Source organism: Homo sapiens, chromosome 10, assembly GCF_000001405.40.
Source record: "Homo sapiens chromosome 10, GRCh38.p14 Primary Assembly".
Taxonomy (NCBI): domain Eukaryota; kingdom Metazoa; phylum Chordata; class Mammalia; order Primates; family Hominidae; genus Homo; species Homo sapiens.
In genome coordinates this window covers 130955848-131504769 of record NC_000010.11, presented here as the reverse complement: position 1 = coordinate 131504769, position 548922 = coordinate 130955848, and the positions used below count along the sequence as shown (strand labels likewise).

The following is a 548922-nucleotide window of genomic DNA, read 5'->3' as shown; positions in this document are numbered from 1 at the left end:
ACACTTGGACACAGGAAGGGGAACATCACACACCTGGGACTGTTGTGGGGTGGAGGAGAGGGGAGGGATAGCATTAGGGGATATATCTAATGCTAAATGCAGCACACCAACATAGCACATGTATACATATGTAACAAACCTGCACATTCTGCACATGTACCCTAAAACTTAAAGTATAATAATAATAAAATAAAATAAAAAGTGAGTTATATAATTTAATTTTGAGTAATGGTCATGTTTAACCAATGAACTGCAAAATTTCTGATTGTTGGCATTTTTACAAGCTGATACAAGGATTCAGGCTGAGGCAGTACTAGTTTTCTGGAGCATGCTCTTCTCACTGCGGAAAGCAGAACATCAGGAGGATGAGCAGAGACACAAAATGTTTCCTACAGTCCTTTGCCCTCACTTCCTCTCAATGCCCATTGGCCAAAGGAAATCACATGATCAGGCCCCAAGTCAATAGAATGGGCTATATTATAGTTCACCCTGAGAAGAGTGGTAAGGTGTGGAGCCGAGGAGAATTTTAAATGAGTGATACCGTCTACTAAAATTTTGAATGGTAATTTAGCTGGGTATAAAATTCTCCATTGACCTTAATTTTACTGTAGCATTTTGAAATTGCCATTCCATTATCTTCTGACATATATTATTGATGATGAGAAATTCACTCTCATTCTAATTATTCTGTAGGTAATTTATCTTTCTTTCTAGTGGTTTTAAAGATAGTTTCTTTGCTCCTGATCTGTATTTTCACTATGATTAATTTAAGTATGGGTTTGTTTTTTCCCACTTAATACAGTGTGCATGTTTTTCATCAAATCTGTAAACCTTTCAGGTTTGCTTCTCTGTCATTCCCTTATTTTTTTCTAAAATTCCTTTCAACTTCATATTTGAGCCTTAATTATCTCTTTCCATGCTGAATTTCATTTGAATTCCACAGTGCTGCCTTATGTTCCTCTTTGCTTCCCACATAGAATTGGTAAATCTATTACAATTTCAATTTCATTGACTGTTTATTTCCAAGATTTATTATTGATTCATTTTATACCCATTTGTGTTTGTTTCATTTCTTTCTGTTTTTATCTTCCACTTTCTTAATTATTAATAAACACTATATATCCTAATTTGTCTTTTTGAGCACATAAAATACAATTGTTTTAAAGTACTTTTAGTCTCTTTTGCAGAGTGATTTTTCACCTAGCATAAATCATTGTTGTAATTATTGATTTCGTTGGCTGTATTTTTAAGCCTTAATAGTCCTTACATGTTCTGAATTTTTGTTTGGGAGGTAATTTGTCCAGTTGGTTCTGTTGCTCTGTTGTTTATTTCTCCTATTGTTTATTTCTCCTTCTAGCAGTGTTGTGATTGCCTTTGGATCCCCAATCCAGAACCAAATCTTTGAAGGTGGTTCAGGGCCTCAGTTCTGAGATGGTATTGAGGCCACATCACCTCCAATCACCCAGTGAGTGAGTGAGTGAGGGAGTGAGTGAACAGGTTTATGTAGCTGCTGGCTGGAGGTGTTTTCCAGTTCTTCCTGCCTTTTTGCTCATTTATTTTCACAATGGCCTGGGGTAGCAGTTCACAGTGTTGTGATGTGCAGCTTTGTTGTATGAGTGGGAAGAGTCACATTCCACACCCTGATTTTACTCTGTAGCCTGACTGTGCTGCCACATCTCATGTGGAGCATTTTTAGTCACCTTTGTCCTGTATGAACCAAACTCCTGCAGCTGCTGCTCCCTGCGCCTGGAAGCCAGTGATGCCCTGGTCTCAGCCCTGTTTACTGCTCAGCATTCTGCTATTTCTGATTCACAAAGCATGATTTATCTTGCTTCTGAGCCCTGCACTGTCTTTTCTTTTTTTCTCCTATTTATATTTCATCTATTATTGCTATGTTTTGGGGGCAGAGGAGATGCATCAAAGCATAACTTTACCACTATGTCAGCTTGACTAAAATCCAGCCATTTGATCTTGGCTGCTAACTGGGCTAGAGGATCCCTGAGTCTAGAGATGAATCTTTGTAGTGATGTGAGAACCAATTAACCCATGGGAAACCAACCCATATGTGCTTGACTCAAAGATGAATATCTTACAAAACATTAGAGACACTGTGGCAAACCACACCGTGAAGAGATGGGACACAGTTGCTTTTTGTTTACAAGCCACAGAAGACTTGAGGGAATTGAGGGAAAGTTCCATTTATGTAGTCATTTGGAAAAAGAACAGATAAGAGTTGTGAAGTTTAAAATATGCCTCCGTGTGGTTGGCTACCTTATACGTCTGCATAAGTAAAGGGATAATACGTGACCCACAGAATAACATAATTTTCTATTTTGCAAGAGAAAGTAAAACAAGCGTTTTATCTCATCCCTGCATTGTCCTATCCAATCACGTCCTTAAATTTCCTTTCTGATAATTTTGTCTACCAAAGAGTAGAAGATCTGAAGAGACTGCTCCACAGGACAAGAGGGAATCGATAACTAAAATAGGTCACGAGAAGCTGGAGAAGCCGTCTTGTCGCTGAGGATTTGTGAGGATCAGAAGAGGGAATCAGAGCCCATTAGCCACGGCCCTGACAAAGGAGCTTTCAAACACACTAGGGCAAGACTGGAAGGTGGGCTCCCGTGGCCGGAGACCATTGGAGGGAAGGGAGCACAAGAGCATTGGAAAGTCATGATAAAATGCAATTTGTTTGTGTCATCATACATTAAGGAGAAAAAAAAAGAAAGTTAACCTAAAAATATCAAAGTCTTTCTTCTGAGGAGATGTTGAAAAAGGTAGTGACAACAATGGTTATGACCATTGAAGACAGACTCCACAAAGTGTGTCAAAGAGGTGGGTTCTTAATGAGGCCTGAAAAACATGCCAAGAGAGAAAACACTATTCTAGATGTTCTAGGCAAGCAAACGTATCATGCCTGTTCAAGTGTCCTGTTTGGGGACACCGATGAGATGGTGGTGCATGAAAGTTCTCCTCAGTTCCGAGTTTGCTCCTATTGTCACTTAAGGGAATGGTCTTCAGATAGCAGGGAGTAACCTTGTCATTGGTAAAAGTGGTGCAGAATGTTCAGAAAATGAGGGGAGGTCATATGGCGGCCCAGAGGACATCCTGGGAGCATTGGCCAAGAAGCTCCCTGCACCTGCACTATGGACATTGGAAGCCTTGAGAAGATCAAGCAAAGCACCAGTGGCTGAACAAGTACACCAAACCAGTCCAGGTTTCAGTGAGATGCCGGAGACGGAGATGTGGGGTACCTCCTTGTGGGTTTGATGGCAATCATGGGCGAGGTTTAAGAAGATGCCGTTAGATAGTTGCTGTGTTTACAAGTAGGAAAAAAGAAGCTATCATGGGAACAAGCCTGAGTTGACAAAAACAAGCTTGGCCAATTACTGTCATTTCTTTCTTGGTCAGTTTAACCAGAAAGACAGGCAGGGAGTGTAATTGATATAGCTTCAGAGAGACTTCAGAGCTGATGTAAGTGTCCACCTGCTGGCTGTATTTCTGGCCTGGGCACCAGGCAGGGTCACGATGTGACAGGGCAGCTCTAGAAAGAGATGCCGTCTACTCTGTGACTTTCCTTTTTCTGCCTAAACATCTGAAGTTCTTTCAAGTTCATCTACACCTGGAATGTTCAGCCCTGAGCATCGCAGAGTAGGAGGTCATGTTTCCTGGAGGGGCAGCCCTCACGGCCAAGGGATGCAAGCACGCATCCTTCCAGAGACACACCCTTCTCTTAGGGTGTTTGCCCAGGTGATGCCCAAGACTCAAGGAGCCTGGCAGCAGCCATGCTACACTAGCTCAGAGGGCATTTGGGGTCAACCAGAGTTCCAACTCCTTTTTTTCTCAAGAGCTACTTTCTTTTAACCTTTGAATTATTGTAGAAACATTAACTGATTAATTCTCTCAAGTTATCACCATTAATCTGAGAGCAGCCAATGGAAGGAAGGGTTGGAGATTAAGTCTGATCCAGAATAAGGGCTTCTTGTTTGGGGTCTGGAGTCTCATTTGGATGTTGTATTTGTGGCATTTTATTGGAGGTTGCAAGTGGAGTCAGGCTTCCGACATTCTTCAAGGGGCATTAGGATGCTCCATAGTGCAGACACAGGTGCTATGGGAGCCCTCCGTTCAAAACAGGAGAACTGGCCAAGCCCATCCACAGAGGTCTTCAGAGTGCTGCACAGCTGGAGAAAACGCCAGTGGACAGGTTTATCCTGAGCTTTCCTATATTTACCGAAGCTGCCCATGGCCTGCTCTGCCCAGCCAAGAGAGCACAGGACCAGTCACCGGATTTTTAATGTGAGGACAACGTAGCAAGCAGAATAAGGGGAATTGCATGCCCCCATCCTTCGCTATCTCTGGGGAGTTGGACGCAGCTGTAAGGCTTGAAGGCTTAGTGTGTGGCATGCTCTGTGCACAGCCACAGTGGGCTGAAGACCAGGCAAGGGAGAGCCTGGACCATGGGAAACTGCATAGCACAGCGTGAGGATAAAGTCAACCAAATGAACATTGAGATGTCAGACCAGCTTGTGTGGAGAAGATGCATATGGAAGACAGGCCTGGCCGCCCGAGGATCTCTTGTGTGGAGACTGCCTGAGATGGGTGCTGTAGCCCCATGCCTCGTCCACAAGTCTTTCCTTATCTTCTGTGGCATCTGAGGTGGTGTCTTAGTTTGGAATCTTCCAGAAGCCGACTCTGAGGGAAGCATTCTAGTGCACATAGTTTATTAACAAGAAGCAAGCATTGTCAGGGGCACAGGGACCTGAAATGGGGAAGGGGAAGAACCCATGAATGGGGCGTTCTCAGCCCATCACCAACAGTGACCAGAGGTGAGCCCATGGGAGAACTCTGGAAAATGGTGTAAAACATGTACTCCATGGGATCCCCTGAAGGTTGAGGGAACTGGGGTGCTTGTACCCCAATACCTGTGAGTCTGTGGTTGTGGGTAGACCCCAGGAATGGGAATTCCTGGTACTTTACCTGGGTAGGTAAAGTCCAGTGGGTGTGGGCAGGGAGCCAATGGCACCTCATCGGCTACCTATGGCCTGATGGCTACAGGCCGGTCTCTAGAGGTTTCCTCAGCCTTGGAGCATCCACGACCTGCAGAGACTGCCTGGGGAGCTGCTCTCCTATGGCCCATGACTGCCTCCTTTGTGCCTGGTGCTTCTCCTTCCAGTGGACCTATTGGATCACCAGGCTGGGTCCACCAGTCTCTTTAGCCATTGTACTATTGGATTCAGTGGCACTCATATCCTGGCTAATTCATACATTCCAAGTCCATTCAGAACCTACTGTGTTTGCCAGGATGGCCGTAGTGGTGACCACAGACAAGCTCCTGCAAATAACTACGTACAAAGTAGATGACAGGTCCTCTCTGAGTGATGTAAAGGGCAATGGATGAGTCTATCAGAAAATGGAGAAACCTGCTCTAGTCATTTTCATGTAGTCAACATAAATTCATGGGCCACACACCGGCCATGCTGGGGATGCAGAGGTGGCAAACAGACAGGGGCCTGGTCAATGTGCTTAAGAGGGAAGCTGCAAGTGCAGCTGTATTTTTTTTTCTTTTTCTTTTTTTTGAGACAGAATATCACTCTGTCGCCCAGGCTGGAGTGCAATGGCGTGATCTCAGCTCACTGCAACCTCCACCTCCCAGGTTCAAGCGATTCTCCTGCCTCAGCCTCCCGAGTAGCTGCGATTACAGATGTGTGCCACCACACCTGGCTAATTTTTGTATTTTTAGTGGAGATGGGGTTTTGCCATGTTGGCCAGGCTGGTCTCGAACTCCTGACCTCAGGTGATCCGCCCACCTCGGCGTCCCAAAGTGCTGGGATTACAGGCATGAGCCACCGTGCCTGGCCTGTATTTTTTGGAGGGACCACTAGGCTGCAGTGTGGAAAATACCTTTAGCAAGATGTGGAGTGTGCAGCGGGAGTGTGGAGAAGCTGCATAGCAGAAGCGATCCTCACACTGTGTGAGAAGATACAACTCTCTGGTGTGTTTCATGGAACAGGAAAATACGACCTCGTAAAGCAGCATTGCTAAATCAAAAGGTTATTAATTATCTCATAACGGTGATGACAGGGGAGGCACATAATTTTCTCACCAACATTGTAACTCGAAACATCACCCATAACTCATCCAAGCACCGTGCTGAAACTGTAGGAATTACTCTTGATTCATTCCCCAATTCCCCATTCCCTCTATCACCAATCAATTTCCAAGTCCTGTAAATTCTGCTCCTCCATATTTGGCGGATCTATCCAGTTTTCTATTCCCTGGTCTAGACAACCACCATCTCTTATCTGGTTTATCCCCACTGCTCCTGACACATCTTTCTGCTCTCATGTTTACCCACTTGGGACCTCACTCCTCCCTAAATGTCTGACCAGTTCACTCCTTCCTGGGGCTCTGGTGTCTGGGGTGAAAGCAGTGAGGCTGCCTCGATCCTCAGTCCTACGTACTCCCTCTGCCCAGCTCCAGTAAAAGCTAATCCAGCGCTCTCTGTGATGCGTGGGTTACAGATGCCAACACACAGAAATAAATGTACATGCTTGCACTCTGAACTTTTTGGAATTCCAAGAAGCATATTCATTTTTTCAGATCTTGCAAGGTGAAATTTCAGAATACATCTGCTTCTTGAAGGCTTGTGTTTGCAGGCTCACAGGAATAGACTTTTATGTAAGCTGAGGTTTCTACTTCCAGTAGAATTATGAGGCCATTACATTATCTTATAAGGTATTATTTCTGTAGTTCCACCTCTGACCAGGACTGATGAGTGAATATGTACCTTAAATGAAAAATAATTAGGGAGATAATTGAACTGTTTTAAAATCTTAATCTGAATTTGAACTCAATTGTTTTTTAGTTCAAAATGTAGGCAGACTCAATAGGGGATGAGAATCTCCTTTCATTCATTTCTGAACTTCTATTTCAGGCAATTACTTCGGTTCTTGTTGGTAATCTATTTCCTTTTAGTAACAGATTAGTAATCAAAAGTTGAGAGCTTTCAATTTGCAGTTTCATTTGAAAGTTAGGAGCACAGAGTTTGCTAGCATGCAACCACTCTCTTCAAAATTGCCATAATATTCCTGTTGCTAAAAGAACATGTAAGAACAATAGGCAAGGTAAGGAGAAAGAGAGAGAGAAAGAAAGAGAGAGAGAAGACATAGGAGAGAGAACAAAAGTATATTCAGCTTCCTGAATTTTCCTCCAATTTTTGCTGACGTTCTAAAAGGGCTAAAAAATTATTGGGGGCATCGTATTTTGAAGGAGAACACCGAGGGGGGGATTTGCTGTGTGCCAGTGTGTGTGTGCGCGCGCGCACATTTGTACAAGTGCGTTTGTGCAAATGGGAACATTCACGCTGATATTTAGTGACTTGTGCATGGGAACAAGGAGGAGAGCAGAAGCAGCTGTCAAATGCAGGTGCAGAGAAGGACAGAAAAATTCTGCCTGGAGCCAGCAGGTATGGAAGGGGTCACCTAGGAAAGCCCATGCCTCACCCAGGTCAAAGTTTCTGAATGAAATAGGCATATTCTCTCTTCACTGTGGAGACACCTTGAAGGAAGAGCTAAGGACGTCCTGGAAGGGCTGCCTGCGTGGGCCCAGGATCCACAGGAAGCCAGGTGTCCTTGACAGAACACGGACCCTGCCTTTGCAGAAGATGCATATTCAATAGCTTCTGCCTTTAAAATCAGCTTCAAACAACCCCACACTTGAATGGCTCTGGACATCTTCCACCAGGCCTGAGCATTCATAAAGTTTCTGTGATGTGGGTGAGCCTCTGGTTGCTCTGAATTTCTAGGAAAAAACATAGCTCTGTTTTAGAACCAGATTTAAGATTGCGTCCATGAAGACACGGGACCCTATGACGCAGTCCATGACGATTCGCCATGCCTAATTTCGGGGTGATGCTGGGCTCTCGGGCTGGGCCGCAGGCTGACTGTGCACGTTCTGGGACTGCGTTGGACGCCAGTTGGCCCCGTTTGCCCCTTCTTTTGATGACCCTGGTTCTGCCATGCGTCCACCTGCCCCACCCTGTGTTGGTGTGGGGGGCATCAGGTGGAGCCCCTCTCCTTATGGCCTCAGAGATGCCAGCCAGGGAGACAGACCTGAAACACACAGAGGCATACACATCAGTGTTTAATTGAAAACTGTCGTCTGTGCTAAGAGGGTAAAAACAGTGCGCTACTCAAAGGGTTCCAGGGGAGGGAGCCCCTGGGTCCATGTGCAGAGCCTGGCAAAGCCTGCTTGGAAAGGCTCAATTCAGCTGAAATCTGCAAATCAGGCCTTCATGACAGAGGGAAATGGTCAAAGGTGAAGTTTTGGGAAAGAGATGGTGGCTGGACAGGCTGAGATGGCAGCCGCTGAGGGGCCTGCTCTCTGCTGCCATTCTGCATCCCCAGGCTGCCTCCATGACCCCACCCTGTCCCTGACTCCATCCTTGCTGTTTGCCCCAGCCCGTGCTCCCAAAGATCAGAGTCTGCTACCTGGTTTTAGGGGTGCAGTTTTGGGAAACAGGGTGAGGGCCAAACAAACGTAGCAGGAAAGAGTGGGAAGCTGTGGGCTCTGTTGCCAGCTGCACGGCAAAGACCCTTCATCCTCCCACCCAGTCCTGAGATGCCTCCTCCGGGGTATCGGAGGGCCTCATCCGATCGCTCGTCAGGCTGGGAGGGGCAGCGCAGAGGCGCCCTGGGTCAGCACATGCCCTGTGGTGCCTCGACTGCCGCACAGGCCTAGGTCATGGGCGGATGAGTGTGGATGGGGTGGGGGGTGCTCCTGTGACATTTCATGCCCCGGACTTGACAGGGAGGCTCTTCAGGGGTGAGAGGCATGAGGTGGGAGCTGTCAGGTGGCACCAGGTGGGGACGGAGCTCATAAAGCTGCCCCTTGCTGAGGGACGGACAGAGCAGAAGGCAGCGTTGAGATGGAGGACAGGCATACAGGGCCTGCTGCACCACCCTGAGCTCTCTCTTCCATAACAGAGCCCGGAGGATAGCCCATCAGTAATACTGTGCCCTCCTTCCTACTGGCCTTACTACAAACTCCAAACCGTTGATCATGGTCCAGGTGACTGCTATGGTTGGAATGTGTGTGTCACCCCCCAAATTCACATATCGAAGCTGTAACTCCCAAGCAGATGGTATAAGGAGTGGGGCCTCTGGGAGGGGAGTAGGCCACAAGGCAGGGCCCTCATGGATGAAATTAGTGCCTTATACAAGAGACACAAGAGAGACCATCTCAGCCACCTTCCAGGTTTTCAGGATTCATGGGCTGTAATTCCACCAGAGAATCCAGGGGAATCCCACGCTGCCCAACCATCACGTCCACCTGGCAGAAGCAATGCTTTCTGCAGACCAGGACCCCTGGCTCCTCTCCAGAAGCTTCTGCACATGCAAGTGGGGAAGGTCCTTCCATAAAGCCATGACATTGAACACCCAAGAACTGTGGGCATGAAGACCAACACCCGTACATCGCCTTATCTCCATAAATCCATCACACTGAACATCCAAGAACTGTGGACATGAAGATCAACACCCATACATCACCTTATCTCCATAAAACCATCACATTGAACACCCAAGAACCGTGGGCATGAAGACCAACACCGATACACCTTCTCTCCATAAAGCCATGACGTTGAACACCCAAGGGCATGAAGACCAACACCCATACACCTTCTCTCCATAAAGCCATGACATTGAACTCCCAAGAACCGTGGGCGTGAAGACCAACACCCATACACCACCTTATCTCCATAAATCCATGACATTGAACACCCAAGAGCTGTGGGCATGAAGACCAACATCCTGACATCACCTTATCTCCATAAAGCCATCACACTGAACACCCAAGAGCCAGGGGCATGAAGACCAACACCCATACACCACCTTATCTTTTGGTTCACAAGACTATTCCAAAGAGAGGCCGAAGTAGGTCCTCAGCAGAGAGGAAAGCCATTGACCCAGACATTCCATGTTTTCTGGAGGCGGGACCTCTAGGTGCGAGCAGGTCTGAGGCCTCCCCAGCACGTCTGGCAGGACCCAGGCAGCACTCCCTGCACCACTGTGTTTGGAGGAGTGAGGGGCAGTGGGGTCCCCTGGGCACAGCTCCAGAAGACCTCTGTAGATAGAGCCTGCCCGCCTGTCCATCAGCTGTCTGCCAGCATCACAGGAAACACCAACCCAGGCTGCAGGCCCAGCTTCTGACATGCCTCTTCCCAACCTGCCCCTGCTCCATCCCAATCTCCCTGCTCCAACACTGGGCACACTGGGCCTTTCCTGGAACATCTGGCTTGATTCCACAGCTGAGATCCTCCTCTTCAAGTACATTCTGTTTCTGGACCCAAACCTCTGGCTGGCATTAAGTGTTGACAAGGTGGCTCTGGAGCCTGGCAAAGCTGGGAGCACATCTGGGGTCCAGCACTTTCTACCTGTATACTGCGATTGAGTTGCTTCTCCTCTCTGACCCTCTGTCTCCTTCTCTGTCTGGTGGGCTTAGTGAGAGCAACAGCAGGCCAGCGTGTTTGCAGGACTGCAGGAAATAATGAACATACAGTGCATGGTCCAGAGCTGGGACGCACCTGCTCTCAGACCCCTGTGATGACCCCTGTGCTTGGCTTGGACAGCGCAGAAGCTGGGTTAGGGTCCCAGCCCTGCACTTGCTTGCTTTGTCTCTGGAACTCCTGTGGCCTCAGTTGTACCTGGGAAAATGGGGATTGACAATGGGACCTCGCCCGGAGGATTGCCGTGAGAATTACAGGAACGAAACCCTGCAACATGTGTGGGGCAGCTGCTGGCGCATTTGGAGAGCTCCATCTATGTGAACGCTTGTTATTTGTCCCTTTTATGATACCCTCCCCAAATGCGATCCCCACGCACTCCCATTTACCAGCGCTCTTCAAAACCTATTGCCAAGGGAACCAAGCGAACCCAAATTATAGAGGCCTATTTAGATTCCCGATAGAATCTTGAATATTATTCAAACCAAAAATGGTTTGGACAGGGGAGTATGTTCTGTTAATATGGGAAACTACAGCCCGCTTAGGGATGGGCTTGATAACAACTAAAAATAGATGCTGGAAACTATTTCTGCAGAAGCTCACTAAATCCAGGAGTCCCCTGGGTGCAAGTAATGAATTTCTGCAGAGAAAATGGGGCCTTTTTTCTCCTTACCGCATTTAGCCAGCCACCTTCTCTGTGTTAACTGATATTATCCTAGAAATTATCAGGAGGCTGACGGAAAACTCACCTGCCATCTACTCATTCCAGTTCAGTCTTCCAGAATTTCTTTCAAGTCCAGATTTGATGTTCATATTTGTGTCTAGGACTACCAAATTCTTTATGAAGGTAGAAATGGGGAATCATTTAGACAATGGCTCGGAAATTTCAAATATATTAATTCTGAATTCATGCTAGGAGTAAAAACCAAATTATACTCCCCAAAAATACGTATTAGATAAATCTGTATGAGTAGGTAGGATTAGATAGGAGTCCTAATACTTGTCCACACTCTTGTGTTTAATCAAAATGTATCATCATCCTAAATGGTAAACCAATAAAGACTTCAAATACAGTTTTAAGCATCTGAAAGCCAGAGGGTATTTGCTGTTTTTCTCAGTAACCGTATATTTTTTTTTCCTGTTGCCTACTTCCTATTTTCTATATCAGTAAAAACTTATTGAATATGACTTGGGGGTTTGTAGGAAACTAATTGAAATAATGTTTTATGTAATGACAACATTTTGGAAAAGCAGTAATGATAAAAAATCGTGAACAAAAGACCACGTCTCACAACTTCTCCGTGCCTCCTTGTCCTTTATTTTTAAATTGTTAATCAAAGCCACTGATTTATTGCTTAGGGGGAGATGGAATCAATCTTTACATCCCCAAAGCTTTTTAAATTATTCACTGTGCTTACTACTTCGCTTCTGAAGGGAGATTATCCCTTTTAATTGGAAATCTTCTATTATTTGTGCCTGAAATGTTTGAAATAACAAGTTAAGGCTCAGCCACTATTAATAGCCCGCTGCCAGGGAACGTAATGAAAAAGACGAGGCTCCATGAAAGCCATTCATCGCAAGGCATATTAACCCAGTCATTTTCATTAATCATGCCCCAAACCTGCTGCACAAACGGCCCCAGTCCCCTCTGTATTTTATCAAGTGTTTCATAATTCCAGCCCCTCTCTTACTGAAGGCAACACTGTCATTTCCTCAGTGATATCACTCTGAGGATTAGGTTATATTATCTTTCAACAGCACACCAAGCACACAGACACACACAGACACACACACAGACACACAGACACACACACACACATAGTGTTGTCCTCATGGGGATGGATGCATGGATCGTGCCTGTGCCTTGCTTCAGGAAGTCCAGCCTGCGGGAGTGTCACCCACACAATGGCAGGAGCATGGTGCTCTTTGATGAGTGGGGACCAAGAGGAGATCCCAGGCCTCCAGTTGCAGATTGTAAAGATCACGTTTTTCTGGGTCATGCATCCTCTTGTTAGTAATAATATCACACCAGTCCCTGAGAAGGCTTTTGTCTCAAGTAACTTGATGATCACTTTGGATCTCAACTGCATTCTTTGTTGGCGTCTATCTAACACATCTAATGGGTAGCCAGAGTCTGGTGCAAAGAAGAGATTCTGAAAGACACTGGGACTCAGAGAAACTAGGCAAAGGCTTCTAAGGAAAACAGAAAGGAGGCCAGGAGCACAAGTCAGCTCAGTGATTCGGGAAGGCTGCGTGCCCTGGAGCCTGAGACCTCGGCCCCACCCTGCTCAGTGGCCCTGGTTCTCTCATCCTCAGGGTGGGATAATGTGAGACTAGCCGTATGGAGCTGTGAAGGATGCACAAAGTCATTCATTGACGGGCTCACTTAACACAGCCCCTCGCACGCTACTCAGTTAATATTTGCCATTACTACACAACTTTCCAATGCAATGGAAGGGTGCCATAACTTTTCTCTTTCTTTTCCTTCCTCTTTTCCTCCTACTCTTCCTCCTTCCCTTCCTTCCTCCCTCTCTTTTTCTCTCTTTCCTTCTTTCCTTCCTTGCCAAAATCTGTGTAGCAACAAAATTGTACACACAGCATTCTTTCTGAAAAGTGTCCATGCCCCCGTCTCCCCTCACACACTCACACACATTTCTCCTGAAAATTAGTACTGGATTGCCACCGTGAAGGTGAGAATAAAAGGGAATTCACCCAACATGCTCATGTGAAATCTTCTGGGTCAAGATGAAACCCAGGCCTTTGGTTTTCAGGCCCAGGCACACACGTGGCCTCCCTCACAGGCACTCCTGTGCCTGCAGAGGCATAACTTTGCAAGCCCATCGGCCCCTTGCATCCTCCATGCCCTGAGCCCAGCACTCCGCAGGAGTGTCACCTGAGTATCGGCCCCACATGGAGGGCCCAGCGATCCCCAGAAATAGAGTTGAGGATGGCTTCATGCTAGGGGCTCATGTACAACAGGTCAGCCAAGGACATCGTCTGATGGCTCATCTGTAAAACTGCTGGAACCCTTCCCCATTTCACAACTCACAATTTGTCCTAGAATTTAGCAGGAGGAAAGTGATACTTCCGCAGTGGCATGGTATTTTCCTTGAATCAGACAGGAAGAATGATTTCCCTTTGAGTCACGAAGGCCAAGAAGGTGAGTTCCAAATTTAATATTTAAATGGAGTAACTACAGAGAAATATTTTGCTGTAATTATCCAATTATTTCCTCATATTGCAATTACCTAATTAAAAAAATTATACACACATACACATTTTTTGTTTTAAAAAGTACTATTGAGTTATGATTTATATACTATACATTCACAAATTTGAAATGTACAAATCAATGGGTTTTAGTGTATCCACAGATATGTGCAACCATTGCCACAGTTAAATTTAGGGCATTTTATTTTTTCTTTTCTTTTTTTCTTTCTGAGATGTAGTCTCACTCTGACTCCCAGGCTGGAGTGCAGTGACATGATCTTGGCTCACAGCAACCTCCGCCTCCTAGGTTCAAACTATTCTCATGCCTCAGCCTCCCGAGTAGCTGGGACTACAGGCACATGCCATCATACCCGGCTAATTTTTGTATTTTTAGTACAGATGGGGTTTCACCATGTTGGCCAGCCTGGTCTCGAACTCCTGACTTTGTGATCCTCCTGCCTTAGCCTCCCAAAGTGCTGAGATTACAGGCGTGAGCCACTGCACCTGGCCAAGGACATTTTCATTATAACAAAAAGAAACCCCATACCTCTTAGCTGCCACCCCAATCTCTCTCCTACCCCATTTTGCACCTCCTGGCCCCTGGTAACGGCCCATCTACTTTCTGGCTCTGCAGAATTTCCCTATTCTGAACATTTTGTGTAAATGAAACCGAACGATCCATGGTCTTTCGTGACTGGCTTCTTTTGCTTGGCACAGAGTTTTCAAGGTTCACCCGTGTTCCGGCATGCACCGGCGCTTCTTTTCTTCTTACGGCTGAATCACATTTCGCTGTGGGGCAAGAGCACACTCTGTGCATCTTCACCCGCTGATGGACAGCTGAGCGGTTTCCACATTTTGACTATTGTAAATAATGCTGCTGTGAACATGAGTGCAAAGGTTTTATATGAACACATGTGTTCATTTCTACCAAGCATATGCCTGGGAAGGAATTTCTGGGTAATGTGATAACTCTGGGTTTCACCTTTGAGGAATAGTCCTTTCCAAAGTGGCTGCTCATTTCACACACTAGCAGTGTAAAATGAATCTAATGTGTCTACATGCTTAACAATACTTGTTTTCCTTTTTTTTTTTTTTTGCTGATTAAAAATGTTTGATTTTACTTGACTTTGTTTGCAGGTGAGGAAAAATAGTCTCTTCAATAAATGGTACTGGGAAAACTGGATATCCATATGCAGAGGAATGAAATGAGACCCTTTTCACCATATGCAAAAATCAAATAAAAATGGAGTAAAGACTTAAATGAAGACCTGAAACTGTAAAACTACTAGAAGAAAATATTGGGGAAACCCTTCAGGTCATTAGTCTGGGCAAATTTTTTGGGAGGAGGGGGAAGACCTCAAAAGCAGGCAATGAAAGCAAAAATAGACAAATAAGATTATTTCGAACTAAAGAAACCTTGCACATCAAAGGAAACAATCAGCAAAATGAAGAAGCAACCTACAGAATGTGAGAAAATATTTGCAAACTACTCATTCTAACTTTTGAAAATAGCCATCCTATTGAGTGTGAAGTGGTAGCTCATGGTTTTGATTTGCATTTATCTGATAGTTAATCATGTAGCACATATTTTCATGTGCTTATTAGCCATTTGCTTATCTTCTTTGGATAAATCTCTGTTTATATCCTTTTTCAATTTTTAATTTTGGTTATGTGCCTTTTTATTTTTCTACTGGGGTTAATTGTAGGTCTTTGATCTACTCCAAGTTAGTTTTTGCATATGGTGTGAGGTAGGGTTTCAACTTCATCCTTTTGCATGTAAGTATTCAGGTGTCCCAGCACCATTTGTTGAAAATGTCATTCTTTCTCCTTGTTTAATTATCTTGGCCCTCTTGTCAAAAATTAATTATACATAAATGCATGAGTTTATCTCTGGACTCTCAATCCTATTCCATTGATTTATAAGTTTGTCATTATGCTAGTACCACACTATCTTGATACCTGTAGCTTTATAGTTAAGTTTTGTAATTCGAAATTGTGAGTCCTCCAACTATCTTCTATTTTGACTATTCTGGGTCCCTTGAATTTCTACATGAATGTTTGGATCAGCTTGTCAATTTCTGCAAAGAAGTCTGCTAGGAATTTGATAAGGATTGCATTGAATCTATGATCAAATTGGGGAGTATTGTGATCTTAACAATATTAACTATTCTAATCCATGAATATAAGATGTCTTTCCATTTGTTTGTCTTTAGTTTCTTTCAATAATGTCTTGTAGTTTTCAGAGAGTGAGTTTTCCACTTCTTTTTTTACATTTATAAGTATTATGTTCTTTTTGATGCTATTATAAATTGAATTGTTTTCTTAATTTCATTTTCAGTTTGTTCATTGTTACTGTATAGAAACAGTCTCCTGTACTCTTACCAGACTTGTTTATTAATTCTAGCAGTTTCTTAGTGGATTCCTTAGGCTCTTCTGTACACAAGAGCACATCATCTGCAAGCCTAGTTTTATTTCTTCCTTTCAAATCTGGATGGTTGCTGTTTCTTTTTCTTGCCTAATTGCCCTGACTACAATTTCCAGTACCATATTGAATAGAAGTGGTAAGAATGGAATCCACGTATTGTTTCTGAAGTTAGTGGGAAAGCATTCACTCTTGTTAGTAGGTACAGGTTTAGCTGTGGGTGACTGTAGATGCCCTATATGTATATCTTTATCTGTAGTCCACTGCACACCTCTCTTGGAATTAGGCTGAGTGTCATTTATGAATAAACACTAAGGCCAAGCCACACTGACAGATTTTTAAGAATTTTTAATAACCACTATTGGACTCTTGAAGCTCATCTTAACATTTCCTTAGGCTCAAAGTTTTCAGTTGTGAAAATCAAATTATTTCCCTGCATTAGGGAAACATATACTTCAGAATAAGTTGTAAGGGAAGACTTGATTCCTATGCCTCTTTTCTAACAATATCATATTTTAAAATTACTTTCCCTGGAATATCGTATTTTTTAAAATTCTTTTTCCTGGAGACAGGATGGGCACTTTTGCACCATATGCGAACTCAGTGAGAGCCAGGGGGCGCTGCGTGGAGGAGGCTCTTCTGAGCACCCACTTTTCTGACTTCATGCCACTCCCAATTTTACTATGTTGATTCATAGACTCCTTTTCCTTATGAAAAGAGAAATGTTAACAAATTATAGCGTGATAAACCTGATATGAGTAATAATGCTGTCTATTCAGCATGATGGTTTTAATTCTTCATCTGAACTCTTTGAACTTTGACTGTAGTGAAGGATGTGTATTGGGGAAACACCAGTGGTTTTGAAGTAGGGTATGTTCAGAGCTCAACCAGTGCTTTAAAGAAAGGGATGTTTCATCACGGTCAAGGGCGTGCCTCAGTTTTGGCACCTGCCATCTGAGCCTGCTGGTGAGGAAGATGGGTCGGCTGCCATGGGTGGTCCATGCTGTGGCAGAGGCCAGGGCTCTCAGGACTGAGGGAGTTTGGCCAAGGGACTGTGGGGCCCAGACAGGGAGAGGGTAGCTCTCTTGTTTCCCTGTAAGTTATGGCTACTTGGGTGTGCAGTCGGAAACACAGGCAAGCCCTAGAGTGTAAGACTTCCTTAAAATAACTCATTTTAGAACTTTTATTTGGAGAAAAGTGGAGGCATGAAATAGACTGTCTACAATGAGCTCAAAGAGGAGCAGATCTTTGGCTTGTTTATGCAAGAGAGGGCTCCAGGAAACTAACTAAAGCTCTGATTAGGCTGTGAAGATGTTTATAGCAGTAGTGGGTGTATACATGCACACATATGTACACATACAAACACATATTTACAAGACATGTGCATATACACAAATGCACACCTATAAAGGCACACCTATGCACAAACACACACATGAACACAGGCACACTCACAAACACACATAAGCACATGAATATACATGAAGACATTCAGGTGCACATGCAGATACCAACACACACAAATATACACATAAAGTACACACGTGAACATAAACACACATACATATAATGTACACACGTGAACATGAGCATAAACACACATACACATGTACACAGGCAAACATAAGCATAAACAAATACACATAATGTACACATGTGAACATGAGCATAAACACACATACACATGTACACATGCAAACATGAACATAAACACATACACATAATGTACACATGTGAACATGAGCATAAACACACATACACATGTACACATGCAAACATGAGCGTAAACACATACACATAATGTATACATGTGAACATACACATAATGTACACATGTGAACATGAGCATATACACATAATGTGCACATGTGAACATGAGCATAAACACACATACATGTAATGCACACATGCAAAAATGAGCATAAACACACATACACGTAATGTACACACGCAAACATGAGCATAAACACACATACATATAATGTACACATGTGAACATGAGCATAAACACACATACACGTAATGCACACATGCAAACATGAGCATAAACACACATACACATAATGTACACATGCAAACATGAGCATAAACACACATACACATAATGTACACATGTGAACATGAGCATAAACACACATACATAGAAATTTCCCAACCACACATACTCACATACATATACATATACACCCTCCTTCATGAAAACAAATGCATATACCACTCTCTACACACACATGGGCCTACATTCATGCACATATATATGTACACATGTTAACACAAATGCAAAAATACACACACATAAGTACATACATATGCACCATTTTGCCATCAGAGACTCAATTTGTCCTTATCACAGGTCACAATTTGTTATGAAAAAGAAACATTGAAACGCACACATAAGTCACACAATTAGTTAGAGTGAATGATACATTTTTTACACACGTCACTTATTTGTTCCTGTTCTTTTTTAAGAAGAAGGGGGAGGTTTGTCAGTGGTCCAGGAATTGTGTCTGAGGCCTGTGATACAGAAGAATGCCATCATCCTGTGATTAAACAGTGACCTTGGTGACTTTTACTCTCATTTTCATTGGACCCATCAGTGTTTTCACCAAGAGATTGTCTGGTTGAGTGAAGAGATCATGGGCATCAGTTGAGCTTTGCCTGCTCTACGAGTGAGGAGGAGGCAAAGAATGCATTTCAGAGCAACACCAAGCCCACATCTATGACATCAACAGCAGAACATCCAGGCAAGTCCATTTTGAAATAATGCCACATTGTGTTAGTTGTGTTAAAAATCTCTAAAGTCTATGTGTTGTATTTTTACACTTTACACTTATTCTTTAGGAACATGCCCTTACCTTCCTTATATAAAGAGTACGGATCTGAAAGAGAAATTAAAGGCTGTTTCTTAAGTTCACTTCTTTTGGAAAACAGATGAACCCTTAAAAAGTGATAATCTCTTGAGTTGAGTGGCTGGCCTCAGCATTCGAATGCTTATAATGAGTCTTTATGATTTTCAACCTACCCATTTCCCCTTCCACATAATTTTTTAAAATTGACAGATACTTTTATTTTAATTTTAGAACACTTTTTTTTGGTAAAAATCTAGGTCAGCGGTAAGAGCATGACATTTATGTGAACATCTCCGGTCATGATTTAAATGGTGGGACAAGATTTAGTAGAGCTGCCTGGAATAGTTTAATGGGAAACACGTTTAGGGTTATTTATCATCTTAGTAACCTCGTTAGTTAGTTAGGCTCTTGGATGCATTTTTCTAAGTGTCTGTATGGTATTAGTTAAAGAGATAAATTTAAGTAATCTTTTTCTCTTTATTTCTCTCCTTGAATGTAGTTTTAGGTCTGAATATATATTGTACTGAAGATTTTATTGTAAGTTCAAGTGTAATCTTTATTAACCTTCACTTTATAAAGGAAGCATTTGGACTTTTTCTTTTCACAGGTTTTATACAGTACCCAATTATGTTGGGTAATAAAGTAATTTTGAGAAAAAAGAAGTGGGAGTATTGACAAGTAGTTTTCAATGACAAATTTGTGTACTTTTACAACAGAATGTGTATATAAAACCAAATAATAGCATTCAATACAATGGCATCAGAATAGATTTTGAAAATTAATTTTTGAGATAGATGCTTTTAATTTTTCACCTTCAAATGAAGCTAACATATTTATTATTTTCTTGTTTTCTTTCTAAATAACAAAATATGAGAGAAGGTTCCAGAATTTCATTTTCAGATATTCTATACTTGCACTCATTGTGAGGGTTGACTATTTTTTGTATATAAATAAAAAGCCAAATTGGCAAATCATATCTAATTTTTAATTTTATTATTGCTTTCTAAATATGGACACATTACAATGTGTTTAGAAAATTTTGAATGAATGACTATAATTTATGAATGTGGTGAAGATCATCTTTAGGCAAATTTGCCAATTATTATAATTTTACACTCCTCTCTTAATTCTATTTCAGTATTAGTGTTTCCTAGTTTACTGATTTTAATCAATGGTTTACTGCATTCATAAATTTGAAGATATAGTTTCATAAAACAATTTAATATTCAAAAATATCACGTAGTTAGAATTGTTCGGTGGCAAGTTCTAAGACCAAGTTATCTTGCTTGACAATGACCACTCAGCGCTTAGTGATTTATTTAAAAGAGGAAATCACAAATTAATTACTATATTTGTTAATTTACAAAATATAGTCTTAAAATATCTTAATATCTTTAATAAGGAAATCCCCATCATACCATGAGTTGCATAAATCCTCTCTGGTGGAAGCCAGAACATATCCAGGCAGGGTCAAAAACCCACAAATAGAATTCAGAATGGTATCATCACAAACGTTGCTTTCCAATGAGCAGATGGACATGTGTTCAAAGCAGAGACAGCCATCCATCCATCCACCCATCCATCAACTCATTCATTCATCCATCCATGCATCCATCTATCCACCCATTCATTCATCCACCTACCATTCATTCATCCACTCATCCATCCATCCATCCATCCATCCACCCATCTATCCATCCACCCACCCATCCATCTATCCATCCATCTATCCATCCTTCCATATATACATACATACACTCATCCATTCATCTACTCGCCCATTCGTCCATCCACTAACTCATCACTCCATCCATCCATGCATCCATTCATCCACCATTCATCCACCCATCCATCCACCCATCCATCCATTTATCCATCCATCAATCCATCATTCACCCACTCATTTACCCATTGATATACTTATCCATCCACCCAAGCATCCATCCATCTTTTCATGCATCCATCTACCCACCCATCCACCCATCCATCAGTCCATTCATCCAATCATTCATCAATTTATCCATCCACCCATCCACTGACTCATCCTTCCATCCATCCATCCATCCATCCATCCATCCATCCATCCATCATCCATTCATCCATCCACCCACCCATTTGTCTACCCATCTATCCATTCATCCACCCATTCATCCATCCGTCCACTCACCCATCCATCTGTCCACTCATCTATCCATCCATCCATCCATTATCCATTAATCCAACCACCCACCCATCCCTCCATCCATCCACCCATCAGTCCACTCATCTATCCATTCATCCATCCACTCATCCATCCATCCATCCACTCATCCATCCATCCATCCACTCATCCATCCATCCATCCATCTATCCATCCATCCATCCACTCATTCATCCATCCATCCATCCACCCATCCATCAATCCATTCATTCATTCATTCACACACCCATTCATCCAGTCACCCATCTATTCATCCATCCATCCATCCATCCATCCATCCATCCATCCATCACCTACCTTTCCCTCTATCCCTCCCTTCATAAACCAATTCATTGATTTTTCACCCATCCTTTCTTCCACACACCCACCTATCCAACCTTCTGTCCATCCATCTATTCCTCTTTTCATCCATCCATTCATGTTTTCATCCATCCATCTATCCATCATCCCCTCATCCACCCATTGCTTGATCCATTCATCCACTCACTCGTTTATACATCTCTTCAAATGTTAATCTAGTACTAGGTAATGCCAGTCTTTGTTTTGTTTTTGTTTTCTTTTTCTTTTTTTTTTTTTTTGAGACGGAGTCTTGCTCTGTCACCCAGGCTGTAGTGCAGCGGCAGGATCTTGGCCCACTGCAAGCTCCACCTCCTGGGTTCATGCCATTCTCCTCCCTCAGCCTCCTGAGTAGCTGGGACTACAGGTGCCCGCCACCACGACCACTAATGCCAGTCTTTGGAACAGATATTGAGGGGACAAAATGAAGTTCTGATGTCAACTGTCTTTCAAATACAGTGCCACCATGAAAGACTTATCTTTCTTGGTCAGACATTGTGCTGAGTATCTTCCATTTGCCTTATCAATTGCACTGTCCCTCTTTTGCTCCCTGCCCCATGCCCCAGGAAGCTGATCTGCAGTATGGACTGCATTATTAGGCTTCATGTGCTCTATGCTTCTTGTTCGGCTCAGCCAAAGGGAGCAAAGCAGGAGGTGCAAGGTAAAGAGGTGTGATCAGGACGGCTGTACCCTGGCCCTTCTCTGAGGTGTCCTGTCTAGTGGTTTCTTTACTCAAACCTTTTCTCTCTCTCCCCTTTTCTCTCTCTCTCTCTCATGCTCTGTCTATATAAAGCACAAACTACAGAGTAGTATCTTCCTGCTTCCTTACTTCCACATTTTCTTTATCGACCTGATTAAAGGACTGCTGTTTCCATTCTCCATTGTGGTGGATGCACAGAGTATAAACTACAAAGGCCATGGTGTCTTCAAAGCATCACTCACCACATCCCTCTCTCATGGATGTTTGTACAGAACTAGAATTATGATGTTCATAGCTTTATCTGACTATCATCTAACCTAAAATTTACTCACTCTGTGTGTCCTTTGATTCAATTTCCATTTCAAGAAAGATTGGTTTATCATATTTCCTCCTTTTACTTAGAGATGCATTTTAATTGGCTACCTATATCTCAGCAATGCCCAGATCTTTGAAAAAGCATAGAAGCTTCTAATTTCTCTGGAATTGAACCTCAGCCAGCTGAACCTTCATGTTCCTTAGCTTCTCTGCTGAGCCTATATCTTGTATACTAAAATTATCAGAATCATTTTAAACCTCCTTTTTTATCTTCTCATGTCCAAAATGGGTCTTCAACTATCAGGTTGCACAACTGTTAAGCAGCGTATTTTCTCCACGTGGTCATACACATCACAAAACTCAAATGCTTTATACTAAGGACCCTTTGTGAACAAACGGGTTCAGGCATAACCTCACTTTTGAGGACTTTTTCATCATAATACTTGTCATATGGGGCCAGATGCAGGTAATCAAAGTCCCAACAGAGAAAATCCCTGTCCCCGAGGCCCCACAATTAAGCTGAGGAGGAGACACCTGTGCTGACCTGGGGAAGCTGCGTACCGTGTGGTTCAGCCTCAACATCAGATCTGTGTCACGGCTTAAAAAGTGCAGATTGGCAATCACAATGTGACTCCAAAATGATTCGAGCTTTTCCTTGCATTTTAACCATTGAAGGGATCCCCTTCTGCCCCATTAATCACTCTGATTTCATCCATTTATCTACTGTAAAGTTTTTCTCCTTACATAAATTAGTGACAAAGATATTCTTTTTCTCCCTCAGCCTTGTCTAGCTCTCAGCTTTACCAGTTTTGGCATCTACAGCAGTGTCTTTTTCTCTTAGGAGACACTGCAGTAACAGTAAATATACTATTGCCAGTCTTGGGGAGACTCCAAAGGGCCTGCTCCCCCAAACTGAATGCTGAGCTTCTACTTAGAGTGACAATGATGGCTCCTCAAGCCCATGGAATGATAAGGTTGATGATCTCTCAGTTGTCTCTGAGATGCTACCATCACTACACTAGCATGCCCTGAATCAACAGGCCAGCACGTGGGACATGTAACATGTGTTTGCTGTGGAGAAGTGCGTTCCTTTTTCCTGGCTGCCTGTATCAGAAAACTGTTTGTCTTGAGCTGGCTAATCACCCTGAAGAATGCTCCCGTGACGGATGTTTAGGCTGCATCCACTGAGCCATTAGCTGGAGGTAGTAGCTCATTGCCAGACGCAGAAGGAGCCGCATCAATCAGCGAGCTGCTGGCCCTGGGCCACTTAAGGCTGTCCTTGTTCCTCTTAAATGATGTAAATCAAATACAAAACCCAGCTCATTATTACTTGAAATTTGAGAAATATGCAAATGAGCACTCCCTAAACAAGGAAAATGACAGTGCCTTTCTCATCATCCCTATTTAAACAGAATAACACACTCCCATAAGCTGTGACATTTCCACGATGATATTTCAACAGGGCCATTGGTTCATCTCTGTGGGCTGTTGAGCTGTTAGTGCCTGCACCATTTTATAGCCTGGAAGTTAAGAGGAAAAAACAAAACCTTCCTTTGTCGCTCACTAAGGAAGTCACGTTGTGATCCGAGGAGTTTTTAAGGCAGACTGAAGTATGAAGAATTGGAACACTGAAATACATTTTCTTGCATTTTACCTGGATTCCTCTGAGCTTTCTAGAGATGGTTTCTGTGCCATATTCTTCCTTCCCTGACCCTGTCTCCTTTCCCCTCATTCTATCCTGCTATTCAAATCACACAGACAGCAGCACCTCTTGGTTAGATTGGTTCACAATGTTTCTGCCTAAATTTTAACAAGGGTGCCTCATTTCAAACTCTGACCCTGTGGTAGGGGAGTATAGTCAATCTAGAATGACTCTCCTTACCTCGAATTTAGCAGGATGTGGCCTGAAAGCCAGATTGAGCACAGAGCAGCTTGATCTGCAGCATTCTCATCTGCTGGTCTAGTCATGAGTTTGGCATTGGGAAGCTGATGGCTGCTGCATCCAATTACCGGATTAAGTTTCTGGAAGACGTGGATGGCCTCCATGGACTTACATGGATTAGGGAGGCATAACAGGTAGATATTTTTTAAATAAAAAGTCCTAAAGCCAAAATGTCTAAGTTTTTATTATTTTTAGATTTTTCAGATCCAAAGTAGCTATCATAACCCTTCAAAGCAAGTGACGTGTTCTCATTTCACTCCATTCCAATAGCATAAAAGTCTCAGTAGAGAAAAGACCCTAGACCAGGTGTGGTGGCTCATGCCTGTAATCCCAGCACTTTGGGAGGCTGAGGCCAGTGGATTACTTTGAGCCCAGGAGTTTGAGACTAACCTGGGCAACGTGGTGAAACCCTGTCTCTAGAAAAAGTACAAAAAAATCTGCTGGGTGTGGTGGTGCACACCTGTGGCCCCAGCTATTTAAGAGGCTGAGGTGAGAGGGTCACCTGAGCCTGGGAGGCGGAGGTTGCAATGAGCTGAGATTGCACCACTGCACTCCAACCTGGGCGAGAGAGCGAGACCTTGTCTCAAAAAAAAAAAAAAAGCCCCTAAATAGATTAAATGTGCTCATTATTATTCATTAAGTCATTTTAATAAATAAAGCCATTTAATCTGGCTCCTAACTCAACTTTGAGAACATTTGAGAATAAAACAAACCATCCTTCCTCACAGTGCTGGTTCCTGGTCTTGGAGACACAGCAGAGGAAAGGGAGTGGCAAATGGAACCTGAGGCAGGAGAGCGCTCAGCACCACTGTCTTAGCTGCATGGCTCTGAGGGGAGGAGGAGATAAACACATTTTACTCTCAGTTTAAAACTTGCAGGACTACTGGTGTAGCTTGTTTCATGTTAGAATCTGTGGGCTGTGAAGCGAAAGCTTTTAAGACGTCATGCAGTCATAGTCTCTATGCTGAAATAGCCAGGAAAGAGAATGTTCTAGGACTCGGTATTAGGGTTGCCAATATCACAAATTTCAGGAAAGGAAACCAAAGGAAAAAAAATCTTAAAGTCAAAACCCTCTCCTCCTCTCCTCTCCTCTCCCCTTCTCTCCGTCTCCTCCTCTCCTCTCCTCTCCCCTTCTCTCCGTCTCCTCGTCTCCCCTTTTTGAAACTTAGCGTGCCCTGTTCAGGAGGCCGAGGGTTTAAAGAAAAGAAGGGGCTGGCTGTGGCTGCTGCTCTCACACTCCCAATGCCAGAGCTTGGGGGAGCCTGGATTTGGATCATTCAGGCCATGGTGATGTTCTTCCTCCTCCCCAGGATCACTGGGTGGCATTAAGATTGCCCCTGCAGAGATGCCCAATGCTCCCTCAGCTCTCCCACTTTGCAGAGGCACACGAGGTGCTTCCACCATTTCACAGTGGACTCTCCTCCATCCCTCACTGAGTTGGGGAGGCCCCTCTGGCCGAGGTGGTTGGCTGAGGACACCCAGCATGCTGGGCATGAATGTCCCTTCAGCTAGTCACTTTAAAGGACACTTTGGGCTCCTGTGAGCTGCTAGCTGCAGAGGCCAAGCTGGGGCAAAGAGAGACAGAAAATAGCCAGAAAGTTCACAAGAAGGGGCTAGCACACGGGAAGGGCCATGCTCCTGGCCTTTTGTGGCTGATCCCTGGACAGCAGAGCGAAGGTTAGAGACACAGACATTGCAGTTGCCATCTGTGGCATCTGTGCTGCTCCGGGCTCTGTTCCCATCACAGGGTCTGTGATCACGGGGGAGCCTGGGAGAGGAGGCTAGAGGTTGCTGACCTGACACAGATCCAGAGCCAGAAGGGGTTACTGAATGCATCAGCAAGGACAGCATTTATTCTACAAGATGTGCAATGTATTCTAATCAACATCATTTAACTGTCATTAATTGTTGGCCAAACAGATCTCTTTGGCAAATATCCAACAATAAACTTCCTGACAAATTTTTAGCAGTCGCAGATGGACACTGCATAATACAATGATATTTATTAGAGAAATGTCATTTTTAGCTACCTTGTTACACATGCTCCAACTATTCTCTTCCTGCTGACAGTGGGGCTCACCATGGCATCAGCGTTTGATGGAGAATGGAGGCATTTCAGCCAGTTAAGGGTGGGCTGTGTTAATTCCTGTAGTTATAATTGCACTTAAAAGACAACGTCTTCTTTCCTTTGCGCTCGAACCGTTTAGAGGACCAGATGAGCACTGTGGGTGACAAGCAGCGTTTAAATGAAGTATGATCCTGTGACTTATTTAGGTCACAGTGCAGTTAATAATTAATGAGGCCAGGCTCTGCTGATTTGAAGAGAAGTTCTGAAGGACTCACTCACTTTGTTTCAGACGCTTGATATTCCAGACAGTCTTCCAGATTCGGCATCTCTAATGAGCTCTACCTTCCAGGGCACTAATCATGTTAGGTTGTAAAAGGCAGCGAGGAAGAGGAAAACTACATTAAAAACAAAACCCCACACGCACACACAAGAAGGAACTCACCACCCGGCACTGCAGCACACGCAGCTATGGCCGTGTTACCTTCACTGGGAAATTCAGCCACTGTCAGTTCTTTGGGGGAAGGGTTTGTCTCTTTCTGGTATGTTTAGGAAATTGCATCATTAAAAGGAGGTAATGCCACCCAGTGGAAAGGCCCAGGACTGGAGGTCAAACAGACCCAGATTCAGGTCCCAGCCCTGCCCGTGAGTATCTGTGGGACCCCGAGCAAGCCACTTACCCTCACCTGTTAAAACAAGCAACACACACACAAGCCACCACCCACCTCCGTTGATTGATTTGGTTTTTGGTTCAAGGTTGACTCATGTCAGCCTCACGACACTCAGGGTCAGTGCTGTTATTTCGGTCTGTCTGGGCTGCCATGATAAAATACCATAGATGGCATGGCGTATGCAGCAAAGGGCAGAGTTGGTGTCTGGAGAGGGCCTCTTCCTGGTTTCCAGCCGGTACTGGTACCTTCTCATCATGGCCTCACGTGGCCTTCCTCCATTGAATGCACTGGAGAGAGAGAGATTTCGAGTCTCGTTCTCTTTAAAAGGGCGCTAACCCCCTAGTGAGGGCCCCGTGTTCATGGTCTCCTCTAAGCCCAATCACCTCCAAAGGCTCTACCTCCACAAACCATCACACTGCAGGCTGGGGCTTCAACCTGAATTGTTTTGCTGGGGACACAGACATCCAGTCCATGGCAGCTATTATCTTCCTCTTTTTACAGAAGAGGAAACTGAGGCACAGAGGGCTGAGGGCTGAGTGGCTTGCAGGAGCTTCTGTGACCTCATTCCTTGTTCTAAATAGCACTGAGACTCATGCCACTTTTGGAGTACTAAGAACGCAGGACACACAAAAAGACGCAGATGCCTGAAAATGATCACCAATGAGAAAATCGATACTTGCGCTGCATCGATCATTCATCAAAGCTCCTGAGCCGGGCATTAGGATGGGCTGAGTGCAGAGAAGTTGGGGATGTCCACCCCAGGAGCCCATGTCAACGCTGGGTCACTGAGTGGACGCAGGTGTCTCTTCACCACCGCTCACAGCCACAGTCAGAGGTCACGGAAATTCCATCTATCCTGCAATTTACGCTGTTTGTTGTGAATTTTCTGTTATTAGTGAAAACTTTTATGAAGCTGCATTAAGTACTAAGTCAACGTCACGTATGTGTATTTTTGGTGCCCGGGGCCTGTTGCTCTCAGAAGGCACTCGTGAGTCCTGGCTGCCAGGGGGCCGCAGGGGTGAGTGTCTCGAGTGTGGGGTGGACTTTTCTGCAGTTCTTGGCTTCCATCAGGACTCAGCAGTCATCCAGCTCTGGAATGTGCAGGTGTCCATGGCTGCCCAAGGAGGTGGTAGACTCAGCCCCTCATTGCAGGTGGTCAAGGAGAAATGGCCAGCAAGCCTGCCATCAGGCCCACCCAGGCCCTCAGGGGACGGCATTTGAGGCAATGACTGATGGATGGAAAAGAGCCCCCTTCAGCCATCACCTCTGTGTGGCCTTGGGACTGACAGGGGGAGGAGGAGAAACACTACCTCTGCCTCCTACCCTTGTGCATGGCACGCTGGAAATGCACGTCCCGGCACCTTCGCTGGCTAGGATCCATGAGGGACATTTTCAGGAGGAATCTGAGCCCAGAGAGGCCACACGTCACCCTTGTGCCTGGAGAGGCCACGCGTCACTCTCATGCCTGGAGATCACACGTCACCCTCATGCTTGGAGAGGCCGTGCGTCACCCTTGTGCCCTGAGGTCACACGTCACCCTCGTGCCTGAAGAGGCTGTGGGTCACCCTCATGCCCTGAGGTCACACGTCACCCTCATGCCTGGAGAGGCTGTGGGTCACCCTTGTGCCTGGAGTCCCGCTCCGTCAGGCTGCTCTGCGGTCTCCAAGCCCCACTGGTGAACGCACCCTCGCTGGGTTTAAGTGTCACTGTCAGCACGCTGGAGAGGAGCTGTGCTCATAGGAAAAAACAATAAAAGTGTACATTTTAGGATGAGTTTCAAGTCCATGGGCCGGAAACAAACAGTGTCCCCAGGCCTTCTTGAACGAACCGTCCAGCATGCACCCTGACCTCTAGGCCGCAAGTCTACACCACACGCAGCGGAACCGAGGTGCTAACTGACCACATAAATCAATGCCATTTTATTATTTTTGAAAATTCTCCATAATTCGATGTGTGGGGCACCATTCAGCCGGGCAGTCTGTGCAGGAGAGGGATGTTCTCCTTTCGGATTTCGGGCCAACGCTCTTTCCTGCAGCTTCAGTGTCCCTCAGTGTGTGTGTTGGAGGTAATTAATCAGCGCTGTAATAACTGGGCTCACCACGACGCTGGTGGAGGTAATTATCTGTTTAGCTTCTCCAGCTGGCCTGTGCAGATGCTGCCATGCTTTCTGGGTGGGAGGCATCTTCCCTGAGTGCAGGAAGGGGCCGGCTCCAGGAAGCCCCCACGCGGGATGACCCACTGCTGCCGAGCTCACCAAGGAAGGACATGGCCGGATAGGCTCTGTGCAGCCCCAGGCACCACGTTGCACTGCCCACTCGGCGCCCGGGGCAGGCCTGGGTGGGGGTATGGCTGTGTGGGTGGTGGGAGACATTTAAAGAACCCGCATCCTAAGCTCTGCAGAGCTGGAGTGCCTCATGGATGTGGGCGGGTTTGTCCTTCATCTTCCCATCCCAGACCCCACCAAGGTTCCCAGACCCCACCAATGCCTTCCCACATGGAAGGGTGTGATGGTGAATACTGAGTGTCAACTTGATTGGATTGAAGGATGCAAAGTATTGATCCTGGGTCTGTCTGTGAGGGTGTTGCCAAAGGAGATGAACATTTGAGTCAGTGGGCTGGGAGAGGCAGACCCACCCTCAATCTGGGTGGGCACCATCTAATCGGCTGCCAGCACAGCTAGAATAAAGCAGGCAGGAGAAGGAATGAGGTGACTCGCTGAGACTCCCAGCCTTCATCTTCCTCCCATGCTGGATGCTTCCTGCCCTCAGACATCAGGCTCCAGGTTCTTCAGCTTTTGGTCTCTTGGACCTTCGGCCACAGACTGAAGGCTGCACTGCCAGCTTCCTTACTTTTGAGGTTTTGGTACTCGGACTGGCTTCCCCGCTCCTCAGCTTGCAGACAGCCCATTGTGGGACTTCCCGTTGTGATTGTGTGACTCAGTACTCCTTAGTAAGCTCCCCTTCACACATCCACCCATCCAATTAGTCTTGGCCCTCTAGAGAACCCTGACTAACACAAAGGGCATTTGAGGATGCTGATTCTGGCTCCAGCTGCTGAAGTTGGGACCTGAGGACCCCGGGATGCTGCCTCTACCCTGCTGCTGCCCCTCGAGCATTTGTCCAGGGCCCATGCACCCCTCTTGGAGCCCCCTGGGTGTGTTTGTAATTCCAGAATTCCCAAGACGCTCTCCTTTGTTTCCTGCTGGAGAAAACTCAGCACACCTGTTCCAGCCCTGCTCTGAGAGGGCCTTTGAGGCAGAGCCACAGGCTGCGTGTGTGCAGGGAGGGCACACGTGGGCTGGGAGGGGGAGGGGTATGGGTGGGGGTTGGGTTGGGGGAGGGGCGTGTGTGTCCTTCGGTTGGAGCATCTGGAAGGGTCCTCAGAGTTCCCTGCACACCCAAGCCCGGCCTGCACAGTGTGGACTCTGCCTGGGCCATCTTGGTGTGGCTCTGCCAACAAGCTCTGCACACCCAGAGGGCCGGTGGCCATGTCCTCAGCTGCTGGGTGTCCTGAGTCACTAGGTGCCAAGACCTGGAGAACATATGGAGCCCGCTGAAGTCCCTGGACAGAGAGGCCACTTCTCACTGCCATTGCGGAGCCTCCCTCCAGCCCTGCCATCCCTGCCATCCCTGTGCCCCTGCGGCTGGGGCTGGGCTGCTCCTTCTTTCAGGTGGGAGGCAGCAGCCTCTCAGCACTGGGCTTACCTGGGGCTGTGAAGCGGAACCTCATGGAATGAGAGAGCTGCGCTGGGGCACCGCCTGGCTCAGTGGCACCTGTGCCGGGTTCCGGAGGTGCTTTGGGACAGACAATCATTCTGTATTCGGGATGGGGACAGCTGGAGCCACCAGGAATGGAAGGAAATGCTCTCCTCTGCTGGTGGCCTCCGGTGGGAAGACTTCCTGGCTCCATGCCCTGGAGACAAGCACCTGCCCTGTGGCCTCCCCCAGAGTCGCTCCCAGGCCCCAGCATCATCTGTCCATCGGCAGCATGACCACCACCAGTTGCCTCTGTGCTCGGCACAGGCTCAGTCATGGGACCTCATTGTTCAGAAGTTCGTGGTGATCTTTCTGGAGTAGACACCCCTTGATCTGGCCTCCCGACCTCTGAAACACAAGGTCACCTTCCACATGTCACGGTCTTCCCCAAGGGAAGGGAAATACCCAGCTCAGCCCACTGAGGCTGTTCTGTCCCATCTAAGCTGGGAGGGACAACAGAGGCGTGTGCTTGTGAAGTGAGACACAGGCTCTCGGGAAGCCGGAGACCTACTCGCAGGACTATAGGCTGCTCTCCCCTACCCAGCGCCGCACCGCCACATCACCAAGGTCCGTATGGAAGTTTCTTGCATTTGGCGCATTGTGTCTGCATATCAAAAAAATTATAAGGCATATTAAAAGGCAAAAAAGCACAATTTGGAGAGACAAAACCAGACATGGCAGAGATTTTAGAATGATCAGACAGTGAATTTAAAACAACTGTGGCCGAGCGCAGTGGCTCACGTCTGTAACCCCAGCACTTTGGGGGGCTGAGGCGGGTGGATCATTTGAGGCCAAGAGTTCAAGACCAGCCTGGCCAACATGGTGAAACCCCGTCTCTAATAAAAATACAAAAAACAAAACTAAAACTAAAAATAAATAGCTGGGCATGGCGATGCATGCCTGTAATCCCAGCTACTCGGGAGGAGTCAGGAGAATCACTCCGACCCGGGAGGTGGAGGTTACAGTGAGTCAAAATTGCATCATTGCACTCCACCCTGGGCCACACAGTGAGATGCCATCTCAAAAAATAATAAATAAATAAATAAAACTGTAAACCAAAAATAAAATCTTAAGCCCCCGACCAACTGGACAGACCCTCTCAGGGCCAAGGGGACCTCAGAGAAACGTGAAAAATGGAATTCCTGACCGTGATAGGAAGGGAGGTCGGGAGGTTGGGAGGTCAGGAGGTCAGGAGGTCATGCATGTCTCATTATACCCGCTCCCTTTTGGAGTTTAGGAACATGACCAGCACTAACTTTAAAGTGGAGAGCACTAGGCTGACAAAACAGACTTGTAGCAATCAGATACCAATTTCCAAACTGACTCTGGTATAGCATCACATGTCAGACAGCAGGCCCTGAAAGAAATCAAAGCATTTTACTCCGAAATGTAATGTATTTCTTTCACATATTTTGAAATGGCCCTTCAAAGCTGTCATTTGTGGGGGAAATTTTGCCATCTCCAAAGAATCTCCATTAATGCAGCCAGGCCTTCCCAGATCTAGGAGAGATTAACTGAGAGTCTGTCGCCTTTCAAGATCCAAAAAGAGACACTGACCTTCTATCCTCTCGGAGGGCTGCCACCACTGAGGCTTCGTCAACTTAACACGAACCTTGGCCTCCATGGCCCCCCTTACCTTAACTCAAGCATTTCTTTTACTGACGTCAAGTCTTTAGACAAAGTTTCACTTTTTAAACCAACTGCCATTTAGAAAATCTTTGAATCCACCTATGACCTGTAAGCCTTCCCCCACCAAGAACTTCAAGAATCTTTGCCTCTTTAGGCTGAACCAACGTACACATTTCATGTATTGATTTGTGATTTTACCCACATTTCTTGGCTCCCTACAATGTATAAAACCAATCTGTTACTCGACTGCCTCGGGCACACATTCTGAGGACCCCAGGCCAAGGTCACTTGTATCTTGGCTCAGAATCAACCTCTTAAAATATTTTACAGAGTTTGGTTTTGTTCCCGTGAATATGAGTATGATTAAAATGCTAAGGGCTCTGATGGGTAAAACAGGCAGCACTTAAGAACAGATGGGCAATTTTAGCAGAGAGATAGAAGTCCTAAGAAAGAAGGAAAAAGAAACAGAAGAGATAAAAATGCAGGGGCAGAAATGAGCAGGGCTTATTAGTAGACTGGACGCCGCTGAGGAACGACCGTGTGAGCTCGAGGACACACCCATAGAAACTCTGGAAACTGAAAAGCAAAAAGAACAAAGAATGAAAAGAACAGACCATAGTATCAAAGGGCTGTGGGACAGCCACGAAAGGTGTAACAAAGATTAATGAGAATATCAGCAAGAGAAGAAAGAGAGAAGGAAGAGAAGAAATACTGGAAACAATAGCGTCTGAGAACTTCCACAAATTAATATCAGACACCAAACTACCTATCCATGAAGTGTAGCTCACCAAGCAGGGTCTGTGACCCCAAGCCTACACCTAGACATGCTATTTTCAAACACAGAAAAGCAAGGATTAAAAAAAAGTCCTGAAAAAAGCTAAAGGGAGGAAAAAAACCCAACACTTTACCTGTAGAGGAAAAAAGATGAGAATTAATTCTGTCTTCTTCTCAGAAACCAAGTAAGCAAGAAGAGAGTGCAGTGAAATATTTGAAGTATTTAGAGGAAAAAACACCCCGGCACAGAAATCTGTACCCTGCAGAATTACCCTTCAAAAGTGAGGGAGAAATAAAGACTTTCTCAGACAAACAAAAATTGAGGGAATTTGTTGACAGTAGACCCGTCTTACAAAAAATATTTTAAAAGATCCTTTAGAGAGAAGGAGAATAAAAAGGCCAGAATCTCAGATCTGCATTAGAAAAACAAAGAGGGCCAGGTGTAGTGGCTCACTCCTGTAATCCTAGCACTTTGGGAAGCCTAGGTGGGTGGATCCTCTGAGGTCAGGAGTTCGAGACCAGCCTGGCCAACATGTTGAAACCCCGTCTCTACTAAAAATACAAAATTAGCCGGGCATAGTGGTGCATGCTTGTAGTCCTAGCTACTGGGGAAGCTGAGGCAGGAGAATCGCTTGAACCCAGGAGGCAGAGGTTGCAGTGAGCCAAGATCATGCCACTGCACTCCAGCCTAGGCAACAAGAGCAAAATTCCGTCAAAAAAAAAAAAAAAAAAAAAGCTCTGAGAAAGGAAGAAGTGAAGGTAAAATGGAAGCTTTGATTTTTCATAACCTTAATTGACCTGATTGATAGGTAAATGTGTTCAAAATAATAACAGCAACAATGCATTTGATCATGTATGTTCATGTATGTATTTAATGTTTTATATATATTTGCACACACACATTTATGTCTGCTGATATATCAATGAAATGAATGACAGCAATGACACAGGGACTGAGGGGTAATTAGGCTTATTTGGTTGTTTTAAGGTACTCACGTTACCTGTGAAGTGGTGTAGTGTTTTTCAAAAGTGGGCTTAGATTAGTTGTAAATCTATATTGCAAACTCTAGAAAAACTACTAAAAAAAAGGTTAAAAAAAAGAATGTGATTGACCTGATAAGAAAGGAGAGAAAATGGAATTATATAAAATCTCAATCAAAATCAACTAAAAGGTTAGAAAAGAGTGGAAGACAAAAATAGGAGCAAGGTATAAAGGCAACAAATAAAAAACAATATCAAGTATGGTAGATATTAATCCAACTATATCAATCATTACTTTGAATGTCAATGGTCCAAATGCACCCATTGAAAGACAAAGATTATCAGAGTGAATGAAAAAGCAAGACCCAACTACATGTTATCTATAAGAAACCCACTTTAACTTAAAAGAAACGTATAGATTAAAAGTAAATGGATGGGGGAAATATATGCCATGCTACAACCAATGAAAAGAAAGTAGAAGATGTATTAATGCAGACAGAATAAGCTAGGAAAGCTACCAGAAATAAACAGGGCATTACATAATGATAAAGGTATCAGTTCCCCAAGTATATCTAACAATCCTTAACGTGATTAAGAACGGAGTCAAGCCAATGAGGCAAAAGCTAATAGAACTGCATGGAAAAATAGATGAACACACTGTTGTGGACTTCAACACCCTCTGTCAGAAATGGACAGTTCCAAGGGGCAGAAAAATCAGTAAAGACATAGGTGAACTCAGCAACACCAGCAATAACCTGGAAATAATTGGCATCTTAACATGTGAGTAAAAAAAGAAAGCTTAAGAGAAATTTAGAAATGTTTAAACAAAATAAAAATGAAAACACAACATACCAAAACTGTGATGCAGTGAAAGGAGTTTTTAGAAGGAAATTCATAGCATTGAATTCATATATTAGAAAAAGAGAAAGATCTAAAATCAACAATTTAAGTGTCCAACTTAAGAAACAAGTAAAGAAGAGCAAGTAAAATCCAAAGTAAGCAGCAGAAAAAAGTGGTTAAAAATTAAAGCTGAGATCAATAAAATTGAAAACAGGAAATGGACAGAGAAAATCAACAAAACCAAAATAGAGAGAGGACACAAACTTCTAATATCAGAAAAGAAAGAGAGATATCACTACAGATCCTATGGGAATTAAAAGAATGATTTTAAAAATGCTATGAACAACTCTATACCCACAAATTTGAAATCCCATTTAAAATGGACCAAATCCCTGAGAACACAATTTGCCAAAAATCACAAAAAAGAAATAAACAGTCTGAACAGGACTATGTCTATTAAAGAGATTGAATCAATAATTAATAACCTTCCAAATCAGAAAGCCCCAGGGCCAAATGGGTTTATTAATGAATTTTACCGAACATTTAAGGAAGATATTTTACCAGTTATCTAAGATCTCTTTTAGAGAATGGAAGCAGAGGGAAAACTTTCTAATGCATTCTGAGAAGGCAGTAATACCCTATGATAGGGTTTGTCTGTGTCCCCACCCAAATCTCATCTTGAATTGTGGCTCCCACAATCCTCACGTGTCATGGGAGGGACCCGGTGGGAGGTGATGGAATCATAGAGTGGGTTTTTCCCCTGCTATTCTCATGATAGTGAATAAGTCTCATGAGAGCTGATGGTTTTCTTTTTTTTTTTTTTTTTAATTTTTATTCTTTTTTTTTTTTTTTGAGACATAGTCTTGCTCTGTCGCCCAGGCTGGAGTGCAGAGGCGTGCTCTCAGCTCACTGCAAGTTCCGCCTCCCAGGTTCACGCCATTCTCCAGCCTCAGCCTCCACATAGCTGGGACTAAAAGCACCCGCCACCATGCCCGGCTAATTTTTGTATTTTTAGTAGAGACAGGGTTTCACTGTGTTAGCCAGGATGGTCTCGATCTCCTGACCTCATGATCCGCCCGCCCCGGCCTCCCAAAGTGCTGGGATTACAGGCTCGAGCCACTGCGCCCGGCCAAGATCTGATGGTTTTATAAAGGGCATTTCCCCTGCACACATTCTGTTTTGCCTGCTGCCATGTAAGATGCCTTTGCTCCTCCTTCACCTTCTGCCATAATTATGAGGCCTCTCCAGCCATGTGGAACTGTGAGTCCATTAAAACTCCTTTTCTTTATAAATTACCCAGTCTCAGGTATTTCTTCATAGCAGTATAAAAATGGACTAATATACCCTAATACCAAAACCAGACATTTTAGAAAAGGAAAACTCTACATCAAAATCTCTCATGAACATAAATCCCAAATCCTCCACAAAATATTAGCAAAACAAACTCAATAATATATCAAAAATTATGTATCATGACCAACTGGAAATTATCCCAGGTATGCAAGACTGGTTCAACATTCAAAAATCAATTAATGTAATCCATCACAGAAACAGGCTAAAAAGGAAAAAAAGAGATCATATTAATAGCTGCAGAAAATGCAACAAAATATGGCAAAATACAGTCCTCCTTTGTAATAAAAACTTTCAGTAAACTGGGAACAGAGAAGGACTTCCTCAGCTTGATAAAGAATTATCTATGAAAAACCTACAGTTAACATCATATTTAATGGTGATAAACTTGAAGCTTTCCCACTGAGACCAAGAGCAAGGCAAGAATATCCCTACTCACCACTCCTTTTCAAACACTGTACTGAAAGGCTTAGTTAATACAGTAAGACAAGAATAAAAAGGTAGACATATTGGGAGGGAAGAGATAAAACTGTATTTGTTTGCAGATGACATGATCATCTATGTAGAAATCTGAAAGCATTGACAAAAAAACTTGTGAAACTACTAAGTGATTATAGCAAGGTTGCAAGATACAAGGTAATATACAAAAGTCAATCACTTTCCTACATATCAGCAATAACAAGTGGAATATGAAATTTAAAAATAGTATTATTGGCTGGGCATGGTGGTTCACACCTGTAATCCCAGCACTTTGGGAGGCTGAGGTGGGAGGATCAGGAGGTCAGGAGTTCGAGACCAGCCTGGCCAACCTGGTGAAACCCCATCTCTACTAAAAATACAAAAGTTAGCCGGGCATGGTGGTGCATGCCTGTTATCCCAGCTACTCGGGAGGCTGAGGCAGGAGAATTGCTCGAACCTGGGAGGCGGAGATTGCAGTGAGCCAAGATCTTGCCATTGCACTCCAACTCTAAGTGACAGAGCAAGATGTCGTCTCCGAAAAAAAAAAAAAAAAAAAAAAAAAAAATATATATATATATATATATATATATATATATATATATAAAATTTACATTAGCACTCTCAAACAGGAAGCACTTAGGCATAAATCTAACAAAATATGTACAAGATATACATAAAGAAAATTACAAAACTCTGATGAGTGAAATAAGAGTTAAATACATGGAGAGATTATCGACATTTATGAATAAGAAGATTTGATATTGCCAAGATGTCAGTTCTTTCCAACTCGATCTACAGCTTCAATGCAATCTCAATCAAAATCCCAGAAAGTTATTTTTTAGATATTCACAAACTGAATCTAAAGTTGATGTGGAGAGGAAAAGAACCCAGAATAGCTTACACAACATTGAAGAAGAAAATTGGAAGATTGACACTACCCCGCTTCAAGACTTATTGTAAAGCTACAGAAATCAAGACCACATGGTATTGGTAAAAAAAAACAGACAAATGGATCAATGGAATGGAATAGAGATTTCAGAAACAGACCTACACAAATATAGTCAACCGATCTTTTACAATTGCTGAAAAGGAGCAAAGCCAATACAATGGTGCACAGATAGACTTTTCAACAGATGGTGTCAGAACGAGACATCAATATGCAAAAAAATGAATCCAGATAGACCTTACACCCTTCCCCAAAACCAACTTAAAATGAATCATAGACATAAATGAACAAAGCAAAACTATAAAACACCTAAGAGATAACAGAGGAGAAAGCCTAGGTGATCTTGGCATGGTGATGGCTTTTTAGATCCAGCACCAAAACCATGATCCATGAAGGAAATAATTGATCAGCTGGACCTAGTTAACCTTAAACACTTCTGCTTGATGAAAGAAAATGGCAAGAGAATAAGAAGAGAAGCAACAGACTTGGATAAAATATTTGCAAAAGACACCTATGATAAAGGACTCTAATTCAAAATATGCAAAGAAGTCTTAAAATTAAGCAATAAGAAAAGGACTTGATTTAAAAATGGGCCAAAGATATCAACAGACATCTCACCAAAGATCTATAGATGGCAGATGAGCATATGAAAAGATGCTCCATGCCATATATCATCAGGGAAATGCAAATTCAAACAACAATAAGACACCACTGCACACACCATTAGAATGGCCAGAATCTGGAACACGGACAACCCCAAAGGCTGGTGACTGAGTGAGGCAGCAGGAACTCACACTCATTGTTCATGGAAATGCAAAAAGACAATCTGGGGGTTTTTTACAAAACAAAATATACTCTTACATATAATCTAGCCATGACATTCCTTGGTATTTACCCAAAGGAGATGAAAATTTATGTTCACACAAAAATCTGCACACAGATATTTATAACAGCGTTATTAATAGCTGCTAAAACTTGGAAGCAACCAAGATGTCCTTCAGGAGGTGAATAGAGAAATGAACTGTAGTTCATCCATACTGGGGAGTGCTATTCAGCTCTAAAAAGAAATGAGCTATCAAGCCATGAAAAGACATGGAGGGAGCTTAAATACATGTTGCTAAGTGAAAGAGGCCAATCTGAAAAGGCTACATTATGTATGATTCCAAATATAGGACATTCTGGAAAGGGCAAAATTATGAAGACAGTAAAAAGATCAGTGGTTATTGGGGGTTGGGGAGGGAAGGATGAGCAGGTGCAGCACAGGGGACTTTCATGGCAGTGAAACTACTGTGTGTGATACTTCAGTGGTGGATACAGTCATTAGAGATTTGCACAGGCTCACGGAATGTCAATACCAAGAGCGGAGCTAAAGTGGGCCATGGAGTCTGGTTGGCCATGTGTCGATGTAGATTCCTCAGGGGTAACAAATGCCCCACTCTGGGAGGGAAGTTTCTTATGGGGGGCTGTGCACCTGTGGGAGATGGATAGAATTAATTTTGTCATAAGCCTAAAACTCCTCTAAAAAATAGTCTTACAAGATAGGAAGGGGCTAATCTCTGCATTTCCCTCCCAAATCATAAAACTAATTGACCACAGCCCCCAAGCCCTCCATCTAAATATCATGGCAGGAGCTTCTGCTCTTAGCCTACTGAGGGATTATATGAAAAGTAAAAAAGAAAGACAGTGAGATTAACAAAGTTATCGAATCTCTTCTTTAGAACCTAGGGCAGAAGGCACACAGGGTTCTGAGGTAGACAGCAGCCAGGCGAGGCCATCTCTGCCGTGTGGCCAGGAAGGGAAGCCCATGGGAGGGTTTAAGCCAAGGTCTGAGGGACAAGTAGGGACTGGCCTGGCCCCCGTGGTGAGGGATGCTTGTTCTATGGGGATGGCAATTTACCACGAGCAGCTGGGAAGAAACCAAGAGGAGCCCAGCTGGTGAGGCCAGGGGAGGGCCCTGGGCTACAAGATTGGAGAGGGTGACCAGGTGGGCCACATAGGATGTTGTGAACCATGGAAAGGAGCTCTTGACTGTGAAGAGAGCCAACAAACTATTGATCTCATTTGTTTTAAGCAAGCAATGGGTGCCGCAATGCAGAGGACAGAATAAAAGGAGTCGGACTAGAGTGGATCCGAGGAGAACCCTGAGAACTCAGGCTCAGTAGCTCAGAGGGGGTTAGCAGGCCTGGAGTGCACAGGTTGGGGATCCAGATGCCGGGGGAGCGAGAACTCAGGGCCTTCTGATGGGTCCATGGTGGAGGGTGAGTCCAGACCCTGAGGAATGCTCCCAGGTGATGCATTTTTGAGCAAGATTGAAGCACATTCCCTGTAACTAATTACTGCAATAGTCATCCTCTCAGGAGCAACCTCCTCTCCCAAATCAGCGGCATGTAGCAGCATTCTGCAGAGCGGTACCATCAAGGAAACTGCTCCTTCAGGGAAAGTACCAGCTCACGCACGGACAATGTCAGCAACCAACAATTCTGTTCCTTAGAATTCGGAGTCTGCCTGGCAGGAGCATCTCACCCTCATCACTTGAGGCAGGTTTTGGAGCTGGCCCTTGTGATAGGACAGGCTGTAGAGCTTGTATATTTAACTTCTTTCAGCCCAGGGAATGTCAGATTGGAGGCCCCTCTGTAGGGCACAGGGTTGCCCCACAATCCCAGCAATTCCTAATCAAGCCCTCTGTTCCGGACACCCCAAATCCCTTCTTTGCTGCATTGACATTAGTCCTGCATTTCTTCCCAGAAGAGGGGGGATCAACTTCACCTTCCCATGCCCCAAGCAGCCTCCAGCTCCGCCTCTCCTCCGTGTGGGTGATGGGATGCATGACCGACCTCCCCACGGTACTAAAATGCTGAAGAGAGAGCTGGTGATTAGCAAAGATCTCATGAGGCTGTCAATGTTAATGGTGTTAAGTGAACCAAGCATTTGGAAAACATAAACTTTAGATTCCATAAAAGCATTCGTATCTAAAATATGTAAGGAATTGAAACAACTCAATAGCAAAAAACAGGTAATCTGATTTAAAAAGATGGGCAAAGAACCTGAATAGAAATTTTGCCAAAGAAGACATACACGTGGCCCGCAGGTCCACACAAATGTGCTCAGCATCACTAATCGCCAGGGAAATGCAAATCCAAACCACAGTAGGTATCATTGAACACCTGCTAAGATGCCTCTTATCAAAAAGTCAAAGTATAGCCGGTTCTGGTGAAGGTGGGGAAAGGGCACCCTTGCACACTGTGGTGGGAAGGTGAATTGGTACAGCCATTGTGGAAAACAGCCTGGAGGCTTCTCAACAAATTAAAAATAAAGCCAGTCCACGAACCAGCAATCCCATTTCTGGACATATATCCAAAGAAAACAAAACCACTCTCGGGTACAGATATCTGTATTCTCATTTTCATCACCGGGTTATTCATGATAGCCAGATATGAAAACAGCCTAAGGGGTTGTCACAGGTAAACATTAAAAAATCCTTAAAGAAGTAGCTCTGTTCCTGTAGTGAGTTGAAAACCTTTCAGATTCACTGTCCTTCAGACTAATTAGCTGTTTCCTACAAACCACACGAGGGTGATTTAACACAGTACACATGCATCCTAGCAGATCAACTTGATGTAAGATACCAAAATATAAAATTTAAATTAAATTCATGGTATGAGTCATATATCCGACTAAAAGATAAATAGACAGACCTTATAAACATCAAAAGGCAGCTTTAAACGCTTCTAATGGATCGTATGAAGAATGAGTTACATGGAACTCTTTAACTTTTTTTTTTGCTCAGTCGTTCATGCATACAGTCAGATTATAGTAGTAGTCTCTGCGATGGCTAAAATAGGTCGCCAGTGAGAAGCATGAAACCTAGTTAGAGGTAAAGCTGAGGCTGCTGATTAGTTGAGGGGAGCTTCTGAGGAGTCGCATCATGGCTCTGTCAGTGGCTCTGTCATTAGCACCAAACCACTACACACGGTTTGTTCTACTCATTGGTGTTCATCCATCGTGAGTGGGAGCAGGTTCCTGTGAGAGGAAAGGAGCAGGTGTGATGCAGAAGAAACAGACAACAACCAGAAGCAAGAAGTGACAGGGGTAGGGAGAAGAGTGGGGAGGGAGGAGAAGAGAGAGAGTCAGAGAGAGACAGAGAGAGTGAGAGATGGAGAGAGAGAGAGGGAGAGAAGGACAGAGACAGAGGAAGAGAGAGAGACAGAGAGACAGAGTGAGAGATCGGGAGAGACATCAGGAGAGAAAGACAGACGGAGGGAGAGAGAGAGTCAGAGATGGGGAGAGACAGAGGGACAGAAAGACAGAGACAGAGGAAGAGAGAGAGTGAGAGATGGGGAGAGACAGAGGGACTGAAAGAGAGAGACAGAGGAAGAGAGAGAGGGAGATAGAGAGACAGAGTGAGAGATATAGAGAGACAGAAGGAGAGAAAGAGATGAAGAGAGAGAGACAGAGAGAGTGAGAGACGGAGAGAGACAGAAGGAGAGAAAGACAGAGACAGGAAAAGAGACAGACAGAGAATAAAAGAGTGTGAGAGAGAGACAGAGTGACAGATGGAGAGAGACACAGGGAGAGAAAGGCAGAGACAAAGGAAGAGAGAGAGAGAGACAGAGATAATGACAAAGAATGAGAGAAGGAGCGAGAGACAGAGACCTGAGACACAGTGCCATTGGACATAAGAACTCTAAAGCTGGTGTCACCATGCAGAGACAGGGTACGTGAGGACACATCCATGTTGTCATGGGTGCAATAACATTCCTATGACAAAGTCTTGCAGCCATCAAGAAAAAGTAAAATAAGCTCAGGAGAGTTCAACCTAGAATTCCCAAATGTGGGATTACTGTTAGAAAGATAGGATTTTCCAGTGACCTGGGATTAAAGCAGCGCTGCTTCACATCTGCCTAATCGTGCATTAAATACAGCAAGGAAGGGAGGGGCATACCCAGATGGAGACTCACAATGGAGACTGTTTTGAGATGGAAGCAGAGAGAAATAGCTGTATTCACTTTCATCTAGAAGAAAAGAAAAGTGTTCTCATGAGTAAGAGCTGAGTGATTCTGAAATATTCCATGGACTTGAATTTTACCAATGAATAATTTTCATGTTGAATTCCTTGAGTTAATGGGACTTCAGAGCTGGCTGTGGACGTAGAGATCCCTTTGTCAGGCCTCTTCTATTTGCATCAGCAGAGGCAGCCTCAGGAAGATGGAGGAGTGTGCACCCCACAACAGGGCTGGCTCAGAGCTGAGAGGGAAACAGACCAGCTCTACTGACACCCAGCCAGGGGAGTGGACTCAGAACTGGACATGTATGAGACAAGGGTCTCCTGGCATGGTGGAGAGAGGAGGCTCCAAGCCTGCTGCCCCTGAAGCAATCACAAAATGGACAAGTGACCGAAATGACCATTCCAGTGCCCTGGCAGTGGACCAAAGCCTTCCACCAGGCTGAGGTGCACTTATTCATGACCAACGGCCAGGCTCTGGCTAAGGGCAAGGGGGCTCTGAGGCATTCCTGTTCGGGGTGACTCCTGCCTGCTGCCAGCATCCCTGCCCAGCTCTGGTGGTCGTCTGACAGGCCAGGGCAGCTGTGGATTGCCGACAGCTGTGCTGTTGAAGGGGCTGGCTGGACACTGTCTGAAATGAGCAGCCATCCCAGTGGTCAGTGTGCAAGTGTGGCAGGCTGTTCCATGAGTCTGAAACATCTGGTCTGGGTGTCAGCAGTGACAGACTAGCCGGACATTTAACCAGGAGATACAAGAAAGGGTCCCAGGAGATACAAGAAAGGCTCCTGCTAGGAGCCGCGTACAGGAGAGTGAAGATGGAAGCAGGCTCCGTAGACAGCAAAAGTGGAGCAGGCTCAAAAGCTCCCTGAACTTTGAATGCACCTCTGAGCCCACACACATCCATCAGCAGTGGGTGGGGCTTGACTGGGGCACAGTATTTGAGCACAAATTCTGACCCATCATTAGTTGACCACTGAGCTATGCAGATGCAGGGGTGACCCCAGGAAGCTAAGCTGAAAAAGAAATAACAACAATAAACCCCAGACAAGAGGAGCGAGTTCTCACTGGCTGCACACTGGAGGGGCAACAGAGGTCCCAGAGCTGGTCCAGGCAACACCTCAACCAACAGCAACAACTGCCCTCCTGGGGGAAGCCAGAAGCCAGAGGTGCCGCAACGTGCAACCTCACAGATCTGGTGTTACCTGGATACCAAAGCCAGATAAAGCCATCACAAGAACAGAGGATGACAGGCCAGTACTCCTCACAGCACAGATGCCAAAATCCTTCACAAAATGTTTGCAAACTGAATCTTGCAATATATAAAATGGATTTTGGTGACCAGGTGGGCTTCATCCCAAGAGTACAAGGTTGGTTTAACAACTAAAAATCAACTAAGGAGGTAAATAATATTAATGAATGAAGGGCAAAATCCATGTGATTATCTAAGAAGATGCAGAAAAAAGCATTTAACAAATCCATCATTCATTCAGGACTAAGGACTCTTAACGAGCCAGGAATGGAAGGGAATTTACTTAAGTTGATAAAGCCGTTTACCAAAACTTCTCAAATAACATCATAATTAATGCTGAAAGACTGATTGAGGGACAAGCCAAGGACGCCCACTTTTGCCATTGTTCTTCAACAAAGCACTGGAGGTTCTAGACAGCATGGTCACGCAACAGCAAAATTAAAGGCATCAAGATTGGAAAAGAAGTGAAACAATCTTTACTTGAAAATGACACCGTCCTGTATAAAGAAGATACTAAAGAATTCAGAAAAAAACGTACTGAGATAACAAACAAGTTTCAAAATGTTGCACAACAAAAGATCAACAGAAAAACAAATTGCATTTCTATGTATGAGCAATGAGCAATCTGGAAATAAAATTAGGAAAACAATTCCATTCACAAGAGCGTTGAAGGAATAAAATGTTTAGGAGTAAATCTAACAAAGAACACATAAGACTTGTACATGGAAAGCCACAACATATTGCTGAGAGAAATTAAAGGAGAACTAAATAAAGACATTCTATGTTTATGGTGAGAAGACTCAACATCGAGATGGCAGTTCTCCCCAAATTGCTCTGTAAAGCCAAGGCAATTCCTATCAAACTTTTAAAATAGAAACTGACAAGTTAATCCTAAAATATATAAGAAAATGCAAGGAGCATAAAATAACCAAAATAATTTTGAAAAGAACAACCTTGGAAGCCTTACTCTACCTTATATGGAAATTACTGCAAAGCCTTAGAGAATAAGACCGCGTATAGCGGTGTAAATAGAGGCATAGATATCCGTGGAATAGAATTGTGAGTTTAGACGTAAAACCTTACATATTTGATCCAGAGATTTTCAACAGAGGTGCAAATGCAAGTCAGTGAGGGAAAGACAGTCTTTTCAACAAATAATACTGGACCAATTCTACAAACATATGCAACATATGCATATATATTTTCTTATTGCACACCACTCACAAAAACTAACTCAAACTGGATTATAAATTTAATGTAAGAGATGAAATTAGCAATTCTAGAAGAAAATGTGGGATAGGTTGTTCATAATCATGGATTAAGCAAGGAGTTTTTAGGTACACAAATAGAGATATGATTCATAAAAGAAAAATGGATAATTTAGGCTTCATTAAAATTAAAAAGTTGTGTGCTTTAAAAGACATCATTAAGAAAATGAAACAACACAGCATAGACTCAGAGAATATATTTTTAAATTATACTTTATGTAAACAACTTACATCTAAAATACGTAAAGAACTCTTACAACTTGACGAGACCAATACCTGATAAAAATGGGCAAAAGCTCTCAATAGCCACGTCACGTAAGAAAATATGTCAATGGCTGAAAAGCACCTGAAAAGGTGTGCAATGCTACTAGTCATTGGGGAAATGCAAGTTAAATTTGCATTTATAAATGTAAATTGTAATGAGACACACTTGCAAACCTACAAGGCTGGCTATGATGAAAAATACAGGCAATATAGTGTTGTCATGAGTGAGGAGAAGTGGGCCCCCATGCATTCCTGGTGAGAATGTGAAATGGTATAGTCACTTTGGAAACTTGTTGGGCAGTTTCTTAGAAAGTTAAACATGTGCTTATAACATAACCCAGTGATTCACCCCCTAGACCCTCCCCAAGAGAAAGGCATACCTGTGTCCACACAAAAACTTGTACATAAATGTGCACACCAGCATCATTCATAATTTCTAAAACTGGAAACGATATAAATGTCCATAACTTGGTGACATAAATAAAATGCGGGATAGTCCTACAATGGGATACTGTTTAGCAACAAAAAGGAATGAACTGCTAATATATGCTAAACCTCAAACAGGTCAGACTCTCATACATTGTGGGTGAGAGCTCAAAATGAAGATGGAAAGTCAGATGCAAAAGGCTACACAACATGATTCCACTTCTAGGACATATCCGGGGCATCATGTGTGTAATTTATGAGACTGAAAAGAAAGCTAGGAGGTTTTCCGGGGCTGGGTTGTGGGACCTATGATTGACTGGAAATAGGTATGAGGGAACTTCTGGGGATGCTGGAAATGTCCTAAAACTGGTTTGTGGAGATGGTTGGACAAGTCTGTGGATTTACTAAAAAATCACTGCACTGCCCACTTTTTAAGGAAATGCAGATTATGCATCAGTAAAGCTATTAGTATTCAGACAGCATCAAGGTTAATATTTGGACATTAATATTTGGACAGAGGGAACCCCCCAGCTCTGTGGTGCTTGCGATAGCCCATCTCTGGGCGTCATTCTGTGGTCTGAGCAGAGTCTTAACAGCTTCTCGGGACTCCATCATCTCCTATTTGCCCTTTCTCCTTTTTCCTGGCACAAGTCACATGTTTCCCGTTATCTGAGGACAGCGCCTTTCAGGAGGCCCTGCCCGAGCCACCTGCCTCCCTGGCCAGTGTCCACCATGACTTCCATCACTGTCCTCCCTGGCGTGGCCAGAGAACAAGGTACCCAGCTTTGGTGCAAACCCTCTCATCGGCTTGTCTTTTCTGTCTTCTGTATCTGCCATCCACTTTCATCTTCCACTGGTTCTCTAAGGAAGTGCTGCCAGTGTTTTCTGTTATGAAACACACAACGCTATTTCTACACACTGGGGTGGACAAAGGAGGCATCTCTTAGCTGGAGGTGACCCGCCAGGGCACAGCTTCCCCATGTCACACTGGCCTGGCCCATCTAACTCCAGGAAGTCACAGCTACAGCTGGAGCATGACGCCACTGCACCCACAAGGGTGTCCTCCAGGATCCCCCCTCTGTCTGACAAGTGACTTGGAGCCAAAAGGGCAACTTCTCAAGGGACATGGACTCCCCTTAGTGTTAGAGCGAACTCACTTTGTGAGTCAGACAGCATTGCAGACAGCATTCAATTGTCCACGTTCCATCTTTAACTAGAAACTCTAAGATGCTATGAAATAAGCAGTTGTGAGAGGAGTTGAAATGTCAGCAAAGCCCATTGTGAGCTGTTCTGGGAGATGCTCTTGAGAAACACTTGCTATTTCCGAAAGGAAATGAGTCTGTTCCCGCCTTGGGTAACACACTCCCACCCCAGCACATACCTGGAGAGCCGCATATATTAATGCAGCTATCAGGGCTGCAATACCCCCAGTGCATTCAGCTTACATAGATCCCAGGGCCCACATGAAACTCACCGTGCACCCTTATCATGAGAATCACCGCTGAGAGTTGTCTGGGCACACTGAAACCTTTCAAAGGGAGGAATGACTTTTTTTTGTGTTTTTAAATATTAAAAACATTAAGACTAAGACTTCGCAAGAGCTGAAATTCCTCACCTGGATTCCCCTGGGATTGCTCTTGGCCACTTTTGTATTTAAATTGAATCTTCAAACATTGCAATTATTGGCTTTCCGCTTCAAATTTAATACATTTTGTAAAAGCAGCCTTTCTGGAATACAGATTCAGAGATGGATTTTCAAAGCCCAAGATTAAGCTAAGTCTAGACAGTGTGATATTTTGACAGAAAAGCATTAACATGCAGTTGTACATTCTGAGAGTTCAGTCACTTTTCTTTCTTAAGCACATTTTAAAGAAAGTCATCTGTCTAGGAGAGTTTGGAAGCCAGCCCTCCGTGGTGCAGCAGATCGGAGTTGATGGGATGTCTGTCTGTCCATGCAGCAGTTGTGCTTTGATGGACCTGATCCCTGAGGGCCTGCTCTGGGCACAGCTGAAGACGCTGGACCACAGAACACAACAGCGGCGTCAGAAGTGGTTAAATTTCACACCCTTCGCTTCTGAGTTCCCTGCGGCCGCACGGGCATTGATGGGCGGTTCTTGCACTGATACTCTCCTCTTCAGGTCCAGCCCTCCGAGATTATTAACCTCCCAGCACCTGAGCACATTTGAGTTCAATTTAGTGATGCTTTCCAGTATGTTCGCTTTGAAATGCTCCTGTCAGGCATGAGATAAATGTGTTGCTGCAAAATTGATCCAATTGCCTGAAACACTGGGGCTACTTCCTCCACGGAGGGTCACGTTTCACAAAGGCAACCTAGTCATCAGCATGATTACATCATTTTTATATTCAAAACAACTAGTTGAGGTTAATCACCTCCGCATCTCCACATTTGAGTAAGAAAAATTATTCAAATACAACATTTTGCCAGAATTTTTTAAGATGGACAATTGGATGTATAAAAATCTATGTCCTGTTTTAGGAAAGCTTAACATTCAGAGATGTAAACTCACAATCAGAAGCAGTTGTGCTTTGCTTCGTCTAAAAATTCTTTGGCTTAATTAGGACACCATCCAGCAGAAACAGCCCTAGTGGAACACAGCATCGGTTTAGAAAATGTGGCCAGGTGCGGTGGCTCATGCCTGTAATCCCAGCACTTTGGGAGGCCAAGGTGGGCGGATCACGAGGCCAGGAGTTCAAGACCAGCCTGGCCAACATGGTGAAACTCCATCTCTACTACAAATATAAAAAATTAGCTGGGCGTGGTGGCACGCATCTGTAATCCCAGCTACTGGAGAGGCTGAGGCAGGAGAAGTGCTTCAACCCGGGAGGCGGAGGTTGCAGTGAGCCAAGATCATGCCACTGCACTCCAGCCTGGGTGACAGAACAAAAAAAAAAAAAAAAAAAAAAAAGAGAAAAAGAAAATTTTAACTCTTTGACAACCTTGAGGCTGGAAATGACACCAACATACAGGGAGCCCTTATTATAAACTTTGAAACAGAGAGAGAGAGAAAGCTGATCTGAAGTTACAAATAAGCTTTGCAGATATCAGGGTTGCACAGGCCACACATGACACCCCGGCTCCTCCATGGGGTAAAACTAGAGTCCGTGTAGTCACTGGACCACAGCAGTCACTGCAAGCATCCCATTCTCTCCCATGAAGAACTGCGGTGGAGATGACCTCTGAGGCTTCACGCCAGGAACCTCCTGGTCCCCTGTCTCTATCCCGAGACCTCTCCAACCTCCCTACAGCTGCAGGATGATTATCTGCTTCCCGCACGGCAGTTAAAATGGGAGAGTCAGCTCCCGGTTTCATAACAGAGTCCTCATCACTCTCTATCTCAGTCATCTGTACAGACATTTTATCAAGAAGCATGCGACTTTTACTGCCAAGAGTTTGTTTTAGTGAAATTAATTGAACCCAATTATAATCTGAAGTACAATGTTTAGCCACAGTTTACATTTGCGCTGTTGCTTGCAATAGAGACATTTATACTGAGACAGAATGGCCGTTTGACAGTTGGTTAAAGATTTTAGAATAAGCAACTTCCACATAGGCGAAAGCATGTTAAAAGCCAGACAATTATGATAATGGGATGCATATTCATATTCCAGAATACCACACAGAAATGAACCAAAAAAGGCTTTTCTTTTTTTTAAAGCCAAGAACAAGCACAGGTATTTAAATCAAAGTAAAAAGTACTCCAGGAACCATCTGTACCAGGGGAAAAGCCGTAATGGGTACCGGGGCTTCGGATGATTAAAGGTTCTCAGCATATGGGGAGCGACCAGTTACTGAGGGACTGGCTCTGCCGGCAGCTGCCACATGGTGCAAATTACAGAGGCAGGCGAGGCTGGGGAGGTGAGCATGGGCTGTGCTGCTCCCGATGCCCTCAAGGAATCTGGGCCAGGCCAGTGGCTCACGCCTGTAATCCCAGCACTTTGGGAGGCTGAGGCAAGAGGAGTTTCCAAGAGGAGCCCAGGAGTTTGAGACTAGATTGGACAGCATAGTGAAAACTCCTCTCTACAAAAAAATTTTAAAAATCAGCTGGAAGGGGTGCCAGACGCCTGTGGTCTCAGCTACTTGGGAGGCTGAGGCAGGAGGATCACTTGAGCCTGGGAGGTCGAGGCTGCCGTGAGCTATGATCAAGCCACTGCACTCCAGCCTGGGCAACAGAGTGAGACCTGACTCAATAATAATAATAAAAAGAAATCTGAAAAAAGACCATTTTGACTATAAACCAAACACCAAAATGAGTACTTCAAACTTTTAATCCCGACAGCGCCCTCTGGACGTAGATGTGGGTACTACAAACTGCACGGATGGCGGTTCAAACTGAGGCCGTGGGAGGGGCCGAGGGAGAAGCATGAGCAAGCTGGCGCAGCTCTTCCGTGACAGGCGGGGCTTGCCTGCAGCAGGGGGCAGGGTCGCACTGAGCTTCTGGGCTGTCAGGGTCCAGTGAGTCTGGCACGTGCATCTCAGAGCTAGGGACGAGCCTTCACCCGCCACAGCCCAGTTGGATTGAGCTCCGCTATCTTAACTCCCCACAAAGCGTGATTCCGGCCTTGAGAGCCTGGGGGCTGAGGAGCCGATACCCCTAAGGGCAGTCCCAGCTGTGGTGGGTGGAACTCCAGGCAGGGAGGAGCGGGAGGAGCACAGGGGTAGTGAGCACCCCAGGCCGGGGAGGTGGCGCGAGTCAGGGCTGTGCATTTGGAAGACACAGCACTGCCTGGGAGGGAAGAGTGATTGGCAGCTGGAGGTCATGTCCTGGCTGGCATGCTCCAGGGGGTCCCGGGGCACAGGGCAGGGGCGGAGCAGGAAGCCTGCAGTCTGTGGAGCATCCCGGCGCTTCCCTCCACCCGGGAGTCCGGGCAGCACGGCGGAGAGTCAGCGACACTGTGCTCCATCCTCCGGCCATCAGTGGCTGCTTCTTCCCAGGGCATGGGAGTGCCAGCGGGGCCCAGAGCTTACAATGGCAGCTGGTTCAGAGGCCAGAGGGGCCGGGGAGGAGCGCCGCTGCAGAGTTCAGAACCTGTCCCTGCTCTGGGCCTCCCCTCAGGGCCCAGGCCACTGCAGCCCCGCCTTGCAGGGTCCTGTGAAGGTCATGGCGTCTGCAGGGGAAGGCTGAGCAGAGCTCCCAGCTAAGCGGTCAGTCGGGCAGCCTTCGTCATTGCCAGGGTCTGGCTGCTGGTGCTCCGCCTACACCCCCTCCCCTCAGCGCCATCCACCTCCCGCCTCTCTGCGCCTCCAGAGCAGGCCGTTCACAATAGTCTGCATCACGCGATGGCGCCAGGCCACCCGGCTTTGCTCTCTGCGGTCTACGTGCGAGTTCTGGAACTGGCTCAACCCTGCAGATGGGACGGGGCCGTCTTTTCCTTACTCTGGACTAGCATGTGTTCTCACAGGGACACCAGCCTTCCTCTCCTAAATGTGGGAGGCCCTCGGTGCTCACGGCTCTGCATCCACTGGCTTCCCCGTTTCGAACAGGAGCACATGTCTGCACCTGGACACCTGGATGCTGCTGAACACGGCTAGGCTGTGTCCCCACCCAGAATCTCTTCTTGAATTGTAATCCCTGTAATCCCTATAATGCCCAGGTGTCAAGGGAGATTGAATCATGGAGGTGATTGAATCATGGGGCGGTTTTCCCCGTGCTGTTCTCCTGATGGTGAGTTCTCGGGAGGTCTGATGGTTTTCTAAGTGAGTGTTTGGTAGTTCTTCCCACATCATTTTCCTTCCTGCTGCCTTGCTTTCCCTTCAGCTTCCACCACAATTGTAAGTTTCCTGAGGCCTCCCCAGCCATTCCTCTCGTGCAGCCTGCTGAACTGTGAGTCAATTAAACCTCTTTCCTTTATAAATTACTCAGTCTCGGGCAGTTCTTCATAGCAGTGTGAAAATGGACTCATACACTGTCTCAGGATGGCATCCAGGCAGCAGGGACATTGAGGCCTCAGTTGGCTCCAGGAGGACGCAGAAACTTCCTTGTTTTGCCATGGCTGAAGGCACCAGACCTACCTACAGGGCTCAGTGGGGGAGCTCACCCTAAACTTGGAAAATAACGTAATGTGGTTGGCACAATTGCCCAAGAGAAGAGACACTGGAATGATAGCGGCTTAAGAAGTGAGAATACAAATGTACACAGCATGATGTTTCTAAAAAACGACTGAAGTACTTTTCTTTTAGCCTTTTTTAAATGCATGAGTTTTTCCTTGGTGATCGTAAGGCGCCTCTGTCTTGAGTTGCACTGAGTGGTAGGAGAATTAGGGTTTTTTTACAGAAAGAATGTAAAGAAAGCACAGTGTTAATGCACAGCTTCAGATATTCAAAATAAAACTGTGCAATTAGACAAAATGCTTGAAAGCCATGAATTGCCAGAAACAGCAAGGATTTTCTAATGTTAGTTCTGAATTTATGGTGGTGGGGGGTGGGGCAGGGCCCAGGCTTGATTGGTGCAGGTCCCAGGAGTCCTCCCATGCCTGGTGTGGGCATTCTCTCTGCTCTTGGTTCCTGCCCTCCTCCGGGAGGAAGTCGAAGGAAACCTGCGTCTCTGGATGGGGTTGTGATGAAGAGAAGGAGCCTGTGGGGGTGGTGGAGGTCCCAAGGTGGGGCCTCACTAGAGGAGGGAGAGGTGCATCCTCTCAGCGGGGCCTCCTCTTGGGCCTCTGGGCAGCCCACAGCTGCAGAAGCTGGCAGCACAGGGAGCAGGGAGCTTGCCCATCTGTGCCTTCCTCAGCTCCTGGTCACTGAAAACTGCCTGGAGAGGTGGCCGGCCTTTTGTGGGACCTGCTGCTGGAGTGGGAGTGAGGAGGCCCCAAAGCAAAGGCAGTGGGGGGTCCCTTGGGCGGCTGGCTGTCAGCTTCCTCTCTGGCTGAGATAGTTGAGGGAGTCACATCATAAATGAAGGATCTCTGGGCATTGGGGAGCCCTCCCCCAGCAGTGCTGTGAGGTCAGGAAGGCCCTGAGCCCCAAACACCCAGGTGCCACTTTGAGAGGAGCAGGCTGATGGTGGGGCTGGGACCCAAAATACCTGCATCGCCTGGAGAGACACGTCCATCCTTGCCTTGGACGGCTTTACCCTGATTGAGCTAAACAAGGTCAATACTTACGCCCCATTTCTCCAGCAGGGGATTTTGAGGAAGGCCAGCCCAGCTGTGGACCTATCTTCCAGATTCTAGAAGAACTGAAGCCAAATGCCCTGTTTTAGGCCTTAGTCCTTCAAGCACTCAAGCACATCCAGTGATTTTTTATCTCTCCTGGGGAAAGGATAGAAATAACAAATTATAACTGTAAAGTATTAATCTTAAGAGGTTCCACCAAGATATGCCCTTTACTTTTTTTGTTGTTGCTGTCATTTATTTTTGAAATGGGGTCTTGCTCTGTCACCCAGGCTGGAGTACAGTGGCGTAATCATAGCTCACTGTAGCCATGACCTCCTGGGCTCAAGTGATTCTCCCACCTTAACCTCCTGAGTAGCTGGGGCCACAGGCATGCACCATCACACCTGGCCAATTAAAAAAAATTTGTAGAGATGGGGTCTCACTATGTTGTCCAGGCTGGTCTTAAACTGCTAGACTCAAGTGATCCTCCCATCTCAGCTTCCCAAAGTGCTGGGATTACAGGCATGAGCCACTGCAACAGGTCTTGCCCTTCACTTTCCTCTTTTTTTTTTTTTTTTTTTTTTTTGATGAAGTATTGCTCTGTTGTCCAGGCTGAAATGCAGTGGAGCTATCTCGGCTCACTGCAAATTCCGTTTCCTGTGTTCAAGCAATTCTTCTGCCTCAGCCTCCTGACTAGCTGGGATTACAGGTGCCCACCATGACATCTGGCTAATGTTTTGTTTTTTTAATAGATTTGGGGTTTCACCATGTTGGCCAGACTGGTCTTGAACTCCTGACCTCAGGTGATCTATCTGGCTCGGCCTCCAAAAGTGCTGGGATTACAGGCATGAGCCACCGTGCCTGGCCCACTTTTCTTATATAAATTTTACATTGATGTGATGGAGTGTGTGTGCACATGTGTGCATGTGAGCATGTGTGTGCCTGTGTGTGTGCACATGTGTGCATGTGAGCATGTGTGTGCCTGTGTGTGTGCACATGCACACCTTCTCCTGTTACAGCTGCATGGCTGGGTGGGGCTGGTTATCCACAGAACCACCTCTAATGAGACAAGGAAAGCGACTGGCTCTCATGGCTGCCAGTCATTTCTGACTTTGGGAAGCAACTTGAAGGCTGCAGGCTGATGCCTAGTTTTGGACGAAATTGCCTGTGTCCTGCAGGACACAGTCCCCAGGGGAGGACTGAGCTGCTCACACATTTGCTGAAGTAACTCCCACCAGCTAAAAGCTCAAATGCCAACGCCCGTGTCGGACCTGCCTGTTGGGAGTGTTGTTTTGGGTAGAGATTAATCAAGCCCGGTGTTCAGACTTCCCTCGGTGTTGCTGATTTTAGAAGAGTCTGATGATATCTTGCTTGATTTTATCATGACCTTAAAACAATCTCAAGGAAACTGCATTTTCTCTGCACATAGAAGAAGCAGGAGGTGAGCTTGCGGCCTCATTCTATGGCTTTTTTTAAAATCGGAGTCTCGCTCTGTCATCCAGGCGGCTGGAGTGCAATGGTGCAATCTTGGCTCACTACAACCTCCACCTCCTGGGTTCAAGCAATTCTCCTGCCTCAGCCTCCCAAGTAGGTGGGATTACAGGTGCCTGCCACCACACCCAGCTAATTTTTTATATTTTTAGTAGAGACGGGGTTTCACTATGTTGGACAGGCTGGTCTCAAATTCCTGACCTCATGATCCGCCCGCCTTGGCCTCCCAAAGTGCTGGGATTACAGGCATGAGCCACTGTGCCTGTCCCATTCTCTGGCGTTTTAAGATCATTTGAGATTCTTATGAAACAGATGTTTGTGTTTCAAATACCAGCAAAATTTCAAATAACATTTGAGAAACAGCAGGATGTATGGTGTTGCCAACTTTTATTTTCCTGAGGAGGAGCAAGCACTGAAGAAGTGGACAGCCGCACACTCCTACGACTCCCCCAAGACCGGCAGACCCCACAGAGCAGAAGTGACATGGGCTGGGAATAGGAAACAGCTCTCCAGATGAATTAAACCCACATGGAAACAACAACAGAAACAATTGAATCACCATATTGTCCTCATCTTTCTGTTCTGGAGACAAGAATCCTACCAGGGACCCCGGGCAGGAAGTTCCATAGCACTCCCTCCCCACAACCAGGCCAAGGGTGTGTTTGGTGTTCCAGGACGCCCCCAGCATCCCCCTGCCCTGACGACCACTCTCACTGAATGTGCTCTGCAGCCGGGGGCAGGCAGAAGCCTTGGTGGACACTGCGGGGAGGTGGCAGAGGGGCCCAAGAAGTGGGGCCCTGTGGGCACCCAAATCCTCCAGTGATCCCAGAGCAGAGAACATGACAAAGCCCAGCACCCAAAACCATGGGAAGCCCAGCAAACAGCCAAAGTCCAGGGAGCAAGACTGCCGCTGTGCCTGGCGTGGACTCGCCATGTCCTGCGGGGCACCCCTGGGATGGGAGCGGCCTGCCTCGTGGAAAGACCCCAAGAGCCCCTGAGTGTCCCGCACCCCCCGCAGGGACTCGCGGTGACCAGGCCTCGGTTATTCACAGGGAGCTTTACCTTTGGGTTAGAATAATCTTAATAATCTTGCGCTTTGTTTTGTCTTCTTCTTCTCTTTTTTTTTTTTGTTTGTTGTTTGTTTTGTTTTGTTTTGTTTTGAGATGGAGTCTCTCTGTCAGCAGGCTGGAGTGCAGTGGCGCAATCTCGGCTCACTGCAACCTCCGTCCCCCGGGTTCAAGCAATTCTCCTGCCTCAGCCTCCCAAGTAGCTGGGACTACAGGTGCGTGCCACGACACCCAGCTAATTTTTGGTAGAGACAGGGTTTCACCGTGTTGGCCAGGATGGTCTGGATCTCTTGACCTCATGATCTGCCTGCCTCGGCCTCCCAAATTCTGGGATTACAGGTGTGAGCCACCGTGTCCAGCCCCTTTTTCAGTTTTCTATCTGGACAGGCAAGGAAAAAAAAGGCTGAGAGCCTATTGGGACCCTCTGAGCAGGAGGTGCACGTCATAATCTCCATGGCCTCTTGGGCAAAGCGACACTGGGGCTGGCCCTCCCAAGGATCTGGCCTGTTTCTTGAAATCAGGGTTGGTGAATCCAGAAGGACAAGCACACATGTCAAATCGAATGTTTCTGCGGGACACCTTGTGTGTGTTTCTGCAACGCCGCATTGTGGGTTTGGAGGGTCACCCAACAGCAGCGTTGGTGTGAGCTGAATCCTCCGGTGTGTGTTATAGCCGTCTGTGTTTCCGCACGCGTCTGCAAGCTGTATTATGTCTGCGTTTTCACTTCCACTTTATTTTTAGGAAAGTATCATATTGCAGAGAATTTAGAAATGTAGACGTATGAGGAATGGAGTTTTCCCTATATCGTGTTTCATGTTAAAAAATAGAAATTTAAAAAATTAGCTGAATTCTTAATGTTGCATTTAGCTAACACATTTCTTTCAAGAACCTCAAAGCTCAATGCCAGTATTTAAATATAGGTTTTTTTTTTTTTAATCACTTAGTAAAGTGTGAATGCATGTTACAGAGGCTCGTGCCGTACTCTTCCTTTGTGTGGTGATAACACCATTCTGCTGTCACTATTTCTGTGGAACATTGCTTGTTGTTTGGGCTGTGAGAAAAGAAGCTGAATGGAATTTTTGAGAGGAAGCTGAAGTTCATGCACCAACTCAAGTCATCTGTGAGATTTCTCAGAAAGGAAGCACTTTGTGCTATTGACTGAAGGATTGACTGATTCCTTGATCTGGACATGAGGTTTACATATCTAAGCTTCGAGGCTTAGTCAACAGTAGAGGCCAAGTCCCTTTGGGATTAGTATGAGTCTTTTATATGATTTACTTTTATGAAGACACAGCCTAGCCCAGCAGATCCATAAGCAGCTTTTCCCTAGAACACAAAACTCACTAGCATATTATAGAAATTCAATATAAATGATAAATAATAACATACTTCTTTTAACAGTTATAATTATGTAACTTTATATTCTAAATTATGTATGCTGACAATGATAAATCGTATAAAATGCACAGTGGTTTATGTCTTAGGGTTGGAACTTTTTTCCTTTCCTCCCTGACTGACTGCAGTGTCCTCAATGCTAAAATAGGGCTTACTGAGGTAGCTGCTTAAAACTATCTGCAGAATGTTTTAAGCTCCCTTCTGTGGCAGCTTTCAGTCCACACTCGATGACTGATTAATAAGTCACCAGCTCTGGAAGGCAGATACCTCTTACTAATAACTTCTAGCATCATGGACAATGACTTCACTCTTGTGAACTTGGGGCCTGTTTGTCCAAGTCTTCCTACAAATTTGGTGATCACCAAACACATTGATTATATTTGAGTCTCTATCTGGAACTTTGTTAATTGTTTTTCCTTTTTCCTTTCTCTCTCTTTTTTTTTTTTCTTCTGAGGTGGAGTCTCACGCTCTCATCCAGGCTGGAATGCAGTGGAGCCATCTCGGCTCACTGCAGTCTCCGCCTCCTGGGTTCAAGCAATTCTCCTGCCTCAGCCTTCCCGATAGCTGGGACTACAGGCACTTGCCACCCTGCCTGGCTATTTTTTTTTTTGTATTTTTAGTAGAGATGGGGTTTTACCATGTTGGCCAGGCTGGTCTTGAACTCCTGACTTCAAATGATCCACCTGCCTCAGCCTCCCAAAATGTTGGGATTACAGGCGTGACCCACCGCTCCTGGCCAGTTAATTCTTTTTCTTATTAAATTGCAGTGTCATGAAGATGAAAGGGGTGGAGGCACGTCCTGCATATGGCATTCCAGAGTTTCCTTTAGAGTTTCTGCAAAACCCCAGGAAGATTCCAGGTGTCAGCCTGTCCAAATTTCCCATGAGTAACGTCAGGTTTGGGTTTACTGGAGAGAGAGAGGGCTAGAACCTGTGAAAGTTATGTGGTCACACAAGGCTGGGGGGATTCCAGCTCCAACAACGATCCACCGATCGTTGTTACCTCCCTGTAACGTGCCAGCACCACACACGCACGCACGTACACACTGAATTCTTAACGCCTTATCCAAAACTCCCTTCCATCTTTCTATTATGCTATCTATCTTGATAATTTTTTGATCTCACTTACACAGCCTGAATCCCCAAATGTGCCTTGCCAGCTGGCATGGCATTATTGAGCCATCCATCATGATGGTGACATTGCCACTAACTAACTAGCAGCAGTTGCAGATGGTGCCAATGCGTTCTCGGAGACCCAGGCCAAGCAAATTATATCACACTCGGTTTTTTTCATGGTCTTTCCTTATTTGGTTTTGAAAATGACAGGATATCAACCAATGTATTCTCTAATTCCAAAGACTCATAAGGTCGGGAGGGTTCATCTTCTCATTAAAGATGAATGGCATTGACATTTGAACAGATCACTTCCAATCAGTCCTGAGGACTCCACGCGGGTGAATATTAAAAATCTTTTCCGTACACTGCAGCCCAGCCACACCTGTATGGATGTGTGATTTAAGGAGGGAAACTGCCCTTGTGCATTGCTTCCCCCTTTGCTGGCTCTAACACAGAAAGTCCATTTTTCTGTCCTAGCCTCTTAAGGCAGCTGCCAAGAGCCAGAGTTGAAGTGGTCAAGGTTCTAGTGAAGGTTTTCATGGAGATGTGGAGAAGATCCCCCATGAGCTCAGCCCTCCCCGGGAAGCCCGCCGTCCTTCCCGTCTCCCCACCCCATGTTATCTGCTAGACCATCTTACCAACCAAAGCCTGTAGCTCCAGGGCACCCGCCCACCTGCACGGAACAGCCCCCACATCTCACTGGGCATTTGAGCCTAACCTGTGTTAACGAGTCTCAAAGGTTGAAGGACTGTGTTGAACGATGATGGCATTATTCATTCTCCTTAGAGACATTTATTGAACAATATAGTGTCAATTGGTTTCAGGAACAAAAACCGATTTTAATTGCCGCCCCAGAGGATGCTGAAAGAAGTCCCCATTTCATCCTGGGAGCGATACCCCTGGTTCCCTTCTCCAGTGCTCAGATTCCAGTTTCAAAAGCTCTGTCTGCTCCACTGTGTGTCTGTCTGTGCAGTGGTCCTGTGGCTGCCGTGACAGTGGAGAAATTAAAGAACATGAAAGAGGGAGCCCAGCCATTCCACTGTGGTTGGCTAGTCACACAGATGCCTCAAAGCCCAGGCCCTGTGCATTCTCCACACTCTGCAGCGGTGAGAAAACTGACACTCGGGTGGCTGTTTCCCCAGTTTCCTGCACTTACAGCCTGTCACCTTTCCCGGGAGCCTGACTCCTCCATGCAGCCTGCTGTCCTGGAACCTCCACCGTGCTGGTTCCATTGCAGCGGTGGAATCCCCTCTGTTTCAACCTAGTGAAGACTCCCCGAGCAGCAGTCAAATTTGGTGCTTTCGTGGGAAGGCTCTTGCATTCTGAGTTGTAAAAGTTCTCAAAGGAGAGATCTCAACCACAACCCCATTCCAGCTCTGCACATGCGCAGTCTCATATCCTGGCTTCCAGCCTGTGCTTTGCTGGCACCATATCCTGAGTTCCCGGGTCATCAGCCACTGTGCTTCCGTCCTTCAACCCAGGCTCCACAAACATGTGTCATTTGATTCTGTGCGCAGGTTTCCATCTCACCCCTGTGTGCTCACCTGAGTGCAGGTATCCACTAAACCCCTGTGAGCTCACCTCAGTGCAGGTTTCCATCTCACCCCTGTGTACTCACCTGAGTGCAGGTATCCACTAAACCCCTGTGTGCTCATCTCAGTGCAGGTCTCCCCCACACCCCTGTGTGCTCACCTCAGTGCAGGTATCCACTAAACCCCTGTGAGCTCACCTGAGTGCAGGTCTCCCCCAAACCCCTGTGTACTCACCTGAGTGCAGGTCTCCATCTCACCCCTGTGTGCTCACCTCAGTGCAGGTCTCCCCCACACCCCTGTGTGCTCACCTCAGTCTAGGTCTCCCCCACACCCCTGTGTACTCACCTGAGTGCAGGTATCCATCACACCCCTGTGTGATCTATTATAGCCTCTATGACAGCCCCTTGTGCTCACCTGTGTGCAGGTGGCTCTGTGCCAGTGAGGGTCAGTCCCCTGTGGGTGTTTGTTGAGTGAAGGACACAGCCCTTCTGTGGTTTTGCTGTTGCCCTCCACATTGATGCCCTGCTGGGGTAGGCAGGCATGGGCCCTGGGTCTTCCTTCTGCCACTGTCAGCCTCCTAGGTGGATGAGTGTACAGTGACTGTGCCTGACAGCAGCACCTGGAGCCCAGTGTGAGAATGACCCTGGATGGCAGGTGCACCTGAGTGCGGTTCAGCGTTGTGAGTTAAGGAATCCAGGAGAGGCCAACCTGGAGATTTTTTCCTTCCCTGTGAGGAACATCTGAGCCCCCAGCCTGTCCCTTGGGTTGCGGGTTGTACAGGGGATCGAGACCCTTTGTTTTGGGGTAAATGAAGGCTGCCGGGTGGAGGTTGTTTGGGGAGGGTGCTGAGTTGTCACGATTCTCCTGCCCAGCCTGCTGGACTCTCTCCCCTGTCTGTAGCCCCCAGTGAAACACCATGTCTCCTTTGCTGGCCCTGGGTCTCTTCTCCAGCCTCTTGAACCTGGTGCCATCCCTACTGGAGTTGATAGGGTCACAGGAGTCTCTTACTTCTCCATTCTAGAGAACTGTGGTGGACATTCAAAAGGTGTAGGGAGATGTGGCCCATGGCACCAGGAGTCCACGGCATGGTGTGAAAGTCAGGGCTTCTCCAAAGAAGGAGGAGGACATGGAGGAGGAGAGGGAGGGGGAGAGGGAGGAACGAGAGGAAGAGGAACTGTCCATGGCAGGACATGGTGTGGTCACAACCTTGCCTCCGGCACCTGCGCGGCTGCTGTGGGCTGAGCATTTGGCCATCTGGGCCCTGTGGGCTCCACCTTATAGCCCCATTCTTCCAGCCTCCAAGGAGAAATTCAGTAACAACATGGTGGGGACACAAGTTTTCAAAAGCGCTTGTGGAAGAGGTGGTCCCATCCCACCTGAAGAATGGGGAGAATCGGATCCTGGTCCCAGGCAGTGGGCGGTGGGCGGCGGGCAGTGGGCAGGTCCGCTGGACCTCGGAGTGTGGCTTCTACTGGAGACACCAGCTCAGCCTCTGCCCTGGGACTTCTGTTTAAAAATGCAAACCACACAGAATCCATTACCTAAAACCTTCCACTTTGCATTAAAAAGTATAATTAAGAGTTTTAATGAGTTCGTGTGGAGCTGCAGGTGAGTGTCATTAACACATCTCAGGGCTGCAGCTGGAACTTTTAAATGGCAATTTCTTTCTTCTGCACTGGGTCTGATCAACTATAGACATTAAATTTTTTCCAATTTAAAGTTGAACGTCAAATAATAAAATTAGCTATGTTTGTTTTTAATCTGAGGAATTAGAGCCCGAAGTTTCAGATCAGACTCAGGCTCTGATAATCAGTGATGGGAGTCACAGGCTCTGAAAGAAAGTGAAGAAATGCAGGTGGCAAGGCAGACCAAACAGGACTGAGAGGGCCGAGGCCGCTCCAGGAACATTATCTGACATAACATTGTATTTATACCTATAATTGGTAAAGAGTTCAAAAATCACTTCTGGGCCAGGGCGGTGGCTCACGCCTGTAATCCCAGCACTTTGGGAGGCTGAGGCGGGCAGATCACGAGGTCAGGAGATCGAGACCATCCTGGCTGACACGGTGAAAACCCGTCTCTACTAAAAATACACAAAAAATTAGCCGGGCTTGGTGGCCGGCACCTGTAGTCCCAGCTACTGGGGAGGCTGAGGCAGGAGAATGGCGTGAACCTGGGAGGCAGAGCTTGCAGTGAGCCGAGATGGTGCCACTGCACTCCAGCCTGGGTGACAGAGCCAGACTCTGCCTCAAAAAAAAAAAAAAAAAAAAAAAAATCACTTCTGGGGAAGGGAGACGGAAGGAGGCAGAGGGAAACACTGTATGATATGGGCCCTGACACTTCATGCCTTAGCATCTCATACCCCAGCAGGACCATCCTCAGCCGGCCATGCGGGCACCACAACACCAGCAGGGACAGGGCTCTCAGAAAGAGGAGCCCACCTTGAGAGGCTTCCCACGCCTGGGCCAGGCTTCCCGTGTGTACTGGAGGATGCATCCCAGATCAGTCAATCTCTCGCTCTTGCACTCACACACACACCGTCCACATAAAAGAAATCAAGAAATCAGGAAATCAAGTTAAAAATACAAAAGATAGCTAAATGTGCAAGAAGACATTACAGTTAAGAACTCGAGTTTAAGTGACTTTGTATTTCCTTCCTTGTTTCATTTTCAATCTCATAGCAGCAGGGAGCCATCCCTGCACAGCTGGGCAGCTCACCTGTTGGTGCTTAAACACTGAGATGCTTCTGCCCCTCCCAGGGGTTCTCACCTCCATCCTGGTTCTCACCTCCAAGGGGTTCTCACCTCCAAGGGAGCCTCATCTCCATCCTGTGCTTACTCCGGGCTCTTGACGTCTTTGTCTGGCCCTCCAGACCCTGATGTGTTTGGGGGCAGGTCCCGATGACCAACCTCTGCATCCTCGTCACTTTGCACCATGCCTGGTGCCCACTGAGCCCTCATTCAATGCTGCCTGAATAACGGCTAGGAAAACTCAAAGAATAAATTGAGCCCACACAAGTGCATTTTCCATGCAATTAAAGCTCTTTCCTTATTACTCAAGCTTATGTACTTAACTATCTTTTTTTTTTTTACAACTGCAAAAGAAAATCTTTCAGACTTTCCTGCCTTCCTAGGAGAGCTGCCCAGCTTGTTAGACACCTCCACCTGGATGCCAGCATGAACCTGATTTCCACATGCACAAAACTCACTCCCTCAGCCCCTCCCTCCCCTGCTTCCTCTCTCCATCACCTGGCTCCATCGCCCCTCTCCCTCTCTGCCTCCACCTCCCATCTGTCCCGTGGAGGGTCCGCACTACTTTCCACCAGCAGAGGTGGGGAGTGTGGCTGCAGCCACAGATTCCTGCCTCCAGCTGCGGGGGGTTTAGCCAAGGGCAGGCATCTGCGGGCAATGGAGTGAGAGGAGGAGAGAGCTGGCCTTCCTCCCTCTCTCCTTTTCCCCCTTCCTTTCTTCCTCCTTCCTTCCCTCCCTCTGTCCCTTTTTCTTTCCTTTTCCCTCCATCCTTTCCCTCCTCCTTACTCCTTCCCTCCCTCCTTTATTCCACCTTCCTTCCAGCTGGGTTAGTATGGGTGACTCAGCTCCCATCCCAAAGACTGTAGTGCCTTTAGGTGATCCTCTTCTGGCAGTGCCCAGGACAGGAGGGACCCGGAAAGATCCGACGGGCACATCCCGTTGTCGCTGACCAGGCGATGCTGGGTAGATGGCAACAGGGAGCAGGTGGCGCCTGCAGCACGGCAGAGTGCCTGGGTGAGGGCACACGGCAGGGCAATGAGGGTGGGAGGAGCTGGATGCATAATCTCGGGGTCCTGGTGCAAAATGACAACGTGGGGTCTCCCATTCAAACATGGCTGAGGCTTTCCTGATGATGCACAGAGCATTAGGTCAGTGGCGGGCATCCTGAGCTCGGGGCCCTGCCCCACTGTGAGGGTCACGTGTGCATGGGGCCGGCCCTGTGGGCAGAATGACAGCTACTCACCAGCAAGGTGTGGGCATCGGGGGTGAGCAGGAGCGCCTGGCCTGGGGTGGAGGGGGCGTCTGGGTCAGGCTCAGGCCCCTCCCTCTTCCCTCCCTGCTGACCGGTGACGACCACTTCGGAAGCGGCTGTGCCCCTGGGAACACCCTCACAGATTCCCAGACCTGCTCCTTCACGCAGTATCGCCTCTCAGCCAGGAGCCTGCGCTTCCCAGCTACCTTCCTCAGCAATGGGGTAGGTGCAGGCGGCTGGGCTGGAGCCGGCTCCTCCGTGACCTGACTCCCTGGCTCTCGGGTCATGTCCAGCTCCAGCCCCTGGCTGCCACCTGTGCCCTTCCTGCGGGGGCCTACAAGGTGCTGTTATTCAGGCTGAGCGGGAGGGCAAAACATGGTGCCCAGCTCACGCTCCCTAATTCCCACTCAGCTAAGGTCTACGGTGGACTCTGAAAGCAATTATACATGAACTATCACTTTTCCATTTTGAAATTTATTGCATTTTAAGCTGTCTTTTGATTAAAAATATCTCGATAGCATTTTCACTGGTGGCGAAGTCATAGATCAAGAGGGTTACAGCGTATTTCTAACTTCCTAGGAAAACCTACTGGATGACTCAAATAGCTCAGATGATAGAGACAAGAGTTTTGTCTTCTTATAGAGCAGCATAAAAAATGAGACCCCTTGCCTGCTGCTCCCACAAATAAGCCATGATTCTGAAGGCATCGAGGACTTTGGGCAAGGGTTCTGATCGTGGCCATTGGTTTAGGACTTACTTTCTGATGTTGCTGGGGTTGGGCTCTGTGTGACCAAGGTGAACACTCAGCTCTTTCTCTTAGATGATATGTTTCCCGTTTTTTGATTTTTTAAGAACTGTTTTAAGCTGTAATTTTGGGTTAGACATGTAAGAAAAGGAGGCATCTAAAGGAGACTGCAGCGCCCAGGTGAGGAGGCCCTGGTGAGTGTCCCAGGCATGACTCCACACCTGCGTGGCCCTCAGCTGCACCCAGCCGCTCTCCCGGTGGGAGGGAGCCCTTTCCCTTCTGGAAGGCTCTGTCCACCACACGGGCCTGAGAGGACCCTGGAGAAGCCTCCTCCCCAACCCAGACACAGCCACTGCCCTGGCCAGGGGAGCTGTGTCCACCACCAACAGGAAAAGAGCCTGGACTTCAGGGCCTTTTAACAAATACTTAGTAACATCTAAATTTAGAGGTATTATATTGTTGAAGGGCCCTTATTTTGACTCTAATTAAACACAAATTTAAGTACCAACCATGGGAAGAGCCTTTTTCCAGAGTCTGCTTCCATCCCCAGAAAAGCCCTATGGGGCTGACTTTGCTGCCCTGAGTGGGCAGTGGCGGCTGCCAGGATTCCCAGGTGGGAAGCCCGTGTTCTTTCACCAATGGAAGCCCAAGGATGCTGCTCCTAGGAGGAAGCTGGAAGCAGGTGGGGGCAGAGCAGGCTCTGCTGGGGGTGCTGGGGCCTGAGCTGGGGGCGCTGGGGCAGAGAGCACAGGTGGAGGCAGACCCTGGGGCCGGATGCTGGGCTCAGACAAGAAGCTCAGCCTGCAGAGGGGGTCACCAGCTGCTCTCACACCAAGGAAAGACCTGAGCCTGTTGCCCTTTCAAACGCCTAAAAGTTTGACAGCAAGGTGAGCCCCAGGGAGTTGCCCATAAACATAAATAAGTCAGGGAGGCTTGTGAAAGTGACACTGGGACCAGTGCTGCTGCCCAGCCCATGTCACCAGCAGGGAGTCCCTGCCAGGAAATGTACCAGGCCTGGGGCCTGGCAGGCACCCCTGGAATACAGGCTCAGTCTATGCATTAATGAATGAGTAAAAGGTTGGGCATTCTGATGAATGAATAAAAGGATAGACGAATGAGTGAAAAAATAATAAAAAGAAAGTACATAAAAGGCTGTTTATTAATAGAGCATAAATGAATGCAAAAAAGAAAGGAAGAAGGCAGGAAGGGAGGGAAAGAGGGAGGGAGGGTGGAGGGAGAAGGGAAGAGAGGAGGGAAGGAAGGGAGGAGGAAAGAAAGGAAGAGAGGGAGAGAGGATGAAGGAGGGAAGAGAAAGGAAGAAAGGGAGGGAGAGAGGAAGGAAGGAAGGAAGGAAAGAAGGAAGGAAAGGAAGAAGGAAAGAAAAGAGGGGAAAGGAAAGGAAAGAAGGAGGAGAGAGCAGGGCCGAGGAGCACTTCCCAGCCCCGCTCTGAGGACACTGTGGTGGCCCCGGGGGGACTGTCTCCAGCCTCCAGCCTCTGTCCAGGGGCACTGGTGCCTGCAGCAGCACCCCGCCTGTAATCCCGACGAGATCAACCTGCATTAGTGCTCTGCAGAACACTTTGTCCTTGGGCAAAGGCGGGAGCAGTCTCTTCTCTGAATCCTGCCTGAGAAGCCAGGCTGTCCTCATTTCCTTGTTTCTTTGTGGCAAGAGAGGTCCAGCTGTGGACAAGCACCAAGTGCCAGCCTCCTCCTTGCCCAGCAGCTGGGCCCAGGCATTCATTTCCACAGGCCCCTGGGAAAGATTCCGGCAGGGCGGAGTGGTGCAGGTGGGATGCCTCACCCAACAATGTCTGGCTTTGGCTCCACGCTCCCTATTGAGCAGAATTCAAGTATGTTCCTAGGAGCAGATTCACTGCAAACGTTGCTTATTAGCCTGGCACAGGCAGCTCTGCCAGCGGGCATCTGGCCATGTGCATCCCAGCAGAGTGCAGAGGGTGCGCCAACCAGGCTTCCATCAGGCCCCACAGGGCAGGGAACTCGGACCCCCAGCAGCAGCCTCTCCACCTTTGAGAGGCAGCCCTTGCTGGCAGGACCAGCTCCTCCTCTCTGAAGGACTAGGGAACCACAGATGTTTGTCAGCAGAACAATGACCACAGCTGTCTTTTTCTCTGAGCAAAAGCTGAGGCTTGGGAGGCAAGAGACTTGTACAAAGCCAGAGATCAAAAGGGCAGAGTCTCCAAGCCATTGCTGGGCTTAGGAATCAGGGTGCAGGTTCACTTGGCCAGGATGGTCTTCTGAGGCTACCGCACCTCTAAAGGGAACAGGAATGACTGCACCCCCCTGCGATCCAGGAGGCACAGTTGTAAGCAGAGGAGGCAACAGGCAGGGCAGAGGGTGGCTGCTCAGGTGCATCCCTACCTGGGGAGTGGCCCAGGGAGGGGCCCAGGCACAGTGAGTCAGAGGCAGAGGTCTCACCACCAGACACCGCGTTCCAACCATCATTCATCTTCCAGCTCCACCTCGCTTGCATGGGCCTCTTGTAATTGAAAACTATCGGCTTTGATCTATTTAATGGTTTTGCATTCTCATTTGTTACAAGCAAATATTTGCATTCCAAATGCAAAAAACAATACAGAGCTTCTCAGCTCATTGGAGATGAAATTTCGAGGTTTTTATCCCGAAATTTCTCTTGTGGTCCAGCATACTAGTCAGGCATGTCGACATTTCACGGGATTCCACCTTCCGTGGGTGGAGAGAGGCTCATGGGGTTCTGCCCCCACCGGACTTGCTGGTTTTCTTGCTGCTGGACAGGGAGGGGAGGGGTCTGGGGCCTGCTCAGTGGGTGATTGCAATAATTTTCTGTTTTCTGTGTGATTGACACCTGCCAATTGGGGGAAGGGGTGGGCTGGGGTGGGGCCAGGATGTGGGAGATGGGGCCCCAGCAGGCACACGGACTGGGCTGTGGGCAGTGGGTGGAGGGTGATGGGGGTGGGAGGAGACCCCTCCTCGCCTTGTCCTCTTCCTTCTCACTCACTGACTCTCCAAATCCTTGGTCATTCCTCCTCTGAGAAATTTCCAAATTTATGTAATTTTTAGCCTAGGGTTTGATGAAGATACCTATAATATCACAAAATTTATGGCGACTCCAGTGTTCTGCAAAATTTCTCTTTGCAATGGAAATAAATCAAATACTTAGCAGTAAGCCTTTGATGACAGGCATCTCTGGGGTCTCCCAAGTGACACTGATGTGTCCTCGGACAGGTAAGTGCTCCTTCCTCCACCCGTCAGAGCTTCCTCCTCTTCCTCACCCACATTTTCAAGATCAGCATACTTAGTCTGATGACAAGCCTTAAAAATGGAAAGTTTGGCAGCATTTCAGCCAAGATTCTTTTCACTGGGGTTGCCTCAAACATTAATCAGTCTTCTATTATAAATGGCTCAGATGTAGAGCAGAGTTGGATGGATTTCAAAGACTTCTCTCTCTAACAAGCATGCACCGATAGTTTCCTAACACTAAAAGGATCGTACATGGCAGAGGAGGAAAAAATCATTAGAGTCACTAATGACTGTGGCTTTGCTCTAAAGGCTGCTTAGATGCTGGAGCCCAGTTAGCATTCCTCTGGCATGCTCGGGAAGCAATTCCCTTCTTTTATTCATGAGCCCGTTTCTCATTAGCTACCTGGTATAGATCCCAGAGACTTGGGCAGGATCCTGGCCTCAGAGGACTGCTGGCCATCCAGAGCTGAGGCAGGGCCCTCTGCTTTGATTTTTGATTTTTAAAATAAAGGTGTTAGTCCATGCTTCTTTCCATTGCTAGGAGATGCATGGCCTTTTGAGGAACCAGCAGTTTCTGGAAGAAACCCAAAACTAATAACATTTTTGTTGTTCTTGATGAAGACACAATTACTCAGCAGCCCCGAAGGTGTCCTGCTGGGCTCCAGCCTCAAATCAGCTACCCCTGTCCTGAGCCCACAGTTCCAAGGCCGAGGAATCTTCTGCTGGGTTAGTGCCAGGCTGTCCTGGCCTGTATGTGGTGGCATTAGTGGAGGCCAGACCCTGAACAGATCTTCGCCTCCCTGGGAGGGCGGGCACCGATGATCGGCCCCAAACAGATGTTTGCCTCCCTGGGAGGGCCAGCACCGATGACCTGCACAGCTTCAGAACCGTTTCCCCAGCCTACACATGTTTTGCCAAAATGAGGAAAAGTGGGGAGCGGAAGCATGCTCAGTGGCTCCCTTTAGTCCCCGGCCAGAGTGCCAGGGGCTCCTCCAGAGCCTCGAAGGGGTGGTTCTCCCCCGACACCTGCCGTCATCGGGCTGTCCGCACTGCAGCAGAGCGCACGCAGGCTCCTCTGGTGAAAGGTGGGCTGTTCTGGACAAGTTGTTCCTGCTCTGCCCTCTGACTAAAGAGTCCAACAAAACGGACAACACAACCAAACAACAACACCAGCAACTTAAACTGTGGTGGTTAGTCCAGTTCCCAGTTTTAGGATATATTTGTGGTTTCCTTTGTCAAAGAGACAGACTAAAGACACTTAAGAAGCTTGTATTTACAGAGAAATCGTAGACTTGCAAAGGGAGTCCCTGATCACATCTTTATGGGAGTTGTGTTGTTGGAAAAAGACACGGTGGGCTGCCTTGCTTCTTCCACATTGTCTTCTGCTGGGCCTGGCTGTGGACATGTGTCTGTCCAGGCCCTCGGGGCTTCTGCTGGTTCTCGGGTTGTGGAGACTCAAGGACAATTCCAGGTGTGGGGGTGCCGTCCCCAGCCCGCACGCCGGCCCTCCCGGCATGGGCTCATCCGCCTTTGTGTATGGTGTATTTAAGGTCTTTTACTAAGGCCTGCCACTTTCTCTTTTCTTACTAGAAAAGCTGCTTTTTAACCATCTCCTTGAAATCCCTTGTAATACACATGGAATTACAAACTAATGTCAGACAGTTCAAAATGAAATAGTGCACAATGGTTGAGATTTACTTAAAGCTGGATGTTGGTAATTAAATTGACAGGATCACTGCGGCGTCTTCAAACAGGCAGTGCACACACACGTGCACATATGTATACATATGTTTCTTTTACTGAGGTATGCATGAGTTTTTTACTGTGACTAGTGTTAAATAAGCTGTTATTTCATATTGTTTCCACATTTATACAACTTACAACTGCCCTAACATAAACAGAAGGTTTATTGGTTCAAATTTGCCCACTGTCAATTCTGCATCTGAGTTTTCCCTTCCACGGCCAGCACCTTTCAGAATTCTTACAAGTTCACCAGGAAACACCCCCTCCCCAGCCCCCACTCTGCATGAGGGCTGCCATTTTCACAATGGGCTTTTCCATCCTTCGTTGGCCAACGACCCCCGGCTTCAGAGCCCTTCCTCTAAGATGGTGGCAGAGAGGGGACCTGGGACGCTATGCGCAGGCCACACACGGCCCTCATTCACCTAGCTCAGGGCCTTCCTGAAAATGTCCCCGCTCAAAGGAAGATCATACTGACTCCAACTCCCACTGCAGGAGCCAGACACCTGCTGTCCAGACTGTTGGGACAAGAGTGTTGCAGGCAGCCCGGGGGTCCTGGGGGGATGATCCCCATCCAGGGCCAAGGACACTTTGAGATTCAGCAAGAGGCCCACCTGGTAAGTCCAAAGCCTTTCGGAGCTTTGGGTTCTCAGACGTTGACAGGGACAGCCACACCATGTGATTGCTGTGGGGTCCAGGGAGGAGGTGATCGGCCTCAGCTGGGCAAGCTTATGGGCTCTGTTATCTGAAACTGGGGCATGGCTGAGCAGCTGAGCGGGCCGACCTGCAGAGCCCTGGCCATTCTTCATATCTTGCTTCTAGGCATTTGGGTTGGATCAAAATGGTGCACTCTCTGCTCCCTTATATTTTTGTCAGTTTCCATCTTTCTGCCTTGAAAATAGAGAAATAGAAATAGAGCTTATGCTTTTTCAAAATCTTGTGAAATTTAACAAAACTAAGTCGGTTCCCACAGAGGCTTCCCTCTGTGCTGCCACATACCAGGTTACCGCCAGTTACCAGGAAGACTTGACCTCTCTGGACCTCAGTTTTCCCAGATGAAAAATCAGGGCACTGGCAACTCTCCCTGGAAGCTGAGGACACAGCCTGGCTCACGCCTGATGCTTGCTCAGGACTCCAGAACTCCGAGTTTTGTGTTACCTAATTTTAAGAAACTTGGAGACTTCAAGGCTAAGGTTGTGCGTGACAGGATATTTCTCTTATGTTAGAGGAGGATATGATTTATTCCCTCAGTAGGTATCTATTCAGCACCTGCTCCAGTGCAGGGACTAGAAAGAGAGAATGTGTGAGACAAGCTCCAGCCCTGTTCACGCAGCTCCAGGCTGCAGCTCCTCAGCTGCCTGATTCCAACAAGCAGCCCGGACCAGCCGCGGCCTCTCGTCTCCCTCCTTGGCGGCTGCTGCAATTGTCCTCATTACGTCCCTACACCTGCCTGTGTGCCTGTCATCCCCCCTAGTTAATCCCCACCTGCTCAGTCTCCTCTCATTGCAATCTCTGTCAGTGCTGAGGTTTCTGGAGCTTCTTCAAAGGGTGGAGGCACCAGCGGGCATCCCACCCCCCTTCAGCAAGGGGCTCACAATTCCTGCAGCTGAGCAGGGGTCTTCAGGACCAGAAGTAAACTGAGTCACCCTGTTCTAAGCCCTGGACGTCTCACCCCTGGTGTGCAAGCTTTTCTGGAGTAATACGCTTTGACATTCTTGGCTTTATTTTTAACGTGATTGGATAATTTTTGATAATCAATATCCTGTGTATTCAAGTAGACAGAGCCACACACAAGTGCTTAGTTTGATAATGTCATCCAGTAACAGAAATGTTTTCCTTTTCACAACACTTTTACATCTTTATCTAATTTTAATATGTTTATTTAAACAATGGTAGCACTTTAGCAAATATCATTCCCTATTCTATTGTATTTTATTTATTTTTTGAGACAGAGTCTTGCTCTTTTGTCCAGGCTGGAGCGCAGTGGTGCAATTATAGCTCACTGCAGCCTCAGTCTCCTGTACTCAACTGATCTTCTCCCTCAGCCTCCTGAGTAGTGGGTATGACAGGCGTGCACCACCACACCCCGTTTTGCTTTTTTTTTTTTTTTAGTTTTTGGTAGAGACAAAATCTCCCCATGTTTCCCAGGCTGGTCTCAAGTTCCTGAGCTCAAGTGATCCTCCTGCCTCAGCCTCCCAAAGCTTTGGCATCAAAGGCATGAGCCATGGTGCCCAGCCTTTCTCTTGTTTTAGATGTGAGCTAACCAGGAGAATGAATCTCTCTAGCCCAGATTCCAGGTCCTGACAAGACTAATGCCCAGGCCAGATTTTCGGTTCTTATAGAGACAAGCAGGCACTGCCCCGTTTTGATCATTTCCTGGCTCTGCTGTGCTGGGAAACGGCTCGTATCCATATCAGGAAGTCTTCCCTGCAGCCAGGTGGGCTCTAGCCCCTCCTCAGCCTCTGTCTGGGTGACCCTCCTGCCTTTCTAGACACACGTTCCTCAGATCCAGGGGCATCCCCCAGGCATCCACCACACAGGATGTGGCCCTTCTCTTCTGCAGGGTCCCTGACCCCCAGAGACCACCCTGTGAGCACTCTGAGCTCCCAGCCTGGCAGCCCTCTCCCCTCTGTGCACTCTCAGGATGGGGTCTCCCTTGGCCACATGGCCTTGGCCCCTGCTGGACACTGGAGGTTTGCAGGCTTAGCTCTCCAGCCCAGTCCTCTCCGAGGCAACCCTGCCCATGTGTTCCAGAGCCTCCCGACACCCGCTGCCTCCCAGCAGGTTCCCACCCTGGTTGGCCTCATCTGAAGACCCAGACCTAGGAGCAGGTGTGATGCTTTCTTGTCATGCATTCCCCAGGTTCGGACAAAGGAGGTAACTCCCACTGACGTTTTCTATATCATATGCCACCCTATTTCACTGCTGCCTTCATGCTTCAAGCCAGCACGGCGCATCCCTCACCTGGGCCCTGGCAGCGCCTTCCCAGCACGGTCTGTGCTTTCATTCTTGCTCCTCTTCCGCCGCCCTTCTCAACATAGCCCAGGAGAGCTTTCCGTTCACAAATCCTGGCATCCCTGGCTGTAAATATTCATTTGGCTCTTCCGGTTCATAGCCACGGCCGTGACCAGGGCTGGGGTGCAGCCTGAACTTGCCCCCCTCCCAGCCCCAGCTCCTGTCCCCTGCCTTGCTGCTCCATGCTGTCCCAGCACACAGCCCTTCTCTAGCTCCCGGGAGGGTTCCGCACTCCTTCTTGCCTCTGGGCTTTTGTCCTTTCTGTTCCCCTTGCCTAGGATGCTTGTTACTTTTGTCTTTTCACAGAAGGTTGCATAATTCAGGGCTCAGCCTTCGTGTTCCCTCCCCAAGCAAGCCTTTCCAACCCACGCTAGGTGAGGTCTGTCTATGCAGCTGGCCCCGGCTCTCCGCTTTGTGCCCCTTGTCTGGCACCATGCCCAATGCAGAGTAAATGCCCAGCATGCCCAGAGGGAACAGCCAGTCCCTTAACTCGAGAGTGATTTTCATCTTTGCAGGAACTTTGAAGAAAGAGGGGCAGGTGTGCTCACTGCTGGGATCCTCTCATGGGTTTTACCACAGGACTACGCGCTCTTTCCTCTGTGTGATCTGGGTTCTGCCTCTGGTAAAGACCATTTTTAAAGTTAGATTTGCTGAGATAAAGGTTCCTTAACATATTTCATGCCACCATTTCCAAATCTGTTAGCAAACATTAAAAAAAATCAATTCTAGCCATTAAAATGAAGGGCATTTAATTATATGTAGGGTTAATGATTTTCTAGTTTCAAAATATACTTACACACAGGAAATTATGCAGGCTGCACGAGAAAGCAAGAGACACTTAAAGACCCACTCCTACAGCGCCCGACTTCTCCGTGCAATGGCCACAGGCAACCAGCCAAGTCACCAGTGGCAGCCGCGGAGATAAATTTCTTTTTACTTAGAGCTCATTAGCAAAGAAGCAGCTGTTGGTTCATCCAGCATGAGCGACGGCGGTTGTGGAGTGGGAGAGCTGGGTGCTGATTCCACCTTTTACCACCCTGCTGAGCATCGTGGGGTGGTCCAGACAACCAGACACTAAGCGGGTTGTCCTCGGTGAAATGGCAGAGGGATGGTTATGACATTCTACAGTTGTTCCTTCTCTAAGGGATACTATTGTGCCCTATAATATTTTGGAGACTAGATGAAAGCTCCGCATTTGAAGCTGGAGGCACAGGTGCAGACCCTCCACGAGGGAGGTGGGGTCTTGAGCAGGTGGGACGGCGTGCTGTCACCATAAGGCAGGCAGTGGCATGAGACCCAGCACACAGGAGGCTTCAGAAGAGGAATCACACCTGCCACCTGCAATTCCAGTAAAAGTGAACTTTTGCCAACATTTCTGAATATCAGCTTATTAAATATCTTCCCATCTAGTTTAAGGAGTTTTCACACTTTTTGATAGAAAAAATACATATATTCCTTAACTTAAAATGTTTTCTGTATGTGAAATCCAGGGAAAACAATGAGAAAAATCTGTGGAAGTATGACAAATTGCAATAGGGCCCGTGTCTTCCTTAGATAAGCTCAAGTTCTGGGGTGAATGGAGATGTTTTTTGGGAAAGAAGTAGAAATGGTGGCTTAGGAATAACAAATGAAAAAGAAAGGCCTGAAGCGTCCTCACAATCTGGGTCACTCTACTTGTTTTCTGCATTTTTGGTGTTGGTGTCCATTGGAGTGAAAAACGGGTTTGATCTTCATTATTTAATCTGAGTTTTCTCAACTAGTTTAACAGAAAGGGATTTAGTTGAGGTTACTTCTGGGGATCGGAGTTGAGAATCACATGGCTCCCTGAAGAAGCGTGTCAGGAATCCTCAGCTCAAGCTTCCTCCATGGAGGCGGAGAATGGTGCTGTTAGGATCCACCTTCCTTGTCACAGCCAGAGAACTAATGACCAGACGCAGTGGTGCTGGCCGTGGGGGAATCACATGCTTCTAACAACCGCACTTGCCAGGAGACCATCTGCAGCTCGAGTGTGGCCTGGGCTCTGCCCCTGCTTCCAAGTCTCGCCTGGTCGCTTGGATGGGTGGATGCCAGATCGCACTCATGGGACTATGTCCAGAGAACGTTCTGCTTTCGCAGTAATGAGAAGCACGTGTAGGGGAAGCTCCCTCCAGCAGGTCCGCTGCAGTGTCCACCAAAACCCCCATCCTCCATCGGCCCTCTTGTGCCTTTGCCCCCAGAATTGTCTCCGGACCTGGTGAGGGGGCTGGATTGTCACCTGGCTCTTTACATTCTCACAGCTCCATCTCAGCATCACAGATGACCTCTTCTCTCAACCAATGATAAGTATTTCCTCCAAAGTTAAATTTCAAAATCACAAATGTTCTGCTCTGGTGGGAATCTACTGGCCTGGAAATCCCAGACTTGTATGTTAGTGGCCAGTTCCACGGAGTTAAAAGGACTCATATTCGTCTAGAGAGAAGAGACCCACTCAGGAGGTGGAAGGAGACCTTTTCATGTGAGCTGCTCTGTGCCTCCCCCACCAGGATGAGCTCGCGTCCCTGGCTCTATCTCCACCCTGGGCCTTCATCGTCACCCCGGCCCTGCCACCCACCTCTCCTTTGCGTGACGTGGGGCTGCTCTCTAGGGGTGAACTGAAGACTGGATGCCCTGTGCTGGCTCTCCAGGTGCCAGAGGGACACGGCTGAGCAGACCAAGGCAGAGCTGAGAGTGAAAGCCCAGGGGTATGGCAGGAGCTGAGGCCAGGAAGGAGCCAAGAGGGAGCAAGGGGTGGCGTCCCGAGTCCTGGGAGGAGCTCTCTGTGCTCTACACTCCTGTCTGGAGAGTGAGAAGAGGGGATGAGATCAGTAGTTATGAAATCCAGGGCCCAGATAGCCGCCCCATGGGAATGGGACTACCATGTAAGATGCAAACTGAACCAAACTGGAAGTCCAGATTTTCCTGTGTGAATGTGCTCAGCTTATAAATGTGGACAACTCATTCACAGTGGAGAAATCCTGAGGTCTAATGAACTGAGCTGTGGGCCGTGTGCACCCTCTGGTCTCAGGTGTGTGACTCTGGGTTGAGTGAGTTCCTTGTTCAACCTTCCAGATCCTTCTTCCAAAGCAAAGGAAAAGCCGAGAGGCTTGAGGGAGGTTCTTGTCTTTAGTGACTGTGGTTAGTGCCTTTGCTCAGGCCACATTTCTCCTCCTTTCTGATCCCTTCCTGAATTTCTCTGGCTGAAGCCCCAATTTTTCAATGTGGATAATATGGAAAAAATAAAGTGGAATTGATATCTAAATAATTTTCCGTATTCTGATGACATTTTGTAAGGATCACATTTTTGGCAATGTTCTCTCTGTCTCTCTCTCTCTCTCTCTCTCTCTCTCTCCCTTGTATAAGGGAAAGTTGAAGTTGGGTGAAGCCGGAACTTGAAGTAGAAACAACCATTCCAGGCCGGGCGCGGTGGCTCACGCCTGTAATCCCACCACTTTGGGAGGCCGAGGCGGGTGGATCACGAGGTCAGGAGATCGAGACTATCCTGGCTAACATGGTGAAACCCCGTCTCTACTAAAAATACAAAAAATTAGCCAGGCGTGGTGGTGGGCGTCTGTAGTCCCAGCTACTTGGGAGGCTGAGGCAGGAGAATGGCGTGAACCCAGGAGGCGGAGCTTGCAGTGAGCCAAGATCGCACCACTGCACTCCAGCCTGGGCGACAGAGTGAGAATCGGTCTCACAAAAAAAAAAAAAAAAAGAAAAAAGAAAAAGAAAAAAAAGAAACAACCATTCCAGGCTGGCTCGTGTAATCACCTGAATCAGGGCCATCCGTAGAGCAGAGGGCTCTAGGCGCCACTCAGGAGGCTAATGGGGCTGGGAGTGGCTTCTTTCCCCAGAAGAGGAAGGCCCTCTCACTACAGACCCTTTGTTCCTCTGGGTTTCCCAGTCCTTCCATCCCTGCCACACTCAGACAGTTAGGTCTCCCACATATGCATTGCTTCTTCAGCTTCGGACAGCAGCCACGCACAAAGTCTCCTGCTCCAGGGAGTTGGCTGTGGGTGGTGTGGCCAAAGCCAACATTGGGGTGGCGGTATAGGCCGTGCCATCTGAATGGATGGACCAGGTCCGGGGAGGTGTGCGGAGCTGGGGCCGTCTGTCAATGAGAACCTGCGCAGGTTGAGAACTGTTGTCATCTGCTGCAGCCTCTCCACAGCATCTCCATTTACCATTGTAGACACTTGCTGTAATCAAATTCTACAGAAAGAAAACAAATACAAGAATAGCTAGCATGTGAAGAGGCAGTAATGGAATTCTGGTGAGAAAATTGCTTGGTAACAGCCAACATTATACCCATGGTGAGCAAACTTAAATATGCCCAAATTAATGTTTATTCATTCCAAATTTATGTTAATTAAGCAAGCTATAGTTTAATTTTCAGGTTCTGAAAATGATTAAGACTACCAAGCTGAGACAGCCTTGATGTCTAGAAGTGACATATAGAACTTCCTTCGTGTTATTTACCTCATGTGTTCAGAGAAAATGCCCCCCTTCTGGCTTGCATATTTAACTGTTGAAAGAAACATCTGTCTAGATAAAAAGAATTTTCTCACAGATATTGGTCATTCATTTGTAACTCCAATAAAAGTCAGGAAATCAGGCCATAGTTTGGGTAGATTTATTACGTGACCTTTGCAAAAGTCCCCGCTTACGAGATGGGATGGGAATGTTCTTTTGAAGTTTTACGATGTGCCTATAGTCAAGGCTTTGCTGCCGGGTGGATGACAGCCTAGGAGCAGGGCGCCACTGCTTCCAGTTTCTAAACAGAGAGAGGACCCACTGACGCTTTCCTGAGCCAAAGGCAGCGGTGCTGGGAATACTTAAATGCAGGTCCATAGGTCTTCTCAATACCTAGACTTTTCTCAGATGAAAACGTCTTATATTCAAAAGAAGAAAAGACAGATGTTGTGCTGCAGGAATGAAAAATGTGTCTTCCTTCCTCCCCGCCCCGATATTTGACTGCATGTCTGATTCCCTTTTTCCTTGGCTTGCCAGGAGAGCCAGACAGAAGCTCTGCCTCACACTGCAGCTCCGGAGAACGTGGGCAATGGCCAGGTAACCCCGGCAGTGAAGGTGTATCCTGAAGGGGTGGAGGAGGGGCTACGTCCTCAGAGTTGGGGTTTTTCCAGCTTCATAATGAGGAAGAGTTCAGGGAGCCCAGGGGAACATGGCTGGAGGAGGAGGTGCCCACTCTGGGCTCACACCCCTCCACCCTGCTGTCTGCACACTGACCGTGCTCCGTCCTGCACTGCCGGGCAGTTCAGCTGCCCTCTCCAAGCCTCTGCTCCTTGGTCTATGAGTGGGGAGGCTGACTGTGTCTGTTGTTGCAGGGTGAGGTAGGAAGAGCACGCACCCCTCCCCAGTAGCAACCACCAAGCTGATTATCCCAGGAGAGGCCACGCCCGCCGTGTGCATCCCCTTTGAGCTTCATTGGGCCCTGCCTGATGTGCCGGCATTCACAGCCCAGGTGCTTCGAATGCCTTAGCTCTTGTTTTAAGCACGGAAGTGTCCATTGGGTTGTGTGTGTGTGCTCAGGAATTTAAGACCACTCACTTCCTGGGTGTTCAGCCCAGGGGCCACTTTTCCTCTCAACCACAACAGGGATGCCTTCCCTGTCCTTGATTAGGGTGTTCTGGCCCTTCAAGTCACTGGTTCCAGCTGTAATCTGAGAAAACAAGGTCGCCTAAACATGAGTGATGGGCTCAGTAAATAGCAAAGGCAGAGGGATCAGGGAGCGGCCTTGACCCGATGTTCTGGCCAAAACTTGGGCAGCTGCCCAGACTCAGCTGCTCCAGCCCCTGCAAAGCAAGTCTAGGCTTCCCATGTCTGCAAATGGGAAGGGAAAAACCTTCACTCCCCACCTGCCCTGGCCCCTCCTTCCAGGGCTCTATTTTGAAAGTCCACGCTTCCCAGGCTGCAGTGCTGGTTGCTGCTGACAGCCCACACTGAGATGGGAGCAGACTGCCCAAGGGAGCCCGGCCAGGCCCCAGGTCTCCAGTGCTCATCCCTCAGAACTGCTTGTGCTTCTCTCTTCTGTCTGTTCTGTTAGGGCCAATGAAGAATTGGAGATGGGCCTGGGGTCATTTGCCTCCTGTGATGTTGGCTTCATCTCAGCCATGCAATGTGACCTCAGGACAAGGCAGGGTCCCACTGCGCCTCCCCAGCCCTGCTCAGCTCCTGCCCCTGTCCATGGTTCCATTTTCGGTGCCATTCCTCAGAAAAGGCCTAGAATCTTTCATCTTAGCCACGTGCATTCAGGCAAAGACTGTAGTTGCTGTTAGAAAGCTGGCCCCGGAAGCAGGGTCCAGGGCCACAGTGTCACTGAGCCCAAGGGCTCCCCAGCAGCCCAGATCTGGGGTTCGGAGGCAAGGCTCCTGGACGTGAGGAGCCGGGCAAAGGACGGGGCCCTACTCTTTCATAAGAAGGGCACAGAATGGGGATGCTGTGGGCCCTGAGGTCAGTTGGAGACCAGCCCTGCTACTGTCCCACTGCAGAGAGCTTTGGACGCTCCTCCCCCTTGTGCCCCTCACCCACTCTCCCATGGAATAAGCCCTGTGCAGGAGACTCTCCAACTCAGTCTATTTCAGAGAACCCAGTGTAAGATGCTGCTAACTTCACCCTGGGAGTTGTCCTAGAAAGAAGACTGTAGGAGGGGATTTGAGAGGTGGACCTTCCTCCAAATGGTGCTGACTGGGACTTTATACTGATGGGTACAGGGTACGGACCCCTCCTGACATGCTGTAATGCACACTTGTTACAGCGTTTACTGTCAGTGATGAGAATAGTATGAGAGTTGAAGGGGAGTCACGTGCTACGGTGAGGAAAATGACAACCGTCAAGGCTGTGCAGACTTTGAAATGGCAGCTGCAGCTGGGAGCCTTTGATTCACTCAAAAAGAGGGAATCTCTGGGGGACTAAGCACCACCTTAAGGCTGAATGCAGAGGCCCCGGGGCAGCATGGAAGTAAACGCAATCACCTGCAGCTGGATGGACGGAGCTGAGCAAAGGATGAGCTCAGGACTTAGGAGAAGATCTCCAGGGATTCAGAGGAGGGGCGTCTGCAGCTGGGGCTGCTCTCCTGAGCCAGGGCCAGGCCCTGCTGGGGAGGGGCAGAACCTGAGACGTGGAGTGGGACCGTACATGTAGATGTAACTGACAGCCACGAATCCACCATGTCCCCCTCCCTGCCCCACACTGACCCCTGCTGTGTCTGAAAGAATGACTCCATGTCTCATTGTTTTGGAAGATAAAGATAATTCAAAGACCACAAGTGAAATAGGTGCCTTATAACAGGGGTCTTCAACCCTCGGGCCATGGACTGGTCCTGGTCCGTGGCCTACTAGGAACCCAGGCCACACAGCAGGAGGTGAGCATGAGCCAGTGGTACTGCCTGAGCTCCGCCTCCTGTCCCATCAGCGATCAGCAGCGGCCTTAGAGTCTCATAGGCGCCTGAGCACTATTGTGAACTGTGTATGGGAGGGATCTAGGTTGCATGCTCCTTATGAGAATCTAGTGCCTGATGATCTGAGGTGGAACAGTTTCATCCTGAAACCATCCCACCCTCACTCTGCCAGTTCTGTGGAAAAATTGTCTTCCACGAAACCTATCGCTGGGACCAAAATGGTTGGGGACCGCTGCCTCACAAGATGACGCGATGCTCTTCAGTGTCTCTCCCCTTCCTGGAAGAGGGACAATATCGAGGGAACAGCTCCAGCCTGGGACTTCTGTTTCTGCCCATTATGAAGTCACTCATACAGAACTTGCTCTCCTGCAGTAAACAACTAGCAAATCAGACAAAATGCATGAGCATCTGTTTCCAGACACTGGACAACAGGCAGGGCAAGGCTGTGACCCCAGATAAGGGGGCAAGGCTGTGACCCCAGTCAGGGGAGCCCCACGCCCTGGGAATGCCCTGGCTTTCCGCCTGGAGGGATTTTCTAGAAGACTGCACCGGAAGGGAGAATTGGCCCAGTACAAAGCATTCGGATGGAGCTGAAGACACGGAAGTGGGGATGCAGGGAGGCTGAGGTGGCTAAACTTCCCAGGGGAGATTCTTGAAGAGGGGGGAGTTGTAATAGGGCAGAGCTCCAAAAACCTGCATCGCAGCAAATGTGAAGTTTTCTGTGTGTGTAGGATGAGACCACAGGAGGCCAGGCAAAGGCCAGCTATCAGGGAAAGAGCAAGTGTCCACAAGTCTCCACGAAAAGGAGCAACTTCCAGAGCTCTCACCAGGGAGTCGCATTGCAGTTCTGTTCATCTGAAATGAAGATGCTTTGCTGAGCCTCAGCATTCAGTCGGAAAGCAAGAAGGGTGACGCTCAGAGAGGAAGAGGGTTGCTCGAGGAGAGGAACACACTAGTCTATACCCCGCCCGGCACATTCCAAAGAGAGCCTCTGTGGATCGCGTTGACCTGGAGGTAACTTAACTGCCTGCCAGAGCAGAAGCCAACACCTCCGGAAAAGAAAACAAAATCCAGACAGGCAGTAATGTCACTTTCAAAATACCCAGTGTTTAATATTTTTAAAATTATGAGATATGCAAAGATGCAGGAAAATGTAACTTATAATGAAGAGAAAAAACCATTAAAAAACAGACTCAGAAATGAAAGAGTTGATGGAATCGGCAAATGAAAACTTTACTGAGACTATTAGAAATATGTTCAAAGATCCCGAGAAAAACAGGAACATATGAGATGAGAAAGGGATAAAGTGAAGTGATGTGTCCAGAGCTGGAAAATACAATGTCTACAATTAAAAATTCACTCGACAGGCTTCATAGCAGATTAGACACCACAGAAGAAAATAGCAGTGAATCTGGGGGCAATAGACACTGCCCGAAGTAAAGGGAGAGAAAAACCAGTGAGAAAAAGGTGCCATGGTGGTCACCCCTCTAAAGTCACAGAGTCTGTTTTCCAGTGTCGGTCTCAGAACTAGTTCGGAGATCCAAAACCCACTGGATGAAGTTTAGGCTGCAGGTTCCTATGAACGTTTCCTAAAATACGGTGTCAGATATGCTTGGTAATCGTTTTCTCATTAGTTTCCTAGAAAAGCCCACGACCTCTTACCTACACAAACACGCACCCAGGAAGGAGCCCCTGATAGCCCTTTGGAGATGCTGGACACAGGGTCTGCGTTGACCCTGATCCCCACCATGGCCCCTGCTGTAGGGAGCCTGTCAGGCAGAGTGGGGCCAGAGTCCTGTCCTAGGCATCGCTGATCCAGATGCCCAAAGGCCCACCATGGCCCCTGCTGTAGGGAGCCTGTCGGGGAGGGCGGTGCTGGAGTCCCGTCCCAGGCGTAGCTGATGCTGCACTCACTGGCATCCACTTTACCCATCCCAGAATCTATCATTGAAATTGATTGGAATCGGTAGGTGGAGAACTCTCATATTTGTTCCATGACCTGTGGAATAGGAACTATCATAATTTGGGGGGCCAAGTGGAAACGTCTTGACCGTGGGCAGTCCCCCAACTCCCAAGTATCCTTCTTTCTGTCCAATGGAATAAAAAAAATAAACAAACCAAACCAAATCACAACAGCAAAAAACAAGACTGCATCTCTGGAGGGAATGTTGGAGATTATTGCCACTATCAAAGGCTTAAAGAATGCAGGGATAGTGGTCACCACTATGTACCTACTTAATCTACGAAACTGAGCCCCACAACACTTGGCTAACTCATGATAGAAGACCCTGAACTACCAGATACTCAGCCACGTAGCAGCTCCATTTGTAGCACTGGGCTGAACGGTCTCCCACTGGGTAGAACTCTGGGAATTAACCTGCTCATACACTTTGAGCAGAGAGAGGAGTAGCCTAAGTCAAGAATATATGCACAATTACAAGCACTGGCAAATGGCCTGACTGGTTGCCTGGGATCCTGGAAAGACAAAGTGTAGAAGGCTGAGGACGAGAGGAGTGGGACAGCAGCATATAGATGGGTAGATGGGGCTCCAGGAGTGGACATAGAGTGTGAGCCTCTTGTCTTGCAAGCTGGCATCCATCAGGGAGCATCCACTCAACAGACAAATGGGCAGAATAGCTTGGCTAGTAATTGGCAGAATGGCCACACCTGTGCTGGCAAGCGGACATATGAGCAGATAGGCAAGGCAACAGTGACGGAGCTTATTCCTGGGCCCAACAGCTTGGGCCTTTGTTTATTACAGCTAATCCAGCTATGGATGCTGCCTGATGTCTAAACTGCCAGCAATAAAAACCAATACTGAGCTCCTTGTACAGCATCATCCCCTGAAAAAACCAACCAGGAACTTGGTATCAGATTGATACACTGAGCCTCTTCCATCTTAAAGGACAGTGATTCACCCTGGCTAGAATCAACACATATCCTGGATGTGGGTTTACCTGGTCTGCCTATGCCTATAGGGCTTTGCGTAGTGCTGGTATGCGAGGATGCATAGAGAGCTTTATCCTCCAAGTTAGGGTCCCACTTATGACCTCACTCCACCAAGAGACTGACTTTATAACAAAGGAGGTGTGGCAGTGGGCCCGTGACCCAGGCACCCACGGGTCCTGTCTCATCCTACAATGAAGAAGGTGTGGCAGTGGGCCCATGACCCAGGCACCCACGGGTCCTGTCACATCCTGCACTCTGCCCTGCATCACTAGAAGACCTAGAAGGCCTCAGCCTTGGAGAGCCTGAGAATGGCCTCTGGAAGGTGCAGGTGAGGCATCAGCTCAGATTCTTCCTATGAGAAGGGAGCATCATCCACCAAGATGCAATCCTCATCCTAAATCAATGCCCTCTCAAGAGACGCAGACACAACAGATGAGCGTAGCGGTGGCTCCACTCAACACCACTTCTAATGACCAAACCAGGACATTCGTGCTTCTCGTCTCACCACTGGAGGCTCTGAAGGTGTAAAAGTGTTGGTGCCCAGAGGTGAAATGCCTCCACCAGGGGATATAGTTGTGGTTACAGCAGTGCCTGTAGGGGACAGGTTCTGGAGCCAGGCTGCCTACACCAGCATGCAGGGGCAGTGCCCCACATGGGGCAGGGCCAACAGGAGGGTAGGGCCTGGGAGGGGCCAATAGGAGGGCAGGGCCTGGGCTGGGCCAACAGGAGGGCAGGGCCTGAGGACCCCAGCGGAGGAATGGATGGAACCAGCTGAAGCAGCTTGCATGGTGGGGCATGCAGGCCTTAGGGCAAGCATGAAGAATTTGTATTTATTTTTATTCTGAGAGCATTGAGAAACTACTGAAAACTTTCAGTTAGAGAAGTGACATAATCTGATTTATAATTTGAAGATGACCCTGCCCCTAGAGTGAACTCCATGGAGAATGGAAGCCACAGAACTGAGTTTGGAGGGGCGGCAGTGAAGACTGGGATCTCCAAGCCCTGTATTCTTCTTAGCCATAATCCTGGCACCACGGACCTGCTGCAGAAATCCATGCCCACCGGCTGGTGAATGCAGCTGCTCTGAGTGGGCACTGTTCCTGGCACTGAGGGCACTTGAAGGTCACCGCCATCTTCAGAATCAGCGTCAAGTGGAAAGGAAAGCTGGGCATTGTTCTTAGTTATTTTAGTCACATTGTCCTTTAGCCGTTGATGACAGAGTGACGTCTGCTGCACCCCAGAGCCCTTCACTGCCCTGCACCCCAGACATTCAGCCCCCAGAGAGAGCAGCGCTGGGAGCCTAGCCTTTCGTTCCGGGTGGGTTGAGCCGGTGGGAGCCTCAGCAGGAGGAAGAGGAGGGCGGGGGAGATGTCTACTCCCCTTCCCCCGCCAGCCAGCTTCTTCCTCCCTTGACCCCACCCTTCCATCAAGACCAGGCTCACCCTCCACTGCACTCCAGCCTGGGCGACAGTGAGACTCCGTCTCAAAAAAAAAAAAAAAAAAAAAAAAAAGACCAGGCTCACCCTTCGCCCCTGAAGGCCTGAGGTTGGGGCGGCCCCTCTTTCTATTAGTAGATCCTGAGTGCATCTGCATCTTGAACGTCTTCACCCTGACCGCACCGCCAAATGGTCCTGCATCAAACGCTCTTCCGTTCGTTCCTGTGGGAGGCATCCTCTCACTTCTGCTGCAAGCCTGAGCACATGAACTTCCGTCTTCCTTTGGACTCGGTGCGATCATTCTGCCCTTTGTGTTCTCTCCCAAGTACGGCATACGGTGAGTCGTCACGAGAAGGGTTCAAATCAGAGCAGCCGCCCGTGCAAGGTGACGATCAACTTGGCTCAGTTGTTACACGGCTAAGACGCTTGACGATTGAGCCTCTATCCCATGAACGTAGAGAAGATTCTAAACAGATATTCTAAATCAACCCCACCTGCTTCTTCATTGCGTTCTAAATTAGCCATGTACGTTTGTCACCTGAGCTGCTAAACAGGAACTTTAATGGCTTTGCATGGGTAGCTGAAAGCCCTTAAATCGTTCTAAAAGTTTACCTGAGGTCTAGAGTAAAACTCACTAATGTTAATGTCAACTGCATTGTTATTTATCTGGTCTCTTAATGGAAAAATAATGCATAATAACCCCTAAAAGTTAATACGAGGAAGGAGAGAATAACTGCTAAGTTTTTTGTTTTTTTGTTTTGTTTTGTTTTGAGACAGAGTCTCGCACTGTTGCCTGGGCTGGAGTGCAATGGCGCGATCTTGGCTCACTGCAACCTCCGCCTCCCAGGTTCAAGAGATTCTCCTCAGCCTCAGCCTCCTGAGTAGCTGGGATTACAGACGCCCACCATCTTTTTTTTTTTTTTTTTTTTTTTTAAGTTTCAACAAATCACTCTGTGCCCAGGGCTCAGGGACTCCCTGCCGGAGTCACTGTCTGTGCATTTGGGGTGTGGAGCACCTGGAACACCACGGTGTTTTCCATTTCCCACGGGGCTGCGTCTTCAGCGTGATGTTCGCCCTCCAAGTTGATACCGAGGCTTGGCTGAATGGGCATCCAGCACCCAGGAAGATGCCCACAGCACTTTCTCTTTAAAAATTTCTGCATTCTTTCTATATTATGTTTTCCAGTTATAAACAATTACAAAACCATCATAAAATAATTTAAAGTTAAATATCACAAACATAGTTAACTTGGAAATAAAAGTCAGATATAATCACTATGAAAATACTGTGTCTATTCTTTAAGATCTCTTCCTATACGTGTATTATAATTATTATTTTATGGGTGCATTTTACTTATAATAGATGACATTGATTCATCATTTTCTGCATGCCTGGCTGCATCTAAGTACTTTAAGCAGATTAGTCATGAGACACAGAAAAGTTGTGAAATATGCCTAGAGTGGCACAAAGCCAGGAGCTGAACTCCATCAAAACCAGCACTGTTGCAAAGGGAGACCATCCAACCACACGCTCACACTGCTGAAATTCGCTCTTCGCTTCACATGACTTCAGCATCTTTATAAATAAGATTTTTAGATTATGTCTTAACGGCTGCAAAGCATTTCACTTGTACCAAGAATTCATGCACTTAGTCTTCTATTAATAAACATGTAAGTTGTTTGAGTTCATTTTTCAATTACACTTAATGCCACGATGGTGATCACGTTTCGTACTTGGTGAATTTGTGATGGGGCTTTTGTCTGATGCACGCCAAGAAGAGAACCTGCCACATCAAAGCACCTACACAATCTTCATCCTGATAGCTATTGACAGATTGATTTCTAGCTCCCAACAGGAGTCAATGAGAGTGACTCTGTCATTCATAATCAAATCATTAATTTGATTATTAATGAGATTTGGTGTTTCTCACACACATACTGCCCCTTTGCATGGCTTTCTGTGGGAATGTTATGTCTTTATTTGTTATCCCTTTATTGTCTTTTTAATTTTTATTACTTTACAAGGTTTCCTTATATATTAAGGACGCTGCTGGATTACTAAGTAACAATTAGAAGCAATAAAGTAGATATTCATAAATTAACAGGAACTATAGAGCTGGATGAATAAGTAAAACAGAATGCCTATAGCATTATATTCTTCATGTAAATTAAAATAACACATGCATGGGTTCTTTTGGAAATAATGGGCAAGTTAATTTAGACCAAAACTACCACAGAGAACAATTAGAAAAGCTGGGAAAACAATGCTGAGAAAAATCAAAGAAGACCTAATTAAATGGAAGGATATGTGAGATGAATGCATCAGAAAATTCAATACTGTAAAGCTGTTAATCTCCCCAAATTTACCTATAGAGGCAAAGCTATATCGATCAAAATGCCAACAGGTTTGTGTGTGTGTGCGCGTGCACAGGCATGGGCATATCTGTGTAGGGGGAGAGGGTTATTTATTTAACTTTTGTAAATGTACAAGCAAATTCTAAAATTGATATGAAAATGCAAACTCTCCAAATAGTCAAGGTCTTACTTAAGAGGAAGAAAAAGTGTGAGAACATTTTTCCTTCATATCAGTATTTATTTTCTGTGCTATCTAAAAACATGGGTTATGGGAACGAAGGGAGACATAGAGACCAATATGGCAGAATGGAGTCCAGATACAATCCCTCCTGTGTGTGGACTCTGGATCTATGGCAAAGCCGGCACCACAGAGCACAGGGCAATGAACAGCGATGGGTCTGTGGGTTCTCCTTTCCGTATTTACCACAACACATAAATAGTAATTCCAGATGAGCTGTTGTTCTCAACCTGAAGGGGAATGCTACAGTTTTAGGATCATTTCCATTTCTGGGTAGGATGGAGCAGCTGAGGCAGACCGATCCCCCTCTGAGGACAATGAGAAAAACACAATAGTCGTTTTGATAGGATCAGAGCTGCCAGAGCTGTGAGAACTGGAGGGTCAGCACAGACACACCAGACACGCTTGTTTTCTGGGGCTGCTTGTCAGTTCTGGACACAAGGGAAAAGCTGTGAATGGGGGCTTTGCTTCGGTGAAACATCAACAAAGCCATTGGCCGTCTCCAAGTCCAGAGACATAAGATTGCACACTGGAGGCTCCAGTGCACAGCTGGTAAACCAACTTTGCCTCTGGAAAGCAGGAGGGGTGTTCAGTGGTTCCACCGCATTGAGAAGACACAAACGGAGCTCGTGATCCACAGGGGGAAGGGAACAGGTGCAGGGGCGCACCATGTTCTCAGCCCGCTGTGCTGAAGGTCACGCTGAGAAGGCATATGAGAGGCTGGTCCAGCATAGTATTCTGCTGCATAAATGCACCAACGTGTATTCATCCGTCATTATGCTGATACTTATCCAAGTTGCTTCCAACTTGGAGCTACTGTGGAAAGGGCTGCCACAGGCATTCCCATGCAGATGTTTTGTTGTGTATACATGCACATTTATGTTGGAAAAGGTAAATTTGTGAGTCCATTTAAAAGTACATTGATTGTAAAAACAAAACTAATATTGTCTTGTGTAATTTACAACATGTTAAATCAAAATCTGAATTGCTAAAAAGTAAAAGGCCTGCTAACGATCCCTCAAAAGCAGCAGTGAAATGAACCAGTGAAACTGCCCATAACAGCATGGGTGAGTCTCGCAGATGCAATGTTGTGTGAAAGACGTCAGTCACCATGGAGTGTGTGTCACAGTTGTATTTAGATTGAGTTTGTGCTTTTGGAGCACAGGACGGTGCTTAGCTTCAAGGAGCAGGGTGCAGTTACCCAAAGGTGGCATGGGGTGTCTGGATGCTGGTGATATCCTATTTTCTTGACCTGGAAGACGTTTATGCCTATTTTTATTGTGTGTAATTTACTGAGTGTTGTATTTGTGTTCTCTACATTGTTTTTAATAAAATAGTTACAAATATATACACATGGAAAACAGTACTCGTATGTTTCATTAGGATAAGAATCAAAGATACACAGCAGGCAGGTGAGGGCTGTTCCCCCAGGCTGGTGATGGAATGCAAGTGGGGGATAAGTAGAAAAGGGAAAAAAAAATAAATCTGGGCACCATGGCTCATGCCTGTAATCCCAGCACTTTGGGAGGCCAAAGCAGGAGGATCACTTGAGCTCAGAGTGTTGTACCGGCTTGGACAACATAGTGAGACCCCATCTCTAAAATTTAATTTTTTTTTTGAATTTAAATTAGCCAGGCACGATGGCACCTGCCTGTGGTCCTAGTTACTCAGGAGGCTGAGGTGGGAAGATCACTTGAGCCTGGGAGGTAGAGGCTGCACTGAGCTGTGATCATGGCACTGCACTCCAGCCTGGTATACAGAGCAAAACACCTATGAAGGAGAAGGGGAGGAAGAATAAGAAGAAGAAGGAGAAGGAGAAGGAGAAGGAGAAGGGGAGGAGGAGGAGGAGGAGAAGGAGAGAAGAAATGAAAGGAGGGTGGGAGAAAAAGAATGAGGGACAGGAAAAGGACAGACCTCACAGAGACAGGCTCTGACTGTGTGCCATTGTCTGGGAATGGGAAGTGAGACGTATTCCTCCTGTTCCCCCCGGGTTCTGGGGAAGGGCAGCCTTTTGTTGTCTAGAGCCCAATGAGCTTGTTCATGTGGCCCTTGAGAAATTGAAAATACAGGTTTGCCTCGCCTTGTTCCTTATCAACATCTCAACACATTGGTTCAATGGTCACAAAGCACTGGCTGTGACTCCCTGAGAATGAACCTGGAAGTTCATGCATACGAGGTGCTCGACAAATACATACAAAGCATTTTTACTCCTATTTTATTGAAAAAGAAACTGAGACTCCAAGAAAATAAGTTACTGGCTCCCCCTCAGTTATCCATGTGTAAGAGCAGGGATTAGAACTCACACAGCAAAAATATGGTGAGTCTGCATATTTGCATTAATACTTTCCAAACAATTTATTGCTCTCAGCAGCAAAACAAAACAATTTTTTAAAGGTTTCAAAAAAAAAAAACAGAATCAGACAGGATCCTCAGGAATATAAAATATGATCGTGCTCTTGAAAAGTGTACACTGTTAGGAAGATTCTTCTCTTGATGCTTATATGCACAAATGGCTTCATGGTTCAAACGGGTTCTGGAAAATTAATAAAATAAAAATGTATAATATTTGCCCAAATGCCTTGGTTTCAAGAACTAACGCTTATAGGGCATTTACGACGTCCCAGTCTCTGGTCTAAGTGCTATACAAATATTAACTCAATTTTTTAAAGCCACAGTTTTCTTCTGTGCTCCCCACCCCCAACCATCTTAGTCTTTTTAGCCAGTGATGGCTGGAGTTTGAATGCCACAAGCTGCATGACCCTACACCAGTCTCAAACTCTGCAGCTTGGGCCTTATCTTTCAAAGGGGACAGTGAGCAGCTTCTGCATAAAGGGGAATTTCACAGATTAAATGAGATCTTGAATGTGGAAGCATCAGCTCAGGCATGAGGCTGACGCTTTGTGAAAATCCAGGTGCCAGTCGCCTCCTCCTTGGACCCAAGTCGGGAACGCCAGGAAAGCATGGAAACAGAACAGTCTAGCTCTGCTTCTCTGGCTTTGCCTGCCTCGGAGGACGTGCGCCAACTGAGATGCCCTTGAGGCTCCCTGGGGAATGATGGGCAGATGCCAACCACCCTTGTTTCTCAGAGGAGGAAAGACAGACCCTCCTCCAAGATGACCCATGCTCTCTGCAGACAATCAGAGAAGAAAAATCCAGGCTTCTAATTTGCAGGGTAAGTGCCCTCCTCCCAAAACACTATTGTGAGAAGTCATTTTAGCGGCAGTGGCAATGTGATGTTTAGAAAATAGATCTTAGTAGAACCATACCTCATGTTTATAGTTTTTAAAAAGCATTCTGAGGACATTTACCCAAACTAGGTTATTAAGACAACTTTTTCTGGCTGTCAGACTCCTTCGTTGGGTCTGCTTTCTTTCCTTCATTTTCTTAGCCAATGAGACTATTACAAGGTTTGCTTAGTAAACCAATTTTTTAAGCTCAAAGAGAAACACCCGCTAAGAGGTTGCATTGCCTCTTCCCTAATCTTTTTAGCTTAGTGGGAAAATTTACTGTGGTCCTCTCCATTTTTCCCTTCACACACCACTGGTGACACATCATAGGGGATAATAAGTGAGAAAATGAAATTCTGTCTCCTTTCTAGAAATATACACCAGCATCGCTCAAGCCTCTGGCACTTTTATTCTCCCTTTCTCTCAAGCTTGCCTTGAGAATTGTGCAAGTCCACCTGTGCCTTCAAAAGAGAAATACTGAGGTTGTGTGGAACCCTTTTGCCCATCTCTTCTGAAGTGTATTTAGAAAGTAATCTCATGATTACTAGTTACCCTCTGATAGGTAATCGCTTTTTTAAATGGTTACAGTGCAGGCACTCAGAACTACTTTTTATAGCTGGGTGCCATGTATTTTTCTGGAAAGATGAACCGAGGAAATGATTTTCCAACTGTCATTGATATCTAAGGAAGACAGTGTGTCCACTGGGGAAGGAAAACATGCACAGCACAAGGTCTCAGGTTGACCTCCGTAGTCCTATGGCTCTGGGATTCTCCAGGGTCTTTCAGGGTCCTCCAGGGTCCTCTGGGATTCTCCACAGTCCTTCAGACTTTCCCACAGTCCTCCGGGTCTCCAGGGTTCCCCAGGGTCCTCCAGGGTTCTCTAGGGTCCTCCAGATTCCTCTGAGGTTCTCCAGGGTTCCCCAGGGTTCTCCAGGGATTCTAGGATTCTCTAGGGCTCTGTAGGCCCCTCTGGGTCTGTGTGATGAGGCCCTGCTGCCTCCCGCTGTCTGGGAACCCCTCAGCTCCTGGCTGCTCCCTCCTGCTTGCCCCTGACTTCTGTGCCTGCACTCGGGCCAGTGCAAGACAGAACCCCCATTCATACCATTTGCTCCTTGCTGATGGCCATGGTAAGCCACGTGGGGTGGTGGAAGGGCAACTGCTCTGGGACAGCCTAGGTCTGGATTGCTCACGAATTTCAGTCCCTTCAGTTCCCGTGGACACAGAGAGTGCTGCTTCCCTTTTCCCAGGGGACTCTGTGACCATGAACCCAAGACGCTGTCCCTGTTCAGCCCTGCTCCAGCCTCCACCAGCTGACTCTGCAGGTCATTCTCCCTCCTAGCCCCGGCCTGTTTTCCTCCTAAATTATACCAAATAGGATCGAAATTTCCACATGAACCTTCTAGACATTCTCCTTTCACCCACCTTATCCTCCTGCAATCACTTTTCCTCACTGAAGGGAGTCAGGGATCTTTCCACCTGTAAATCGGACATGGCTGCTCTGCATAAAGCCCCTGATGGCTCCCCCTCATCCTCAGACACCTGGGGATTCCTAGTGGCCTATCTCCCGCCTTTCCCCCGGCCCCACACACAAGGTGCTGCTGCTGCATGGAGTTGCCTGAATTTTTCCATTGTTCTCAACTCTGTCTCGCTCCCACGCACCCAGGGTTCCATCTCACACCTGCTGTAACCAAACACCACAGGCCAGAGGGTTGGAAACCACAGAAAGTCATCCTCTCAGGGTTCTGGGGGCTGGAAATCTGCAACCCAGGTGGCATCAGGGCTGGTTCCTTCTGAAGCTTTGAGGGTGAATCTGTTCCAGGCCCTCTCCTGGCTTCTGGCAGTTCCAGATATCCCTGGTGTCCCTTGGGTGGTTGATGCATTGCTCCCGTCTCTGCCTTCACTGTGACATGGCCACCTCCTCTGTGGGTCTTCTATCCTTCTCTCCTTAGGACACTTGTCATTGAATTTAGGGCTGAGCATAACCCAAGGCGATTTCATCTCAGGCTGCTTAACTTATTTATATCTGCAAATACCCTTTTTTTTTTTTCAAATAAAGTCACAGTCACAGGTTCTGGGTGGATGTAGCATTTTGAGGAGCCAACACTTGCCCACAATAGCACAGTGTCCTCACCCAGCCCTGCCCCTGCCTCTGTCCCAGCTGAGCCCTACTCATCTGTTAACCCTCTCCCTGGATGCCGTTTCTCTTCGGAAGTGCTCTGAGCCTCAGTGTCAGGTCTGCACACCGCCCGTGCTCCTGTGAAACAGGGATCAGTGCACCTGATCTCCCAACTGACAGCCCCCAGCCCTCTAACCACCCCCTCAGCACCTAACACAGCCCTGGCCCTGCACCCTGATCTCCCAACGGACGGCCCCCCAGCCCTCTAACCACCCCCCTCAGCACCTAACACAGCCCTGGCCCTGGGCACTTTTCCTTGCAGGTATCTGTTGACTGGCTGAGGACTCTGCACATACTGGGAAAGGAGCGGGGGCTCAGGAGTGAGGCCTGGTGAGTTCAGCATCCCTCCTAAGTGTGTGAGGGTCCTGAGGGTTTCTGCTGAGCCACACGTGCTTCTGGAGTGAGCTGAGGACAGTCTTGACAGCTTGGGTTGGGGGTCCCAAAGGGAGATTCTAGGGGCCTTGGCAGGTGGTGGTGTGGGTGGGGACAGGCGGCTGGAGGTGGAGCAGACCGGGCCTCCGGGCTCCCTTCTCATGTCTGCAGATGCTTCTGATGCTATACAGAACTTAGGGTCAAACCAAGGCTTCACCAGGCCCAGGATCCCCAGGCCTGAGGTCCTCTCCCGGTAGAACCCCTGGAACCCAGCTATGGTCAGGCTTTTCTGAAGATGCCTCTCCATGCAGTGGGCTGCTCAGACCCTCCCACCAGACCCCGGGAAGTGTGAAGAACATCTGCCCACAGCGGGCATGGTAGCTCCTCTCGTGCCTGGCTGGTGTGTGCTCTGCGGTGTCTCTGGGTGGTGCGTCTGTGTGCCCGTCTACCCCTGAAAATGAGTTTTAAAGATGACTGAAGCCAGTGACAGTCAACAGAAGTCAGGCTCCCCTGAGAGGGATGCACTGTTGTTTGACAGCCGTAATCAGGGGTCTGAAATGAGGGCTCAGGTGCCCAGTGTGGCTGGCCTTGTGTTTTGTATGGCTCACCAACTAAGAGGGGACTTCACGCTTTTAAATGTTGGAAGTTTCCAAAGAAGAATGATATTTCACGACGTGAAAGTTCCATGCCATTCAGACCACAGCGTCTGTGAACAAAGCAACGCTGGGCTGCAGCCCACCACGCAGGCACTGGCTGTCTGTAGCTGCCTCTGTACCACAGCAGAGCCCTCCAGCTCACAAAACCAAACACATTCACTCTCTGGTCCTTGACAGAAAAGGCTGGCTGATCTCCCTTTAGGAGGCAGAGCCACTGCACTGGGGCATCTGAGACGGGATCCGGGCATGTGTGTGTGAACTGGCTTCCTGGGAGATTCTCAAGCACAGTGAAGTTTGGGAATGTGGATCTAGACAGCTACACAACCCACAGCCCTGCTCAAAGACAGAGGTAGCTTTGGCCTCACTGGAGCTCACAGGGGTTCACCAAATTCTCAGGTTAATCTAAAGACCTGTAGGTGATGAGTCTGGGGTAGTTGTCATGACTACCCTGGAGGAAGTCTCGCTGGTGCCATGATGATACGGAATCAGGCCGTGGAACCAGGTAACACAAAGGCCCCGGCAGGCAGACTTCTGAAAGAGACTTCATTTGAAGAGCCACGAAGCTTCTGGCTTCCTGGGGTGGGTCGGTCACCATCTGGACCGCTGCTGGCTCCGGATCTGAGGGCGGTGCCGTCGCCTGGCGCCGCAGTCTTTGCTGGCATCAGCATGTGTTATAGTCGGTGCTCATGTCCCTTTAATTTCCATCACGTCTTTCTCCTCAACACTGGAAACATCGCCCTCCTGGTGAACACGTGTTTGAGGTTTTCTTGTAATGAAATTAATTGTACAACATCCAGTGATGGTTGCCCCCTTCCCTGCCCTGCGTGGAAGGTTCACGTCTTCTCCTACATCAGATCCTCCAAAAACTAGCAGAGCCTCACTCGGGCATTTCACGGAAGTTGTCTTTCTCTGGACAGTGAACACTAAGGCAATGTGGCTGTCGTAGGGATGTTAAAGGGAACCCTTGGTCTCTTTCTTCCCATGCTGGGTACAGCTCCAGGACCTCTGTCCCTGGGCCCTGAGACAAGGCCCTTCAGCTGGAGAGAAGGCGCCAGCAGCGACGCTTTTAGAAGCCTCTTATGGAGGAGCTGAACGTGAGCGTGTTTTTGCATTTACATGGACGCCGTTACCAGATGAGCCGCTTTCCTGACGACCGTGCAGAACAGAGCAGGGAGCTTCGCCTTGTAACGCGCTGTGTGGGTGCTGCTGCTTCATCATCAGACCAGACTCAGGGCTGAGTTAGGCCTGGGTTCAGATGCGGTGTTAACCTCTGAGGTGGCTGTGTCGGGGCAGCCCCCGCTGCAGTGGGGGCAGTTTCAGCCCATGACTCTGCCCCTAGGGAGTGCCACATCAGCTCTGCTCTGCAGAGACAGCTGCACCCATAAGACCACATGATTTGGGGTAGACATGTTGGTTCCCACAGTTTCAGAGGCTAGAAGTATGAATTCAAGGAGTTAGCAGGGTTGGTTCTTCCAGGAGGCTTGGCGGGAGGATCTGTCCTGGCCTCTCTCCCGGCTTCCGGTGGTCACTGGCCATCCCTGAGTCCTGTGGCTGCAGCCACGTCACTCCAGGCTCTTCCTCCACCTGCAAACGCCTCCTCCTCATATGTCTCTGTGTCTCCCATCCCCTTCCTGTAACGACACCAGTCATCAGGTTTAGGGTCCACAGGAATCAAGTAAGACCTCACTGGAATCTGGTTCTATCTCTAAGACTGTCCTTCCAAATAAGGTCACATTCAAAGGCAGCTGGGTTAGGATCTCAACATATCATCTTGGGACACACAATTCGACTCGCAGCAAAGCAGTTACCAGATTTTTATCTTCTTTTTAAAGGGCCTTGTTCCTCTTGGTTTAGACCAACGGGCTGAGCTTGTGTGAGTAAAACCTCTATCGCATGCACATCTTCCTCCTTGCAGGGTGCTGAGGGGGAGGACAGGCTTTCCTGGGAATGGTGAGACCGTCACTGACAGTCCTGGGACCTCTCATTTGACCCTTGTTGCAGCTGAGAGACGGGCACGTGGTGGGGATCACAACCCCACACACAGGATCACATGCGCTGAGCCTCGAGATGCCACACAACACCAGTGGCCTTGAGTCCTGTGTGGGTAGGACTGGGGCTGGAGCCCGTAGGCACTGTCCACGCCGTCCCACAGATGCACTTGATGCCAGGTACTGCTCCTCAGGCACAGTTCCCTTGAGCTGAGTTCCCTTTTCTGCTCATTGCTCCTCTTGAATTTTCCCCACAGATAAAATATTATATGTCGAGCTCTCACTTGGGAATCATGGCTGCATCTTTATTTTGTAATTGCCCTGAAGTGTTGGACCTGACTAAAATATCTGGCTGGGCACGGTGGTTCGTGCTTGTAATTCTAGCACTTTGGGAGGTCAAGGAGGGGGCATTGCTTGAGCCCAGGAGTTTGAGACCAGCCTGGGAAACACAGCAAAACCCTCATCTCCACAATCTTTTTTTTAAATGAGCTGGGTGTGGTGGCACACACCTGTTGTCCCAGATACTCAGGAGGCTGAGGCAGGAGAATCAGTTGAGCCTGGGGGTTCGAGGCTGCAGTGAGCCATGATGTGCTATTGCACTGCAGCTTGGGTGACAGAGCAAGAACCTGTCTCAGAACAAAACAAAACAAAACAAAACAAAAAACAAAAACAAAAAACTAACGTATGGCCACAATCTTAGCAAGTAACAGAGAAACATCCTCTTTAAAGCAACTCCATTGAACAAGAATCAACTTTGCTACAGAGAGATGCAGACAGCCAAGGATGGCGTCTCCAGAAGGAGAAGCCCTGGAGTCTTGGAGCCAGTTCTAGGATTCCCAGGGCCATGTGAATGTCTGCTCCTTCCCAGACTGGGGCTAGCCGTGGACCACCCTGATGCCCCTGGGAGCATCTCAGCCTCCGTGGGGCCTCTTGCTGCTCAGGTGCCTGGCCCCCTCCCACAGGTCCTAGCGGAGGCTTCCGCAGTCATGTAGATTACAAGGGGTACTGAGCTAAACGTGTTTAGAGTGTTCCATTATTACAGATTACTTTTAAATGAGACTGTGTAGCACTTATCGTAAATTTATCTCCTATCGACATACTTGTCACCTGTATTTTTATAATTAGTCCACTTTGATTTAATATTAACCATTCAAATGAAGCATAAACAAGAACAGTTTCTGAACAGCCATGATCCCCATCCTGGGAGAGAATCGTAATAGGTTTAGAGAGATGCTCAGCCCTCCCGAATCCCCACCTAAGGGCAGGACTTAGATCAGATTATCTGGGCAGAGCAATTCCTAAAGGGCTGTCTGTTTCCTGTGGCTGAAATGCTGGCTTGAGTCTGAATGCTCACAGAGCTTAGGATGAACTCAGGAATCACAACTCCCTTTCAAGAAAATGCAGAGGGAGAAAAGGAGGATGCAGGTAAGAGGCGTGATGCAGGAAGCTTTGCGTCTGTGCAGCGCCCGCAGCCCTTTAGGCTTTGTTGTGTCTGTTAACTTTCTTTCTTTCTTTTTTTTTTTTTTTTGAGATATGGTCTCACTCTGTCACCCAGGCTGGAATGCAGTAGTGAGATTATGGCTCACTGGGGCCTCAACTTCCTGGGCCCCAGAGTAGCTGGGACCACAGGTGCGCACCACCGTGCCTGGCTAAGTTTTATATTTTTGGTAGAGACAGCATTACTTCACATTGCCCAGGCTGGTCTTGAACTCCTGAGCTCAAGTGATTCACCTGCCTTGGCCTCCCAAAATGCTGGGACTACAGGTGTGGGCCACTGCACTCAGTGTGTTTCTGTCACCTCATTTTGATTCTCACGACTTCCCCACAAGCGCACTCCTGTCAACCTTTCTTGGTAGAGAAGTCGAGGCACAGAGAGGCTCTGTCATTGGCCCTAGAGGTCCCAGGACAGCTCAGGCTCATGGTGGGGCTGGGGCTGTGCCGTTGCCTGGGATGTCTGAGGCTTGTGGCTCAGGCAACTGCAGCTCCTGGCTCCTCGTCTCTTCCTGGGCTCCCCCTTTGCTCATGAGAGGTGACGCCCACCTTCCGTGGCTCAATGTCCATCGTCTCCCTGCCCCCATGGAGCCATGGAATGCCCTGGGCTGCTTGGGCAGCCCCTCCTTGCACTTGGAGACAAGACCTCACTGCTGAGTGCTGGTCCCCTCGCCAGGTACTCATTTGCTGGAATGTCCCCCACACAGGTGCAAAGAGCACAGTGACCAGGAGGGTGTGCTCCCTCCTTGGTGCCACTCACAAAGCCTGTCTGGCCTTAAAATACCAGCGAGGCTGTCCCCAGGCAGAGGTGGCTCGCCTCCGAGGACACCTGTCCACACATGTAACCTGCAGGAAGGTGCCCATCCAGGCTCTCTCCAGGTGGGTGCACCCTCAACCTTCTACCCAAACCCTAAGTGGTGCTCTGCTCCCAAGGACGGCTCACGGTGCTCTGCGGTCATGACGTCCACATGTCCCGTCCTTCTCCCGACACATGCAGAGATGCCGCTGAGTGGGGGAACTTCCGGGACCCTGTGGGAGTGCAGGCAGGAGTCACTGAACACTGGGGCCTGGGCATGGGAGGCCTCGGGCTGCCTGGGTTTCCACCCTTGGTGGCCATTTGTTAGTCCTGCAGCCTTGGCCACAGTCACCTCATTTCTGGTTTCAGTCCCCTCCTGTGTAAATGAGAAATGACACAGCTTTTTGGGTTGTTCTGATGGTTAAGAGAAGATACAGAGAAAGAGCTTGGCCCAGCCCTGGCACAGAGCAGGCCTTCAAGAATTGAACTGGCAGAGGCTGTGGCCATGGCAGGTCTCAGACCAGGGTGCTCTCTCCTGACCTGCTAGGAATGGACTTCCCCTTGGGAGAAAGCTCTTTTTCCAGCTACAGGGGATTCTCATTATTCACCACAGCTATGTCCTGTAAAGTCACTGTGAACATTGAATTCGTGAGTACTGAGGCCTTGCTCCTAGGGGAAATAGAGGAGTAGGCTCCTACAAGCTTCTGACCACTTTCTGCCAACCAATCAGTGCATGACCTTGTGTTATATGTAGAAGTTTAAGGCATCTTATTAAGTACACATTGCTGATTCTTTAACCCTGGACTCGTGGCCAGCAGCACAGTGGCTCATCCTTGGCAGGACTTCTCTAACACACGCAGTTCCTCCTGATGGCACGTCACAGGCATCCTGCCTTTAGGAACACTGCACAGGACTCCGGCTCTGTGCTCCATGAAGCAGTGAATACACCAACAAAATCCATAAAAATGCAAAACGTGACCTGCTAAACAGACTGCGCAAAGGATGCGCGTTTACGGTGCGGGGCTGAGAGGAGAAGACGGAGCCAAGACAGCCAGCCTGCCAACCTCAGCGGGAACGTGCCTGTGGCCGCATGGATGCTGTCACCTCTCTGCACACGTTCGTTAGTGACTGCGAAAGTACCACGAGTATCGACTTTAGCAAGCAGTTAAATTCGCAGACGTGGAATCCACGAATAACAGGCATCAACTGTATCTGCTCTTTGTATTCCCAAATATCCATGACTTCCACCAAGCAGGGACCTCAGCTGACCATTCAAGGTGACTCTTCCACCAAGCAGGGTCCTCAGCTGACCATTCAAGGTGACTCTTCCATCAAGCAGGGTCCTCAGCTGACCATTCAAGGTGACTCTTCCATCAAGCAGGGTCCTCAGCTGACCATTTAAGCTACCGCACAACCAACTCAACTTCTTTCAGCCTTAACCCAAGTCCTTTTTGGCACACGTTGGCTGATTCACAGGCCCTTCCGCAGACCACTCCCCACATGCCCAGGAGGATTCCTCCCGAGGTCTTGCTAAGAAAGAGGGTGTGATTCCAGAGGGAGAGTGAGGTCCAGGCTGGAGGGACCCTGTCTACACACCTGTTCTCCCCACTTCCTTCTTACAGGTGCATAGAACTAGGCTGTTCGTCACCTGGGCCTTACCTGTCCTGGTTCTCCGTGTCCTCCCCTGTACAAACAGACAGCGCTGCCTCCCCACAGGGAGCAGAGGGTGCATGAGACGATGCAGGTGGACTTTGGGAACTGCTCCCGGCAGAGGGTGCTCAGTGCACACAATTGGGGGGGTCCCTATTTGTCTTGCCAGAAAAGGCACATCCTTCCATCTCTGCTGAGCTTACGTGCAGCTCTGGGGAACCCATGTTCTCGCACATCCTCTGGTCAGCCACTCTAGGCCCGGAGTGCCCCCGGCCTACCAGGCCTCAGAGGATGGAGACTCGCTGCCCACCTGTGTCTCCCGACCCATAATCCGGGGGTCTCCTCAGGGACCACACCTTGACCCCCGTCCTCTGCATCCTCACAGAACCTGACCCAGAGCCACACACATGGGGAGACTAAACTCCTCCACTCCTCGAAGGAGTGACATTTATATCTATTCAGATGCTCCTCACAAATCAGACTTCCAATGTATGAAATATTTTCATGTGATTTATTGCTGCTTCCAGGAAGAAAATCTGAATTTAGACCAAGTCATCAATATTATTTAGTATTTACAACCCCTCACATTAATGTGAAATTCTGAAGCCACCATCTCCATTTGTCTGCTCTGTTTCTGCATCCCAGTAAATGGAGCCGGTGTTCCCTGGTGAATTACCAGCTGGCATGGCCGTGATTGAGTTTAACTTCCCTGTGGCATCTGATCACTGGCACAGGTTGGCTCACAGGGGACATTACAGACCCCTTCATGCACACACCCCAGGCCATTACCCCGGATTGGAGGGAGGCCCTGTGGGGACTGAGAAGAGCATGGAGAGCTTTGGTGCCAGATGCAGGCAGTGGCTGAGAGCGAAGGCATGTCCTGGCTGATGGCATGGCTCCCAGCTCTTCTCTGCTGGTGCCAGAATAAGAGCTAAAGCAGATGCCTCCCTGCCTGGGGGAGCCCCTCAAGAGGGGTGTCTAGGTGGGTGGGAGGGTCACTCCCACCGTGCTCTGTGCCTATGGGAGCCCCTGAGCCTGGGCAAGACCCCATTAGTGCAATATTGGGTGAGTGGGCAGAATGGTTATTTTCTAAACTCTCAGGCTTCCCCCAGGATCAGCCATGCTCTCCTGGTGATGAGGTCCTGCTGTTCCGCCCCATCGCTGGAGTTTGGAGTCAGCCCGGGAGTCCCCGGGGGGCTACAAGTCACCCTTGCGGTGGGCCAGGCTCAGTGAGGCCAGGGCTGTGGAGGGGAGGCCTCGCCCCAGGATGGCTGGTGGGGGAGATGCTCAGGACCAGGCTCTGGCAGCCCTACTGGGGGGCTTCCTCCAGCCATGCTGCTGTGGGCAGCTTGTCCCCATGGCCTGTGCTACCCCATGCCAGCCTCCCCCACCACCCGCCCCTGCTGATTGGATCTGTCCTTTGCTTTCTTTCCCTAGTGATGAATTTTGGAGGTGAAGTGCACAGCACGGTGTGACTGCCCCCTCCCGTGCCGCCAGCACAGAGATGCGAGAGACCCACAGAGGGACATTGCTCCTCTTTCCTCGCTGAGAAATTGTTCACAAATTGTTCAGGTAGAGTTCAAAGTTCTGAGTCACTAAGCCAGGCCCTGCTCTATGGGGCCCAGAAGGGTCTGGAATGAGCTATTCTCTACCCAAAGCAGCGGTGGCGCGGTCATGGCCCGAGAGCTGAGCTGAAAACGGTGAAATTAGGAAGCGCTCGGTTTTAAATGAGCGCTTTTCATGCTCAGGTCTCAGAAGCTGCTCTCCAGATGGTTTGTGTCTTTCTGTTTGAAACGTGAGCCACCTTTGCTGCCCTTGGTAGGTTGGAACCCGCAGCCCTTTTGATCTAGAAACTGAAAATGCCGGAGGATTTTTGGAGGTCACTTTCCTGGTCAATCCAAGGTCAGGGATCACAGACACTGGAGCAGACCCATCTGTTTTGATGCGGTGACTTGAGGACGATGGGAGGCTTCCTAGAAGCCGGATTCTGGGCAGCAAGACTCCCATCCAGAGGCCACTCCGAAGGGGGCGCGGACGGAGCCTGGTGCGAGACGCTTTCAAACCAGTCTTTCAAAGGGCAGGCGGGACGTGGCTGCGGCTCCCTTCCCCTCCCACATTCTCCTTTCCTTTGTATGTTTCGACAAACTCTGTGTGTAAGCTGCGGGTGGGGGAGTCCCACGGCCCGGCAGGAGGGACGACGGGCCGTCCTCATCTCTGTGGCCCCGGCTGCAGTGAATCCACACGTGGACCCTGAGGGGAAGGTGTGCCCTGTTCCGGGGAGGGGGGGCTTTCCACACCATGTTCTCCACCCATGGCCCGCCCAGCACCACCCACAGAGGGGAAGGAGGGCAAGGTCTCCAAGCCCAGGCTGGGCTGCCCTGGGGCACTCTCTGCCGCCCCAGGCCTCAGCACACCGGTCCCCATGGCTCCCCTGCAGCTGGTCCTCCGCTGGTGGGTGGCTGTGTCTGCAGTGTCTGCAGTGTCGCGGACACCCCACCCCATCCCCATGTTAAGATGCTACATCCAGAGCCCAGAAGATCCTGAAACACGCGCAGAGTTGGGGGCCGTCTGGTCAACCGCCCCATCCCCTGCCTCCTATCCCAGTGCCTTCTCAGCCCCCGACCTGGGGTAACAGCTGCTCGACATCCACACAGTTCAACCTCTGGGAAGCTGTTTAAGGCTGATTTTCTCCACGTAATTTCACATTGTTCAGTTTTTAAGTACCTTCCATTTTGATGCAATTAATGCTGAAGCTTTTCCTCTGGCAGTCAATGACGTATTTCTAGGACTCACTCCACTACAATGTCATTATTTCATCCTCATAACAAGGGAGCCAGTTCTCCTGTTGATGACAGAATATGCAGCAAGTCTCCTCACACCTGCCCCGTGTTAACTAGAGTAACAACGGCCACCCCGCCCTGTGAGCGACATTTAGAGCTAGGAGGGAGCCCCTCATTTCACACCTCTGCCCGCTTTTCGGCTGAAGAGTTGAATATGGATTTAGAGAATCATTAACAGGCTGGCATCAATATTAAGAGTGACTCGATATACAGGAATTACCTGTGGCTGAACTGTCTGTCTCCAGATTTCTAAGCGATCGCAAACACTACACATGGCCTGGGAGCTTTGAGGAATTTTCACAGAGAGGTGGGAGAGTGCCAAAGAAACCAATCAGGAAAGGGTTTGAATCCACATTACTCCACAGGGTGCGTGAATGAGTGGACGCATGGATAGGATATGACAGGAAATGATCTCACAGGACGTGGCTCGGTGCAAGAGATCCACAAGGAACCTGCTGGGGCGTGAATCCCCATCACACTGAGGTCACAGCTCGCTGGCTTCCATGTGCCACCCTTTCTGCAGAATCATGACCCCTGCACCACCCTCCATGGCCCCCACAATCCCTGGTCCTTTCCAAGGGCCTGCAGGCTCCTGGTGCACTTCCCTATCTGTCCCATTCCCAGACTTATCTGACATCTGGACGTGAGTTCTGCAGTGAGAAGATCGCTTCTTTAGTTTTCTAGGTTCTATTTTCAGATAAGATATAACATTTATGATTGGTTCCTAAGCATACAGGTAAAGCATTTAAACCATCACTGGGCCCTCTTTCAAGTCAGGACCGCATGCATATGTTGTTCATGAAGAACCTGAATGAAAATGCCCTCTGAGGTGGTTACGCAGCCGCTGGGGTTCATGCGTGGATATGCAGCTGGCCCTCCATATCCATGGGTTCTGCATCCATGAATTCACCGCCCTCTCATCAGAAACCACTGGAAAAAAAATGGCATCTGTTCTGAACATGCAGAGGCTTGTTTTGCTTGTTCTTCCCTAAACAATAAATTATAACAACTATTTACATAGCATGCGCATTGTATTAGGTATTCTACGTAATCCAGAGATGATGTGAAGTACCCTGAGGATGTCTTATGTTGCATGCAAACACTACAAAATCTTAGACCAGGGACTTGGGCATCTGTGGATTTCGATATCTGTGAGAGGTCTTGGAGCAAACCCCCCAGGGATCCTGAGGGGCGACTATAGGATGTACATATTTGCTGTAAGGGATGGGCTCACAAGACCACGGACACTGACCAGTCTGAGGGGCGACTATAGGATGTACATATTTGCTGTAAGGGAGGGACTTACAAGGGGATGGACACTGACAAGTCCCACAATATCCAAGGTGAGTCGGCAGGCTGGAGACCCGGGAGAGCTGCTGGTGTAGCTTCCAGTTTGAAGCCCGGCAGGCTCAAGACCAAGGAAGAGCCGGTGTTTTCGTCTGAGTCTGAAGGCAGGAAAAAAGCTGATGTCTCCCTTCAAAGGCTGGCAGGAAGAAAGAATTCTCTCTTATCTGGGAGACAGTCAGCGTTCGTTTTATTCAGGCCTTCAGCTGATGAATGAGGCCCGCCTGCCTCATTCACCAATGGGAGGGGGCAATCTACTTAATTCACCCCACCCATTCAAAATGTTAGTTTCATCCCAAATACCCTCACCCACACACTCAGAATAATGTTTGACCAAATGCCTGGGAATCCAGGGGCCCAATCAAGCTGACACAGGGAGGGAAGGCTCCTTGAGGTTGACACCAAGTGTCACTTCCATGAGGGATTGCTGTGGCATCACCTGCAGGGCTCTGACCTCAGCCGCCTCCGCGGTGGCCCAGGCAAGCCCTTTACTGTTGGTGGAGTGGTGCTGCGCTCCCCAGCCTCTCCCTCCACCCTCCCCTTTGCACTGCCACAGGCACCCTCCCCACTCAGGTTGGGGCTGGCTAGGAGGGCCCTGCTTAAGCTGTCTCCCTGCATGAACCATTGTCCTGCTTTCTGCTGGGCCTGGAGGACTGAGGTCCTGAGGGCGGAGGCCATGTCTTGTTCATCTCAGCACTCAGGACCGTGTCTGGAAGGAGAGGAAGCCCAGCCAACAGCTGTGAATCCCACCCTCACACGCACTGCCCCCTCCCTTCTGTGCCAACCAGAATCACTGAGAATTTCCTCTTGGTTCTAGAAAACAGGGTATCCTCTGCTTTTAAACGCCCACTGGTGCCGGGGAACCCACATGCCAGAACTGCATGTACACCAAGGGGCATGCTGAATGGTGTGTTTCTTTGGAATCACCATTTGTTCTCGCTTATCCCCTCTGGCCATCCTCACTGCTTCTGCATCTCATCAGCTTTCCGAATCCCATTGGAAGCTGCTGGGCTGGAAGCTGTGCTCTCTGGCCTTCTCCTGGCAGATGGTTCACTCACAGACAGACATGTGCTCCTCCTCGGGAGGCCTGACTACTCTTAAAGCCTCTTTCCCCCTAAAATCCTGATCTTTCTGGGGAGAGTCTTCAGATCCTGATCAACGCTGGGTGGACTCTCCGTCCATAGAACACATGGCCTTTTAGAAAGATAATCTTTCAGTACAACATGAGAAATGGAAGCTGAGTTCACTCTAGGTCAGAGTTAAAGTTTGCATTTGGGAATGAGAGCTTTTCTTTCATGTAGACTTCATCAATTTATTATACCATCAGTGTCGGCTATTAAACTGGAGGAATAGGATTTGGAGGCTGGGTTGAGATGGCTCTGCAAAGAGTGTGTTGAAAGAAGTGTAGAAAGTAAAGAAGAGCTTCCTCTTCAAAGACTTTCCTCCCCATCCAATTAGGGATAAATAGTAACTTATCTTAGAAGCAAAATTTATTCAAAGACATGTGCTAACATTCTTAAATATCTATTGGCTGCAATAAAAAAATCAATGTACTTTATGATTTTAGCTCCCACAATGTAGCTTAAATATTCACCCTGGCATGCTTATACTGGTCCAAGCAAGCATTAGGTCATAGCCGGTTCCTCTTCCTTATTTAAAAGCATTTTTACCTTTCTCAGCATTCCACAAGTTATTTCCTCCTTCCTTTGTTCTCCTGTACCTTCACCTCTTTTAAAAGTTCTAAGTTGCTAGCCAGTCGGGACAAATACCGAATGTGAAGTCCCGTTCCAGCCAATGGAAACCGGACACAGCAGTAGGATGGACGCATGAGGTTATAAATGACCCTGCCTCCTTTGTTCGGTGTACTCTCATGGCAAAACTGCTGGCAAGTGTACCCTTTCTGCAGAAAGTAAAAATGGCCTTGCTGAGGAAATTAAATTTATGTTCAAGTGCTGTTTCTTTATAGCACCGGAGAACAAGCATTTCTAACAGAAGGTTAGTGTTGGCTTATGGCGTGCTTCCTCTACCTGCAGCCACATTTCACCTGCATGCCTGTTGTACGTCAATATTAATAATTAAGCAAATTTTTCTTTTCTTTCTTTTTTTTTTTTTTTTTGACAGGATCTTGCTCTGTTGCCCAGGCTGACGTGCAGTGATGCAATCTCAGCTCACTGCACCTTTGATCTCCTAGGCTCAAGTGATTCTCCCACTCCAGCCTCCTAAGTAGCTGGGACTACAGGTATGCACCATCATGCCTGGCTAATTTTTAAAAAATATTTTTGTAGAGACAGGGTCTCACCATGTTGCCTAGTCTGGCCTCAAACTCCTGGGCTCAAGTAACCCTCCTGCTTCAGCCTCCCAAGATGCTGGGAAATACTTGTAAGGCATAAGCCACCATGCCCAGCCTTGCAAATGTTTTCTATGATAACATTTGCATAGTTTGTTTGCATTTTTTCTTGCAAATGCAAGAGGCGGTGTGAGGGTAGGTGTATCTGACTTGCGCTGAGGAGCAGGACTGTCCACTTACTACAGAGAAGCATCTACTGCCACGACAGGCTTGCCTTACAAAAGACGTGAGAATCCTGCAGAGGTTTTGAAGTTTACATTTACTCTTTGGAGTGAAGAAGGGGGTTACTTCTTTCTTTGCTTTAAGTTACAGGCAAAATAAGCAATCAAAGCAGTAATGTGCAGGCCATTGCTTGAAGGGACAGTTGGGGGTGGAGACATCAGAGGAAGGGATGACATGCAGGGGTCACAGCAGCAGAGCAGGGAGCCTGGGACACAGGGCCGGACTCTCGAGGGGCACATTCTGCTCCTTCCAGGGAGGCTCCAAGAACGGGTTGGACCCTGGCTCCCCACCGAGCCAGCTGCTTTGGTCAGGCTCAGCAGTCCCCACGCCCTCACCTGGAGAAGACCCACCATCCACCAGCAGCCACACCCACCCAGGAGGGAGATTTCTGCCTGGGGACCAGGACACTGTAACAAAACTAGTAACTGGGTTGAAGCAGGAGAAAAGGGAAAATGAGGCAGGAAAATTCAAAGTTGGATAAAGGGCAGAGTGAGTTAAAGCAGAAAACAGAGGCAAAGTGGAGGGACAGGTGAGCAAGAAGAAAGACAGAAAGCAGAGGTTCGGCAGCTAAAACAAAGGTGAGATTCAAAAGTGAGCAAGGACCCCGTGGCCGGCAGGATCCCGGCCAAATCAGTCAGCGGCAGCTCTTCAGAGATGGGCATGCGCCTTACAGAGAAAAAGTATCCTTCGCATCACCCCATATGAAAATCGGCTACCTAAGGTTCATGCACAGGGGCTGCGAACCGTGCAGGTACTTAGAATTATGGGATGGAGGTGACTCACAAGCACAAAGGGGCCAAAGTAACTAAGCAGAACACCCACCCCATCAAGAAAGGGCAGACACGGCTAGAGATTAGGCAGCTTTGGAAAGAGAAGGAAAAATAAAAACGCTTAAAAGGACCCAAACTACACCAAACGGATGCGGTTCTCATCTTGGAGAGGTCAGTCCACTCCCCGCTCCGAGAGGGGGACACTGTGCTTCATACACTGGCCCTGCCTTGCTGTGCTATCTATGTGTGTCTCGCCCAGTTCTTTGTACCAAGAGCCTGGGCCTGTGTGGCACCATCTGGTCACGGGGTGACACTGGTTTTTTAGGGCAACACCATAGCGTGGTGGTCGAGCGTGTGCACAGGGACCCCCGGCCTTCCCCATGCTCCTTGCGTTCCCCCGGGCAAGTCACTTCTGCTGTCCATGCCTCTACCTCACTTGCCTGCAAAGTGGGGATAATAACCGTATCCAGCTCATAGACTGTTGCAGGGATTAAATGAGCGGGGACATGAGAAACGCTAGTGGGTCAGCTCCTAGAATTACCTGACATTCTTTGCTTTCTTACACAGCCCCAGCAAGATGCCTTTTCCTTCACATGACGGGGGTGTGGAATTCCACCTGCCGCAGCTGTGAGTGGGGAGGGGGGTTAGGACTGCAGTAGGCTGTTTAGCTCTGTCCCTGTTACTCTTGCTAACTTACAGGCTGTCTGGAAATTTAGGGTTAAAATTTTCCTAGGAAAATAAGAGTCAATAAACAATCAAGAAAGAGGCAGAACGTGCGAAGAGAGTGGGTTTTTGGGAAGGTGAATTGGCATTGCTGCACCCCTGGCCATGAGCGTAGCAGACGCAATTTAATCCACCTCAGAGATCACGCTGCACACATCATCGGATGTTTGATATGTGGCCATTGCAGCTGCATGTGTATGTTCATAGTTTCAGCTCCACCTCTTGGTTAACTTTCAGAGATTTCAAACATGTTTATTCAAAATGTAAGTGGAAAGTGTGAGTCAGCTTTCTACTCACCGTGCAGCTCGCCGTCCAGCTCTGAGAGTTCCGCTCAGCTTCTGACTCTGACCTTAGCACGCCCTGTCAGAACCCTGACTCCAGGGCATGGAATAAAATTGTGAAAATGATGGGAAAAAGGAGAATCCATGGTTAGCCTTTTCTAGTTATGCAACGCACTTGCGAAATTATGAAACTCAAAACATAATGATTTTCATGGCAAAGTTGCAAAAGAAAAGATTTGCAAATACCTAGCAAATGTCCGTGCAGGAACAAATGGGCAGGGATTCCATGAGCGTGCCGCCTACGAAATCACAGCTTCACGTCAAGCAACTGTCAGAGCACTGCAGGGACATTCAAGGCCCCAAATCACAGGGTCCATTAGCCGGGCAATTTCTTGACAATTACACTTCTGCTTCCACAGTTGCCTTCTCTTCCCCTTGTAGAGGCCAAGATAATATCACTTGCCAGATTGCACTTACCTTGGATATGAGCAGATTTTATTTAAATACAGGCTCCTACCAAGCTTGCTGGCACCATCTCCCTCCTGATGGCTCCAGTCCCCTGCAGGTGGTTCCCTAGTTCTGCAATTGGTGGGAGTCCCAGGCAAGTCTCCTCCCAAGCTGTTGTCCAGGAATAATTAACAACAGCATTTAGATAACAAGGTTTCTCCTGAATGTGGACATTAATTGAAGAAGAGCTCACTGTGGCAGTGACGTCCATTGTGACAAATTGACCCTCGCTCCTGCTCCCCGGGCGTGCAGATAATCTCCTCTGTGCTGTCAGTTTGCTATATTATTTTGGAAGGCAAGATAAGCAGCGTCTTATAAATTAGACCACATGTACTTTGGAAGAGTTTCTCTTTAGGCTCTCTGTAGCCTCCTCAGTATTATTAAAATTTTGCTTGCATTTTACTAAGGTCATTGTGGTGGTGGGATAGAGACAGTGTGAGCAGAAACACAGGGTTCACACCCAAATGTTGACTGCAGAGTCATATTCATTTACAAGAGAAAATCTCCCCTGAAATAATGTGGCCGGGTGACAGAATCTATCCAAATGGAGTGGAAACTTGAAGATAAAAAGAGACACAGAACTCAAGTCAGTTGATGGACATATTTTATTTTTGGAAAAACATTTTGTCAATTATCTTATAGGTCACAAACAATTGCTAAGTAACCAAAAGTTGCAAACTTTTGGTTTAAGAAATCTCAGCCTGGAATTTGTAAGTTCAGTTTACATGTGACTTGCAACAAGTAGGGGGTGCAGTCCTGAAGGTGCTGACTCCTGCCCCATTGAGCACAGGGATTGAACCTCCCTGGACCTCAGCTGCAGGCTGGAGGCATAAGGCAAGCCTGGATCTCACCCAACCTCACTGCTTCACTTGCAAAGACTTCCAGGTGGGTGCTTCTTGATAGGCAGGGAGCCGGCATTGGCAACGTGGCTATTTGATGAGTGTGCACTGTGACTGTCTCCCTGAAAAGGTCTTTGCCCATGGAACCCTTGAGTTTGGTGTACACACAGACGGGGCTTGTGGGTGACATTTCCTGGAAGACACTTTGAGAGCCAGACTAGCCTCTGTGTACTGAGCTTCTCTGAATGAGTAGCACAATACCAGGATCTGAACTCCTTCTCCTATTCTTTATAACACGACCTCTTTTCACGTTAAAAATATTAGATAATAATAACGGGACTAGATGAGCCTAGTTGGAGATTGAAACTTGCATCAAACACAAGCTCTCGAGTTTTTTGAGGTCAAAGGGCTATCACATGGCCTAGAGATGGAGCTGGGAAGTGTCCACAGTGGTCATATGACTTATGTCTACTCAGTGGGGGGCTTTGTGTCATTTACCATCATAAGGGTTCTCAGTGTGGATCCTGCTCAGCCCAGCTTTCAAACAAATGATAAAAGCATCCACTGTGAAGTCTACTGGGGCATGGAGGATGGGTGCTTCTCTTGGGGCAAGGCTGAGAGTGGAAATGTACCCACACTTCAGGCCCACTTAGTTATGGCCTGGCCCTAGACCATGAGGTGTCTGGATCAAGTCAGCTCTTAAACAAATAGGCCCTGTTGAGCTGTTTTGTGTCATGGCTGATTTTGAGGCTTCAAAGTGAACTTGGGATATCATAGAAGTCCATCCATCCATCCATCCATCCATCCATCCATCCATCCCTCCATCCATCCACTCATCCATCCACTCATCCATCCATCCATCCATCCACTCATCCATCCACTCATCCATCCACTCATCCATCCATCCATCCATCCATCCATCCACTCATCCATCCACTCATCCATTCATTTACTTAATTCAACATGGATTTGTAGGAAGCTCCATGGGCCAGGCTCTGTGCCACATGACAAGTCTACAATAGTGAACACGAGAGACACAGTCCTCAGACTCCAGAGTTGACTGCAACATGGTGAGACGCACTGCAATTGGCTGACAAGTGCCCTCTCTCCAGGTGCCACGTCCTAATCCACAGGACCTGTGCGTGTGTCTCCTTATGTGGCAGAAGGGCCTTTGGAGGTGTGATGTGGTGAAGGACCTGGAGTTGGGGAGATTCTCCTGGACTCTCTGGGAGGGCCCACTGAAATCACAAGTGCCCTCATAAGAGGGAGGCAGAAGGGTGCGAGTCAGGCCATGGGATGGGACAAGAGATCAGAGAGCCAGAGAGAGGCGTGAAGAGGCTACATGGCTGGCTCTGAAAATGGGGGAAAGGCCAGCGGCCCAGGAACACAAGTTCCTCTAGAACTTGGAAAAGAAAGAAGCCATTCTTCTCTAGGGGATCCAGGAGGAATGCAGCCCTACTGATGCCTTGACGTTAGCCCATAAAGGGACTTTGGGCTCTGACCTTCAGAACTGTGGATGATAAATGTGTGTTGCTTCCAGCTCCTTAGCATGGAGGCATTTGCTGCAGGAGCCACAAGAAATGGAGGGGAAATAAAAAAAAAATGAAAGAGGACAAGTCTCAGCTACCTGAGAGACTGAGGCAGGAAGATCACTTGAGCCCACAAGTTCGAGGTTACAGTGAGCTATGATGGTGCCACTGCACTCCAGCTTGGGTGACAGAGCAAGACCGAAAAAAAAAAAAAAAGAAATGGAAACAGGGACAGTGCCGAAGACCCTTAGAGCAGGGAGCAACTGGGGCTGTGACAGGGCCTCCGGTCTCCTTTGAGACTTCCTGGAGGAATTCCTTCCCCATGCTGGAGTGGATGTGGGGTCAGGGAAGATGCTCAGAAGGAAGTAACGGGTTGAGGTTTGGAAGATGGGAGATGAGGTGAGATGAGAGAGTCTCAGCCAGAGAGCAGCGAATGTTAAGGCTGGAGGTCAGTTCAAGTGGAGCCCACCTGGGGAACAGGAAGACCCTCAAGAGGACTGGGATGTGGAGGGAAAGGGGGCCCAGGTCTGAGGTGGCAGAGACCTGCGGGGATGGACCTGCAGGGCCTTGGGGACAATCTGTGACCCAACATTTGCATACTGAGCCAGGAGCTACTCCAGGTTTGTGTTTGTATCTCAGAAAAGGATCACTTTGGCTTCGGAAATGGGGAGAATTGCATTAGGGGTGCCCAAAGGATCTCCATGAACACACAGAAGTGCCCCCTGATTAAGGAATCCCCAGGCCTCCACACCATCACCAAAGACCTTCCACAGTCATTTGCGGCAGGAAGGAACACAGCCATGGGGACAGTCTGGGGATCAAGGGATTGCACATGCTTTACTTCTGCCATTCAGGCACAAACTCACCTTCTACATGCAACATTCAGCTATTAATTCTCAATTTCAAAGCAGTGAAGGCTTGTTGTGCAAAATAAACAAACCAAAAACACACAACTCGGACGTTTCCCAGCCGCCCCCATTTCTCTAACTCTTTCCCCTCAGGCTGGTGCCAAATCCCCTGCCATGCTCCCCACACTCCCAGCCCTGTTCATCAGAAAGCTGCAGCTTCGACGGGGCTTTTGGTGACACACACAGGGTCATAGAAGGTGGGGGCCACGTCCCCATCTGGGAAGCGGATCCTGACCATTCCCCTGAGAGCAATGTCTTCTGTTGGTGAAAAGAGCATACAACTTAGAATCGGGCACCGTGGTGGCCCTAAAAAGGCTGAATCACGAGGATGTTCAGATAAAGAGAAGAGAAGAGCAGCCCCTCCCCAGCCATTGCCCTTGGAGGTAACAAAGTGGCTTTGATCCCTTTCATTCTAAAGACGGAGACAGGTAGATGCTGGCGGTGCTGGAGACTCGTGGGCTGCGCCGTTGCTGACTTCCTGCAGCGTTGGGGATTTGACACTGTCATGACGGTCTCAGACTCAGCCCTTGTTTTGCAGACTCCCAAATGGAAAAGGCCGAGTGACAAAGTTTATCAACCCGTATGCAAACGGCAGAACACACTGACGGAGACTGGAGGGCACGCCCATAGGAAGACTCCGTAAGTGTGAGAGGGAGGCCCAAGACTCCACTCCAGAAAACCCACTTTAAAACATCAAAATGTCAGAGATCACAAGCCAAAGTCAAATTTCCAGATTGCATTGATGAGTTCATGAACACGTGTGGCTGCGTCTGAAATGGATTACAATGGAATCCAGAGAGATATTGCAATGATGGGACTTGGTTCCTTTACAGACCTGGACTCCAGATGCCTGGGCCTGGGCAGGCAGTGAGGCAGCAGGCCTTCTTGAGGGGCAAGGGCCATTCTCCTGGGAGCCACGTGGGTCTCCCAGTGCCATTGTCCAGAGACAATCAATACCCTGGCAACTTCTAGAGTGCTGCACTCAGCAGGCTGCCTGGTTCACAGTGGCTGAGCTAGCAATTAGCATCAGTCGCTTCCATCCACTTCATGTTTTATCACTCAGTGTGCTTATGAACAATACTGATTCAATCAGACTTATTGTCTATAATTTGCTGGTGTATTGCTTTACTGCAGAGAAAAATCCCATCGGGGCTCAGATCTCAGCCTCCTAAAAATGAACTCTGAGGAACAATGGGCAATTTGCTGTGAAGTTATTATTGGTGAGGCTGCAGAGCTCATTTTTTTAGTGAGTATACTGAGCTTTAAAGGGCCTTATGCATCTTTAGACTATAGTAAAAGGTATGCATGTCTATAAATGCCATTGTCCCTAATCTTTGGATGGCAATATTCATGTTTCTGCCACTTCCAGAAAATGATCTGCACAATGTGAGTCGTGACTGTGGTCCTAGGGGTGGGGGTGTCACGGTCTCAGTGCACCTCATGAAAACAGCCAAGTCGATGGACACGCTACAGAACCAGGGGTAAACGCAAGAGTGCAGTGACGGAATTGACAGTCGTCTGATAGTTTAAAAATGTGGCTTGAACTACAAATCAATGGATCCTATCACCTACTTCATGGAATTTATTATAATGCAAGAAGATCAACAAAGCTGGTGCCTATTATTTATGAAGGTTTCTTTCACATAAAGCCAAATCAGCAAACACCATTTAAACAATCGTCCCTGAGTGCCGAGCTCACAGCGAAGCCTCCTATTTGAAAGAAGAAAACCCAAATAATAATACATGATTCTGACATAGTTTCTGACACACTTTCCTTATCTAGGAAGCTCTCCTTAATTAGAATTTGGAAATACCTCTTGAAGACGGTCTCCAAGTACCTCTGCTCTGGACACCTAGCCAGCACTTCAATTTGCCGGCAGCTGTCTTTGTAGCTCTCAGAGGAACTGATTGCCTGGATCCCTGAGTCAGGGCACTTGGGCATTAGAAGCAGCGGAGAGTTTTCATGACCGAGCAACCTGTTGTGCTGCGATAGGAGCAAAATTCACTTTGCAATCTGCTGGTACAACATCCCTGATGGAACCTTTGGGGATGGCAGGGCATTTAGTATAGAGCGCAGCATACTGATGCCTAAGTTTGCTCTATAGAGCGCAACATACTCTCTCCTAAGTTTGCACAGATGCTAGAATCAGTCGTGGAGTGCGTCCACATGCACCACCTGAATCGATTCTCAGACCAAGGATGCCAGCCACGGAGAACGTGGTTCCTCAGGAAACGGAGGACTCATCCCAGACTCAAGTGAAGTGAAGCAGGAGTGGAGGTATCTTTGAGGTATATTTGTTTCTTTCCTCTGGGTAGATACCCATAGTGGGCTAGCTGGATGAAATGGTGTTGTTCTATTTTTAGTTCTCTAAGAAATCTCTGTACTATTTTCCATTGAGGTTGTGCCAATTTACATTCCCACCAAGAGTGCGGAATGATGGACGTCGGAGACTCAGAAGGTCGGGAGAGTGGGTCAGGGTGGGGAGGGGAAATTACTTAATGGGTACAGTGTATCTTATTTGGATGATGAATGCCCTGAAATCCCTGTCTTCACTACTATGAAACTATATAGCCATTTAACAAAACTGCATTCGTACCCCTGAAAATTACAGTTTTCAAAAAGATTATGGAACACCGGAAGCTGAAGCCAGGGTGGGAGCCCACCCATGAGGATGGAGACAGTGCCTGCTACAAATCATCACCACTAGCTCACAGATACTGGGGCTCCAGGCCAGAGGACTATGGTGCTCAGGAGTCCAGGTGGGTGGAAATGGATTAGGAAGACAAGATGAAAGCAGCCCATGATGAAGTCAAGGCCCAAAAGATGACCCCTAGAGAGATCTCAGGGCTCAGGAGGCAAGAATGGGATGGGGAAGCAAGTGCCCCAGCTGGGAGAGGGCAACCAAGGGCATCGTTCTGTGTATCTGAGAGGTTGCACACGCTGCCGGTCTGAGCTCTGCCCCAGAAAATTTATGGGCCTGGGTCAGCAAGTGTTTTCTGGGTTTTGAGGACACTCTGAGGAATAAGGAGCCACTGCCATAATAAATGTCCTGCTTTCCAGAGATCCCCAAGGTGTGCCAGAAATTAATTACATGGGAATTACCATCATCCAGTCGAATGACTATTCTTCAAAGCAGCCTATGGGTGTAGGTGTAGGATACAAGAATCACTGCGTGGAGTTGGGATTAAGTTTATCTCAATGAAATGCAAAGGCATAGCCTAAAGCAACTTATACCTCCCAGCCACAGATGAAATGGGGAATGTGTCCACAGCTTCTGTTGGCCTTACCAAGGACAATGTGATCATACTGTCCCCACAGGATTCCCCACACTGATCAGGGGCTGCAGGATGAAGCACCCACACTTGCTCAGCAGTGGCTAAGTGAGACCTCCGTACACATGGGACCCTCGTGGTTGTGAGTGTGAGGGGGACGCGTGCATTTGGTGAGCAGTGCGGGACGGGATGCCGGTGAGAGTCTGGCGTGGAGGCTGCATTCCTCCCTGGATGAGTTTTGTTGGGGATTCTTCCAAATGCCCTGGATTTATGATGTAATTTTAGTATAATTAAAACCTGAATCACTCAAATTATATAATTAATCACATTCAGCTTCAATCACCATTTCTAATTGATCCCAGGCTGCTGGCTCCGCACCTGGAAATCTTGGTGACACCAGGAACCGTGAGCAGGTGGCCCAGCCTCCTGCCTCCTTGCTCAAGTGCAGGGGCCAATTAGAAAAATGTTGTTTTGCTGCTGACCCCAGGAGAGGCAGGCCAGGCAAGGGCACAGGCCACACCCGACGGCCGTAACACACAGCGTGAAGGGGCTGCTGAGGGCAGGTCAAAGATGCAGCTGTGAAAGGACAAACTGGAAGACCCAGAAGATCCCAGAGCTCTGCGAGTCTCATAAGAGCCATGCGGTGTCAAATGAGCTGACCAAGCCTGGCAGGTATAGGGAATTGGACCCAAACTCAGTTCAGTAAGCACAGTGCCTGCTAGATCTGCCTTCTCCAAAACGAGCCCTGTGTTTTATGAGAGAACCCAGTAGAATGAGCATAAAAGACAGAAACAGTGCTGAGGAAGTGAGGGGCTTCAAAAAGGTTATGGAACACCGGAAGCTGAAGCCAGGGTGGCAGCCCACCCATGAGGTTGGAGATGGCGCCTGCTACAAATCGTCACCACTAGCTCACAGATCCTGGCACTCTAGACCAGAGGACCATGGCGCTTAGGAGTCCAGGTGGGTGGAAATGGATTAGGAGGACAGGATGAAAGCAGCCCATGATGAAGTCAAGGCCCTATGGGTCCAAGATGGTCCCTAGAGAGATCTCAGGGCTTGGGAGGCAAGAATGGGGTGGGGAAGCGAGTGCCCCATCTGGGAGACGGCAACCAAGGGCATCATTCTGTGCATCTGAGAGGGGCTTGCCATGGCCAACATCACAGAAAACTGCGATGGCATGTGGCCCCACAGCTTCTAGAAAAACCTCCAAGCCCCTGATGAGACTCGTCAGAAAACCTACAAAGCTAATACTGGAAATCACGGCAGTTCATTGGATGTAAGGTGTTGAGGATGTTTCAGAACGTGATCCGAACCTCCTCTCTCGCAGGTGCGGATGGCTTTCATTCATCTCTGGGCTATTATCTCACCCCAGATTTTGCAGATAAGCCTGCTCAGGGGCATTGTTTTAAAGTATAAGGCCCAGGTGGATCCTGGGGGTATATGCACTTGTCACGGTCCATGCCAGAGTGTGCACCAGTCAGGTCACTGTGCAGATCTGTGTGGGGGTTCAGGCACTCTTCAGATATGTGAAGCTGAAGGGTGTTGAGAAAGGAACCTCTTTCTCCTCCACACAAAGGCTCTGTGTCCATTCTTGGTGGCCTCAGTTTCTGGCTGTTATAAATGTCAGAGTTGGTTAGAAACTTATGTCCACACAAAAGCCTGCACACGGCTGGTTATAGCAGTTTTTTTGTAATTGCCAGGGCTTGGAAGCAACCAAGGTGCCCTTGGGTTGGTGAATGGGTGAATAAGCTGTGGTGCATATCGATGGTGGAATGTTATTAGTGTTCACAGATACAAGCTATGAATTCATGAGAAGCCACCGAGGAAGCTTACATGCATATTGCTAAGAGAAAGATGCCAACCAGAAACATTGTTTGAATCCAGCTCTAGGACATTCTGGAAAGAAGCCAACCAAAAACACATTGTATGACTCCAACTCTAGGACATTCTGGAAAAGGCAAAACTGTGGAAGCAGGGAAAAAATCAGTGGTTTCAGGGGTTGGGGGAGGGAGGGAGGCATGGGTGGAGCACAGGAGACTTTTAGGGCAATGCAGCTGCTCCGTGTGATACCATAAGGATGGGTCCATATCATGATGCATCTGTTCCAACCTACAGAATGTCCAACAACAGTGAGCCGTCAGTAAACCATGAACTTTAGGTGATAATAATACATCATTACCGACTCGTTAATTGTAACACCCAGCACAGTGGTGCCTGTTAATGGTGGGGGAGGCTGGGAGGAAGGAGAGGGGTACATGGGAAATCTCTGCACCTTCCGTTCAATTTTGCTGTAAACCTAAAACTTCTCTAAAAAAGTAAGTCTTTTAGAAATATCAGTGCTCAGAGCACCAGTGGTTTGTCAATGATGAGGATAGCTGCACTGCAGCTGGCACACAGCCAGTGTCCCCTGAAGTGGGAGTGGGCACAGGGATGGCCGAGGGGAGCCGGGCAGAGCTGGAGCCCTGGGGACAGCTGGGAGGGTGCACAGGGATCTCGGGGTCTCCAAGGGAAGCCGCTGCAGAGGAGCAAGAGAGACAGCGGGAGGCCCAGGCCACGGGCCATGGTTATGCTGCAGCCGAGGAGCTATTTCCATCACAAGAGGGAAAAACACAGCACACCGTGGGAGCCAACCCAGGTGCAGCAAAACACAGCTAGGTTTCGCTTAGAAACAAAAACACAAAAAAGAGGCCCCCTGCAAGTCCTCATACTTGTTCTAAGGGCAGGAGCTGGAGACTTGAAAAGGTGAGGGCAAAGAGAGACGACTGAGGAAGCCCAGGGAGCTGCAGGTGGGCTAACGCTGGGTGGGTGCTGGGCCAGCTTTGCCTTGAAGCTCCTTCACCAGCACTCCTCCCTCTGCTCCTCCCTCTGCGCCTCCCTCTGCTCCTGCCTCTGGTCCTCCCTCAGCTTTTCTTTCCACTCCTCCCTCCGCTCCTCCCTCTGCCCCTCTCTCCACTCCTCCCTTCACTCATGCCTCTGCTCCTCTCCTTTCTCTGCTCCTCCCTCTGCTCCTCCCTCTGGTCCTCTCTCGGATCCTCTCTCCACTCCTCCCTCTTGTCTTCCCTCTGCCCCTCTCTCCGCTCCTCCCTCCGCTCATTCCTCCATTCATCTCTCTTCTTCTCCCTCTGCTCCTCCCTGAATCCCTCTCCCTGCTCCTCCCTCCGCTTCTCCCTCTGCTCCTCCCTCTGTTCCTCCCTCTGGTCCTACCTCAGCTCCTCCCTCTTATCCTCCCTCTGCCCCTCTCTCTGCTCCTCCCTCTGCTCATTCCTCCATTCATCTCTCTTCTCCTCCCTCTGCTCCACCCTCAGTCCCTCTCCCTGCTCCTCCCTCTGCTCCTCCCTCTGCTCCTCCCTCTGATCCTCCCTCTGCCCCCTCTCTGCTCCTCCCTCCACTCCTCCCTCTGCTTCTTCCTCTGCTCCTCCCTCTGTCCTTCCCTCTGCTTCTTCGTCCGCTGCTCCCTCCACTTCTCCCTCCATTCCTCCCTCCGCTCCTCCCTCTGTTCCTTCCTTCTCTCCTACCTCTGCTCCTCCCTACCTCCTACCTTGCTCCTCCCTCTGGTCCTCCCTCAACTCTTCTCTCCACTCCTCCCTCTGGTTCTCCCTCTGCCTCTCCCTCTGCCTCTCTCTCTGCTCCTCCTTCAGCTCCTCCCTCTGGTTATTCCTCTGCTCCTCCCTCTGTTCCCCCATCTATCCCTCTCTCTGCTTCTCCCTCCGCTCCTTCCTCTGGTCCTTTCTCAGCTCCTCTTCACTCCTCCCTTTGCTCCTCCCTCTGCTTCTCCCTTTGCTCCTCCCTTTGCTCCTCCCTCTGCTTCTCCCTTTGCTCCTTCCTCTAGTCCTTCCTTAGCTCCTTTCTCCACTCCTCCCTCTGCTCCTCCCTCTGCCTTACTCTCCACTCTTCCCTCCACTCCTCTCTCTGCTCCTCCCTCCACTCATCCCTCTGCTCCTCCCTCTGTTCCTCCCTCTATCCCTGTCTCTGCTCCTCCCTCCGATCCACCCTCGGCTTCTCCCTCTTTTTCTCTCTCTGCTCCTCCCTCCACTTTTTCCTCTGCTCCTCCCTTCGCTCCTCCCTCTGCTCCTCCCTTTGCTCCTCCCTCTAGTCCTCCCTTAGCTCCTTTCTCCACTCCTCCCTCTGCTCCTCCCTCTGCCTTACTCTCCACTCTTCCCTCCACTCCTCTCTCTGCTCCTCCCTCCGCTCATCCCTCTGCTCCTCCCTCTACTCCTCCCTCTATCCCTCTCTCTGCTCCTCCCTCCGATCCACCCTCCGCTTCTCCCTCTTTTTCTCTCTCTGCTCCTCCCTCCACTTTTTCCTCTGCTCCTCCCTTCGCTCCTCCCTCTGCTCCTCCCTTTGCTCCTCCCTCTGCTTCTCCCTCCACTCCTCCCTCTGTTCCTCCCTCTGCTTTTCTCTCTGCTCCTCCTTTGGCCTCTCCCTTTGCCCCTCCCTCTGTGCTTTGCTGGTGTAAAAACAAATTCTGGTGACTTTTCCAGGCCATGAGTTCTGTCTGCTCCACAGACATGCAGAGTGGAAGGAAAACCACACAATACAACCAACGATGAAAGAACGGGTGAAGTTGATTACATCAACCATCTGTGACTCTTCTGGAATCCCTCAGCAGCAAGCTTTTCAGAATTCCTTAAGTCAAGCCAAATAGGATATTAAAAAAAAGGGGAGTTTAAAGTAATCATTGGGAGAATAAAAAAGACAAGAATAAGATAAGGATTTATTTTTATTTATGGGTCAAAAATCATATTTGACATGAAGTAATTTGTTTTACTGGGACTTATACACTTGAGAACAGATTGTGTGTGTGTGTGTGCATACGTGTACATGTGCATATGTTTCAGTGTGTGTTCGTATATGTGTATGTTTACTGGGACTTATACACTTGAAAACAGATTGTGTGTGTGTGCATATGTGTATGTGTGCATATGTTTAAGTGTGTGTTTGTATGTGTGTATGTTTTCATGCATGGATGGGTCTGTGTCTGTTTAGACACCTGGGCTTTTAACATTGTCAGGAAAATGAAAGTGTCAGAGCCCCTGGAGGCTCCTGGAATTCCCTGACTTATCCCCTGTGCGTGTTGGAGCGAAGGCTGGAGAGAAGGTGAGTGCTTGGCTGGTTCTCCAGGGCCCTGGGCTTTCCCAGTGGGAGTGTCAGCGTCCCCCACAGAGCCCCTGGCTCCGAACATGCTGCTGAAACACCGTTGTTATGCAGCGTTTTTCACTTAGAAACATTTCACATTGGTTAGCTCTAGCGAGAGTTTTAACTTTTTCCGGATAGTCATAGAGGCAGGATTGAGCAGTGATGAAGACCTCAGTCAAGTTCCCAGCTTAATACGCATTGATTAAAAACCTCTTCTTGACTCTTCTGTGTGGCCTGTGAGGTGGGACAAGAATCACCCTGCTTCCCAAGTTTGCATGGAAGAAGACTTTAGCAGAATATGAAAATATGGGGCTGGATGGCAGCTGATAACGATTGGCTATGAATAACATTAGCCAGTAATTCCAACTGGAGACTGCTATCCTCCGCTTTTACCTCAGAGATTATTAAATAGATAAAATGAGTTTTTCAGAATCTTTTAATAGTTATACATTATTCTAAGCTTTCAATTTCTATGCCTTTCTTTTCCCTTTGTGTTTATTTATATCTGACCATTTCCCCTCAACTCCAATACACCTTGTACTCAAATTGCTTATTTTTCCGCAGGATACCATTTCAGCCTCAGACATACAGTATCTGTAGCAAAGGCCTCAGACATTCTGGGAAAACCCAAATAGAATGTGCACAAGAGCTCAAGCTCAGGTGGCTCAGCTCCATGTCTGCAAAGCTGTGTAATTGCAGACTCCAGCTCCGAGTCTGGAAACAAAAACACAAGATGCAAACAATTTCTGGAAGGAGGCACACTGCATTTGGTTTTGGTGGCTACAGCTTAAGATTAGAGAGTGTTCACTATGAAAAATTTTTATAAAATTTCTAAATAACACTGAGGAGAGAAGAGAAATGCTACTCAAAGTAAATACTCCTTCCGACACTGGCACACACACACACGCACATATGAGCACCACCCTGAGTCACTTCAGTCCCTGGCCACCGCAGTGCAGGTTGAACAAACAGCAGATCCATAGCTGGCAACTGCTGAAAGAGCCATTGAGTGGGGAGGTGAAGAGTGTGGGCTTTGGGACCAGACAGGCCTGGGCTGAGCTCTAAGTTTTGCTATATGCCAGATATGTGGCTCTGGGCCTCTGTCTCCCCATTCATGAAATGAGCTGCTATGGCCTCATGGGTTATTGGGAAGCTTCTAGGAGATGGGACAATTTGCGTAGGAAGGATTTGGTAGGTGTGATCACATTTTGAGGGAGAATCAAACAGTTCTCTATTTCGTCCTAATTCTCAAAGCCGTGTGGGGACTCTCACGCCTGGATGAGGTGAGTGATGGTCCCAGTGTGCCTGGGACTTTCCTGGTTTTAAAATGGAAAGCCTGGCGTGCGGGAATCGGTCAGCCCCAGGCACGTGGGGATGGTTGGTCACCCTGTTTCCTTGGCACTCTCTACCTGCTCACATTTTCCCTCCCTCCTGGATCTGGGGATGGCCTGCTATTGTAAGACAAGTAAGAAGACGATGTGGAATAAGGGCTTTGGGACACAGTCTGGTTTGTTTCATTGATTGGTTTATAGTCAGGAATTATAATGGGCCATACCTTATTAAATGTTTATAATTGCTGTGAAACTCTTTATAATCGAAACAAGGAACAATTTATTGACACCAAAAGATTTGGACAGATGACTTTAACCTGCCTTTGATGGATTTTATTTTATTATTTTTGGCTCATCACCTTTATTTCTAGCATGTGGCATAAACCCTAAAAATACAATTGTCAAAATAAATATTTTCATTTAGATTATTTTCTTTTGTTCCAAAAGTTCGCAAAAGAAACACTGAACATTTCCCATTGTACCATCCAGTTTACATTCATCTGTTATGTTTTAATAGTTAATAGTTGTGGTGGGCAGGATAATGTCCCCCACCTAAGGTCGTCCTGTTCCAAAGTCCCAGAACCTGTGAATAAGTTGGGTTCCACGGAAGTGGGGAATTTGAGGCGGCAGATGGAATTACTATGGTTAATTAACTGCCCTTAAAGTCAGAAGATGAGCCTGGATCATCCAGGTGGGCCCAGTGTAATCACCAGGGTCCTTAAAAGGGGAAGGAGAGGCAGAAAAGAGTCAGAGAGGGGTGACCACCAGGCAGGTCAGAGGGAGGGAAGTGACCACCCGGCAGGTCAGAGGGAGGGAGGGGACCACCAGGCAGGTCAGAGAGAGGGAGGTGACCACCAGGATGGTGAGAGGGAGGGAGGTGACCCAGGAGGTGAGAGGGATAAGCGTCACTGCTCTGAAGGTGGAGGATGGGGCCATGAATCAAGGAATCCCGGAAACCCCTTGAAGGAGGAAAAGGTATGGAGTGGACTCCGCCCTGGAGCCTCAACTCTGCCCAGGAAGACCCACACTGGACTCTGCCCTACAAGACTCGAAGGGAGTCACTTGTGTTTCTGAAGACACTGAGTTTGTGGCAATGTGTTACAGTGACAGGGACCTAATGCAACACTGTGCGAGGTTTCATTTAAATTTTTTTTTAAATTTTTACCAGTGAGTCATTAACATTAGAAATAGTGAAAAAGGAGGTGGTATTGGTGCTTGCGTTACCTGTTTCAGACAGTCCACCAAGAGACTGGCCCAATACTCCCTGGGGTGTTGACATCCCCCAAAGGTGGCAGCTGCACCAGCACTTTCTCTGAGTTCATGGTAAGAAGGTGGCCCTGAAGTACAGAGGGAGAGCTTCCCTAGGGGCTCAGGCACCCGCTGCTCCCGAGCATCCCTGCAGCACTGACCTTTACCCACGGCGCTGACCTTCACCTGGGCTGCATAAAGACGAAGTCTTATGGGCCTGGGTTTGCTCCAGGGAGAGGGAAGTGTGACTCTGGGGTGGGCCCTGGGGAGGCCTGGGGTGGAGGCGAGGCTGGGGTCACCAGTGTGCAGACGGGGGAGCGTCACGGCCATGGGCACACCGATGGGCACTGGAACACTGGGGCCTCACAGAAGGAAAAGTCAGACAGAGGGAGGCGCACCAGGACCAGGTGGAGGGGGGGCCCTGATGACCCTGTCTTGACCACACATGCCAGCGGACAGTTCTCACCCCTGATGACCCCGCCTTGACCACACATCCCAGCAGACAGTTCTCACCTCTGTGCTTGCCCAGGGTGTGTGACGGATGGGATCCAGGGACGCTGAGTTGAGCTGCGGGCTAACACACCTTATTTCTGAGCTGTGTAGCAACCCCTCCAGGAAGGTTTCATCATTTCCACTCTGCAGAGGGGACACAGGCGCCAGAGGCCACACAGCTAGGCAAAGGCGGAACCCAGGTCCCAGGTTCAAGTTCAGGGGTCTGGATCCCAGACTCTTCTCCTCCGCCACTCCAACAGCCCCCCAGCGGGCCTGGACCCTGAACCAAAGACGATCAACATGGCTCGCATGTCCGTGGACAGTGTCCACTCCTCAGCCTGCCCTTCGCGGCCACAGGGATGGGCTCCTTCTTGCAGCTCCCGCCTGACTTCCAGCTGTGGCTGTTCTGGAGATTCTTGCAGCAGCTGCAGGGACCTGCCTGTTCCAGACACCTTCCCTCCCTCCAGCCTCCATCTCACTGGCCTCATGTTCTCCCTGCCTGGACTCTGTGCACAGACCCCCATGGTCAGGGTCTTCCTGCCTGAGAGGGAACACCTGCACCCTGCTCAGGGCCCACCTCCTTCCAAATGCCAGGTAACACCACTGGTGCCTTCCTGCTGCCCCAGGCAGCTGCTGTCCTGGGGTGGGGTCCCCCCAGCATTGCAGATCCCACAGGGGGTGCTTTCTGTTTGATAAGTACCTGCTGGTAGTAGGTTGGTAAATTGGAACAAGTCAGTTAAAAAGGAAAATCATACCAAGTGCATAGCTTAAGTCTTTTAAGTCTTGGTGTTGCCATTTGGCGGGGAGCCGAGTCCTTTCCCAGGTGAGGGTCCGTGGCTTGAACCTGCATCTCCTGCCACTCATTCCTGCCATTTCCCTTTTCTCTGTCACCTGTGGTTACTTGTCAAGGCCAGAGTCTCTGTATCATGACCTGGAGGTTGATGGGTCATTCTCTGCTACGTGACAAGTTGGACGGCTCCTGCAGAAACTGCAAGTGCTGTGTGAAGCTGCCAGGCTTTGGGGGGTTCTGTGAGCCCCTTGCCCTCGCTCCCTTCACCTTTCCTGCCCACTGGCTGTCCTCAGACGAGAGCCACAGACAGAGCAACACTGCAGACATTGGCATCGGTCTCACACACACATGCTTTAAACAGTTGAGACATTCACAAAACTATTATTTCAGTTCATTGAGGCACCCCTGGGAGTATTTTACCGAACTCGAGAGTCAAAGCCTTATCCCACAATGGCCGATTACCTCCAATTGACTGCTCTAAACTCACTTGACAAAACCAGCTTCTCATGGAAAATTTACAAACATTCCTGCCTGAATTACTGTGCACGAAATAGGTCCCGTGCAAGCTTGGCAATATTTCTGCTTAGGGCAAGAATAATTCTCCCATCGGGACCCACAATTTTCAGGAGGGAACACAGGTCAAAAGAGAGAACAGAACTAAGAATTATTTCCTGGGTAGAACCCCTGAAAAGATGCAGTGAACGTCTTCAGCTGATGTTCCATCTGAGCCCACTCCTTGGAACATAGAGTTTACAATGGCTTTGAAATTTACAATTGCAGAATAGAATTCATGACTGCATAAAACAAGAAACTGTCGCAATGGGAATGCCGCTGATGATCTGTGAGAAAAATGAACAAACAGCTTGAGCCTGTCCTGATCGCGCCCGTGTCTCATTGCGGAGGTACGGTGGTCTTGGGACCCTGGAATCCTGCTCCAGAGATCAGAGCAACCAAGACTTGACCCAAAGGGAAGGACAGGGGAACCCCTGTCCCAGGCTGCATTGCATCCTGGGCTTCGGAGGAGTGGCCTGCCGCACCTTTAGAGGAGGCAGTCTTCCAGTGGTGCCTGCTGGCTGGAGGGACCCTTGGCTGTGGGAGTGATGAGGTCACACTGAGCAGTGTTGTCTCCACATTCATAAGCTGTGCCTCAGACTCTCTGTGAAAACAACCAAGGCACCAAGTAAATTAGAATAAGTGTTGGAAGTGGGGGCATCTCTGCTTGAAGGAGATAAGATGGGGCCTGGTGAACACAGTTCTGGGGGCCTTGATCTTCCGATTAGGAGCACAATCCCGCCGTAGCTGTGGAGCCCCGCATGTTCTCAATGCCTGGAAAATTACCCTAAAATAATCATATGGCAGCTCTCGGTGATCACCTTACTTTGACTTTTGAACATCTGATAATTCAGTGTGAGCCTTCTGAAAGGTGCTTCAGTGCTGTGGGAAGTGCATACTCGTGGTAACTTTTCCCTCAGTCTGACCAGATGAATCAGGACATAAATTAGGTGTCAGATATGGATATTACCTTTAGAAGGAGCCATCTGATTAGACTGAGAATTGAGGATGGAAGAACCAATTTCATTCTCTTTGAAAAAAAATATGATATCTGATGAAATTGTTTTTCTCGGTATTAAGTTCACGTGTTTGCAAAAATAAAACTGGAATTTCAAGGTTTAAAATATTTATTTTGAAACTCTACATGGAAGATGAGAACATAAAGTAGAATGTTTTATTCTTAAATTATAAACATTTAAAAGTAGCATTTAAATCCTGCACATTAATGGCATTGTTAGTGTTGTTGACAAGTGGCTGACTGTTGAAATTAGCTTGTGAACAGGCTGTCTATTCATCCATCTACCTATCTATTAATTCATCTACCTATCCAGCTACCTATCTTTTAATTCATCTACCTATCATCTATCTATCTATCTTTTAATTCTATCTATCCATCTACCATATCTATCCATCTACCTATCTTTTAATTCATCTACCTATCATCTATCTATCCATCTATCTATCTATCCATCTACCTATCTATCCATCTGTCTATCTATCTATCTATCCGTCTGTCTATCTATCTATCTATCTATCTATCTATCTATCTATCTGTCCGTCCATCCGTCCGTCCGTCCATCCATCCATCCATCCATCCATGTACGTACGTACGTACGTACGTATGTATGTATGTATGTATGTATGTATCTAGCTCGCTAGCTAACTAGCTGTGGAGGGGTATTTACTATAGGAAATTAACTCATGCAGTTTGGGAGCATGAGAAGTCCATGACCTGCAGTTGGGAAGCTAGTGGCCCAGGCAAGCTGGTAATGTGAGCTCCAGCCTGAGTCCATGGGCTTAAGAACCAAGAGAGCCGATGTTGTGGTTCTAGTTTGAGTCCATGTTTGAAGGCAGGAGAAAACCAACATCCCAGGTCCAAGATGGTCAGGCAGAGAGAATTCTTCCCACTCAGCCCTTGTGTTCCTTTCAGGCTCAGTAGGCTGGAGAGGGCTGACCCACACTGGGGAAAGTGATCTGCTTGACACATGAAATCGACTGTCACACACCTGTGTCCTAGGTTGGGGAACTGCCCTCCTGTGAGATGGAGTGGGAGTCAGGAACCTGCCTGCCCCGTGTAACAGCTGCCAATGCAGACATGCACCTCCTGCCTTCTGGGGATGAGTGTGGCTCCTGTCCTGGGCTTGGTCAGTATGAAGGACCTGCCCTGGACTTTGCATTAGGAGCTGGGGACTCAAAGACACCAGAGCCTGAAGAGCCTCCAAGGTGGCAAGACCGAAATCCCAGAGAAGAGCAGAAAGGGCAGCTGTGGCCATGCAGGTGGTCAGAACACTGCTGTGGCGAGACAGGTGGGTTCAGTACCTGGCAGTCGGAGAGGTGGCAGCACAGCCCTACCCGGCACTAGGGCCAGTGAGAAGAGGGCTGCCGTTCCTGTCTGTGCAGCCAGTGAGCTGGGTCCCCAGACCTCAAGGAGGTTCTGTGAGGTACCCAGTATTCAGTACCCCAGACCCCATGGAGGTTCTGTGAGGTACCCAGTATTCAGTACCCCAGACCCCATGGAGGTTCTGTGAGTTACCCAGTACTCAGTGCCCCAAACCCCAAAGAGGTTCTCTGAGGTACCCAGTACACTCCCAGGAAAACCCTTAGTGATGAGATCAGCAAGAGCAAGAGTACTGTATGCTTCTCTCACCTAGGAGCCCTGAAGTGCTGAGCCTTCAAGGGAGAGGCCTGGGCAGGACAACAGGCTTGGCCTTGTTCCAGGATCCCTGAAGAACCTGGAAGTTATCAAGAAAAACACATTTTCCCACCCAATTAATGTGGCTAATTTGAAGTGAGTCTCTAAAAATAGACATTTCTGGGTGAACAGATTGTACCAAAGTGCAGCTGCATTTATTGCATCCTGAGGATTGTAAAGGGCTGGGATTGGTGACAGACACATCATTACAGAAGGTGCAGATGATAGACATTAGAGAGGAGGATGTCGCAAGGCCCCACCCACTTGAAGAAGCTCCTCACACGCAGGCTAGGTGCTCCCTCATCCATGGTGCTCCTCCACGGTTCAGGATCCTCCTCCCCTGTGGGCCTGGTGCTCCCTCATCCGTGGTGCTCCTCCACGGTTCAGGATCCTCCTCCCCTGTGGGCCTGGTGCTCCCTCATCCGTGGTGCTCCTCCACGGTTCAGGATCCTCCTCCCCTGTGGGCCTGGTGCTCCCTCATCCGTGGTGCTCCTCCACGGTTCAGGATCCTCCTCCCCTGTGGGCCTGGTGCTCCCTCATCCGTGGTGCTCCTCCACGGTTCAGGATCCTCCTCCCCTGTGGGCCTGGTGCTCCCTCATCCGTGGTGCTCCTCCACGGTTCAGGATCCTCCTCCCCTGTGGGCCTGGTGCTCCCTCATCCGTGGTGCTCCTCCACGGATCAGGATCCTCCTCCCCTGTGGGCCTGGTGCTCCCTCATCCGTGGTGCTCCTCCACGGTTCAGGATCCTCCTCCCCTGTGGGCCTGGTGCTCCCTCATCCGTGGTGCTGCTCTTCTTCATCCCTCATCTGGCAAGGACACTGCTGGCTGGCAGCTGCCAGGTAGCCCCTTCCATCTAGAGCAGCAGGCCAGAAGAGACAAAATCAGGTACCCTTCTGGGTGACCCTGGTGAGAACTTACCTTCCTCAAGAACTGCAGGCCAAACAGATTCCAAAGCATAGATCAGGCCAGTTTGAGACCCATGTGGCGGGACTATGGGACACATCACAAAGTGAACCTCACTCGCAGGGAGAAAAGGTGAAGGGCTCCGAATCCATGAAGAGAACATACATAAGCATCAGAGTTTTCAGTAATGGAAACACAGACTATTGTACTTGACTTTATTTCAAGCCGTCCTCGGCATGAATAATCCTTCAGCCTCCTGAGACCAGATCCCATAAAGCAACCAACAGGACGTTTGCAAGGTAAGTTTCTATTTAGTACCTCGAAGAGACAAGCAGAACCACAGATGGAGAAATCGATGCCTTGTCAATCAAAGTCTGCAAAAGCTCCCTGGCCCGATAAGGACGCCTCTGCTAATCACTGATGGAGACCAACCGACACGCTTCGCCGGCAGGTTTTCTCCGCACCTGCTGTCTGCTCCCATCTCTGTTGGGCCACTTGAGTCTCACGTGGATTTTACTGCAGCTGGCCTCCCGCTCCTGCCCCCTCATCACTGTCTGCAGCTCTGACCACACTGACCCGATTTAAACAGAAGAAAGGAGAGGCAGCCTGAGGAGAAGAAGGTGGGCTGCTGGTGCGGTGGTGAGTGTGTGTGAACTCAGCGTGGGCCCCCCCAGGGGACAGCAAGGGAGGATCCTCCCACACATTCATGCAGGGAGTGGGAATGGGTCCATTACAGGCGGGGTGAAGGCGCGGCATTTTAAGCACCATTCAGTGAAAATCATTTTGAAAGCACAGAGAATCTTTCCAATGGGTAAAAGTATGGGAAGTCCTGCCACCAGAAGGTTTTTAAATTAAATTATCACATAACTATTTTCCAAGCCTAAAGTAACAAGGACCCATCCTGTGGGCTGCCGCAATGGAGGCATTAAATATTGCAGTTTACATCCTCAAGGGCCACAAGGTGCCTTTAGATAAAATGTCACCATTCCAGAGACGATTTCATGAAAATAAATTCCCATTTAGCCTTTCCGAGTGCGCTGAAAGCATGATTATCACAGGCAGCAAAGCATGGCTCCCTCAACAAACTAGACCTTCCCACCCCAGGTCAGGACGATGCTCACCGTCCAGCTGTCCTCCCCGGCATGTCTGCCTCGACCACCCTCTCCAGCCCAGGCACTCGGTTGGACACACCATGGCAATAATCCCCAGTGGAGATATAGCCCTGGCCTCAGGAAGTTGTAGTCCAGAGATGGAGGTAGACACTCCAATAAGCACACAGCTAAATGTTGGGTCAATGTCACGCCTGCTAGAAGGGATAAATCACAGCTGCGGGGGCTGGTCTAGGCTCCAGGATCAGGGAAGGCTTCACGGTAGGAGTGGTGCCTAGGATGAGGTCCCTAGGAGCAGGGGATGGTGAAAAGGACACTGTTTGCAGTCACAGAGATGCGGACAGAATAGTGCTTGCCAAGGGCCTGGGGCTGCAGGACAGAGCATCCATGGTGGGCAGGTGGGTTGGAGCAGAGAGAAAAAGCTGGAGTGGGTGTGAGATTCGGCTGGGGAGGGTCTGCACTGACAACTGTGGAAGGGGAGGGACAGCTCCCTATTCGCCTTCACCCTATTCAGGCCCACAGGGGAGGAGGATCCTGAACCGTGGAGGAGCACCACAGATGAGGGAGCACCTAGCCTGTGTGTGAGGAGCTTCTTCAAGTGGGTGGGGCCTTGCCGCATCCTCCTCTCTAATGTCTATCATCTGCACCTTCTGTAATGATGCGTCTGTCACCAATCCCAGCCCTTTACGATCCTCAGGATGCAATAAATGCAGCTGCACTTTGGTACAGCTCCCACCTTACCTTCAAGTTTTTAAATAAACAGACTATTTAAAATCAGGTCATTGGTGGAAAATTTGAAGTCAACTATGGTTTTAAAAGTAATTGCATTTTATCATTCATACACAGTGATCTTGGTTAAGGGTTTAATCAAAATGTAGAGGAATTCAATTATTTAAAAAAAGCCCTGCTCAAGGGGATAGAAAATCTCATTTAAAATATCAAACTTTAATAATACAAAATAAGAATATCCCAGTAATTACAAAAATCATATTTAGCAACTGGCTTGGTATATTTTTAAATTTTATTGTGATGAAACATATTTTCTCCATTTATTGTGCTTTGGGTAAGTGCTTATTGGAGGATGTGAAAAAGACATTTCTTTTCACCACAAGACTATATAAGCTGCCCTGATTTTGCAGACCAAGGCCAACTTGAAGAAAACAGTCTATTAATCAGAAGGTCGCCTTTTCAGGCACTGTGGGCTGTTTGTGACTTGAGTGAGGAGGGCACTTTTTAAGATGGTGAAATGAGCAAAGTTTGCTCATGAAAAAAAGAAAACACCTTAAAATCCTTTGTAATATGTGGCTAGATATTAAAAATGGTAGAGGAAGAAAAAAATCTATAAATTAACTTTTTTTTTCAACTTAAAAGCCTTAAGGGACTGAGATTCCGAATGTTACCTAACAGAGAAGACACCAGCCCGGGTCCTGGAAGCTGTGACTTCTTTGCTCTTCCTCCTGTCCTCCTCGCCACCCCAACCCCACTGCAGACATTGATTGGAGCCTTTCAGTGGGGCCTGGGCAGGGAGGGTGGGGGCTGATCTCCAGAAGGGTGCGTTTGGTCTTGAAGGCTGATTGGTCAATGCCTTGGTTGGTGTGCACAGATTGCAGAGTTCCGACCCCTTACTGGGGTCAGAGGATGGAGCAAGGAGGATATCCTGCATACAGAGGTTTTTGACCTTGGCCACACAATGGAATCATCTGGGAGCGTTTGAAAACCAAGCCTGGGTTGAACCTGGAGAAACAATTCAGAATCTCAGGAAAGCCACCAGGCTTCTGTATCTTTAGGGGTCCCTGGGTGATTCCAGTGTGCACACATGATAGAACCTGGTCATGGAGGTGATGCTGGGGCTGAGTACTGAAGGAGGAGGTGGAGTCAGTGAGGCCAAGGGTGTGGGGCAGGGAGAGTGCTCCTGGCATAGGCGGACACACATCGAGACAGGCAGAGGCTGCTGGAGCTGGTTCTGCCCCACTTTCCTAAGAGCTTGGCTGCAGCCACTTACCCCTTCTAGGAGTGTGTGCCTTGAAGCACCATAGCTCTCACTGAGGACCCAAGGGACTGCAGCCTGCAGAAGTTCCACAGGGACGGGGGCCCTTTCCAAGCGAGGAATGATCCCGTGCCCATTCCAACTCACCTTCAAGCAGTGACCTGCAGTGGACACAAACCTCTTTTTCCCTTGAAATCATGCATGCGTCCCTGGGAATCGTGCCTGCCTCCTAGATCCCTGGCATCCTTCTGGGGCACAGGCAGCAGCTCCCTGGAGTCCTCCCAGCCACGGAGCACCCTGCTGCAAGTGGACTCTGTGGCTTTGCGGTTTCTCGTGAATCGCAGTGTGCGTTTACTGAGAAGAAAGTGGGACTTTCAAGTGGAGATCCAGAGAAGCTTGGTAGCAATGAGAACAGATGATGTGCCTGAATTATGCAGGTGGCAAATTGACTCAGGAAATCTCCTATCTCTGCTGCTAACACTGTGAGAGCAGAATGTTAGCACTGAGGGAAATTGAGAATCCGGTTCAGTGCTGTCCAAAGGCAAGGCCCTTGCAAAAGGGAGGATGCCAGAGTGAGGAGGGGGAATGCTGCCACCCATTGTCCACTTGGCCATCCATTTGTTCATTGGCTCCCAGTGGTGAGGCTGCCCAGGATTGCCCGGGGTGCACGTGGGAGGGTGTGGAGAGTGCTGATGGGCATAAAGGCACCCTCAAATGATCCTGAGGTGGGGGAAAGTTTTGTTGCTCCTGTTTTGTTACTGTCATCCCTTCAGATCCCCAGGGTCAGATAGAATGACTGAAGTTGCCACAGTGAAGTCTCAGTGACGCTGCACTTCTGTGAGATTTGCACACTGTATGTTTCAGTCTTTTACCTCCGGAAGGCTGCAATGTGGTTACATAAAAATGACTTTCAGCAGCTTTTCTGGAGTGACCACCAAACAACAAGCCAGGGGTCATCACCAGTAAATGTCTCATGTTAAATTACATTTTGAAAACACTGTGTTGAAATAAACAAACGGTATTCTTTGTGGCAAACTCTTCGGAGCCTGTAATAGCTAGCCTGCATTTTGGATTCCTAAGAGGGAGATCCTATAAAGCACTTGCCAGGTTTAGGTGACCACAGAACATTTCTTGGTCTTCAAGGCATCTCTTGGGACTATTGTTGCAGAAAACACACTTGGGAAATAGTTTTATAGCAATTTCAGCTGTGATGTAAATGAAAAGCATTGCAGTGTGTTATTACTATACACAGATAATGGCTGGGCGGCAAGACTCCCTCTCATGTCTGACTCCAGGGGAAGCAGCTCCTACAGGCGGCTGGCATGGAGGGAGGTTTTAAAGTGACAAAGGGAGCCCTGGGCAGCTGGATGGCGCTGGGATCTGGCTGGTGGACAACCCCCTGAGTGCAGCAAGTCCCACACATGCCTGGCACATCACACCACTGTTGCCTCCTCTTCCACCAGAGTCTCACCGCAGCTCTTCAGTGACAAATGCCAGCAGTGCCATCCTGACTGGGTGCTGGGGACTGTCAGAGCCTCACCCGCCACTGGAGATGAAGTTCCACCTGCCTTCCACTCTGGGCCATCCAGCCTCCAAATCCCATTTCAGGGTCAGCTTCCTTCCCGAGTAGGGTTTCCTGGGAAACCAGAAGCAGAGAGCTGCTTTCAGGAAGTTGACTGGGGACTTCTCCAGGCAACACCACCTGGGGAAAGGGAGCAAGTAGGGCTGGCAGGGAGGAAGGTGAGCCGGAGTCCCCAGGGTCACTCCAAGCTGTGGCAAGGTGACTGAGCCTCTGAGCCTGCACGAGGGGACAGAGCCTCTGCATCTGCACAAGGGGATCGAACCTCTGTACCCGCACGGGAACCAGCTACTCCCAGGGAAAAGGAAGGTCACTCTAGCCCGTGCACTTCCTGGGGAGGGACGAAGCTGTGAACCCTGACAACACCCCCAGAAGCTGGGGAAAGGGTCTTTTTCTCCTAAGAGGACAAAGGACAGGATGTGGTTGGCACATTACAGCATCTGCCAACGCAACTTAACACAACGCCTGCCTGCTTCTAACAGAGTGAAATGCAGAGTGAGGAATTAAGTTCTCTACATGGTGCACATGTATAGAACATTTTAAATTACTAAATAAAATTTTAAATACTGTATTTCTGCTAAACATCAAAGCTATTAAAATGCTAAATTTCAATAACTGTATTTTAAAATGTGGTGGTATATTCTCAGTTTATTACTTGGCAACTTGGAATGCAGATTTGTATTCTTAACAATGTTTATTTAAAATTTCATATTATAAAGATGTCATTTCTCCAATAATTATCCTGTAATTTAATGCAACTTTTACCAAAATCTTAATAGTGCTTTTTAAGAAACACAATAGCCGACTCTAAAACTTACCTGGAAAGATAGGGGGAGAGAACTCATTTTTCAAAACATCAAAAAATATGTTATAGCTATAGTGATTTAAAAAGTATTTAACTAGTGCAGGATAAACAAATAAAGCAATGAAAGATACAGAACAGAGGATGAGAAGCATGTGTGTGGTTTAGGTCATTGCAGTCTGTTTTCTACTACTATCACAGAATACCTGAGACTGGGTAGTTTATACAGAACAGAGATTTATTTCTTATAGTTCTGGAGGATGGAAAGCCTAAGATCAAGGAGCCCTCATCTGGTGAGGACCCTCCTGCTGTGTTGTCCCATTTTGAAAGGTGAAAGGGCAAAAGTAGGGGAGGGGGAGACAGAGATATCTCACACTTTTATAGTGAGTCCACTCCCAAGATAATGGCATTAATTCATGCATGAGGGCAGAGTTTTCATGGACTGAGCCCTCTCATTAGGCCCCACATCCTAACACTGGGGCATTGGAGGTGAAGTTTATTGGGGACTTATTTAAACCACAGTGGGGGTAAAGGCAGAATTCTAAGTCATAGAAGAAAAGGACAGCTTATTCAGCATAGATTTCACTGGGGAGGGACATTTGTTGGACTCTGTGTTACACGGATTTGACATATTCTACATGGATAAAACACTAAAATGCTAAAAGTAAAACAAGGCATGTATTAGAAAGTATCATAGATAGAAGGATGCATTTAAGCCGGGCATGGTGGCTCAGGCCTGTAATCCCAGCACTTTGGGAGGCCCAGGCAGGCAGATCACCTGAGGTCAGGAGTTTGAGACCAGCCTGGTCAACATGGTGAAACCCTGTTTCTACTAAAAATACAAAAATTAGCCAGGCATGGTGGCGCACATCTGTAATCCCAGCTGCTCAGGAAGCTGAGGCAGGAGAATTGCTTGAACCTGGAAGGCAGAGGTTAAAGTGAGCCGAGATTGTGCCACTGCACTCCAGCCTGGGTGACAGAGCAAGACTCCATCTTAATAAATAAATAAATGATGCGTTTAATCTTGAATGTGGAAGAAGCCCTGCTGGAGGGTGAGCACAAGCCCAAAGCAAAGGGAGCATGAGCATGAGCATGAGTTTATTACTTGGAAACTTGGAATGCAGGTTTGTATTCTTAACAACGATTATTTAAAATTTCATATTGTAAAGATGTCATTTCTCCAATAATTATCCGTAATTTAATGCAACTTTTACCAAAATCTTAATAGTGCTTTTTGAGAAACACAATAATTGATTCTAAAACTTACCCGGAAAGATAGGGGGAGAGAACTTATTCTTCAAAACATCAAAAAATATGTTATAGCTATAGTGATTTAAAAAGTATTTAACTAGTGGGCTCGGTGTGGTGGCTCATGCCTGTAATCCCAGCACTTTGGGAGGCCAAGGCAGGCAGATCATGAGGTCAGGAGTTTGAGACCAGCCTGGCCAATATGGTGAAACCCCGTCTTTACTAAAAATACAAAAATTAGCCAGGCGTGGTGGCTTGCGCCTGTAGTTCTAGCTACTATGGAGGCTGAGGCAGAAGAATTGCTTGAACCTGGGAGGTGGAGATTGCAGTAAGCCGAGATCACTCCACTGCACTCCAGCCTGGGTGACAGAGCAAGACTCTGTCTCAAGAAAAAAACAAAAAACAATAAACAAAAAACAAAAAAGTATTTAACTAGTGCAGGATAAACAAATAAAGCAATAAAACCTACAGAACAGAGGATCGGAAGCTTGTAGCTGCACCATAGTTTCTCAGTGACATGGAAGAGCTGATGGAAGACCACTGCCTCTAGAGAACAAGCAGACAAGCAAGATAAAATAAAGAAGCCATCTTCTTGAAGGCAGCAGGGTGACGGGAGAACCTTAGAGAAATTAGCTGACTCCTGCAGCAGTCTTACTCAAGGGATGTTAGCCAGCTCTGGGCCCGGGCAAGAGATAGAAAGTCCAGCTTTGCACCTGTTGTGAGGTATAGACACACTGGAAGAGCCTGCAGTGGAGATGAAATAGGCATTGAGAGCATGGCTAGGTTTTCCTCATGCAAGTTGGAAAATCCCAGGGCTGCCCTGAGCTAGAAGCTAAAAGCCTATACAAAAATCTCTGAAAAAGATGGGAGTTTCTGTCACTTTCACGAGCCACAGGTTAGAATTTATGACCCACCAGGAGGGGAATGCTGTGAATACACCAGACTCTCAGGTAAAAATCTTGGAGGGCCACAGTCAGATCAGCTTGAGATCTGGCTTTAGTTAAACACAGTTCCTAGTTGGATTAAGGTGATCAATCACCATCTATGGGCTTAGTAAAGATGAACCCTCTTAAGAAGAGGATAACATCATTAAACACTACAATATTTTATCCACAGTTTCTAGTACTTAATAAAATTGTATCTTTAGAAAGCAGTATCACAATACTGAAATTAAAGAGAAAAAATAGACTATAGAAACAGATCAATAGATGATGCAAATATCTGAGCTATTTGACAAGGACTTTAGTATAACTATGATAAGTATGTTAAAGAAAATAGATACAGAATTGTGGAAGACACATGAAACGATGGAAAATAGGAAAATATTACCAAAGAATGAGAATGTATTAAGACGAATCAAATAAACATTCTGGAATGGAAAAATAATAACTGAAATTAAATTAAGAATCACTGGATGGGTATAACTGGGTATAACTGCAGATTTTTTTTTTGCAGGGAGCAAGGTCTCTCTTTCACTCAGGCTGGAGTGTGATCTCAGTTCACTGCAGCCTCAAACTTCTGGGCTCAAACAATCCTCCAGCCTCAGCCTCTCAAGTTGCTGGGATTATAGGAGTAAGTCATCATGACTGATACATAACAGCAGAAGAAACTATTAGGAAATGGAAGGTCAGGCTAGTAGAACATATCCCAACAGAAGAATGATGATATAATTGAGTAAAAAGACAGAGTATGAGTTAAATTGGATGTGGTATACGGTTCTAAAATATCTGTAATGGAGCCCCAGAATGAGAAGACAAAGTAAATGGAAAGAAGGAAAATTTAATGAGTAATGGTCATCAGTTTTCTAAAACAGGGAAAAGAATTCTAGCAGACTCAGGTGGCTGAGATTTGGAGGGCAGCGTATGTGCAAGAAGGAAGTTTCTCAGACAAAGCTCCAGAAGCATGCTCCAGGGTCCCACTGAGTCTTGGGCTGAGTTCTCAGCTAAGGACATATTAGAGTGAGATTCCTTGAGTTGGGACAAAGACGAGGGTCAGGGGGTGGTCAATGGAGCAGGTCAGACCTCACAGGAGACATAGACGAGCTCCAACCAGTGAGACAGAAAGGACTGCACTGGGCATACACTGGTATCAGTGGAGATGCAGAAGAATTTCACCTCAGAAATAGCTACTCTAGGCCTGCTCAAAAATAGCATGAAGTCAAGGAAATAGTGAAATGGACAAACGTATCACTGACCCTTAGCTCACTCCACACACAACACAACTTCAAACAAAATAGACTAAAGTGTAGAAGCTTAAAAATATAAACTTTCTAGAAAAAAAAAAAAACAAGAGGAAACCTGGGATTAGGCAAAGATTGCTTAGCATTGTTAATCATAAATGAAAATATTTGAGAACCTGGACTTTATCAAAATAAACACTTCTGCTCTGTGGTCAAAACCATCAAAACATAAAAATATGAGACACAGACTAGGAGAAAATATTCCAAATGACTTGTATCCAGAACATAAAAATGACTTGCAACTCAATAAGATGGTGAACACCCTAATTCAATATTGGCAGAATCCAGGGATTTCTTAAAAGATGATATTTGGATAATCGATCAACGCATTAAAAGATATACAGCATTTGGTGACCAGGAGAATGAGAATAAAAACCACAATGAGGGGCCACTACCTGACTCCTGAAAAAGCTAAAATATTTTTTAAAACAGTAACACTGAGTAAGGTGGGAATCCGGAAGAGCTGGAAACCTCATACTTCAGTGGAAAGAGGGGATGACTGTGCAAGCTGCTTAGAAAATAGCGTAGCCGTTTCTTATAAAGTTAAACACACACTTGCCGCCATGTAGCCCAGCAATCCTATTCCTGGGCATTTGCCCAAGAGTAATGGAAATGCATGTTCAACACAAGGCTTACACACTTACATCCCTGGCAGCTTCCCTCAACAGTACAAAACTGGAAATGATCTCAATTTTTTTTCAATTAGAGAATGAATAAAAGTATTTTGGAATATCCATATAATGGAATAATATTCAGCAATAAAAATGAATACAACACTGATTTACATGACAACATGGATGAATCTCAAAAACATTATTCTCATCAAAAGAAGCCAGACACAGAACAGTGCACATAACTCCATTTATATTTCTATGGAATTCTAGAACAACAGAACAAATGCATAGAGACAAATAGCAGCTGCCAGAGGGTAAGGATGGGAAGATTGACCAGAAGGAAATTGAGGACCCTTTTAAGGTGACAAAAATATATCTGTCAAAACTCAGCAAACTGTAAACTTCAAATGAGTGTTTCTTACAATCTGTATATGCTACTTCCATAAACTTATGTAAAGCACAATATTGTATACTACCTACTCAGCAAAATGGCCAGAATTGAAATGGTAGATGCTATTGAGTGTTTGAAGCAGTGTGGAGCAGCTGGATCACTCATTGATATGATTTGGATGTGTCCTCCCTAAATCTCATTTTGAATTGTAATCCCCAGTGTTGGAGGTGGGGACTGGTGGGAGGTGACTGGATCATGGGGGCAGATTTCTTCTAAATGGCTTAGCACCATCCTCTTGGTACTGTCCTCATGATGGTGAGTGAGTTCTCACGAGATCTGGTCCTTTGAAAGTGTGTGGCACCTTCCCCATGAGCCTTGTTCCTATTCTTGTCATGTGACATGCCTGCTCCCCCTTTACCTTCCGCCACGATTGTAAGGCTCCTGAGGCTACCCCGGAAGCTGAGCAGATGTTGGTGCCATGCTTGTACAGACTGCAGAACCACATTCCAATTAAACCTCTTCTCTTTATAAATTACCCAGTGTCTGATATTTCTTTATAGCCATGCAAGAATGGCTACTACCCTTCTCTACTGCTGGTAGGAGTGTACATTGGTACAACTCTTTTAGAAATCTATGTGGCAATTCTATTGAACTGAAATAGCATGTAACCGAGCAATTCCATTCACTGTTAAAGATGCCACAAAAATGTGCACGTGCACATGCCATAGTGTTTATTGCAGCTTTATTAGCCAGACCTCCAAAAGAAAGCCATCCAGATGACCATGCACAGTGGGAGGATCACACAGAACACTGGAGGGAGGAGGTGCAACCGCATATAGTGACATGGACACATCTCACAAACCCAATTCCGAGTGTAAAGAAGACGTGCACAAAGGAGCACATCCTGTGTGATTCCAGGCTTATGGGGTCCAGACCCCAGTGAGTATATGCCACGCTGTCACAGGGTCTGGCTTCCCTCAGAGGAGGTGGGGGTGTGACCGGAAGTGGACTCCAAGGAGCTTCTGCAGGTGCCGTAACGACTGTTTCCTGATCTCATTGCTGGTTACATTGATTTGTGCACTTTGTGAAATTTCAAAATGTACATTTATAATTTGTGCAGTATTCTGAATGTTTAATTTACTTAATACAAAGTATACATCAAAATGTCAAAAGAAAATCATGTTTCAATAGCGAACAAAATATTTGACTAGAATTCAAAGAAATACAAATGGGGCTGAAGCTGTATCAAGGTGGACTGTGAGGGAGCTCTGTGTGTCTCGTGAAGGCGATGGGAGATTTGGGAGGGGATTGGGGACCTACTGGGTGACAGGAGACTCTGAAGGCAGCCCTGACTCCTGATGGACTCTGGAGGGATCTGATTACAGGCACTTTTTTTTTAGTAGAACAATCTGGTATGTATGTTGGCATAGGTGTTCTTGTATATGCAAAACTACTTCATGACTGACCCTAAAAACTTTAATTGTGACTCTTTCTGAGGAGCATAACTGGCCATGTGAGGAGAGATGCATTTTATTGATCCTTTACTTATACGTTAAGTATTTACCAGTCATTTACTTATCCATTTACAGTAAATAAATTCAGCAAACAGAATGAACACAGCATCATCACTCAAAATCAATAGCTCTACTTTGCGTCCATTAGAGAGTGTGACAGAGACAGAACCTACACGTAACAGGGGCGAATCTGAACAGACTTGAGCTTTGATGGTGCCTGTGGTGAGAACCATGGGCAGAAGTGGAGAGGACCTCCCACCACTGGAGGCGCCTGACCCCACCTGTGTCCAAAGGGAGCCGCACCTGCCTCCGAGGTGTGCCACTGACCGCCACAGCCCTTACACTGTTTCCAGAATGTGCCTTCAAAACTTAGTCTATGCTATAGGAGGTAGTGGTTCGTTTCTCAGAAAAATTGTTTAAAAGCAGACACTCTGTGAAGGAAATCAAGGTGGGTCACACATGCCTCTTTTTTTCTGTAGAAGCATACCATTTATTCAAAATTAGTGATGTCAAATTTTGTTTAGAAGAAAGAAATAATCCTCTGTCAGTGTGTGAGACAGAAATAAGTTTGGAAACCCTAATGATGTGTTCAGGTTGTGCTCACCCCTGCAATTTTTGCAAGTGAAAAGGTTTGGAAGGAAAGAGAAGTATGCATGTTCATTAATTCAGCAGATGAGACTACAGGGTGCAGTGGAGAATGCACAAACTGGGCAGGCCTGTTTGACTTAGTGCCTGCCTTCCTCACGTTTGGATTTCTAGTCACAGTGACTAAACATCTCATTTAAAAAGGTAATAGAATGAACTATTTTCACTTGTTCCAAGTCTTTCATATCAACAAGCGAGCTGAATCCTATGATAACTTTATAAATGAAGAAATTCGAGCTTAGAGAGGTGAAGTTCTTGGATTAAGCAAGGCAATTAATTTGGACATCAGTACATTGAATTACAAACTTTCAAATTCCATGTTTTGCCTCTATTTCATGCTGTTTACTAAAAATTTTTTGTTTTTATTTTTCCACTGTGACAATTCCTTGGCAAAGCAGACAACAGGGTTCATTTACTGTAGTTGGATGTTTTGCTTTTGTTGAGGTCAGAGTGCTCCCTGGCCGCCTAATGACACTGGAGACTTCCCATTTCTTGCCGAAGAATGGACTCTGGAACACTGTCATCCTACATGTAAGCAGTGTCTGTTTCTCACTTTCCAGCATCTTTCCAGCATGCAAACACATCCATGGCAGTAAAGTAGCGAACTGCCCCAATGCACTATATTTAAGGTATGCAACAGGAATCTGAGTGCTAGTGGGGAGTGCTGTTTGGTCAATGAGTTGGCTTACTTTGGAAAAAGATCATCAATCGGGGAGTGCTGTTTGGTCAATGAGTTGGCTTACTTTGGAAAAAGATCATCAATATGATAAGCAACGAATACAATGTTTAAGATGTTTTCAATTCTTGTGTAGAACTAACTTTTCTACAGCATTCACTTTGTGAACCACCAGAAAAAAAATAGCTGGGGCAGAAATGATAGTTTAATTTACATGTCAGAAAAGCAGCCAAGAAAACATTGAACAGCTTGAGGATACAGTGCTGCCAAGTAGCATGACTTAGAAATGCAATTCAGCTTTGTAAGGCAAATATTTCTCTTCCCACTTCTGCAGAAGGAAAAGTCCCAGGATCCTGGAGGCTGGGTGGAAACGGCAATCATCACAGCCTGGCTCCCCATAGCCCCAGCACAGACACAGGACATGTGAATCATTGGCTGTGGACATCCATGCCACCACTGTCCTCAAGGGGAGGGATGGTTGGAAGGCATTGGAACCCTGTCCTGCCATGGTCAGTCCCCAGCTTTGGTCTTGAATCTGCAGAAAGAAGAATTTGCTTCATTAACCTACAGGATCAGCGGGGGGCCATCACAATGGAGTTAAGAAAAGAGGTCCTGGTTCCCAGACCGAGGGCCAAGAAGAGGTTAGACGTGATGATGCTTGCTATGAGAGCATGTTCCTGCCATGGATTTCAAGAGCTGGTCATGCTTCATGTGTCTTCAGTATCTGCATGTAGCTTGGCACCTGGCACCTAGAACCTAATAGGTGTTCCAGTAACACCTGTTAACTAAATGACCCCGAAAATAATGCTGATAACAGTAAAGTGAGAGGAACCTCACGGTGAGCCATTTTGAATATGCCTGTGTCCTGGGCAGACACCATACTGGGACCTCTGAGTTTGTCCTGGGCAGACACCATACTGGGACCTCTGAGTCTTCAAGACAGAGAAGCCATCTGGGGCCCCTCGTGATTAAGAAACTGGTCAAGTCACACTTCCAGTTAGAGGCAGAGTCATATCACAAAGCCCAAACTGCTGCTTATATAGAATCTGAGCCTCATCTCTCTCCAGTACTCTGTGATCGTAATGAAATTCCTGAATGTAAATGAAGGAAAATCCTTTTTAATACTTTATTTAGCTTAGAGATAGGAAGGTCGGGATGTGTAAGCCGCTGGTGAATGTAGCACGTGGCAAGTTTGTGCATGAAATAGAATGTTCCAGTATTTTTTTTCTCCACTATGTAGGCTCTTAGAGGCCATGTGCTTCACATGATCTTCACGTCCCGTGCACGCTGAGCACCACTGGGTGCCAAGTACTGCTCCCACTGAGATACACGTCCTAACCTAACAAGGTCCCAGTCTAGCAAGGGAAGTCGACCCATAAGAGGTGGATAAGACGTGGTATGGCTTTTGCACATTACAGGAATATCCCTGTTGTCCTGAGAAACATCCAAGAAGGACTGGCCACCCCTGTTTGGGTGTTCAGACAAACATCACCAGAGAGTTGCATCTGACCTGGAGCTTGAAGAAGAAGCAGACCTGTGGATAATGGAGAAAGGACATAGGGCTTGCAGCAGAGGGAAGCTCAGGACTGCTTGGTGTGGAGTCTGTGGGAGGGGAGTCATGTAGTGCAGGGATTCCTTTAGACCCGTGGAACCTCCACAACAGGTGACACATCAGGTGTGGTTTTACAGAAATGGTTCTAGCAGAGAAGTCGTGTGGGAGCTGTTATGAAATAGAAGGGGTAAGCCTAGGAGCTGGGGCACCTGGGAGCATTTGCTTTTCTTACTTGCACTCACGGGAAGCACCATGAGAAGGAAGGCTGAGGCTTCAGAGGATGGAGCAGGATCAAAGGACCAATCTGTAGGACCAGAGATGGACAGAGAGGATTGTGCTAAAATGTCTGGAGTTGGCATTTGGAAGGCTGGGAGCTTCCCGATCTGAGTGGGAGTGCAGAGGAGCCAGCTGTTCCGGGATCTGGGCAAAGGATCCTGAGCTTTGGGTATGTCGACCTGGAGGTGTTGCCTATGCAGCTGAAGCTTGCAGAGCCTGGACAGAGATCAGGGAGGGCAGGGCCAGCACCATACTGGGTGGAGTCACTCAGGGAAGACAACCAAGAGGGAAGAGACAGCAGGGAATAAACAAATCTGAGAAACACCAAGGGTCAGGCTTGAGTTGATGAGGAGAAGGCTGTGAGAAGGGGCATGTCTGGAGCATGGCTGGAAGAGAGAAGAATCTGGAAACATGGGCACCAAGAAAGGCAGGGGTCCAGACGGTGGGTACAGCCAGGGCGGATGGAGAGGCAGAAGTGAATGGCAGAGAAAATCCATCACTGGTCTTTGCTGACCATCATGCTGGGAATAAAGTTCAGGCTGGGCTCGCACCAGGTGAGGCTGGGTGGGGCTGGTGATCAGCAGAGTATGGAAGGTTCTGCCTTCCTGTCTGAAATTGGGGTCCCTTGTATTCAAAAAACAATGGAATGAATAAATTGATGAATAAGCCTGTCTTCCCTGAAAGACCAAGGGATGAATCACACAATCCATCAAAGTGCTCGATGTGGTGCCCTGTACAGATCCGCATCAATTAAACCCTCAGTTGTAATGAGATTCAGTTCATTTTGTGAAAAATTAATTGAAAGCAAATATCACCATTAAAATTCTCAGTACCACTGCCCTAGGGTATTAACCACTTGGAAATTAGTGATGCCCCAGTGTTCCCTGCACAGTGGTGCCCCAGTCAGGGATCACCACGGGGCCAGCTGTTTCCAAGTCTGTGTCCCTGTAGGGCCACCACCATGTTTCCCTGCAGAGTGGCTGGGAAACAGCTTTCCAGGATTCCCCCTTCTCGCCATCGTGACGCTAGGACCCTGCGGACAGGACAGCTCCTCCTCCCCGAGGACCGGGGGACGTGAGAATGAGCAATAACCGTGGCCTTGGATCCAGAGTCGTTGCCTGCGGTTGAACTGCCCCCCCCCTGAGGGACATCTTGGTTCAGGGAGTGATGACCTGGAGCAGAGGCAGGGCTGATGGGCAAAGGCGCTTCTCACTTCATCTGTGGGAGTGCTCAAGCTGTGATTGTGGTAAACCAACGATCTTTGAAATCTCTTCTGTTAAAGTACAACTGCCACTGGAAACCAGGCCTCTCAATCACTTCCCAGCCTTTTGGCTAAGATCAAATAGAAACAGGCCTTTCTTAAAACCTTCCCTTTCTTACCTACAAGAACTTCTTTCAAGTTGAACCAAGAGTCTATGAAACATGTTTTCTCCGAATAGTATTATTGAACAGATAAAATTGAGATGGAAGAAACAAGAGTATTTTCTACAAGGAATTAGCATGTTTCCCCCTCAAGTGCAGATGAGCCTTAATTTTTGCAAGATACCTCCCTCCCCACCGCCCCTGCCCCGGGACTGACCACTGGCTGGATCTCACTGGGCTGTCTGGGCTGATTCTGCGCCAACAATAGAGAAGGGGGCCTTGATGCCGCCAGCGGGACCTCTAGGAAGGGTCCCACTCTGGGTCCCATTCAGCCTCATAAACGCCCACCTCTCCCCAGCACAAGCATCTCTAGACGGCCGCACCCCCTCATAACTCCCGGCACTGTCCGTAGTTTCATACTTTGCTTCTCTTCACAGTAATGCACCAGCATGGGCGCTGTGACGGCTACTCAACAACGCCCAGTTCTTGCCTCCTTCCCAGCAAATAAATAGTCTCCCTCCGCTGACTGCTCAGCGTCAGAAGGGCTATATGACTTCCTCAGTCCAGTGGGTTGGGGGCAGGGTTGACATGTGTCACCAGCAGGCCAAGCATTTAATTATCAGCATGAGAACTTCTAGCCAACCAGGAAGCTGAGCATCCAGACTGTGCAGACTCTAGAAGGTCCGGCCTTTGTCCCTGGCTGCTGTCTCCACCTGGAGGACACTTGTCTTGGGGAGCTCCCAGACCCATGGCAGTCCTTGTGTGAGTGAGAAATTCAGCTTAGTTTTTAAAGCCCTGAGGTTTGGGAGATTTTTGTTACTGCAGCATAACGTCACCTGTGGTGACAGAGACACCTGGCTGGAGCATTATAGATATCCTTTCCTGAGTGCTGGAGCCAAGAAGTGCCCTTTTCCTCTCATACCCCCCAAGCTGCTCCTCCATCTGCCTCCTTTGGCTTCTGCTGTTGCTTGAATGCAGCTCTGGCTGGTCACACCATCAGCCTCACATTCTGTGAACCCCCTCACTGCCTCCCTCTCTCTAGCATGGGCTCCATGAGGGCAGGTGCTGTGTCTGTCTCAATTATTGTTAGAAGCTCAGTTTATGCCCAGGAATGTTTGTGCAACAAATAAATGAATGAAAGCTTTTTTACAAAGAGAAGAAAAATCGTATGATGCAAATGACTACTCACTAATTTATTGTTTATGTACATTAACAGGATTTTATGTTGGATTTGTTTTAAATGGGATATACATATTATACAGGCACTAGAATTTAATTTTAATTAAACAGACATTTCTGCTGAAGTTGTTTTTGGTTTCCTCTTTTACTGTCTCACATTGTTCATGAATAGTTCTGCTTGATACTTTTCAGCAATGTGACAGACTGGAAGATAGCCACACTTCCAAGAGCGAGTCTGCCTATCTGCCTCAAAATGTAGTCAGCTCAGACACGAACAGACGCCTTCCTAAGTGGGGCTCTGAGGGTGGCGCGGATGGAGTTCTTATCCCAGGATATCAGTTGGCTCAGAGGGCAGGAAGAGCAGTGTGGGGAGGGGTTTCCCTCTCACCTGGTGAGTTGCACATGAAAAGGTGGCCTCATTTAGTCTTCAGTGAAAAAAAAACCTTGCTCTGGTTGTATTAACTGTTTCCTCACCACACAGTCGCCATTTTATTCACTTTCAGCCGTTATTGAAGACTCACCATGTGCCAGCATCTGAGCTATCTTGGCAGGAAAGCCATAGCCCTTGTCATCAGAAGCTTGGAGCTTCTATTTCTGGTCCTTAATACGCTTACTTAGATCATCTCCCCACAGCGGGTCCCTGTTAGAACGGATGAGCATGCACACACACACAGATACACAGTTGCACAAACACAAAATGCATGCATGTGCAGACAGACGTGCAAGTGCACACGCAGGCATCACACATCTTCGGACTCAGAGATTGGGAGTGGGCTGCCAGGTCCATGGTGCCCATGAGCCACAAGACATAGCTGGCGGCTGCTGAGCCTGAAAGCATTTTTTTTTCCCGAGACAGAGTCTTGCTCTGTCACCCAGGCTGTTATGCAGTGGTGCGATCTCAGCTCACTGCAACCTCCGCCTCCCGGGTTCAAGCACTTCTTCTGCCTCAGCCTCCTGAGTAGCTGGGATTACAGGCACCCACCACCACACCTGGCTAATTTTTGTATTTTTAGTAGACATGGGGTTTCACCTTGTTGGCCAAGCTGGTCTTGAACTCCTAACTTTGTCACCTGCCCACCTCAGCCTACCAATTTTTTTTTGTTTTTTTTTTTGAGACAGAGTTTTGCTTTTTTGACCAGTCTGGAGATGGTATGATCTCAGCTCACTGCAACCTCTACCCCCTAGGTTCAAGCAATTCTCCTGCCTCAGCCTCCTGAGTAGCTGGAATTACAGGTGCGCACCACCATGCTGGGGTAATTTTTTTGTATTTTTGGTAGAGACGGAGTTTTGCAATGTTGGCCAGGCTGGTCTCAAACTCCTGACCTCAGGTGATCCACCCGCCTCAGCCTCCCAAACTGCTGGGATTACAGGCATGAGCCACGGCACCTGGCCAGCCTGACAGCGTTTCTGCCATAGCCTTCAAGGGAGCCATGGATGACCACGGACTGTCTTTAGGCAGATGCTACAGTGCTATTGTCGTTGTGATATGTTGACAAGCTTCTGAGCTCTGATAGTGCAATCATTACTTAATGGAAGGGACGTTATCTGCTTCGGGGAGCTCTGCCAAGTGCTTCTCCCTCTCAGCTTCAAAAGACAATCTCGTCAGCGTGCGGACCACATGAACAGATAATCGCCTGCCTTCAGGAGGTGGAGCTGCTGAGACAGGCAGGCCCTGAGAGCCGGAGCAGGGAGCGACAATGTCCCGGCCTGGAGCTGCGTCCTCAGCCAGACCCAGTGGTCAGCTCCCGGCCACCAGGACTCCATTTAGCCAAGAGGCAGTTTCACCGCCTGCGGGAGCCAACTCACACGAGGCAGAGTCTCACTTCCTTAATTAAGAGAAGCGCCCCTTGTTTTCTCTGCTCGAAATTTTCCAATGTGCACACACTCCAACAACCTTATTACTAGGTATAAAATGATAATTTCTGTCATGGAGAACACAAAGAGATGAGGAAAATCCTCAAACCCGGGGCCCCCTTGTGGCACACAGGATCGCTTGCCAAATGTTTTACTGTCTTTACTTTTGGGGGAAATTCTCTTCCTTGGTCAAAACCTCCTCTTCGGACAGGCTGGAGGATGCACCTGGCATTGCTGCTTGCCCAGGCACAAGGACGACAGGCTGGGCTAACCAGGGCCTGTACTCCGAAGGGCAATATAGTTATTCATTTATTTATTTATTTATTTATTTATTTATTTATTTTTGAGACAGAGTCTTGTTCTGTCATCCAGGCTGGAGTATACTGGCACGATCTCAGCTCACTGCAACCTCTGCCTCCTGGGTTCAAGTGATTCTCCTGCCTCAGCCTGTCAAGTAGCTGGGATTACAGGCACACACCACTATGCCTGGCTAATTTTTGTAGTTTTAGTAGACAGGGTTTCACCATGTTGACCAAGCTGGTCTCGAACTCCTGACCTCAAATGATCCACCCACCTCAGCCCCCCAAAGTGCTGGGATTACAGGTGTGAGCCACTGCGCTGAAGGGTAATATTCTTTATTCTGCTCTTGCGCTTACAAATAATTGGCAATGAGAAAGAAAGACGCACTGACGTGAGGCCTTGAGATGGTGAACCTCGTGCTCCCCAGTCCCTGCCGCCGTCCATCTCTCGGTGACATCCTAGCAGTTGCACATTTTATGTTGAAACAAAGTGAGGAGCTGAGCTTGAAAACCTTCGGTTAACAGAATTGAATATTAATCTTCAGTGATGTGGGGAGGAACTAGTTCACAATCCTGTTCCTTTCTGGGGGCAAAGAAGTTATCCCTCAGAGCCGGGGCATGTTTGGTTGTGAGCTGCAGAGTCCGAGAATCAGAAAAATATTTCTTATTAATGTAGGGGACGAAACAGTTATGCTGAGTAGACACATTTCTCCACTGAAAACTGCAGTAATTGATTTTTAAAGCTACTGTAGGAAATGCCGTTTTTCCCATTCGTTCCTCTGTCATTAAAATACAGCTTCTTGTGAGCGCATTCCTGCACCTATTCCCTTATTTCTCTGTGCAATAACTAACAATTTTGTCAGATTCTTGCCCTGGGATTTGCCTTCCTATTATTTCAGTGAAAAGTGTCTTTACAGGCAGCCTGAGCCTGACTAAACAGCTGAAAGGAAAACGTCAGGAACCGCCTTTGAAAAAGGACAGAGAAATGATGTGAATGGTGGACTGATTTTCAAATAACTGACATATAATTAATGAAGGGAATGGCTTCGGCCTTTAATAACTCCTTACAAAGTAAAAGATGTTGCATATCCTGAGCCTGCAATAGTCACTTGGGAGCCCAGACCTAAAAAGAGCTGGTTCATCTCAAAAGCTGTCAGGATTCCACATTAAACCTTATAGTGAGCTGCATGTATGATTTGGGGGTCATTCCAGGGCAGCCCCTTATTGAGATGTGAGCAGCTATGGCCTCTCTCAAAGCTTGTATGTGATAGCCGTGTGAGAGCCCTGTCATCCTTGATAATCATCATCGGTTCTGGGTCTAGCATCAAGCTAATAGCAAGGGCAGTGTCTGGGATAACCAAGGCCCACGGAGTGTTTGCAGGGGTTCTGCCTCCCTCACGCAGAGCATCACATTGGATGTGTCTCAGTAACAAGTCAGGCTGCAAACAACCCTTTTTATGAATGTGAAAATAAAAACCCCAAGAGCAGTATTTTTGCCATTGCATTTCAGTTGAACTTGCCGGTTTTTAGAAACCATTCCGACCGAAGGAATGCAAACCCTGTGTTGTGCTTTAACCCACTCTCAATTTAAAGCTATAACTGTGCCCAGTGATTTTAACACTGGCTGGACAGTGGGGTCAGTTTCCAGTGTTCAGGATTTGATTGATGAGTCCTTCTGGGATCCTTTGTGCTCTGTCCCTTCTCTCATGATCTTTATCAAGTTACTACTTATCAGAATCTTGTATAGCAAGAGGCAGAGACAACAGCTCAAAGGGAGAAGGCATTATCAATGGCAGAGGACCAATGGCACAGCGTGTTTTGTATTTTGAGCACTAAAATCTAGAGTGAAGAAGTTACTTGTCCACAGTCCCAGAACAAACTCATGTGGGTCCAAATGGCAGAAGGAGCATGGAGCTCTGGGACTGCACTTCATGTGGCAGCCTGAGTTCAGGCTGGAAGCAAAGCTTGTGAATCAGGTGGCATCCCCCTCTCTGTCGTGGGTCTCCCCCTTCATTCTGAAAGCGATTTCTGAGATAGCGAGAAAACAGACTATGTTAGGTCAGTGTCTGCGTCCTGGTGGAGACTCTTTTCCCGCTGGCTGTCATTGTCAATTCTACACTGAAACGCATCCAAGTGAAGGGTTTCTTTGCCTGACACTGAGCTATAAACTCCTGTGGACTGAGATAAACCAATTTGGAAGGAGGGCTATTATCCCACTACATGGCAAAGGGGAGAAAATAAGCAATCGGCTCATGCTGAAAAAAGCCTCGATAAATGGGAAATTCACTGCATTTGGCAAGGCTTCGAAGCAGTTTCAGCTTCTATTTTAATAAAGTGACATTGAAAATAACCCCAAATTTCTTTTTAAATTCCAAAAATGAAAAATCCTTTTAGATATTTCCTGCTATAAAAATAAGTCCAAATGTTAGGTGAAGGGATTCCAAATGATCAGCTAGGTGTTTCGTGGGTTGCCCTGTGACTTTCAGCCCCAAATTGATGTTGTGAACATGATCATTATCTTCTGCCAAGGACCAGGGGAAAGAGCAGAGCAGTGAGGCTCGAGTGCGGCAGCCTCCTTTGATTTCTGTATCATTAAATAGTAAAATGGTAAATGGAAGCTACTGGCCCAAATTCTAGGGATGCTACAAAATTGGGTTACAATGAAAAGAACGCGCACCCTTCAATTAGGGATCTGAATCAAGATGCCTTTAATGAAAATTCATTGAACACCAGGGACATGCTCAGCGCTGTCCGCGGTACTGAAACTACCTCATGAATGACCGCTGCCTTCCAAGACATGAATGAATGAATCCAACCAAAATCACGTGAGCCCCACCCAAGTTGCAGAGCCATATGCTAACCTGTAGACCCATGAACAATAAGAAAGGCGTAATTTTTTAATACTAAACAAAAACCAAAAAAACCCCAACAACACATCTTTGTCTTCGTAGAGCTAACAGCTTATGTTCTAGTGCACGGACACAGTCAACAAATAGAAAATAAATAAAATCTGTGGTTAATTAGATGATAGATGCTATGGAGGAAACCAGGGAGGTATAAAAAAAAGGGTGAACCATGGGCACAGCTGGGACACCTATGTGTATACCCACATACACACCTATGTTTATATCTGTGTCTTACTCCAGGGTAAACTGTAACCACAGATCCTGCACACATATACAGACAGACACACACACACACACGGACATGAACACACTTCTCATTGTGTTTCTCTAGAGAACCCTGATTGGTACAATTAGTCATAACAAAACATAGAAAAGTAAACCAACATTTTATTGTTTTATCTTGGCAAATATCCAGAGAAATCTAAACTTTTCCCCCCAAATATCTGCCCATATGTCAAAATGAACCTCATCAGGGTCCAGGCACAAAGAAAGCCAGAGAGATCTGCCACCTGCTTTGGAAAGAACCACAGAACTCTGAGATGCTTCCTTGCATGAGAGAATTTTACATCAAATTATTAATTCTGAAAGGAAAATGACAAACAGATTGCTTGGGTGTTGTTGGTCCCACTCATTCACCACTTAATTTTTCCCTAAAAGTTGTCTCTGGGGGATTTTATTAAGCTAGCAATCAAACCATTTAATTTTTCACAAGGCTATTTTGCCATTGAAAATTCAAATTTTACAATAAAGCAAATATTTATTTAATTCATTTACTTAATTTTTATTGGATAACTCCACTACTAACTTACTTATATATTTTTTTTTTCATAAAAAGGGAAGAAACACCAAGTCACTTCTCCCTAACAGCTGCAGGGCCCATAATGAAGTCAGGGGTCCCTCCTAGGGGGTGAATGGTCCACTGAAGTCTTGAGTATTGGATGTGTTGGCAGCTGTACACCTTGTTTCTGATAAAATAACCAGAAACAAAGAAGACACAAACCAACCACCACCATTACCTGGTTCTTACATGATCATCCTAGGAAGTTACCATGTTTGTTTCCTTTTGTACTCTGGAGTACATAAATGCCACCAATGTCAATCTAGTTTTGAATCAGGGTAGAACTGAGGATAGGCCATGCTGCCACTCTGTCCCTCCAGGGAAGCCAAGGTTGCTTGTGTGTTAGTTTCAGGTTGCACAGGTAAGGACACGGCCGACCGCGGGGATGGGTCAGTTCCAGAGAGACAGTGGCCCAGCCTGACCTGACCCTGTGTGTGATCCTGGGCCAGTGTGAGAAGCTCCTAACAATTCCCGGCTCTGGACGCTGGCAGGTAGTGCCCCTGTGGAGTGCAGTGGATGTGGCTTTCCTTATTCTGTGGCCAGGCCCTGTGCAGGGTCCCTTATGGTCAGTGTTCCTCTGCCCCATGCCCCACTCGGGGCACTCTCTAGCCCTCCTCCAGATGTGGTCCTGAGCCCTGCATCTCTCTCCACACTGGCCTCCAGCTCCTGATGGTGAGTGGTCTGTGGGATCCAGAGCCAGCTGAACTCAAGTCTCAATAGCAACTCTATCCTCAGGGATGGGAGGGTGCTCCATTGCTGCAATGGGAAGATTCTTTGAACTAGACCATACTTGTCTGATAATGGACTTCTCATCTGCCCAGCAAGATTCCATTTACTAAGGAAGCCAGTCTCCACTGAGCCTGGATTAGACCTGCCACTGTGTGCGGAGCTTGTGTGCAGGAACAATTTTTGATGTCTTCCATTGAGTAAATTCACTGCGCACCAGGTAAATTTGCTTAGCTGGGCTACATCGATCCTGAGACGTGCATTTGCCCAAATCTGCAATGTTGACTTCATGCAGTTTTCATGATGTGTTTGGGGCCTGCAGTGTGTAGGATAAAAACGCAGATTCTAAGCTGGGGTTTTAATCCTGGCCCTGCCCCCACCCTGCTGTGTTACTCTGCAAAGCACGTAGCCCCTCTCTGCCTCAGCTTCCTCCACTGCCAAACGGGCATGATAGTGACAGGGGCATGGACCTCAGAGGTCTGCCATGAGGATCCGAGATGCCGTGCAGTCATGTGTTGCTTGACAATGAGAATACATTCTGAGAAATGCATCAGGAGGAGATTTTGTCCTTGTGCAAGCCTCCTAGAGGGTACTTACGCTATACTCTAGGAGGTACTGCCTCCAGCATACCCAGGTATCTAGTGTAGCCTAGTGCTCTAGGCTACAAACCTGGACGGCGTGTGGCTGTGCTGAATACTGGAAGGCAATTGTAACACAATGGTAAGGATTTGTATATCTAAACATAGAAAAGCTACAGTAAACATACATTATAACCTATGGGAGTGCTGTCATAAGTGGAGTCCATGGTTGACTGAGGCATTTTATGTGGCATCTGACTGCACACGTGAAGTGGTAGGATGGTGCCTGGTGTGATCACGCACCTGCTGTTTGCTCTTTGCTGTCACTGTTTGGACGCATCAGAGTTCAGGTTCTGATTAACTTTGATCTTCATGGCCCTTTTCTGTGTCTGAAAGTTATGGTGCAAATTATGGAAAGGATTTTAATGCAAGGTGGAGCTGGGAGCCACACCTCCAGTCCTAATGTGGACATCGAATCCCCCATATTCCCAGAGCAACCCCGAAAAGCCATAGCATCCCCTGCGGTACATTCTCAATCACATGTCTCAGTCACAGAAACAGTAGCAAATCAGAGGTGGAAATAGCAAGGAAAAAAGGGAATTCTGATCTTTAAGAAGCCTTCTTCCTTATAAGATGGGGACGGGATTGGGAAGGAAGGGTAGGAGGCCACTGAGATTCCATATATGTGGTCATGTACTGGTTACTCATTACAGGTGTCTGTCTCTCTAGTTGATGCTCGCGGCACACAATGTCTGCCCACTGATAGCTCAATGTCTCCCACTTTATTTGGGCTCAGCTGTTGTTATCAGGTTCCAGGAGGAATAAGTGGGAGTTTGGATTGGGAAGGACCCAGAAGGCAGGTCAGGTTGGTATCGGAGCGAATACCTGGATTGCGGGGCTCAGCTGGGAGAGAGGTGGGCTTTCCTGCAAGTCAACAGCTTCAGTCCAGCACTTTTGTCAGTTGGCCTTGCCCAAAGGCCACTGCCCAGCCAGAACAAGCTTCTGTTGGCGGTGTTTCCACCCAGTCAGTGCCTGAAGACTGTCCCTTCCCTCCTCCCCAGCCTCATCATGAGAGGAATTGAGCCGTTCCCCATCATCTGGTGTGTAATACCCTCATCCCCTACCCACTAGGGCTTCCCTGGTGGTTCCTCTGGGGTGCACAGGAGCTTAGGAGACCCCCCCAAAGACAGCACTTTCCCCTCCACAACCCTCAGATGCTCTGGATCCTGGCGCATCTCACTTTCTCACCTCTGGGAATAGACAATGCCTTCAGAGGCTGAGCTTTTACCAAGAGATTATTTCCTTCCAGCAAGGACAACCGCAGTTTGGCTCTTTGAGATTTATGGACAATAAAACATCCCGCACACATAAAGAAGTGCTCACGACAGCCACATGGTGTGTCTGGCAGGGACTGCAGAGGAGGATAAAAGTCTCCTCCTCTGCGTTGTCGCGTTGTCGTTCTGTTATCCTGGCCACCTTTCAACCTCCGGGTGTATTGTTTGCATCCATGGAGAAGAACGGAAATGCATCTTAATGCAGCCATCCCACTAGCTGGAGGACAATCAGAGGGCTCTGGAGGGGAACCAGCCCAACAAAACAATAGCCGACAGTCTGTAGATAAATATTACATCAAACAGCAAATCTCCGGAGTGCGATTGATCCTTGGGTAATAAAGATTGAACACAAAGATTTCCCCCAAAGGCGACCCACACAACTCACATGAATTTTCCCTGTGCAAAACCTCCACCAAATGGGGGCTTTGGCTGAATGCTGCTACATTTGCTGGTATCTGGCCCTCACAACGGGGCACCAAGAATTAATGCATAACAAAGCTCCCAGCCTCTGCAGCTGGAAGACCCCACTTCCTTGAGGACTAAATGCATCTCTCTTCCTTCACTCCCGGGAGCAGGGGTTGCTTGAAGGGGAAATGAGAACTCGGGGCTCTGACTCCAAGCCTGTAACATCCATGACAAGTACCTGGGACTCAAATACTGATTCTGCCCCTCAAAGCCTGGGATGGGGCCCGGAAATATGCCATCAAATGAGTGCCCAGGTAGGCGAATCTACTCCTGAGCAACAGACACACTGAGGAGTGCTGCTGCCTTACAGGAGGATGAGGTGGAGGAGCAGCCTCCTTTGTCTGTCTTTCCGAGGCAAGAGGGCCTGAGGTCCAAGGATCAGAAGGAACAGAGGGACTGCTGCAACCCAGAGACAACCAGACCCAGGTGTCTGCGACAGGTCAACCAGAAGCCCTGGCTGCTCAGTGAAGGTGGTTAGAAGGAGGGTGGTTGCTGGGCAGCCATGCTGGGGAGTTTGGGTGAGGAGATGACAGAGACTGTCCCCACCTCAAAGGCCACCTCAAGAGGTACTGTGAAGAGAATGCTGCCAGGAATCTCCCAAGGGTGAATGCAGCTTAGAGTGATGGAGAGGAGTTTGGGATTTTGCTGAGCACCACCTGCAGAGCCCTTTGTAGGGAAAAACTGGGGGTTTATGGCAAAGCACCCAGAGCAGGAGCTGCTGGAGTAAGGCCTGCAAGTCAGGGGTTGGACCATGGCGGAGCAAGCCCACCCTGGGTCTCCTACCTCCGGGCTTTTTCCAGAGGCTTCACTGGATCTTGGAAAAGGAGATATAGCCCAGGAAGGGTGGTGGGATGTCACGCAGGTGATGCACACAGGTGACACACAGGAGATGCATATGCAGAGGGCACATGGGGGTTACACACAGTTGGCACAATCAGCTGGTGCACAGGTGGCCCACCCAGGTGGCACACAGGTGACACACAAGTGGTAGACACAGATGACACAGGTGACACACACAGGTGACACACAGGTGATACACACAGGTGACACACAGGTGGTAGACACAGATGACACAGGTGACACACACAGGTGGCACACACTGGCAGGTCAGCACTCCCAGGGCTCTGCGTTCAGCTGCCGCTTGGCTTTCTTGGAGATAGCGGCTTCCCCAGGCCCTGGCAAGAGAAGGCTGATAGCTCACGAGAACTATGCCCAGAGCTTCCGTCTGGCTAGTGATAACTGAGCCCAAGTTGAGAAGAGTCAACCTGAACTCTGTTCACCTGCGAGGTGTTGGGTCTTTGCCAGAACCCCTCGTAGAAGGATCCAACCAGGGGCAAACTGGCCAGTCTGGATGGAGGTTCCTCTCCTGACCATCATACCATTATCGTGACGCTATCGAGGGATTCATTGGAGATGACCAGGCCCTGACCACAGACACATGACCCCAGTCACACTGAGCCAGTGCGTGAAGACTGTCCCTTTCCTCCTCCCCAGCCTCATCTGGAGCATGCAGGTGAGCTTCTGCACAGGTGCACACAGTGAGGGTTTCTGAGTGCAGTCACCTGCTCCTTTCTGCCCTGGCAACTTGGGACCATGGGGGTGTGTCACTCCCAGGGTCTGGCTGCTTCTTCCTAATTCTGGGCTCCCCTTTTAGGAGCTTAGATGGGTGGTTGGGTCACTCAGCATTTTGCTTCAGTTTCTTCATCACTAGAATAAGTGGAGTCTCAGCAGCTATCTCCACAGCCTGCTGGAGGTTTGCACCAGGTGACTTAAATTTACGGGGCAAAAGACAGTTCCTCACATGTGGTAAGACTCCATAAATATACACAATTGTCATCAAAGAGTTTTACCACTGGACTTCGAGAATTGAATTGTAGCTTCCCTGTATTATGTGATTTTCTCTCAGTGAAATCAGAAAAAATCCTTTATTTTTGGTGAAGTCTTCACACCTTAGGGATGAAAAAGTCCTCACCAACATCTGCAAATGATAATAAGCTTGTTCATTTTCTTGCAGGGTCACCGATGCCCAGGGAGTGAGGCGTGGTGGCATTGCACAGGGGGACTGCGCTGTGCCTGCCCTCGCCCCGGGACCTGGGGGACGAAGTGGGTTGACTATCCTCTGCCGATCCCTGTGTCGTTTCCATCCTTCATTTTCTGGTGTGGGATAGGCCAGGTCTGAGTGTCTGAGTGACTTCCTACGATGAGGTTAAGGGAAGGTGGTCCACGGTCCTGGAGGAGCAATTTCTATTAGGAAATCTCAAGGCTGCAGGAAACCGATCAAGTGAAAAAAAACAAAAAACCCACATACCCTTAAAAGAGCAGACTCAGAATCCAGCGACTTGCAGCAAACTTCACACTCTGCGTCCTTTAAAGATGACTTAAAATAGGAGGGCAGGGGCTCTCAGGCTGTAGGGGCGTGAGAATCCCTGGAGGGCTCCAGCCTCCAGTGTCTGGCTCAGTGGTCTTGGAGGACCCCAGCATCTGCCTTTCTGACAAGGTCTCAGGAGACACTGCTGCTGCTGTGCCAGGCACACACTGAGGCTTCGGTCTCCATCAGCCGATTTGCTGGTGGGAGGACTGGGTAGGAGAAAGTCTGATGGAGGAGGGAGCTTTGCCAAGCCCTTCTGCAGTGACTCCTGGCTCTGCAGGGTGCTGGCAATGAAAAGACCACCACCTTTGCTCTCCTGCAGCAAAAGCCTCCCAGAAGCTCATGGGTGAGGGTTGCAGGAAGCCCTGTCATTACCATGAAGGTTTTCTACCCTGATGCAAGGTGATTGGTCACACCTAAAAGCAGTGTGCTGCCTGGCTTAGGATCCTCACCTTTCCTATAATTCACCCACATTCCAGCATCATCTGCACTCCAGATTTTTCAATACAGTAGTTCAATTTCCAAAGCCTTATATATTACAGCCAGCCACATGGTCAGAAATACAGCTCAACAGGAACCTTTCTATTGCATGACACTTGGCTGTGGAGTGTTTCTTAAGACGCAATTTATAATCATAAACATCATTTAGAAAAAACAAAATTCAAAAAAATGGTTTTCAGTTGTATCGCCATCACCTGCCTGCTAGGTTTGTCATCTGCATTCTTGTGAGTTCCTTGACTTGGGCCTGGTCCCCGGGCTGGAGAAAATGAGGTGTTGCAGGAAGGAAAGAAGGAAGGAAAGAAGGAAGGAAGGGAAGAGGAGAGAAGGAGAAATGAAGGATAGAAGGGAAGAAGGAAAGAATGAGAGAAGGAGGAAGGAAGGAAGGAAGGAGATAAGGAAGAAGGAAGAAGGAAGGGAGGAAGGAGAGAGGGAGGGGAGGCAGGAAGGAAGGAAGGAATAAATTAAGGAAAGAAGGGAAGAAGAAAGGAATGAGAGAAAGAGGAAGGAAGGAAGAAAGGAAGGAAGAAAGGAAGGAAGGGAGGGGAGAAGGAAGAAGAAAGGGAGGAAGGAGTGAGGGAAGGAAGGAAGGAGAGAAGGAAGAAGGAAGGAATGAAGGGAGGGAGGGAGGAAGGAAGGAGAGAAGGAAGAAGGAAGGAATGAAGGGAGGGAGGAAGGAAGGAAGGAGGGAAGGAAGAAGGAAGGAATGAAGGGAGGGAGGAAGGAAGGAAGGAGGGAAGGAAGAAGGAAGGAATGAAGGGAGGGAGGAAGGAAGGAAGGAGAGAAAAAGAAGGGATGTTCACTGCCTGTCAGCTCTTCAAAGCCCACTTGTCACTCTTGAAGATCTAAGAATCTGACCTAGATTCTGATGCCCAGTAGGTGTTTAATGAGCAGCTGGTGCTGAACAGACAAGCTTGATGTCCGGCAAATATTTGTTAACAGACGTCTTTCTGCTTAGCTCTGTGCCTGGTGCCAGGAGGTGAGTCTAAACAAAACCAGCAGAACCCGGTCTGGGAGGCTGGCCCAGTGCCCCTGACATCTACCTGGAGGTGCTCTTTCCCATGAGAAAACATCAGCCTTGCAGGCGTCTGGGGTGGGGATTTTGTCACCCCATCCCCATGCCTGGTTGAGCCCCATGTGACATTCCTGCAGAAGCTCCTGAGGCCCGGCAGGCAACTTGGGAAGGGGCTGTCCAGGCTGAGGCCCAGGTGCAGGATGTCCCATCGCTGTAAGCGGCGTGTCTGCTTGGAACATCTCTGGACCAGCATTGTGGTTACACAACACCAAAGAAAATACAAACACCAAGGCTGAGGAAGCGTGTCCATCCCAGGCTACTGGAGGACACTGTGAGTTTGGAGGTTACAGTAACATGCTATTAATATTTTATTTGCTCTATGTCACATGTAGGTAAAACTCCCTGCATGGCATCTAGGGAATGTGTATGCAAATCTCTATTTTTCAAAATGAGCCTAAAAAGCAGAACTTACAACTGCCGTTTTGGAACCTGAGTAGAGGAGGGTGGCAGATCTTACATAATTTGCTCAAATTCACAAAACCTATATTGAAAGAACCAGAATTAACAGTGAGCAGCTGTTGAATCCAAAGGGAATTTTTCCCCCGTGATGACAGAGCCCGTGCCCGCTGGGAACCCTGGACAAGCACTGGGGGTTGCAGAGTCAGATTGGAGGACGGAGGTGAAACCCCAGGTGGTGCCCCGTGCTGGCGAGCTTCTTCCAGGAGACGTGCGGTTGGAAAAGGGGCCTTCACCAGCTGGTGCTGCTGTCAGCTTGGTGTCTGGCAAGTCTCCCTCCTTGCCATCCCAGGGGACAGTTGTGTGGCCCGGGACTGAGGAGAAGGCTCCCGCCTAGGATTCATCTCCACCTGCAGAGGGTCAGTCTCAGACCGCACCACTAGGCACACAAAGCCTGGCTTCCCCCTCCAAGATGCCCTTCCTCCATCGTAGAAGGCCTGCCTCCTCCTTTTTCCTTTTCTTTTCCTTTCTTTGCTTTTTTCTCTTTTCTTTTCTTTTCCTCTTCTCTTCTCTTCTCTTCCCTTTTCTTTTTGAGACAGAGTCTCCCTCTGTGGCCCAGGCTGGAGTACAATGGTGCGATCTCAGCTTACTGCAACCTCTGCCTCCTGGGTTCAAGTGATTCTCCTGCATCAGCCACCCAAGTAGCTGGGATTACAGGCACACACCACCACATCTGGCTAATTTTTGTATTTTTAGTAGAGACAAGGTTTGGCCATGTTGGCCAGGCTGGTCTGGTCTCAAACTCCTGACCTCAGGTGATCTGTCTGCCTTGGCCTCCCAAAGTGGCGCTCTGTATTTCTTCTCCTAAACCATCCCTATTTCCCCAGGGTCCATCCCTCCCACTGTCCCTCCTGTTGCTAACTGAGATATGGCATCAATGTGCCAGGCTGGGCTTCTTGGCCCACATGACAGGCATGCGGAGGGCAAGAAGCTGCGACTTTGGGTCACAAAAGCCGCTGAGTGCCATGGAGACCACACAGAGGTGGCTCGCTCACCCCAGCTCAGCTGCATCAGGCCAGGCCCATGCATGAGAGGGTGAGGAGGTCTTCAGAATGGAGTCTGCCATGGCTGGCCAGAAGCAGACCTGCTGTGACGGATCTCAAAATGGCCCCACGCGCCCTCCCTCCCACTTGTGGAACCCTCATCTGTCAACTCTGACTCCAGACCCAGGCAGGGAAGTGCCCTGGCGATGGGGTGCCAGCAACTGTAGTTCCAGCAGAAGCCCAGAAAGCACATGGAGGCTCGGCTTCCCAGGCTGTTTTCTGCCTTCCTCAGCACCAGGCTCCAGGCACCTGCCAGAGGATGAAGCAGGTCCTCTAAGGTGTGTCAGACAACCTGCTGTAGTCCCACTGACGGCCATACAACCTCCAGCCAAGATCAAAAGAACCACTTAGCCAACCCAGGGATTCACGAACTAAATAAACGTTAATTGTTTTCAGCCGCTGAGTGTGGGGGCCATTTGTTCCACAGTGGTCCTGCGAGCATAGAGAACCGATGCACTTATCTGAGCTGATACCTGGAACCGCGCGCCCCGATGCCTCTCCCTCTGAGCTGATACCTGGAACCGCGCGCCCCGATGCCTCTCCCTCTGAGCTGATACCTGGAACCGCGCGCCCCGATGCCTCTCCCTCTGAGCCGATACCTGGAACCGCGCGCCCCGATGCCTCTCCCTCTGAGCCGATACCTGGAACCGCGCGCCCCGATGCCTCTCCCTCTGAGCTGATACCTGGAACCGCGCGCCCCGATGCCTCTCCCTCTGAGCCGATACCTGGAACCGCGCGCCCCGATGCCTCTCCCTCTGAGCTGATACCTGGAACCGCGCGCCCCGATGCTTCTCCCTCTGAGCTGATACCTGGAACCGCACGCCCCGATGCCTCTCCCTCTGGGGCCAGGCTGATGATCAAGGCCACGGGAAATGTGATGAGAGATGCCTGACTCTTGGGACCCTGTGGAGTTGCCTGCCCTGCCTGGCACGAACCGTTCCCGGCAAAAGCTCTCAAGTAGTCTGCACTTATTGGAGGAAGAGAGAGGAACCTCCCTGCTAAGCCCTTCTGTTATAGATTCAGCTTGTGGAGCTGAGAGACTGGCTTCTTCCCTGCTTTGCGGCTTGAGTAAAAGCATTTGAGTGTTTCTGGGGAAAGAGCTGCCGGAGGAGTGGAGCTACTTCCCTGTAGGAAACACGCATGGCACTTCCTGGGGGCGAACCACACTTCCAGGGAAGAATGAATCCTGGTCCCGAATGGGGGGAAGGCAGCCACAATTTTTCTTTCGGAAGTAGACTGTCTGCTCTCACCGTAAATGCAGCTATGTGACTTGACATGGCTTTTGCAGCCTGATGTTAAAATAATCAATACTAAGAAGACAAAATGATGCATTTGGACAGTGATGAGCCAAAAAAAAGAGCAAGATTGGTGGAATTAAATTAAACAAAAACCTGAAACAGAAACAGACATCCCATTATTTGAGCTACAGAAAAACCATTTCTGTATATTTTTTATAAAGATTTTATCCAGTTATTTCAGGATCACAATTATTCTTAAAAATGAGACAAGCTGACAATTTAAAAAAGCTTTCTTTTAACTATTCAGTGCCAAGGGAAAATATAAAAATGACTCTATCTTAATGAGTAAAATTTACATACACTGTTGACCTCACGTGCAACCTTGCATCATTTCATGTCATCTGATGTGCATTTTCCTTTCCCACAGCTGACATTCAAAACTACTTCTCAGAGTCCAGAAAAATATCACATAATCCTTACTTTTCCATAATCTAAAGAAAGGAAAAATAAAGAGCAAACATACATTTCTCATTGATAAAAGTCAACAAGTGAAAATTCCCATAGAATCATGATCACAGAGCACATGCGTTCCTTCAGGTAGTGCAGGGGGAGAAGAGGGTGAGCCCCCATTAAACCTGCAAAGAAGCTTTGGGGGTCAGCATTCTCCTGGAGGGTATGCACCCCTTTCTTCCTAACAGTGTGTTGAGCACCCAGGCTGACACTGGTCTGCCTCAAAGGCCTGGTGTCTGCGCGGCCAGGCAGCCCAGCAGCGAGGCAGCCTGGGGAGCGGTGGTTTGCAGGCATGAGGGATTTCACGTCTGTGTGCCAATCGTCTTCCCTCTGACTGTACCTGCTGTGGCCTTGCCTGTGAGTGCCCATGGAGTCCTGGCACCCAGGCTATCCGTTTTGGCTGCATTTGACAAGCAGCCAGTGTCAGCTTTCCAACAACACACTTTGCTCAGAGACGCTTTTTCTTTTTTTACCCAGATCTCTGCCTCAGTCCCTGCTGAAGGTTGTTCTCTCCATTTTGCCTCAAATTTATCACACAGGAAGGTTGATCAGCTCCTCCTTGGATGAAGAACCAGGCATCTCTGTTTGTGCCCTTACTGCAAGCCTGTGGGCGCTGAGCAGGGGCACAAATGCACACATTCATTCATTCATCCAGGAAGCGCTGACTGAGGGCCCACTGACGCAGAACAAAGGAGAATTCTTGTCCTCAAAAAATCATCTGAAATCATGTGCAGTGTATAATAGAGACACACAGTGAGCTACGGGAGTATAGTAAGGTGTGGGGTTAGAGATGCCACAGAGGGAATAAATGCTTTTCAGAGGAGAAGGTGTTTGATTTAGCCCTTGAAGTATGTGTCTGCAAGGAAAAAATGGTGTGGTAGGTTTCTCAGGCAGGGTTTGCATGAGGAAAAAGTGCTTGTACCATGCAATAGTGAGCAAGGAACATCATCCCCTAATTCACAGGAGAAGACCTACGGACACCCAGCTAATCAACAGCTTTGAAAACATGATGCAACCTCAAGAAGAATCCAATATATGTAAATTAAAACTACAAAAAAACATTGCTTATGGCCAAGCAGGTTAGAAGCATTTTAAAATAATACTCCATGATGGCATAATGAGATAAACTGGCTGCACTCACACACTACCGACTCAGCCATATGGATCAGGAATTTTAAAAGGGTCCATACCATTCAGCCTTATATCATCTGAAGACCAAGATTCATACTCCAAGACTGTCACACAGGACTGGGCATATTAGCAAAGCTGGGATGCCCCATGTGCTCAACACAGGAATAGAGAATACTCATGCATGAATGATTATCTGACTGTGAAAAATCAGGCTCATGAGAAATGTTGGATGACATGAAAAATCGTGATGGTATACACAGAAAGTTCTGTTACCAAAATGCATGACTCATGGTATCGCGGCTACATGAAAGTTGTGTTTCAGGTTGCATGCCTTTAGATGTAAGTAGCAAAGTGCGACTCAGGGTGTCTTACGCCATAGGGGTTTATGATCATCCTGAACAAGACATTTGGACATCAGTGGCCCTAAAATTAGCCCAGAGCACTTTTGAGCACTCCTGTGCTTCCTCTCTGCCATTCCTGTTGCTTGGCCCATTCTCGGGTGTGGTCTCTTTTGCTCACGAGATGAATTCAGTATCCTGGACTCACATAGCCATGTCAAGATTTTACCCAGAAAACAATCATTCTTCCTTCTCTCTTTTCTCCACATAGATACAAACATGACAACTCTTTAAACAGCTCCCCAGGAGATGGTCTCCTCCAGCTCAAATTTCTGTGGCCGTGGTGCAATATATCCACACCAAAGCCAACCCATGGTGATGGGAAGAGACAGGACGAGGCCAATGTTGACTTTCTGATAGTGTAGAGGGGCCCCTGTTTCCAAAATGCACTGTCCCCAGTGACCTTGGACTGCCATAACAAAACACCACAGACTGGGCAGCTTAAACAACAGACATTTATTGTCTCAAAGTCCTGGAGGCTGGAAGTCCAAGGTCAAGATGTTGGCAAGGCTGGTTTCTCCTGAGCCCTCTTCTCAGCTTGCAGGTACTGTTTCCTCCCTGTATCCTAATCTCTTCTTGTAAGGAAACACGTCAAATTGGATTAGGGCCACACCCTTTTGACCTCATACAGTCATGCTGGGGGTCAGAGTTTTAACCTATATATTTTAGGGGAACACAATCTGGGCCAAATGAAAGGTCAATAATTTTGCTAGCAAGAACCATGAGTAGAGAAAAATGCCATTGCATAGACCACAAACCCTCAGCCACACATCCTTGGAGTAAAAATATATATGCCCTCCAAAACTGTAACAGTCATCCTCTCTGGAATATGGCGGCATTAGGGTTGAATTTCATCTTCTTCTTCATGTAGCTGGAATTTGCAGAGCAGAAGGAAGGAAGTGGAGCATAGAAAGACCTCCAGACATTTTCATATTTGCTATTAGGTATTCTCCTGAATATGAAGCTGCACACGCACAGTGTGGAACTTTATAAAACCAGTGAAAGAATGACTGCTGTGTAGCTGTAAAATGAACAATTCCCAGAGCTCAAGCAGAGCTGGAAGATATTTGGGGTCTGAGCAGTCGAACAAAGAAGAGTGACCTTGTTTAGCGCCAGGGCATTCACCAAACACCTGGGAAAATACAATGTTCAGGAAAGATACTGTGGAGCTTATAACAAATGGAGCAAAATGTGTTCCAATCACAAAACAGAAAGTGGAAATTGAAGCCTACTGTTGTAAGCTTCTTACATTAAATGCAAAGTTGTATATTAGTAGAAGATTGGTCGTGATATTTTAAATAGGCATGTTTTCTATAAAAATATTACCAAATAATGCTTATTCACATAATGCAAGTGGTTTACATTAAAAATCAGTTTGATTCACCATATTAAAACAATAAGAACAAAAAGTGGCCTCAATGAATGTGGAAAATGCATTTGATGGAATCCAACATCCATTCTTGATGAAAACTATCAGCAAACTGTGAAAAGATGGAACCTCCTCAAGCAGTGGAAGAAAACTATTAATACTGACCTTGCATATTTTGACCTTACTAAATTCACTCATAAATTCTCTACTGTTGTTCTTTTAAGAAAATTGTTTTCAGCCAGGCATGGTGGCTGAAGCCTGTAATCCCAGCACTTTGGGAGGCTGAGTTGGGTGGATCACCTGAGGTCAGGAGTTCAAGACCAGCCTGGCCAATATGGTGAAACCCCGTATCTACTAAAAATACAAAAAATTAGCCAGGCATGGTGGTGTGCACCTGTAATCCCAGCTACTCAGGAGGTTGAGGCAGGAGAATCACTTGAACCTGGGAGGTGGAGGTTGAGATGAGCTGAGATCATGCCATTGCACTCCAGCCTGGGCAACAAGAGTGAAACTCCATCTCAAAAAAAAAAAAAAAAAAAATTGTTTTCATTTTTCTAGGTAGTTTTAATTTTCATGTGATCATACTATCTGATTTTAAGACTTAAGATAGAGCTACCTTAATAAGAAAATGTATAATTTGCATAAGGGTAGACTAGTAGCCCCAGTGAACAGAATACAATGCCAAGGTAATTCATGGACAGCGAACATTCTTTGAGCAGCCTCTTCCAGAGGGGCTGGGAACTCTGGAAATCCACTGCTTCATAAAGGCAATCAGAACACTCTATAGTACTGTCAAAATCAATTTTTTCAGGACCCTGTAAATTAACCACAAGCTTGCAACAATCCTAGGAGCAATTTATCCGTGATAAATGTCTGAATCTTGAAATTAAATCCAAAGCATAAATAACCCATACAACTCAATGAGAAGATAAACAACCTAATAAAAAATGGTCAAAAGACTGGAACGGACACTTCAACAAAGTATGACATTAAAGCATATGCTTTAAATGAGTGCATTTTACCCTATGTAAATTACACCTCAAGTAATTGATTTTAAATTTCGATATTAAAAACCCAGCAAAATATTTGAAGAGGGGTTTGTTGAAGGAACGTGCATGAATGAGCATTAGGCACACAGAAAGCTGCTTAGTATCATTTACAGTCATGAAAGGGCAAGTTAAGGCCCCAGGGAGATAGAACTGCATAACATCATCATGGATGCAATTTTAAAATCACATTTTTGGTGAAGATGAGAAGCAATTGAAACCCTCTTACATTTCCGGAGAGATTAAATGTGGTACAACCACTTTGGAAAACAGTTTGACAACTTATTATAAAGTTAAACATACACTTTTCACAAAACCCAGAAATTCCATTCATATCTTTTCTAAAAAGAAATGAAAACATATAGCCACACAATGAGCTGCACACAAATGATCATAACGGTTTTATTCATAATGGCCAAAAAACTTGAAACAACGAAAAAGTCGATCAGAAGATGAATTGATAGCCAAGTCTTGGTTACATATAGTAGAATAGTACTTAGCAATAAAAAGGAAGGTACCACTGATCCGCCTAAAAACATGTAGCAGCCTCAAAGGCATTAGGCTGAACAAAAGAATAAAGATGCAAAAATGTACATACTGCAACATTGCTTTTACATGGAATTCTGGGGCAGTAAAACTAATCAGATACAGAGCAGGTGAGTGCTTGCCTGGGAACCGGGGTAGGCTAATGGGATAGAGGTCAAAGGGCACTTTCCACCAAAAGACGCATTCAACCAAGTGAAAATGTAACTCAGAGAACTGGAGAAAATATTTGCAGATCCTATATATGATAAGAGGTTAACATCCAGAATATATAAAGAACCCCTACAACTCAACAACAACAAAACAAACAACCTATTTAAAAATGGGCAAAGGACTTGAATAGGCATTTCTCCAAAAGACATATACAAATCACCAGTAAGCACGTGAAAAGATGCTCAACATCACAAAATCATTAGGGCAATGCCAATCAAAACCGTGATAAGGTATCGCTTCACATCCATCACAATGGCTATTATAAACAAAAGAAACAGAAACAGAACATGAAAGTTCTCAAGGTTATGCAGAAGCTGGAACCCCTCTGCACTGTCAGTGGAAATGTAAAATGGGGTAGCTGCTATAGGAAAGAGTTCCTCAAGAAATGAAAAATAGAATTGCCATATGATTCAGCCATTTCACTTCTGGGCATGCACTCAGAAGAATTGAAAGCAGGATCTCAGGAAATATTTGTACACTCATGTTCGTAAGAGCATTATTCACAACAGTCACAGGGCAGAAGCAACCCAAATGTCTGCTGACAGATGAATGGGTAAGAAAAATATGTGGTCTACTCTACAATGGAACATTATTCAGCCTTAAAAGGAAGGAGATTCTGACACAAGCTACAACACGGATGAAACTTGATGTGAAATGTCAGTCACGAAATGACCAAGGCTGTATGATTCCACTTATGTGAGCTACATGGAGGAGTCAAATTCACAGACGGAAAGTAGAATCCTAGGTGCTGGGGGCTGGGGAAGGAGGGTGGGGAGTCAGCGTTTACTGAGTACAGACTGCAGTGTGCAAGATGAAAGGAATTCTAGAGATGGGAGGTGGGGATGGCTGCACAATAAAATGTGAATATGCTTAATGCCACTGAACCATACACTCAAAAATAAGACAGTAAATGTTATGTTTTGCGTATTTCGCCAAAACTATTTGTAAAAAGTTAGGAAAAAGACAAATGGAGGTAAATGGAAGCATTGAACCTAGCATTTCCCCACAGAAAGATGCAGAGAGAAAAAAGAAACAGAGATTGGAAAATTGAGGAAAAATGAGAAAAATGAGGGGGTGAGGTTACTTGCCATGAAGTGCTCAAACTCATATGCATTTTGCCAAAGTGGAATTGGTCAGCGAGTGGACAGAAGCAACTGTAAAAGTGATTTGGAAAACAGGTACACGTAATTTTTTTCAGTGTCTTTTGCATCCCACCATCCACCTCCATAAAATATTCTAAATAACTTCTAGCGATCTGAGTACCAACTGTCCTTTAATGCTGAGGCTTTGCATGGCAACCCCTACTCGGCAATTTGTGAGAAATGATGAAATAGTGTGTGGGTTGATGGTAATTAATGCCTCAGGAAAAGTCTGTCCTTGGCACGAAATAGGATTCCCTCCTCATCAGCAGAGGAAGTGTAGGTTTATTCAGTGCTGGTGGTGCAGCTTGGTGGGTGGGCTTCAGAAGCTTTGAACCTTCCCACCTAACACCTAGAGCAGCCCTGGGGATAGTTTTTGGTTTTGAAGTTGCCTCTGTCTGGGTACGCTGCATTATGGTTGCAACAAAGCTGACTTATATGTGTTAGGAAGGATTTTGTATGTAGACTGATAGATTAAAAGAGGGACAGTGTCATTCTATTTAATTGTTGGAGGTATTTTTAAAGATACTTTGCATCTTTCTAATTTGCTTCGTTATGTTTATTAAAATAGAATATAGAATATAGATGAGTACTTATTTAACAAGATGATTGCATCACTAGCCATGTGTTACATGTGTTATGTTGACAGCATACCACTGCTTCATTTATTTATGTGTCCATTTAATTATTCATTTACTCACTCATCCATGCATTAATGTATCATGTGTTGATGAAATGCCTACTATATTCTAGTCCTAGGCTGGGTCCTACAGGAATTGAAAATCTTCCAGTTTAGGGAGGAATGATATTTCACAGTAACTTCTATTAGTGCTATATGAACACAGAGAACACAGTGACCAGTCCTGCCTGGATATCCCAGGTCCACAGGAAACCACTTCTGGGCTGGGCCTTCGAGAAAGAGGAGGGTTTGTCTGAATGGAGAAGACATGTGGGTGGGAGTAACACATTCCAGGTAAAGAGGACAGCAAGACCAAGACAAAACCCAACATTCTGCAGTTTGAGAAGCAGTCAAAGCCTGGTAACCTGGACAGAGAAATTCCCTTTGGGATACCCCTGTGACCCACTTGGGAAGCAGGAGGCTTTGCTCAGGCTCTGCCCCATTTCTCCCTGCAATGGACAAAGCTGTCCTCCTCCTTCCCACTTGACTTCCTCCAGTCTTCTCACTTCTCTGCCCCTGAGGTTGGATCCTCCTTCTGTAATGACATGCGTCCTCTGTTTGCCATTTAATACACCAGTGGTTTCTTGGAGGGGAACTCTTGTCCTGTGGAAGCAGACTGTGTGAGTCAGCGTGGGCTGCTACTTATAAGAATAGACACGTGCTCCATACAGGTCTGGAGGTTGAACGTTCAAGATGAAGATGCAAGCAGGCCGGTTCCTGGTGAGGGCTGCCTCCTCACATGCCCTCCTCTGGTGGAGAGGGCTCACTTCTCTCTTCCCGTATGTATAGGACACTAATCTCATCATGGGGGCTGCACTCTCAGGAACTCATATAACCTTTCTCACTCCCACAGCCCCCATCTCCAAATACCGTCGCATTGGGGGTTAGGGCTTCAACATATGTATTTTGGGGAGTCACAATCAGTGCACAGCCCAGCCTTAGTCTGAGGAGCAGGAGAGGAAGTTCCAGCTCCAGAATCTAACTGGAGCGCAGTGCCAGTTTCAAACCCACATGGCTGCTTTGTGACTTCCGAGACAGGTTTCCATGCTGTGGTGACCACACAGCAAGCTCTCCACCAACATCTGCCTGAGAATCTCCTGATTGTTGTGCATTTGGTGGCACCCTTCCTAAATGCTGCTACCAGGAGATGTGGCTGCGTCCCACAGATGGGAGTCTGGGACATGCCTCACTCACATGAGGGTGATCGGCTTTGAAACAGCCTTTCTTTCACAGCAAAGCTACTGTGGTGGGCTTCCAGCAGCAGATGTGCCACTGGCTTGGGGGCCAGGTGATTGCTGGTGTTTAAAGGTGCTCAGGCTGCCTGCATGATGCCCCCTCCACCTCACCCTCACTTCACTGGCCAGCTTCTGCACAGCCCAGGAAGATGGGGCTGCTTTTGCATCTTTTATTCATAGGTTCTTCATGAAGTGGGCTCCCAGGAGATATCAACAATGGCATGAGTGATGTTATTTTAAAGCATCTTGCCACTTGATAGTAAAAGCGTAAGTATTCTTGTAGTCCAACTCATCAATCTCTAACTTTGGCTTTTTCATGCTTTTGCTAGAGAAGGTCAAGTTTGAGTGAAATAATAGGAATGGCATTGTTGGTGACTGATTGCGGCTTTCCTTGATGTTCTTCTATGAGGGCTATGAATAAGGATTTTCCTTTATGGATGTTGCTCAGTGGATGGCACTTCTGCTGTAGCAGGAATGCAACCTAATGTTCCCTGAGAGCAGGGACATTGTGTGGCATCAACTGAAGCTGCTCTTAGACAATGTGGAAATGTCAGAAGAGCAGAGCTTGGCCCTTCAGAGCATGATGCTTCATCTCCCTGAGAAGAGTCAGTCATCCTGGCAAGATAGATTGGAAAGGATGGACGGCCATGGGGGCAGTGCAGGCCCATGTCATAGTGGAGAAGCATGCCCACCTCTTCATGAAATTGGCGACCCACAGAAGCAGGGATCTGTGTGCTGACAACTTGGTGCTTGGCATATGGACACAGAAAGAGAGCTTTAGTCCAGGGACTGGTGAGAATATCTGAGGGTGTCTTTTTAAGACATGGTTACCAAAGTGGTCCAAGGTGCTCCAGTTCACATAAGTGTCAGGCAGGCATATCAGAGTGTGTGACAACTAGCAGACCCTGTTCTAGACTCTGGATGGTGGTTCTGCTTTGGCCATCTTGATGACAGGTCTTTTGTCATGGTTCCAATGTTCTTTTTGCTATTCTCTTAATCTATAATATTGGCTCTCAATGAGGGCAGGGAGGGTTCCTCGTAGGGAATATTTGTCAATGTTTGGAAAAATTTTTTTGATTATTATGACTTGAGGCAGGTATATAGTTGGTAGAGGCTAGAGTGGCCAAGATGGCCTTCACCACTAGGTGAATTATCCACCAAAAACATCAATACTGTTGAGGTTTGTAAAACCTACTGTATGCTATTTACATGCTCACAGCACCACAGCTGTCAAAATAGCATAAAAGAGAAAAAAGTTAATAAAAAATAAAAAATGATTCTAGGGCTATTTCATTAGAAACTTTAATCACACCACAAAACAAGTCCATCTCAGCTGTTATGTGGAGAAAAACTGAGTAAACACGTGGTAGCAGTGAATGCAGAAATAATGACACTAAAATTAAAAAATGATTTTCCAGATTTGAATCATGTTAGGTATCACTCTAAGAACTCTAGACAAATTATACCATTTACATTTTACAACAACCCGGTGAAAAAAGTTTAATTAGCCATTTAATAGATGAAAAAACTAAGGATGAAAGAAATTTTAAAATCTTAATAGCAAATATTGACGTGGGGCTTATAGCAACCCAGAAGCTGCTCTGAGGATTTTACACTGCCTAATACAAAACAATCCTTCCAGGTAAATTCTATTATTATCCCGACTCTGTAGATGAGGAGGTATGCCCATAGTTATGCAGTTAATCATTGGAAAGGCCAAGATTTGAACACTGGAAATTTTATATCAGCATCTGTACTTTCTATCACTCTTCTAAACTTAGCCAACTTACGAAGGATGGGGCCAGATCTCCTTTAACTCATGTGTCCCTAGAATGCCCTCAAATATTACTCTGCATTGAAAGATTTAGGGATGTCCCTTCTCACCTCATGAATAGCCAGTGCCTGGCCAGGAGGACAGTGTGCTCTGAGTACTCCCATGAGCCCCACAGGCAGCCGGGCATGACCTTGGGGTAAAAGCCAGCCATAGCCTGGGTGCATTTTGCCCATGGTGATGAGAATTATTCTCTGAATAATAGAAAATTGACGAAGAAATGAAAAGAGCCTCAGAGACCAGTGGGACTGTGACATAGAATTTAACATTCATGTCATTGGAATCTCAGATAGAGAAGACAAAGAACACTGGGTTAAAAAAGTACTCAGAAAAATAGTAGTCAAAAGCTTCTCAAAATTTTTTAAAGAAGACATAAAACAAGAGAGTCAAGAAGCCAAGAAAATCCCAAATATGATGAGCCAAATGATATCTATACCAAGAAACGTCATGGTCAAATTTTTGGACACCAAAAACAGAGAAAAAGTCTTAAGAGCAGCTAGAGGAAAACCAACCAATCACCACTGGGAAAACTCAATTCAAAATAGAGAAGACATATGATTTAAAAAAAAAAAAACTTGGAAGTCAGAAAGAAGTTGCATAGCATTTTTCAAGAGCTAAAAACAAAGAACTGTCAACCCAACATTCTATGCTCAGTGAAAATATCCTTCAAGAATAAAAGAGAAACCAAAACATATGCAGATAAAGGAAAATGAAGATAATTTGTCAGCAGGAGGCTAACCTCATAAGGATAGCTAAAGGAAGTTCTTGAAACAGAAAGGAAATGATGAAATAATAAATCTTGTAAAATCAGGAAGGAAGAATATGATAAGCCAATGTATGGGTACTATAATAGACTTTCTCCCCTTGAGTTTTCTAAATTATGTTTGTCAGTTGAAACAAAAATTATAACATTATCTGATGTGGCTCTGCATGCATGTAGATGGAATATTTAAGACAATTATAATTTAAAAGGAGAAAATGAAGAGATGTAAGAGAGATAAGATTTCTATGCTTTACCTGAAGTGGTAAAATAAAAATATCGGTAGATTTTGATGTTATGTATATAAAATGTAATCCCTAGAGCAGCCAGTTTAAAAGCTAAACACATATATTGAGTCAATATCACTGTAATTAAATCAAAATGGGATTCTAAAAGAAATAGTTGAGTAACTCAAATTAAGGCAGGAAAAAGGAAACAAAGAAAGCTAAAACAGAGAGAACAAATAGAAAACAAGAAGCAAAGTGGCAGACAAGCCTTAACATATAAACAATTATATTACATGTAAATTATCTAAATATACTAATTCTGAGACAGAGATTGGCAGAGTGGATTAAAAAACATGACCCAACTATATGCTGTCTGTAAGAAACTCACTTCAAACCTATTAGAGTCAGATTGAAAGTAAAAAGATAGATAATCTTTGCACATTATGCAGAGATTATCAATGGAAAGCAGGAGTAGATTTAGTAAAATCAAATAAAATAGGCTTAAAAATAAGAAAAATTCCAGAGCCAGAGAAGGATGTTATATAATGATAATAGGGTCAATTCACCAAGATAATATGGCTATTATTCTAAATGTGTATGTATCAAATAAGAAAATTGCAAAACATGTAAAGCAAAATCTGATAGAACTGAAAAGAGAAATAGACAAATCACAATTTGTCTTTAACAACTTCTCCCAACAACAGACAAGAAAATTAAATAAACTTCTCACCAATTGGTAAAGCAAACAAAAAGCAGCAGATATATGAGAACTTAACACCACCTGACCCAAACCAATTAGACTCAACACCACTGCATAACCCAATTAAACCAATAGGTTTAATAGACATTTATAGTATATTTCATCCAACAACAGCAGAACTGACATTTTTTTTCAAGTATCCACATAACATATACCAAAATAAACCATATCCTAGCCCTCAAAAATCTCAGTATATTAAAAGAATTGATGCCATGCATGTGTGTGTTCTTCTACCACAATGTAGGTGTGTTCTTCTACCACAATGAATTCAAACTAGAGATAATAATAGGGAAATCAACAGACTCTTAGAAACAAAACAGCACATGTCCAAATAATCCATGGGTCAAAGAGAAAATCTGAAAAGAAATTTTTAAAAATACATTGAATTTAATGAGAATTAAAATACAACATATTAAACTTTGTGAGACACAGCTAAAGCAGTGATGAGAATAAAATTTGCAGCACTAAGTACACAAATTAGAAAAGCAGAAAACTGTTAAATCAATAACATGAGCTCACATCTGAAGAGCCTAGAAAATGAAGAGTAAACCAAATCCAGGAAGAGGAAGGCAATGACAAAGATAAAAGCAGAAATCCATAGACTTGCAAACAGAAAATGACAGAGAAATAAATGAAACATAGAGGTTTGAAAAGCTCTATAAAATTAATAAACCACTAGCAAGACAGACAAAGGAGAAAGAGAGAAGATGTAAATTACCAATGTCAGGAATAAAACATGGAATATCACTACAGACCCTGAAGACATCAAAAGGATAATAAAGTCATACTAAGAACAACAATACATGCATAAATTTGACAACTTACATCAACTGGACCACATTATTAAAAAACACCAACTACCACAATTCACCCAGTATGAAACAACTAATTTGAATAGCCCTATAATCATTAAAAAAATAGAATTTATAACTTTAAAAACATCCCCAAAATGAATCTCCATTGCCTAAGTGGTTTTGCTAGAGCATTCTATCAAATCCACTAGAGAATTCTATCAAAACTTTAAAGAAGAATGAATACTGATTATACACAATACCTTCCAAGGAATAGGAGAAAACTCTTCTTAATTAATTTCATGAAGCTGTATAACCATTATACCAAATCTCTCTCTCTCTCTCTCTCTCTCTCTCTCACACACACACATGCCCCAAACAAAACTTCCCAGAACTGAGTGTGAATTCAAGATTGCAAGATACATGAAAATATATGAAAATAAATTTTATTTCTATATACTAGCAATGAACACATGGTTATCAAAATTAAAATACAATACCATTTACAATTGCTTAAAAAATAAAATATGTGACTTGGTACAGTGGCTCACGCCTGTAATCCCAGCACTTTGGGAGACCAGACGGGCAGATCACGAGGTCAGGAGATTGACATCATCCTGGCTAACACGGTGAAACGCCATCTCTACTAAAAATACAAAATTTAGCCGGGCATGGCGGCGGACGCCCATAGTCCCAGCTACTTGGGAGGCTGAGGCAGGAGAATGGCGTGAACTCGGAGGCAGAGCTTGCACTGAGCCGAGATTGCACCACTGCACTCCAGCCTGGGCAACAGAGTGAGACTCCATCTCAAAAAAATAAATAAATAAATAAATAAAATAAAATATTTAAGGACAAATTTAACTAAACATGAACAGGACTTGTATGTTGAAAACTATACAATGCTGATGAGAGAAATGAAACAAAGATCTAAATAACCGTGTTCAGTGATTGGGAAACTCAACATAAGGAAGATATCAAGTCTCTCCAAATTGATATACATGTTTAATGTAATTCCTATTGAAATTTCAACAAGATTTTTATAGATACATTTAAGATGAGTCTAAAATTTATGCGGAAGGGATAAGTGAAATAACTAATATAATTTTTTAAAGAGAAGAAAGTGGGAGGAATTATTGTACCTGATTTTAAGATTTATTATAATTATATAGTTATAGTAGTCAGCAGTGTGGTATTGAATCAATGAAACAAAAGAGATCTCCAAACCTGATACACAGAGATTTCCCCAACTGATTTTTTCAACAGCTTTATTGAGATACCCATACAACGTATTAAAATTTGTGAGACACAGCTAAAGCAGTGATAAAAAAGCACCATACAACTCATTTAAAATGTATAATCCCTAAGTTTTTAATATATTGACAGAAATGTGCGACCATCACTACAATCAATTTCAGATGATTTTCATCATCTCAAAAAGAAGTCCCTAACCATTTAGCTGTCAATTCCCATTACCACATCCCTGCCACCCCTAAGCAAACATTAGGGATTTGCCCCGACATTTTATATAAATGGAATCCCATGTGCTCTGCTGTGATTGGCTTCTTTCACTTAGTGAAAGGTAGAATGTTTCCAAGGTTTATCCATGTTGTAATATGTATCAGTACTTTATTATTTTCAAGGCTAAATAATACTCCAGGTATGGCTATAACACATTTTGCTCATCCATTCATCATTTGATGAACGTTTGGTTGCTCCCGCCATCTTCCACCTACGTTTTCATCTGATGAACACTTGATTATTTCCACCTATCTACCTAATTTTTGACAAAAGCACAAAACCTATTCGATGTGGGAAAGAGCATTTTCAACAGATGCGCTGGAGCAACTGGACATTGGTAGGCAAAAGAAACAAAACTGGACCTTGACCTACGTCTCACATTTTACACAAAAATTAATTCAAAATGAATCATGGATTTCATGTACAATGTTAGGGAAAAAAATATGAGTAAACTGTTGGGTATATGGCTAGGAAAGGAGTTCCTAAACTGGACACAAAAAGTATGAGTCAAAAAAGGAAAAAGAATAAAATGGACTGCATTAAAATGAAAATATTTTTCTCTGTGAAAGTCTCCAGAGGATGAAAAAGCAAGCTTCAGATTCAGAAAATATTCATAAATCATATCTTGCAAAGGACTATTATCTAAAATACATAGAGGACACTCCAGACTCAAAAGTTAGTCAAATAATCTTCTCAGAAAATGAACGGAGGTATAAAGAGACATTTCACCAAAGAGGATACAAAGATGGTGGAGAGGCAACAGGAAAAGATGTACAACATTATCACAAATTGGGGAAAGGCAAATGGAACCCGCAATGAGGTAGTACTGCATATCCATCAGAATGGCTTAAAACAGTCACAACACTCAACGCACCTGAGGTTGAGGAGAAACGCTCTCTCATACATCACTGGTGGGAACGCAAAATGGTACAGCCGCTCTAGAAAGCAATCTGTCAGTTTCTCACAAAACTGAACATTCTCTATAATTTAATAGGAGAAAATGAAGAGATGTAAGAGAGATAAGATTTCTATGCTTTACCTGAACTGGTAGAATAAAAATATCGGTAGATTTTGATGTTATGTATATAAAATGTAATCCCTAGAGCAGCCAATTTAAAAGCTAAACACGTATATTGAGTCAATATCACTGTAATTAAATCAAAATGGGATTCTAAAAAAAAATAGTTGAGTAACCCAAATTAAGGCAGGAAAAAGGAAACAGAGAAAGCTAAAACAGAGAGAACAAATAGAAAACAAGAAGCAAAGTGGCAGACAAGCCTTAACAAGAAGTTGCTCTTCTAGACATTTTCCCCAGGGAAAAGAAAATCTAATGTTCATATAAAAATGTGTAGAAATGTTTATGGACACATTACTCATCATAGCCAAAAACTCAAAACAATCCAGATGTCTTTCAAAAGATAAAGGTTTAAACCGTGGTGTATCCTTACCGTGGAATTCTTAGTAATAAAAAAAGAAGAAAGCCCTGATGTATGAAACCACCTGGATTAAACTCCAGAGAATGACACTGAGTGTAAAACTGAAAAGGTTACATTCTGCATTATTCCATTTATATAGCATTCTTGAAATCATCAAAGTATAGAAATGAAGACCAGATTAGTATTCGCTGGGGTTAAGGAGGGCATGGGGGCTGGACTGAAGTGGACATTTCAGCCCAACATTAGGAATTTGTGGGGATGGAAACCTTCATTCTCTTGACTATATTAATGCCAATATCCTGGTGGTGATATCATCCTACAGTTTTGCACTGGGGAAACTGGATGAGGATACACTAGATCTTTCTGTATTATTTCTTACAATTGTTTGTGAATCCACAATAATTTCAAATGAAAGCTTTAATGTTTAAAAGCATAAGACACTTGTTTAATGCTTTTAAGTGTTAACAGATAATGTATCCCCTGTTAAATATCTATGTTTGTTTGTGTGAGATAAAGTTTGCATAGAGTGAAAGACAGAGATTGGAAGTGGAAACTGGTGAGTTTTGATAAATGTATGCATCTGTAACCCCCATCCCATCAAGACACAGAGAACTCCCATCACCCCCTGAAAAGTCAATCCCCCTCCCCATAGCAACCTCTGGTCTAATTTCTAGAAATACAGATGACTTTTGCCTATTTTTGGATTTAATAAAACTGGAATAATTCCCTATGTATTCTTTCAGGCTGGCTTCTCTCACTCAACATAATGTTATACTGATCTGTGTTTCTTTAGACTATTTTATTGCTGAGTAGTATTCCACTGTTTGAACATAAGACAATTCATTTCTGCATTTTCCTGTTGACAGATATTTGGGGTGTGTTATGGACTGAATTATGTCTCCCCCCAAAATTTGTACACTGCAGTCTCAACCACAAGTACTGCAGAATTTAATGTAATTGGAGATAAGGTCTGTACATGGTGATGAAGTTCAAATGAGGTTGTTGATAAGGTGGGCCCTAGTCTAACATGACAGGTGTCTCAGGTAGAAGAGATTAGCACATAGGAATGCAGAGGGGATTCTGTGTGAAGATAAAGGGAGAAGATGGACACCTGGAAGCCAAGGAGAGAGGACTCAGGAGAAACCAAGCCTGCTGGCACCTTGACCTTGGACTTCCAGCCTCAGAACTTAGAAAATAAATTCCTGTTGTTGAAGCCACCCAGTTTGTTGTACTTTATTATGACAGTTCTGGCAAACTATTATGGGCTGTTACTATTTGGGGTCTATTAAGACTAAATACGCTAAAACATTTTGTACAAGTTTTATTGCAGACGTATGTTTTAATGCATCTGAGCTAAGTACCTCAGAGCGGAAGAGCTCATCACAGGACAGGTGCAAGTTTAGCACTTTAACGTTACAAGAAACTGCCAAACAGATTTCCAAAATATTGGGACAATGCAACTCTCTCCTCTGCAATGTATAGGAGCTCTGGTTACTCCACAAGCCTCACTGGAATTGATACCATCAGTCCTTTGTTTTGTTTTGTTTTGTTTTAACACTTTAGCCATCCTTGTCGGTGTGAAATGACATTTTTCAGGGGTTTTTAATTTGCAATTTTCCTGGTGACTAATAATGTTTGGCACCTTTTAATATACTTACTAGCCATTTGAAGACCTTATTTTGTGAAACAGCTAGTCGAGTCTTTTCTTATTGGGTTGTTAGTGCTTTTGTTATTGGAGTCCTTTCTATATGCCAGGCCCTTTGTCAGACGTCTGAATTACGAGCTTTTTTTCCTCTTGGGTTGTGCATTGCTTTTTTTGTTTTCATAGCAGCGTCTTGCAAAGGGAGAAGCTCCACATTTTGTTGAAAGCTAATGTATCCGTTGTTCTTTTTACAGTTCAGGCTTTCCCTGTGTTGTGATATTTTTATCTGCTCCAAGGTTGGGAAGATTTTCAAGCATGCTTTCTTCTAGAGACTTATACATTTTAGTTTTTAATTTTAGTTCTAGGATACATTTTGCTTTACAGTCTGTATGTGGTATGAAGTAGGGGTTCAATCTTGTTGTTTCTTGTACTCTCATATTTTTATTCTAATCCCATTTGTTGAAAAGATCTTAAAATGTGTAATTTATTAACTCTTTGTACCCTTTGCCCTTGCATAATGTGTTTGAGAATCAGTATATCAAGTTCTATAAAAAAAATCTTTCGATTGCTTTGATTGCATTAAAGTTATATATAAATTTGGGACAAATTGGCAGCTTTAAAATATTGAGTCTTTCTATCCATAAAATGCCTATTTCCCCACTTTTTAGTTTGTTTTTAAACATTTCAATAAACTTATAAAACTTTATCTTAAATAAATTGCACATTCTTGGTTAGATTACACTTTGGGGTCTCCGTTATCATTTTCGTTACCATTGTATATTATATATTTTTACATTGTATGTTCCCTTTATTGCATGTATTACAAAAATGCAAATAACATATTATATACTGATTTTTTAACTTGCCAAACTGTTTTATTCATTATTTATTCTAGAAATACTAACATGCATATTTAATTTGACAGTTAAAATTTAATAAGTCTGTTTACCTCTCTCCAAATTTATGTGCTGTTTTCGTCCAGCACTTTAGTCTTAATTTTTAACCCCGCAGAGTGTTCCTTCATTACTGTTCGCTCATAGATCAAGGCAGATTCATATTTTGCCATATTTAGTGCTTTCTTTGCTCACTATTCTTGCAGGCATCTGACTTTTCTCTTGGGATGACTTTTTTTCTTTCTCTAGAACTGCATTATAACGTTAGTTAGTGAGAGTCTGTTGGAGTAAATCTCTGTTTTTTTTTTTTAACTTTTCACCTCTTTATTTTGCCTTTGCCTTTATATTCTACAGATGTTGGGTACTGTGTTGAACATTTATTTAAAAAGGTAAACTTAGTTACCCTCTTGTGTGTATCTTCTGTGTACTTGCAGATTTATGTATTCATCTGGCTATACTATCAGTTATTAAGACAGCTATATTAAAATCTACCATTATGATGATTAATTTGTCTACTTTTAAAAAATTCTGCTCATATTTATTTCATATATTTTAAGGTTCTATTATTAGGTACATGCACGATTAGAACACTTATATCTTCCTGTTATTTTATCATGTGCTGCCCTCTTTAATCTCAAATAATGTTTTTTTCACTAAAGTATACTTGGTTTGTTGTTAATACACATATAGCAGCTTTCTTTTCCTAGTGTTGTGTGTAGAGCTGCCCCCAGTGTTAGTGAGATCCTATGCAAATCTTTTACGTGGGGCCCCTGTCTAGAGAAATAATTTGATTTTAAAATGTGTCAGAAGATCCGGGGGTCCACCTGGGGTGCCATCATTTATCCCTGAAGACCAAGAATGAGGAGGAGAGCAGAGGGACACACCCACTGGGTGATTCTCTGAGCAGTGCATGGGGATCCTTCCACACTCACTGGGTGAGTCTCTGAGCAGCTCATGGGGATCCTTCCACACTCACTGGGTGAGTCTCTGAGCAGTGTCCTGGGAATCCTTCCACACTCACTGGGTGAGTCTCTGAGCAGTGTCCTGGGGATCCTTCCACACTCACTGGGTGATTCTCTGAGCAGCACGTGGGGATCCTTCCAACTCACTGGGTGATTCTCTGAGCAGCACGTGGGGATCTTTCCACACTCACTGGGTGAGTCTCTGAGCAGTGTCTTGGGGATCCTTCCACACTCACTGGGTGAGTCTCTGAGCAGCACGTGGGGATCTTTCCACACTCACTGGGTGATTCTCTGAGCCGTGCGTGGGGATCTTTCCACACTCACTGGGTGATTCTCTGAGCGGTGTCCTGGGGATCCTTCCACACTCACTGGGTGAGTCTCTGAGCAGTGTCCTGGGGATCCTTCCACACTCACTGGGTGAGTCTCTGCGCGTGGGGATTCTTCCCAGTGTCCAGACACCATTTCCTCCTGTTCAGGTCCAGAAATCCCTCTTCATGTTCTTTATCATCAAGTGCACCATTCCTGGCTGATTTCATATCTCCCAACATGACAAAAAGGTGACCACCCTGTTGAGACTCACAGTGGCAGGGCCCTTGGGATCCTGTTCGCATGAGACCTTGTGGGTCTCCTGGCCTCTGCAGCGCTGATGCTGTTGGCGTGGCGCCCGCTACCTCTTCACTCCAGGAGCCTCGTCCTCAGCACTGACTTCCTCAGAGCCTTCCAAAGACTGTGTGCCTGCTTCCTTGATGAAAGCCACGAACCACGTCTCCAGAGAATGCAGGAAATGAAACGGGCTGGGCTGCGGATGAACCACGTCTCCAGAGAATGCAGGAAACGGGCTGGGCTGGGGATTCTCCACACTTGCGGAACCTGGGGGCTTGGGGTTTGCATCAATTCTGGAAAACGTTTGGTCATTCTCTCTCTGTGTTGGGCATGCCTCTTCTCTCTCAGCTCTTCTGTGGCTCTCTAGACATTTCCCAGCTCTTCTTACCTCAGCCTCCGTGTTCTTCATCTTCACTTTCACGTTGCCCAAACGCTTTCCCTCTGTGGGATGTTTTTTGAATAATTCCTTCAAATCTCTCTTTTAGTCCATTTATCACCTCTTCAATTGTGTCTAATCTACTTTTTAATCCACACATTGTGTTCCAAACCTCAACACTGCGTCTTTCGTTTCTAAAAGGTTTATTATATTCATTTACAAACTTACTTGGTTATTTTTAGAAATTCTCATCCTTCCATCCTAACTTTAACATAGTTTAAAATATTTTAATACACCCTTCAAAGAGCACACTAAAACTTTTAAATTATATTTAAACATATCAAACACACACATTGATACCCTGTGTCCCATAATCCTAATACCATTTGTCTTCTGGAGTCTGATCCTTCTGTTTTGATTTTTTCCTGTAAGCCTCAGTCATGGTGGCCTCTTTCCTCCTGGGCTTCTGCTTTCGAATATGAATGTGTCCCTTTGATCTGTTTCTATGGAGTCTCTTCAGGGACTGGATTTGAAATGCGTCCCTGCAGAGGTTTTCCATTCCTCATTGTCAGCTGCCTGGAGCCACTTCCCACCAGGGACCACTTCAAACCACTTTTTTTTTTTTTCACACAGGTAGTGTGAACACTGACTCCAGAATCACATGTGGATGGTCTGTGGCTCTTCATTTTGCAAGGAGGCTTCTCCCTCCACCCAGTGCTGGGCATGTTTCCTGTCTTCCTTTGTAGAGCATTTTCTCCTGGCCCACAACGAGGACCCTGCTTTTCTGGGATGCTGGGGGGGTCTCCCGGGCAGCCTCCTGCCCTGGCAAGGGCTTGGTCACCAGGTGCTGGCACCTGCACGGATGGGGTGGGTTAACGTGAGAGTCTCCCGGGCAGCCTCCAGGTCTGGACACGGGTTCCCCAAGACAAGGGCTCCGTCACCAGGCGCTGGCACCTGCACGGATGGGGTGGGTTAACGTGGGAGTCTCCCGGGCAGCCTCCAGGTCTGGACACGGGTTCCCCGAGACAAGGGCTCCGTCACCAGGCGCTGGCACCTGCACGGATGGGGTGGGTTAACGTGGGAGTCTCCCGGGCAGCCTCCAGGTCTGGACACAGGTTCCCCGAGATGAGGGCTCGGTCACCAGGAGCTGGCACCTGTGCTGGTTGGATGGAGGCTCTGCTTCTCTGCCTCTCTTTACTGTAGGTTTTCTCTCAGGATCTCCTCTTCTTCTTGGCCAATTCAGCCTTGCACTTTTTAAACATTGTAACCATATCATTGAAAAACTGTTTCATACTGGAAAGGTTTTTCAACACATGTACCTGGTAAGATCCTCATTCAGCAAGGGCATATAGAAGTGTCAGTCTGTCATGTCCCAGATTCTGAGGACACAGCCACACCCTGCCACATGCAGCTCACATTTCAGTGATTCTCAGGGTAGGATGGGAGGGGTTTCTGGACAGCCCCGGACCCCTAGCCTGCCCCTGCCTTTCTCTCCTCCCTCCCCAGTGGCAGTCAGGGGAGTGGCTGCCCTGGCACCTGCCTGGGCTCCCCTGCTGGGAGGGGGAAGAGAAGAACGAGGCTCCCCTCCCAGCAGGAGGAAGGGCGAGTGGTGACCCAGCTGGCTCCTGGAACTGTAGAGAAGTAAAACTAGGACAAGGATATGGAAAAATATCTCTGAAAGTGGTATGAGTGGAAGGATAAAAGAAATCCTCTCTCTTTCCTCATTCTGAAAAGCTTAGGGGAGAAGTAGGCACCCGACAGGCAGGGAAGGGGCGGCAGAGCCGTGGGACATCGGACTCTGGAATTCAAACCCGCCAGGAAAATTGATTAATTTGTCTACTTTAAAAAAAATTCTGCTGATATTCATTTCATATATTTTAAGGTTCTATTGTTAGGTACATGAACGATTAGAACGCTTACATCTTCCTGTTATTTTATTATGTGCTGCCCTCTTTAATCTCAAATAATGTTTCTTGCACTAAAGTACACTTGGTTTGTTGGTAATATACATAAACCAGCTTTGTGTAGCTGAGGCAGGAGTTTCAGGCCCCAGTTAACTTCCTTGACTACTGCAGCCCACTTTCCTCCAAGGCTGCCTGGGCCCTGAGATGGCCAGGGTGAGCTACACAAGGCGCCGTGTCTGGTGCCTGGAATGCAGGCAGTGAGCAGGTTATTGCTAAAAATCAGAAAACTCGGTTCTGCTCAGCCCTGCGGGGCTGCTTTCAGGCTGCCCTGAGGGCAGAGGAGCCTCCCAGGAGCAGGCTCTCTCCCTCTCTTCATTCCCTGTGTTTAGTCAGAAGGCTTTGGGGAGAAGGTGCATAACAGGAAGGCTTTCTTTCCCCTCCCGCCTCTTTATTGAGATGCGGTGTGGCTGTCGCTTCCTATGAGTGTTTCGCTTTCCCAAATGCGAGCAGGCCGACTTGCAGAAAGGCGGGTGCTGGGACCTGCTGGGAAGAGGCTGCAGCCCCCACGCTGCACTCCTTGTGGACTCACCCCAGGCGGCTCTGGCTGGCTCTGGCAGGGACAGGACCTTTATATGTGATAGTCCACAAGGGTGCCCTCTCTTTCCAAAACCAGTTTGTCCAGCAGTGACTGGTCCTCGTCTTGCTGATAGAAGGAAGAGCACTGCACTGGGCCCAGGGGCCCAGGATCCTGGCCCCCACCTCAGCTGTCTGAGTGGCCTTGGGTGCCCCAGGCCAGCCCCTCGGAGCAGCAGCAGGGGTTTGTTGAGAAGCCAAGGGTCCTGAAGCTCCTGCAGCTCCCTTGCCTGTGGGTGGGCTTCAATCCGGTGTGCAGCACTCTGGCCCACAAAGCTGAGGCCTGTGGCAGCTGCCAGCCTCAGTCCCAGCCTGGGGCTCGGCTCTGGGATGCATGAGGCTGTGTCTGGTTGGGTGAAAGGAACTGTTCTCTCAGGATAAAAAGCATGGGGTGAAACAGGCTTCACTCTCTTCCCTGCCCTGGACATTTTACATTTTACATTTTTCTTTTCTTTTCTTTCTTTTTTTTTTGGCCTTTTTCTCTGACTGTGCCAAGGAAAAGTGTTCTCTCCTAAGGCCCCAGGGAGGTGGTCAAGGCTGACACACCCTGGACCTGGCCCATGGACTCCCGGCTCATAGGAGAGGCAGATCCTTATGATCTGCTTGAGGGCTTGAAAGTTGGAGCCACTGGGAATCTTCCCTCAATGGTGTAAGGACGTCTTATGGGCTGGCTCTTGTGCAGGGAGGGGTCTGGCTCTTTGCTGGAGTCCTTCCCACCCTGTCTGGTTTCACAGAAGCCACAGAGCAGGTGATTCAGCTTGAGGTGGCCCCGCTGCCCTCCCAGACCCCCGTGAAACCCTATTCTCTCTCAGGCCCCACAGTCTCATGGGCGTATTTCTATTTTACCTCTTAGCTCCTTAGATAATCAAAACTCTTGCCCCATCTAATTCTGAACATGGAAAAAGGTCAGAAGTCAGATGCCCCAGGGACTGGTCCCAAGGCAAGCATATCTCAATGTATTTATTAATGAGCAGGAAGAGTCAAAGGAAAGGTTAAGAGGCAGAATTCCCTGAATGCACAGAATTATTTAAGTTAACTCTTCAGGAAAGAAAAAATAGACTATCTTCTATGAAATTCTATTTTTTCCTTACCCTAAGACTATTTTATCAAGGTGAAACATATTAAGACAATCGACGGTGAAGAGAACATACTTAGTCTCCTCTTTTTTTTGTTGAGACAAAATTGACTAGTGAGAGTAGAGATGTAGAGATTGGGGTTTAAAGGGACTAGGATTGCTGCGTCCAGAGTTGCCACCTCTTGGGAATATGTGCAGCTCCACAGTCACAGACATGATTCCAAAGAGAAGGGAAGAGTGGGAGCCTGTGCAGAGGGCTAGTACGGATATGTCCTCGGTCACCAGGTGTCCCCACCACCTCAGCTACTCTCTGATCCTTTGGCCTCCTTTCCTAGAAAGCCTGGGCTGTGGGAGGCTGCTTGAGTCTGAATCCCAGCCCCCACTAAGGATCAGCCTCGGAGTCCTGGGCAGATTGCCAAATTTCTCTTTGCCTCGGTTTCTCATCCTTTAAACAGGAACAGGAACATACCGTCTTCATGGCACTTTGGGATGGATTTAGTGAAGTGATGTGTGTAATAGCTTAGGATAATATCTGGCTTCTGTGTGCATGTCTAATGACCACGAGCCGCATGGCCCTTCATCTGCGCATATCATGACCAAATGTTAAACCAAGCTCTTGGGGACTCCTGCACACACAGAGGGAGGGCTTCACCCTGGCCTGATGAGGCCTGTCGATAGCTGGGTCTGCTGAAGGAATACCTCTTCCACTCTTATTCTTTGTGCTCTAAGCTCCCATCCGCAGCACACACTGTGGGCCGAATTGGGGCATTGATAATCCTATTGTACAGCCAGGCTGCACCACGGGCACTGCTAGCTTAGATGTCACTGGCAGAATGGGAGGTGTGGGAATATCTTTAGAAGTCTGATCAGCTCAAGCACAGGCTGCAGAAGCTGAGCTACCAGAAATGTGCAGACCACTCTCATTCTTCTGGTGCCTCTAGAGAAATGTGTTTGGGGTTCGGTCGTGAATTCAGACCCTGTGCATTGGAGATTTGCTAATTTGAGCCTGGTGGGAATCTGCCTCTCCACTGTTTGGGGGCTGTAGGGTGATAACAGTCTCCGAGCAGAATGGAATCCATGTGCAGAGGAGGCTGATTGGCTTCCAGAGAGAAGCAGACACTGCAGAGCGCGTTCTGCCAAAGCTTCCACCTGCTCAGAGCAGGCACAGCAGGCTGCTCCTTGGCCACGGGGGGCCTTGTGCTGCTAGTTTTGCCCCCAAACAGTGAAACTATGTTAAAAACACACTCGATCATGGACAGTAACCCCAAGTCGGACAAGGCCACTTTTCTTCTTGAATTATTTCCAAGCAATGGGTTTGTTGTCACCTGCTTCCCAATTGCAGCCCCTCTTAGGTGTCCGGGTGTGACATGCCCACACAGTGATGGAACCTGGAGGCAGGGAGCCGCATCGCCATCTTAGCTCCAGATAAGAAATCAGGCAGGTGCACCTTGCAGCGGGACAGATGGGAGCAGGGCTAACACAGTGGCTTCATCCGCACGGGATCTGCAGGCTCCTGCACCAGAAGCTACTACATGGGAGTAGAGACGTTTGTGTCAAAATGGGAAGTTTGTGTGTTTTCTGACTGGTAAATGCCTGCTTAACACGAATCAGTGTAGCTTTCTAGTTGTTTGCACAAGGTTTGTAGAGAAAATGCAAATGATTTCACGTCACCAAACCCCACAAATCATACCACCATATGTGTGAAGTGAGCAGGAGGCAGAGGAATTGCATGGCTGTCAGAATGCACCGCACCACGCTGCGTCCTTTCTCCTCCTTTTATGTCTTGTAAGTCATCTTCGGATAAGATTAAAGACCCCCGTCCCCTCTTCTAGCAGCCGGATGCTGCCAGGCAGTAGTGGGGTAGTAAAGGGCACAGGAAGCAGTCATGGGTGAGGGGGGCAAGCTCAGGGTGTCCCCCTCAGAGCCAGGAGCTTGTCCTTCAGTCTCTGACCTTCCTGCCCCCTCCCCACAGGCTTTTGCCCTTCCTTCTCCTCTTCCCTCTCCCTTCTACCTCCCTGCCCTCCCAGGTATTCCCAGGTCTAAGAAGCAGAACAAATGAGGGAGTGGGCAAGGGCTGGGCTTTGCTAGGATCCATCCCCAGGCTGCCTTGATGTGACTCTCACAAAGGTGCCCTCTAGGTGGGCACATCCCTATACTGGGCGTGGCTGGGCAAGTGGCCTGGCTGGACCCCGTCCTCCCCTTGGCTAGGAAACCCCTACAGAGCTCACCTGCAAAGCCTCGCTGCACTTCTGTTGGGTGGATGTGGGCATAAGGCAGTTTCCTCTTGGATTCATCCATGGGGTTCAGGCATGAGCTTCCCAGGGATCCCGGCCTGGGTCTTCCCTACAGCACGAGGGTTCTTCTGTGTCCTTCCTTAAGCATTTATTAACTTCTTACAGCGTGCAGTGGAAGAGAAGAAGGAAGAACACATGGTTCTTGCCATCCAGGGACTCTCCACCGAACCAGACAGAGGGGCACATGTGTGGCAGGACCCTGGCACAGTGAGGGCCTTGGGAAGCATCTTATGGAGGATGAAGGATGGGAGGGCAGGCAGTGGGAAGAAAAGCGGCGATTGGAGAGTGGAGGGTGGGAGGTGGGGGATGAGAGAATAGGGGCATGGAGGGTGGAGGGCTTGGTAAAGAGAGGAGCTTTGTTCCCACCAGGGGCTCAATCTGGACCTGAGCATCCTGGGAGCCACAGCCCAGGCCTGGGGTTTTATCACAGTCCATGCAACCTCTGCCCACTGCATGATTTGGGACATTTCTTGTATGTCTCACAGATGATCTATAGATAGGTAGACGGGTAGGTTGATTAACTTTTTTACTTAAAAATAGAATATGTAATTATTTTCACTTCAATTAATATTCTTCTGTAACAATACTTTCATGGCAGAGAGTATTTTATCATATAGATATTTTATTATTTATATCACCAGCCTTTGATTATGAAGTTAATTTTTATACTACAAAATAAATATTCTAACATATTCAAAAATAAATTGTTAACATTAAATGTATCCCTGGATATGCTGGTAACCAGCCTGTTCTCATTTCAAGATCCTTGTCTTAACTATAGCTGCAAAGTCCATTTTTTCAAACACAGTTATAGGGTAGACAGTTTTGTTTGTTTGTTTGTTTGTTTGGAGGAGGAGGACACAGTCAACCCACCATGGTGAGTCTGTGGCCAGCATCCTGGACCACAGAAGGAAGCGGAGGGCCTAGGCGAGTTGCCTCATGAAGGGGGTCAGGCCTCAAGAGGACCTCGATGCTGGGGCAGAGGGGAAGGGGGACATTTTGGGGCTGGCGGCTGCTGGTGCCTGAGCCCTCCACGGGGAAAGTGAGACGTGAGGAAATCCAGAGCGGGGCTGTTCTGTAATCGCATTTCTGAGTGCTGAAGACTGAAGGAAGTTTGGTGCCTCTTTCAGGTATGTTTGTCAGGGGAGGTGGAAGAAATGTGTTCAGAAATGTCACCAGGGTTTGGGCAGCAGCATCATGAGCAGGCAGGGACCCAGGAGCCCTGCGTCCACTGGGTCTGTGTAGGCAGCAGTGCTACCCAGAGCCTGAGGGCCAGACCAGCGAGGGCTGCACCAGGCAGCAGGCAGCGACTGTGCGGGGAGCCTCAGGCTGGCAGAGGGACAGGGCGCTGGGAAGCGGGCTCCATGGAGCTCACTGTCCCTCAGCCAACATGGGCTGCTCCGTGCACACATGGGCTGGGCCCCAGAAAGGCTGGAGAGCTGCTTCAGAGGAAGGGATTCCTGAGGGCCGGGGAACATGCATTTCTAAACATAAAGATGCTTATGAAGATACATAGCCAAAGTGGACCTGAACGCCACACGCGAGGCCAGGGGGCTCCTGGCTCCAGGCCTGTAGCTGCCCTGGAAGGAAAACAGTGAGTGCGTGGAGGCCAGGGAGTCCCAGGACTCGGAGGGTACAAACCAGGTAGGCAGAGGCACAGGCCAAACAGGCGAGGGGCTCTCCGCAGCTGCCTTTTTCCTGCCTGACTCCATGTGGGGGTCCCTGTCTCTCAATTATGAACACAGGTACACATTGTTTAAACAAACAGGCCACAAACTACTCATCTGCCTTGGTGAAGGCTTGGGGGGAGCGATGTGCACTAAGCACCTGCTCTGCACCAGCTTCTGGGTGGCTCTTTTCACACGTGTGGTCCTTCGACAGTTGCAGAAAGTCAGCACAGTGGATGCAAATTCACACGACAGGGTGCCCCGACCTGAACCTCCATCTGTCCTCCATGGGGTATTTGCTCTGCTATTGATAAGTGGGTTCTTCTAAGATTTTTAAATAATGTGGGGAAATGCTTATGTTGCGATACTGGGTGAAAAATAAGATTTAAGGTTACATATAGTACAGGCTGCATTAAAGCTATTTATTAGAAAATGCAATTTAATATAAAATGTAATACTGTATTACAAGATGCAATATATTATTCATACTACACACACACACACACACACATACACACGTATACACGTTAGAGAGAGAGAGAAGTGAGGAGAAAAAATGATTGTACAGAGGTCACCGAAAGGTTAGCACTGCTTCTCCCTGAGGGGTTCTGACTCATAATGCTCCGCAGTATTTTCCAGATATGCTACAGTAACACACTGATAACAAAAATAACAGTAATAACAGCCTTTATCAGACAAGCATGCTCCTGGCTGCCCAGGCGGCCTGTGGGCCCAGTGTACCTCGCTCTGTCTTTCGCTGGGAGCCTCACTTCCCGTCACTTGATTCCATGAGTGGCCTCTCCTCTTCCCACTCTGTGCTTGCCTTGGGCGATCCCACCCACATCTTTGATCACAATCACTACGGACAGCTGCCACTCTCGATTTTTGTGTTAATTTCAGTTCTGTGGCTCCATCCAAGACCTTGCTCCTGAACTCCTGGCTGAAGTTTTCAATTGTGAAGAGGATAAGTCTTTCCAGGTGACCTTGGAGCCCTCCAGGTCAGCACGTCTTCGCCAACCTCTTGGCCCATGGTGCATCCCAGAGGGCTCCTCATCTCTGAGCACAGACTTTCCAGGCTCTCCCCAGTCTCACAGAACAGGGGGAGCCACTCTCACACCCTCCTGCTCCTCACCCTGCACTGAGTCAGGTGTCACACTGCTGATTCCTTCTCTGGGTCCTCGCTGGCACGGCTTTCATTCAGGGCCTCATCATCGCGCAGCTGGCGAGTGTTCAGAAAGGAGTTGGTCTGATTGGCAATTGCTTTGGAAAGAAGTTCTGGCAGCGTGGGCGGTGGGTGGTGCAGGGAACCTCCGAGGTGATATGCAGGGCCTAGACCTCCCTCCTGTTTCCCTGCTGTTTACTTTAACTCTGCAGGGCTGGAAGGAAATGTTTTCATCTCTCCCATTTTGGGATTCTATTAGGTTTTACTTAGAAAAACAAAATAAAATAACTTCCAAAAAGAAAAAAATATTCTATGGGCTTCAAAATCTTATTCCACTGATGTCTCTGAAACCTTCCCCATGATTTTTTCCTGAAAGGTAATAAACAATCGGGAACTCATTAGCACATGTAGGTAATTCACACGTTTTCCCTGCTGCGGATCTCCTCTTCCTAGGTGATATCCTGTCTCAGCTTAGCAGGAAATTTCTGCTGGTTTTGCCCAAATAACATGGAAAGACTTAAGGTTGTTTTTATTGGATAGGAGAGCTGGAGACTAGACTGTACCTAAGATGCTTTATAAAGCAAATTTCTCACTGATTTTTACAGGGAAACAAAGGGCGAGTTTATGGGGTGCCTGCCACCTGTCTGCCCAGGGCTGACCTCTGGGGGCACTCACAGGGAGGGAGATGTGCCTGCCAGCACACATCTCTCTGGCAGAGAGTCCCAGCTCAAAGCTAGACATTCACCTGGCTTCTGGTCCCCAGGAAGAAGGTGGCATCCTGCTTGTTTGTGTGACAGCTGTCTTCTTTGCATCTTCTTTGCCTTCGCTCTTTCAACCATCCTCAAGATGTACAAATGACATTTGCAGAACCGGTTCATGGAGGCGGTCCTTCTAAACAATCATTGAAATGAGTGTATCTATGAGGGGGCTTCTCCTATCCATGAGGGTGTAGAAGGTTCCCGGGTTAAACGGGATGAGAGGCAAACCTTGAAAAGAATCTGACAGAAATGAGAGCCAGGAGGAGGGGGAGAAGCCCTGTGCTGGGTCCTTGGCCCTAGCAACGATTAGTGGAAATGGCCGTGCCTGCGTCGTTGAGGGCTGTTTTCCCATAATTTAGCACACAGAATGGTACAGAAAAGGGCTCCCAAGCATTGTCATACAAAAGGAGAGTCAAGCTTGTGGCAGGAAATAGCAAGAGTTTAGGCCGCTTTGTGGTTGAGTCAAGAGCTGCTTTCGACTTTCCAGCTCTTCTTCAGAGCCAAGTAGTGGCTCAAGGGGTCCTGAGCTCAGAGCATCAGGAAGCCCGGAGGGGTGCTGGCAAAAACGGACTTCAGCAGAACCCTTTCTAGGACAGTGGGGATGGGGCTGGGATTCCCCAAAGGAGTGCTACAGCTCCCACAGACTGTGGCCAACCCTACCTTCCCAGGAACCTGGGGGCCACACACGCAAAACCCTGCTTTTGCAGAGAACAGCATGCAAGCCAGGCACGAGCACCCCTGGCCTTCTGTCTCTGCCTCCAAGCAGAAGGAAGGAGAATCTCCTGTGCAAAAGGGACTATGCGGTGGGGGAGGTGGGGGGTGGCAGGGGCATGTGAGCCTGCCTGGAGACGCCTCCCCAATATCCTGATCTGGCTCTGACCATTAAACTAACACATTTATAACACATGTGCACATACTAATATATGCACATAAATTAAGGGTGTAAGTGAATAGTAACAGCCTTCTAATGTGCAGAGCTTTCTGATTTTAGGTGAATAAAAAAAATGCCAGTACTTTTGCATCAAAGAGAGAGATAAACTTGCTAATTGAAAACTGGTTTTCGTGGAGGAAAATATGGAGGCGCCAGCTATGTAAATCAGCATATGCCCAGATCTAAAAGAAATCAGGCCAGGCCAAGAGGAAATTAAGCAAATCAGGATAATGAGGAAACAACCCTAGACGCAAATTAAAAGCACTCGGGTGCTTTAGGCCATCTCAGGAGGTTGGCAGTGGACAGGTGGGAGGTGATGCGAACACGGGTTTGGAGTACCAGGCGTGTCAGTGCCGCTGGGTGGGTGGGTGCCTGCTCTCCCACCCAGGTCAGGGAGGGTTTTTCATGCAAGTTCTTAAATGCATGGATCATAATGCTGCCTTTTGCATCCAGAAAGACCCTTCAAATGCCTCTAACAACACTGGTCTCGCGCTGGCATTAGCTGTGCTTGGGTTTCCTGGGTTTAGCGACCTAAGGGGTTTACAGCGCACGGAAGTCTCTGCCCAGCTGTCAGCGCGCGTCGCCAGGGGCTGCACTGAAGCTGTGGACCCGGGATGGGGAGGAGGCTGGCGGCCTCCGAAGCAGGGTCTACAGCGGGGGAGGGCTAGCGCCGTCTGGCGGTGGCTGCGCGTGGCCAGTGCGGACCCAGGCTCGGCTCGGCCGGCGCTGCCTGCGTGTGGTCCGGGCGGAGCGAGGGTCCTTGGAGCCCGGTTCGTCCTGGGTCCCAGGAAGCTCGGCGTGCAGCGTCAGAGGCCGCGTGTGCTGGGGGAGGGAGGAGTACAGACTGTGCCTGGGGGCATCCAGGACGAATTCACAGAGGGGTGGTCCTGCCCCACCCAGGGGGTGTCGTGGGCAAAGGCCCTGGGGCCACCTGCCTGGTGCCTTGGAGGGCGTAGGGCAGGAGCCGCCGAGGCCCGCGGGCCACTGTGGGGCGCGGAACTTCAGACCAGGCACCCGCGGCTCAACTTCCGGGCCAGGGGACCCGCGGGGGCCTTACGAACCTGTTTGGCCCATTTGTGCAACAGAAATCCGCCCGCGCCTAGCAGCGTCCGGGGCCGCCTGCGCCGGATCCGCAGCCCAGTACCCTCCGCGCCCTGGACTCCGAGGAGGCCAGGTAGAGAGCGGCTCGCGCGGTCCCCGTCTGCGCCCTCAGCCCCGCGCTGGGCAGCGGGACATGCCTGGCTCCGGCGCCGCCACCTCGGCTTCCGCTTGCCCTTGAGTGCGGAGCCCGGAGCCTCCCTCGCGGTGCGCTGGGTCCCAGAGGGCCAGAGGCCACCAGGGGGCCGGCATCGGCGGGAGCCCAGCCGGGCGCGCCCTCGGCCCTCTCCCACCCACGTCCTCCGCGGCCGCCCGGGTCCAGGGGCGCAGCGGGGAGGAGACCCCGGCCAGGGCCGGGGAGCGCGAGGGCGGGGCGGGGTCCGGCGGGGAGGGGCGCGGGCGGGCGGGGACCGGGGCGGGGGCCGGGTCCGGGGGCGGCGGCGGCGCGGGCGGGAGGAGGAGGAGCTTCCCGCGCGGGGCAGGGGCGGAGCGAGCGGCCGCGCCGCGGAGCCAAGTGAGTTCGCTCCGGAGCCGCGCCGCCGCCGGCCCAGCATCTCGGGCGCCCGCCGCCCCCGCCGCCGCCGTCAGCGCGGGGATGTAGGATGCAGGCGGGCGCCAGGTTCCAGCGGCGGCGGCGGCAGCTGCAGCAGCAGCAGCCCCGGCGGCGGCAGCCTCTCCTCTGGCCGATGGACGCAGAGCCGCCGCCGCCGCCGCCCTGGGTCTGGATGGTGCCGGGCTCGGCCGGGCTGCTCCGGCTCAGCGCGGGGGTCGTGGTTCCCCCGGTGCTGCTCGCCTCGGCCCCGCCGCCCGCGGCCCCGCTGCTCCCCGGTCTCCCCGGCTGGCCGGCCCCGAGCGAGCCGGTGCTCCCGCTGCTGCCGCTGCCCTCTGCGCCAGACTCCGCCGCCGCCGCCGCCGCGCACCCCTTCCCCGCGCTCCACGGGCAGGTAACGTGTCCCCGTCCCGCCTCGGCCCGGGTCGCCGTCTCCCCTGCTCCTGGGCGCGCCCTGCCCGGCCCGGCTCTGGCCTCCGGCTCGCGCGCCCTCCTCCCCGGCGGTCCTCGCCGCCCCAAACCCTCAGGACGGAGCCCGGCAGCCGTGCCTCGGCGAGAAAGTTCGTGCTTGGACGCCCGGTCGTCCACCTCCGCAGCTTTGGCAGGTGCCTCCGGGTGTCTGGACGGAGCCGTGGAGGGACCCGCCGCCCAGGCCCGCGTGGGGACCGCAGGGAACTCGCGCCACGCCGGGGGTCACTGTCCATCGCGAGGTGCTGAAGTGGCTCCGTGACCGCCGCGGGCCGTGGCTGACATCGCGGAGAAGTTAGGACTTTCACAGTCTCTGCCAGACTTGAAAGCAAGCTGGAAATCGATAGCTGTTTCAGCTGTTTCAGATTCTAATCTGGTTTGGGTTTTTCCCCCTTTCATTTGAAAATAGACTCAGGGCAATGCTTAAGAGAATTCCAACCGACGGAAGTGGCCGGGAAATCCTGCCTTCGGTACTGAGGGATGTTACCGGAGATTCCCCTGCCCCAGGCCTGCCGGAGTCCACCACATTCGCTAATGCCACACTGCACTTTAGAACTAGAGTTTGGCTTTTAAGACATGGGATTAAAAAGAAAAAGTGACTGAACCTTTGATAAATGGTGCAGCAGAGCTAGGCGGGCTGGTTTGGGCAAGATTCATTGTCAGCTAACTATGCAGATGCATTTAAATCAGGGAATAGCGTGCATTTTATTCCAAGGATTGACCTCATTAGCATATTCAAACGGGTGTTATGTTAGAATACACCATTTGATTAATTTAATTCCAATATTATCTTGTGAGCTTTTCTAAAAGATGTTGTTAAACTCCTGCTAAATTGGTCTTTAGACTTAATGATACATCACATATGCAGCACTGGATATTGTATTTTTATGTGTGATGCAGTTTATTTTGGATTTTATTCAAGAAACGTTGGTAGTTTTTGCCGTATTTTGGAGGGGTGTTATATCAGAGTGCTGCCACTAGAGGTATATAATGTCAAGGAACTACATTTTTTAAATTCTGCTTTAAAAAACTGCATTTTTTCACTTATATAAATTTAAAAGAAAATTTAAAAAACCTTAGCATTAATCTTTTAAATATTTTTGTGCTACCCAGCTTCTGTAAAGTAAGAATATGTACAACCAGAAGAACATTTTCATGTAACAGGAACATCACAAATGCTTTTACGATTTTAAAACAATAGGTACTGAAACGTTCCATGTCATTGAGCAATGCATTTTATTAGTGCCTTATGAGGTCTCAGTTATTTTAATTAGAGAGACGGTGCCCTGAATTACCAGCCCCTTTCCATGACTGATGTTTTATTCTGTGTATTGAGATCTTCAACTTAGAAGATGCTTAGTTTTTTTTTTTTTTTTTTTTTTTTTGCCATAGAATCTATTTGTATTGGTGAACCTTGTATTGGTGAAACTTGGAATCTTAACTTCCTAGATATTTTCATTTTGAAAGTATTAGTTATTTGTAAAACGACAAAAGTAATTAATACAAAATGCAATGCTGAAAGGAATATTATAAAATATAGCCCTAAGCCTGCCTATAAAAATAATTTAAGAATTAGAAAAGGAATACCCAGCATTTCTCTTCTTCATGGTGATTTCTCATTATCTCAGAGCAGAAACCCATTTCTTACTGCGTGCTTGTGGTTTTGTGCTTAGAAGTTCTTTTTCAGTATTGAAGAATGCAATGTTGGTAATGCTTTGTGATGATTCAGATATGAAAACTTCTATAATTTTTTCTTTGATTGGTACATACTTATAGTTTTTCTCGAGGAAATTTATCTGATAATCAAATACATACATTTTGAAATTCCCTTTTCAAAGCAGTTATTCCAGCATGTTTTGGCATGAAGTCGAGTGGATGGATTCAGGCTAATGCAGCTGTCTTTTCTTGCTTGGCTTGCAGTGGCTGTTTGGTGGCCATTCTCCGTCCCTAGGACTGCCCCCCTCTTCCACAGTGGAGCTGGTGCCCGTCTTCCCACATCTCTGCCCTTCTGCTCTTGCAACCCCTATTGGGAAAAGTTGGATAGACAAAAGGATTCCTAACTGTAAGGTAAAAACGCAAGTGATTTAATTGGATAAGGGGCTTTTAATGATTAAGTTGTCGAACATCGACATAACAACAAAAATACCCATGTATTTTCTTGTTGCCATAAATTGGCCATCTAGGTATAGAAATAAATCATTTCAGGATTAGATTGATTTGTTCAAAAATATCAGCTGGTGGGGGGCATTTTGTTTTAGTTTAGGATATTTGGATTCCACAGGGCAATGTAAAATTTCCAATTTTTGAATCAGAGTCTTTTTTAAAATTTTTTTGTTTTTAAATTTGTATCCATTGATCAAAAATCTAGACTTGAACATTACACAATACCAGTTGAAGTTTTAAAAGTCAGTTTTTCTTCATATGATGCTTTAAGTTTTCATCTTTCTAATGGTTTGTTTTGGCTTTCGGGTTCAAATTTACTGACTACATTTTGTTCACAAGGAAACTAAAGAAGTAAAGTATTGACTTGTCATACAGCTTAGTCATTATCTCATTGGGGTGATTCTTCAATCAGTGAACTGAACTGCTGGGCTGAAGTGACCAAGTCAATAGTTGAAGGCCAGCCCAGAAGACATTAGCTAGATGGTGATCGGTATTGAAGCCCTGTGGAACTTCTTTAAGTTTTAGAATGATGGTTTTATAGAGTCCCCAATAATAGAATGTTCAATGTTGGATCAACGTAAGGCAACACAAATATTTTCATGGTCATGCTCAGCTTTTATCATGCACCTTGCCTTCAGTGTTATGCTTGCATTATTTTTCGACAGATCTTTTTTAATAATTCCTTTGCTCTGGACTCAACGTGGATACATCCTGAGGAGTCAAGGTTTTTCCATGGGCATGAAAAGCCTCGTTTGCTGGCAAATCAAGTAGCTGTGTCTCTGTCCAGGCCGGCTCCTGCCTCCAGGCCGCTCCCCACGGTGGTGTTAGCACCTCAGCCCATCCCAGGTTGGTGCCCAAATAACATTGACAATGTCTGTTTCATTTTTGCTTCAATCATAAATTAGTTTTAGATATGAAAACCATACTCATCATTTTAATGAAACAATTATCTTGGTAAAATATAATTCCTTTTCACAAGCATGAAGCTTTTTTAAAAAAAACTAGTCTTGGATAGCTTATCCACTATTTTTTTCTGGGGTGGGTGGATATGAGATCTGATGTTGAAGAGATGGCTGAAGGGGTTTTCACAGAATTGTATTTGCAGTGCTCTGTTTTTAGGATTGGACCAGGTTTCCTGCTGATAGCTCTTAATAGGGGCACTAATTGATCAGTCTACTCTTTAAAAAATGTTGCCTCTCTGTGGCGACGTGCAAGGAATAATGTTTGCTGGTCTGTAGGACGCAGGAACATGTGTGATCTCTGAATTTTGCCTTCACATTGCGGGTGATAGTGAGATGGACTATAAAATGCCCTCTTTGAAAGATGGATTTTGTTCTATCTTTGGAGTCTAGTGACCTGAAAGAACATTTGTCCTGGAACAGACTCCCATGAAACAATGCCTAGATGAAAGATTGTATAATAAACCTATATAGTAACAGGGGAATATAATCATCTTATGAATTTTTAAATTGATTTTTAAAATCACCTTAACATGTGGATCATTTTATAAAAGCAAATGCTGCCCGTGCCAAAATTGTCGTGCAACACCTTCCATTATGGAATATTTTATGGCTTCAGAATTACATTACCTTCTTGTAATTTCCTACCTACCAAGCTTGTCTCAATATGTGTCTCTAAAATTTAGTAATAAGATGTTCTTGTGAATAATGCAGTGCTGATTTAGGAGATATATTTATTTTGTTCTCTGTTTGCCTACACATTTATTCCAATTTGCTATGAATCTTGTTTAGTAATAAGTCAGGAAGAACAACTAAACTATTTGTGTTTCTCATAGGCCTAAATGATTTCTGACTGCAACTTGTCCTTGTAATTATGCATTAGGGATTAATTGAAATCTGAGTGAGCATGGTACATGCACACATTTATAAACATTTTACACTAAGATGATCATGTTTCCTATTTAATTTAATGATGATAAAAGATGATTCAGTGGCATGTGTTATATGAGTATGACATGACTTTGGAGGGTTCTTTTGGTATATGAAAAGGTATTATTTTAATTTCCTAACGCACTGGCAATAACTGTCATGAAAATAACCAGCAAATGTAGTTTAAAAAATGGTGAAATCAGCTCACCTGTTCCTACAAAGTCTTTATGTGAACTTCCCTTCTCTCAGTTCACCCCTGAGTATAATATAGACATTTTCCACCATGCCTTCACCTTCTTCTTAGGAAATTCATATATAAATGTGCTAAATATCTTTTAGTTGGAGAGGCTTATGGCCACCTCTCATAGATTTTCCATCTTATGGACATCATTTACTTACTATTGTGTGGCAAATATGCAATACTTCATTAGAAACATATTTGTATTGATTTTACCTTCTTTGATTTTTGGATGTATCTATTTTTTAAATTTTTACAAATTATTATAATTTTTTGTGGGTACATAGTAGGTGTATATATTTGTGGGGTACGTGAGATGTTTTGACACAGGCATGCAATGTGAAATAAGCACATCATGGAGAATGGGGTATCCATTAATGGATCTATTTTTAAGAACAAAATAAAATAATATTTCTTATAAACATGATAAATAGCAGAACAACCTTTCATTCTAACCTAGTCTACTATTCAACAAAGCTTAGATTTTTCTCTTCTCTGCCCTTTTTTTTAATTTACGGATCATATATGAATATAACACCTACAATTTTAATTATGTTTTGGGGAGAAATGTACCTGACACCAAAGGTAATTTAATAATAATCAAATGTATTTGTTTTGAGATGGTAATTTCTGAGTTGCTTCATGAAAACTTTACTTTTTTGATAAATTTCAGAATTCTTTGAATTTACCCAACTTTGGCATGCACATATTGAATGTCTCTTAGGCCAAAGAAAGCATCTAAGGGGTTATTTATGTGTTACTAACTGTTTAACAGAGAACTGGGATAAGAACGGGGACAAGTGAAGGTGGTAGGTAGGGTAAGCTCCAAGTAAGTTAAAAATTGAGGTAAATCGTTTTAATTTTACTGCAGTTAATGAGAAAATAGAACCTTATTAAAACACTCACACGTAAATGTTCATATATGCTGTAATTACTAAAAATTACTATTAAGTTTTCATATCCTATTATGAATTGATAAATTTATATGTTATAATAATTTGTATCACAAATATATATTATAAAAGTATGCATTTACAAATATATGCATGTACTACATTTAAAATATATAATGTATAAATCTATTATATAATAGTTATATTACAAAGATCAATCTTGTTATAAAGTTTTATATTCAGAAATAAGTGGCCTTAGAATCAGATATATTTTATCGATCCCCTTCAAGTTAATCATAGAAGCAGAAACAGAGCTCCCAAAGAGCTGGAAGAGTGAATCAAACTCACTCATTGTAAACAGGTCTAGTGAGCTAAGCTTATTTTCTTTTCTTGGAGAGGTAGTAATTTTTCTGTAATGATCATTCTTTAAGTACTTTTAAAATTTGCACTGTTGTTTTAGGGATAATAGCAATTTATACTATGAACTCAAATGATGTAACCCAGAAGGCAGGTTTGTTTGAATGAACTGGATCGTTTGTTGAGCTAAGTTGGAATCTCTCTGGTAGAGATGGGGGTGAGACTAATACCGGACCACCCCTCACTTACTGTTGATTAAGAATGAACTGCATGGCACAGAGTCTCAGATAATATAAAAGCACAATTTGGATGAATTTGGAAAAGCTATCTAAGCTTTAATAATCATTATAAAGGACCCCATTTTTATATACACTGCACTCATTCGTGACCAGGAGGATGATGGTCGCCTGTTATCACGCTCTGTTGTAAACAAGCCTGTTGGCCATTTTTGAGCCTCCCAAAGGGCTAGCCTCCTCATGCCATCACCTCGGGGGCTAGCCTGTCAACATATGACCTGGGGGAGAAATGCAAGTGGCGCATGCTCTCTGCAGGTGTTTGAGGAGAACCTTAGCGGGGGATCCTCAGGGAAGGCCTCTGTGGCCGATGCCACCTTGAGGCAGGAAGAGTCGAATGAATTCCAAATTAAGGACATAGAATGTCCAAAGACACAAAATCAAGGGGAGCATTTTGTAATCAGGCAATTCCAAGTAGCCAAGTGTGGGCTGCTGGAGGAGACGTGGCAGGGATGGGCTCTGGGGCCTCTTCAAACAAGTCCCATCACATGAGACCTGTGGGGTGAGTCAGTCCCCAGGATCCTCACGGACTGTTGGGGGACTTTACATCATTCTTCCACTCAGGATTCTTGGCTCCTCCAGGAAAGTGTGAACTTGTTCTCAGGAAGCAGAGGAGCCACAGAAGAGGCAGAGCCTTCTCACAGACAAATACATCCAAGCATGCAAATAATTACACCTGCACTGGAAATTAAGGTCTCCAATTAATAATTTTGCAGCTTTCAAAGAAATTCTTCCTGATCATTGTGAATGGGTTGAATGGAGAAATTATCTAGGACCCATTGATTCCCAGACCTCAGAAGCTGATTCAGGGCTGGACAGGCAGGGAGAGGCCACCTGCCCCACAGTCACCACCTCTTCCTCAGCAGTGCCTGTGCATCAGCTGCCATATCTCTGTCAACACCTCCCCACTCCCTGCAGTCCTGTCAGTCCCTCTTCTTCCCAGGAAGAAGGGGCTCACCTTGCATCTTAGGACATGTGGTTCATCACAGGCAGACGTGGAGAAGGGTCTGGGGGGTAAGAGTACCCTCCAAGGAGTCTCTGTTTTCTACTTCTGAAAATAAGAGCTTCGGAGTCCTTCAAGCCATTCAGGAATTAAAGAACTTATATCAAGAATATCAAGCAGTGGGAGGAGAAAGTAGTTAATTCAGCTTCTTTCCAGCAAAGGCAAATGAAATAGAAGGATCTTGCTAGAAACTAGAGATTTATGTAAAAGTTGTCCATGTCCCGTTGCCTGCCAGCTTAAGATCAAAGAGCCTGATTCTACCAATAGACACCATGATGGGCAAAACAAACCAAACCACAACAAACCACTGGCTGTACCTCTCTTCATTCAAAGATGATGAAGAGAGAGACAGGGAGAGAAAGTGGAAGATGAGGGCATCTGGAGTATTCTGCTTCATCAAAGATTCATTTTCTCAAAAGCTCCAGAAAAACATATCTGAGAAATGGATTTTGCACAGGAATTAGTAACTATTTTAGGCAAAACAACTTTTGCCTATCTTAATAGATAAAAGAAAATAGAACATAGAAAAGCAGTAAAAGATAAACTCGAAAGAGAGTTGGCCAATGTGAAAAGACAGTTTGAGGAAATGAGAAAAGAATGCAAGGAAACTTTTGAAAACTAGCAACTAAAATCATTGAAGAGAAGAACGAATTATGCATCTGATGATAGAAGACAACATAGAAAGATTCTTAAGCATAAATAGATGTGACTGTAAAAATCAGATCGTAACAGTGGGAGAAGGTGATATCTGTGTAAAATAGAAAGCAAACAACAAACCTATATTGCTTTGACCTCCTTAAAAACACAGATTTCGTGAATGGAAGAAAATTTTTGCAATCTATCCATCTGACAAGGGGCTAATATCCGGAATCTACAAAGAACTTAAACAAATCTGCAAGAAATAAACAAACAACCCCATTACAAAGTGGGTGAAGGATATGAACAGACACTTCTCAAAAGAAGACATTTATGCAGCCAACAAACATATAAAAAAAGCTCATCATCACTGGTCATTAGAGAAATGCAAATCAAAACCACACTGAGATACCATCTTATGCCAGTTAGAATGGCGATCATTAAAAAGTCAGGAAATAACAGATGCTGGAAAGGATGTGGAGAAATAGGAACGCTTTTACACTATTAGTGGGAGTGTAAATTAGTTCAACCATTGTGGAAGACAGTATGGTGATTCCTCAAGGATCTAGAACCAGAAATACATTTGAACCAGCAATCTCATTACTGGGTATATACCCAGAGGATTATAAATCATTCTACTATAAAGACACATGCACACGTATGTTTACTGCAGCACTGTTCATGATAGCAAAGACTTGGAACCAACCCAAATGCCCATCAACGATAGACTGGATAAAGAAAATGTGGCACATATACACCGTGGAATACTATGCAGCCATAAAAAAGGATGAGTTCATGTCCTTTGCAGGGACATGGATGAAGCTGGAAACCATTATTCTCAGCAAACTAACCCAAGAATAGAAAACCAAAAACCACATGTTCTCACTCATAAGTGGTCATTGAACAATGAGAACACATGGACACAGGGAGGGGAACATCACACACCAGGGCCTGTTGCGGGGTGGGGGGCTAGGAGAGGGATAGCATTAGGAGAAATGCCTAATGTAGATGATGGGTTGATGGGTACAGCAAATCACCATGGTGCATGTATACCTATATAACAAACCTGCAAGTTCTGCACATGTATCCCAGAACTTAAAGTATAATAAAAAAAAAAAAATTGAGAAAAAAAAAAAAAAGAATTGGGAGGGCCTGGAAGTAAAAGATCTAGCTATGTTAATAGAGATTCTTTACAGATGCAAATTTTCTCCTACCAAAGATGGCTCGCAGAGCCGTTTCAAGGTATGGCAAAGAAACATGTTTTGGGGGAAATATTTTGGTTTTTCTTCCTTGTCTCATAATATTATACCAGAGTCAGGTTGGAAAATAAGTCAATATATGTAAGGTTAAATAAAACCCATCTGATGAGAAAAAGAAAAAATATATATCTCCCCTTTAAAAAAAAAAAACAAAAAAACAAATTTCAGCAGAAGTAGTAAATGGGGCAAAGCCAGCCGTATATCCTGCTCACCGTATCCTGGAGGCATTTTATGAATGTTGGAGGCACTACTTAAAAGAACACAGAAGTTGACACAGCTTCAGGCCATTCTGCAGTACTAGACAAGCTTGGTTCATGGGGAAAAGTTTAGAGAATTATGAGGAAAGCATCTTGTGATTGAAGCAATTTATGCCTCGCAAGAAAGTCATACAAATGCATTAGTATGGAAAAGATGTTCTTAAAAAAGCGATCAAATGAATTTACCACACCTAATGTTTTCACCTCAAATTCTCTGTCTAAAATTAATGTTGCTGCTGCTCTGTCTACATCTTGTATTTTATTCTTCTTATCAACTTTTGCCTTATTTTTGTTTTAAGCTCAGGTCAATTATTTAAATGTACAATGTCTGCCTTTGCTTTTTGAAAACGAAGTTTAGCATCTTTATATTTGATTTACTATGCGTATATTTATCTGTAATTGTTACATTCTGCTTTTTTATTTTCTTTTATTCTTTTGATTTATTCTGTTTTTATTTTTGTGGGTGACATTCACATTTTATTTCATTTTGTTTACTTTTGTTTTATATGGTTATTTTGAATGTGTTCACACTGATCCTATTTTCTCAAGCACTTATCAGCATGATTTTTTTTTTAAAAAGCAGACGAGGTTACGTTTTCTCAGTTTTCAAATCATTGAAACACAATTACTTTAGAATTCTTCTGTGAAATATGAGACATTTGGAAAAAGTTTATTTTATCAAATTTCATTTTTTCTTTTAATTTTCTCAGGTAAGTGATAAATACAGCTAAAACAAGAACTAACAATGGAGATGTCAGTTTTCAAAATATCTGTAATTATCAACAATTTCTGTTAATCCTTTAGGATATATGTGAGTATTTGTTAATTTGGTTGCAGGAATGAGTGAAAAATTTAAAGCAATATTTTTATTTACAAGAGTTTTTTATGATAATTATAATCTGGATACATAAATTATGTCAGTAAAATTGAGGAGGTGAGAAAGAAGGATCTTGAGAGTATAAAGCCTTTAAAAATCCTCCACGTTTGTTAAAAGCAGAAGGAGTAAGAAACCCCCAGTCTTGAAGACTAAATGAACAAAGTTACCTAGGACTGAAATTGACAAGGATTTCTTCCCACTATCCAGTTGCAAGTGCTGAGTAAAAAGCAATAACACCCTATCACTGGTGGAAGGAGAGGGACATATAGGAATCCTTTTCTGTGGTGCAGGGATGTAAGGCTGGCTGAAAGCTGGGGTAAGGGTACAAATACTGAAAAAGATTTTCATACATGCCAGAATTTGTCTTAATCAAAATACATTTTTAAAGGATTTGAAGCTTGTGGTGCATTGAAGGCAACCATGACAACAAAATCCAAATCCAGGTCCACCCCCTGAATACACTGACAAAATTGCATTCACTAACAGCTTGACATAAGAAGGGGTGTGCCCATTCCCAGGAGTAAACCGTATTTATCTCATTCATTGTTCTATTTATGATGCCTAGCACTTAATAAATAAAGTTACAAGACACACAAACCAAGCAAGAAGTGATAAACTATTGACAAGATACAAAATAATCAACAGAATCAGACCCTAAGATGACACAGATGTTAGAATTATCAGATAGTTCTATGATTGACCATGATTAGCATGTTAAATTAACTCATGGAAAGGAGAGCAACGTGAATGAACAGAAGGAGAATTTCATCAGCGATATAAAAATATAAGAAAGTCAAATTAAAATATTAGAAAAAATGAAAGCTGGCATAATGAAAAATTACTTTGATGAACTCCTGCATAGATGTGATACAGCCAAGAATTAGTGAAATTAGATCAATAGACCTGTAACAAAACGAGAAAGCAACTGAAAACATGGAACGCCTTTTTCCAGAGCCAGGAGAGAATATCAAATGGTTTAACTTATGTATAACTGAAGTCTGAAAAGGGCAAGGAGAGAATACGTAGAAGATAGAATATTTGAAGACGTAATGAACAAAGGAAATAAAAATGGACATTATGAAACTATAAATCCAAGAAGTTCAGCAAACCATAAGACTAATAAATAGCAAAAACAAGAAAAAGCTGAAATTGAAAACTAGATGAATCACATTTAAACTTCTGATTCAAAGAACTTTATACCAAACAGAAACAATTATTGAAAGCTAAGTGGAATAAAGATTTTTAACAAGCAAACAAAAGCTGAGAAGAATTCATTCTCTGTAGATTTGCAGTTCATGAAATTACGAAGAAGCTTATTAGTCAGGAATAATATACTAGCATAGAGAAAGTTACCTCTACACAAAAGAAGAGTGCTAGAGATGGAATACATTAAGGTAAAATATATATTTTTCTGTTTTTAATTGTTTTAAAAGATAACTGACAGTATAAAGAGCAAAAGATAGTTATATAATGTGTAAAATTATACACAAAATAAAAATGTGTGTCAAAAATTTCACAAAGAATGTAAGGAAGGAATTGGAAGTGTGGAATTGTAAGGCTATTGTACTATACATTATGTGCTATAGTATTATTTGAAGGTGCCAAGTTAAAGACATACTTTATACCTTTTGAAGATATAAGTATGTCTTTAAATTCACCATCCATTCAGATTAAAAACAAAACTATACAAAAAACTGCCTATAAATGAACTAGGAATTAAAGGGGACTTCCTCAAATTGACAGAGGACATCTAAGGAACATCTACAGCTAACGTTGTACTTAATAGTGGAAGGATAATGTTTTCCCTCTAAGATGAAGATATACTTTATCTTCGAAAGATATATCTTCGAAAGATATATCTTCAAAAGATATAAAACAGTAGAGCAGCAGACACTTAAAACTGTGAAAAGAGTTATAACTAGTAAAATAATTATGGAGATTAAAATGATATGATAATAAACAACCCAAAAGCAGACAAAACAAGAAAGCAAAGGATCAAAATAAAGTTGGAACAAATATTTTAAAAACTATAAAATGGTAGATTTAAATATAAAGATCTAACCTCCCTAATGAATAGACAGAAGTTTGCAGGTTTTCAGTTCCAAATATACGATGTCTATAAAAAACTCACTTTTTATAAGAAGACAGAGTGAGCATAAAAGCAAAAGTCTGGAAAAGATATAAGATGTAAATATAAATCAAAAGAAAGCTGAAGTGACTGTATTAATATTTGACAAATTAGATTTCAGAACAAAAAGTATTACTAGGGATAAAAATTTCTAATAAAATCTAATCAAATACATTTAATCTAATAAAACCTAATAATTTAATCTAATAAAAGAAATTCACAATTGAAAACACAGAAACTGATAGAACAGAACAAAAAAATAGACAATCGTGTTTACAGTTGGAGATTTCAGCATCTCTTAGTGATTGTTGCAGCATGGAAGCTCATCTGTGAATATCAGTGAGAATTTAGAGAACTTGCATAATACTGTCCAACAACTTGACCCGATTGACATGTATAGAACAGTCTACTTTACAGTAACAGGGCATATATTTTTATCTGCACAGGAAACATTCATCCTTACCATATTATAGGCTATAAAACAAGTCAAAAATTTTAAATAATTAAAAGTAGGGCTGGACGCCGTGGCTCATGCCTCTAATCCCAGCACTTTGGGAGGCCGAGCTGGGCAGATCACCTGAGGTCAGGAGTTCGGGACCAGCCTGGCCAACATGGCAAAACCCTGTCTCTACTAAAAATACAAAAATTAGCCGGGTGTGGTGGCATGTGCCTGTAGTACCTGCTACTTGGGAGGCTGAGGTAGGAGAATCACTGGAAACCAGGAGGTGGAGGTTGCACTTAGCCGAGATCATGCCACTGTACTCCAGCCTGGGCAACAGAGTGAGACTCTGTCTCAAAAAAAAAAGTTTACACAATTTATTTTCCGACCACAACAAAATTAAGTTAGAAATCAGTAACAAGGATATCCGGAAAACCTCCAAATGTTTGAAAATAGAACAGAATGCTTCTAAGTAATGCATAGGTCAAAGAAAAAGTGACAGTGGAAATAAGAAAATATTTTGAATAGAATGAAAATGAAAATAAAAGAAAATCAAAATCAATATCACAAAAAAAGTCTTGTGGGACATAGCTTAGATGGACATTTATAGCATTAAAACGCCTATATTAAAAAAAAAAAGAAATACCTCAAATTAATGATCTAAGCTTAACCTTAAGAAACTAGAAAATGGAGAAGTAATTAAATCTAAGGATATAGTAAAGATAACAGCAGAAATTAAAAAATTAAAAAACAGAAGAATATAAGGAAAATCAATGAAAACAAAACTTCATTTTTTAGGAAGAGCAATAGAATTTATAAACCCCTGGCTATAAAAAATTAGAGGAAAGATGACACAGATTACTGATGTCAGGAATTAAATAAAAGACATTATTATGGATCTTAACACTAACCATGCAATAGGAAAATATAAACTATAATCATAAATGCAACAGCTTAGATGAAATAAGTTATTTGAAATAGAAATAGAAAACATAAATAGAAGTAGTAATAGAAAACATGAATAACTCTGTATCTGATAAAAACAGTAAATTTATGATTTAACTCTTCCAACAGGAAAACATTCAATCCCTGACAGCTTCACTGGTGAGGTCTACCAAATATTTAAGGAAGAAATAATACACAAATTAAAATAAACTTGTTCAGAAAATAAAATGAAATAATATTCCCTAAGTAATTTTTTTCTAAGGTAGCCATTACCCTTACACAAAAACCAAATGGTTATTACAGAGAGAAAATAGCAGACCAATACAATTTTTGAACATACATGCAAAGAAGGCTCAAGATAACATTAACAAATCAAATCCAGCCATATTTAAAGTTGATAATATATTTGACCAAGAGAGTTTTTTATTTTTTATTTTTTTGAAATCCAATGCTTGTTCAACATTAGAAAATCCATCAATGCTGTTTATCAAAAGAAGGGAAGTAATAAGTTTATTTCAATAGATTCAGAAAATGCATTTGTCAAATTCACCATCCATTCAGATTAAAAACAAAACAATACAAAAAACCGTGTGTAACTCAACTAAGAATTAAAGGGGACTTCCGCAAACTGACAAAGGACATCTAAGGAAGATCTACCACTAACGTCAAACTGAATAGTGGAAGGATAATGTTTTCCCTCTAAGATGAAAAACAAGGCAAGGATTTGTGACGGGAGCCCTAGTTATGCAACAAGGCAAAAAGTAAAAAGAAAAGAAAAACATACAAACTGGGAAGGAAGACACAAAACTGTCTCTATGTGCAGACAAATGACGATATAGACTATCTCAAAGAGTCTACCAAAAGCTACTAATACGAATAAGGAAGTTTAGCAAGGTTGCAGGATGCAAGGTCAATGTACAAAATTCAATTGTACCCCTGTATTACTGGTAATAAACAATTGGAAGTTAAAATAAAATACAAGTACCTTTAAAATTGCACCAAAATCATGAAGTACTTAGGGATTAACCTAACAAAATATGTGAAAATCATGAAACATTAATGAAAGAAATCAAATAAGACATTAATAAATGGAGGGATAGACTGGAAGGCTCAATAATGTTAAGATTTCACTTCTGCCCAGATTAAGCTACATGTTTAATGCAACCCTAAACAAAATCCCAGTTTCATGTAAATTGACAAGCCCATGCAATAATTAATATGGACAGGCAAAGGAAGTGGAATCACCACAGTAGTTCTGACGAAGAAAACGAGTGTGGAGGACACAGGCATAGCTGATCTAAATGCTGATGACAAATCACCAGGAACTAAGGCTTTGTGCAATTGGCAAAAGCATAAGAATAAAGACCAATAGAACATCGTAGTAGACCATCCAAAAGTAGACACATGCACGTATGGCCAATTGATTTTTATTACAAGGGTACAAAGAAAAATCAATAAAGAAAAGACCATCTTGTCAGCAAATGATTTTGGAACAAGTGAACATCTGTCTGTCTTCAAAATAAGCAAACAATCCTTGATGAATACATTTTACTACATATAAAAATGAACTCAAAATAGATGGTTGATCGAGTCGTGAAACCAAAAACTAAATTCTGAAGAAAACATTGAAGAAAAATGTTGTGACCTTGGATTGGACAAATATTTTTAATACATGACACCAAAAGCATGAACCACATTAGAAAATGCATTGATGACTTGAACATCAAAATTTAAAAAAAGCTGTTGGTCTTTGAAATCACTTTTCATAAAATAAAAAAGCAGAAAAAAGAAAAGGCACACAGTGGGAAAAATACTCACAAAACATATGTCTGATAAAGAACAGAGAATACAAAGAACCTTCAAAACTTAGTCATAAGAAAAAAAAATCCAACAGAAATGGACAAAATATATGACCAGACACATCACCAACAAAGAAAGATGGATTGCCAATAAGCACAGGAAATAGGGAGGTATTTGTGAAAGTCTACAAAATTGTAGCTAGAGAGCAGGAATAAGTTCTAGAGGTCGTTACCACTGTAGGGTGGCTACAGATGACAACAATGTAATATATACATTCAAATAGCTAGAAGGAGGGTTATTGGAATATTGAATGTTTCCAACCACAAAGAAATGGTAAATGTTCGAGATGATGGATATGCGCATTGTCCTGATCTGGTCACTAGACTTCATATGGCTCAAATTATCACTATATACCCCAGGAATATGTATTGTTATTTTATGTGAGTTTAAAGAAAATTAAATACAATTTTTAAAAATGTTCAACATCATATTTCATTAGCAAAATGCAAGTTGAATCCATGATCGGAGTCCCTACATACTTATTAGAATGGCGTTCATGAAAACAAAACAAAGACAGAACCTGGCAATACCACGTGGTGGTGAAGATGTGGCACAGCTGAAGTTTTCATAACTTGCTGGTGGGAATGCAACACGGAACAGTCACTTTGAAAGTCAGTTGAGCAGGTTGTTATTAACACTCTTATCCTAGTTCCCAGTAATCTCACTCTTACGTATTTTTCCTAGAAACATAAAAAGATGCCCATAGCAACCTGCACACAGACGTTTGTAGTAGCTTTATTCCTAAGCGATGTTGGCTGGTGAATGGGTAAACAAACTTGGTTAGATCCAAATAATGGACTGTGACACAGAAATAACAAGGAACACACTTCTTACATGTGCAATGATGTGAGTGGATCCCAAAAGCATTATGCCAGTGAAGGCATTCAGGATCATTTATGTCATATATTATTCCACTTTTGTGACATTCTAGGCAAAGCAAAACTATAAGAACAAAAAATACCACAGTGATTTCCAGGAGGTGGGGGTGGGACAAGGGTTTTGACAACAACAGGTCAGAGGGCAGGTTTGGGGATGGTGGACGTTTATCTGGCCTCAGTGGTTTCATAAGTGTATACATTTATTAAAAGCAGAGGACTGTACACAATGTAAATAGCACCTGAGTGCATCCAACTTAAAAAAAAAAAGGCTTAAAAGACATACCCAACAAAATGCCAGGATTTTGTTTGATCCTGGTTTGAATAAAACCAAAGAAAAAAATGGACAATAGAAGAAAACACCGACTATGTATTTAGTATTTTTAAGTAATTACTGTTAATTTGTTGGAGTGATGAGTTCTATGCTCATGTTTTTCAAAAGAACTCATAATTTAGAGATGTCTTCTGAAACATGGAAGGGTGAGATAAAATGTCATGGGTTTACTTTAGAATAATCCTGGCGTGGGAGCTAGGTTGGTGGTGTTGACTTAAAAGGAAGAAACTGAGGCAAAATTAATACAGAGAGTTTATTTGGGCCAAGGTTGAGGACAGCTGCCCTGAGGAACATTTCCAGGTTGCTTTGGGGAGTGCTCTGGAGAATGAAGGAAAGGCTCAGATTTTTAAAGAGATAATGGGCAAATCATCAGGAGGGGGCAGTTACAGAAGTGGCTCATCAGAGATTCTGCTTGGTTTACAGAAGTGACATTGGTTAGTGATGGGCTACACTGTGTGGCGCTGTAGAGTGTATGGCCTTTGATGGAGACTTGGTGGCACAGCAGGTGGCTTCAGGAAGCCATGATTTAGCTCGGGGGCAGGGAGGTGACTGCTGTTGCATTCCAAAGCCTCTCTGGGCCTGATCATTTAAAGGGGCTCCCATTCTTCAGATATACAGTTTCCTTTGTTTTTTTTCTTCCCACAGTGTGAAAACAGGGATACTGGTTCCTTACACTATGATTTACTATTGTTGAAAGATTTCATAATAAAAGTTAAAGAAAAAAAGTAAAAAATGAGATTCTACATAACACCAGGAAGTACACTCAGGAAATTACAGAGAGCAATTGCCTGGGCCTTACCTACAGCCACCACGCGTCTGAACCAGAAAGACAGTGATGGACTATAGGGAAATGCCTATCAACCTTGAAGTTAAAAGGCTACAAAAAATAATGAGTGAAACAGAAGTAAAAATTACAAATATAAACTCATAAATAAAATTACCCAACCTGAAGTGCTTCTATTAGAATTAATAACTTGCAGTCTGTAAGAGTTAAAGAAAGAGGAAAGAAACATGAAATGTGGCTTAACAGTTAAAGACAGATTTATTTTAGAGAAAATAAACCTGAGAGGGGCTTCTGGTGGATTTCGGTCAGGAGCACGTTCTCTTACAGGCCAAGGGTACAGATTGGTTTTAGGGTGAGGGGGCTTATCACAAGCTTGGGAGGTTTCTGTGTGAGGGAGAAGTTTTATGGTGGGGTGGGAATGTCTCTGGGCAGAGGGGAGGTTATCTTGGGGCTGACATCTTCCCAGCCGGAGGGGGGTTATCTCAGGGCTGGCATGTCTCTGGTCGGGGAGGGGTTTGGAATGTTTCTGGTAGGAGATGTTATTTGGGGCTTATGGTCATGCTGACTTTAGCCCTTTGGATTTAGGCGGTTTTTGATCAAGGTGAACTTTAGCATGATGGTGCTTGTCCAAGACGGCGATACTCCTGCACTGTCACAGTCAAATAGCACTGCAAGTCTAAAGCCTGGAACAATGATGATGTTAAACATGAAACCATCAGCAATGCAGAAGTTAGCTTTCAAATCCAGGCATTAGAAAACTCAAGGAGAAAAAGGAAAACATGGGGAAGCATATGATAAAAAATAAAGGCAGGCATTGACGATTTTAAAAACAGAAATAAGACCGGGCATAGTGGCTCATGCCTTTAATCCCAGCGCTTTGGGAGGCCGAGGCAAGCAGATCACTTGAGGCCAGGAGTTTGAGACCAGCCTGGCCAACATGGCGAAACGCTGTCTCTACTAAAAATACAAAAATTAGCCAGGTGCGGTGGCGTGTACCTGTAATCCCAGCTACTCGGGAGGCTGAGGCAGGAGAATCGCTTCAACCTGTGAGGTGGAGGTTGCAGTGAGCCGAGATCGCACCTCTGCAATGCAGTCTGGACAACAGCAAGATTCTGTCTCAAAAAAAAAAAAAATCCCAGAAATAAATTAAAATGATTAAAAATTCTCATGGACACGAAAACACATTACATGAAAAAAAAAACACATTAAATGGAGCTATCACTGCTCCACATTTGTAATTTTTAAGTAATTAGATAAACGATTTTGGGAGACTCAATGGGCAATTCAACCCGAACCACGATGTGGCAGCTGCACAAGAAGCTCCATCTGCACCTGAGACGCCACAGGTTTCAGTGGTAAAATCTCCCAGACTCCGAGGAGAACATTCTCAAGATAGAAAGCTTGTTTCCAAACATGGAATACGGTGAAACTGTAAATAGAAGTTGATTACCAATGTTTTTTAAAAATAGAAAAAATGGAAACTAAAATTATACAGACAAATCTCAGTCATAAAGATAGCTATACAAATCCTACAAAGTATTGGGGAAAATGTAACAGAACAGTAACAGTAACATCTGTAAGAATCCAGTAGAATATACATTTCATCAACAGCATCATATTATGAAAGGCAGTGACAATAGTATCATCTCTGTGTGTTTATAAGAAAAACAATATCCCATCAATCGACCACAGGAAGATGCATCGTTTGATAAAAATGCAAATGTAACAGCCATTTAAAAAGTCAGAAAACTAAAGAATGAAGGTGAACCAGATACAGAATAATTAGCTAAAAAACGCCACACTGTTACCAGTCCTTGGATAGTCGGAGTCACTGTTTATTGTTTTACTGAAACTGTTTTCAGGAAGTTCTAGCCAATGCAATAAGAAATAAAATAGAAATATGAAATCCTACTTGGTTATATACTTTTACATTTTGAGAACTGGAGACAGTCAACTTAACAACTCAGAATTAAAAGACCAACAAATGGATTGATAAAATATTAGCATATGAAAATAATATATTTTCTACATATTAGTAGTTATTTAGATGCTGTAATTGAAGAAAATACTCTATTCACATAGCATAGAAAACTGCACAAAATACCTATGAACAACTATCAACACAGGTAGATGGATCATAACCTTTACTTATGTGTGAAATCTAAACAGAGAAAACGACAACATTCTGAGAAGTAATTTTTTTTTTTTACAGTTACTATGGTCTTGGATGGGAAAGTGGTGCATTTAGAAATGCTGTTTATGGAGGCCGGGCGCGGTGGCTCACGCCTGTAATCCTAGCACTTTGGGAGGCCGAGACGGGCGGATCACGAGGTCAGGAGATCGAGACCACCTTGGCTAACACGGTGAAACCCCGTTTCTACTAAAAATACAAAAAATTAGCCGGGTGTGTTGGCGGGCGCCTGTAGTCCCAGCTACTTGGGAGGCTGAGGCAGGAGAATGGCATGAACCTGGGAGGCGGAGCTTGCAGTGAGCCGAGATCACGCCACTGCACTCCAACCTGGGAGACACAGCGAGACTCCGTCTCAAAAAAAAAAAAAAAAAAAAAAAAAAAAAAAAAAAAAAAAAAAGAAATGCTGTTTATGGAATATACACATGAGATTATTAAAGGTATCTATCTATATATATCTTGGCTATATAGGATCCCAGACAGATATATATGAAATATATGGGATTAAAATTATTCTAAAGTTTACATCAGTTTTTTAAATATGTGGTACTGACATAGTAATCTACACATAGGTCAATGTAATGAATTTTACAATCATTGTTATATATGACAGTTTATTCTAATATTATAATAAAAATAGACATAAATGGAAGACAGAATAATTATAAATGATCCTTGTGCAATATGTGGCTTACTCATAAGTCATTCAAGGAATGTAAATTTAAACCACCAAGTGGAATGTTCTCCTTAAATTAGCACAGATATCAGAACACATTGCCTCTTTACTCAGCATTCACAACAATGCCATAGTTAGTGAATTCTTTCTCGTGCTGTGTGGGAAGTGGGATGCAACGGGCCACGCCTGCAGCATAACTTTTAGATCCTTTAAATAAGCCAATATGACTTCATTCAGTGATTCTAGCTCCAGCGAGGTTAGAGAAGGAGCATGTGTGTATGAACCGTGGTAGTGCGCGACATTATTCATAATGCCAAAAGGAAAAATAAAACCTCCAATGTGGTAAGTGTTTACGTGAATTATGGTACATCTACATTAAAAAATGTATGGCCTTCAGTCATGAATAAAATCATACTTAGAACATCACTTACAGTGACAAAAGAAAATGCTGTTGTTTTGTTTTAATGTTAAGGTTTTTTTTTTTTTTTTTTTTTGAGATGGGGTTTCACTGTTCTTGTCCAGGCTGGAGTGCAATGGCGCGATCTCAGCTCACTGCAACCTCCGCCTCGTGGGTTCAAGCAATTCTCCTGTCTCAGCCTCCCAAGTATCTTGGATTACAGGCACCCGCCACCACGCCTGGCTAATTTTGTATTTTTAGTAGAGAAGGGGTTTCTCCATGTTGGTCAGGCTGGTCTCGAATTCCCAGCCTCAGGTGATCTGCCCGCCTCAGCCTCCTAAAGTGCTGGGATTACAGGCGGGAGCCACCATGCCCGGCCTAATGTTAAGTTTTTAAAAGTAGGCTTCAAATTGAACAATAGGATCCAAATTTGGAGAACAGTATATCCGTGTGAACATGTACACACCTGCTCGCACACAGCAGTGCACACATACACTCTCACACACACCGATAGGAGATGGAGGCAGTGCACACCTCACACACAGCAGTGCACACATACACACACACACACCGATAGGAGATGGAGGCAGTGCACACCTGCTCACACACAGCAGTGCACACATACACACACACACCGATAGGAGATGGAGGCAGTGCACACCTGCTCACACACAGCAGTGCACACATACACACACACACCGATAGGAGATGGAGGCAGTGCACACCTGCTCACACACAGCAGTGCACACATACACTCACACACCGATAGGAGATGGAGGCAGTGCACACCTGCTCACACACAGCAGTGCACACATACACACACACACCGATAGGAGATGGAGGCAGTGCACACCTGCTCACACACAGCAGTGCACACATACACACACACACACCGATAGGAGATGGAGGCAGTGCACACCTGCTCACACACAGCAGTGCACACATACACTCACACCGATAGGAGATGGAGGCAGTGCACACCTGCTCACACACAGCAGTGCACACGTACACTCACATTGATAGATGGAGGCAGTGCACACCTCACACACAGCAGTGCACACATACACACACACACACCGATAGGAGATGGAGGCAGTGCACACCTCACACACAGCGGTGCACACATACACTCACATTGATAGGAGATGGAGGCAGTGCACACCTGCTCACACACAGCGGTGCACACATACACACCGATAGGAGATGGAGGCAGTGCACACCTGCTCACACACAGCGGTGCACACATACACTCACACACACACCGATAAGAGATGGAGGCAGTGTACCACAATATCATAGGTGTGCCTTTCTGGATGCTGGGATAAGTGGGCACTTTTATTTCCAACTATATCGTATCTTTTATTTTTCGTATTTAATGAGTCTGTATTTTATAATCAGAAACATGCCATAAGTATATGAAAATGCATCTTTTTTTCTTTATGCTGTTGAAAAGGAGAGTATCACCTGCTGTTAGACTCTTCTCCGTCACGTGACGCTCACGAAATGAAGATAACGCTGTCTTGTCCATCTGTTCCGAAAAGAAACGCCTGTGTTAAGGCGATGCTTGATTAAAAAAAAAAAAAATCAAGACTTTTACTATAGCGAAGCAATCTGTTTTTAAAATTCAGTTTATCTGAATCATGTTTTGTCAGGAAATAGGAAGAGCTTTTAATAATTCTGTAACCCTGACTTTTGAAATTTTGTATCACTTTTGGGAATGCATAGTGGATTCCGTGTCTAGGGCTGCGGTAACAACATTCCACAAATGGTGTGGCTGAAATTCACAGAAACATGTTCCCTCTCAGCTTGGGAAGCCAGACGGTGGAAATGTCTGAGTCCCAGGTTGGCTCCCGCTCGAGGCGCTGAGGGAGGGTCTGTCCGGTGCCCTCCCCCGGCTCCTGGTGTCCTTTGCCTTCCTGGGCAGTTCTTGGCTTGGAGCTGCATTCTCCAACCTCTGTGTCTCCGTGGTCACGGGGCCGCCTTCTCTGTGGGTCTCTGCGTGGCCTCTCTTTTTCTTACAAGGACACTTTGGATGTAAGGCCCTCTCTCATCCAGCATGATAGCATCTTAACTCATTTCATCTGCAAAGATTCTACTTCAAGTAAGGGCCCGTTCCGAGGTAATTTTTATAGGCACAGAGCTTGATGTCTGGACGGGACTTCCATTTTCTCCGTGCAAAGAACCCTGTTGATAGTGGGGTGGAGGGCAGGCCCTGGGTGGTAGCACCCACCTCCCGGCACAGCGGGTATCCCACAGTGCGTCTGTCCTGAGAGGGTCGGTCTGGTCCCACCTGAAGGTCTGCATCCACGTGACCATAATGAGATGAGGGTGGGAGAGTAAAATGCTGGTGGTTAGTTACTCCTAGTCAAGAGGAAGCACCTGCTTACTAGGAGATTAAACTGTGGGGTTGGTTTCTCAAACCGGGTTGGGTGCCCGGTTCCGACTGGTTTCTGAAGTTGTAGGATGAACAGATAAATCATTCTGAATCTGCACTTTTCCTTAGAGAGTTGGGGGGAGAAACACTTCTTTTGTGTTATGTAAGAACAGACTGATTTTACCATCACAGACAAGCCTTCAGAGACTGGCAGGCTTGTGGTGGCCGGTTCAGGCTCTGCCTCTTGTCCTGCTGGAATCGTCACAGGTCCCCAGTTCCAGAGAAAGCTATGGAGAAGCACATCCAAAAAAGTGCTGTAAATTACACCATCTGGAAGAAGTCAGAAAAATACTTGTGTGTGGAAAACATTTGTCCAGAGCCACCTTCTAGTCTATCGTTTAAAATTGTTGTTGAATGAGTGACATCATGTCATTACTGAGAGCACAGACTTTGCCCACAGACTGCCGGGTTCAAAATGGCCTGTCACTCGCCAGCTGCCTGACCTTGAGAAGTTGACTGAGCACCCCTGTCCCTCAGTGTTCTCATCTGTGAAGTGAGATTATTGCAAGAGTTAATTGCATTATGATTATTTTAATAATTGATGTGAATGGCTGCTGCTTGTGTGGTATCTGCAATGCCCGGCCTATTTAGACCGTTCCCATAGATGCTCCCTGAGTAAGCCCGCTCTAGATGGCAAGGAGGTGGACACTGGCTTGGAAGTAATCTAGTGAGTCAGACAGACCTTTGGATCACTTTATATTTTCTCTATATCTGGACTGTACTTCAAGGTGCCATTTATATAAAAAATGGTTATGTCCCCAGACCCACTGGCAAATTATTCAGACATCAACTAAAATGGGCAGACTGCATAGGTAATGAAATTAAGTGAGATTTGTATTTACCAACATAATTCATATCATTTTAAACAACTAGGAATCTGTCCTGGTGACCATTATATTCCTTGAATTTGTGAGCGACAAGCCACAAAATAATGAATCAATTTGCCAAAAGATTGAAATTCTAACTTACAGATAGGATACAGAATCACTGTGTTAGTGTTGAGACTATTAAGAAAATAAGTATGGAGAGGTCAGAATTCCATGACAACTATGGACTTTAGCATCTAAATGTGAGATTATTATTCCCCTACTTTCTTCTTACTGGAAGTTTCCCGTCTCTGATACCTATTCTAAAGTAACATTCTCCAGCAGAAATATAATGCTAACATCACATGGAATTTAAAATTTTCTGGCACTCATGTTTGTAAAAGTATAACAAAACAGGTGAATTTTAATAATTTGTTAATTTAGTTCAATATATCCAGAACATTATTATTCCAGCATGTAATTATGTAAAAGTTATGGGTGAGATATTTACCTTCCTTCTTTGATATTATCTTTGAAATTCAGTGTATATCTGATATTCGCAACACGTCTCGATCTGGGCTAGCCCAGGTCAGGGGCTCTGTAGCCACATGGAGCTAACGCCTCCCATGTGGGAACGGCAGTGCCGGAAGATAACAACCAAGCTCATTTGCGAAGATCTCAGAGATCTATTTGTGAGTATAGTTTATAGATAATTCAATGAGGCCTAAAGACAGCATTTCAAAGAAATTTACTTCATGCTCATTTGTTACCAAGTGGAACCCAAATGTGACCTCTCTATTTCTTTGATCTTATGAGAATAGCTAAAGGATCCATTTTAAGCTACATATATGGTATTTAAATGGTGTACACTTATATAGTATTTATATACACAAATGATTTGCTTTTTATTTTTTCCAGTATAAGAATAATTCATATTTGTTAGATATGAAACATTTATAAATTATTAGAATGCGGAAGGAAGGGAAAAAAGTCACTCCTAGCTCCAGTTAATGTTTACAAATAAGGCTAGTATGCGGGTGCATTACCTTACACAATACGGTATTGTAACCACAGGTTTGTATGTCACTTCTGACTTAATATTTTAATATAGATTTTCCATGATATTATAAATTATTATGCCATCTTTAATAAATTTTAAAAATCCAGCTGATGAATCAGAGTTCACTTAACATAAATACACTGAAACAACTATTTCCAAACATTCACAGTGCCTAAGTACTCCTTAGGCATTAAGCATCATTTTCTTATAAGAACTTCCCAGACGTTTTAAAGGCCTCTTAACCCAAGTTGTCCAAGTATTTCTTCTGTTTTAAGGGACAAAAAGAAGACTACTGTGCAAGAGCCACGGACGTGTTAATGTTCAGGAGTGAGATTTCTTTCTTCTTTTCCGTTCTTGTGCTTTTTAAAATTTAAAATGTTAAAATATTATTTTTATATTGATTATCTAGAACTTTCAGTACAGTGTGTGATGTGGTAGTGATGGCTGGTACCCCATGCTGGTCCTGTTTTGGAGCAGATGCTTCAAATGTATCCTGTTCTCAATATGCTTATAGGTTTTAACCACCCGCCACTGGGCTTAGAACATTCCTTCCATCTGAGTTTCCTGGTGCTCATTTCTTGTTATAATATTTTAGGGATGAATTTTTTTCAATGTTTTACCTTTTTAGATTAAGATAGCCACATTTTTCTTTTTTTAATCTGTTACTGTGGTGTATGATATTTTAAACTGTTATAATGTTAAATCACTTACATTTCTTGAATCAACCCAAAATCTTCATGTTGAATTGCCCTTTTCATATACACAATGCTGCACTTATCTCTATTACAGCGTTTAGCGTCTTTAGTCCACGTTCTTGTGTGAAGCTGCCCTGCCATCTCATTTTTTTTCTTTCTTTCTTTCTTTTTCTTTCTTCCTTCCTTTCTTTCTTTTCTTTTCTTTCTCTCTTTCTTTCTTTCTTTCTTTCTTTCTTTCTTTCTTTCTTTCTTTCTTTCTTTCTTTCTTCCCTTTCTCTCTCTTTCTTTGTTTCTCTTTCTCTCTTTCTCTCTCTCTCTCTTTCCTTCCTTCCTTTCTTTTCTTTCTTTCCTTTTTTTTTTTGACAGAGTCTTACTGTATTGCCCAGGCTAGAATGCAGGGCAATCTTAGGTCACTGCAACCTCCACCTCCCAGGTTCAAGTGATTCTCCTGCCTCAGCCTCCTGAGTAGCTGAGATTACAGGCATGAGCCACCACACCTGGCTAATTTTTGTATTTTTAGTAGAGACAGGGTTTTACCATGTTGGCCAGGCTGGTCTGGAACTCCTAACTTCAAGTGATCCACCTGCCTCGGCCTCCCACATTCCTGGGATTAAAGGTGTGAGCCACTGCGACTGGCTGCTTCATTTTCTTTTACTAGACTCACCTGGCTTTAGTGTGAAAGCTATACTGGATTCATAGAAGAAGCTGGGAAGTGGCTCCTCTTTTTTTAATGTTTTGGAAGAATTTTACAATGTTAGATTGGAATATTCCTTAAAAATAATTTGTAGAACTTTCCTCTTAAAATATAAGAACCTCATCTTTCCTATGTGGAAAGGTTTTTAACTACTGATACAATGTATTTAGTTGTTATATGACTATGCATGCTTTCTATTTCCTATTCTGGTAGGGTTCATAAGCTATATTTTTCTTCTAGAATTTATACTTGCATCTAAGTTTGCAAATTGCCTTTGGTATGAGATTGTTCTGTACCTACTTATCTTTTTAATATGCTATAATAATAGTTATCTTTTTTAATATATAGTTTTGCTTATTTGCACCTCCTCATTCAAAAAAAGTACTTGTTCATTTCCACTAGAGGTTTGTCCATTTTATTAGTTCTTCAAAGAAACAACTTTTAATCTTTAAAAACATTTTGGGTACATTTTTCAACTTGATTGAAATCTGCTCTTATCTCAATTTTCTTCCATTTTCTTCAGATGTGTTGTTTTTTTTTCTTCCCCTAAATCCTTAGGTTGTATATTTGCACATTAATTATGTCTTTATTTTCATAAAAGATTTAAGGCTATCCCTTTCTCTTTAATACAATTTTCACTGCTTTTTGTAAATTTTTTAATGTACTATTTTTGTTATCACTCAGTTTCATATTTAAATTTTAAATTTTCATTGTAGTTTTATATCCTATGATTTTTAAAGGAATTCCCATTCAATTAATTTCTAATGTATGCAGATTTAAAATTTTCTTTTTGTTATTCATTTGTAACTGAAGTAAACTGTGGGCTGTATACAACAATTCTTCTGAAATGTGTGGAGATTTGTTTTATGGCCTGATATCTCTCAGTTTTTCTTTTCTTTTTTTTTTTTTTTTTTGAGATGTGGTCTTGTTCTGTCGCCTAGGCTGGAGTGCAGTAGTTCGATCTTGGCTCACTGCAGCCTCGCCCCCTGGGTTCAAGTGATTCTCCTGCCTGCCTCAGCCTCCCAAGTAGCTGGGATTACAGGTGCCCACTGCAATGCCTGGCTAATTTTTGAATTTTTAGTAGAGACAGGGTTTCACAATGTTGGCCAGCCTGGTCTCGAACTCCTGACCTCAAGTGATCTGCCTGCCTCCGCCTCACAAAGTGATGGGAGCCACTGTGCCCAGCCAGTTTTTCTTTTATACTGTTTATCTCTTTGCTCTGTATGCTCATTCTAAGCAATCTCTTTAGCTGTGTTTTCCAGTTGCTAAGTCTCTCTTCATTTATGTCAAATATGCTGTTTCAACTTTCTATGAAGTTTTACATTTCAACAATTATTTTAATCTTTAGAAATTTCATCATCTTCGTTTTCCAGTTTTTCTTTATTCATTATAATGTCTAGGTCCTTGCTCCTCTTGAAAACATTTCATATACAATTAGTATATTTTATACATGAAAATTCTTATATCTCTAATTTTTGTGGGTCCAAATTTGTCTTTTGTTATTTTTGGCTCTCTGTATGGTGGTTTACTTCCTTTATCCGGTGTTCTTTAACTTTGAGCTTATCATTTCCTCTTAATACTTGGAACTTCAGTAAGCTCAGTTGGTTATGCTTTTCACTAAGGAAGCCTTACATTTGCATCTGCAGAACTAAGGGGCACCATCAACCCAGGAGCAGACCAGTCCCCCGTGAAGGCAAAGCTTCTGTTTCATTCTAAAATCCTGCGCTCAGCTTCCTTTGTCACTGCTGCCTGGTTCTCAGGGAGACCTAAGACAGGTTTCCTGGGAAATGGAAAGAAGTCGACTTCTTGGAGGCCTGATCAGCCTTTGGCAACTGTACCAATGCATCCCGTCTAAGGCCGTTCCTCACTGTAGCTGGAGAGCCTCTCAGAGAACCTTGCTCACGGCACCGTGGCAGACATGACTCACTTCAGCTTCTGTAGCCTACGTGCACTTAGCTCTAAAATTGTGTAATAAGAGATATTCTTCTAAGAGAAAATACATTTTTGTCTCAAATTATATACCCTCAAATTACGCAACTCAATAGATTCAATAGATTCCTACTGAATTACAGATATCACCTGAACTTTAATTTTCTTAGAAAGTTAGGGTCAAGACCCATAAGAAATGAACTTATGAGAAGTAATGTTATGATAAAAATTAAATATTCAGCTTACTTTACTTTTTTTTCCTTTAAAACTCTGGTAACATCATGCAGGTAAGAATGTACATTCCTGGAGGGCAGAAGCCCTCTGTGTCTGTCTCATTTTCTGCTGGTTCTCCAAAGCCTGACAAAGTGTCTGGTATAACAGAGGCTTGATAAATATCGATCAATTATCAATATCACAGATATGATTGAGTGCCTGTTCTGTAGCATGTACTGGTATATGTGCTGGGGGGATAGAGGTGTGAACAAAGCAGGGTTATTTTTAAAACCTGCTTCCACAGGTTTTTACAGTCATTTATTTTGTTAACATTTTAGTATATTAACTTGTATTAGTAAGTTAATCAACTTCTAGTGAAAAGTTTTCAGAGAGGGAGGTCTTGTCTTCCTGGTGCTATGGCTGAGGTTACTTTCGCTGGTTTCTGTAGGGAAGAATTAGTTCCCATCTGCCTGTTTGGTATCAGCAACCACTACACATTTTTGTAAAACAATTGCATCAGGACTCTTAAAAAAATAATGTCTGTTTCTAAAACACCATTCATGTCACCATCGTAATTCCTATAACACGGTTTTTTTGAATTCCTGAAAATGTGACTTCAATATAATTCTGAGACGTTTGAAAGCGTGGGGTCTAAATACCTAGCTATTGGATGTGCTTTCAGAGGTGAAGATTTGGGTAAATTCCTCCTAAGTGGCTTTGCAGAAGAAGGGTTTTCTTTTTTTTTTTTTTTTTTTTTTTTCTGAGATGGAGTCTTGCTCTTTCGCCCAGGCCAGACTGCAGTGGCGTGATCTCCGCTCACTGCAAGCTCCGCTTCCCGGGTTCACGCCATTCTCCTGCCTCAGCCTCCCGAGTAGCTGGGACTACAGGCGCCCGCCACCGCGCCTGGCTAATTTTTTGTATTTTTAGTAGAGATGGGGTTTCACCATGTTAGCCAGGATGGTCTCGATCTCCTGACCTCGTGATCCGCCAGCCTCGGCCTCCCAAAGTGCTGGGATTACAGGCGTGAGCCACCGCGCCCGGCCAGAAGGGTTTTCATTGGTCTCAGGCAGTCCTCACTTTTAGGTGTTGGAGGTGGTAAGCAGGGGGCGGATCAGGCTTTTTGGACCCTGACTGGTATACAAATTGTGATGGGTAGGGGTCCTTTTAAAGAACAAGAACACGAAATTCCCAATAGGGACTTTAGGACGGAGCGTCGGGAGAGTAGCCAGGGGGACTGTGGAGGTTCAGTTGCATTCTCTCTAGGGAGGGTTTGCCTTTGGGAAGAATAGAAACAGGCAGCTCCCAGTGGCCAAACTTTGTGTCTGGCTCTTTCCCTAAGGATCTGGGGGCTTGGGCTTCACTCAAAGTTTCCTTTTCCTTCCTGCATCAGCACAAATGCCTTTCATATGGACAAGGTGGTGCTCACTCTTGAGGAAAGTAAGCATTCATTTCAGGTAGCATTGTCTTTACTGCAATGGATTTTTTTTTTTTAATTTGGAGATGGACCTTGAATCTCCTTTGATCTAATTAGTCCATGTGCATTGGTGATCTGTGATACAGACAAAGCTGCACGGTGGACACGCTCAGAGGGCAGCACAGGGCGTGCAGGGCATTCCTCAGCATGCTCAGCTGCAAGGCCGCCGTGATAGACATGCAGGCAATGTCTGCTGGTTTCGTGAAAGGAAGATTGAATGTGATTTGGAATGCAGAGCGTGGTATTGTACAATTTGCAATAGAAGTGGGAAATTTAATGACTGTTGCTAGTAGATTATTGCCATTGAGATTATGAGAAAGAGGCATATAAACATTGATGCAGGCTTTGGATAAGAGAAAAAGAATTTTCACTGTGGACCACAGTGATAACTTGAATAATGCCTTTTAAAAATGACATTTTGTGATTGACTCTAAAAGGTCAAATGATGAATATTGAGTCAGAGGGGGAAGGTGCGGCCACAGGCTTGATCAGGTTCCATGGATAGCAAAATTTCTTCACTTTATACCTGACAGACGAAAAGGACAGTCGCTTGGGTTCCCAGGAGGGCCTGGCCTGGGGTGGTGGGGATGCTGGTGCAGGCTCAGAGCTGTCCACCCTGAGCCTGTCGGGTGCATCTCTGAGACTACCTGGGTATACATGTGGTTGTTTGCAGGAAGCACAACCACAGAGAACAGGTGTCTGTGTGTGTGTGTGTGTGCACATCTTAGGCAGGCACAGATGAGTCGTGTAGCTTCATATTGAAACGTGAAAGGAAAATAAATCTTGGGGCCCCCAAATTACCAAGCTAAAGGGAAAAGTCAAGCTGGGAACTGCTTAGGGCCAACCTGCGTCCCATTCTATTCAAAATCACCACTCAGCTCACTGAGATAAGTGCATCTCTGTATGCCTCCTTTGGAGAGGCTCATCAGGAACTGGAAAGAATGCAACCATTCCTCTCTCATCTACCTTTGACCTGGAAGCCCCTCCTGCTTCCAGTCTTCCCAACTTGGCTTTGGGTTGTCCCTCGTTTCCAGACCAAACCAAGGTTCATCTTGCATATGTTGATTGATTACCAAGCTAAAGGGAAAAGTCAAGCTGGGAATGGCTTAGGGCCAACCTGCCTCCCATTCTATTCAAAATCACCTCTGTGCTCACTGAGTTAAGTGCATGTCTGATTGCCTCCTTTGGAGAGGCTCATCAGGAACTCAAAGAATGCAACCATTCCTCTCTTATCTACCATGACCTGGAAGCCCCCTCCTGCTTCCAGTCTTCCCACCTTGGCTTTGAATGTATAGAATGTGTAAAACCAAACTGCTCTGACCACCCTGGGCACATGTCACCAGGACCTCCTGAGGCTGTGTCGCAGCCATGCATCCTCAAGCTTGGCAAAATACATTTTCTAAATTAACTGAGACCTCTCTCTGATTTTCGGGGCTCACGAAAGGGTGTAGGCTGGCTCTGCTGGGTCGCATTCCACATGGAGAAACTCTCACCTGTCACTCCTGTGGGATTTGCTGTTGAGAGGAGGGTGTGCCCCCGAGAGAGTAGCTGGACCTTTGCAGCGAAAGGCAGAGTGAGGAGCTATGGGTGGTTTTCACAGGGTTTGCTATGGGTGTCTCAGCATCCGTGAGTGTCACCCACCAAAGCCCGGAAGCGTTTCCCATCCCTACAGATGTTTAGGGGACATTTCCCTGGCTCAGTCAAGGGTTGCTGGAGGTGTGGCCATCCTCACCGGGCGGCTGGGTGGCCTGTGCTCCTCCAGATCCTTCTCAGCTTTCTCTCTCCTTTGTTTTTCTGGATTGCAGGCCAGCATGGCCCATGGTCTTCTCTTCATCTGGGCGCCTTGGATGGTGGGACAGGAGCTTGTCTCGCCAGATGTCACTGTTTCCAGGGTTCTGTCACTTGGCTCTTGATGAGGCTAGATTTTTTTGGCCCCTGCTGGGGCTTTAAGTCCTAGAGACTCCGGGCATGATGTGAAGCCTGGAATGGGCTCACTGGAAAAGACCCATCCACTGTCCTAAACAGTCATGAAGGTTAGCAGCATTGCTTACTGTCAATTGCAGGCAACGCATGGCACTGAGCGTCTTACACTCCTGCCCACCTGCCTGCCCAGGCCTTTTCCCTCTCCTCCCTCCCTCCTTCCTCCCCCTCTCACCTTTCCTCTGTCCCTTCGTAAAGTCAACCCATGTTTAGAGCGGCTTGGAATTGAAAGGAAAATGACTGATGAGTTGTGTGCCAGGCACTGTATCGGGGCCTTCCCTGTGGTCATCTCATCTAATCTAGGGCTCCCATGAACTAGGTAGCCCTGTCTCTGCCTGAGGGGCACACGCAGCTGTGAGGCTGGACTAGGCTCAGGAAGGAAAGAGCTGAACCCCATCAGGCAAGGTTTCCGGGCTTCTGGAGCTTTGGGGGCCTGTGAGGGAGACGGACTTTCTCAAACAGATGTGATTGGCACACACAGTGGCAGCAGAAGGGCCCGGAGGGAGGTGTGGGGTTGAAGGCCATGCAGGAGGATTGTGGGGGTCCAGCAGTCATCAGGGAGGACTTTCAGGGGACCCGAGGCCCCATGAGCCCAGGAGAGCTCCCATGGGAGGGAGGAGCACTTCCTCCTTGCAAAGCCCCAGCATGGGAGAGAGCAGGGGCCTTCAAGGGCCTGATGGTGACTCCTGGGCAGGCGAGGACACCAACAGCAAAGGGCACCCCCCAGGCCAGCCTTGGCAGGAAGTGACTCCGCGGCAGGGAAGAGACATGATCGTTCTCATGTCTTGAAAAGACGATGTGGGCTGGGTGCGGTGGCTCATGCCTGTAATCCCAGCACTTTGGGAGGCCGAGGCGGGTGGATCACCTGAGGTCAGGGGTTCGAGACCAAGCTGCCCAACATGGTGAAACCCTGTCTCTACTAACAATACAAAAAAAAAATTAGCTGGGCATCGTGGTGGGCACCTGTAATTCCAGCTACTTGGGAGGCGGAGGCAGGAGAATTGCTTGAACCCGGGAGGCAGAGGTTGCAGTGAGCTGAGATCAGGCCATTGCACTCTAGCCTGGGTGACGGAGCAAGACTCTGTCTCAAAAAAAAAAAAAAAAAGAAAAAAGAAAAGACGATGTAGCTCAAGGGGAGAGGACAGGAGGGGGGGCCTCGTCTCATCTTCACCAGTGAACTCTAGAAGCATCGCTGCCCCATTTTACAGGTGAGGAAACCGAGCAGGATCCAGGAGAGGATGCGACTCGGCCGGGGTCACGTGGCTCTGCCTGGGGTTTCAGAGTCAGGTGAAGGAGCCCCACCGGTGCTCAGATCAATCTGAGTTCTCCTGTTCCTGAGGCCAGTGGGCCCGGGGGGAGGCAGGAGCCGGGAGCCCCTGCCTCCCTCCGCTTCCATCTCCCACAGCCTGCTGGGTTTCCTCAGACTTTCCTCCCTCCAGAGCCCTGTTTTGGGGAGTGGCTGAAGCTCCCCACATGCGGAATGAAATCCAGAGCTCAGGATGGCCCCTGAGCCCCCTGCTCTGGTCACCTGGCCTTTTTCCCTCCCAAGTCGGTGGCTCTCCCGGCTCAGGAGGCACCTGCCACTGGCTCCTTTCCATTCTCCAGGCCTCTGCCTGGGGCCTGGGCAGTCACTGTGCCCTCCTCCGGGCACCTTTTGACCAGATGTCCTCAGGGCTCATCCCTGCTTCCTTGAGATCTGCGCTGAGACCTGACCTCAGAGGCCCATGCCTGCCTCTGTGTTTATCCTTCTGCCATGGGCACTGTCCTCTCCAACACTGACTTTGCACCCTCAAGCTTTCTGTTAGCTTGTCCCTGGTCTGCTCCCCAGACGAGAACCTGAGCCAGATGGGCAGGGCCGTCTGCTGGACAGTGCCTGCGTCTGGGAGGGTTCCAAAAACGTCATTAAGCAGCCAAGTTTGTGGACATGACTGTGGGCATCAGTGTGCTCGCCAGGAGGTGGGGAGCGGCCCTCTCTTGTGGCTCATGTCTAGGCCAGGCCACTATCTCCCCGGCGCAGGCCTGCGGGAGATTTCCTGGCTGTCCATCTGGGCAGCTGCAGTGACCGCTCCGGTTGTTAGAGCTTTGGGGTGGGCGTGCACTGTCAGGAATCTTCAGTGTCCAGGGGCTGGGTTCACATAATGAACTCACATCTCCTTTGTAAGTTCCAGAACCTCGCCAATCCACCTTCCAGCTTTAAGCCCTCTGTGACCTCCATGGTCACCATTCACTCGTGGGGTGGAGGAGCAGACAGTTCTGAGTGTGGCCCCGCCCTCCCAAGCCCGGTCTCTGCTCTTCCTCACAGCTCCTAGCTCAGTGGTGATGTTGTTTTCCTCAGTCCCCACCAATGCCTTGATTCTGTAATCTCAAACTCTCGTCTCGCTTAGGATAGCAGTTCTGCAAGGACAGGCATGATCGCGTCTTGCTATGTCATATTGACATGACAACTCAACAGCAGCTACATATGATGAGAAATGTTTTTCTGAGCATTTCTGTCTTAGCTTTTCCTTCTCCAATACTGCGCATATTCATTCTGGAGTTTGTAGGGAATCCTGGTCCAGTGGCTATTTCCTGGGAGAGTGTCTGGGTTTTGAGGAATAAAGTCATCAGTGTGGACACATTTATCCGCGATCCACTGAAGACCTGTCTACCGTCCCGGACAGTCATGGAAGGAAGCAGCATGCACTTACTTGGGAAGATTCAGGAACAGAACCCACCCTGGCAGGTGGTGTAGAGAAAAGCATATTTGGTATCTTGATGAGGCATTTAATCATCTTAATTTCATAACCAAGATAGACTCAGCAAAGCAGGAGAATCCCTGAAAATTGTCAGCTGGCTGATTGCATCGCTGTCTAAATGCATCTCCAAAGAGAGAGACATGGGCTGAGAATAATTTCCTGTGCTCTGTTACTGCCAAGGGATATGACGAGGCAGGTGAGAGGTGAGTGTAAATTGCGTGTGTGTTGAACATAATGAAGTGGTTTGAAAACAGCTGCCTGATGATAAACAGCGGAGTTTTGCTTAATGCATTAAAGAACCTCTTCACAAAACTTTTGTTGTTGTGCAAACAAATAGGCTTCTGTCCTCCTCTCAAGGTCAATGAAGCCTTGGGCTGCTGGTTGGGAATAGAATCTGCCTGCTGTAGCTTTCGTGATGTAAACACATATATTCTAGGGCAAAGGGTTAATCTTTTTAGCAACAGATGGACGCTCTGGACTGTACTTAGAGGGATGTTGCTGGATTCCCCCCATGGTAACCCCATATCAGGAGGACCCTTGGAAGTTGAGGAAGCTGTGGACCCTTTTAATTCATGAAAGCCACACATTGAATAGATCTTTCAGGAGGAGAATGCTGTCTAGCAGCCACCCAATTAACATGTATGTGTTAAGCACCTGCTGCATACACAGTATGGGCCTTGGAGCAGGATCCTGCCTGAGGAGTTTCTGTGTGTGTGGTGGAGGCAGGCATGTCTCAGATTCTGATAGAAAGTGAGTCTGGGGGAGGCAAAGGGATCTTCTGAGCCAACCTGGGGGTGCGTGCACGTTGTCATGCCCAGGCGTCCACGTCCAGACCTTGTGCTGGATCTCCAGTTCCAGAGAGCCTACTGCCATCTGCCCCACCAGCTGATGCTGGCACAGGGGGAAAGGCTGGGCTCCTGGTGCTCATTGGAAGTTACTTTAAAACCATCCATTCTTCCTTTTTAAAGATAATTTTTAATTTTTTTATTTCAGTAGTTTTTGGGGTATAGATGGGTGTTGGTTACGTGGGTAAGTTTTGAGGGGTGATTTCTGGAACCTGAGGGAACCCGTCCATTGTTTCTTAATGATGGAAACTGCTGCTTGCCTTTTCCCCCTCTCTCCCTCTCTGATCTGGTTCCTTAATCAGGACATTTACGTTACCAGGTATTCACAGCAATCTGTTCTCCTGGGTAGTGTCATTAATCTCTAGTTATAATAAAATGAATATTCAAATTATTGTGCAACAAATTACATGAAATCACAATAATAACAACGCATTAGTATCCCTAAACTGACGTACAAAGCTAAGTGAATTTTCTCCGTTCTTAGTGAGAGTACCACACTCTCGCCTTGTACCTGTCCATTTTGCTGAGGCAGGGAGAGTGATGTCCATGCTTGTAGACCTCCGGTGACTCGATTAGACATTCTGTCCAGTGTGTGGAGAGCAGGGCTGCTTGTTCATACCCATGCGGTGGGGCCCAGTGACATTTTGAGCTTACATCATCAGGGTCCTCCGTGGACATATGCCAAAGCTGCACCTCTTAGCTCCTTAGCTCTGTGGGAGGAGGCCCGGCTGCCAGGCACTGTGTCATGGGGTGGAGGGACAGGGTGAACCTTGGCTGCATCCCTTCAATGCTGAGAGCAGGGCAATGTGGGCACCTTTGAGTATGGATCAGGAGTCAGTGGCCCGAGATCAGGATCAGGAGTCAGCATCAGTCATATAATGTGGGGCCTAGGGGTCTTCCAGGTCTGTGCCCACAGCCTTAGGCTCCATTCTGAGATCTCGAGCCTGCCTGACTCCACCTGATGTGACAATCCAAACTGCAGAACTGGGATTGTGGATGGAGGCAGGCAGACTGGATGGGGCCATTTCCACATTTTTTATAGCTGCTAAGCGAAGCGGTGATGCCAAGGGACGGTGTCACACGGCCTGGGCTTAGCTCAGCTGGAAAAGCACAAGGGCAATGTGAGGGGTCAGGTGGGTCCTCCCCTCCTGGGGCCTGGGAGGAAGCTTGGGGAAAGTTGACGTCTGTGAGTACCTGTGCAGAGCCAGATCATGAACAAGCCATGCAGCAGCAATGCCTCGCGCTGGGGGAGCTGGGCCCTAAGGGGGTTTTAACGAAACAACCGGAGTGAAAGAAGCCCTTTGCAAAGCAGTCTTGGTGCACAGACCTGTGATGTCAGCAGAGGAGGGGCACGCAGATGAAATGAAAGGGATGTGCCTGGGAAAGTCACCTTCACACTTCCTTCAAGGATGGAGAGGCAGAAAGAGTCCTAAAGCCAAGACTCATACGTCGGCTGATCTCAGTTTTCATGGCCATAGGATGCTGAGCAAAACTGAACAAGTGCAGCTGGGAATGGCGTTGGCCCTGGCTGCCTTGAGCAGGTGCCGCTCTGGAGGACAGCGGCTGTGCAGGCACCATCCGCCACCCAAAGGCTGCGTTCTGCTTGCTAAATCTCATTTTGAAGAAACAGAATGATCGTTTTAGAATATGAAAATGTGGATATTTTCTGAAATGTAGTTTACGAGAATCTTTCCTTTCCCATGTCTATGGGATCAATGACCATGAGTTGTGTGCAAGACAGCAGAGCAGGAAAAGGAAGGACACTTTCCTCCTGGGCGCTGAGCAGACATTCGACGGCGGTGGTGCTTCCATCACACGCCCAGGCCCCGTTCCTCTCTCAACCAAACAGAAGAGAAGAAAACAGACCTGAGCAAGCAGTTTCATTTCTCCTGTGACATGTTCCCTGACAAATTATTTTCTTTCAATTTGGGAAGCTTTTCACGGGGGAATAGTTTCTCTCTCACTCCTGACTTTCACTTTGAGTAAATCCTGTTATTTCCATATTTCCTAGAGAAGTGGGGCTTCCCGGCATCCACTTGCCAGCACTCACCAGAGCTCCGTTTGGCTCCAAGAGCCTTTTTGGAAGCCCAGAGCCTGGCCCTGGGGCTTCCTGGAAGCACTCAGAGTGACCTCTGGAGACCTTGGGCCAGTGCCACCCACTGCGAAGATGGGGTAGGTGTGGGCAGCGTCTCCTCTGGGGGAAATGACGCCCTCCGCCCTGGAGCCTCCTCTCGGCAAATGAGGGAGCCTCGGTCAGCCCAGGGGCCTGGATGGAGGCGGGAAAGCTGAGGCCCACCATTGGGGTCAGCCCCCACCACTGCGTTTCACTTTGAGAGTCACCTTTTAAATGACAATTCCCAAAGCCTCATTCCTCAGAAACTTTTCCTTGGCGTTTTGTGGCAGAGATTCAGGCTCCACATTGAGTTTGTGGCAGCAAAGCCCGGGGCTTTGGCCAAGGGACTCTCCAGGAGGCAGGCGAGTGCTTTGGGAACCGGGTTCCTGGTGACTCCAGACCCACGGAGGAGGCCAGCTGGATGTGCCCGAGCCCCCAAAAGACACTGCCCGAGAATCACCACTGTGTGTGGTCACTGCTGGGGCCTCCATTCTGGCCATCCAGGCTATGTCCTGACAACCATGGGGGTCCCAGGCTGTCTACACGGGCAGCCCCTGGGAGTCCAGGACCCATTGCCATGGGGCAGGGACCCGACCTAGGCCAGGGTAATGGAAGGGATGCGGGGAGTGGAAGGTGGCGCTGCCTGAGTGAGGCGCCCCGGGCCTGAGGGTGAGGTCGGGCCCACTCCACTGTGGACCCCAACTCCCTGCTGCTCTGTCTGAAGAACAGTCTCCAAAGCCTCACTCCATGGACAGACCCTCCCCATCAGCAAAGGCGCCAGATCACCCTCAAATGACAGGGAAGCTACAGAGCTCCCGGCTGGGCACCTTGTCCATTTGGTCCTCTAAACAACACTCTCCCCACCCCACAGATGCAGAAACCGGGGTGAGGAGCCTCTGTGACCTCTAGGTCCCGTGGAAGCTGGTGTGTTGAGCCTGCTGAGGTGACGGCTCATGCCTCCACATCCCGGCAGGGTGGGCAGCACTGAGGGCCTGAGCTTCCCTGCTGTGGGGAGATTGCCAAGGGCTCTACCCCCATCCACGCTGGACGGCACAGTTCACAGACCAGGCTGTGGTGTGGGAGGATCAGGAAGGGTTGCCAAGGGTCATCTCTCCCACTGGCCAGGTGAGGCTCCACACAGACACTTCCTGAGCACTGGGGTCCCCAGGCACAGGGCTGGTAGGGAGGAAAGAATGGTGGGGGCCCTTGGGGACTCCACCACCCAGCAAGAGCCAGATACTCAAACACCTAACATGGCAAGGAGATGAAAGGGGCCCGTGGAGCTTGGACCATGATCCAGCCCAGTTTGTAGGATTATTTATTTGGCACATTCAAAACTTGCAACTATAGCAGGCATTGGATGCCTTTCAGAAAACAACCAGAACAACAAACACCAGAAATTGCAAATGCTGGCCACCTCATCCAACAGCAGTTCAAACGCACGTGTCCTGAATCTGCAGGGCGCCTCAGTCAGATATGCAAACACCTGGCGCTGGTCTTCCACAAGGAGCATAGTTAATTCCTGATGGATTTCCTGATTCTTGCAAGCTGTGTGTGGAGCTGTGTGTGGAGGCGCAAGACACGGTGTTCTCAGAGGACACGGAGGGAAGGACCTGTGCTGTTGACGGAGTCCCTGCACCAGCTCATTCCGCCGCTGCCCACCGTGTTGTCAGAGCCCCGTGTGCCTGCTGTGGACCCAGGCTTATCTCCCTGTGAAGCTTGCTGGGCCTGTCTTCTGTGCCTGAAGTCACTGTCCTGGTCAAAGAGTCATTTCTGCAGAAATGGTTACCCATTATTTCTGGTACAGTTGGTAGCTACAGCGCCTGAAGGATTTCCACTGGAGCTGAAATCAGTTGCTAAACAAGCATAATAAACTAATGGTTGTTTGTTTTCTTGAATGGGTTGCTCAGCACAGACAGCATGGCAGCTGGTGTTTGTCAGATTCAGTCTCCGGTCACAGGGACCCTCACCAGCCATCCTGGGCTTTGCCTAAAACCCTCTGCCCTCGGGGAGGCCTCCAGGCCTTCCCTCCACATGGGCATTCTCAGAGGCAGATCTGTCCTGGCCTTCCTCCTGATCTCTGGTGAAGATGCAGAAGGCAAATGCTTAGCATTTTATCTGTTCTGCATCCCACCGGCGGGCATAATTCCCAGCTTAGTCTTTGACAAGTCTTCCAAGCCTCAGGTCCCAGAGCCCATGACGCCAGCACGCTCCTTTTGGGTGAGCATCCCTTGGGCAGAGTGGTCAGATGCCTGGGCCAGGCAGGGAGGGTCTGGCTGGGGTCAGCAGGCCTCTCCAGCCACGTGCCTTCTGTGGGCACCTCCTCTGCAGAGTGCAGGGAGAGACGGAAGTCCTCTGGACTGAGGCTGGCTCCTACCTAGGGTTTGCCCAGAGAGGAAGAGAAAACCTGGAGAGCCGCCCAGCTGCGTGTGGGTGTGCTGAGCCGGCACAGTGGGGCTTGGCTCACTAGGCCTGATATTCTGGAGCCACCTGCCACTGCACCGGGCTCCCACCCTACTGTCCCTCTTCTTCACTGAGTCCCGGGAAAAGCCAAATCCAGCTGCTGGTTGGGTGCCAGGTTCTGGAGGCAGGTTCTGGAGGCAGGTTCTGGAAGCATCTCAACAGCTGGTCTGCCTCTGAGCAGAGAAGGCGGTGGCAGGGCTGCCCTCCTGGTATTGCTGAGGCCAGTGGGGTCTTCAGGAAGTCACGATGTGGAGCCCAGCCAAATGCCTCAGTGCACTCGGCCCCAGGGTGGGACCTAGTGAGGCCCAGGAGAGTCTCTGGGAAGCCCTGTTCCTCTCAGATGCGTCAGATGGATGAGGCACGACTTCAGCCAGTGTGGGGAGGGGGCCTGGCCCCAGCCTGGCAGGGTGGGATTCAGGCCAGATACACTGGAACAGGAACGTCGGCACCATCATCACCGCGGGCCTTTGTGCAGGTTCGACAAACCTCGCCAAGCCTGATATCTCCCACGACACACAGGGACAATGGACATTTGCCTGCATGTGGATATTAAAGGAAGTGTTTGAAAAAAAACATGCAACCAAAACTCTTTTGCAAGTTTGATAATCAGAGAAGAAGGTAGGAGTGGCAATAACAATGCAAACGCCAGCAACGGCAGCAGCCATGCGGGGCTGGGCATCAAGCACATGTGGGTTTTCTGGAGATGTTGGCTCCGCACCCTCTCCTCAACCTGCCCTCAAGGGAAGCACATGGTTAATTACTGTTTTGCTTAAAATATTGATTTTTATAAGCCATCCTTGTGGGATAGCATTTCTGGCTTATCTCTGAGCTGGCTTAGCAGTTTTCTTTGGCTGGACCTGTCTTATCTCACTGTTTATTTACTCAACTACGGGATTCCCTGTGGTCCTTTGGGGAAAGTTAGTTATGGTATTTATCCGTCCATGCAGTGTATTGAGTGCCTGCTGCTCTTCAAACTCAGCTCAGGAGGCGTCTCCGAGGGGAGCAGCTAGCGTCCCCAGGCTCTGGCTGGCTTTGCGCCCTTCCTGGCTTGTATCCTCAGGCAACTCCTACCCAAAGGCACTCTTCTGTTTGCCTGGGTGCCCACGTTATATCATCTTTCCAGTCCCAGAGCCAGGTGCCATCTGGCTTCATAAATGTCTGACTGTGGGGTGCAGAGAAGGACATAGGAAGGAAAACACAAAGCAACCCACACCTCTTCTTCCCAACACTGGGCTCCTTGTGTTACCGTTGCATGTTTATCAGTAAACGGATTTGGATATCCTCCTGAAGTGCGCTCCTCTTGCCTTTGTGATGTGCACGTGGGGTTGCCGTGCTCCGTGGGCTCTCTGTGGGTTGCGGGTTTGGTGCGAGGCTTCACCTGCCCAGTAGGCACAGGCACACTTCTCTTTATTGTGCGTCCCTTTCTTGTGCCTTGCTGATAGTGTGTTTTTACAAGTTGAAGGTTTGTGGCAACCCCAGGTGGGAACAAGTCTGTGGGTGCCGTTTTCCCAGCAGCGTGTGCTCACTTCATGTCTCTGTTACATTCTGGGAACTCTCAGTGTTTCAAAGTTTTTAAGTATTGTTACGTCTGTTGTGGTGATCTATGATCAGTGATAATCGATGCTACTATTGTGATTGTTTTGGGGAGCCACAAACTTCACCTGTATAAGATGGGGAGGTTAATCTATCAATGTCCTGTGTGTTCTAACTGCTCCACCAACCAGCCTTTCCCCATCCTTCTCCCTCTCCTTGGGCCTCCCTCTTCCCTGAGACATAGCAATATTGAAATTAGATCAATTGAGGCTGGGCTCAGTAGCTCATGCCTATAATCCCAGCACTTTGGGAGGTTGAGACGGGCAGATCACTTGAGGTCAGGAGTTTGAGAGCAGCCTAGCCAACATGGCAAAACCCTGTCTCTACTGAAAATACAAAAATGAGCCAGGCATGGTGGCAGGCACCTGTTATCCCAGCTACTCGGGAGTCTGAGGCAGGAGAATCACTTGAACCTGGGAGGCGGAGGTTGCAGTGAGCCGAGATCATGCCACTGCACTCCAACTTGGGTGACAGAGTGAGACTCCATATGAAAAAACAAACAAACAAACAAATAGAAATTGTATCAATTAATCCCTTACAATGGCGACTACATTTTCAAATGAAAAGAAGAGTGGCATGTTTCACTTTAAATCAAAAGCTAGCAATAATTAAGCTGAGTGAAGAAGGCGTGTTGAAAGCTATTATAGGCTGAAAACTAGGTGTCATGCACCAACAAGTTAGCTGAGTTGTGAATGCTAAGGAAAAGTTTTTGAAGGAAATCAAAAGTGCTACTCCAGTGAACAACAACAATAAAAAGATAAAGTGAAACAGCCTCACTGCTGATGTGGGGAAAATTTTAATGGTGTGGATGGAAGATCAAACCAGGCACAACATTCCATTAAGCCAAAGCCTAATCCAGAGCAAGCTCCTAACTGTCTTCAACTCTGTGAAGGCTGAGAGAGGTGAGGAAGCAGCAGAAGAAAAGTTTGAAGCTAACAGAGGTGATGCATGAGGTTTAAGGACAGAAACTGTCTCCATAACATAAAAGTGTAAGGTGAAGCAGCAAGTGCTGATGAAGAAGCTGCACCCAGTTATCCAGAAGACCTAGCTAAGAGCGTCGATGAAGGTGGCTACACTACAGAAGAGATTTGCAATGCAGATGAAACAGCCATCTATTGGAAGAAGATGCCGTCTAGGACTTTTATAGCTATAGAGGAGAAGTCAGTGATGGGCTTCAAAACTTCAAAGGACTGATGACTATCTGGTTAGGGGCCAGTGCAGCTTGTGACTTTAAGTTGAAGGCAAGACTAATTTACAATTCAAAAAATCCTAAGGCCCTCAAGAACGATGCTAAATCTACTCTGCCTGTGTGCTATAAATGGAACAGCAAAGCCTGGGTGACAGCACATCTGTTTCTAGCATGGTTTGCTGAGTATTTAAAGCCCATTATTGAGACCTACTGTTCAGAAAAAATAAAAATAAAAAAGATTCCTATCAAAATATTATGAATGGCAGCAGCAGTCCATCTAGAGTGGCTGCTTCCAAGATGCCAGCTGCAGCAGGGAGGTGCAGCTGGGTCTTCCACTCCACAGAGCAGGCAGGAGCCCAGCCCTCCCTGGGCACCACTGCAGCTGCTCAAGGCCGGCTATGGAGCAGGGCATTCCCGTGGTCTTAGGGGACTGGGAATCCCTCCCTGCCCCCCACAGGCTCAGAAGTGACTGCTCCCACTGCTGAGCCTGGCACTCCTGGCAGCTGGGCCCAGGGCCTGCAATTCGCTCCCAGAGGAGCCAACCCTGGCAGGGTTGTGAGCTGGGCAAAGGGGAGCCCTGGACCACCCCTGAGCACTAGGGCCCCCGGGGAACTTGTGGCAACATCACCCTTGCCCTCGACTCTGGCACGGGCCTGGCAAGGCCCTGGAGCCCCCACCGAAGTCTGCAAGGAGGTGGACAGGGCAGCAGGACTGGTGGTGGGAGCAGCAGTGGGGTTCCCTGTGCCCCATGTCCCCAAGGCAGCCAACTGTGCCACCTCCACCCTTGCATGGCTGGGCAGGACCTGCTCCGAGGCTTGGAGCCTCTGCCACAGCTTCAACCTCACACTCTGCCATGTCCTGGGAGCCCATAAGCACCCGGCCAAAGTTGCAGCCAGGACTCATGGGACCAGCCCCAGGAACATCGGGTTCACTTGTGCAAGGGCCACCACTGCGGCAGAGGGAGACGCAGAGAAGGGCACAGCCAGGTCTGCTCACTTTGCAGAGCTGGGACAGGCAGGAGCCATGACCCCCCTCAAGTTGGCAGTGTGGGAGCTGCCGAGGCTCAGTTGCAGCCACCCAGGTTGCAGCTGTGGGCCTGGGCCTCCCGATGCTCTCAGGGCTTAGGCTTGGGGGTATCTGCTCCTGCTGCCTGGCCTCTCCCTGCTTCCAGTGCTTACTCCGATCCTAGAGTAGGGTTGGGGCCAAGCCTGGGTGCTGTTGCAGTCCAGCCAGGTGTGTGCACACTCAGGGCAGTGCTCATGTGCAGTGCCCTGCTGCCTCAGATTCTCTGGACTTTGGGCACCAATGAGCGCAGGTGGGAGGCTGAGACGGGGCTGGTGGCAACTCAGCACTGGCCTGCGGGTACCCCTGGGTGCAAGCGGCCTGGGCATGATGAGTGGTGGCAGGAGGCAGACGGGCTCCTGGGTGTGAAGGAGTGGGTTCCAGATGAGGATGCACCTTCAGGCCAGGGAGGACCTGAAGGCTGGGGGCCGGTTGCCAGTCCTCTGGACTGGAGTAGGGACTTGTGCCTTTTCCAGGCCCTCTCATGGCCACCCATGGACCAATTGGAAGGCACTTCCTCCCCTCTGAGGCCCATAAAAGCCATAAAAGACTCAGCCAGAGCAGAGCAGAGGACAGAGAGGTGCCAGGATGACCAGCTGCAGAGAGGAGTTATCAGCTGCAGAGAGCAGCAGATGTAGGGACGACCAGCCACAGAGAGGAGCTACCCTCTCCAAGGCCTCCTCTCTGCTGAGAACTACAGATGTCCAGTTGACCAGCTGCAGCAGAAGCTACCCTCTCTGCTGAGAGCTGAACACTCATCAGGATGACCTGCCTGCAGAGAGGAGCCACCCATTCCAGGGCCTCCTCTCTGCTGAGAGCCTCTGAGCTGTTCTAACACTTAATAAAGCTCCTCTTTGTCTTGCTCACCCTCCACTTGTCTGTGTACCTCATTCTTTCTGGACTCAAGAAGTCAGACCAAGGTGCCACTGGCCACAGAGGTTTCCAGCCAGAAAAGCAACACCCCAAAGATCTCGTAACATTTTTACTCATTGACAACGCACCTGGTCACATGGGGATGAGATGAATTGTTTTCGTGCCTGCTAACACAACATCCATTCTGCAGCCGTGAACATTCATAATTCATAGGAAGAGGACAAAATATCAACATTAACAGGAGTTTGAAAGAAGCTGATTTCAACTCTCATGAATGATTTCAGGGGTTTCAAGACGTCTTTGGAGGAAGTAACTGCTGATGTGGTGGAAACAGCAAGAGAACTAGAAGTGGAAGTGGAGCTTGAAGATGTGACTGAATTGCTGAAATCTCAAATACAACTTTAACGCATAAGGAGTTACTTCTTACGAGTGAACATAGAAAGTGGTTTCTTGAGATGGAATCTACTCCTGGTGAAGATGTTGTAAACATTGTTGAAATAATAACAAAGGATTTAGAATATTACATAGACTGAGTTGATAAAGCAGCAGCAGGGTTTGAGGGGATTGACTCCAATTTTGAAAGTTCTACTGCGGCTAAAATGCTGTCAAACAGCATTGCATGCTACAGAGACATCTTTCCTGAAAGGAAGAGTCCATCAATGTAGCAAGCGTTGCTGTTGTCTTCTTTTGTGAAATTGGCACAGCCACCCCAGCCTTCAGCAACCACCATCCTGATCAGTCAGCGGCCATCAACATCGAGGCAAGACCCTCCACTGGCAAAAGAGTTACAGTTTGCTGAAGGCTCAGATGATCTCTAATATTTTTTAGCAATAAACTATTTTTAAATTTAGGGATGTACATTTTTTAGACATAATACTATTGCACATTTAACAGACTACACTATAGTGTAAACATAACTTTTGTATGCATTGGAAAACCAAAAAATTCACTTGACTCTCTTTATCGCAATATTTGCGTTATTGTGGTGGTCTGGTACTGAACCCACGTTATCTCTGAGGTTTGCTGGTACTCAATTCCGATGGTTATCATGACTGAACTTCACCCTTCACAAGGGCCTGGAGCTGGGCAGAAGTTTTATGATAATACCAGGACCTCTTCTTTCGATCTCATCTACCAATGATGTAAATCATTCTGTTGATATGATTAACTTTCTGTCTTCACTGATATCATTCAGCTGACTTTGTGAATGAATCAGAGTGTTAAAATTTCATATGATCTCAGAGCAGGTTAAAAAGTATATTTTCAAGTTTATTTTTCTTAAAGAGACAGATAAGAAAGTTTCCTTATTTATTTTTCTGTTTAGTTGACCCATGATTTTTTGCAACAAAATCACATGGTGGTAAACACATTTTCTCACTTCCATATACAAACCACTCTCACCTTAGTATCTGTTCCTTGTAAAACACCATCAGTCGCTTTTTCACTCATTATGAAAGGCCATCTTCATTTCAAACAACAGATTGAGTTCGTTAAAAAAAATGGACTCGGTGGCTTCTCACCAGGATTGTGAAGTTTGGTCCTGTCTTCTTAATTAAGGGCTCGGCTGGGACAGGCAAGAGTCTGAAGTCGGAGGACATGTCGACTCCCCGTTCTCTTTCCCTCACTGACCAGCACACAGGTCTAGAGCCAGAGTGATCTACACAGACGTGGGACCCTCACGCTGTCAGGGAGCCCTGAACAAAAGGCTCCTGCAGTTTTAGGGGCCCTGAAGTCATGGAGTTGGGAAAGGCTTGGAGCGGGAATTCCCTGGGAACTGAGTCAGAGCGTGGAGGTGGCTTTAAGCTCTTGCCCTCCCCCGCCAACACGGAGGTCTTAGCAGAGACACCTGGAGGACCTCTGCCCAAGGCCTCAGATAATGAGACCTGAGAATGAAGGTGTCCCCAAGATAGGGGTGCAGATGTGCTGGGAGCGTGACTGGCCCCAGGGCCCGAGCCTTTCCCTGCTGCTCCCTCAAGCCTGCCATGCCTGGCTAAGCAAGAGCCTGGTGTGGGGACGCAGCTTCCCCCTGAGACCTGCCCAGTGCAGCCTTCAGGTCAGGCCCAAAGTATCACACTCAGGCTTTGAACCAGGAGCCCGACTCCTCAGGTGCAAATCTGTATACTAAGTACCAAGCTGTATGGCTTCTCTGTATCTGTTTGCACCCGTATCACACCCTATAGAGATCCAACCTTTCCTTCCTGTGGGTGGGTGGTCTTCGACAGCCCCTTCCCGACCCAGGAGCCCACAGCTTGGGCCTGACCACCAGCACTGCTGCACCTGTGCTCTGGCAGGGCTGCTAAGTGGCAAGGGCAGGGTGTGTTGCCCCAGTCCCTCTCTGCTGGGTAGGAGGAGCTTCAGGGATGAGAGTCAGAGCATCCCCGGCAGGAAGGTCAGCCTGGGCTGAGACCAGGGAGAAGCTTCTGGCTGGGCAGGACTTGGGCACAGGAAAGGGGTGTGGGGGGAGGGGGAGTGCAGGGGGATGTTATCAGTGGCTGAGGGGCTTTGCGTGTTTCAGCCCTCCCTCCGTCCCACCCACCCATTGCCCTTCTGGGGGCTCCCAGTGGTTCCTGGGGTTTGGAAAACTCCAGGTCATTCTGATACCATCTTTTCCTTCCTCAACTGGAAATAACTTCCCAGCAAGGACTTTAACTTTTGCGCTCACTCAGAGGCCCACTAAGCAGGTTAAATGAAACTACTAAGTGGTTAAATTCCAGTGGAAACAGCTGTGGAGAGGCAGCATGCAAACAGAGATCCTAAGGGGAGAAGCCATTGTTAATAAATTTGTGTAGGGCTTTCTAGTGCATCAAAACTTCTGGAAAATTCCCTCCTTACACTGACACATGCTTACACTGTTTGGACCCTGCAGTCTACTGCATAGCAATAAATACAGAAATGAACCTGTTTGCAGACGGTTGTTTATGTCGTCGTTATCTATCAGAACAGCACCTATTACGATGGAGGTGGGTAAAAATATGGCAAATGTATGGGGCACGTGCCTTCCTTGGAATACAAGGCTGTGGTTCATAGTGGGACTTTTGAAGGCCATGTAATGATAAAGGAAGTGTTCATTTTATAGCATCTCATGAAAAAGCCACAGATGTGGTGTGATTGTGATACGTTTCCAACACAGCCAGGCCAAACAACTGCAATATAACAAAAGATGGACAGTGTTCAGTGGGGGAGTTCAGGAGGGGCCTTTTTATCCGCATAATTACTTTATCTTATAAATTTTCTAAAGTGTGTTATTATTAAGATGATATATTTTGAACAGTGCTTAGTTTTTTCTGACTTCAAATCTGTCTATGGCAACAAGTAGATTCCATGACATACTTTTTAGAAAAGCCGACATCCAGAACACCGACATCACTAAATGCAGATTGAGGATGTGGAACAACAGGAACTCCCATTCACTGCTGGTGGGAATGCAAAATGGCATAGCCACCGTGGAAGACAGTCTGGCAGTTTCTTAAAAAGCAAAACACACTCTTACCATAAAATCCAACAATTGTGCTTCTAAACTGTGACACATCCTGATAATGGAGTATCATTCAACAATAAAAAGAAATGAGCTATCAAGTCATGAGAAGACATGGAGGAACCTTAAATGGATATTGCCAAGCGGAAGATGGCAGTCTGAAAGGGCTACATAGTATTTGGTTCCAACTGAATGGCCTTCTGGAAAAGGCAAAACTAGAGAGGCCATAGAAAGATCAGCGGCTGCCAGGGGCTAGGGGGAGGGAGGGATGAACAGGCGGAGGCCAGGGGAGTTTTAGGGCTGTGAAAATGCATTGTATGATACCACAGTGGTGGTACAATGGCTGTGAAAATGCTCTGTATGATCCTACAATGCCTCTGTCCAAACCCATAGGATGCACAGCACAAAGGGTGAACCCCAGTGAACACCGTGGCCATAGTTAATAAGGTGCCATTGTCAGCTCATGAACTGTAACAAACCCACCACGCTGATGCCAAATATTCACAATGAGGGGAGTGGAGGCATCCATTAGGGAACTCTCTCTACTTTCTACCCATTTTTTCTGTAAACCTAAAGCTGCTCTATAACAAATTATATTTAATTTAAAATAGCTGTATATGCTCATCATAGGCAATTCCAAAAGAAAGGAGAGAAAATCAGCCGTAATTCTGCCATCTAGATATGTTCATTATCACGACTTTCTTCTATTTTTTAACCACATCTGACATCATAGTGTTAAGTACCTCCTATATGCCTCCAAATGTCTAGCTCTAGCCTGGATGTCTTCCTTGAAATAGGGACTCTATAGGGTATGGCACTGAGCCCATCTGGAAGCGATGCTGTCCCCTGCGCGTCTGTTCCCATTCAAGCAGGCAGGATGAAGACATTCAGCTGAGACTCAGAGCTGGCCTCTGCACTGCTCCGCAGGCTCCGCTCCCTCCTGTGGCTCGCCTCGCTTGGAGTAAAAACCAAGTCATCCCCCGCCTATGTCTGCCGGCAAAGCCTGGCTGTCCCCTCACCCCCCACTTCCTCATCTCCCTGTATGCTGTGCCTCGAACACTGCACCTCATCCCTGATGATTTCCTTGCAGCTCCTGGAAGGCACCACACAGGCACTGGCCACGGGGCCTTCGCACGCCTGCTTCTTCTCTAGGGGTCAGCAGGGAGTCTCGCCTTGCCTCATGCAGACTTTTACCTATTTTTTCCTTCTCAGTGAGGACTTTCCTGGCCACCCCAGTCACAATTGAGGCCCACACACCAAGGCTAGATGCCCTCTCCCTGCTTTCCCACTATGCCCACCGGCCTGGAAAGTACAGAAAATCAACAAGAAGAATGAGCACCCTGCCTCTTCCCTACCTGGGAGGAACCTTCCCCGAAGGCCAGCCTTCCCAGTGTTTTGTTCACTGCTCTGTCCCAAAGAGCTACTGCTGGAAAATGCCTGGCACTTGTCAGCTAAATAAAGACTGGTTGACTGAATGACGATACATTGCAGGAACCTATATGATTTTTAGCCTGTTTTCTTTGCCTACTGTATCATGAGACCTCGCTCTGGCACTAACGATCTTCCCTGATGTAATCGTGCTGACCACTGACCGTCCTGTGCACAGCGCACCATCCTTCATGCAGCCGTCCTGCTTTTGCTGATATTTCTAGCTCCTCATTCTACACCTGTATCCTAAGGCACTGGGCATGTGGGTGGGTCACACGACAGGACGTGCCAGATCAAGAGTAGTGAATTATATCAAGGTTTTAGAAACATATTTCCAAATTGCTGTCCAGAGCTGGCCAGACTAAGTTTCCACCATCCATATAAAATGGCACCTACAAAATACTTCTTAGATACCACATTTATTTGGGAAACTGAGGAGTCTTTTAAAAGAAAAAATGTTTTACTGAAAAGGCAGAGGAAGAAGCAAACTTTCAGATGCGTCCATTGATGTCAGAAAAGATGCCTGATTCCAAGCTTGCAGTCTGACTCCTCTCAAGGAGCGACCCACGCTGAGCTGGGTGTGGGTGTCTCCTGCAGCAGCTGGTCTGGTGACCGGCCACTCCCTGCAGGGCCCAGCTGAGCCTGGTGCCCTCTGGAAACCTGTCCACCCTCTCCCTGCAGGGCCCGGCTGAGCCTGGTGCCCTCTGGAAACCTCTCCGCCCTCTCCCTGCAGGGCCCAGCTGAGCCTGGTGTCCTCTGGAAACCTCTCTCCACCCTGGCCCACAGCTGCCCCTTCTTCCAAACCACCCCCACTTTTTTATGTGGCACTCCTGGGCCTTCACCGGTTTCTGCTCCAAATCACTGAGTGCTGTTCATGGTCACTTCTGATTAGGTACTTAACACACTGGCACCAGGGACAAGCAGTTTCTCTTTAAGGCACCCGGGTCCTGGCTCGTCCCCTGGTGACTGTAAGCCTTGCAGCTCACTGGGCATCACACGGCTCTGTGTGTGCACTGGTTGCATGGCAGCGTTTGACTGATGGAGAACTCATCAGAAGCATTTGTTCTGCGGACGGTGGCACATACTGTGGGCCTCCATTAAAGAGGGGTAGCGCCCCCCTCACCTGTTTTCTGGGGGCTGATATCTTGCGGTAGCGAGATGGGCATCTGTCACCCATGGCCCTGGTCGTCCCCTTGCTGACCCTCTGCATCCCTCTTCCGCAGGTGGCTGCCATAACAGCCTTAAGGTGACCAGCAGCCCCGCCATTGCCATCGCCACCGCCGCCGCCGCTGCCATGGTCTCCGTGGACCCTGAGAACCTCCGGGGCCCGTCCCCCTCCAGCGTGCAGCCGCGCCACTTCCTGACCTTGGCACCCATCAAAATACCCCTCCGGACGTCCCCCGTCTCAGGTAGGCTCGGAGCGCCGTCCCGACGCCTGGTGCTGCCTTAGCGAGCGCGCGGAGGCTTCCTGGTTAGATGCCCCTGGCCTGGGCCCAGGCGCTGTGGGACCTGAAGCCCGGCTCCGGTTGAGGGAAACATTCGGCTGGGGCCGTTTGGGCTTTGCTTGACTTCGGACCCTGCAAATCGACCCGACTCCACTGAGCCACCTTGTCAGGTCCACCCTGGCACTTCCTGCTGTAAAGCCAAGGTGAAAGCTTCCGTTTGAGGAAATGAGACTTCTCTTTACTAACTGGAGTTTAGGGGGAGTCATGCATGCGTCTGGGAGTGCAAGCACCCCAGGAAGTTGTGATTTTCTTGCACGGGACGTGCAGGCTGGCGTGCTGGAGTGGAGCCTGGTGAGTGAGCGCAGAGCCAAGCCGTGTGCTGCTCCCCCCAGGCAGTCCACTTGGCATGCCTTCTGGCCCTGGGCTGGACACAGGGGCTGGGGTCCCACCCACTGTGACAGCTTGGAGTACCAGAGGCTTGGGCCGCCACAAAGGCATTTGAGCTCATTAATGCAGTAGACGTGCTCCCTTTCTGAGATGTCCTCGGGGCAGGGGCCCGGAGGGTGGCCATTCTGGTGTCCTGAGAGGTGTGAGATGCATTGATGAGGCACTCAGGGTAGATGGGAGGCCCTGGGTCCCATCTGCAGCTCTGTTGTCCCTGCGTGTTCACAGGCATGCGTGTCCATCCACTAACTGTAACCTGCACGCTTCGTGACCCAGACATCCTTGTGAAATGCGTGTTTCTTCAAACTTAGGAACAGCACCATTAATTTGGAATGACAGTGCCAACTCCCAGGAACTGAGGATTTACTCTGTTATTTTGGTTTTAGTTCTTCATGTGAGATGGTAAAACTTGAAGAGAAATTCCATGGAAGATTGTATTAATATCATTAATTGCTAGATTATCAGTAGCAGGAAATGTATCACTAGACTGTGATAGACACACACACACATAAATATATACCTACTACTTTATGGTAGAAAGACAAACAGCCTAGTTCCATGACTTTCCAATTTTTGGAGTGTTTGCAGTTTGTTGACTTTGTTGCTAGTAAATCTAATGTGGTCTTTTTCAACAATGGACCTTCGGCGTTCGCTATTTCTATGCTGGTTTGATGAATTAGTTGATAAGTCGGATATTGTATTCTCAAGATCAAAATTGTATTTCTATGTCAGCATGTCAGTGAACATGCATTTAGAGTGTGATGGAGAAAATAAATAAAACACATGGATAATCTCGGTGTGGAACATAAATTACAGCTGTGTCAAGAGTTTGGTTAAACCTACTAGTACATTGACATGTATTAGGGGTGACTTACTGTTTTCAGAGGAAAATTAATCTTAGAACCAAAAGCTGTGTACCTCAGGGGCAGCTTCACTTTCCATATCTCTGACATGATTTATAAGGTGACATAACAATTAGGCATCTTCTCTTGTTTGCCTTTTATAAGGTTCCATGATCAAATTTGCAATAATGCGTGTTCAGTTAGAACGAGGCCAGCACCAACGTTATCTGTCCTGTAGATAACTGGAAAAATGGCCTGACAGGAAGATGAAAGGGGCGTTACTCAGAAGGTAGCTCCTAAAATTGCCTTCCCATTGCTGGAATTGATCCATCTGACCTGGAAACCCTGCCCATAGGACAGGATGCAGGTTGAAGTTGAAATACCACCAGGAGGCTGGGTCTGGACCGGTGATGAGCAGGTCTGAGCTGTGAGCAGCGTGGCCCAACCCAGGCTTCATGGGTGGGTGTGGTGCTGCCAGGGGCGCCCCTGGTGAGGGCTCCATTGGGAGGTGGGACTGCCTGGCAGTGCTGCCCTGGCGGCCTCCTCTGGACTCGGGGCAAGGCTGTCATGCCCATGAAGAAAACCATCCTAACATGTCCCTGGGGTACTTTTCGAAAACCAAGACTTGACGGAGATGGGATAGAGAGCTGGCCTATCTGCGCCATTCGGGCTGTTTTCTAAACCATCGCAAGAGGCCCACAGAACGATGGGAGCAAGGCGTTGTCTCTGCTGATGGGCAGTCTCAGCGAATGCCCAGGCAGCCCCCTAGGAAATTTCTGATACCCCTTAAAATAGATGAACTGGGCAGGGGCAGGACAAGGATGAGCTATCCCATGGAGGGGTGGGTAGAGGGAGTGGCCCCGGCCTGGCGGAGAGGAAATAGAAGGACATCAATGCAAAGCAGGTGCTGATGGACTCAGAAGAACACAGCTCACTCCAAAGTTTGCTCTATATTCAAACTGATTTTATAAAAGGATGTGACCTTTAATTTATCTACAGAAGAATAATCCTGTTTTTATTTGGAAGATAAGTCCCACTTTATATAAATGAGCTTGACTGTTTTACTTACATTCTGGACTTTGATATAAAAGTCAGTAACCTCAGAGCTCCACGTGGTTTAGCTTAATGGTCCCCAACTGGAGACAATTCTGCAACCAGAGGGTATTTGGCAGTGTGACTATCCATGTGTTTTGGTTGTCATGACCTGAGGGTTGCTACTGGGATCTGGTGGGTAGAAGCCAGGGAAGATGCCACAATCCTACAACCCCCAGGCAGCCCCCATGGTAGAGAATCATCTGGCCCAAAGTATAGGTAGTGGCTCTGTGGAGAAACCTGGGTTTGTATTATTAGAACTCTGCTTAAGGCACCATGAAAACCTGTCTGGATACCCGGCTAAGCTCATCTGGGAGAGTTAATGTGGCACTACCCTGACCCTGAAGGAGCGGGCTCTGTGTTGGAAAGAGTCCACAGTCATAAAGATTGTGCTGAATTCGGTGCCTTGCACTAGATTTAGCTTACCTAAGATGCCACATAATACTTAAAGAGCCCGTGACCAGGTCCAGATTCAGCCGTGAACCGGGCTTCTCTTTCAGAGTGGTGTCAGCACGGGCGGGAAGGCTGGTCCCTGCTGCCCTCCCAGGGGATGGGGTGTCCTTTGTGTCCGTTGGCCTCTGCTTCACGGGGATCTGTTTATCAGGCTGGCCCCTCCCAGGCAGTGGGTCTCCAGCAGAGGTTGCATCTTTCCATCCCCGCCCTGCCTGCACCCAACACAGCAATTCCCCTGACTCCAGGGACAGCGCTCCCTTCTGAGCGTTGATAGGCCGGGCAGAGCCTGCTCCTGTTCCACTTACTCACAGAACTTTTTTTTTTTCTTTCTTTCTTTTCTTTCTTTCTTTCTTTCTTTCTTTCTTTCTTTCTTTCTTTCTTTCTTTCTTTCTTTCTTTCCTTCCTTCCTTCCTTCCTTCCTTCCTTCCTTCCTTCCTTCCTTCTTTCTCTTCCTCCCTCCCTTCCTTCCCTTCCTTCCTTCTTTGTCTTTCTCTCTTTCTTTTTCTTGAGATGGAGTCTCGATCTGTCGCCCAGGCTGAGAGTGCAGTGGTGCGGTCTCGGCTCATTGCAACCTCTGCCTCCTGGGTTCAAGTGATTCTCCTGCCTCAGTCTCCCCTGTAGCTACGATTACAGGTGCACACCCCCATGCCCAGGTAATTTTTGTATTTTTAGTAGAGACAGGGTTTCACCATGTTGGCCAGGCTGGTCTCGAACTCCTGACCTCATGATCCGCCCACCTCCGCCTCCCCAAGTGCTGGGATTAGAGGCGTGAGTCACTGTGCTCAGCCAAAGTGATCCTTCTTTTAAGAAAGACAGCATTTATTTTTAAAATTTGGCCCACCATGACTGAATTGTCCAGGCCAGAAGAGTGAAATATGAGTGAGTACTTTTGGTCTCTGGTAGAGCAGGTAACTACCAAACAGATATTAAAAAGGGCCATCTGCCTGGGAAGCCGTTTGCCACCTGTTCTTTGCTTCCAGAACTATTTAATGGTTTAAATTTAACATTTTGTCCTGCCACAGAACAGCTGGGAAGTGACTATTTTTTTGTTCTATCAGTAACTTACCAGCCAAGTCAGAAAGTCTCCAAGCCAGAATTCTACCACGCAGCCTTTCATGTTGCTGTCGGCTTTCCTCATTAGCAAAATCTGCAGATGCTGAAGCAGGTTCTATAACAACAGTAATTCAGACATTTGGGAATAAGGTCTTTTTTTAAATCATCCAGGAATTGTTTCCTCCTCCTCTATAATCAAAAATGTCATAATACATATTAACATTTTAAAGATTTTCAGAGACAAAAATATTGTAACAACATAATTGCTTATACCTCAAGATTCCTGAAACTCATCTGGCGTGTGCGGGAAACACGTGTTCATTTCTAATGGAGGATTGAGTTACCTCTAGTGGAACACTTACTGGATTTAAACCAACAAACCCCTTTTGTATAGTTTGTTACGCATGATAAGTGAATTCTTACTGAGAATGCAACTACAAGTATCTGAGCTGGCATTATTACATTTAGTTGTATAAGGTGCAGACTTTCCCACTGTTGGGCTCTAAAGAGGAGAGCTGCTTTCACAGGGAAATCATTCCTATGAGCAAGGTCTGGCTCACTTGTCTAGAAAACGATGCTCCTGGGACCTCGCGTTCTTTCTGAGCTGCTCCGTTCCCTGTGCCTACCCTGAGAATCACCCTGACTTTAACTACGTTAGCCGTTAGCCATCTCCACTGTTAGCTCCAATTCACCCTCTCTTTGAAGAGAAAATGTGGAAATATATCATGCACGCCACAGCGTGCCTAAGGTTATGTCCAGTATAGAGAATACTAATACAATAGACACCCAGTGCCTCCCTCCGAGCCTGAGAAACGTGATGTTCCCAGTACCCCAGCCTCACCTCCTGCTCACCCCAGAGGTCACTGCTCCCCTGAAGATGTGCCAATTATTCCTTTGCTATTTTTAAAAATATATGTTTACCATATGCATATGCATTATCTCTAGACAATATGTTGCATACTTTAGTTTTTGTTAATTTCACATACATGTTAACATAGTTTGCGCATTCTTCTGCGATGGCCTTTTCACTCAGATATATGCTTTCTTTAAAGTTGTCCCTGCTGGCATGTGCAGTGGTGGTACCATCTTGTTCACTTTTGTGCAGCATTTGTTTGTATGAAGTCATATAACACCTTGTCCCCTCTGCCAGTGGGGAATGTTTCCTGCCACCTGAAAGGTCAGACTCAGTTGTCCCTTCCTTCCTGCTGGAAGCACTATCTTCTCAGGACTCTCTGAAACCACACCCTGCTGGTGTTCTGCCCGGGGCATCTCTGCACAGATCTCTCTAGCCTGGTGCCTCCTCTCCCACAGTGTTCCATAGATAAGAATGAGGCCGTCTCCAGCCCAGCCTCTGCCTCCTCCTGGAGCTCTAGGTTGACGGATGCAACTACCTCCACTTCCCAATGAACCCCTCAAGCCTCACCGCTCTATAAGGAAGTGTTGATGTCCCAACCCATGCTTCTGTTTATGGAAATCAAAACAAAAACACTTGTTTCTCCTGTGGTCTTTCAAGTAAACCTTTTTCACCCCCTGCCACAAAGACTCTCCAGTTCAGTACGTTGCCCCGGGTCTGCCCAGGAGTTCGTGCCTCACACCAGAGGTCGTCCTGACGCCTCCTTTTGCCTGATGCCTCCTCTCCAGCCCCTCGGCACTGCCGTCCTCCTCCCAACCCACACCGAGTCCACGGTGCCTCCTCCTCTCTTTGCCCACCTTCCTGGTCCAAACCAAGATCTGTGGACTGAGGCTCTTGCAAGTACTTCTGTTTCCACTCTGCCCTATTTTCTGCAGAGGAGCTGGAGTTCACTTCTCAAGGACCTTTGTCAGGCCAAGTCTGCCCTTGCTTACAGCCCCCAAGGAGCCAGGCGCAGGGGCACCACCTGTAGTTCCAGTTACCCCGGAGGCTGCGGCTGGAAGATCCCTTGAGCTTGGGAATTGGAGTCCAGCCTAGCAACATAGTGAGACCCCATCTCTAAAAATAAATAAGTAAATAAAAATAAATAAATAAATCAATACTTACTATATATATATATATATATTTAAATCCAGTGATTGCCTGCTCTGGAGGTTAGAACAAATCCCAACTCCTCTGGAGTCTGGGGTCACTGTCTGTGTGACCCACCTGCACCCTTACTTCCTGAGCAGCCCTCCATTTGTCCCCCAGGCCTGATGGTGCCTTCCCAGTCTGTGAGGCCAGGGCTGCCCCGGGACCTTCACACGGCCGGCCCCTCTGCCTGGACGCTCTCCTCCACCCCCTGGTGTCTCATGTGGCCAGTGGTTCCCCCACTGTTCAGGCCTCAGCTCCAGCACGTGGCCCGAGTCCTCCCATCCTGAAGTGGCCCCTGGAACGAACTCCTTCTCCTCACTGTTGCGTTTGCTTTTCAGCATTTATCATCGCCGGCAATTCTCTTCGGTGTCAATTCCTGGCCTATCTTCTCTCCCCCACTGGCATGTCACACCCTCAGGGGCAGGATCCTCCCATATCTATTCACCACTGAGGCCCTGGTGCCAGGAACAATTCTTGGGACAAAGTTACCTCTCGTTGACTCTTTGCTGATTGAACAGCATCCAGCCACACCTGTGCACTGTGGTTAGGACCCTCTTCAACGATGCTCTGGCGTGTTGGTCGACAGTTCTCTGTGTTCTCTATGAGATGGTGCAGAGATGGCTGCCCTACTCCGCAGACCTTCATCGCACACCCACCCAGCCCAATCCTAACAAACAGACAAACACAGTCAGGAAGCGTTCAGCACGGTGAATGCCACGTCACCCAGCCGCTGAATATGCTGGTCAGCTCAGCATTAACCGGAATCTCTGATGGGAAGCTCAGGCAGAGAGTGAGGTGATCGTGACCCAGTCACCACAATCTTTGGGGATTCGAATTTCCCAGAATCCAAAATTTTCAAGCTGAAAGGCCTGTGGACTCTGGGCAACCGATTCCATTACTGAAAGCTGGGGGGCAGGGTCGAAGGCCACTGAAGACCAGTTTACCTAAATCCCAGTACAAGTGAGGGGCAGAGTGAGGGCGGGACTCAGCAATCCTTTTCCGAGGATTTTCCCAGGATGTCGTTCTTCTGCACCATTGTCAGTCCCACCCACCAGCTGTCATTCCTGTCCGTCTATAGAGACACGGTGCTCAAATCAATCACCCGGTGGCTGCGATGGTGGCCGGGCTCCTGGTGCTGAAGAGACACTGGCTAACTTCAGCTGGGTCCGCCTGGCAGGCACAGGCCAAGAGCCCATGAGAGGCTGGATGCCTACTGTGCTGAGGACCCTCAGGGACAGTCTGTGACCGGCCCAGCAGGGAAGGCGCTACGGCCTCAATCAGGCACATGGCGGTACGTGCTGCCATCCCCGGGGGTCCCTGTGGTCTTCAAGCAGGGACCAGATTTAGAAGTGTGCCTGGAAGGAGGGTGGGGAGATAGTTGGTCTGTAGACAGATCAGGGAGGAAGGAGTCACCCATGGCTGCTTTAATGAAAGCATCGTGCAAGGAGGCTGGTCACTGTGCAGATCATGTTGCTGTAACCACAGACAGGACATGTCATAGTGTACTCACTGCAGCAGGAGCAGCAGCTGCTTCCCGGGACAGGCCACTTTATTTAATTTGTGATAACAGCACTGTTGGAAATAGTATCCATGGTGGGTGGCTGTCAGAAGTGGGGAGAGTGACATGTGTTTCAGGACTCGGTAGAGGAGGCGGTCCCTGATGGGCGCTCGTTGGAGACGGCTGGTCTGCAGCTCACACTGGAGAGTCTTCCGGTCCCAACACTCAAATAGACGCGTTTGGTGCATGAATGAAATCCGTGCCCTAGGGGAGGACAGCCTGTGTTCAGGAGCATGCAGGCCTGTGTTTGCCCAGGGGTCTGGATGGGAGAAAGCTGACATTCAGGCCCATGTTCCATCCAGGGGTCTGGGTGGGAGAAAGCTGACATTTTGCTGTCCATACTTAAACTCTAGAGACCATGTGGCAGTTGCTCTGAACGAACATCCCTAAAGCAACATTGGTGCTTCAGAGTAGCTCCAGCTGTGGACAACCGTGTGGCAGGTCCTCAGTTACACATAGTATTACCATGTGACTCACCCATTGAAATCAGGGTCTCAAACAGCTATCTGTGCACCCATGTTCATAGCAGCATTATACATTTTCCCACAAATGGTGGAAGTGATCCGAGCGTCCATTGATGGGTGCATAGATAAAGAAAATGTGGCATATCTATATAGTGAAATATTATTCAGCCTTAAAAAAGCTGGAATTGCTGGCACCTGCTTCAGCATGGAAGAACCTTGAGGACACGATGGTCAGTGAAACAAGCCTATAGGATTCCACTTATCCGAGGTCCCCCATCGGATTCACAGGGACAGATAGTAGAAGGGTGCTTGCCAGGGACTAGGGGAAGAGGAACAGAAAGTCATTGTTGAACCAGGACAGTTTCTGTTTGGGAAGGTAAAATAGTTCGGAGTGTGGATGGTGGTGACGGCTGGCGTTAAGTACTGCCAATGTGTTTAATGCCACTGAACTGTATACTTCAAGATGGTTGAGACAGTAAATTTCATGTTATGTATATTTTACCACAATAAAAACAATAAGAAAAGGAGGCGTGTTCTCATATGCACATGAATGAAGTTTATCTGAGGGACCTTGGAGAGGGTCAGAAGAACAGCATTAAGTAAGAAACAGTGAAAACCTCTTCCTGCTTATACCCTTCATGGTGCCTTCCATTTCTGCATTTCCTCTGATCAGCTCTGCTAATGGCCTTTCCAGCGACCGGATATCTGGCCACATCAGCAGTCCGGAACACAGTAGAAGCTGAGGTGTAAAGAGGAAAGGAGGCCCAGCAGCTTGGGTGAGGGTGGCTGGTGCAAAGGGCATGTGCTGTCCTGGAGGTGGCTGGCAGACTGGGTGGGGTCTGCAGAGAGCAGGAGAGAGCAGGGCCTGGGGGCTGGCCCGAGGTCTGTGACTGCAAGGATTCGCAATGAAGGAAGCAGCAGAGGGAGAGGGGCTGTTCTGAGCTGGGCTGGGAGGAGGGGCCGGGGGGAGGGGGCAGAGAGTCAGGACTGGCTCCCAGCACAGGCAGGTAGCCCAGTGAGCTGGGGTTGCTGGCCTGGGCAGAAGGGCGTGGGAGTGGTCAGGGCCACGGCAGAGCTCCAGGGGAACGAAGAGGTGGCAGTGTGGAATCTGACACCTCTGCTGTCATTGTGTTTCCTGGAATTTCTCAGTGTCTTGAAAGGGGCACCATACAGCAAAGATGAGTGGGTTCCCTGAGACGGACCCACGGCCTGAGAGCGTGATGATGTTCCGACAAGCCGGAGAATTTGGCTGGGCCCCAACTCTCCCAGGCATGAGCCATCTAGAAGCACAGGTGGGAAGCGGAGCCCAGTGTCGGTGGTGAAATGAGAGAGCTGCAGAGGGAAGGACTTTATGTGTCTGGCACGTCCTATGTCACATGGAGCCGTGAGAAAGAGGAATGTGGCTTGGGAGACCACCCAGCTAAGGAGACCCCATGTGTCAAATGCTCTGCGGGCAGCTGAAAGTTTAGTCAGTGTTTATGACCAGAAGGCTGAGTGAGCTCATAGCAGGCAGAACTTCTCACTCCCTAAGAAGTCAACTAACAGGGCGCTGGGCTCCCGGGCTAGGAGGAAGAGAGGCTAAGAGGGTGCTTTAGGGCAGGCCCCGGGCAGGCACTGCTGTCCACCATTTCACTGTCCCATCCCTGCTGTGGCTCAAGACTGGCTCCACTCACATCTAGGCAAGCGATGAGTGACAGCCAGGACTCGGTTCACAACCCATGTGTGTCTCCTCAGGATTCCCTGCGTTCGTGGAATGAGATTCCCCAAGTAGGATATACCGGCCACCATTCCCTGTGGAGGGTCTGATGCTATTGAAATGATTAGCGCTGACTTAGAACCCCGAGGAAAGAAGTGGAGAAGCATAAATAAGAAAAGGAAAATAGCCCACGATCCCTCCACCTCACTTGAACATCTGCAAACCTCTCAAAGGCTCCCGCTCGGCATGTGAGTGACAGATTAGCCTGCGTCTGTGAGTCCTCATCTCGCAGGAAGCACTAGCAATTTCCTTTTACTTCTTTAAGATTATGACCCTCCAGGCCACTTGCAGAAACCCCAGCCAGTCTCAGTGTCTGGTGATTCTCCTTGACAGCCTCTGGGAGGATCTGCAGGGGAGCGAGGTGGGCTCTGCCAGCCCCCGTCAGGCGTGCACGCCGCATGCAGCTTCATGTGAGTCGGCTGGGCTCCTGCCTGGTCTGTGATACCTCCTTGGTGCCCCGTGACTCAAATCGTGTGGCTTTATTCCTCCAGGGTGTCCCTGGCTGCCCCGAACAGTGTTTGCTCTTGCGTTCTTTCTGAATGCTGGGACAGGTGTGTGCTCCTTTCTGGGAGCAGAGCTTTCTTTGCTGGGAGGAGACAGTGTTTGAATTATTCTGTGAACAAGCAGAGAGTGCTGCTTTCTCTCCCCAGGTTCTTATTTGCCAGGCGGAGTGCTTTTGTTTCCCTGCAACGATTTGAAAAGGAGGGGAGCACAGCCTCGGCTGCTCAGGTTAAGCAAGCCAGTAATGCGTGAGCCAGCGAGTGTGGCCGTCGTACCCATGGAGCGCCCAGCCAGGTAGAACCAGGAGCGGGAGAGTGGATATGTGATTCCAGTTTAGACTGGTGATATATATTTTGAAAGTTTGCACAAGTAGAAAGAAAGCTTACTTCTGAGGCTTTCAAAAAAGAACAAAATTTATGATAATTACAACAAAAAAGAAAGAAACATGCTACTGGGCTGCAAGGACCCCAGTGTGCGTTTGCCATGGCTGGAGAGGGCCACTGTCCTCCAGGGACTCAGGGATGCTGCTTTAAACAGCTGCTGGGGACCCGGGTGGAGCCACTGTCAGGGCCGTGAAAGCCCCTACGCTGGGGTAGCCGGGTGGAGCCATTGTCAGGGCTGTGGAAGCCCCTATACTGGGGACCCGGGTGGAGCCACTGCCAGGGCCATGGAAGCCCCTATGCTGGGGTAGCCGGGTGGCTTTCCAGAGCTTGCTGTATTCCCTTTATTTTTCTTCAACAGTGATATTGCCTCTGCTAAGAAGGCAGGAACAATCACTTATATCTGCTTAAGACAATGGACTGTAGCACAATGCAAAGAGTAAACCTGAGCTTTTGTAAATAAATCATTTTGTCCCAGCCCCCACCTGATGAATCAGTCAGCCGCCCCACTTTTGCTGAGTCCCTGCTGGATTCCCAGCATCAGGCTGGGTTCTGGCTGTTTACAAGTGAGCGTGAGAGGGAACCTTTTCCCTTAGGAGGATTCAGTGCCCCAAGTCAGAGGCATCGCCTCTGTGCACCAGGTCAGCTCCATCCCATCCTGCCTCTCCCCGGGGCGGCTGGTCCTGCCGAGGGCGGCCTAGGGCACCATTCCAGGGATGGGCATGACCTGGAGGGCTGGGCACCCCCAGTCAGAAGCCGACTCTGAGACAAAGACTGGATGCGAGCACCGGTTGGGGGGGCTGTGATGGGAGCAGAAGGAGCCTCTGCCGGGCATGACACCCCATGGCACTGGGGCTCAGCTCTGCCGGAGACTTGGGCAGAAAGCCTAGTGCATGTTGAGAGTGTCCCACTCAGGGAGCAAAGCTATGTTTTTCCCAGTGACTCTCAGCTGCATGTGTTTGAGGGCAGCACGGGGGCTCTCATTCCCTGTGTTCCTGCCTGTCCCGAACTAGGCTAAGATGGCCCTCCAGCCACACACAGCCCAAGGCAGAGATAGTCTAGGGGGTCACGGGAAGAGTCCATTGGCCTGCGTGGGGGAGGCAAGGCTACGGGAAGGTACTGGGCACCAGGTGTGGCTGACGGGTGGAGTGTGGCCCTCCGAGCCAAGGAGGGCAGAGAGAGAGAGAGAGATCAGCCTGGTGTGCTTTGTGACTTAACCTCTCTCAAGGTCATAATTAATACGGCCTCAGTGCTAGGGACATGGAGACCTTTCTGTCATTGTCCTGGCTCTGACATTTCCTGCCAAGACCTGGGTCCAGTCCTGGGTGGCATCTGTGTCGTGTGTGTGTGTGTGTCCTGTGGGTGTGTGGGTGTGAGTTTATCAGTGTGTGTGAGTCGTGTGTGTGTGAGTTGTGTGTGAGAGAGTTGTGTGTGAGTAGTGTGTGTTTGTGTGTGTCATGTGGGTGTGTGGGTGTGTTTACCAGCGTATGTGTGTGTCGTGTGTGTGTGAATTTACCAGTGTGTGTATCATGTGTGTGCATGTGTGTGTGTGCATATGAGTCATGTGAGTATGTGGGTGTGAATTTACAATGTGTGTGAGTTTACCTGTGTGTGTGAGTGTATGCATGTGTGTGTGTATGTGCACCTGAGTCATGTGGGTATGTGGGTGTGAATTTAGTGTGTGTATGTGAGTTTACCTGTGTGTGAGTCGTGTGTATGCGTGTGTGTGCGTGTGTGCACCTGAGTCACATGGGTGTGTCAGTGTGAATTTACAGTGTTTGTGAGTGAGTGATCTGATTGAGGCCATGGCAGGAGGCAGGGGAGAGGTGGTGCTGCTGGTGGTGGGGATGGAGAGAGAGCCTTGTTTGAGAATCAGGTTTGAGAATCATTTGGAAAAGGGTAAATGGACCAGATGTGTGAATTGATCAAGGATGGATGATGGGGACAGAGAAGGGAAAGTTCATCTCCTCTAAAATCTCTTGGGTGTGCTGCCACCATTGAGGGTGGTTATTCTTCCAGGGTTCTTTTCACCACATGTGTTCTATCTTGTCCTTCTCACCATCTGATAACTCCTCTGCCACAGAAGCCTTATCTCACATTCATAAGCCTCAGGGCCTCGACCAGGGGTGGGTCTTGCCAGAGTTCAAGAATCATTTGGTTCTTGACTGAGGACACTTAAGGAAGGAGCTCCTGGGGACAGAATAGGAATTAAACCCAGCCTGGGGCTGGTAGGTGATGCTGATCTACATATGCGTGTTTCAGAATGTGATAATGGTAGAAAGGAAGGCGAGGATATAATTTGCTGTGGGGAATGTGTAAGACTTGAATATCTAATATTCAATTTATAGTAATTAATGGAAACTAATATACACATGCAAGCCACTTTGTGTCTGCCCAGCACAGGGTACCTTTGAGTAGGCACAGCATGGGCAACCACCTCCAGTGAAAATGTGTCCGTCGCTGTGTGTGGTGTGGATGTGTGCCTATGTGTGTAATTCAGTTTACTTTCCTGTTTTGGGATGGCACTGTGGCACCTGGGCTTGGTGGCTGCTGAACGAGCTGGCATACTCCCCTCCCTACACATCTCACCCCACCAGCTTGGGAATCTGTTGTGCCGCAGCGCCGGTGTCGTGGGTGAGAGGGCGCCTGGGCATACTCCCCTCCCTACACATCTCACCCCACCAGCTTGGGAATCTGTTGTGCCGCAGCGCCGGCGTCGTGGGCGAGAGGGCGCCTGCTATTTGGTTTGAACTCTGAGTCTCAGAGTCCTGTCCGCTGAGTGTGCGGCCCCCACCTCTATGCTCCCGGCAGGGGGATGCCTTGTAGGGGTGTGTGGCTGGGAGGCCGTCTCACTTCTGGGGATGGCCCAGCCTCAAGGCTGGAAGGTGGCTGCCCAATTCCTCCTCTTTGGACCAAGCTCCTTTGCTACGGACTTCTGCCGCATCCCTGAGTCATCCCGGAGTTCTGGCTCAGGCAGGCACCCACCACGGAAGGAGGAGCTCCCTGTGGGGTGGGGTGGGGTGCGGTGGGGCAGGGGAGGGAGAGGAGGAGATTCACAAGCCCCTAACTTGTCCTCTGTTTTTTGCCGTTCTTCTCCAACTGGGAAATGCCTCCTCTCATCATAACTTTCCGCATCCTTGTGGAGACTGTAGTGTGCTGTCCCAGTCATGTGGGGCCTGCCCTGCCCACCTCCCAGCCTCCATCACTGGGTCCCACCCTGGCCTGACCAGCAGACCCCTCCAGGTCCAGCATGGCCGCCCTCTCCAGCACACACCTGCCCCTCTTCTCTCCTTGCTCAGCACTTCCTGAGCCTCTTGGCCCCCAGCCTTCCTTCATGGTGCTCGCCATGCTTCTGGCCAACAATTGCTCATCCTCCAGCACTCAGCTCGTGCCACCCCCAGAAAGCCTCACTGAGTGCAGCCACCCCTCTGCCACTGTCATGCACGAGGTGCCATCTCCCTGCTAGGCTTTGAGCCACACAGCCAGGCTGAGGTGCAATCCCCCCTCCAGCCAGGGGATGGGCCCTGTAGCCAGGAGGTGCCCAACCAAGGCTGTGGCTCTCGTGAACCCAGCAGGGCTGGTTCTCTGTGTCTCACCAGAGCCTCAGTGTTTCCAGAAGACCCGACACTTGGGGGGCTCTCGGCCTCTGTTTACCCCGTCATTCCCATCAACTCAGCAAGGGCCCTGGACCTTGCTCCCTGGCGCTGCCTGCTCTGGGAACTCTTTCCACCTACACTCCCATCCACCCGAGGCCTCTGCCACCCAGGCCCTTGCAGGACTCCTGGCCAGCCCTTCCATGAGGCCCTGCAGCCCACCCCACAGAGCTCTGATACAAAGGCCCCGTGCGCACTTCCCACCCACTGCACCCCTCCCGCCAACTCCGAACTCGACCAGCTCTTTATGAGGATGATACACTAACCTGTACCGAGGAGCAGTGGCAGGAGCCCCTCGGGAAGGTCCCTGCCTGTTCTGGGCTGTCGCCACTGAAGGTTACCAGAGAGCCACATGTGGCGGCGGCCTGTGGGCAGGACACGTAGTTTCCCAGGGAGGACCGTGAGCTGCGGGCTTGGTCATATTTCCTGTCGCTGCCCCCGGAGAGCCGCCCCCTCGTTTTGGGTGGAAATGCAGAAGGCTGGAGGGAGGGAAGCCCTCTTCAAGGGAAGTGACTGTGGGCTTTTAGGAAGCTAATGTCGACTTCAACTTCTCAGTTTTTTTAAAAAAAAAATTATTATTTTAAACCAATTAACAAGCTATGATGTTGGCTGTTATTCCCAGAAATAATTTATCATAAACAAACTCAGAGAACCCCAAAGAGGTAGGCCTGGCCACGCTGCCTGGTGGATTAAATGCTGTAATTATCATTGCTCCTGCAGGCTCCTTTCATCTCACTCTTTAATTAGGTTTTGCTGACACTTTCTCTGGTGTGTGTTGGGGTCACAGTGCCCTGCTCTGCACACTGGTGGCAGCAGTACCAATGAGACCTTTCAGGAGCTCAAAAGATCCCACCAGGCTCCCATCAGCCAAGATCTGTGGCCGGGGGCAGGGTAGCAAGCCAATTTCTTGGGTGGAGCTGGGCTTTGTCCAGGTGCCTTCCAGCAGCTGAGGGGCTCCCCCACTCCCCTGTGCCCAGCACACTCCCACCCAGTCCCCCTGCAGCATCTGCCTATGTTACTGATGCTCTTCCTGTTCCCCAGTGTCCTGGGCAGGAAGACACCTGGCCCTGCCTGTGCTCATGGACATGGGATTTCACAGTTCCCTGCCCATCTAGGGGGTGGTGGCATGGAGACTCTAGGCAGCTGCTGATGTCTTCTCTCCCTGGGGGACACCTGGGCCCACTAGTCCACGGCACTGTTGAAAGTGCGCAGGTGACTTCGTCCACAGGTAAAACTCTTTCAGCCTGGGCCAGGATTTCAATGGCTTTGAGCTCTGGAAGCCCTCCCCAATTGGCCATCCTAACCAGACCCTCCCCAGGGAGTTCCACGGCACCCTGGGCGTTACTGAGACCGAAGTCCTGGCCATGGCTGGAAGGGGCTACCACAGGGAGTGAGAGCTCACTGCTGTGTACTCTGGAGACAAACTCTAACTGTCCCCTCCACCTCAACCATGGGGGCATCACACTTCTTGCAGTTTCTTCCAGCGCACCTTAAAGAATCTTAGCCAGCTGCTGAGAGGCCCCTCCCCACCTACTCCCAAAGCACCCCCACTCTGCATGCTCCACTCTCCCAGGGCTGCCTGTTCTGAACGTAAACCTCCCTCTCCCCTGGATGAACTCCTTGAACCCCCGGATGAAAGCACGTGCCTGTTCCATGTGGGTGCACCTGACACTTCTGCTCCTGGCATTTCTCATGCTTCACGGTCACACTTTTTCATACTTATTTTTACTCATGTGCCTGTACTCATGGAGGGAGATGGCTGGTGATGAGCAAGGGCCTCCTGCCCCAGGACCCCGGGCCTCCACCCCACGGGCAGCCTCTTCCGATCGATGCACTTTTATTTTATGTCTTGCGTTTTTGCGAGTTAACTTTTCCTTTATAATTACACAGTTGATATCTTGATCTCTGGGTGTGTCAATTTTAGACAATGGCTGTTGACATCTTGTGAAAGAGGAAGATAGTTTTCGTTGTCTGTTGCTGCACAGCCGAAACCTTAGCTTTTGTGGGACAGCAAACCATCCCCAAATAGAGAGCTTCTGAATAATGGCTGTTTATGTAGCTCACGATTTTGTGAATCTCCAATTTGAGCTGGGCTCAGTTGGACAGTTCTTGGGCTTTTCTCAGCGACCTATCTCATGATTTTGTTATTTTGAGCCCAGCTCAAATTGCTGACCCACAAGTCACGAGCTAATAATGTGTCCCTTGTGCATCAGGTCATCTGCCATTTTGCCTGGTGGCTGACTGGCTGAAGATGGTTGTCACTTACTTGCGTCTTGGTGAACAGAGGGTGTCTGGTCACGTGCCTCTCACATCAGGACCATGTTTCTCACATCAAGGTTGCAGGGTTGGTTTTAGGAACGACAGAGAGGACAGCCGCAGTGTGCATGTGTATTATTTGTTTGTTCGTTTTTGAGACAGAGTCTCACTCTGTTGCCCAGTCTGGAGTGCTGGAGTGCAGTGGCGCAATCTTGGCTCACTGCAACCTCTGCCTCCCGGGTTCAAGCCACCCAAATAGCCAGGATTACAGGTGCATACCACTACACCGAGCTAATTTCTGTATTTTTAGTAGAGACGGGGTTTGCAACGTTGGCTACGCTGGTCTCCAACTCCTGACCTCAAGTGATCCACCCATCTCGGCCTCCCAGAATGCTGGGATTGCAGGTGTGAGCCCTCACGCCTGGCCATGCCTGCAGTTTTTAAGCCTCTGCTTATGTAACATTCACTCCTGTCTCACTGGCCAGTGCAGGTCCATGGTGAAGTCCAGGGTCAGCGTGGGAGGGACACTCACAGGGCGTGAGTGTGGAGAGGCAGGAGCGAGTTGGCGATTGTTATTATCGTGCAGGCGAACCAAAATCTTGCACAGCCCCACACAATGGTATTTTCTAACTTTAGGTATTCAGAACTAACTATTCTTTAAATAAATCGTAATGTAAATAAAACAAGCCCCTCATTCTTCTTCAGTAACATGATGAGTTTCACAAAATGGTGACCTTCTTTTTTATAACACGTGGAGATTGACGTCCCTATTTCTTCAACTTTCTGAGTCCTAACTTCTGTCAGTTAACACTTTTCCCTTTCTGTTTTCAAGGGTGTTCATAATTATATTCGCTTTTACAGGGACCACCAGATTTTCTAGTTTTGTTCCTAGACTGATCCTACAGGTTAATGAGTCAATAAATAAACACACAGACACAGGTGCAGCATCCTCATCCAGAAGGCTCCAGTGAGCTTCTCTTCTGAGCATCCTGCTGTCACTCAAAAAGTCACAGACTTTGGAGTATTTTGGAATGCAGATTTTCAGCCTAGAGATGGTCAACGAGTATGTATTTCTGCAAGTATTTCAAAGCTGGAAAAAAACCCTGAAATCTGAAACGCTTCTGGTTGCAAGCATTTCCTATAAGGGATACTCACTGTGTAGGTTTTCAACAGTATAATTAAGTAGATGTTGTTCCCTTGAAAGTCGCTGGTGCCGTGATTTAGTATCAGAGTGAAACCCGCACCTTGACCACTCTCTGAGTGCTCCCAGTCATGCCACTCTGTCGTTTGCCCAAAGATTAGATGGTGACTTTCTTGTGCACTTCTGCCTGTTCGTCCAGCCAGTCCCCATTTTCTTTCTCTTACACATTGCCAAGATGTTTTTCACATTCTTCACTGTACTTTTCTATTCTATTTCTCGTCCTTTTTCCCTGGAGGCCCCTCACTCCTCACAGCATCCATATTCTAGATGTCTATACTCTCAGCAGCTCCTCCTGGCGGCTGCAACGCTGGAACTTCGTGCCATTGCTCTGCTGGCTGGGAGCCACGTTCCCCGAATGTATTATCTCCACCTTTCCCAGTTCACAATCTCACTTGCTGGAGCACAGCCAGAAACAACCTCCTAATAAAAGTATTCCAGATCCCTTCGGTGTTGAAAATTCTGTTCTTGCCCTTCAAACTTGATTGATAGGTTGCCAAGTTGTACAATGTTACTTTGAATTGTTTTCCCTCAACATTTTAAAGGAATTGCTCTACTACCTTTTAAAATCTGACCCTACCATGAGAGAGACTCACTGAGTTTGTGTTACTGTACAGGTGACTTGTGTTTTCTTTCTGTAGAAATGCTGCGGTAATTGTGACCGTTTTATCTCGGATGTTCAGTGATTTTCTAATGACATCTAGACATTTTAAAATATTAATTCTGTGGAAACCTCCATGGGCATTTTCAACCCAAAGATGCATATGTGTATACATAAGCATGTATATGTATACACATATACATTCCTGCTGTTAATACGTGTTCTATATTATGTTTTTATATTACGCTATCCACTGTGTTCATGCATGTCCTCTCTTATGCTTTTATATTGCGCTATCCACTGTGTTCATGCATGTCCTCTCTTATGTTTTTATATTGCGCTATCCACTGTGTTCATGCATGTCCTCTCTTATGTTTTTATATTGCGCTATCCACTGTGTTCATGCATGTCCTCTCTTATGTTTTTATATTGCGCTATCCCCTGTGTTCATGTTGCGTATGGACGATGCGTTGCATGTCACGCAGCATGTCACAGGTGCTTCCTCCTCCTCTGCCTGCACTTAGTTCCTGGAGCTCCTGTCCACAGGTTCCCGGGCATCAGGAGTCATCCCTCCCTGTCTCTTATTCTTTTCTCTCCTGTGTTTGCCTCTTTGACTTTTTCCTACATTCTGGTAGACTTCCTTAACTTTGTTTTCTAAATCTATTGACATTTTGAAAACCTCCTCCACCTCCTAGTTTTCCTGTGTTCCCCACCCCCAGCCTCGTGTTCTCCACCGCCCTCCACCCATTCTGCGTGCGGGCGGCTCCTCCACTCTCCGGATCCACACTGTCTTGTTTCATCACCATTTCTGTGCGGTGCCCTGAGTTCTCTGCTCCATCTCCGGGGTGAGCTCTTCTCTCTGATGATCTCAATCTTCCGCTCTTGCTGCGATGTCTTCTCACTGCCGCCTCATAGACCTTGGCCGTGCTTTCCCGGTGAAGGAGGAGGCCTGGGAGCTGGTTTGGCCCCCTTCTGCCCTGGATGAGTCTCTTGGGATTGAGCCAAAGGCCCTGATGCCGCTGCAGCCCCTCGCAGGGGACCTGCACGCCGGTTTCTCCACCTCTCCTATCTCATAATCAGCTCCCTCTGGGTCTCACCATCTAGAAGCCCGTGTTTCTCTCTCATCTGTGAGAGGCGTCCCTCCGCGCCCCCTCCTTCCCCTTCTCACTTTTCCTGGATCCATAATTCAGGAGGAGCCTCAGACAGGATGGACGCCGACTCAGTCACCTTCCCTGGGATTGTGAAGGACCAGGCTGTGGCGTATTTTTAGAAAACGCGTGGCTCACGTCTGTCTGCAAGACTGTAAACCCTGTGCGGGTGCTGTCCCGTCTCCAGCACCTCGAGCAGGCCTGGCCTTCGGGACAGACGCTCACTCACTCACTCACTCATTCATTAGTTCCTCAGATACTCACTGGGTGCTTCTGGCGTTTCAGGGATTGTGGTCGGTGCTTTGGATGGTCAGATTATAAAAGAGCCCAGAATCCCTGCTCTCAGGAAATTTATGGGGTGCAAGAAGAGACAGATCATAAAATAAATCAGCTCCATAAAGCGTACCCAATACATGCATGCATGAACGAATGAACGGGGAAGGGTCAGGGTGGGAGGGACCATTCTGAGTTCCGTGTGGATAATGCAGTGGCTGGCCACATGGCATGGACCCTGCCTTTAGGGATCTGATGCTCAGCTGCCAAGCGCCTGCTCCACACACATTTAATGCCCAGAACTGGGCATGAAAAGGACAACATCAGGCTCAGAATACACATTCCTGCACAGAATGGAAGCCAGCGGGGATAACTAGGGACCACTGTCCTCCCAGGGATGGTCATCATAAGGGAGGGGTCGTGTCCCACCACAGGGACCAGCACAGTCAGCGGGGTCCAGGGAGAAGGGCTTCTTCACCAAGCCCAGATGACCCATTTCCTGAAACCACGGGGTGTGTGCCTGAACAAGCAGATAGAAAGCACCCCACAGACAAAAGTGGCTCCCCAGAAGGACCGCTCTCCTCTGCATTCTGAGATGCAGTAGGAAGACACCGCACCCTTTCTAGGGGCTGTAGTAAGATAATGCACGCTTTCTAGGGGCCATGAGGGAGCCTGGGAGGGTCTTGGCTCTGACCAGAGGCTGAGCAGATGTCTGTACGCTGGGAAAAGGATACGATCCCCTTTATGCGGGAGCCTGAGCCGAAGGCCAAGTGGCGAGATTTCCATACCACCGGAAGCAATCTATCGTGGGTGTAGCCAGCATCTGAGGCCCTCACGGCCAATCCTGTAAAAGCCCCTCTGTCTGCACTGCCCTGTGGGCCCCTCCTCACCTCTGACTCTGGTGCGATGGATGTCTGAGGGCCGATGCGTCTGAGAGTCCCTGCAAGCACACACCTGGAGCGTGCAGCGTGGTGTTGAGATGTCTGATTTTTACCAAACTTGTTTTCATTATTTGACCACTTGTCAAAATCTGTAAAAAGCTTTCTTTGAGGTAATAAATAAATAAGCAGATAGCAAGGGAACATATTCTTTTTTTGACATGCCTTTATTTTTAGGAGATAAGATATATGCTGACTTTTCATTCTCATTCTTATTCGTGGCATCGCTGTCAACCTCTTCTGCAGCAGGCTCTTTTCTATCTGTTTATCTTTGGTTCTTATATCAGCAAACAATTTATGGGTGGTTGTTTATTTTTTTAAATGTGCATTAAAGGCTGCATTCAAGCAAAGGTGTGGAATTACACCTGGGAAAGGAGACTGCAGGTCTGCCTTTTGCTGCTGGGTGCCGGAGCAAGGCTGGGTCCCAGGCCCAGCTCTGGGCTTCCTTACACCCAGCTGGCTGGGCTTCAGCAGCCTCAAATGGGCTCTCTCTTGGGAACAGCACTCGGCTTGGTTTGCAGCTGATGAAAATGCACACGTGCTACTTGGGGCTTTGGCTTTTATGTTCTCGGAGTTTAAGTCCATGTCAGGCAGGGAGGCAGGGAGGCAGGAGAGCAGCAGGCACACCACCCACTGCATGGGGACGTTGGCATGGACCAGGCTTTCCCGGGACACCTATGACCAGGACAGATCCCCCTCTGCACGGTGTACCTTTTCCCAGCACTGCCAGGCAGAGAAAATGCCTGAGCGCCGAGTCAAAGCTGCGGCCCAGCCTCTTCTTCCCCTTCAGCTCTGCCCGCGTGATGGGCAAGTGGCTTGGACCATTTGGCAAGAGGACCAGGTCCCATTTCCAGCCCGAGACCATCAGCACTTCCAGAACAATCTTTGCCAGGGCTGCACATGGAAGGGCGACTTCCTATTTCACAAAGAACCGCAGCAAGCTTGAACAAGCACCAGAGATAATGAACATGGAGGAAGGTTCCCAATAGGAAAGCACATAACTTCCAGGAGCCGTTCCCTCGGGGGAGGTTTTGCCCGTTGCTTACTTGTGTCCGCTTGTGAAATAAAGCCGGTCCCTGCTTGCTGGGGTGGCTCCTGGCCCCAGTGCTGCCTTGAGTGTGGGCAGCCCTGCAGCTGGCTCCTGGGTAGACTCTGAGCACCGTGGGGAGACCCCCGCCCTGCGTGTTACACCCCTTCTGAGGGCTGACCTCCTCCGTCAGGACTTCTTTTTGGAGGAAGCTTCATATCTTCTGCAAACTGTCTCCAAATATTATCCCCAGGGGAACGACCATCACTGTGTGTACTCCAGTGTGGATTCCTTAACGAGATGGCTGCACAACGGAACAGCACGTGGGGGCCGTTTCCTGAGATCCTGCCGGAGCGGACCCAGGTCTGTGGGCCTTTCCAGACTGCAGATCTAGGGGCTGGAACAGGGGCGGGGTCTAGCAGGTGGAGAGGCCAGGCTGTGAGGTGGAAGATAATTGGGCAGGCCCTGAGGTCACGGAGGGTTCCTTGAGTTTTCAAAACACAAAAAAGTATTTTGTTGAAAAGACGGCCATTGATTGTACCACACTTCAGTTAGGGATGCTCCACATTAGGGCTCTGCAGGCAGAAAGGTTGTTTAAAATACTCCAACTCAAAAATCAGTGAAACGCCGAAGCAAGGAGCACACAAGTAATGAGCATACGCCCGCCAACTCTCAGTCAATGTGATCAAAGAACACGAAGACTTGCAACCCATTAGGTGTTACCGGGTTCAAGGCCCTCGCTGCCTACAGGGAAATATTTAGGAGAGAAGCGATTGGACTGGCTGAACCATGGAGTTGACATTTTCCACCCCGCCGATGCCTGGACTAGCTTCTCAAGCCAAGAGGTACAGAGGGTGTTCAACGTGGAGATCACATTTTGCCTCCTAGGAACGTCTTCCTTTTGGAAATCATTAGCACTCTTTTAATATACTGTAAAAAATGATGACATTGTATGTGAGTATCTGAAATTTTATCTAATCCGATACAATGCAACTGAATTATTAAACTAGCAGTGCACTAATGCATCCTCATTGCTTCGTTTATCTCCTCCACTCACTTCAGTAAACACTCATGCCTACTGAGTCCCAGGAACTGTTTTTGGTAAGTGGAAAATCTTGAGAAACAAAAATCTCTGAGGTGGTGCAGCTGCACCCTAGTAGGAGAAGCACATGCCGGGCATGAGGTCTGTGAGTTGCCTGTGGTGTGGTGGAAAGTGACCAGCATGGGAAGTGGACAGAGCAGGGGAGGGAGGGGAGCTCAGGCTGGAGGGAGCTGGCACTCAGGGTCTCCATGTGGGCTCTCAGAAGATGACCTTCTGGGCAAAGCTTGGAGGGTGAGGGGTTTTGCTAAGTGGGTCTCTGGGGAAGAATATTCCAGCAGAGGGAATGGCCCACAGAAAGCCTCCGTCAGGAGTGAGCCTGACATGTTCACAGGCCAGCAAGGAGGGGAGGGGCAGCGGCAGGGCATGGGGTGAGGTGGAGGGCAGAGCTGGGTTGCCTAGGGATTCCTAGGACTTTCCTCTACTCCAGGTGAAATGGGATGACTCAGGGTTTGGAGCAAAGGGGCACCATGGGAGACTGGATGGCTTTAAAAGTGTCCCTCTGGCTACCGAGAATAAGACATTGGGGCAAAGGATGATGCGAGCTTGAATGGGTGGCTTGTGTGGGGACAGTGGATGGTCCATTCTCAGAAAGCACCTAGACTAGATGAAGGCTGGATCTTCACCCACTTCTAGGGACTCATGTCTCTCTGCTCTTACCTACCTGCCTTACTCCTTCCTTCTCAGAGGAGAGGCTCCTGGCGGATTCTCCTTACAAAGACAATTACCTCTCTTCAGCCTCCCACCCCTGGATAGGACCAGCTGGGCTCCAAGGAGGGAGAGAGCTGATAATAAGATTCAGAGGGCTTCAACCCAGTGGGGATGGCTGTCATCGAATAGATGTCATTTTTAACTACAAACGATCTAAACATGAAGGGATGTGCCACAAGATTCAGTGACGTTGGTGAATGTGGAACTTCACCTTCAAAGACAGTTCTGTGAGCAGCGGTAGCCACAGGGCACGGTGACCCTGGGATGCTGATGTGGCCACATCATGCGGTTTGTGGCCCCAGGCTTGGTGGCCCTGGAATGTCAGCATGGCTGTGTCATGTGGTCCATTGCCTGTCTGAGGCTGATTTCCATGGCTGATGAACAAATGGCAGTTTTAATCGAATTGTTTGGGGGAAAAAAAGGTAGCAATAGCTAATTTACGGAGAACAATTGTGTGGTTTTGATGGTCAAATTCATTAGATCATAGATCACAGGTTGGAGCATATGATCCCCTTTTATATAGGACTGGAGGATCAATGTCCCCACTGGGATAACAAGATCGAAAGGCTAAGTGTTTGCATATAGGCAAGACACACAGTATCTTTGGAGATGGGAGTGCAAGAGTCGTCCTGCCATGTGAAGTTCAGATTAGGATTTTGAAGGTGACTCACTGCCTGGCACACACACTAGGTGAGCCTAAATGTAATGTAATTCCATGCATTTGCTCATGTAGCGGGCACTGTTTGCATTACAGGCACTGTATTTACTGTCTATTTCTTTAATTTTGTAAGGACATTTTATAGGGATTTATCTATTGTTTTAAAGGGATTTGCCTATTGTGTCAAAGAAATAGATGAATGCATTTTCGTTTTATAAGATTTATACACAACAGAAGTACAGAGCAAGATGTGCTCATTGGCCACCACCAGCCCCTGCTGGTGCTGGCTTCACTGTCTGCCTTTGGTGGCCCCTGGCTTATCTCTTTCTGTCCCACAGACATGTACAGATCTATTTGGTTGGTTTGCATGAACAGGGTTATATTATATATGTTGTTCTACATGTTGATTTTTCAGACTTAGCTGTTTTTTATGAGAATGTTTTCTGTATCAGTAGATAGAGACTGATCTAATTCTGTTAATGCACCAGAGTATTCCATAGTTTTGAGCTGTCATGCTTTACTAAATTATAGTAGTTGCCTATCAATATCGTTTTTAGTTGTTCTTTATCATTAGAAATGATGCAAACACATCTTGGTGCTTATTTGCAGTATCTTGAGGAGAGACTCCTAGAAATGGAACCGTTGGACCAAAATGACACCCCTCTTCCTTTTATAGATGCTGCCCTGTGGTTTTCTAGCAAGGCTCGGACTTTCCTTGCTCACCACTGGCAACGAAGAGCCATTCCCTGCATGTTCATTTTCTAGAGTTGTCTATTTCCACTCTTCTCCAACGTGAAATATAAGTCTTTCATTCTGCCATCATCATTGAAATTGCCTTAGAAAACTACTTTGTTGGTACATGTGGTAAGGGTAAACTACATTAGGCATAAGCATTTTCATGGTTGATGATTTTAGAATTTTAATCGACCTTGGGCGCCATCTGAGTGACCCTCCTGCACCTGCAGGACCCTGCCTGTGGTACCCTGGGCCCTGCGGTGCTGTTTGAACTCTCCCACTGTCCAGAGGCTCACCACCTCATGTGGCAGCTGCCCTCTGCTTAAAATAATTATCCAGCTGAGCACGGTGGCTCACGCCTGTAATCCCACCACTTTGGGAGGCAGAGGTGGGCAGATCATGAGGTCAAAAGATCGAGACCATCCTGGCCAACATGATGAAACCCTTTCTCTACTAAAAATACAAAAATTAGCTAGGCGTGGTGGCGCACGCCTGTAGTCCCAGCAACTCGGGAGGCTGGGGCAGGAAAATCACTTGAACCCAGGAGGCGGAGGTGGCGGTGAGCCAAGATCACGCTACTGGTCTCCAGCCTGGTGATAGAGCAAGAAGACTCCGTCTCAAAAAAACACAACAAAACAAAACAAACAAACAACGACAACAAAATTATCCTCAGCTTAGTGAACCACACATGCTTCTCAACGACTTCTTCCAAGGTGCTGGTTATTTTTTGCCCTTGGGATCAAGAATAAATGAGTACACTCTTTCTCCCGTGATGTAAGCTGTGGGCTAATCTGAAGTCAGCTCTCATGACCCCTTGAGCTATCCTGCCTTCAAGCCATGAGCCTCTCGTTTATTCCATACTTTTCTAAAATAAAAAAAAGGTTTTAATAGCTTTTATCCACAGCTTTTATATTGCATTCCATCATTTTGAGAATTTGGTGTGCCTAACAGCTAGTGATAAATTGAAAAAAATATTATTTGTAATAGCAATGATTCATGAAATTACATTGGTAAAATTAGCCTATCTTACTATGAAGTATCTTTTCAACAGCTTACTTAAAAGGTAGCAGGGACTCTCACAGATGCGATGGGTTGGGGTTGATTAGGATAGGAAATAAAATCAAAACAAAAATACCTGATGATCTTCTTCCAAGAAGTTTCAAGAAGCTGTCTTAGTCTGTTTTGTGTTGCTACAGCAGAATACCTGAGGCTGGGTAACTGATAAAGGAAATGGTTCTGCACACTGGGAAGTTCAAGAACATGGCACTGGCATCTGCTTGGCTTCTGGCCAGGGCTTTCCTGCTGTGTCACAATGTGGCAGAAGGTCAAAGGGGAAGTAGACACACACAGAGAGTCAAGAGCCAAGAGGCATCCTGACTTTATAACAAGCCACTCTCTACGGAACTAATCGATTCCCACAAAAATAATCTAGTCTGTCCAGAGCGAGAATGCATTCACTACAGAGAACAGCATCAAGCCATTTATGAGGGATCCACCCCTCTGACCCAGCTTCCCCAGGCCCCACCTCCCAACATGGCCACACTGAGGATCAGATTTCATCATGCGTTTTGGTGGGGACAAACCATAGCCGAAGCATAGCAGGAGTTAAGTAACTTCTTAAACGTTTAATGGAGATTAAAATGACATTTTCTTTTCACTGCAATATATTTTTGATAGTTTCAAAATGTATGCTTTAATGTAGCATTAAAAATGGATTATAAAATTATATATTAAAAATCAGTGCTAACTAGGGAAAATATCCAGAGGGAAAAGGACTAGTAAACTGTAGAAATGAAACAAAAGCCGCAATGCATCATCAAATTTTGTGTGTGCATGTGTGTGTGTGTGAGCGTGTGTGCGTGTCTGTGTGTGTGTGTGTGTCTGTGTGCATGTGTATGCATATGTGTGTATATATGTGTGTGTGTAATGGATATTCAAGAACACCATCCCTGATTAGTAAAAATATAATGGCTGTGATTAAAGGGACCAAAAAAGAGGAAATACATGTTAATGAAAACACAGAATAAGTGTGACCTCATTAATCATCACAGAAAGCAAATTGCAACAATAAGATCTCAATATTTTACTACATTTTCCTCCCACTCTCTCTCACTCCCTCCTTTCTTCCTGTCTCTCGCGATGTATGATCTGTACTAAAACAGGTGTGGTAAGAAGAGCTGCGGACACGTTAATAGAAAAAGTCACCTTTTGAAAACACTTTGGGAATTGTGTCTTGAGCCTCACATACGCTAACATCGTCTGACCAACAGTTCTCCCTCAGGGAGTTTAGCTTTGTGATACAGGACATTTGCTCTAGCCAGACCTACTTGTGATATTTAAAATTGGCAGCCACTTACATCTCCAATAGTAGTGTGTATAAATTATTCTTTGAAGTAACTCTCTATGTAGCCTTTGTAAAAACCTATTTACAAAGACTGTGGGATAACAGAATGCTGACCACACCTTGAGTTTTGAAGATGTAGAGATTGGAAACAGGTGGGGTTGGGGGGAGCTTTCAGGGCAGGTGTCTCTGGCTCCAGGCCCTTGTCTTTCTGTGAGCTGAAGGGTTGGGGGACACTTGTGTGGTGGAACAAGGAGGGGAGGGTTTTGTGCCCATTTTAGCAGCTTTTGGGAAAGGGCTCTCAATCCCAAATACTACTTGAGCTGTCCGCACTGTTGGAACGTGAAAACTTCACTTTTGGAAATTTTCACATTGCAATTTTAAAGAGAAAGAACAAAACCTGTTTTAAAACTTTTCTCAGATTCATCAACCTCTCTTACCCATTTTTTGTGAACACAAATTGGCTATGGACCAAAGCACATGAGATGGATTCAGTGAAACAGGCATCTCGGGGCATCTCTGCCAGGTGAGCGTGTGCGTGTACGGTCTGGGGTGTGCACTGCCTGTTAGCCACTGATTCTGCCAACGCTCCTGCAAAACAAAAGCAGCCTGTTGGAGGCGGCTGCCAGGGAGTGCCCCGGCGTGTGCCACTGCTGAGACGGCAGCTGCTCATCCTGCTGGGCTCCTCCCAGCTCAGGGGTTGCCTGGCTGTTGTGGGGTCTGGAGTGCCTATATGGAGTGATGGGGTCACTCACCTGTGCTCCTCACGTCCCACCCAGGCCCACTCAGCCATGTTTTCATGGGCATGACAGCGCGTGAGAATGAATGGGCCTAATGGCATCAGTGACTGGAGTCCCAGTGAATCGCCTTGGCTAACATGCCACTGGCCCTGAGCACAAGGCTGGGACTGGAGTCAAGGAGGTGGCAGAATGGCCCCTTCTGGGGCGGGCAGACACTGCAGCATTAAGGGACAAAGCTTTGGCCTGGGGGATGGGAGGAACGGGGGCCATTTCTGCCATTGTTCACACATGGAAAGCAGCTTCCTCAACTTCCTACGGCCTTCCTTCTGCATCAGCCCCCGCTCAGCAGGAACCCTCAGCCTCTGCAGTGGCTGGAGCTGCTCTCCCCTCTCCACCAGACTCCCACATGTGGAGAGGGAGAGCCCCCCTTGTCCCCACAGGCACTGAGCCCTGAGACTCAGCTGTCCCGGTCTTTTTTTTGCTAAGTGGAAGTAAAATCGTATTTTATTGGATAAAATCTTAGCACTGACTTCCCCCCACGTGCCGGCCTCATTGGCTTCATCTCTCTCCCACAGCGCTGGATGCTGAACCAGGAGGAAGGTCACAGGCATAGAAGTGCAAAGGGGGAAGGCAGTGGCAGACCTCACGATGTGCTGGCTTTCCCTGCTCCGAACCCCTCTGATGCCGGAGGGGCTCGGATCTGTGTGCTCCTGAGGCTGCACCTCAGAAGGATTCGGCAGAGCCACAAGCTCTGCAGGCAGTGCCACGGCAGCTGCAGGGGATGCCAGCCGGCTCCAGGGCTGCAATTCTTGGAGTCTCAGTCATTTCTCTCTAACTGGGGTTGGCGACCTTCGCCTCTGGAGGGGCCGGTAAGGGTGGGGCTGTGGAGGCACAGGAAGCACACGGTAGGCTCTTAGGAAGCTGTCACTCGTGACTGAGTCAGTTGTGCTCATTTTCCAATGGCGTAGCTCTATGATCACAGCTTAGGAGCCATCCTGAGAAGCACTGGAGCCTGCTGGTTCATCACTGTCGCAACCCTCAGTGTCCGCCGTGCTGCAGTCAGAGTGGCAGCCCTCGGGCAGTCTGAGGGCAGTGGCCTGCTCAGAACCCACTCGCTTGGAACTCGGTACACTTGGAGGCCAATTCACCCAGGCCGGGCCGGCCAACATGGCCACTGCCCCCCTCCAGGTCCTCATACTAACAGTCATGCAGTGTTCAGGCTAAATCTCAGTCTTTCATAGTTCTAGGAGCGGTGCTCAGGGGTACCCTAAACAATGAAGGGTGCTCAGGGCATGTGTCCCTAAACAATTACGAAGTCTATCACTAGCTCTGGCACGGCACCCTGCAGAGGCCCCTTTGTGCTGGCCTGCAAGGGGCACACTGTCCCCTCTGGGGACTGACTACTGCACATCTGTCCAGAGCCGCCTGCCTGGAGCCAGTAGCAGCAGCATCTTTTCCCCTTGGCACATGGAGCTCAGGTGCCAGAGACTCTCCCAGGCTGTCTGGCTGTGAGTAGCCATGCGTGGCCCTGGAGATGCCTGAGGTTTGAGATCCATGCTTTTCTCTAGCCCTGAGCTTGGTCACACATGGAGTAGTGGACCCGAGCCACAGACCCATCTCCACTGTCCCACTGTCTCACATCCACACGGAGGCTTAGCTGAGATACGATTTGACTCAGCCTCTCCTGTAATCTGGGCCCGCCAGGCTCGTCAGTGGGAAGAAGATGTCTCTGTCTTTGGCACAATGGTTCTTTTCCCCAGCGTCCCTCAGTGTGCTGGGACTTGCTGCCGGTGAGCACTGGCCAGGATCCACTGCTTCAGCCGGTGCCCTCTGGGGTGGACACTGGAGGTGGCAGCAAGGGGCCTGCACGTGCTGCGGTCACCCAGGAGGCGGAAGGGGCCACGGGAAAGCTGGGTCACAGGCACGCAGTGACCACCACAGCAGCACGCGCTGTTCAGAATAGTGCACCCAGGAGGGGCGCGCAAGCAGCTCACAGCTGCCTCTGTGGAGGGGAAGCTGCCTTGTCCTCGTAAAATGAAACACAAGGACCCAAGGAGGGCGTCTGCTGTCCTGGGGGACGTCTCTGCCCCCTCTGCTCTTTGGTGGTCTGACACCTGCTGGAGCCGGGCTGGGCACTCTGGGAGGCTGCAGGGGAAAATTGTGTCATGCTGAAATCCTCATGGGACAGTCGGGTTGCAGTGGAGAGCTGAGTGTCTGGGGCACCCATACCTGCTGCTCCCTTCCTTGCTTCAGGCAATTTCAACGCTCAGAGCTGCTTCTGCGGAGGGGAAGCTGCCTCGTCCTTGTACAATGCCACACAAGGGAGAAGTGCAGTGAAACAAAATCACGTTCTCCTCAGCGCTTCGTTCAGAAGGTTACTCACCCTGTGCCTTTATTCTTTATTATTATTATCACTTCTTTAAATTTTATTAAGGTTACTTACCCTATGCCTTTATTCTCAATTATGATTACTTTTAAAAATTTTATTTACCTCTAGGAGGTAAATATTCTATAAATATTCTAAATATTTAGGAGGTAAATATTCTATAAATATTCTAAATATTTAGGAGGTAACTATTCTATATGCCTAGGAGGTAACTATTCTATATCTCTATGTGTCTTGGGCTATTTTGGGGTTTCATCTACCTCCTAGAATCAGAAGTTGATGGCTGCGCTAATTGGTAATTGGTATTTATACTTCATACTTCTTATATTTTACTGTCATGTTGACCTTCGCTTCCTGGAATGGTGGTGCTGAGCAGCCTGTTGCCAGGAGCTGAGTGTTCCAGGGGCATTTCGGAGACCTATATGTGGGCAGGAAGCATAAAACCTGCGTGTCATTGACGGCTGGGGTTTCTTCTGAAAGATCTTGAAGGTGTTTCATTTCCTCCCCTGTCATCTGTTGGAAAGAACTAAAAAGTCTGAGTGGAATTCTGAAGGCAGATTTAGCTCCAAGGGCTTTGATGTTGGACAGTTCGATGCGGAGGAGAATGGCCTGGGCTGGAACAGCCACTGAGGACGGCCCAGAGTCAAAGCAGAAGGGGAGACTCCGGAGTCCTTGAGGAAATGCCTGTCTGGAGGGGAGACTCGTGAGGCCTTGAGGAAATGCCTGTCTGGAGGGGAGCCTCCGGAGACCTTGAGGAAATGCCTGTCTGGAGGGAAGACTCCGGAGGCCTTGAGGAAATGCCTGTCTGGAGGGGAGACTCGTGAGGCCTTGAGGAAATGCCTTTCTGGAGTGGAGACTCCAGAGACCTTGAGGAATGCCTGTCTGGAGGGAAGACTCCGGAGGCCTTGAGGAAATGCCTGTCTGGAGGGGAGACTCCGGAGGCCTTGAGGAAATGCCTGTCTGGAGGGGAGACTCGTGAGGCCTTGAGGAAATGCCTGTCTGGAGGGGAGACTCCGGAGACCTTGAGGAAATGCCTGTCTGGAGGGAAGACTCCGGAGGCCTTGAGGAAATGCCTGTCTGGAGGGGAGACTCCGGAGACCTTGAGGAAATGCCTGTCTGGAGGGAAGACTCCGGAGGCCTTGAGGAAATGCCTGTCTGGAGGGGAGACTCCGGAGGCCTTGAGGAAATGCCTGTCTGGAGGGGAGACTCCGGAGGCCTTGAGGAAATGCCTGTCTGGAGGGGAGACTCCGGAGGCCTTGAGGAAATGCCTGTCTGGAGGGAAGACTCCGGAGGCCTTGAGGAAATGCCTGTCTGGAGGGGAGACTCGTGAGGCCTTGAGGAAATGCCTTTCTGGAGTGGAGACTCCAGAGACCTTGAGGAAATGCCTGTCTGGAGGGAAGACTCCGGAGGCCTTGAGGAAATGCCTGTCTGGAGGGGAGACTCCGGAGGCCTTGAGGAAATGCCTGTCTGGAGGGGAGACTCGTGAGGCCTTGAGGAAATGCCTGTCTGGAGGGGAGACTCCAGAGACCTTGAGGAAATGCCTGTCTGGAGGGAAGACTCCGGAGGCCTTGAGGAAATGCCTGTCTGGAGGGGAGACTCCGGAGGCCTTGAGGAAATGCCTGTCTGGAGGGGAGACTCCGGAGGCCTTGAGGAAATGCCTGTCTGGAGGGGAGACTCGTGAGGCCTTGAGGAAATGCCTGTCCGGAGGGGAGACTCCGGAGGCCTTGAGGAAATGCCTGTCTGGAGTGGAGACTCCGGAGCCCTTGAGGAAATGTCTGTCAGGGGCTCGGAGGTCCAGAAACATAGCCCTGCAATGCCACTGAGAAAACACAGCACGGAGAGGGGGGCTGGGCAAGGAGGACAGAGTCCAAGTCAGGTGCTGGGGGTGAGGAGGGGTGGGGTGAGGAGGGCAAAGACGGAAATGCACTCAGCCAGGGAGCAGGAAGATGCCTGAGCACAGCCCGACAGCTCCTGAATATTGACCCGGAAGATAGTTGCGCTCAGGTCAAATTTAAATATTAGAGACCACGGGAAGGGGTTCCCTTTCCTGTTTAAAAAATGAGAAAGAACACTATTCATAAGTGATCAATATTGTAATGAATGTGCCTGTGATCAGTTTTGTAATCAAGACGTGTATCTTGGGTTCTTTGCTCATGTCCGTAACTCATTCATCTTTTCAGTGGGGCAGCTGGCTCGCCTGATGGAAAACCCTCGGCTCACCTGGAGGTGAGGCTGAGCTGACGGTTGCCCCATAGAGAACCCAGGGTCGGGCCGATGTGGATGCAGGCGCATGGGCTGGGCGGTCCTTTCCGGGATCTGAGTGGGACATTCCTGGCAGGTGTTTGCTATCTCAGGTCTATATTAGGTGTGTGGTTTGCGGGGAAGCGGGGAGGCGGTGGCTCTTCTCCCACCCAAGCTCTGACAGCAGGGAAAGCTGGGCTGCCCTGGAACCAGCCAGACCTGAGGCTGCTGTGTGCCAATGACTTGGTCCAGCTCTGCCCACACCGCGTGTCCACCCAAGGGGACTCTACTCTTCTAATTGGCCAGCTCCGAGCCCAGCTTTGGGAGGAGAACCAGGGATCACCTTTTTCAGACCACTTATCTGCAGGCATAGAGCTGGGGGCCTCCCATGGTGACCAGCACTGGGTTGGGCTTCGGCCAGCCCTGGTCACTTCCAATGGTGGCTGAAGTGCCACATTAAACAAAGGCCCTTGCTAGGGCCCATGGCCATGCCCTATGGGACATTATGGAGAACAAGTCTCTGAATGGGGTGCCGCTCTCTCCAGGGTCCTGTGAGGGCCGAGGGCGAAACCGATTTTCAGCCTTGCTGTTGTGAGCAGGGCTGGAGAGTGCCTGCGAGGGGGCCGCCTCCCTGCCCAGAGCCCACCTGGCCCTGAGCAGCTGCTCTCGTGCTGCGGGAGCTGACAGCGACTCCAGGAGGTGGGAGGGCCCGCACATTCTGCTTCTCTTTCTGCTTCTGTGTTTTTTGGTTGAAGCAGGATACTTCGTTTTCCTCCAAGTTCTACACAAACATGAAAATACAGCACTTTATCTGTCCGTCTGCCCCCAGGCAAGAACAGGATCCCGTTTTGTTCCAAATGAACCCAGTTTTTGTTGGTTGGGCGTTTACACTTCTAAACTATAATTATTTTTGATTACATGTATTTACTATGTGGCTAATTTACCTTGAATGTCTTTCAATTGGATTTGGGGCTGTGTTTCCCTCCCTCACGCCAGCTGCTCCACCGACGGTCTCTCCCTTCCTTCAGTGGCTTATTAAGACTGTGCTGCTGAGCAGAAAGCTTGCTTCTGCTGAATGCTAATCGTCATGGCTGTAATCCTAATTTTTATGGTTCTGAAGGAAAACATGAAAACTCAATCATTTCCTGGATTCTCTGCTATTCTGGAAAGGTGGTGGCTTGTTTCTGGGACAGACTAGAGCTCCGCTGAGTGAGAAAACTTACTGGTCAGGTTAGATGTTTCAAGGAAATTGGTAGCCGGGCATGGAGGCTCACACCTGGACTCCCAGCACTTCAGGAGGCGGAGGCGGGCAGATTACTTGAGCCCAGGAGTTCAAGACCAGCCTGGGCAACCTAGTGACACTTCGTCTCTAAAAAACTATTTTAAAATTAGCCGGGTGTGGAGGATCACACCTGTATTCCCAGCACTTTGGGAAGCTGAGGCGGGCGGATTGCTTGAGCCCAGGAGTTCAGGACCAGCCTAGGCAACCTAGTGACACTCCATCTCTAAAAGAAACTATTTAAAAATTAGCCAGCCATGGTGGCTCACACCTGTAGTCCCAGCTACTCAGAAGGCTGAGGCTGGAGGATCACTTGAGCCCAGGCATTCAAGGTTACAGTGAGCCATGATGGCACCACTGCACTGTAGCCTGGATGACAGCGTGAGACCCTGTTCAAATAAATACGTAAATACTTGAAGGAAATTGACCCTGGCGTCTAGGGCGTGCTGCTCTGAGATGTGTATTTTTCAAGTGGTTTCATATCATTAAGATGACTGAACAGAAGTCTCTAATTTTGAATAATTTTGAAACTGCATTTCTGAGGCCAATCACACTTGCGTTTATCGGAAACCTAGCCTGGGGCATCGCTGTGTGCAGGGAGTTGGGAGGGGGGTCACATTGGGGGTGCCAGGTGCAGGCTGTGCCTTGACGTGGAGAGCCTTCTCATTCTGCGTTCCATGTGGTCTGTGTCCTCTGCTACTTCAGTGGGATGATTCTGGAGCCGTTGTGAGATTTGGGGTCTCCCTTCAGGTGGGGTTTTCCTTCAGCATTAAATAGGGACTCGGTCTTGAAATCAATCGAAATGCATCTTGGGTCTGAGATGAATCCAGAAATGTGGATGCCACGGAGGCATCGGGAGAGCCTCCAGCTGGTGTCCTGGATACCTTTGGATTTTAGAAATGAGAAACGCCTCTGTCCTCCTCCCTTCTCAGGTGGGTAGAATGGTGTACTTACAAACACAGGTGCAATGGTCTTCCCGAAGCCGCTTCTCTCAGGTTCTTCTGCGTGATCCTGTCTGTAGCATGCTTTTCCAGCCTGTGTGGCAGGGCTGTGCGTCTCTTCTCTGGACTTAGCAATTGGATGTTGATGTCTGGTTTGTAGGGCCCATCCTAGAAGAAACCTTATCAGGTTGTAGCATTTTTGCTCTCTGCTTAATTGTTTTCCTCTGATAAACTAATACAGTGCATGATGCAGAAGAGCACCTGAGCTCTGCCACGGGGTGGGAGTGAGTCGGACTACTGGTTCTGTGGGTCTTGGGAACCTCTTTGTTCCCATCTGCAAAACGAGACAATACTCAGGCCTTTCTCAGTCAACACATCCACGGCACTCATGAGCCTCAGTGCCCAGGCCAGTGCTCAGCACACGGCAGGTCCACACTGCGGGCCGATGGTCATGATTACAAACTACATTATTACCTCCACTAGTAAAGAGAGACATTCTACTTATTATTCCATTCAGAGTTCCTAACGTCCAGGTACGCTAATTAGAGTATAAAGTGTGTTTTCATCAAAATGAGATCTTGCCAGAGGTTGTTATTTTTCATTTCCACAGATTGTCAGTGTTTTCCCACATGTTTTATCTGGGAGAGTAGGGGGTGGGGTTTGGGGGACGAGGGGCCACAGGAGCCTGCGATGGGCCGTGCACTTCCCAGGCCTGGCCTGTGCCATCCTCCCAGGGGTCCAGTGAGGGAGGACGTGACTTCGGTCTTGAAGTTGGAGAGTTCAGGTAACTCCCCAGGCCGCACAGCTTAGTCCAGCCCTGAGGACATGCCATCAGTTGTGACTGACTTAGCCACAGACATCTCGCTGTCAATCAGACAACAGACACTGGGATACCCACCAAGGATCCCTGGTGAATTAGATAAAACCCCTGACTCCCTGGGTCCTAGAGCCTAGGGGAAGGGAAGCGTACAAAGCTACTTTAGTGGGTAAATCTGAATCAGGGATGTGGCTCGTTGCTCAGGGGACTCAAGAGGCCAGAGTGCAGGAGGCAGCAGACCCAGGAGGATGGGACAGTGGGGCCAGGCTGGCTCGGGAGGGCACTCCCAATGGGACGTGCAGCGACCTCAGGGTCAGCACACTTCGGCTGGAAAGGCGTGTGGGGCAGGAGCATGTAGGGGCATCATCCGAGGCTTGGAGAGGAGCCCCAGGGAATAATGGGGTGAGAGTTTCCAGAGTTCAGGTCTCAGCTGGGAAGAAGGGGGATAACTGGAAAGAGAGGGAGAGGATGGGTCAGGGGGAAAGGAGACAGGAAGGGTTCCAGAATTCCTAATCGACTGGAATTCAGGCCCTAAAAGGAAACGGTTGGAAGTGACAGTGAGGCCTCCAGGGTGGAGCTCTGGTGGGATGGAGCGGCTGCTTCTCACCACGGGGAATGCAGTGAAGAGAGAGAAGTGGGAGGGGAGAAGGTGGGGATGTGGCCTGGGGAGGGGACAGGGCTCAGCAGGTCAAGCTGGGATCTATTAGTGAGCTGCGTCCTGAAGATGTCCATGTACAGTGGGCAGGGGGAGGGCCAGGGGAGGGTTCGTGGGTGCGTGGGGGGCTGCTTGCCAAAGGAGACTTCAGGGAGTGACCTTGAGCTGGAAGGAGATGTGCAGTGATGGACCCCAGAGGCTTCTGGGGTGTGAGCATGTCTGTGTGTGAGCATGTGTGTGTGTCTGTATGCGTGAGGGTGAGCATGTGTGTGTGCATGTCTGAGCATGTGTGTGAGCATGAGTGTGTGTGAGCATGTCAGTGTGTGTGAGCATGTGGGTGAGTGTGCACACATGTGCTTTGTTTTATTTTTGTAGCTGTTGGTTTTGAAGTTAAAAGGCACAGAAGTATGTTTATAATGTAAGGGAAAAGAGCCAACAAATAGAAACGGCAGATATAGGAAAGGGTGGACCCAAAACAGTATCTGAATCATCAGGATGGGTCGGCATCTAGCTCTCTCTGGAGCAAAATGCAAACCAAGCTTTGGCAACCAAAAGGAGCCCCTTGGGATGGAAACCCACTTGGAGGTAACAGGCAGCGGAGCATGCGGTCCCATCCACCTTGACGCCTGGATTGGGGTCTGCACCAGGGTGGGGACACGGCTGGGCTTGCCGTTTGCCCCGGGGGCCGAGGAAGAGAGGCACCCAGTTCCCATGGGGTCCCAAGGCTGCACAGTCCAGCGGCTGCTGGTGCAGGTGGCAGATCTCCTGGTCTCCTGGCGCGAGGAAGTGCCTGAATCCCGGGTTTAGCCTCTGCTCACTTGATGTGCAGGCTGACCGGCATCCTCTGGGATCTCGTCCCCGCCGGTTGATCAGGGGCACTAAGAATGGTGCTTGCATCTCGTGAACCCCAGGGAAGGGAAAAGTCACCATCAGGGATGGAACTCACTATCCTCACCAGAACTAGGCCATTGTCTTGTGCAGACTTCCCACAGGCGGGGCGGGGTTAAACCGGCCACAGCCACCTAGGGTAACAGCACCTTCTCCCAGGAAACACCCTCTGCCTTGACCAATTGGAAGGCAGCTGGGGCTGGGAGAGGCCCCAGCCTTCTCTCATGACCCTCCCCAGAGAGCGGTGGCTTGGGAAGGGGCCTTATCCACCCTCTAAACCACATGTGAGAGGGGACAGGAAGGGGCCAGACAGGCATGGCCACATTAATGAGGCTGTTGCCGTGACTGCTTAGACATAGTCTTTCCTGAGTAGGGTGATCCCGAAAGGCTCGGCCATACCCTCACTATCTCCTGGACCCTCTGAATGGGGCCAGTTCAGGGAGCCTTGGTGAAAAATCCACCTTGCTGAAGAAACCATGTGAAAATCTAGAACTTTCTCCTTTCCATCTGGGAGTCCCAGCACCAGGCTGGCACTCACACCAGTGTGGCGGCTGCCTTCTGACTTAGGTGGAGAAATTTCATTGAGTTTCACATCTGCCAATAGAGAGATGCATCCCTCTCAGGGTGCTGAATTTTGCTCTAGAAGTTGACACATTTTTTAACTCATGGCCCCTCGGGGCAGCACTAATTCATCCACGAGTAGTAAGCAGAGCCTGGTTCAAAACGCAGCCGTCACTGTCCGCACAAAATATCATGTATGGATAACTTTGAAGCATCTGTCAGATGTGGGGCACTCAGGATGCCTGAGTATGCACCAATAATTCACTCTTTTGATGAATAGTTGTATTTCTCATGCTAAACTCGCATGCCGCGGAGAAGCGGCCACCTTAATGGTCTGGAACTCCTAAGGCCATTTCATATTTATGGTGTAATATGTTACTCACTGGCTTGCTAGACTGAGGGAGGCTGTTCTCTTTCCGGTTTGAGACTGTTGAGAAATGTGGATTAACCCCAAGACACTTAGTGTGTTTTCATGCTCCCTGGAGGAATAGGAATTTAGAGTTCTGCAAACCGCAGTAAACAAGCGAAAATGAGAGCCTCATGACTGCAGTCTGCCTCGTCCATCACCTAGAGGTTCGGAGGCTGTAGCTGGGATGCCCACGCAGATTCTCATTTGCCCTGTGCGGGAAGGTACTCCCAACGTGGAGGCAGCGGCGGGACAGTGGTCTGCAGAAAGACGCCACTTCTCCTGTACAATTTTCACACTGCAGAAAAGCAGACCGGGCTGCCCTCCGTGTGATTACGACGTGCTCTGCTGTCTGTCACGTGGCTAAGTCATAGCATGGGGACCTCCCCTGCTGCAAAAACCGGTGACAAAATGTTCATTTAGAGAGGAGCCGGGATCCGTGTTCAATACACGGCGATAACACATGCAGTTTTACACATACACCTGGCACCTTTAAAAAGCGTGTTATCTTCTGAGTGCCACATCCCCTCAGCGCATCTTCCAGAAACTTCCTACTTGGAGCCTCATGGCACAGTTAGAAGACCGCCGCTTTCCTCGCTGCCTTCTAATTGCTCAAGGTGGAGGGTGTTTCCTGGGAGAGGGTGCTGTCACCCTAGGTGGGGTCTTTCTCCACTACCTTTCCCACCCACCTCCCACTGGGCACTTTTTTGGAGATTTCTGTAGAAAACATTGAGAAGGAAATTTGATGGTGCTGCCATCTCTGAATTGAGTCTCTCCCACTCCACCGGTGATTTGAACACAGACTTCCTCCTGCCTTTCCTGGACGGCCAGGGGCCTCCCACCCCGCAGCAGCAGGGAGGGGAGCTGCGGCTCTTGGCGGGTCAGGGTGGGAGACACTTTCCACCTGCCATTCTGGGCTGCCCCTGTGGCCTGCAGGGAGTTGGAGAGGAGGCAGATCCTTGGGGGCAGGCGTGGGGGCCACCTCAGTGACCACCCTGCAGGTGTCCAGTTGCTCAGGGAGGCTGCCTCAGTGACCACACCACAGGTACTCAGCCGCTTGGGGGGGCCTCAGTGGCTACACTGCAGGTGTCCAGTTGCTCCGGGGGTGGGGCTGCCTCAGTGACCACACCGCAGGTGCCCAGCTGCTCATTGCCCCTGGATGGTGGTGGCCCTGGCCCCAAGGCAGAACTAAGACCACACATACGAGGGCATGGCGGACTGGGCACAGTGGTTGGCAAACCCTCGGAGCCCCCGAGGTGCTGCTCTCCACCCCCACCCCCTTTCCTCATCCTGGCTCTGGACCACTGCCAAGGGTTTGGGCAGCTTTGCAGGGGCGGAGGAGCTGGGGGGATTCAGTGATCTGCTGCCAGCCTGGTCCGGCCTGGCTGCCCACGTGGGGGCCTCAGGCAAGCCCTTCTCTACAGCTGAGGCAGGGTCCTGGGAGCAGCTCCCTGCTCTGAGAGCTCTGCAGGAGCACAGGGTGGCTCCCATGGGGTCTCCATGCCCCTTCCTCCCTCCCTCTCTGAACCCATTTCCCTGGCCCCACAAGACACCAAGTAAGGTCAGTAGCCAGAGTTGAGTAGCCCAAGCCAAAGAATGCAGGAACGGAGCCCTGGGATCCCCATGTGCCCCTTGTGAGTCAGGGCACCAGGAGGAGCAAACGCTGACCAGGGTTTCTGAATGGTCAGTCCTGCGTCCTGCAGACAGAGCCAGAGGCCCAAGGGCTGTGCTCTCCCTGGTCCCTAACCTGGGCCCTAAGCCAAGAGCCCTGGAGGATGGGGCTGGGGTGAGTGGAGACCAACCAAGCCCTCCTGACCTACGGCATCTGCGGCACCTGGGTGGGTCTCCCCTTCCAGGCTGTTGGGGGCAATAGGCCCGAGAGCCAGGGGATGTTGGGGGGCTGTCCCCTTCGCATGGCAGGGAACAGTCGCCAGGAGAAGCCTCACTATGGACGAGGCTTGGAGGCTCTGAAAGGCCATGCGGGTGCCAGGGTGGAGCTCAGCCCGGGTCCAGGGCCTGTGATGTGTGTTGGAACCTCAGGGAGGCAGAGGTCGTAGGCTGGCTCTTTTGTTGTTGGGCTCGTTTCTCAGGAAAAGGACCATTAGAATGGAGCCCCTCTGTTCTACGCGCTTTGGTAGGCCCTGGGAGGCTTCAGAGCTCAAGCCGGGGAGCAAACCACGCTCATCCGAGGGTGAGCCTCTTTCCACTACAGCCTCACTCCAGCATCCCACCTTAACACTGGATGCTGACTTTACCTTCCCGTCCCTTAGTTAACACTGTTGTACTGTAAACAGCTCTGGTTTAAATTGCCAAGCGTGGGATAAATGGTCCCTCAGGACACTCAGGGCCCATATCCAGCCCCGAACGCCCCAGGGATGCCGCGGTGAGCTTCGAGGGGAAGCCCCTCAGAGCATCGGAAGGGAAGGCCCTGGGGCCGGGCAACCTTCCCTGGGGAGGCGGGAGACATGGACAAAGGATCAGTGAGGAGGTAGCCTCCTTGCACTGCAGCCCGCAGGTCACCATGGACTGCAGAGTGGCCTTTGTGGACGGTCACTCAGCCCTCCTGCAAGTATGTATTGAGCCCAGCGATGTGCTAGGCTCCACAGGGGTAAGCTAAGGGTCCACCCACAGCCTGGCATCCCCAGAGCCTGCTCCTGGCCTGGGGGCAAGAGCACATGCACAACTCGAAGCCGCTGGCGGTCCTGGGGTCGGCCAGCCAGGGGTCAGCCCCTCCTGGGGAGTGACAGCTGAGTAAGAGTTTGAGGATGATGGGACCTGCCTGGCTCAAGGACAGGGGACAGGGGCTCTCCTGGAAGCAGAGGCTCCCGAATTGGCCTGTGGCTCAGGGACCCCTGTGTACTGGAGGGGCCCCATGGGGAAGTTGGGGGCAAGGGCGATGGCAGCCAGGCTGAGACATGGGCAGAGCCAGGCCAGGGAGGGCCATCATGACTGCGGGACGGAGCCTGCAGGCAGAGCCAGGACGGAGAGGAGTCCTGGAGGCTGGAGCTGCTGGCAGAGCCATGCCAGCCATGACCACTGGACAGGTGTGAGCTGGGCAAGGAGCTGGTGACCAGTGCCCAGGAGGAGTGACAGTGGCTGGTGCCCTGGCTAAGGCAGGAGGGATGGTTCTGAGGGGCCGGAGGGAGCTGTGACCAGATTTGCTGTGTGTTGGAGGTCGCTGCCAGGGAGGAGGAGAGGTCACAGCAGGGCACGGCTGGCCTCCGCAGAGGCCACATGACCACGGCCCCACACTGGTCTCAGGACATGGAGGTCGCCAAGCTGCAAGGATCCCCCTTGGCCAGCACCGTGGTTCCATCCCCACGTCAGCCCAGCTGCTTCCCGGAGGAAAGGGAAGATGATTTGAGATGATTCCCGGTGGCTCAGGACACACATCCACTTCCCTCCTTTCATCTCCAGTCACTCGCCTATGGGCAGACAGCAGGTGCACTGTAATCCCAGCTACTCAGCAGGCTGAGGCAGGAGAATCGCTTGAACTTGGGAAGCGGAGGTTGCAGTGAGCCAGGGTCGCACCATTGCACTCCAGCCTGGGCAACAAGAACGAAACTCTGTCTCAAATAAATAAATAAATAAATAGAAAAAAAGGATCGCAGAAGCGATCTGGCTCTGGACTTACTCAGTTGCCATCTGTAAGCTGTGAATCAACATGCAGTGAGGTCACACCACCCAAGCCAGAAAGGACTGCAGGCCCACTGTGGGAGATGGACAACTGATAGGATTATGCGGCGTTTCCACAGGGCTGTGCATTGTTTCTGTGTTTTAAAAACAGCATTTCTATCCATGTCATGCACGTATCGGTTAGATGTATTGGTGCTTTCTTACACAGCACTCACGGTACTCTATGTAGAAATATGAACAGAAGCCATGCACTATTAAAACAGTGGCAGTCCACGCACCAGGAAACGCAGTAATGAGAACAGGAAGGGACACAGGTGGGAAAAAATGGGCTGTGTCCAACCAGGCAGCTGGGGCCACCGGGACTGGCTGTGGCTCCTGCTCTCGTGGCAGGCACTGTGCATCCTTTAACTTAAAAGCCAGCTACAGCCGGGTGCGTTGGCTCACGCCGGTAATCCCAGCACTTTGGGAGGCCAAGACGGGCAGATCACGAGGTCAGGAGATCGAGACCATCCTGGCTAACATGGTGAAACCTCGTCTGTACTAAAAATACAAAAAAAAATTAGCCGGGCGTGGTGGCGGGCGCATGTAGTCCTAGCTACTCAGGAAGCTGAGGCAGGAGAATGGTGTGAACCTGGGAGGCAGAGCTTGCAGTGAGCCGAGATTGTGCCACTGCACTCCAGCTTGGGTGACAGAGTGAGACTCCGTCTCAAAAAAAAAAAAAAAAAAAAAAAAAAAAAAAGGGCAGCTACTGTGTAGGGTCAGATTGAAGCAAGACTCAGCCTGGAAGGAGTGGAGCTTCCCATTGTTCCCTGGGCCTTGCCTGGCCACCGTCCTGGTTTCTGGGCACACAGTGACTGCTGTTGGCCAGGCAGGGTAGCTGGATGAGAGGCTTTTCCTTGGACTGCCCTGTTGCTGACCAGGCCTGTGTCTGGGATCCAGCCCTCTGCTGCTGAGTCCTGCCTTCCCCTTTGTATGAGTCTGTTCTTCCATTGCTGTAAAGGAATACCCTAGACTGGGTAATTTATAAAGAAAAGAGGTTTAATTGGCTCACTATTCTGCAGGCTGTGCCGAAAGCATGGCCACATCTGCTTGGTGTTCTGCAGAGGCCTCAGGAAACTTACAATCATGACAAAAGGTGAAGGTGGAGCAGGCGTCCTACATGACTGGAGCAGGAAAGAGAGAAGCAGGATAGGGGAGGGGCCACACACTGTTAAACGACCAGATCTCAGGAAAACTCACTCACTGTCACGAGAATAGCATCAAGCAGGAAATCCACCCCAGGATCCCATCACCTCCCACCAGGCCCCACCTCCAACACTGGAGATCACAATCTGTCATGAGATTTGGGTGGGGACAAGATCCAAACCATATCACCCTTGTTCTACTGCGTCCACCACCCAGCCAGGGACATCAACCCTGTAGACTGTGGGCATTGTGGGTGTGGGACGGTGGAGGAGTGAGACAGCTTGGCAGCCAGAAGGGATGAGCCATGGCCAGCCTGGTCCTGTGCCCTGGGTAGAGATGCCACCCTCGGTTTCAGTGGGATTTGGGAACCACCCCGCGGTCTCTTGAGACATAGCTTCTTCCTCTCCCAGCTGCCACAGGGGCACTTCCCTCTGCGGACAGCTGGGGGGCTCCGATGCCTGTGTGCACCCCACTCCCATGCCTGGCCCGCAGCCAGCACAAGACACATCTTCTTATAAATGCCACCAATATCTATTTGCCCACTGTAGTCAGTGAAAGTGAAATCCAGCTGTCCTGGGCTGATTCTTAGGCTATTTTCTTAGCTATGTTTAATCCCCTCTCCAATTCTGTCCCTGGTTAGAGCTTAAATAAAAAAGAAATGGTAGTTATTGAGTTTCAGAAAAGTTTGTCCTTGTCCTGTTCCTGGCTCTGAGGAGACTCAGTTTCCTCCTATGTAATACGTAAGGATGAGATGTTAAAATCTACTATAGAGTTTCCAAAGCAGGTCTATCCCCATTTTCTGCAAAGATTCTTAAAACAACCTCAAAAGAAGCAAGATATTGTCCAAACTGAAGGCCTCACTGTAGCGAAAAGGGCAGGCAGTTGTAGGATCTGCGACAGTAGATGGTACAAGGCTCTCAGCTTGATGCTTCCAAAGTGATGCCTATGGGCTCTGGGAGCTCCTCTTTGCCCCAGTCTCTACCCTTCCATATTGTCTTACACCTGACCCACTTCTCTCTCCACCTCCTCTCTTTGGGCTTTGTACTAGTGAGACGATTTTTCTATTTCTCCATCTCCAACAAGGGCAGAGTGAGCAGAAACTGACTAGCTGATGACACCTGGCTGGATTTTGCTAATGTGAAACTGTTTTTATTTAATCGATTATCTTCCAGTCTGCTTCTGATGTCCAGGCTGATGCAGGGACAAGGCCATTTGCTCACCTGCCCTTCCCTTCCCTGTGGCTGGTCAGGTCCTGTGTCATGGGGAGTCTGGGCAGCATGGCTCAGCTGTGGCCGCCCCACAGTGCGCGTTCGTGGGTGAGTTCTGCTTCAGACTCGAGCTTCTGCACAAGTGGCAAGCTGGTTGCTCTGTGCTTTCTACTTTGCTCACTCTTTTTCTTGGTTATGTAATTTTCCATGGAAAATGGTTTTGTTTCCCTTCAGCATGGTCAGTTTGTCCTTCTCTGTGGACACTTCTTAGGGGACTTAGGCGTCAGGGTAGACTCTTGGCCGCAACAACTTTCTTCCCTGTCCTTAGTGATTTTATCTAAAGCTCCAGAGGGCTGACTTCCCCTCCTCTTCCCTCTCCACAGCCCCTCTCTCTGGCTGTAGTCAAACACCCTCCCATGGGCTGGACCAGGCATCCTCAGAGCCTAACTCTCCCGAAATCCCTTTGTCCCGGGAACTCTGACCTCAGGCTGGGGTCTGCTCCTCCAGCCGGGTGCAGATCAGGTCTCCGAGTTTCCTCGGGTTGGATTCATTCATCTCCTCCAAGAACAGGAAGCCTCTGCCGAGACTCAGGCTTTTACCAATTACGTGGATTCCATTTTAATCAAACTGGATTGGATTGAAAATTTCCATTTCTATTTAAATATACATTTTAAGGTAATTTCCTCTCAGCAGTTGATATGTTTACCTAGTGGCTAGTTCCCCATTTAGAATTCTTCTTCAGACTTAAGGACTATCTTCTCTCATGAGCCGCTTGTTTCTGGCTCCCTGTGGGGCGACGTGGATTCAATATGGGAAACATGGGTGTCGGGCTTGGGGTGAGCCTTGGATAACTTATAGTCTGGAGGCTTTCAAATAAAGGGAAATCATTGGCAGGTAAGGACCAGCACTGCTTTCACATAAAGTGGCATTGAGTAGAAAGTATCAGAGTATGAGTGCGTCACAGCGAGGAAGTACAAGCGTGGGATCTGGCCTGGGCTGCCTCCCACTCACCTGCAATCTCGGGAACCGCCCAGCCTAGCTCTGAGTGCCCCTGTTTCCGCCTGTGAGTGAGGGCAGAAACAGGGCCCCCGACACGGCCATGGTGAAAATTCAATGAGATGAGCTTCACAAAGGCCTTAGAGGAGTCCTTGGCATGGAATAAGTGTTTAATATGCTTATTAAATAAGTAAATTCAGTTCAATATCAGTGTATCAGTACATGTTTGCTGGCTCTCACTGTCAAATGTCTTTCTCAGTGGGCACATGGTCAGTAGGTGTGACCCACCCAGCTGGGCGTCTGTGGAGCTGACCTTCCAGGGGCCTGTTCCCACTGCGTGGACACCACCCACTTCCTTCGGCACCCCTCCGCCTTCAGATAAGTGGAAACGCTGGAAATCCCTGTATGAGTGGAACTGAAGCTGCCTCTCTGAACCGCGTCTGTCACTTCCTGGGTGTCAGGCATTGTGGGAGCAGCTGAAACGCAGGAGAAGGTGCTATTTTCCTCTTAACACTCATGGTTCAGTGAAAATAGAAGGTGTAAATGATGATGACTAGCCTTTTCTTAAAAGCATATAGAAAGACTAATTTTCTTGGAAGGGGTTCCAAACTCTGGGGTGGGGTAGGCTTGCTAATCAAGAGTTAAAGACGTATTAGAGACGGCTGTGAGAGTGGCTGAGATGCCACCAGCTGGAACAAGATCCTGTGGAAGGGAAGAGATGAGCAGCCAGGAGCATGTGTGGCCCATCCAGACTCCCTGGGGGTCCCATGGGGACTGTGCCCTGGACAGGGGGCAGGGCGTGCAGTGGAGATGGAGGGGACTCTGCAGCCAGGTTAGGACAAGCTTCCCAGGGAGCCTCACCCCAGGCTCCCACCCCTCCCTGGGCAGGCTCTCTAGGACCCTGCAGAGGATGTCAGGAGGCCTGTGCATTTCTACATTCTTCAAGGGCTTGTGAATTCATAAATGACTGCCCAGTTAGTCATTGTAACTGTTGTGCGTGTGTGTGTGCGTGTGTGTGTGCGTATGTAACATTAAAAGCATGTTTGTATCCCTGGATAAGTAGTGGGCCTCTGCTGAGTTAAACTGACTGACTTCCACAGCCACTGGAACTGCCGGGACTGTGGGATGGTCTGATCCTGGTGAGCATGTTCTCAGGGCCTGGGAAACACAGGGTTTCCTGCTGGGCCGTGGCTAGGGCAGGGCTCTTGTTTTATTCCCGTGTTCTCCCAGTTCCTGAAGCAGGGCCCAGCACAGGGCCCTAAGCTCAGGTTGAGGGGATTCTTGCCTGTGTGTGCCAGTGCCCTTGCCCTTAAGAGTCCCTTCAGCAAACACAGGAGAGCAGGGTCCAGGGAGAGGCCCTCCTTGTGCCTGCTGAGGGCCTGCCTGGAACCTGAGGCTGATGGAAGCAGCTTGCATAATTAAGTAGCTGCATCTCCACAGCAGTGCTGGAGATAGCTTGGGTTGTCCCCATTCCATAGACGGGGACACTGAGGCGCAGCCGGGCCAGACAGAGTGGCCCAGCTGAGCTGGAATCTGAACGGAGGCTGTGGGGTGTCTTGATCCCACGTGCCTAGCTGCTCAATGATATTTTACTACGAATTTGAAGAGCAGAATCATGTTTCCTAATATCCGGTTCTGGTGCAGAGAAATTTTATAACATGAAGTCTTATTCCAGTCAAACCTTTCTGTGTGTGAATTTCCATAGACATTTCCAGGAAGTGAGTCCCAGGTTTCAAGCCCTCCCACGTTCACGGGTGAGCCTGGGTGCAGGTGTGGGTTCTGATGAGTCTGGGCCTTTCTTTTTCCCTTCTTGGCATGTGCCATCTTCCCGTGTGCCAGGAGCTCAGGGCTGATAGAACTCTTGTCCTCTGGTCACCAGGCAGCCATGGGAGGGAGGCCCCACATAGCCTCTGGGGGCTGCAGCCAGTCCTCAGCCCTGGGTGGCCAACACAAGCCCCCTCACTGCCCATACAGCCTCTGATGGAGGTTGCTGAGGGAACAGTTTGCTTGGCTGCCTGCCTGATGGGGCAGAGAGGGTCATTTTCAGCTGATGGGTGACTAAAGTCTTCAGATTCAATATGCTTGTGCAGGTCAATCCGCAGCTGTGGGAGGAGCACTTGTGGGGAACCTCTGGGTAAGAAGCACTCCAGCGGTGCTAGCCCCATGTAATGCCTGTGTCACACTTCCTACCTCATATCACATGGGGCAGCTGCATCCACAGTCCTGTTTTAAACTATTCATGCCTTGGCTGTTTTCCTCTCTTACTGTAAAATGAGCTTTTATTTGCATCTGTGGTTGCTTATTAGCATTCACAAGTTAATTCTTTGTTTTATTAGCCACTCACAAATAGAACTAATTTGGTAGTCTCAGGTTGAATTGAGAATTTTGGAACTGTAGACTTGTGGATGTGCAAACTAGAGATGTTAATTTCAGGAGAGTACCTAAGACCCTTCAAAGCATTATCTTTACATATTTGTAAAATCACCTGGACCCTCACTTCTTTCATTTACCATTCCACTTTTAATTATAGGTGCTTTAGGTAAGGCCTAATTATTTTGAGCTTACAGATGCCAAGCATAGATGAACAGTTTCAAATAATGCATTTAGGCTGGATAAATGGAGTTTCCCATCATGCATTTGTTCTAGATAAATGGAGTTTCCCATCATGCATTTGGGCTGGATGAATGGAGTTTCTGATCATGCACTGGTATACCCTTAACTTCAGGCCATGGATGTGGACACCAAAAAGGATGCTCCCTTCAAGACCTTTGTGTCACAGCCTTGCAGAATCAACTCTGCATGGGCCTGAAGGCAGTGGGAGAGCTGCTGTCTTGCCCTGGGTCTGAGTCTGAGTTGAGATGGTGCCAGTGGGTACAGCGTGTGAATGAAGAGGCAGACACAACCTTAGCCTGCACTTTTGGGCAGGGATGGTTCCCACACCGTCACCTGGGGAGATGAGGTGGTCTCTCATACATGTGGGAGATGAGGATAATGTGGCCCCATAGCACAGTTGAGTCACAAAACCTTAGAATCACCCCAATCTTATCATTAATTCTTGCTTGCTAATCTGGAGAAGAAATAAGGAAAGATCTGTGGATGGTCATGTGTCTACTCAGTAACAGCATAAAAATGATCTTAGATAGGAACTAATGCTGTGGAAACTTCTGTTTATCTGATTACTTTTCTATTTATATTTCTTACATCATCTTTTTCCATCAGAGAAATGGATGCTCCCAGCCGCCGTCTGCACTAGAGGTGACGCTGGCAAGTGGCCCGGCAGGCCTGGTGCTCTGGTGCTTCTTGGGGTGGGGCTCGTTCTCAGGCCCGAGTCCACCGCCCAGCCGCTTCTTTCCTCCATGTGTGCAATTTTCGTGCTGCATTTATGTTGTTTGAAGGTTGAAGTGTTAATAAAATAGGTTGCCTTCATGAAAGGAGCTGCCTATGACATTTCTGGCAAGTTTCCTCCTTTGGCTGAAACTGGCTCTCTGGCTGGGGCTTTGCTTTCACTTGTCCCAGGATGTGGATGGAGAAGTCACTGCATCCTGGGACATTACTTCTCGTGGTGTAACTAAATAGAAGGGGTTCTAGCACATCTAGCTCCGGCCACAGCATGGGCCCAGAACACCGGGAAAGGGGTTGTAGTAGGAAGCCCTTTGCCACACCATGGAAAAATCTGGCAGGGAAAGTCAGAGCCCCGTGCTCAGGGGCCCAGCCCTGGCCGCAGCTCACCACATGCTTCCTGATGTGAGGCATCTGATCCGGTTCTAGCCTCATCTGCTGGGGGCCTGAAGGCCAGGGACAGTCCTCCTCAGTCCTCCTTTGAGAGGCTGGCCTATTTCTTGCACTTGTGGGACCAGAGCCACGGTGCCTCCAGCAGGGAGGGCCGAGCCATACGGCCCTGACCGTGCCCCACCACCCAGATACCATCCCAACACCCCTTTGCTGCTGTCCCCAAAGCACAGATGCACAGGCTGCAGGCAGCTTCAGAGAACAAACGTTCAGAAGGTCTCCAGGTGGGTGAGACAGAAGGGGAGATGGGACAATGTCCTTAGACGTTTGATTTTGATTCACACATTGAAGTGCATGGTAGCGCCTCGTGGAAGGTGTAAATCTTCATTGGAGGAAAACGATGAAATAGTGATGACATGAAGTAATGACTTGCTGTTTCGGTGGCTTGCCATGCCTCCCTGATTTTACATGGGGAACTGTGTACTGTTGCTCCCAAATTAATTTTTGGAAAATGAGTTATTGACTGCAGATATAATTTATTACTAATAAGCAAAATATGTTTGTAACGTGGGCCTGATGGGGTGGTTAGCAAAGAAGGAATAAGGAGGAGGAGGAGGAGAGGAGGGAGGAAACTGAGGGAAGGGCGGAGATGAGGGCTGAATCCAGTAGGGCGGGCCTGCGGGACAGCTCAAGACATGCAGTGTGTTCCCGCAATGCCTAAGAGTTCTTAGTTGTACAGTCTGGAGGTAAAAACAACTTGGCAAAGCTGTGCCACTTGTGAATGGTGAAGCCTGGAATTTTTCCCAGATAATTCTTTCTTTTTATTTTCACCTTGGTATTGCCCACGGAGTGCCGGTCATTTGGATGTCTCCCTGCCAGAGGGTCTTTGGAGAGTGGATTGGTCAGAGCTGGCTCTCTTCCAGCAGGGACAAAAGTGAGGCAAGTGGGCAGGTTCTTAGTTCCTGCCAAGGATGGCCCTGGGGGCAGAGGGTTGGGGGGACTGTGGGCACAGGGGCCTGGAGTCAGTGGCCTTGGTCCTTGAGCTGACACTGTCTGCAAGGCTGGGCGACCTCAGGGAGAGCTGGATCCCTTTGTCAGTCTCCTCATCTGGAAAATGGGCACAACAACAGCTCCCATTATTTTTCTTGAAGTTATGGTAATAACAAAAGAGAGGGAGAGATGATGACAAAATGCTGGAAAATCTGCAATGGATTTCATGTTGAATATTTTCTTCTTCTCCAGGTGATCTTTATGTCACTTCTGTTCCTTCTGTATTGCAAAAAACATTCATTTTTGTAAGCTAGAGAAACTTGCTTCTTTTGGTATGACTGGCACAGCGAAATTACGACGGCATCAAAATGCAGCCTAATCAGTGAAGCCTCTATTTCTAGGTGTAAAATATATTTGTAACCTTGCTATTTTGGGTGTCACATCAAGATTCTGATATATTAAAAAGTAACATTTTAAAAGCATTATCTTTGTAAATTAATATTACAAAGTCTTCTTTAAGCTTAAAATTATTTAAATAGCTATATTTATTTAGATAATTACAAAGTGCTTTATTTTATCATTTATTTTAAAAACTACTTAACTATAAAATATAATAATTATTGCCCTACTATGATACTGTGTTTGTCACTGGTAGGAGGACAAATGAGACCATTCAGTTTCCAGATCCTATAGAATTAAAGTGGTTATTCAGAGAAGGTTAGCAGGCCTCACAAATGGCAAAGGCTATATATATTTTACATTTATAAGTGCATTTATCTAAGACATTTACTTTGTGGCAAAAGAATTACTTTACTAGTCATGCTGCGTGCATATAAAAATATCTGTTCATTAAAGTTCTAACAGTGATTCCCTAATGCTTTTAAAATAAAACTCCTATTTTTAAATCATAATTACAGTATACAGGTATCCACTTCCCCTTACTGCTACACTAGACATTATCAGTAAACGTGGTCCACGTTTCTATTTAATGACTCTTGATTTTCCAGACTTCGGCTTCTTTGTCAGAGCCAGGCTGAGAAAGAATGCTTTCCACCTTTGGTTTCCCTGATCTGAAATGCTTGGGACGACAGGTGTTTCAGATTTGGGAACACTTGCTGATACTTACTGAGGTATCCTGGAGCTAGGACCTAAGCCTGAACACAGAATTCACTGATGTTCCCTACGCACCCTATACACATAGCCTGAAAGTAATTTTATGGAGTATTTTTATTAATTTTGTACCTGAAACAAAGTTTTGACTACGATTTTTTTTTTTTTTTTTGAGACAGAGTCTCGCTCTGTCACCCAGGCTGGAGTGCAGTGGTGCAATCTCAGCTCACTGCAACCTCCACCTCCCGGGTTCACGCCATTCTCCTGCCTCGGCCTCCCGAGTAGCTGGGACTACAGGCGCCTGCCACCACGCCTGGCTAATTTTTTTCTATTTTTAGTAGAGACGCGGTTTTACCATGTTAGCCAGGATGGTCTCGATCTCCTGACCTCGTGATCCGTCCGCCTCGGTCTCCCAAAGTGCTGGGATTACAGGCGTGAGCCACTGCGCCCGGCCAAGTTTTGACTGTGTTTTGACTGAGATGAGCCACATGAGGTGAGATGTGAAATTCTCCACTTCTGGGGTCAGCACGGAGAAAGTTTCTGATTTGGGAGCATTTTGGATTATGTGTTTTCAGGTTAGAAGCGCTCAACCTACATCCTAAGAAAGGTAATGGCTTCCCCCTCCCTAGAAACGGTGGGGCAGGGGACAGATTGTGGAGCATTAGCACATGACCTCTGATTTATCATTTAACTGCAGCTACGAAAATCTGTCTGCTCAGACACAACATGAGAAGGGGATGCTGAGGACGTGGAAGCAGCCTGTGAACCGGGCGTTCTCGGCAGCTGGTCTCTGCGGAGCTCACCATCGTTCACATGCATCTCTGTCGAGCTCTGTGGGCTCGGAGCTGAGGAGCAGCCATGTTAAGGAAAGCCAGGCTCACAGGCCCCCTCTGAGGCTTCGCACTCTGTGGCCAGAGGGTGACACAGATGATAGGCATCCTCATGTCACATGAGAGGGAGCTTCCTCCAAGTGACGTAACCTGGGCATCCGTCATGGAGGAGGGGTGTTGAATTTGGAAGCTTTCCCCTGGAGGAACCGCTTTGGCTCAGGCATCAAGAGATCACAGGTGACTAGTGACGGTCATATTGACTCCACCTAGTCCCGTCCTTTCTTGGTCTTTGAGCTGGTCCTTGGGGTCCTCATGTGGGATAGTGGGCTAGGCAGGGCTGGCCTCTCTGTGGTTGGGCTGGTCCCTAGGGTGCCTTGGTGGCACGGGTGGGTTGGCTCATTGTGGAAGTGGAGTTCGGGGAACCTTGACTCCCTCTCAGCACAGCCTCCCCTGCCTGCCTCCCTGAAGCCGCCTGGAGCCTTGGGTCTCTCACTCTTGACACAGCCTATTTCCAGCTGAGCCTGGTACCTTCTTTCTTCTTTCCATGATGCTTGTCCTCCTAAGACCCACTCGGTGTCAGGGACCACCCGCTCGGTATTTCAAGGCTGATGGGAAGCCCGAGCTGTGAGGGCGGTCCTGGTTCCCGGGCCTGGCGCATCTGAGGTCGCATGGACCTCAGCCCCACACCCCTCCTCTTGCTGCAGAGGCCCGCGCTGTCCTCACAGGAAGCGGACACATCTCCCAATCTGTATGAGGCCTCCAGGCCAAGGGGGAAGCTTTCTCCATATTCAGGTTTTCCCCCATGAATGTTCTTAAACCTGATGTAGCTGTTTCTGGTCTGCTAACTGGAGCCAGGGGAGAACAAAATGGTAGCAACTGACTCAAGGGAGAGCTGCAGGGAGAAGCCGGCATTGCCACTTCAAGGGAACATCTGTCTTCATGTTGGAGCCGCTGTGTCACCTGTAAACAGTGAACTTGAACTCTGCCCTGCATCACTGCAGTGCCGGCCCTGCAGGCTCCCTCCTGGGCAGCAAAGCCTCGGCAGCAAGACGCCTGTCCACCAGGCCTGCGCGTGAAACCAGGTGACACTCATGCTGGCTTTCAGCCCATTTGGAAAGCTCCTGTGACCTCTGGGGTCTCCCAGGACAGAACCTCCCTTTGGAGATATGGAATCACGCTGTGCCTGGAGCTGGAGATTGGGTGGGGGAGGGGATCAGGGTAGGGGAAGAGGTCGGGGCAAGTGAGGGGATTGGGGTGGGGACCTCCCTGAAGATCTCCATGCAGCTTTCTTGGCCAGTGGCCAGCAGAGTTGCGCCCACTCCGACGCTCGCTGAAAAGGACAAAGCACTTTCTGATTCCAGGCTCAGCTCTGAAGAGGGGAACTGATGGAGGGGACCAGCCACGGGGACGCCAAGAAAGGCCTATTTGAGAATTAGGAACAAACAGAGTTTCAAAGACCATTTGCTTCCCTGGCCCCTCTGGGAGTGAAGTGACTGTACCAAATCCTTCCACGTCCTCCCGCACCACTCGCTTGGCCAGAGGAGCATCTGGCTTTTCCCTGGACGCACCCCACCCTCTCCTCATGATCTTGTCCTCTTCAAGGAGGACCAGGCCTCCCTGTCCTACACCCCACATCCCTGGGAAATCACTGTCGGGGCTGCCCCAGCCACTATTTCACCCTGGCTGAGCTCAGCTGCTACTTCTGGGCTCCAGGAGGACCCTGCACCCCTCACGATGCTCTTGTTCTCATCACAGTCGTCCCTTTGGGAACACGTGACCTCTGCCCCTCCTTCACATGCTGCCCACTGAGCTCAGCCACGGGGTCCTTGATTGCACGGACTTTGCACCCAGGGCCTGTGCAAGGCCTGGCGGGCAGCCGCCCACGAGGGGCGCTTGTTCCATGGATAAAACGCCCTCTATTCTGCCTCTCCTCGTGCCCCTTCCTTTGAGGGCTGCTCCAGGAAGGCTCAGGTGAGGCAGGTGGATTCTTCCCTTCCTTGGCTGTCTGGGGCCCCAGGGCCTGGGAGGCCTGGGCAGAGCTCCCACACCGGTCTTCACTCCAGGACCCCCTTGGAGGGTGTGTCCCGGGCTGACCTCCCTGCCCAGTGCCCTGAGTCCACTCCCAGGCTGCCAGCCGGTCCGCAGGACCAGCCCTTCTGGTGACCCAAGATGGTGTTTCCATGAGGATTTGCCTTTGCGGACCTTGGCGTACACCCGATTGGCAGTTCATTCGTTGTCCATGACATCCTTCAAATCCGCCTGTACTTCTTATTCCAGAGCCACCAGCCAGTTCTCCCGCCTGGGAATCCTGAGGGCTTCGTGTCTGCAGCATCCATTTTCCTGCCCTTTCAGAGTCTTCCAGACAAAGGAGCTACAGAGCTATAGTAAGACCTCTGTGGTCATATGGCAAACCATCTGCCCGTGGACCCCTGCTCATATGGCAAGCTGTCTGCCCACAGACCCCACAGAGACCTGGCACAGGAGCCAGGTGGAGGGCAGTCACCACCTCGGCCCTCTGTCGTAGCTTCCCAACTCTGGGTCCATCCCAGGGGCTCCCACAGCCTCCCGTCTCCTGCACCCTTTGCATAAAACATCTTTTGGATAAAACAACCTTTGCAGCCTCTTAGGAAGGATGAGGTCCGCCGTGCTGAGCCTCCAAGACCAGGTGACCTCAGCAAGGTGGCTGCGGACATGCTGCCTTTCCAGGAAGTGGCAGTCAGAGATGCCAGGGTGGCCCCATGACCCCAGGCCAGGATGTGCCCTGCCAAGGGAAGGCCATGGAAGGCGGCGTTTACCTCCACGTCCCCAGGGCTGCACTGGAGCTACTTAAGAGAAGCATTTTTAAATAAAAGTTCAGCCTGTTACAAAATTCCCTAATGTGAGATACAGGCTGGAATGAGGCAATTCCACAGAGAAATCATTGTGGGAATAATTCACATCTAATGTAGTTTCATGAAGGATGCTATTTCCAGAGTCTAACTTTTTCTCCCTTTTTCTCTCACTTTTTGATTTTATTGCTGTTTTTTTTTTTTTTTACATTAGGAGAAATTGAAAACCTGTTTAGGTTTCATAGCTTCACATTTCTGAAGCAAGTGACACAGCAGAGAGTTGGGATGCATCTGATTTGTGCCTCACAATGAGGCGTGCACGTCACTGGTTAATTATGTGGCGTTCCATAAAGGAGAGCTGTTGGGATAAAAGGATGAATTGCGAGCATTAACCTTCTTTTTCCCTTTTTAAGGGGACCACTTGTCAGTCACAACGGCAGTAAAGCCAGGTGTAATGAAATTGGATTTTGGGAGAGGCTGCCATTGAGTTGATGCCATGGGCCGCTTGGTCTGGGAGAGGCTGGATTCTCAGTGCAGCCCCAGAAAGAGCCGGGTGGCAGGGGTTGAGGGCATGACAGGTCCAGGGACAGGGGCCTTAGACCAGATCCAGCTGCAGAGCACGTGAGCCCTGACCCCATGGTCAAGACCCTGGACTTCAAGCAGAAAGGCCACTGGGCTTGTGGTCAGAGATGGTGTGAACCTCCATCAAGGATCCCTTCCTCTGCCTGTTCATAAAACCGAGAGGTGGGCTCTTCTCTCCAGCCAACCTGTTCTGCCTGGGGCCAGGCTGTGAAGGGGCTGAGGGACAAGTCCACTGCCATCGGGGCCTCTCCCTGAAGGGAGTCTTCTGCCCCAAGAAACATTCTTCCCTTACCCGCAGGCTCATTGGTTTATTTTAGCCTCTAGTGGAAGGACACTGGACAGATGTCCTTTGATTTGAGGACACACACCTTTGGATCTGAGCTGGCTCCGTGCCCCACTGGAGCCCACACAGTGACTGTGGCCACCGCTGCTGGGAAGCCAGGACCCACCATCACGGACAGTTTCTCCACTGTACATGGGAAATGGCTTTGACAGGTGCTTTCTGGCATTTGGGGTGGATGGACTCATCCTCATCCCCATTTTCAAGCTGTGCATATGGAGGCCATGTAGATGCGGGGGCAGGGTGGGGGGGCAGGTGCCAGTTTCCTGAGCCTGCTTGTGGTGGGGCCATCGGGCCAGCCCACTTGCTGGTTTGTGACCTGTCTCAGTCTGTTCCCGCTCCTCTATACTCTTAGACTAGACAATTTATAGAGATGAGAAATGCTTTTCTTACAGGTCTGGAGAATGGAAAGTCCAGGACCAAGGCATCAGCAGATCTGGTGCCTGATGAGAGCTGCCAAGACCCTAGCTAGGCCCAGGCCCAGTGCTAAGCCACCAGGCTTCCAAGATGGCGCCTCCTTGCTGTGTCCTCCCATGGCAGGAGGGAGCAAGGGCTAAGAGGGCCTAGCTGGTTCCCTTCGGGCCTTCCATGAGGTCGCTCATTCCATCCATGAGGGCTCTGCTCTCATCACTTCACATCTCCTAAAGGTTTCACCTCTTCATATCGTCCTATTGGGGCTTAGCTTCCTACTTTGGGGTTTTGTGGGGACTCACGTATTCATGCCCTAGTGTGACCTAATGTGACATCACGCCTCTCCCCTCCCAGCTGGGTTGCGGTGGAGACAGCCAGCTGTCCCCTTAAGATGCCCACCCCCCACTTGGAGGAGGTCTGAAGTGGAAAGTGGCTAGGGAGGCTGCCATCACATTTCCCAGGCTGCCCCCAGGGCTAGCGCTCGCCGGCGGGATGTGAGCAGAAGCAGCAGTTAGGAGAGTGCCTTCCCCACCTCCCGGCCCCTACTGGCCTCTGGATTCCAACCTCTCTGAAACTCGGTATGGCAGGGCCACAAACCAGAAGCAGATGTGTCCCTGAATCGTTTGCGGTGACCCACATTCATCCTCATGGGAGAGACGCACCATCTTCGAATGTGAACGGTTGACATGACGGGGGCGTTTTCCCATGAGGCTGAGAAGTCCTGTGCATGCATTCCCTTAAAATAGAGACGTGAGCACCTGTGATTGGGGCCAGCTTGGATGTTCTACCAGAGGCAGTTTGCTGTCTGGTCAAAGAGGTCTTAGGGTGCTTTTTTGTCATCAGCCTCATTAAACAGTGAGCTGATCTTAAGTGACGAGACCATGAAGGTCACCACTGTGACATACTGGAAGTCTTTTTTTTTTTGAGACGGAGTCTCACTCTGTCACCCATGCGAGAGTGCAGTGGGACGTACTGGAAGTCTTAAGTGAGGTCATCTACCACCCAGCTGTGCTCTGTAACCCAGAGAGCGCAGCTCGGAGGGCTGAAGACAGGTATACGCATATCCATGAACACTGTCACTACTCCTGAGAAGGCGTCACTGCTGTCATTGAAAAGCTTTGAGGGCTGTTGTCTATGGTTCTTGAATTTGTAAGTGGAATTCCTGGCAGCTGTGTGATAAATCAAGCACATCGGTGTCGGCGTGACCTTTGACTTCTGTCCCCACAATCTGTGAACCAGAATAAACCTCTTCACTCAAACTTCCACTTAGGATGGCACCTGGTTAATATGAATCATGAAGCAATCAAAACTGAGGTGTACGTTTCCACAGACGGCAGACTTAATTATTTAAGTGTTTCTTTTTTCTAAATAAACTGTAAAAAATGAACATATTTTATTTTAAAAATGGAAACAATTTAGAAGCTTATAGAATCAAGCTCCTCCCAACCCTATTCTTCTCATATTGGAAACTTCTATTGATAATCAGATAATCAGAATATTTCCAGTGTATTCCATGCAAGCCTATGGATTCCTGAAAATGTGGAGAGGATGTTATTGACTTGAATTCCGCTACGTTACTGTTTTACTTAGCAGTGTACCTTAAAGACCAAAATGTAGTGAACTTGAAAAAATCTGTTTTTTATTTTTATTTTTTTTTGGAGATGGAGTCTTGCTCTGTCACCCAGGCTGGAGTGCAGTGGCATGATCTTGTCTTACTGCAACCTCCGCCTCCCAGGTTCAAGGGATTCTCCTGCCTCAGTCTCCCTGTATCTGGGATTACAGGCACTCGCCACCACGCCTGGCTCATTTTTGTATTTTTAGTGGTAATGGGGTTTCACCATGTTGCGCAGACTGGTCTCGGACTCCTGACCTCAGGTGATCCGCCCTCCTCGGCCTCCCAAAGTGTTGGGATTACAGGCATGAACCACCGCGCCCGGCGAAAAAGTTCCGGCCTTACCAGCTTTTGTGGTACCCCACGGTGCAGACATGCGCATACCTACTTGCTTTGGGGGCATCAGTCTGTTTCTAACGTGGGCTGTTACAATCAGTTGAGCGTGTACGTTCTCTGTGCTCCTTCATGTGGTCGGGAGGCTCACGTGCAGCTGGTGATCATGCAGTTTGGTACAACGCTTCTGGAAAGAAATGGATTAATATAAATCGAGACTCTTAATTAGTTTGTCTGTTTAACCCAGCAGTTCTGTCCATGGGACCTTTCCTAAGGAGCAGTCATCGGAAACGCATTACAGGATCTGGAGAGAACCAGCCCCCGTGACCCCCACGTGGCCCTGGGACTTGTTAGAGCTTTCTAGCATCTTTCATTGGCTCTTTCCTCGTCTCTGAGGAAGGTCGATGGATGCGCCTTCAGCACAGCGTGGTGGTGGACGTGGGGTAAAAGAGCAGCCATGTTTAGCAAAGCCGGCAGCTCTGAAAAACTCACTCACAGCTGAGCATTTAGAAGGTCATTACAGTCCCGCAGAGAAGGACGCATGAGGACATCCCACAGAATGCAGTGTAAAATTCGGAGATTAAATATAAAAAAGAAGTCCAAATGCCCAACAGCAGCAGCAGAGCAAATTGCAGTCCATGTTTTGTAGAAATATTTGGCAGCCATTGATTTATTTTATTTTTATATATTTTTTTATTTGCAGCCATTTAAATCATGCTTATTAAGAGCTTCTAAGATTGTGGCGTTTGTTAAAATAGTAAGTAAAGCAACAATTCTACATTGGCAGTGACGGGTCCATAATGAATGAATGAAACTGAAGTACTGGGACCCTCCTTTTTGGCGCCTTACGAGACCCCGGGGAACTCTTGGCGCTGTGCTCCCACGATCACGTGTCTGTGTAAAATCTGCGGATGTTCGATGGCCTCAGGAAGGCTGCTGTCTGTTCCCAGCGTGACCCTCTCTGTCGCTGTCCCTGCCTTGTGGGTGGTGGTGGAGTGTTTGTAGGTGTGGCAGGACCCAGCTGGGGGAAGGGAGGTGCTTCATTTAGTTTGAGTTTAGTGGGATGTGTTTTGGGGGCTCACTTTCCAGGGAGGCAAAGCCAGCTATGCGGGTGGTGGGCCTGACTCTCAGGAATTCTTTCACCTCTTGTGATGGTTCCAATGTGTCCCCTCCACGTTTCATGTGTTGAAACTTAGTTGCCAGTGTGATGGTGTCAAGAGGCACGGCCTTTAACAGGTCATGAGACCACAAAAGCTGCCCTCCACGTCCAAGATGGCGCCGTGATTCTGTATCCGCCCGAGGGGAGGGAGGCTGTGTCCTCACAGCACTGGCAGGAGGGGGAAAGGCAAGTGGGAGATAACCGTGCGAGAAGCCTCTTTTATAAGGGCCTCCATCCCCTTTGCCAGGGAGGATCCCTTGTGATCTAAGCGACTCCTAAAGGCCCCACCTCTTAATGTGTTCACATGACCATTAAGTTTTAACTTCTAAATTTTAGAGGGGACATATTCAATTATATTATTCTACTCTGACCCTCAAAACTTGAGTCCTTCCCACACGCAAAATACATTCATTCCATTTCAGTAATTCCAAACGTTTTAACTTGTTCTAGCATCAACTCAAAAGCGCAGAGTCTTTTAAACATCATATGAGTGAGACCCAAAGTGTGATTTATTCCGAGGAAAATTTCCCTCCAGCTGTGAGCCTGCGAAATCAAGCAAGTCATCCGATTCCAAAATACAATGGTGGAACACACATAGGATAAACATCCTGATTCCAAAAAGGAGACATAGGCAAGAAGGAAAGAGTAGCTGATCCAAAGTAATTTCAATACCCAACAATGCAAATGGCATTACATCTCGAGGTTTGAGAATCACCTTCTTTGACTCCATGTTCCAGACACAGGAGCAGGGGTTGGGCCCTCCACACTCCTTGGGGTGGAGTGGCCAGGAACTTGCATCAGACAACAGAGCTGCCAGTGCCTTGGCCTTGGACTTCTGTCCTCTGTTCTTCATAAAATACCCAGCCTCAGCTCGTTTGTCTAGCAGCACAAACGAGACTAAGGCAGAAACTGGTGCTGAGAAGTGGGCTATTGCCATAAAATATACCCAACATGTGAATGCAGCTTTAGAACCAGGAATGGGGCAGAGGCTGGAATCGTTTCAGAGTGAATGCTGGGAAAAGCCTGCATTGCCATGAACAGAGCATTAAGGACGATCCTGGTGAGAGCTCAGAGGAGGGGAGAGCTGTCGGGAAAAGTAGTGATATAGATGGGAAGGGCCATTCAGAGGAGGCTTCAGATGGAAAGGAGGAATGTTGACCTAAAGGGAGAAGCTGAGACACAGCAGGTAATTTTACAGCCTTTGCTAGAGCCAGAGTGAGGGCAGCCGCCGGGACACACTTCTAGGTTGCATAGGGGAGTGCTCCGAGTAGGTGTTTAAAGGCGAAAGAGAACGAGGGGTGGCTGCTACAAAGCTGTCGGGTGGGATTTCCCACTGTTTACAGGAGGGGCACTGTTTAGTGATTGGCTGTGCACTGCTGAACACAGGGTGTGATGATGGTGCCTGGTATGTGGCCCTTTATGACTGCTTGTTGTCAGTTGAGACCCCACAGAGCAGGTGGCTTCAAGAAGTAATTATTTAGCTCAAGGGGGTGTGACGTGACTGCTGTCATAGTTTTAATGCCCATTTAACAGGCCTGTTACTTTAAAGGGGCTTGCATTCCTCAGATAAAAAGTTTATTTTCTTTCTCAGCAACAAGGTATTGGAAACTGAGGGAAGGGTACCCTTGTTATAATGTGGCCAAGAACTGGGTGAGCTGTGTCTGTGTCCTGGGACTTGGTGAAGGCAGAGCTTTGCGAGCAGTGAACTAGGACATTTGTCAGGAATCTCTAAGCAGCAAGGGGTTCAGGATGCTTCTTTTGACCTTATAGTAAAATGTGAAAAGAGGGAAACAAGTTAAAAATGGAATTTACAATCAAAAGAGAAGCAGAGCTTAAAGTTGGAACATCCTCTGTCTGGCCAGGTACAGAATGAGAAGGGGGTTGGGGAGAGAGCACCAAGGGTAGCCAAGGCACCCTTTGATCAAAGGGTGAGTACAGATAGGCCACGGCCAGATGCTGTTCACCAGACAACGGGAGCAGGAGCCTGCAGGCATTTCAGAGAGCCTGGGGCTGCCAAGTCCTTCACAGGCCCAGAGAGCCAGGCCCTTGAGGGTGGAAGGGCTCAGGGAGGGGCCCAGGGTGCCCATGAGATCTTGGGGCTCACTGCGCAGGGCTGCCTCAAGTTTCCATTCCCCTCATTCTGACCCAGCACTCATCAGCCGCCCCAGCTGTGGCTCAAGTGGGCCAGGTGAGAGGCTGGACCTGCTGCCCCAGAAGGTACCAGCTGTGACCTTGGTGTTGTCCACGTGGCGCTGCCTCTGCAGGTGCACGGGGTGCATGAGCTGAGCAGGCACAAGCTTCTTCCACCCCAGATGCAAAAGAAGCCTCAGAGAGGCTCGGGGCCCCATCTGCCAGGGGTGGTGTCTTCACAGACAGCCCTTGCTAGAGTAATGCCTAGTGGATACATGAGAGCAGGGCTCCCCACAAAGACCCGTAGAGTCACCAGCATGCAGCATCAGCCTGGGAGGGCCACAGGCCTAAGACTGCCACCTGGGAGAGCAGCTGTGGGGCCGCTCCAGCACCGCTGCATGGGAGGGGGCAGCCAGGAACCTGCCTTGGATGGTGGAACTGGAGGAGCCTTGCCCTGGCTTCCCAGCCTCCGGACGGTGAGGAACACACTTCTGCTCTTTATAAATTACTCAGCCGGTGGTGTTTTGCTATGGCAGTGCGGCATGGGCAGAGACACCTCTTGTCATAAAAGGAAGGCGTGGGCCAGACGCTCTGTCTTGAGGGACACTTCCCGTGAGTCCTGGCCCTCAGGAGCAGGTGGGCAATGGGTCACCAGGGGACCTGGTTTGAAGCGTGAAGAGCCAGAAGCCAGTCTGGGAAATTCCTCCCAAGTTGGATGTGTAATTTCTCAACAGCTAGTCACTTTTGAGTTCTTTTCTATCAGAATAGACTTGATGATGCCACGTACATAGTGATAAACACACCACACCTGTGTCATTTCCCATGATAATCCCACAAAATAGAACATACCAGGATGCCCAGACCATTGGGCAGAGACACAGCAGCGCTGCACCCATGGGCATGTCGCCACAGGTGAGAACCTCCTCAGGTGCAGCAATTATGAAGAATTTTTGTAAAAAACAGCAATTCTGAGCATAGATGCTACAGGAAAATTTGAATTAAATATCTATTCTACTATAGAAAATGATGTTACAAAATTGTTTTGTATGCAGAGATGTTTGACAAGGACACAGCCCCAAAATGTAAGAGCAAAAATAATTCAAAACATAACAGGAATTTGGTCTAAAGATTATGCCAATTTCCTCGATTATGTGATGTTTGCAGTTGTTTAAACTTTTTTGTATTTGGGATGTGTTGTGATTTTTTGCTCATTCAAGGTAAAGATACACATTTGTATTTAATTTTGCTTTTGTATTTTATGCTATTTTTCTAAAAGAGGGCTCCTCACCTCAGGTCGGCTCTGGCTGGTGTGTCCTGCTATCTGCATGCACGTGTTCAATTTTGGGCCATCTCCCTGGGTAGACCTGCTTGTTGGTGAAGACTGGGATATAATGAAAAATTCCCCAGGGATGACTGCAGTTGCCTTCTGATGCTCGATCATGGCTAATTTCTTGCATTTTGTGTTTTGTACCTTTGTACACTTTGTGAAGTTTGCGTCAGAAAAAAAAATGGAGGAGAAAGGCCAGGTGTGGTGGCTCATGCCTGTAATCCCAGCACTTTGGGAGGCCGAGGCAGGAGGATCACCAGGTCAGGATATCGAGACCATCCTGGCTAACATGGTGAAACCCCATCTCTACTAGAAAAAATACAAAATAATTAGCCGGGCATGGTGGCGGGCGCCTGTAGTCCCAGCTACTCGGGAGGCTGAGGCAGGAGAATGGTGTGAACCTGGGAGGCGGAGCTTGCACTGAGCCGAGATCTTGCCATTGCACTGCAGCCTGGCAGTGCAACAGAGTGAGACTCCATCTCAAAAAAAAAATGGAGGAGAGAAGGAAACTATTTGGCCCTATTTAAGAAGAGAAAACTGAGCAGGGTCCCAGATGAAAGCTGCAACAAAACTTCTGGTCCCTGGCACTGACAGACCACACAGGGAGTGTCTTGTAGAGGAAGGGCAGGGTGAGGGGGGCATGGACTCCCCAGCCTCTTCCTCTCCTTCTGATTCCCTGGAGCCCACTCTTCCCTTGCAAAGGACCTGATCCCCAGGTCCCTTGTTCTGCCTTTCATTTTAGGGGGCAAGTCAGGGGCCCTCCCTAAGTACCCCATTCTCTGATTCTCCTTCTTCTCTTAGTAGAGCTGAGATCAACAATGCAAATACGGTATCAATTTGTACTAAGAAGTGAATGGCAGCTAGCGCATGATGACAGCAGAGGTCAATGCTACTTTTTTGGTAGAATGTTTATTCCTTGTAGGGAATTGCTTGGTGGTGGTGTTCCAGCCAGTCAGGCCGAGTCACGGGAGTCTGTTAAGGCAGCAAGAAAGCGGAGACTCTGGGCCGCAGCCCCAGGTGTGCCAAGGTGGCCTCCGAGCTCCAGGGCTCCTCCTGCCCTCTCCTCTACGTCTTTCCCCATGAAAGTCCAGGCACTGATCATAGAGTTTTCAGGACAGTGGAGACTGAACATGCAGTGGTAGAGACTGGAGGAGGAGAGGAGCACCTGCACATCGAGGTTGTCCTCAGAACATGCTCAGGCCTTGGCTGTGAGTGTCAGCGTGGCTGAGCTGGCATCCCTTGGCCTGGGGTATCCTGGCATCCTGAATCCTCTTTCTCTTGGAAGGAACCAACACGCCCACCACCTTCCCTGCAAATGCACAGGGTCACTGAGCGACGCGGCTGTGTATGTGCCTGTGTCTCCGGTTCAAGCAGGGACAGTGATCATTGAACTCTTCAAGAAGTGGTGGATGGAGGATATTTCACAGAGGGTGCCATGCCGATAAAGTAAATCTCACCTCCAGTGGCGGAAGTCCGATCTCATCTGTGTGTGACAGGTGTCTGAACATTTTATCAAAGCCAAGATCCGTTAATTTTTATTTCTCTTATTTTGTCTCCTGCAACGGGAGTACCATGAATACTGGGCCCTAAAGGAACTGACATTCAGTGGGGCTGCTGGCAATGGGGGTACTCACTGCTGTTCAGCTGGCTGACCAGCCAGTGTGTGTCACTCACAGATTTTCTGCGTGTCCACTCAGTGCCAGCCCCGCTGCCCAGTTCTGGGGACCAGCTTCCCGCATCCTGTGTTCTCCAAGGAGCTCCAGGCCAGTGGGGACAGGGTGCAGGGGCTGTGCTTGCCTCGCCTTGTGTGGATGGAGCCAGGAGAGCCGCGCCCCGCAGGCCGAGCGTGGTCTCCACCCAGAAGTGCCCAGAAGGCCTTGCGGAAGACAAGATGCTTGAGCATGGCCGGCCATGGCAGGGGCGTCCCCCAGAAGATAAAAGGGTGTGGGAAGGGTGGTGGGACACAGCAGGCCGAGGGAAGGACCACCTCAAGCAGCACATGTGCCAGGACCACAGCCCTGAGCGTGCAGGGAGCCTGGGCCCAGCGGAGAGGTCCTGTGCGATCGGGCTGGAGAAAGAGGCCTCCCATCCTGCCTTGGTCCTTGGACCCCTCTCATAGAAAGCTCTCGGGGTACAGGGGAGGGGGATTGGGAAGAGCAGCAAGGAGAACATCTTCCCTGGAGATAAGCTGGCCTGCTGTGGCCTGCTGTGGATAGCCGTCAGCCTTGAAAAGCGGAGATTTCCTCCTTTTTGGTTTCCGTCTGGTGCCACAGTCGTGTTCTGGTTTTGCAGGGCCCCGAGCCTCTCAGATGGGGAAACCAAGTAAGCGAGGCCTTTCTGCCCCTGTGTCTGTTGTCTCTGGGTTGAGATGTGCACAGGTGCAAAAGGAAGACAGCCACACCCACCGGCCAGGTATGGGCAGATAAAAGCTGTGATCAGGCTTCACATACACGGTTTCAGCTTCCTGGATGTGCCTGCTAAGATGATCTCATGTCATGCTCCATTTCTTATCAAAGTATGAGAAATAAAAATATTCACCTGCTTCCCATTTCACGTCTGTTCCTCGTGCTTATAAGATCCAAGCATGCTGGGACCTGGAACAGCCTGGGCCAGGAGGGAAGGAAGGAGTCCATGGGCACTAAAAGGGTCTGGCCACAACCAGTGACCTCAGCAAATGGAACAGTGAAAACTTTGATGGGCTGGATTTAGTGGCACATGTGTATCAGCAGCCAAATCTTACCAGCAGTATTTATTGCTCCTTGATCTTAAAATAGCATGTGTGTATATACAGGCAAAAACATATGATCAGTATGTAAATATGTGCATATGTTTCCGGGACTCAGATATCCGTAGGCACAGAGTTTATGATGAAGAAGATATTGCAAATCAACAGGCGAAATGGATTATTCGGCTGATGCTGTTGAGAAAACAGGGCAGCCGCCTGGTGAAATACACATCTCGCCCCTTCTCCTGGATAAATTCCACGTGCAAACAAGACCACCGTGCAAAAAATGAAACCATAAAACTTCCAGAGGAAATCATGAGAGAATTAGTATATAATTTTGGAGTGAGGAAATTTCTCAATATAACAGAAAACCTGGAAGCTCCACTAGAAAATAATGGAGAATTTGACCACCTAACAATAAAAATTTGAGGCATGGAAACTGTGATCACAAGCAAAGTCAAAAGGAGAACAGCATGTCACAAACCTTATCTTAGACAAAAGGGCCCTCTAATTCTATAACCCAAACAAACCCACAGTCCAAAAGGACTAGGCACTAGGCATGAATAGGCAGCTTCCAGAAGAGGAATTCGGGTGCCTTTTTTAATCCCTGGAAAGGTGCTGAAGGCAATGGTGGGGATATCACCTGTCTCCCTTCGTCAGCGTGTAAGTTCCTCGGGGCAGCGAGTGACATCTGTTTGTTCCCTCACTCACTCTGCACCGCCAAGAACAGTGCCTGGCACATGGTAGCTTCCCAATGTTTGTTGAATGGAGCAACAAAAAGCAAAGCGAACCTTTATGAAGACACGCATTCCCACTGCTTTGGCACGGGTCAAAGCTCCATGCCGTGTGGTGTGGCCGGAGTGCCGGAAGCCTAGGCACGCCGCTGGGGGTTGGAGGTGTGGCTATTAATCAGCACAGTGCGTGAGATGGCCAATGCGGCAACATTATCAGAATCTCAAAGGTGTGTGTCCTAGATCCAGCCACTCCCCTTCTGGGGTTTTATCTTCATAATCCCCCTGTGGGGGCTCAGTGAGGGGTACACAGGGCTGTGCTTTCCAGCAAGACTCATAAGCACATTTTTAATAAAATTAGAAAAAAAATTCTAAAATTCACATGGAATCAAAGAAGAGCCCAAATAGACAAAGCAATCTGAAACAAAAGGAAAAAGCTAGAGGCATCACATTACCTGACTTCAAATTACATGACAAGGATATAGTAACCAAAACAGCATGGTACTGGTACAAAAATAGACCCATAGATGGATGGAACAGAGTACAGAAGCCAGAAATAAGGCCAGATATTTACAGCCAACTGATCTCTGATGAAACTGACAAGACATTGGAGAAAGGACACCCTTTTCCATAAATGGTGCTGGGAACATTGGCTAGCCATGAGCAGACAAGTGAAACTGGACCCTTATCTCTCACAATATACAAAAGTCAGCTCAAGAAGGATAAAAGACTTAAACATAACACATGAAACTATAAAAATACTATAAGAAAACCTGGGGAAAACTCTTCCGGACATTGGTCTAAGCAAATAATTTCTGACTTGCATAGGCAAGAAAAAAGTAGGCAAATGGAACTTAATTAAACTAAAAAGCTTCTGCATAACAAAAGAAATTGTCAACGTAGTGAACAGACAACCTGGAGAATAGGGGAAAGTATTCGCAAATGATTAATCTGGTAGGGAACTAATATTTAGGACATACAAAGAACTCAAAAAAACTCAACAACAACAACAACAATAAATTTCATTAAAAAGTGTGTAAATGCCATGCGTAGATATTTTTCAAAAGGAGACATATAAAAAACCAACAGACATATGACAAATACTTAACATCACTTGTCATCAGAGAAATTCAAATGTAGACCACAATGAGATGTCATCTTACCCTAGTCAAAATAACTATTATTTATTTATTTATTTATTTATCATTTTATTTCAATAGCTTCTGGAGTACAAGTGGCTTTTGTTATATGGATGAATTATATCTTGGTGAATTTGGAGATTTTAGTCCACCTGTCACCCAAGTGGTATATGTCATACCTAATGTGTAGTTTTTTTGTCCCTCAGCTCCTCACACTCTCCCTGTTTCTTAGTCTCCAGTGTCTATTTTGCCACTCTGTATGCTTTCGCATACTCATAGCTTAGCTCCCACTTATAAGTGAGAACATACAGTTTTTGGTTTTCCACTCCTGTGTTACTACTTCACTTAGAATAATGGACTCCAGCTCCATCCAAATTGCTGCAAAAAAGACATTATGTCATTCCTTTTCATGGCTGAGTGGTATTCCATGGTGTAGATATACCACATTTTCTTTATCTACTCATTAGTTGCTGGGCGTTTAGGTTGCAGTTGTGAATTGTGCTGTTATAAACATGTGTGCAGGTGTCATTTTCATATAATGACTTATTTTCCTTTGGGTAGACCCCCAGTAGTGGGATTGCTGGATCAAATGGTAGATCTACTTTTAACTCTTTAAGGAATCTGGGAATCTCCATACTGTTTCCATCAGGGTTGTTCCAATTTCCCTTTCCACCAGCAGTGTAAAAGGAGTCCCTTTTCCTCATATCTATCGTTTTCTGACTTTTTAATAATGGCCGTTCTTACAGGAGTAAGATGTTATCTCATTGTGGTTTTAATTTGCAGTTGTCTGATGATTAACTATGTTAAGCATTTTTTCATGGTTGTTGTCCATTTGTATATCTTCTTTTGAGAAATGTCTGTTCATGTTTTTTGCCCACCTTTTAATGGAATTTTTTGTTTTTTCCTTGGTGGTTTGAGTTCCTCATAGATTCTGGATACTAGTCCTTTGTTGGATACATAGTTTGCAAATATTTTCTCCCATTCTGTGGGTTGTCAGTTTACTCTGCTGATTATTTCTTTTGCTATGCAGAAGCTTTTTTAGTTTAATAAGGTCGCATTTATTTATTTTTGGTTTTGTTGCATTTGCTTTTAGGGTCTTAGTCAGGAATTGTTTGCCTAGGTCAATGTCTAGAAAAGTTTTTCCAGTGTTGTCTTCTAGAAGTTTTATAGTTTCAGGTCTTTTTCTTTTTTTCTTTTTTTTTTTTTTTTTTTTTTTTTGAGACGGAGTCTTGCTCTGTCCCCCAGGCTGGAGTGCAGTGGCGCGATCTCAGCTCACTGCAAGCTCTGCCTCCAGGGTTCACGCTATTCTCCTGCCTCAGCCTCCCGAGTAGCTGGGACTACAAGTTTCAGGTCTTATATTTAAGTCTGTGATCCATCTTGAGTTGGTTTTTGTTATGTGGTGAGAAATGGGATCCAGTTTCATTCTTCTACATGTGGCTTGCCAGTCTTCCCAGCACCTTTGCAATTTATGCTTTGTTGAAGATCAGTTGGCTGTATGTATTTGGCTTTATTTCTGAGTTGTCTATTCTGTTCCATTGGTCTATGTGCCTACTTTTACTAGTACCATGCTGTTTTGGTGACTATAGTCTTGTATTATAGTATAATTTGAGGTCCAGTAATGTGATGCCTCCAGATTTGTTTGTTTTGCTTAGGATTGCTTTGGGTATTTGGGCTCTTTTTTGGTTCCATATGAATTTTAGAATTGTTTTTTCTAATTCTGTGACACATGATGTTGGTATTTTGATGGTAACTGCGTTGAATCTGCAGATTGCTTTTGGCAGTATGGTCATTTTCATAATACTGATTCTTCCAATCCATGAGCATGGGATGTGTTTTCATTAGTTTGAGTCATCTATGATTTCTTTCAGCAGTGTTTTGTAGTTCTCCTTGTAGAGATTTTTCACCTCCTGGATGAAGTATATTCCTAGGGTTTTTTGTTTGTTTGTTTGTTTTTGTTTTGCAGCTGTTGTGAAAAATACTGAGTTTTTATTTTATTCTTGCATGGTCTTTGTTCGTGTCTAGCAGTGCTACTGATTTGTGTACATTGATTTTACAACCTGAGACTTTACTGAATTCATTTATCAAATCTAAGGGTCTTTTGGAGGAGTCTTTAGAATTTTCTAGGTATACGATCATATCATCTGCAAACAGCGATAGTTTAACTTCCTCTTTTCCAATTTGGATGCCTTTTATTTCTTTCTCGGGTTTAATTTCTCTGGTTAGTACTTCCGGAACTTTGTTGAATAAGAGTGGCAAAACTAGGCATCCTTATCTTGTTCTTGTTCTCAGGGAGAATGCTTTCAGCCTTTCCCTATTCAGTATGATTTTGGTTGTGGGTCTGTCACATATGGCTTTTATTATTTTGAAGTAGGTCCCTTCTATGCCTAGTTTGTTGGGAGTTTTTATCATAAAGAGGTGCTGGATTTTGTTGAATACTTTTTCTGCATCTATTGAAATGACTTGCGTGTGTTAAACCAACCCTGCCTCCCTGAAATAAAACCCACTTGATCATGAGGAATTATATTTTTGATGTGCTGTTGGATTGGTTAGCTAGTGTTTTCTTAAGGATTTTTGCATCTGTGTTAATCAGGGAAATTGGTCTGCAGTTTTCTTTTTTGTTATATCCTTTCCTTTTTTGGTAAAAGGGTGATACTAGCTTCATAGAATGATTTAGGGAGGCCTCCTTGTTTCTTAATCTTTTGGAACAGTTTCAGTAGGATTGGTACCAATTCTTTGAATGTCTGGTAGAATGCAGCTGTGAATCCATCTAGTCCTGGGCTTTCTTTGTGTGGCAATTTTAAAATTACTGATTCTATCTCACTGCTTGTTTTTTGGTGTGCTCAGCGTTTCTATTTCCTCCTGATTTATTCTAAGAGGGTTGTATGTTTCCAGAAATTTGTCCATTTCCTGTAGGTTTTCTAGTTGGCGCATATAGAGATGTTTATAGGAGTCTCAAATGATCTTTTTTATTTCTCTGGTGTCAGCTGTAATGTCTCCGGCTTCATTGTTAATTAAACTTATTTGGATCTTCTCTCTTCTTTTCTTGGTTAATCAAGCTAATGATCTATTAATTTTGTTTATTTTTTCAAATAACCAGGTTTTTGTTTCATTGGTCTTTTGTATTTTTTTGTTTGAATTTAATGTAGTTCTGCTCTGATCTTTGTTATTCCTTTTCTTCTTCTAGCCTTAGGTTTAGTTTGTTCTTGTTTCGGAGTGGCTATTATTAAAAAGATAAAAAATAGCAGATGTTGGTGAGGATTCAGAAAAAAGGAACTCTTGTATGCTGTTGGTGGGAATGTAAATTAGTACAACCTCTATGAAAATCAGCATGGAGATTTCTCAAAGAACTAAAAAGAGAACTATCATGCCATCCAGTAATCCCACTACTGGACATTTACTCAAAGGAAATGAAATCAATATACCAAAAAGATACCTGCACTCCTGTTTATCACAGCACTACTCACAATAACAAAGATATGGAATCAACCTAAGTGTCCATTAATGGAAGATACGATAAAGGAAATGTGGTATATATAGATTACATGGAATACTATTCAGCCATAAAAAATAATAAAATCATGTCTTTCAAAGCAACATTGATGGAACTGGAGGTCATCAAGTTAAGTAAAATGAGCCAGACACTGCGGGTCAGATACCACATGTTCTCACTCAATGTGGAAGCTAAATGATGTGTACACATGGACATAGAGAGGGGAATGGTGGACAGTGGGGACTTGGAGGTGAGGCAGTGGGGAGGGATGGATAATTGGAAGTTATGTAATGGGCACACTGTGTGTTATTTGGGTGACGGATACACTAACAGCCATGACTTGACCATTACCCTATCTATGCATGTCATAAAATTGCACTTGTGCCCTATAAATTTATAAAAATAAAAAAGGAAAAATAATAAATGGCAAATCTAAGCAGACTTTCTTTTACAACAATCTGTAACTTCTAGAAAAACCTACATGTCCTTTCCTATGGGGTGGGTTTAATGAATGCTAATCTATCCACACAGTGAATATTGTGAGCCATTAAAAATTAGGATGCTGCTTTATTTGCCTGTATCTCAAAGATATATTACTAGATTTTTTTAAAGGTGCAAAGAAAGTATATACTATGGTTCATTTGTGTACAGAAAAAGGGATAGAAAAGATATACACTCATATTTGCCTGAAAATGCGTAAAATAACTAAGGAAACTCGCATAAGAAAGTGGTGACATTTATTACTTTCCGTGACAGTTGTGTGGCCAGATTTAGGAGCGGAGGCAGACATTTCACATTATATCCATCTGTACCTTTTGAAATTTGAATCATGTGAATATAGTGAATATATGGTCTATTCAGAATTAAATTGGTTTTAAAAGAAAAGTGCAAAGTCATGGCCCATGTGTAGATACAATTTACACATGCGAAAAATATCCCAAGTCAGTATTACTGAAGAATTTGTACAAAACATCTTTAAATTTTCCATAATAATTGTCCTGAATTAATGCTAATTGTGTGCCCATTATTGAATGTAGGAGTAATGGAAATGTATAAATTAGGATTTCTTTCTGCTATACTAATGAGAGACCAGAGGCTGCCAAAAATAAAAATGTTTTTGTAAATATTGGCCTTTTGTTTTAGAAGTTCATTGCTCTCAGACTGTGGTCTATACAGTTCCAGTGTGGATGGAGTAATTGTGTGGGCAAGATGAATCTTTTATCTCCCTGTAAAAACTCAGAAGCCCGTTTTCTAGGTGTTTGCATGGAAATGAGGAGCGCGTGCCCGTTTTTACTGTGTTCTCTTGTGTCAGGCGGCACTTCAGTACCCACTATTTCCACTCATAAACCTCGCCATCAATGAGACTAATTGTATCAGAAACAGGCAGGGAACTTCACAAGCATTCAAAACACATAAATAACACAACCAATTAACTGCTGGGACAGCCAAGCCCTCCATCTTCTTGTCAGCAGCAGTGTGCTCCCAGCTCTAATTGCACCAGAGTCAGGGAAAGGGCCCAGCCCTGCCCGGCTGTCACTTGGGAAGTGTGCTGGGGACCAAGCCAAGGAGAGGCTGCCTTTCTGCAGAGAAAGCGTAACCCAGGATGCAGAGTCTCTGTGTGACTCAGCTCCAAATCTACCCCTTCCATCAGGCACAGGCTCAGCAGCATGGGAGCAGCACCTGGCCCAGCCATTGAGTGAGGGCACATGGAGCCCTCCCCTCTGCAGAGGATGCTTTTCTTTTCTTTCTATCTGCTAACACCAAGTCCTCCCAGTGCAGCAGGATGGAGTGCCGAGTAGGTGCCAGCTGCATTGGCCTGTCATGAAAGCTCTCCAGGCGAACAAACTGACCCCAGCGTCCTCTCTTGGGGGCAGTATTGTAGTTGCAGCTCAGTTAGGTCGGGGCAGGAAGTCAGAACTCAAGACCCGAGGGAGAACCAAGGAGGCCCCAGAAGCGGCAGATTATTGATTTTGGCCTTTGGTTTTCCACCATGCCATTCTTAAGAATGAAATGCAAGAGGATGGGAGGCCATCTACTCACAGATCTGCCCCATTTTCAAGCACGGGCGGGAGTTGGGGTGGGAGATGGGCGCCGGCCCTGGGTGAGGCTGTCCTGTTTGGATAGCAGCAGAGCAGCATGGCCAGGTAGAATGCTCCCTGCTGGGCCACCTGGACACCCACCCTCATGTCTAGTACAACTGGAGAGTCTGGAGGGCAAACTTCTCAGCTCTCTGCAATGGCTGGGCCTTGGATTAGCTTGGTCTCTGACTCTGAGGTTGCACAGCTCTATCGAATACCAGCTTCATCATTTAATTACTCCTTCGTTCAATAGACCATCATGCACCAGGAGCTGGGGTGGTGGCTGGGTAGTGGTGATTTGACCGACGTGCCTCTGCTGGCACTGAGGTCACTGTCTTTGGTAGCACAGCCTCTGTCCTCTGCCCACTTCTTGGCCTGGACTTCTCTATTTCCCTCGGAGCTCATGCCAGCTCTGGCAGACTTGCCTTGTTGTACAGGGGCAGAGCGAGTGCATTGGAGGGGTGAGAGAGTGGGCTGGAAGGACAAAGAGCTCCTGTGGGATGAAGGGCAGCCAACCTAAGGGCTGGAGGTGTGGGGTCAAGGTCAGATGCAGCTCTGATTCATAGCTTCTGACTTTTCAAAGCTCTTTCATTGATATCACCTTCCATTATTCTAACAATGTTTCTGTGGGGGTAAATCGAGACATTATCTTCCTCCTTGGGGAGGAGAAAACAAAAACCAGCCGATGAGAAAAAACAAAAATCAACCAATGACAAAACAGATGTCTGGGGCAGCTTGGTGGTGTGGAGTGCCCGGTGCACGAGTGGCAGGCCCAGAGGCAGAGCCTTCAGCGCCACAGCCCTCTGCCTTCTCGCCAGAGGCACGAGGAAAGGGGGCTCCTCGGGGACACATTTGGCCCTCAGACACCTGCATCCTCTCCCCATCCTTTGCAGGAGAATCAGTTTTCTTTTTCTTTCTATAACCTTCCAGATCAGTGTTTATCCCTGGTCTTCCAAAATATATCTCTGATTTGCACGGATACAACTCTGCAGCCATCAGATCTGCAGCCTCGTGTCTCTGGAGCTCCCAGAACTTTTCTATCAGTCTCTGTTATCTCTTTGGACCTCTTATGAGTTGGGTGTTCAACTTCCTGGATTGATAATCTGTATGTCTATTTTTATTACCTTTTCTCTTCTTTATTGAGATGAAATTCACATACCATAGGTTAACTATATTCAAGTGAGCAATTCAGCAGCATTGAGCGCAATTACCATGTTGCTCAACCACCACCTCCATCTACTTCCAAAACATGTTCCTCACTCTGAAAAAAAACTCCTTACTGGTTAATCAGTTTCTCCCCAGTTTCCCCTCCCCTCAGCCCCTGGCAATACCAACCTGCTTTCTGTCTCTATGCATTTACCTATTCTGCACATTTCAGGTAAATGAACCACACAATAGGTGACCTTTTGTGTCTGGCTTTTCTAACTTAAGATAATGTCTTCGGGGTTCATCTGCACAGTACCATATATCAGCAGTTCGTCCCTTTCATCGCAAGATAATGTTCCGTCGCTTGGATAGCCTACTTGGTGCTTATTCACCCATCCATTGATGCTCATGTACATTACGTCCACATTTTGGTGATTATGAATAGTGTTGCTGTGAACATTTGTTTAAAAGTATTGATCTGAATATCCGTTTTCAATTCTTTTGGGTATAGATCTAGGAGTGGAATCACTGAGTCTCACATTAAGTCTATGTTTGACTTTTTGACTGTTTTCTAGAGTAGTTGAACCATTTTACATTCAGCCATCATTTTCACTGTACTCTCAATACTTGTTATTTTCCTTTATTTTCTGAAATTGTTCCTTTCTAGTGAGTTTAATGTGTTCTCTGTGGTTTGGTTTTGCATTTCCCTAGCAACTAGTGATTTTGAGCACCTTTTCACATGCCTGTTCGCCGTTTGTGTATCTTCTTTGGCAAAATGATGATTTGAGTCATTTGCTCATTTTCAAATTCGGTGGTTTGTCATTTTCTTGTTGAGTTGTAAAGAATTCTTTGCATATTCTGGATACCAGACCAGGCCTTTATCAGATACATAATTTGCAAATATTTTCTCCCATTCTGAAGGTTGTTTTTTCCTTTCTTGATGGTGTTCTTTAATGCACAAGTTTTTAATTTTGATGAGATGCAGTTTATTAATTTTTTCTTTTGTTGCTCATGCATTTGGTGTTATATCTAAGAATCTATTGCCAAATCCAAGATTATGTCTCTTTCTCCTTAAAATCTTTCTGACATTCTTCTGTGTTTTGGGACATTTACTTGATACTGTCTTTCAAACATCTATTTTTTTCTAATTAAAATATATCCATATGCATTTATATTCTCGATGCATCTTGTTATCTAATTATTTTAAAATTATACCCACATCTATATTATCTATATTTTTATCTATATGTACATCTATATGTCTCTATGTTTTGAGATAGGGTCTCGCTCTGTCACCCAGGCTGGAGTGTGGTGGCATCATCATGGCCCACTGCAGCCTCAACCTCCCCAGGCTCAGGTGATCCTCCCACCTCAGCCTGCCGTAATCTCTACAGTAATCCCAGCTAACCTGTAAATATAGTAGGATGTATATTATGTGTATGTATACATGACTTTCTAGAGTTTATTTGTGTTTTGTAATAGTGACTTTGGTGCCATTTTGTTCTTGCCTCATGGCTAAAGGACCTTCTCAGTCCCTTTGAGGACACTGTGTTGATCCTGCTAAGAGGGCCCACAGCCTCCTCTGTGAGGCGAGAGGCTGATGGACACTTGTGCACCTGTTGCTGCCATTTCCTTGTTTGATGCTGAGGCTTGCTCGGTGCCTGGAGCTCCTGGGCTTCCCGTTCACAACTTAGAATCAGCGAGTAGCAGGAGAGTTTCCATCGTGACCGATGTGTACACGCAGAGCTGCTGGAGACGCATTTTCTACCTGAGGTTGGATGTGCCAGGAGCCAACTACTTGGTAGTGGGATCCCTCGCTGACTGGTATGGAGGGCTTTGTTCCAGCTGCCTTGACTCTTGCCAAATATCGCATGCAGTTTCAAATTTATTTGCTGATTTGTTTCTCTTTTGTTTGATTGCTCTGTGCCTGGGAAGGGCAGATTGACAAGCCCATTTATCTCCTCCAGCGATAGTTGTTCCCTCATTTATGTATACATTTAGTCAGCCATCCAATATTTATTAAACGTCTATTTTGTATCAATCACACAGTTGATTTAAAGTAGATTTAAAGATTAAAAGACATGACTTCTGTTTTCAGAGAGCTTGCGGATAAGAAACGGGTCATTTAAATGTGATACGCTAGAATAGAAATATGGGCCACGTTTTTTGAAACATGGAAGGACAATGAAGTCATCGCTTAGTGCACACTCCAAGTGTGGGCTTCGCAAGGCAAGGGGGTGTTGGAGTGCTCTACTGAGAAGAGAAGGGCTTTGCTGGGCAAAGAGGAGAGCAGCTTCCAAGAAATAGACACTTCCAGGTGGAGACACAGTGACAGAGAATATGGTGGGTTCTAGGGCAACCCCCAAGGTTGGCCCTGCGGAAACAAGGGCTGGTCACTGAGATGGGGAAGTGAGCAGTCAGAGGAGGTGAGTCGAGTCCCACTGCTATCAATGCCTTTGCAAGTGCATGGCAGACACGATGCTCAGCATGCCACACCCACCTCCAAGGAGCCTGTCTCCCAAGAAGGAGGCAGACACACGCGCCATAATGTTAGCATCACGTGTAAGAAGAAGAGCAATGCACAGAGTAGGAGACAGAACAGGGGTCCCCCCTCCCCACCATGGGAGTGTGGACAGTGTCCAGAGAGCCTGGGCCCTGAGCTCAGATGAGGGGGGAGTCAGTGGCGGGGCATGGGTGTAGGGTATTCTAGAGAGAGCGGGTGCATAAAACTGTATTCTGAGCTTGTTCTGGGAGCGGTCTTAGGTAGTAGAGAATTCCTGAAAACTGAGATATTTGGGAGGAAGAACTGGGATTAGATTATATCCTACAGAGGGTGAGGGGCCACTGAAATACGAGAGAAGCCCCAGGTCAGATCTGCAAATACAAGTTCTGGTGGATGGACCAGAAATTCTGATTCTAGTTGACAAAGGCTGGCCCATTTGATAGGTAGCTCAATAGAAATGGGAAAAGGTAAATCTCAGACAAGAACCTTCAGTTGAGTATTTCCCCAACAAAGGGTCTCTTTGTATCAGTTGCTTCATTGTAAGTATAGGATTGATTATTTTAAAAGTTTTAATTTATTTAAAAGCAAAAACAAAGAAATAGTCATTAAAAATGCAAGTTCCTTAGAAAATGTCTGCTATGCTTTAAGTCAGAGAAGCCCCTATGGTGGGTAGTGCCAAATAGAACATAGTTATGGTGAGTCTCCCCCTCCCCGTCGTTTGAAAAATGTACCTGCCCTTGTCATAAAAATGCATTTTGTGTGTATTCGGGGCTGGCCTTGGCAGAGGAATTATTCTTTCAAGTGATGGGTGGTTTGCTTTGATGCCAACCCAAATTGGATTGTGCAGCCTGACGTTACAAATCAATGCCATAAGCACTGCACTGTTTTTATCCTTTAGCGCACAACCAGCAATCCCAAGCCTGGATTTGTTAAAGGTTATGTTTGCCTTAAACTAATTAAAGCCATTTGTATCAAATGACTGGAATAACTTTCCTTTAGAAATAAAGAAGATAACTGAAAGAAGTTAGTTAGAAAAAAAGAGTTAATTTTATCAACTGAGATGAGAACTGCACTATTAATTTTATTACTTCTAAATGTGAAAATAAATCAGTTAGGTGAGCACTGCATTTTCACATAGATTAGTCTGCAAAAAGTCAGAGCCGACTTGATATGAGCTTTTTGAAGACTAACAGGCCCGCAAATGCTAAAGCAGGGTGTATATAAATCACAGGCTACCATAACCACACGGCAGAGGGATCCATACAGTTCTTCTGACGTTATCTTTTGTTTTGGTCATGCAGAGTTCCGAGAAGCATGAGTTCACTTTTGTGCAAGGGCAGGTGCCCTAAGTATCTACTCATTTAAATCATGCAGATGGGTCAGATTAGGATGGATTTATCACAAATCCTGATTTCTATCAAAGAGGATGTTTTAAATAAATGTTTATTTCTTTTAAATTAGTTGCTTACTAATGCCCTCCCGGTGCTAGCTCCCCAGCTAGGGACAGGGGCACAAAGACCCCGGCCCTGCCCTGAGGACCTCCCAGTCTTTGGTGTAACTTTAATGTGCGTTTTTTCCTCCCTTTCACCCAGTGACAATGCAAAATGCATTTTTACGGAGGCAAGAGAACACTCTTCAGGTCTGTTTCCCATGCCCACTCACACGGCAGACTCAAGGCTTCTAAAGGGACCTGCATATTTGATATACACATGCACACACATGCTCATACACACACGTCCTGTGTGCACACACACCCATGCACACACCCATGCTATGTGCACACATATGCATGCACACACACAGATGCTGTGTACACACACACATGCACAGAGTGCTATGTACACACACATACACACGGTGTGCTATGTGCACACACACAGATACATTGCTGTTGAGATTGGTTTTGATTTCTGTTTGGTGATTTGAAGCTGCATCTTAACACGAGCAATGCTGCCTTGGGAGGGATGAATGGTTGTTCCCAATGTATTTGCAAAGGAGGTTTGCAAAGGTTTCCCTTAAAATGTTCAGAATAGAATAGTGGCTACCACGAGTTTTTGGAATGCCCCGCTGGATGAACAAGTGCATTTTGCAAAGATACGTGGACCCAGAGGAGCTGAGTGTGCTCAGGAGGCGAGGGGGGACACGGAGAGCCTCTCCCTGCTCCTGGCCCACCTGGCCCACTGCAGGTCTCCTCCGGGCCAGGGTTTTCCCTGCTTCCTTGGCCACAGGCAGACGCTGGCAGCAGATGAGGCTGGCTCAGCAGGCTCTTGTCCAAACAATTGTTAGAATCTACTTCCATGAGCCCTGCCAGGGGCACACCTGTGCATGGCACTGAATGTTTAGCGTCTCTGTCCATAGCCTGAATCTTCCATATGGTATTACTTTTCCCATTCAGTTGATGGAGAAATTGAATCTCAGAGAAGGTAGGTGATGCTCCCCCAACTTTGTGGCTAGGAAGTAGCTGAGCTGAGTGCTGTGCCCAGGCCCGCCCAATCGCAGACCTCCGCCTCTGTGCTGAGCACAGACACCCCCGGGCCCCTGGTGTTGCTGGTGGTGCTGTCTCATCCTAGCCTGATTTCCATCCTCCCAGGCCAGGTGAAGGGAGAGAGGTGGGCCTTAGCTGAGCCTGGCCCCACTCTCTCTTTCTGGCCCCAGTGGCCCTCAGGCTCCAGGCCTTGGCTCCACTGTGGGGAGGTCCCAGCTCTGGCTGGAGAACTGGAGGCTGTGATTCAACCACGTAGATCAGGGAGCAGCGCGGAGGTCTGGACTCTGGGGTTATGGTCTGTGGCGGGCAGTGGCAGGGGTTGTGCCCTTCCCTGCCTGAGCCTTAAAACTCCCTGGTCATGAGAATGGAGGCAGCAGGGGCTTCTCCTGAAGAGCAGCATCAAACCCAGACACCAGGGATGCGACTTCCCTTCAAGGTGATAGACGTCGCTAATAATAGGATGCAGTCAGCGATGGGAAGCGTGGGGATTCACACGTCTCCCTTTTATATTATAATCACTTTAATACTGAACCCTTTTTTTTTACAAAAACGTTCTTATTTGATAAAGTTTAATGATGTAATTTAGAATGTGAATATACTTAATCATGCATTTATCTTCCATATAGAACTGAAGGTTATATTAAAAGGTATTTTGAGGTTTTAAAATCTGAAGTTCTGGATGCGTAGGCTGAGATAACGAATGTGTGAAATACAATATTTTAACTTTACGGCTCCAACACTTCATTTTAACATGGTCAAAATACACCTATAGGAATAGTACCGGCCCCCCTTGAAATTCTCTTTCTTCTACACAATCGTATCAGCAGTAGATGGTAGCCTAAAATAAATGTTAATGTGAAACAATATTAGCAGTGGATAGTACCCGAAAATGAATGTGAACGTAAAAATACAATGTCCTCATTTTTATTACGTTAATGAAACAGAATGTAATATCCTATATATGTTGTATATGACATTAGCAATGCAATACATTGGTGTCCTTAGAGTTTGTAATTTGCAGAGCTCCCTGCAATGCCCAGTGGCAGCCGTCTCTACGGCTGGGCCTGAGCTGGCCTCGCTCCTGCGTTGCCTGTCTTCTGTCACTCGCCCCTGCCTGTGAGCCAGGCCACTGTGGTCTTAGCTCTGGGACTTTGCATCCCTATCTGCCATTCCCGTATCATATAGATTCTTCTTTATCCCATCCCTACCCATCCTTGGGGTCTCACTTCAATGTCACCATCCCCTAGCCTCTCTCCCCTCTGAGCTGTGTGCTGGAGTCCCTTGTCGAGCAGGTTGGTCACTACCTGCCTGCCAGACCAGGAAGACCATGTCTGTCTTTCTCCCGACCTCCCTCAGGTCTCAGGCCATGCTCAGAGCAGGGCAATGCTTGGCACATATTTTTAACTAAAGCATGAAGAAATCATTGCCAGCTCTTTGTCTGGAAGTCAACTGCTGTCACCAGCAGCAGAATGGAGAATTCCAGGACTCCAGACCTGCTGGTGGCCACTTCTCTCCACCCAGAAGTGGGTGCGGGGAATCAGGGGGTGCCTGGGCCTTAACTTCGCAGAGCCTACTACCCCTCACTATTTGCAAGGGGACAAAACCGTCAGCGACGCATGCAGCTGCTTCTGTCATGGTGAAGTGTAGTTTAAGTTTAAAGCTCCACTTCTTGGCTCTGGAGAGCAATGTTTTCATTGACCTCAAAACAAAACCACAAGGGCCAGAAGAATTAGTGGAAGCCCCTCCCCGCCAGCCCTCCATGGTGGTCGTGTCAGTAGGAATGGCTTTGTGTGAACTTTGCAGGGTCACACGGCTGGGCTGGCTCAGTCCCCCTGGCTGCTGTCCAGGTTGGAAAAGGTGGTGCCCGAGGGTGGACCGAGGGCTACTCCGGTGATCACCGAGGGAGGGCAGGGCTGTGTTCTGCAGACCAGCCTCACGTGGGATGTGGTGCCCTGCGGGGCACATTCTTCCTACTTCTATTTAGGGCATTCTTGGATTGAAAGAAAAGTTTAAAAGGCCGCTGAATGGTGCTGAGTTTTGGTGTTTCTATATGTATAACTCAAGCTGAGAAGCTCCATGGTCCTGACTTGGGCGTGGCCTGGCCTCTCGCTGTGACCTGGGAAACACACAGGTGCTGCCCACGTGGCTGCGTGGGGGCTGCCCCCGCTGCTCTGCCTCAGCCGGCTCCTGTTAGTTTGCTGGGGTGGGCAGGAAGTGCTGCTCACCTCCTGATCCGGGCAGCCTGATCTGCAGCCCGTGGAGAGAGCCGGGCAGGTGTGTTCACAGAAGCCCCGGCTTCCACCAGCATGGTGCCGACGCGGGCTCAGCCTCCCCTGCTGTCAGAGGGGCTGGAGGCTGGGCTGGTGCCATCATGAGACGGAACCCTCCGTGATGACACGTAGGAGTGTGTCCCTGAGGGACCGCACGAGCACTGATGAGCATACATGAGTAGTGAGCGGGGCTCTGCTGGAACCGCTTTGCCTTCTCATTAAACAATTCATTTGCAGCTCTGCGGAGTGTACAGTGGAGTCCCATCTGTTGATTCTGTTGTTTAACTTGATCAAAGAGAGGCTCCTCAAGTGCGGAGAGCCAGATCTTCATCCTGGAGCGCATAGAACGGGCAGATGCCTGGGGAGAAGGTCCCGAGGGATCCCGGAGACACCTGGGGCAGGGCGAGCGATGGCCCTGAACTTAGTGCTTGCTGGGAACCCACAGGCGAGACCACATGTCTCCCAGGTGCTGGGGAGACCTCAGGTCTGGGAGAGGCAATGAAGGTCTCCACACCCAGTTTTCAAATTAGGGCCTGTGCCTCTTCCCAGGCCCTGAGGACAGACAGACAGACAGATGCATGCCCTTGAGAGGTATGTCTCTTGACCTGCATGGCTAGGGGGCCTCACCTTTTTTGGTGAGACTTGAAAGCACATGCCGCCATCTGGTAGACCTTTCAAGCTGTTTGAAGACCACTCAGGGCATGAGATACTCGTTACCCCATTTGTCACAGCTCAGCTGAGAGGAACAAGAGACATTCAGATACAAACCTGCCTCGTCTTGTTTCAAAAGTACGTCCAGGGCCCCGCGCTAGTCGGCTTCCTTGTTTCCAGGGAAGTCCCCTCCAAGCACCTGGCAGGGTCACCGCTGTCACTGTCTTGTGCTAACCCTGCAATTCTAGTAAAGGCAAAGCTGGCGACCTCCCCGGGCAAAGGCTCAGGGCCTCACGTGGTGCCTCCTGCAGAGCGCTCAGCAGGGAGGCAGGGTCCTCAGGGGGCACAGGTGGGACCTTGGCTGACGCCCAGTGCGCAGGCTCCCCCCACTCCTGAGAAAGCCCCGGGAGTAAAGGGAGGGAGAGCCTGTGTGACTGTCCCGGAATGTGGAGGCTGCTTCCATCAAAATGGCAACATGCCAGGGTCTGTTTCTAGAGAAAAAGTAAAGTGGAAACAGACTTGAAACTACAGCAGGGACTCGAGAGGCTGACGGCTCCTGTGTGCAGTGCGAGCGTCATGCGAGATCGAGACGGGAAGAAGCTGGATTGTGGATCTAGAACAGTCAGAGGTCAGGGGAGACATGGGGGGCATCGATCCAGAGTCACGTGCCAGGAGCCTCCCCTTCAGCCTCCTGCCGTGACCTTAGCTGACATCTGCCCAGAGCCTGCTGCTCTGTGCCGGACTCGGAAGAGGGTGTTTGGCTGCCTCTGTGAGGGGCTGTCCAGATGGGGGTCCCAGCACACACGCTGCCCTCTGACATGTGCTGGGCGTGTTAACGCCCGTAAAAGGGGAGACAGCGTGGTAGCCAAGGGGACTTACCACTGCAGATGGGCATGCTGCACTTCGGGACACTGCAATGGCCCTGTGCTGGGAGGAGCAGTGCAGGGCACACACAGTTCTCATCAGAGAAGCAACTTGTTTTGATGTCACCTCTAGAAAAAGTCACAATACTGACATTTTGCTTGTTCACGTTTACGTACATGTATCAGCTTTTCTTCCATTCTTTTCTGGCACACGGAGGGCACAGAGCAGCAGACCTCAGTAGTGAGCTTGTGAGCAATGCCTTTATCCGCTGTGACAGGTGGCCGAAAAGCCATCATCAGGCAAAAGCTTTGCTTTGTGTCTGCGTGGGCATGTGTGTGCCTGTGTGTGTGTAGTGTACATGTGTGTGTCTTCATATATGTGTGCTTGTGTCTGCATGTGTCTTTGTGTGTGCATGTCTGTGTGTGTCCATGTGTCTCTGTGTGTACACGTGTCTGTGTGTGTGCATATCTCTGTGTGTACACGTGTCTGTGTGTGCATGTGTCTGTGAGTACGTGTGTGTGTATGTGTCTGTGTGTGTATACGTCTGTGTGTGTGCATGTGTCTGTATACACGTATCTGTGTGTGCATGTGTCTGTGTGTACACCTGTCTTGGTGTGTGTTCATGTGTCTCTGTGTGTACACGTGTCTTGGTGTGTGTTCACGTGTCTGTGTGCATGTATCTTGGTGTGTGAATGTGTCTGTGTGTGCATGTGTTTTGGTGTGTGTGCACGTGTCTCTGTGTGTTCCTATGTGCCTGTGTGTACACGTGTCTGTGTGTGCATGTGTCTCTGTGTATGTACGTGTATCTCTGTGTGTCCATGTGTCTTGGTGTATGTGTTTTGGTGTGTGTGCACGTGCCTCTTTGTATGTGCCTATCTCTGTGGGTGTACACGTGTCTGTGTGTGCATGTTTCTTGGTGTGTGTACATGTATCTCTGTGTGTACATGTGTCTTGGTGTATGTGCACATGTCATGGTGTGTGCACGTGTCTCTGTGTGTGTGCATGTGTTTTGGTGTGTGTGCACGTGCCTCTTTGTATGTGCCTATCTCTGTGGGTGTACACGTGTTTGTGTGTGCATGTGTCTCTGTGTGTGCATGTTTCTTGGTGTGTGTACACGTGTCTGTGTGTGCATGTTTCTTGGTGTGTGTACACGTATCTCTGTGTGTACATGTGTCTTGGTGTATGTGCACATGTCATGGTGTGTGTGCATGTGTTTTGGTGTGTGTGCATGTGCCTCTTTGTATGTGCCTATCTCTGTGGGTGTACACGTGTCTCTGTGTGCATGTGTCTCTGTGTGTGCATGTTTCTTGGTGTGTGTACACGTGTCTGTGTGTGCATCCGTCTCTGTGTGTGTGCACGGGTATCTGTGTGTGCAGCATTGGCCTCTCGGATGGGCACCAGAGGCCCTGGTCCAGCTCAGGCACCCAAAGTAACAGCAGTCTTGAGCCCAGCTGTGACTTTCGTGACAACCCATTTGGAGGGACACCCACTGCTGGGTGCTTGCTCTAGCACCCGGAGGGCTCGACGAAGCGACAGACTGAAGCTCTCCGTCTGTCGGCAGCTGTATTTTTCGCACTGCCTTGAAAGGTGGGCGTTGCTTAAATAACTCAGCCTGGTACTGTGAAATGGATTTAAGCTTTGAAAAAAAGTTTCAGGAAAATGTTTTAAATGATGGCTACAAGTTCACATGAATCTCTACTGCCTTCCTCCCCGCTTCCTGTCTGCACCTCTATCTCAATCCCTGTCTTCGTTTCTGTCTCTGTCCCAACCTCCACCTTCTCCTCCTCCTCCATCTAGCCATCTCTTCTTTTCTTGGTCCAAGGTTGGGGTAAAGTCCTACTTGGCTCACTATGTACCTGACACAAGAGTGCTTGGAATTTTTATTTCTTTTCTTATAGAAATTGTCTGGTTTAATATGTCTCTTTTGCTTTTAACATCCCTACTTTGGATAAAGATGAGAACTTTGAGCGTAATTTGTGAATTGCGTGGGACTCACCATCAGCTCATTCATTTACTCATTAAACACACGTGTATTGAGGTCAGAGGTGGGCAGGGAACTGGCTCTGTGGCTCCCTCCTGGGGCAGAGCTGGTGCTCGGGTGTCAGCTTCCTCTGGACCCAGTGGGACAAGCCTGCCCCTGCGGTGGGCTGCAGTGCCCAGGTGACTTGGGAATAGCTCTCTTGGAGGGACAGAGCATTGAAGATGGTTTTCCCCATAGGCCCTGATATGCCACCCTGCAGGCATGCCTCCGTGCAAGCGTGCCGCACCGGGTGAGGCAGGCACTGGGCTCTCCTCACTGCCTTTGCTGACAACCAGGTTGCTGGTGCCGTCATCTCCACTCCTTTTACCCTCGGATCCCAAAGCTCACTCTGCTGGGTGCAGCACTTCCTGCATCTCCAACCTGGAGCTGGCCTCTGTCAGAAGCCTGCCTTCATCAGAGAAGCAGAGTGCCCCAGGCCCTGGATCACGCTGGTGAAAATGTCCCACCACCTCCGCAGGCCATTCTGTCTAGCCGTGACACCAGATTCTCTTGCTGGTCAAACAGATCTGCTGGTCAGACAGACCCACAGAGAAAATCTGGACTCTGGCTGGGGATGGAGGACAGAGACCAATTGCGGGGGTGGGGTCCCATTATTGGGGTGGGTTCAGGCTGCAGGGTTGAGGTCCTATTAGAGGGGTGGGTTCAGGTAACAGGGTGAGTTCAGGTTGCAGGGGTGGAGTCCCATGATGAGGCAAATTCTCATGATCGGGCTGAGTCCTGTTAAAAGGTGGAGTTGCCTCTCGGTACTGAGACCCCTTCTTGTGGAGGAAGCCACGCTCTGGTTCTCTGGTCTGAGCATTTTACAACCCTTTGTTCTTGCAAGGGGCAATTCAGGATGTTAAAAATGGGTGGAAAATTAATTCTCTGCAGCTTGTCAACTCTGAAATCACTACCCATGAAAAATTTAGGAGGACTCAGAAATGATTTGCTGTTTATATGAAAATTATCTCCATTTATAGTGGAGTTCAACGAGGTGCTGTGGGATCTCAGGAACCAGGCTTTGCTGGGGAACGGGCGGGTGAGAGGGAGAGGCGGGCGGAGCTGCAGCGGTGGGCCCTGCCTGCAGCCCAGCCCCGACCAGGGGACCTCTGGAGCCCTGGCTGACCTGAGCCCTCTCCAACCGCACAGCAGCCCAGCCAGCTGGCGTCCTCCTGGCCTACTGAGCAGGGCCCAGGAAGACCTGCGCCAGCTTCAAGGAGGCTCCCAGGGAAACGGCCCCACTGTGGGGTTTCAGCCTGTGCGGCCGGGCGTGATGCTGGGCTTGTCCTGTGTGCTGGGGTGTGGTGCTCTGTCAGAGGTGCCACCACCCTCCTGCCCCAGTGCTGGCAGCCCCCAGTGCTGTCCTCCTGAGGCGGCAGCAGGCATCTGACTGTGGCCTCATATTCCAGGCAGGTCAGCAGGTCTGTGCAGCAGACACTAAGGGGAGCAAGGCCACCACCTGTACATCCTGTGGTGAGATGTGGGGATGGACCAGAGGACCCTGGCTCTTCCGGACCCCTAGGGAGCACCTGCCACTCCGACTCCATCCCCTCCGGTAGCAGTCAAAAGCCCTGCTGGGGGAGGGGCTTCTTGAGGGGTTTGGTCCCACACCCTCCTCCCTCCTTCCCAGTCCTGAGCTGCCAGGGGGAGCTCTGGACAGGGGGAGACTGTCCAGGTAGCTGCACAGTCTCCCCTTTCACCAGCTCCTCACCAGCGGGATTTGGCTTTCCTGACATCATCTGGAGGACACTGTGCCAGGTTCTGTGTAGAGGGGCAGGCCCTGGAGAAGGGCATTTAGGGAGGCACCTCCAGGCCGTGCCTCTCTGCTCCCAGCTGCCACCAACCTTCCCTGCACTACATGGCACCCCTTCCATTCAAGAGCCCCTCAGGCCCCTGGGCTTCTCTTGTTTTTAACCCCTGAAATCTATGTCTCTCCTGCTTCCGCCTTGCGCCGGGGCTGGCAACTCTTGTGAATCTGACACTCAGCATGAAGATGGCACGCAGGCACCTTCCCAGGGGCAGGGTTCCCTTAGATACTTTGGTTCTCATTGAAGAGGCTGACTCGGAAAATCAATGCAGTCACCACGCCTCATTCAGGACCATATACAACGGGCCCTGACTGTGTTATTTTTATTACCTTAGCCATAAATTGCATTTTCCCCTTATTTTATTATCAAATTTTTCAAAGGAGCTCAGTACCGGTTAAATTGACGGATAATTTGTGCCCTCCCTACTGGGTTACTTTATAATCTAGAAAATGCTCACCTAGTCTGCTTTTCTCAGTTGTTAAATGAGATCAGTGTGCCTACTTTATCTCAGCATCTTGGAAATTATTTCAGAAGGGTGCTTCCAGGGAGGCAGTAGGCAAGATTAAAATATCATTCAGGCCGGGTGGGGTGGCTCACACCTGTAATCCCAGCACTTTGGGAGGCTGAGGCGGGTGGATCACCTGAGGTCAGGAGTTCGAGACCAGCCTTGCCAACATGGTGAAACCCCATCTCTACTAAAAATACAAAAATTAGCTGGGCGTGGTGGCGGGCCCCTGTAATCTCAGCTACTCGGGAGGCCGAGGCAAGATAATCAATTGAACCCAGGAGGCAGAAGTTGCAGTGAGCCAAGATCTTGCCATTGTACTCCAAGCCTGGATGACAAGAGCAAAACTCCATCTCAAAAAAAAAAAAAAAAAATCATTGATTATTCTCTCTACAACAATTCTGCAAGTGGATGAGACCTTATATGCTCTTGGATGTGAAACCATTCATATATGGAAATGGGGTCACTAGATTGTGACAAACACAGAAACAGGGCTCCAGTGACTCCCGGTTGGCTCCTGCCACCCTACCACCATCATGGCTGGCACAGGCCTGGGTGTTCTCCCCAAGAATGGAGGCGACTGGACAGGCGTGCATGTCCAACCAAGCAAGGCTCGCGTGAGCTGGTCTCAGGGTCTGCTCCCAGCTGCGAGCGGAGCCAGCGCGCGTGGAGCACGCGTGATATGGATGCTCCTCATGAACCCTTTTCATAATGGCTGTAGTCTACAACAATCGAGAACTCCAAGCCCTCCCAGTTTCCTCCAGCCTCAGGGGTGGTGGAGACCATCTGTGAGTCAACGCCCTCCTCAGCCTAAGAGATTTCCTGCCTAGTTCCAAGATCATCAGAGGAGGTTGGTTTCAAATGCATGAGCGGTTGCTCTCGGCTTTCAGAATAGAAAGGTGAAATTCTCTCTCCCTGTTCCTTGGGGCCCATTCACTTCCCTGGGTTCCCCTCCTCCCCCGTGGGGTCCATTCACTTCCCCGGGTTCCCCTCCTCCCCCGTGGGGTCCATTCACTTCCCCGGGTTCCCCTCCTCCCCGGGCAGGAAACCAGAAGACGCATGTTCTTACAGCCTCATGGTGAGGGCTGCAACTCCAGTTCCTTTGGGATTTACTCCACACGCTTCCAGATATCATGTTGACACTTGGAATCCCAGAACTGGAAGAGAATCAAGACAGTTTCTTTTATGGATGAGGAAACTGAGGTCAAAGGAGGTCAATATTTATGGAATTAAAATTGGACTGACTTTCAGAATTACTTTTTGCATTGGGAGATACTGATATATTTCTAATAACTTTTTGATGAGTTAGACACTTTTGACTTCCTAGAGTAGTTCTTTATTTTAATAATTTTTAAAGAAACAAACTCTTTTGAATGTTAAAATAAATTCCTGGGCCAGGCGCAGTGGCTCACGCCTGTAATCCCAGCACTTTGGGAGGCCGAGGCAGGAGGATCACCTGAGGTCAGGAGTTCGACACCAGCCTGGCCAACATGGTGAAACCCTATCTCTACTAAAAATACAAAAATGAGCCAGGTGTGGTGGCGCATGCCTGTAATCTCAGCTGCTCGGGAGGCTGAGACGGGAGAATCACTTGAAGGACAGGAGAATCACTTGAAGGTTGCAGTGAACCCACTCCAGCCTGGATGACAGAGTGAGACCCTGTCTCTAAATAAATAAATAAATAAATTCCTGATACTTCATTCAATGTAAGAAGCATTTGCTGGTCTTAGGGTGTGTGATGACTACATGGCATATGCCATCAACTGGACCCGCATCCTGGTGCTGCCTTTGAGCTGAGGCCTGACCCCAGGTGATGATGATACCTTTGAGTCTTCACCTTCCAGGCACTCTAGGAGAACAGGTGCCTCGGGCCTGGATTAATGACTGAGAAGCGCAATACGGAAAAGCTTCCAGGACCCTGACCCCGGGTCAGGCACAAGCAAACCCACCTCCCCCTTCTTTCAGGGAAACAGGGCGAATTGATTGCTGAGTTCCAAGAGTTTCTGAAGCTAAGACTTGCCCAGGAGATAGGACAGTTTTTCTTTCCACACTTTTCTTTCTTTTTTTCTTTCTTCTTTTTTTTGGTGTGTGTTTTTGTTTTTGTTTTTGTTTTTGTTTGAGATGGAGCCTCGCTCTGTCACCCAGGCTGGAATGCAGTGGCGTGATCTCAGCTCACTGCAACCTCCGCCTCCCAGGTTCAAGCAATTCTCTGCTTCAGCTTCCTGAGTAGCTGGGATTACAGGCATACACCACCATGCCCAGCTAATTTTTGTATTTTTAGTAGAGACAGGGTTTCACCATCTTGGCCAGGCTGGTCTTGAACTCTTGACCTCGTGATCCGCCCACCTCGGCCTCCCAAAGTGCTGGGATTATAGGTGTGAGCCACGGCGCCCGGCCGCCACACTTTTCTTAAAGAGATATTTTGTTGCCCGGTTTGACTTCAAGAGGCTGGTGTTGAATACTTTTCCCCTGGATGCCCTCCCCAGTCCCTGCGGCCCTTTGAGAGAGGAGGAGAGGAGTGTCTAATTGCTCACAGTACTTCCTCTCACTTCTTCCCCACCAGCAAGGACGGTCGTGCTGGACTCTATAAGAGCAGTGAATAAATGCTTGTCAGCTGACTGGCGTGGGAGTTTTTAGCACAGGCTTTTTTGCTTCCTTCCAGACTTCATGCGACCTTCTCAGTTCTCTTTGTCTCTCATCACTGCCAGGAGGAAAATTACATTGAAGGGCACTGGGGAGCTGGGGAGCACTTCACATCTCAGAGCTGGGTTTGATCAATAGAGGCATTGCCCAGAAAGGTATTACCGCCGTGCCTCTCTCGGAGGGCGGAAATACATTGCATGCTCCCCGAAGTACTTTAGCGCCCATGGTCTTACACTTGTTGATTTTCCTCCATAAACTAGTTCTGTCTGCCACTCAAGGGAGGAGTTTATGACAACATCATCAGAGTTTGTGGAGAGGCCCAAAGCAAAGAGTACTTAAGCATGTCAGAGTGGACCCTGGAAGTGGCCCCCGGAGAGCCGTAGAATAAGCACTTCCACGGTGGAATGGCTGACACGCAGACCCAATTATGTGTGTGAGCCCCTGGTGCCACCCACACACCTCCAAGGTACCTGCAAAATCAATGACTGTGAAAGAGTGCCGGTTATTAAGAAAACTATTTAGGGCAAGGCACAAACATTTGTCGCAGGTATTCCGGGGTGTGTGTCTGTGACTGGGGGCTTTAAAATGATCATCAACAATATCTCCTCTAAGAAGCACTCATGAGGAACAATGTAAATCCGTTTATCTCAAAAGCCAGACTTTAAGATCTGATTTTTTACAAGATCAACTGTTTTCAATATGAAAAATATCTTAATATGTTTTCTCAAGGTAATGGGGAGTAAACTAGGCAATGCTGTCATTTGAGAACAGTATTATGGGCTTACGGCCTCCTCGCAGGCTGCCAGTGTTCCTAACACAGTTTTTCACAATGTGTATTTATTTACATGCTCGTAGAAGATACAGACGTGCATTTCTGCTACTGAGATTGCTGTGTGTTTTATAGGCACCTGCCATATTGAAAACATAGAGTGTGTGGCATATAATTAAAACACAACCTCAGCTTTCCGTGCACGACCCCTCCAGACTTCCTCCCTGGGACTTGCTCTTTGCTGTACTTTAGATAAAATTTAAACCAATTCACTTTTGGCTCATTCTTAGGTAGTAAAAAGCCATCCACTCATATCCAGTCAAAAAATAGGTCTCAGAGCAGTCGTGAAATATGTGGAGTGCTGGGTCATTGAATCACCAAGTTTAACTTCCCTCGTCCCATCGCTTGGGCCTGCTTTGCGTTGGGTCTGTGAGGGCAGGGGAACGGTGGGCTCAGCTTCCTTTGTGTGCCCCCTTGTGCCTCAGTCAGGGGGCTGCTTCTGGTGTCTGCAGGATGGAGGCAGAGGGACAGAGCCCTGGGTTTTTTAATGAGGGTTCCCCAGGGCATGGCTGTGTCCCCATCTGCTTGCCCCTTTCTGTGGCATAGAGGTAGTGACCAGCTAATCCCATCTTGTAGATGAGGAGGCAGAGATGGGGTGGGGACAGGACGACCCTGCAGGATCAGGACAGAGACCCGGTGTCCAGGCTGCTTGATGACCGCTGCACCTTGACAAGAATGGGCTCTGGGAGTAATTCTTAACAGAGTTCCGGAAATCTTAATGCAATCCAGGGACTCTGCTTCTCTTCCTGAGTGACAGTAAAATATTTCCACTGTCCTGAAATCTTTTCTTGACTCAGGCTTGGTTACCTGGTTCAGTGAAAAGCCGATAGTCCCTTCCCCAAGGCCAACCTTGAAATAGACCTGTGCACGCAGCTGTCAGGCCTGAGGGCGTCTCTTGGGGTGGTCATGGCTGTATGGGAGCCCTGTGGTCGGCCTTGGCAGGCCTCTTGTGAAGGAAGAGTGTGCAGTGTAGACTCTGTGTGGACACCCTCGTAAAGTGGCAATGACGGAGGAGGCCGGCGCCCTCAGGGATCCCTGCTCAGCCTATTTGCCAGCAGCCGGCACTAAGGGCAGACCAGCCACCCAGCCCTGGGGAGAGCCTGCCCGGCAGGGCGCTGTGCAGAGTGAAAGAGGTGGACAGGCTGGGCATTCCTCCACCCGCTCACTGGATGGAGGGGAGTCAGGGGTGGAATGCTGTGTTTCTGCCTCATCCGAACTCAGCACCTCCGGGGATGGGGCCTCCGGCTCACGTCTGGGCTGCCTTAGTGTTGCTGCTCCGCACCTGAAATAAATTTGCTGATTGACCCAACTCAAATGAGGGGCTTCCTCCCAAGGGTGCTGGGGAGGGATGCCTTGCAGACCACCTGGCTCTGCAGCCGCAAGCCAGACAGGTGCCAATGCCCACGGAGGACATGACAGCTGGCCCCATGCAGAGCTATGCAAATCTCCTTCCCGGAGCTGCAGAGGGGCCCCAGTTTGCAGTGGGGCAAGGAAGAAAGGCTAGAAGGTGGGGTGTGCCAGTGGGACCCCCAGTCTTGCCTTTCACCCCCTTCAAGCACAGACGTGTAGCTTGAAGGGGCCAGAGGACATCCTTTCTATGTGTGTGTGTGCATATACGCACCTGTGTGTTGTGTGCACACACGTATAAAGTGATTTACGTTAATTCCCCATCCTTCCGTCTACCAGGAAGGAGCATACCCAGGCCTCCCTGACTGCACTGCCCAGTCTTGAGCTCTGGATCAAGCTAAACAAATCTCTGCTTCCCAAGGGTCCTGCCCTGCACACCCATGAGACCTGGCCAGGGCTTTCCTTTGAGAACTTATCTATTGTTTTAGGTTGGTGTGTGGTTAGATGGTTTGGGTCCTTCTTTTTATTCTTGGTATTAAAACAGAGCTCAACCTTGCTTTACTGTTTTTCCCTGAATCTACTTGCAAAATTTTGAGAGTTAGATAGACATTTTTGGAGAAGACAAAAAAGTAACAATCTTTGGGAATTTGCAGAATCCCTTCCTCCCCTGAAACAAGCACCTTTCCAAGTGCTGTGGGTCCGGCCCCCTGGAAAAACCAGGGCCCACCATGGCGGCCAGTAAGCCACGGTCACTGGCGGTGTGGCCTGCACATAGCCCCTCCTGTCCCCTTGGCAGGGCCAGGACCAAGGGCAGCCCATCATGGCCACCAGCTGGCAGAACCTCAGCAAGGCTGGTTCTGTTGTCCTACACTGGCCCTTTGTCCTTCTTGGGAAGGTCCTGTGTCCTATTCATCTGTGACCCACGTGGCCCAGTTCACAAGGCTTGGCCAACAGTGTTTTAGATGGCACCCAGCCTGGGCATAGATGGAGTCCAGGGCGCAGGTTGGCATCACTGGAGGAGGCTCCTGACTGCCCAGCGCACTGGGGGCCCCACAATGCGAGAGAGCAGCCCCAAGACATCCACACACCTGGGCACAGCACTCCCACCCTGGGCCCACTGGGCTGCGAGTGTGAGGGTTGTCACAGCCTCACCCTGGTGATTGTCACCAGATGGACAACAGCCAAGTCTCGGGCCTCCCACTTTTGGGCTTGTTTCCTGCTTGTCCAAGAGGCTGAGTCCAGGGTGGAGTGAACACTGCCTGCACACACAGGCACAGGAGAGGGATGCCGGGAGGTCGGGCTGGGGAGTCCAGAGGTGCATGTGTGTGCCCAGGCCTCTGGCCCCTGCAAACCCATTGTCAGGTGCATCCTCGCTTTGGGATGAGAACTTTGTCACTAGACTTCAACCCAAGGACAGGGCAATGCCACCTTTCTGTGGAATGCACAGTGTCTACTGACCAATTCTAATCTTCAGGGCCACTTTTTGTCTTTGATTGCTTAGGTTTTCCAAACTACTGTGACAAATGAAATGTTAATGACAACTGCTTTGGCCCAACAGATACAAGGACAGAGCGGGGCCGAGTGGCCCGCCCTCCTGCCCTGATGCTGCGGGCCCAGAAGAGCCGGGATGGAGACAAAGAAGACAAGGTCAGTTTCGGGGCTCGTGTGTGTGTTAAAGACACAAAACCCTGGGTGTGGAGGACCAGGGCCAGGACACCCTCACGCTTGTTTGCTGTATGGTGTTTGTGAAATGACTGCCATCTGCTGTGTGAAGCAGCAGGACCTGGCACTGAAGGGGCCAGGCGGGGCCTAGAGAGCAGGGACACAGCCCTTGCTGGTCCTGCCAGATCTGGGTCTGAAGCTCCCTGGGGGACTCTGTTGGGAAGGGATTTGGCTTCCATTTGAACTTTGTCCATTTTCAGAAGGAAGAGAAGACACACAAGGTAGTCAAACTCAGACACCACTTAGGCAAGAGGAAAGAAGAGCCAACACACTCATTCTAATTTCAGGTCTTTCTCTTCACTGGCTTGCCAAATGGCGTTTTAAAGACTGGCCAAGACAGTGCATTTGAAGCATTTCGTGTTTTCAATAGTACAGTCCTTCCTCTCAATAACCCAAGGGAGTCCTTTTTATTACTGCATTTCAAAATCACAAATCACGCTTAATTTGCTCTCATCTGTCAAATACACTGAAGACGCTGGTGGGACTCAGTTATTTGTCAACATTATCTCTTACTTCACCTTTCCAAGGTATTTCTCTGCCTAAAGCCACACTGCGAGCTTTCTGTTCTCCCTGGTTTTGCTTCCGTCTCTCCTCTGAGTTCTGTCAGGGTGTAGTCACCCTGTTGTTCACGTCTCCTCCTGAATCATCAGTGCAGGTGTTCAGTGGTGAAAATTGATCACAAATAGAGCAAATTAAACTTTTGCCCCCTGAGATATGATTTTCCCAATTTTTCCAGATTAACATCCAGGCCAGAATGACATATTAATTACACAGATAGCCTTTCTAGTGCCTTAAATAACTCCTTTCTTCATCACATGGTTCTTCGAGTCTAATTCACTTTTATGACTTCAACGTGGAACAAGAGTTTTATACCATGATTAGCCGTTTTTATCACCAACAGGAAATCATAACCAGCATGCATCTCGTGGAGAAGACCTCGGTAAGTAGCAGTAGAGAACCCCAGCCTTGCCAAATTTAAACATTAGTCCCCATCACAAATTACATCCTACTCTATTTGCTTGAATAATTGGCTGAGGTAATCTACCACTCAGAGACTTCTTGTTGAGTTTCTATTGTTCAATGAACTTCATAATGAAAGTCCCCCCTAGTTTTTCTAACTGGATTGCTAATATAAGCTCTAGTCTTAATATATATTTTTTGAGACAAGTGTTTCTGAATGCTCTGTTATGCCAATTATTTATCCTGACCTTATTTTCTCACAAGAAACAAAGATATTTCCTATTACTAGAAAACCTGTAAAAATTTTATTCGTAAACTTACAAACTTAAAGATAATGTTATAATATACATTACAAATCATGTGTAAAATACCAAAATGTCAGGATGAACATACGTAAAGAGACCACCCCTTCCTTCCTGGTAGTCCCTTGCATGATGTTCGAGAAGATGCCCTTCCCAGGTTCACCCTCACGCTGGAGACTGTGCGAGATGCTTCTGGCTGAGTGCTTTAATCTCTGTGTTTCTTGTCCTTCCCTCTGGGCTGGCATCTCTCAACATGGGCCACTCACTCTGGATAACTCGGTCACCAAGACGCAGCTTCACTCTGTTTTCCATGGTTCTGCCAAATAGCCACATTAGACAGACTTACTTGGTTGAGCTTTATCTCACCATTGTCTCTTACAGACACGCGAGATTCTTTTAATTTTTGTTCTAATCTCATGCTTCTGTGCCTCTGTAATTTAGCACTTTCCTTCCTAAGCACCCTGTTTGAAAGCAGCTGACACAGTGCAGATGGGCCTGGCCCAGCGCAGCCCTCAGGGACCCACATGTGCTGGGTTTTGGTACAGCATCCCCAGCCTCCTGTGCATGGCTGATGTTGCGCTGGCGGCTCCCCACGAGGACTTTGGAGCATTGACTTCATTTAGTTTTGGTGGTCGAATGGTTAATCATCTTCCCACCTCCACTGCCTCCTAAAGTACCAACATCAACGATGGTAGAAACAGAGATTCTAAAATTTTAGGATGACTTTCAATTTTTTTAATGAATTGAGTATTCTAATTGCACCTGCCATTCTCAGCTCAGAACCAGATTGTTGCTTTGAATAAGGCACTGGTATTTTTAATCCCACCTAATTTTCCCAGAGAGAGAACATAATCTCTCAGAGCATTCTAAGTTTGAGATTAAAACCATGGAAACAGCTGGAAGAGGAAGAAAGAAAAAAGTTTCTCATGCTACTTCATGTGAATTTATTTCTTCCTTGTAGCCTTCCAAAATTCTGGTGATACTTCCTGATTTTTTTATTTCTCTTTGTGATATATGGTTCTACTGGTAAGAATTTGGTTATTTCGGCTCAGTACTGACTGAACAAAGACCTGCGGTCTGTCATACATCCATATGGCTAAAGGAGTTCATCTGAATTGTGGGCCTCTGTTTATGTTAGAATTGTGATGGGCCATATTTTTAAATCTCAAGCAACTTTTATTTTTCTCCAAATTTTATTCTTAATGAATACTGATCAAGTGTCCTAACCATAGCTTATTTTTCTCTCTTTTTAATTTTAGGGCATAGATCTTCATTTTATTCTAGGTGATAAATTTTCTTTTTTTTTTCTTTTTTCTTTTTTTTTTTTTTTTTTAAGACAGAGTCTCACTCTGTCCCCCAGGCCGGAGTGCAGTGGTGTAATCTCGGCTCACTGCAACCTCCGCCTCCAAGTTTCAAGTGATTCTCCTGCCTCAGCCTCCCGAGTAGCTGGGACTACAGGTGCGCACACCACACACAGCTAATTTTTGTATTTTTAGTAGAGATGGGGTTTCACCATGTTGGCCAGGATGGTCTAGATCTCTTGACTTCATGATCTGCCCGCTTCGGCCTCCCAAAGTGCTGGGATTACAGGCGTGAGCCACCATGCCTGGCATTTCAAACATTCTTATTTCTTAATGGAAATGTGGACCAACTGAGTGTCAGAATCAGAATCATCCCCAGGATGCGGAACAGCCCCATGAGCCCTGCCCCCAGCTGGATGTTTGGGAAGGGCGGGAGCCTGGGGAGGAACTAGACTCTATGTGGCAGAGTCGTTATTGAGGAATATGGGTTTGTTGCCTCCTCCCGCCTTAACAGGATGTGGCAGCCCCAGCTTTGAGGCTCTCTGCCACTAAATGCTGTTGTTTTCATGGCACAGTGACTCCCACCGCTGGGTCAGCTCATTTCTGGGGATGAAGCCAGTGAGATTTTCTGTCCCAAAGACCTCAGACCTCAGATGCCCTCTCTTGGCTGCCTCTGACCGTCTCTGCTTCTGGAAAAGCAGGCAGCTTAGACAACTGGGGACAATGAGGGGTGCCTTTGTCCAGGTGATTCTACCCAGTCTGCTCTGCACTGACTCCCTGTTCCTGGCAGAACCTCCCAGCCAGGCGCTGCCGTGCTGAGGTCATTATCTCGTGGCTACTATAAGCTGCCTGCCTGCAGGAGATTTGTTTATTCCTCCCTTCCTTGCTTGTAATTGAAGATGAGTGTTTAAAATTAAAAGCCACTCCCCTGTCTCTTTCTGTTGAAAGGAGCCTCCACCGATGCTGGGGGGAGGAGAGGACAGCACAGCCAGAGGCAACAGGCCAGTGGCCTCCACCCCGGTGCCCGGATCCCCCTGGTAAGACACCCCAAAGCCTGAGAGCCACTAGCAATGGCGTTGTCTGGTCCTGGCATTTGCCTGATGTCACCAAAGAGACACTGCATGTCTCTCAGGCATCCTGTGTCTTAAAAACAATGAACTTGCAACTCCCGGCAGGTGTAATTCTGCACTGTGGTCACATTCTGCAGAAAGAAAAAAACAGCATTTAAGCGATGAGCTATCCTGCTCTGATCTGTCTGTGAATATATATTAAAATGATAATGCTGTTGCATGTCTATCAGCGAAAGGCAGTGGCTGAAGAAAGTGTAGCATGCCTTATGCTTCAAAAGATCTGTTTTCCCTCCACTCCAAGAAGAATCGTAACTGAATGGCAGTTAATTAAAGACGTGCCTGTTCTCTCTGTCGCCCTGCGTGGCTGCTTGCTCTCGGAATATGCCACACTCCAGACACCCTCCACGAGGGAGCTACAGTTTTTGGTTTTTAAAAATGCCCTTTTATAATGGAGTCATTTGGAAGCAGAATAAAAGGTTATTACAGTAAAAATTAAGTTTCAAGCCTGAAGATGAGAGTGCAGTACACAGCTGGGAGGCACAGCTAATTTAAAGAACAGAAATAACAACCACTTGTGTCAGCTCAATGTGCCAGCCAGGTACAGAAGGCAGCCGGCTAAGGAGCGCAGGGCCCCCACCAGCCTTGCATAGCGAGTGAGCACATCCCTGCTGACTGGGCCTGCTGTGCCATGCCCTGGTCCTCTGATGATTCGGGTGAACTTGGCTCCAATCTGGACAGACTGGCACCCCTGGCTTCTATGCCATGGTCAGTGTCGGTGGCAGGCTCCTGGTGCCTCCAGCCTTCCATTTGTAGCTAAAGCTCCTCTGTACCCTGGGAGTGCCTCGGGGTGAGACCTCTTTGTACTAATATTATGCTGTTTTCCAGCCACCCATTCTCCAACCCTTACAATTTAGCTCGATTCTGATGCTAACTACTGGGAGTTAGAGCCAAACCCCACAGGCTGGGGTCAGTCCCTCTGGCTGCCCTGCTTTAGACATTGGCTGCAAATGGGGCCCCCCAGCTGCCTGCACATCTGCCCAGCTGACCACAGATCTGGGGTTCCCATGACCTCCTCTCCACTTCAGTGGTGATTTGCTAGGACCACTCACAGAACTCAGGAAGCGCTTTACTTAGGATTACAGTTGTTTTATCAAGGATACAACTCAGGAACAGCCAGTGGAAGCAATGCTCAGGGTAAGGTGTGGACCTGACTGAGCTTCTGGGCCTCGCCGGCGCCACCCTCCCAGTGCTGCAGCGTTCACCAGCCTGGAAGCACTCTGAACCTCAATGTTTTAGAATTTTAATGGAGATGTAACTACATAGGCATGACTGATGAAATCATCGGCCAAGTGAAAGGACTCAGAGGGTTGGGCAGCGCTGAAAGTGACGGCCCTCCAGTCACGTGGTTGGTGTTTCTGGAGACCAGCACCCTCCCTGAAGCTACTCAGGGGTCCTGAAGTCACATGGTTGGTGTCTCTGGAGACCAGCACCCTCCCTGAAGCTACTCAGGGGTCCTGAAGTCATTTCATTTGCGCAGCCTCAGGCACAGGTGTTATTCCTACCAGGTCAGGGACTTGGTAGGAATAACAAGATGCTTTCTTCGCTCAGGAAATTCTAAGAGTTTGGGAAGCTCTGTGTCAGGAATCTGGAACAAAGACCGTATACATCCCTCTGCTGCTTAACGACAGGGGTATATTCTGGAAAGGCATCCTTAGGCAGTGGCATCCGACATCCTTTTATGCACATCACAGGGTGTGCTCACACAGGCCTGGTGGCACAGCCTCCTGCACGCCTGGGCTGCATGGTGTAGACCGTGGCTCCCAGGCTGCAGACCACACAGCGCTGACTGCACAGAGGCAGTTGTGACACAGTGGTAGGGATGTGTGTGTCTAAACACATCCAAATGTGAGAAGGTAGAGTAAAATTTGATATTATAATCTGACGGGACCACCATGGTATGTGTGGTCAGTCCATGGTTGAGAGAAATGTCACTCTGCGGCACATGACTGCATATACATTTTACGATGCCACGAACTGGTTGAGAGCTTCTACAGGCAAACTCTCCAGTGTCTCCAAGGCAGGCACACTGCCGCATATCACGCTGCAGGATGGGGAAACGTTCCCCAAGACCCTGTGGAATCCTCACACAGCTTCCGCCAAGCTCCCCTGGGGCGTTGCAGGGATCCAGAAGACTTGACCTTGAGCCCTAGAACCTTCTCACTGCGAAAGCTGCGGCTTTCTTCCCCAGCGATATTGTGTTACCATGAGCAAGGCTTCGTGCGATCCAGCAAATGAAAACGGTTCCCTGGCTGCTGCACTCCCCTCCCTCGGCGTGGGTCTTTGCCGATGAATCCTGGGTAGGTGAGGGAGTCTGTTGGTTGCTGCATGATCTCACTGGGAAGTGGATTATCCCTGCGGCAGGAGATGTTCGGGCACAGAAGCAGAACAAGGCAGCTTGGCCCACGTGGGAGGTAGCTTGGTCCACGTGGCAGACCCCATGCAGGACGAGGACTTAGCAGGTCCTTGTGGGTTTCTGAGAGTGGAGCAGCTAAGCCAGGGGTACTTGCAGATGAGGGAATGAATGGCGGGTGCTGGGCATGGGAGGTAAGGGTGGCTGTGGTCAGAGGGAGTGGCGGGGTGTAGGGCCAGGGGCTTCAGGTGGTCAGAGGGAGTGGCGGGGTGTAGGGCCACGGGCTTCAGGTGAGGTGGGTGAGGGCTTGGGCCTGGGAGCACAGAGGAAGGATGGCCAAGGTCCCACAGGACCTACAGGCCTTCCTGGTCTGCACAGTGACTGGTGCCACTAAGGCAGAGGTGCAGTGTGGATTCCTGGCCATGTCGTCTTTAACTGGCAAGCATGAGGATGAGAGGGAATTCTCCAGGGAGCCCCAGGTGGGCGCCTCCTGTGTTACGAGACGAACTAATACCTTTGAGTGGACGGAGAAGCTTCACGCTGGGAGCACACTGCTTGAATCAGATCTAGGCTTGCCTGCTGGGACCTGTGCAGTACCATAGAGGGAGGGAGAGGTGGCTGCTGCTTCACTGCGTTTCTCGTTTCATGTTTAGTCTAATCTCAGCCCCACCTGAATGCAGAGAGAGCCTAGGCTTGTTTGAGCAGCTGTTGGAATCAGGATGTGAGTATTGGCAGACCGCCACCAGACCTCAGAGGGTGGGTTTGCACTCACCCTTAAAGGTGGAGGCACCTTCGACATTGCAGAGTGAAGGGGCCTCTCCAGATCTCAGCTTCTCCTGTGGCCGCGTGCTCTGTCAAGGAGGGCTTTGTGTGCCTCGTGATGTGACATCCTCACTAATGGCAGCATGATGCACGCAGGCCTGGGAACAGCACACTCTCCTCACACTGCAGCCTGCGTCTAGGAAAAGCTCTCTGCCATGGGGTGGGGTTGGGGGGTGGCTCTATGCCTATTTCACCTGATTAGCTGAATCATCTGCTTCCGTCTCGCTTATAGAGATTTGCTAGTAGTCAGCCTTTCCCCAGAGTCAGCCAGGGTCTCATGGAGACACACTGGGAGCTCCAGGGACAGGAGTGGGGCCCTTTCATCTGTCTCATTTTCCCTCACCCATTTGAAACAACCCATGCTTAGAAAGGGTGTCTTTGCCCAGACAGAGAATGTCTCAGAGACTGTGGCCGCCGTGAACTTTCTAAGAAGACCACAGGGGGTCTCAGCAGGAGCTTGGCAGAGCCCCCAGGACTAAGGAGGCATTGGGGAGGGGCCTCAACAACAGCTTCTGCCAGAGGCACAACAGCCCATCCCTGCCCAAATAGACGACCTCCTTGGTCTTCATCTCAGCCCTGGAATACTTAGACGGAGAGGTCAAGCCCACGGTGCTCGGTAAGTCCCTGGCACATGGCTGTCAGGGCACAGTGTGGTTTGCCTGTTTGCCCTGAGCTGACAGAAAGGAGAAAGGAGCCCTCTCCCCAGGGCACACTGCCCCTTTTCCTGCCGAGGCCCCCAACCGTGAGTGAGAACCCACCTGCCCCGCAGAAGGTCATCGTGGCCAAGTGTAAAGCAGGGAAAGGTCTTGTGCTCGGGGTTCGGGGCTGCAGTGGAAGTGGGTGGGAAGGATGGTGGGCAGGGGTCGAGTCTTAGAAGGCCAGTTCAGGGTCACCTGGGGGACCCCACGGGCACTGCCAGCTGAACTGGTGGCGGGGTGAGCAGGCATGGCCGCAGAGGAAGCTCTGATGGCTCCGCTGACTCTCCTCCCTCTCGCGGCCAAGCCCAGAGCTCGCTCCCCATGTCTCAGGGAATCTCCTTCTGTCTGTCCCATGACGGTGCATCCTCTCTGCGATGGTCCGCTTGGCACTCAGAGACCAGGCCGCCCTCAGCCAGGCAGGGGTGGTGGTCCGGGCTGTCAGCTCAGGTCAGATCCCAGAATTAGATCCTCTGTCTACGTAAGTGTAGACCTCAACCTTCTCCTAAGGAAACTTGGCTTCTAGAAGTTTCCACATAGGTGGGCCGGCCAAGCAGGCTGGGCTAAAGCAGGCTCAGAAAGAATTCCTCTTGCATATCACAGAGCCATCTGGGGGCAGCTGGAATTGGGATGATAAGGATGTAAGGAGTTCTGGAATCCACTCAACACATGTGCAACAAAAATCAAATTAGTCTTACTCGTGGTTAACTTTTTCATGTAGTTATTAAATACATTTTGAATAAAACTACGGCTAAGAAATGGAGTGTTTGAGAAGACAGCAGACTGAATAAGACCCTCCATCTCCTGTGTACAGTTATAGGGAAGAAACTCACTTTCAAAGGTGAAACTCCTCCAGCATTTTTCTGATATGCACCTGCTCTTGGGAAAGCGTCTTAGAAAGCAATGAGGTGGTAGAAACTGGTTTAAAAGTGATGAGAGCAGAAGGGTGATGTTTCTCCCATTCCCTGCAGGAGCTGGTACTCCCTGCTAGAGCTCAGTGAATCCATACGGAATGCCGGCAGCGGACGGGCGGCATCCTTAGTTATTCTTAACTATGTGGGAATTTCTCTGCTGTTGTCGCTGCCGAGAGGTGGCCAGACGCAGGGCCTCCTTGAAAGCATTAATGTAATACTAAGCACTTGAGAAATGCAAAATTCACACCCTGACAGGGAATAAAAATGAAGAAAGAGCCATCTACTCACTCTTGTCTAATGGCCTGGGCCAGTGTAACCATTGAAAATGGTGTCGAAGTTCAGAGTAACTTCTGTAGCCAACTCTGCTATCTGAAAACCTATTCCACATTCTACTGCTGAGTACTTTCAAGGATACCGTGTCCCAGGCATGGTATTTTAAGGAGGTTAAAGGAAATGAAGACAGTGCGTTTACTTTCATGCCAGGTGAAATCCGGTCCTCCTCTAGAGAAGACAGAGCTTGTGTCATGGCAACAGTTGCAATGAAACTTGAATTACTTTTTTTTTAAATCTTCTTTAAACTTTTAGGCATGTTAACAGTAGAATAGCATTATTATTATTTTAGTCTCCTTCGGAATTTCTGTATCGTCTTTTTTTTTTGTAATTTGGCTTTAGACACAAATAGTAATTTTGAGGGAATTAAACCACTCCCACTTATTCACAATAAAAATGTTTTTGGAGAGTTGATGACATGGGAAAATGTCAACAGTAATTGCTCGACAAAGTGTAAAATCCATAGCTTTTGGATTAAATGACAATAAATGTCAAAAACAATGATTAATCAACATCTTAAAATCATTTAAAATACTATAGATTTACGAGTAGTTAGCTATTTTTGTGAAATTAAAAAATATATATTAAATATTGGTTTTAACATATTATTTTCTAAACAAATTCAGATTGCTACAGTGCAGGTTTTATGTCATGGTCTGTTAATAGCACAGATCAAAGTTCTTTTTAAGATGGCTTGGAAAGATACGAAAGTGCACTTTGGGAAGTTGACAATGTCAGAAGGCGCCATTTTCTGGCAAAGCTGATTCACGTTTTATCCTAAGAGGCAAAAGTCGTTAAAAGGTAAGAAGTGTGGGGCGGATTATCAAAATGAGTACGGTGCATTCCTCTGATGTTAGTAGGTGTGCCTAGCCCAGAAGCCAGGGGCTGACTGCATTTCTGCCTAAAGAGGTAAGAGCTATGAGCAGACACCAGCCTAGAGATGTGCTTTGTGAGCTGTTGTAGGTGTTGTAGCAGGATGAGCTGCAGACAACACACCGAGTTAAAAAAGGAAGGGGTTTATTCGGCCAGGGGCATCGGCAAGACGCCTGTCTCAAGAGCTGAGCTCCCCAAGTGAGCAATTCCTGTCCCTTTTAAGGGCTCACAACTCTAAGGGGGTGCACGTGAGAGGGTCGTGATCGATTGAGCAAGCAGGGGGTATGTGACTGGGGGGCTGCATGCACCAGTAATTGGATCAGAACAAAACAGGACAGGGATTTTCACAGTGCTTTTCTATACAATGTCTGGAATCTATAGATAACATAACCGATTAGGTCAGGGGTCGATCTTCAACTGCCAGGTCCAGGGTGTGGCGCCGGGCTGTCTGCTTGTGGATTTCATTTCTGCCTTTTAGTTTTTACTTTTTCTTTCTTTGGAGGCAGAAATTGGGCATAAGACAGTATGAAGGGTGGTCTCCTCCCTTAGTGTAAGCATTTTTCAAAGGGCTGTTTTGTATTTTCAAATCCCAGGGACATGCTTTGGCTCTCCTGATTTTATGCTAATGACTTGTCCTTAGTTGTGACTTCATTTTCTATTTCAGTACCCGTGGGTAACATCTTTTTGTATTAGTTCATAATTATTTATTGGGCGTGACATTTAAAAAAATGTTTCTCTGGATTTTCTAAATACAGGTATTGAGCATGTTTGACTTTTGAAAAACTAGTATCAAAATCATGTTCTGAGATGAAGTTGGTAGAACTTTTCTAAAAAGAAAGGAAAAGTTTCCCAAGACATGATACATGTGGATGATGTTCAAGAAGAAAAAGGTGATTAGAAATGATGGTGATTACGAGAGATGCGGGGCTCGGTCACATCAGCCTGTGTCACTTTCTCCCGTGCACCGTCCTCTGACTTGCAGTTGCACTCGCTAAGCTGAGGGAGGACGCATCGGTCTTCTTTGAGTAAGTAGTGCTGAAGAGAAACCAAATGTCACTTCGGCCCTTTTGCATAATTGAGTCTTTTATTATGTCAGAGAAGGGACAGGAGGAGTCACTTGTCAGGGAGGGGACTCTAATGTTGAATTAAATGTCAGTGTGGTTTAGTGAGGGAGGAGGAGTTGGCGGGGAAGCTGCCATTTAGCTCGCATTTGAGAGTTCTGGTGGGAGCAGCCCAGGGAGTGGGGGGTGGGCCGTGGGCTGTGCCACCTCCAGTTCCCTCTGAGCTGATTTTCTCTGGTCCTGAGGCCACCTTGCTTTCGTTCCCAGGCAGCCACCAGCTCCCGGACGTGCTGTCAGCCCCCTGCCTGCATGGGGCCGGTGGCAGTTCTATCCATCTTCCACTGGCGACTGGCGGGGAGATCAGAAATCAGATGAGTCCCTGGGTTTGAGGAAAGCTGGGACACTGCTGGGTGCAAGAGCAGGGTGACATCCCGTTTGAACTCCATAAAGACAGGCTCTCCCGGCAGCCCCCAGCCCGGGTGGAGCCTGGCTGAACCTGTGTGCAGAAACCTGTGTTCTCAGAGGCTGCGTGGGGCAGATGCTGCCCTCCCGGCAAGCCTCCGGGGACTTGTGTCTGTGCTGCAAGGCTGGGCAGAGCTGGCAGGGCCCCGAGTGGACTCGGCTTGACATGACCATGGAGTGGTCTTTCCCTGCGGCTCATTATTTAACAATGACAACATCCATTTGTGTGAAATAACTAAAGATGGATTGGTAAAATCTTTTAAGAGTTATGCCAAGAAGTTAACAGTGATGCCTTTAGGAGCACAGACACCTGAGCCCAGGGCAAGGGGAATTTTGTTTTCAGCCAAGAAGCCTCCGTTGTTGGTGCCGTGCAGGGACGTCCCCACCCAGCTTGTCCACCGTCTCACTTCCAGTCTCTCCCTGGCACTCTTTCCTCGTGTCTTTTTACCTCAAAGGAGGAAGTAGGGGAGCCCGTGCTCTTGGGAGGCCAAGGTTGTGTCCCCAGGCTCCTGGACTCTCACTGTGCAGCAGCCGCCAGCGCCTGGAGCACCTTCTGTCTAGAACGTCACTAGCCCTATCGATTTATGAGAAAGGACAGCAAGACAGCCCACGGCCCGAAGCGGAGAGGCCACACAGTCACGCGGCAGGTGCCTGGCCCAGGCTGCCCCTTCAGTTCCAGCACAGCACGCCTGTTGCACGCTCGTGTCCTTGTCTTGCATATCTGCACCTTCTTCTCAAAGTGAGGGTTGGTGGTGGTGGCAACCATGGCCAGACACGGCTGGGCTGGAGAACCTACTCAAGAGGGAAGGAAGGTGGGAGGGAGGTCTCCCTGCGCTCCTCCTGGAGTCCTTATAAGCCCTAGTCCCTCACCCAGCTGCCAGGTGGATGGGCCTGGGCCACTCAGTCCTGCCTAGGTTGGGCCCTTCCCAGATACAAAACCCCAGAAAAGGTGGGGAGGACCAGGAGAGGGAGAGAAGACGGCAAAGGGCATTGGGTGCGGCCCTTTCATTCTGAGAGCTCAGCCCTGGTGGCCCGGCCCCAGGGAGTGTGTGGCTTTGTCCATCCCCAGGACACTCCTGGAACAGGGCATTCAGGGGTGAAAGATGGATGGAGACAGGGATCCAGGGAGAGCCTTTGTGTAGTGGGGGACTGGGAGGGGAGCATTCCCTCCCCACCAGCCAGCTGATTTTGAAGCTTGGGGTCCTGCTATTTGCAGGATGAGTGTGGGAGTCCTTTCATACAACAAAGCAACAACCCCAGTGTTCATTCAATGAAACCCAGACCTTCCTATATTGCGGCTGCTTGGTGTGGATGTACTGTACCAGACTTAAATAATGCTGATACACTAACTATATCCTCTGGGATATGGGGACAGTTAGAAGAGGGAATATGGCAGGTATCCAGAAATTATACAGTGTGATTAAAGAAGGGGAACACATGCATATTACTTAGAATGGGCATAAAATGGTACATAAAATTAATTCTGCGTGTTACAGCTGGCCCCGTCCAGTGGAAGCCAACCGTAACGAGTGGATGGGTGGATTTCTCTGGGGAAACTGCATTTATTTACCAGCTACTCACTCTGGTTCAACTCCATACCCGCTCTGGTTCAACTCCATGCATTTCCCCAGGGCTCAGGAGCTGGGCTCTTTGTGGCCTGGATATAAATGGGTGGCGTGTTAGTTGCCGTCACTCGGCCTCCTCCTGGGTGTAATCTCTTACCAAGTCCTAATTAGCTCCACTCTTTACTGGGAATTGGAAGCTGTTTCCCCACACTTTGGGGCATTCCAGGGTGCTGGCTGCTCCCAGCATCGGAATGCACCTTGGGTGTCTCTGCATCTGAGAACCGGGGACCTAGAGTCAGTGCATCCTGAGGCACTGCACTTACAACAAATGCTGGCCTAGGATCTGGGGAAAATTTGGCTGAATATAAATCCCCAAATGTAAAGCCTCTTTCTTAAGTTAATAGCAAAGCTTGGAGGCCAGCTGGGAAAATCCCTCAGAAAGTCAATGAGAAAATGATGAGACCCAGTGGATAGGGCCGCCTGGAGCATTCCACGAGGACTCTGGAACACAGGTTTCTAGGGTCTCAGTGCATTTGATTCTCTAGGGAATGAGCACGCGGGGCTTAGGGTGAGCAGCCCAGCAGAGGAGCAAGGGAACCCAGCTTCCTCATGCTGCCCTGACCTTTGGTGAAGGTGCTTTGGTTTTCTGTGGAAAGTAGGACATCCGGGGAAATTCAGGTGGGTCCTGCTGCCCTGGCTGGAGATGAGTCTAAGCCAGGCAGCTCTGCCCTTTCCTCCCTCTGCTAGAAGAGGCCATGCACCCAGCGTCCTCACACACCACTCAGCCTAGTGTCTGGGGAGGCTTCTGTGGGACTCTCAACTCTGCTGCTCCTCTTCCTGGACCCACTAATACTGATGCCTGCCCAGGACCCCTTAATGAATTCACCTGCCCAGACTCACTGATATGGTTTGGCTCTGTGTCCCCTCCCAAATCTTACCTCGAATTGTAATCCCCATAATCCCCATGTGTCAAGGGCAGGAGCAGGTGGAGGTAATTGAGTCATGGGGGCCATTTCCCCCATGCTGTTCTCCTGATAGCGAGTGAGTTCTCATGAGATCTGATGGTTCTATAAGCGTCTGACATTTCCTATGCTGGCACTCATTCTCTCTTCTGCCACCCTGTGAAGAGGTGCCTTCTGCCATGATTGTAAGTTTCCTGAGGCCTCCCCAGCCATGTGGAACTGTAAGTCAATTAAACCTCTCTTCATTATAAATTACCCAGTCTGAGGTATTTCCTTATAGCTATGTGAGAATGAACTAATACAGTAAATTCTTACCAGGAGTGGGGTGCTGCTATAAGGATACCTGAAAATGTGGAAGCAACTTTGGAAATGGGTAGCAGAAGAGGTTGGAACAGTTTGGAGGGCTCAGAAAAAGATAGCAAAATGTGGAAAAGTTTGAAACTTCCTAGAGACTTGGAGGGCTCAGAAGACAGGAAGATGTGGGAAAGTTTGGAACTTCCTAGAGACTTGTTGAATGGCTTTGACCAAAACATAGACAGTGATATAGACAATGAAGTCCAGGCTGAGGTGGTCTCAGATGGAGATGAGGAACTTGCTGGGAACTGGAGTAGAGGCCACTTTTGCTATGCTTTAGCAGAGACTGGCAGCTTTTTGCCCTTGCCGTAGAGATCTGTGGAACTTTGAACTTGAGAGAGATGATTTAGGGTGTCTGGTGGAAGAAATTTCTAAGTGGCAAAGGATTCAAGAGGAGGAAGAGCATAACAGTTTGGAAAATTTGTAGCTTGACCACGCGATAGAAAAGAAAAACCCATTTTCTGGGGAAAAATTCAAGCCAGCTGCAGAAATTTGCATAAATAACAAGGAACCAAATGTTAATCACCAAGACAATGGGAAGAAGGTCTCCAGAGTATGTCAGAGAGCTTCATGGTAACTCCTGCCATTACAGGCCTGGAGGGCTAGGAGGGTCACCCTGCTCTGTGCAGCCTTGAAACAAGGTGCCCTGCATCCTAGCTGCTTCAGCATCAGCCATGGCTAAAAGGGGCAAAAGTACATCTCAGGCCATTGCTTCTGAAGGTGCAAGCCCCAAGCCTTGGTGGCTTTCACGTGTTGAGCCTCTGGGTACACAGAAGTCAAGAATTGAGGTTTGGGAACCTCCACCTAGATTTTAGAGGAAGTATGGAAATGCCTGGATGTCCAGGCAGAAATTTGCTGCAGGTGCAGAGCCCTCATGGAAAACCTCTGTTAGGGCAGTGAAGAAGGGAAATGTGGGGTCAGAGCCCCCACACAGAGTCTCTACTGGGGCACTGCCTAGTGGAGCTGTGAGAAGAAGGCCATTGTCCTCCAGAACCCAGAATGGTAGATTCACCTACAGCTTGCACCATGCACCTGGAAAAGCCACCATCACTCAACAACAGCCCGTGAAAGCAACCAGGAAGGGGACTGTACCCTGCAAAGCCACAGGGGAAGACCTACCCAAGGCTGAGGGAGCACGCCTCTTGCATCAGCATGACCTGGATGTGAGGTGTGGAGTCAAATGAGATCATTTTGGAAATTTAAGGCTTAATGACTGCCGTATTGGATTTTGGACTTGCATGGGGCCTATAGCCTCTTTGTTTTGGCCAATTTCTCCCATTTAGTATGGGAGCATTTATCCAATGCCTGTACGCCCATTTGTGTCTTGGAAGTAACTAACTTGCTTTTGATTTTACAGTCTCATAGGTGGAAGGGACATGCTTTGTCTCAGATGAGACTTTAGAGTTGGACTTTTCGGTTAATGCTGGAATGAATTAAGACTTTGGGGGACCGTTGGAAAGGCATGATTGGTTTTGAAATGTGAAAGGAACATGAGATTTGGGAGAGACCAGTGGTGGAATGATATGGTTTGGCTTTGTGTCCCCACCCAAATCTCACCTCATGGTAATCCCCGTGTGTCAAGGGTGGGACCAGGTGGAGGTAATTGAATCACGGAAGTGGTTTCCCCCATGATGTTCTTGTGATAGCGAGTGAGTTCTCATGAGATCTGATGGTTTTATAAGAGTCTGGCACTTCCCCTGCTGGCACTCATTCTCTCTCCTGCTGCCCTGTGAAGAGGTGCCTTCTGCCATGATTGTAAGTTTCCTGAGGCCTCCCCAGTCATGAGGAACTGTGAGTCAATTAAACCTCTTTTCTTTATAAATTACCCAGTCTCAGGTATCTCCTTACAGCAATGTGAGAATGGACTCATACAGCCACTGACCTGCCCTCAGCCTAGCGCAGGATGACAGGAGATCCACGTGTGCTATCGGGGCCCAAAGTTGAAGTCCTGTTTCTCTTAAACTCTGCAGTGGGCAGAACAGAGCTCTTGCTGGTCCCTGCCAGGAAATGGGTCATCCTCTCACCTCTTTCAGCTTCTTCTTCCCCCAGTCCTCTGGCCCTCAACTGGCTCAGGGCTCACCCCTGGGTGTTCAGGAAAGCTGGCGAGTTACCAAGTTAGGAAAGCTCCCCAAGCCAGTGGGAGGGTTGGGATTGGATGGGGCCACTCAGCCAGTCTGAGCCTGTGTCCCGAGGCCTCTGGCTTCCGGATAATTCTCCCGTGGCCCTGTTGCTTGTGGAATGCAGTATGAATGCCTGACACTGTGTGCACCTAGCAGCTCTTAGTGAACTGGAGATGCCTCAGTGAGCATCTGGCCCCTGGCTGAGTATCCCCACACTTCAGTGACTCTAGAGGAGCACACAGGTCCCCCCACCTCTGGGTGAGGCCGTTGGAGGCTGGGGGCCAGATGGCCTCCTGCCAGAAACATGGTGCTCAACAGGTCCATCTGCTGTACCCAGGTCACAGGAAGTTGTTCTGTGCTCTCCAGGTGAGGTCAGGCTCCTGGTGAGACCTTCATGGGTTTACACAACAGGTTTTAAGTCTTAAGTTGCTAGAGAGGAACACAGAGAGCCAAGGACGCTTCTAGGATTTGCCACTCAGACCAGTTGCAGCAAAACATCATGAAAAAACATCCCAAGCAATACTGTTAGAAATGGGCCCTCTTGCTGCTGGGAGCTTCAGGCTTGGGGCTGCCTTTCCAGCCACTGTCCAGTCATGGAAGCTTCTGAAGCCCTTGAGGGGCCGGATCTGGGCTTCCTCTGGTCCTGACATGCTGGGCATGAGACATACAGCATGAGGAGGCGGGCTCAGGGTTTCTTCACTCCCTGCACCCCCGCTGGCATCAGGGTCTCATCGATGAGTCTAGCTGCATTCCTTGCAAGAGGGGTGCCTGGAGACAGAGCCCAATGTCGCAGTAGTAAAACTGTCCACGTCCTACGTGTTGCCAAAGAGCCCAGGCCTCGTGGGGAGCTAATAATAGGCTCTGCCTGTGGCCCACTCACTCACAGCTCCACCCGGGAAGCAGGTCATCACCAGGTCTGCGTCTGGAGGAAAGGAGTCAGTCTCTACCCTGGGCTTATGTTCCCTATTGGCCCATGCTGTCTGCAGAGTTCATATAGTAGCTGAATTGTGCATAATTTACAGCACAGTGTGGTTACCTTCAGCTTTAGACTCAATAAAAACTTCCTATGCTAGCCGGGTTCTGCACCATAAATGCATACCCACAGCCTCCCTGCAGGCCCCAGAGGTCAGGTATCCCTGGCCTGGGCTTGCTGGGGACAATGGTCTGCCTGATCTGAGAGCAGGAAGGGATCCAGCTACCTGGGTGTGGAGTCTGCTGTAGTTGGCCAGCCTCATTTTCCAGCCTCCAGCATGGGCCTGGGCAGCACCCCACGGGCCCATGAGCCCGCTCCCCTGAGGGCAGGACCTGGCATGGGAGTGTGATACACTCTATCTTGGTCCATTTCCCTAGTTGGGTGGACTGTCCAGATAAAGCAAATTCCCATTCCACCCCCCATCTGAAGGGTTGAGGGCATGAGGCCACCAGCGAGGGGAGGCGACCTTCTCAGGGTCACCTGGTAGGTCAAGGGCAGGGCTGGAGCTGGAAAGTTTGCCAGGCAGAAGGGCAGGTCATATTCTCCCACATGGATGACCAGGCCAGCTGTGGCCAAGGCCTCCAGGCACAACACTTGGGGTTCAGGTCAGGGCTCCCAGATGCTGGTGCTCAGGACAGAGTCGCCCCGAGGGGGAAGCCCATTGATTCGTCTCCCACAGACTCAGGGCTCCAGCGACACACATTGATTCTCTTACAGTTGGGAGGATCAGAAGTCTGACACAGGTCTCACTGGGCGAAAGTCAAGGTGTGGGCAGGGCTGGATCCTTCTGGAGCCTATGGGGAGGTCCATTTCCTGCCTTTTCCATCTTCCAGAGGCCCCTGCAACCCTGAGCTCGTGATTCCTTTCTCCAGCCTCAAGGCCAGGCATCTCCCGATCTCTGTCTCTCCGTGTGTGTGTGCATGTGTGTCTCTGTGTGTGTCTACGTGTGCATGTGTGTCTGTGTGTCTGTATTTGTGTGTATGTGTGTTTCTCTGCATGTGTGTGTCTCTGTGCATGTGTATATGTGTGCATTTGTGTCCCTTTGTGTGTGTATATATGTGTGCATGTGTCTGTGTATGTGTCTGTGTGTGTTTATGTGTGTATCTCTGCATGTGTGTGTCTCTGTGTGCATGTGTGTCTCTGTATATCTGTGTGTTTATGTGTGTGTCTCTATGTCTGTGTGCATGTGTGTCTCTGTGTGTCTGTTTGTGTGTATGTGTGTTTGTGTGTGTCTCTGAGAGTGTGTTTGTGTGAAACACCTCTGCCTCCATCTTCCTATCTCTTCCTCACTGATCTTCCCACCTCCCTCTTAGAAGGACCCTTGTGATTACATTTGGGGCCACCTGAATGACCAGGCTATTCCCCCATCTCAGGGTCCTAATCCCAACTGTACAGACCCTTTGCCATGTAAGGTGATGCACACCTGTTCTAGGGATCAGGACGTGGACGTCTTTGGAGCCATCATTTTGGCTCCCACACTCATGAGCGTGGCTGGGCTGAGTAGTGGAGCCGGCACACCTTCTCAGGGTGATTTCTGGGAGGGGTCCTGGTCTGCCCAGGGTTGCCAACATGCAGGGCCCCAGGCCCTGAGCCCTCTGCCTGGCCCATGGAACGTGCCTGGGTGAGTGAAGTGTGGAGTGATTTTCTGCATGCAGAACAGAGTGGCTTCTTTTGGCACGAATCCCCAGCTCCTCCCGAACCTGTGCGAGGCTGGCGGGAGTGAGGCGTGAGTGGGCTACCGGGGGCCTAGGCCGTGCCCGACAGTACCCCCAACAGGTCGGGGGCCTCCCTCGGGGAAGTCAATAGCTAGAGGTGGGTATGTGGGTGTTCCCACCCATTCACTCCTGCACATCTGAAAAGTCCCAGGAGACTTGCGGAGCCAGAGGGACCTTCTGAAGTCACTGCAGGAAGCCGAGGCCCAGAGAGGGGAGGGGGCTTGCCCCAGGGGAACCTCCTGGGAGGTCCACACCTGGAACGGGCCTCGGTGCCAGCACAGGCCTCAATCTCTAATAGCACCCTGACACGACTTAGGGGTTAAACCCAGAGCCCCGGCCGGCCTTGCTGGCCTTTATCTGCCGCGCTTGCTCGTGGGGACAGCGCGGGGTCAGAGTGTCAGAGTGCAGAGTCTCCCGTGCACCTCCATGCCGCAGGCTCCCGGACCCGCATTCCTTAGGGAGGGACTTTTTTCCTTTCCTTCCCTCTCATTAATTTTCTTCTCTTCATTTTTTTTTCTTTTTAATCTTTTCTGATAACTTTTCACAGATAAGGGGCTTAAAAAGGGCACATAATTCCTTTTAGATGTCTTCAGTTTCCATAAATGAAAATACAAATCTTCCTTATTTGCCCATCCACAAATGAGCAGGACACCGGGGCTGTGGTTGCTAATGACAGCAGCCCTTTTAATTCTGCTGCTGCCGGAGGGTAATGACCTGTGGCCGTGCGCATTGCTTGATGGCCATGCAGAGCTCAACTGGGGAAGTGTAGGGAGCCGCTCTCCGAATTACTCTATTGCCGGAACCAGGGCCAGGAGGCGCCCCAGAGTGCTCTGCATCTGGAATGGAATTTCACTGAGGCAGTGACAGCTGGTGGGCTGGAGAGAGCTCTGCCTGCCTGTGACCTTGATGAGCTGCTTGGCTTCTCTGAATGTTGTTGTTCTCCCTGGTCTAAGGCTGGTGATAAGAATGTCTACCTGTTAATCAAATGAGTCAGATCCGTAAGGTCACCTAAAAAGGCAGGCTTTGTCTTTAGTATTCATACTATCCATAAACAAGCTTTGCAAATGTGTGGATTTCGGTCCTGAGGGGCTTTTTCAGTGAGAGTTCATGCTAACGACTTTCTAATTAAGTGTCTCCGAGAGCGACTGAGATGAGTTTTTCCACTCAAACAGGTGTGTGGTCTGGACGGGCGATGACCGAGTTTTCTTCTTCAACCCAACGATGCACCTGTCTGTCTGGGAGAAGCCCATGGACCTGAAGGACCGCGGAGACCTCAACAGGATCATTGAGGACCCGCCCCACAAACGCAAGCTGGAGGCACCAGCAAGTAACTAAGCCCTGGGTTATTTACACCTCCTTTGAAGTGTTTAAGCTGCTTATTTCTAATGAACGTAAAGTGAAAGCATGTTTCTTCTTGGTTATGTTGAAAATTGACTATTAAGGAATCCTGTGCCCGATTGCAGAGTTTAGTAATCAAGTTTTTATGGCACTTCCTGCAGAAACCTTGATCCTTCCAAGCGGTCGGCTCTGGCTGTCTTTTTGCATCACGTAAGGTGATTAACGCAGAGATGGCCATTCATTCCCTCCGCCCCTCAAAGCTTCCATCCAGCATCACTGTTACCCAGCATTTTATTCTTGTTCCAAATGTCTTATGAACGCCACTTCAGAGACCAGATGTACGCAGATGGGAGTGTGTTTTCTTCCACCTTACATTCACTTTAGACCTTTGCAGCACATTGATCTGCTGTTGTGCTTGGATGGATGCCTCAATTCCATAAAACCCTGGTCACGGACAGGGGAAGAGATTTTCTTCAGCTGCAGAGGAATGGGGTGCTTGGCAGAGGCAGTTGTTTCTGACAATGCCTGTAAATCTTGTTTCGCCAAGAAACAGAGAGGAACTTTCAGCATTTTCACAAAGGATCTTTTCCGATTAGATCTAATACATATTTTATTAGCTGCTGCGTGGGGAAAGCCCTCCTCCCAGAGCATGTGGATTCAAACGGTCTTGACTCCACTGCAGACATTTGAGAGCAGGAGCTCCCTGCCAACTTGAGAGGCAGAGATGCCTGGCTACAAGGCCAGGCCAGTGAAAGGGGAGCTTGACTCTTTGTTTTAGTTTTGTGTGGTATTCTATTGGGTTCTTAGTGGCATTTTTAATTTCACGTCATTGAGGGCTAATGCTAGATGATGGTAATTCACACTTTGTGTCAAATCCAGAGGTATTTGACTGAAGCTTCAGAAGACAGTATTATAAAAGTTTTATCAGCATTTTTAACCATGCTAAGAGACATGGTGGTAGTCTTTTAAGATTGAGACATCACACATTTAAAATGTTTATTCCATTTAAAATAGTAACAGCATTATCCAGAGACTGGATCAACTGATGTTGGGAAAAGAAAAATCTCCAAGGTCCATATGGAGTTGAGTCTGTAAAACGTTGCTGTATTTACAGACAATGAAGATTGAATTTGGCAATTGCATTTCCTCCTTTGATCAGGTCACATTCATTATTAAAAGAGGGCCTTGTACGTCTTGAAAGAGTGCTTTAAAATCATGACAGGAAGCACCCTTTCAAGGTTCTTACTCATGGACAAGAAGATGGTGCACAGTTTAGGGAAATCAGGACACCCTCAGATCCCACGGGAAACATTAAGGCACAGTTTGTCCTAACAATGATTTTATTTGCTTGGCAAAGGCAGATCATGCTGGCAGATTCCTCACTCCTTTCTTTAGCTTGCGTTCTTGTAGATAATTTGGTGCTGTTTCATTTTTCCCTCCCAAAATTGGTAGTAATGAGAAACAAATGAACTTATTAAAGGCAATGCATAGTTGCTCTCTCATTTCTATTGTTTGGACCAAATCAGGTCAGGTCTGAAAAGAGGTAGGGAGGCATCTGCAAACGCCCCCACTGGGCCACCTGCGGTCTCAGGGCTCGCCAGGACTGTGGGTGGACGACAGGGGCCTGGATTTCCTGGCTCATAGCTCGATGCTCCGTCTCCTTCTTTTAACAAGAATCTCATGTTATACTCTGAAAGGTAGAGAGTTAAGGTTTTACAACCAGAAATACCTGATTAGTTTAGATTTAGCATGATATGGTATTTTGTCTGATACCCATTTTATTATGGTAGACCTAAGTACTCTACTTAGACATTACAAAATTACATGTGGTTATAAAACGATTTTTAATCTTACTTCCCTCCTCATATAAAGAGAGGAAGAGATTTGTTTTCAACCAGTCTTTTTTTTTTTAACCTGAATCTTAAGGATATGCAAATGACTTCGATTCTCAACTTCCGGTTGCCAGGGTGCAGTTGATGTTTAAGAGAACAACTTCCCATTCCCGAAAATGCACTCAGAGAGCTTCGCAGCGACACAATTAGGACAGGAGGTGTTTCTAGAGGGTTAATTCGTGATCGGGGAGCAGAGCTGATGACCTGCAACCAGCAGCAGTGACTGGCATTCTCCCTGGCCGATCGTTCGTCGCGGCTCGTCAGATATTTAACCCTAATTATGATAACAAGCCTAGGGGAGATGGTTTGAGTGGAGAGTTTTGTTTTTCACATTTTGTTTGACTATTAGTCATTGTAGATTTGAATATATTCATACCTATTTGTAGTCTGCAATGGGACAATTAAGCATTTCAGTCGACATCCATTATTTTTCAAGAGGCAAATGAAGTAGAAGAATTTTGTAACATGGCTGCCACATTTAACTGCTCTTAGGTCTCGGGAGCGTGTGTGTATGTGTGAGCGTGTGTGCCTGCGTGTGCGTGTGTCTTCAGTGGGGATAGGAGACGTGGAAGTTGTGGCTCACAGTGCCAGGCAGCTGTGGGAGACAGGAGGCAGCGCCTCCAGAAGTGCTGAGACGTTCGTCATTCCACAGATAAGGAAAGAGTCCGCTTTGTCATTCTGTTAGCACTGCTGAAGGATTCCAGCAAAGTCTTGAATTATTTTCTAATTACCTTGCGGTGCATCCAGATTTTTTATAGCTGTAGTAACTGTGTTGTTAGTTGAGAATAAATGCCAGTAGAGCTGGAGGAAAATGAGAAGTGCCAGGCTTCACCCCCAGCCCCATCCGTTCCGTGCCATGCGGTTCTCGGGGATCTTACCAACACTTCAGTTTGGAGGGTGCTGGTGTGTTGTGTTCCCACCCGTGCCCGCGTTTCCCAGGCCTGTCAGAGGCGTGGTTCTCTCGCTGTCTTCGCCTGCAGCAGCCAAACCCTCTCTTGGTAGTGACGGCAGAAACCCCCCTGCCATCTGGCTGTGCACCTGTAGCCCCACCACCTTGGCCCGCTCTGCTTGCTTTGGCCACGGGGGCCACCTGTCACTTCACTGGGACATTTGGTGCAGCCTGGTGGGAATTGTTGGAGCTGGGGCCCTCGAGTTCTTCCTCTGGGTTGGAGGGAGGAGAGGCGAGGGAGAGAGAGGGAATACATACCCTGGCCTCTTTCCTCCTGCCTGGCTGTCTCTGTTAGTGCCTCCAAGGGGTCGAGGAGGACCCGGAGCCCTGGGGTAAGAAGTGAAGAGAGGGCCTTCTCACTGCCTTGGAGAGGGGAGGGACCGCCTGCAGGGACCCTGGGTGCGTGCAACCCCCACACTTGGTTCCGTGGACTTCCCTCCTCAGTCCCATGCAGTAGGTGCCATCAGCATTGGAGACCCCTTTGCTGCTGTAACAAATTATCACCACGAGGCTAAAAGCCACACAAGGTGATGATCTTACAGTTCTGGAGGGCAGACGTCGAGCAGAGGCCTCACTGGCATCGGCAGGGCTGTGTTCTTCCTAGGGGATCCAGGGGAGATTTCCTTGACTCCTGGCCCCCTCGTCCATCTTGCCTCTCTCTCTTCTCTCTCTGGCTCTGGCCCTTCTGCCTCCCGCTCCCACTCTGAAGGGTCCCTGTGGTCTATGGGGCCACCTGGATGACAGGATGGTCTCTCACCTCAAGGGGAGCTGTTTAGCAACCTCCATCCTTTCTGCCAGGTAGTCCAGTGTATGCACACCTTCCAGGATTCAGATGTGGACATTGCTTGGGAATGGTGGGGGGCATGAATCTGTGGCCCGTGCCTGCTTTACAGAAGAGGGAATTTAAAAAGGAGCTTATCTGACTTGCCCAGGGCCACACCTCTACTGAAGGGGAATGGGGATTTGCACCCCGGCGGGTCTGATGCCAGACCTGAGGGCAGCCTGTGATGGACACAGGTGACTCTTGGTGCGAGCTCACCAGGCAGCAGCTGCAGCAGCCGTGCACTCAACACTGTCCTTCCCTAGTCTGCGGGCAGATGACATGAACCTCACTGGGCTTAATTGCTCTGTAAACGCTTTAGCCATTTATATTCAAGACCAATGTAAATTGATAATGACATTCATTTCACCAAGTAGGATGTAAAATTGTCCGGTGAGTAAACACAGCTGTGACTGGTGAATGGGTCACTTTCCTGAGTTTGTCAGAGAAGACAGCGCACACTGGATCTATCTCACCAGGGGCCCAGGCAGCCGGGGCACTTGGGGGGACCCAGGGCCGCTGAAAACACAAATGCCAGAGCCCTGGAGGGTGGTGAGCTAGTGTGGTTCTGTCTGTGAGGATTCAGGGCGATGTGGGAGGCTCTGCCCACCTGGATCCCACCTGCCCCAGGCTCTCTGGGAGAAATCCTGGCCTTCGTATCATGGCACCCTCTGCTGGCCTCCAGGGCCTGAGCCGCCTCTTTGCACAATGAATGATCCAGGTGGCTTGTTTGCTAAGCTCCATTGTAGTGCCCACTTTGTTTAGTCTCTGTAACGTGATGCCAAGGTGAAGCAGGTGAACTGCGACAGGTGTCTCTTCCTTGCAGAATCCTGAGTTGACTGTGCAGAAAGTCGAGTGTGAGGGTGGAGCTTGCAGGGCAGCCGGTGCAAGGGAAGGGGTGAGCTGGGATGTGCGGGAGCTGGGAGAGTCTCTAGGACACTCTGATCACACTCACCCCTCAGCTTGCTGTGTTTGGCCTCAGCTGGGAGGCTGGGTGGGCAGGGCAGGGGCTGAGCCAGGCTCCTGGATGCACCAGTGAATTTGGTGGAGAAAGAGAGATGCTAGAATAGCGTTTTTCGGAGTAGTTTCCGCCAGGACCTAAGACATCAAGCCACCAACCACCTCCAGGGCCAGGAGCAAAGGAAAGAAAGGGAAGGGAGGGGAAGTTGGAAAGGAGGGAGGGGAAGTTGGAAAGGAGGAAAGGAAAGGAGAGAAGGGAGGGAGCAAGGGAAGGGAGGGAGGAGAGGAAGTTCCTTTTCTTCTGAACCAATCCTTTATTTAGGGACTGGTGACTGGCCAAGCACTGGGCTAGACACAGGACGCCAAAGATGAGCAGATGTTGGGCAGGGAGCGCTATGCCTTGTGGGTTGGGGAAGAGAAGCAAGCAACAATGGATGGGTGGAGTGGGGTGACCCCGCGCAGCAGCCAGGGGCTTCTCCCTGAGGCACGGTCACTCACACTGGACCCCAGGAGGCAGGGAGGGGAGGTAAAGGGTGTGTTTTGAGCTCTAAGGCAGGAGGAAGAAGGTGCGCTTGAGTCTGAGCTGAGAGGGATGGAGGATGGCTGTCTGGGGACAGTGAGCCTCAAAGAGTGGAAGGCTCGGGGAAGCCCTGCAGAGATCACAGCACCCGTGGTGTGGCATTTCCAAGTGGCCACGGAGAGGTTCCCCATTATGATTATTGACCAAATCTAGAACTTCCTCCCTGAGTTTCAGCTGGGAGCCCAGGCCTAGCAAAGCAAAGTGGCCGTGTCAGGTCCATCTCCTATTCGGGGTAGTTGCAGCTCTGCTGCGGCTCTTTCTATCCCTAAACTCCACACCCATCAAATTTCTCTCATAAGCAGGATGCAATCTAGGAATACAGAGAAGTCCAGTTTCAGCATCTGTGAGCACCTGGCTGGACCTGTTGGTGGAGTGGGGTGGATCAAACCCGGCCCCTGCACAGCCAGGCCTCTTGCCCTCCAGTGCAGGCGGCACCTCCACCACCTCTCCTGGCAGGAGCTCAGCCCACAGGACCCTGCTGCCCTGAGTCATGTGCCTTGCCCTCTCCACCAAGGGCTCCGGCTCTCCATCTCGTCCTGGTGCCCGCCCTTGTTTGCCTCCTGGGCATCCCTCGCACCGCTGCCTGCCTGTGGATGAGTTCTGGCCCAGTCCCTGCAAGGTGCTCTCTGGGGTCTTGGCCCGTGCAGGAGGACCCCCCACTGTGCCCCTCTTCGTGCCCAGGAAAGCCACAGTCCTGGGAGAACACTGACTTCTCCACAAAGATGCTGAGCCTGAGTGCTGCCTAGATGGGGGGGACCTGAGGTTAAGGCGTGACCTGGGGTTCACATCCAACTCACAGGGTTGAGTGCAACTGTTCTGGGGAGGGAGGATGACACTACCTTCTAACCTACCAAGCCCCATCCTCCTCAGGACTCAGGATCCGAGCGAGTAGGGTAGGACATCGGACAGGATGCGGAGCAGGAGGCCCCATCAGAGAGGGCAGAGCACACAGCTCAGGGCCACTGGGCAGCAGGGTCCTGTGGGGCTGAGCTCCTGCCAGGAGCAGGGGTGGGGGTATCACCTGCACCGGAGGTGAGAGGCCTGGCTGTGCAGGGGCTGGGTCCACCAGCAGGTCCAGCCAGGCACCCACAGGTACCAAAACTGGACCTCTCTGTATTCGTAGGGTGCATTCTGCGTATGAGAGAAATGTGATGAGTGGGAAGTTTAGGCGTGCCTAGGATCCCATCTGAATGCGAATTTGCCTTACACACCAACATTCAGCTCCTGTGATTCCATAGTAAGTTTTACCAAAGGTTGTGCCTACCCTCTCTAAGAAGACTGACAAAATTAGGTATATTCCCCACCACTCACAGAAAGGAAGACATTTGACTCAGAGACTCAGGACTTTTACTACCTGATGCAGCCAGCCACATTCCCTGAACTCAGTGACTTACAAACACACTCAGACACACACACAAATGCATATATACACGCACAGACACATACACAGAGACACACACAGATGCATACACATACACACACATATACGCACACAGACACACAAGCACACACAGACACACATATACATACAGAAACACACATGTACACATACAGACACATACACAGGCACACATACACACAGACACACACACACACACACACAGACACACACACACATATGCATAGCCTTGCTGGCAAATGCATAAAAAACAATACATTTAAAACATACATAGATATTGGTGTGTGTGCATTAATAAAACATGTTAGAGATTGACATGCTGCTGCACAAACATGTTAGAGATTGACATGCTGCTGCACGCTGTCTGCACCGCACCTGTAATGCGTCTTGGCTATCTTTCAGACTCAGAGCCTCCCTGCCTCCCGCACCCAGTTCCCTCTCCCTCCAATCCCCTGCTTTTCTCTCCTATCCATCTCCTGTCCCCCTACCCTTGCCCTGTCTGGATGCATGATGACTTCCTCAGAGCCTCCTCTTGGATGGACATCTGGGTCATGTGCTTTGTGCTCCCACACACAGTGCTGGAAAGAACATCTTTGTACCTAGGTTTTTACCTTAGGAGTGTTTCTGCAAACATATCGATTGTGTAATTTCACATTATTAGAATTGTTGGCTCAAAAGGTACGTGCATTTTCGATTTTGGGCAGGTACTGCCGAATCTTCTCCCAAAGAGACTGATCAGTTCACACTTGTACTGGTAGATTCTGCATGATCTCCTTAGCACTGTAGAGCATGAGACTTAATTCTTAAAGCCATTCTTTGCTTCAGTTGGCATTGCTTTAATTTTGAGTGAAATTGAACAGTTTTTCACAGGTTTGCTGGCCATTTGTTTTGTGTTTGTGTTCCTTATCTTTCTTATTGAGTTACTTGGACTTGAAGATCAAGGCTAACAGTGTTTGGCTACAATATTATTATAATATTTTACTGGTCTTTCGATTTTTTTGCCATAGAACAAGTTGTCCTTGATTTTTTTTCTCACTGTGGTAAAATATATATAACATGAAGCTGACCGTTTAACCATGTGTAAATGTACAATTCAGTGGCGTTCAGTATGTTCACAATGTTGGAGAGCTGTCAACACTACCTATTTCTACAACTCTTTTCTCACCCATAGCAGAAACTCTGCAATGATGAAGCAGTGTCACAACGATTTTCCCCTTATGTTTTCTTCAACAACCCTTATACTTGTAACTTGTACAGTTAACTCCGTTTGCATTAATTTTTACACATGGACTTCTTCAGGGATGATTTCTATCAAATATCTTTTATCAGATGAATTGGCCCTACTTTCCTGGTTTTGCATGCTTTTGAGTTTTTTGTTGAAAAGTAGATATGCTAGGCATTGTAATGGGGCAACTTTGGTGGAAATCAGATTCTCTCACTTCCCAGAGATCGCTGATGTGGGCTTGTGCAGGCTGGAGCCATCCATGTGTGATGCCCCTGAAGCCTGTATTCCTCACCGTGTGTGGTGACTGAAGATTCTGTTCCCTTGTCTTTGCAGTCAGCAGAGAATGGCAGCCTCTCTAGTGCTATTCTTTATTTTTCGGTATTATTATTTGAGACAGAGTTTCACTCTGTCACACAGGCTGGAGTGCAGTGGCGCCATCTTGGCTGACTACAGAGTTCAAAAAATTGAACTCTCCCGGGTTCAAAAAATTCTCCTGCCTCAGCCTCCTGAGTAGCTGAGATTACAGACATGTGCCACCACACCCGGCTAATTTTTGTATTTTTGGTAGAGACGGGGTTTCACCATGTTGGCCAGGCTGGTCTCGAACTCCTGACCTCAGGTGATCTGCCCACCTCTGCGTCCCAAAGTGCTGGGATTACAGACATAAGCCATCGCACTCAGCCTCTAGCATGATTGTTACACCAGCCCTAGCTGTTGTAAGTGTCTGATCTGCTTCCAGAGAGCTGAAATACTTACTTCTAATCCCCCTACAGCTTGACGGCAGTCTTGGTGGAGACCCAACCAGAGAGCTTGCTATGCTGCCGTTGTGCACGGCAACCCCTCTGGTTTTGTATTCTCTAAGTCTGTTAAATTTATACATATTTTTGTTTATGAGTCTGGATCATAATTAGGAAAGCTTTGCCCATGTTGAAACTATTCAAAACAAACCAATGTTTAAAACCCTAAAAAATTACCAATATTATACACATGTACTTTAAATAATATGTGTGTAATTGCATGACCTCATTTTTTAAGTTTTAAGAAATGTGGATGTTTCCCCCGTGGCCTCCCTGGGTACGTTCTGGTGTGGGTGGAGGAGAGGTGCCACTCCCATGCCTTCTTCCAGGCAGAGCTGGAATGCTCCCTCCCCTGGACACGGCAGGCAGGAGGCACACCTTGGAAAAGATTTCAAACGCCACGAGGTGCAGAAAGGCAGTCAGGCGGAGGGCCCGGGGAGTTGAGAGAGCCTCTGTGAGGCCCCGGTGCCTCCGAATGAGACGGCCAGAAGGCCCAGTGACGCAGGGAGGAACGACCAGGAGGGACCAGGGAGAAGCCAGGGCACCAGGGAGGGAAAACCGGGAGGGCACAGTGAGAGCTCGGGACCCAGCGCCCCAGCGGGAGAGGACTCAGGGGCACAGCCGAGGAGTACTGCACTTCCTTAGAGGGTGTTGGGGTGGAGAGGCTGAGGCAGGGAGCAGGGTGCCCAGGGTGCCCTCGGTTTTTTGTTTGTTTGTTTGTTTGTTGTTTTTTGAGACAGAGTTTTGATCTTTCACCCAGGCTGGAGTGCAGTGGCACAATCGCGGCTCACTGCAACCTCTGCCTTCTGTTTTCAAGTGATTCTCCTGCCTCAGCCTCCTGAGTAGCTGGGATTATAGGCACCTGCCACCACACCCGGCTAATTTTTATATTTTTAGTAGAAACGAGGTTTCACCATGTTGGCCAGGCTGGTCTCGAACTCCTGACCTCATGATCCACCCACCTCTGCCTCCCAAAGTGCTGGGATTACAGGCGTGAGCCACTGTGCCTGCCCAGTGCCCTCAGTTTGAATGGGAAGAGCAGGTTCCCACAGCCAGGAAGTAGAAATGCCTGGAGGTGGCCCGGCATGGTGGCTCACGCCTGTAATCCCAGCATTATGGAAGGCTGAGGGGGGCGAATCACTTGGGGTCAGGAGTTCAAGACCAACCTGGCCAACATGGTAAAACCCTGTCTCTACTAAAAACACAAAAATTAGCCTGGTGTGGTGGCGGGTGCCTGTGATTCCAGCTGCTCGGGAGGCTGAGGCAGGAGAATTGCTTGAGCCCGGAAAGTGGAGGTTGCAGTGAGCCGAGATCGCACCACTGTACTCCAGCCTGGGTGACAGGCTGAACATGGAGAGCCTCTGAGGGCGGGCCTGGGCGAGGCACTGCTGGGGGCCACCCCTCCCTGGGGCAGCAGCCACGGAGGTGGCCCCAGTCTCATGGTTTCCTCTCAAGAACATGACGTAGAAGTGCTCACCCCAGGCCCTCGTCCTGAAGCTGGGCAGAGCGAGACTCCGTCTCAAAAAAAACCAGAAATGCCTGGAGGTGCTGGGCTTGGCACGAGTGAAGCTTGGGAAGCAGGGGGCATAAAGTGTGTCCTTTGGGGTCCCAGCCTGGAGGGCTGTGTTGGGCTGTGGAGCACGCGCAGAAGGCAGCCAGAGAGGAGGAAGTGGATACCCTCCAGTGTCCTCTCTTCCCTTCCATGGCCCCCCAGTTATTATCAATGGTGTTGGCTCTAGACCAGTGGCTCTCAACTGGGGAGGGCAAATTTACCCCTGTGGACATTTGGGAACTTCTGGAGGCATTTTCGTTAGCATGGTGGGGAGGGGGCAGGGATCAAGGAGGCTGAGAGACGCCTTCAGGGCACAGGGCGGCCCCCAGGGCACAGCAGTCCAGCTCCGGAGTCAGCACTGCCAGGTTCAGGACCAGGGGCCGCTGAAAAGCCAGGAAGCTCCGCCCGGGCTGTGGCTCCTCCGCCCTTCCGGGGCCAAGTTCTGCTCATCCCCCGCTCTGCACTGCCCATGGGAATTCCTTCCTCCTAGGCCTACATCCTTTCAGAAGGGTGGAGCACCCACACAGGGTGTGCATGATGGATACTGCAGCCTTGCTGGAAGGTACAGGGCAGATACATTGCACCCCGGTCCCGCTACAGCAGCCTCTGTGGTCCTGTGGCTCGTGGGCAGGGGTGACCATGAGCTGCCTGGGCAGCTCAGGTGGCGGAGGCCCCACAAGGATGATGCAGCATGACTGGGATGAGCCGGGGCTTCCAGAGCCTGACCCTCTCCTCTTACCAAGGGCCCCACGCTGCACATTGAAAAGAAGCCTGTAAATAGATTTGAACTGTGAGCTGGTAACAGAGCCATTATTGGGATTCTAAAAACAGGTGTAGGGAGAATTGTCGGGTTTTATAGAAAGAAAATGTGCAGAGGCCCCTGCGATTGTTGAAACTGATGTCTTTTCTCATCAACTCTGGGCTCATCCTGAGCTGAGCGCTGTTTTCATCGCAGACCCTCCCAGGAAGGAGGTGCAGGCTCAGCGGTCACTGGGAAGGTGGCCCAAGGCTGGATGGGAAGATGGAGGGAAGCTCTGCCCAGCCCAGACTAGTTCAGCCTAGCCCAGCCCAGCTCAGTTGGCCACCCAAGCTGGGCGGGGCGGAATAAGCCAGAGGTAGACACAGAATGAGAAGCAGGTGATGCTTCTCTACCAAAAATACAAAAATTTTTGGTCTGGATGACACTCCAGACCATCTGCACGCTTATCTTTCCTCTTCCCTCCTGGAGAACCACAGGAAACACCAAAGCACCTTTTTACTTTTTCATTCCAAAAGTTCATCAAACGTTTTCAGGGCTGACTGCCTCAGAATGGAAATAAGGGATCATGTCTTCAAAATCAATTTGGCTTTTGGAAGTAGATGGGCGTCCATAGTGAGGCATGGCCACATGTGGGGTAGGGGAATCTCGTTATCTGTTGCAGTGGATGGAGAGGAGCTGAGCGTGGGCCTGTTGGAGGTGCTGCTGGGGGCCACCCTTCCCTGGGGCAGTGGCCGCAGAGGTGGCCCCGGTCTCATGGTTCCCTCTCAAGAACATGACATAGATTTGCTCATTCCCAGGCCTCGTCTTGAGGCTGAGCAGAGGCCCACCTGTAATTCTCCACCCCCCAGCCCCTCTGGAAGGCCCAGCACCTGCTAAACAGACAGTCTCTAAAGAGGACCTCTCTGCAGAACAGCACAGTCAGATTTCTGTTCTGCTGAAATGTAAAAGCATGTGTGCCAAGAGGAAACTCGTAGGATTTCACATCAATCTTTAAGAGAAGCCTGTTGTCTTAATTTCTAGATAAGTCTACTTGAAAGTGAGTGTCACCTGGTGGTTTTGCCAAAGCCCTGAGCTCTGACAACTCTAACCCTGTTCATCTGATTTTCTTTCAGCTGACAACAGCGATGGGTCCAGTTCTGAAGACAACAGGGAAGACCAAGATGTGAAAACCAAGAGGAACCGGTAGGTGGCCGTGCTCTTCCCCAGCAGATCTTTCCCTACTGTGTACTCAGGTGGTGTAGAAAGAAAAGGCATCATTTTGACCACATTGACTATGAGCAAAGAGCTAATTCAACCGCTAGACAGATGGTAAGAGGTTTCAGGTTCTGTCTTAGCAGTGTCCTGGGCACCTGCCGAAGCAGGTATCTCGGAGGCTTGGGGCACTTCAGACACTGTACACAGGGCCTGCCACCCCCAGCCTACCCAGGCGCCCACATGCTCAGCCCTGCTGTGTTTCCAGAGTCCTGTAGGAGTGGTCATGGGGGCCAGGTGCATAGGAGGTGCCATGTGCTGTGTCAGAGGTTGAGTTTAGGGGTCAGGCAGCCCTGGCTTGGTGCTGCAGCTCTATGTCTTGCCTGCTGGATGACTTTGGGCAAAGTCAGCCAACCCTGATCTCAGATTTCTCATGTATAAGATGAGGCTTTGCAGAGGCCCCAGTGGGTGTTGGGACAGGTGGAGGAGATGATGCCTGCATTCCTGCAGGGTGCACACAGCCAGTGGGAAGCTCTCCTTCCAAGTCGCTGGTCACGGTTTGATTTTGGGAGTTGCCATGCACCGAGGTAGGGAATCCCTGTTTTCCATCAAGTTGGGGGTTGGCTCCTGCCCTTTAACCCCTCCTGTGTGGCTGCTGGTCTGCCCTGCCTTGCCTGTGAGTTTCAGATAAGGGGGTGAATGTGGAAGTGTGTGTTTAAGTTCCCCAGAACAGGGAGACGGAAGGAATGTTGTGGCTGCTGGGCCCCATGTTTGGTAGAGAAGGGTGGGGAGGACCCTGAAAGGCAAATCAATAAGGGACGCTTCCCAGGCTCTTCCTGAGCTGGGCTGTTATTGGTCCCATGATGCCTGGACGTTCCGCTGGACCCTGGGTCCTGCCACAGCCCACAGGTGCGTTCATCCTGCACCAGGCTCCTGCATCAGCCCTGCTCATGGGATACCCTAGGCCTGCAACAGGAACCCAAATGAAGTGGTCAGGAATCTCAGTGTCGTATGCGTTTTCTCTTTTAAAAAATGTACTTTTGCAATAAAAAGTATTTGCCACAATGAAGGGAAAACAAAATCTTGACTCAGAGCCAGTGTGCATTCTCACATTTTCAGTCCTTTTGACTTTTTAGCAAAGGACAGAAGGATGGTAAGGAAGAGAGGGGAAGAGGGAGCAAGAGCTGGGCTTGAGGGTACCTAGCAGGCCCAGCAGCCAGGGCGGTCAGGGCAGACTCTTCTCTCTGCTGGGTGCCGATGGAGCCATGAACAAAACACGTAGAACTAGACCTGAGTGGTTCGATAATAGGCAGACACCACAGAACTTTCAGAAACAATGCAAAGAAGAATAACAGTGTCTTCCCCAAGCCAGCGAGGTGATCAGGTAGGAGGTAAAGGGCTCTTCTCCCCCAGTGCTCCTGCCGCCTGGCCCCACAGCACGTGGAAGCCTGTGAGCCACTATGTGGGGAGGTCTAGGGCCGCACGTGGCAGGGCAGAGGCTCACTGGCTGTGGAGGGAGGACGCCTCCCACCCACAATCTCCTGGGCAGCTGTCTTCTTGCTACCCCAAATCTCCTCCTTAGAAAGTCACTTTTGGGGGCCAAAGGATGCTGTGTGGGCCACAGGGGATGGACAAGGAGCACCTCTGACGGGGGCCAAGGGCTCCAGGAAAGAGCCCAGTGCAGCCTCTCTGATTTCACCGTCACACGTGGACCTCAGCTAAGCTGGTCTCTGCTGATCTTTGGATATGTGTGCTAAATTGAAAACACAAGATGAGCTTCCTGAGGCACAGGAAACGTGGAATGTGGCCATGATTTGATGAATTTTGAACTTGTGTGGGAGGCGGGATCCGAAGCAGCTGGGCTGTCCGCCTCATCACCCGGCTGCACTCCCATCCCGTGGGACTGGCCTCAGTTCCCAACAGTTGGCATTTCAACAACATTGAAACGCTAATTTTAGTTTTAATCATCTGAATGACTTCCGTCACTGAAAACCAACTTTGAAACATGCACGGATGTTTTGCATGGAGCTGCCTCCGTTTTGGCAGCTGTTCATTTCCATGTTGGTTCCAGCCTTGAAGATTCCGTGGGAGAGGAAGACTCTCGGGGAGGCTGGGGCCCCCTCAGATCTGAGAGGAAATGCTTTGGCGTTTGTTCTGCAGTCAGCCCGAGGACTGAGCACGCCCATCCCGTCCTGCGCATTCATTCATGAGCCGGTTTACAAAGCCATGCCCTCTGTTTGGAAGCTTCACCATAGGGCAGGTTTTCCCAAAGCTCTTCCGAAGCACCAACCTGCACGCCTCCTGCTCAGAGCGAATCGCCCCAGGCCAGGTGAACCATCAGCATCAACATGGCATTTTGATCCCTCTTTGGGAAGGTTATTGTCAATAAGTCCATGTACTCCTCAAGCTCCTAGCTGCTTTTATGTATTTCTATGTCGCAGAATCTGGCCCAGATAGTTAGAGAACATGCCTCCAGGGGGCCTGCTGAAATCTGTTCATTTGGACCTGCGCTTTTTGTGTGGATAGCGTAATTTTGCCTCATCAAAGAGCATTTAAAATTCTCCTGCAATGTGTGACTCATCAGCAGCCTGATTATGTTGTTTAAGAAACAAGCAAATAAGCTGTGATGATGATTGTTTTGGACACCGGCATCTACTCCCCACATTTCTTGTGAACCCTGGCATAATCGATACACATTTTGGGCACTCATGCACAGATGGAATTAAATCGATTGTGACAGTGATTCAGGTCCACATGAAACTTTTCCTGAAATTCTCTCGGAGGAGAAATATGTCACAATGACAAGCATTCAAATTACTGAAATATTCTAATCTACGTGGTGAGTGTCACTTCAAATAGCTTGTTATTTACTATTTAGAGGGATGCATTGGCGAAGACGATGCATCTTCCCTGGGCCTGGAAAATAGATTCATGACCGCTCGGCCCCTTTCTGCTCAGGGCCTGGAGGTGCTGCCAGTTTCTGATGAATGGGTCTTTTCATAGTTCAGACCTGCTTTGATCTTTGGTCTTCTGACTTTATAACTCTTTCAAATGGGCTCTGGGGAGCATTCCCGTGAACAGTTCCCTCCCTCCTATCCCTCTGACCTCACGTGTGCAGGGTGGTGGTCTCTGCTGAGTGGTATCACTGCAGTTGCCTCCCGCCTTCTCCCAAGAATGAACGCCTGAGCATCAGAAACCTGGACACCGCGGCTCGAATCACACCTGTGATTTCTGGAATTGCTGCAGTGTTTTGAAGTGGAAATATATTTTCTTAAGTCATCAGATTGTTTTGTGCGGCTGTGGCCCAGGGCTTGTGAAATGCACAGTGTAGCTTGCGTGGGTGCTCACGGGAATGCCCCACCAATTTGCTTCCTCTCCAGAAGGTGGGCATGTTTTCAGTACTCTTTTCATATAATTCAGTTACCCCATATTTATGGTGTCATTAGGGTTTGCCGGGGGGTTGATGCCCGTCCCTGCAGGGATGCAGAGATCACTGGGGGAGTCAGTGACTCCGCCACTGAACTGACCTAACATGTTGTATTAGTCCATTAGTCAGTGACTCCCCCACCACTGATCAGTGGGGGAGTCAGTTTCCCCCAAAACTCAGTACTTTCTCCACAAGGCTGGTTGTCAGATATTTGGCTCACTGTATCACTACTTGGAGGTATAAATTTATCACAATCTCAGGTAGTTTCCTCTCCCGTAAGAGAACGTATTTGTTCTGTATTATGAGAAATGACAGGTTAACTCTTCAGCGTGATCATCACTTCTGTGGTAAGAAATGCTCAACTTGAACGAGGAGGAAGAGAGGGTCAGAGCAGATCACAGGATGACAGGCAGAGGGACACAGGGGCGTGGGCCCTGAGGGGACAGCCAGGATGGAAGAAGCCAAAGAGGAAATGGTCACATGAGGGGGACACAGGTGACGTGATTTTCCTCTAGCTGTCCACCTAACCCTCATCTGGAATTGTAATCCCTATGTGATATGGTTTGGCTGTGTCCCCACCCAAGTCTCATCTTGAATTATAGCTCCCATAATTGCCACGTGTCATGAGAGGGACCCAGTGGGAGGTAATTGAATCACCAGGGCAGTCTTTCCCTGCCTGTTCTCATGATAGTGACTAAGTGTCACAAGATCTGATGGTTTTATAAAGGAGAGTTCCCACGCACACACTCTCCTTGCCTGCCGCCTTGTAACATGCGTCTTTCACCTCCACTGTGATTGTGAGGCCTCCCAGAACCGTGGAACTGTGAATCCGTTCAACCTTTTTTTTTTTTTTTTATAAATCACCCAGTCTCGGATATGTCTTTATCAGCAGCCTGAAAGTGGCATGTGTCAGGGGAGGGGACTTGTGGGAGGCGATTGGATCATGGGGGCAGTTTCCTGCATGGTGGTCTCATGATAGTGCATGAGTTCTCACAAGATTTGGTGGTTTAAAAGTTCGTGGAAGTCTCCCCCATCCACTCTGTCTCCTGCCACCATGGAAAACAGGCCTTGCTTCCTCTTCAACTTCCGCCAAGATTGAAAGTTTCCTGAGGCCTCCCGATCCATGCGCAACTGTGAGTCAATTACACCTCCTTTCTTGATGAATTACCCAATCTCAGGTAGTTCTTTACAGCAGTGTGAGAATGAACTAATACAACAGGTTAGGTCAGTTCAAAAGGTCCCAGGAGACGAGTGATTTCCATCAAAGACAAACAGTTCCATTGTGATAGGAGAGATAGGTGGCGTAAGATGGTCCAGTGTGTGCTTAGCTGCCTGACACTGGGTTGAAAAGGCTCTACAAATATATGAAAAAACAAACATACCCAATTAAGGAGTAATTGTTATTTTACCTACTTATAACTTTTTATTATGGAAAAGCTCAACATAAAAGCTGGAATAACACAGTTCGCCTCCACGCATTCATTTCCCAGCATCAGCTCAACGCCAGCGTTTTTCTGCTTTGGTCAGTGCCCCTCTAGATTAGTCTGAAACAAACCCCCGACATCATATAAATCTTACTTGTAAATATTCTAGAATATAATAGTACAATATAAGGAATTTTAAAATATAAGCATGGTAACATAGTCACATCTTAAAAAACAAATAATTCCTTAACATTATCAAATGGGCTTCCAGCCATGGTTTAAATTTCCTTGACTGTTTTCTTTTTTTTTTCCTCTTAGAGGTTTGCTTTCATATCAGGACTAAGTCAGTTTCAGGTATTGCCCTCTGCTTCTCTCTCCTAAGCCTCTTTTAACCTGCTGATGTTTTCCCTTTCACGCTTCATTTTTATTTTCTTCATTTGTTTTTGAAGAAGCAAGAGATTTTTTACAAATGTTGCATTTCCCATCATTTGGACATAGATCATCGCATTCCTGGAGCATGGTTTGGACATAGATCATGCCTGGGGCATGGTTTAGGGGCTTGTTCTTCTGTCCCCTGTATTTTTGGTAAATCTGCCGTCAGAGCCGAGCTTTATCAGGGTCAGGTTTGATTAGTGCTCTGGCAGGACTAATGGTGGCTTTGAGTTCCTTCCATGAGGAAGCAGGTGATGTCGGCTCGTCTGTCTTTTCGTGATGCAAGCAGATGATCTATCTTGATCTACGACTTCCTTAGAGATTGCTAAGTGCTAATCTCTTAATTCTGCCATTTTATTCACATTTACTAGCTTGCCTACTTTTATAAAGAGAAACTCACCCTCATAAACTATTGGCTCCCTCAAGGTATCGTTTAAACTGAAAACACACAATAAACACTTGATTCTTTCCTTTAAATATCAATTTCCAAAATACTGCATCGGTTCCCCAGTATCCTCGAAAGGTGACCAACTTACTGTGAATTGGATGTAAACACAGCTGATGTTTTAGTCGATTTTAGTTACTATCTTTATCCTTTAGAAGACAATGATAGAACTAAATCTTGGTGATTCTTGGTTCGTTTTCCCAGATATGAGGTGTATCTTACAAAAATGTAGGTGGAGGCCTTTCTTCTGTAAGGGCATTTTCTTGAATTGCTTTCATGTCTGTTCTGTTTCGTGGCTTGGAGTCACCTGTGAACTGTTTGGTTCTCCCTCGGCTTCCTCCTGGGTCGCCTCCTTTGCACGCTGTTGACGCTTCGTCATTATGCTCTTTCTGGATTTCCTCTTCCCTTCCCACTTTCTATTCCTTCTATGACATCATTTATGACATTTATTCACTCTTGGGTTCATTCTAGTTTATTCTTCATTTCCACTTTTTCCCTTTCATTTCTAATTATTTCCCAGATTTTCTCAGACTGTTTTTCAAGTCTTTACTTTGACCAATATTCTTTTTTACTCATTTTAAAATAAGACATATGCTGATATTTTATAACATCTATTTTTTTCTTTTACTATTTAGCTTCTTTTTGAATAGTCAGCTGAATTGTCATTCAATGTCTGGGTATGCTTCCCTGTGGTTCCTCTGCCACCTGGGGGTGTTTCTCTGAGCATCTGTCCCTCTTGGTAGTGGTCTTGGTAGTGGTATGTGGGCTGGGACCGTGGTGGTTCTCTGTCATCCCTGTTTAGATGAGACGGTGACAAGAGCAGTGGCCCCGGGCAGCGTGCCAGGTCTGTGGCTCTGGGACTCCATCCTAGAGTCTGCTGTTGTGACACGGGCTGTGTCTTTGGGGGACCTGTCTCCAGGTCTGTGGTTCCGGGACTCCCTCCTAGAGTCTGTGATTGTGACGGGGGGCTGTGTTTTAGGGACCTGTCCCTTCGCTCTGCATTGCACTCTATCTGAACCTGCCCCTCCATTCCCTGGCATCTCTGTCTGTTGAGGCAGCTGCTATACTGAGCTCACCAGTCTGTGTTTAGGGCCCAGTTTTATCTGGCATGAGATACTCCCAGGCCCTGCCCTTTCGAACTTCCTGGGCCACCTGGGCTTCTCCGAGGTTTGGACCCCAGAAGGCTTCTGCTCACGTCTGCCTCTGCTTCCCATCAGCCTCTTAGCCGCAGAGGCCCGGGGGCTGCCTCCTGGCCTGGGAATGCTGCTCATGACAGGGTCACGGGCTGGCTGGTGCTTGGGGCCTGGGACGTGCCTCAGTCTCTGTCTCTGTCAGGGTTTGGCCTGGAGTTGCCCACGCACACTGGTGCTCCTGTGGGGTTCTTCACTCATCAGTGTGTGAAGATGTTGTCTATGGGCCTTTTGTTCTGTTTCTCTAACAATTCGGTGTGCTTAGACTCTGGGGAGATAAAAACACTTCCCCTCTGCCTTTGTGGTATTTAGTTTCCTGCCGTTTGTTTTTGTTTTAAATCTTAGAATTCCTTAGAATCCTGTGTCCTGAGATGCCTGTGACTGGGCTGTGTCTCCTTCAATATTACCTAAAATCAACACCTGGAGGCAGCAAGTAGAGACAAGAAAATAGGTGTTTGTTGTTGTGGGTTTGCTTTTTCAGTGATTAATCAGCCTCGTCAGCTATGCCCCAAATTCTCAAGTCAAGGTGCCCTGACCGTCTCCCTCAGCTCTTGTCTGGCCCCGTCCAGAGTTTTGAGAGCTCTGAGACCAAGATCTCAGGTTGAGAGCTTTGGTAATTTTGCAAATGTTACCAGAAAACTACCTGCCAAAGGACAGGACGTGGCCTGGTGTCTGTGCTGCCCTGGGTGGAGGTAGGTGCTGCCTCTCTGGAGCCACCAGCGTGAGTTCCCACATGAGGAGACTGCACAAGTTACAGGTGCAGAAACATGTCCTGGGGAGGTGCTCAAGGGCCTCCTAATTAATTGCTGGGGAAGCCTGGCAGCCGGCACTGAAGCTGGATGAACACGGTCCCCAGCAGAGTCTGTCGCAAAGCAGGAGCTCAGGCCAGAGCTGCCGCCTAGCAGCACATAGCTGCCCTGCCTCCCGCAGCTGAGAGCTGGCTCAGAGCCGGAGCTTGCTGCTCACTGGGATTCTGCCCCCAGCCAGAACGAGGCCACCAGCAAACCCTTTTCAGCAGGTGTTTCACCTTCTGAGTGGCTCATAAACCTCAGCTGGGAGAGACTTCAGCTCTTCCCAGGCCTTGGTGAGCCTGCCTCTCAGCATGGTGGACGGTCCAGGAGGCCACAGCTCCCATGGCCTGATCACTCCTCATTCTGCCACCTCTCCCCAGCATGGCCCATGTGCCACAGCTACACGGACAGCAAGTGCACACGGGACAGATGAGTGTGGTCACACTGAAGACTGGGAGTGAGCTGTCCAGCCACGGTAGGGCCTGTCTGGCCTTAGGCAGAGCCAGGAATTGGTTTGTGATTCCCGGAAGAGGTGAAGCGAGCAGGGCAGAAGCAGGGGTGCTAGGCAGTCAGGAGCTGACCAAGCCGGAAAGGCCAACAGTGAGTCTGTGGCTGGGGCACAGGTCCCTGGAGATTCCAGGCAGCCCAGACCCCAGCTGGGAACTCATGATCGCTCCTCCAGGAGGATTTTGCATCTCTGCCCATCCTAGAGCCCCATCTGTGTGCACTGGCCAGTGTCATCTCTGCATCTCTGTGCACTGGGCAGTGTCATCTCTGTGTAAGAGCAGAGGAACAGCTGCTCCTGCTGAGTTCACCTAGCTGCCTGCAGGGTTCCTACTCAGGGCCAGCACCAAGCCCCACAGCCAGGGTTTTGCTGGTGGCCATGATCCATCCTGGGGAGGCATCCATCTCGATGCCATCATTGGCTGTGAATCCTGACCATCCACGTGAGCAGAGCAGAGCTGGCGGAACCGACACCCCTGTGCTCCCATCTCACCCAGGGGCCTGCAGCCCACCCTGATGGATGTGCCAATCTTCCTTATAGCTGCCAGAGGCACGTTTCTGCACTGCACAGTGTCAAGGCTAAAAAACTAGAGAATACAGATCTTTCAAAGTTTGTCTCATCTGAAGACCATTTGTCACAACCACACATTAGAATGTCTGAGGCCCCATAAGGCAAAAGATTCACAGAAACTTTGATTCCTGCAGAATTTCACATTGTGTCTAACACCAGATTTACAGTCTGGCAGTATTTTGATGATAAATTCCCAGCCCTCTTTGCTGGAAGAAAGAACAGTTTCTTCCCATCTGTAAAACAAAAAATAATAATAATGAGATGTCATCCAGATGAACAGAGGGCTGGAACCCAGCCTGGAGAGAACTGATGTGGATGCTCAGAAGCTGCCTGAGATGATGAAGGTGAAGAATCATCACCACCACCATCATCATCATGTTCATCACCATCATCATGGCCATTGTCACTATATCATCATCATCATCACCACCACCACCATCTTCCTCACCATCATCACTGTGTCATCACCATCACCATCATTGTCATCAAAACTATTTCTAGACCAGCCATTGTGTTAAATACCTTAAATGCATTAAGTCAGTTTTTCCACCTGGACAGTGGGGTTGTGCTGGTGATGAAATGAGGAGAAGGTTTGACACAGTGAGCCATCAGTGGCTATAAGGGATTCTTCTTATTTCATTTAATTCTTACAAGCAAATCCCAAGTGGTTGCAACTATTATTATTTCCACTTTCTAGAGGAAGAAATGGAGGGTTGATGAAATGAAGAGACTTGCTCGAGAACACAGAGCACACAGTGGGAAAGCCCAGGTTCCGAGCTCAGAGACCACGCATTTTATTAGCGCCCAGCGTTCCCTCCTCAGGTCACCCCTGCGATGCAGATCCTGTTGTTGTTGTTGTTGTCATTTGGGGGATAAAGAAGGTGGAGCTTGTAGAGGCCAGTGCAGTGCACATCCACGGACAGGCAGCGATGATGAGCCAAGCCAGCCGGGGTCCAGCCTTGCTTGGGTCTCAAAGTCTTGCTCTCCGCTCCTGCATGGCGTAGAGCTGAAAATATCAAAACCGTAGCACACTTGCAAAAAGTCACCTTGTTTTATAAATTTTTCTGACAATTTTGTTCAATGAGAGTAGAACTCAGTGGCCACTCATTCAGAAGACTCACAGAAATGTGGCAATAATTCCATGCTGGACAAATTCCAGAAGCATCGCTCCGAAGGGCAAGGTCTGCGGTGCCAAGACAAAGGCTGGGGTGGGGCCAGCCTTGGGGACGGGGACTCCCTAATGGTATGAGAGGAAGGCTAGAGACCCTGGAACCTTGTTCTTTTGGAAAGTAGAATCTGGAGCTCGGCTGCATAGGATGCTAGTGGGTCTTAGGTGGGCCTCCCGCAGCTCAGGAGCCTGGCAGCGGGTCCTGTAATTACAGCCTTGGAGACCTGTCAGAGGCCAGAGATCTCTGGGATGGTCCAACCCTGACCAAAGGGCCAGGCAGTGTGTGCAGATGTGCATCATCTTGTAGCATCAGCAAGGCAAGGAAAGGAGCACCTTGGTCTACGCCACAGTGATTGACAGAAAAGTGTCCCCCACTCTACAGGAGCCTCTGCTGCGGGGACAGCCTGATGTCATGGCTTTACCTGGTCAGGCATCTTTTCCTCCAGGTGGCCTCCACCCACTCATGCCCTACCTGGAACAACACATGATGTTCAAAAATCCACCAAGGAAATCGTCACGGGGCAGTCTTGGATGTCCAGGACAACATTTCTAAAATGCATTTGAGAAGACAGGGGCAGGGTCTCGGCTCCGTGGGGTCCTAATGGGAATAACCGTGCACTCCAGAGGCAGCTCTGGGCAGGAACCTGCTCTCACCCTGGCTCCCCGGGTGCTACCAGAGTTGTCTCTGCACTCCAAGGCTCAGAGCGGCCCCTGGCCGGGCAAGCAGAGAAGCGAGCGCTAAGTCAGGACTCAGGGCAGTCGGAGGCCAGGATGCGTCACTCTGCTCAGAGGCTCTGGGCTCCCATGTCCCTGGGAGTGAAAGGTCACAGCCCTGCCATGGATGAGGAGACATCAGGATCTGCATCCTCGCAGACCTCTGAGCACTGCCCCCCACACCCTCCCCTCACTGCCTCCTTGCCACTGTCTCTAGAACATTCTTAGATGCTCCTACCTTAGGGCCTTTGTATAGCTGAGCCCTGAGTCTGGAATGTTCTCCCAGATACCCCCAGGGCTCCTCACCTCTTCTCAGGATCTGCTTGTGGGTGTCCTGCCTGCCTTGTGATGGTCTCAGACCCTCCCCTCAGCTGCATTCATTTGTTTGCTTTTTGTGACTTCCTGAGCATCCAGCATCTTTGATTACACCACCCAATTTACTTACTTGGTGGTATTGGTTATTGTTACTCTCTGTCCCTGCCTCTAGAATGTGAGCCTGGTGAGGGCAGGGGCCTGGGATCCTGGGGTTTGGAGCAGGGCCCGCTGCAGACATCAGCAGCCGCGTGCTAACCAAGGGGCCCCATGCAGCCCTCAGCAGGACCCTGCAGGTGAGCAGTGCTGTTCAGTCTCATGACAGCTGTGTGGGGCCGGTGGGTTCTATAATAGATGAACGACCTAGGAGGCTCAGAGAAACGAGGCAGGTTGCCACAGTTGGGAGGACCCCTTGGAAATGCCTGCTGAATGCAATTGAAGCAAATTTGATTGCACCCAAGTTCTGACAGCAATTCTCTGACACCAACTGGGTGTCCTACAATTAAGTCTAATTCTGACACCAACCACCCAGAGATACTGCAGACCCCACAGGGGAAGGGCTCAGCCCCAAGAAGGCCACCCCTACCTCAGACACCAGCTGCAAGTGGGTCCCCAGTCTACCCTCACATCTGTCTGACTTGGTTACAAATTATGGAGCTCTCACCACCCTCCTTCAAGTTTGATAATTTGCTAGAATGACTCAGAGAACTCACAGAAAGTGATATGCTTACGATTACAGTTTTATGATCGAGGTGACAACGCAGGAGCAGCCAAATGGAAGAGACTCATGGGGTGAGACTGGGAAAGGTCCCAAGGGCAGGAGCCTCTGTCCGTCTGCATTTGTCTTGCTGCCAGTATGCTAATGTGTTCACCAACCAGCGCAATCCTGAGCCTCACTGTTCAAGGGTTTTATTGGGGTTTTATTACAGAGAAATGATTGATTAATTTATTGATCATTGGCAGGAAGATTGAATTCAATCTCCAACCCCTCTCCTCATCCTGGATGTCAGGTGGTGGGTGGGCCTGGACATTCCAACTCTCTAATCTTCAGGGCTGGTGTTTCCTGACACGCCAGCCCCTTCCTTGAAACTAAGAACCCAGTGAGTGGCCTCATTAGTGCAGCTGAGGTGTGGTATGGTGGAGAGGTTTCCTTATGAATACCAAAGGTCATTTCTAGTGCTTAGGACGTTCCAAGAATCTTTTGGAGCTCTCTGCCAAGAACTGGGAGTAAAGACCAGATTAATTATTTATTATATCATAGGCCTAACATTTTAGGTTCCGAATCCACTCTTCCCAGCAAACCATTCTGCCAAAGCGCCCTTGGGGAGGCTGGCAGTGTGTGGCACGGTGCGGTCACTTGTTAGAAGTGAGGCTGCAAGAGACATCATTTATGATAAAACAAAACTGGAGTGAGGGCTGGCACAGCCTCTGGAACCCTCCACAGACTGTCTGTCAGCGGGGACCCCTGATGGTGGTGTGGTACCTGCAGGCTGAGACAAGACTATACGAGAGGCAGGCCAGGGCTGAGGGGGCATCTCTCTCACTGTGCCCACACCTGGGCCTCACAGCTCATCACCAGCATGGGTGTGTGGCACTGTCCGTCTGCAGGGCTGCAGCTGGGCGACCTGGCACCTGCAGACTGAGACAAGACTATACGGGAGGCAGGCCAGGGCCGAGGGGGCATCTCTGTCTCTGTGCCCACGCCCAGGCCTCACAGCCCATTATGAGCACGGGTGTGTGGAGCCGTCCGTCTGCAGGGCTGCAGCTGGGAGAGCTGCTAGAGGCATCTGTGTGGCGCTTCCTGTGGAACATTTTTATGAACAAGCTGGATGAAGACACAGGAGGCCTGTTCATCAAATTTATAGGAACTGCAAAGTTGGGAGGCAGAGCTAATAAGTTGATGGCAGAGTCAAGATGTTTAAATATTTCATCAGGATGAAATTAACAGGATCACATTTGCATCATAGAATTGCGGTATTGCGAGGCATTTTCAGATCATCTGGTCGGAAGCATGTATCTTACCATGAGTAAGGTCCAGAGAGTTTCCATATTTTGGCCAAGGTTGTACAGCAAGTCATCCTCACCTGTAAGGCTCAGAAACACCTTGACCTCATCACATCTGCAGACAGGCCTCTCCAGAATCAGGTCCTCAGTCACATGTCAGCACTTTCCCCACATCACATGGCAGCACCCTGGCAGAGTGACGCCATCTCAACCTGTGTCAGCGTCTATGTCTCTTCCCTGCTCATGTTCTGTCTTGGAGCCATGGTCCACTAGAATGTCTGCTGTTTCTGCAGAGTCTCTCAAATGATTGTGTTAGCGGGAACACCAACCAGAAGCCCCTCTGGCACTGACAGTCTCTGCACTGTGGATTTCAGCCCTGACACACCTGTGGCAGCTGAGGCTTCGCATGTGTGTAACTGTTTTATACATGTCCCACTGGACTGTAAGCTCCTTGGGCAGTGAGGAGCTCCTTGTTCCAGCTACAGCCCCGCTGTGCCCAGTATGGGTGGACACACCGCACCTGCAAGCTGGAGAGGGAGGGAAGGAGTGAAGGAGCAGGAGGGGTCGCTCCGAGAGGTCGATGTGGACCATCTCACTGAATCCACGTGACAGCTCTAGGTGAGTGCTAGGACCACCTCAGGGGAGCATGCTGGGGCTGAAGGCATCAGTGCATTTGCCCACATAGAGGTTTGGATCTTGATCCATCCAGCTGGGCTGTCTGAGCCTCCATCCATCTGGGTAGTGCTGTGATGAGGCACCTGGGTGTCAGCCTATGAGGGAATGGGTGGGTGCCTCAGCCTGGCTGGGGAAACTGAATATCACACATCCCATTCCTCTAGCCTGGAGCCAACAACTACTTGGTGTTTGTCATTTCTCTGCCAGGGCAATGGTTCTGACCTCAGGATGGTTCTGCAGAAAGGATCTGGGTGGAGAGAAGTGCCTCTGAGGGTTTAGAGGTGAGCTCTGTGCCCACAGCAGGTGTGCACAGCCCAGGGCCTGAGTTCCCCAGCCTCAGATGGATCATTAAAGTGTCTTGTTCACAAAGGGAAAATCATGGCGGGGGTTGCAGTGCCCAGAACTCAGCTCCACTGGGTCTTGGATTTGTGCATTTTACCGGATAATGTGCTGCCCTCTGCACATGGGCAAAATCAGAAAACCTCAGCTTTACAGACTTACCAGCATGGGACAGATGCACGCATGCGCACACACACAAGCTCACACACACACACACACGAATCATTAACAGATCGATTGGCAAGCTCAGAGGCTGGGGGAAGGGACAGAACCGGGAGAAGAGAGCACCCCTGCTTAGGGGTAGGATGGTCACCACACAGAAGGGAAGAAGGCAGGGAGGGGCGGACCCTGGGCGTGAGGGACCCCCGCCCAGGGCTATGGTGCCCAGATTTCAGGAGCACCTAGCCTGGTTAAAGGTTGGCCAAGACCAGGCCCCTTTCAACCTATACATTGGACCTGGGAAACTTCCCAAATCCATGGGTTCCCTTAACGAGGCTTCTGTGATGCAGTAAGGCTACCTCCCTGGCTCGCAGCCTGCAGGGCTGGTGCACACCAATTAGTGTGTCCTCGGGGACGCTGCCTCTACCAGCAGGAAAACCGTGGGTTGAGCTATCTTTACTAAAAGTATTAGAATTTACTTTTTGTTAAAGGTACAGAACTCATTCAGCCATAAGAATATCAAAAATATATTTAGCTAGTTTGCATTTGCTTTTGACCGATTCTAACTGAACGGATAGCCATTTGGAAGGCGTGCGGCAGCCCTGCACAGAGTATTGTGCTGAATAAGCTCCAACACACCATCATCGCGCAGTCAGAATGCGCCTGTTCTTATTTCAAGTTGCAACAATACAGGCCTTGTTTCACATTTCTATTTTTAACTAATGAAAATTTATTACAGGGAAATCCTAATTATACCCTTTGGAATATGATACAATTGGAAATCCACTGGTAATATTCTTTTCTCAAAATTCCATGTAATCACATAAGAAGCAGAGAATGTAAATTCTCCTGGAATAGTGGGTCTATAAATACAGTTCTCTAATGGGCTGAGCAATCTTTTTGTTTCTTTGCACATTTTGTATTCGTTGGGATTAATCCATATTACAGCCCCTGTGAATGAAAACCTCTTGTTAGACATAAGGCATTGCATATTCTCAGTACATCCTAAACATGGTACTAATGAATTTCCCAGGACCTTGGACAGACCTGCCAAGTGAGGAAACACTTCTCACTTGGCAGGTGTTGGGAGGCCTGGACGGCCGGGTCTGGCCACTAGATGACCTTTTCCTGTTTGCCACCTTACCTCCTCTCCAAATGAGGAAGTAGTGTAATCTTTACCTAGCATCCAAACCTCCTGGGGGAGACCCACTTGGGCCACATGAGCCTGCGTGGTGGGGGCTGTCCTGTGCATTGCAGGACATTTCACAGCATCCCGGCTCTCCACTCCCAGGTGCTGGTAACATCTCCCCAGTTGTGGCAGCCACAAATGTTTCCAGACCTTACCAAATGTCCCCTGGGGCAAAATCATCCCCAGTGGAGAACATGGTGCTATCGTCAAAACCAGAACTGGACAGTAGTTAAAGCCGTAAAAACAGATTATATTCAAGACTGTTGCAAAGGAGGAAAAGAGACCAGGCTCAATTCCAAATTTGGCATGGAAAAGCAGGATTTGATAGCCACGGTCAGGGTTGGGGGTCAGTGGATGGAAAATTACCAAGAGCAGACCTCAGGGATCGGGGGGTTTTGGCTGAACCAACCTCAGCAGATTCTTGCTGAGTCAGATCTGGGGCATGGCAGAGGATGAGAAATCTGGTAAGGTGTCCCGGTGAGCAGATTAAGGGAAGGGTAGGGAAGACTATGGCTAATCAGTTTAGCAGGACCGTTGCTCACATTGGGCAATGCAAAGGTGAGCATGAAGTTCAGAATCCTAGGCCTACTGAGAAGTTCAGTGGAGCTTGGGGAGACTGTGGCCCAGGAGAGACTCTTACCTCTAGACCAAATCAGAAAGCCCAGACTACGGTTCGAGAAACTCACAATCCAGATCCCAGGGTGAGCTGGTTTTGAAAGGAGCGGGTAAGGCCCATGCCTTTAGATGTACATGCCATTCCTACATCTCCGAGCACTTAGGGAGCTCCCAGAATGTAGGAGGCCCTAAGCCACTGCTTGTGAGCGGACTGCTCTTCATGATTGCTGGCTGAGGTTGACCTAAGTGCAGCTGAAAATAAGGGAGCTCTCAAATGGGTGGTCTGATGCCGTGGGCAGGTGTGGGAGCAGGGCCAGGCCAGGGAGCAGGCCCACGAGGGCTCAGCATGGTCAGAGTGAGGGTGCGCCAACCCAGCGCGGGTTGAGTCTGCCCGTCCTGGAGAACAGGCTGCATCCTGAGGGGCGGGTGGCAGCCGACGGACCTGCCCCCAGGCAGGGCCAGGGTTGGGAGGAGGGGAAGCCAGACACAAGAAGAACGGCGTCTGCATTTGGCCAGACACATTCTTCCAGCAGCAAACATTTCGTTTTTTCAAAAGGATATTTCTAGATGCTTCTTAGAATCCAGTGTAGAACCATAAAGATCTATCCACGTGCAGTTAAAATAATGCAAGGGGGAGAGTTGGTACTTGAAAAAGGCAGGCCTCTAGCATTTCTTCCGTAGGAGTAGGGTCCAGCCTCCCTGCCCGTGTGGTTCGGAAGGGAGTGCTGGTGAGCTGCCCAGCCCGGCATGGTCAGCTCGTGGGGTCCCTCCCTTCCTCCCCACCCTTGGTTCCACCTTGTGCAGCTCCTGCTGCTGCCCACAGTGTCCGGGGCCTTGGCAGGGGCCGCCCCTCTGCTGTGGGAGGGAACTTCTCCAGGGCCCCTGGGTGATCCCATTCTCCACTGTCCTCTGTGCCTGAGGAGGGGTCCCAGCCTCCTTCTTTGTCACTGAAGTTTCCCTTTGGGGTTAGATCTCAGGACATAGATGGTTCTGCACATAACTATCTTCCAGGCATTTGTCCAGAATGAAGGGGCGATGAGTGAGTGAAATGATTGTTCGGATGAAAAGCCTGCTCCTTACCCCTCCATGACCCCATCTCTGCAGCAGCACCTGAGGCCTGGCTTCCCTGCCGTGGGCCGTGGGCAGTATGAGGACCTGGAGTGAGGGCCTGCCCAGGAGACATGCCGGTTGGCAGCCAGTGTATGTTTCCACCTGCACTTGAGCTGCAGCTTCTCACAGCCGGGCCCGGGGCTGGGGCTTCAATTCCAGCCTCCCACCCTGAACACAGCCAAGCCCCGTGCCTGCCAAGAGCAAATGTGCCATCTTTGCGAGGGAGACCGCCTCAGGCTTTATAAAGAGTTGTCAAGGAGACTGTGCTTCTGAAAGAGTTACCTTGAGGAGGGTTTGTAAAGGTTGCAATAAAAACCAGCTGGGTCCCCACGAGTGTGTCTAACTCTGCGTCTTGTGTTCCTGAAGGACCGAAGGCTGCGGGAGTCCCAAGCCAGAGGAGGCAAAGAGAGAGGACAAAGGCACAAGGACGCCGCCCCCGCAGATCCTCCTGCCTCTGGAGGAGCGTGTGACCCACTTCCGAGACATGCTGCTGGAGAGAGGGGTAAGGCACAGCGGCTGAGGGGCTGCACTCCTACGGCAGACCCGGGGGAACAGCAGCTGAGTGGCCGTCCCTGCCTGAGGGTCGCCTCCTCACTGAGTTCATGATCAGGCTGAGTGACTGTCCTGGCCTGAGAGATGATGTGTCCTCCTTACTGAGTTCCTGTTCAGGCTGAGTCGCCATCCCAGGGCCTGAGGGATGCCTCCCCCTTACTAAGTTCCTGATTGTGCTGAGTGAGAGGCAGGTGCTAAGTGAGTGGAGGCCGAGGGGCAGCCAAAGTGGAGAGGAGGTCCTGCTTCTCCTCTGAAAGGAGAAAGGTGCCTTTGTGGTTTCTCCTGTGGGCGTGAGGCCTGAGAGGCCGGCAGGTGGGGTCCACCGGGAGGCCGGGTCCTGGGTGGCCTGAGGGAGCACCCACTGCACAGATGGGGTTCCTGTGGGAGCTGGGCCAGTCGCGGTGCCCGACCTCACTGTTTAGCTTCCCCATGGGGTTATCTATCCATCCTACCTAGTGGTACTCCCTCCCTTCAGATGAACGTGACTGTTTTTTAAATAAAATTAAGATATCTTCAGTGTAGCTGATTTCCAAATCTCACTTTGACTTGGGGGTCGGGGGGATTTTGTATTCAGATCTCCTTTCAATGACTATCATTTCCTGCTTTGGCTTTGGGTATAAAATGAGCCAGAGGCAGTATTTCAGCCCAGTTGGATTTCCTTACAAAATAAGGCTGACTGCAGGCGGCAGTGGTGGGCCCCACGTGTGAGGATGTTTATAATGAACACGCAAATGGCCTTTCAGACTTCAGAGCAGGTTTCCTCTGCAGCCAGCACCCACCCCTCAGGCTGCTTCCTCTCCCTCCCACAGCTGGTAACTCCCAGGGTCCTGGAGAGGGGGCAGGGGTGGAGCTGCCATGGGGACCCAGCTCCCTGCAGAACAGAGAGGTCTGAGCAGAACCCTCACAGGGTTAGTTAGGGCTGAGGTGCTGTCCTGGGTCTGGGTTAAGCCTTGGGGGAACAGAGAACATTGAGCAGGTCCTACCCCTTAGGAATTTTATGGAGGAAGGAGCTGGTCCCACCCACCCCTAGGGACACCTCCCCTCCAAAGCCCCTTGAATTTGAATGTGTGCACCTGTTTATGTATTTCATCATTTACTCAAAGGCGAAACACAGCCCTGGGCCTCAGGGAACCAGAAGGAAAAGTGGGGGTGTGAGCTGGTGACTGCAATACCCCGTGTCAGGCCTGAATTAACACACGTGCTGAGAGGCACAGAGCGCGACGTGGACGCGCGCGTGTGGATCCGGCCCTGGCGCGATGTGGACGCCTGGGTGTTGGTTTGTTTTTCAAAAAATGTTATTTTAAAAGCTATTTTTACTAGGCTCAAATTTTGTTTGAAAACAAGACTTTAGTCCCTCCCTCTTCTGCCCCTGGGGCTTCCTGCCCTCCTCCTGCTCTTGGCATGAGGGTCTTTGTTGTAGTTTCTCCCAACTTGGTCTCTGCAGAGTGGTGAAAAGCTCTAGCCCTGCCCCGAGGGGCTCCAGGGGAGGTGCTGCCGGGTGATCACCGTGTGCCTTCACGGACTCTTCTTTATCCTGGTGGATGGCCTGATGTCCAAGTGTCCAGCCAGTGACTAGGCGGCCCTCTCACAGGAAACTTGCCTATATCGGCACATGCCCTGGCGGCAGTGTCTTACCAAAATAGCCACCTTCTAGGAGAGCCCTGCCTGGGAGCAGGGTCAGGTTCAGGGGTGTCATTGGGCGAGAGGCAGGAGAGGCCGTTTTGTGACCCACAGGTGCACGTGCAGGCAGTTTCCCGGTCCTTACTGCTGTGTCCCTCGGACTGCACGGCCCTTGTGGAAATGGCCGTAATTCTGAGTTTCTGAATAGGCCTGGCCAGGCTGGCCTGGTTGGATTATCGGGCAGGAGACATGACTCGTGTTTGCTGAAACATGATGGCATCGTGAACATTTGGGAAAGAGGAATAAACATTCCTTTTATCTTACTAACGTCCAAGTTTTTCATCTCTTTGTTTTGGAAATGAGCCAGGCCCAATTTACCAACACAGTTTTAAACTAACCTACCTGCTTGAGAGGCCGGCCTTCCCTTCCCGGGCAGGGATGCTATCAGACTCAGTTTACATGGCCTCTTGAATTTCTCTAAATGGCCTTGGTTGAGAGATTTTACTAATGAGATTTTCAGGGCCTTTTTACCCCGTTTAGGGTGGGTGGTTCGTTTCAACTTTTTCTTCCCAGGTTATTATACAGGAATCAGCAAAATCATCTGAACGTGAAGCGGTAACCACCAGGTTGTGTGTTTACCCCGAGAGAAAGGGACTAGGGTGAAGCCTAGTCCCGTGTCTTATGAGGATTTTCAGGAGAGGCCCACATACACAGACCTCATGAGTAGAAAAGATCAATCCAAATTTACTGCTAATATTATAAAGCAATGCCACCATTTATGACTTTTCAGCTTTGTAAAATATGCTGGCAGATTTGCTCAGGCTGAGGAGAATTTGATAGCTAAACCCATAAGGTTTCTAGCTGCTTAACAATGAGGTATAGAAAGGTCACTTTTTCATGGACTGAGTGATTAATAAGATTTGTTATTGCATTTGTTCAATACTTCCGTTCAGAAATTCATGTACTTGTGGAGTGATGAAGGACGGACCCTGCGGTTTTTAGTAGTTTAAAAAGGGCAGAGTTTGGGCCCTGCCACGGGGATTGTGCCCTGGGGCAGCGGGATGAAGGTTTTGTGGTTTTGTGGCATGTAAATGATGGTTCAGCAGAAGGTTTGTTTTTCGTTTTGTTTTATTGTGTTTTTCCTTGCTAGTACAAATCCCAAAGAAGCTTTCTTTTAAAACTTTAGTCCATCAGGAGCAAGTTTAATTGAACAGCAGGTTATTAATTTAATCCTGCTGCTTAGGTAAACACATTAGAGACATTTTATTGAGAACATTTTCCTTCTGTAAAGTATCTCTCACAAGCAGGTGATGCTCACCCAGGGGCCAGGAGAGAAAGTCCTTTTGAGAATACTCTATTTTGACTTAGGGACTCAGGGGCTGTCCTGGTCCTTTTCAGGGGTCCCTTTGCAGGTGATCCTGGGCCAGCTTCCCAGCAATGCCCAGCCTCGGGGACCCTGGCTGGCACTGTGGTGGGCTACACAGGAGAGCCCTGGTACCACGTCTGCAATGGAGTGAGGGATTCACAGAGCAGGGTTCCTGCAGGCTTCGCTGTGACGATTTCTCCTTGTGCTAAGATGGGTGTTGACAGCGAGGCTGTGGGGTGAGTGGGTACAAACCAGACAGAGGCCTCTACAGTCCCAGGCAGAAGGAAGGGCAGCCTTGCCCTGTCCGTCTCCCCGGATGAGTAACATCTGGTGCCCTTCCCTCCCCTCAGACACAGGCAACTCTGCCTCCCAGGAGCTTCACCAGCCTTCAGCCAGGGCACGCGTGCACAGAAAGGGCTAGGCTGGCCACCAGGGAAGGGGAGGTGCCTGTGCGGACAGCATCCTTGAAGGTGCCTTTGGGGAGTTGGCACTGCCCGCTCTAATTTCTGGAATGGGATTATAATTACGCTTAATGTGAAAGTAACCCTCAAAAGTAAGTGAAATCAGCTGGCTATATTGTGGGATAACCGTGTAAAATTGCATTTATTCACCAAAAATGAAAACAAAAAGCTGGTAAAATACTCTGAGCACTGAAGATGGGGGTAGGCATTGATGTGCCGCGAGGTAGGGTAACGCAGGGATGCAGAAGGAGGCCTTGCCTGCAGGCCCAGCCTCCCATCCACGCTCACCCACAGTTACCCGGGTCCACCCGGGGCCACCTGGACTCACGGGAACTCTGCCTGTGCTGGCCACTCCCACCTCTAAACGCTAGGGATTGAACACCCCAAGGGCGACCCTCAACCGAGGAGGGACGGGGGTCAGTAGGTGAAAACCCTGCTTCCCAGTCCTTGGTAAGGTTACCGCTCGGCAAATTTGGGCACCTTCCTCACCCCACGGCCCACCCTCCATTACTAGCTCGTCTCCTTCCGTGTGTCCGTTCCCAGGACTGCCTGGAATCACCTTCCAAACAAATGCCTGCAGCCGGGCCATTGCCATACTGTTTCTTTAGGGATCTGAGCGTAAGGCAATGGCCTCATCTTCAAGGATGAGGTGGAAGCCCGGTCATTCCACCCTGGGCTGCCGCGTTTTTGACGGTCGGGGACTCTGGAGCAGCCACAGCCACAGGCTCCAGGAGTGTTCCCCATCCCTGCGAGCAGGCAAAGTCCAGAGGCCAGGAGAAGAGGGCCGCAGAGTGGGGCAGGTTGAAAGGGAAGAATAGCCAGGCAGTTTCTCAAAAATGAAGGCTGTCCACATGCAGCTGGCATCATCATTAGGGCTTGTGGGAGGCACAGTGGGGGCCTGGGGGACAGGGGGAGAAAGTCCTGGGAAGGAGCCCGCTGGGGGTAGGTTGGGGCATCTGGGCCCAGGAGGGGCCGGGTGGGCTGCAGATCCAGACAGGCATCTCCAGGACAGTGTGGGAGTCAGAGCTGGAGAAATAGAGCGGGCACATCTGGACAGAGCTCGGGGACAGGGGCGTGGCCCAAGTCTTCAGCCCCCGGCCCTGGAAGCAGAGACCCTGGGCTCAGGCCCCAGGGAGATTTTTGAACCCTCTTCATGTGGCCACTGGGAGTGCCGTGTGGCCGGGCCCATTCCCCCACTCTCAGGGGTCTTGAACTTCTACAGCCCCAGCGGAGGCCTTTGGTCAATTTTCCTGAGACCAGGGGAGGCAGAAAGAAACAGGAGAGAGGAAGATGGCAGGAAGGGAGGGAGGGTCCTGACACTGGTCAAGCAGCCTGCAGCCTGCGCTGAGAAGAGAGGCTGGGGGGCAGGGCCCATGACTAGGGACCAAGGGACCTGGAGATGCCTTTCGGCTGCCGGTGTCTTATTTGGCAGCTGCAAGGGCAGGCCGCCCTCAACACCTTGGAGCAGTCTGGCTTGTCTATCTGTCTTCTTGTGTTTTCAACACAACATGAAAAAATATAGTGTTACCTAGGAGCTTTATTCATTATTTACATGAGTGAATTCCACGCAGGCCCCAAGATAACTAATCGCAGCCTGTCCTCTGCCCACGGGGCGTGGACGAGGGGAAGGTCAGGCTGTGCGAGGAAATCGTGACCGTATTTCAAAGGTCCAGCTGCAGGGTCATTGAGAGAGGGTAATTGTGACAGATTGCTTCCTTCCTTAGGACGTTTGCACTCATAAAAGCCAGAAGGAAAAATCACCTCTAATTCGATTAACACTTCATGCTCCCGGTCTATTATGGCCATTTTAAGGTACAAGGAAGTAAAAGTAAATAAATACATTTTGTTTAACAGTCAAATTTGGTCAAAACATTAGCTTCCAGGACTTTCGCAAAAGTAACCAGGTTTGTGTTTGAGATGGAAGTTCGCCATGTTTGGGGGCCCTGTATGACCCAGCTTTCCTTGAGGGGCAGAGACTGCAGCTGCTGTCCCTGGGACACCCTGAGGACCACAGCAGGGAGCCATGAGGGTGGGTGGGGGCGGACGGTGCAGACAGACAGACACACGTTTCTGCAGATGCACGTGAGTGTGCCCGGCTGAGCCCAGCCCCAGTGTCAGGGTCGGAGCGGGCATGGCTCCAGCTTTCCTTGGAGAGGCCGTGGACTGCGCCCCTGATCTGAGGCCCTCTCAAGGCTGGGGCTTTATCCTCCAGTTCAGGACTCGGCAGGTGCCATCCTTTTGCTAGCTTTCGCCCTTTTCTCTGGTCATCAGGATCGCTGGCCTTTTCCATGATCCAGGGATTGAAAATTACTTGAAAGAGCCTTTTTTTGGTTTTAGAGATGGAAGGCAGCGTTCTGCTTCTGTCGGAGGTTCCCTGCCAATCCAGTCGTGTCCTGTCCGTGATAACCTCCGGGAGCCATCACACGCATGGGGCACCTCCAGGACTTTGGCGTCCCACATGTGGCTGAGCCATCCTCGAGCTCTCAGCCACTTTACTTGAATTGAACCCCCTTTTCTCAGGGCTGACGCGTCCACTGGAACAATGCACGATGAGTTTCTCAGTCTCCAGAGAGGCTTTTGGTGAAGCCGGGACTGAAGTTAGATCTAGTTTTCCCTGGCGTTGTTTTATAAATGGTGACCTTTTTCTTCATGCCCAAGGTCTTGGCTGCCTTCCCGGGGCTGAGGTGCCCCATTTCAGGCAGGAGCTCACCCTGGCCCATCCACAGCAGGAGGCGTGGACAGTGCTGGGCTCGGGCCGTGCTTTGGGGTCTCTTCCCTGCTGAGAGTCTGCTCAAGCTGCTGTGGGTGCTCAGGGTAAACCTGGGGCTCCTGGGAGCCACTCACAGCTCAGCTGGCCAGAGAAGCTGCCCCCTTAATGCTGGGAGGGAGCCGGGGTGAGACCACCAGGGCCACAAGCACTCAGCTGAATTGTGGACTCACCTGAGGCCTCAAGGAGGAGAAGTTTTAGAGGGTGTGAGTTGAGGGAGGTGACACGGCAGGGAGGAGGGTGGTTAGGAGACAGTTGTGTCTGTCTCAGAACCAGATGACCATGACCAAATGCTTTGCCCGCGTGGTCTGCATCTTGCCACTTGATCTGGAAAACACTTTTGGGTTCTCCAGACCACGTCCTTGTCACTGAGAGGATGTTGAAAACCGCTGTGAAAGGGACAGTCCAGTTCCCTTGGCTGTGAAGAAGGTGCAGTTTCCCTTCCTGAACCTCAGACTCCCGGTGCCTGTCCACTCTCCAGCGAGATGCCTGCGGGCTGGGACGGTGCCACACGCGACCTGCAGTCAAGGACACCTGCTGCCAGCCGGCCACTATCTGCAGAGTGATGCTTGGGCGATGTCCATTTTGATGAGGCATCTGCCGAGTTTGGAAACTGCCGCCCTGGCCTGCATCCACACCGCCTCCTCTGCAGCTCCTTCTGGCGCCTGCGTTTCTAACAACCAGCTCTGGCTTCTTCCACTGTGGAAATGGGAGGGAATCTATTGCAACCCAGACACTAATGAGGGAACAGAGGAGCTCCAGCCGGCGTGCCCAGGGAGAGAGGAGAGTCCCGCTGCAGGAGGCTGAGAGTGGAAGAAAGGGCACAACTCCAGCCCAGCCCAGGTGACCTCCAGTTCCCACTCTCGTGATTCAGACAGGGCGGAGGGACAGTCCTGAAACAGCGATCAGATGAGAATGTGCAGTGAGGGACCCGCAACACGGTCCTCGGACAGAGTCAAACACTCTCACTCCAGCCGGGGGGACAGAACAAGACCCTGTTGTTCTCCCACTGAGGCGGCTCCAGCGTTCACAGACACAGCCACAGACACAGACACAGACACAGACACAGCCACAGTCACAGACACAGCCACAGTCACAGACATGGTCACGGTCACAGACCCAGCCACGGTCACAGACACGGCCACGTCATCCACAGGGGGACAGACAACAGGCGTGCTGAGACGGGCACCAGGATCACTGTCACTGTTCGTCAGGGCGTGATGTGACGATGTACAGCGGGGTGAGGAAGGGGGTGGATCACAAACTTCTGCAGGAAAGGGTCTGAAGTTTACAGAAGAATTCAGGTCTTTAAGGATCAAGTCACAAATAAAATGCCAAAGAATCAAAGAAGTGTTAGGCAAGAGGAGAGAGAGAGATCTCTGCTGAGAGAGGAACAGCGTGTCCTGGTCTCGGGGACGTGCTGGGCAGATGGGGTTCTAAGCACCACCCTCCACCCCCCCCACCCCACAACACTGTGCTCATCCTGGGTGGTCCTCTCCTTGAGCGTGGACGGGGCCCATGTCACACCCGTGGCGATGTTGCACTGTGTTGTCTAAGACTCTGCCTTAGCCAGGGGGAGATTCTCTCACTGGCTTGAAGAAGCTGCCCCACTGTGGGGGCCCTGGGGCAAGGACCTGCAGGCAGCCGCTCGGAGCCAAGATTGGCTCTTAGCTGGCTGAAGACATGGAAAACTTCAGCCCTGCAACCACAAGACCTGAATTCTCGCAACATCCAGTGAGCTTGGAAGAGGACCCCAAGCACCAGACGCGAGCAAAGCCCCTGCCGGCACCTCATCTCAGCCCAGTGGGATCTGGGCTGAGGAGCCCAATGCCCCCATGCTGGACTCAGGACCCACACAGCCCAGGGAGTGATCCGAGGTGGTGCTTGTGACCCGCTGAGTTTGAAGTCGTTGCTTATGCAGCGATAGAAACTAAGATGTGAAGGAGATTCACTGGGCACTGGTCAGCCGCCTGTGTGAGGCTGCTGAGACAGAACACCCACGCACACAGCAAATCATCTGAAGTGGGTTTATTCCCCACAGACAGGAAGCAAGGGTGGTAGAAGATGAGCAGCAAATCATCTGAAGTGCGTTTATTCCCCACAGACAGGAAGCAAGGGTGGTAGAAGATGAGGGTGCCTTGTGAACCAGTCCCCCAGGACCAGGAAAGCTGCAAGGAGGGGACGGAGTCTCATCTACCCTTCGCTGTAACCGAGGAATCCCAGAAAGCAGCCCACAGTGGTTTTCTACCCTGGGGTCCTGTGAAACGCTGGGCTAAAGCTTGAAGGATGTCTTATTTCTGGGGTGGGGCCCAAACAAAGCCTGGCTGTTCTCAGTCTGTTGCATTCCCAGTGCATTCCAGTCATTCTGGACAGGTACCAGCCAGAAACAGGGAGAGCCGGTTTTGTCCACGGCCACTTAGAGAACAGTCCCACGACATAGACGGACTTAAAAGAGATAGGCAGCTTGCTGTCTACTCAGTTGACGGGCTTTCTTCCCCTGGTTGTTCTACAATGTTGGACTTCCTTGGTGGTGGTAGTGGTACTCTGTGTGTGTGTGTGTGTGTGTGTGTGTGTGTGTAGGCACACATGTGCATGTGTGTATCAATGTGTGCATCTTTGTGCGTATGTGTGCATTTGTGCAACTATGTACATGTGCATGTGTACATGTGTGCCTGCGTATGTATATCTTAGCGTGTCCTGGGTGTGTTCATGTGTTTGCATGTGTGTGCACCTGCATGTGTATATGCACCTCTGTGGATGTTTGTATGTGTGGTGTGTGTGCTTATGTGTGTGTGTATAGTCACACACATGTGTGCAATCGTGGCCCCATGGAATGTACTCTCTGGGCATCGTAAGTGTTTCACGCAGGCTCGGGAACAACAGGCTTCCCTCAGGAGCAGTTCATAGGACTCCTCGTCCCCATACCTGTCAGGACCCTTTGGGAGAAGTCCTGCGCCCACCTGGAGGGCAGGGAAAGACCCTGTTTCACACATGGCTGTGCGGCCTTCACTTCAGCCCCCACCTCCATCCCGGGTCCCAGCCACTGTGCTCTCACCCTTCCCTGAACTGTCCCTGACATGACACAGTTGGTTTTATCATTATGAGTTGTAATCATTGTAGAGATGGCTTATCTGACCTTCTATAGAGATTATAAATCCCTTCGGGGGCAAAAACTACACATCATTCATTGAAAAATTATTTTATTATACTTCTAGAACTCCAACATTTTCCAGAAACTGGTGTCGTTATGCCACATAGGGTCTAATCCTCTCTCCCTGCAGAGCTGGGACCATCGGGCTATGCACAGGTCCCCGTGAGGTGGGTGTGTGCCATCTTATTGGGCTGAGTGGTGGCTGCCCATAGCTTCTCTAACGGCCCCAGATGCTCCCGGGGGCAGGTGCACTAGTCAAAGCTAAAGGGATCCATTCTGCTTGGAGACCCTCCCAGAGTTGCCACCTCGCCCTGAGTCCCAGCAATGGCACTCAGTCGAAGCTAAAGGGATCCATTCTGTCTGGAGACCCTCCCAGAGTTGCCACCTTGCCCTGAGACCCAGCTATGCTTCACCGGGTTCTCACTCTGTGGAGGAGAATCCTAGCTGGACCCTGGGTCATCCCACCCAATAAAAGAGCTCGTGGGTATTACAGAAAAGGCTTAAATTTGACAGTTAAAGATAGAAATTGCCAGTGAAGAAAATTCATCTCTTATAATATACAAATAAAGCATGTGTTTATTGAAATAGTACCTCTATGAAGAATATTTTAAGAATGTGAATGGGGTTTTGTTTTTGTAAACTTTCAATTACCTTCCCCTCCCTGACCCTGCCCAGGTATTCATCTGCCCGGATCCCAGGGTGGCCTTCCTCAAACGTACGCCCCATCTGAATTTTCTTCTCTCCTGTCTCTCAAGACAATGCTCAGTCTCCTAACCACATCTCAGACTGCCCTACACTTCAGCCTCTGTCTCTGCTGCCACTTCCCTGCACCTTCATTGGCTCTTGCACCCCCAGGCATGTTCAACCTCTTGCAATTCCTGCATTCCCCATAGTTCATGACCCAGCCTTTGTCCCCACCACCAGCTGGTCCTGGAATACCCCCCAAGGCTCCTTTGTGAACCCTGAGGAGTATTCATGTTCCAAAGTCACAGCACTCTGGAAGCCGCCTCCCTAGGCTGCTGTGGGTCTTTGCTGGGTCCCACTAGTGTCCAGGTCTGTCTCCGCCATGGCCCTAGTGCCATCTCAAGAGTCTGTTAGCTCCTAGACCGGCACTACCTTAGACCATGGGCTTCCTTGATTTATTTTCTCAAGATCCTCAACACCCAGCTTGGGGCCCAAGGCACAGTGAATACATAGTCCATGTTTTTAAATGAATGCATTTATGTTCTAAATGGCTTAAACATTCCCTTGCTTTGTCAGCTGAGAGAGTCTAGAAGCAACAACACCTCACTAGCAATGAACACACCAGTGCCTGGATCTTGGTTTCTAACACCGTTCTAGGAAAGGAGCCAGGGCTTCTTGGAGAATTGACTGATTCAAGGGCAAAGGTGGGACATGCAGAAGATAAGCCTGGAGCATCTTTAGTAGCAGAAATTAAGGAGATGCCCAAAAAGCCAAGTGATGAGCACCTGTCAGAGGCACACAGGAGCCGGGAACCCACCACGGGAGCTCGCCAAGGCCAACCTCAAAGAAGCTGAGCAGGAAAAGAAGCAAAGTCACACTGGAGTCCAGCCCAAGCATGGGCTGAGTATCCATGAGTCCGTAGCAATATAAATAAAAGATTGAGTACATAAGTAATGTGGAGGCATGAACGAGTATTCCCACCCCCCTCCGGAACATTTCCCAGTCACTCATGACTGGAGTCCAGCCCTAGCATGGGCTAAATATCCATGAGTCCATAGCAATATAAATACAAGGATGAGTACATAAGTAACATGGAGGCATGAACGAGTATTCCATCACCTCCTGCCTCCAGAACATTTCCCAGTCACTCATGACTGGAGTCCAGCCTGAGCATGGGCTAAATATCCATGAGTCTGTAGCAATATAAATAAAAGATTGAGTACATAAGTAATGTGGAGGCCTGGAGGAGTATCCCCCCCAGGACATTTCCCAGTCACTCATGTAGCTACTTCTCCTCGGAAGTGGAGCACAACCTGTACCCCTAAGTGTGGGCTGTGTATGGCGATGTCCTTCCAGAGAGGACAGCATGGAGAGGGGGACTTCACAGTGGGGAGACCTCAGCCAGCCGACCACGGCCACCACTGTCAGTGAAGAGTCATGTCAGCAGTGTGTGTACCCTTGTTATGACATGATGAGAATGGCATTTACCTGTGTGGTCTTCCTCCCCAAACCCATAACCCCAGGCTATTTACGAGGAAAACCTCAGACAAATCCCAACTGAGGAGTGTCCTGCAATGCACCTGACCAGGGCTCCTCAAACCATCAAGGTCATCAACGGCAAGGGCCATCTGAGACCCTGTCACAGCCAAGAGGAGTCCAAGGAGATATGGCAGCGAAATGTGATGAGGTCCTTGGCAGAAATGGAAAATTGGGTAAAACCTAAAGAAATCTGAATAAATGCAGACTATTGTTAGTAATAATGCGTCATGGTTAGTGGTGACGAATCTAGCCTACTAATATGTTAACGACGTGAGAAACTGGGTATGAGTATATGGTAACTTTCTGTAATATTCTTGCAAATTTTTAGTACGTCTAAAACTATTGCAAACAAAATAATTTATTTTTAAAATGACCTACCTAAAAGAGGTTAAACTTTGATTACAAATCACCTAAACTCAGCCTGTTTTCAAGACATTACTCTTTGTTATGGTCTGTGGGGGTTCTGAAAATTTTTACCAATATAATTTCCCCTTTTGAAATGGGTTGTTCCAGAATGCCACGCCTCCACAGGTATAATTGGGGTTTCAGATCGGGGGACACACCCCTGAAAGATACCCAAGAAAGAAATAGTCATGAGTCTAGAAATTAAATTTTCTGATGTTCTAGTATTGGTTTTCTTGGAGCATCTGACATGTCTAACACTTATACTGCACCACATCACGGAATCTATTGTACTTTAATGCTGGTTTTTGTTGTTCATTTGTTTTTAACTGTGGATCATTTCAGGGCGGCTTCAGGCTTAGCATTAGACGCTAACAGCAACTCTATTGAATATCTTTCTTTAGGTATCAGCATTTTCTACCTGGGAGAAAGAATTACACAAAATCGTGTTTGACCCACGCTATCTCCTGCTCAACTCTGAGGAACGAAAGCAGGTAACTGGGTGGGAAGGCACTTTGACTGCAGAGACATGGCATGAAAGCGACTGTTGCATCCTGGATCTGGGGAGCTTTTCATTGCTCAATAACAGACACCCATGTTGTAAATTTGGCCAGTGGCTTGCGAGCTTGTGAACAAAAGAGTTAGAGGGACTGAGGAAGGTTATTCTGGTCATTATTCTTACCTCAGTATTTGGTTATGACCCTGGAAGACAAATACTTTTAAAGATGAACATGTAAATTTTAGGAACATTGACCCTCATTCCAAATGACTATAAATCGTATGTTAAAAATATGAAATACTTAAGGTATTATATAAAGATAGTGAAAGAGGTGGTCTTACATAAGACCTTAAGGTTTTATATGCTTAAAATCTTATATAATATGAAAGTTGTCAGAATCAAAATGAAGTCACTAATGTTAAGAAACCCCTAACAAATAGAATGGAGGAAGGCCATGAAGAGAGGGTTCTCATACTTGTATACCTGATAACTAAAAAGACTCTACAAGAACCACAGTCTTGCACACAAGGCCGTCAAAACCTTTTATTTTATTTTATTTCATTTTATTTTAGACAGGATCTGACTCTGTTGCCCAGGCTGGAGTACAGTGGTGCAATCTTGGCTCACTGCAACCTCCACCTTCTGGGATCAAGCCATCCTCCCACCTCAGCCTCCTGAGCAGCTGAGACTACAGGCTCCAGCCACCACGCCTGGCTAATTTTTGTACTTTTTGTAGAGATGTGGTTGCTGTATATTCCCCAGGCTCATCTTGAACTCCTAGGCTCAAGCAATCCTTCCACCTTGGGCTCCCAAAGTGTTGGGATTACAGGCGTGAGCCACCGCACCTGGCTCATCACAACCTTATACACACAAAAAGCACTTCTGCAAGGACACCTGCCCAACAACTGCCTGTCCCTCCTCAGACTGGCTTCGTCCTGTTATGGATCTCTGTAGCCAAAGATAATTATGTCAAAACAATGATTTAATCCTCTCATTTATTTTTCCTTAAAAATTATTGCCTTTTTTTTACCTCCCTGAATATTCTTGTCATTTACGATGGCATGTGTATTCCCATTGCAATGCTCTCTTCCCAAATAAGCATCCATTTCATTTCAGAGAGCCTCTTTCTGCTTGTTCTTCAGGTTGACAATAATAGTGATGAAATAGGAGTGGTCCAGAGAACACTAGCAGCACAGTGAAGGGTGGAGTTCTACAAAACGCCACCCAGAAAACACGGAATTGATTAGAGGGGGTTCTCCGGGGACTATTTTAAGGAGAGACTTGCCAGGGCTCTGCCCTAGCTTTTCACAAAGTAGGTCCCTGAGCCAACACTGCTTTCCATATCAAACAGACGAGGGACAGATGGTGTTGGCTCACAGGAGGGGCCTGTTGTTGCTGGGAGAGGGACCGATGGTCTGACGGCATCAGCGAGCACAGCCTGGGTTTGTGTGGCCCGTGGATCACGTCTGAGAAGGGCCCTGAGATAGACTCTGGAAGGTCCGGACTTCCCTGCCCCAGTTAGACTCCATGTGTGCGGTCACGTCTTGCCCTCTCTTTGCCCTTTGAGTTCAGAAATGATGCACGTGGAAGGGGAGCTATCAAGAAGAGCCGCTGAAAACAGAAGAGCCAGAGTTAATTAGGGGAGGAGGGGTTCTGTGACCAGGGGCCCCCATGTTGGTGTCCACTGGATTTCTCACACCAGCAGAGTCTGATAAAGCCCCAGACGGAGGGTATGGGAATTGCCATTTTATTTTCAATTCTGTCCTCTGCTCATAAAATCCCTTTAAGCAAATGCCTGAGATGGTGTCAGTGAAGCACGAACCCACAGAGTCTCAGTCACATGGACCCGCGTTGCTCGTTGTAACCAACTCCCGCTCTGTCCTCACTCCCGTTCCCAGCCCTCGACCCACCACTCTGCTCATTGGAACTGGACCCTCTCCCTGGAGCAGGCTCAGGGGTAGGCCGGGCAGTGTGACGTGTTCCCGGGATTGACTGCCTTGGAATACAGAACTTGAACCTTTCAAGAACTTGGAATTAATAATATTTTATTGTCTTCTAGCTGAGTTTCATTTTCTATAAAGAAATATTTTAAAATATGTGAAATGTGTCATCACAGCCTCAAAAAATGCTACAATAGAGTTAGCTGAGTTTGGGTGTTATATAATTTTTTCCTATAGCAAAGGAAAACCATAGACATTAATAACTGGTCATATTTCACCCTTTTGTTGCAATTTTAAAAATCAAAAATTTCAGCTATGGGCTGGGCATGATGGCTCATGCCTGTAATCCCAGCCCTTTGGGAGGCCGAGGTGGGCGGATCATCTGAGGTCAGGAGTTCCAGACCAGCCTGGACAACATGGCAAAACCCTGTCTTTACTAAAAATGCCAAAAATTAGCCAAGTGTAATGGTGCTTGCTTGTAATCCCAGTTACTCAGGAGGCTGAGGCAGGAGAATCACTTGAACCCGGGAGGCAGAGGTTGCAGTGAGCCGAGATCACGCCACTGCACTCCAGCCTGGGCAACAAGAGCAAAACTCCATCTCAAAAAAAAAAAGAAAATCAGCTATGGAGAAGCATAACAAGGAGCCTGTGATTTTATGTGACAGAATCACTGGAGGGCATAGGCAGGAGCCATAAACCGGGCAGTGTCTAAAATCATCAGTACATCTGGGGCGTGTGTGGCGTGTGTGGCATGTGTGCTGTGTGTGGCGTGTGGGTTGTGTGTGGCGTGCGTGGCACGTGCCACGTGTGCCACCACCAACTTGTTTGCTGTTGCCAGTTGTTCTCTCTCTGTGCCATGGATACCTTTTGAGGCCGTTAGTCCCTTTAAAAAACATTGAATAAGTAAGATCATTCTCACCGCAAAAAGAAAATTCCAACTTATGATCAAGCCCCTTCCAAATATTCTCGTTTACATGCTACGGCACATCTCTTAGAACAGCTGGGAACACAGGGGCCCAGTCTGCTTGCTGGATGGACGTGGTTCATGGGCAGGGCAGCGCTGGTCCCCTGATGTCTGGGGGACATGGGCATCCCACCCAGGGCTCATCCAAGGGAGCACTGTGAGGCTGGACCTTCCTCAGGCCATCGTCAGAGACAGCAGATGCCAACCCTGATGGAGTTGGGCCTGCCTGGGCTGGTCCTCTGCAAATAGATGAGATGAGAATATAGCTCATGCTAAGTACCCATTGCCTGGGGAAAACCTTTAAACGTCCCTGTGACATCACCCAGAGGAAACTGTGGGCCTGTCCTAACGTCCTGCAACTTGGTCCCAGAAGGTCCAGTGGGAAAGAGGAGGAAGCAGGCCACGCCATAGCCAGTGCACTGGAGGGTCCAGAGAGCGCTCAGAAGAAGTGCCTGCAACCTCATCAAAGGGGAGCATGGCAGCTCGTATGAGGAATGGGATGGAAAGAAATCATAGCTGGACCCCATCCAAAGACCACAGTCCTATTTAGGAAGAAATTGGGTTAGAAGTATCAGACATAGAATCTGTACAGGACCTGGTGTCACACAGCGTTTTCATGGGGAAAGCTAAGGCCCCTGGTGTGAAAATCACAGCCCTTCCTCTGCCGGGGGAGCTGCACAGGAGAAGAGGGTGATCCTACACAGAATCAGGGTCGAGGGAGTGTGAATCAGGCCTGTTTCTATGGCAACAAATAGTGTTTTGTTTTTTTGCGCTAGAACATACAGCAATGATATAACAGCCAGTGGAATCTCTTTTGAAAAGTCATGCTCCACTTTGGATGAAGCTGGTATAATTTGTTAAGGATGAAAAACAAAACCTGCGATGTTAAATTATAGCAGCATAAAATAAAGTAACAGAGCAAAGGGAGAGGAAAGAGAGAAGCATTTGATGAGATGGAGAAATGGTTCTAGGCAGAGAGAGAGAAGCAGGCATTTCTGAAGAGCCCTGACCCCACGGCCAGCCAGGCTTTCTCTCTAGGTCTAAAATTAATAGAGCAAAACTCTAGCTAATGATGGAGCCACATGCTTTTATTTGGATAATAACCCTGCATTAATTTTTTATTAGTTAAATATAAGATAACTAAGAACTTACATTGCTATTTGCCTTGAAGGCATAAGAAGCCAATTATGGCTTGGCGTGGTGGCTCACACCTGTAATCCCAGCACTTTGGAAGGCTGAGGCGGGTGGATCACCTGAGGTCAGGAGTTCGCAACCAGGCTGGCCAACATGGTGAAACCCTGTCTCTACTAAAAGTACAAAAAAAATTAGCTGGGCGTGGCGGCACACACCTATAGTCCCAGCTACTTGGGAGGCTGAGGCAGGAGAATTGCTTGAACCCAGGAGGCAGAGGTTGCAGTAAGCCAAGGTGATGCCATTGCACTCCAGCCTGGGCAATAGAGCAAGACTCTGCCTCAAAAAAAAAGAAAGAAAAGAAAAAAGAAGCCAATCATATTCTTACTTACATATACATGCACATATTCTCAATTTAGGTCATATTTGTGGATGTTTCATTTCGCTGCTGTATCTTCAGGGGACCAGTGGCATTTTGTATTCATAATCCTGTAAAGGTTTGCCACTGCTGACATGGAATCTGAAACAATAAGACAAAGTGGGAAGAAAGCCACTCCGGAGAAGGGGCTGAGCAGTGCTGGGGTCGAGGCTTTCACCTGCCCACCCTTGCTTTCTCATCCCCACTCATTTGGCATGAGTGTAGAAGAAGCTGCCTGCTTGGTCCTCGGTCACATTCTAGGATCTGCCTGGCCGTTGGTTGGATTGGTGCCCAGTTGCTATTTATTGGCCTGATAGGATCCTATGTGGACTTTCTCTTGATATTTTTATTATGTTTGCGTAAACACTTATCTTCAGTTTATTTTTAACGTTCTTGAGTTTGGGGTAGCATTAGGAATGAAAGAACTTTGTCCCTCTTTGACTCCGTAGTCTATAAATGACCATTTTTCGCTGGTTAGAACAATGATCTATCTTACCCTGACAGAGAAGAGGTTCTGTGGCCTGTCACAAAGAGATTGCATCTCGTTATGCGGGCTGCCAGGTTCCAGGAGAAGTGCCCTGGGGCCTTGCCCAGAATTGCCTGCCAGCTGATGTGCATGTCCCTCCCATTGAGGAGCAGGGTTTTCCTGTTTGGGGCAGCATTTGAGATGCATTTCTGGTCAGATGGGAGTGCCCAGTGCCCGAGGGTCAGGCCTCCTGGCCAGTTGTTTCCACACTGATGACCCAGGCAGCCTGGCATCCTGTGACCCCCTCAGAAGAGACCACTTATGCACCCTGAGTCCTCCCCAAGGCACCAGACGCCCAGGTTCACAAGTGGGGATCAGAGATGCAGAATTTACTTTCTTTCCACAAGTTAAGGTCATTTTTGGGAGACTCGAATGTCAATTACGTCACCCTAGGAAGTGACTAGCACGAACTAAGTGCTCTGCTGTGTTCTGGTGCCACTGGCCGTGATGAGGCAGTGGGAGGCCGCGCGTTACAGATGCTGCTCAGAGGGCACAGTGAGGACCACTGCAGCCTACAGCACGGGTTCCAAACCGCCACTTGGTTCCAGACGCCTGCAGAGAGGGCAGCCAAGTCATTCTCCGGGTTTCTCCAGCAGGGCTGCTTCACGTTTGACCCAGAAATGGCGCCTGCATGTAGAGAAATGCCGGGCCGTGTGGGCACCCAGGTTTAATTATTCAGACTGCTTGGATCCTTGAGAGCTATGCTGAAAGGCTGTTGCTCATAACTCCAGCAGCTGTAAACAAGAACAGCTTTTGCCATAGATTCTTGCTGCTTTCTCATGTTGTGCTTGGAATACAAGATTTCATTTCTGATATGCAATTTCATGATGTTTTTCTTCTGTATCTGTGTTTTAAGATATTTGAACAGTTTGTCAAGACAAGAATAAAAGAAGAATACAAGGAAAAGAAAAGTAAATTGCTGCTAGCCAAAGAAGAATTCAAGAAACTTCTAGAGGAATCTAAAGTGTCTCCCAGGTATGGAGAGAGAAATATACCGGATGATTTCTGGGGCTGGGAACTTACCAATGACAAGAGGACTCTTCAGGTTTGTTTTTGTTAAATCGTGTAACCCAGCCTTCCACAGACACGAAAGTGTGAGCTTTGAAGACCTGCCAGTGAGACCAGCCTGGCTCCCCTCTATCATGCTGCCTGTCATGAGCCTCCAAATGTCCCTCTCATCAGTCCTGGGAAAGTGGGCTATTTGCTAACCAAATGCATCACAACCATTTTATTCCTACCCTGCATGCATTTCAAACGTCAGCAGCCCTGACTGACCCAAATAACCAATCAATACGTGAGCACTCATGAGATGAGGTCTAGTTTCTGATCTAATGATCAAGAAGCAAAAATGCAAAGCTGACTACAAACAACAGCACCATAACCCCTACCACACCCCTTGGTTCCAGATGTCTTAACAGTTGGTCCCAGAGTAAAATGAAGATTTGATACACCGGACAAGTGAACTGAGTTAACTAGGTTGCCAAAACTTACTAAAATAATAAATGAGGCATTATTTCCATGAAATAAGACACACTTACAAGAAAATAGATGTTAGAAATTGGAAGAATACATAAGCTTAACTCTTTCTTAAAAATTAGCTTTAATTGACTGATCTTTAAAAAGTAATGAACATGGGCCGGGCGCGGTGGCTCACGCCTATAATCCCAGCACTTTGGGAGACCAAGGCAGGTGGATCACGAGGTCAGGAGATCGAGACCATCCTGGCTAACACGGTGAAACCCTGTCTCTACTAAAAATACAAAAAATTAGCCGGGCGTGGTGGTGGGTGCCTGTAGTCCCAGCTGCTTGGGAGACTGAGGCAGGAGAATGGCGTAAACCTGGGAGGCGGAGCTTGCAGTGAGCCTTGATTGCACCACTGCACTCCAACCTGGGCGACAGAGTGAGTCTCCGTCTCAAAGAATAAAGAAATAAATAAAAAGTAATGAACATGTACTACTTTTAGAACTATAAAACTGTAAGTTTCGTAAGCATAAAAATGGTTAACAATGTATTTTTATTTTAGACTGGAAGATGCAGCATCAGTTTTTTGTTTGTTTCTTTTTTTTTTTTTTTTTTTTTTGAGACAGACCCTCGCTGTGTCACCCAGGCTGTGGTGCAATGGCACGATCTTGGTTCACTGTAACCTTTGCCTCCGGGGTTCAAGCAATTCTCCCTGCTTCAACCTCTCAAGTAGCTGGGATAACAGGCACCCACTACCATGCACAGCTAATTTTTGTATTTTTAGTAGAGATGGGGTTTCACCATGTTGACCGGGCTGGTCTTGAACTCCTGACCTCAGGTGATCCACCCACCTCGACCTCCCAAAGTACTTGGATTACAGGCGTGAGACACCATGCCCAGCCAGAATCAGTTTTTTCTTTCTTTTTTTTTTTTTTTGAGATGGAGTCGCTCTGTTGCCCAGGCTGGAGTGCAATGATGCAATCTCGGCTCACTGCAAGCTCCGCCTCCTGGGTACATGCCAAGTAGCTGGGACTACAGGTGCCCACCACCACACCCGGCTAATTTTTGTATTTTTAGTAGAGAAGTAGAGACGGGGTTTCACCATGTTAGCCAGGATGGTCTGGATCTCCTGATCTTGTGATCCACCCGCCTTGGCCTCCCAAAGTGCTGGGATTACAGGCATGAGCCACCGCGCCTGGCCTGCATCGGTTTTTAAATGGACATTAATTGATGCTTTCTATGAAGGCATAGGCCCCCTTTGTTTGACCTGTGATTTGGTTGATCAAGAATTAGGTGACCTAAGTTAGTGCTAGTTACACAATCCTCATAAAACTTCTCTAGCTATTCTAAGGACAGGTACTTTCTGAATAGGGAAAAAATAGCATGAATTATCTTCATCACAAGTGCTAATGTAGACAAGGAAATGTGTGTCCTGTTGCCTGCAACTTGTGATTTTCCATTGTTAAAGCAGTCATGAGAATGCTGGGTTCTAGCCATGGCTTAGCTGTGTCCACCCACCAGGTGGCCTTGGGACAGAGGCGGAGGAGGCAAGGGCTCTGGAAAGGTGCTGGAGCCCCTTCTCTGCCTTGGTTCACAGCCTGGCCCTGGCCCATCTTCTCCTGGCCATGGGGTAAGTATTGGACCTTCCTGTGCTCCCGAGCCCTCCTCCAAATGGGAGGATGACCACACACACCTCAGAAAGTGACGAGGAGGATGGCGTGAGGAGTTGCAGGGAGGGACCCCGACGGTGCCTGGCAGGCAGGAGGAGCTCCGAAAGTGGTAGCTGTCATTACTGCTATTGAGACCATCATTACTGTTAAAGACATCTGGCCAGCATTCTCTATTGATAAACTAGCAGCAATAAGCCACATACTCCCCTTCCCATGAATACATCATGAAGACAACGGAAAAAATATTCGGAATGCATTGAGCCATTTAAAAAAGATGACATACACACATACACGCACACAGAAGGAAAACGAGTGGTAGAAATTAGAAGGGAGTTAAACGGACTCTTTTTAAAATGAGAGTTAATTGCCTGCTATTTTTTAAAATAAATTTTATTGTATATATTTAAACTATACAACATAATGTTATAGGGCACATAGAGATAAGATGCTTACTATAATGTAGCAAATTATTTTAAAATTTACACTGGGATATATTGCTTTGATAATTATAAAGCTATTTTTTTCATTTTAAAAGTAGCTAAGTTTTCAACATTTCAAAAACTTTTTCCAGATCTTCTGTATACTTTTCTGTAGGCATCCTAGTGAAACATGTACAATTCAAATGACCACATGCTGGAGAGCCAGGCGCGTCCCCATGCAGGCGACGTGGGCCTCTTAGAAGCAGCCTCCTGAGGCTGTGTAGCCTCCTGCAGCCATACAGTCCCGTCCTGGTCGCCCGTCTCAGCCTCGGTCCTGAGCAGCCTGTGGGAATGGTGGCGACGGGACAGTCCAGAACACTCCTGGACAGCCCCTAGCCCCAGCCCTGCCCGCCTCTCGGGAGAGCAGCTACCGGGGACTGGGTCCTAGCCAGGTGGGGTTGGCCGCCCGGTGGGGTTGACGCCCGGTGGGGTTGGCCGTCCGGTGGGGTTGGCCGCCCGGTGGGGTTGACACCCGGTGGGGTTGGCCGCCCGGTGGGGTTAGCCGCCCAGTGTTCCTTCCTGAGAGCTGCAGCAGCCGCCTCCTTCATGGCAGGCTGGCCCGAGTCCCACTTAGCAGAGGGAGAGCAGAGATCCAGGGCCTGTGAATCAGCTGACCTTCGTGAGTTCACACCACAGCTCATCAGCATCAGCAGAAAGCCGGTTGCTGCCCCTTGGCATGGCTAAGGGGCCACGGAAGCGGGAGGCTCCCTTTCTTTTCAGGGACTCTTCTTTTCAGAGAGGCCCAGAATAGGGCCTGTCTAGCAGCTGCCCCTGTCCAGCCCCTAACTGAGAATGTGTAGATGCCTGTCTAGCCAGGGGAGCGTGGAACAAGCCCAGGCAAGTCTGACCGTTTGACTCATCCCCCGCAGGTCGGGGTGGAGTGTGGCTTAGCCAAGGTACACCAAGGTGGTTACATCAGTAAAGGAAGGAAGGGGGAAGGAGGGAGAGAAGGAAGAAAGGAACCGGGAGAAAAGGAGGGAGGGAGAGAAGGAAGGAGGAAGGGAAGGCAGGGGAGAGGGCAGGAAGGAGGGAGGGAGGAAGAGGGAAGCCAGAGAGAAGCGCTTTTCTTGCGAGAGATGTGTAAACAAGCACCCCCACAGACGGAGAGCAGGAAAACGGCAGCGCCTTGGGGAAGGAATGAGACGAATTGTTCAATGACAGAAATGAGCATGAGTCTGCTAATTATTTGTCTTGTCTTCTAACAGCCATGTCGGCATAATCTTGTTGTTTGTATATTTCAGAAGCTATTAAGTTATAATAATTTAACACAATAATTCCGTGTCTGCAAGGAAGTGTAAAATTCTCTGTAAGGAGAAGTGGGAGGGAATAAGAAGAATCCCCCGGACAAAGAATGTCCACATTTTCCGTGCACCCCAGAGCACACTGCCCAGGCCAGGCCCTGCCCGACTGTCGCTGGACAAGCGAGTGCATCTGCATAGGCCAGCGGCTCCAGGCCTTGGTCCCTCTACCTCTGTCCCTGTCCCTGGCTTCAAGTTCAAGGCTAAGAGAACAGGAAGTTGCGGGGCCCGGTGCCTGCGAAGGTCAGTTGGTCACAGCAGAGGCGCATCCTGTTTTGCCCTCTAAGCTGCCGTAGCCTTGAGAACAGCCTTGCTGCTCTAGGCTGGGTCGCTCGCATTTTCTTACGGGGCACCACCTGGCCTGGCAGCTCTGATTCGCTCCATCAGTGTTTGGGGCTCACTACTTGCCAGGCACTGGGCTGGACATTCAGGGCATTTATTGGAGAACGAAGCAGATAATGTCTCCCTCATTCGAATGTGGGAGTCCAGTTCCGCAAGTGAGGTTTAACAAGATCACCACTGTGAAGAGGGCTGTGATGGAGTCACAGTTCTCTGAGCCTCTAGATAGGGCGAGTTTCCCAAAGAAGACCCCCTGGCCTGGTTTCTCATGACGAGCAGCTCTAACTGGGGGAAGAAACAAGGGAAGGGTGTACCAGGCAGAGGGAACAGTGTAAGAAAGACCGTGGCAGGCAGAGCCTGGTGGCAGCAAGGGAGGGGCGGAGGAGACCTGGCCAGCAAAGCTGTGATCGGGGCGGCTGGGGGAGTGACAGCTGCATGAGACGGCTGAGGAGGCTGGTGGGGGCCGCTCATTTCCGGAGACCACTCAGAGGAGAGACAAGGGGGTCCTGCAAGTGAGGGTGGGTCAGGGCCCTGCAGGACCCGGGTGAGGAGCAGGCACGGCTGGTCAGAGCCGCTCACCCACCGGGTGCCCTGCCACCCACGGCCAGGCCTGGTGGAAGGGCTGGATGCTTGCTCAGGCGGTGCCGCTGCAGGATCTCTGGGGAGGCCAGAGTTGCTCTCTGGAAGGTGTCTCAGGAAACTCTTTCTTTTTCAGGACCACGTTTAAGGAGTTTGCAGAGAAATACGGCCGGGATCAGAGGTTCCGACTTGTTCAAAAAAGAAAGGACCAGGAGCATTTTTTCAACCAATTCATACTTATTCTTAAGAAACGGGACAAGGAAAACAGACTAAGGCTGCGGAAAATGAGATGAGTTTGTGAAAAAATGCAATAAGCCCGGGGGTTGACCCTGGGCGTGCCGGGGGCGAGGGGGTCACGGTGGAGACGGACACGGGCGTGGGGCGGCCGAGACCTGCACGGCCCAGCGGGCACCGGCACTGCGGGGTCTTCGTTCTCAGAGGATTACTGTTTCATATTGAAGCTCTCTCTTTTGTACATTCAGAGTTTGATGCATTTCTAATCACCGTGATACGTCGATCCCTTAATTGTTTTAATTATGCAAATTACTTGTAATATACACAAATTATCAATCCACTGCAGGACTGTGGGGAAGCAGGAACGGGAGCCTCTGTAACAATCTCAAGGCATTTGTGTCATCACCTAAGACGATTGGCGAAAACTTTTCTGAAAACCTTTGTGAATTACTTCGTTTCTCCAGGATTCCCGCAGTGTTGAGGAATTCCTTACTCTGTCCCTAGGTCTCAGTCTCGTTTCTGAGTAGCAGCAATAGGGTTTTCATCATTCATCATAGTGACAACTGTGAGCATTCCACACCTGGACCGTGGATCACTTACAGGTTTCCAAGGGTGGCCGCGCGTTCCTCCCAGAGGGGCGTCCCGGCCTGGAGCAGGGAGCCGTGTTGGTTGCCACCGGTCCTACTTCAAAAGAATTATTTTGTACAAAATCATCATATTAATATTTGAGTTATTTTTATTGTATGCCCGGAGTTTGCATGAGATTTTTTCTCATCACCTTTGTATAAAAAATTTTTAATTTTTTTTAATCAATAAATATTTTAAACCAGTGTGTGTATGTGTGACTAAGACATTCCCCATGATCTTAAGCAGCAACATTGTGTTTCAACTAAAGATACCCAGTTTTGAAAGATTCAGGGAGAAAAAAAATCCCGATGATTGCAATAAGGGCCATGAAAATGCCACTCACACAGAATCTCACTTTTCAACATACTTAGTAGTCCTGGGTGGAACCACGTTTGGCAAAACCTTCACTAATTAATTGCATTCCTTAAACTATTAAACATCCATTCATTTATTTCAAGATTTATGGAGTTCTCTGTTCAGATACAATGTCTTTGTCCCCTAGTAAACAGTGACACAGCCTCCTCACCTACCTTCTTCTTAATTAGTTCCCATGAGAACACTTTTTTCCACACTTATTAGGATGTAATTGGGCAAGGTGGGATCCACTCTCCACTGAGCTCAGCCCTGGTCCCGACACTGTCGCTGTTAACACCTCACCTTCCGTGTTGGGTGGCCCCTGGGGGTTCCAGGGCCGTCGCTCAGCTCAGGCCATTTTTGACACGAGCTGCCCTCCTACCTGGCCATGACCTGTGGAGTTGGAAGGACCTGTGACGGTGCTGTCAGAGCCAGACTCCGGAGGAGCAAGTGCCGATTGTGGATCAGCGAGGGGCTGTCAGGAAAGCGAGACTTCCCTGTGATTTGAACAGGGATCTATTAATGGATCTATCAATGGATGACTACCCCAGGGGATGGGAGTCTGGAGGCTGCTGAGTTCAGATCACTGAATAGCATAGGGATAGCAGGTGACAGCAGCAGCCAGCGCCCCCAGGGCTCCAGAGAGCATCCAAGGAAAAGGCCTCTCCACCAGGGCGGAGGGCTGCAGCCCTTTGAAGAAGGCATAGCTGTGGCTTGGCGCAAGGAGACGTGTAATTGAAATGCTGTGCGATGGGACTTGCTGGAAACCCCACCCTGGGGTGCTGCGGACAGTAAGTGTGTCTCATTAGGAGGACTCTGCCCAGAGCCACCAGGGAGGGATGTCGGGGTGGGGGAAGCTGCAGGCGCTGAGTGCTGCTGGCACCTGTTAGGGCGGGGCTGCAGGATTGAAAGGGAGGAGCTTCTGGGGACCCTGTGGGTTTTGCAGGAAGGCAGTGCCCTCTCCTGCCACCCACTGTGATCCATTTGCAAAGCCGCTGCTGCTGGCTTCTTGCCCTGGTACAGGCTGACAACCCGAGCACAGAATACCCAGGGACTACAACCTGCGTGGCCCCTGGACTGCTGTCGGATCCACCCTACACGAAACCACAGGTGCACAGCAGCATTTCACTTACAGTGGACACAGCATGGGCAAAGCAGGCCCTGACCAGTCCAGGGAGACTCAATTCCTGGTCCCAGCCCCACCCCTGCCCACAGTACTGCCTACTGCTGAGCTCCTGGTCCCAGCCCTGCCCCTGCCCACAGTGCTGCCTCCTGCTGAGCTTCTGGTCCCAGCCCCGCCCCTGCCCACAGTGCTGCCTCCTGCTGAGCTCCTGGTCCCCCGCTGACAGAGGAGGGAAGGTGCTTGCTAGGACTCATGGGGGAGCCCCCAGCTCTGCTGGCTCCAGACACCAGTCATGGCCTGGTCCGGAGTGGTACTGATGGCCATTGTGAAGGAGGAGTCTCAGTGAGTGGCCTCTGGCTGTAGAAGCCACCACTTTGTAAACCTTACCCTCCTGTCTGTGAAAGGGGAGCACCAGCTTATGGGCTGGGTTTACTGAGTGTCTACTTCAAGCAAGAGATGAGGAGATCTGGGAATTGTTGGGATGGGTGCAGAGTGCAGCGATCTTCAGGTCCCATGTGCTTGGGAGACCCCCTTCACCAGGCACGCTCTAATACCAGGGGAGAAGACAATGGTCCTGGGCCATCAGCCCGTGTCTTTCCCTCACTACCCTGATTCTTACCCACTGGGCCAACTTCAAAGTGACCACAGGGCAGGGATGCAGGGTCTGCATGGGCTTTAGGAGAATTGCTCAGGGAGAGGGTGGAGCTACTGCCACAAAAGGCCAATGTTCAGTCTCATCGATGGCCCCTTTGCTGGGTTGATCATGTGGAATTGTCTCATTAATGAGGAAGCAATTTCTTCTCATTCGATTACCTCCCCAGAGGCAGATGTTCCTTCCCGGCCTGAAGCACTTCTACCATGATCACGACCCGATTCCTGCAGGATGGCCTCCATCTCCAGGGCTGCCCGCAGGATGTCTTGTTAACCAAGGGATTCATTGCAAGTGAAAGCCGTTGCAACAATGAGCTCAGAGCCACCCGACTCAGTGGTGTTCCCATGTGCCCACCCCCACAGCAGCTGCCTTGATGAAGTCTGGAATGACCTGCGATGGCCTGGATGCGGTGCCGCCTGAGGGTCTGGTGCCTGCGGGTTATGGTGCCCGCCTGAGCCCAGCAGCCTGCAAGAGGCTGCATCTCCCCTGGAACCAGGTGCAACGAGGGGAGGTGGGAGTGGCCCCTTCGGTCATTCGACTCAGTAACCTCCTTAGGGAATCTTTATGTCCATCCCCACAGCCCCGAGCTGGTGAGTGTGAACAGCTTGTTGCCCAAGAGCAGAGTTCGCTCACCATCTTGGTTCTGCTCAGTTGGAGGCTGTGGCAGCTTCCTGCTATGCGGACCCCTCCTGGCTCTGAAGCAGGAGGTGGAGAAGGTGGCCGCTCTACTGGCTGGGGCGAGTTCTCCCACTTCCACATAATGAGGACTCGGAGAACCATGACTGGACCCTGGGGGATTTGCTGGGCATCTTCAGTACCACTCAATGCTTGGCACTGGTCGGCAGGAAACTCATCAACTCAGAAAGTCAGGAGTGGAGAAGACTTGGAACCCACAGAAAAGCAAGCTTGGCTCACCCATCACGTGGTTTTGGGTAAAAGGAGCCTGAGACGGAGGTGGAAGCAGTGATTCTTGTCTGAGGGCTCACGGCTGTCTCTGGAAATAAGACCCGAGCAGCTGAGCTTTTCCGTGGATCACGTCTCCCCCTTCCTCTCCCCCGTTATCTCACTCGGCCCACTGCCCCGGGTCTCTGCTGGGGACCGTGCGGTGTCGCCTCCATGGATTCTCCCACGTTGGGGCTGGGGCCCATCCTCACCAATGCCTGTGAGTGCGCTGCGGGGTGAGGGGCCCGAGCACCATAGTTTCTATTCGTCCCCAAAGATCCTCTCCCAGGGGGTTCTGCCCCGCCCTGTGGCCCCCAAGTCTCCCACGTCGCGGCTCTGGGCTCTCTTCCTTCCTGCTCTTGGCTGGTTCTGTCAATGGGAGGCAGCGGCAGGAAACAGTGGGGCAGGGGGGCGGGGAGAGAGTTTGGGGTGTCAGTTCCCCCTCTCCCCTGCTGCCTGCCCACATTGATTCCTTTGCCCAAGGCCACAGCTCTGGTCAGGGAGCTGTTCCTACAGCCACAGCTCACATGGACTTTGGCAACAGCGGCCTTTCCCGCTCCTTCAGGCCTGGGCCAGAAGCAGCATCTGCGGTGGCTTTTCCCAGGTACTCTGCCCTCCCTGACTTCCCTCAGCTCGGCTCCAGTGTTCGGGGTCACACTCTGGTAAGCCCTCCTCCGTCACCTCTAGCGAGTGGCCATCTGTGGGCCATCAGGGCCGTGACCCCTTCCCCGCCATCATTTCCATTGTCGCCCGGATGGTAATTATCGAATGCTCACGCCGAGACACAGGGACACCGGAAATGACGTCAGCGTGAGCGCACGGGGAGGGCGCCATCTAGCTGTTTTCATGAACGCGGAAGGATCCGTCTCTCTCAGTGCTTAGGGAGACACGAGTGCCCCCGGCCTGGAGGAAAACTCCCAGGTATTTTTGCTTTTCATCCAAATATTCGGGGGCCTTGTATGTTAGTTCATACAGCCATGATTATGAATCTAAGAGACTTAAATGATTGAAAGTCTTGGCTACCTGAGTGATGGAGCTATCTCCACGCTTATGGTTGTATCTACCTGCACGCCCATCTGTGGGCCCATCGCAATGCCGTGGAGATGAAGGCGGAACGCGGGTGTAATTAGGGACGTGTTCAGGGAGAAAACGAGCTCTGAAACCCCACGTGGTGTCTATAGGGAGTGCATTTCCAATGGTCTCCTACTTTGGGGGCTGTAGATATAAGTAACCTTTTTAGTTTCAGTATGTATTTAAGATATTATAGAAAAACAGTATTAGGTTGTAATTTCATTTTTCCATGTTACACTTTCATTTTAAATGCCACTAACATAACTTGGATGATCTTGATAATAACCTCTTAGGATTTAGCAGGAAACTAAAATATTCTATTAGCGTGTCCATCAGAAGTCACTGAATCCCACTTAGGACCAGCAAGAGAGCGGAAGGAGAGGCAGTCGCTGGCCCTAGTCACGGGACAGAAGCTTCCCTCCAAGCTCCAGAGCCCAAGAGCTTCCTGCGGCTGTCGGCTGGCTGGGCCCACCCACCTCTCACCTTCCTGGGGCCCTTGCCTTTCACTAACACCTGCCACCCTCCCCTCGCTCCTCCTTCATCCTCCTCTCAGACTCTGCCCTTCTCTCGGACTTGCCCCTGGGGTCTCAGCTCAGGGGTTCTCTGCCCACCCCGTCCCCACCCCGGCCACCTCTCTCTGCCTGGGAGTTCTCAGCTCCTCCTGGTGCCGCCAGATCTGCCAGCCCCTCCGCACGTCAGAGCATGCCCCTTGCCGGTCACCCGCTCCCCGGCACCCCCTGCTCTGTGGGGAGGCCCCCACAGGGAGGATGAGGGGGCCCTGGGCCTTCCTGGCCTTGAGCAGTCATGACCAGAGGAGGAGCGTGAAGTGACGGAGCTGGATGAGCCTGCGCGGACTCACGCCCCTGCCGTTTCTTCACAGGTGGTCAGGACGCATTTCTTTCTCGTGGTTCACTCAGTGTTCTGTTTGTTTTCTTACTAAATGTTTATTATTGCTACTGTTTATTTTCTTGTTGCTTTGTTCAAATGATCTGCTTCAAACAATCCATTAACAATAATAAGAGGAAATTGTATTGCCCCCAAAATACTTGCTTTTTCTTTTTTCTTTTCTTTTCTTTTTTTTTTTTTTTTTTTTTTTTGTTTGTCTTTTCTCCATTAAGAATGTGAAGCGTGTTGCAGGAATGTGAAGCGTGTTGCAGGTGAAAAACTCCTATTTGTAAAATGCTGTCAGCATAATGAAGTCGTGCCCTTGGCGGGCCTGCCAACATGAGGAGACCCTTGAAGATCGGCATTTGTAAAGTCACTGTGCTCTTGGGCACAGGCAATGAGGAGGGAGGGCCGTCCCCGTGAGAACAGGGACAGTGGGGGACAGAGGACAGCAGTGGGGTGAGGGGGCACAGACAACAGGGATTCGGACAGCTGCTCGGGAGAGCAGAATTCAGAGCAAACAGAGAATTGTTTCCATACAGTTTTAGGGATTTTGTCTTCAATTGAATCCATTCCTGCCTCCAAGCTCTATTTTCCAAGACTCGATCTTTAAAAATTGCATTACACTTAGAAATCATTTGGGGATCTTAAAGTCATGCGTATTTATTGTATTGGAGGTGAGGGAGTGGAAGCCATGTGGAAATAGCCTCTTCTGGGGCTCCGGTGGCTTCTCCAGGCATAGGACCAGCAGTGTCTATCTACACAGTGCAGGCTGTGCTCCCCCCTCACCACTGCATGCTTTACAGAGACACATGGACATACCCCACAGTCCACGTGCTCCCCTTGCCATGGCCATGACAAAGGGTGGGGTCTGGGTTCCCTCCCCGTGAATCCAGCAGGGACTGGTGACTTCTTTCAACCAGAGAGCACGAGGAGGATGCATGTGACTTGCCAGGCCAGGCTCTGAAAGGAGGCAGCCTCTGCCTGTCTCCTCCTTGCCCAGGACATTCTCCTGTGGGAGCCACCATAGTGTGAGGAAGCCCTGGCTGCATGGAGAGGCCCCAGCTGAGGCCTCAGGCGACATGAGCTAGTGCGGGAGACTCCTAGGAGCCCAGCTCCCAGCCCTTGAAGGCACCTTCTGACACTGAGCTGGGCGGACACCAGCTCCACACTGAGCCCTGCCCAAAGCGCACACCCAGGAGCAAAATCAAAGGGGTCATTGTTTTAAGCCACTGTTTGCAGGTGATTGGTGCACAGTCATTGTAAGTGGAACATGCTCCTATGTCCAAATGACCATGACCCGTGATCTGTAAATAATCCGGATACTAATCATAGTGAGTAATTGAGCAAATGCTCATACTAGACCAGTGTGGAGCTCAGTCCTTTCTTCCTTGACTCATTTTGTCCTCTCAACAGTCCTTTGAGGTAAATCCTATTGCCACTCTCACTTCACAGAAGACTCTGAAGTTTAGAAAGAGTGAGCAATTTGTCCGAAGTCTGGGTAATAGGGACACAGCCAGAACTTGCACAGAAGTCTGTTTGACTCCAGATGCGCAAACCACACCCTGCACTGGACCCTGGGCCTCTCCCAGGGCACTTGGGGCTGTGGCTTTGTGAGAAGTAACGTCCCTTCCTGCAGGCGCTCATTCCTTTATTCCTTTGACGTGTGCTCTGCGTCTCCTGGGCTGGGCACTGCTGGAAGGGAGCCTCGGAAGCCTGGTCTTCAAGCAGCTCAGAGATCATCAAGCCACTGACACACAGGGTGGCACATGCTGCCTGGGAGTGTGCAGGGGGACTGTGGGAGGGGAGCAAGTGGGGAGAGTGAGGGGGACAGACAAGTCCTGAGGTTGAGCTGGGGGAACTCAGGAGCAGAGCCTTCCAGGCAGAAGGGGCCGCTCACACTGAGGCTCTGAGGACAGTAACAAGATCTGCCCAGGGAACTGCCAGCAGCGGCCATTCCCTCAGGGTGCGTCTGGTCGGCTGCATCTTTGGTGCTCTGCCTCTGAAAGGCACGGGACCCATGCTGAACAGCTGAGACATGACACAGGCCAACCAGGGGCTTCTCAAAATCCCTTCAATGTACGTCATGGAGAGCGAGACAATATAGTAAGTGTCACATTCCTTCATTTGTTCAACAAATACTGATGAGTTCCTAAGATATGCCGGGGCACTGTCGCCAACACAGAGGCTCCAGCAGGAAACAGGATGGCGTGCGTCTTGCTTTCGGGGAACTTGGACCTGGGGAGGCAGGCGGAAACCAGACGGGCAGGTGCACAGTGCTCCAGGCTGCTGTTACCCCTTGCCCTACCCTGGGGTGCTTAAAACCACAGGACTTTAATTCTCACGGTTCTGGAGTCTAGAAGTCGAAGATCAAGGCACCGGCAGAGTTGGCGTCTGGTGAGGGCCCCTTCCTCAAAGACGGGGCCCTCCTGGCTGTGTCCCCACAGGGCAGAGGGAGCGAGGGAGCTCTCTGGGGCCTGTCTGATAAGACACTGATCCCATTCCTGAAGGCTCCACCCTCATTTCTTAATCACCTCCCAAAGGCCCCACCTCCTCACACGATTACCTTGGGGTTTGGTTTCACACGTGAGTTTTTGGGGGACGTGCTCAGGCCACTGCAAATCACATGATTCGAGATGAGGATCACGAGGCGAGCAGAGGCCGGGACGCAGGCGCCTGTACGTGGCTGCCGGGCAAACAGCGTCTCCAGGCCTTTGCCCACGAATCTCCTCCTTCCTTGAGTCACCGGCTGAGACAATTGCTCTGGCACACCCCTGGGAGCTGCGGCCCGTCCTCATGACGAGCCTGAGTGATGATACGGGCATCTCAGACAAAATGCCATCGTCAGACCTCCCTCCTGGAGGTGAGGGGCCAGCCCACATCATCCTGCGCTGCTGTGGTCTGCCCAGGGCCTCGCATGGCTCTGGTAAAGGCCTGGTAGTTTCCGCTGTTGGTCCTGGGGCTGGAGAGCCTGAGCTGCGACAGCTTGTCTGAGCCACCGTCTCCCCATCTGCGCGTTGGGTGCACTCACAGCTCTGCCTCTTAGAGGGCGCTGGCGAGCGTGATACAGAAGTGTGTCTGGAATAGCCCAGCAGGTATGGCGGACACGAGGATCCTCTTCAGCTTCTCCCAAGGCATAGAGAAGGAAATCAGGTGGAGCACTGCCCATTGCACTGCAGAGGTGAGTCCCCTGGAGACCCCAGTCACCTCTGCCAGTGTCTCTCCCAGGGGAGTTGAATTGATGGGGGTCTGGCCCCTAGCTGGACAGGCAGGCAGGGGACCGTAATGCAGCTGCCTCCTGAGAGTGGCTCTGGCTCTCCGGGGATATGTCCCACCACACTGCACTCAGAGCCAATGTACAATCTGACTGCTTCCTTTCCGATGACGAGGCCGGTGGCCTGGGAAGCAGAGGGTTTGCCCTGACCGACGGCTGCTCAGGCGTCTAGGGGCAGATCCCCACGAGAAGACAAGGCCCACCCAGAGGCTCTTTGGCAAGCAGAGCTCAGAGCAGAGACAACACCTCCTGTGAGTCTCCAGTCATCGCAGAGGAAGCTGAAGTCTGGGACGTTCGTCTCTACCGTGTGGGTGGCCCTTCCCACGAGCCCATGTCCTCAGGGCCGTTGAGCCAGTTCTCTTCCCCAATCAGCAGTTCAGTCAGCACTGTGGACAATTGCCCTATTTTCTCCCTTATTTTTCAAAGCTCCCTCTTCCTGTTCTCATTGGTGCCTCTCTGCTTAGATACACGAGCACCTCCTGCCTCATTGGAACCGAGTCCTGCAGGTCACTAACCTTTCTCTCAGCAGTGACCTGGACCATCTCTTCTCTGATCCATCCCATCCAAGTTCATGTCATGTTGAGTTTGGGGAGCAGTCGTGGGGTCATTCTCGCGTTTGACCCCTGCCCTGCATCCCATTACACAGGATCTATTCCCTGTGGTTGGGATGTCAGCAACCTCTTCAGCAAGAGAGGGCACATGAGTGATTGAATGGATCAATTGCCTGAGTGGGGAATGTGTGGCCAGATGGACACCACACAGCCTAATTCCCGATCTAACAAACCCCTGTCTGGAGCGGGATGGGAATTGTAAAGCCAGTTAGCTGTGTACCATCTCTCCGTCGACTTAGCACACAGTCACTGGGGTTTTCCAATGCAGTGTGTGTTGGGCAGCGTGTGAATGTGCCGCAAGGGCCCAGGCCATCCTGAAATGATGAATTACTTCCAGCCCAGTCACCTCGTCCAAATACTCTCAACCCGCCGCGACCTTGGTTTGCAAACCACAAATGAAAACAGCTGCTCTCTTGCTCTGCCGGCATATCTCCTCCACACATAAAAGTTGGTAATCAGATGACTTTGCCAACTCGTTCCCTTCAAAGCCTGGTGCAGGCATTTTGCTCTGGGCACTGCTAGAATAATCCACAAACAGAGACTGTGCCGATATGAAGCTGTTCCATAAATGAGCAGCTCAATAGCAACTTCCTCTCTATTCTGCCCAGGTCAGTGGGCAGCCTGCCCAAACGCGGACAGACGCTGCGCCTGCAGCACCTATGCCCACTGAACTCTTGGCAGCCGGTCTCTGAAACCAAAGCAGACACTTTTAGAAAAGGCTGAAATGATAGCGGGTATTCTCCAGGCTCCCAGAATTTGGAGGAGGAGCTGAGATGGGGCTTAGGGGTAAGACGAGTGTTCCTACATGGGCAGGCTGAGCCTAAACTACAGGGCTGCTATTTTCCATGTGGCCATCCTGGATTTATCCCTGGGCTGGTACGATGGGGGAATCTGAGGTGTCCCAAGAGTGGAAAAGGGGGTTTCCTTTGTAGAGATCAGCCTGACACAGGACGCAGTCCTCTCCCTGCCGCCCCACCTGCCGCCCCTCCGGCCTTGGGCCACAATCCCGCCACTACTCACGGAGAAGCTCTGTGTCCGGCCACTGGTTTTCACTCCCAGCATCCCATATGCCCTCATTCAGAGCAGCTCAGAGCTCCCACCAGGCAAAGGGAGCAGCATCCATCAGGCAAAGCCTCAGGCCGGGGACCCTGTGACCACAAGTCCAGCCTCCAGCCAGGTGAGTGCTGCCTTCTATACTTCCACCTGCCCCGCCCTGACCCATGCTGCCTTCTACACTGGCCAGTCCTCCTCCACCTGCCCTGCCCTGACCCATGCTGGGCAGCCTGCAGGGGCTCCGTCTTGGGGACAGCATAGATCTTCCAGCAGCTTCTGACCTCAGGCAGAGAGGTGCCCTTCCTGTTGGTCGGGAGGTCCTGACCGCAGGCTCCAGCTGGCCACCCTGGCAGGAACTGGCCAGTCTGGGGACAGGTGGCTGGGTTGCTCTTTGGCCACTGAACTTGGCCATTTGCTGTTTTAAAATTTTTGACAGAATTGAGGTAGAGAGGAAAGGAAAATAAGAAAAAAGTAGCCGTGGTCAGATTTCTCATTTTCACGAATTGCCACTAAGCTTGTTGGAACAGCCCACGTGACCATCCTGCTATGCAGGCCAGGAGCCCAGTGTGCCCACCACATCTGCCTGTATCAGAGGCACAGAGACTCAGGCATTGTGTTCCACACTCCCAGTCCTGTCGGCCCAGCAAGCCTCACTCCAGCTCTTGCCCTGCAAGGCCGCCCAAGACTGGTGCCCCAGTGTGGGGGCCACTGACCCTGGGATGCCCTGTGGACCTGCCAGGCTGAGAGACCCTGCTGACCGTCAAGGTCAAGAAGGGTCTGAATACTCCCCCCATGCTGGAATCTCTTCCTGCTGCCCAATCCAAGCCTTGTCTCCTCCAGAGCCTTTCCAGCCTCCATCTGCTGGGAGAAGATAAAACAAGGAACGTTGGCCTTGGCCTTGAGCTCAGTTCACTCCTGGGCAGAGCTTCTCCCATTGCAGAATGTGTGCTCATGTGAGTGCACCCCTCTGCTGGAGTTCCAGACACAGGGGTCACAGCAAGACTTCCACTCAGAGGTCTGTAGCAACTACATAAACACCAACTGTCCCGCCCACCGAGAATGCATGCCTTGCTCAGATCAGGCAGAGAATGTTCACTCAGAGCGATGCTTGTTTCCTGGTTTTGGCTTTTTCTCTGCTCTTATGACCTGGCACATTTCCTGTGAGGTGGTTGTCTGTAAAGAAGGAAGCTCACTGCACACAGGCTCGGGGCCAAACTACGACATTTCTGCCACCTGCTCCAGCATCCCACCCTCTCTCCTGGAACTAGGATCCAGCCCTATCTCCTCTGCCCACCAGGATTGCAAGCCAAGATTGTCTAAGGAAAAAATGTGGCAGGGGTCATATTGGCCAGTTGGAGCAAGAAGACGTTCTAAACAGAACTTTTTATTTCAGAAATGCTTTTGTTGGACTAGCAAGAAAAGAATGTCCTCTTGGGTTTATGTGCCTTTGAGGGCAGGGCTTGGGATCAAGCACTCTGCATCCCCAGCCTGATGGGAGAGCTCCCGGAACTGAGCTGGGGCCCAGAAAAGCAGTATGGAGCCACTGGGGCTGAGCCCCTCCCTGCTGATGTGTGTGTGTGTGCGTGCACATGTGTGAACATGCACCATATGGGGGTGTGGGTGTGTAAGTGCACATGTGTGTATGTGTGTATGTGCATGCACTGTGTGTGTGTGTCCCTGAACAGCCCCATTGCTCTAAAATAGCCTGCCTGTCTCTACATACGACCCCCAGTGGCTCCTATTCAGGCAGACCCTCCCCTGGGAGGCTGGCATGAGGGTTTATATCACAGACAGAACGCATGAGAGCCTCCACATTTCTGAATCTCCAGCAACCCTACCTGGATGTGTCAATTCCGTAAACTCCTGTCCATGACTCATTTCTGGGGAACCCGGTCTTGGGCCTGCCTGGCATCATTTGGGGAGATAATCTCTACCCCAAGCAGTTAGAAGTCAAGGAAACAGAAACAAACTGGATGATTTTTCCCACCGGAGGACAAATTCTTTCTCTAGACTTTTAGAAAGAGTGCAGCGTTGGCTTCAGTGGGTGATTTTACTTGATTCATCTCCACGTCCATCCGAGATAGATCTCTCCATTTCAGTCCTCTAATTCTGCCTGAGAAGTGGAGAAATGTGGGCGTCCATATGCTTTTTAAAATAAATCACCTTCTGGCAAAGTGTGCTGAGAAATGAATCATTTCTACTACCATTTCAACTCCCTCCACTTCTCCAAAATGCACATTTAATAACAAAGTCAGAGATATGCACCCTCTATTTTTTTTGTAGCTCAGGCTAACGGAATTGAAATGCTCTCTTGATTCCAATGTATTTGTGAATGCGCCGTCTTTGCCTACTTCATCTTTTATATAATACACTGCCCTCTGAGATATGAGAACAGGAGTCCTCATCTACTCGTGGATTCTAAGGGCGGAAATCAGCGTATTGCATTCGGTGGCTGTTTCCCTGTATGTTGAGGTGCCACCCGTCTTTGTCCTGACTGTTTTCTGTTTCTCTTGGGTGGGGCTCCCTCCAGGACACTGGCAGAAAGACAAGCTCTGTGCATGGCTGTGCTCAGTGTCAGAGATAGCTCCATTGTAGCTCATGTTCACTGCCACCAAATTTTGGCTAAATCACAAGACGAGGACCATAATGGGAAGACATAAAAGAGGCCCACAAAACACTCACAATTTTGGGGTTTTATTTAGGACATAAAAGAAATATTTATTGCAGTCCTACACATATAGTAAATATCTCTTGCCATTTGCATCATCACTTTGCAACTTACACCATATTTTAGAAATGGAAATGGCCCATAAAGGCCCCAACCGTTCCGCTATGAATGTGTCGACATAGCTCAGTGCCTTGGAAGTGGAATGAAGTTTGCTCTGCCCTTGCTCCACAGCCGTGGGTGCTCGCAGCCTGGCAGTAAATTGCGCCTCATCCTGGCCCATTCCATCCACTCTTCCTCTGCCAACTGGGACTTCAACAGCCTAGACAATTTATCAGAAAGGCGGGACAGCAGACCCAGGGTGCCAACCAAGGGAACTGCTGTCCAGGTGGGGTCACTCGGCTGCCTGGAATCCAGGAGAGGTCACCTGGCTGCCCGGACTCCAGTGGGGTCACTTGGCTGCCTGGATTCCCTGCCTCCACCTCATCTCCGTCTGTGATGGTCAAACAACGGGGTTGCACATGGCGATTCAGCACAACAGATACTGAGCACTGACCAACGCCAGAGCCTGTTATGTTCTGGGGTCAGACATGGAGCTGACTTGGCTCCTGCCCTTGAAGAGTATAAAGTAGAGCCAAAGCAGACATGAGCACTGGGCCGTCCTAGCTCAGCAGACGTGAGCACTGGGCCCTTCTAGCTCAGCAGACGTGAGCACTGGGCCGTCCTAGCTCAGCAGACGTGAGCACTGGGCCGTCCTAGCTCAGCAGACGTGAGCACTGGGCCCTCCTAGCTCGGCAGACGTGAGCACTGGGCCCTCCTAGCTCGGCAGACGTGAGCACTGGGCCCTCCTAGCTCGGCCTGTCCAGCCTGTGGCAGTGGGACACCAGCAGCGATGCAGCTCAGCAGTGCAAAGGCCAGCCCTCTGCCCGGCGGTTCTCGAAGCGATCAAGGTGTTTACTTAGGTCATCCTCATGCACACCAGTGGCACAGTCAAGGGGACTGCCCCATTATATATACGGGCGGAATGAGACACAGAGAGGCAGTGATTGCTCAGGCTAAGACACGGACAGGCTGCCTCGAGGACCCGCACATCCAGCCACTGCTCTCGGCCCCACAGCAATAATACGAGAGGTGCAATCCCCAGAGACAGCTTCCTATGCACAGGCACCGGCTGTGTCCATCCACAGCCATCAGTCCTCTCCTCCAGCGTTTATGATGCTCTGGGGGCCGTTCATATGCCCCGCTGAGGCTTAGACAGGAGAAGCGACTCACCCAGAACCACCTATGTAAACCTCAGTTTTCCCCCAGAGCCCACGGATGAGTCAGAGTTGTTTAGAAGTGGAGGCTGTGGGGTCAGAGAGCACTGGTGGTTCTCAGGGGTGCTGGGGTAAGTTCTTTAAACTTTTGGAAGCTCAGATTCTTCTCCCACTGGGAAGGGTGCCCATGTTAAGGAGGCTGCAGGAGCAGGGTGAGGAGTTTCCTGTGGAGATGGCTGGCACAGAATGGGCTCTGCGGTGCTGTGCACCACGTGGAAATCTTGTCCCCCAAGGGGTCATCATCATTACCTGAGAAGGGAACCAGGCTCTGGGCAGTGCTGGTCACCACTTGGAAAGCTTGTCCTCCGAGGCATCACCATCACCTGGGAAAGGACCCGGGCTCTGGACAGTGCTGGGCACCGCGTGGAAAACTCGTCCCCCAAGGGGGTCATCGTCTTTACCTGGGATGGGACCTGGGCTCTGGGCAGTGCTGGGGACTACATGGAAATCTTGTCCCCCAGCATGTCATCATCATTCAGGAAGGGACCGGGACTCTGGTTCCACAGTCTAGGTGCAGCTGGCACCACTGGGGCCAGGAGGCACAGGGTGGGCAGTGACGGGGGAAGACAGTGGGGAGTGGACAAAAGGTGCCCCAGGTGCTGGGATGAGGAGCTGGGACCCTTGGGATGCATCTGTCTCTTTCTGCCTCCAAGACTGCAACCTGGAGAATACAGCTGAGCTGCGTGGATGCTGACGCTCTCATCCCAGAGCAGAGCAGGTGCCTGGCCCAGAGGACAGGTATACTGATGCACGGAACCAGGGCAGGACCCTGGGCTCTGGGCTTCTTCAGGCGTGGCTGGTACCCAGGGCCTGTGGAGGGGATGGGGGATGGGGAGCCAGCTTCAGCCATCCTGAGTGGAGAGGAGAGGGGACTGTCTTTACACCATGATTGCTGCATTTAATTGCCCCTGCAGCGGTATTATTATAATCCTATTTTCTTATTTTTCAGGCTGAGATAGGATAGAAAATATATAACCTGATTATGCACCATATAACATATTAAGCCAGGAAGGTCTTATAATTAAAACATTTAGAAAGAACTATCCAGGGAGGTAGTTAAAATCTGTTTAAATCCTTATCAAATAATGAAAATATCTTCAGAAAAAAAATCAGCCTCTTAGCATGTGTTCACCTCCACGATCATCTGTGGTTTTAGCATGAGGCTAGAGACATATTTACATGAAAATACTGAGGGCTTAAGAGTACTTTTCAGGCACAGCTGCACAACCAGACTGGGTACAGCGTGGCTCCGAAAGGCTCTCTAACTGCATGGAGGTGGGTGGCTTCACGGGGCCCAGAATCCCTGCCCAACCTATCCCCACCCAGCACCCTCCCAGCAGCAGGCACTGCCTCCTCCCCAGCAGGACTCAGTCTCACTCCGAGGCAAAAATGGGGGTGCCTGCCCAGAGAGCAAGGTTAGAGCTGTCCTGTCCTTGGGTCCCCCTTGGGCTTTTGGGTGCCATCTCCCATTTTGGGTGCCAGCTCCTTCCCATGGACTTCCTTGCTCACCCTGTGGGCACCTGCCACAGCCAGTCCTGCCTCCTGGCTGCCCTGGTTCCATGCATCAATGTACCTGTCCTCCGGGCCAGGCACCTGCTCCACTCCGGGATGAGAGTGTCCGCATCTACACAGCACAGCTGTGTCGTCCAGGCTGCAGGCCTGGAGTTGTAAAGAGATGGATGCATCCCAGGGGGTCTTTTGTCCACTCCCCTCTGTCTTCCCCCATCACTGCCTGCCCTGTGCCTCCTGGCCCCAGTGATGCCAGCTGCACCTAGATCGTGGAACCAGCCTCAGCAGTGGCACAGGCTCAGCCTCCTGAAATAGATCCCTTCTCGCCACTCCCAAAGGTGCAGCCTCCGTAGGGGAGTCCTAACTCACACAGCCTGTCCCACACGACAGCTCTCAGACTTCTTCTGTGTCAGAGAAACAGTGCAAGGACAGAGAGCTTGTACCTGCTGCTTAGAAAGCTCAGCACCTGGCCCACCAACAGGTCCGCCCCTGGCTGCTCATTTGCGATGCCTGGTTCTGCAGATCAATCCCAGCCCCACCCCGGGCCATACGAGTTGCTGGTCCCTTCCTGCCCTCCCCGGGCCAGAACAGGGGAGACCCCACCTTTCTGTCCAACCTCCACCCAAGCCTGCTCTCCAGAGCTCCCCCCAGAGCCAGACTGCCCGGCTTCTCCCTGCCTTTTCCTGCAAGGCCTTTAGGAAATACTCCCTCACCTGACTCATGATGCAGGGCCTGCGGAGAAGCTTTTTGTTTTAGTTTGTTTAGTCCATCCCCTGGCTCTGTAGAAGCAGTCCGGAGAATTGGAGTGACCCTCATGGGCAGAACTGGGGTGCAGAGGGATGGAGGGGCCATCATGGGCAGAAGTGGGTTGCGGAGGGGTGGAAGGGCCATCCTAGGCAGAATTTGGGGGCAGCCCAGGCCCCCGCTTCTGCCATTGTCCTCGGCTCTGCATCCTGAGCTCCATGTGGAGCTGCTTTGGAAAGGGCCAGCCAGGCATTGCACAGAGGCCCAGGTGGACATCCCAGTGGGAACTGCATCCCGGTGGGAACTGCACGGTGGGCACTGTCTTCTAGCCTCCTCCAAGTGTCAATGGGGGAAGAAAACAAGGTCATTTCAAGAGGCCTTGTTGAATGCACAGAACTAGAGGAAGCCTGCTTATCTCTGTAGGTGTTTCATAAACTGATCACCTTTTCAGTTACAATGCACCAACAGAGAGGACATTTAGGAGCAAAGACAAAGGGAGGGGAGGGGACGCCCCCCAGGCTGAGCACTGGAGATTTACAGGGGCCTGGATTTGGAGAGGCTGCATTTCCAGTGGGCTCTGACTACCTCTAGGTTCCTTAACTCGGGAACTAACTGAGCTTGGAGTATTAATCAGGCCGTGATTAGCTGGGTGAGCAATAACTCACCCTGGCCCATGAGCAAGAAACGGCTGCGCCCAGTGCAGGGAGGCCTAAGGCTGCACGCAGACCCAGACTCAGGAGCCGGACCCAGGTGCGCCCAGTGCACTGAGGCCTAAGGCTTCACGCAGATCCTGACTCCGGAGCCCGGACCCGGGTGCGCCCAGTGCACGGAGACCTAAGGCTTCACGCAGACCCAGACTCCGGAGCCCGGACCCGGGTGCGCCCAGCGCAAGGAGGCCTAAGGCTGCACGGAGACCCAGACTCTGGAGCCGGACCCAGGTGCGCCCAGCGCACGGAGGCCTAAGGCTGCACGGAGACCCAGACTTGGAAACCCGGACCCCGGGGATGTGAGGCTGACACTCTGAAGGTCAGCGATTGACCTTGACCTGCAGAAGACCTAAACTAGGTCATGATTGCATCTGAAACTTTTTCCTTAGTTTTTCTGGACAACTCTTTGATTTACTCAATGGGACATTGGCCTGGGAGGAGTGAGGGCCTTGGAGGATTTTCATGATAGAATTTCTCAAACATATAGAAATGGAGAGAAAACGTAATGACCTGGGTTCCCACATCAGGAGCTGCCAGACTCTGAGTTCCGTCACTGTCCTACCGCTCCCGGCCCCCATGCCCTGGGCACCCCAGAGTTGGCCACCAAAGACAAGGGCTCTGAGCTAAGACAGAGCCATTGCCCACCCGATGACAGGGAAGAGTCCTCGTTAAGGATTTCCCCACAAGTCCTCACGCCCTTGCAGGAGTCTCCAGAGGAAGAAGCCCCTCCCCCTGGTTCATCCCAATTGTGCCTCTGAGGGATATGGCAGAAAGAGGGCAAGGTCCCCACAGCCAAACATCCCTGCAGAGCCATGTCTGAGGAATGGCTCGGGGAGGTTGGGACCAGATTTCATCTTTGCTCAAATAAGCCATGGTGTTCATTAGCTCCCCGTGAGAACAGGTGATGTCACGTGAGAAGCAGCTGAAGCTTGCATTCCATCCAAACCACGTTTCCCCCAGCAGCCTCTACCTCTCCTGGAGGGTCACAGAAAACCAGCACACCGGGCACACCTCATCTGCCATGAGCTGACTGGTTCCACATTTCTTTTCTTTTCCAGCCTTATTTGCCTGGTTGTTTAGGTTACCACTATGCTGGGCAGACTGGTTTCCATCCAGATAAAACTAATTTGGAGCCCACACCTGCCTCCCTCTTGGTGAGACAGATTTCAGCCATGTGCAAAGTCCGCTGGTCCATCTGGGTCCAACCTCCTACGGTTCAGCTGGTTTCTTGGTCAGCAAAGTTTCTCCTTCCCACCCTCCAACTACGCAGTGTCGACCAGTCTTCCTATTGTTTTCTGGAGTTTAGAATCAGCTGCCCAAAATATAAAATGCAATGAAGGTCCAATAACAAGATTTTACAGCTTTACTGCTTTAGAAGTTTACACATTTACAGCTTTGGAAAAGTTTATTGATACCCTGCAGAGCTGTTGCACAAAATATCGATGACTTGAAAGTAAGTTCTTTTTTTCCTTTTATTTTTCTTTGCAAGAGAGACACAATGTGAGCACGCTAGGTTAAAGGGAAGTTGGAAGGCAGGAACGGAATGCAGTCCAGAAGCCTCTGGGCCCAGGAGCTTGCGTTGTGACCGGGGTCTGGCTGGGAGTGAGACTCCTGGCAGCCAGGGTTTCCTGATCGTCCCCATGACAAGCCCTGCCCTGAGCACCTTGAGAACAGGGCACATGGCTGGCTCCAGGGATCCCATGGGCCAGTGCCTTCAGGGTTGTTGGGTTGGCAGGGGAGGGGGAGCACCGGAATCAGAGTCCAGTTCCAGCTTTGGGGCCACCAGGGCTGTGAGGCAGCACACACGCTCCCAAGGAAAGGCTTTGGAAGGAAGTGCTGAGGGCGGTCCAGTTGTGACAGAGTGGGCTGGGGCCTGCCCGAGGACACAGGGCCGGGCATCCGCCTAGGGGGAGTGAGGCTGGAGGGAGTGGTCTGGAGCTGGAGGGCCACACGCCTCCAGTACAGTACATAGCCAGGGGGCTGCGTGTGTGGCCCTTGTGTGAGCTCCAGGCCCCTCCCATCCACATCCTGCCCATCCAGAGGGGCCTGGGCTCTTCTGTCCACAGCACAGGCAGCTCTCTGCTCCCAAGGGGCTGCAGTGGTTCCTTCTGCTTCACAGGGACACGTTGAGGCCCCTTTACCCCTGATGGAGTCACAGGGTTGGAGGCCCTGATGGAGGCAGGCACACGTGCTCAGTGGGGCTCTAGGGCAGGCGACTCCCAGAAGCAGCAGGGGCAGGCCCCTCCTGGGGTCAGGACTGCACCCGTCCAGGGGACCTGGCTGCTCTCAGCCACATGTGTTCTCCTAGACATCCCCAGCCCAGGATTTGTCTCTGCTTTTCTTATTTTTCTAGACAAACTTTAGTCCACGTGGCCTGGACAAGTAGATAGCCGCAGAGGCAGCACCAGACTGGGCAGGTGAGGGAGGGTTCAGGCAGCACGAGCCGACCCAGGACAGGGACCAGATGCTGCACGGCCTGAGATATGTGGGCTAAACATGCAGTGGACAAATGAGAAACACTGGAACAGGGACTCACGTGTGTGTGTGTGTGTGTGTGCGCCCGCGGATATGTGTGTACATGTGCATGTATGTGTATGTGTTTATGTATATGTGGGTGTTCAGGTATGTACATTTGCATGTGTGTATGTGCATGTGTATGCAGGTATGTCTGTACGTGTGTGTTTTTGTATGTGTTTATGTGTGTGTCCAGGCATGCATGTACATGTGTATGTGTGCATGTGTGTGTAGATGTGTGTAAGTCTGTGTGCAGGTATGTGTACATGTGCATGTGTGTACGTGTGTATGTGTGTGTGTTTGTAGATGTGTGTGTGCAAGTGTGTGTGTACATGTGCATGTGTGTATGTGTATGTATGTGTATGTGTGTGTGCAGGTATGTATGTACATGTGCATGAGTGTGTGTGTTTATGTAGATGTGTGTGCAGGTGTGTATGTGCATGTGTGTATGTGTGTGCATGTGTATGTGTGTATGTGTGTATATGTGTATGTTCAGGTATGTGTGTACGTGTGTGTATGTGTGTGTTTGTGTATGTTTATGTATGTGTGTTTGTGTATATATGTGTGTACATGGGCATGTGTGTATGTGTGTGCATGTGTGTTTATGTAGATATGTGTGTATATTTGTATATGTAAGTACATGTGTATATGCATATGTGCAGGTGTGTGTACTTGTGCATGTGTGTATGTGTGTATTTTGTGTGTGCGTGTGTGTGTGTGTGTGTACTGGGCGGCAAGGGGAACAGCTGTGGATGGTGGCAGACCTGTCCACACTCAGATGCCATGTTCCGCTCCTAGGCCACAGCATGACAAGACTTGTGGTTTTCTGACTATGGGAAAAACAGACCCCTGGACGTGTGTTTATTCAACAAGTGACACACTACACGCCACTTCTGCCCACTCCGGAAAACGCGAATATTCGATAATTTGGGGTATAGATATTATTAAATGCACAATCTCTTTTTGAAATATTTTATTTTGCTATAAAAATTTTTGATGAGCCCATAAACCTCAACATCACGTGGCTGTTGTGTAAATGGAGTCGAGAGCATGTGGGTTGGTGTGAACAATATTACAAGCATAGTTTAGAAGAATATGGCTTAGGGAAGGGGATGCTTTGGAAGAAGCTCTAATTGGGGATTGAAGACCAGCCACAGGATTAGAGGCAGGAAGGGCTTCCTGATGGGAGTGGGCCAGGGGCTGGGGCTGGGAGGCCTGGCCTATGGCTGGTGAGGATAACTTCGAAGGGGCCATGAAGCCCTCTGCGTTCATTTTCAACGGCATCTTCTCAAAGAACCGGGTGCCCTGCCAGTGCGAGTCAGCCTCTGGCGCAGACACTCGCTCCTCTGCAGGGTTCTGTCCTTCCAAGCCAAATTGTCCCTGACTCACATTTCATATCCATGATTAAATAAATGTGTATGATAGTTCTTTCTTACCTAGTGTCTACCTAGAAAATGTTACAAACCTATAGAAGAGCTGACAAGTAATAAAATGAACCCTCACAGACTCTCAGCTTCATGCTTTTTAACAGTGTGGCATCTGTGCACTCTATACATGTCCATATGTACATACAAGCGCGTGCACACACACGTACATTTTCACGAAGACGTGGAGCGAGTGTAAGACATCACGACATTTTACCCTTGAATACGTCGTCATCAGCATGCATCTCCGATAATAAAGGACCTTGCCCACCCAGCCAGAATACCATTGTCACGGTGAAGACTCTTTAACTCAACAACGGCCTAAATAGTTCACATTCCAGTTTCATCTATTTTTTTTTAACAATGACTTTTATGCTTTTTCTCCCAGGAGCCAATCAAGTTTTACCCACTGCATTTGCTTGCCAGGTTTCTATGGACATTTTAAAATCAGAATTTTCCTCCCCCACACACACTTGCCCCATTCCCTTTGTTTTCCTGACATTGGTTCTTTGGACCTGCAACCCAGCATTTGGGATCATCAGCTTCTCTTGAGGTGACCCACTCCAGGCTGGCCCTTCTGCCCTGGACACCCCGCCGGTGCTGGGCTCCCCTCATCACTCCCCATTGAGAAAGGCCTGCCTCACCTGTCCCACTGCCGGCTGTGTGAAGCAGGACCACTGCGGCTGGTGTGGGGCCACCCTTCCTTGCTCCTCCTCCATGCAGTGGGCCATCCCAGGGTGCTGTGGCTCTCGTACCCACCCTGCTAACTGGCTCTCCAGGCTATTCTCAGCTCTTTGCTAACATAGAACACTGCTGCGAGGAATACACTTGTGCACGCACTGGTTGATGTTTGGAGACATTCACCTGTAAGGGAAATTCCTGGACATGCAGCTCTAGGTCAAAGGCACGTGCCTATGCTACCTCCTTAGAAGTCTTCTCATTCCCCTCCACAATGCAGTAACATCCCTGCTCCAACCAGCACTGCGTGGGGTGGCTTCCCCCAGCCTTGCCCATGGAGTGCTGCCAGCTGTAAATTGGCATCGATCTGAGAGGTGAGAAACAGCAGCAAAAGCAGCTTTCATGTGTTCTCCCATCGTGAGTAGCGTTGTAACTATTTCTTCACAGTTCGATGTTTAGCATTTGCTTATTTTTACTATGCAATTTTTACTATGCAATTTAAAAAGCATATCATTGCATTTATCAACTTTTTTATTGTTTCTAAATGTTGAATCTTAATTAGAAAAGCTTTTCACCTATCCAGGTTAAAAAGGAATTCACCCATGCTTTTGCCTAATATGTGTGTGTATATATAATTCATGTATATTTTACATTTTACTTTTTGTCCAGCAAATAGTGTGAGTCATGGATCCAATTTTCCAAGTGAATGTCAAGATTTTCTAGTGAATTTTTAAAAGTTAATATTTTCCTCAGATATTTGAGAGATGTCCTCTTTAACGGTATGCTCAACTTCCATATGTGTTTGGGTTTATTTATGGATTTCTATAAATTATTTTTATTTATTTATTTATTGAGACGGAGTCTCGCTCTGTCGTCTGGGCTGGAGTGCAGTGGTGCTATCTCAGCTCACTGCAAGCTCCGCCTCCCAGGTTCACGCCATTCTCCTGCCTCAGCCTCCAGAGTAGCTGGGACTACAGGTGCCCGCCACCACGCCTGGCTAAATTTTTTGTATTTTCCGTAGAGACGGGGTTTCACCGTGTTAGCCAGGATGGTCTCGACCTCCTGACCTTGTGATCCACCCACCTCCGCCTCCCAAAGTGCTGAGATTACAGGCATGAGCCACCGCACCCGGCCTATAAATTATTTTTATTTATTTCTTCTATTGGTCTGGTGGATCATGTCCTACTAATACACTGTTTTAATCACAAAAGCTTTATCGTATTTAATAACTTTACCATTGTTTTTAAAATTTTTTTAAAGATATTTTGCATTTGTTTTCATAAGAAATTTAGAATATACCTGTTTGGTTTCAGAAAAGAATATTTATTAGCACTTTTATTGGTATTACCTGAAATATTTACATTAGCCACCCAAAACTAGTATCTTTATTATTTAATTTAATTTAATTAAATTAATTAATTTATTTATTCATTTATTTTGAGACAGAATCTTGCTCTGTTGGCCAGGCTAGAGTTCAGTGGCATAATCTCAGCTTACCACTACCTCCATCTCCTAGGCTCAAGCAATTCTCCTGCTTTTGCCTCCTGAGTAGCTGAGATTACAGTCGTGTGCCACCATGTCTGATTAATTTTTGTATTTTTAGTAGAGATGGGGTTTCACCATGTTGGCCAGGCTGGTCTTGAACTCCTGACCCCAGGTGATCTACCCGCCTCAGCCTCCCAAAGAGCTGGGATTACAGGCGTGAGCCACCGTGCCTGCCCAAATTTTAAATAGTCCTACCCAACAGTAGGAGATGCCTCTCCATTCAGGGAAATCCAAATTTTTAGGAATATTTAAAAGTTTTTCTCATATAAGTGTAGAGTTTTTAAAAACTTGTTTTTATGTATTTTTATTTTTATTGCTATTTGTGTTTTCTTATCCACTATATCATCTGCTTGGTCATTGTTTGTGTATATAAAGGCTTTTTATTATTACGTTAATTTTATATCCTGATACTTTACTAATTTTTTATATTTGTTTTGCTTTTGTGTGGTTACATTCCAGTGTTAATTTGTTTTATCCTTCTTTCTCTTGGGTTTTCCGGAAATACACTCATATCTCCTGCAAACAGAAAGGGTTTACATCCTGTCCCTCTTCTATTTCTCCCCGTCTGATTGCACGGGCTGACGCCTCCATTGAGCCCGCCAAGCTGGAGATGACTGGGAGATCATCTTACTGTAATAGGTTTTCCTGTTTGGTAGGAGCTTAGCTTTGGGGCTGAGAATTTTTTTTTTTTTTTCTGCCAGGGACATTACCATAAATTCCTTTTTAACTAAGCATTTTTGTTGCTATTTGAATCAGGAAAGGGTGCTGGAATTTGGAGAAGCCACAAATAAAGCATCTTCGGTCAGGGCTGTCCCAGGCCTGTCCAGAAACTGACCATGGAGACTCCCCCAGCAGCTCCATTCCTTGGAGAACAGAGGGTGTCATGGAAATGAGTGCCACGTCTGTCTCACCTGCGGACGCACAGGTCCTGCGCCTGCCTGGCAGAGGGAGACGTGCTCTGAGGACAGTGTGTTCCTGCACTCAGGTGAGAACTCGTCGTGAAGATGCCGCGGGCACAGCACCCCGCCTTGCACCCTCCTACAACACGGGGAAAACAGGGGATTCAAGTCAGGGCTATCGCTGCCTGAGTCTGCGTGCCAGCAGAATTCAGCGATGGGTCATGTTATTAATTTCTAGACTTAATGCTATGTACAGTCCTTTTTGCAACAAGCTCTTCTTGGACCCCAGCGTTCTTAAAGCAGTGCTTGGGGGCGAGATTGGTTTGGGAGCTGATCAATAGCTTATCCCTCATCCGCCCACACACCTCTCCTCCTGTCCTGCTGTTCTGGGGCTGTGAGCCCCTGGGGGAGCTTTTGAGAAGCAGCATCCTGTCTGCCCATCTCTCCCCATCCACGACAAGCCCGATGTGAAGGGGCCTCCTGAATCCTAACCCTGCTGTCTGGACACAGCCCCTGGCAAGGGATTTTCCTGGAAGGAGGGTCAGGATGCTCCATGTGGCTATTGCCAGGGCGTCACCTTGGTGAAGCCTCAAGGTTGACTCTGAGGCTTTATAGAGGTTTAGGCTAGAATTGCAGGTGCAGAGGAATAGCTCATTCGAATGAGCCCACAAAGCTCATCCACTTACTGAACAGACTTTCCAAGGACATGGCCTCCCACTGCCCAGACACTCCCTCTCATGGCAAGGAGGCCAGGGAGCCACCGCATCTGCCACAGAAGATTCTTGGTGAGTGTGGGGTGAGGGCAGAGGCCACTGGGGATCCGGGAGGTCTCCATGGAGCTGCTGGTGGCTTGTGCATCATGGCCTGTGTGGGATAGAAAACACACCTCCCACCTCACTGCTGGAGAATCAAACAAGATAATGGATGTGGGCATCATCTGTAAGCAGGAAAGATCTGGGTTATATAAGGACATCTACTTTTTATTCATCCACTGAGTATTTATTGGGCACATTTCGTATACCAGTAATTGTGGATCACAAACTGAACAAGAGTCATGGACCCTGCCCCAGGGAATTTAAAGTCAAATTCTGTTTTGTTTTCAATTGTTTACACACAAGGGCAGAGAATCACTCTTATTCATTTCTGTGTTTCTCTAAAAGTGTTTGCATTTAAAATTCTCAACAATTTTTTTACGTTGAATAATCACTGGTCAACCCTGAATTTTCCTTCAGTGAACTAAAGTGAGGAAGTACACAGAATATAGTATCTTTAAGTTATTATTATTAATTGTTATTATTTGGACAGAGTCTTGCTATGTCACCCAGGCTGGAGTGCAATAGCATGATATCAGCTCTCTGCAACCTCCACCTCCTGGGTTCTAGCAATTCTCCTGTCTCTAAATTATTTTTAATAAGCAACCTTTTTTCCTGTACTTTCAACAGCATTGATTTTATCATGTTGGTGATATTGCTGGAAGACAGTACACAGATAAGCTGTATATGTCACTGTTGACTTCTAAAAAGAGTATGTCTGGCCAGGCGCAGTGACTCACGCCTGTAATCCCAGCACTTTGGGAGGTGGAGGTGGGCAGATCACGAGGTCAGGAGATCGAGACCATCCTGGCTAACACAGTAAAGCCCCGTCTCTACTAAAAATACAAAAAATTAGCCAGGCATGGTGGCAGGCGCCTGTAGTCCCAGCTACTCAGGGGGCTGAGGCAGGAGAATGGCGTGAACCCGGGAGGCGGAGCTTGCAGTGAGCCATCGCGCCATTGCACTCTAGCCTGGGCGACAGAGCGAGACTCTATCTCAAAAAAAAAAAAAAAGTGTGTCCAGGTTTCTTGATGAGAAACAACACTTGGAGGTTTCTTAGGGTGATTTCCTCATGTGCCTATATTTGTATTTGTTACATTCTGTTATTACAAATAACATTTTCACAACCTTATTTGCTTATCCAGGCTCGTCCATCATTGCACTGCCTGGATGAAGAAAAATGCTGTAAATTATTATTCTAGTCATGGACATACATTTTCTAAGTGGAACAAGTGTTTCTGGAGCCCTGGGTTCTTGCAATCTCCCAGGATAGGAATCAAGAGAGACTAGCGAAAAGTTTATTAGCTTGTGCACAATGGAGTCAGCACTGCAGATGGGAAGGACAGGCTGCTCTCTGAAAGCAGAATGGGAGTTAATTTTATAGGACTTTCCTATAGGGAAGGGAGACATGAGGGCATGTAGAGGAGGATCCTTTTCAGCACCTGGGCAGGGATTTAATACACTTCTGTATGCACTGCATGTAGCATTAGCATTTTAAATCTGCACCTCTGGGTGTGACTTTTAGCATTACAATGAGGAAGGGATAACTATAAGTTGAGTTTTAGTCCTAATGGAAGCAGGAACTTGTGGTTAACAGTGTCTAGGGTCTTTTGTCGCTGATTGGCTGAAAGTTAGATAAGCTAGAGCTTGAGTAAAGGGCTTTTGTTCTTCTCTAGACCAGATCACAACAGGAGGCTAGCCAGCCTGCTTCACAGGGAGCAAAAGAGTTTCCCAGCATGCACGATTCTTGCATCTGGATAGAGTCCATCCTGGAAACTGGGATTTTCAAACTTAGTTCCATAGAATCTGGTTCATGTTCTCGTAAAGAAGACATCCACATACTCTCCGTGGCTCTGGTGGGCACATGTCTGGGTGGGTGTGGGGAGCCCCAGAGCAGTAGGGAAGACCCAAGCACTGTGAGAGCTGCCAAAGACAGAGTGAGTCACTTGGCCGGCAGAAAGCCAGTGGGGTGGTTAGCAACAGCTGAAGCCTCATGTTGGATGTTATTTAAGAGTTGGTCTGGATGGCCTTTAAGGTTTGTTTTGTCTCAAATGTTCCATTCCCATATAGTTGCAAGTCAGGTGTAAGGAAGCAAATGCAGTTAAGAGGGAGTGAAGCTCTTTCTTTTCTTTCTTTAATAGATGCCCATAGGACGATTGTTTAGGCTGGGGAGAATATGTATTTGAATAATGAACCAGTTAGAACAGCTGAGACAGTTATGAAAAATGTCTTAAAATGTTGTAACCCTATGGTAGCTGCAATAGTGTGAAATAGACCCAGCTACCTATAGGAGCATACTTTTTTTTTTTCTGTTTTTTGAGACGGAGTCTCATCCTGTTGCCCAGGCTGGAGTGCAGTGCTGTGATCTCAGCTCACTGCAACCTCCACCTCCTGAGTTCAAGCGATTCTCCTGCCTCAGCCACAGAAGTAGCTTGGATTACAGGAACACGTCACCACACCCAGCTAATTTTGGTATTTTTAGTGGAGAAGAGGTTTCACCATGTTGCCCAGGCTGGTCTTCAACTCCTGACCTCAAGTGATCCACCTGCCTTGGCCTCCCAAAGTGTTGAGATTATAGGCGTGAGCCGCCGTGCCTGGCCAGAGCATAATATTCTATCAGAGAACTACAAATCAATTAGGAGGAGATACATTAGTTAATGTAATATATCAGTAAATGCTGTTATTAAAAAGGGGGTGGCTTGGAGTCCTCACACCACATTATCACACCAAAATGAAAGTCCCATGGTGCTAAGTGCAGAAGCACAGGACAGAGGAGGAAAGAAAATAGCAAAATAAGATGATTTAGGAGATTATTAGCTGATATATGGATGGTAAGAATGTTGTGTTTGATTTTTGTTTGTTTATTTCTTTGAAGTACATGAACAATAAAATAGATCACAGGAAAATTATTATCTTCTGGATATAATTAAGTGGATCCTTAAAATATCACTTCCAAAACATATTAAAAGATTTACAACCCAGGGGCCAGGCTTAGGAAAAAAGACTTAAATGAATATTCCAAATAAAAGCATTAATTGGCTAAATAAGGATTAATTTCCTAAGTGACAAAAACTCAAGAGAAATCAATAAATTAAAAGCATTTTGTTTTTCTTAACAGAAAAGGAACTGAAGGAAATGAGTAGGTTATTTACAAAGAGATTATTGACAAACATAAAAATTATTCAAATTTTCTGGTAATTAGGAAGAGAAACTTTATCATGATAGTAAGATACTTGCTACTTATTAAATTAGAAGACTGTAAAGTAATGATAATAGCCATTACCCATTAGGGAGAAGGGAGGCAAAGCGCCTGCTACTTGCGGAGGGTTAATTGCCTCAAACTCTCTTGACTTGCATAATTAGATTCCACCGTTATGTTTCTTTGTATCTCTTCTAAGGAAACAGCCGTATCAACCATCAAAGTCTTCTTTGCAAAGGTGCTCATCAGAATATTACCCATAATCGTGAAAAAATGCAAAAATCTTATGTCCAACACTAGGGAAATAATTAAAGTGTGCTGTATCATACAATAGATAATTCCATGGCCATTAAAATGCTTCTCTAAAATCGTCAACGACTTGTAGAACATTTTACAGCACAATATTAAGTGAAAAAAGTCAGGATATAAAATTGCACATGCAGTGTAATCTCAATTATGTAAATATATGTGCATAAGACTAGAAGAAAATGCAGATGGATTTAACAGTGCTTACCCCTGGATTACGGCATTATAGGTCTTTAAAAAATGTTTCTTCTTCATACTTTCACATGAGTATGTATCACTTTCCAAAAATAAGAGTAATGACAAAGAAACCAATAAGAGTTCTTTAAAATAAAGAGGTAAAGTGGGGATCTGCAAGCTAGAACTTCAAGACCCCAGCACCGTGGCGTAAATCATGTCCACCAGAACCGCAGCCTTTAGCAGCCTCTGCAAAAATCAAAGATTTCCATTCTGCCTCCTATTGATTAAAGGAACATCTCGTTATACATCCTTACACAGGTATAGATCTTTGCTTCTTTCAGTCTATGTTTTTCTTTCATGGTTTATTGTTATTCTGTTTATTTTATGCTAATGATGGAATCACCGTTTTGTTTTAGTTTCTTCCTTAGAAATGAAGTATCTACCCCTGGGCAAGATTCAGCTGGTGGAGGGTCTGGAAGGGGCAGTTTTGGAGGGAAAGAAGGACTCACTGCTGTCCCTCTGGGGCTGCCACTGTGTCTCTCTGCTAGTCTTGGGCTGTGCTTTCCAAAGAGCCTGGTGGTGCCCAGGTGCCTTCAGAGGAGCAGTGGCCACATGCTCCCCTGAGTAGATCCATCTGGCAGGATGATGAGAGCCTGAGAGGAGGACAGGAGGTTGAGCAGAAGCCAGCAAGGAGCAGAGGCCCCAGGGTAGATCCTGACCTAGGGCTCGAAGTTGGGGTGGGGAGGACGATGGCCTAGAATCTCATTTTCTGCCTGTGAATTAAAATGGATAGAATTACCACAAAGATTAATTCAGGTAATAAATAGGAAACTGTTTTGTAACCTCCAAAATGCTACTGCTAGGATACCAGCTGGTGGCCTTGTGATTCCAGAGAGAACAAAATGAGGCCATCCTGTGCCCACCAAGTCTGTACATCCAGTTCTGCCTGCAACACGTGCCTTGCATGAGGGATGATGGGCCCTGGTTGCAAAGTCTGTCCTGCACAGAGTGAGGGGTCTTTGGGTCTGGCGGCCCCTGTGTTACACCTAGAGAAAGGTGCCTCTTGCAGAAGGGCCTTGAGTGCCATCTCCTGAAGGGCCAGCTCTTGCCACTAAGTCCCTGAGCCCTGCGAGGAGGCCCAGGCTTGTGGGAGCTGGGGCTGCCGTGGTGGGAGATTGGAGCTGAGCCCCTGGGTCTGCCCCTCTTCTGAAACCCTTCTGCTGGGCCTCCGTGCCCCTCCTCTGCCTGGGATGCCTCGGGGACTTGCCGTGGCCCTTGACCCTGTCTCAGCAGGAAGAAGGAGGGCACTGGGGCTGGGCACAGGAGTCAGGGCTTCCACGGCTGTGGTTTGTACCATGGACCTGGGAGGCAGGGAACTGTGCCCCTGTTTAGACCCATGAGCAGGCTCAGGCTCACAGGACCTTGCATGCTTCACACAGGATGCCTCATCCCTGAACATCCACTGACAGCGAAGAATCAGACCCCAGCCCCAGGGGACAGCCTCGGCTGGCCACAGTAGTGCTGTCTGGCTCCAGGGATCTGGACAGTGGCCTTCCTTCCTTCAGAGAACACCCCAAAAGCTCCTGCCTGGGGTCCAGACACCAGCTACTGGAGTCTCTCACCCTGGAGGCCCTCACCTGGAGACCCTCACCTGGAGGCCCTCACTTGGAGACCTTCACCTGGAGACCCTCAACTGGAGACTGTCACCTGGAGACCCTCACCTGGAAGCCCTCACCTGGAGGCTCTCACCTAGAGACCCTCACCTGGAGATTCTCACCTGGATACCCTGACCTGGAAGCCCTCATCCAGAGGCTCTCACCTGGAGGCCTTCACTTTGAGACCTTCACCTGGAGTCTCTCACCTAAAGACCCTCTCCGGGAAGCCCTTCCTTGGAACCCCTCCCTGATGACTGCTGAGTCCAGAGCCAGAGTCAGGTTTATTCACAGGTATTTGCCTTCAGGGATGCTCTTTGAGGTAGCAAGGATGTGAGTGGAATGCCCTGAAAGTGGCAAAGGGGACATGGGCAGTCTCAGGGGGTAACCTGGGAAAGCTTTCTAAGTAAGGTGGTGTTTGAACTGGGCTTCAAGGTACACATAGGAGTTTTACAGGTGGACAGAAAGAAGGCCAAGGAGTTCCAGGCCGAGGAGGCCACATGGGCAGGGAAGTGAGTTGCTTCACGACATGCAGGGTGGGAGCACAAGGCTCAGACAGAGGCCTCCGAGATGGAGAAGAAGGTATCTGGCGTGCCCTGGGATCATGATGGCAAGTGGGGGTGGGGGCTTTGCAGCTGTATGTCAAGCGTGCCTGCTGTTTCTCCTTTCCTAAGGAATGCTTGTACTCCCAGCTGCCACCTTCCTTCCTCTCTACTCTGAAAGGGTGTCCCAGGCTGCTCTCCAGCTCTGCAGGAGGAGGATGGGATGTCAGATGGTCCAGGCTGGGTGCTGCGTCTGGGAGAAACAGGATACCTGTGTAGGGATGGGCAGGGGGAAGTGGGGAGTCTCAGGGGCTTCTATGAAGGGGCCCTTTGGATGAGAAGTGGGAGTCTGATCCTTGTCCCTCTGAGAGCATAGTGCTTATCAGTAGCTGCTGGGACAGGTGGTGTGCTGACCCGTGGCAGTGGCGACCTCCATATCTCTCTGCCTGTCCATCTTCTTACGCCTTAAACTCCGACGCTCAGGAAATGGTGCAGCTACGTGTTCTGAAATGGAGCCCGGCCTAGCCACGGTTCACTTCTCAGCCCTCCTAACGCAGAGGAAGAGTTACCCAGTCACAGTCAGAGAGCCTGACTCCAGCCTGCTCAATGAGCCAGCGGGAGCTTGGCAGCCCATTCTGAGACAGGTAATGGGGAGGAGCATTAGCACCGGGAGACCTTGGTAATCACTCAGCTGGCCCCTGATTTTACAGCTGAGGGAGCCTAGGTCCTTACCTCACACCCGAGAAAGGGAAATTATTACCAGAGTTAAAGCTTTCCATTTTTGATATTTTATAGCGAGCCATTTTTAAGTAGAGTCTGGTGTCAGTCTTGAAGAGCTGAACACGCTCACTAGGAAAGGTGATGAGTACTTAGGGCAGTGCTGGCTGAGCGGCACTTTTAATCAAGGACTCCTGGGCCTCTTGCATAAATTCACTCCAAACCCAGTGCATCACTCCTTCGTTCTCTGAGGACAGCGGCAACTTTGTCATCTTTTGTTTCAAAGTGCATAGTATTTAGATAGTCTAAAATGTGCTCTGCAAATACTTCCTTTTGGAAATTTTGATAATAAAAGTTATAAAACGCTAGAAGTGCAGTGGTTCTTCACTTTTTTTTTTTTATAATGGACCTCAGAGATTGTGAGAAAAATGAGAATCTACCTAGTCATACTCATAGCAACATGCATAAAATTGTGCTTTATTGCAATAGGCATGAATATCTTTAATAAAGACAAATGACTACATTTTGTAGGCCATCATTTTGCTTTCATTTTCTCGGGTGAAATTTGATTCCCATATCTTGTGAAATAATTGACACAAATCTGATTTGGGACAAGAAAACCGAAAAACAACTTTCGTAATGCACACAAGAAAATGCGCGTGAGGGCCGGGCGCGGTGGCTCACGCCTGTAATCCCAGCACTTTGGGAGGCCGAGGCGGGCGGATCACGAGGTCAGGAGATCGAGACCATCCCGGCTAAAATGGTGAAACCCCGTCTCTACTAAAAATACAAAAAATTAGCCGGGCGTAGTGGCGGGCGCCTGTAGTCCCAGCTACTTGGGAGGCTGAGGCAGGAGAATGGCGTGAACCCGGGAGGCGGAGCTTGCAGTGAGCCGAGATCCCGCCACTGCACTCCAGCCTGGGCGACAGAGCGAGACTCCGTCTCAAAAAAAAAGAAAAAAAAAAAAAGAAAAAAAAAAAAAAGAAAAAAAAAAAAAAGAAAATGCGCGTGAGGAGGCTCCTAGACTGGGCTGAACCGGGAGGCGAAAGTCCGGGGTGCTCAGCCTTGGCCACCAGGCACCTTTGACATCCAATTGATCTTGCCTTTCCTTTTGTGGCAGTAAATGTTGAAAATGCTGATTTGCAAAAATTTCCATTTGCGATAGACTTAGAGCTTTTAGAATTTGATTTGCCAGGCAGGAGTCTATTTTAATCTAGGAGCTAGAGAGTTCTCTGAGTTCAGCATGGGTCCAGTTGTTTTCTTTGTTCTTATGTCAGTAAGGGCATCACTGATAAGTTCTTCTCACTGACACCCTGCCAGAAATCAACAGCTTAGAAACACACACTTCAGTATGATGCCATCTCAGCAAACTGACCATCACAGGAGCTTGCAGAGTTTCTGGGTATCTGCAGATTTCTTTTCTTTTTTCTTCTATTTTTGAAATTTTAACAAAATCTTTTATTTTGGGATGGTTGTAGATTCACACGCAATTTTAAGATATAATACTGAGAGGTCCTGTGTGTTCATTACCCTGTTTCTCTCAATGGTAACATCTTACAAAACTGTAATATGGATCACAACCAGGACATGGATGTTGATGGAGCCGAGACACAGAAGAGTTTCATCTCCACAGGATGCAGCTCCAGACACTGTGATGCAGCCAGGCCCATCCGCTCATTCCCACCCCTCCTCAGCCCCTGGCAATCAATAACCTAGAATTTTAGCATTTTAAGTATAAGTGGAATCATACCATATGTAGCCTCTGGGGACTGGCTTTTTTTCCCCTGAGCATTATTCCCTGAAGATCCATTGAGGTCGTTGTATGTATCAATAATTTTTTCCTGGGCCAAGTGCCATAGCTTATGTCTAGAATCTCAGCACAGTGGGAAGCTGAGGTGGGAGGATCCATTGAGGCCAAGACTTTGAGAACAGCCTGGGTAACATAGCGAGACCCTGTCTGTATGAAACATTGTTTTAAAAAATTAGCTGGGCATGGTGGCACACATTGCCCTACTCCTAGATATTTGGCAGGCTGAAGCAGGAGGACCCCTTGAGCCCAGGAGTTCAAGGTTACCGTGAGATATGGTTGTGCCACTGCACTCCAGCCTGGATGACAGAGCAAGACCTCATCTCAAAAAAAAAAAAAATCACACAAATTTATTCCTTTGCATTGCTGCATAGTATTCCATGATATGGATTTACCACGGTGAGTTTAACCACACATCCATTGAAGGACATTTGAGTGGTTTCAGTTGAGGGCCATTACTAGTGAAGTTATTGTGGCTATTCATGTACAGGGTTTTATGTGAACATAATTTTCACCTCTCTGGGATGAATGTCCGAGGGTGCACTGTATCATACAGCAATTAAATGTGTAGTTATGTTTTGTTTAAGAAGCTGCTGAGCAGTCTATTGTATTTGCTTTGTTCTTGCTGACCACACTATCTTCTTTCCTAGTGTCCCAAGGTTCCTTCTTCTATTGCTTACTGTTTGTCTTTAACCATTATTTTGAAGGTTTTAACCATTCCTTTAGCCATTATTTTGAAGGAATCTATTGGCAATACTTTCTCTTAGTTTTCTATCATCTTCGAACGCTCTAATTTTCTCTTCATTCCTGAAGGATATATTTTGCTGGGTATAGGATGCTGGGTTGATGTTTCTTTCCATTCAGTGCTTGAAAACTGTCCAACCATTTCCTTAGGGCCTTATGGCTTCTGATGAAGACTCTGCTAATTTTTGTATTTTTAGTAGAGATGGGGTTTTACCGTGTTGGCCAGGCTGGTCTTGAACTCCTGACCTCAGGTGATCCACCTGCCTCTGCCTCTCAGAATGCTGGGATTACAGGTGTGAGCCACCGTGTCTGGCTCTCTTGCTGCTTTTAAAATATTTTTGTTGTCTCTAGTCTTTACACATTTACTATGATATGTGCTTTTCATAAGTTTAACTATGATGTGTCTTAATGTGGATTTCTTTCCATTTATCCCGTTTAAGATTCGCTCAGCTTCTTGAGTCTATAGTTTTGTCCTTTGCCAAATTTGGGAAGTGTTCAGACACTCTTTCTTTGTGTACTTTCCCCACTCACCCTCTCCCTTCTTCTCTTCCAGGACTGTTGACACAAATGGTAGAACTTTTCTTATTGTCCTACAGGCCCTGAAGCTCTGTTCATTTTGTGTGTGTGTGTGTGTGTATTTTCTGACTATAATTTAGATTGAGTAATTTTATTGTTCTACATCCCTGAAGCTCTGTTCATATTTTTGGTCTATTTTCTGACTATTATTTAAATTGGCTAATTTTATTGTTCTATATTCAAGTGGCAAACAGTCTTCCAGGTGCAGTATCATCTGATGATTCCCTCTGCCCCCCATTCTGTAGTTTAGTGTTTCATTTTGTTATTGTATGTTTTAGCCCTAACATTTCTTTTTGTTTCCTCTATAAATCTGCCATTTATTTCCTGCAACTTTCTGGGTTGTTTTTTTTTTTTTTTTTTTTTTTCATTTGCTTAAATCTGTCCACAATTGCATAAATGGAAACACATTTATGAGTGATGGCTGACTTAAAATCTTTGTCAGATAATTCTAACATCACTGTCATCTCAATTTCAACATCTACTGATTTTGTGTTTTAATTTGCTTTGAAATATTCTGCTTTCCTCCTATGAGTGATTTTTCTATTGCAATCTGGTCATTCGGGGGTATTATGAGATTCTGTGTATAATCTGAATCTTCTGTTTTGGCTGATTTTAGCTGGCATCCCTCCAGCAGGTGAAGGAGAAGACACTTTGGTACTGTTCAGTGAGGGTATAATCCATCTTTCCACTTGAGCTCCATCAATACACACAGGGGGGCCTTTATTACAGCATAGGTGAGGATAGCAATCCTGGCTCCTCATTGGGGTGCCCATTGATACCCCGATGCCTGGGAGAGGCAGGACATTCCTCCTTACTGGCCGCATGTGACCTCCACAGACAATACAGGACATGGGGGTGGCCTGGTCATCTCCGGGCAACAGCAAAAGTCTTTATTCTCCATTAGTCCTCCACGGATACTACGCAGTGCTGGAGGGCAGGGAGTGTCACCCTCCTGCTGCTGGGGAGGGTGGTGGAAGTCCAGCCATGGTCTCCCCTGACAGCACTCCTGGGTGAGGAAGGCGATATTACCTATATCTGCCGGAGACGAAAGTCCCCGGTCTCAGCTTAGCCTTCTCTGACACCATCACAGTGGGAGGCTGGGGTGCCTCGCAGCAGCCTGGTAAGGGTGAAGGGTGGACCCCTCACCTGACCCTGCATAGGAAGGATCGAGGTGGTTCCTGGGTCTTGGTCAGCTGCTTTTTCCTGATCCTTTGGTGCAAAAGAGCAAGCTCCGGCTGAGGAGTTGTTTTCTGTCCTGCTGGCACTTCCAGGTTGCTGGCTTCTCCAGTTCCCCATCTGGGAGGTGTGAGGCAGAAAGAAAGCACAGGGAATGTACGTCCGTGTTGCTCCCCAGGTCCCAAAGCCTGCAGGTCACCTGCCTTCTTCTCGCTGCTTTCCTTCTGTCTGTAATACAATAAGTGCAGGCTTCTGCTTGTACTCAGTGGCATGAACAGGGAAAAGTAGACTACTTCATCTCTCTGTAAGCGGGAGTCCCAGAGTCCTTCTTAAAGAGGATGTTCAGAATTTGTCCCTGGACTTTTGCCTGAGGAAGCACATTAGAGGCAGCCCTGGACTTTCTGGGGCAGGATGAGCCTCTTCCACAGAGGGCGTCTCAGTCACGCCAGCGTGGAATGGTGCAGTCTGTGAGCACATTGCTTAGCTCACCTGATGCCATCAAATTCACCAGGTGACTCACCCGATACCAGAAAATTCACCAGACGACCCATCTGATGCTGGCGAATTCACCAGGCGACTCACCCAATGCCAGAGAATTCACCAGGCGACCTACCTGATGCCAGGAAATTCACCAGATGACCCACTCATGCCGGCAAATTCACCAGGTGACTCACCCGATACCAGAAAATTCACCAGACGACCCACCTGATGCCAGGAAATTCAGCAGGAGAGCCAGGCCAGGACTTAACCTCTTCCCTGTCAAATTGTTCCCAGAACAAGTTCCTCTTTTTTTTCCCCAACGTGAAGTTCATGTATGAAGTTCAAGCAAACACTTAAGAACTTACTCACTAAAAAGCAAGAGAATTTCTGTGGAGAAAAATCTTATATTCCACTTTCATTTCATGACAAAAATCTGTTGAAAGGCAGTAATTCAAGACTGTCTCTCATGAATTTGATAAATTCCACAGTCAGAGACGAGACGTTTTCCAGGTTATTGACGACAGTCTGAGCATAATCTGATAGCAAATGCAAGGAAATATGATGGCTGGTAGGTCTTCTTTTTACACCAAAGCAGCGAAGCCATATGGGTTGCCAGACGAGGAAGCGTGGGCTCTGCGTATCGAATACTAATATTCTTTTATAGTCAAAGTTATTCTCAGAAAAGAAACTTTCCACAATTATAAAGCTGTGGACTGCCTTTGAAGTTTAAAAAAGAAGGAAGAGAAGGACAGCAAGCTTATGAGCTTATGGATTCCATGATGGCGGAAGGGAACTTGGCGGGAAGCAGGTGCTGGCTGCATGAAGAGATACCAGGAGAGTCACCTGGTTGCATGACCTGCTTGCACAAGCATGTGAAATGTCAGTGATTCTAGAAAACACTGCCTCACTTAAGAGAGGAATACTTCCCTTACCCAGCTCCTGTCGAAGCCGTGAGTCCAGAGCTTCCTCCTAAGACCCCAGGTTTTGCAACGTTTTCCTGCTTTTAGGTGGCTGCTTTGACTTGGCTTGAGATGCTCAGCCCTGCAGGATGTTTCCAGACAAGAATTTTGCCAGGAACTTAATCTGAATTTTCTTTAAGTTATAGGGTTTTCAAAAAAAGCAATATTCCTGGAACAGGGCCATATTCCCCAATGGATTTATGCAGATTCATGGAAGAAAATTGCTGCTTGATGTGTCGATAGTCAGCAACCTTAACCAAAGCACTGTGCCCTTTTGACCACCATTACACAAGGGATAGGAGTAAATTCAACAAACACTTTCACTTGTGTTATCCTCTCTTTGTTCACTTCAATTATGTTACAAGAAATGTCAAAGAAAAACATCAATAACAGCAAAAATAATTTTTTAAAATTCCTATCACTGATCATAAAGTTTATAGAGGCTATAACATGACAACAATAATTGTTATTTTACCCAATTCTGTACTGTACCATCCCATGCATGGAGAAGATACCATACATTAATGAGATTATTTGACATTGCATTCTGTAAAACTTACAGATAAGTGTGTATACCCCTAGGAGACCTCAGGAAAAAAACCTCCTGTTTTCCTGTTTTGAATGATATTCATACACCAAGAAAAACATCCTTTGAAATGGAACTCAAGTAAACTGGAGCCTCGAGAAGGTGACATTTATTTTCTCTCAGAAGCAAACATTGTAAACAGAGAGAGGCTGTGTCACAGAAGCTGGAAAATCTAGTGTTTTGTACTGAAAATTATTTGACTGAAGCCTTAGGACAAATATAAAGGATATTCAGGAGGAAATTTGAAAGACAGTTCACATGTTAATTATAATCATCAAAACACATAAAGTTTAGAACTTCCTAACTTGCCAGAAAGACTCCAGGTTATAGAGTATTTTTGATCCAACTTTCCATCTAACAGGAAAAATAAGACTCTAAACTGCAGTCGTTCTGAGAGGAAAGAACCCTGCGGGTGTCCTACACCAATTCTTTCTTCCTTTGCTTTTCTCGTAATGTGATCACAGTGAAATGAAGTAATAATAGGAACCATTTGACTCATAACCTCACCAGATATTTATGGGAGCACAATCTTATTTATCTGTAGTTGTGATGTTTATTTGCTAGATGTTTATTTACAACGTGGGGGAGAAATGTTTTTAGACTCAAAAATATATTCATTATTAGAATTTTCTATACAAGACTTTTGTTGTACACACATGTATGTCTGAATTACAACTTTTCCTTATTTTTATTTGCATAAAGGGGTGCAACATTATCTTCTGTTACTTAGGGGAACTACATTCTCTTAAAGACTTTGGGAATATTACTGTTAATAATAAACACTAAAATGTGCATACCTGTGTGTAAGTTTTATTTCATGAATTTAGAGAGAACTGAGAACTTAATAATTTGCGATTTACTAGTGTTGGTGAGAACGTCAAACTCTGTAAAATATTTAAAGAGTTTTATTCTCAGCCAATGATGAATGACCGTGGCCCAGGGTATAGTCTCAAGAGGTCCTGGGAATGTGTACCCAAGGTGGTTAGGTTACAACTTGGTTTTATACATTTTAGGCAGAAGGAAGTTACAAAGACATCAATCACTACATGCAAGGTGTACTTTGATTTGGCCCAGAAAGGAGGGATATCTAGAAGAGGGAGGGACTTTGAGGTCCTAGGTGGATTCATAGATTTTCTTACTAGCAGTTGGTTGAAAGAAGTAAGCTTTGTATAAAGACTTAAGAAGTCAGTAGAAAGAAATGCTTGAGTTAAAATAAGGGAGGTTGTGGAAGCCAAGATTCTCATTATGTAGATGATGCCTCTAAGTGGCAGGCTTCAGAGAGAATGGATGGGGAATGTCTCAGACACTAAAAGGTATCAGACTCTTAGTTCCATCTCTCCTGGACCTGGAGAAGACCTAGAAAGGGAAGGGGATTCTTTACAGATGAAAATTTCCCACAAGAGATGGCTCTGCAGGGCCATTTCAAATGCCAAAGAAATAGATTTGGGGATAAAATATTTTGATTTCCTTGGGAGCCTGCTATCTGTCACGTGATGCTATAGTCAGGTTGAAATTTGGTATCTTATTGTCACAGAGACTCTGTCAGTCTTATGCTCTCTACTTTAAAGTTAATCCTGGTCAGCTGTGCCTAAGCTCCAGAGGAAGTGGGTATTAACGAGGCCTGTCCACCTCCCTTCCCATCATGGCCAGGAATTTGGTTTTTCAGATTTCTTGGGTCCTGTTAGATGTAGACACTGAAACCCTCCTCACAGGTTAACGAAAATTGCATTCTGGGTTCTAGACAGAAATAATTAAGCATTAATTATACTGCACCTTGGCCCACTCCCTTGTAGCTGTTTACTAACCAAAAGTCCTGTGGCACTGGGTCCTGGCCTTTTCCATCCCACTGTTTCTATAGACAGGACTCCTGACCTTAGAATCCTAAGGCTTTTGTTTCAGACTTGATTTGCAGCTCCGTTGTTCCTGTAGATAGGATTTCTGACCTCAGACGAATTGCTGAAGACGTTTTCCAGGTCCTGAGTTACAGCAGAAAATGCTGACACCAGGCAGTTTGAAGACCCCCACAGAGAAACCAAATCAGCAGGACACTGCAGTTCACTCACCACCTTCCACAACTTCACCCTGCACTCTTTGACCCATCAGCCATCTCCAATCTTGGCCCAGTATTTTATTATTATTCTTTTTTGGACAGGGTTTTAGTCTTGTCACCCAGGCCAGAATGCAGTGATGCAATCTCAGCTCACTGCAACTTCCGTCTCATGGGCTCAAGCGATTCTCCTGCCTCAGCTTCTCAAGTAACTGGGACTACAGGTTTGTACCACTACATCAGGCTACTTTTTCATATTTGTTGTAGAGACCAGGTTTTGCATTGTAGCCAAGCCTGGTCTCAAACTCCTAGGCTCAAGCAATCTACCCTCCTCGACCTTGCAAAGTACTGGGATTACAGGTGTAAGCCACTGGGCCCAGCCAAACCTTAGCCCAGTACTTGTCCAAACCCCTTAAAATCCCTAGCCCCAAACTCCTTGGGGAGGTGGATTTGAGGTTTCCTCCTGTCTCCTCCTCCGGCTGCCTTATGATTCAGCCTCTTTCTCCACTGCAACCTGGAGTCTCCGTGTATTGACTTGCTGCACATTCGGCAAGAAACCTATTGCAGTTTCAACACCTTTGTTATTTATGATTGGACCACTGAGTGGCTCAGATGGTCTTGGGATGGGGACTGGCAAAGGTGGAAAGGCCAGCATGTGATGATAGGGTTGGAGCTTTAAGCGAAGGTATCTCAGCCTGGCTTTCAAAAAAGAGACAGGAACTGATGATTGAGTTCAATTAGTCATGGCTGGATTGAGCTCAGTTAATGATTAATTAATGATTCAACTAATCACACTTGTGTAATGGAACCCCAATACAAACTCTGAACGTTGAGGCTCAGGGGAGTTTCCTGGTTGTTGAACTCATCAATGGGCTGGGAGGGGCCACATCCTGATTCCACCGGGAGAGGACACAGAAGCCCCATGCCTGGGACCTTCTCAGCCCTCACCCTATGCACCTTTTCATCCGGCTGGTCCTGGCTTGTATTCTTTCATGTTAAGCTGTAACCATAAGCACAGTACTTACCTGAGTTCTGTGAGTCATTCTGGGGAATTATCATGCCTTAGAAGGTCATGGGAAGCCTCCAGTTTTAGCCAGTTGGTTAGAAGTGTGGGTGGCCTGAGGACCCCTGAACTTGCAGCTGGCATGCCCTTGACCTGCAGGGATCTGTACTAACTCTGGCAGCCAGTGCCAGGACAGTCCTGCAGAATTGCACAAACAGGCTTTTGCTATTTTTGTCTCTAATGACACAGCCATGTGGGTTCTATGTGCTCAATGGTGACTAAAATGTTGGGTCCAGATGTTATCTCCAGCAGCTTGTGCCTAAACAGTAAATGCTTATAGGCACCACCATGCCACGCCCTGTATACATCATTCATTCAGACTCAGTAATTAATGATGTGGATCCACCAGAGTCCTCGGAGCCCCTGGGAGGGACAGGTGTCTGTGTTTAAAAGACATACGAGATAGATAGTAGGAGGGGGTGTGACTACTCCTTCAGATATATTTTTTCCTTTTTTTCTTCTCTTCACAAAACCCACACAAGCACCTCACTGACGCTCTACCACTGACCCCAAGTTTTTAGTTGCACAAAGAAAACAATAGTTCTTCCGTGCTCTAACAATGCTTCGCCATACCTTTTACTGAATAGATTCCAGAAACTGGCCTGAGGAAATCCAAACTTCGAACCAAGGTTGTGTAGTGTCCCACCTTGGGAAGAAATGCAGCGTGATTGATTCACAGCCTTGTTGCTGCCAGACAGATGGCCAAGTGACCCATGACTCAAGAAAACCACAGTGACCAGATATGCTGACCCGCATGCCCTACCCCCAGGGACTCTCCCCAGTCCAGCTGTGTACCCTACTCCTGATGTCAATTCCCACGCTTTGCCTAATTAAAAAAAAAAACCCACTGACTCTTTTTGTGGAACCAGCTGGAGTATTCTTGCACCTCCACTGTCTCCCTTGCATTCAAGCACAAGCCTCCAAATAAAAGCCTTGTCTGGGAAAACTGCTTGGCCCTGCATTAGTTTCCAGGCCATGGAACCCGAGACCCTGTGGTCTGGAACACATGGAGAATGAGGCAACAGACAGAGGTGAGATGTAGGGTTCTGTCAGCATGCTTCAAGACCTTGTCAGCATGATGTCACGTGAATTCCTTCATGAGAAGACAGCAAGATAAATTGTGGGGGTGGAATAGGAGGAGAGAAAGGTCAGGGAGTGGGGTGAGGGCAGACATGGAAATGATGACGTTGGTGGAGAATGAGACCAGCAGGTGGAAAGGATGACTGGGGTTGGGGAGGAGCAGAGGAATGTGAGGGTGGTCAGGGCACAGGAGGACTGATGAGTTCTGGAGTCCCTGGCCTCAGGGGGCTTCCTGTCATGTCCACAAACCAAGAACGTGGGAGAACCATGTCCTTGTCTTGCCCCGTAGGCTTTGGGAGCACTCATTTGAGGATTTCCCATGAGGTAAGCTCCATGACACGTCAGCTCCATGACACGTCAGCTCCCTGACACATCAGCTCCATGAAGGAAGAACTAGTATTTGTCACGTGCGTCCATGTGAAGAGACCACCAGACAGGCTTTGTGTGAGCAATAAAACTTTTTAATCACCTGGGTGCAGGCGGGCTGAGTCCGAAAAGGTAGTCAGCAAAGGGAGAGAGGGGTGGGGCAGGAACAAATCATAATGGTAGAATGTCATCTTTTGTGGTTCTTCAGTTGCTCCAGGCCATCTGGATGTATACGTGCAGGTCACAGGGGTTATGATGGCTTAGCTTGGGCTCAGAGGCCTGACAGTATCATATTCTTTTTATGGGTGAGGAAACCCAACCTGGGAATGTGAAATTTCTCTCTCCAGGCCCCCCCATTTGTTAGGTGGGGAAGGATTTGGTCCATATGGTGTGACTCCACAACCCACTGTCTTCTCCACCAAAGAAGCAAGAATGCGTCATTGCAAAGTCTTGAGCAGATGACTGTGGAGAGCAATTTCTCAGACCTGTGAGGCTACTGAGCCCTTGCAATGGGGCAAGTTGAAACTGCAATTTGCTATAAGTTTGAAATGCACCCTGGATTCACAAGACTTAGTATAAAAAAAGTAAACTGTTTTATTACTAATTTTTATATTGATGATATGTTGGAATAAAAATATTTTGGATCTACTGAGTTAAATAAAATGTTACTGAAATTAATATCACCTGCTTCTTATTGCATTTTTAAAATGTGGCTGTTGGAAAATATTTTTAAACATTATTTATGTGGCTTGCATTATGACATCACAAATAAAATTGAATTGTATTTCTATTGCTTAAGTTCTACTGACCAGTAAAGTGCTGCTTTGAAGAATCAGACTAGGAGATGGTTTGGGAGAAGAACCAGACAAGGCCTGGAGAGGAGGACCAGGCACCCAGACAGCACAAGGCACCCCCGCTGGGGTCTCTTAGACTGAGTTACCCAAGCACAAGGAATGAGTAATTGAAAAATATTGTCATTGGCCCCAATCAGCGCTTCCTCTGTTCCCTGCTGGGCCCATTGGAGTGTGCCCCTCCTGGTGACAGTGCTGTGGAGTAGCTCTGCAGGGTGCAGTGGGAGGAGGGGCTGGCTCATTACCGGTTTTGTGATGCTAAAGAGATTCCAGCACTGACTGCACCTGTTGGGAGGGAGTAGGGGTGAGCGGAAACACTTCTCATCAGCTCATTGAGCAAGGAGGCAGTGTTTCCAACAGAGCAAGCTAATTTACCTTTTAACTTAAAGGGTTCTTGCTTTTCTGTAAGTAGAAATGAGTCTTCACTTTTGAGCAGAGGTTGGCAGGGAGCCCACAGCCTTCATTATATCCCAACTGGCATTGTATCCAATATCATCGCCAATGTCCACAATGTAATTGGGGATATTTTGATTTGCTCTTTGCCGGAGACTGGGATCAGCTCCAAGACGTTGTACACGTAGGTGTCGGGTCCCTACAGGCTGGGCTTGCCCATTTATGTTGAGCCTCAATCATCTGTGACTCCAAAGTTGCAGACCACCCTGGTGCTCAGGGGTTCTTGTGGGTAGGCGGGCCAACAGCTATTGCCCGGCTGTCAGCAATGCCCTTAGCCTCCCGCAGTGCTCCCGGCGCTGTCCTCCACTGCTGGGACTGAAATTGGAAGAAGGTTGAGAGTCTGTGACTTGGGAGTTGACAGCATCTCCCAGGTGCTGTGGACTCGCATTTGGCGTTTACTTTCTGCTTTTCAATGCAGTTGTTCTCATGTCTCTCTCACCAGTGATGCTCCTTCAGGACACAGAGGGTCCTGGCTCTCTCTGTGTCCCTAAGCATCTCCTACACCTGCCAGGATGGCACCCTGCAGGGACGAGGTTATAAACAGAGTCCAGCCAGATCCAGGGCCCTTGGTTCTGCTGTCCTGGCTTTCTTACCTAATAACCGACAGCCTCATCTGTGTGCTCTGCCCACTACACCTGTAGGTCCTGCCCACCGCATGTGAGCCACATTCCCCAAGCTATTACCTGTAAGATCAGATAATAAAATGTGTGTAAAGCACATCACAGTGATTTTAAGGTGGGGCCTCCCCAGGGTGAGAAAGTGCTGGCATCCAACGGCTTAGCTGATGCCTGCAGCGGTGTGTGAAGTCCACACGTCAAGACTAGGTCTGTTCTCTCCACTTCATCTCCAGCATCTACAGGAGTCTTTTTGTTGAATGAAGGAGACACTGATAAAGGCCAGAGGTATCCAGAGGGAAATAATCTGTACACAAACGTCTTGCCCTAGAGAGGAGGGTCCCTCACTATCGACACCACCGCTCGGACAGTCCTGTCCTCCAGGTCCTCCCTGCCCCCAGTTCAAGTGAGGCACCTACCATCGTGTAGGTTGAACTAAACCTCTAGGATTCAAGACAACACCCATTGAATTTACGTTTTGTTTTCTCCAGACACACCGTAAAGGGTAGATCTTGTGCCTGGTTGTTGATAAAGTAACATGCTGATTGATAAAATAATATGCAGGCTCCTCGCTGCTCCCTCTTCCCTAATAAATGGGTGTGCAGGATGAATCTCGCAATCATAGCATTATGCACAAGAAGAAGGCGGTGAGGAGCACCTGGAGGCAGCTGAGTGGCTTGAGTGGACTTGTTCTGAGTCTTTACAGCTCTAGTAAATGACTCGGGCATGGGCCCTGCAGCAGCACAATTGTAATGGCCCAGCAGGTACTTCCTGCCCACTGCACAGGAAAAGTCAATCAACCAAGAAGGCGGCATTGCAGGAGAGTGTAATTGATGCCAGGCCAGCCCATGTGGGAGAACTGGTGTTATCACCCAAATCAGTCTCCCAGCAGGCTCACAGGTTTGGGTTCTATGAACAATTTTTTGGGCAGGGGGCTAGGGAAGGGGTGCTGCTGATTGATTAGAGATGAAACAATGGGGTGAGAAAAAAAGTCTTCATGTGCTGAGTCCACCCTTGGGTGGGACCACAGGATCAGCTAAGTCATGAGTCCAGGTAGGGTCAAGTCTGAAAAGCAACTCTGGAAAAAAAACAATCTTAGGTTCTAAAAGCGTGAAGTTATGTATGGAGCAGTGGGGAGAGTCATGAAGCTTGTGGCTTCTGTCCACATGGCCCCTGAGCAGTAAGGGATTATAGACACTATGCACAGCTTATCAGAATTCACACCCTTCTCATCATCCCAACCTCGTGGCCTTTCATTAGTTTTACAAAAGCAATTTAGGGTTGGGAAGGGCTATTATCATCTTTGCTTTAAGGTTTAACTAAACTAAATTCCTGCCAAAGTTAGCCTGACCTACACTGAGGAAGGACCAAAGACAGCTTGTAGGTCAGAAGCAAGATGGACTCAACTCTGTCACATTTCTCTTGCTGTCATCATTTTGCAAATGTGTTTTCACAATCCCTACTTGGTTGTAATAAACTATGTCTTCTATGGTTTTCTTCTCCAGAATTCTCCCTGGCCCTCCTGCTCACCCAGAAGAGGCTTTTTGTCAGTGAGGCTGCTGTGCATTGGGAAAGGGTCAGACTCGGCACCCAGGACACAGGGAGGGCTGCCACACTGTGACCTTCTGCCCCAGCCGAGGGATGATCCAGCCTCAGGGGGAAAAGGCAGCCTTCTGGGGGTGCATCCTGGAAGCCCATCCTGCCCTGGAACATGGGTCCCTTCCAGGTGTGACATCCCAGGTGTGCTCTGCCTGTCTCCTACCTTCTCCTTCTTCCCCAGGAGACCCCAGGAATCAGAGTGAGGATGTATCCCCATGAGGGCAGGGGCTGGCTGTGCTTTAAGGGTTCAAGGCGTCAGCCAGAAAGTGCGGGAAGAAAGAGGAGAGAAGCAATTGAGGGACGGTTTGTTATTTAGAGGACTGTGTATGTGTGTGTGCGTGCATGTGTGTGCATGTGTGTGTCTGTGCGTGTGTGGACTGTGTGTGTGTGGACTGTGTGTGTGCGTGCGTGTGTGCATATGTGTGTCTGTGCATGTGTGGACTGTGTGTGTGCATGTGTGCGTGTGTGGACTGTGTGTGTGCATGTGTGAGTGCGTGTGTGTGGCCTGTGTGTGTGTGCGTGTGTGTGTGTGTGTGTGTGTAAGGGGCTTTTGAGACAGCTTCCCATGGTTCAGGACCATAGGAAGATTAATGTGGGAACTGGGGGACAATTTTGCTATTTGGTACATAATGGGACTTCTCTTCACAGGCCCCGAGGAAAGCTGTCAATGAATATTTATTTTACACTGTAAGGCGTTTGGAGTCAAATTCATTTCTCTTGGATGTGTAACCAGGCTGGGACGGGACTTAAAGCAAATAGGGAAAGAATACAGATTTATCTGGATTTCATGATGTTTTGAGACGAATCTATGACTGATCTTGGTGTTTAATAGCAAACTATTGAATAAGTAAAAAAACATTATGAAGAACCTATGGCCCTTTCCATCATTTTATGAGATTCCTAATTAATTTAAGATACACTGAACGCTTCAAGTGTGTGTCTTCTGTTTGCATTTAGGCAACATGGAGGTGGGGGATGCAGCTCCTTGGCCGCCGTTCACCACTAGAGTCTGCACCTGCCAGGCACACAGCAGACACAGGTATGCTTGTTAAAGAATAGAGAATTTGCTTTATTTTCCTAGGCACATGTTATAAATTCTCCCTGTTTCCCTTATTTAACAGTGGTTTCTATAGAATTTTTTCTCATGGAGAAAGTTCTCATCTATAAGCTGAACTTCCAGAATGCCAGAGTGAGATGCTGAAGGATGGGAAGTCCAAAGGAGAGTCCTCCTCCCTCCACCCTCCTCCCTTCCTCCTTTCCTCCTCCCCCTCTCCCTCCTTTCCTCCTCCCTCTCCCCTACTCTGCTTCCTTCTTTCCTTCTTAACCTTTCTTCCTCCCTTCCTTCCTCCCTTCCTCCTTTCTTCTCCCTTTCTCTCCCTCTCTGTCTCCCTCATGAGATGCCAAGAGAAGGAGGTGATGCCCTTTCCTTTCCTGTTGGATACTGTTAGGCAAGGCTGCCAAAGGCTAATAGCCCCCTCTGAGCTGGAATACACCATGACCAAGAAGCAGGTGAACCCACCTACCTCCTCCAAGCAAGTGCCCTGACATGCTCTGGACCCTGGCAGGCTCCCTTGGGCAACTTGAGGGTCCTCAACCACCAGGAGAGGGGCATATCATATCCACCCATCATGGGGGCTGAGGGTTGCAGTAAAGGCCTTTCCTGGAATCTCGTTTCTTGATGTGGCTCCAAGAACTTCAGGGGTCCCCAGCACGTGGCCTCGGGCCGGGCTCCCAGAGAGTTATCTGTAGATGGTGGCTATCCCCCTCCCGATCCTCTGAGCTCTTTCCCACGGTTATAATAAAGGTGGTCTCAGGGATCGGTGGCCAAATGGAGTTCAGCTACTCCCACACAAGTGCTCTGACACCATGAAGAAGAGAAAGGGAATTGTGCGCTCCTGTTGCCATGGTGACAAGTGGAGAGAGACAGATAGAGAGATGGGGTGAGAGAGAGAGAGACTAAGAGAGAGAGAAAATCAGAGGGAGAGGATCTTGTTGCCCCTTTCTGCTGTCCTGTGAAACCTGGTGGTGCCTGTGGCTTCCTGGGCATGATTAAGGTGTGCAGCCCCTTCCCAACCACTCAATGTCCCTTCCCCATATCGTGAGACATCCATCCCCCGCAGAAGACATGGACACTCAGGGGGCCATGCCAGCATCTTCCTGCAGAAGTGAGAACGTGGGATCTCCAGGTTCTGGGAAGGACTCAGCAGGGCCCCCGCAAGTCTCCTCAGGAGGGCTTCCAGTGCTCCCCAGAAGTGAGGGCTTCTAGTGCTCCCCAGGACTGAGGGCTTCCAGTGCTCCCCAGGAGGGCTTCCAGTACTCCCCAGGAGTGAGGTCTTCCAGTGCTCCCCAGGAGTGAGGGCTTCCAGCGCTCCCCAGGACTGAGGGCTTCCAGCGCTCCCCAGGACTGAGGGCTTCCAGCGCTATCCAGGAGTGAGGGCTTCCAGTGCTCCCCAGGAGTGAGGGCTTCCAGAGCTCTCCAGGAGTAAAGGCATCCAGTACTCCCCAGGAGGGCTTTGGTGCTCCCCAGGAGTGAGGGCTTCCAGCGCTCCCCAGGAGTGAAGGCATCTAGTGCTCCCCAGGAGGGCTTTGGTGCTCCCCAAGAGTAAGGGCTTCCAGAGCTCCCCAGGAGTGAAGGCATCTAGTGCTCCCCAGGAGGGCTTTGGTGCTCCCCAAGAGTAAGGGCTTCCAGAGCTCCCCAGGAGTGAAGGCATCCAGTGCTCCCCAGGAGGGCTTCCAGTGCCCCCCAGGGGTGAGGGCTTCCAGGGCTCCCCAGGGATGAGGGCTTCCAGGGCTCCCCAGGACTAAGGGCTTTCAGTGCTCCCCAGGAGTGAGGGAATCCACTGCTCCCCAGGAGTGAGGGCATCTAGTCCTCCCCAGGAAGGGTTTGACAATTCAGTCCCTCACAGCCCTGTTTCACTCATTTAAGGAAAGGCTCATATTTTATTGTTTTTCTTGACTCATTGTCATTTCTTAACACCCTGCTAATAGCTTCCCTTACAACTTCTGCTTTCAGGGAATCCACCAAGATGCAGGAGACGAGAGACATTTCCAGAACTACTGTGTTCCAGCCAACACTGATAAGGAGAAGATTGGGCTCTGTTCGTCTTGTGGTAGCCCCAGAGCTAGTGGAGGCAGAGAGAAAAGTGCAGGCAATCAAATGAGCCACTGGAGCCCTTGGTTGCCCCATACCCCACGTTACTCTCCATGGGCAGGTGCTGGTTGCCCCGTACCTCATGTTACTCTCCATGGGCAGGTGCTGCACCTGCAGCCTGACAAAGACACGGAGCCAAGAGGCTCAGAGCCCTCAGGGACAAGAGTCAGCAACCACCACGTGAGCCACCCAGCCCAGGAAGAGTGCCAGCTGGGGGCAGGGGATGCAACCTGGAGGATGGAGGCAGGCAAGGAGCAGCCGGCTGCCTGGGGTGGGCTGTGGCATGGGGGCTGCACTTCATCTGAACAGCCCTCCCTGGAGCTGTGCCTGGCAAGGGTCCCAGGGAAGCTGTGTCTGGACAGAGGATTTAACGTGAGGAGCAAGTGGACTGGAACAGTACAAGGCAAGGACTCAGTGGATGCTTCAGGTGCCGGCCCCATTCCTGGCTGGTGCACTCACACTACTGTGGCTGTGAGCATTCCCCAGAGTGAAGCCACTCTATCCCTAACCCCCACCACTCCCCATATGCTATCTTACCCCACCCCGATACCCTATCTTACCCCACCCCCCATACCCTATCTTACCCCGCCCCCCATACCCTATTTTACCCCACCCCGATACCCTATCTTACCCCACCCCGATACCCTATCTTACCCCACCCCGATACCCTATCTTACCCCACTCCCCATACCCTATCTTACCCCACCCCCCATACCCTATCTTACCCCACCCCGATACCCTATCTTACCCCACCCCCCATACCCTATCTTACCCCATCCCCGATACCCTATCTTACCGCACCCCGATACCCTATCTTACCCCACCCTGATACCCTATCTTACCCCACCCCCCATACCCTATCTTACCCCACCCCGATACCCTATCTTACCCCACCCCCATACCCTATCTTACCCCACCCCGATACCCTATCTTACCCCACTCCCCATACCCTATCTTACCCCACCCCCCATACCCTATCTTACCCCACCCCGATACCCTATCTTACCCCACCCCGATACCCTATCTTACCCCACTCCCCATACCCTATCTTACCCCACCCCCCATACCCTATCTTACCCCACCCCGATACCCTATCTTACCCCACCCCCCATACCCTATCTTACTCCCACCCCCGACACCCTATCTTACCCCACTCCCCATACCCTATCTTACCCCACTCCCGATACCCTATCTTACCCCACCCCCATACCCTATCTTACCCCACCCCCCATACCCTATCTTACCCCACCCCCCATACCCTATCTTACCCCACCCCCCATACCCTATCTTACCCCACTCCCCATACCCTATCTTACCCCACCCCCCATACCCTATCTTACCCCACTCCCGATACCCTATCTTACCCCACCCCCCATACCCTATCTTACCCCACCCCCCATACCCTATCTTACCCCACCCCCCATACCCTATCTTACCCCACCCCCGACACCCTATCTTACCCCACCCCCCATACCCTATCTTACCCCACCCCCCATACCCTATCTTACCCCGCCCCCCATACCCTATCTTACCCCACCCCCCATACCCTATCTTACTCCACTCCCCATACCCTATCTTACCCCGCCCCCCATACCCTATCTTATCCCACTCCCGACACCCTATCTTACCCCACTCCCGATACCCTATCTTACCCCACCCCCCATACCCTATCTTACCCCACCCCCAACACCCTATCTTTCTTCCCCATCTCTTGAGAGTGATCCTCACAATACATCAACTGATGCTTCCAGGGCTCCGGACTGAGGCCAGTTGCTTTGCAGAATCTGCAGACTCTAGGCTTTCAGGGGATGTGTTAGACTGCATCTTAAGGATTTGATGTTCTCCCATTTCAGTGCCTATACAAAGCTCTCCTGATGCCAAGAAAGGTGAACAGCTGAGCTATTAGCCTCCCAGCAGGATGAGTTCCACCGGCACTCCCAGCCTGCTCTTTCACACAGATGCGCTGCTGGGTCTAAAATTAGGAGCACGAGGGCTGATTATGGACCCTTGACACCATTAGCATTGATATGCAAAATTTATTTCCATCCAATCTGCAGAGCAATCCAAATTGCCCTGTGAAAGCAGGGCCTGAAGTCTTTGGATGTTGGCCAGGCTGAGCTGAAGTCCCCCAGGGCACAGTCCCCGAGCAGCTCTGCTATTTGCATAAATATTGGCATATGTCCACCCTCTTCCTGTTAGCCACAATTAACCACGCAGCACACTCAGCTCAGCATCTCTGGAGCTGCAACCTGATTTACAAAGAAAGCTCCCATTAGATCCCTTGAACATCTCCTGTAATTAGACCAAGGAGAGATGTGGTGGGGATTCCAGCAGCGGCCTCTTCTGAAAAGTCCACACGGTTTCCCCGTGGGTTTGCTGCTGAGAAATCCACTGGTGCCATTTCAGTCTGTCAAGCTTAACGCTGAACATACCCTTACACATTTCACGCTCTCACAAGTCGATGAAACACAGATGGACCCTGGAGTTTGGGAATGTTATATGTAAATGCTTGTTCCCTGGTGCCGCAAAGAAATAGCACTCAAACATAAATTGAATCGTCTCGGCAAGGCAATCTTTACTTTCTATGGAAAGGGTGCTAATCACAGATGGAATAATGGTCAGAGCACACCCGAACAAAGGAGGGAAGCAATCTTTATTCCTTATACACTTTGTCCCTGCTACTGGGTCCTGTCTCCATTGGCTGGAGTCAGACCACACAATTTAAACTAAAACCCGATTGGCTAACAGTTTAAAACTTTTCTAAATAGGTAAAAGTAAGGGAAAGACAAAGGAAAAGAGGAAGTTGCTTATGCCAAATAGGGAAGGGGCATAGGCCACGAGCTGGAGCGTGCCTGTGAGCATGTCCGGCACAAAAATCTTGGTGAAGGTACAAGGACATGGAACGTACTACGTGCCTGTCAGCATGTTTAACAGGTACATAGGATAGGGCCCAACAAAGAGTCACTAGCATAAAGTAAGGAAGCTTAAAGGAAGTTAGTCTTTAAAAGAAACTATTATTTCTAACACTTATGGCTTATTTTTTAACAAGGAGGGAAACTTTGAAGAGGAACTTTTTACTTTCTGCAGGGAACTTGGCCAGCTGTGAGGCCCCTGTGAGCTGTGGATGTTTGCTTCTTTCTTCACGGTTGGGACCGACTCCTGCCTTCTGCTGGGTTCTGCCGAGAATGCGTGAGAGAAGTTTCCTCCATTCCCTGTTGGGCTCATGAATGTGGACTCTGGGACTGAAAGGTTGTGACCTGTATTAGTCTGTTCTCACATTGCTGTAAAGAAATGACTGAGGCTGTGTTATTGATAAAGAAAAGAGGTTTCATTGGTTATGTTTCCACAGGCTGCATGGTTCCTCCCTGAGTGGCTGGGAAGGCCTCCAGGAGCTTTCACTTACGGTGCAAGAGGAAGGGGAAGCAGGCACATTGACATGGGGAGAACAGGAGGAAGAGGAGTGGGAGCGACCACACACATTTAAACAACCAGATCTCATGAGAACTCACTCACCGGAACAGCGCGAGGGGAATTGTACTAAACCATTAGAAACTGCCCCAGGATCCAGTCATCTCCAGGTCCCACCTCCAGCACTGGGAATTAAAATTGAAGATGAGATTCACGTGGGGACACAGATTCAAACCCTATCATGATGAATCCGTGTATACCAAGCACCTCATTGGCTAGGATGGGGCCTCTCTTGCTATGCACAACACTCAAGTGAGAGAAAACCCTAATATTGTCTTAAATAATATGGACACTCATTGACCTAACAGGAGGCCTAGAGGTATCAGGTCTCAAGCTTGGTTTTGTGGCTCTTCTTTACTCCACTGTTCTTGTCATGTTGTTCCTCATTCTGAAGCATTTTACTTCCTGATCCTAAAAGAGTTGCCACTGCTCCTGGTATCACATCATCACAGCAACATCCAGAACTGGGAGAGAATGGAGAAGCAGCACAGGCCCACCTTATAGCGTCTTGTAGCAATTCTCTAATATACCAGGGAGGTGAATCTTCCTGAAGAGCAGCTAGTACCTAAAGAATACCTTGTGTATTATTTATACAAAAGTGAACTCAAAATGGATCAAAGATCAAAATGCAAAATGTAAAACTGTAACACTTTTAGAAGAAAATGTCAGAAAAAGCCTTGACTTATTGCTAGACAAAAAATTATTAGATATGATACCAAGACACAATCCATAAAAATAATATTGATAAATTGGACTTTATATTAAAATTAAAAATGTCTGCTCTGTGAAGGATCTTGTTAAGATAATGAAAACATGAGACACATACTGGAGAAATATTTTCAAGCCACACACCTGATAGGACCTAAATCTAAAATCTGTAAGAACTCTGAACACAACAATACAAAATCAAACCATCCAATTAGCAAATTGGCAAAAGATGTGAACAAACACTTCACTAAGATTCATGGGTGCCTCTTTCTTTAGAGAACTGAGTGGCGAAGAAGCACCTGAAAGATATTTACCATCCTTAAACATTAGGAGTATGCAAATTAGATCTAAAGTGAAGTAATACTACACACCTATCGGAATAGGTAAAAGAAAAAATACTTGACAATACCAAGTGCTATAAAGCATATGCAACAGCTGGAATCTCACACATTGCTGGTGGGAATGTAAAGGGTACATCCATTCTGCACCATGATTTGTCAGTTTCTTACACAGTTACGCATATATTTACCCTATGACCCGGCAATGACACGCCTGGATATTTACTTTAGAGAAAAGAAAACTGATGATCATATAAAAACTGGTGCTCAAATGTTCATAGCAGCTTTATTTGTAATTGCTGTAAACTGAAAACTACCCACATGTTTTTCAAGAGTGAAATGGATAAACTGTGGAAGATCCATGCAATGAACAGCAGCTACTCAGCCATCAAAGGGAATAGAGGCCGGGCACAGTGGCTCATGCCTGTAATCCCAGCACTTTGGGAGGCTGAGGCTAGTAGATCACTTAAGGTCAAGAGTTCAAGACCAGCCTGGTCAACATGGCAAAACCCTGTCTCTACTAAAAATACAAAAATTAGCCAGGCGTGGCAGTGCGTGCCATTAATCCCAGCTACTCAGGAGACTGAGGCAGGAGAATTGCTTGAACCTGGGAGGCAGAGGTTGGAGTGAGCCAGGATTGTGCCACTGCACTCCAGCCTGGGTGACAGAGGGAGACTCCATCTCAAAAACAACAACAATAAACAACAATAACAACAACAAAAGGGAATGGAATGCTGATGTGCTGATGTGCACACTGGCCTGAAAGGGTCTCAGGGCATCACGCTGAATGACGAAAGCCAGTCTCAAATGGTGGCATCTGTACAACTGCATTCATGCAATGCTCTAGAAATGATGACACTATAGAGACGGAGAACGCATCAACGGTGGCCAGGGCTCAGGCTCAGCAAGGACAGGACCAGTGGGGTAGCAGGAGGGAGATTCTTTGTGGTGCTACAAGTTCTGCATCCTGGTTACGTGGATGATGGCTTGAATTTTTATGTGATCAATTTTATTAGAATGATATGCCAAACCTTAAAAAAATAGTTCATACAAAAACAAATGAAATCCAAGACTGTTTGAGTCACCAGTATTGCACCTGTGCCAGTCTCCTGCTTTTGATGACGTGGGGTTTGTGTGAGACGTTATCATGGAGGGAGACAAGGGGAAGGGTGACCGGGCACTCATGGTATGACTGTTGCAACTTATGAGGTCCTTAAGCTATTTCAGAATTTAAATATATATTTTAAAATAGCATCCTGCCGACTTCTGGTTCTCATTTGCCAAAACTGGGTCAACTGGTTCCATGCCCTCCTAAACAAAGAAGCAGCAGATTGTGTCATCAATGTGGACAGATCCTGATTCTAGCTCTTGGGTGAGCATGTGGCTGTCCAAACCCAAGCAAGGTGAAGTTAGCAAGAAAGAGAGGCGGGGGGAGGACTGCGGGCAGGAGAGAATCTGCACAGCTACATGGATTCCTAGGAGAAGTTGGGTCCCATCCATGAAGCTTTGTGGATAAAAGGGAGAAGGCCAGGGGCCTGAGGAACCTTCAGTGCCCTTCTGCAGGAGCAAAGCAGTGAGGCTGAGCAGCAGTGCTGGTGTGTGAAGCCCCATACTTCTCCAACATGGTAGGGGACGAATGGTTCTTCAGGATGGGGCCCTGCCCGCTCTCGAGTGGTAGCCCAAGGCTGGGCACACCATGATATCCATAACACAAAGAGTTGCAAGTATTGGAATCCCCAGCCAAGAGGCAAATTGATTGATTTAGGGACCTTGTACTTCCAAGGGCAGCTTTCACAACAGCTGGATTCCGGGGCTGTCTCTTCCTCCTTCCAAGTCTTCATCCCTCAGTGCCACTCCTCTCCTTCCGCTGCCACTGGGCCCTTGGGCCGCAAATGGGCTTCTTCATCTGGAGGGAGAGACGGCTGCTGGCAGCCCAAAGTCTCTGTCCTTACAGATCGTGACCTAAAGGGGAGAGGAAGCTTTCTTCCCTTCTGCTTCCCAGGAAGAATTCTGAAGGAACTGGTTTGAGCTACATCAGTACCCCTTGGACTGACTGGAATCACGTGCCGAGTCCTGTGAGCCTCTGAACCATGCTCATGCCTGCATTCCACACGTATGGAGCCTCATCTTCATGCAGACACTGCTGTGGGGGCTGGAGGTGGAGTGGTGAGCAGCCCAGGTAGGAAGAGGCAGCACCGCCCACATGCACAGTCTGCCCCCAGCCCCATGGGAGATGGGTCACAGCAGGATCCGTGGTCACTGCGGATTTCCAGGTGAGTGCTGTTGAAGGGAAAAAAGGCAGGATGGTGAGTGAAATGTTAGGACGGAGCATCGGGCAGGCTTCACTGGGTGAAGGACAGCCAGAAAAAATCTGCATGAGATTAGGGGGAAAGAGGTCCCAGATGGGAGGAAGCGGATCAGACCAGCACGACCACCACAAGCACAGGGTCCGCTTGGCTCTGATGTTTAGGGGTGAACACAGACCGAGGCCAGAAGAGGAGAGACCTGAAATGTCCGGAGCCCAGAGCCTCAGCTACATCTAACTTCACATTTGCACAGATCACTATTGAGCACAAGGCTATGCTACCTGTCCCTCCCCACTCCTGTCTGCCGGAGCTCACCTGGGACAGAAGACAGGACTTCCAAACAATGGGATGTGAGCCAATGCCTTGTGAGGGGAGGATTTCAGAGAATGTTATCGGACAAAGTGGACCCAGCCCCCGGCAATTCAGCCTTGTTGGTCACACAAGACCTGTGGCCATTCTTGGGGACAAGCACAGAGCCACAGCAGGGGCTGTCACCTGTCACATCCCTGGGCTGAGTCCACAGGGGTCCCTTCGCTGATCTCATGCGCTTGTCTGTAATAGCAGTGCAAGCATTTGAGTGTGGGGTTAGCCTGACTGCACAGAGGCAGGGCATCCAAAACAGTAGGATATCTGTGGCACCTGCGAAGGCAGGGACACTGGGGGGACGCTTCCTTCCTTCCAGGGTTCCCTCCAGCCTGCCTCAGGCCCTGGGAACTTTATTTTAAAGAGGAAACTGCTGAGAACGCATGGAGAGGTCGCCCCAGTGAATCTTACTTCCTGATCGGATCCTGGTTCCCCAGCAAGAGAAAGGCCGGACGATTTTATGAAGCGAGCTGGAGAACCAAACCCTCCGTCCCTATGACTCACGCGGAAGAAACACACGACTTTGGTAGACTCCCCACGTGGCTTTTTGTTGACCTCTGAAGAACAGAGGTCAGAGAAACTTTACCTTTGGATTTAAGACTACCTGGATGAGACCAAGGAGTGTCTTCCCCCTCCCGTTCCCCATCCCCAAAGCTCCTGTTTCCTCTCCACTTGTCTCAAGTCCCTAAGAATTGGAGCTGCCTTCTGAACGGGATGGAGCTGCTGGTTTATGATTCTCTGCACTCCATTAACTTCAAATGCAGATCAATGATCCATAAAATATAGAACAAGGAAGCCGAGGAAACACCGCTAGGCTCAGAAATAATTTTCAAACATTTCTGTGTATCAGAAATGGAACAGAAACAAAAACTAAAGGATTTTTAAAGGTTTTAGAAAAATTTTTAAGAGAGCGTCTTTGACTCTGAGGAAAGGAAAAGATGTAAATAAGACATAAAACAAAAGTCATAGAAGAAACGGCTGAAAAATGTGGTAACATTAAAAAGTTTTCCATTTCCTACAGTAGTCAATACTGGAGAAAAAATGAAAATACAAACATAGAGAAGACATTTGCAATGCAGATAACCAATGTCTAAGATAAATTAATAAGAAGAAAGGCAAAACCTGATAGGCCTATAGATAACTTACAGATGAGAAACCATAAACAGCCAAAAACATGCATTTCATTTTTGAGCCTCACAATTAACTAGAAACATGTGTATTAAAATAAGAAACCATCTGGCTTGGTTGGTCAGAATCAATGTTTGGCAGGAAAGTAGTCTGACCAGAGCCATCCTACACTGGTGGAGAAGAGGAAATTGTTCAACCACATTTTAGGGCAATTTAGCAAAACCTGGTAAAGATGAAGATGCCCCCAAATTGTATTTCTAAGCAAATACCTGTGCAGTTTAGAAAGAAACTCTTCCAGCTAGGTCTACGGAGACACGGATCAGAACATGTGTTGCTGAGTTATTCGTGACAGCAAAAAACGGAATATAATTGAATTTCCATGAATAAGAAAATGGAGAGATAAATCGTGGTGGGCTTATGAGGCTCACTACTACTGCACTGCTGTTGAAATAAGCAACCTGGAGCCACAAACATCAGTGTGGGTCCAAATCTCCCAAACGAAGCAAGTGACAGACAGCATGATGTTTACATAGGATGTTAGAACATGCAAATTGTTTATGGATTTATATGTGAATCACAGTTCTCCCTGGGCATACACAACGCTTCTGTGCTCATAGAATAAGGTACACCCTCTGGGCAGACACATTTGAAGGAAGCAGCTGGTGCTGGCTCTGGTGGGGCCTGTGATGCAGGGCTCTGGGGTGCAGACTCCCTGTAGCCCCAGCTCAGCCCTGGCTGAGTGCTCCTCGCAGGGCACAGCCTATGAAGTCCCCAGGGTAGCCCTGATATGACGCCAGTGTAAGACTGTGCAGGTGGAACAGTAAACCAAATCCCGCATGTTCTCACTTACGAGTGGAAGCTAAACATTGAGTACACACGGACGTAAAGATGGGAACATTACACACCGGGGACTCACAGAGGGGGCACGGAAGAAGGGGGATGAGGGCTGAAAAACTACCTACCGTGTGTGCTGTGCTCCCTACGTGGGTGACAGAACTCAAACCTCAGCATCATGCAATATAACACCTAACAAACCTGCACATATACCCCGAATCGAAAATAAAACTTGAAATTATAAGAAATATAAAAGCATGCAGGTAACAAAGGACACATTCAGGAGGGTGGGGGCCTCCGGGGAGGGAAACAGTGGAACGGGGCTCTGAGGTGAACTGCAGGGGCCTCAATCATGTTATATTCTCATTATGATGTTCTCTCTGCCTCTTTGTTTTAAAAATATTTCACAGCTTACTAATCACTGAAGCAGAAGAGCTGTGTCCTGGAGACTGCAGGTGCCCAACCTGGCCTGCCTCTGCCTGGCTGGAGCCTCCTGCAGGGCCTGGCCCTACCCAGGCCCCACAGTGCAGGCCCAGGAACCCCAGGAGTTGCATGTCTGAGGGATGCCCTCTCCTGCTCCTGCTCCACATTCCCCAGGAGCCTCCCTACCTCCCTCTTGGACCCTGGGTGTCCTCTGCTACCCCATTACCCCAGAGGCTGTGGGAGGGGCTGAGCACTGGGGTCTTGGCCATGCCTGTGCCCTGCACCAGGTGCCCACCCACTGCAGGGACACCCTGCCTTGCACAGTGACACTCTCTGGAAGGGGAGTATACCTGCAGCTGCCATTGCCAGGACTGCTTTGTTACCCACATAATCCTCACTGCCATCACCCACCCCAGGTGCACAGGACATCCTGGTCATTTGGGTGAAGCATGCCCAGCTCAGTCACTGCCTGAGGCCTCGCCTTGGTCCCATGTGCAATCCCAGCTCCATCACCTTGGTCCTGCCCCAGCGCCATGTGCAAAGCCAACCTCCATCTTTCTGCGTATCCAGACCCCCTGCTGCTGCCTGTGTTCTGCATGGAGAAGCCTTCACAGAAGGTTCACTCTCCAGCTGGTAAATGTGGCTGGTGCCCCATGTGCTCCCAGGAGAGACGGTGAGTGCCCCCCATCCCTGTTACTCAGTAGGACCCCATGCCACTCTCTCCACAGGGACCCTAATGCCTCTTGCCCTCAGTAGGACCCTGTGCCCCCATCCTTAGTGGAACCTCGAGCCCTCTGTCCTCAGTGGGACCCCACGCCCCGTCCTCAGTGGGATCACGTGTCTGCTCATAGCCCTCCGCACACTTCTGGGCTCAGTAAGTCCTAATATGCCCCTGCCTGGCTCTTACACACCGTCTGCTTCTACAGGGTGTTATATCTTCATTAAGATGGTAAACTCCTAGGGACAGAGGCTCTGTTCCCCCTTCCTTGGCCACTCAGCAGCCTGCCCAGCACTGGTGCTGCACACCCAGGTGCAGACTGGGGAGCCCAGCTTGCAGCACCTGAGCCTCTTTCTAGATCAGAAGGGACCTGGGTGGGGGGGTCTCCGCTGGGGGCAGGGCCGGGCTTCCCTGCGAGCATTCCTCCATTGGTGACCCTGCTACCTCCAGTGGGGAGGAAAATCCAGGTCCAACCATCACACCGGGAGCCAGGTTGTGCCATGAAGAGGACTAGCATGAGCCTGGGGTTCCACAGGCCTGGTTCAGTGCCCTGAGCCGCACACACCGGCTGTGTGTCCTTGAATGGTTACTATCGTCTCTGTGCCTCTGCCAAGGGGGTAAGAATATGCACCCACCTTAGCTGGTTGCTTTGAAAAATAAATGAGGGGATATGAAAGCAAGGGCCTTCTCAGCAATCCTTCGCTCTCTTCATGCAGGACGGTGAGCGAGAAGCCCATGACGCTGGCATGGTGGTTCCGGCGGCCCTGTGAATTCAGTGGGTATCACTTCCATTGCCCAGGAGCAATGCCCTCACCGCAGAAACCCCACAAGACGCCCTTAGCGTGGCGGCTGACGTCTCTGCGGACAACAGAGATTTTCCTGTGCCTTTTGGATCATCTGTGGGAACAGCGTGGGGTGCTCCGCCTTATAAGGCACAGGTGCCGCCACTGTGGGGTCAGAGTTCTGATTGCTTTTAGATTGTGTCTGTGCCGGGGAAGACGAGTGAACACAAAGTAAATCACCCTCACTTGGCGCGGTGATGGGGACCAGCCTGTGAGGCAGCTTCTGTCCTCTTCGCTCCTTATCTCTTTCCTCTCTCCTCACCCCAGCTCCTGACTTAATTCAGTGTCATTCTGGAATATGAAGCCCAGCCAGAATGGAAATAGAAAGCCAATCACATTACCACAAAAAAGAGAGAAGAAAAATAAAAATTTGACTGCAATAAGAAATGCCCATTTCTGTTAAATGAGTTAAATTTTTAAGAGTCTATCTTTGGCCAGGTGCAGTGGCTCACACCTGTAATCACAGCATTTTGGGAGGCCGAGGTGGGTGGATCACCTGAGGTCAGGGGTTCGAGACCAGTCTGGCCAATATGGTAAAATCCTGTTTCTACTAAAAATACAAAAATTAGCCGGGTGTGGTGGTGGGTGCCTGTAATCCCAGCCACTTGGGAGGCAGGGGCAGGAGAATCTCTTGAACCCGGGAGGTGGAGGTTGCAGTGAGCCAAGACTGCACCACTGCACTCCAGCCTGGGCAACAGAGTGAGACTCCACCTCAAAAAAACAAAACAAAAAAAAAGTCGATCTTCAGGTGTTATAACTTTCTAAATAAATAGAATTACAGGTATGTTAGAAACTCAGAGGTTAAAAGGACAGAAAGAGCCTTCCCATCTGAGTGTTCTGTCCAAATTCATCCTCAGCCGAGTTCCCTCCCTGCAAGGAGCCAACCCGGGACGGATCCAGAAAGGGACTCCACTGCATCACACGGTGCATTTCGTTAACCAAGCCGAGTCACGGGGAGGGAGAATGAGACGTGTGTCATACCCGCCCCCTTGACCACTTCCTCCTCCCTCAGATCCACCTTCTCTTGTGCTGTCATGGCAAGAGGGCCTGATGGTTACAGTGCGAGCCATGCCGTCAGAGATGGAGGCCTGCGGATCCTCCGATTGCAGCGAGGGAACCCAGAATTAATACCTCATTTCTGGGTGGCTTATAAAGAAAATGAGAAGAATGTATCTGGATTCCTAGAATGAGAGCATTGACTCGGACAGCTGGCAAGTTTACCCATGGAACTGCCGTGTCTCCACAGAACTAATTGGTATTTACACCGAGTCTTCCTTGATCTTTACAGGCACACTTTGGAGACATTGTGGGTTCTGTTCCAGACCACCACGATAAAGCCAACATATAACAAAGTGGTTCACACAAGTTTTTTGGTTTCCCAGTGCATTTAAAAGTTATGTTTACACTATACTGTGGTCTACTGGGCATGTCATAGCATAATGTCTAAAAATGTATATACATTAATTTAAAAATCCTTTATTACTAAAAGTTTTTAACAATCAGTTATCTGAACCTTCAGATGATTGATGAAGGATGTTCCATCAATCCTCAATTGATCGAAGGATGTTGATGGCTGCTGACTGATCAGGGTGGTGGTTACTGAAGGTTGGGGTGGCTATGGCAATTTCATAAAATAAGACAGCAGTGAAGTTTGCCACATCCCTTGACTCTTCCTTTCACAAAAGATTTCTCTGCAGCATGCGATGCTGCTTGACAGCACTTCACCCACAGTAGAACTTTTTTCAAAATTGGAGTCAGTTCTCTCAAATCCTCCTGCTGCTTCCTCAGGTAAGTTTACGGAATATTTTAAATCCTGTGTTCTTGTTTCAACAGTGGTCACAGCATCTTCACCAGGAGTAGATTGCACTTCAAGAAACCACTTTCTTTGCTCATCTATAAGAAGCAACTCCGCATTACTTCAAGTGTTACGAGATTGTAGCAATTCAGTTGGGCTCCAGTTTTAATTCTAGTTCTCTTGCTCTTTCCACCATATCTGCAGTCACTTCCTCCACAGAAGTCTTGAGCCTCTGCAAGTCATCCGTGAGGGTTGGAATCAGCTTCCTCCAAATCTCTATTGGTGTTGATATTTTGGTCTCCTCCTATGAATTACAAGTGTTCTTAATGCCATTTACAATGGTGAATCCTTTACAGAAGGTTTTCTTTTTTTGTTATCGTTTTTTTTTGAGATGGAGTCTTGCTCTGTTGCCCAGGCTGGAGTCCAGTGGCGCAATCTCAGCTCACTGCAAACTCTGCCTCCCGGGTTCATGCCATTCTCCTGCCTCAGCCTCCCAAGTAGCTGGGACTACAGGCATCTGCCACCACACCTGGATAATATTGTTTTGTATTTTTAGTAGAGATGGGGTTTCACCGTGTTAGGCAGGATGGTCTCGACCTCCTGCCTTGTGATCTGCCCACCTTGGCTTCCCAAAGTGCCGGGATTACAGGCATGAGCCACCGCACCCGGTCTCCAGAAGGTTTTCAATGTACTTTTGTACTTTGCCAAGATGCGCTAGAGGAATCACTATCTATGGCAGGTACAGCCTTACGAAATGTATTTATTTTCTTTTTCTTTTTTTTTTTTTGAGGTGGAGTTTTGCTCTTGTTGTCCAGGCTGGAGTGCCGTGGTGCAATCTGGGCTCACTGCAACCTCTGCCTTCCGGGTTCAAGTGATTCTTCTGCCTCAGCCTCCCGAGTAGCTGGGATTACAGGCATGCACCACCAAACCCAGCTAATTTTGTATTTTTAATAGAGACAAAGTTTCACCGTGTTGGCCAGGTTGGTCTCGAACTCCTGACCTCAGGTGATCTGCCCACCTTGGCCTCCCAAATTGTGGGGATTAGAAGCGTGAGCCACTGCACCCGGCCCATGAAATGTGTTTCTTAAATAATAAGAGTTGAAAGTCAAAATTACCCCTTGATCCATGGGCTGCAGAATGGGTGTCGTGTTAGCAGGCGTGAAAGTAACATTCATCTCCTTGGGCATCTCAGAGCTCTTGTGGGATCAGGCTGTGTTGTCAATGAGCAGTAGTATTTTGAAAAGAAACATTTTTTTATCTGAGAGTGAGTCTTAAACGTGGGTTTAAAATATTCATTACACTGTGTTGTAAACAGATGTGCTGTCATCCACACTTTGCTGTTTCATTTATAAAGCACAGACAGAGTAAATTTAACGTAAATTTTAGGGCCCTAGGATTTTCCGAATGGTGAAAGAGCATTGGCTTCAACTGAAAGTCCCTAGATGCTTTAGCCCCTAACGAGAGAATCACCCTTTGCTTTGAAACTTTGAAGCCAGGAATTGACTTTTCCTCTATAGCTGTGAAAGCCCTAAATGGCATCTTCTTCCAATAGAAGGCTGTTTTGTCTGCATTGAAAATCTGGTGTGTGTGTGTGTGTGTGTGTGTGTGTGTGTGTGTGTGTGTGTGTATCCATCATCAGTGATCTTGGCAAGATCTTCCAGGTAACTTTCTGAAGCTTCTCCATCAGCACTTGCTGCTTCCCCTTGCACTTTTGTGTTATGGAGACAGCTTCTGTCCTTAGACCTCATGAACCCACCTCCGCCAGCTTCAAACTTTTCTTCTGCAGCTTCCTTACTTCTCTCAGATTTCATAGAACTGAAGAGAGGTAGGGCCTTGCTCTGAATTAGGATTTGGCATAAGAAAATGTTATGGTGGGTCTAATTTATTCGGAACACTCAATCTTTCTCCATATCGGCAATAAGGCTGTCTCTCTTAACATTTGTGAGTTCACCGGAGTAGCACTTTAACTTCCTTCGAGAATTTTCCTTTATATTCACAACTTGGCTAGCTGGTGAAAAAGTCTTAATTTTTGACTGATCTAGGCTTTCAACCCATGCCTTCCTCACTAAGATTAATCATAGCTAGCTTTTTATTTAAAGTGAGAGCCATGTAACTCTTCCTTTCACTTGAACACTTCGAGGCCATGGTAGGGTTCTTAGTTGGCTCAACTTCAATATTGTTTATTTCAGGGGATAGAAAGGCCTGAGCGGAGGGGGAGAGACAGGGGAGCGCCGGTGACCGGAGCAATCAGAACACACACGGCATTTATTGATTAAGTTTATTGTCTTATGTGGGTGCCTCTCATGGTGCCCCAAAATAATTATATTCATAATATCAAAGATCATCACAGATCACCATCACAGATGTCACAATAAGGACAAAGTCTGAACTATTGTGAGAGTTCCTACAATGTTATCCAGAGAAATGAAGTGACAACATGCTCGTGGAAAAGTTCCAGCAGAGGTGGTGGATGCCAGGCTCCCCCCATCTTCAATCTGTCAAACATGATATCTGTAAAGTGCAACAGAATGATGCGCACCTGTAGTTAAGAAGGTTCTGCAAATGCTTCTTACATCTTTTCACTATTGTGACAAACAAGACACACAACTGAAGCAAAACTTGCATAAACCCAAATGCTCAGGGAAAGGTGGCTCCTTCATGGGATCCCAGGAAGTCATCTCCGTCCACCTTGACCGTGAGTTCCCATTCCTGGCCCAACTAAAGTCAGGGAAAGGCAGCTCCTTCATGGGATCCCAGGAAGTTATCTCCATCCACCCTAACCGTGAGTTCCCATTCCTGGCCCAACTAAAGTCAGGGAAAGGCAGCTCCTTCATGGGATCCCAGGAAGTCATCTCCATCCACCCTAACCGTGAGTTCCCATTCCTGGCCCAACTAGAGACAGGGTCTAAATTGTATTGACTTTGTGGTCAGTTTGGAGCGTGTGTGTGTGTATGTGTGTGTGTGTGTGTGTGTGTCAGACTTTAGGAACTGTGAATGGCAAATGTTTTTTCGCTGTCTTAGCCAAATTTCAGCTTATGTCTCACCGGCACATCAACCCAGGACTCTTAGGAGAGGGAGCTAGTAGCTGTATCTATCGCACAACTATGAAAGGCTGCATAACAACTAGAAAAGCTTGGTGACAGACAACATCAGCACTGATTTGGCTGTGGGTGGTGCTTGGCCAGGGTTTGCCTGGGAGGGGCTGGGCTCAGCTGCGGCGTCTTGGTTGTGCTGCAGAATCTTCCATGCTCCTCTTGCACCAGCAGCCCAGACAGACGTGCTCTTGATGGCAAAGGCAGGGGCCCAAGAGAGCAGGCCCGACCCCTTCAGCACTTTTCATGACTTGCTCATGGACACAACTGCTCTCATGCCACTGCTCACAGCAAGTCACACAGCTGAGCCTCCAGCCAGCGGGTGCAGACGAGCAGCCCCTCAGCCTGCCCCACTGCAGTGCAGTCCTGAAAGGTGGAGGGAGGGGTGAGGAATTGGAGTCATCAATGACACCTGCTGAAGTAGCTGTTTTACTCCCTAAACACAAGTTTCTAACCCTTAGTGCCTGCTTGAAATGTGTGAAATGCGTGAACAAGAGGAAAAAGGGAGAGAATAAGGGAGACAAGAAGAGAAGAACGACGAGTTTTGTTTTACTTTTCTTACTTTTCTTTTTCTTCATTTTCATGCCCGGCATTGATATAGTGCCAGACTCAAAATTAGTTGGTGAGTGGCTTTGGGGGCCCATCAGTCACGTTTTGAGTGTTCTCTGCTAATTTCTGCTAAACGCATCAGACATAGGCTTCTTTCTTTCCTAAATGACTAAATTATTTTTAAGGAAATTTTCTTTAAAATGGTAAATAAAAATAAGACATCTTTTCAAAACATAGCTGTACAACAGTTTCCCACCTGCACGTTTGTGCCATGGCATGTGTCCTTCCGATCGTAAGCTTTGTCAATAATTGAAGCATGTGCTGGATGTAAGCCCAGCCTGTGAGCATTGGTCCTGGTGTGTCTGCCGCAGACGCACATGAGGACCTGGAGAAGGGCCTTGGAAATTGGACATCGCCTGCCTCAGCAGCCAGCATCCAGGTAAAGCGTCCATTGCCCCGTTTCAGAAAGGCCTGAGGTGGCCAGAGGAAAACCACGAGGCAAAGTCAGTGCAGGGGTGTCTCCCCCATCGGCTCCCTTATTAAAACAGGCAGGGTGTGTGGCTTCTCCTTGGCTCCTGCCCCTTGGCTCTCTAAGGGCTTTGCTGGCCACAGGGGTGTCAAGGAAGCTGGACGTGACTTCCCAAGGTCCTGCCTTCTGCTCAGGATGTCCTGGCTGTGTCCCAGCACTCCCATTTTTCCTCTGTTTTGTGTCGGAGGCTCACTTCCCCAAAGCCTGCCTGACTTCGTTGTTCTTGGCCATGGCAAGTCCCAGGACACTTATTTATGTTTTAATAAAATGGATTCAAATCTATTTTTCCACTGGAATCTGAATCTTTTATTTGTTTATTTTATTTTATTTTTTGAGACAGAGTCTCGCTCTGTAACCCAGGCTGGAGTGCAATGGCGCAATCTCGGCTCACTGCAACTTCCGCCTTCCGGGTTCAAGCGATTCTCCTGCCTCAGCCTCCCGAGTAGTTGGGAGTACAGGTGTGTGCCACCACGCCAGGGTAATTTTTGTATTTTTAGTAGAGATGGGGTTTCACCATGTTGGCCAGGCTGGTCTCAAACTCCTGACCTCAGGCATTCTGCCTGCTTCAGCCTTTGAAAGTGCTGGGATTACAGGCATGAGCCACCATGCCTAGCCTGGAATCTGAACCTTTTAAATGTATCACAACTGTGGGGCAACGTCAGGGCCTGGGTGGGGTGACCACAGAGAAGCTGCGAGTGGGCCTGCCGAATCGAAGGGTTCCTTTGCCAGGTGGGGCTAATGCTCATTAGCCGCCCAGAGTTCCCGTGCATTCCCTGGGGTTTCTGAGACTCCCTGCCACTGCTCCTAGGGGTTCTAAGCTCTGCCATCAGCGATGGGCTGAGGCCCTTCATTTCCCCTCTTAGTCTCCATCCGTGCCCTCTCTGCTTTGAGGGCCCTCATGCTTTCTTCCCTCCAGGGCGTGGACCTGGTGCAGAGATCTCATCTGGGCTCTGGGATACCTGGTTCTGATTTGCAGCCATAAGCTCCTTCCCCCCGGGGATGGCCTCAGCCTCTACTTTGAGGAGGAGCCTCCTGTCGTGTCCTCCCCTGGCCCCTGGCTCTCCGTCCCTGTGCTCCACAGCATCTGTCCTCTGGGAGCCGGCGTGAGTGCCTTCCCCAGGAATTGGAGACCGGGAAGATCTTGCAGCCTCCACCGGCATGTAGCTTCACAATTATCTTGTCACAGCTGGGATAAGGGAAGGAGGGAACATGGTCCCTGTCATGGTAGTTTTACATAGCTGTGTCACCCTTCCTCCTGGCCCATGTCCTCTTCCCCATACCCTGGTGGGAGGTCCCAGGTGAGGAAGCTTGTGTGGCGTCTGTGCTGCTGGCCCTTTAGGAAGCTGGGTCCTGCAGGGAGACCAGTGGGCATCAGCAGAGCCAGCAGCTTCCCCCTGGAGAGTGGGCTGTGGGATTCTGATGACTAAGACGCACTCATAGAGTCATTTGTCCTTCGTAGGGTGATCTTGGACTTGTTGTTCAAACCAGGACACCTTTGAGCACCTGGATCTCTGGGTCTCCCTGCACTGGCTCAATGGCTATAAAAGCAGGGTGTCTCCACAAGTCAGGGCATGAGATGGTCCTATCTGCAAACCGGCATTCCATGCCCCTTGCTCAGCATGGGGGTGTTGGGGAGAGGTGGGCAGGGACAGACATGTGGTTCCCACAAGCCAGGATCTCCAGTGTCTCCAGGAACAAGGCAGATGGCAGGCAAGAGGGCAGGGTCACTGGAAAAGGCATTGGGAATAAAGTCCCAACACTCGCCCCCGGCCCAGGCCCCCAGGAGAGGAGCAAGGCAGCGCAGGGCCCTGCCAGGACAGGCTGCTCCACGTTGGCACCCTGAAACCACTTTCTTACATTTTGCTGCCCTAAAAATGTAAAAGTAGAAATACGTTAATCGTTCCAAATTGCTGTTTGTGCCTACAGATTCTCAGTCGTAAGGCACCAGACTCTGAAATCGGTTTATTTGATGTGTCTTTCCAGCAGGAAAACATTCCGGTGTGACCCATGCGCCTGTCCAACCAACCGAGGCTGTTAGGATGCCGCTATGATCTGAGTGTGTTCCCAGAGTTCAAGTGTCGAAAACTTAATCCCCAACCCAACAGTGTTGGGCGGTGGGGCCGAGTAAAAGATGACTAAGGAATGAGGTACATTCTGTCCTTGTGAATGGATTAGTGTTGTCATCATAGAGTGTGTTCTTTATCATGAGGGTGGGTTTGTTATAACAGAGAGTTGAGCTCCTGTTGCATTCTCTCTCTCTCATGTGTCTCTCTCTCCCCTTCTCTCAGCTGGTGCCCTGGGATGGCACAGGAAAAAGGCCCTTGTAAGATGCCAGCACCTTGATATTGCACTTCCCAGAACTGTGAGAAATAAATGTCTTTTCTTCGTAATTATCCAGTCTGTGATATTCTGTTTTAGCAACACGCAACACAGACTCAGGCCGATGCCAAGTACAGCTTTCATGCAGAGGTTCCAGGCAGCAGTGCTTAACCCAGCACCCACCATGCTCCCTGCAGCCCTCTGTGTGTGGCACCCACTTTCTCGGTGAGAAGTGGTCTTTATTGGTGAGTGTTGGAGGAATTCCTTGAGCTGTTGATGTGTGGAATGTTCTGGGGCAAGGCTCTTGGGGGCACACACCTCCCAGGAAGGCCAAGTTCCATCCCAGGCTGCAGGCTCACCCTTAAGCCAGCCCAGCCCTTTTCTCATTTCTTAGCAGACGTATTTCTGGAGGTATCGCTGCACCTGCAGTGGCTGTTTAATTGCCGTGGGTGGAGGTATTCCATTATTTGCCATTAATTAAGGCTTGTGTTTTTAACATGACATGAATGCAAGGTAGCCATGTAGCTAAATTTCATCTTTTCCCCGCAGCACTTCTTAAATGATTGGAAGGAGGGGTTACTCAACTGGTGAGACTGACAAGGTTTTGTGCCAAATTTAAAAAAATGATATTTGGGGGATGCATGTCCTCCTATCAGCCTGAATAGTGAATGGTCACATGCCGACACCGGGTGCATTCAGCAGGCTCTGCCTGCACTTCCTGAGTCTCATACAGCCTTGCCTGGTAGCTGCTGTCTCACTATGAAGCAGAGGAGGAGAGTGAGGGTCCTGATGCATAAAGAACAGGCCTGGGGCACAACCCAGGGGCCATCCTGGAGGGCCACCAGGACATCAGGACATAGGTGCTGCACTTCCCTCATGGGTGAAGGAGATGGGGCTCAAGGGCACTGCCCTTTCTCTATTCTGGGGTCCCTGCTGTGTGACTATTTTCTGGAGGCCAAGTTATCATTGCCTGTCACTCAGCATCTGCACAGTACTCCCAGCCTGAGGCTTCGAGCTGTTAGGGAAGGAGAACAGGACCCCTTGCTGCTAATCAAAGTGTTTGGAGAGTTCTTCTCTCCTTTGAAGCCCCGAGGCACATTCTTTGATCTTCCCAGCCACCTACCTTCCTCTGCCTTGTCTTCTCTCTCCTCCATGCTGTCCTGCCCAGCACAGGTTGGGAAGGCATCGACTTTGGTCACAAGGCTCACCAGGGCTGTGCTGTGTTATCAGGGCTGGAGTCTTCCCTTCCCTCACCTGTGGGACGCACGTGTGATCTGTGCAGTTGCCAATTTCTTTTCTGTCTCTGAAATGTGCCTTTTGTCTGACTCCCTCATTAGTTAGCCTCAGATCCTGCAGCACTCACCCACTTGGATTCCTCATGACCTTCCCTCCTGCCCTGTGCCCCAGACGGAGACCTTTGCACCCTTCCCTGAGTCCCGGAGGATGACCACCACCTCCTGCCCTGTGTCCATGGATGATAACCATGACATCCTGCCCTGTGTCCCAGGAGGAGGACCATGGCATCCTGGGATGATGACCATCGTCTCCTGCCCTGCATCCTGGGGTTATGACCATGACGTCCTATCCTGTGTCCCGAGACCATGACCATGGCCTCCTACCCTGTGTCCCAGGACGATGACCATGGCCTCCTACCCTGTGTCCTGGGACAATGACCATGGCCTCCTACTCTTGTCTGGGGACAATGACCGTGGCGTCCTGCCCTGTGTCGAGGGAGGATGACCATCACCTCCTGCCCTGTGTCCTCAGAGGATGACCATGGTGTCCTATCCTGTGTCCACGGACGATGATCATGGAGTCCTGCCTTGTGTCCTGGCAGAGTGACCATCGTGTCCTGCCCTGTGTCACTGGGAGCATGGCCATTGCCAAGTGAGATAACAACTTCCATTGAGCTCAGCCAGTGGGAAGCCCCAGAAGTGCAGCTGTGCAAATGGGAGAAGGGTCTAGCATGGGAGGAGAGGGAGCCGGATGTTAGTTCCAGCAGCGGCCAGGTCTAGCACAGTGTCTGTGCTTTAGGAGCCTTCTTCTGTAGCTGTGACTCCCTCTAGCTGCAGTCATACCACCGCCTCTTTTCAGCCTTCCTGCTGAGGGGTCTTGGCAGCCCTCATGCTCCCACCTGCTGCCCTGTGCTTGGCCAGCCTCGGTCCTTCCTGTAACCCACAAACAGTCTATTTGTCCAGCCACCTTCTCTCCACCATGCATCTCAGTGGGGATGATGGGGGCAGCAAAAATGTATTCTTGGAAGGCAGAAAGATTTTACATTTTTTTTTTTTACATATATAGCACCAATATATACACAGTACATAAGCAGGGACAGAGTCTGTGGTGTTAACATTTCATGGAAGGCCATTTCAGGAAAATGTCTGAAAAGGCTCCTTAGGGGGTAATTATGGAAAACACACTGGGAAACCCCCCATGCGGCAGAAAGCCACGGGCTTTGGGATCAGAACAGGGACGGCAGGGCGGGGAGGAGAGGGTGGACTGCAGAGGCTCTCAGCAGATGGGGCGGATCTCAGGGACTGATCTTAGGGTTCTGTGAGGACAAAGCCAGGAGATTCAGAGACACCAGATTATGGCCCTGAGCAGTGGCAGGCACCGCATCGGGCAGGCAGAAACATCAGGGGCATGGGTGGAAGGGAGCAGGGCAGGTGTCTGCGTGGGGGCGAGGTCTGAACTACGTGAGGACCAGCAGGGGTCTTATTAGGAGACAAGAGCCAAGGGAAGGACCAGAAACAGGAATTTGGGATACACAGGATCCCTGGGCCACAGAAGCACCACAGCTGAGGACGTGCGAGGTGCTGAGCTGCCCTGGGGAAAAGACGCAGCTGTGCAATTTGGAGAAGGGTCTAGCTTGGGAAACCTGCCCGCTGGCCGCCAGTGAGGCCAAGAGATGGTGAGTCAGGGAGTGAGCGCCCAGTATGGCAGAAGAGGCTGGGTTTGGTGATGGGAAAAAATGCTGCTGTGTAATATGTTAATTATTTTTATAGTATAATACCAACGTAAATCAAAAAAATCAAATGCAAGAAGATCCTTAGAAAAAGTATAAATGGCAGCAAATGTCAGGTATAATTCCGTCTAAGGGCCCCCAAATACCATCTCACAAGTAACCACAATAAACCAACTCTTCTTCCAGAGGACTCTTTTCTGGCCAGGCAGGCAAGATCTGCTCTCTGCCACCCTGGGAACTGGGTTGCTCTGCACCCATCAGACCAGCCCCTTCCTGGGGAATTTACCCAGCACCACATAAGAGTCACAGAGTCACCTGGGTGGTGGGCCTGAGCCCCGGGAAAGAAAAGTCTCTCAGGGTGAGCCCTGGAGGGATGCGGAATGTGAGCCCTGTAGGGATGCGGGGTGTGGGCCCTGGAGGGATGCGGGGTGTGGGCCCTGGAGGGATGCGGGGTGTGGGCCCTGGAGGGATGCGGGGTATGGGCCCTGGAGGGATGTGAGGTGTGGGCCCTGGAGGGATGTGGGGTGTGAGCCCTGGAGGGATGTGGGGTGTGAGCCCTGGAGGGATGTGGGGTGTGGGCCCTGGGAAAGAAAGTCTCCCAGTGTGAGCCCTGGAGGGATGTGGGGTGTTAGCCCTGGAGGGATGCGGGGTGTGGACCCTGGAGGGATGCGGGGTGTGGGCCCTGGAGGGATGCGGGGTGTGGGCCCTGGAGGGATGCGGGGTGTGGGCCCTGGAGGGATGCGGGGTGTGGGCCCTGGAGGGATGCGGGGTGTGGGCCCTGGAGGGATGCGGGGTGTGGGCCCTGGAGGGATGCGGGGTGTGGGCCCTGGAGGGATGCGGGGTGTGGGCCCTGGAGGGATGCGGGGTGTGGGCCCTGGAGGGATGCGGGGTGTGGGCCCTGGAGGGATGTGGGGTGTGGGCCCTGGAGGGATGTGGGGTGTGGGCCCTGGAGGGATGTGGGGTGTGAGCCCTGGAGGGATGTGGGGTGTGAGCCCTGGAGGGATGTGGGGTGTGGGCCCTGGAGGGATGTGGGGTGTGAGCCCTGCAGGGGTGTGGGGTGTGAGCCCTGCAAGGGTGTGGGATGTGAGCCCTGCAGGGATGCAGGGTGTGGCCCTGTAGGGATGAGGAATACAAACAGAGGCAGCCAACAGACCAGGAGACCTCATGCCATCACAGGACCTCCCTCAGGGCAATCTGCCCAGTTTCTCAATAGGTCTCCTTGCCCTCACTCTGGGCTCCCCACTCGGAAGAAGGTGGAACGGGGCACAGACATGCTGCTTGCCCTCTTCCCATCTGTCCTGGGTTCCCGACCTCACGCCACCACTCTAAGATTTGCTGCCTTCTCCTGCTGAAAGCCAGCCAGCTGCAAGTCATCTAACTCAGATGTCCCTGCCGGTGGCTCAGGCAGTGCTGGGCTCCCACCGTTCTCGGGGCAGGTGCACATGTCAGGGCCCGGGGGGCACAGGGCATGGCTGGGGGGAGAACCCTTTCAGGGCTGGTTAAACACAGAGGTGCACTTCCAGGGAGGACATCCGAGGAACGTGTGTTAGGCCTGCCCACCTCTGGGCCACCATCACCTCCAGTACGTGCCTCCTGGGCCAGTGCTCTCTGTCCTCACCCAGGAGAACTCACTTTCTAAGTGTCACTTTAAATGAAAACCCAGCCTCCCTCCTGGGCCCTGATTCCCAGTCTCTCCATGAAGATAACGGTGAGAACGTATTATCTCTTGTGTGATAAATATGAAGCTGCTCCTGTTTGAAAAATGACAAAGCAACAATTTGGGCCCATTTACTGAGTGCAGCAGGCACGGGGTGAAACAATCATGAGAAATAATGGAGTGCAGAACCTTCTGCCTCTGGCCGGCATTGGCGTTCAGCTCACGTGTCAGGGCGAGGAGAGGGACGGCTCTGCCCCAGACAAATGTTCTTGTCATGCTGATCTCCTTCTCAGAATTGTGAACGCACCTGGACCACAGCCGTCAGCAATGACCAAGGCCAGGCCAGGGCGTGCACTGAAGGCAGCAACATGGTCAGATGTAATTGCAGTTAAAGATGGGGAAAATAAAAGTGAAGGAAGAACCAACCCTAAACCCGGAGGTGGAGTTTGAACCGAGGTCTTCTGGGGGCCTGAAGCTGTGTCCCTGGGACAGGCATGGGACTCACAGGCTCCTCTGCCTATTGGCGGATTCTTCCTCAGCTGGGGCCAAAGGGCTTTTACCACGGAAGTGATGAAATGCAGAGAAAATGCAGACCAAGGTCTACTGACAATAGCCCACTTGCTCGGTGACCTCATTTTCAAAGCCCTTTCACATTCTTTATCTCATTGGAGAAAATGATCAGTTTATCAACTGTGAATGGGCTGCAGAACTTGGAAATGTAAGTGACTTTGCAGCCTGTGATGCTGGGATAAATATTTACTTTGGAGGGTATTTTTGCTCCCATTATGTCTTTAGTTGCTTAGATTTGATCTTGACCCGGGGCTGATGAAGAGGAGCTGGGCTTGCAGCTCTGAGACTGAGGCTATGGATGGTGCTTGGGCAACCAGGCTGTCCTCATTTGGTAAATGTCAAATGTGCTTAGTAGGACCACAAGCACTTGATTTCCAGCTACTCCTGAAGATTTAGACATTCACCAAGTGGGATGTGCAGGGTTTGGTGTTGCCCTTTTGGGCGATTTCATCTGAAATTCACTTCCTCCTGGTAAAGAGAGCCTGGAGCATTGGAGGCTGCTGTACAGGGATACTGTCCATGTGCAATACAGAGAGTTATGACCAACCAGCTACATGTAAGTTAGTGCTATGTGACAATATTTCCACACACTCAGTGCTTTAAACAACTCATATTGTGATCTCAGTTTCTGTGGACCAGGAATCCAAGCACAGCTTGAGTGTGGCAACTGCATGTCTGCAATCCAGGTTTCTGCAGGGACTGGGGTCTCATCTGAGGCTCATCTTGGGAAGGATCTGACACAGAGCTCGTGTATTTGTCAGCAGTATTCAGTTCCTTGGGGCCAATGGGCTGAGAGCTTCAGTTTTTTATTGACTGGTGGTTGGAGGTCACCCTCAGCTCCTTGCCCTGTGGCCCTCCCCTAGGGAAGCCCACAACATGCAGGCTTGTTTCTCCAAAGCCTGCTAGGGGACAGCCTGTGAGTGAGATGGATATCGCCATTATGTGAGCATGCACACGCCACCGTCTTGCTGCATTCCATTGGTTAGGAGCCAGTCACCAGTCCTCACCTCAGGGGAGAAAGCGCGCAGGGGTGAACCCCAGGCAGGGGGCTGTGGGTCACCCCGGGGTCTGCCTGCCATGCTGTCTTTTAGCAAAACATGACATTTGCTGGACATTAAGCCCAAAACAGGTTTGTTTTTAACATCTGAAGAGTTTTCAATTGAAGTCAGCAGGTTAACAGTCCACAGGCTTTATGAAGTTGCTTTGCAAGGCTCCAGCTGCACGACAGGAGCTGTGGGCATCCATCCCTTTCCTTTGCCAAAATGGTTGTCCCTCTTTGCAGTGCCCTGTCAGTCTGCTGGAGCCCTCCAGGGTGAGCATTCTTTTGGAAAGGTGGTTTTTCTGCTTGGTGTCACTGTTGATAGCTATCAACACGATGATAGTGGTCATCGTGTTGGCTCCCTGCCTCAAGAAAACTTACCTTGGCCTGTTGGACATTGCATACCTGAGGCATGTACCTAGGCTATGGATGTGAGGAGATGACAAAGGGGTGAGTGTCAGTCATCAGGTGGAGGGTGCTTGTCCACCCTTCCTGCCAAGAGAACATCGCTGTGTCCTATGCCAACTTGCAAAATGCCTTCAGGCTCCCCATGGCCCTAAGCCTGCCTCCCCAGTCTGTGGTAGATGCACTGGGCTCCCTCATTTCCTACTCACAAATTCCCTTTTGCTCAAGGTAGCCAGAGCTCAGCTCTACTAAAAATAAAATTCCTCACTGAGAGCACCAGGGCATGATGAGTGGATGCTGCTGACCCTCTGAGTTATGGACACTTCTAGGCACTATGAGATGAGTGATTCAGAATCATAGGAAGCAAAATTATTGGCTTCATGATCAGAAATAGCAGGTTTAAGATGAATAAAGCTTGTTTACTTACACATTAGCAATGAAAGCTAGGTCCACTCTTAGGCTGAGAAAGGATGTCAACTGGAGGGATTCACTTTATGAATATCCAGAGCCTCAAAGGTTCAACCTCTGGCTGAACTTAGAGAGAGGCTCTTACTTCTTTTTTTGTTTGTTTGTTTGTTGTTTGTTTGCTTTTTGTTTGTTTGCTTTTGAGATGGAGTCTTGCTCTATTGCCCAGGCTGGAGTGCAGTGGCACAATCTCAGCTCATTGCAACCTCCGCCTCCAAGTCCAAGTGATTCTTCTGCCTTAGTCTCTCGTGTAGCTGGGACTACAGCCATGCACCACCATGCCTGGCTAATTTTTTTGTATTTTTGTAGAGTCGGGTTTTTGCCATGTTGGCCAGGCTGGTCTCAAACACCTGATCTCAGATGATCTGCCCCTTTGGGCTCCCAAGGTGCTGGAGTTACAGGCATGAGTCCCCGCACCCGGCCTGGCTCTGATTTCTTAAGGGGTCCGTTCTTTGCCTTCTTGCTGAAGATATGCGTCTGCATACATAGACATGTATATGAAGACAAGCATGGCTTACACATATGCAGGATTACTGAGTCAGTAGTTTCTGGGCATCATTTTATGTGCAGAGCTGCTTGGTGGCCACTATTTTTTAAGACAGAGGGTGAAGCCGTATGTGATGTCTGTGGCAGACTTAATAAAGTGAATGTATTCCAGTTCTCGGTGCCTTGCGTTTTTTCCTTATGGGATTCCTGGTGCAGAGCGGTTTAGACATTGATTTTAGTTGGCCTTCTTTTCTGTTGTTGCCCATCTCCTCAGCCTGCAAATCCCAAAGCAATGGCCACTATTCGTGCCATCACCAAAAGTTTAAGTTCACTCTCGTTTAAAACCAGACCACTCTAGAAAACTTCTCAAAAATAATGTTATAAAAATAATATTGCACAAAAGTTCATTGTGTTTTTGCTGTTCTTGAAAAAATGTGATTAGGCCGGTCCTTGGGTAGTGGGATAATGGGTGACACTTTTCTGAATAAAACAAGTGAAAAGCTAAGATGCTCATGATATTTTGTTAGGGTAAGCAGTTATTCACGTAAAACAAAAACAACAACAACAACAAAACACTTTTGAGGATAAAAATATGAAGTAAAAACTGATTTTTTAACCAGAAAAATAAAACATAGCTACAATTGCATACATGCAAAAAATTGCAGTAAATTATCAAATGCGGGAGTGTAGGTTTCTGCTAAATTCCTATGTAAGGGAAGTGAGGCGTACGCTCTGATCGTTGGCACTTACCCCGAACCAATATGTTTTACCATGTTGCTCTTTTATACTCCTTTCTAGAGTCCTGGGGACAATGTACAGGCCGGGGGCCAGGACAGAGCCCAGCCCTCCTGCCTGCAGGGAAGCAGTTGTACCCGGTGACCTCTTTCATCCACCGTGGATCTGGATTTCTGGGCCTCTGCACCTAAGTAGACAAGACATGGCAGCCAGTGCCTCAGCTGCCCCTCCAGCTTCCCCTTTGTGAGTTTCCAGGTCCTGAATCCTGAAACTACAGTTTTTTTCCAGTCACTCTTCAGCTGGGCAAATTTCCACGTTCTTTAGGACCTACCAGTTCACCAGAACCGTGGATCATTTTCAGACAAACGATGGAATCTCATCTTTTCCAGCTGTCTTATCCTCCATGGGATTTTAAACCACCACTGGAATTGCAGCCGGGCAGGACCTAGCTGTTCCCTACTTACACCGGAAGCCTCGGTTTGTGCCATGCCTACACTGCCATTTCTCTTTTCCCTTCGCTGTGGCCAAATCCTATTCGTCCTTCAAGTCACAGGTACTCTCAACATCCAATCCAACTGCCAGCTTCCGCAGGGCTTGCCATTTGTCTCTGCCTTTAGGACACTTGCATAGACAATGTGGATTGGGATTGACTCAATAACTGGAAGGTATGTCTTCCAGTGCAAGAAGCAGTCAATCCAGAAGTCAAATGGTGATAGAGAGTTGATAGGTAAGTAGGTAGGTAGAGAGAAAGACAGAGAGGGAGAGAGACTTGCAGGTAAATTCGGGTATATAAAAAATTCCCCTTGACCCTGTGCATAGGGGTGGGTTGGGGGGGGACAAAGAAAAAGCCTATTAGCTCAACGAGTGGAGTATCTCAGGGACCAAGAACTTATGCTCAGAGAATCTTTTTCAGTGCATTTTCACAAAATTGCTCTCCCAACTTCTAAACATTGCATTGAATTTTTCATGATTTCTTTTCTAATCCCACAAAATGCCAGATTACCCAGGTGACAATTTAGGGATAGATATGAGGACCAAAACCTAGAAAATTTTCAAACAACTAAGAAAAATATACCACCCCAAGTAATTTTTATAATTATGCCAAACATATGTTTTATAATCCCAATATTTTAAAAATAGTATCTTATATTTAAATTCTAAGCGCGTGAAGGGATGATTCATCTGCTGTATCTTAATCTGTTACTGATGGTCTGTCTGAAGTTGACAGTGTGCCTGAATGCTTGGAAGGAACCCCCCTTTCCCTCATTGCCAACACACCTGCCCATGGTGGAGGTTCACTGTCTTTTCCTGCCTGTGGACCTGCCTGTTGTCTTCTGGGCGTGGTGTCTCCTTTCCCCTGGAGAACTGTCATCCTCATTCTCTGAGGTCTTGGAGAGACTCTTGTCCTGGTGCCATGCACCCTGGAGGCAGGGGTGACCCAGGCTAGGACAGTCATACCAGCCAGGCTCCCTCTCCTGGAAAGGATGTGGCCTGCCCAGGGCCTGCCCTGGATTCCAGCCTCCTTCTTGCTCCTACCCTATGTGGGGCAGGTGGGCCAGTGTGTCTCCCGTGCAGTGGGTGCCAGAATCTCTTCTATGAATTTCCATTTTCCTTAAATGATACAAAGAAACTTTCCATGACTTTCCATCCAAGAAACCGCACCCTGCTACCGGGCATTCTTCAATACTGTGCTATCTGGACATAAGGGTAAGTGAGTCCCTGTTCAAATGTTCTTTTGTTAGAGACTGGACTGTGAAAGCCTTAGAATAAAATAAGAAACACATATTTGTGGCCATATCCCTCGTCATTTGCAAATTACGAACTCCAAAAAGCCTCATTTGCTCATTTGTACTATTTATAAATATTTTAAAATTAACATCATCTTAGAACATTTCCTGACAGTTTTGCATAAAGTAATTGCTACATTCATAACATTACTTGCAGGATCAATTAATATAATTTAACTGATTATATAATCGGAAATATAAACATTATATTTTATATATTTTTGTATGCAAAACTGAAGAAAGAAAACTCTGAGTTACATCATTTGCTTTTGGAATAAAGTGGATTAAAATATCCCCTTCCGCTGAGGGAGGTCACTGACGTCCCACTCATCGCCACTCCACAATGGCCACTCTGTGGACAGTGACTCTAAGAGCTGCTGAGAACTGTGAGGCTCTGCGTGGGCTCCCAGACTCCAGATCCACCTTGCAGCAATCACAGGGAACGCAAGTCACAGGAGACGGGTGGCTGGGGAGCAGCACCCTGAAATGCAGGCAGAGCTGGGAATGACGTCCGTGTGGGCGGACTGCGCTGTCCGGATCTTGGACCTGAGAAGATGCTGGCACCCTAGATGAATGGCATCCTGGTGGAGGAAGCATGGATTCCAGAGGTCAACATGGAAGATGGCCGGTTAGAGCCAGCCCCATACACCAACCAGCCGCAAGAAACCTCGACGTGGGTAGAGTCTGACATCTGGGATTCCAGGGGCAGGTGTCACCCAGGCAGAGGGCCAAGCAGGCAGGCCACCTGGCAGGCATGTGGGCAAGCAGCCTGCCTCAGCCTCAGGCTGGGACTCAAGGCACAAGCCCCAGGCACCGGGGGCAGGTATAGACGGAAGCTGATGGTGGAGGCACTTCAGTTCTGGGCCCATTTGTCCAGGCAGAGAACCCAGCCTGGGAAATAAATGAGGCCCAGTCCCCAGAATGAGAGTGAAAAATGTGTGCAGGGCTGGGGAATGTGACAAGAGCCCATTTATCCAACTAGACAGCGAGGCAGGGAAAGAATGATGGCCACTTTCCAATGTGCTGGGCGTAAGCTGCTTCTTTTCCTCCTGTCTTGGGGCAGCCTTGCCACGGAGAGGGCTGAGGAGCCCAGCAGGGAGGCCTTGAATGCCCCCTTCACCCCTTTGGTGAGGAAGAAACGTCTGCCCCAGGGTTATGTAGGATCGTGCAGTACCTGACCTAGGATCAATGAGATGATGGGGGTTAATCAGCCAAACACACCCACACCTGGGGAGGAGGACACCAGGCCACATGGGGTCACAGGGGGATGCGTTTAGAGCAGTGAGCCCGCAGAGTTGTGGGGCAGTCTGGGTGGTCCCAAGAGGGCAAGGTGCCCCTGCTTCCTGCGGGAAGGTGTGACTGGTTTGTCTGAATGACTCCACGGGCTGGCAGGGACCTGAAACCCCCTGCTCAGGAATCAGTAGTAGCTGCCTTAGCTGTCTGATAAAGGGGGTTGTTTGGCAAGGGGGCCCTTCTGTGGGGGCAGCATCTAGAAGGAACTTGCAGTCAGGCTTGTTTCTACTGTCAAGGAAGCACATCACACTGAACCTGAATTTGGGGTCTCACAGGGGCATCGAGTGGGGTCTTTGCTGTGTGGAGAGGTGGAAGCAGAGGCCGGGCAGCCTCACAGGGCCAGCATCGTCACCCTGCTCTGACGTCTGACATCCGACCTCACCTCTAGTTTCAGGGCTCTTGGGCTCTGGGTTGGTGGCCACCCCCGCCTTGCACCTGCTTCCAGGGCCTGGCTGGCTCCTGGGTCAGCTCCCAGCTTCTCCCATTCCTACTCATAGCAGTGGCCCCTGCCCTGCCCAGGGTAAAGAATTCTGCTCCTAAACCTCACTCCTCATGAACAAGTTTCTGGATTCTGTTCTCCAGTTGGACCACCCTCTGGCTGCTGCAGGGCCCCCCACACGCGGCTTCCACAGACTGGAGACCTAGCAGGCTGCTGTCCTGCTGTCCTCAACCCAGGCAGGTCCACGCAGAGGCACCACAGGGGTTCTCTGTGCCACTTTATGGAGCAACACTTGAGAAGGACCAGGTAACCTGTGATATGAGGATGATGCAGGGAACTGGGGAGCTGGGCGGTGAGTCTGGGGAAAAGGGTGCAGGCCCAGGAATCTCTGAGTGGCCCCAGCTCAAGGTCAGCCCCAGACTCAGGATCTCAGGAACACAGAGCAGGAGCTCCAAGGAGGAAGTCTGGGCCCTCCAGCCTTGGGATGAGCTGCTCTGTATGTGGCCCTCAGGTGGGGGATCGGGGTCTTCAGCACCTGACTTACAGACTCATGCCATTCATCCATCCTTGACTCCTCCCACCAAAGCCCTACAGCCAGCCCAGCCTCCCCGGACACTGGGCTGTTTCCACTCATCCAGTCATGGTGAGTTTGGGCCATTCTCAAGCCCTTGCAAAGTGGTAGACAAAAGACTGCAAATACAAACAAGCCCTTGCAAAGTGGTAGACAAAAGATTGCAAATACAAACACATAGGTGTTCAGAGCCCCCCACCTTCTGACCCACCAATGGCAGAGGTAAGCCACGGCAGGCTGTCCTCACCCCGAGGGCTCTGGGGTGCTCCTCGTCCTGATTCCCTTCCAAGTCCTGTCTGGTTGGCCAACTTGCTGGAGAGCATCAGGCCTCTTCCCTCAGTCTTCTGGCCAGTAGAAGCTTGGTGCTGGGGGCTGCTGGGCCTGTAGAACCCCCAGTGCAGGTCCTCAGTTGGGCGTGGCTCCGTGGGGTAACTACCTGGTTTTCTACGCTACCCCTTACCTCCGTGGTGAGCTAGCTCTCTGCATCCTGCTGGCCCTGGGTCCTGGGAGCATGGACCCCAGGTCTCTGGTCCTGGTTACCTTCCAGATACCCCCAACTCCCCAGATACCCCTCACTTGTATTGACCGGGTGTGTGGTTCGGGGTATGTGGTTCTGGGTGTCTGGTTCTGCCACGTCACTTTCCTCAGGCTGCTCAGGTGGCCAAGACCCACTGTGTGGGAAGGCGGCTCCTCCCTCAGAGGGCCATCCGCAGCCTCAAGAGGCGAAGTCTTCCTGCCTGCCTCCCAGGAGGCCTCCCGGCAGGTGTCCTCACATGGCAAGCAAGCCAGAACCAATGGCAATTTGAAGGCAGGTGTGATTCAAATAAAGGACTTCATTAGCTCAAGTTTTGGATATTAAAACAATCAAGTTGAAAAATGTCAGAATAAATAGGTTTATAAATATCACCAGATACTTAGAATTAAAATTTGCACATTGACATTAGCTTATTTAATCTCAATAGCCACCCTATAAAATATGACCTAGTGTTATCCCTATGTTATGAAAAAGTGTATCCTCAAATATATAAAGCCCCTATGGATAGTATCTTACTGGTTAAAGAGAAAAACATCACTTCTGACTAGAGAAAGATTTCCCAGAAATTCATCCACCTTTGATTTGAAATACCAATATGGCGTTCTGACTCAAACGCAGATTCTATATTCACATAATTCCATTTCTCATTTCCCCCAAGCTAAGACTCACTGAATCCTCCAGTTTCCAAATCACTTGTATTGACAGCTTGATGTATGAAGAAATAAATAATATTTCTAGGGAGAAAATTAATTTTGAAAATAATTAAAGATGATTAGCTCCTCCTGGTTGAATACAAAAGCAGTTTCGTTTCTGCAACAGGTAATCCTGAGGGTTGGACACACCACTTCAGGGGCCAGAAAACTGAAGAAGACTAATTCTAATCACGTGAATTAAAAAAAAAAATCCTTTCTGAGTTGCTATTTATGGTCTGGGAGAGATTATTATGATATCAAATTTTCTTACTTACCACTGACAATTCTCTTAAAAGGAAGAAAAGAAAGACTGTCCTTGAAGTTGACTAACTCTTAGAATATCAAGCCTACTTCATTCTCCATAACATTAATAACTGATGCAGAAGCAAAACAGAAGAGTCTGAGTTCAGAACATTTTTGTCTAATGGAGGGGCACAGGGACTCATGTCATGCTTCAGGATACCTTGTAACCATTCCTGTTTTATTAGAGAAGATAATCCAGCTACATTCTCAAGGTGGGTAAGTCAACACAGCGAGGTGCCTTGGACAGAGCGTGCTTCCTGTGCTGGGAGCTCGGGTGCCTGCAGGCGTGGGCTCCCTCTGGTGCACCCTCTGCAGCTCCCCAGATAGCCAAAGCAATCTTGAGCAAGAGCAACAGAGTGGGAGGCATCCTGTTTCCTGATTTCTAAATGTATGACAAAGCTGCAGTGATGCAGTGTGGTACTGGCATAAAAACAGACATACACATAGATCAATGGAACAGAATAGCTACCCAGAAATAAATACGTGGACACATGGTCAACTAATTTTCAATAAAGGCACCAAAAAATCAAAATGGGAAAAGGATGGTCTCTTCAATAAACAGTTTTGGGAAAAGTGGATATCCATATGCATTAGAATAAAACTGACCCAGATCTTATACAGCACACAAAGATCAACTCAGAGGATTAAAGACTTAAATGTGAGACTTAAACCATAAAACTCCTAGAAGAAAACAGGAAAAAAGCTTCTTGACATTGGTCTTGGCAATGATTTTTTGGATATGACCCCAAAAGCACAGATCAACCCCAAAAGCAAAAATAAACAAGTCAGACTGCATCAAACTGAAAGCTTTTACACAGCAAAAGAAACAATCAATGAAATGAAAAGGCAACCTATGTGATGGGAGAAAATATTTGTAAACTATCTATCTAATGAGATGAGTCTTCAAAATATACAAGGAACTCATACAACTGAATAGCAAACAAACCAACAAAAGTAACTCAATTAATAAATGGGCACAAGACCTAAATAGATATTTCTGCAGTGAGGACACAGCAGTGGCCAACAGGTGCAGGAAAAGGTACTTAATGTCAGGAGTCATTGGAGAAATGCAAATCAAAACCACAGTGGGACACCACCTGTGATGGTTAGTGTTGAGAGTCAACTTGATTGGATTGAAGGATGCAAAGTATTGTTCCTGGGTGTGTCTGTGAGCGTGTTGCCAGAGGAGATGAACATTTGAGTCAGTGGACTGGGAGAGGCAGACTCACCCTCAATCTGGGTGGGCACCATCTAATCAGCTGCCAACGAGGCTAGAATAAAGCAGGCAGAAGAAGATGGAAGGCCAGACTTGCTTCGTCTTTCTCCCATGCTGGATGCTTCCTGCCCTCAAACATCAGACTCCACGTTCTTCAGCTGTTGGACCCTTGGATTCACTCCAGTGATCCGCCAGGGGCTCTTGAGCCTTTGTCCACAGACTAAAGGCTTCCCTAATTTTGAGGTTTTGGGACTCTGACTGGCTTCTTTGCTCCTCAGCTTGCAGACAGCCTATCTTCACCTTGTGATTGTGTGAGCCAATATTCCTTAACAGACTCCCCTTCACATATACATCTGTCCTATTAGACCTTTCCCCCAGACAACCCTAATACACCACCTCACATCTGTCAGAGGACGATTATGACAGAACAGAATGTGGCAAGTGTTGGTGAGGATGTGCCTAGTCATTTTGACATGTTAATAATTTCTTACTCAGATAGTCAATACTTCCCTCCCTTTTTTACACTGTAAACATAGAAAACATTAAGTTTTACGTTCTGTTCTTGATAATTCCAGTATATGCAAGCTTTGCAAATCCAATTCTCTAGTTTTTTATATTTGTGATGTATCTTGTTTCCTCCTGCAGGCTGTACTTTTGATTTATTTAGCTTAATTTTTGCATCACAGGCCCATGTCTGATGGAGCCCTATCTGTGAGGACACAGGGGACTGCACTGAAGGGGCTTTCTTCCAGACCACTCACTTTAGATTTTGACAAGCACCTGGGGACCCCACACCCTATGACTACCTTTCAATACTAACTTGAGGTTTTTTGGACCATCTATGTTGTGCAAATTCAGGTCAATAACTTGTGTGTAGCTAACAAGGTGGTTACAGAATCTCAGAGGAGATTCCCCACATACCCCCACCCAGGATGGGGTTTCTTGTCCTCCTTCCTGTAAGGGTGGATTGCTTTTTCTAGTTATTTTACTGAGAGGATAGTCCTTTCAGTCTCTGGCTTCATGGAAGAGGCTCCTGTCCAATGCCCCCTCCAGGTTGGGCCTGGGTTTTGTCTGCTGTTCTCCAGGCTCAAGGTCACCAGTGCTGGCAGGGGCCATCAGCACAGCTGTGGTTTCAGAGCCGGGTGATTCTCTAGTTTGCTCTTTCCCTTGGTATTTGCCTGAAGATTTTATCTACTTCTTGCCAATTTGATGCCATGTATAAGAAGATTTTTTTATTTATATTGTGTCCAACACGTTTAGTCACATTGAAGCGGGAGGATTGTCTGGAACCTCTAGTCTGCAATATTATAGAAATGAAAGCACCAGCCTGTGGCTCTCCCTGTTCCCCTGAATGTCACGGCGCTGAGTCTCATCTCACGCAGCTGCAGGTGACCTTCCCACGCTGTCATCCACGCACTGAAACTGTCACGGCCATTTGCTCCCTGAGGCTCCAGAAGGCATCCCAGATCTCACCCAGAAACTTGTTTCTCTATTTCTTATTCACACGTGTGCTCACCACTGTGCACATAAAATGGATCCACAGAGCACAGTGTTCGGGGAAAACAGACAAAACTATCATTGTGGTGCATTTTTGTGATTGCTAAGAAAGTATATATGTCCAGCGTTAGGGAATCAAAACAAAGAGGCCAAACCAAATAAAAGCATTACACTGACAAACAAAACCCCTGTGTTCCGTCTTTATGCCCAGGAAGCAGGGAAAGGACCGTCGGTCTTCCTAGGCGAGGCCCTCACACCTCACTGGCTACACTCTCAGCTTTCCCAAGAGAGTGACCCTCTAATTTTCAACTCAAGGGCAAAGTAGGGTAGTGGTTAGGGTCACAGATTCTTGAGCCAGTCTGCTGGGTTCAAATCCCAGCTCCGTCACATACTAGCTGCATGACATAAGGGATGCTAAGGAATCTCTCTATACCTTCATTCAACCACAGATGCACCTCTGCAGCTCCAGGCAGCCTCTGCTGTGGTGGGAGTCGCCCAGAATCCAGCTGTCCCCTCTACATCCAGACGCAGATGAAGTGCTGTGCCCAGGGCATGAGGCTCTGGCTTTCCTAGTAGGTGCCTTGTACAAAGGGGGTTGGGCAGAAGACTGGCCTTACCTGAGGGTATCCCACTGGCACCCTGAACTGGGACTACCAGCTTCTAGCACTCTGAGAAAATAAACATTCGTTGTTGAAGCCAGCCAGTGCTTCCCGCAGAAGTTCAGGGACATCAGCAGCCTATGGGGAGAACTCTGACCAATGGGGAAACTGGACAATGAGGAAGAAGCAGAGAGACAGAGGCCAGCTGTGTTTCCAGTCTAGCTAAGGCCTGCTTGGTAATGAACCATCTTTTGTTTGCATTTCTTCACTTTTACCTCATCCTTGCTGTCCTGGGAATAGACACCCAGTTCCAGCTACCACAAAAAATGCCAGGCGCTGGGTGGCTTCAACAACAAATGTTTGTTTTCTCAGAGTTCTAGAAGCTGGTATTCCTAGGTCAGGGTGCCAGCAGGAGGCGTTCTGGGGAGGCCAGTCTCCTGGCTCTCAGACCACTGCCTTCTCGCTGCATGTTTACGTGATCTTTCCTTGGTGGACACACATGGAAAGAGATCTCTCGTCTTCTTATGAGGTCACCAGTCTAATGGGATTGGGACTCCACATTTGTGACCTCATTCAACCTTACCTCGCATGTGTTAAGCCTCTCTTTAGTTGCTGTCAAGAAATACCTGAGGCCAGGCACAGTGGAACACGCCTGTAATCCCAGCACTTTGGGTGGTCCAGGTAAGTGGATCACCTGAGGTCAGGAGCTTGAGACCAGCCTGGACAACATGGTGAAACCCTATCTCTACTAAAAATACAAAAATTACCCAGGCAAGGTGGCAAGCGCCTGTAATCCCAGCTACTCAGGAGGCTGAGGCAGGAGAATTGCTTGAATCTGGGAGGTGGAGGTTGCAGTGAGCTGAGATCGCACCCCTGCGCTCCAGCCTGAGTGTTAGAGTGAGACTCCATCTCAAAAAAAAAACCCAAAAAAACAAAAAAACCTGAGACTGGGTAATTTATAAAGGAAACATGGTATCACAGTTCTGCAGGCTGTACAGGAAGCATGGCACCAGCATCTGCTCAGCTTCTGGTGAGGCCTCAGGAAGCTTTTACTCATGGGAGAAGGCAAACGGGGAGTAGGCATCTCACATGGTGAGAATGGGAGCAAGAGGTGGGGGAGGCGCCACACACTTTTACACACCCAGATCTCGTGTGAACTCAGAGCTCACTCATCACCAAGGCCATGGCCCAAGCCATTCATGAGGGCTCCACCTCCTGATCCAATCACCTCCCACCAGGCCCCACCTCCAACACTGGGGATCACAGTTCAACATGAGATTTGGGCAGGGACAAATTTCAAACAATGTCATTCTAGACATCCCATCCCCAAATACTGTCACCAAGATGGTTAAAATGTCAATATGTAAGTTTGGGAGCAGGCCATCATTCTGTCCACAGCAATGATAGCTTTTATCATCATATGCAGCCTTTTTTTTTAAGTTCCGTTTTCATTTGGTTATTTTTCTAATATTATGAGTATCTGAATCCATTAACCAAAACAAAAATTGGAATCTTCCTGAAAACTATCTACCTCTAACCTGCAGTGGCCACACCCAATCCTTGCTTCCCCCACAACCAAAGTAAATGTTATCCTGGACACAAGTTCATCATTTTTTTAATTTTCCTATTTATATATGATATTTTCCTAAAATTATATGCTTTATTTTCATTATTTTTAACTTTATAAAAATGATATATTCCCATGTGAATGAATGTGCACTAAAAGCGCCAATCCTTCAAGATGGGTCCTGAGGTGCCACCTGGGCCTGTGTTTTAAATTGAGACAAGCTTCCATTTGCCGACGAGACTTACATACTCTGAGTCTTCCAAAACCCACAACTCTACTTAAATTTGGGACTTCCAGAGCTCACCCTAACCATCCAATCAGAGGTCACCTGTATTGACAAAACAAGGCTCAGCTGTATCAACGAATCGGGACTCAACTGAGTCAATCAATCAGGACTAAGCAAGTTCGAATCCTACATTTACATAAAGGGACCTGATTGGAAACCTGGGCAGGAATTTTGCTATAAAATCTGAACCCTCTGTTTGTTCTCTGGAACACACCTTAGTTTAACACTGAAGGCTGTGTCTCCCTGGTTTGCAAACTATTCACTGGAATAGTCTCTTACCTCTAAATTCCTTTACAGAGAACTTTTGTTCATACCTGAAAGTAACCTTTTGGGACTTAATTGTTCACTCAATATAATATTACTACCATTAAGCCTTATTGAGTGTGTCATTGCATTTTTTTCATTGTGTTTGCTGTGAAATATTTCACCATGTGCCTATACCAGAGTTTATTTATCCATTTTACTACTGATGGGCATTTGGCTTACTTCCAAGTCTTTGCTATTGTAAACAGTGCTGCTAAGAACCAACTTCTGTCTCTAGTTGTTCGTAGTATGCTAGAATTCCCTTTGAGTATTCATCCAAGAGAGGAATGTCTGTGGATAGAACATATGGATAGTTGACTTTAGGAGCAGATGTTGAAGTGTTTTTTTCCAAAGTGTTTGTACTAATTAACACCCCACCACCAATAGGCCAGGAATTCCATGGATCCCCCTTCTCTCTACCACCTGGTATTGCAACTCTCCCTGGCATTAAACATGGTTTGATCAGCCAGGGAACTTTTCTTATCCAAGAAGTCAGGGCAGTCTTAAAGGGATAACACTCTCTCCCTCTCTCTGGAGATAAAACAGCTCTGACAACTATCCGGATGCACTGGGGGACGTTGCAAACGATCCAAACCAAAAGAACATTTAGCATGGTTCTGAGCAATGCATGACATGGATATTTGCGTAGAACTTTTGGACTAGCCTTTGTTAGGGTCTGGCAGTCAGAAAAGAATGAAATAGCCCATGCCCGCTGGGGGAATCACAATGTAGTTCCAGTTCTCACTGTGTGTGAGCACTGACGTCGCTCTCAGGATTGAGTAAAAGTCCATATGCATTTCCCCCATGATCTGCAGAAATGGCATGTAGGTGCAGGTCCCAGTGCTATCACTTGGAGATTGCGAGCTCCTCTGTGAATGTTCCCTCCTCAGTGTCTCCTCTCTAACGCACAGCATCTGTCTACGGGGCTGCAGAGAGAAGCAGGAGAGGTCACAGAGAATAAGGGACATTGTGAACCAGCTCCAGCACCCATTATTTCTTTGATGTCAACTGGAACAGAATTGTTTACATGGCATGATGAGTCAGTAGTTTATAAAACACTTATAGACACATGTTTGTCTAAATGGATTGAAGGCAAATTGGGTGAATTTGCTGTTACCTTGCTCTGAAAAAATGTGACCACCTCCTGCGGGTACCCTGTGGATTTGGAGAGAGTGGGTGGGGCTCCCAGGAAACATTCTTTGCCTCAGTGCACCTGTTCAAGCCCCTGACGCAGGGAAAGCAGAACACGCTGCCTCCAGGCCTTCACAGGGACTCAGCTATTTTTCTGTGGAGCATAAATCTCATTTCTTTCCTTGTGGCTGCCAGCACAAAACAGACTGTTAATAGCCAAAAATATCGAATTAATTTTGCTGTATTCATTTATCACAAAAAGTTTGATTTAGGTGTGTTACTTTGTGAGTCTCTATGTGTTTCATTTCCAGCAGGTGTAAACCACTCCATAGTTTATACCTCAGTGTCAACATACAGGTAATTTAACATCTAACAAAATAACATACTGATTAATGCAAAGAAAACGACCCTTCTCAGAGCAGGTTCTTACCTCATCTTGTATGAATGACCACTGTGCATAGAATTGCCTGTTAGACTGGCAGGGAACGGGGTTAGCAGGAGCCATTTGAAGAAAGGATATTAACAATGGACCTTTTACCACAGATTTCCCAGGCACGAGTCCCAAGAATTAAAGAGGAACGGTGGATACAAAGCATTTCTGTAGCAACCACTGGAGACACGCAATATGCTAAGAACCCAGGGGTTTCCATCAGAGCACAGGTCTATTGTCTATTTTATTGTTGTTGTTGTTCTCAAAACCAGGGATAGATTGATGTAATAAGATGGAGAACTATTTTAAGAACCAAGATGGTAGCTCTGAGAGAACTCAATTAAGCCACTACTAGAGCAACATCAACTAAAATTCATACCCTTCATTACTCCTGTGACCGAAGCAGGTGACACAGAAGGGCTCTGCCATCTCTACCCTGACTCTGCCCAGGCAGCTTTTCATCAGCACTTTGCATGGCTCTAAGGCGCTAGCAGGTTCCTGACTGGCAGCAAATGGGCCCAGGAGCGACTCCGGCACATGGCGGCAGCTGGGGCCCACAGCACTGCTGCTCCCCTCAAAGCCTTGCTTCACTTTGAGGATGCCTGAGCCAGGTCCACATTGGCTGTGCTGCTCAAACAGAATTTGCTGAAAAGATTTGCAATTCAATATGCTTCCTTCAAACTTGACTGGGAGACCAGATTCTATTTTCGTGCAAAGGCAGGATGCAAATGACTGCTGGGGTGGCCAGGCCGCCTGGGGAGCTTTTGGAGGCCTTCTGCAGAGAGCACAATAAGTCACTGCTATAAATCTCTCAGACTCAAATAGCTCAACAGGTGGAAACCGCATTTCCACCAAATGCTTCGCCAGAATTCACTCCCTGCCAGAGTCTGTCTTGTGTCTAATAAGAGAAAACAAGAATGTTTGCATCATTTTTCCCCCTACAGAGCCATTACAGATAGAGCTTTCTATTCTGAATGCTGAGTAGCGTCTTCAGGTCGGGTGCAGGGGACCATCCCAGGACAATGCAAACCCCAAACCATCTGGGAGTCCGGGTTCTGCAGGCTGTGTTGAGGGTAGGAGGCTTCCTGCCATTCTGTGCAAAGTAGCATGTGCAGAGTGGAAGAGAAAGGGTGACTCTCATCCTCATCCACCCACATGAACATCTCCAGCCAGTTCTGAGCTGTTGGGCCCCAGAGCATCAGGAGTGACTGTGAAGATTCGGGGAGAGGAACTGCTGCAGGCAGCCAGAAATTGGAGGCTTCAAAGGATGAATCAATCCGTCAAAGCCCTTGCATCTCAGTCATTTCAGGCGAGGGGAGCACGCCTTGAGCTGGGGCAGGACACTGTGTCATGATTCCTTAGGAAACATGCATTTCTAAGAGGGGAAGCCTTGCTGTGTAGGAAGTGGAAGCCTAAAGGCCGAGGGACAAGGCATGGATGGATTCCCTTTGATGGTGCTCGGAGGCCCTGATTATGAATGATCAAGCATTTGTCCCTGAAAACTCTATGATTTGAGTCAGGCGAAGGAGGAGAATGATAAGCACATCCTTGGCTGAACTTAGAATCACCCAAGAGCCCTAAAGCGTGCAGTGCACCGAAGGCTGTGTCCCAAACCAACTGCACCAGAAACTCTGAGGTTGGCCCCGGGCATATATCAGGGTTTGCCAAGTTCCGCAGGTGTCTGCACTGCACAGCCGGGGCTGAGAGACATGAGGTCCTCAGCAGATTCATCCTTTAAGATGACAATTCTGCACATCTGCGCCCTCATCCTGACAGTTTCCTCGCAGGGTCCTCTGAAGTCATCCATCACCTCTGCACTATTTTTGTCTTTTCCTTCACCTTATTTTCTAAGAAATCTGCCCAGATATGACCTATACATCCCCAATTTATCCTCTGCAGTGTAAAAGCTCTCTGTACCACCACCAAAATAGATGCATAATTTGCTATTCAACATGCAATACACGCTTCATCTATGTCTTTATATTTCTTCCTTTCAGAGTGGTAGCTGTTTCTTTTTTCTCTTCTATTTTTGTATAAAAGATTTCTATTTTTTTGCATCTAATGGAGGATATCAAACAGTTTTAAGCTATTCTCTTTTGGTTCAGTTTGTTCTCAACTTTAAGAGGTCTGGTTGTTGCCTGAGTTCCCAGCATGTTGTTCCCTTTCTTTCTGGCTAGAGATAACTTCCTCTGGTGACATGTGCTTGTGTAGCCTGTATGTTTGTGCTGGTTGGCTTGTGTTAGTCATTCTTAAATTTGGACTCATGAGGCTAAGCATTGGTCAGCAGAGGAAGAAGGAGCTCGCCTTGCCCCACCTCTCTGCTCCTCCACTCACTGATCACACTTGCTCTTCAGATTACCTCTCAGTGCAAATTGATGTGCCCAACCCCCAGCCAAGTTCAACTCTTGTTTTCACAACGTCCACCCACCACAACCGCAGGTCTAAAAAGACACCCTTTTCTGTGCTCTGGCCTGGCTTCCTGACTGGGTGACCTGCCTGTACAGAGCTCACTGTGGAAGTCCGTCTCCAGGATACTCCTGGACACTGCCATCTCCTTCCCATCCCAGCGCTTCACACAGGAACTTCATCCATCAGATGCAATGTTCTTCCCAACCTCTCAGCTTTACTTCTTTCCTGGGTGCTGATCATCTTACCAAAGCCAGGAAGACATGGAGAGACTTAGGATGTGACGGGAAATATAACCTCAGGGGATGCATCCAGACCCAGATATGGAAGACCCCTACCCAGTGTCCCCATGATCTCAGACTTCTGCTTTCTGGATCAGGAGGCCCAGAGAGGCGGGAAGAGCTTGTGAGGACCTGTTGGTCCTCTCGTGGAGGAAGATGGCATCACATATTCTGGCAATGGGGCAGTCAGCACGTTTTTTTAACTGATCAGAGTTGATGGCCATGGAACTTAATGCCCGCTGGCAACCTGGCTTTCAAGGTGAGTTTTAGATTAGTATGTCATTAGTGGCCAGGACTCAATTTCCTGAGCATCCGAGCTGGCCTAAATATTTGCAAAGCCTAGATTAGGAAGATATCCTGGCCATCAGTGTCCGTGAAATGAAGTCACAATTTAAGGAGATACAAAGTCACATAAGATGTGTGGCTTCTCCCACAGGGCAAGAGTAAGGACCCTCAAAGAGAGACAATGGAAGGGTACCTGGTGTGCTTCCATTCTCCTTGGCAGCAGGGCAGGCCTTGCCCTTGGAGGCCTCCTGCTGTGCCCTGCACCTTGCCTTTCCTGGTGGGTACTAGGGAAGCCCTGCCCCTGGGGTCTGACCATGGCCACGAGCAAGAATGCCAGACAGGCAGGTGCCCCCAAAACTCTGCAGCTAAGCTTGGTGAGGATGCAGAGGGTCTGGGCCCCACCAGGTGGTGTGAGAGGTGGTGGGTGAAAACACCAAGCCTAGTCTTGTACTGCGCTGGGATTGTTTCTGAAACAGAAGCAGAGGGATCTAGGGCTCTGGAGGCTGAACGAAATCAGCTCTGGAAGAAAGGATGAATGACACTTGGCCATGGTGCTTTGCTGTGCTGCAGGAGGGTCAGGCAGCATGGGAGACAGAGGGCCAGGCCCAGGCTGCACTTCTCCAGGTCACCTCCAGCTGTGAACGGGGCGTGCAGGGATGGATGCAGGAGAAACAGGGAGCCCCCCTGCCTGCAGTGGCTCAGGCTGAAGATGCATTCCGAGCACATTGTCCTGTAAGCGCTCATCCCAGGAACTCCAGCCTAAACCTCGCCTCTGTGTAGCCCTCGACTGCATCCTGCGGCCCCTCCAGTGCCCACCTGAAGGCAGGGCAGGGTCTGCCACTGCACTGGGGACAGGCAGCTTCATGTCTCTGCCCCTCTGGGCATGGGCATGTGCCCAGGTTCCCTACCCATCCGGCCCCTCCTCCAGGCCTTGGGTTCTGGCTCTGCTCCATGGCTGCTGGGCTCCTCTATAGCCTGCCCGTCCTCTCTCCCTCCCTTCCAAATGCCTTCTATGGTCTCCTTCAACATGGATCTTGTCTCTTCTAAGACACCTACTCTCGGGAAGAGGAAAAGAGAGAACATGTTTGCTTTGTCCCTATAATCATAACCATGTTTCTTTAAATAATCTGGAAAAGAGACTTGGAAGATCTTTTTTCAGAAAGGGGAGAAATCAAAGCGTACCTTGTCTAGAAAGTGCTGGTTACAGTAGCGAGTGCTGGAGCGGGTCAGCCTGTCCGTTTTGGAGGGAGACATTCCTGAGATTATGGTTCTAGGGTGGCTGAACAGGGTGAAAATCTCAACTCCAGGGTCCAGGGGACTTTCATCCCAGAAACATAGCAGGTAGCTTTAGCGTGGGCGGTTAGTGACTTCCAGGTGGGATGCAGAGCTGGACCCCGGCGGGGCCTGAGTCTGCCCATCACCACTGGGAATGAACCGGAGACAGCCTGTGACTGAGCCCTGATGGCAGATCCATTCCCGAACAAAGCCTGGAGCCTCCTGCAGCCGCGCTCCGTGGAGCCTCCCTGGTGACTGCTGGAGATTGGCGGATCCTGTGGAGTGTGTGATGGTGTTTTAAGTAAGAAGCCAAGGATGAGAGAAGGACTCAGACCATCTGGGTGTCTCTGTTCTCCATGTCTGGAGAACCCAAGCAAGGCCTAGGAATCTCTGAGCAGTGTTGCCCAGATTGAGCCGGGCCAGAGCTCAGAGGAATCCTCACACCCTCAGTGGGAATGGCAGGAAGTCGTGACAGGCATCCTCTGCCACCATTTTCCTCAGACATACCCCCTTTAGGACATGATGTGGAGCCATTTTCCATGGAAAGTAAAACACAACCCTTCCCGGCTTTGTGGGGACCAGTTGTCTCTCTCTTCTTCATGCTCTTTGACCCCTCACCTTTGACCCTCTGTGGACAACTCCCCCTGTCCCTAAGCCCCCAGTCCTGGTCAGCAGCGGACAGGGCAGAGGGACCTACATTCCTGGAACCCTCTCTGCCCACACAGATCTATGCCTTCTCAAGGGAAAGCTTCATGAAGTGTTGGGTTGCCTTCCGTTTTTGCTGACAGTTTTTGTAGCCACAGCAGAGAAGGCTGCTGCCCTCCCGAGGCTGGGGAAACCGGGTCCTGATCTCAGTTTGGCTGAAAACATTCTCAGGGTCCTGTTCTTAGCCTCTGTCTCCTCATCCCCAAAAGAAATGGATGATTAGTCCATCTCTAATTTTGCAGAACTGAAATGCTTTGGTTTTTTTAATAACCCTGCCAGGGACGGCTGTTGTGCCTTGCTGCCCGACTGGAATGTGAGGGCAGGTGGCTACCTGAGCATCCGTCAGCCCAGCAACCAGGGAAGCAGGGAGGGTCTGCTCTGCCTCTTTATAACCTGGGACTAAGAAGAGGTGCTGCCTGCTGCTCACACAGGGGAATAGAAATGCACTTCCCTGAAAAACCCGCAGCCACTGGGTGGAACCCACAAAGCCTCCTGGGCCCTCACGTGTTGAGGTCTCCTTCTTTACCAGCCTCTGCCTTTCACTCCTGTGGGCACAGAGAGATGCATGTGTGCCCTGAAAGAGGCTCACCCCTCCTTCCCAATGCAGAATCCCACCCTCACACCCCTTCCCATATTTCTATTTCCTTATCATCAGATTCTCCTTTATTTTACACTCTTCCTCTGCATAGAAGGAAGTATCTTTTCTATCCTTGAAAGAACAAGCACAGTAAATTAACAGGCCAGCAAAAAACAAACCCCCACCCTCTGCTCCAGATATAGCACTGCCTGGGGAAGAGGCTTCTCTGCCGTCAGGATAAGACCCAGCTCCTCAGTGTGATACAGCTTACTCACATGCATACCTTGCCCCCCTCTGAAGTCTGGTATCTACAGCTCTTGCCCTGGGAGGCTGGGTTGGTCCCCTGGCCTTCCATAAACGGAGTGTGCTTGGTTCCCAGAGCATCTGCTCCCTGGACACTCCCAGTTTCGCTGCACCCTGTGTTTCAGGAAGCACCAGGGGTTGTCAGAAGCCCTAAGCACAATCTTCCAGCTCGTTAGGGCACAAACTTTCAAGAGTGCAAGTACCACAACAATTGATAGGATGGTCTCTCACACAGTTTGAATGCAACCCCAGAGAATTGTATAAACACCTTACCACCAATCTTTTATGAATACAATAATTATACTCTGAGTTTAGCACCTCATAATTTAGTCACAGAATGTGTTTTCTTAGAGTGAGAAGCGGAGGTAGATGATTAAGGCTATTGTCGCCATCATGTTGTGTTTCTAGCTTTTGTAGACCTAAATAAAATACAACCTTTAAATCATTCTTTCTTAAGAATCCAGAATCAGTGTTACTTAACCAGATCTTTAGCAAAAATCCATTAGAGGTTAATGACAGAGTAGATGAGCGAAATCTAACGCTCTCACAGATAACAACTATAAAATCTGGACCCCAAAAACCAAAATGTAAAAATGCAACTCCCTGCAGGCCCTGGAGAACATGCAATGCACAGGAATGTGGAGGGGAGTCTCTGCAGGAAAGCCAATCTGCCGGGGCTTAGGTCTGTGAGTCTGCAGGTTTTTCACTGAGGACACTCCACAGTTGGTGCAGGTGGAGTGTTGGAATGACAACTCAAGCCAGTAGGATGATGACTGAGGATAGAGCGTGGAACTGGCATTCTACATTTAGCCAGAAATCAATGGGGAAATCATGGCAGGGAGCAGTCACAGCAAGTGATGGTGCCTCAGCTCTGGGAGTCTGTGGCTTACCGCTAAGGTAACATGCATCAGGACGCACGGGGATGCGGAAAAGTAGGACTGAACGTTGAAATAACAGCTGAGATTTCAGCCGCCTCTCCCCGCAGAAGAAGCAGAGAGTGTGGTTTGATTCCAGGCAAGTTAATTGTTTTCCAAAACAAAAGTCTCCCTACAACACAATACTCATCATGCCCAGTATCCAATTATCCTCACAATAACAATAACCATACAATGGAAAATGTGGCTTGAACTCAAAAACAAAATGCAGTCAATACAAATTAACACTGAGATGACACAGACGCTGTAATGAGCAGACAATGACTGTTAACAGGTATAAATATATTCAAGGACTTAAAGAAAAATATAGGCACAATGTCTAAACAGATGAGACTCTCAGCAGAGACACTGACAATACAACAAAAGAATCAAGTAGAGATTTGAGAGCTGGGAAACTATAAAAAATCAAATGAAAACTAACTAGCAAGACTTAACAGAAGGTTGTAGACAGAAATAAAAAGAGTCAGCAGACTTGAAGATAGAGCAATAGCAATGATCCAATCTAAAGAATAAAAAGGAAAAAATGTTAAAAATATGCAACAGAGCCTTAAAGACACTTATGGAAGCATCACACTGACTAGCATATGTATTACTGGAGTTACACAATGAGAAGAAAGAGGATTGGGCAGAAAATATATTTCAACAAATGATAGCCAAAGATGGCAAAGAACATTGATTTATAAACCTATGAAGACTAACAAATGTTGAGTGGGGTAAATGTTAGGTTGGCACAAAAATAATGGCAAAAAACTGCAATTACTTTTGTGCCAACCTAATACAAAGAAAACCACAATGGAGCACATCGTGGTCAAATTGCTGCATTCCAAAGATAAAGAGAAAATCTTACAAGCACCCAGAGAAGAAATGCAACACATCACATGGAAGGGAAAAAATATGTACAAACATAAGGTAGCATTCTCATGAGAAATGTTTCAGGTAAGAAGAAAATGGAACTCCATCTTTAAAGTGCTAAAGGGAAAAAAAATCAAAACAGAATTTTATATTCAATGAAATGATGCTTCAAAATTAAAGGTGAAATAAATGCTTTTTTTATAAACAAAATTCGAGAAAAGTTGTCAGCCACAGACTGTTCTAGCAGTCCTTTAGCAGGAAGGAAAATGATGGCAAACAGTATGTGTGTATGTGTGTGTATATATGTGGTGTGTGTAGTGTGTAAATTTACATACACACATACATACACTACACATACCAGTAATTGTAATCCTAAGAAAACAAGAGATGCTATATCAACACCATGCAAAACAGGGCTTAGAAAAAGAAGTAAGACTAAAACTAAGAGAACATTTCATAATAATAAAGATATCAATACATCGGGGAGACCCCACAATTATAAATGTTTGTGCCTAATAATAGAGCTTCAAAATGCAGGAAGTAAAAACTGTCAGAGCAAAAAGAACAAACAGACAAATTGCAACATGCTATCAGCTAAAAATAAATGTGAAGTTGCGTTAGTGGCTGAGATGTTCAATGAGATGCCAACTACAGGTGCCAGCACGTCGCAGGTTCTCCATTAACAAAGATTCCTTTCCTTCCCTTGCTCTGGTTGGGAAACATGTTCTTCACCAAGCACCTTAGATTTCTCATGTGCACCTGAATGTGCCGTCTCTTTGCGGTCTCCAAAGCCCCCTTGGAATGGAACCCGGTGCTCATCCAGGCTTTATCACAAGAAGCTGAGGGCAGAACTGTCTCTGACTCATGCGAAGCCCCTTAGCCAGGCTGTGAAAAATTCATAACTAGAAATTGTGCCTTGCCTTTCAAAGCTTAATATTCTTTACACTTGACCTTTAATATTCTGGGTTTTTTTTTTTTCCTTTCCAGATTCTTAATTCTGAGTCCATTTACCTGAACTGCATGATTAGATTTTTCAAAATGATAATGTATTCTACATTGATACGAGGCAACACAGACGAATGCAAGTTTGTGATTAGAAGGACGGAAATTGTCTCACTTCTGGGGTTTTGTTCTCAATTTGAAACTTAACAAATGGAATGCTGAATGGAATCGTGAACTCCTAGGACTGTGGATTACTGACTTGACTCATGTGTTGTTACTCACCTGCTTGTTGGAATGATGTGTCTGTCGGGTCCAAGGCGGGGTCGGGAGTGCTGAGTAATCCAACCTTGGTACCACGTCTGTGCATGGTTCCTCCCGCAGGCCAGGCTCTGTGCTTTGCCTTCATCACTAGCACTTTGCAGGACATGGGCTGGCCAAGGAGTGCCCCCTGCCCTCCCCACCCCAAACTACATCTGCTGGCCTTGGCCTCATTCTAGTCACAGCAGAATTTTTAGACACTCCACTCCATCCAGGCCTCTGAGGTCTCTCCAAGGTGAGCGTCACTTGCTCTCTGTGGGGCTGAGGAACAAAGGCCCCTCCCTTGAATCCCGGGCCATTCTAAAGAATCAAAAGGCAGGGGCCCTACAGTGGACGAATGGCAGCCCCAACAGAGATGTGCCACATCCTGACCCCCACCCTGGGTCTCGGAATGTGGTCTCACTTGGAAGCAGGGTCTGTGCAGGTATAATTCAGTTCAGGGCCTTGAGGTGACATCATCTTGAATTTAGGGCAGACACTGGATCTAATGACTGTGTCCTCATATGAGAGGCGGGGGAGATTTGAGACCCACAGACATGGAGGAAGGACAGCTATGCAGAGACAGAGGCAAGGACCAGGGTGACATGCCCACAGCCAAGGGGCCACGGAGCACCAGGAGCCACCAGAAGCTGGGGGGAGGCAAGGAACGGGGTCTCCCTCACAATCGCAGAAGGAGCCTTCAGACCCATGAGAAAAATGCATTTCTATTTTTTAACCAAGAGTGAAGTACTTGGTTGCAGCAGGCACGGAAATGAATGCAGGCGCCACCATCATCTTGGGGTAGAGGTTCCAGCCCCTTGGCTCTCCTGGGGACAGCCCTTGGGCTGCATTTCTCCCCCCACGGGGCAGTTGCAGCTCCTGGTACCCTGGTGGCACTCCACATCCCAAACACTGCCTGTTTTCTTCAAAAATGAGTGCCCACTGTCTCAGGCAAACTAAAAAGACAGGGACAGGCCCAGCCACAGTGCCCCTCTTCATCTCCCACTGATGCTGTCATCCAGCGTGGCTGCCCTGGAGGGGCAGAGCAGGTGAGGCTTGGTGGCCTCAGGCCGTCTGGCCTTGTTGTAGGGTTTCTGCAAATGGATTTTCCAGAGATCGCCCTGGCATACCGTTGAGTCAGGTCGGCGAGGAGAAGCTGGCAGGGTGTTGATGTGGCTGGCCTGAGCACTCTGGCCCCAACTCTAATCTGGGCTCTGTGACCGCCTTGCTGGGTCGCCTTGGGGTCACTTGCTCACCGCCTGGGTCATTCCTTTCCTCTAGTGTCAAATATGGGGCTTGGGTTCCTCCCACTGCGGAACAGTGTGGCTCACTGTCAGCCGTGCTCACCGACCAGGAAAGTTCCTGTTGGAATAAACACTGTGCAAAGCACTTCCAGAATCAAAAGACCAGAAAGTGCTGAGACAGCATGAGCTACCTGTCTAGCAAGGATGACATAGAGTAGAAGCTGTGTCTGGTCCTTCATGGGCACGGTGGGAGTGAACGGTGACCCCTTGCTGTTCTGTGCCCTTGAAGTCTTTGGGTGCTTGTGATGACTGCTTCAGGGAAGTCCAGTTCTTGTGTTGCTCCTCAGAGATGTAAAAGCCAGTAAATGTTTTCATAGTTTGGCAAGACTGGTCAAGCTAGTGTGAAATATTAGATTAATTTCTAAGGTAGAATCAACACACCAAATGTTAAGTGTGAGTCTAGATTAATTTATATTTAAAAAGAGTAAAACATAATTTTCAGCACTTATAGAAATTGGAATGAAGAAACATCTTCTGGAATTTTGTAAAGCATGAGCGGCTCCTTCATGAGCCTTTGCAGACTGGTCTCTGACACTGTCCTAGTTCACAGGAAGAGTCCCCCTTGTCTGTTCAGAATAAAGAGGCGAGCAGCTGAACTCCAATTCCCACCATTTACAAGGTGGTTCAATCCAGGAATAGAGATTCCAAAATTATAAAACTGTTGGTTTGGATCATCTGAACGCCACTTTTTTCCTTTTTACATAATAGTACACTGTGGCAGGACTGCATTGCTGAGATTCTGCCATCTAAAAGGTGGTAGGAGGCGAAGGTGTTTTTATTTGCCTTTTCCTTCTTCTTGACCAATTAAAATACTAAATATAAGACAGCTTGGGCACATTGTCCAAGTTCAAAATACTCTCCAAATTTACCCATCCTCTTCCCCAAATGCCATAAGTTTCAATAAAAAGAGAGATAATTTAAGATGATAAGATGAGGTCTGCACATATCTCCTGCTCTTCCCACCCTCAGCATCTGCTGATAGCTGAAGGAAAGCCAGAGGTGAGGTTGCTCAGTGCCCCATTAGCTCACAAGTGCACTGTGCTCACCCAGGCACACTGCGCACTTAGCACATTGACCAAGACTCGCAAATGAGCCTACGTGAGTTGAAGGAAAAGGTCTAATGGAGCTGTGGACTCTCTGGTTTTCCATGCAGGCAGCAGATTGGGTGTGTGCCCTTCCTGTTTGCCATGGTGCCTTCTATGCATCCAAACACACGGCATTGGCCAGGCTCAGTGGCTCACACCTGTAATCCCAGCACTTTGGGAGGCCAAGGTGGGAGGATCCCTTGAGCCCAGGAGTTTCAGACCAGCCTGGGTAACATAGGGAGATTCTGTTTCTACAAAAAAGACAAAAATTGGCAGGGCATGGTGGCACATGCCTGTGGTCCTAGGTACTGAAGAGGCTGAGAAGAGAGGATCACCTGAGCCAGGGGAAGTCAAGGATACAGTGAACAGTGATTGTACCACTGCACGTGAGCCTGGGTGATGGAGAGAGACTCTGTCTCAAAAAACAAAAACAAAACCAAATTTGTACAAATATTATTAATATACAATATTTCATTCAAATATACAACAAAGAGGAATTGTCTCACTAAGATTTGTTTGAAACATCAGTGAAAGTCATCTATGGAGATACTACCAGTTCTAACTTGAAGACGCTGATGGGTCCCGTGGGGGATCTGGCTTCCTGGAGTTGTCTCTTTTCCACTAAAGGTATATCATACAACTTACATCAAGAAAAGGAAGCACTGGATGCATCTTTGGTTTTAATTTTTATGGCTCTGTTGTTGTCTCTCTATTAAGTACTAGATGATCCTGGGATTTAGAATCCCTTCTTGGTTTATATCAAGAAAACCATTTTCTTTATCCCAACATGGATCTTTTCTGACCATGCTTGATGACCCATTCTGGGCAACACTGATCTGTGCTGGAATACACCCTACGTCTTTTTGCAGGAATAATTGACTTAGTAGCAACCGCTATCGATGTTCCTAGTATTCATCTGTATCTAGATGACAGAAATCTTTACCCTTCCGGGTAAGCATTGAATAGAACAATCTGCTTTATGAGACATTGTGAGCTGGGCCACATCCATCACCGGTCATTTGGAAAGACTTGAACTTCAGGATTACTGGCTTCCACTGCTGATGACATGTGGCATACTGGGATGTTTTTTTTTCTCTTTAAGGAGCTTTTGATTCTGATTTTTTTTTCCTGCACATTTCTCTCTGTTCATCAGGAGGATGTGATTCTGGAAGTTTCTCCCGAATTGGCAGCTCTTTTAAAGATAGCCGTTGATCACTGCCGACAGGCCTGGGTGAGCAGCTTGTCTGGGCACCACACTGGACCACAAGATAATGAATTGGCCTCATCCTCAAGGCCAACTGCGTGGAACCATGGCGACGCTTTGCTGGCCTGTTTATAAACCAGTGAAGTGGCAAAAAGCTGGCACCAGAAAACAGGTGGTTGGCTGGTATTTGTTTTTTAAATGTGTCCAGAATTAATTGGCTTATATATCGGTTGGCAGTGGGTCTTGACGAGATGCTGTAAGATACAACATTGAAAAGCAACTCCCCACTGTGCCTTCTGAACACAGACGGCAAATATTTGTGTATTCAATGGATTTGCAGCTCATAATCTTCTATTAAACTGCATATCCCAATCCCATCTGGAAAGTTCAAAAGAAAACTATTTCATAATTATATGTTCAGCTGATTGTTCTTTGTTCTTATTGTTTCATAGATGGGACTTTTGTGACAATCATCAGCTTGTTTACAAATGTTTTTAATTAAAGCCGAGAGATGCTGGGAATCGGGTCTTGAAATAAACAGCTTGCCACTTAAAAGGCTATTCCTCAAATGTTTGACAGGACAAGAGTCATTTTGGTAAATTCTATTCTGCTGGGAGTGAGGAGAAGGAAGAAAGGAGGAAAGAAAAACAGAGAGGAATGGAAGCAGAGAGGGGAGAGCAGGACAGCCCAGGGACACAGAGGAGGTCCGGGAGGTGGGAGAAGGCCAGGGGCCTGCTGCAGTGGAGCCTCATCCCCACTCACTGCGGTGCCTTGACAATCACATAGATACAATCAGCTCAAGTTGGCAAGGCTGCAGCTTGTGTTTTCATCCAAATCCACAAACTGAAAGGAAATGACTTTCCGGCTCGTGGGCTGGGCCAGGGGATGCTGTTTACCAGTTTCTCTGTCTGGTGGCAGCTTTTTCTGGGTTCGGCTGGTCCAGACCCTGGCCTGTGCCCATGGGAACTCTGGATGGAAGAGGCTGCAGACACATCCAAGCATGATCTTGATGAAGATGCTGCACTCTTCTTGGCTGGGCCGGTGCTGTGGACAAGGGGAGCTCAACGTCTGCCCTGGAATCCATCCTTCTTCTGGACAGAGCCTTGCACAGTTGACCCCGTCATCTGCCAGCCTGGTAATACTCATCTGCTCAGCATTTGGTCAATTCTCCTCTCTCTGCATGAGCAGAGGGGTTGGTGGATAATTTAAATATTGCTTCTGTTTGGTTTCAGATGCAGCTAATGGTTCTACAGGGTAGTCTTCCAGGCAGACTGAGTTTCAGCTCATGTTAAAGCTGGCTCTACTCTCTGGCCTTGAAGAGAGGGACAAGGGCCAGAGATATGCAGGTAGAAGGCAAAAACCAGGCTCGGATGGCAGAGGGAAACTGAGAAGAGGCAGCGTGAGCAGGCGGTGAGGCAAGCTTTCCTGAGATGTCTTTATCAGCATGTGTGTCTTGCCCTCGCCAGTGACACAGCAGCTCCTGGGTCTCCCATCACTCTCCCTCATCTTGCTGGAGCACATTTTCACACACACCGTCAGAGAAGCATGTCAGGGTCCTCACCTCACCTTCCAGGAATGTGAACACCTTCTGCACCTCTGGTGCTGGGAAAGGTCCCAGGAGCACTGTTGGGGATCATCATAGACACAGCAGACAGTGAGTTTCCTTCACAGCCTGCCCTTAGCTGCAAATAGACATTGCACGTGTTCAAGATGGTGAACAGACAGTGGACAGGCAGGCTGAGCACAGAGCCTTGGCTCCGGGGAGCACTGCTCACTCCATCTCAGCAGCATCACCATCTCAGATCCCTTTAGGTTGTGGCGATATCGGGCCCTTATTTTCTGATCTCAAATATAAAGCATACATGCTGTATAAGCAGCAGACATTAGAGAAATATGGAGTAAAGAATGACCTTCCCCCAAAGTGAAAAGACCATGAAAAGCCTTCCCCTAAGTGATCTTGCTTCAGTGCATAGTTTCTCTCTCCACGGGACACACACATGCCACACGCACTTTTCTTTTTTCTGTTTTCTTTCTTTCATTTTTTTTTCATAGCCTCACTCTGTCACCCAGGCTGGAGTGCAGTGGTGTGATCTCAGCTCACTGCAACCTCCACCTCCCAGGTTCAAGCAATTCTCCTGCCTCAGCCTCCCGAGTAGCTAAGACTACAGGCGCATGCCACCATGGCCGGATAATTTTTTTAAAAAAATTTTTTAGTAGCAACGGGGTTTCACCATATTGGCCAGACTGGCCTCAAACTCCTGACCTCGTGATCCACCCTACTCAGCCTCTCAAAGTGCTGGGATTACAGGTGTGAGCCACCGCGCCCGGCCCACACTTTTCATTTCTATATAGTACACTGCGAAGTGGTTCATACTTAATCACAAGACACTGTGTGTAAGGGTCTGCATCCTTCTGGAAAGAATTTCCACCAGTTCATAGCCCATGGGAAGTATGGAGGCTGCCCCGGCCCACAACTGGGGGTGAGGCCGGCTGTGGGTTCCATGAGGCCAACCTGTATCCTGTGGGTGTTCTGCTCTGAGAAGGTCTCTCCTCAGCTGGTGGTCACAGGCCCCAGAGGCCAGTTGTGTTGTTATGTTTTCAAGGAAAGGAGCTGCCATGGAAGGATGAAAAAAGCAGAGTCCTTCCTTCCTGGGGAAGAAGAGCGAGGCATGGGGGGATACAGTCCAGGGCCGGGAGGGTGGTAGGAGTGGAGGGCTCAGGGAAAACGCCCACACTCTGTGCCTGAATAGGCAAGAAGCCTGGGGACATTGCAGCAGCTGGCAGAGTCTGGCCTGGTATAGCATCCCTGAGAGGACCTTATACCCATACTGGGTAGGGGGGCTGCAGGCAGGGGCTAGAGAACCCAGGTGCTGGAATCAGAAGGCAGTCTGGGACCTGGAGGAGAAGGAGGGCTCCAAATGCCCTCTGCAGAAGTTGGTGAGAGAAGCGCATGGACTGCTGCCCTTCAGGAGTGGTTTAGAGACAAAATGCCAATTTGCCAGGTCCCCGGAGACCCAGCCAGTGTGTACTGGAAAGCCATGGTCCTGTGTCCCCTAGAGTGATGGGAAATGAAGCTGCCACAGAACAGCCCTTAGAAGCTCCCTTGAAGAAGCTTCCCTGGGATGGCCTGGCTGGCCCTGGGCCTCAGAGCTGGGACTCAGGGGCAGCCACGCAGGCTGGGGCCCCAAGGAAGTTGAGGGTGGAGGAGCGGAGGGGAGTCGGGGAGTCTCTGCAGGGCGGGACCCATGGAGGGGGCAGAACCTGAAGCCGTGGAGGTGAGTCTGAGGGGGCCTCCCAGGCCAGGGGATCAGAGGCCCCTGCAGGCCCTGGAGAAAAGGGTGATGGACAGGAATGTGCATGCGTGTGATCCCCAGGTAAACTGGGGCAGCCAGGCCCACTGGCTGGATGCCCTGGCCGCAAGGACAGAGCAGTGCTGGGATTGATGGCAGCTTCATTCCTGCTACAGCTCCACACAGGTGGGGGTCTCCATTTTGCAGCTGACCAAGAGCCAGGGCAGCACGCGTTGCCCGTGTTTGAGCTCATGGCCAGGCAGAGGGCAGTTTCTGGGCCTCTCAGAGCAGAAGAGGGTGGAAGAGTCCCAGTGGCACTCATTGTCTCTCCTGCCCACATGCTGGGCTGTGCCTTCAGTCACCCATGGAGATTGATACCCCTGTGGGTAACCTTAAGCCAGCCCATAGGATGCTATTGTTTCCATAGCAACCAGCCTACTTCAGAGTGGAAAGGAGCAAGGCTGGGAAGATGAACAAAAGACACAGCAGAGCTGTGTGGGGCGCGGTTGCTATGGTGTGGCCTAAATATGCCCCCAGGCCCGTTCAAAGACACCTGCATCCTTCACAGATGCCTCCTGCCCTGGGCAGGGACCCAGGCCCCCAGGCACCCAGAATCACACTTGGAGCCCTTATCTGATGACTCAGCTGCTGCTCTTGGAGGACCCCGGGCTGTCCACCCAGTGACTCCTAGGCTGTACAAGTCATTTTTACAAGGCACTTTAATAAATGTTCTTACATAGAAAATTAGTCAAGGAGAGTGGGAGAAGCAAGGAAGAAGATAGGTAGAAAATGCAGTTTGTGGAGCACATTTCCAACTATAATGGAGAGTTGGGAAAGGGATGAGTGCCCCAGGCCAGGGGGGAGGGTCAGCCTTTCTGGGGTGCCTTGGGCTTGGGGTTCACCCACTGAAGACTCCTGTGTACAGGGCCCTCAACCCCTCCTGGTAAACGCCCTTTGCAGGTGCTCTTGGGCCTGGCTCCAGCCACCTGCCCTTCTGAGCTGCCCTGGGCCTGAGGGCTCTAATTCACTGACATGAAGGGAAAAATAGCTAAGAGACCACAGAGCACTTTCTTTCCTTCTGAAGTTACCAACGACGCACTCAAAGTCTTAAACCCAAGAGCAGATCCCTAGGGGCAGAAGATGTTATTTGTGAGAAAGACTCTTTTTTTTCTAGAATCAAGAGACATGTTCCTGAAATTCTTCCTTGCCCTAAGGCTTGGGTCATGGGTACTGAGGAAGGTTCAGGGTGGCCCTCTTGTCCAGGCCGCAGAGAGGCTGGTCCATCCCAGTCTCAGGCAACGGTGGTGTTTTACTCTGACAATTCGGGGCATCCATTGATCAAGGCATGCCTGTGAGGCTGGTGCTGGGCGTGGCTTTCCTGGTCCAGTTAGGAAGCCCCTGAAAAGGCTGATGATCTTGGCCTCAGAGGCGAAAGGTCTGACTTGGTTCGTCCTCACAGCAGCACCAGGCCAGACCAGATAATCCTTATATCTGAGCATTCAGATCAGATATCCCTGAACCCATGAGTGCCAGCCACAAAGGGCAGAACATTTGTTATAAATGTGAAAATGCTGCCATGTGCACAGGAGAACAGCCCCGGGATGCAGGGGTGTGCTCTGAAGCCATCTCTCACTGCTTCATCGGAGCCGTTCTGCCTAATCATTCACCAGTGGAGGGGGAGGAGAGACTTCGCTTTGCAAAAATCATGCCATAAGATTTCTTTACTGGGCAATCTTCTGCTTCTCAGACTATCAGAAACCTGAAGATGGCTGAAAAGCGAAGCTCAGGAATGTCTGAAATAATAAATTGATTGTTTTATCTCGCTTGATTCCATACTGCCATGAATCACATATTCTCCAGGTATCCCATAAGTGGCAAAATATGGCCACCCTTTCCCCAGTGGACTGCTAACACAGCCCGTCCATCATGGGCTGGGAGGGAGGGTGGATCAGCACCTGTCTGTAAACCCAGCTCCCGGATCCTGCCCTGCTCTGCTGGCCCAAGACACTCGGACTGCCGAGGAAGACCCTCCCTCCCCAAAACAAGATAGTTCAGTTGAGAAGGCAGCAGTCAATCCATCATTTCACAGAGAGAGACAAAAGGAGTTGACTGATGGATGTTTTCACATCTGATCTAGACACCTTGGTGTGGAGCGGAAGGCCTGCTGTGGGAAGGCACCCACAGCGCTCCCCAGGCACCTGCTTGTGCAGAGGAGAAGAGCTCCCAGTTGCCTGGGACGAAGGCGCTTCTGGTGAAATGCTCCAGTGTGCCTGCTGCGTGTCGGTTGTATCCACTCTGGCTTCTCTAAGATTCTTCGAAACGTATTTGTCACACGCCAGACACAGCAGCTTGATGTGCAATTAACGGCTTCAGAAGTAATGAGCGTGGGATGAGAGGAAAATTGAATTCCTGTCTGGGAGAGGTCAGTGGACTCGTCTTCTCCTGGGGAGGCCATGGAATGGACATCCTAAGTGGGATGGGCAGTGTCCCCTTATGAAAAATTGTCAGGCCTTAATTGTCTCCGGAGAAGCAGAAGGGGCCCTTTGGAGGAGGAGGGAAAGATAATCCTCTGTAGATCCCAGTGCAGGGTCCACTCCAGGAGCTCCGCTTTCCCTCAGGGCCCCACTGCAGGAGGGGAGCGGGGGCACTGCAGTGGGGGCAGTCTGGGGAGGTGCAGGTAGGGGCTGTGTGGGTGAAGTCTTGTAAGAAGTGGAAGGAAGGGGCTCTCAGGGTCACTCAAAGTGGCCTGTGCTCTGCTGCCCTCATGGGGAAGAGAGCCAGGAAAGACATGGAGGGTGGGGGAAGGCATGTCCCCCAAGATACTGGACCTTCCTCTTTGGACAACATTTACAAGCATTCAGAGGGGAAGGTTTGAAGAGCACAGGTGCTCAGAAAAAGGCCCAACAAAGCCAAATGGGAACACTGTGACCTCTTTACTTATCTTATCCAGGAAAAGCAGAAAAAATGTGTATGGGGCTCTGGGAGCGTTTATGCTGATGTGAGACCCATACACATAAATGGGTTCATGAGAATCGTGAATCCCCCAGTTCCTGCCCCCCAACAGGCTCCCCACCCCCCACCCTCCACCTTCCTCCTTAAAGGCCCACGCCCCTCCCTTTCATCCCATGAGCTCCATGTCTCTGAGACCCAGAGAAACTGTTGCCTTTTAAATCAACGTTTATTTGATGCTACTTGCCCCCATCCTAACCCACACCAAAGGGGCGATGCCACGTCTCTCTGTTCCCCACTATGGCAAGTCACTGAAGATGGCTTTCCGCGGTCACTACCTCCGCTTCCTCACCCCTCATTCTTGCCTCATTGGCTGCAATCCAGACTCATTTTGTCTTTGACATGACATGTGTCAAGCTCACCAGCACACCATGGGTTCCCAATGCAGTGAGCCTCAGCATCCAGCTCACCTTCTCAGCAATGGTCTTCATGGCTGACCTCTCCCTCACTGATCCACTTTCTGATCTTGGCTTCTGGGACATTACATAAACCCCATTGTTATTCTCACTTTCTTTTCTAACCAACCAGAATAGAAACTCTTACATTCACGAGGTGGCAGGCAGAGTACTCTGAAGCATCTTGCCTAAGTGGTGGGGAATGATTAGCCTTTGACCAAAGGCTGTTCTGGCCCCAACTGAGAAAGCTTAGAAGCAAGACCTGAAAGGATCCCACTGTTTCTATGTAACCAAAAATATTTTTGAGTCATGTTGAGTAACATGACTCAAAAATATCAGCACTCTATAAGGTTCATTTTACAATACGTAGCATACCACCAAGAATCATGAAGAAGGAAAAGAAACAGGAAAAAACAAACCATAATTGAGAAATAATTAGTCAACCAAAACTAACCCACAACTGACACATAAGATGGAATAGATAAAAATATTAAAACAGTTATTATAATTATGTTCCATGTTTGAAAAGCCAAAGGAAAGATTAAAAATATGAAATAGACTCATTGAACATATAAAAAGATTCAAGTCAGACTTCTAGAGATGAAAACTATAATGTCTGAGGTTCAAATCATGCTAGATATGATTGCTGGTAGATTGGGCATTGCTGAAGAAAAGATTTGTTAGCGTGTAGACCAAGCAACGACCCCAAATGAAGCATGCAGAGAATAAAAGAAAACCAAAAGATGAAAAGAGCATGAGTGAGCTGTGCTTGAGCAGTTTAATAAACAAGATATGTCGAATTGGATACCACAAATGCGAGAAGGAGAAGGGGTCAGAAATAATATTTTTAGAAATAGTCAAAACCTTCACAAAATTGATGTAAACTGTAACCCCTAAATCCAAGAAGCTGAATGGGTCCCAAGCAAAGCAAACGTGAAGAGAACCACACCCAAACACAGTGTAGGTACATTGTTCAAAATCAGTCATAAAGAGAAAATCTTCAAAACATTCAGAGAAGAACGCATATTGCATATGTAAGAGCAAAGATAATAGTGATAGAAAAATTCTTGTTGGAAATACTGTAAGCTGGAAAACAGAGAGCCAGCAACTTTAAAATGCTGCAATTAGGGAGATGGGGTGGGGAAACCTGTCAGCCAAGAATTCTATACCCAGTGAAAACAGTCAGATGCCAGAGATACTTAGAAGACACTGAGCATAGCTTGGGTCTGTCAGTCTGTCTGTATATCTATCTATCTATCTATCTATCTATCTATCTATCTATCTCTCTATCCATCCTTCTATCATCTATGTATCTACCTACTTACCTATCTACCTACCTTACTATTATTATTATTATGCCACGAGAACCCACTGAAAGCTCTAAAATAGGGATGTGATATATGACTTATGTTTGTAGTTCAGGTTTGTGAAGCTAAATTCTTTTAACTTTTTGTATGTCTTTTCACACGTCTTTATTGTTTCTTTATTTTAAAAGCATATGATTTTCTTGAGTATTCTGCTCAAAAGGGAGTCACAGTGTCAAACAATTTTGGGGGAAGTGCATTCTATACACTTTTCTTGAATGTTTATATGCTTAATAGCTCAGTGAAGTCTTGAAGTATAGAAAAGTCATCATCTAAATATATATATAAATATATATTTATATGTAATATATATACATAATTACATAAATATAATTATATAAGTTACATAACTATACATATATTATGTAAAATATATGTACCATATATATAAATATGTAATATATAATATATATTATATATAAATATGTAATATATAATATATATTATATATAAATATGTAATATATAATATATATTATATATAAATATGTAATATATAATATATTATATATAAATATGTAATATATAATATATATTATATACAAATATGTAATATATAATATATATTATATACAAATATGTAATATATAATATATATTATATATGAATATGTAATATATAATATATATTATATATGAATATGTAATATATAATATATATTATATATGAATATGTAATATATAATATATATTATATATGAATATGTAATATATAATATATATTGTATATGAATATGTAATATATAATATATATTATATATGAATATGTAATATATAATATATATTATATATGAATATGTAATATATAATATATAATATATAAATATGTAATATATAATATATATGTATATAATAAATATGTAATATATTATATATCATACATAATATGTAATATATTATATATCATATATAATATGTAATATATTATATATCATATATAATATGTAATACATTATATATCATATATAATATGTAATACATTATATATCATATATAATATGTAATATATTATATATCATATATAATATGCTACATATTATATATGATATATAATATGTAATATATTATATCATATATAATATGTAATATATTATATATCTCATATAATATGTAATATATTATATATCATATATAATATGTAATATATTATATATCATATATAATATGTAATATATTATATATCATATATAATATGTAATATATTATATATCATATATAATATGTAATATATTATATATCATATATAATATGTAATATATGAGATATATCATATAATATAATATATGAGATATATCATATATAATATGTAATATATGAGATATATCATATATAATATGTAATATATGAGATATATCATATATAATATGTAATATATGAGATATATCATATATAATATGTAATATATGAGATATATCATATATAATATGTAATATATGAGATATATCATATATAATATGTAATGTATGAGATATATCATATATAATATGTAATGTATGAGATATATCATATATAATATGTAATGTATGAGATATATCATATATAATATGTAATGTATGAGATATATCATATATAATATGTAATATATGAGATATATAATATGTAATATATGAGATATATATAATATGTAATATATGAGATATATAATATGTAATATATGAGATATATATAATATGTAATATATGAGATATATAATATGTAATATATGAGATATATATAATATGTAATATATGAGATATATTATATATAATATGTAATTTATAATATATATTATATAATATGTAATTTATAATACATATTATATATAATATGTAATTTATAATATATATTATATATAATATGTAATTTATAATATATATTATATATATTAATTTGTAATATATAATATATATTATATTAATATGTAACATATAATATATATTATATTAATATGTAACGTATAATATATATTATATTAATATGTAACGTATAATATATATTATATTAATATGTAATGTATAATATATGTTACATATTAATATGTAACATATATTATACATTACATATTAATATGTAATATATAAATTTACATATAAATTTATATATAAATGTAAATGTATTTATACATTATATATAATGTATATTTATATTATATATTTAATGTATATATATATTATATATTAAATATATAATATATTATATATTTAATGTATACATTAAATGTATAAATATATAATATATAATATATAAATATATAATATATAAACATATAATATATAATATATAAATATATATAATATATAAATATATAATATATAAATATATATTATATATATTTAAGATATAAATACATATTATTTATATGTAATATACAAATATATATTATTTATATGTAATATATAATATATATTTATATGTAATATATAAATATGTATTATTTATATGTAATATATATAAATATATAAATATCTATCTATATAGATATAGATATAGATATATATCTTTTTTGAGACAGAGTCTTGCTCTGTTGCCAAGGCTGGAGTGCAGTGATGTCATCTTGTGATCTTCACTCACTGTAACCTCTTCTTCCTGGGTTCAAGTGATTCTCCTGCCTCAGCCTCCTAAGTAGCTGGGATTACAGGCATGCACCACCATGCCCAGAAAATCTTTGTATTTTTAGTAGAGATGGAGTCTTATCATGTTGGCCAGGCTGGTCTTGAACTCCTGACCTCAGGTGATCTGACCACCTCAGTCTCCCAAAGTGCTAGGATTACAGGCGTGAGGTTCTCAGTGGGGTTCTTTCCTTCTCTCCAATATCACCTCCACTCACAACTTTACCCCTAACAACTTCACCACCAAGGAAATCTTTGCCATGTCTATGAGGTATTATTGATCACAGTTCATTTCTCCCTCTTCCTAATCACCCTTCTCTCCCCTTTACAGGTTATGATTCCTAATAAAATCTTTCAACCTAATCTCCACTTTAGCTCCCACTTCCAAAGAACCCAGTATGTGACACGATGCCTAATAAATAGCATCTACCAAAAATTACACAAAAATATTATGTTTACAGATAGAAAGTGTTCTTTTGGCTGGACGCAGTGGCTCACGCCTGTAATCCCAGCACTTTGGGAGGCTGAGACGGGTGGATCACGAGGTCAGGAGATTGAGACCACAGTGAAACCCCGTCTCTATTAAAAATACAAAAAAAAATTAGCTGGGCGCAGTGGCGGGCGCCTGTAGTCCCAGCTACTCAGGAGGCTGAGGCAGGAGAATGGCGTGAACCCGGGAGGTGGAGCTTGCAGTGAGTCGAGATCGCGCCACTGCACTCCAGCCTGGGCGACAGAGTGAAACTCCGTCTCAAAAAAGAAAAAAAAAAAGTATTCTTTTTTCAGTGAGCAGTAAGAGTGGTTGTCATCACTGGGTGCTATTTAACATTATGTTAGCGTTTCCAGAGAAAATAGTAAGATAATAAAAATAAATTAAATTATAAATCATGGAAAGGATGAAATAAAACTGTCAACATATCAGACATAAGAGATTCTGTAGAAAAAGTTTTCATGTGAATAGGAGAGTTCAATGAGATTACTAGAAACGAGATAAAACACAAAGATCAAAAGCTCTCTTAGACACAGAAACATCAATTGGAATCATACTGTATTTTTTTAAAGCTAGTGAAAAAACGGCAAAGGATATGTATAGAAAATCAATGTGAAGGGAAATCCAAAGACCCAGGAACGTGATATGATTCTCAAGCTCACTAGCAATCAGAGAAAAATAAAATTAAAACCAAAAGAATTAGACTGACTCAGACTGACAGATTCAAAATTCTGACTCTGACAGATTCAAAATTCAGACTCTGTCAAGTGGTGACTAAACTGTAAAGCACTGATGGTGACTGAGGCTTAAATTTGTGTAGCCAATTGAGCAAAATCTAATAAAATGAAAGATTCAAATATTCTCCAACCTACAATGTTACTCTTAGGTATATATTCACACACACAAAAAATCATATAGAGAGATACTTAGAGCATCATTGTATAGAGGAAAAGGGACAGAATTTCAGTGTTTATGAGCAAGCTGAAAGTGTATTTTCATGTGTTGAAATACCATGCATTATTTAAATAAACGAGCTGCATGTGTCAACCTGAAAAACTTAAAATTTAATGATTGGAGTTTGATTTCCAAAATGTCATGATAATGAGTAAAATGGACTCTTTCTTCCATGAAGCAACAATTTAACTGCTGAAAATTATAAAATAAAATAAAACAATGTCATTAATATATCTAGAGATTGTCCTAAGAGCATATGGTAAATGGAGAAACATCATTTGGTGAAAATCTAGTAAGTCTCGGTGAGAAGAATGAGAGGCAGTGGCATTTAGGTTGTGCTTGCATCTAACTCTTCCCTCTTTCCCCCAGTTAAGCGGGACTGAAGTTCCACTCTAAGTGTCTATAAACAAGAAGGCAGGGAGGAAAGAAGAGACATTACTACTGACCTTACAGCACCAGAAAAGATGATAATAATTTTTTTTTTAAAACTGTGTCAACAAATTAGATAACTTAGATGAAATGGACCCATTTCTGGAAGAATTATCAATTTTTTCACAAACTCTTCCAAGAAATAGAAAATCAAAACCACTTCCCAAGTGATTTTTTTTTTTTTTTTTTTTTGAGATGGAATCTTGCTCTGTCGCCCAGGCTGGAGTGCAGTGGAGCGATCTCGGCTCACTGCAAGCTCCGCCTCCCGGGTTCATGCCATTCTCCTGCCTCAGTCTCCTGAGTAGCTGGGACTACAGGCAACCGCCACCACACCTGGCTAATTTTTTTGTATTTTTAGTAGAGATAGGGTTTCACCATGTTTGTCAGGATGGTCCTGATATCCTGACCTCCTGATCCACCCACCTCGGCCTCCCAAAGTGCTGGGATTACAGGCATGAGCCACCGGGCCTGGCCCCAAGTGATTTTGTAAGGCCAGTATTACCCTGATACCAAAACCAGACAAACATTTGGCAAGAAATGAAAAATGCTGAACAATATGCCTTATGGATAGTGATGCAAAATCATCAATAAAATAATAGAAAACAAAATCCTGCAACACATAAAAAAGATAATACACCATACTAAGCTGAATTTATCCCTGGAATTCAAGGTAGGTTTAGCACCTGAAAATCAATCACTGTAATACTCCATACCAAAAGCATAAAGTATAAAATCCCTATGATCCCTTAAATAATGGATAAAATGAATTTCAGAAAATGTAGCACATATTCATTAAAAAAAATAGAAATAGAAGAGAATTTCCTCAGTATGATAAAGGGAATATACAAAAGAGCCACAGATAATGTCATAATTCATGGGGAAAGACTGAAGCTCCCTAAGGTCAGAAAGAAGACAGAAAAGCCTGCTCTTGCCACTTCTATTCTATTCTATTATATTGGAGTTTCCAGCCAGGGTAATAATGAAGGAAAACAAAATAAAAGTCATCCATATTAAAAGAAAGTAGTAAAATTAGCTCTATTTGCAGACAGTATGATGTATATTAAAAATTCCAAGAAACCCACAAATAAAATATATTAGAACTAAGAAACAAGTTTAGCAGCATTACAGAATATAAGATCAATATACAAAACTATTTGTATTTCTAGTTACTAACAACAGGCAATTAAGAATGAATTTAATAAAACAATTCAATTTATGACAGAATAAAAATAATAAAATATGAAAATAAATTTAGTAAAAAGTATAATGTTTGTACTTTGAATACTATAAAATATTTTTGAAATAAAGATCTAAATAATTGGAAGGACATCTTTTGTTCATGGATCAGAAAACTTAAAATTTGGCAATACTCACCAAATTGATCTGAAAAATAAAACATGATCTCTATCAAAATACAAGCTGGCTCTCTTTGGTAGCAATTATAAAACTTATTTCTATGGAAATGCAGGAGTCCCAGAATAACCTTTATAAGTATTCCACCAAACCATAAGCAACTAAAGAAAAAAATGCCAAATTGGACTTTATCAAAATTAAAAACTTCTGTGTTGAAAATGATACCATCAAGAAAGCAGAATGACAACCCATGGAATGGGAGAAAACTTGTATATCATATCTCTGGTAAGGGATTTATCTCCAAAATACGTAAAGAACTCTTAAAAGCAAATAATTTTAAAATATCGTAATTTTTAACATGGGCACATAATCTGGATAAATATCCTTTCAAACAAGACAAACAAATGGCCAAGAAGCAATTACAAGTTGCTTAGCAACATTAAACATTCTGAAAGTGCAAGTTCAAACCACACTTAATAACCATTAGGGCAGCTATAATCAGAAGGGCAGAGAGTAACCAGTGTTGGTGAAAACATGGAAAAACTGGAGTTCTCACCTATTGCTGGTGGGAATGGAAAAGTTACCACCACTTTCAAGAACATTTTGGCATTTTCTCAATATGTTCAACATAGTTATCATACAAGTCAGCAACCCTAGTAGGAGAGAAATGAAAACATATGTCCACATGAAAACTTGCACACAAATGTTTATGGCAGCATTATTCACGAAAGCCAGAAGGTAGAAACAACCCAAAGCAACCCAAATGATCATGAAGTGATGAGTGGGTCAACAGATACGGTGTAGTTATACAGCAGAATACTATTCAGCAGTGAAAAGGAATAAAGTAAGGAGGAGAAAGAGCCCCTGACTCACACCTCAACTAGGGTGAACCTTAAAAACATGCGACATTAAAGAAGAGAGTCACGGAAGATCACACATTGCATAGTGTCATTTATGTATGTAATGTGTTCAGAATTGAGACAAAACAGATGAATGGTTCCCTAGGGCTAGATGAGGTGGAAGGAATGGGGAGTGATTGCCTATAGGCCTGGGTTTCTTATGGGGGTGATGAAAATATAAAATTAGATTATGGTGATGATTGTGCAACTTTGAATATACTGAAAAAAACCCCACCACATTGTACACTTGAAGCGGGTGAACTGCCTCGTATGTGAATTACATCTCAATAAAGCTGTTTAGAAAATAAGAGGATGATTAAACGACCTGTGGAACAACACACTTAAAGCTTTAATGCAATACGACATGTATTTTGTGAGTACCCACCTTCACAATGAGAGTGTTCAAACATCTTTGGAAAAGAACCACAGGAACTTTCAGATGGGCCCACCCTGAGGTCGGGGAGTGGTTAAGGTGAGAACAAGAGCCAGAAAGGATGGTGGCATTGGCTGGATTTTTTCCTTCCATAAAAAGATTAAACAGGCAGGGTGCAGTGGCTCATGCCTGTAATCCCAGAAGTTTGGGAGGCCGAGGCGGGCAGATCACCCAGAGGTCGGGAGTTCGAGACCAGCCTGACCAACATGGAGAAACCCCGTCTCTACTAAAAATACAAAAATTAACTGGACGTGGTGGTGCATGCTTGTAATCCCAGCTACTCAGGAGGCTGAGGCAGGAGAATCACTTGAACCCAGGAGGTGGAGGTTGCAGTGAGCCGAGGTCGTGCCATTGCACTCCAGCCTAGGTAACAAGAGTGAAACTGCATCTCAAAAAAAAACAAAAAGATTAATCATAAATATTCGTTAACCTGGGTAGTCCTACGTGGCTATGAATCTTAGGTGCTTCTATGTTTGTTTCATCTTCCTATTCAGAGTTGCAGCCTCCGGCTCTTCCACACTCCTGGTCACCCTCCAGCTCTCCTTCTTTTCTCCCACTGCTGTCTTTTGACGTCGGCATTTACCCATTTGACGACTATTCCATCCCAGCCATTGGAAGGTGATTCCCACAAGGACAGTGATATGCTTCTCTTTTGTTCTCTTCCATAAAACTCTACTGCATAGAATGCTGTATTTATTGGCCACCTAAGTTAGGTTAGGTTAGGTGGCCAATAAATACAGGTGGGCATAATAAATAAAATTTGCAAACACAAAAATGCATTAGATAATATTCTATCATATTCCTGTACTGGACAATGTTAAATAGCATGGAAGTTACTGATTCCTGGGATACTGGGCAGAATTCACCAGTGAGAATGCCTGTGCCAAGAGCTTAAGCTGATGTCATTCTTTGATCTTAATCTCTTGAATTGAATGAAGAAATTGTTCAGTAATGTTTGAACCATCAAAGGTTAGATGTGTATTTTATTCTGGATAGAAACTGATTATCCCTTTGACTTCTCGTTAGAGGAAGTTTAGACTGTACTTTTCCCTAAACACACCATGAATGGCTTATTTACCTGATGAAAATGACTGCTGTGTGGTTAAGACACCACATTTGTTTGATCAATTTTATTTTATCTAGAAGTAAATATATAAATGCGATATTGCCACTTTATTTTTGGATAAACATTTTACCAAGATTCTATTTGCACAGGCATTTGATTCCCAGAGCGTTTACAAATATGGGTTGTGTGTGCCGCCAGCTTCCTCTGGTTGGCCAGCTGTAGGCAGCCCATAAGGCGGAATCGCCTCTCCTGAAATTGGAAGTGAACTTGGTACCTTGTGAGCACCACAATGGTGTCCATCTGTTCCTGCTTGTCCAATATGTGAAGCGCATCTCTCCGACACACCAGCAATGTGCCTCATGTCTCGTTTCAGAAAAAGATAAAAGACAGGACACAGATCTTCCAAAAAACACATGCCCAGGGTTCAGGTGGCTGAAGAATGAATGACTTTGGAGACAAAGAATGACTTTGTCATATAACGAAATAATTTTATGGGTAAATTGTGACCGTATTTCACCAGTTTTGTGTCCAACAGAATTTAGGGGGAGAGTTGGCAAGCGGAGATCATGGCTTCATGTCTCTTTCCGAGCAACTGCGTACAGATGGCTCAGTAAATTATTTTTATACGGAACTTTTTATTCCATCCCCCTTCTATCATTTGCACATGTCTCAGCTGCAGACAAGTATCCATAAAACCCACCCCTCTGCCACGAGGCAGCTCAGTCTCCCTCACCCTGCACTCTGAAGTGGTTCAAGAAACCGTGGGCTGAAACCAGGATTTGAGACGCCTTCTCTCAGCTTCTGGCTGGCACAGAGGGCTGGGCAGACTCACTGTGCCAGTGAGGAGGGCTGTCTGGGCCCAGCCCACACCTTCTGTGGAGAGTCCATGGAGAGGCTTTCCCTGCCCCCGTCAGGGTCAGGGGTCAAGGCAAGTTGCCCCTCTTCACCCTGCAAGCACAGCATGGTGGGGGCAGCAGCCCTGGGTTTGTGGAGCTGGGCAGAGGGACCACTTGGCAAATGCATCGAGGCATGGGCCCCACTGCTCCTCGGAAGGACAGCATGGTGACGGCAGCAGCCCTGGGCTGGTGGAGCTGGGCAGAAGGACCGCTTGGCAAATGCATCAAGGCCTGGGCCCCACTGCTCCTCAGAAGGACCCACGACAGGGGCCATTATAGTTCCTTGTTTGAACCAGGTCCTGTTAAGCATGAAAGAGGAGCCACCAAAAATGAGGCTGAGGAAACAGGCGTCCACCAGGGCCATCCTGGGGAACCCAGGCTGGCAGCTCCAGCTGTGCAGCAGGGCCTGGCCGCGCCTCAACCTGCCTTCTGAGGAGTCGGCTTTGACCCTCTGCATGTGCGCAGAGGAGGCCGCCAGGGAACGTGAACATCTACGGTTCCCTGTGACATGACAAAGCCACCCACAGGGCATTACTGCTGAAAGCACCAAGCATTTGCATCAGGGTTTATGACTTTCGGGGTCGGAACCCCTGCAGGCTCGGCTTCAGGCAGGGATCCTCACTGCTGTGCCAACTAAGGGGCCTCGAGGCATTCATGCTGAGACCAGCTTGGTGGAGGAGACCCTAACCCAGTGGTACTAGAGGAATTAAAGACACACACACACAGAAATACAGAGGTGTGAAGTGGGAATCAGGGGTCTCACAGCGTTCAGAGCTGAGAGCTCCAAACAGAGATTTACCCACATATTTATTAACAGCAAGCCAGCCATTAGCAGTTTCTATAGATGTTAAATTAACTAAAAGTATCCCTTATGGGAAACGAAGGGATGGGCTGAATTAAAGGAATAGGTTGGGCTAGTTACCTGCAGCAGGAGCATGTCCTTAAGGCACAGATGGCTCATGCTATTGTTTGTGGCTTAAGGCAGGCAGATCACAAGGTCAGGAGATCGAGACCATCCTGGCTAACCACCCCGTCTCTACTAAAAATACACACACACAAAAAAAATTAGCTGGGCATGGTGGTGGGTGCCTGTAGTCCCAGCTACTCAGGAGGCTGAGGCAGGAGAATGGTGTGAACCTGGGAGGCAGAGCTTGCAGTGAGCTGAGATCGTGCCACCGCACTCCAGCCTGGGCGACAGAGCGAGACTCCGTCTCAAAAAAAAATAAAAAATAAAAAAAATAAAAAATAAAAAAAAAGAATGCCCTGGGCGGACCAGGTGTTCCTTGCCATCATTCCCGTAAACCCACAACCTTCCAGCGTGGGCATTATGGCCATCATGAACATGTCACAGTGCTGCAGAGATTTTGTTTATGGCCAGTTTTGGGGCCAGTTTATGGCCAGATTTTGGGGGGCTTGTTCCCAACACACTCACTCGTGCGTGGCTTCCCCCGCGTGTCAGGCGCCATAGCAGGGGGCCTGTGAAATCACCTCCATGGGGCTTTTGACAGGGTTCCTAGGTTGTGCTGGTCTCAGGGTAGGAGGACTTTTGTGGGCACCTGCACGTGGGGCTTCTAGAAAGAACATTCTGGCCAGGCTTGGTGGTTCACACCTGTAATCCCAGCACTTTGGGAGGCTGAGGAAGGCGGATCACCTGAGGTCGGGAGTACGAGACCAGCCTGACCAATATGGAGAAACCCTGTCTCTACTAAAAATACAAAATTATCCGGGCGTGGTGGCCCATGCCTGTAATCTCAGCTACTTGGGAGGCTGAGACAGGAGAATCGCTTGAACCCGATGGGCGGAGGTTGTGGTGAGCCGAGATAGCACCATTCCACTCCAGTCTGGGCCACAAGAGTGAAATTCTGAGAAAGAGAGAAAGAGAGAGGGAGAGAGGGAGAGAGAGAGAGAGGGAGAGAGGGAGAGGGAGAGAGGGAGGGAGGGAGGGAGGGATGAAGGAAGGGACGAAGGAAGGAAGGAAGGAAGAAAAGAAGGAAGGAAGGAAGGAAGGAAGGAAGGAAGGAAGGAAGGAAGGAAGGAAGGAAGGAAGGACATTCCAGGAGACCACAGGCGGAAGCTTGGCCTCGTGATGCCTGGTCCAGGAAACACAGGACATTGTATCCTCCACGTTCTGTGGGCTGCAGAAGCAACCAATCTTCCAGATCTAAGGCAGTGGGCCAGGAGCCAGCTCCAGACAAGGGGATCGAAGTGTGCGGGGTCACCCTTACTCCAGGGCATGACCCTACTGATGAGGCTCAGGCCTCCTCTATGTGCACTGTGGGACCCTCCATGGGATGTGGGCTCCTCCTGCCGATGGTCCTGGCCCCCCGTTTCGGCCTGGCCTCACTCCTTTCAGAACAGAAGTCTCCACATCTATGGCTGGTCCAGGCGTGGCCATGTGTGTGTCCTGAGGGAGGCTCTTGTTCAGTAGCTCTACACACCCATCTCCTGGGTCTACGGCTGGTCCAAGCGTGGATGTATGTGTGTCCCAGGGGGAGGCACATGCTCAGTGGCTCTGCATGCCTAGCTCCTGGGTCTCCGCTGGGCAGGGGCGCTGGAGTCCCCTCACCACCAACAGACGCCATTGGTCTAGAGCACTGTCCCTCTCCTCATGGGCAGAGCTGGTGGTGAAGCTCAGGTCCTGGGCTTGGCTACAGAAGGGCAGAAGACCATAGATCTAAGGGACACCCTGGGGCCTCAGCTCTTTCAGAGATCTGGCGTGCAGATAAGGCTCACAGCCCACAGGTTCCTGTGTAGGGGTTCCAGCCCTGGTCAGGCTTCTTGAAGGCAGAGAGGGGGGGCACCCGAGGCCCCTCCAGTCCCCCAGGGCTCCCCGACCCCTGTGCGCAAAGGGGCTGGCCCTTCTGAGACCCCATGTTTTCAGGGATGCCTATGTGTGTGTGTGAGAGAGGGTGAGACAGCAATAAACCCTCAGCTGGACCAGAGCAGGCTACGCCGAAGCCAGCAGTGTCTGCCTTGGAATGAAAAGCACCCACATCTAGTCTTTACATCCTCACTTCTTCCCCAGCCACTGTACTCAGGGGTGTGTTCCCTGTCCCTGTCCCAGCTTGCCCCTCCGGCATGGGCCACCCTCCACCAATGCCTCAGCCACAGTGGATGGCAGAGGTGGGGACCAAATGGGACCCTACATTCACATGCTCCCTAATGTGCTCCTGCACCAGCCCTGCATGGGAGCCCGGGACTGTGCTGCTGAGAGGAGCAGGCTCAGAGCTGGAGCAGTGCATCCCCACCACTCACTTGCTGGGAGCATGGCTTCCTGGCACTCCTCTTCTGGGCATTGCCGAACTCTACTCTTCTGCAGCTTATAGAGTTCACAGAAGCTTCAATTTGAAAAGAAGTCCCTCTGTTGAAGGTGCTTCCACATTCTTCTGTGATTTGGACGGGATCTCCAGGCAGTGGCTTCCATCAGTGACTCCCTTTACTGGTGAGAGAAGCAAAGCTCACGAATAGCATCTGGGGGTCACGAAAGTAATGTCCAGGGATAACATTCAAAGCAGACGGCATGAGCCAGGCTGCTGCAGGCTGGAAACAGCTCCACGGTCATCAGGCCGAAAAATATTTGATACCCCTAAGTAGAACTGTGGACATTCCAGTTTCAAGTCAGGTGTACGGCGGACTAGTTTACACACAGTAGGAATCCCCCTTTGGAAGGGTAGGTTCTGTGAGTTTGGACAAATGCACATGGTCGTGCAGCCACCCCCAAATACCATGAGGAGCACTTTCCTTCCCCGCAGCACCGGACCCTCTGCCGCCAGGCCCCGCCCCCGCCGCAGCCCGCCGTGCTGATGGACTTTCGTCCCGTGGCCCTGTCTTATCCAGAATGTCTTACTGAGGGCACCACACACACGTTTTTGAGATTTAATCGTATTATGTCATGTAGTTTGTTACTTCTTATTGCAGAATAGTGTTCCATTGTGAGGTCTTATTGCAACTTGTTCACCCACTTACCAGTTGATATGTGGATTGTTTCCAGGTTTTGACTATTGTAAACGAAACTGCTGTAAGCCTTTACAAACAGATCTTGTGTGAGTATTTCCTTTTATTTCTCCTGTACAAATATGTAGGAGTGGGGTTGATGGATTGTACGAGGTATAGTTTATAATACAACTCACCTATTGTATGAGTACAATTCAACTATATTTTATCTAAATTTTTAGAGTTGTGCAACCATTGCAACAATCTGGATTTAGAACATTTTCACCCCAAAAAACTCCCTGACACCCATTTTCCGCTTAATCTCTGTTCAACCTCCAGCCTTTAGCTGGGCACTGGTCTGCTGTCTGTGCTTCTAAACGTACTGTTCCTGAATATTTCTCATAAACAAAATCATACAGTGCATGTAGCTTCTTTTGCACCCAGCTTCTTTCGTTCAGCATGCTTTTGAGGTTCTTCCACTCTGTAGCGTGTCTCAGCAGTGTCTTCCTTTTTCTCACCAAGTAGCATTCCAGGGCATGGATGCAGCTCATTTGTGTTATAAATTACCCAACTGATGGACATTTGGATTGCTGCCTGCTCTGGGCTCTTATGAAAAATGCTGTTATGAACACTCATGCACATGTCTTTACATGAACATATGTCTTCATTTTTCTTGGGTAGATTCCAGGGAGTAGAATGACAGAATTGTATAATAAGCCTGTGTTTAACTTGTTTGATTTCTTTTATTTAAGAACTCTGCATGGGCCAGCAATAATCTACTGGGTTAGGTGGCAGGAGTAAGTGTCCTAATTCTCTGATGATGTGTCCCTGGGAAAAGGGTGTATTTAGTGTCTCTGAAGAGCAACCCTGGCCTTCCCATGAAGCCAGAGTCCTTGCTGTCCTCCTTAGAAGATACCTGTTTCAGCCCCAGAGATCCCTGAGAAGGGCTTGGGAAGGAGGGGTTCTGTGTCTAGAGAATATTCGCAGACATTTCCAGGCAAGCTCACACCAGTCCCTGGCCCCAGCAGGCTTTTTAACAAGTGGGCCTTCCAGGGGCCAGCAACAGCCACTGGTGTGAAGGACATGACTGGGTTTGTCAAGGAGCTCAGTCAAAACTCCGTGTTCCCTTTACACTTCTGGACCCCAGATCCACCATGGGAGTCACAGAGAACCAAAAAGCGTGGAAAGCCTCCTGCTCAAACACTTTTCCACACCACCAGTGAGGGCAGATAAAGAAGCTCCATTTGAGAGGGAGAAATGTCCATTGAAATGGATGGCTTTGGAGTGCCTTGAGTGTTATTGCTATAAACAAATACCCACATCTCTGATATGAGTGGCACTTAAGTATCTGATCCTTCAATTCAGAATGAGCAAGGAACACCGTAAGATGGAAGGGTCAGTGTGAGGATTGATTGTGAGGTATTTGAAGAACCATGAGAGTGGTATTCACATCTTAGTCCATTTTGCATTGCTATAAAGGAATACCTGAGACTGGGTCATTTATAAGGGAAAGAAATTTATTTGGCTCACAATTCTGTAGACAGTACAGGAAGCATGGTGCTAGCATCTGCTTCTGGTCAGGACTTCAGGAACAGGCAGAAGAGGAAGAGAAACAGCATGTCACATGGTGAGAGAGAAGAGAGGAGAGAGAGAGAGAGAGAGAAGGTGTCAGGCTCTCTTTAATAATCAGCTCTCTTGTGAACTAACAGAGCAATAACTCACTCAAGGACAGCAACAAGACATCCATGAGGTATCCACCCCCATGACCAAAATACCTCCCCACCAGGCCCCTCTCCAACACTGGGGATCAAATTTCAGCAGGAGGTTTGGAGAGGACAAATATACGAACTGTAGCAGAGCCTTTAGACACTCCTCTCTGGACATGTAGACTTGATGTTTCGCCCCCGAAATCTGGGGGCTGTTTGTTACTGCAATATAACACATCCTGCTATGACTGATACTGATACTATTTACAATAGCACTTAGAAAAAGACACAGAATTAACCAAAGAAGTGAGTCATCCTTTATGAGAAAATTATTATTCTTTTCTGAAAGACATTAGAGGAGACATAAATAAGGGAGAAGAGATGCCAAGTTCATGGATAATAAAAACAAATGTTGAAAAATCTGAAAACTCTCTGAAATTGGTCTAATTTTTCAATACAATTCTAATCAAAAGCTCAACAGGGTTTTTCTTGGAAGTTTACAAACTGAATGTAAAATTTACATGAAAATGCCAAGGGCTAGGAATAGATAAGAAACTCCCAGAGAAGAGTCAAGCACAGAGAGTGTCCAGCCACATGGTAAGACATTTATATTCTAAGGTTATAGTAATTGGACAATGAGGGAAGGTGCAAGGAAGGGCACCAGGCCAACAGGAGGAGAGAGCCCAGAACCAGACCCACACAACCAGGATGGCATCCCGCAGCACCAGACGGTCCCACGGTGGGTGGGGAAGATGAACTTTTTTATTCAGTCGTCCTACGGCAACTGGTCCCACCTAGTAGAACAACATTGAAATGGGCTCTCAGTCATTCTAGAGAATGTAGTTACTATGAGACTAGCTCTATATACACTCAGTGTTATAATTTTAAATTGTGAAATTATCAATACTATTTTCTTTACGAAAACATACATAGAAAAGCTACAAATGGAAAAATAAACACAAAATCCAGGAAGGCAGGAGGGCAGGAAGACGGAAAGATGTGCTCGAGGAGGGAGACCCAGGGGCTGCATCGGAACTTCTATTGCATAAGCAAGGTGAGGGGCACATTGCTATGAATTATAATGTTCTTTCTGCCTTAGACAGTTTAGGTGTATTTTCTTAAATGTATGAAATACTTCAAGATGAAACTTTCAAACCCATCCCCATCATCTCTTTACTTTAGGTGCTGATCTGGTTCCACTGCCATTTCCTTCTGGTAGAAAAAGGAGAAAAGTGAGAAAGCAAAAAGCTTGGAGGAAATGCGTGGTGGCTGGAAGGTTTCTGTATCTTCAATTCTCTGGAGAACTTTTTACATAAATGTTAAAGAATGAGGTATTTAGAATGATCACGTATATGTCCACAGTCTTATTTGGGAAATTATCTAATTAATTCAAAAATTCATTTTGAATATAATTTAAATACAACTAAGCTAGCCTCCTGTCATTAGCAGAGCACCTGTCTGGGGCATTGCAGACTTGGGCTCCTAGCATCTCTGCTTTTCTATAAATTGAACTTTTCCATCTTGGAAATATGTACGCAGGCAGGCAGCATGCTCGAGTTTCACTGATGATCTGTGCTGGAGATGGGGCTGGGCGGGGCCGTAAACTTCTGTTTGGTACCTTGAAGGTCTAGTCCATCATTTAATGACTGCGGTTTGGTGATACTAGATATCAAGATAGAAATGAACTAATTTAGTAATGTACAAAAGAGATATTCCAGAGAAGCCCAAAACTGGCATGCCACTCATGGTCCAGAGGATGCCCTTGCAATAGACAGAGATGGACCTCAGAGCCCTTTTGTGGTCCAAAGCAGCAACAATAAAGGTGAAATAACTGAGCAACCTGGCAAGTGCGGTTTGAAGGCAGATGAGAGGCAGGTGCATTAACACAGATAATCTGAGTCTGTTTTTCAGATATCCATTGGTTTTAACCTTGAGGATGAGGACAAGATATTAGTTGAGAGATGTAATCATATGTAGAAGATATTTCTCTCTCTCTTTTTTTTTAAAACAAGGTCTTGCTCTGTTGCCCAGGCTGAAGTTCAGTGGTGTGATCTTGGGTCACTACAGCCTCGACCTCCTAGGTTCAAGCGATCCTCCCACCTCAGCCTCCCGAGTTGCTCAGATTACAGGCATGAACCACTGCACCTGGCTAATTTTTTGTATTTTTATTAGAGACAGGGTCTCACCATGTTGGCCAGGCTGGTCTCGAACTCCTAGGATTACAGGCATGAGCCACCACTATGTAGAAGATACTTCAATCAAATAAGAGTAGATACCACCCTCACAGTTTGCAGGAGATTTAATTAAACATTACCACTTGATTCTATTAGTAACTCCAGATCTGCAAGGCAAATATTTCCAACTCACATTTTCCAGTGAATTCACTGAGCCAGGACTTGACCAGGACCTGTGTCTCTGGTCTCCTTGGTCAGTGTTTTCCTGCTGATGTCTCAGCTGTCTGCCATGAGAATGTCAGTCCCTTTCCAGGATGACACATCTCTGTGCAGTTGTACTAAGAGTTGAAAAGGATGAACTGGGGCTAGTTGCAGTGGCTCACGCCTATAATCTCAGCATTTTGGGAGAACAAGGCAGGTGAATCACCTGAGGTCAGCAGTTTGAGACCAGCCTGGCCAACATGATGAAACCCCTCTCTACTAAAAACACAAAAATTTGTTGGGCATGGTGGCAGGCGCCTGTAATTCCAGCTACTTGGGAGGCGAGGCAGGAGAATTGCTTGAACCTGGGAGGTGGAGGTTGCAGTGAGCCAAGATCGTGCCATTGCACTCCAGCCTGGGCAACAAGAGTGAAACTCCATCTCAAAAAAAGAAAAAAGAAAAGGAGGAATTGGATCAAGTAAATGAGTCATGGTACACGAAGAAAAGACCCAGACCCCAGGAGTTTGGTTTACAGGATGGGGACCTGGAGGCCAGCCTGCTGGGCGCCCTTCAAAGGGGCAGGTAGCTGGGTGCAGGGAAGGTCAGTGGGTTCGTGAGTCTCCTGGAAATGTTCCCTAGATGGATGGTAAGCTGCAGAACCATTTTCCCAGGAGTCCTCTAGATCCCGGGGTTAAGGTGCGGTGGGAAAGGTGCTCTTCAGCGGAAGCCCCCAGTACCCGGGCTCCACCTTCTCTTGTTTCTCTTCTTTCTTCTCCCTGGGACACTCGGGAGATGCAACGTGTTTCTGCTGGTTGGGAAAAGAGGTGAATTGGTTTTCTCCCAACTCCAACATAGAAAGTGTTGTTTTGACACTGTAGAAAATAGATAATTTCCGCTGATTTATTTCTGTCTCCTTCTGGGCCTGGCCGGCATGGGGGAAGCAGAGATGTACCTATTCAAATGACAAACATATCACCAAGATGGTGTGGTGCCCTGGCATTTCAGCATCCCAGAGCATCAGGCTGTGTTTCTGAAATAAATTCTGCCTTGACATGGTGCTAACTCTTTGTATTTATGGAGCACTTTTATTCCCAAAGTGTCTGTGAATATATCGTCTCCTTTCCTCCTCATGGGCTAATGCTTACAGACGTCTCCCCGGAGCATGGAGCCGCCAGGAAGGACAGATGGATGGTGGTCACGCTGAGGTGCGGCCCTCTGCCCCCTGCACTTTCCTACTCCTGGTTGTGAATCAGCAGGAGGAAACGCGGAAGGGCCTTCCTGGCGAGGCCAGCTGGGCTGTTCCCCGCAAGGCTTCCTTCTTCCTCACCGTGCATGCTCTCGCTGACTTAGTGGCTCTTTCTCCTGCAATCTCCAGCCCTCCCCTTGCCCAGTCTCACTCTGCAGGCTCCTACCTCTGCACTGGGCTGACGGGTAGTCCCCTTCATGTGACAAACATACTCCTTACCTAGGACCAGTACACCCAGCCTTTTCTGGTCCCCTAACAACTTCCAAGTCCCCCACTACCAATAGCCACATCCGAACTCACTTTTGGCTAGAGATCTGCATGGCCCATGGCCCAGTGAGGCTCCCTATTTTATAGCATTAGAGGGAAAGTGGCACCAGCCCTCTCCCCAGAGGAGTATCTCTCCTGGAGATGGGGGTCATCTCCCCGTTCTCCCTCCCTCCCTGGCTTCTCTGCATCACTGGGATCAGCCAGGGGACGGCTCCTCTTCAGTGGCCTGAGCTCCTGCCCATTCTGCCTCCTAGCCAGGCCTTCCTCTCCATGGCTGGCTCAGCCCTCGCAGGGCCTTCCCCCTCTTCTCTTGAGTCACTCAACTGCACCCTGGGTTGCCCCCCTTCAGTTCTACATTAAGGCTTCCTCTCTGGTTCCATCCATTGCCTTTGGTAACCTGGATTTCTGGTTGACTGGGAGACAATTCATCTTCTCTCTCTCTCTCTTTTTTTTTTTTTTTTTTTTTTTTTTTGAGACAGAGACAGAGTCTCGCTTTGTCCCCCAGGCTGGAGTCCAGTGGCGCCATCTTGGCTCACTGCAAGCTCCGCCTCCCGGGTTCACGCCATTCTCTTGCCTCAGCCTCCCGAGTAGCTGGGACTACAGGCACCTGCCACTACGCCCGGCTAATTTTTATTTTTATTTTACATTTTTTTTATGTTTATTTTTAGCAGAGACAGGTTTCACCGTGTTAGCCAGGATGGTCTCCATCTCCTGACCTCATGATCCGCCCGCCTCAGCCTCCCAAAGTGCTGAGTGAGCCACCGCGCCCTGCCGACAATTCATCTTCTAACCTAAACGTGTCCAAACTTAAAATAAATAACGCCCTTCATAGCTTCCTAGCTCTGCCTGGCCCAGCTGCCCGTCTGCCCAGAGCTGGAGGTGGGGATGTGGAGCCTTCTAGTCTTCTCTTCGCCCATGGATGGACCCTGCTGGGCCCTGCTGGGGACCCAAGGATCTTCTTTGCCAGCTGCTTCCTGGTGAAGGATGCTGCTAACAGCTCGCACCTGCAGCCTCCACCGAGGCTGCCCTGGGAGGCTGGAGCTGCCTTGCCTGAAGGCTTGTGGATGACAGGACACCCCAGCCCAACCAGGGTGGCCCAGAGCATTCAGGTAGGGCAGACGCCACAGCAATGTGGATGATCCAGGGTCCCCGCGGGGCAGATTGAGGCTGCCCTTGACCCTAAGCTGCATTCTTCAGCTTCCTCTCTTATTTTCACTGCTTCTCTCCCTCCGTCAAGGGTTTCTCCTGAGACACTGCCTTATGCGCTTGAACCAGAGCCCTTGTTTCCAGCTCTGCTTCTAGGGAAACCAGTCCCTCACATGAGGTCACCACGTGAGGTGGTCACTTCCCTCTGGGCTGCCCTGGGAGCTCCCGTCTCAGTGTACACGGCCACCCCTGAGCCTTACTGCTCCTCAGTGCAGGAGCCTCCCCTCCTGCTGTAGCTCCCAGGGCCACCCACGGAATCCTCCACCCTCCACTCGGAGGCCATCACTGGACTTGGAGTCAGAAGAGTGGAGTCGGGTCAGACTTCAACTCTGACTTTGAAGGTGGTGAGTGCCTCAAACTCAAACGTTCATGCATGGTGAGGATAAAAAGTAACTGCCCTGGGAGGATGAAACCAGGGAAGACAGCAAGTATGGAAAAGTGAGCACCGCAGATGCCACCATGCCACCAAGCACGAGTGATTTCATCTCTTGGTGGCCTCTCCTCCAAGACCAGCGGGGGTTCCCATTGCCGAGATCAGAGCCTCGGGCAAGGGTGAATGTTGGCTCCACTCACCCCGTGGGTACTCCCACTACTCAGCTTCCTGGCCCTCGAGGATGCCCAGGCCCATGGGTGCAGCATCAGCCAATGCTGTTTGCAACCAAGAGGTTCCAGTTCCCCCAGCTGCATTGAGAGGGGAGGAGCAGGTGTGCCCAGGAGAGGAGGACCCTGGTCTCAGGGAAGAGGGAGTGGTACTGGGGTCTCAGGAAGGGCTTGGAGGGACAGGACTGACACTCTGTCCGCAGAGATGTCAATGAGCACACAAAGGAGGCGAGATGAGGGAGCACAGAAGACAACCTCCAAGACGAGAGATGGGAGCTGAGGAAGCTGTGAACCTGCGAGGCACACAGAGATGGGGTAGAAGCTGCTCATGCTCATAGGAGGAGGGCAGATAGGAGGGGCCAAGGAGGGGCTCAGTGTCTGCCTCTGAATCTCAACCCCCCTTTCAAGGAAGGTGGTTATGCCCACATCCACTCATGCAAGGTGCCATGACAAAGTGCCTCTGTCTCCAGTGGGAGCAATCCTGGTATTCCAGCTCCACAGCCAGAGCACTGTGCAGAAAGACCCCCACCCCACCCCAGACTTTCTCTTCCCCGAGCTATCTGCACATGCACTGGTCTCTTCCTTGGGGGACTGCCTAAGGTATTTATCATCTAAGCTGCACCTGCATTTATCACATCCACTCACACTGGTTGTGACCCTCAAGACAGATTCTAAGTGTCTGGGTGTCTCCTGATAGGGTCTTTTGCATTGTCACCCACCTCCCAGATGTACCTCAAGATACACATGTTTAGTTAATTCTCACCATTGTGCTGATGGGCAAGCTGTGGCTCTCTCTACCTGAAATGAGAAACATGGGTTAGAAAGTGAATCAGTCTCACTGGGGTTTTCCAGAATTCCTGCCATTGCATCATGATGAAACGTGATGGGATTGTCATGTCTCACCTGGATTTTGAGAAATGATCATTGTCCAAATAAAGGAGCCAGCTAGAAAAGTGGACTGAGGTCACGACCAGGACAGGGACACTCTCAGACCTCTATTCTTGTATGTTCATGCCAACTCACATGGCTTCAGGGGAGAAACAGGGTGAAAACAGAGGCCTGCCCCTGGCACCCACCACTGACCAGCTCTGTAAAGACAACCAGGGTGGACAGATGCTGACTTGACTTGTGTCACATCTGCTGAAAGACAGAGATGAGCTATAAGGCCATGGCAAAGTCAAGTGCCATTACCAGCTAGCTGGGTCTGCTGGAAAGTTTGAGGTGCTCCCCAGCTTTAGAAATATAAAAATCAGATGATTAGCTTTGCCATGCATTCCCCCACTGATACCCCTGCTTCAGGATGTGGGAGGATCAGGTTTTGGGGGGACAGACTGTGTTCTGTGTGAACCCCTCAGAGAGAGGGGGCCCAGCTAAGGCCTCAATCGGAAGAAGAGGAAGTGGCTACACAGTGACATTGGGCCTCAGCAGAAGCTCAGAATCTGACTGAACTCCCGCCAAGGCCAAACGTGAGCATCACAAAGTGAGTCAAGGTAAGTGCATCATGCCACATGCCTTCCAGAAGATGGCATTGCCACCATCTGCCCCCAATACCCAGCCTTAGCCTCTGGGACAGAACCCGAGGACACAGTGCAAGAACAGGTCTTGGAGGCACAATTCTCGGCCACAGGCAAATTGGCTTTGAGGCTTTGGTCCACAGGCCACCACGTCTACTCCTGTTCCCACACAATCATCCCACGGGCACAGCATACCCTCTGCTCACCCCTCCTCCATGGGACCACTTTCAGGCAAATGTGTGCATATTCACAGGTACAGGTGACCGGGGTCCACCCATTTCTGTCGCTGAGGACACCCATCTGAGACCCGCACACAGTTGGTGCAGCCCCCCTTTTTAAGCAAATGAAAGGCTCTGAATGTGCAGATACATCCAGATTCCCTCTCCATAGCAGCATTCATTCCCCCACCTCAACAATCACAACCCGAAATATAGCAGAATGTCCACAACAAACTGAATTGAGGCTGCCAAGTTTTTGTCATTGTCATTCATCACATTAAAGCATCTACTATGAGTTGAGCTCTGACTTTTTGGAAATGCACAGATAAGATGTCCCTTGTCCACAGGGAGCTTTCATGAATGTGTAGGAGACAAGCTCCCTGGGCAGTAAGCAGCTCTGTCACAGCAAGTGCCAGGTGGTGTTACTGAAGCACACCGCAGAAACCAAGGAAGGCTTCCTGAAGGAAGTGAGGATGAAGCTGGGAGCTCAAAGATGAATACAAGCTCTGTAAGCCAACGAAAGAGGCATCAAGGGCAAAGAGATCAAGGCTAAGGCTCCAAAGGCCAGATGTGGGGCAGGAAGTGGGGCTGGAGAGGTGAGCGGGGTCAGGCGGGCTCGGCGATGGAGAGATGACTTTTGTGTCAGCTGGAGTGGTTTCCAAGGCCCTGTTCACTTTTCTAATCCTTAGGCTCTTGATCTGCAAACAGTGACAATATTAGCACTCATCTCACCAGAGGGTTGTGCAGTCATCAAAACGTGAACACACAGGCAACTCACTCACAGAGACGTCAACTATTGCAGTGGCTGTCATTCCAGAGCCCATGTAAAGCAGTTTTTATTTTTCTTATGACACATGAAGAGAATCCCTTGGAGGGGCCACAAGAGGAGATTTCTATTTTAGCATGGTCATGCAGGCTGCAGGGTGGAGGTGGATTGCAGGGAGCCCGGTGGCAAGGTTGTTGTGACTAGAAGACAGGACCTCATTCTGGACTTGGGAAATAGCTGGGATTGAAGAGACTTCTGATTTAGAATGGACAGAACCTGGCCACTGATTAGATTTAGGGGATTGAGGGAGGGAAAGAGCCAAAGATCACACTGAAGTCTGTGTCTTGAGTAATTCGGTGAGCAGTGGGGTGCACACTTAGCTTAGGAGCACGGGAGAGATGAGAGCCATAGCAGCAATGGGGGTGGAGTGGGGCAGCATGGGAAAGCAAGGAGAAGGGACGGCTGCAGAACGGTGCTAGGCACACTGGGCTTACGACGCGTACAGACTTCAATGAAGGGCACTGGCTCTACTTGGGAGTGAGCTCTGACCTGGACACATTCGGTCATTAACACTTCCAGAAGCAAATGTCCTGGGACTGACACAGCAGCAACCGGGCTTGCGGAGCGCATATTCACCTGTTGGCTCCCATGGACAGAATTCAGATGCAGCCGGGCTCATGGGCACCTCCCCTGCTGGTGACCACACTGAACGCACATCCACCTGTTGGCTCCCATGGACAGAATTCAGATGGAGCCGGGTTCATGGGCACCTCCCCTGCTGGTGACCACACTGAGCTCCATGTGCAGTCCACCTTCGTACTAACACCATCTCTGATGTACATGAAACCTCAGGAACACACAGACACTGGGTTTCCTGGGTCTGATCACCTGAGAAGCATGACCGAGTGTGTGTGCATGTGTGTGCACACGCACATGTATATACAGTCATCCCTAGGTATACATGAAAAACTGTTTCCAGGACCCTCCATGGATACCCAAATCCACAGTGCTCCAGTCTCCTATATAAAATAGCAAAGTATTTGTGCATCCTACACACATCCTCTCTTACACTTTAAATCATTTCCAGATTTCTTATAATGCTTAATGCAATGCTTACACATCACTCAATTTGCATGGATTCTATACAGTACTTGGCATGCAGCAAATTCAAGTTTTGATTTCTGGAGCTTGGTGCAATTTTTTTTTTCCCAAATATATCTGATCTGCGGTTGCTAGAATCCACAGATGTGGTGCCCACAGTTACAAAGGACCGACTGTGCTATACATCAAATGGTATTCAATAGTTATTAGAGTGCGGTGATGGCCATGCAGGTAACAGGACTTCACGTGTACAGCAAGGAAATTAGACTAGCAGCTATTGCATCCGTTCCTCCCTAATTTAATTTGGTCTTAGCTACAATCACTGTCCTTTGCTCTTTTCTCCAAGCATGACTGATTCCTGTAGCACCATTTACTGTAAACCCCCAAAACTGTAAAGGCCTATACTACATTCATCTTTCCAAAGAAAATTACTATGAGCTTATTTATTGTTGACTCAGACAGGCCCACAAGATATCATCCCCACAAGGTTCCCCAGGAAAGAATATGAGCGAGGCCCTTGACAGAGTTGCTATCGATCATTCCAAGCTCTCCACTTCCCAGTGCAGCCGGTAAGCAGGCCAGCGGGGGGCTGATGGGGGCCACGGGTCTGTTGTTAATGACCTAGTTAGCAGCTTAATCGAGAATTGGAGGGCTTATATTAGAAGGAGGAGCTCTTGTGGTAGGTTTAGCTGTTCCCTGGATTTATGGGCCAGGAGTTACTAGCCTTTTTAAAAATAATCATTGTTCTTATTACGGAAAGCAGTCTATTTTTAAAAGCTGTAGGAGGCTCTTGGAACACAAAACAGCTTTTGCTATTCTTTTGTCTATGCTTTTGTCTATTTATTCATAAGGGAATATCGTTTTTCTTTAGTTGTTCCTTTGTGGGAGCTGCAAGCATTCTGAGGAATATCTATGGAGCATCAGTCTAGCTCCATGACACTGACCTTCTGACACCTGCAGAGCCCGAGCCTGTATTTGGCATGGATCGTGAATTGCTAAGAGGCAGTGTCTGAGGAGAGGAACTTGCCTTGAGAGCCATGTCAGGCACTGAGGACCACGGCCACCCGAATGTCTGGGCAGGTGTTTCTAAGGCTTCATCCAGTTGGGCCCTCCCTGGCCCTTCTCTTCCATAGCCCTGTGTGAGTCTTTTGACCATTTCCCATCATCTGCCTCTTCTTCCCTTGTGTGTTCATGCTAAGTGGGGTGCAGACTCTGGTCTTCTGGATGAATGGCCCTCCCCGTTACCTGGTCACTGGCTGATGCTGTCAACTGCTCTCACCTGTTTGATTCATTTCACAAACAGCTACTAAGCAACTTCTATGTCCAGATCACCCGTTCTAGGTGCTGTGCTATACGCACAGGTAACAGGACTTTCTGTGTACAGCAAGGAAACAAGACGTGATTTATTTAAGATCGGTATATTTAAAATTATAGAAGAAATCCAAATGGAGGGTGCGGTCCCAGAGAGTAAAGGGGCAGAGCTGGTTTCGTGGTTCATCTGGTTGGGTTGTGCTTGTCAGATAAAATATTGACTGCTTTATCTGGGATGACAGAAACCCAAAGTTGAGCAGTCCTCTGGGAAGGGGGTCATTTAGGGACTGTGGGTCCTGCTGTCCCCCTCCTGAAACCCTCACTTGCTGGATTTTCCACCTGCTAATAAAGTTCTGCCTTGTTCCTAGACCTCTAAGAGATAGGGGGTCAGGGGGAGTCTGCCTTGACCCTCAAACCTGAGGCCTGGGTGCTGTGGCTCCCAAGGGTCCCATGATCATCAATATGCTCCAAAGCGAATGAAAATGCACAACGAGGCTAAGGATGTGTCTTTTATGTCCACAATCCTATTTGACTCTGTACTTTTGAAGTTAATTATCAGACGTGCCCCATAAATTGGATATCTGAGCTCCACTTGCGGCTCTAGTGTCCAAAATAGACCCCCAGTCTGACAGAGTTACTGCTTCAAGGAAACAGTCCATGGAATTGCATTGCATGATGTCATCTTTTACATACGAATATTCACACCTACACATACAGTGCACTGAACTTTTCTTAAATAACATGCTGTTTTCTCATGGCATTGCTTAGTAAAACGTAACAAAACCATTGAAAATATGTTAAGTCTTCATTATTCCTCTTTAATTGAATTGCAGCTCAAATTCCCGAAGTCCAGGACCACAGAGTGAAGGCATAGAGTGAGCAAGACTCCCGGAGCCCTCTGTGGACCCCTCCCTGAGGCCCTTCCTTGCCCAAGGAGTGCGCCTGGCTCTGCTCTGAAACAGCCCCGGCCCTTGTTCAGTGCTTCCTAAGTCCCTGGAGCTGTCCACTGCTCGGTCTTAAAGTGTCCTGGGAAGAGCGGCTGTGTCTGCACCTCCTGCAAGCCGTAGGGCATTGCATCTATGCCAACTCACACTGGCTCCGTTTCATTGTATTTTTTTTTCTTTTTTTTAATTATACTTTAAGTTTTAGGGTACATGTGCACAATGTGCAGGTTAGTTACATATGTATACATGTGTCATGTTGGTGTGCTGCACCCATTAACTTGTCATCCAACATTAGGTATACCTCCCAATGCTATTCATCCCCCCTCCCCCGACCCCACAACAGGCCCCGGTGTGTGATGTTCCCCTATTTTAATGCAAGGTTCACATTCTGGCCTCAGTCCTGGCCTAACCTGCTTTATGATGTAGGATAAAGGACTTCTGTTCCTTAGAAAATGTTTGGGCCCCAACATCAGGTTTCCATGCATTTTCATTGAGGATAAGCTGGCCATATATTTCAGAAACACTTTCTGCTTTATTTTATGTTTGCATTATTTTCCAATTTAATTAGATAATACAACTGTGCTAATAATAGAAAATAATTTTAAAATACATGAGAGCTAAAAGAAAAACGAACTATTGCT

The 548922-nt window shown here is 48.0% G+C and overlaps 1 protein-coding gene, 4 long non-coding RNA genes and 1 other non-coding gene across 11 annotated transcripts, besides 46 other annotated features; 4 read left to right on the top strand and 2 right to left on the bottom strand.

The window, feature by feature from the left end:
* Positions 50060–50604: an enhancer, noted in NCBI's record as "H3K4me1 hESC enhancer chr10:133252429-133252973 (GRCh37/hg19 assembly coordinates)". NCBI's record gives its function as "activates a minimal SCP1, AML or CMV promoter by ChIP-STARR-seq in primed H9 embryonic stem cells {active_cell/tissue: H9 hESC(primed)}" and the evidence as "EXISTENCE:reporter gene assay evidence [ECO:0000049][PMID:30033119]".
* Positions 50459–50528: an enhancer, noted in NCBI's record as "active region_4214". NCBI's record gives its function as "activates an Ori minimal core promoter by ATAC-STARR-seq in GM12878 lymphoblastoid cells {active_cell/tissue: GM12878}" and the evidence as "EXISTENCE:reporter gene assay evidence [ECO:0000049][PMID:35858748]".
* Positions 63355–63872: an enhancer, noted in NCBI's record as "H3K4me1 hESC enhancer chr10:133239161-133239678 (GRCh37/hg19 assembly coordinates)". NCBI's record gives its function as "activates a minimal SCP1, AML or CMV promoter by ChIP-STARR-seq in naive H9 embryonic stem cells {active_cell/tissue: H9 hESC(naive)}" and the evidence as "EXISTENCE:reporter gene assay evidence [ECO:0000049][PMID:30033119]".
* Positions 77427–78406: an enhancer, noted in NCBI's record as "H3K4me1 hESC enhancer chr10:133224627-133225606 (GRCh37/hg19 assembly coordinates)". NCBI's record gives its function as "activates a minimal SCP1, AML or CMV promoter by ChIP-STARR-seq in primed H9 embryonic stem cells {active_cell/tissue: H9 hESC(primed)}" and the evidence as "EXISTENCE:reporter gene assay evidence [ECO:0000049][PMID:30033119]".
* Positions 101639–102314: an enhancer, noted in NCBI's record as "H3K4me1 hESC enhancer chr10:133200719-133201394 (GRCh37/hg19 assembly coordinates)". NCBI's record gives its function as "activates a minimal SCP1, AML or CMV promoter by ChIP-STARR-seq in naive H9 embryonic stem cells {active_cell/tissue: H9 hESC(naive)}" and the evidence as "EXISTENCE:reporter gene assay evidence [ECO:0000049][PMID:30033119]".
* Positions 114884–115038: a silencer, noted in NCBI's record as "fragment chr10:133187995-133188149 (GRCh37/hg19 assembly coordinates)". NCBI's record gives its function as "represses an EF-1alpha promoter that drives an FKBP-Casp9 reporter gene in an ReSE screen in phorbol 12-myristate 13-acetate-treated (for megakaryocytic differentiation) K562 erythroleukemia cells {active_cell/tissue: K562(+PMA)}" and the evidence as "EXISTENCE:reporter gene assay evidence [ECO:0000049][PMID:32094911]".
* Positions 154035–154537: an enhancer, noted in NCBI's record as "OCT4 hESC enhancer chr10:133148496-133148998 (GRCh37/hg19 assembly coordinates)". NCBI's record gives its function as "activates a minimal SCP1, AML or CMV promoter by ChIP-STARR-seq in naive H9 embryonic stem cells {active_cell/tissue: H9 hESC(naive)}" and the evidence as "EXISTENCE:reporter gene assay evidence [ECO:0000049][PMID:30033119]".
* Positions 183378–184096: an enhancer, noted in NCBI's record as "H3K4me1 hESC enhancer chr10:133118937-133119655 (GRCh37/hg19 assembly coordinates)". NCBI's record gives its function as "activates a minimal SCP1, AML or CMV promoter by ChIP-STARR-seq in naive H9 embryonic stem cells {active_cell/tissue: H9 hESC(naive)}" and the evidence as "EXISTENCE:reporter gene assay evidence [ECO:0000049][PMID:30033119]".
* On the bottom strand, positions 188992–192914 carry LOC101927461 (uncharacterized). Its single transcript, XR_242763.6, has 3 exons — positions 192496–192914; positions 190491–190636; positions 188992–190114 (listed from the first exon to the last, which is right to left on the bottom strand). It is a non-coding gene; the product is annotated as an uncharacterized LOC101927461 (long non-coding RNA).
* A 134-nt stretch (positions 192915–193048) lies between these two features.
* Positions 193049–412379, top strand: TCERG1L (transcription elongation regulator 1 like). 3 transcript variants are annotated; one of them, XM_047424966.1, is made up of 13 exons: positions 193049–193476; positions 195471–195617; positions 196379–196559; positions 244326–244511; positions 337885–337973; positions 338950–338988; positions 341560–341648; positions 358110–358264; positions 370322–370391; positions 387836–387971; positions 400416–400505; positions 406346–406464; positions 411452–412379. In XM_047424966.1, exons 1-13 carry the CDS (start codon positions 193135–193137, stop codon positions 411606–411608), a joined length of 1800 nt encoding a protein of 599 aa, XP_047280922.1. In that variant the 5' UTR covers positions 193049–193134; the 3' UTR covers positions 411609–412379. The 3 variants fall into 3 exon arrangements, with proteins under 3 accessions (XP_047280922.1, NP_777597.2, XP_047280923.1); NM_174937.4 differs by lacking the exon at positions 338950–338988; XM_047424967.1 differs by lacking the exons at positions 337885–337973; positions 338950–338988; positions 341560–341648; ... (4 more) ...; positions 406346–406464; positions 411452–412379 and adding an exon at positions 245220–245801.
* Positions 224211–224854: an enhancer, noted in NCBI's record as "OCT4-NANOG-H3K4me1 hESC enhancer chr10:133078179-133078822 (GRCh37/hg19 assembly coordinates)". NCBI's record gives its function as "activates a minimal SCP1, AML or CMV promoter by ChIP-STARR-seq in naive H9 embryonic stem cells {active_cell/tissue: H9 hESC(naive)}" and the evidence as "EXISTENCE:reporter gene assay evidence [ECO:0000049][PMID:30033119]".
* Positions 224855–225498: an enhancer, noted in NCBI's record as "H3K4me1 hESC enhancer chr10:133077535-133078178 (GRCh37/hg19 assembly coordinates)". NCBI's record gives its function as "activates a minimal SCP1, AML or CMV promoter by ChIP-STARR-seq in naive H9 embryonic stem cells {active_cell/tissue: H9 hESC(naive)}" and the evidence as "EXISTENCE:reporter gene assay evidence [ECO:0000049][PMID:30033119]".
* Positions 226898–227413: an enhancer, noted in NCBI's record as "H3K4me1 hESC enhancer chr10:133075620-133076135 (GRCh37/hg19 assembly coordinates)". NCBI's record gives its function as "activates a minimal SCP1, AML or CMV promoter by ChIP-STARR-seq in naive H9 embryonic stem cells {active_cell/tissue: H9 hESC(naive)}" and the evidence as "EXISTENCE:reporter gene assay evidence [ECO:0000049][PMID:30033119]".
* Positions 239746–240246: an enhancer, noted in NCBI's record as "H3K4me1 hESC enhancer chr10:133062787-133063287 (GRCh37/hg19 assembly coordinates)". NCBI's record gives its function as "activates a minimal SCP1, AML or CMV promoter by ChIP-STARR-seq in primed H9 embryonic stem cells {active_cell/tissue: H9 hESC(primed)}" and the evidence as "EXISTENCE:reporter gene assay evidence [ECO:0000049][PMID:30033119]".
* Positions 242203–242702: an enhancer, noted in NCBI's record as "H3K4me1 hESC enhancer chr10:133060331-133060830 (GRCh37/hg19 assembly coordinates)". NCBI's record gives its function as "activates a minimal SCP1, AML or CMV promoter by ChIP-STARR-seq in naive H9 embryonic stem cells {active_cell/tissue: H9 hESC(naive)}" and the evidence as "EXISTENCE:reporter gene assay evidence [ECO:0000049][PMID:30033119]".
* Positions 244973–245538: an enhancer, noted in NCBI's record as "H3K4me1 hESC enhancer chr10:133057495-133058060 (GRCh37/hg19 assembly coordinates)". NCBI's record gives its function as "activates a minimal SCP1, AML or CMV promoter by ChIP-STARR-seq in naive H9 embryonic stem cells {active_cell/tissue: H9 hESC(naive)}" and the evidence as "EXISTENCE:reporter gene assay evidence [ECO:0000049][PMID:30033119]".
* Positions 251216–251716: an enhancer, noted in NCBI's record as "H3K4me1 hESC enhancer chr10:133051317-133051817 (GRCh37/hg19 assembly coordinates)". NCBI's record gives its function as "activates a minimal SCP1, AML or CMV promoter by ChIP-STARR-seq in naive H9 embryonic stem cells {active_cell/tissue: H9 hESC(naive)}" and the evidence as "EXISTENCE:reporter gene assay evidence [ECO:0000049][PMID:30033119]".
* Positions 251717–252217: an enhancer, noted in NCBI's record as "H3K4me1 hESC enhancer chr10:133050816-133051316 (GRCh37/hg19 assembly coordinates)". NCBI's record gives its function as "activates a minimal SCP1, AML or CMV promoter by ChIP-STARR-seq in naive H9 embryonic stem cells {active_cell/tissue: H9 hESC(naive)}" and the evidence as "EXISTENCE:reporter gene assay evidence [ECO:0000049][PMID:30033119]".
* Positions 253423–253994: an enhancer, noted in NCBI's record as "H3K4me1 hESC enhancer chr10:133049039-133049610 (GRCh37/hg19 assembly coordinates)". NCBI's record gives its function as "activates a minimal SCP1, AML or CMV promoter by ChIP-STARR-seq in primed H9 embryonic stem cells {active_cell/tissue: H9 hESC(primed)}" and the evidence as "EXISTENCE:reporter gene assay evidence [ECO:0000049][PMID:30033119]".
* Positions 253995–254566: an enhancer, noted in NCBI's record as "H3K4me1 hESC enhancer chr10:133048467-133049038 (GRCh37/hg19 assembly coordinates)". NCBI's record gives its function as "activates a minimal SCP1, AML or CMV promoter by ChIP-STARR-seq in naive and primed H9 embryonic stem cells {active_cell/tissue: H9 hESC(naive and primed)}" and the evidence as "EXISTENCE:reporter gene assay evidence [ECO:0000049][PMID:30033119]".
* Positions 254567–255139: an enhancer, noted in NCBI's record as "H3K4me1 hESC enhancer chr10:133047894-133048466 (GRCh37/hg19 assembly coordinates)". NCBI's record gives its function as "activates a minimal SCP1, AML or CMV promoter by ChIP-STARR-seq in naive H9 embryonic stem cells {active_cell/tissue: H9 hESC(naive)}" and the evidence as "EXISTENCE:reporter gene assay evidence [ECO:0000049][PMID:30033119]".
* Positions 295954–302217, top strand: LOC105378563 (uncharacterized). Of its 4 annotated transcripts, none has more exons than XR_946483.1 (5): positions 295954–296147; positions 296238–297452; positions 297732–298341; positions 298648–300251; positions 300516–302217. It is a non-coding gene; the product is annotated as an uncharacterized LOC105378563 (long non-coding RNA). The 4 variants fall into 4 exon arrangements; XR_946484.1 differs by having other exon boundaries at positions 295954–296607; positions 297198–297452; XR_946482.1 differs by having other exon boundaries at positions 295954–297452; positions 298648–298754; positions 300079–300251.
* Positions 323013–323533: an enhancer, noted in NCBI's record as "H3K4me1 hESC enhancer chr10:132979500-132980020 (GRCh37/hg19 assembly coordinates)". NCBI's record gives its function as "activates a minimal SCP1, AML or CMV promoter by ChIP-STARR-seq in naive H9 embryonic stem cells {active_cell/tissue: H9 hESC(naive)}" and the evidence as "EXISTENCE:reporter gene assay evidence [ECO:0000049][PMID:30033119]".
* Positions 324969–325515: an enhancer, noted in NCBI's record as "H3K4me1 hESC enhancer chr10:132977518-132978064 (GRCh37/hg19 assembly coordinates)". NCBI's record gives its function as "activates a minimal SCP1, AML or CMV promoter by ChIP-STARR-seq in primed H9 embryonic stem cells {active_cell/tissue: H9 hESC(primed)}" and the evidence as "EXISTENCE:reporter gene assay evidence [ECO:0000049][PMID:30033119]".
* Positions 325516–326063: an enhancer, noted in NCBI's record as "H3K4me1 hESC enhancer chr10:132976970-132977517 (GRCh37/hg19 assembly coordinates)". NCBI's record gives its function as "activates a minimal SCP1, AML or CMV promoter by ChIP-STARR-seq in primed H9 embryonic stem cells {active_cell/tissue: H9 hESC(primed)}" and the evidence as "EXISTENCE:reporter gene assay evidence [ECO:0000049][PMID:30033119]".
* Positions 336964–337464: an enhancer, noted in NCBI's record as "H3K4me1 hESC enhancer chr10:132965569-132966069 (GRCh37/hg19 assembly coordinates)". NCBI's record gives its function as "activates a minimal SCP1, AML or CMV promoter by ChIP-STARR-seq in primed H9 embryonic stem cells {active_cell/tissue: H9 hESC(primed)}" and the evidence as "EXISTENCE:reporter gene assay evidence [ECO:0000049][PMID:30033119]".
* Positions 357119–357620: an enhancer, noted in NCBI's record as "H3K4me1 hESC enhancer chr10:132945413-132945914 (GRCh37/hg19 assembly coordinates)". NCBI's record gives its function as "activates a minimal SCP1, AML or CMV promoter by ChIP-STARR-seq in primed H9 embryonic stem cells {active_cell/tissue: H9 hESC(primed)}" and the evidence as "EXISTENCE:reporter gene assay evidence [ECO:0000049][PMID:30033119]".
* Positions 360722–361222: an enhancer, noted in NCBI's record as "H3K4me1 hESC enhancer chr10:132941811-132942311 (GRCh37/hg19 assembly coordinates)". NCBI's record gives its function as "activates a minimal SCP1, AML or CMV promoter by ChIP-STARR-seq in naive H9 embryonic stem cells {active_cell/tissue: H9 hESC(naive)}" and the evidence as "EXISTENCE:reporter gene assay evidence [ECO:0000049][PMID:30033119]".
* Positions 363031–363912: an enhancer, noted in NCBI's record as "H3K4me1 hESC enhancer chr10:132939121-132940002 (GRCh37/hg19 assembly coordinates)". NCBI's record gives its function as "activates a minimal SCP1, AML or CMV promoter by ChIP-STARR-seq in naive H9 embryonic stem cells {active_cell/tissue: H9 hESC(naive)}" and the evidence as "EXISTENCE:reporter gene assay evidence [ECO:0000049][PMID:30033119]".
* Positions 368683–369403: an enhancer, noted in NCBI's record as "H3K27ac-H3K4me1 hESC enhancer chr10:132933630-132934350 (GRCh37/hg19 assembly coordinates)". NCBI's record gives its function as "activates a minimal SCP1, AML or CMV promoter by ChIP-STARR-seq in primed H9 embryonic stem cells {active_cell/tissue: H9 hESC(primed)}" and the evidence as "EXISTENCE:reporter gene assay evidence [ECO:0000049][PMID:30033119]".
* Positions 376756–377410: an enhancer, noted in NCBI's record as "H3K4me1 hESC enhancer chr10:132925623-132926277 (GRCh37/hg19 assembly coordinates)". NCBI's record gives its function as "activates a minimal SCP1, AML or CMV promoter by ChIP-STARR-seq in naive H9 embryonic stem cells {active_cell/tissue: H9 hESC(naive)}" and the evidence as "EXISTENCE:reporter gene assay evidence [ECO:0000049][PMID:30033119]".
* Positions 377411–378066: an enhancer, noted in NCBI's record as "H3K27ac-H3K4me1 hESC enhancer chr10:132924967-132925622 (GRCh37/hg19 assembly coordinates)". NCBI's record gives its function as "activates a minimal SCP1, AML or CMV promoter by ChIP-STARR-seq in naive H9 embryonic stem cells {active_cell/tissue: H9 hESC(naive)}" and the evidence as "EXISTENCE:reporter gene assay evidence [ECO:0000049][PMID:30033119]".
* Positions 388797–389506: an enhancer, noted in NCBI's record as "H3K27ac-H3K4me1 hESC enhancer chr10:132913527-132914236 (GRCh37/hg19 assembly coordinates)". NCBI's record gives its function as "activates a minimal SCP1, AML or CMV promoter by ChIP-STARR-seq in primed H9 embryonic stem cells {active_cell/tissue: H9 hESC(primed)}" and the evidence as "EXISTENCE:reporter gene assay evidence [ECO:0000049][PMID:30033119]".
* Positions 389507–390218: an enhancer, noted in NCBI's record as "H3K27ac-H3K4me1 hESC enhancer chr10:132912815-132913526 (GRCh37/hg19 assembly coordinates)". NCBI's record gives its function as "activates a minimal SCP1, AML or CMV promoter by ChIP-STARR-seq in primed H9 embryonic stem cells {active_cell/tissue: H9 hESC(primed)}" and the evidence as "EXISTENCE:reporter gene assay evidence [ECO:0000049][PMID:30033119]".
* Positions 392300–392800: an enhancer, noted in NCBI's record as "H3K4me1 hESC enhancer chr10:132910233-132910733 (GRCh37/hg19 assembly coordinates)". NCBI's record gives its function as "activates a minimal SCP1, AML or CMV promoter by ChIP-STARR-seq in primed H9 embryonic stem cells {active_cell/tissue: H9 hESC(primed)}" and the evidence as "EXISTENCE:reporter gene assay evidence [ECO:0000049][PMID:30033119]".
* Positions 405783–406284: an enhancer, noted in NCBI's record as "H3K4me1 hESC enhancer chr10:132896749-132897250 (GRCh37/hg19 assembly coordinates)". NCBI's record gives its function as "activates a minimal SCP1, AML or CMV promoter by ChIP-STARR-seq in primed H9 embryonic stem cells {active_cell/tissue: H9 hESC(primed)}" and the evidence as "EXISTENCE:reporter gene assay evidence [ECO:0000049][PMID:30033119]".
* TCERG1L-AS1 (TCERG1L antisense RNA 1) lies at positions 408993–409552 on the bottom strand. The gene is made up of 2 exons (NR_120623.1): positions 409471–409552; positions 408993–409382 (listed from the first exon to the last, which is right to left on the bottom strand). It is a non-coding gene; the product is annotated as a TCERG1L antisense RNA 1 (long non-coding RNA).
* Positions 412380–435821: 23442 nt separating the features above from the next.
* On the top strand, positions 435822–442620 carry LOC107984186 (uncharacterized). Its single transcript, XR_001747313.1, has 3 exons — positions 435822–435895; positions 436000–436228; positions 442076–442620. It is a non-coding gene; the product is annotated as an uncharacterized LOC107984186 (long non-coding RNA).
* Positions 447785–448286: an enhancer, noted in NCBI's record as "H3K27ac hESC enhancer chr10:132854747-132855248 (GRCh37/hg19 assembly coordinates)". NCBI's record gives its function as "activates a minimal SCP1, AML or CMV promoter by ChIP-STARR-seq in naive H9 embryonic stem cells {active_cell/tissue: H9 hESC(naive)}" and the evidence as "EXISTENCE:reporter gene assay evidence [ECO:0000049][PMID:30033119]".
* Positions 453734–454933: an enhancer, noted in NCBI's record as "BRD4-independent group 4 enhancer chr10:132848100-132849299 (GRCh37/hg19 assembly coordinates)". NCBI's record gives its function as "activates an origin of replication core promoter dependent on BRD2, P300/CBP, MED14 and CDK7 cofactors, and independent of BRD4, by STARR-seq in HCT116 cells {active_cell/tissue: HCT116}" and the evidence as "EXISTENCE:reporter gene assay evidence [ECO:0000049][PMID:35650434]".
* Positions 455104–455625: an enhancer, noted in NCBI's record as "OCT4-NANOG-H3K4me1 hESC enhancer chr10:132847408-132847929 (GRCh37/hg19 assembly coordinates)". NCBI's record gives its function as "activates a minimal SCP1, AML or CMV promoter by ChIP-STARR-seq in naive and primed H9 embryonic stem cells {active_cell/tissue: H9 hESC(naive and primed)}" and the evidence as "EXISTENCE:reporter gene assay evidence [ECO:0000049][PMID:30033119]".
* Positions 455626–456148: an enhancer, noted in NCBI's record as "OCT4-NANOG-H3K27ac-H3K4me1 hESC enhancer chr10:132846885-132847407 (GRCh37/hg19 assembly coordinates)". NCBI's record gives its function as "activates a minimal SCP1, AML or CMV promoter by ChIP-STARR-seq in primed H9 embryonic stem cells {active_cell/tissue: H9 hESC(primed)}" and the evidence as "EXISTENCE:reporter gene assay evidence [ECO:0000049][PMID:30033119]".
* Positions 456671–457194: an enhancer, noted in NCBI's record as "H3K27ac hESC enhancer chr10:132845839-132846362 (GRCh37/hg19 assembly coordinates)". NCBI's record gives its function as "activates a minimal SCP1, AML or CMV promoter by ChIP-STARR-seq in naive H9 embryonic stem cells {active_cell/tissue: H9 hESC(naive)}" and the evidence as "EXISTENCE:reporter gene assay evidence [ECO:0000049][PMID:30033119]".
* Positions 467387–468175: an enhancer, noted in NCBI's record as "H3K4me1 hESC enhancer chr10:132834858-132835646 (GRCh37/hg19 assembly coordinates)". NCBI's record gives its function as "activates a minimal SCP1, AML or CMV promoter by ChIP-STARR-seq in naive H9 embryonic stem cells {active_cell/tissue: H9 hESC(naive)}" and the evidence as "EXISTENCE:reporter gene assay evidence [ECO:0000049][PMID:30033119]".
* Positions 468176–468965: an enhancer, noted in NCBI's record as "H3K4me1 hESC enhancer chr10:132834068-132834857 (GRCh37/hg19 assembly coordinates)". NCBI's record gives its function as "activates a minimal SCP1, AML or CMV promoter by ChIP-STARR-seq in naive H9 embryonic stem cells {active_cell/tissue: H9 hESC(naive)}" and the evidence as "EXISTENCE:reporter gene assay evidence [ECO:0000049][PMID:30033119]".
* Positions 479426–480356: an enhancer, noted in NCBI's record as "H3K4me1 hESC enhancer chr10:132822677-132823607 (GRCh37/hg19 assembly coordinates)". NCBI's record gives its function as "activates a minimal SCP1, AML or CMV promoter by ChIP-STARR-seq in primed H9 embryonic stem cells {active_cell/tissue: H9 hESC(primed)}" and the evidence as "EXISTENCE:reporter gene assay evidence [ECO:0000049][PMID:30033119]".
* Positions 481312–481921: an enhancer, noted in NCBI's record as "NANOG-H3K4me1 hESC enhancer chr10:132821112-132821721 (GRCh37/hg19 assembly coordinates)". NCBI's record gives its function as "activates a minimal SCP1, AML or CMV promoter by ChIP-STARR-seq in naive H9 embryonic stem cells {active_cell/tissue: H9 hESC(naive)}" and the evidence as "EXISTENCE:reporter gene assay evidence [ECO:0000049][PMID:30033119]".
* Positions 501466–501966: an enhancer, noted in NCBI's record as "H3K4me1 hESC enhancer chr10:132801067-132801567 (GRCh37/hg19 assembly coordinates)". NCBI's record gives its function as "activates a minimal SCP1, AML or CMV promoter by ChIP-STARR-seq in naive H9 embryonic stem cells {active_cell/tissue: H9 hESC(naive)}" and the evidence as "EXISTENCE:reporter gene assay evidence [ECO:0000049][PMID:30033119]".
* Positions 501967–502467: an enhancer, noted in NCBI's record as "H3K4me1 hESC enhancer chr10:132800566-132801066 (GRCh37/hg19 assembly coordinates)". NCBI's record gives its function as "activates a minimal SCP1, AML or CMV promoter by ChIP-STARR-seq in naive H9 embryonic stem cells {active_cell/tissue: H9 hESC(naive)}" and the evidence as "EXISTENCE:reporter gene assay evidence [ECO:0000049][PMID:30033119]".
* Positions 504669–505535: an enhancer, noted in NCBI's record as "H3K4me1 hESC enhancer chr10:132797498-132798364 (GRCh37/hg19 assembly coordinates)". NCBI's record gives its function as "activates a minimal SCP1, AML or CMV promoter by ChIP-STARR-seq in primed H9 embryonic stem cells {active_cell/tissue: H9 hESC(primed)}" and the evidence as "EXISTENCE:reporter gene assay evidence [ECO:0000049][PMID:30033119]".
* Positions 505536–506403: an enhancer, noted in NCBI's record as "H3K4me1 hESC enhancer chr10:132796630-132797497 (GRCh37/hg19 assembly coordinates)". NCBI's record gives its function as "activates a minimal SCP1, AML or CMV promoter by ChIP-STARR-seq in naive H9 embryonic stem cells {active_cell/tissue: H9 hESC(naive)}" and the evidence as "EXISTENCE:reporter gene assay evidence [ECO:0000049][PMID:30033119]".
* MIR378C (microRNA 378c) lies at positions 542102–542182 on the top strand. Its single transcript, NR_036180.1, has one exon. It is a non-coding gene; the product is annotated as a microRNA 378c (primary transcript).
* Positions 542183–548922: the final 6740 nt, after the last annotated feature.

Bases quoted from the DNA above. Each gene is read 5' to 3' on its own strand.
- TCERG1L (XM_047424966.1), top strand. From the start codon at position 193,135: ATGCAGGCGGGCGCCAGGTTCCAGCGGCGGCGGCGGCAGCTGCAGCAG. The intron at 337,974-338,949 runs GTCAGTTTCGGG...TATCACCAACAG, and splicing joins ATGGAGACAAAGAAGACAAG to GAAATCATAACCAGCATGCA. The intron at 370,392-387,835 runs GTAGGTGGCCGT...GTGTTCCTGAAG, and splicing joins GTGAAAACCAAGAGGAACCG to GACCGAAGGCTGCGGGAGTC.